This window comes from Panthera pardus, unplaced genomic scaffold (assembly GCF_024362965.1).
Source record: "Panthera pardus isolate Hobbes unplaced genomic scaffold, ASM2436296v1 HiC_scaffold_10, whole genome shotgun sequence".
Taxonomy (NCBI): Eukaryota; Metazoa; Chordata; class Mammalia; order Carnivora; family Felidae; genus Panthera; species Panthera pardus.
In genome coordinates, this window is record NW_026526655.1 from 20,910,972 (window position 1) to 21,487,687 (window position 576,716).

A 576,716-nucleotide genomic window follows, 5' to 3' on the forward strand; every position below is an offset into this window, starting at 1 on the left:
AGAGAGATAGAGAGAATCCCAAGCAGGCTCTGTGCTATCTTATGAATCATGAGATCATGACCTGAGCCAGAATCAAGAGTCAGATGTTTAAATGACTGAGCCACCCAGGTGCCCCTATTCTGTTTTTTTTTCTTAAATTCCACATATGAACTCACACATATTCTTTAGGACCTAGCCTTCTTGGGAAGCCTAATAGTTAAAATTATGGATTTGAGAGTTATTATCCCTCTCCACTTCTAGTCCCTGGAACATTTATACCCTATTGTCTAAGCAAGTATAAAGTGGGCTAATAATGCTATATTTGAAAATGCTACATACTATTTCTTGAACACTTATAAGGTGCCAGACACTCTGCCAAACAATTTATATGCTTTACCTAATTTAATTTGCCAAACAAACTTTTGGGTTAGGTGCTATTATTTTTCCTGTTTTATAGCTGAGAGAACTGAGGCTCTGACAGTTAAGCAACAGGAGAAAACAGCTGGTAAATATGGTCATTAATACCAGTGGTCACCAATATTTCTGATTATCTTCCCTTTCCTGGATACATGGGAAACTATATTTCCCATCCTTCTTTGCAAGTGGGGAAGATCTTGTGAATAGTGTTCTGAATGGGTTGTGACTTCAAGTGACAAGGTACTTCTGGGATGATGTATTTCAGAGCTGGCATGTGATACTTGATCCTGATTCCTCTGCCTCTGCAGTCGTGATAGCATGTGTTGAGATGGGATAACATTAAAGTAGCCTGGACTGCTAAGCATTACATGAAGGCAGCTGTCCTGCAGAGTCACTCAGACCTTCCTGCACTGACTTGGTGGAAAGGCAAAATAAACTTTTATTGTGTGTTAAGACACTAGAAGTGTGGTGCTATTTGTTACTGCAGCATAATCTAACCTATGCTGACTGAAAGAGTGGAGGAGCTGGTATCAAATATAAGTCTTTTTGAACCAAAACTCAGTGTCCTAAACTACTGGGCAATACTGCTTCTCTCTGTATCTTTACCCAAGAAGACATCTTGGAAGTTATCACCTTGGAAAGATAAGAAAAAGCGGACATAAGAAAGAAATGTGATACTCAGAAGCCCTCTTACTAGAGGATTAAAAGAGTTAGGAAAGAGATTAGTAGAAAATCATGCCTGTCCTTCCTTTGGTCATTATATCAATAAAAAATAATAAAGAAAAAAAGGATTCCTTAGAAAAATTTTTATAAGTAGGGCCTCTGGGATTTTTGCATATGGTCAGGGAATTAATTGTGGCTGCTCCTCATTGAAAATGATTTTGTGGCTCATCTCTAGGGAAGCATAAATGGGAATGCTCTCTGCTTTGGAAGAGAAGCTGAAAGCTATAGCCCTCTGCCTGAAAACAGGATAGAACCTCTATCCTGTCACTGCCTCCCTGTGTGGCTTTTCTTTTTCTTGGTTCAATAAAAATAATTTGTTGTTTTAAGACTGTTTACAACACTCATCCACCTTCTCCTTTCAGCCTTCTTTTACCTGCCATTCTTAAATCCCAAGATTGACAGGCCATGTCTTTGTATCTAAGTTTGGAAAGAACCCAGGTAATGAGGCCAGTGTCCCCATATCTAAAGGCACTTTGTGTAATAAATCACAGTCCCCCAAGGTTACTAGGAAACCTGAGTTTAAAGGGATTACATTGGAAACCAAGAGGCTAAAATGACCTCGTTTTTTCCACTGAAGAAGATAATTCTATTGTGGGGAAACAAGGATTGGCAAAGAAGGTGGCACCAATTGCCCACATATTCATATACCTATGGATAAGAACATGGACTTCCCCATATTCCCAAGCATGTGTGCATGGATCCCCAAACTGGGAGCAGCTATGAGAAGATGTGCTAATTAGCATCATATTTACACATTTATTGTCAACTATAATTACTTGTTTATTAGAACAGAGGCTTCCTTGTTTATTACAGCCATTATGGTTTGTCAGTAAGAGATAATGTGCTTGAATTTCACAAGTAGGTGTGAATTGCACAAATCTTGCCAGTCTTAGCTAGGACAGCTCTCAATGAAAAAGCTCAGAGAAGGTAATTCTTAAGGAGGCACACAATTTTTTTTTTCCAGCTAATAAATAGTTATCCTGTCCAACAAAACTGCAAACTGTCTCCTAAGCAAGGGATTTGCAGCAAGCTCCCTCCTCCTTAGCAGTAATCTCTGCTTCTCGTCAGTGGTGTTAGTGCTGAGCACTGTGCTCGGCACTTACTTGGTATGTGTATTCTTATCCATTCTCATCACACCCTCTGAGGTAAGGATCAATGGTCCCATTTTCTAGATAAGGAGACTAAGGCTCAGAGAGGTCAAGTGACTTGGACTGAGAGACATGCCTAGGATCAGCATCGAGGCCTTTCTTACCAAAAAGCCCATGCTTTGTTCATTCTTTACACACACACTGCTCACACACATGTTCGCTACGTAAGTGAATTGGAAGAGAATGTTGGCTGGGCTGTTTTTTCTGGAGCGTATAACTGTAGGGGTGTATATAAAGGGAAATTGCTGGGAGACAGGACCAGGAGGTAGATTCTCAAGGTTAGAAAAGCAGAGCAAAGGTGTGACAGTATGTTAATGTTGGGGAGCTGGTGATGGGAAAAGATTGTGTTGCTCACTGATGTCTTCAGAAAACATGATGCCCAGCGGGAAATTTGAAAGACCAAAATTTATTCATTTGGCTCTTATGGATGGGATTGGACAACCAGCACATTTAAAAATCATCAGTTAGGTTTCTGATTAAATTTAATCCTTTTGCTTTTGCAGATGCTTTTGGTAGGGCGGAGGCAGAAGTTGTGAATGTAAACTGTGCTATGCATTGATTGGCCTCTGGCTGTGTCAGCACAAGGAATTAGGGGTCACTACAATCATAATAGAAATAGCCAACTGTTACTGAGAGTTCACTGTGCCAGATAACATGTGAAGTGTTTTACATTAATTTTCTCATTTAATCTTTATATCATGTTGGTTCTATTTAGTGTGCAGATGAAGAATCAGGCACGGAAGGGTTAAGTAAGGTGGCCAAGGTCACACAACCATGAACTATCAGATTCAGATTCGTGGCCCACCTTATCTGCACTAACCGAATTTTAAGACACGCCCATACCCTAAGTACCCTTTATTATCCTGACTCTAGTTTATGCAGATGCATCCTGGATTTCAAGAGGCAAATGTGTGTTGTCTTACGTTTTTATATTGGGGTATTTACTTATACACAGTAAAGGGCACAAATCTTAAGTGGCTAGCTTAATGGGTTTTTACACAATTAAATACTCATGTAACAGCTCTCTATATTCATAGCTATATCTAATCTGGAAAGGTAGAGATGATAAATATTGTAGGAAGTGAAGGTACAATTTTAAAGTTTCTGGGTAATATTGTTTAGAATATAGTGATATAGCATGCACATGGATGGCATTACATACATCTTCTCCGTATAATTTATAGAGCTCAAGTCTTCCCTGTTTTGGAGGTTATATGAATCCAGACATTTGGGATGTATGAGGTCCAAGGTGGCATAAATCAGGATGCTAAGGGGCTTTCTTTGGTTTATATTAACTCTGTTTCACATCTCATGCACAGATAAACTTTTGTGCTCTCCACATAGGGGAGACGACATATCCTGTGAATTCCCCAGGAGAAGGAGGGTATATAAATTCAAGGTCTTATTATTGCTATGTATGTATCTAAAAATCAATGTTTCTATCTGTCTGGCTATCGATCTACATGTGCAACTCAGGCAGCCATTTAAAACAGACTCTTTTTAAAGCCACGTTGTATTCAGTGAGTTCTCTGTTAAAATGGGTTATATGCACATGGTTAAAGTTTGCAGGGTGTGGGTATCATTCTACATGTGTGAACTAGGGGTAGTTTGTGGTATAAATATAGATTATATTTCTGTTTAGGATTACATATGTTTGTGTACATCTCAGGTACCTGTAATTCCATGCATAGTCACATGTCACAGGAATAAGGTAATATGTTCCCCAAAAGGGTTGGTTGGTGAAGTGCTTTGTCCCCATGAAGGACAAAAGGCCTTCACGTTCTGGACCAGGTGTGCAGTGGACATGTCAAAGGCATATCCAGAGGAGCCTGGGGAATCTTCAGCTGAGACCACCTCTTTCTTTGCCCTAGGATGGCTCTGGGCAGGCAACTGCTCTCTCAGCATAACTGAGGAGTAGATTCCATCTTTTGTGTCCACTGTCTCATTACTGGCTTTCTTGAGTATTTAATAATACAATTTGCCTTTCCAGAAACAGAGCCTGGAGAAGCCTGAGCAGTCATTGGTACAAGTGGTGAGTAGTAGGGCAGTGATGACATGGAACAAGCTGGCCAGGCATTCCTCTCTCTGAGCATCCTCAAACTGAAAACCCCAACAGATGGCTCTGAGCTAAGGATGTGGCAGGGAAAGGAGGCCAGGCTGGTGGGTTCAGGCACCAGTCAGGAGGCTTAGAGAGGAAGAGGAAGTGCTGAGCTGGTATCATGTGACCATGGTATGTGGTGAGAGGGAAACCAGAGACTTATTTTCCAGTAATGCATAAGAGCTTGGCTCAAATCCAGGCTACTGCAGTGTATTTCACTGAATGGTGAAGGTAGAATGAACCACATCAGTCTTCTGATCCCAAGCAAGCGTTTTACAGACTGGAAAACTGAGACCCAGAGTACAACCAATCCCTGAAGTCACCCAGATGATGATTGGCCAAGCAGTTTCTATAACCCAAGAGTCCGTGGAATGGTTAGGTTATGCTGCAGTAACAAACAATACCAGGTTTCCAGTTTCTTAACATAACAAAAGTTTATTTTGCCTCTCCACCAAGTCAGTGCAGGCAGGTCTGAGTGACTCGGCAGGGCAACTTGCCTTCATGTAGTGCTCATTAGTCCAGGCTTTTTTAATGCTATGGCATCCCATCTCAACACATGCTCCTGTGACTCCTGGAGGCAGAGGAATTAAGACTGAAGATCATATGCCAGCTCTGAAATGTGTCAGCCCAGGAATACCTTGTCACTTGAAGTCACAACCCATTGAGAACACTAGTCACAAAACCCTCCCCAATTGCAAGGAGAGGTGGGAAATATAGTTTTCCATGTATCCAGGAAGGGGAAGAAGATCAGAACTATTGGTGACCATGGGTATTAACGATCCTGGTCACTTATCAGCTGTTTGATCTTTGGCAAGTTGTTTAATTCTCTGAGTCTGTTCCATCTTCTATAAAATGGGGAAAACAGTAGTATCTAATCCATAAGGTTTTGGGTGCAGAATTAAATGAGATAAAGCACAAAAAGTGCTTGGTATAGTGTCTGGCATACTGTAAGTGTTCAAGAAATGGTAGACCTCTAGTTCTTTTCCTACTCAGCAACCAGAGTGACCTTTTAAAAATAAAAATCTATTACCTAAAATCCTTTAGTGGCTTCCCAGCTCATTTAGAATTAAATGCATTTTCTCTATTATTACAGTATCTACTTGATATAATTTTGTCCTTCTCTCCAGTTTCATCTTCCATCACCTCTTCTCACTCCTTTGTCTTCCGTTACTTTGGCCTTCTCATTGTCACCCTGAAAAGCTACATCATTCCTCCCTCAAACTCTGTGATTGCTCCCTTCTCTAACAGGAACACTGCCTCAGATCTTCACATCATTAGTTCCTCTTCACGTCTTAGGTCTAAATTCAGGAAGCCTTCCCTGTCCTTGCTATCTATTTCCCACCAGTCAGTACACAGGCTAGTGGGTCATTCTCCATCACACTACCCTGTTTAGTTTCTTTCTAGCACTTACCCCCATATGAAATTAATTTATTTCCCTAGCTCTGTTTTCCACACTAGGATGGGAACTTTGTGAGAGTAAGGCCTTCATCTATCTTTCTTCCTACTGTATCCCCATCACTAAGAATGGTCCAGGACTTGAGGGGTGAATGCACAAATCTGTGCTCAGCACCTTTTCCGTATCTTTATGTTGCCTCTTTTGGATATTGATTTGGAACTTGCTCTTTCCTCACTCATATCTGGAGGAGAATATCAACTTAGAGCAGGGGAGTGGCCACTCTGCTCATGTGGTGGCTGGTAACTAGGGAGTAGGGCTTGACTTTGAGCTTTCTCAAGTCAGTGTTCTCCACAGTGGAGCTCAAGTACAACCTGTTTCAGAGTTTCCAAATGATCTAGTAGAAAACACATATCCCAAATCTATACTTGACAAAGAAGTCAGAATCTCTGGAGGTGAGAGTCTACTGGGCAACATGCACTTTTAACGAGTACCACAGGTCATCTTAGAGGCACAGTTAGGCTTCAGAGGAGCTCTCCTAGGTGTTAAGTTCAGTCCATCAATTAAGCATACAAAATACTTTTGTTTTTTTCCTGGTGACTTCTCACATTGATACTTGGATTATCTTGTGAATTATCAGACTCTGTTTGACATCAGAGTAGTGTGTGTTGGGGCACAGAAAGCATGGGCACAATGACTAATGTTCTCAGTGCCCTTATGTATGAGTTATCAATTGCTGTGTAAGAAATGACCCCAAAACTTGTGTTTTTCTCACATTTGGGACACTTTTTTGCTCATTAGAAACTCCTTGAGAAGGATGGGGTAGGGAGATATGTGTCAGGGCAGAAATAGAAGAGAAAATTAAAATCCATTTCAAATGCCCCTTATCAGTGGCTCAGTGAAAGTCTTAGATAAGGAAGAACCTAGGCTATTGGTTAAGATGAGGCTGTAATATTGCTCTGGATTCTTGTGATCCACAATTGAAAGAGGTCTGTGGCTTGGAGTAATGACTTTGCTGATAGTGATGATGGTTATAGTCCATTTAACAAGTGAGTGTTGAGTGCCTACTACATGCCATCATGACCTAGGCACATGGGATTCAAATTGACCAAGAAAAAAAAGATCCCTGCCCCCCCCAGACCTTAACTTCTAGAAGAGGAAATGATGCTAGTGTCTCTCTTCTTATGTGAAGCATTTCTTTCTTATGGGTTCTTGGTCATGAGGGTCTTAGTCTCCATAAAGTTCCCAGGTTCAATGAGGGATTCCCAAAACTTTATCTCTTCCAGCGTTTGCAGATGGATATCTACTCAAATACTCATGTATATCCTTATATGCAGGGAAATGGACTCAGGTGGAGAGGTGGATGTCTCTGTGTATGTGTTGGGGTGGGGGATTTGACAGTGTACAGAGGGCTTAAAACAACTAGGTCAGGAATTCAGGCACATCTTAGCTGGGTCCTCTGGCTCAGCTTCTTTCATGAGACTGCAGTCAAAATGTTGGCCAGGGCTACAGTCATCTCAAGGCTCAACTGGGGAAGGATTCATTTCCAAGCTCACTCATATCATTGTTGGCAAGATTTGGTTCTTCATGGGCTGTTGGACTAAGGGCCTTGGTTCCTCACTGGAGGTTGGATGGCTACATAGTTGAGGCTATCTTCAGTTACCTGCCACATAGGCCTCTCCATAGTGCAGCTCACAACATGGCACCTGGTATCTATCAGAATGGGCAAGTGAGGAGAGCCAAGAGAGAGTGAGAGCAATATGGAAATCAGTCTTTTGTAACCTGATCTCTGAAGTGATATGCCATCACTTTTGCTGCATTCTATTTTACAGAAGCAAGTCACTAGGTTCAACCCACACTCAAAAGGAGGAGATTACATAAGAGCTTGACTACCAGGAAATGGGGATCATTGGGAACCCTTTTAGAAGCTTCCTCAGCCTGAGTTTTGAGTTATCATTTGAAATGGGACACAGTATGGCAGACAGATAATAGCTGTGTGGGGACTCTACTGGCACCAGGAAATTTAATTTAAAAGTCACTGCTGCATCGTAAGAAGAGCATAGACTTTAGGGTGAGAGAGGCCTGTCAGCTTTGGTGTTCACCAACTTTATAATCTTAGACTTAGTTTCTCTGAACCTCAGTTTTCTGACCCCAAAAATGTGGAAAATACCTACTACCTAAGGAGTTTTGAAAATAAAAAGTCACTTGGGTAAGGCACTTGTTAAGATTCACATTCCCAGGTTCTCTCCAAGAAGTTCTTACTCAGTAGACTTGGGTGGCACTTAAGGATTTATATTTTTAATAAATGCACAGGCATTTCTAAGTACATACAAAAAAAGGTGTGTGGCTCAGTAAATGGTAGCTATTAACAGTTTGTATAACAGTAATTCCGCAATTATTCTTGAGAAACTCTAAGTTTGAAGAGAACCAACTGTGATATAGTAGAAAGCAAACTGTAATGACAATTAGAAGATGTGGAAGTTTGAGTCCTTGTCTGACACTTACTTTGCTGCAGGATCTTGGGAACAGAGCCACCTAATCCTTCCAGACTTCTTTTTTCCCCCCAGCCCCTGTAAAAATGCCTTCTAGCCTGAGTACTCTCTGTCTAGATAAAGAAGAAACAACAGCAGTTAGCATGGGATCACTTTAGGGCTCCCCTGGTTGGAGAAGTAAGTGCAATAGCCTCTGTAATAGTCTTTTCTGAAATCTTCACCTCCTAACATTTGTTCCAGAAGACTATTCCTCGGAGCCTCTCACTCTGTTACTCTTTTAATTCATATGACCCCGGTATCTCTGTATGTAATGAAATATATCTGAAAAACAACCTCACTTAAAAGAATAAATCTATTAGGGAACTGAGAACTTTCTGGCATGAAATGAAAAATATTGATTGCTTCTCACCTGTTAGCAATGAAATCCCATCCAGTTAATTAACCTGCTCAGAGATAAAGTTTATTTCTGCCCTTCACCTTCAGCTCCAAATCTTTAAAACCATTAAAACAAGTAACTGGTCAATGAATAAATCTCTCAGATTGGCGTTCAGGGCCTTCTGTGATCTGGCTCCAGCCTACCTTTCAAACTTTCCTTCTGGCTACTTAATTTCAAGCACCAACTACTCCAGACAAATGGAAGAACTAAAGTATTCAACATCCCCACTGCCAGAAATATGCTTCCTTCCTCTGAACTCTACATATTTTAACTCAGTTCAAGTGTCACTTTTTGAAAAAGACTTTCTTGGAGCTCTGATGTCTCCACCTCTCCCTACCTATCCTAATTGTTGCCAAGCCATAGTTACCTCCTTATTTTAAACATGCCCCAAACGTTTTATACCTTTATAGAATTTATTATTTTATATCTTATATTATGATTATGTACATATTTACAGTACTAGACCCTTGAGGAAGCAATCCCAACCAATCCATTTTTGTGTTTTCATCTTCCAGTACAATGTCTTGGCTATGATTGGTGTTCGATAAATATTTTGAATACTTTAATGGAGACCCATTGATTTGACATTTTCTTTACTGTGGCTTTTACTCTTGGGGTTCACAACCATTGTTTCATTATCAGCATAAGGAGAATGTAACTCAGTGAGGTGCTTTTCAGGATTTACATTATATTCAAAACAGAACTCTCAAGCCTTCCAGTCTTTCTGCAGACAGCCTTGTTCTTGCTCCACATCCTTAGCAGTTTTCTGTTTCTGGAAATCCTTTTCCTTTCAGTGGAAGGGTTGGGAAAGACAGTCTTATGGATAACACCCCTTTCTGTAACTCTGAATATAGGCTTCAGATGGCTCCTTTATTTCCTGCCCTGACTCACTTGCACGACGTACTTGTAACCAGTATTTTGTGAGTATTTGTATTTTACAAGACCCTGAAATCCAACTTTAGGTAAAGCAGATATTCAGCCATGTATGAGAGCACTCACATGAATGTGTTTAAGTTGAAGGGGAGAAATAGGGTAAGCTTCACTAAAACATAAAGGTCTTTCTTTCATTTCATGTTTGTTTTCTCTATCACACATTGGGCTTTAGGCACTATGTTATGTGCTGATGATACAAATATAAAACCGGTCCCTGCCTTCAAGGAGTTCTGTGTCTTGTAAAAGGAGATGAATATATGATGAGATCATTATTATAGAGTGTGATTTGCACAATGTCAGAATCAGGCACAGGGCGATGTGGCACACAGAGAATTTTCTTTGAGAGCAGATGGATTTTTGTAACAAAGAAATTCTCTTTTGCAGCAGAGTGGGTGTGCTGATATCCATAACATACATATTATTTTGTAGTTGATTTTGTAGTCATTTTTGTAGTATCCTCTTCTAACCATTCACCTTGGGCCAGGTGTCAGCCTCCATGGTGGGTGCTGAGACATGATTCATACAAGCAGCCACCCTGGCTTAATCAAGACCCAGACTTAGGTCCTTGCTCCTTAGCACTTGTAAGAATAAAACATTCAAGGAGATGGCAGCAAAGGGGTATTTTCTTATGATTCATAGGGCTCAACTTCATGCCAGTGATATTTTGGTGCAGAGATTTTGCATGCTCTCTGTCTATGGCTCCAATATTTCTAAAGGCATTACCACAGCTGTGTAGATGACTCATTGGGATAGCTTGTCCAAGTCCATGACCCTGGAGGTGTGTGTGAGTGTTCAGAAGGAGAGGGAGGGAGGTTATGAAGAAAGGCAAGAAAGCAAGCCTAAGTTTTAAATGACTGAAATCTACAGTTGTAAGTACTGAACATTTGTACAGACCACCTTAAGTTTTCTCTTTCTTTCTACTCATTAGGAACTCCTTGAGAAGGATGCAGTAGGGCGACATGAGTCAGAAACAAATGAAAGAGGAAATTAAAATCCATTTCAAATTACCTCTTGTCAGCAACTCAATGAAAAGCTTGGATCAGGGCATGTTGGAGATATTGGTTAACATGCAGCCATAATACTGTTCTGGATTCTTATGATCCACAATTGAAAGAGGTCTATGGCTTGGAGTAATGATGACTTTGGTGGTAGCGATGGTGGTCACAGTCCATTCAACAAATATGTATTGGGCACTCACTGCACGCCACCACTGACCTATGCACATATGATCAAAATGGACCAAAACAACAGCAACAGACAAACAAACCCTGCCCTTTGTAGCTTAAATTCTAGAAGCAACTGGCAGAAATGGTGCTGGTATCTCCTCCTTCTTCGAAGCATTTTCTTCTCATGAGTTCCTAGTCATGAGGGACTTAGTCTCCACCAAGTCTCAATGTTAGTGCGAGAATCACAAAACTTTATCTTTCCCAAAGCTGGCAGACTGATATCTGCTTAAAATGTTTATATAAGCAGGGAAATGGACTCTGGTTGCGACACAGAAGGCTCTGTGTATGCGCGTTGAGAGGGCTGGTGATAGTGTCCATTGGGAAGAAATTCTACAACCGAACTCTCCACACTGATACTTTCGAGCTGGGGGAAAATGTACCTGAATTGCTCCCTTCCACTCCACTTGCCTTTCTCCCTCTTCCTCCACTTTGCTCCCTCCTCCCTTCCTTCCTAAATCCCTCCCTCGCCTCCTTCCTTCCCTTTCCCTTGGTCCCTCCCCACCCCCTTCCTTCGAACAGTTCTCTCCTTCTCTCTCTCTCTCCCTCTCTCTCTTTCTCCCTCCCTCCCCTCTCTCCCTAGCCTCTTTTCCTCTTGGCCCCTTTCCCTCCTCCATCCCTCCGCGGCGTCTGCGTCAGGCCCCTACTTGCGTGACGCGCGGGGTCTGGGTGGGAGCTGTCCACTTGCCTGGGGTGCTGAATGCAGCAGCAGCGGCGGCGGCGGCGGCGGCGGCAGCGGAGACAGCTGAGAGCCTTCTCCGCTCCAGGAATCTTGTTTCCATTCCTCGGACGGTCAGCTCACCGCCCCGCCACCTCCCTTCCAGCACCACCCCTTTGGGAATTGAGCCAGGGGGGCAGCAGTCGCGGCGGCGGGTGCTGAGCAACGGCGGAAGACGAGACAACACCTGGCAGCAGCCTGGAATCTGATTTGCTTCCTCTCGCCTTTTATAAGAGATATATTTATATACGGTTTTGAGGAGTCGCGAGGACCAAGCCGGAGCCAAGTGCTGGCTGTCTCCCACCTCGGCCACACGGCTTCGTTTCCCCCTCCCCACCTGCAACTGGCACCGCAAACAAGCCTTACCTCGTTGCATCTGCGAGGAGGTAGCAACAGCAAGCCCAACCAGCCGGAGGCAGCGGAGAGGAGGGAGGGGCGTGGGGGGGGGGGGACAGAGAGCCGGCCGAGGCCGCCCTTGGGGGGGGGGTAGTGGGGGCAGAGCTGCCGTGAAGACCCGGCAGCCGCCCTCCTCCACCCCCACCCCTCCAGAAGCACTCTTGCCTGATTGAGAACCGAACTGTTATTCTTCCACTAGTTTTATTTCATTTTTTATTGCCCCCCCTCCTCACTCCCCAGCCGCCCCCACCCCAACGCCTGCCTCGCCTCCGGTTGCATGGCAGCGCTGCCCGGGCGCGGGGGCTCAGAGCCGGCCCCCAGGGAAGGAGGAGGAGGAGGAGGAGGATCATGAAGCCGGGAGTCGCGGCCGCGCCGGACGGCGAGCAGCAGCCAGAAGACGAGCCAGAGCAGCCCCCGCCCCGGAGACACGGGGACGCCGACCAGCGTTCACTGCCGCCGCCACAGCAGCATCAGCGGCCGCGGGCAGACTCGGAGCAAGAGGAGGAGGGCGACAACGGCCCAGAAGAGGAAGAGGAAGAGGAAGAGAAGGCGAGGCCACTCACCCTCCCGGATCTGCCCTTCTCCCGGCCCTTGCCCCTCGCCCGAAGGGACCTTTGATGGAGCCAAGGGGAAGGGGCCGCGGATTTACAGACTACCGCAGGGGTGGGCTGGGGGCTGAGATCATGTAACTACTCCTTCCTTCTGTCTCTTCCCACACGCCCCTTTTCTCTACCCCTTCTCTCTGCTCCACTGCCTCCCGTCCCCTACACACACACCCTTCCTCTAGCCAGGATCTTCATGCTCAGGAAGGAAGCGGATCTGCAAGGGTTAAACGATCTTTCCTCTCCCCCCCCCCCCCCATTTCTTTCCCCCTCCCCAGCCCATTATGTTCCCACTTCTATTCTCCTAATTGGCTTTTCCCTCTTTTGCGCAACCCTTTGGCTGCGGAGGCAAAGCACAAGCCCCTTGCCCAATTTCACCTGCAATCCCTCCTCCCCGCCCCCTCACCCCCCCATCCAACTGCTCTCTTAAAAGCAACTCTGGTGCTTCTGGGGATTAATTGCCCCAGTTTTCTGCCCAGGAGAATTAAAACTTCTCCCAACCTCCTCTCCCTCCCCACCTTACACTCCCCCCACCCCCCACAACCGATCACCTGCTACCTGAGGAAAACTATTTCTCTTTGCACATGCAGTACTCAATTTTTCACTGGGCTGGTTTGCCCTAAGCCCAGCTCAGTCCACTCTAAATTTGATTTATAATCTTCCCCACCCTTTTATACAAAAGAAAAGAGATTTCCCATTGCCTAGGAATTTGAGAAGAACCTAACAATCTTCTCCTGGGAAACTTTCTAACAACCAGACCTTGATCTCAAGGCCCAAACAGCCCTTCCTCAACATTTTTTAAAAACCCCCTTCCCCTCCCAGTGCCCCAGTCACAGGCAAAAAGGAGACACCCTGAGCAAAGCTAAGGCTGGTGGGAGGGAGGAAAGAAAACCTTTTTTGTTGTTGTCGGGCTTTCCAGGGAGAGTTCAAAATCAGTGACTCACAGTTCTAAGTCCTGGGGGCAATTGATTTGTTACTTGGAGGGGGTGTAAGAGGAGCCAGTGAGAAAGCAGATCCCCCCCCCCATAACACAGCTTTGCTGTGGACCCCCCACCCCCACCCAAAACCATTCTACTATCTTCCTCTGAAAAGACTCCAGCTGCCCCTCCCGGGCTCTCTGCTTCCACTGGGCACATGCTGATGCCCCTGAGTGGACTCTTCTGGTGGTGGTGGTGCTGCTGCTGTGCCCGCTCCTGCTGTGGATTGTGCGCCCTGGCTCCCCAGATGTTGCGCCACCAGGGTCTCCTCAAGTGCCGCTGCCGCATGCTCTTCAATGACCTGAAGGTTTTCCTACTGCGGCGCCCCCCTCCAGCGCCCCTGCCCATGCACGGAGACCCCCAGCCCCCCAGCTTGGCGGCCAACAACAACACCCTTCCGGCTCTAGGTGCCGGGGGGTGGGCAGGCTGGAGGGGCCCTCGAGAAGGGGTGGGCAGGGAGACCACTCCTCTGCCACCTCCACCACCTTTGCCACCTTCTTCTGTGGAAGATGACCGGGGTGGCCCAGCCACAGAGCCACCCGCCTCGCTGCTCAGCAGTGCCTCCTCAGATGACTTCTGTAAGGGGAAGGCTGAGGATTGCTACTCACTGGGCAGCAGCCTGGACAGTGGCATGAGGACCCCGCTCTGCCGCATCTGCTTCCAGGGCCCGGAACAGGTGAGACCCCTTTTCCCTTTTCCTGCTGCCTTATGGTGTCCTCAGGTCTTGCAGATAAGTACTCACCTGCTTGCTCTCGGGAACGATGGTGCCGTCTCTAAGGGCTCCTCAGTGATGTTTCTTTTGGTTAAGTTTGTCCAAAAGGTGCCTGGTTCCCAGCAGAGCCTGTTTGGTGGCTGAGTTGTACCCCAGTTTTTGCATTTTCCTTCCAATGCTAGTGTCTCCAATTCCATCCCAAAACTCCATAACCATCCTCAGAATAGACGATTCAGAAGTCAAAAGTGATGAAATGAAGGAACGTGGTGGTACCTTCAGGCTTGTAGCCGAGATACCTTTTTATCTGATTTGTTGTTTGCTGACATTCCCCCCAGCCCATTTTCAGTCCCAGATTTAAACTTCTTCCCTCTTTGGAGGGACATGTGCAGACATCTTGTCCTCTTTCCCCTATTCTCACAGACTGAAACACAACAAGCCTGACCCTATTCTTTCACTTTGAACTCCCCCCTCCCATATTACATTGACACCCTCAGCAGTATGTTTTGGCCACTGAGGAGGAAATGGAGAGAGATTCTAGGTCCAAGAAGACTCTACAATTTGCTAAGACACTTCTTGGCAGACTCAAGGTTTTCCTAGTTTGAAAGCAAATAGGTAAGCAGGTTGAGAGTGAGTTGCAGGGATATGGAGAAGGAAGAAAGGGAACCTTGTCATATCTACTCCTTTTCTCAGGGCTGAAGCACATCAACTTAGAATGTCCCTTAAACTCTCCCCATCCAGGATAGGGGATGCCAACTATAATCATGAGCCAATTTTGCTAAGTCTGAAGGTCCTCCCTACCCCATTCATTCAAATTTTCAGACAGACTCATGCCAGCCCTTCCAGCTCCACTTCCAATCTAGTGTTTTCTAGAGGCTGGAGATAGCAGGTGGACATTCTCCCAGAGTTATGAATTGTGGCAACACTTACCACAGAATCCCAGATGGAAAAGACTCACCTGAAAATTTGACCTAGTTAGTGATGCTGGAGAAGGAACATTCAGTCGCACCTTGGTCAGGGTTGTGTGGTCACTCAGCCACCTTTTCAGTAGTTTCCCAGAAGTGGAGGGAAGACTTCTGGGTGTTTCCTGAACAAGAGGCAGAGCATCAGGATGCCATGCCAGTGATCCTGAGTGGCCCTGGCTCTTTCTGAAGGCTTGCTCTGTGAGAGACCGGCTTAGCTGACAATTTCATTCATTTCACCTTTGCTCTGAATGGGCAACACACTTCTGGGATGGATGATGACTGGGGTCCCTACTTGGGCATTATGAAAGGAGGTGATGTGGATCTCAGTGAATAAATGTTTCTAAGGGGCTGAGGGTTGGGTTCCTTCTTCTTGTGACGAGGCTTGCCTGGAGTCCCCAATGAAGTCCTGCCCAGAGCTGAGGACTCTGTTAGGTGAGAAGGTCCAGGGTGCCTGCTCAGTGCCTTTCTTCCAGCCCTTCTCTTCACTTCCATTGGTGGGCCTCCAGCAGAGGCACAGAGTGGAGGGGCTTGGCTGGCAGCAAGAATGGGCCTTACTGTGGGATGCTCCTGTTCAGCATTCTGCCCCAATCAGGAGCCTCATCTTTTCCAAAAGGAAGAATTATTTAGCTTCCTAACTCCTTAAGCTGTTTCTTTCTTCTCCCATATGGGTTGGCTTGGGTCTACATGTCACCGAGGCTGCTGGAAGTGTGGCTTCTGGCAAAAACACCCTTGTCTCTAGAAACCGGCAGGACTTGGAGCATTTTCTGGATGATATTTCACCTGCTGTGTGAACTTCCTCAAATTGCTTTATGCCTCGGGGCCCCTTTTCCAACTTCTGTGATTTAGAGGCACCTTTCTCTGTCCTCCTTTTTTCCTTATAAGTCTGTTAGGAGGATTCAGAAGATAATGAGCCTGAAAACATCTTGAGAAGGATTAAAATATAATGGCAGGTATTTTGATCATGGGAAAGCAGTATTTTGTTGAAGAAAGAAGAAGAAAAGGATCATTAGGGCTATTGTGAAATACCCTCACGTGATACAGGGTCTAGGCAGAGGTTAGGAGTTTCCTTTCTTCTTCATTATTTTTATGGTGTGTCATAAATAAAGCATTGAATTAAAACACTAACACAATAAAGGAATGAGCTCCATTATTATGTGCAAGGAATAAGGGGGTCATGTTAGCACATTAAGACTGGATTCGGTCAAGCACTTCCTGCAGACGATGATGATATTTTGGGGGTTTGCATTATTTGTGCAAGGGCCAAGAGATTTTAATGAGATTGTGCTCTCATAGTAATAAGAGGAGCATGTGTTATATATGAACACATTTTCCCACTTTTACTTGTTTTTCTTCACAGGATATCAGTGAGGAAGAGCGACAAAGGGGAGATGGGGAAAACTCTTTAGAGTAGGAAGAGAAAAAGACAAAAAGTAAAGAGCTGAGATGTCAGTATTTCATTTTCTGTTCAGGAAGCAAGCCATCCAGCAACTGTCCACATGTGGCTCTAAGGGGAGGGCAGTCTGCAATCTCAGTGGCTGAATGTCTTGGTCTTTTCTTTGCCCAAACAAAGGAACCAAAGAGCTCCCTGGTCATTTGCCACTACTCCAAGGGCTAAAAGACTGCCCTAAATGAAGATTTGGTCTCTTCCTGATAAGGGTTTGTAATGTATGGGGTAAGGGGCGACTGGAGGAGCCAGCCAGTTCTACTTTTGCACATACCTATAATGGACTTTACACTCATTTGTTCACGCATTATTTTACCTAAAAAATGTTTGTTGGGAACCTACAGTGTGCCAGATGCTGTTCCAGGCACTGAGTATCCAGGCATGAACAAAATAGGTGAGGTCTCTTCTCTTCTAAAGGTGACATTCTAGTGGAGATGCAGGAATAGACCAGTAACCTAGTAGATAAATAAAGCTATTTCAGATGGTGTTGAATACTATGGTGAAAGTCAAATAGGAGAATGACTTAGACAAAAATGAAAGGGAGGGTTTGAGAAAGAAGCATCAACATTAGAAAGAGTGATCAGAGACAGCCTTCCCAAGAATGTGCCATCCGAGCTGGCCCTACATGATGAGAAGGAGCCACTGATGCATAGGCCTGGCGGAAAAGCACTCAAGGTGGAGGAAATAGCAAGTTCAAAGACCTGAGTGCGAACAAGCTTAGCATGTTTGAGAACCAGAAGAGAGGACAGGAGGAGGCAGATGGAGGGGGTGTGTGAACAAATGCTTTGAAAGCCAACTTGGCTCCATGCTCACAAGCTGACTGAGTAGCCACCCTCCTCTTCCCAGCCATTCATTTAGGTTGGACAGGGGTCAAGGATACATGGAAGTGTGGGACAAGAGCCCAGCTGGCAGCTCTTTACTCTCTGTTTCTGACTGAAACTGCACTGGTTCACTTCGATGGACCATGGTGGATCAGCTGAGATCTCTGAAGCCAGATGGCCCCAGTTCAAGGCATGAACAAGTAGGACAGCCTCTCTCCGCTTCAGGTTCTTCCTCTGTAAAACAGGGATAATAATGATAGTCCTCAATTGATGGTCATTCTGAGCATCAGATCAGTCAACACAGAGCCATGCTGTCACAGTGTTTTGTTGTTATTATGTCAGAGGCAAGACAGTGCTCCTTCTGTCTCATTTAAAAGGAAAAGTGTGCCCCGTTTCCCAGTCTAGTCCCTAGCAGGACTGCTGTGATTGTGGTCTGGTGTGATAGTAGATTGCTTCCTGTGCACTCACAATCCTCTAGGTTCAGAGTGCTGCTTCTCTATTTCCATCATCAAAAGTCTCTATTAGGTAAGTGCCTACCTATGCCTGCTGCTCTGCCAAGCAGTGTCTGGAGACACAGGGCAGATGTGGCCCTGCCCTCCGGGAGTTTCACAATCTAACCCAGACATCACAGAAGCTGATAGGGATCAAGAACACAGACAGTGGGTCACAGGGGAATTATAGTAATATTGGATACAAGAAAGAGATGTGTGCTTAAAAGTGGCTAGTGTGTGGGGTGCCTTTTCAGAGAGACAAGTGGAGGAATGTGCTACCTTTCCCCCAATTAGTCAGAGAAGGCTTCTCTGTTTCTGCTGAAGACCAAGTGAGAAGAAATAGATGTAGGATGAGTTTATACAGCTGGAAGCAGAAAAGCTGTGAGACACATGGATACCTCGACAAAGAGGTGAAACCATCTCCTAGGCGGAGTCAGCTGTGGAACACCTAAAGGTTGCTACAAGGATGAAATCCATCATGGCAGTGGTGGGGGGGGGGGCACCTGCTTTGGACCTAATGGAAAAGTGGAAATGAGTCTGGAAGAGATTAACCTGCTTGGCCTGCCTCCCTTATTCTTCCTGGGGTTGGCTTCCCTAGAGCTCCACATTGAGAAGGGGCAAGAGTAGTGTGAAATATTTCAGTCAGTGTTTTAGGTCCTGGGGTAGTAAGAGAAGATGTTTGCAGTGCTCAGGGGAAACTGGAGACCCAAAGATGCATTAAGAACCTTGGGAATGGAGATCAAGGAGAGAATTTTCGGAGAAACCCATAGAGTATATTATTTTTCTTAGTGTTCTGGTTCGATTTTACATTGTGTGTGTGTGTGTGTGTGTGTGTGTGTGTGATTATTTAATTAGTATCAGTCTCCATAGATAATAGGCCCATCCCTAACATTTACTGACTGTAGAGCAATAGTATAGGTGGGGGCTACATACCAAAAGCCAAAGTATTTAAAAGTCATAAGTCCAGCTAACAAACTGGTAAATAAAATGAATTTTATCTTCCTATCTTGGCAAATAAAATGTCAAAACAACCTGGAAGACAGCTTTGAATTTAGAATTATTGGATTCCTTAGAATTCTGTGCTAGCCAAATGGGGGTACCTGGCCCTTGGTCTACAGGCCACTTGGATTCTCTTTCCTCTGCTGGCTACATCTTGCACCAGGATCAGCTTTTGTCACACACACGTGGACTTTCCAGCTGGCTTACCCAAGCTCTGTCCGTCCTAACCCTAAACAGTTTTCCCTTGCCCCTCTCCTTTTGAACCTGAGGAAGAGAAACCTGAATGCTCTGGAAGCAGGCTCATGTCTGAATACACAGAGATTCCAGGGTCCCAGGTAATTGGAGCATGTTCTAGAAGACGGGTATAGCTCCTTGACCTCACAGACTTCCTATGCAAAGGTTGCAGCTGAAAAAGGGCCAGAGTGGGGCCTTCTATAGCAAGGGACCCTCTTGCCTGGGTCTAGGAGAAGCACTGCAAAGGGATTGTAAGACCCCGGGAAGCAGCGACTTGTGTGTGTTTTCTCATTTGGTCATCAGCTCCCAAACTACTGCCTGGCACCTGTTTCACACTCAGTAAACTTTTGTTGAATGAATGAGTTTCTAGAGCTCATCCAGTGGGCAGCTCCACAGGGAGGGGGACTGGGGAGAAGAGACTATCAAGGAGAAAAATATTTGCTGGCATCAGGTGCTGAATGTGTGCTATGCAGAAAGGGCAGAACTGTTCTGTGGAATCACAAACGGCAGTGCCTTGGCCAGTGATGAAATCTTCAGGGAAGCCAACTTGGGCTTAATATTAGAAAGAACTTTCTATCAAAGCTGTCCCAAGATAGTATAGGCTGCCTTAGAAAGGGGCTCAAGTGGGGGACTGGAACTAGTGACCCTCAAGATCCTTCCTGGGCTTGAAAGTTGGGGTTCATTACAATGAGATTGCTTGAGGGCCCAGAAACATTTTTAAAATTTTTTTAAATGTTTATTTATTGTTTAGAGAGAGAGACAAAGCGTGAGTGAGGAAGGGGCAGAGAGAGAGGGAGACACAGAATCCGAAGCAGGTCCAGGCCCTGAGTTATCAACTCAGAGCCCCAAACAGGGCTCTAACTCAAGAATCTCGTGATCATGACCTAAGCCAAAGTCGAGGTTTAACCGACTGAGCCACCCAGGCACCCCTCCCAGAAACATTTTAATCTAAGCGGAGAGAGATGAACTTGCATCCTTTTTCAATTCAAGGGGTCATCTTGTCCCCATATCTAATGCTAGTGTACACAGCATGTACAGATGTGCCTTCAGCAAAGATCACAAAGAATAGTCTCTGTCCTGTGTTCATGGAAATCCCAAGTCGTTGGCAATCATGAATTTATACCTGGCACATATCACAGTAGGAAAGCAGCATGTCATGAATGATAGGCAGCAGATGCCAACATGGAGCTAAGAATGCAGCACCATCCCAGAAAAGGGGAAGCCCAGTTAACCCCTTCCCAGAGTCATGAGAGGGCTGTTTTCATTTTTCCATCTTGGATCTTCCATGGTAGTTTTTCCATTCCTACTTCGGCTAGTCTTGGTCCTGTTTAAACTGAAAGCTCCAAGGACCCACCCAGGGTTCTCACCAGTGCACTCTCATTCTTTACTAGGAGATGATGTAAGGATGCTCAACCTCCACCATCACATCCCTGGCTGCTTTCCAAATTTAGCTATCTATTGTTTTTACATGCACATACATGCACACACATGCATGGGAATAAAGCACTGAGTGCACCTGTCTCACCTTCACAGGAAGAATTAGGGATTGGAGGAAAGGAGGCACCTGGTGTCTTGGCAGGTGTGGAGTGATTCTCACCTCAATTGTCTGTAGATCCTTTAGCTGGTGTTCACTTTAGAGTCATGCTTCCTCACTTGCCAGCCTGCCTCTGCTTGTGATGGGTTGGTTAATTTATTGGGTGGGGCTTCTAGCTGAGCCCCTCCCCACCAGAAATATACTTAATAAAGCTGGTAGGGCAGAGGTAAAATAAGGATTTCTAAAGAGCCTGGGAGGAGAAAGGCCAGATACTGGAACTCTCTTTCTCTCTCTCCTCCCCACCCCCCAACCACCGCCATCCTCTTTTCCAGCTGGTATGTTGGAGAAGCCCAGCTGTGGCCTGTGAGTTGGGGGAGGGGGAGCTGGTTCGAAGGGGGAGGGGCTACTCGAAAGAGTGTGGGAATGAGCGAGCTTCTTCTTGTTTGCTGGGAAGGAAGCCAAGTTGGAAGTGAGCCCGGATGTAAAGGAGCTGGCAAGTGAATACTGTGTGGCCTGAGTTGCACACCACCCCCCTACCGAGTGTATCAATGTGAGATGCAGTCTAAGTGTGCATATTGCCTATAGTACACATTTGATACCTCCCTCTGCATATGTTAAAAGTAAAAATGGGGTGCACATGGGACTGGCTACCTCATAACAAAATAGGCAAAATTGAATTAGTTACAATTTGAGTTCCAGGTAGATGCAAACTGTCAGAGAAAAAGAGGATTCACAAATATAGGCTCTAACTCCATGATTCAAGCCCTCGAGGGGGGATACACAGGTCCCAGTTTTGGACCTAGCTCATTGCTCTCATGAGGATTTCCCCAGGTTCCTGCTCAGAGATGTTGAGGTGGACAGATCAAATTAGTTTCCTTCTTTATGGAATGGCCACTTTGGATGTGGTGGAAGTGAATCAACATCAGTTTCTGCAAAAGAAGCCTCTCATAGCCACCCATAGTGGCCTGTATGACTCTGCATGCAGTAGGAGCTCAATATTTGTTGATCCCTTGGTCTCTTTCCTGGCACATGTTCTTTCCAGATTCATAGTGCTATGTTTGGTCCCTAGTGTATGCATGGTAGAAGGTATATTTGTCTTTGTGTGTGTGTGTGTGTGTGTGTACATGTGCACATATGTGTATGTGACTGTATGCAAGTTAAAATGCCAGGCAAAAGGGATATGGATGCTGTCTTGAGACCCCCTCCACCCCATCCAATCTCCTTTTCAGATTCTATAATGACAAATAGTGATGATTCTTTTTCTAGTAATCATAGTGATCACTGTCCTGGCTTGAGTCCGCTTGGCCAAGAGCAGACCTTTTCTTATTCTATTGCTGAATGATGAGAGGAACACAGGCTTTGAAGTCAGAAAGACATGAATTTAAATACCAATTTCGACCCTACCCAGCTGAGTGATCTTGGGCAACTTACTTAACCTCCCTGGACTTTGCTTTCATCGTTTATAAAGCAGGAATACAACACTCAACTTGAATACTCATCATAAATAGTGGCCATGCTGTATTAAAGTTTTAGGAACATAGCAGCTGTTCATTAAACGGGAGCCATCTATACCTCCATTCTGTCAATGTGGCTCAGAGACCTGGAGTGGGGCCCCAAGATCACACTGCTGCCTTTCCTACTACTCTCTCTTACTTCAGCCTTAAAAAATCAGATGCTGTAAGTAAAGCTGTACTTTGACCACACAGTAAACCCCCAGCTGTTTTTGTGCCTGACATCAGGGATCCAGTTCAGATCAGTGTTCAGATCCAGTGTGTCTGTTTAGCTGACTTTTTGCCTCTGTATTGCCTCCCTCAGTTCAACCCCTCTGCTCTCTGCTCAGGTCTCTCATCCCCAACATAGTTGTCTTTATCTATCTCCATCACCACTATGTTCCTGACAGATCTTTATTAAGCAGTACTCTCTTCTTGGCAGGAACTGTGCAGAAAGACACTTTCCTGGACTCTGAGTCCCTAGAGGCCAGGAGCAGACTCTGCACGCACAGGAGCATGTAGAGGAAGTGGCAGAAGAAATGCTTGCCCAACGTGTGACAGAATGGTGTTTGCCTTCAGGGTCATCCTTAGACTAGTGTTTCTGAAAGCCTGGGATGAGATGGTACCCCCCGACAGACACAATGTTAAATAATGTTGGTCGTCAAGTGAGAACGTTGTTCTCTTTTCAGTTTGTTTTCATGCCTTATGATTATGTCTAGGAGAAAATCTCACTGGAGTGATAATATGTCTTTAACACCTTTTTAACACTTATCAGTCTTCTTTGCAAACAAAGAGAAGTCATCAGCCTTAGAGTCCTTGGACATACAGTAATATCTAGCTAGAATTTGTTAATCTTGTTTTGTTTGCAGTTGTGTGCATCTGTTCTGTTTTTTATTAATCGACTATTTTGAAAAGCAGTTTTAGGTTTGAAGCAAAACTGGGCTGCAAGTACAGAGTTCTCATGTACTCCCTCCTTGTGAACCCCCCAACCCAACCCCATCTTGTATTAGAGTGGTGATTTGTTATAATGGATGAACTAACACTGACACATCATTATCACTCAAGGTTCATAGTTTACATCGGGCTTCATTCTTGGTGTCGTAGGTTTGAAGGATTTTGACAAATGGATAGTGGCATGTATCTACCCTATCATTATAGTTTTACTGACTTAAAAATCCCCTGTGCTTCACCCATTCACCTTTTTGCTCCCACCCTCGGATTCCTGACAATATAGCCTGGCCTCTTCCAGAATGTCATATAGTTGGAATTACACAACGTGTAGCCTTTTATGACTGGCTCCTTTCACTTAGTAATATGCATTTACAGTTCCTCCATGTCTTTTTGTACCCCGATAGTGCATTTTTTTTTAGCACTGAATAATATTCTATCGTAGAGACACAGCTTGTCTATTCCTTCTTGGGTAAATGACATCAGTTTTTTATTTATGGTAGTGACAAAGTCTTTTTTGGAAATAAATTTATTGAAGTAAAAATGTAAGACAGAGAAAAATGTTAAGTATGAAATAAATAATAGGATAGATGGTACATGCATATGTTAAAAAGTGTATGCAACTGAAGTTTATGTGATACGGTTCTGGGATGTACACTTTATAATAGTTCCGAAACATTTGTGGATACCAAGAAGTGCTTCAAGAAGGGGGAAAATGCAGAGTTGGGTCATGCACATTCCATGGCATCCTGGAATCTGCATTTTCAACAGCTGTTTTTGACAATTCTAAAGTAGGTGATTCAGGAATACTGTGTGTTAGGCAGCAGTTTGGAGGGGCAATAAAATGGGAAGGAGAGATGACCTCCAGCAGACCTGAGGTTCTAAGACATACAAGGAGCAGGGAGCTGGGCACTGGAGGGGCAGGGAGGGCACAGGGCCACGTGACCAAGAAGGAAATGACATGTGTCACTCAGGGCAGAGGCAGGAAGGGATATATCTTGCATCTCTCTCTTTCCCTGCTTCCTTCATCTGAGAGCTATATGTTTCAGACGGTATAGACACAAGACGGAAACACTAACCCACACGGGATTGTAACACGAGGGAGATGGAAACTTTGATTGTGTTAAGATGCTGAGACTCAGAGCTTTGTCTGCTGCCCAGCTAATGTTAAATTCCCTGGCTAACACAACCATTAATTCCTACTTCTGTATTACGTTCAGAGAGTATTCCTGAGTCAAGTCAAATCAGGGGACTCCTTAGGGAAGTCCGAGGGTCTCAAAGCGAGGCAATAGAAAGTGCACAGCTTGCCGCCCCATAGCTCGCTGAGTCCCCACAACGACATGTGTCAGTTCACGAATAACACATCACTTTTGCCTATAGCTCATTGGCTGGGTCTAGAAACATGGCTCTACCTAATAGCAGTAGGGATGGGGACTGTCATCCTCCTGGGTGCCTGTAAAGAGAGGAAACTCAGATGTAGTGAGCTCTAGAAGTCCCCCTCAACAGTACTAGTACCTCCCTCTTAGGGTTGTGAGAAAGATAAATGAAAGAAAATGAAAGGTAAATGAAAGAAAGGTAAATGAAAGAAAGTCTTCTGTCTGTTCCATGGAGCAAATAAAAGAAATACTTCATAACACTGCTGCAAGAATTTGAGTAGACAACACTTACCGCAGTGCATGAAGGGGCTCCCCATAAACACGTGAAAGAATAGGAAAGGTAAACGAAAGCATGCAGAACACGGCTTGGCCCACAGTAAGCACTCAGGAAATGCTAGTAGTCTTGTTATCATCTTCTCAGTTCTACAAGGAGGAAATTGTGCCCAGAAATATCCAAGCCCCTACTAGTTCTGCTGTTCTCTTCATGCCATATCAGGTGGGGGAGCTGTACCTGGGGCTGGCATACCAATTTCCCCACCACCAATAGCTGTCTGCCTAGAAGAATGAACTTAGAACTGGAACTTAAAGACCCAATCAGGGAAAGAATTTGGAAAGTAGGAGAATGAAGACTGTTCCAGGCATAGGAACAATGGAAGCAAGGAATCAGAGATGCTTTTGCAGAAAATTGGCAGGGTGGATAAGAACATGGGGTCTACATAGCCAAGCAGAACATCTTTCAAATCTCACTGTTGCTGTGCAGTCACTGTGTGACCTTGAGCAAATCACTTGCAGGCCCAGAATCTTCATTTCCTCTGCTATAGAATGGGAATGATAATAACAGTATCTGTTTAGAGATTGCTGTGAGGCTCAAATGATATAACACATGTGAAACTCTTGGCACAGTGTGGAATGAAAACATACGATAAATTTAAAAATGTCCAATAAACATTAGCTCTTGATGTTGTTATCTGATCTCACTGACTCTCTCTTGTCTTCTTCAAACTTTCTTTGAGAATTTCTGCCTTGGCGCGCGTGTGTGTGTGTGTGTGTGTGTGTGTGTGTGTGTGTCTGCCTGTGGCTGCTGATCTCAGGAGATGCTTCCAAGACATCATAGGGGTAGATGAAGCTAAATATACCAAAGCACTGCTGGTAGACTAAGTAAAAATTATCTCACAGATATACATACTTTCCCCCCAAATGTGTGGAAGCCATTGTGATGAACAAAATCAAAAGCATCCTTCACGTTAGTGTAGCATCTTGTCAATAAGTATATTCTCCATCAGTAGATACTCAAACTACAATTCTGGTCACTTGAGGGCTTGTGAAACTTTAAGCATTAAAATGGATCTAAATTGAGGGATATTCTACACAACAACCAGCCAGTAATTTCCAAAAGTGTCAAGGTTATGAGGAATGAAGAACAATGAGGGAAATGTCCCAGATTAGAGGAGTCTAAGAAGATAATGATATTTAAATACAATGTGTGATTCGAATTAGATTCTGTACCAGTTAAAGGACATTAGTGGGACAGTTGGTGACACTTGAATAAAGTGTGTAAACCAGTAAGCAGTATTGTCTCAACATTAAGTTCCTCGTTTTGGTCATTGTACTATGATACATGTTAACCTTTGGGGAAGCTGGTTGAAGGGTCAATGGGAACTCTTTGTGCTGTTTTGACAAGTTCTTAGATTAATCTGAAATTATTGCAAAATAAAAAGTTAAAAAATAAAAATAATTTAAATGGAGATGGTTACTCATACGTGGAAAAATTGGGAATTACTAGTACCGAAAAAAGACCATGGGTTACAAAAACCTCGTTTAGAATTTGGGCTCTAGAACTTCCTAGCTGTGGATTTCAGGCAAATCATTAAGATCCTTTGAACTTCAGTGTCTTCTGTCTGTACCATGGAGCAAATAAAAGAAATACTTCATAGCACTGCTGCAAGAATTTGAGTAGGCAACACTTACCGCAGTGCATGAAGGGGCTCCCCATAAACACGTGCTCTCTGTCTGGTCTCTGCTTCCACCTCTATCCAGGGAGGACGATAAACATGCCTTGCACATTTCCCTGGTTATAAGTACTGTGTGCTAAGTGCTTTGAGATTGACAAGGTGATGCCTGAGCTGTGAAAGTGTTGAGTAGGCAATGAAGTTTTCCCAATATGGGATCTTAAGCATATAAACAGAGTTAATAACCATCAGCAAAAACAGCGTTGGCCATTATGCAGTGTTCTTTAGCAGTTTTTAACCTAACACCCCAAAAGGAGCACTTTGGCACATTGAGTGAGTGTGGGTTGTATATTTTGATACATCCTGTGGCGATCCCTCCAGGAGCTGAAGAATTAAGCCTCCATGTAGCAATGTGCTACTTTATAAAGGAAAGCTTTCTAGTACTGGGGTGCTGAGTTATCCAATGTGTTTAGAAAACAGCTGCCCAAACCAGGCAGCTGCAGGTGAATGAGAGCAGGTGTGCGTGGGAGTGCAAAGGTGTCCACTCCTGTTGGGTGCGTGTTTGTGGGAGTGAGCGAGAACAAGGAGGAGGGGAGGGAGTGTGGGTGTGTGTGCACGTGGAATACAACTAATTCAGAAGAAAAAGACATTTGAAGGTGTTGATCCTTTGGCTCTTCCAGCCTTGTGCACACCTTTGCTCCAGAGAGAGCCCAGAGTGTCTAGTCTTTGCAAAGTCAGTGGTGACGTTTTACATAATACACACTGCCTTGTCTCTTGCTTTGAACACCCATTAAGTGCTTCCTAGAAAAAAAAATTAGTTTGGGACTTTGGACAAGTATATAATACAACTTCAAAGGTTCTTCCTCTACCCCCCCCCCCCAAAAAAAAAACACAGAGAGAGGTTCTTCATGATTTAAATTAATTTTCGTCTTTCCTATGAATGTAAAGGAAGTAAAAAAGTGTTTATCTGACATGATAACTGGAATTTGTTTCCAAAAAATCCAGTGACTATAGATGATACAAGACTGATCATATGTTTGGAAGTGCTGAAATTGGGTGATGGGTTCATTCTACTATTTTCTCTACTTAAAGCTTTTTCATTACATTATATTTTGTTTATATTTATATGTATTATAATTATGTATATTTTATATATTTTCTCTACTTTTATGTGTGATTGAAACTTTCTATAATAAAAAATTGACATTACTTGCTATAAAAAGACAATTTTTTAATTTTTTACGTAAAAAATTTTAATGTTTATTTTTGAGAGAGAGAGCGAGCACAAGCAAAGGAGAGGCAGAGAGAGAGGGAGACACAGAATTCGAAATAAGCTGCAGGCTCTGAGGTGTCAGCACAGAGCTCAACGCAGGGTTTGAACCCATGAACCACGAGATCATGACCTGAGGTAAAGCCAGATGCTTAACCAGTTGAGCTACCCAGGCACCCCCAAAAGACAATTATTTTTATTTTTATTTATTTTAAAGAGAGTGGCAGAGAGAGAGGGAGAGAGAGAATTCCAAGCAGGCTCTGTGCTATTAGCACAGAGCCTGACACAGGGCTTAATCCCATGCCCTTGGGATCATGACCTGAGCCAAAATCAAGAGTCGGATGCTCAATTAACTGAACCACCCAGGTGCCCTTAAAAAGACAATTTTTAAAAGGTTTTACAAAAGAGGAGATGGAGTTACCTGAGGGACCTGAGGGTGGACAAGATAGCTTTGGGCACAATAATGCTGGGGACCCAAGTCAAAGATAGACAGAACTTGAGTGTGTCCTACTGGGCACTTCATCAGTATTTCACATTGGGGAATAAATTTGATGACCTCTTAAGGGATCTTCCATCCCCAAAGGTCATGATTTGAAGACGAAAATGTCCTGATGTCCATTTCCTTTCTGGTCCACCTGGTCTGGTGGCAGCAGAAGGATCAGTGTGACCATTGACTCAGCAGACAGTTACTGAACACAGCTGGGTGCCAGGTGCTGGAATGTGGAGATAAGATGGGGAGCTCAGAGTCTAGGAGATGTCACAAGATGACATGATGATTTCCTCGACCCAGGGTTGCATCCATTGTGCTTGCCGAATGACTGCATAGGACAGGTGACTAGTGATGCCTGAGAAAACTGGACAAGCACTGCCAGACATGCTAATCTTCAAGTGGCCAAATAGGGATGAGAAGGAAGAATTCTCCCAGTGGAAGTGTATGACAAAGTATAGCAATACAAGACCTACCTCATTCTCCTCATTAGAAACAGATTCCTTTCCACTTGGCCTCATCCTCTCTCCCTCTCATTGCTTTTCAAATTGCCCTGCTACGTTTTAAGACCCAGTATAGCTTTCCTCAGAGAGCTGGGCAGATTAAAGTGTGGGCAGGGTGCAGAGAGGGGAGGGGTGAGTTTACTCCTCTCTAGCAATTACTCTCAATGCTGACTTCTCTGGGCTTGGTTCTAATGACCTTTCTGTAATAAGAGCCTTGTGGTCTGGCGGTGCTTGGGAGCCACCTGCCTGGGAATAGTAATGCCACAGAAATTTGCATGGTTAATTGAACTCAGTTTTTATCTGGGAAGCTTCAGGAGAGTCTGGAAGGACTCTTGGGGTCCAGGAGCTTCCTTATCCTATAACACATGCAGAGGCACTAGCTCCTATTCCTGTGGTAACGAGGGACAAGCAGACAATATTTTCCTAATTTTTAGAATTGAGAAACTAGGATCCAGAGAGGTGAGGTGTTGTGTTCAAGATGGAAGGCAAATCCTTAGGCTGGAGTCTCCTCTTTTCAGACTGGGAAATACCAGTAAATATCTTAGAGCCTCTTTCAGCCATAAAAGTATTTATTCATTCACTTCCTAACACGCTCCTCTATTGCATTAAAGTGTTAATTTACCAGAACATTTGGAGTATGGAAAAGATTAGGGAGGGAGCATGGGCAAGAATAGGGCATTCCAAGCAGAAGTAGGAGGTTTTCCAAAAACTTGGAGGGTGGAAAGGAGTGCCACCCCCAGGAGGAATGGAAAAGCCCAGTTCTCTTCAAGACATAAACATTCACTCATTTTCCTTTCTTTGCGCCCTCTGGGTGGTGAGGTTGGGTCTGCCTTCCACGGACATTGACTGCAGAAACTGTGAATCTTGCTTAGCTTGACTTATCTGTACCCATCCTGGCCTAGTCCAGCCTGGCTCCCACCAGGAAGCTGCCTCACTTAGCCCACTTGAGGAGGATGACACAGGGGTCCCCCCATTGTGGGTGGCCACCATGGCAACCACCACTTCAGGTTGCTGGAGAGTGCAGCAGGTTGACAAAAGGGGTGTAGAGCCCAAGAACTACAAACATGTGGAGGTCTGTGTTTCACTGTGGTTGGTAGACAGTGTCTCTTTCAAGGTCCAGGCACATTTACCTCTTAGCCTTCTAACCTACAGGCCATTTTTGGCCAGAGAGTCAAAAAAATGTCATTGATATAGCCCACCCCCTTAGTTTTCCAGAACTTCAGTGTCTCTGGCTCTCCCATTTCTCTGTGCTTGCTCATACCTGTGGAGATCAGGGAGACACAGAGCCAGAGTACTATGTTTGCCTATCTTTTTTCCTTTTTAAGTAATTATTTTTTTGAGAGAGAGAGAAAGAGTGCACGTGTTCACATGACTGGGGGAGAGGCAGAAGGAGAGAGAAGGAGAGAGAATCTTAAGCTGGCTCCACACCCAGTGTGGGGCCTGACTCCAGACATGATCTCATGAACCAAGAGATCATGACCTGAGCTGAAACCAAGAGTTGGACACTTAACTTACTGAGTCACCCAGGTGCCCCTCTTTTTTCCTTTTTAAATTGTCATTCCCCAGTTGTCATCAGCATTGTTGCTACCTATGTACATGCTACAAAATGTTAATAGGTTTTGTTGCTTGTAGAAGAGTATGTTGGGAGAAAGGGATGTCCTGTCAATTTTGAGATCAAAGGAATCAATGTCCAAAGAGGTTACAAAGATGTTTCTTTGCTACTGTTCTGTACACACACTGAGCTAGGCGTAGGTAGTATAGCCACGAACAAAACAGACAAGGCCTCAACTCTCATAGAACTTGCAGTCTAGAGGTGAAGTCTGGTGGAATTATAGGCCCCTGGTCATGCTAGTGGTCCTGGTAGGCCCTGGTCATCCTGGGCAAATGCTCTAGCTTCTTTTGGCACAGTTCTGTTTATAGCTCTTGCCTTCCCTCTGCTGACAGGTCTTCATCCTCTCCTGGATAATGCAAATGTGTTGATCAACTTTCTAGTCTCTTCCCCACTGCATTTCTGCTTCAAATATGCACGTTTTTTGGTTTTTGGTTTTTGGTTTTTTTGCATTTGGCAATGTCTGGCATGAAGCAGAACTACCAGGGGTAGCAGCAATCTCTGTTTTATGCCTATTGTTGCTCTGTAAACTCTCCAAACTCTGAGCAAATAATTAAAGGTGAGGTAAGTGTGATGACGGAACTTCAGTTGTTATATTCCAGGAACATACTATGTTGTTCCAGGAACAACAAAACTACAAAATAGAGATTACCATCCTTTGCTCCCCTTATGGATGTGGAGGCAGACTCAGAAAGGTCTTGTATCTATGTTGGTTTGTAGGGCTGGAGTTTAGATTCTCCTGGCTCCTAGTCCAGTGCTCATTCCACCATTTAATTAAAAAGAATTAAATCCAGCAGTTATTTGTTAAGCAGCTATGATGTGCCAGGCACATCCTGCCAACCTTAGGAATGTAGAGAAAGAAACATGGCTCCTTCTGTTAGTGGCCTTTCAGAGGGATAAGTATGTGAGGGAATTGTCGCAATAACAATGATGGAGAGATACTCTAGTTACAACGTAGGAAGAAAAGAGGGAAGGGTCAATTCTGCCTGAGTGAATCAGGTGGGTGGCCTCACAGACAAGAGCCTCCAGCTGGTGCTAGGGGAATGGGCAAGAGTTCACCAGAGACCTGCAGGGGAAGGGGCAACCTGGCACCTGAAAAGTGAGGTGGTGTGGCATGGTGTGGTGGTCGTGGTTCACACGAGGAGCATCAGGAGACAGTAGGGCAAGGACCAGAGGCCCTTGAGCATGTCCAGGGTGTTAGCTCCACTAAAGCAACTCCTTGCAGTAAGGTGGTGAGGAAACATCCAGACCAGACCCTGACTCCACAGAATGAGTTCTGAGCAGTTCACTCTCCTGCTTCATACTGACATGGAAAAAAGCTAAATGCCTTCAGTTTGGTGACAACAATTGTTGGGATTTGGACCTAATCTTTCCTTCCAGCCTCCAGCCTCCAGCCTCAGCACCCCTACATCCCATCAGCCTCTCTAGCCCATCCTTACTGCCTTCCATTTTCCATTCCCTGAACACATCCCTTGGCTCTCTGCCTTTTGATTCCCATTCAAAGGCTTTGTTTCACTAGGGACATCTTTCCCTTTTTCCTTCACCAGCCCAAACCCTAACCACCTCCAAGCCCTACCTCACTTGTCACCTTCTCTAGGAGATCTCCCTCCTGTATTTTATCTCACCCTGGCTGTGCTCCCATAGCACTTACCACAGGCTGCCTGCCCTGTTAGCACCAGTCACCTCCATTTCCTTTCCCAGTGGAAGGTGAGCTCAAGAGAGCTTGTTCCACATGCATAGTTCACCTTTGTATCACTCGCTGTGCCTAGCAGTCATAGGGGCTCAAAAAGGCAATTTAATGTACAGAATCTAAGCCAAGTAGGTATTTGAATACTTTTGTGGATCCACTCAAGAAAAGTATTTTTTTTTCCTAACCAACATTTTCCCCTTTCTGCTAATATGGGTGCTGTGGACTGAATTATTGCTCTCTCAAATTCACATGTTGAAGTCCCAAGGCTCTATGTGATGATATGTGGAGATGGGGCTTTAGGGGGGTAAAAGGATTAGGTGAGGTCATGAGGGTGGGGCCATCATGAAGGGATTAGTGCCCTTATAAGAAGAGATACCAGAGAATTTCTGGCTCTGTCTCTACCACAGTGAGGACACGGCAAGAAGGTGGCTGTCTGCCAGCCAGGGCTCTCTCTCTCCAGAATCCAGCTGTGCAGGAACCCCAATCTTGGACTTCTATCTTCCAGAACTGTAAGAAATAAATGCCTGTTGTTTAAGTCACCAATCTGTGATATTTCGTTATGGCCGCTGAGCAGATAAATACCGTGGGGGAGGGGAGATCTATGAAGAATGTTTTTAACCATCTCAGTGGCTGGCACATCACCCTCCCTATTGTTCCTTCAACACACTCAGTACTGCTTCTGAGACTGGGAGTCAGTCAGCGAGCAATCAGACATGCCCTTGCCCATAAGGAGCTTGTCTTCTCACTGCCAGAGGCAGAAACCCCAGAACACTACACAGGTGGAATTGAGCAACAATCAGCAAACAACTAGTCTTCAGGGATTTTAAGATCCTGAAACACAGAAAAGGCTGAGGGCCTGTCCCAGATGGCAGGAGACCAGAGATAAACACGAAATGCTGTGTGGGAGCCTGGAACCCAAACCAGACATGCTCTTGGGAAAAGAAGTGAAGTTTGAGTGGGCTCTTTCATTTGTGATGGTATTTACCGTAATTTCTGGTTCTCATAGTTGTAGGGTGAATATGTACGATGTCAGCATTGGGAGAGCCTCAAAGAGGGATATACAGAAACTACTATTTTTGCAACTTTTCTGTAAGTCTAAAAGTCATTGTAAATAAAAACTTAAACGGAACAAAAAGCAACCTGAGCATAAGCTTCAGTTCCCCTCTTTTACTCTACCCTTTCTCCATCATGGGTGTTTTTCAATGAACATATTCTTCCATTGCTTTTACTTCCAAAAGACCTCTCCAACCCATCCGCTTCTCTGGACCTAGACAGCCACTTCTCAGTCAGAGCTGCACCCATTTCTCTCTCAGGTTCCTAAGCCTCTGCTTTCACTCCTTTACTCCATGTCTGCTCTCTACAGAATTGCAGTGACCCTTCACCCATATAGGGTTCTTAAAATTAGCTTAAAACGAGTCTATGGATCCCTTTCTCTCTGGACCATATCCCAGCTCCTTGTCCTGCTTTACAAGGGCAGCCAGTCTTTGCCTACCTGTCCAGATTCTTTGGTTGCCTCCCCTCCCCTCCCACATTCCTTATCCTTCTTTCCATTTCAGAGGAGCTCCCATGCAAACCCCATTCTCTCTGATAAGGAAGCTCTCTGCCCCCTCACATATGCATTTCTCCCCTCACCTGATTAGCATCTCTCATCTTTCAGAAGTCCCTAGTCCCTGTATGGGTTGGGCACTCCTCCTATAAGCTCCGCAGATCCCTGCACTCACTCTGCCAATCACAGTACCCACCCCACTGCACTGCTTTTGTATTCCTTCTTAGACTGTAAGCCCCTTGAGGGCAGGTGTTGTATCTACTTCGGTCTTATTGCTTTCCAGCATCTTGCACAAAGGTCGATACACTGAACACACTCAATGAATTATTGCTGAAGGAATGAGCAATAGCTCATTTCTAAGCATTAGCTTTATGCATCTAAACAATACCTCCAAGTTATGTGTGTTCATGAGGGGGTGGTGGGTACCAAAGAAACAGATCTTACCTTTGACACATATGTGTGAGGATGTGCATGCGTGTGTGTGTGTGTGTGTGTGTGTGTGTAGACTCACAATATTCTCCTGAGCTTTCCTGGTATCATCTGACACTGGCCTTGTACACAGACGGCAAGGAGAGACTAAAGAAAGAGGCAGGTCCCTCCATGTTCGTAGATGGCAATTTTAACAATAGCAAAGGAAACTTACATAGGAGGCTTGTCTTGGGCAGCAGCAAGTTCAAATCTTAAAAGCTTGTGAAGAGGCCCTAACTGGGCTCAGCCTTGTAAACCTTGCAAGTGTTTTCAACACCACATCACCATCTCAAGGCTCTGTCCTCAGAGCAGCCTCTGAGAGTGAGGAAAGCAAGTGAAACGACATTCCAAGGACAGGGAAAGTGAAGGAGGGCCTCTGAGTGCCCGGGTCCAGCTCACAGGTCAACCGATGCTTACCTTTTTTTGATCACATTCCCCAACTCTGTGTGTGTGTGTGTGTGTGTGTGTAGAGTGGGGAAAAATCAGTTCCAAATGTTACATGACATTATCAGGGTGAATTATCAGGGTGGCCAACCATCAACCATTCCAGCTTCCTGGAGAACTAATGAATTTCCCACAATGCAGAATTTCACTGCTAAACCTGGAATAGTCCCAGATGGCCCTGGACCATTGGTCACCCTACAACAACGCTCCAGCTAACTGCGCTGTAGACTGCTCCTTCCAGGGACAACACCTCGGATACTCCATGTCTGCTTGCTGTATGTCCAGAAGCACTTGTTGCTTGGCTGATAGATACCTGTTTTCACACTCTAGGAGAAAGCAGCCATCATCTGTCTGCCAGGCTGCTTAGAGTCAAGGAGGTGTGATCTCTGAGACCCTCCTATTAGATCTTACACAGTGCAGGGGGGAGACCATAAGTGAGATCTCTAGCACAGAGCTTCTCAGACTTTAAAATACATATGAACTGTAGGGAGTCCCAAATGAATTGCAGCATCTGATTCTGCGTGCCTGGGGTAGAGCCCCAGTTTCTGCATTTCTGTAGATTCCCAGGTCAATGCTGAGACTTCTGGTCCACAGAGCACACTTTGAGTGCAAGGGGCTCCGTGGTTCTCACTCTTAGCTGGCATATTAGAATTATCTGGGGGGACTCGATAGCTGCCCAGTCACAAACCCAGACTAATTAAGTCAGTCCGTAGGGTGGGAACAGGCATCAGTATTTTTAACTCTTCCCGGGTGATTCCAATGTGCAGACAGCGTTGCAAATCCCGAAGAGGGGAAAGAGAGAAAAATACTGCGGATCATAAGGGCTGATTGATTGGTCCAGATGGGCTATAGGCTGTGCTGTCAAGTGATTTATTGGAAGTAGAGTCAGGAATCTAAAAGAGGGAGCTTATTTTGGAAAGCCTAGAGGCAAGATTCTTTAAAAAAAAAAAAAAAAAAAACAACCAGGGCATGATGGTTTGTATTCTTTGGCCGTTTAGCTGGGAATCAACAACATTCTTTGAACTCCCAGGGTGATGGAGCCCAGTGCACAACCCTGGGGAGAAGGTGCCCTGCTCTGAAAGCAGCCGATAGGAGAGGGCAGAGGTCTTCTGAAACCGATACCAGCAAGTTCCACAGACAATTCCTCTACGATGCTCTTCCAACTCTTCAGAATTTCTCTTGTTTCCTTGCTTGTTAATGCTTCCTAGCAGCTGTTCCAAACACTGCTCATGCTCATCAAATTGCCCGTCTCCTTCTCGACAGACGAACTTGCCTCCTACTTCACTGAGAAGTTTGAGGTCAGCCATTCACATCCCATCACCTCCCCACTTCTGCTTGCCTCTTCACTTCTGCAAATGTGCCATTACCTAGTGTCTCCCTCTCGCTGCTATCTGCCTCCTTCCCCAAATGACGATACCAGCGCCCTTTGTGCTGCCTCGCCCCAGCATCTTCTGTCTCCACCGGGACTTCGAATCATCCATTGCCGCCTTCACCAGCACACGTGCTCTCGGACATTCCAATCATGTCGTCCATGCTGGCCCCACTCACTGGCAAGCAGGTGTGCTTAGGTCTTTAATGTCCCTTGAAGGTGTAACACTCATCCCCTCATGTGCATTTGTGTTGTGCAGTCTGGTTTCTACCTCCACCACTGTCTGAAAATGTTCCCTGGAAGGTCCCTGATGACCTAATTCTAAAACCCAATGGCTTCTTAGAAGTGGTCCCTCGGTGGTTCCTCTGCCAATTAGACCCCCTCAAGTCTTCCCTCCGTGCCTCTAGGCTCCCCTCTCCGGGGTCTGTCTTTGTTAATGTTTGTGTGCCATGCACATGAGGACTGACTGCTCCTCGTCCCTCCCACCCGGCTTCTGGTGAAGACTGATCCCAACTGCAGGCTGTCCCGGCGCATGAGTCATGAAGTCAACTGTACGACTGTGTTGTAGTCCGCATTCTCTTTCCCTACCCTCTGCCCTCCCATGAGATAGACCGGAATAGGATAGGATGAAATTCAAGTACATTACACGTAGGAAGGGTAAGTATTGTTAAATGTATATTTTCGCTGCAGATTAGTTAAAAAAAAAAAGTTGAGAAGCTTCTGTTCTACTTTGTCTTTCTGTACTGCCAAACTGGGAAATGAAAACGACATTCCCACACCTCTGCAACATTTCTGAAATCACAGGAAGACTCTCTTCTGAGAACTGAGCCCTCCTGCCAAATTCCCTGTACGCTGCTGACGTTCTCTCCAGGGTTCCCATGCCCGCATCCTGCATCCTACGACTTCTCCCTCTTCTTCTCCCTCCCTGCACACCTCCGTGGCACCGAATCAGTCACCAGGGCCCACTCCAAAGACTTCAGCATCCACCCCCTCCCCTGCATTTCCCCGTGCTTCCGCTGCAGTCTGAGATCTTTCTATTCATACCTAGGATATTTCAATAGACTTCTAGCTACTCTCCCCATCTCCAGTTTTGTGAAGCACCCCCTCCCCAGTGCAGTTACAATCCCAAACTGTCATTTGTGAGCTGTATGACCTCAGAGATGTTGTTTGATATTTCTGAGTTTCAATATCACTACCTGCAAATACTTTTCCCACAGGACTGTTCTCAGGATTCATTGAAAGCTATATAAAGAATATATATAAAGCTGGATGGAGGACTATAAAGAGTCTGGCACAAGTTAGGAACTCAGCTGTTAGCTGCCAGTCTCCTAATTCACCAGGCACCCCGCTATCAAACCTTCTATGGCTCCCTTTCACCTACTGAATAAAATACCTCAATTCTGGTCCTAGTCCCCTAAGAGAGTTCTTCAACTTGGTCATAGCCTTCCATTTAAACCTTTGTTTTCTACTAGTCCCTGTTTTTTTGGACAGTGGGACTGGCCACCATTCCTGTCACAGACCTGCAGGTTCCTGTCTTCATGCTCTTTTCCTGGCTGTTCCTTGTGTTCAACTGGTCCCTCCCCTAAGTTCCACCTGTCCCCTGTCATTGGCATTCCAGTACAGTCTTGCAGAAGGGGAACACAAGAGCCTTCCCACCCACTGGTGGTCCCACTGGAGACCGTGGAAGCTGATTGGGTTCGAGCCCAGATGCTGCATGTGTCTTAGAGGCCAGGTGCACTGCTGCACATGGGAACCAGCTCCCACGGCCCAGTGCAGAGAAGAAGGTGGCCTGTGGATCTTTCCACAGGGATGTGGAAGATAAAACATCCGTCTACTCCTCAACCCTCTGTGCGGGCTTCCCGCCTACCTCCCAGCCCCCACCATGACCTAAATTCACTCATTCCTCTGACTGGAATAAACTCCAGAGTTTCTGTAACTTCTACTCCCCATTCTCACTTCTACAGAGAGATTTGTGCCCCCCCTTTCCTGCTGCTCCTATAGTATAGCATCCTAGGCCAGTCACGGCCACCTCAGCTCCCTTGCTGGTCCTTCTGCACATCTGCCCTCAGTAGCCTATCTCATCCACAAGACAGGTGCCGACTGGAGCACCAGAACATTTGTGCACCAGAGGGGGTCCTTTCTCCTCCTAGAGACGGGCAGCCCTGGGTTCAACTAGCTGCCCTCTCTTGTACCGGACAGATACCCTTGTGACTCCTGTCCCCCATAGATAACTGATCCTTGGTTCTTCTCATCTGTTAGCTGGACGGTGGTTGTGAAGATTAACTGTAGTTATAGCCTGTAAAGCCCAGCCCAGTTCCTGGTAGCCCAAGGCCACAGGGCTCAAACTTGGGGCTCTCTGGAGGTGTGTGGGTAAAGGTATATTTTCTTTGACTGGGGTTAGGTATATAATTTATTTATTATAAAAATCATACACATACACCCTAGAAGTGACTCCCCTTGAAATTGTTAGATTGGGTCTTTTCTTCCCAATTATGGACCATCACTAAGTAGTGGTTACCTCTAACTACAGACAGTTAGCTATAGTCCTTCCACACCTCTCTGATCTGACCCTCTCTCTCTCTCTCTCTCTCTCTCTCTCTATATATATATATATATATATATATATATATACATACACACACATATATATACATATATATATATATATATATAGTTTATTTATTTTGAAAGGGGGAGACAGAGAGAGCAAGAGCGAGACAGAGAGAGAGAGAGAGAGAGAGAGAGCGCACACAAGCGAGTGAACAGGGGAGGGGCACAGAGAGAGGGAGAGAGAATCCCAAGCAGGCTCCACACTCTCATCCCAGAGCCCAACGAGAGGCTCAATCTCATGAAACTGAGATCAAGAGTCAGATCCTTCACGGGCTGAGTCACCCAGGTGCCCCAGTGGCTGATATTAATATTGCTGAAATACTGCAATTTTTGAGCACCAGCTAGGGAGCAACTGCTGTCTGAAGCGCCACCGTCTCGATTGGGATTTGCGCTTCTTGAGCTCCACCAGGATCCAGCGACTAAAGGGTTAATGCCCAGCATAGTAGAGGGCCTCTGGGACCCTCGCAGGGCTACAGAGAGCTGATTGGTTGGTGGCTGTGCAGGTCCAGTCCTTAAACATTTTGAACAACATCACCGCCCAGATGTACTAGAACCTGTGTCCCACGTTCACCTCCGAGTCCCCAGCCTTGACAAGAGGACCCAACACACAGTAGGTGTTGCTTGTTGACTGGCTGACGGATTGACTCTGCCTCATCGTCTCAAAAATGTTATTTCCCTTTGTTAAAGAACAAAAGTTCAACCGAGTAAATTTGAAGATCTAACTGGCCTTACTAAGCAGCTCATGAATCAGGCAGCATCCCATCCAGCAGGTAGAGGGGAGCTCCAGGGAGCTGTACAAAATGGAAGGTGTTTATAGGAAGGGGGGCGGGGCAAGGAAGTTATTAGCAAAAGAAAAGTAAAGGTCACCTTCCCTTTGGGGAAGGGCAGGGGTTCTTGTCAGGTGGGTTATCGTGTTTGGGGAGGCTGTGGTTGAGACGGGGCATGTGACACATAACCTCACTGGTGCTGATCAGGAAACTCCTGACTGACTGGTTAAGACTTACATTCTGGGGGAGGTTGAAATTGCAGTTAGATTAGGTATGAAGCCCCAGTTTGGTCACTTGGCCTAAGTGATGCCATTTTGGGCCTATGCTTTTCTTTTTAGCCCACTCTTTTCCTTACCCTCCCCTATTTTCAAAGCTAACAGGAAACTGGGTCATCCTGGATCTTGCCCTTTTACTACCCAGAATTCCCTCCCAACACCCAATTTCTGGGGGGGTGGGCTGGGTTGGGTCTGATGGTGTCCTTGGGCCCACTACCTCTGAGCAGCAGGCAGGCCTCTTCCAGAAGCCAGTGGCAGAGGAATACAGACGGAGCCTTCTGCCTTGTGGGCAGCCAAAACGTAGTCATGCACGAGAGACCGTGGGTGTAATCAAAACCACTTTATTTCTCAGACAATAGAAACAAACAGAACAGCAATCTCAGTCAGGACATAGAAGGACCAGCAGGGAGCACGCAGATTGGAGGAACTGCAAAATGGTATGAATTAATGAAAATGATTCTTCTGGCGCTTCTCGCTGCCTGCTTGCCTTCTTGGAATGGTTCTAGCAACTGCTTTCCGGGGGGCCCGAGCACTTGGGGGCCAGGCACTCTGAGAGGCCAAAAACTTGAGGATTTGGTAGCAGAAGGGAGTGTCATTAGAATGTGGGGGGCGAGAGGGGGGACTGACAGCCATGGAGCCTTTCACAGCCTGGACAGAAACGGGCACATGTGCAACCTGAGAACCCATGAGGCTTCCGTGTGAGTCCTGGGCTGCTCCTGGCCAGCTGGGTGACCTTGGGCAAGTTGCCTCACCTCTCTGGGCCTTGGTTTTCATGTCACCATATAGAGTTGCTAGTGGAGTTTGCAAGTCCCAGTCAGCCTCCATATTCTATGGCCCCCGGAATACTTCTTCATGCACTTCCCCACCCCCATTTCCTCTGTTGAAATTATTTGGCTGATGTATCTGTCTTCCGCAGCTGGGAGCTGTCCTCAAAGCCAAGAATCATCTCCTTTCTCTTTTTGATCATGAGGTTCTAAGGGCATGGAAGGTGTGGGGTCGGCTGGAGTGATGGAATGAAGGACACAGGGGCAGCCTTGCGGGTGGCTAAGGCTGTTGAAGGCAGTAGCCCCGCGGGCTACTTACAAAGGAAGGGTGGGGTCAGATTAGGACACCGCTGGCTTTGACCGGCCGGGGGTGGTGATGGGGGATTCATTACATTCCCACCGAGGCTCAGACCGGGAAGCCCCGTCTGCCTCTTCCTCTTCCTCCCCCACAGATGCTGTCCGGGTGAAAGCTGCCAGGGTGAAAGCTGCCAGGGGAAGGGGGTGGAGGGCATCACGTGTGAGTGAGCTCCTGGCTGAAACTGCACTGCCGGCCCTTCAAAATCATTCTGGGTTTTATATTCCCGTGCTACCCTATATTCAAACAACAACAACAACAACACGCAGATGGGAAAGGTTCCCCCCCCCCCCCGGACCACCCAGAGGTCCCTCATTTTGGTCATGAAATCTCAGCCTGGCATCCAGAACCCAGGCTGTAAAACCGATCCGGCAGCCGCCTTTGCGGAGATGCTCCGGGAGGGACGGGCTGAGCAGCCGGCCCCACTCGCTCCACTTCCTGTTTCCTTTGTCTGGGGCGCGGGGTCCGGAGCCGGGCGCTGGAGAGCGGTGCGCGGGAGGGCGGCTGCAAATTGGGCGTCTCCACCCGGGACTCCGAGGGGGCGGGCGCTGCGGGCGGAGCCACGGCCGCCGCTGGATGTACCGACTTGTTTCCAAATCACCCCAGCGGGAGGCCCAGGGTGCTGGTGGAAATTAAGTGCACCCCCCCCTCCCCGCCCACGCAGGCTCCCTGGTACCCTGTGGCCCGGCGGAGTCCTGGACGATAATGGGGCCTCCAGGAGGGTCTCCATGGGCTCCCTCGTGATGCCAGCTTTATTCTTGAGAGACCCCAATAAAAGCCAAAGCCCCAATAAAAGCCAAAGCCAGACTCTGTCTGCCCCAGAGTGGGCAAATGAATGGACGACTGAGCAGAGGGATGAATGACCAGGAAGGCGGATGAGGATTTGAAAAGGATTGTAAAACTGCCAGCCAGACTCACGGTGTTAATGCCACTTTCGCTCTTGCTGAAGGAAAACACTTCTCTGCGGAGCAGCTAAGAGAGTAAAGCATGTCTTAAAGCAGGAAGGGCGGGGAGAGGGGGTGAAAGAATGAATGGATTTTGTATTTTGACATATTTACTAGGAAATGTGGAAGCTGCTTAGCACCTGCTAATTCGAGTCAGAGCAACCTGCATTCCCTGTGATGTGCAAATGCCAAGGGAGGGGAGCCGGAAGGATGGGTGGATTTTTCAAGGATGGATCATGGGCTTTTCCCAATTGAGGATCCAGGACTGGAGAAGGTGGGGGAGGGTGGGGTGAGGAACTGAGGAGGTGCCCAGAAGGGCAAGGTCATTTAACATCTTGGCATCTCCTGTGACCCGCCAAGCACTCTCTTCTCACAGATGCCAGTATGATGGCTCTGCGGCTGGGGAGCACCAAGGAGGGTCTTGGTGACCAGGTCTATCCTTTCAACTATTGCTCAGGAGCTGCAGTTCTAAAGGTCAAGGGACTGGTCCAAGGTCACTCTTGTGTTCTTTGTGCTTCGCTCTCACCGGACTTGAGACCCTTTCCCACCGCCCTGCTCCCTGCTGTCCAATCTGAGGACTGCGCAGTGGTTGGAGACACAGGCCCTGGACTCAGACTGCCTGGGTCCTCAAACTCCTCCTTACCCCGCTTGCTGGCTGTGTCTTTGGGGAAAGTTACTTTGTTTTCTGGGCCTCCGCTTCTTGTATTATAAGTGGGAGATAACAATAGCACTCACTTCAGAGGGTTCTTGTAAACAGGTGATCCATTTAAGGACCCTGACACATAGTGAAGTGGACTGCCATCTTTGAAGGCTTTGGAGTCCAAGGGCCATGAGTGTCTTAGCTCAGGCAATGAGTAGCTGTGTGACTGGCTAGATCAGTGTCTGTTTAGGAAACAAGAGCCCAGGTCAGTTCAGGAGGGGACTAGTTATGGTGCTGTTGGTGGAGCTGTAAGTCAGCAGGAGACCTTGAGACAGAGCAGAGAAGCAATGTAGTAAGGTGGTACCGTCCCTAAGCTGGAGGGACAGAGGGAGGAGGCAGGTCACTGGAGGCTTCCTGGTGGGATCCAGGACCACTGAGGAGCGGTTGTATGGGGTACCCAAAAACTTGGAGGGAACGAAGAACCACCCTGACTCCTCCCTAACCCCAACCCTCCAACCTCCCACTTGGCTGAACCAGTTGGCAATGGAGACTCAGAAGTGTAGTTTACAGGGGTTAGTGCACTGTGACATAGAGCAGAACGGGGCAAGGCAAGGAGTGACCCACATGGGGATGTGGGACACATGACTTACCCTCTTGTAGCTTAGTGTCTTAAACTGCTTAAGAAAAAGTGGGGGAAGGGAGAGGCTGCCTGATGACTGATGTGGTGTAGCTGTTGTGCGGCTCCCATGGGCTGGGGCTGAAAAAGCCCACGGTGGTCCTACCAAGTATTCAATGATGGCACACTCAATCTACTCCTCCTTTCTGGTACCAACTCCTATGGTCTTCTGGAAGTCACTGCCGATCTCTATGACCTTACACCACCTTGCTCATACTTTCAGTAGAGCCTCTATCACACTGCAGTGCCTTGTGGGATCAGGTATCTGTCTCTGCCACTAGAGGATGAGCTGCGAGGAGTGACTTCCTCTGCTTGGCAGCCGTTGCTCCGGAAGGGCCTGTCATTCAGTAGTCATTGGATGGAAGCTTTGCAGGTCCACACACAACACGTAACTGTTCAGAACATTCTCTAAGCAATGCTGGAGTTCATGGGATATGGATTTCTAGGAGTAGTGCGTCACTAATGGAATTTTAGTGGGGGGAAAGAAAAGACAAGAAGAGAAGCATGAAGTTCAAGGAAGATGGGAGGTATGAAATTTTGGAGAAAGACACAGGGGCTTATTCAAGGTCACACACGTAGTGAGGGCTGCCAGATTTTCTGGCTTTTAAGCTAGTAGGTGATTAAAAAAAATCTAACTTTTGGGGAGCCTGGGTGGCTCCTTTGGTTAAACATCCAACTCTTTTATTTTTATTTTTCAATTTACATCCATGTTAGTTGGCATATAGTGCAATGATGATTTCAGGAGTAGATTCCAGTGATTCACCCCCTATGTATAACACCCAGTGCTCATCCCAACAAGTGTCCTCCTTAATGCCCCTTGCCCGTTTAGCCCATGCCCTCTCCCACAACCCCTCCAGCAACCCTCAGTTTGTTCTCTGTATTTAAGAGTCTCTTATGTTTTGTCCCCCGCCTTGTTTTTATATTTTTTTTGCTTCCCTTCCCTTATGTTCATCTGTTTTGTATCTTAAATTCCTCATATGAGTGAAGTCATATGCTATTTGTCTTTCTCTGACTAATTTTGCTTAGCATGATACCCTCTAGTTCCCTCCCCGTTGTTGCAAATGGCAAAATTTCATTCTTTGTGATTGCTGAGTAATACTCCATTTTATATATATATATATATATATATATATATATATATATATATATATATACACACATCTTCTTTATCGATTCATCCATTGATGGACAGTTGGACTCTTTCCATACTTTGGCTATTGTCAATAGTGCTGCTATAAACATTGGGGTGCATGTGCCCCTTTAAAACAGCACACCGTATCCCTTGGATAAATACCTAGTAGTGCAATTGCTGGGTTGTAGGGTAGCTCTAGTTTTAATTAAAAAAACACTTTTTTTAATGTTTATTTATTTTTGAGACAGAGAGAGAGCATGATGGGGGAGGGTCAGAGAGAGAGACACACACACACAGAATCTGAAGCAGGCTCCAGGCTCTGAGCTGTCAGCACAGAGCCTGACTTGGGGCTAGAACTCACGGACTGTGAGATCATGACCTGAGCTGAAGTCGGATGCCCAACCGACTGAGCCACCCAGGCGCCCCTCTATTTTTAATTTTTTAAGGAACGTCCATACTGTTTTCCAGAGTGGCTGCACCAGCTTGCATTCCCACCAACAATGCAAAAGAGATCCTCTCTTTCCGCATCCTCGCCAACATCTGTTGTTGCCTGAGTTGTTCATATTAGCCATTGTGACAAGTGTGAGGTGGTACCTCATTGTAGTTTTGATTTGTATTTCCCTGATAACGAGTGACGTTGAGCATTTTTTCATGTGTCTGTTAGCCATCTGGATGTCTTCTTTGGAGAAGTGTCTATTCATGTCTTTTGCCCATTTCTTCACTGGATTGTTCAGCTCAGGTCATGATCTCAGGGTTGTGAGACTGAGCCCCACGTCAGGCTCCACGATCAACGTGGAGCCTGCTTGAGATGCTCCCTCTCCCTTTGCCTACTCCCCTGCTTGGGTGCGCGTGCTTTCTCTCTCTCCTCAAAAAAAAAAATATTTTTTTTAACTTTTTTCTCTTTATAAAAAAATAACACATGTTAACTGTGGAAAATTTAGAAAAGTCAGGTAAGCAAAACAAAGAAAATAAAAATTATGCATAATGCTAAGCCCCCCAAATAATCACAGTAAATATTTTGGAGTTTATCCACTCAGTCATATACATATGGCATTTTTTTTCTACTAAGAGTAGTATCAATCTGTTTTGCAACCTACTTTTTAAAACTTAACAATAATGCTTGAGCAACTTTCCAAGATATTACATACTCTTTTACAGCACAAATTATAAAGCATCATGACAGTCTGCTGTACACATTCATTTGATTCATTTAACCCACCCTCTCTTATTGAAGTTTCTGCTTGTCTTTAATATTTTACTGTACTAGAAAATCCTATGAGGAAGTCCTTACAGCCTAATCCTTTTGCACATTGTCATTATTTCTTCAGGATAATGGTCAAAGCACATTCACATTTTTATAGCTTTTAACGGGCATCGCCGAATTGCTTTCTAGAAAGTTGTTTTCCTTTTTAAAATTATTCGCGTTCCTATGTGTTGTAGAGGAAATGGTTCTAGGTAAACTTACCAACACTGAATTGATCTAATGTTATTTTGTCAAAATCAATTAATCAAATGACCCATTTACAAAATGACCAGTTAAGATGATAGATAGATAGGTAGGTAGAAAGATAGGTAGGTAGATAGATAGATAGGTAGGGCAAGTCAAAGCCAACTGATTAAATGATCTATTAACAGAATAAATAATGTAATAAGTGCACTTATCAACATTGTTGCAAAGCAATTTCTATTGCACAAGAAGGTTTTCCTGTGCCATGGAGATTGTCATCATGTGTGAGTGGACTGGTCTCATTTTGTCCCTACTGCAGCAGGTCTGGGGGCACCTGGGTGGCTCAGAGGGTTGAGCATCCGACTCTTGATTTCAGCTCAGGCCATGATCTCACAGTTTGTGGGATCAAGTCCCCTGTCAGGCTCCATGCCCTGCTTAGGATTCTGTCTTTCCCCTCTCTCTGACCCTCTCCCTGCTTGCGCACTCCCTCTCTATCTCAAAATAAACAAACACCAAAAAAAAAATTGCTCAGTTTGTTGAAATGATGTGCTTTTTTGAGAGTATTTTTAAATTTTTATTTATTTATTTATTCTTAAGATTTTATTTTTGAGTAATTTCTATACCCAACATGGGGCTTGAACTCGTGACCTGGAGATCAAGCATCACATGTTCCACCAACTGAGCCAGCCAGGTGCCCCAGGTGTATCTTTAATAATCAAAAAAGTATATTTCCCCATTAGAAACGATGTTGCTGGCACTGTAAGTAGGAATCTTCCTGTTTTTACTGATTTCTTTTGAATTCCTTTTTACATCACTCTCTGTTGCTACACTTTTGACGTTTTTATGAGACATCAGCTCATTTCTCAATGGTTCTTTGATTTCTAGCAATTAGTAAACAAAATTTAATATATGATGTGGGTACAAGTCACTTCTTAGTTCCCCTGCTGGCTTAAAATTGTCCAGCATTTTTAGGATTGGCAACTAATTTATTCTCTCTCCTCAGTCATTGTATATTGATGGCTAATGTCTGTCATATTTGAGGCACTGGTCACACTGTCCATTCTCTTCTGGATTCTTGTTCTCCTTTTTTCTGCTGCTTGCCCTCTCATGTCTAGCCTTCCACAAACTTCTACCAAGCCATCGAATTCCAATGACTCCTTGTTAGAAACCCACGTCTCAAGACTTCCTGTTGGATGGGACTGTGCCCTCTGATTTCTTTAGCAATCTGGGGAATATCTTTTAAAGTTTTTCAATTGTATGCATTTTTAGCATTCATTAGCTAATTCCCCAAATTGTGCATCAGCCTTAATACATTCCTAGCAGTTAAATTTTCACATTTTGGCATTGCCCCTGTGATAAGATTGTTTTGGACACCTGTGCCTACCATTCTCTGGTTTTCCAATTTTTAGTCCTTTGGGGGCATTCTTTCATCATCTCCTCAAATGACATCAGCTTTAATTTTGAATTTCTGAAATTAATGGATGCAATTGTTTCTGTCTTTTTCTCTCTTAGCCCATCTTCTGGTGTTTATAAGATTTGGGGCCAATGAACGTTTGGCTCTGTTGTTAGCAATTTCATATTTATGGTGCACGGATAGCAGATTTAGTGATTCCGCTCTGTCATTGGTATCTTCTTTTTCGTGTTTTGACCAATTTTGTCTTGAATTGTGAACTATATAGATTTTCTGCAAACTGCTACCAAGCGGATATTCCCGTTTATTTTTTTCCAACATGTAAGTCATACATCATTACTAGAAATAGCACATAGCCATTTGATAGTGGGAGCAGCTCTGAAGGTTCTGTCCCCACAGTACTGCAGAAGCCACAGCTTACCTTAGGGAGGATCCAGTCAGTTTGCCGATTTATTGGGCTAACTGGCTATTTGCAAAGTGTGTGTTTTAGTGAATTCTTTTCTGATAAAACAGCCTGTTTCCTTGCAAAAGTCCCATCTCCTTGCATCCTTGCCAACTATATTAGTTTTCTGTTGCTGCTGTAACAAATTGCTACAACCGTTGTAGCTATAAATAGCACACACTTATTCTCTTACAGCCCTGTGGTTTCCAAGTCCAGTATGGGTGTCACCAGACTAAAATGAAGATGTTGGCAGGTTGCGTTTGTTTCTGGAGGCCTTCGGAGACAATTTGTTTCTGTTCTTTTGGGTTGTTGGCAGAAGTCAATTCCTTGTGATGACAGGACTGAATGCCCTGCTCTCTTGCTGGCTGAGACTGAGGACCCTCTCTTGCTTGCTTACACTGAGGACCCTCCCAGCAATTACAGGCCAGCACATTCCTCAGCTCGTGGGACCCTTTCTTCATCTTCAAGCCAGCAACAGCGGTTAGTACTCCCCATGACCCTGTACGACCTATGCTTGGCCTTCCTTTTCCACTTGGAAGGCTGGTACGATTAGAACGGGTCCACCTGGCTGATCTAGGCTAATCTCTCTAATTTTAGGTCAGCTGACTAGAAACCCTAACTCTCTTTTGTGATGTAATATAACATATTCACAGGCTCCCCAGTTTAAGATATGGATGTCTTTGGGGGGCCATAGCTGCCTACCACGCCAACATTAGCTATTGTGGTTGAAAAAGAGAATCACCTCAGCTAGGCTTATTTCAGGCCTAGATGTAGAGCGTGGGCTAGGGGACCAACGGTTGCTTTGGCACTGTGTTACAAAAACACGACACACCCAAATCCTGGGTGGAAGTGACTTCAGGTGTAGTCTGTACCTGAGGGTGCCCAGGGCCCTGTTGGCAATAAGCAGGAACGATGGCCCAGGGACACGTGTCTCCCAGAGGCCAGGCAAGCGAAATATAGCAGAATGGAGGGGAAACAGGCGAAAAGAAAGCTGGAGGATTTTAGAGAAAATGGGGTCAAAGAAATCATTTTAGAGCAGAGAGGAATGTGTAAAGCGGGAGTAACCGAGGGGCTGAATTTGATTCCCGTACCTGGCATTTGCTGCGACAAGGGGTATGCACGTTCCCTTTGAGTAGAGACTGCCAAACAGTGTCCATATTTATTGTAGCAATTAGTACTCCCCTCCCCACCCCCACCCCCGCCCCAGGCCCCGCCCCCGCCCCCGCCCCCACCCCGTCAAAGAGAATGCTCCACACTCCTCTTTCACGTGTCTTAATTTTAGCCAAACCAGTGGGGTTGCGTAGTATATCATTGTGGCTTTAAACGTATTTTTTTTCATGATTACTGTAGCTGAGCACTTTTTTTTTCCTTAATAAACTTACTGGCCCGTTGGCCAACTTCTTGTGAAGGACCTGTTCTAGCCTTTTGCCTCCTGCTCTCCTGAGTTATCTGCCTCTTTCTTTTGATTTGTCAGACTTCTTTATAGGTTCTGGATTTAAGGCATTTGTCATACCTGTGTTTTGCAAATAATCTTCTCCTATTCTGGGAGTTGCCTCTTTCCTTCCTAAATTAAGTCTTTGGATAAACTAAAGTTCTTAAGTTGACCAAATGCTCCCCACACCATGGGTGATGCTCTTTGTGTGCAATGTAAGAAAACTTCACCCATCCCAAAGATCATGAAAATTTTCTTCTTTGTTTTCTTCTAGAAGCTTTATAGATTTTACTTTCACATTTAGCACTGCAATCCATCTAGACCTAAGGTTTGTGTAGGAGATGATGTGGGTTCCAGACTCCCTTTTTTTCCCCATATGGATATGCTACTGGCATGGCACCATTTATTGAGGACCCCCTTGGTCCTGCAATTTCACATTTGCCATAAGTCAAGTAATCATGGATTTGTCCTGTTTGTGACACCTTTCCACTAGTCTCTTTGAATTAGTTCAATACCATGCTGAATTAATTACTGTGGCCCTGTCATTAGTCTTAAAGCCTGGTAATTGCAAACAACTCTGTTCTTCAAGATTGTATTGGTTATTTTCGGCCCTTTGCATTTCCACATACATTTTAGAATCCACGTGTCAATTTCCACAGAAAAGAAGGGATTTTGACTGGTATTGCATTGAATCCACAGATGTGCTTAGGGAGATAAACATCTTTATATTTTACTAAGTTTTTCTCAGCAAACTTTTGTAGTTATCAGTATAAGGTTCTTGCGTATCTTTCACAAGATTTATTTTCAAGTATTCAATATTCTTGATGCTATTTTAAATAATATTCTAAACGTTTTCCTTTCTGTTTACCACTGATATATGCATTGATTTCCAATTTTTCTATTGGCCCTAAAAATCAAGAACTTTTCCCAGATCATTTTTAATTATAATAACATATAGATTATTTTTTCCTATGTGCATGATCATATTGACTACAAATGATGGCAACTTTACTTCTTTCTTTCCAATTTTTATATAAGTGTATGTCTTTTCTTCATTTACTGAGGTGGTTAAGACTTCCAGGAGAGTTTGAATAGAAATAAAGGTAGTGAGCATTTTTGTCTCATTTCTGATTTCAGAGGAAAATCTTTTAATAGTTCTCCATTGAGTAATATTTTTGCATTAGAATTCTTGTAGATATTCTATAACAGATTTGGAAATTCTCTTTTAGTCCTAAATCACTAGGAACTTTAATCACTAATGGGTGTTAAGTTCTATTAATTTTTTTTCTTCATCTAGTGAGATGGCTATATGACTTTTTTCCTTTATAAATAAATAAACATGTTTATTATGTGTATGAAATGAACTACATTGACTGGCTTTCACTTGTTAAACAGTCCCTGCATTTCTGAATAAGTCCACTTGGTCCTTGTGTGTTGTTCTTTTTATGTGTCACTGGGTTCAATTTGCTGATATGCATTTTGTTGGGGATTTTTGTGTCATGTTCATGAAACAGATTGGCCAGAAATTTAATTTTTCCTTTCCTTTCCTTTCCTTTCCTTTCCTTTCCTTTCCTTTCTTCTCTCTCTCTCTTTCTAAAGTTCATTTGTTTATTTTGAGAGAGAGAGAGAGAGAGAGAGAGAGAGAGAGAGATAGTGCCCACAGGGAAGGAGCAGAGAGAGGGAGAGACAGAGAATCTCAAGCAGGTTCTGCACTGTCAGCACAGTGGGGCTTGAACTCACCGGCCAAACTCAAAGGACTCGAACTCATTTTGCGAGGCTGGAACTCATGAGCCATGAGATCATGACCCAAGCTGACATCATGAGCCAGATGCTTAACTGACTGAACCACCCAGGAACCCCTTTTCTTTTCTTTTAATGTCAGATTTTAGTATCAAACTTATACTGGCTTTGGATGTAATATTCTCTTTTCTTTATCCTTTCTTTTTCCCTCCCTTCCTTCCTCCTTCTCTCCTTTCCTTCCTTCCTTTTTTTTTTTATTAAAAAATTTTTTTAATGTTTATTTATTTTTGAGAGAGAGAGAGAGAGAGAGAGAGAGAGAACAAGTTGGGGAGGGACAGAGAGAGAGGGAGACACAGGATCTGAGGCAGGCTTCAGGCTTTAGGCTGTTAGCAAAGAGACTGAAGCCAGGCTCAAACCCACAAGCTATGAGATCATGACCTGAGCTGAAGTCAGACCTTTAACCAACTGAGCCACGCAGGCACCCTTCCTTCCTTCCTTCCTTCCTTCCTTCCTTCCTTCCTTCCTTTTAGTTTATGTAATATTGATACTGTTTAATTATTAAATATTTAGGCTAATTCACCAGTGGAGACATTTGGGCCTAGAGCTTTCTCTGTGGGAAGATGTTTAGTTAAACATTTATTTAGTAGATACAGAAATATTAGATTTCCTATTGCTTTTATATTAGTTTTGTAAGCTGTACTTTTCTAGGAAGTTATTTATTTCACTTAAATTTTCTAAAACTTTTGGCATAGAAATTTATAATGTTCTATTTTTAACTTTTTAATGTCTTAAAGGTCTGTGGTGAACTTAATTCCTGATACATATGATTTGGGTTTTTTTTTTTTTTTTGGTCTTGATGCGTCTTGCCAGAGATCCATCCATTTTGTTATTCTTCTCAAAGACCCAATTTTTGGCTTTGTTGGACTTCTCTAATGTGCATTTATTTTCTGCTTCATTAACCTCTGATCTTATTTTTATAATTCCCTTTCTTCTACTTACTTTGGGTTTAATTTTCTGTTCTATTTCTAAATTGTTCAGTTGAATGCTTAGATTACTGATTTTTTTTAGTCTTTCTGTTTTCCAATATAAATGTATAAGGCTCCAAGTAAAGTTTTGGTTGTATCACATCTTTTTGATATGTTACATTTCTATTATTAATAATAGAAATTTCCATGTGATTTCTTCTTGGACCCATGAATTAGGTAAAAGTTTATTACTTAATCTCTAAACATTTGGTGATATTCTAGTCATTTTTTGTTCTTGATTTCTTGTTTATTGGAGATGCTCAGAGAAAACTGAGTAATTTCAGTTCTTAGAGTTTTCTTAGAATTTGCCTTTTAGCACAATATATGTTCAAATTTGGAAAATGTTTCATGTGCACTTGATAAGAATGCACATATTGTCATCAGTATGAGCAGTGTTTTACCTGTATCTGTAGTTCAGATTTGTTTGTCAATTTTGTTTTTCAGATCTTTCATATCCTTGCTGATTTTTTTGGTCTGATTATTCTATCTGTTATTAAGGGAGATGTGTTAAGGGTTTCCTTTGTGGTTGTGGCTTTATTTCTCCTTATTAAAGTTCTGCCCATTTTTGCTTTTTATATATTGAGTTACATGTAAGTTATATATAAATTGAGAATTGTTATATATTCCTGATAGACTGACCACATTATCATTATAAAATGTCTCCAGTAGTGCTTCATGCTGTAAAATCTACTTTGTCTACAGTTTCCTTTTGGTCAGTGTTTACATTCTATCACTTTTCATCCTTTACTTTCAATCTTTTATGTCGTTATATTTTTTTTTTAATTTTTTTTAACGTTTATTCATTTTTGAGACAGAGAGAGACAGAGCATGAACGGGGGAGGGGCAGAGAGAGAGGGAGACACAGAATCGGAAGCAGGCTCCAGGCTCTGAGCCATCAGCCCAGAGCCCGACACGGGGCTCGAACTCACAGACCGCAAGATCGTGACCTGAGCTGAAGTCAGACGCTTAACCGACTGAGCCACCCAGGCGCCCCTTATGTCGTTATATTTAAAGAACATATAATTGGGTTTTTATTTTTTAATCCAGCCTGATAATTTATATATATATATATATATATATATATATATATATATATATATATATTTTAAAGATTTTCTTTTCTTTTTTATTTTAGAGAGAGAGAGCAAGAGAGCAAGTGTGAGTGTGGGAGAAGGGCAAAGAGAGAGAGAGAGAGAGAGAGAGAGAGAGAGAATCTTAAGCAGGCTCCATCCCACAACCTTGGAATCATTACCTGAGCCAAAGTCAAGAGCCAATATTCAACTGACTAAGCCACCCAGCCACCCCTAAATATTTCCTTTTAAAACAACTTTTTTAATGTTTATTTATTTTTGAGAGAGAGAGACAGACGTGAGCGGGGGAGGGTCAGAGAGGGAGGGAGACACAGAATCCGAAGCAAGCTCCAGGCTCTGAGCTGTTAGTACAGAGACTGATGTGGGGCTCAAACTCACAAACTGTGAGATCATGACTGAGCCGAAGTCGGATGCTTAACCAACTGAGCCACCCAGGTGCCCCTAAATATTTTCTTTCTATGTAATCTCTACACCCCACGTGGGGCTCGAACTCACAGCCCCAAGATCAAGAGTCTCATACTCTACAACTCAGCCAACCTGGTACCCCTGATAAAATTTATATTTTAACTAAAATATTTGGTCGATTTATATTTAATATAATGACTTATATAGTTGGGTTTATACCTACTATCTGTCCATTGCTTTGTTTGTCCTACATGAGTTATGATTTTCCCCTCTCTTTTCTTGTCTTCATTGGTATTTATCCAGTAACTCCCCTCTCTTTTAGCTTTTTAATTATATATTCTTTTCTTTTTCAAGTGGTCAACTTTACTTACTATAGTCTGATATAAATTGGTACTTTACCCATTTTTCAGACATTGCTAAGGATTATCAAACCTTAGAACATTTAAACCTCTTAACGGCTGCTGGAACAAAGTATTGTCGCCTGGATGGCTTATTCCTCACATTTCTGGAGGCTGAGAGTCTGAGATTGGGCACCAGCCTGGTGGGCTTCTGGTGAGAACTGTCTTGCAGGTTACGGACTGCTGTGATCTTGTACCTTACACAGCAGACAGAGGGCCAGAGAGTTCTCTGGGGTCCCTCTCTTAAGACACTAATTCCAGTCATAAGGGCTGCACCCTCATCATCTGATTACCATCTTCTAAAACCATCATACGGGGGGTTAGAATTTCAACATATGAGTTTGGGAGGGGCACAAACATTCAGCCCATTGCAACTGTTTCTGGCCATTTTTATTTTTATCATGAATTTAAATCCTACAAATATTTAAAACCCCATAAAATAACATTGTTATTGTCTCGTGCAGTCAGTATTCCATTTTATTTATGCACATATTTACGCTTTGAGTTGCTCCTCATTTCTTCCTGCATTTGCCGCAAACAACTGATAAGCTGTGGGTGGTAGTCTGTCCACTGAGATGTGGACGAGGACTCTAACTGCCCCTGAATCAAAGCTGGGACATAGCAGGAGAAACCGTGAAACAGAACCATAAGACCTGGGCTCTGCTGGCTACGTAGACTAAACAACTCATTTATCATTTCTGAGCCTCAGTTTCTTCATCTCTTAAAAACCAGATTGTATACCTGTTGGCCTTACCTGTCTTACAGGTATATTTAAGGTTAAATGAGACAGCAAATGTGAAAACACTGTATAAATTCTAAAACAGAGATTGTAAACTGACCCACGCCCTGCACACAGGTAGCAGATATATAGATATAGATATAAATATAGATAAAGATATAGATATAGATATAGATATAGATATATTAGATAGATATAGATATAGATATATCTAGATAGATATAGATATAGATATATCTAGAGATAGATATAGATATAGATATAGATATAGATATAGATATAGATATATCTAGATAGATTAGATAGATAGATATAGATATAGATATAGATGATATAGATATAGATATAGATATAGATGTAGATATATCTAGATAGATTAGATGGATATAGATATAGGTATATCTAGATAGATTAGATAGATAGATAGATAGATAGATAGATAGATAGATCAATGTTTGGCCTACAGAGTGCTCTGTTTTTTTCAACCAAGGCAACACTAAAAACTTATATTTCACATAAAAATAAGGATTTCTGCCTTTCCTTGTGGAAAAAAATCTGAACATGTAGCACCCACATGTAGACCTGGCTTCCCACATGTGACCAGAGGGCTGGAGCTGAGCAGTGTTCACTCTCTGTACCCTACCCCCTGCCCCCCAATTCTCAAAACATTCCCATGTGCACTCATGTTGCTGACTTTACACATTTCTGCCTGTTTTTTGCCCATTGGGCCTTGCTAAGGCATTCTCAATATTAGTTGTTACTACTCATTTTCAGAGACGCACAGGGATGGAGTTTTCTAGTGTTAAGTGTTGCCCTGTGCTGAAACAGGTGACTGAGGGCGGTTGTAGAAATACTTTCCCTTGAGATCTAAAAATAAAGCAGATTTATGCACAGCCTCTCCTGAATGCAGGGGAAGGACGAAATGACTGCACCAAGTTCCTTCCAGGTTTTAAATTGGTCTGGGGGTGGGGAGGAGCTATTTTAGAAACTGTATGTTGGAGGGAGAGAAGGTGGAGATTTTTTATAGATAAATTATATATTGTGATATAACTCAACATTTGGGAAGCAAAAAGTTTCACTAAATAGACAACAGAAAAAGCATGCCACCTTTGATTGTCAAAAAGACGCATGGGTTTGTCAAAACTTATTAAACTTTCCACTAAGAATCTGAGATTCCCACTTTATATAAATTATATTCAATTTTAAAAAGCACACAGTGAAAACAGAATTTTAAAAAGGAGGCATGGGGTAAATTAAATTATTTTATCCTCACAATACCTTCCAAGGTAGGTACTGCAATTATCCCCAATTTGCCAGGTATTGAAATTGAAGTTCAGGGTGATGAAATAACCTACCAATTTCTCCAGCTGGTAAGTGGAAGAGACAAGTCTTGAACTCCACATTGAAGGACTCCAGTGCCTACCTAGATCCTCATCTGTTCTATTCTGTGTTCTAATCATTTGGATGATTACAAAGAAGGAGAAAATTAATTGCTATAAGTTTGAGGAGGAAGATGATGTGAATGTAACTTACTGAAGTACCAGTGTAAGCATTTGTTAATGAACACACTTTGTTTACTCAATTTTTGGAATACTCATTCAGAAAACCCAAGCCACTTGGAATTACCATTGGGTTCTTATGGGCAGGGCAGTCAAATTCCACACAACAGGGAAAGGGCACTTTGAAGCATTGGTAGCTCTGTTTTCAAGGATAGTTATGACTTCATTGTCAGGACATCTCATGATAAGATGTTTGTTGTTGTTTTTTTTAATTTTTAACGTAAGTTTTAAGAGACAGAGAGAGACAGAGCATGAGTGGAGGAGGGATGGAGAGAAAGGGAGACACAGAATCTGAAGCAGGCTCCAAGCTCCTCTGAGCTATCAGCACAGAGCCCGACGCAGGGCGCAAACTCACAAACCAAGAGATCATGACCTGAGAGCCAAAGTTGGCTGCTTAACCGACTGAGCCACCCAGGTACCCCAGAGACTAAGATGTTTCTATCTTTACAGAGAATGCTCTGACCTACTCAGGGAGGTCATCTGTATATCCTGAGACCAGTGGTTGTTCATGTGAGCATCTGATGCTAAGAACCATACACACAGAAAAAAAAATGTTCATGTACACTTATGTGCAAAATAATACTACAATTTCAGGAAGCTCAGAGATCCCCTGAAGCTCATTCATGGACCCAAAGCTTAAAACCTTTGCTCTCAATCAAAATGGGGCCAAGTTCCAGGGACCAAACCAACCTTCAAGTTCTCTGATTATTACAGGCACCTTATCACCTGTCACCAGTCATCTGGTGTTGGTTTTCTTCTCTCCTAATGGCTTCCTGTTCACCTCTTGCTTTTTCCTTGTCTACAGTAAATACATTTCTCCTTATTACTGGTTCTGGTACATACATTCCAGGCCAAGCTGTTTTTGCGTGTTCTCATTCTTGTTACTCCCCTTGGACTTCTCTAGTTATCTTTGATGACCTGTGTTTATTCACCAGGACACACACACACACACACACACACACACACACAAGTGTGCATCATTGTACACAACCCTTTATCATCTAGTCCTTGTCTTTTTTTAAAGTTTGCTTATTTATTTACAGAGAGAGGGAGGGAGAGAGGGAGAGCATGAACAGGGGGCAGTGGAGAGAGAGTGAGAGAGAATCCCAAGCAGGCTCTGCACTGTCAGCGCAGAGCCTGACATGGGTCTTGAACTCATGAACCTCGAGATCGTGACCTGAGCCAAGACCAAGAGTTGGACACTTAACCAACTGAGGCACCTAGGCACCCCTAGTCCTTGTTTCATACCTGTCTCAGCTACAGAGACTTGTGTAACAGAGATCTGCCCACAGGTCCACCATCTACAGATGTGACAGTTGTTCACTGGGCAAGAGTGTCTGGTTTGGGTTGAGGGAACTGGTCATGGGAGTAGAAATCTAGACCATGCTTTACTCCTCAAGCCAGATGTCTTGGCCTGAGTTGGGTCTTCCTTGGAGGAATGGGTGTCTTTTTCTAGCTCAGACAAATGCAGTGTGTGAGACAATGGCTGTCCTGCCTGGTTAGCAGTGTTACCAAGGAGTCCAGAAGACTGATATACCAGAGGATAAAATACCAACATCCCCATTCTGGTTTTGTATCACCAAGTCACCTGATCTTTTCTTTCTCCTTAATGAATAAAACTTTCAGTGTTCCCAGGGCTACATTCGCTTGGAAAAATGAGACCTGATGGATCCATTTCCTATAGAATACCATCTCCATTTCACAGGATTCAGATTTCTGCCATGGCAAACTGAGAAGAAGAGAGCCTGAGAATGGCTGGATAATTCTATTAGCATTTTTCCTTCTTTTTTACCTCCTTAACTCCTAGCCATCAGTCACATCTTGCTCGAGCATCACTTTTTCAAGGACAGACCAACCCCCTCATATATGTTTTTCTAGCACCGCATAGCTCTCTTGCATTGGACTTACCACCATTACAATTTTATATTATTTGGGATATTATTGTATATAGACATATGCTCCATGAGAGTGGAAATCATTCTGTTTGTGTTTACCATTGTATCTTTGTTGCCTGGCACATGGTAGGTGTTAAAGGCTTGTTTGAATGGATGAATGAATGGGAAGTACTTAGTCCAGGTTGTGGGAAGCCTTGGAGTTTTGACTGGGGTGTTAAGGTCCTCATACAAACACTAGGAAGTCTATTTCCTAGACTAAATGACCCTCTTGTCACACCCCATCCTTCTATTTTGAACTTCTATTTGTGTATTACAGCTCTGGCATTTTAACATCATCATTCTTCTTTGGTCTTACCCAACTTCAGCCAAATTTTTCAATACCTGACTTAAAGGAAAGGAGGCTACACTATACACCCTTATATGCCCTAAGAGGCTATCCAGTGTGGTGGTTAAAATCATGGGCTTTGGAAATCTGGTAGAGCTAGGTTTTAAACCTGGGTTGTATACTTGCTGGCTGTGTGATTTTGAGCAAATGGTTTAATGTGTCTTAGTCTCAGTTACTTTGATCTGCAAAATGAGGTAATACTGTCTTCCTTGTAGGATTACAAGGATAAATGAGTTAAGTTATTACAAGGATAAATGAGTTAAGTGATATGCTTTTCGGAGAACCTGACCCATAGTAGGCAATCAATCAGTGGACATTTTTGTTATTAACTAAATTGGATGCTCATAAGAGAGGTAGAGAATTAAGCACCTATAGGAACTGGGCCACAAAAGGCTAAAATGTGACATGTACCTTTATTATTTATTTTCCAGAAAACATCACAGGAAGAATACCTTAATAGCTGGCATAATTCATGGATTTGTTTAACATTGAGTCCTCTGTGTTCTCTGAATCTACCTTTATGTCTCACAATGGTCCTAGGGTATAGGCAGATTTTTCACTTTCCCTTTGACACAGCCCAGCACACTAGGGAGATGAAGAAGAACTTAACCAAAGTACTGGGAACTTTCACAATCATAGGGGCTTCCAGGTTGGATGAGGATGGTGGGGGCACCAGGCAGCAAACTTGTCGTGTTTCTCAGAAGGCCAGTAGAAGGTCTGTAGCCTCTTTGCTCAAAATCATAGTGTACTTTTCTAGCTATCGAGCTTTCTACAGGCATGGCTATTTGAGACCCTGAGGATGAAGTACAGAAGCTCAGATTATATTGACCTATTTGGGAAAGGCCTGAGGCGTTTCTTATTCTCCTGCTCCAGACAGAACATGTAACCCATCTCAAGCGGGTCACTGAGTCCATGAGCATCTATGAGAGACATGCATTTGCGTGCAACTCCAAGACTAGGGATGCACCATTCTGCCCCTGAGGTGGCTGATTCATCTCTAGGAAAAGACATGATATATTCTGCAAGCATTGCAGCAATCACAAATTTAAAAAAAAAATTCCATAATCCCACCGCCCTAACATGATTACTTTCTTTTTCTAATGCCTTTGTTTTTAACAATCTCTAAGGAAGTAGTTTTGATGATTTTTCTTAGTCACATCACTAAAGTTTTGGGGAGAAAATCTCTTAAGTTGTAAGCACTTCCCAGTAGCTAATTCAAATTTCCACCCATGACCAACAAGGCCCTGACCACCTCTTTGATGTCATTTTGTGCTGTTCTTCTATTCATGGAGGCCTTCATGGGGTTCTTTGCTCACCCCAGACTGCTCCTCCCTCAGCACGTGGGAACTTGCACTCCTCTGTCTGGAGCACAGTTCCCCTCGATATTCACATAGTTCATTCCCTCACTTGTTTCTGTCGCTGCTTAAATTTCATCTCCTTCCAGAGGCCTTCCTTGATTACTTGCTAGTAGTTTCTATCACTCTCCATCCCTTTATCCTGATGTAATGATCTTCACAGCATTTATGACACCTGACATATGTATTTTAAAGTACTAATTTGTGGTCGCCCTTCCCATTGAACTGAATCACCAGACAACAAGGGTACTGCCTGGTTTCTTCACTGATGTCTCCCTGACACCTAGAGCTGTGGCTGGCCTGACAGATACACACCTGACTTCTGAATGATACTTCTGCTTTGGCTCCCTACTCCTTACATTTTGCTCAATGCAGGTGGGGAGGAACTACCCGCCTTCCTCAGTGTCACATTCTTTTAGGGATGAACTGCTCAAATGTAAGCACTAACTTGCAGAGTCTGGAGATGAAAAACACAGAGACTACTCTGCTCCCTACAGCTACTTGTAGTGAGCTTCCTGCTGCAAGAAGGGGAGATGATCCAATGAGCCACACCCTGTCATTTCTGCAGCTCACATCCCAAGTCAGTTGACAAGGGCTGGTCGTATTTGCTTGGCAAAACCTTCTTCTCCCTGGTAACCTTTTTTCTTTATTATTGTAGTAAGAGCACTAGACATGATATCTACCCTCTTAAAATTTTAAGTGCACAATACAGTATCTTAACTATATGTTCTATGTTGTACAGCAGATCTTCTAGAACTTACAGTCTTGCATTACTGAAACTATATCCATTTAAACAGCAGCTCCCCATTTCCCTCTTTTCCCAGTGCCAGTATTTGTCTGACTTATTTCACTTAGAATTATGTCCTTGTGGTTCATCCAGTTGTAATATGCCAAGATTTCCTTCTTTTTTAAGGTTGAATAATATTTCACCATATGTATATACCACACTTTCTCAGTAGGATCATCCACTGGTGGCCATTTAGATTGTTTCCATATCTCAGCTATTGTGAATAATGCTGCAATGAACATGTGAATATAGATCTCTTTTTGAATTCCTGGTTTCAGTTCTTTTGGATATAAGCCCAAAAGTAGGATTGCTGAATCTATGGTAGGAAACTCCATACTGTTCTCCATAGGAGCAGCACCATTTTACATTCCCACCAACAATGTACAAAGTTTCCAATTTTTCTTATTTGTCTTTTTCATAATAGCCATTATAACAGGTGTGAGGTGGTATCTCACTGTGGCTTTGTAATTTTTTTAATGTTTATTTATTTTTGAGAGAGAGAGCACGCAGGGGGTGAGGCACAGAGAGAGAGAGATAGAGTATTTGAGGTGGGCTCCATTCTGAGAGCAGAGAGCCTGATGTGAGACTCAAACTCACAAACGAAGGGATCACAAACGAAGTCAGATGCTGAACCGACTGAGCCACCCAGGTGCCCCTTGTGGTTTTGATTTGCACTTCCCTGATGATTAATGATGTGTGGCATCTTTTTACATACCAGTTGGCCATTTGTATGTATTGTTTGGAAAAATGTCTGTTCATGTGCTTTGCCCAGTTTTCAATCAGGTTATTAGTTGTTGTTGTTGTTGTTGTTGTTGTTGTTGTTTTTCTTCCCAGTTGAGCCATGGGAGTTTCTCATATATTTCGGATATTAACCCCTTCTAAGACATATGGTTCGCAAATATTTTCTCCCATTCTATAGGTTGCCTTTTCACTCTGTCGATTATTTCTTTGCTGTGCAGAAGCTTTTTAGTTTGATGTAGTCCCACTTGTCTAATTTTGTTTCTCTTTCCTGGGCTCTTGGTGTCACATCCAAGAAATCACTGCCAGCCCAATCTCATGATTTACTCCTATGTTTTCTTCTAGATGTTTTGTAGTTTCTGGTCTTATATTTAAATCTTTAAACCATTTTAAGTTGATTTTCTTGTGTATGGTTTAAGATGAGGGTTCAATTTCATTCTTTTGCATTGTGGATATCCAGTTTTCCCAGCACTACTTTTTTTTTTTTTAAGTTTATTTATTTTGAGGGAGAGAGAGATCATGAGCAGGGGAGGAGCAAAGAGAGAATCTCAAGCAGGCTCCATGCTGTCAGTGCAGAGCCTGACATGGACCTCGAACTCACGAACTGTGAGATCATGACCTGAGCCAAAATCAAGAGTCAGACACTTAACCAACTGAGACACCCAGGCATCCCCCCGCCCTGCCCAGCACTACTTGTTAAAGACACTATCCTTTCCTCATTGTGTATTCTTATCATCCTTGTTGAAGATGACCATATATGCATGAGTTGATTTCTGGGCTCTCTACTGTGCTCTGTTGATCTGTATATATGTGTTTATGCCAGTGCCATATTGTTTTAATTACTGTGGCTTTGCAAAATGTCTTGAGATCAGGAAGTTGGTGCCTCCATCAGAAGGAGTTGTTCTTCTTTCTCAAGATTTCTTCGGATTTTCAGGATCTTTTGTGGTTCCATATGAAATTTAAGATAACCTTTCCTATTTCTGTAAAAATATGCCATTGGGATTTGGATAGAGATTGCCCTGAATCTGTAGATTGCTTTGAGTAGTACGGACATTGTAACACTATTCAGTCTTCTCATCTATTAATAGTACAGCTTTCCACTTGTTTGTGCCTTCTTTAATTTCTTTCATTGGTAAGTTTTAGTTCTTTTTGGCAATTTTAACACATGCTTCCTTTACCTACTCAGTGTCAGACAGCCGGAGCAATGGCTGAGATTTTCCCCACATCTTCCATCGCCACTGATTACCTTGCAGTTGCAGAATTCTCTGGAGAGTCAATGTGTCCATTGTTCCCTCTTCCATTTGTATCTTCCACACCATCACCACATGAGCTGGTCGTATCTTTTCTCTCCTTTCTCTGCCCATGGAGGAGTGTAAAAAGAGTTTGCTTTAAAAGGAACAGGAAGCTGATGTACATCAGAGCCCAAACTGGCTCCTCATGGTGGGGGGTGTTGAGTGACCACGAGAATTGGATTTGATGCTTTTGAGCCTAGCGTCCCAGCTGCATTTCCTTGGCAAGACATGATAAAAGCTAAATACACACAAAACACTCCCATTATCCTGGAAACCCCTATGAGATGAGAAAATAACACTGCCAACCAATGGGACAAACAGACATATTAAAACCCATAGATGATCCCTGAAACTTCATTTTGGTTGATGTTATTACCTTTCTAGTTGTCTCAACCCCCCTTTCATCTTTCAGCAGAGTCACAAGCCAAGGGCTGCGTGGTCCCCTCTGCCCTGTCCACACTCTGGGGGCAACCACAGTAGGGAGGAAGCAGCCAGAAGGTGGAAATGAAATGGAAATGAAAGGAAAATATCCCCCATACATCATATCTGCACCCCACCCCCAGGCCATCCTATTAACATGGATAATTTAGAGCCAATAACACAGGGAATAAAAATGTCATCCACTCCCTAAAATAGCAGTTTAATATTGGTGAATCTTTCCCTTTACACGACTAGGGTAGTAGTTCTCAGCCTAAGTATAAGGACCATCTGGGTAGCCAGTCAAAATGCAGATTCCTGGTTCCACCCCCAAGATACTGTTTCAAGAGGTCTGGCCAGGTCTAGGTGATTTCAGTGGAGGTGGTTTTCTACAGGCCACATTTTGCCAAAAACTAAACTAAATGCTCTCAAACATATCTCCTAATTCAGACATTATCCCAAGATTCTTTAAGGATAATTAGACAATATTTATAAATTTTTTAATGTTTATTTATGAGAGACAGAGCACGAGCGGGGGAGGGGCAGAGAGAGAGGGAGGCACAGAATCTGAAACAGGCTCCAGGCTCTGAGCTGTCAGGACAGAGCTGAGGAGCAGCTCGAACTCTCGAACCGTGAGATCATGACCTGAACCGAAATCTGACGCTTAACCGACGAGCCACCCAGGCGCCCCATAATTAGGCAATATTAAAAGAGCTAAGACTGCATTTTTGAAACGACCATCAGGTAACCTAAGAGCATTTTCTTCAACCCTTCAGGAGCCAGCCAGAGATTGGAGACATGTGGCATGCAGTGTTTCTCCAATGTTAATGTGTATGTAAACAAATTATGGATCTGGTTAAAATGCAGATTCTGATTCAGCAGGTCTGAGGTGGAAGCTGATACCTGATGCTCAGTATTCTTGTGAATCCTGTTTTACCTCCTATAAAATGTGCATAATATGTCTTACCTCACAGAGGTATTATGAAGATTAATTAATATATAATGTATGGGAGAGAACTTTGCAAGATATTTACAACAATTATTGTAATAGTGATTGAAATTTAAAATATGGTTGAAGCCATATTTAAGCGCAGGGGTCTGAGTCTGCATCTGGATGTACATCCAGAGTTTCCACATTCATCTGCCTAATTAGTACTTATTGAAGAAGAAGGAATATAGCCTGACAGCCCCCTCTAGTCCTCTGCCTGACCCTCCTTGGGGTTCTCTGAGCAGTGGAGGCCAGCTTTAGTGGAGAGCTTTAAATATCCTGATGCCTTAGACCAATTCCATCCAAATCTCTGGCGGTGGGACTCAGACATTGCCTTTCCCAAAGCTCCTCAGCTGATTGCCCCAGGCAGCCTGAACCAAGAACCACTATCTGGGACCTTGCTAGAAATCAGAATCGCTGACCCCACCCCAGACCTACTGAGTCAGAATCTGCATTCAAATGGGATCCTCTGGCCAATTGTACGTACATTGGAAACTCTGCTATAGGGCAAGTGTCCAGACAGTGCTTTACCAGAGTACAGGTCCTGTAGAAGGACACCAGTTAGAGACTATGGGTTGGCGGGGGAACACTCGTATCAGGTATGTATTTAACAGGGTCAGAAGCCACTCCTGGGTTAGTTGGGGCTCCAGTTGCTAGAGAGGTATGCAGCGATCATTCTTATCCTTCCTTTCAGGCAGGCTTCCTCTCACCCCATCCCATCCTTCACTCACTACCCACCTTGGATATCTCTGATGTGCTGAGCAACTAGTCTCTCAAACATGTCCATCCTTAGCCTCTGTGCTGGGATTCCTAAAGTGGGGTGCACAGACGGGCTGCTTTTCTAAAACGCAGATTTCTGAGGGGCACCCCTGACTTGCAGGGCTGGGGCCAGGAGCACACAGCTGTAACAGGGCTTCTGCCTCAGCCTTTGGAGTCTGTGCTTTGTAGTGTCATGGACTTTTCTTCCTTCCTTGCTCTAAAGACATGGCTTTTGGTTGTGTCTGTTCTTTTCTCTGTTCCTCTGGCCCCTTTGCCCCCCACCTCCCTACACACTCTCCAGGACTGCATATTTCTTTTTTCAAGAATGAGGTTTCCTTCTTCAACCATGCAACACTCTTTCCTAGAAATTCACCTTTCATCCAGATATTGAATCAGAATGCTGCTCTGTTTTGCAAGGTTTTGCACTCTTTGGCGTCTTTTTTTTCTTCTTCATGTTCAGAAAGGACTGGGGAGGATAGGGCCTCCTTTATTATAAGGGAGTTAGCAGGCAGGGACCCCACAACGGGGAGTACAATTAAGAACATTCCCAGCAGGAAGGCTGCTCTCCGGGAAGCACAGAGAGCTGTCAGGACAAGTGACCTTTCTAATCACGCCTGACATTTCACAGCCTCGAAGGCGGAAGGGCTGCCCTTATTCCGGAGGCGTTGTGTCGCGCTGTGTCACCCCAGACACCTGCGTCTGAGGCTCTGGTGACTTAGCTTCCAACCGGGCAATGAATCACAGCACGCAAAGGGCTTTGTTTCCCAGGAAAAGAGAAAACATTGAGCAGGGGGCTTATGTGGATGGGATGACTGTGTCTAAACCAGGGATAGAAAGGGATTGGAGGAGGATATTGCCTTCTCGGAGGATTAGTCCCGTTCCCGAGGCTCCGGTAATGCTGATCAAACAGACCTGCTCCTAAGAAGTGAAATGGGATCGTCTTCCAGCCCTTTCTGGTCCAAGGGACTGTGATGATTCACTTCTTATCCACCCCAATATAAAAACAGGTTTATTTTTTTTTTCTTGTGACAAATAGTAATGCACGGTTGTTCTAAAATTACCATACAATATACAAAGGTATAACAAAGAAAGTAAAAACTAGCTGGAATCCCATCAGTCAGAGATAACCATTGTTAATATTTTAAGGACACTTCGATGCACATATATTGTTTAACACAAACCTTGCATCTTTCACTTAACATCTTGAACACAGTTCCATGTCCAAAATATAAATTTTGAAATTATTATAAAATCATTCTTTTTTTTAATTTTTAAAATTTATTTTAAAAAATTTTTAATGTTTATTCATTTTTTGATAGACACAGAGTGCGAGTGGGGGAGGGGCAGAGAGAGGGGGAGACACAGAATCCGAAGCAGGCTCCAGGCTCTGAACTGACAGCCCAGAGCCCAACGCGGGGCTCGAACCTATGGACCGTGAGATCATGACCTGAGCTGATGTCGGACACTCAACCGACTGAGCCACCCAGGCGCCCCCATTATAAAATCATTCTTAATGATTTCACTGTATCCATTGTATGAATGAATCTCTGGAGGTTGCCTCTGACGTTTAAGTATGGTAGAATATACTTCTATCATGTATATATGATAGCAGAACATACTTCTAGCATGTTTCAATGAACAGCTTCATTGATAAATCTTCCCAAGGAACTGAGGATATTTCCTTACGATAAATTCCTAGAGCTAGAATTGCATGTGCGTGTCTTTCAGACTTCTGCTCCCTGTCCTCTAGAAGGGTTGGAGTGATTTACATCCCCCCAGCAGGGGATATGAGAACTGCTTCTTTTTACTCCCCTTAATTCTGGGGATTACAGCTCTCAGTCTTTGCCCATTTCATGAGTGAAAAAATGATACCTGACTATTGTTTTTGTGTGTATTTTTCTATTTAGTAGAGGAGTTTAACAGTTTTTCCTCTGTGTATTGGCCATTTGTGTTTCTTGTTTTGTGATCTCCCTTGACCTTTGGCCCCTCCTTGGGAGCATTAACCTTTCTCATATTTGGATTTAAGGATTTTCTAAACAGTAAAGATAGTAACCGTCATATAAGTTACAGCCATTTTGCCTCATTTACCATTGGTCTTTATGTGCTTTCTGCCATGAAGAAGTTAAGCATTCTGATGTTGTTAAACTTCTGTGTTTCCAGCTTTTTTGGAACCACGTGTAGAAAGGGTGTCTATATTCCATGGTTATAAAAATATTTATCTGTATTTTCCTCTTGTGTGTTTTAGCTCTCTCAACTCTTAACGGTCTTTTGGCAGCAATCCTCTGCCTAGAGTGATCTTTCTCCACTCTGCAACTGGGTGGCGCCTTCCCATTCCTCAAGACTCAGAGTAAATATCATCTCAGAGAAGCTTTTCTTTATTTTGTTATGGAATCTAAAAAAGATTTTCCGGTCTCCTGTTTTTCTTTCTCTTAGCACTCTATTGTTTTCTTTCATGAGCTGTGTCAAGAATCACAGTTACATATTTTACTTGTCTACTTAATATTTGCAACTAGACTGTAGACTCTATGGAGGGCAGAAATGTCTGTTTTGTATTCCCAGCACCTAACCTGGTGTCTAACCTAGATACACGAAAGACATTTGTTAAAAGTTGTTGAGTGTTAAATTCATCTAGAATTTATTTTGGTATAATGTTTAAACTAGAGATCTAATTTAAGTGTCCCTAAATAGTATCTTGTGATTACAACGCACAACTATAATGCAGATTGGTTCTTATAATCCCCATTTCACTTGGAAATCAGAAGTAAAACCTAGGAAGCAGGAGGGGGAGAGAATCAATGGCTCTCATTATCATGGCTCTCTAGTCCCGTCGTCTCCTCTTTCTACAATGACTTCCATTTCTCCATTATTGCCTAGTCCTTAAGTGCTTCTCATAGTGTTTATTTCAGGGCTCAGCCCAGAGTGGATCCTTAAATAATGGTATTTAATGGCTGATTCAAATAATGTAAATGGCAGGACATCAGATATCTTTGATGTGTTTCACACAACATCCACATCAGTCTTTGGGAGCCCAGAAAAATCTCTTTCCCTCCATAACCCTCAGAAACTAGACTTCTCTACATTCTTTCCAAATCTAGGGATCACATCGAACATTTTGAATGAAGATGAGAGAGACGGGGAGGTAGTCAAAGCCAGCCAGTGGGAGGAAGGTGACAGTGCCCCTTCACATGTGCTTTTAAAATTTTGAAGTGTTATCTCATGCCACATGTCATTTGCTCCTTTACGACTGACCTGTGCAGTTTTCAAGGGGCAAATGGCATGCAATTAAAATAAAGAAAGAAGGAAGGAAGGAAGGAAGGAAGGAAGAAAGAGGAAAAGGAAAAAAAAAAAAAACAGAAAAAAGGAAAGGAAAGGAAAGGAAAAGAAGAAAACTGACCAGTGGAGTAACTATGATCTGGCCTAAGGAGGCCATAACTTTTAGTATTTAAAATTTGTTATCAGTAAAGTTTATCTAATTTATGAAAGTAATACACCAGGCATAAAATAATGGAAGAAGCCAAAAGAACTGGTTTTACTTTATTTAAAAACTGTAGTAATGAACCTAAGAATGTTCAACTTTACTAATAATCGAAGAAATGAAACTTAAGGGAGCAGATACTATTTACCTCTGAAAAAATGGAAGTCACAAAAAAGGAACCAATTTTACTCCATTTAAAAATTGTTTTATTAAACTTAAGACATTTTCAACTTTACAAATAATCAGAAAATACAACTTGGAACCACAGCTAGATACCATTTGCTCCTAATAAATTCATTTCAATACAGGAAATTATACATAATGCTGAGCAGAATGTGGTAAGACAAATGCTTCATAAACTGTGAGTGGAGAATAAATGGATACAGTGTTTCTGGAATGGAATTTTCTAGAAAGAAGCAAGAGCCTTACAACCGTCCATACTCTACTGGCTTCTAATCTTACTTATACAATGGTATCTTCTACTAAAATGCTCATATCATGTGATTACTTATTGAAGTGAAAGTGTGAGAAAACCAAAATATTTGACAGTGAGGACATGGTTCAGCTACAGTATGGGCTATTCTGGAATCATTAACAATAATGTTAATTAATTACATTGGATATATTCCTCAATCTAATAATTATCCAGAGTTTAATTCCAGATTTTATTTTTAATTTATATATTTTAGGAAAACAATTAGAAGAGAAATAATAAAGTAGTGACAGTGTTTAACTCTAGGTGGTAGAATTAAAGGAAATCTTTTGTTTCCTTCTTACTATTTCCCAAATTCTTTATAATCCATTATATTACTTTTTTTTAAATGGATTTTATTTTTATTTATTTTTTTGAGGAGAGCATGCGAGTGAGTGGGGGAGGGGTAGATGAGAGAGAGAGAGAGAGAGAGAGAGAGAGAGAGAGAATCTTAAGCAGGCCCCATGCCCAACATGGAGCCAGATGTGGAGCTTGATCTCATGACTGTGAGATCACGCATGACCTGGGCTGAAATCAAGAGTCCAACGCTTATCTGACCAAATCACCCAGGCATCCCACTTTTTAATTTAAAAGGAGTCTTCCCTCTTCCTCTCCCTTCCCCTTCCTTGCTGATGACAATGTGGTCTTGGGCTACATTCACTGACGTATCCAATCTAGAAAAGAGAAGTAAGAGCTCTCGTATATGCCTCTCTTGTCAGCCTTTAAGAGCATATACCTATAGAACTGGGTTAATAAAAGGGCGGAATGATGAAGGGTCTTAAAACCAAGTGACATGAAAAATGGCTAGGTATAGGGGCAGGGGCAGGAGGCCAGTCTGGCTGTCTAAATGTACCTGAAGGTTATCATGGATCAAAGAGAGTAAATGCCTCTGTGTCACCTCAGAAAGCAAGATCCATGGCTGGAAATAGCAAACAACTAGACTTGGGTTCACTATAAGAACTGTGTAATGATTGGAACTGTCCCAAAATAAAAAGGGAGCCTTGTGAGGAGGGAGCCTCACTGCTAGGGGCAAGGCTGGGTGACCACGTGGTGACAACATTGAGAGAATTCTGGCATCACTTGAGTGATTGTACTGGTTAGCTACCCTTCAGGGTCTCATCCAGGCTGAGGATTCTGTGCTTTGCCCATTGTAAAATGGGGAAGAGAGTCCTGGAGACATCATTCCCCTTTCTCTCTGCTAGTTCCTCTGTTCCAAGTATGAAGGCATCAAAGCCATTTGAGATGAGCGGTGTATGCTTGAGGATGGGATGGAATGGGGTTTGAAGATGGGAAATGGAGCTATATCAGCACTCTTGGTTGTAAGTGACAGAGAACCAACTGAAACTGTATTAAGCAAAATAGTGTATTATCAGGAAACAAAACAAAACAAACAAACCAAGGAAGCCAAAGTGAATGGAGCTGAGTGAACCATGCCTGGAGCCAAGGGTTTTTATCCCTAGCAATTTCACTTTCAATTAGTTTTAAAATTTTAATACCAGTAATTTTTTTTCTAATTTCCATGGTATTTATAGGCCGATTCAAATCATTTAAATGACAGGGGAATCCAATTTGAATTTCCATTCTTCAGTTCATGTAGTGAAATCTGTTTGCATCACCACCATACAGGTCTCTTCATGTGGAGGTAAGATGTACTTAGAGCTCAGGATCTCAGACCAAGACAGTGTCTTTCTCCAAAACTTAAGTAGATTCTTTAGGAAGACCTCCTTAGATGGTTTGGGTCATGTGAATCATTCCTGAACCAATCGCCGTGTCCCAGGGTAGTTGTCTACTGATTGGTTAGTCTGGGCGACATACACACACCAGGAACCTGGGTGTGGTGGGGGCAAATCAGCCTTACATGGACCGTGTGGGTTGAGCCGGAAATGGAAAGGCAAGTGTCCTATGTCCACTATGAGGAGTTCTCTCTTATTTTAAAACTATTTTGGAAAAGGAGACGTACCAGATGCCACAGAAATCTATTTCCTGTCCTTACCATCTGGTAATTCTACCTCTCTTCTAGCTTGAATTCCTTCTGCTATAATTTCCACCCATCTTATTCTGTCCCATCTTCAGGGTAGATTTAGATCAAAACCTCTTTCCTCACAGACACACCGTGAGGATTAATTAGGTTTTCCAGAAACCATCTGTAAAGTGCCATAGGATCTTCAGAACCAGATGCTTTGTAAAGATATGTTGCCATTGGAATCAACTCTTTATTTTTTATGCTTATCAGGGATGGAGGTGAGGCTGCATCAAAAGGCAAGGAAATTGAAGTTTGCAAATAGCACTGAGACTTCATCGTGACCATGATAACCATTCTTTTTCCTCTTCAAATACTATGCCTCTGCCATTCATGAGAAGTAAACACAAAGAACGATCATGATAGATTTGAGTGTTACCCTTCTCTGAAAGGAATAGAGGGTGAGAACAGGGGCCCAGGAGTGGCTAAACAGGTTGTATAATCCAAACCCAACCAGGATGAGCACCCCCAAGGATTAGCAGCTGGCTGTGTTGAGTGGCTTTCCTTTTTTAGCTCAGGTTAATGAGCTATGAATGATGTATAACTGTCTGGGCAGTGTGCGGACGTCACAGTCTGGGCTCCACTGTCAACCTGCAACACTTCTTTCTGAGGACTGTCAGGGACAAATGCTGGGAAGCACACTGCTTAGTGGGAGGGTCATAACACAGGCTTCAGGGAGCAAAGTGCAGGCTGGGCTCACAAGTCACACTTTAGGGAAGCCTGGGCACACTGTAGGGCTCTCCCATACAATCTGCTTACCTGGTTGCATGGGCCCATCATCAGCCAGCAGGGTGGCTGACACAGGAAACTAGTGTCCATTGCTGTTGAAGGGAGTAGGTCTGGAGTCCAGGATAGGAGCTCCATGTGTCTGGCTTTACCTCTTCAAAACCAAACGTCTTCTCCAACTTTTAATTTTAAAAAGATTCAAATACATAGAAAAAGTTGAAAGAATAGTCCAATGAACACTCATATAGCCTTTATCCAGATTCATTTTGACACATTGTACACTCTCTCTAGGTGGATAGATAGGTAGATATAGATATCTAGATAAGTAGATAGATATTTAGGTATTGAGATGATAGATAGATAGATGATAATCTATAAAGAGATATAGATAGATATGGTATATATATGTAGGAGATCTAGATATCTATATATCTATATAGGCTATGTGTATGTATATTGCATGCACATGTATACATATGTGAATATGTATGTATATCTATCAAAAACTTTTCCCTAAACCATATGAGATTAAGTTGCACACTTCATAATACTTTACCCCTACATACATCTTCATAAATCTCCTAAGAGCATATTCTCCTATGAAAACACAATATAGTCATTACACCCAAGAATTTGGAATTGATACAATGCTAAGAGATAATATAAAATTTATCTTCAAATATCCCTGATCGTCCTTATAATGTCCTTTAAGCTGACTTTTTTCTACCTAGCTCCCAACTTTGTCTATGGTCAGAACATTGACATTTTTGGAGAGTGAAGGGTCCAGACCCATTGGTTTGTAGACTGTTTCTCATTTTGGATTTATTTGATCATTTCCACCTGATTAGATTCAAGTTAAATCCATGAATTCTTAGCAGTGTGACCTTTAGCAAGTTGCTCAATGACACAGAGCCTCGATTCACTGATAACATTACATACTTCATAGGGTCGTTATGAGAACCAAGAGAGATAATATCTAGGGTTCTTAGCACAGGAACTGACAAAAATAAGCACCTAAAAACTCTTTGCTCTATGATTAGCATCATCATTCACATCACCATTCAGAGAGTGTTAGACTTGTTCCCAAACAGGTGTTCATCTGTCTTGGAAAATTCTAGGGTCCCTAGCCCCATTCTCCTCATCTAAAAATGAGGAAGAGGCCCTGGTGAATAGCTAACTGGGCTACTGTGAGAATCCAATAAGAAATATGATTGCACAGTGCAAACTGGAATATGATATGAAAGTGTAAGGAAGCATTGCTATTATTTTCTTCATTTACATACTTTTAAATCATTCTCTTTTGTAACAGAAAAGCTCAAAGTGGGGGCTAAAACGAAATTAGCATCTTTAAAAAATCAAGCTTCTGTGATTAATTAATGCAATAGTTCTCAGATTTTTTTCAATCAGCAAAACTTACTTTTATTTTATTTTTATTTTTTAATTTTTTTAATGTTTATTCATTTTTGAGAGACAGAGTGCGAGTTGGGGGAGGGGCAGAGAGAGAGGGAGACACAGAATCCTAAGCAGGCTTCAGGCTCCGAGCTGTCAGCGCAGAACCCGATGTGGGGCTCGAACTCACGAACTGCAAGATCATCACCTGAGCTGAAGTCAGACACTCAACACCCAGGTGCCCCGGCAAAACTTAATTTTTAAATTAAATTCATGGAAACACAATACATAAAGTAGATTAAAGTATATCTACTCCAGGTGAAGGTTAGGGAGGAGATGGAGTACTCAGGGGCTTTGGGTCACCCCTGCAGAGACCCCAGGCTCTGAAGAGCGAGGCTGGCACAGTGAAGATGGGCTCCAGGCACCGCGATGGTAGGACCTTCTCATGCGGCCCCAGCCTTCCTGTTGACAGTTGCTCAGAGTCATTTCATCCTTTGTTGCCTCCTTGTTAATCCTGGCCCATTTCTGCCCAGGAATGGTATTAGCTCTCCACCCCAATGGCAATTTATTCAGTTCATTATTAGTCCTTATTAATTGCTTACAAACATCTTTCTATGGAAATAGCATTAAAGGCCTTCCACTCAGGAGACAGACATTGACAGGTCACATAACAAGGCACCCGTGATGTCTCTGGGCAGAGCAGCTTCCAAACTGTCATTGGCACCTGCATGTTTCACATCTACGCTCGAGGCTGAACCTTTCTGTAAGTCCTGCCTTGTCTGCAAGCCAGCAAACCTCTCTGTGAGCAGGTAGAACTCCATCAGCGTGCCCAGGCACTGCCCAGGCTGGAGCAGCGCCACGTGGTGGGGCAGAAAACTGACCTGAACTCAGTTCCAACTGGTGCCAGGCAGGCCACCTACTTCTCTTTTAATTTTTATCATCAGCCCCCCAGGCAGACAACAAAACTCTCACTTAAGGAACTTGTTCAAGGGCACCCAGCCATGGCAGAGTGGGATTGAAACCAAGGTCCTTTAGACTCTGAAGACTATGCACTCCCATCCGGAGGGTCATGGGCCAACCTGTTTCCTTAGGACTTATAGAAACACTGTGCCACATGGCATGGGTGATGGCTCCCTGCAACTGTTACCTCCTTTTATCCCGTCAACATCGTGTGGGACAAAGTATCAATGATACTAGCGAATGCTTATTTATAAATGGCTGTGTGCCAAGTGCTGTTAGTGCCTTCTGTGTATCAACTCATGCAATCCTCACCACAACCCCATGAGATAGGTACTATTCATTTTGCAGGTAAGGACACTGTGGAACTGAGAATTTCAGTGACTTGTACAGAGGAATGTCACATTGCTAGTGCTATCAACTGAATGTCTGTGTCCCCCTGCCGCAAATTCATATGTTTAAGTCCTAACCTCAGTGTGATGTTATTAGGAGGTGGAGCCTTTAGGGTCATTAGGTCATGAGAATGGAGCCCTCATGACTGGGATTGGTGCTCTTAAAAGAGAGCCCAAGGAGTTTCCTCATCCCTTCTGTTATGTGAGGACACAGTGAGAACATACCCTTCTATAAACCAGGAACTAGGATCTTACCAGACACTGAATCTGCTGATGCCTTAATCTTGAGCTACTTAGCTTCCTGGAACCATAAGAAATAAATGTTTGTTGTTTATAAGCCACCCAATGTAGGACATTCTGTTATAGCAGCTTGAACAGACTAAGGCAGCTAGTAAGTGCTGGAGCTCAGATTTGAACCCTGGGGAGCCTACCTCTAAGACCTAGGTTTTTAACAATTATGCTAAAGCTGAACAAGGGCTAATTGCTATCTCCAGCCCACAGACAAGGGAACTAAGAGGTTTACAGGGGTCGGATGACCTGCCCAGGATCACATGGCATTCATTATAGGACCATATGCTGGGGTCTCAGGATGATGTGGAGAAGAGGCCAAAACTTTGTCTGTGAAATAAAAGTAGACTCTTTCCCACTAGTTGGAGTCAGGGCTAGACAAGCGAAATAGCTACCAAATAGCTCTGGAAGTCCAGAGACAAATTTAAAGCCAAGACTGGGAATAGTTGACAAGAAGACAAGCACAGTAACTAGGGCCGCACATATTGATTCCAGGTTAATTCCGAGGGCAGAGAGCAAGGCTGAAATCCTTGTGGGAACTCTTTGGAGAGCCTCTGATCCCATCTTTTGGCTGGTCAAATATTTTCAAGACTTGCAAGGTGCAGAATTGCAGTTAACCATTAACAGTTGGGGCCATATTTGGAAGTGAGTCTTCTGACTCTGATCAAGCCTGAAGCCACATGGGAAGGGCTATATGTGACACACTGTATGTGGAGGGTGCTCCTGGCAGAGGAGAGTCAACTGGGCTGAGAGTATGGCTGCTGGACTGTCTGGAACTTTCATTAGGCCAGTGAGGGAGACCTTGCCTCCTTTGGTGCCCCTTCCTCATGAGGCTGTCCTTCTTACGGAGAGGTGTACAAGAATGTTCACAGTAATTCCAAACTAGAAACAATCCCAAACTGTATCATCATTATGATGTATTCACACAGTGCAACATTCTACTGCAATGAAGTGTTCAAATTACTGCTGTATGTAACAGCTTGAACCCATTGGTAACTGTGTTCTGCTAAGTCCCCATCCAGTGCTGGGGTGCGGGCCAATCTCAGGGGCTTGGTCAGGAGTGCACCAGGTTGAAGCTGAGCCACAGTGTGTCAGGAAGAACTAATGTAATTGCTGGGCCCAAAAGGGAAGGCTGTCCAGGAAGAACCTGGTGAGGGCCAGAGAGTCCTTGTGAAAGTCCAGTAGGCAAATTGGGACAGATAAGGAAGGGCTTGGCACCTGAGGGACACAGCAGAGTAGGCTGGGCAGGATGCCTTTGCCATTGGTTTGAAAGGGTGGTTCAGAAAAGACAAGCCCTTTGCCCACAGCACCTGGGGTGAGCTTGGGGGAAGGCATGCCTGCTTTTAAAAGCTAATGTAACCTTTGATAATGTATGTAGGTATGGCTTCTGTCTTAGTCCAGACTTAGTTCAGGATTCTATAAGGGAATACCATTGACTGGGTGAACTATAAACAATAAACATTTATTGCTCATGGTTCTAGAGCCTGGGAAGTCCATGATCAAGGGGCCAGCAGATCCAGTGTCTGGTGAAGCCTTGCCTCCTGGTGCATAGATGTGTCCTCACATGGTGGAAGGGGTGAGGGACCTCTCTGGGATCTTTTCCATAAGAGCACTAATCCCATTCTTGAGGGCTCCACTCCCATGACCTAATCACCTCCCAATGGTGCCACCTCCTAAATACCACCACCTTGGGTATTAGGCTGCAACACATGAATTTGGGGGTGGGACACAAACATTCAGCGTATAGCAGCTTCCAAATGGCAATGACACAAACTCTAAGTTTTAAGCCAACTACTCTTTAAGTTGCAGCTGCCTGTATATCATCTCTGTGGGATAGAAAAGCTCTGAGAGTCAATCAGCAAAGCCTTTCAACAGTCTCAAGTGGTTCCTGGGGCAGTTTGGCTCCTGGAGTCAGCGTGGCCATGTAGGTTGTGGAATGGTGCCTTCCAGAATTGTGCTGTGTACAACCTACACAAATATGTGCCTCAACCCTGCCTGTGAGGTCTGGCCCCTCCCCTTTCCCCCTTTCTACACTGTTCTTCACTCTACACACTAGCTCCACTGGTTCTCTTTCAACCCCATATATTTGCTGTGGTGGAATAAAGATGGCCACAAACTCTTTTACAGTCTCTCATTGAGAGATGGGTCCATGTTCCCGCTTCTTGAAGTGGCTTTGAAACTACTTTGGATAATAGAATACAGTAAAAGTAACATGGGGCTTGGTGTCTGGTCTAGACCTTAAGCAACCAGGGGCTTTCACTTCCTGCCTCTTGCAATACTCTTTCTGAGAGCCCGAGATTTCCATGTACGTAGTCCAACTACTCTGAAACTGCCATGTTGGAGTGACCACATGTAGGCTAACGGTCTCAACTGAGTCTAGCTTCCAGTCATCCTCACCAAAGTCCCAGACGTGTGAGGGAAGCCATCTTGGGCCCTCCAGACCAGCCCATTTGCCAACTGAATATCGCTGAGTGGCCTCAGTCAATGTCACATGAAGCAGAAGTGCCCAGCCAAGCATTGTCCACATTTCTGACCCACAAAGTTGTGAGATTGGGAAAAATTGTGGTTGCTCTAAGCTGCTGAGTTTTGGGATGGATTCCTAGGTAGGAATTCATAACAGGAACCCTTGCCATGCTCTCTCCTGCCACAGGACCTCAGAATTTGCTGTCCTCTCTCTCTGGAAGGCCCCTTCCTCCCCTCTTCATGTAGTTAGTGCCTGTCTTCACCCTCAGCCTGCATATGGCTCCCTCAGGGCAGCCTCCTGCTGGGTGACGCCATGTCCTTTTACACAGCACTTATCAAAGCAGCAGTTTTACATTCGTTTGTGTGGTTATTTCACAAATGTTTGTCTCCTGTGCTAGACCATTAGCAGGGGCCAGGTGTGTTTTATTTGCCGCAATATGCCCTAGCACCTAGCATGGCACTTGGCGCATAATACGCATCAACAAGAATTTCGTGAGTGGACGAGTGAGTGAACCCGTGGAAAGGTGATCCTCTTCTTATACCACGTTCCTTGAGACCTGCTTTCATTTAGAGCCACAAGAGCCATGTGTTCTCAGGGGCAAGACCAAGTGGGTGGGGATCTGGAATCTCCTACTGTCTTGTCAATTAAAACAACGCTCCTTTTATGTATTTTAAACATTGGCATTCCTCATAGGATACATTGGAAGAAAAGTTTCCGGCTACTTAAAAAAAAAAAAAAGTATGTTTGAGAAAAGAATTATGTTTGAAGACCACTATCCTAGACCTTGCCCTTCCAGTCAGCTATCCCTTGCTGCTTCCCATCTTTTCTTCCCTTCTCTTTTCCTCACAGAAACCTCCATAGAACTAATGCCTGGCAAGGGTTTAAAAATAGAAGCCCCTCTCCCTCCCTCCCTCCCTCCCTCCCTCCCTCCATTTCCTTTCCTTCCCATCCCCCTGTAATTTGTTGTAAAAAAGGAAACTGTCTGGATGTGCTCCACTGAAAAGACATGCTCTTCCTGACTAAATAAAACAACAGGCTGATGTACCCCCCAGCCTGGTGGTCAAGACTCTGTGTGTCACTGTCAGTGGCAGGGCTGTGGGGCCCAGGCTTCTGTGCAGCAGCCTGCTCCCCTGCCCTGGGTGGGGCCCATTTACTGACACATACACTCACACACTCACACACACCACCACCACCACCACCACCAGTACCACCTGGCCACCTCATTCAGGTTTCCAGCTGGACCTTGAACTTGGTGGCATACATGGATGTGATCATGTGAGGACCCACCTAAGGTGCTGTCACCAGGAGCTCCTCCCAGGTCTTTCTCTTCTGGAGAGGGAGGAGAAAATGAGTCACGTTGCTCCTGGGGGTGAGGCCTAGAGTACAACGGCAGTCTGGTGTGCTTTGTTAGAAGCACAAGGGGTGCGTGTAAGCGTGTGTGTGTGACAGATAGAGAACAGGAAATAGCAAGAGCAAGGCAGAAGATACCATGAGAATATGTGCAGCCAGTGAACACAGTACAATTATAAATGAAGACAGAGCTAGTGTGATACAGTAAAAACAATGAAAACTTTTAAGACTCAAAAGCTTAGTTTTCAATTCCCAGCTTCATCATATAACTGCTGTATAACATTGGGCAGATGACCTCACTTCTTTTGACTTCACTGATCTATAAAATGGGGATAATAATACTTGCCTCTCACCACTGTTGTAGGCTTAAATGAGGTCATATTTATTTGACGCCCACATGTACTTGGCAGTTAACAAAGCACCCTTGCTCTTCCGTGGGAGGGCATCTTGATGGTGTTTAGAAACACTCACTACAAGAAAACCGTCAGTGGCCAAAACTGCCCTCAGTGAAATTTATAATTTATTAAAATCTGGCACAAGATCACAGCTTCTTGAGAAAATTCAGACTGGCAAACTTTGATCCAGAAAAAATTAAATTTGGAAGGATTTTAAAGGCCACAAAATAAAACTTTCAATGATGGAAGCTATAATGAGTGAATTTTAACATGGACCCAAACCAGATCAACTGATCAAGTGGTTAACACACATTTTTTTCATATAAAATGAATTACCCCAATGAAAAGTTTCAATAACATTAAATGAGAAATAGAAATCGTTTAGCTGCTCTATATTAAAAAAGGTTGATCAAAAATTAAGTTGACTTGATGGGATTCTTTTTGCAAAATACATTCTCAAGGAGAGTGTATTGATGCATATATAATTCCTATTAAAACTTTGCACTTGTAAACACAGAATCAAATGTCCTTGGAGTACAAATGGTGAAACTGAAGCAATCTCAATCCTAATGATGATGATGATGACAACCATCATGAAAAATGTTTAGATGAAAGTGGATGTGGGGTGGTTAGGTAGATGTGTTGGGATGTCTTGACCAAAAAGGAGTGTTTAGATAGAAGGCATGCTAGGATAGGGCGTGTGTGGTCTCTTCCCTCTTTATTCTTTAGGTTTATGCTGTGTTATTACTCTGAAGGGCTCGGGTAACAGCACAACAATGGATATAGGGAGATGGCTGGTGAAGACCAGCCCTTGATTCCTTCCACATGACCAAACCACCCAGAACAGACCCTGGCACAGGTTATTCAGTTCCCTCATGGGCCTACGATAACTCTGGGATGAGAGGCAGGAAGCCAAAAATTCACGGAACTGGAGCTCTTTGCCATAGCGTCTGAGTATTTACATGTGGATGTCTGCCAGCTTCGCTGGGGCCATGAGCGCCCTGCCCATCCATTCCACTACTTTTCTTATTGAGTCTTTTGGCAACTCCTAAGTACCCCACATTGGCTCTTTTGACTCATGTTCCCCTCCCCTTCTCTGCCTCTCTTGCGTTCTTCTTGCCTCTGGCATTTTTGTCTGAGGATTAGAGCCCAGACAAAAAAGGTGATGCTCTGGGTGAGTAGAGATGAGTATTTATTCCAGATGAGGGAAGTAGGACACAGGATGGGGGAAATTGTTGCAGAAGTGATGGGAAAGGGCACTCAGGCCATGTACCAGGACCACCTGAACGTTCACACACATAGTACACAACCTTGAACTTATACCTGCCTATCTCCTTTTCTTCTCCACACACTAATCCAGACGCACATGCCATATATCATGTCCATCATATATCATTGTCCAATCTTTTGCAATGCCTCTTCACCATGGCTTGCACAAAGCCCTGTCTTCCTGCAGCTTGCAATTGAGTATTTATCATTTCTCCAGCAAGCATTCACTGGTTGGAACTATTTAAAAATACAATGGGTAGCCTTTAAGGTAGTGAGCTCCCTGTCACTGAGAAGCTGGTGAATCATTAAGAATAACACAGGGATGCTTGCATGCTGAGTTGATTGGTTTCCATGGGGTCTGTGAATGTTTTTCACACTGTCCTAGGGTTTAAGACAGACTTGACTTATGGGAATTTAAAGAGCAAAGACCAGACAACAGAATAAACACATAAATAGATGGTATGACTTCACATCATGTACCTGTCAGGAGTAATTCATCTCCTTTGCTGGATGGGGGTGCAGGGAGCAGGAGGAATGGATGGGAATGAACAACTTAAAGAGGAGTTTTGTCCCCAACTTCCCCGCAAGGTTGTGCTGAGGGAAGTCTGGAACCTTGATTTAATGACCTTTTATTCTGGTCAGGGTAAAAGATTTGGTCAGTATCTGGTCATATTTTGAAAAGACCTATTTGGGCCAAGAAAACATGTGAGAAACCAAGATAGAGACCAGAAAACTGATTTATGTTTATAGTGGAAGACACTGCTTTTCAATACCTAGAATGATTATGTGCCTATGTCCAAGGAGCTCGTTCTAGGATCTCATATAGCTGAGCAGCCAAACAAAAGATAAAAAGCTTGTTAGGTGACATGGGGGCATGAGGAAGTGAGTCATATGCTCTTTAAAAATAATTTGGGGTGAGGCACCTGGGTGGCTCAGTTAAGCACCCGATTCTTGGTTTTGGCTCTGGTCATGATCTCACAGTTCAGGAGTTTGAGCCCCAAGTAGGACTCTGCACTGATGGTGTAGAGTCTGCTTGGGATTCTCTCTCTCCCTCTCTCTCTGCCCCTCCCCTGCTCATGTTCTCTTTCTCTCAAAATAAATAATAAAAATAATTTGGGGCAAGCAATAGGGAACAGCTGTCTCTAGGACCCCGAGGACTCCCACGGCTACATGCTTCTCCCTCTGCTGTACCATGGATGCACAACCCTAAGTCACTCTCTCTGGATCCCCTGCTTCAGGGCTCTGGGATGGGCAGGGAGGGGGCTTCCAGTGGTTGATGGTGCCACTCCAAATGACCTTCTCCTCTGCCCATGCAGTGTGCTCACCTCAGTCACAAAGAGCTCCTGCTGCTATGCCTTCAGCCTAGTTCACCTTCAAGCAACTCCTGGAATCTCATGTTTTGCATCTATAGAGCCTTTGTATAAATTATAGAATCTTAAAAAGTCAGAAACTATCAGACACTGGGAGGGACTGTTTAACCCCACATCCCCATTTCAATAAAGAAAAGAGAGAGGCCTAGAAAAAAAAAAAAAGAAACAGACACACCCAAGGGGCAAGAGGAGTGTCCAGGACTCAAAGCCAAGCTTTCATCTAATCTACTCCCAGAGCTCAGTCATCCCTTACACCATCAGCGATGCATCCCCTGTGGGCAGCTGTACTCTCTGAGGCGAACTTTGACACCTGCAGCCTCACCCCTAATCACGTGGCCCAGCCATGTTGTTCAGTCCCTTGAACAGTGGAAAAACAACAAGGTCTACCTCCACTGACGCTGTTAATCTATTACAGATGCAGGAAATGTGAGAAAGATCATCCTCAGAAGGGGTGATCTGATTTGTGCAACCAATTACTTCTTTAAATGGCTGTCCTCCCCCAACATTGATGGTACAATTGGAGTAAGTTAGGCACAGGAGCTTGTATAGCCAGGTGTGATCTAGGGACCAGGTTTGCAGGGGAAAGAGCTGTTTCCAGTATGAGAGGGCTATTCTGTCTTCAAGGGCATGAATTGACGTGACCTTCCTTGGGTTCTTTGTCCCAAAGGTCAAGAACTTCCATCTGCTTTTTTTGGGAGATGAAGTCCTCACCATTTCAAAGAAGATGCTATCAGTCATTTCTTTTATCCTGGCTATTTTCATTTCTATATTCTGAGCTTAAACCAGAAAGGTGTCTTGTTCCCCATTAAGGAGACAAAAGGCATGAATGGGAGGAGTGCAGTGAGAGTGGAAACGGAAATGAGGTTTTGGTTTAGGCTTTGGTTTTAGAAGCTTGTCTTCCTATCTCTACAAATTATAAAATTCCATTTAAAAAATGTTTATTTATTTATTTTGAGAGAGGGAGAGCATGAGCAAAGGAGGGGCCGAGAGAGAGGGAAAGAGAAAATCTCAAGCAGATTCCACACTATCAGTGCAGAGCCCAACACGGATCTCATGAACTATGAAATTATGACCTGAGCTGAAGTCAAGAATTGGATGCCTAACCTACTGAGCCACCCAGGTGCCCCATAAAATTCCATTTTTAATGGTGTCCTTCAAAGCATATCTTCTATCTTAACTGAATTTTTGATAAATCTTTAATAAAAACTTGATAATAAAAATCTAAATACACAATAAAAATAAAACTGTTCAGTAGTTATAAATGATGTTTTATCGCCTTAAGTTTTAAAGACTAATGAAGTAGTTTCCTTGAAAATTCTGAATTTTTATTAAGCTCTCATCTTACAAAACAGCTTTCTGAAAGCGCTGATTTTGCTTGTATATTTTTTGGTTTTCTGCTTTACTTTTTTGCCTGCAGTTTCATTATACCACTAGGTCAACAGAGCACGGTGAGCTCCCCGACTCTCCCCTTCACTAGACGTAATCCTGAAAACACATTCATTGAGTCTCTGCATTGTTTTAAGCTCTTTACATCTTATTCTTTCCAACAGTTTTATTAGATAAGTAGTACTATTGCCCTCATTTTATTGATAATGAAGCTAAGCCACGAGGAGGTTAAATAACTTGCCCAGGAGTCTCTGAAAACCACAACAACATGCATCACTGTATGCTTACATGAACACGTTTATTTCCACTCGTTTTCATAGGTACATCCACTGACCTACACATGATCCCATGTTCTACGTGTGCCAGGAAATGCGTTGGCAGAAAATACACATGTTGCCACAAGGACACATCTTTCCCAAACCTTATCATATTGATTTACTTGAGTGAAAAAAATTTAACATTGCTGTGAAACAACAGTACACGAATGCTGTGCCACCAATTCCAACTATACGAATGGACAAATGGATATACCTGCGTGCGCGTGCGCGCGCACACACACACACACACACACACTGGGGGATGGAGCTTATATTTGGAGAATTCTCTGAGGCAGAGGATGCTGACTTTCTTGGCCATGCAAGTGACAGTATGTAGTGCTTCTGTCATGAAAGTCCAGGGTGGGGTGCTGACAGAGATGAGCAGGTTTACAGGTTTAGTGCTCCTGTGCTGACCACACACACCAAGCATAATGTGTGAGTCCTTGACCCTGGCTGGAGTCCAGCCCTGGAACTGGACCAGTGGTGTGGCCGCTGGGATGAGCCCTGAATGTGGCTGGTCTTTGCTGCCATGCACCTCTTCAGGGCCTTTCCCCTAGAGCTTCTTTCACCTGCTTTGGGGGAGTGGATCAACTCTTTCATGCACCTCCTGCCATGATGCTTTCACAGCCAATTAAAATTCTATTCCATTCCCAGCAAGGGAGCTGGCAGCCTTGGGTCTCCCCAGCAGGTTGGACTGGCTGCAATTAATGTCTCTTCTGGAGCCTGATTAGCTAAGGAGAGGCCAGGATACTTATCCTACCCCCAAGGCCACCTATAAATTAGGAAATGGAGGTTCCCCATCTTGTTGCCTCTATTCTGAGTCATCAGTTAATGCAAATGTGTTAACCCTTTCTTTTTCATTCTTGATATTGGAGCTGGATCAGAAAGCCAAGATGTCATCTCTCAACTGGGCAGTCGAGGAACACAGGGAGGAGAAACCCCCAGATTCCCTTACTATCCAAATTCCAGCTCATTGGAATGAATTGAGGGCCTACCCACTGTGTTAGCCACAGGCTAGGAGTTGGGGATTCAACAGAAGCCATAGGCATAATGTTTAGTGTTATTATGTGGAAGCTTTAAATGAAGAGGGTAATGCATAGAAATAATGCATTTAAGGGAAAAAAGAGAAAAGTCCAAATGACAGAAAAGGAGAAGAGAAGGAAATTAACACATATGGAGTGTTTACTGCGTTTACAGACATTGTACATATATTATAGCAAGGAATCCTACGAAGCTCTGCCTTTTTACAGATGATGGAAGCAAGACTCAGAGAAGTTAAGGAAATTGTCCAAGGTCATAGAGCTAATGTGATAGATTGATTGTACTAATGGCCTTAGATCTTTATGCTTCCCTCTAGTCCCTTCCTTTTGGTAATGCCTCTTCACATTGAGTCTGGAGTAGGCCACATGACTTGGCCAATGGGACATTAGCAAACTTGATATAAGCAAAGGCTTGAAAAGAGCTTGCACATCTGGGCCTACCCTCTCTTACTGGCAGGAACTCTTCCGGCATTATGTGAACAAGCCCAGGCAGTCCTATTGGATGATAAGAGACATGTGAGCAGAGGGGGGCTCATCCCTGATCACCAGCCTCTAGCCAACTCACATATGCAAGAACGAGCCCGGCCAAGCCCAGCCAAGCCCAGCCAAACCAGAGCAGTACGACTCAGCCAACTTGTAGACTTGTGAAAAATAATAAGTGGTAGTAATTTTATGCCATTAATTTTGGGGTAGATATGCAGGAGCATAGTTAGCAGCTAAAACTAACTGACACGGCTAGCAAACAGCAGGGCTAGAAGTTGTTTGATCTTAAAGCATTGTCCATTCATCATGAAAAGATAGGAAAAGACTGAAATTGTAGCAGGGACAATAAGGCGAGATGATACCTTTAACAGCAAAGTCGCCCAGTCACATATGAGTATTGTTGCATGCAGTGACTGTACGTACTCATACCTAGCTGTCTTAGAGGGCAGTTATCCAGGTGAGGGGTCTTAAATGTGGAACCCGTTAGCCCCAGGTGTCTTAGCTTTATAGGTCACCATCCCAGAGACTGAGCTGTCCTGGCTCTTGACAAAAACACTGAGTCATTCCTGTCATCATATATCAGGTCCTTGGAGAAAAAAAATCCCCCCCTTGCCCCCAGCACCCAGGGTAAGATTCTGCAGCTTCCAGTGGGCTACGTACTCCCTGTTTCTCCTTTATGGCTGAGACTCTCCCCCAAGATTGCCTCAGTTATCTTGCTGAAAATTCTGGACTTAATTCTGCGGTCCTGTGGTCACCTCCTGCTCGTCCCCCACAGTGGAAACAAAGGTAGAAAGGAATAGACCGCCTGTGTTTTCTCAGCCTTTTTTCTCAGGGTCACAGCTGTGGTATTACTGACAGATGCCCATGAGAATGTGGAGAAAGGACAAGATCTTGAATATGAGGCAATAACAGGAGGTAATGACACACGGTAATGACAGGGATGGAAAACGGGTCATCTTGCAGAAGATGACAATTTGGTAATGTGCACCAACAGCCTTACAAATGCTAATGCCCTTTGAATTAGGAATTCCACTCCAGGACTGTCTTTTAAGGAAATAATCATGGATATGAACTGTGAAATCATGGGTCACCATGAGAAATTTTTCCTTTTTTTTTTAAGTAGGCTCCACCCTGAGCGTGGAGCCCAACACAGGGCTCGAACTCACAACCCTGAGATCAAGACCCGAGCTGAGATCAACAGTTGGATGCTTAACTGATTGAACCATCCAGGCGCCCTCACCATGAGAAGCTTTTCATGACATAGTGTGAATGGAAAGATACAAGTTAAAAATAGACTGAATATTATGTTTCTGATTTGGGGGAAATTATGTGTCTGTGGGGGGGGCATAGTTATAAGGAAAATTTTGATATATAATAAATCTCTCCATGTTTTTATGTGATTTTGTCTGTCTCGGCCTTTGGACATGAGGATCCTTGGCTGTCTGAGATGTAGTAGGAAAACTTACCTTAAAAATCCAAGCAATTGGTGAAGAACCAGAAGAAAGTGGCTGAAATGATGCATGACATGAGAACGGGATCTAAAGCTAAAACTTTTTGCTGATGGATGGCTGCTAGGGGGGAGACAAACGTGGTTTCACACAATCACGACATCTAAGGGGAGGAGCAGTGTGGATGAGGCTCACCAAATCCCAGAAAATGACTAAAGTCCCAGAAAAGTCTTGATTGTCTGCCTGACCACCTCGCCATCTGAAAAAGGTTAAAGGCAAATAAAAGGAAGTGATATTATGCTTACCAGCCACTGATTAAACGAAGCACAGGCCTAAAAACCATGGCAAAAGCTGAGAATCCAGATGGGTTTGAGAAAACATGTCCCAGTGTGTGTGTGTCCTGGGCAGGCACCATCTTGTGGTCTCTGCACGAGGGCCCAGAGCCAATGCTCAACCAAGGCCCCTGAATGGCTCCTTAAAGGAGGAGACTGTGGGCTATAGTCTCAGTCTTTTGGAGGGAAACACTGTCCACCCATAAATACCCACACCCTCTTCCTTGAGTACCGAAGCCTGGGCTGTTCTATGAACTTTGGACTTGTTCTATGGTGTTTCTCGTATATGCATCCAAAAGGGAAAACTGGAGGGCACTGGTGAACATGGGAACCTCTGGGACCCCCTTTCCCGGCATAATCTCTATACAGGACCACTCCATACTTCAGGGTTGGGGGCAGGCCCTCTGACCAGAGGCTTGGGGGATAAAGAGAAGGGCCTTTGAAGACCACCTCCTTCCCAGCCCCAGAAGTAAGGAATATAGAATTCTCTCAAACAAAAAGTAAAATTGCCAACATGACAGAAGCTGCTCGGAGCAGCTTAACAGAAGCTTGGAGTCAACAGACCGGAGTCTATTCACACGCCATAGTAATTCCAATTCTACTTAGCGAGCTTATTCCTGACAGGGAAGCACAGCCAAGACTTCAGGAATAGTATGCTTCCTTGAGAGGTGCGAAAAGAACTGGGCTGAGCTTGCGGCAGAGTCTGGAACGGGAATGGCCCTGTGAGAGGCGTCAGTCCGGCAGGGGAGGAAGCCCTGAGCCCACGGTGGGAGAGCACCCCTCCATACCACCCAGGGGAAGTCCCCCGCCCTCTCTGGGCTTCAGGCTTTGCCCTCTGAACAGAGGATAATCTGAACGAAGCTTGTCACGAAGAAGAAATGGAAGTCCCATGCAGAGAAAGAACTGAAAAGCACGTCGGTGTTTACTCTCTGTAAAGCAGGCAGGGCATATTATAGGGCAAAAATCTCTTTTCCCTCTCGTACTTCTCTTCTCTCGCTAAACTCCTTGTGACACAGATTAGCCTCTCTGCTCTGCTTTCACTGCCCCTCATAAGGGCATCACCAAGTCGTCGGTTGGCCCTGGGGACACATTTTCACAGCCTTGCCTGAAAGGGCAAGGGGAGAGTGGAGTGACGGCTGCAAACACTCACAGCTTAATGCCTTGTCATTTACCCCGTCATGGGAGGAAGGAGCACAAGCATGTGAGGGAGAAAGCGCAGGGAGGGCTCCCAGGAGAGGCTGAGGCCAGCAGGTGAACGGGAGCTGGAGTATCTGGTTTGTTCTTCCCTCCCCCGAAATACCAGGGTAGTTAGCAGCACCTGGAGGCCCCTGGCCTTCAACACACTGTTGTTACCTGACACTCATTATCCAGGCTCCCAGGCAGCTTAAGTGGTCACTGGTTTCAGACCGAGGAGCTTCGTCTACAAGGTGGTCAAGTGAAGTCCTTGGTGAGGTAGCCAACTGCAGAGACCCCTCGGCCGCAGTGCGAGAGAGCATACCCCCTGCCTGCCTCCTTTCGTTAGGATGTGGAGAGACCCCGTAAAACCTGATGGGTACATGAGAGACAATGAGGAATGATCTACAACGAGCACCCACTATGTGCCAGCTGGGTTCTAAGTACTTGTCGTTGTGTATTATTTCGTTGAATCTCCGGGAGACCCTGGGGAGGCAGGGGAAGCATCTTTGGTCCCACTTTACCTCTGAGCAGACTTACCACAGTCACACAGGTAATAAATGACAGAGCAAGGATTCAAACCAGCCAGTCTGCATCCACCGGCCCTAGTCGCCATGCTATACCGGCTCATGCGTGGCAAGTGCTTAGAACAACAGCCGCCCCCAGCGCATGCTCAGTGAGCGTGAGCTAGTAAGAGAGTCAGCCATAGCAGTGGCAGCGTTTCTAAAACCGTACAGATGGGCATGATGGGTCTGCGGCTCAGTGTGGGTAAGTAATCTGCTCGGTGCCCTTCACCACTGAGTGGAAGAACCAGGATTTGAACTCAGCAGTCAAAGCTGGCACACAGGGCTCAGTACATAGTAAGCATTCAATATGTGTTAGCTATTGGTATTTGTTTTTATCTTTGTATGCATAAGAGTCTTAGAGTGATGTAGGAGACAGAAGGTTTGCTGAAATGTATCTGGTCCAGGGCTTTGCAAAATGAGTCTCAGCCAACCTTGCTTCAAAGAGAGGAAGAGTGGGTCCACATGGAATCAGAATCTCTGGAGCAAAGCCTGGGTAGCCTCGTAACAAGCTTCCAAGTGGTTCTTACGTATGCTGAATTCTGAGAACCAGGGACTCAAGGCCTAGATGGCGTAAAGCCAAGCTCACCAGCCAGAGGTTGGCAGCGCTGGTGTGGGCACCCAGGAGAGACCCAGCTGTTCTGTTTTGCAGGAGTCAGCCACAGAGAAGGTTCTGTGTTTTTTGAAACGTTCATCAAGGGTGGCACATCATCATCGTTTACTCTTGTAACATCTGCTGTATCCCCTCTACACACCGAGTGATGTGTTCATTACAGTGGCTGAAAATTAATTTTTGCAGAATTGCACCGCCACCCCTTCAAAGAATACAAAGGTTTTGCACAACTGGAACCGGGCATCCCTCTGCCAATGTACAGGGAGTGTGGAGGGCCGACCCCAGGGGGCAGTTCAGTATTCCCCCCTTACTAACATGCCATTGACTTGTGCCCCTGTTTTGGCCACCTTTGAGGGAAAGAAAGAGGACTTTGTGACCTGGAATTTCTGCACTTTCACCCTGGCGGCCTGGAGCCCTGGAAACAAGCCCAGCTCTGTGCCGTATGCACATTGCCCGATTCTGGCCAGCGGAGGTTTGTCGAAATTACATTTTTCTATTGAGTCAGGCAAAGGAGTGAGGGCAGAACAGCCTTTAATTTGAGCTCTTTGGTAATGATGGCAAGGACCATGATGAGTTACACAGAAAGACAAACGGACAGGATATTGCCCATTTAGGTCATTAGAAATACAGATATGATTATGAATATACGCATAAGACATGACCTTCTTTCTTTCCTCCAGCCCCTCATATAGCTTCGTTTATTTATTATGCAGGCTGTGTTTGACTGTATGGAATTAGATGTTATTTAAATTCAATTATTGTGAGGTTAAGTTCTTCTTTCTAGTACCAGTTGAGTAAATTTAGAGGCAGTTAGAGGAAATAGGTACATTTGTCTTCTACCGGTTAAATTATAAGGGGAAAAGCATTGCAGGAATAAAATAATTATCATGAAAATGAAAGCCCATGGTTTGGAGGGTTGGGTTTGGGTCTCTGTGTTGGTGTTCCTTGTGTCTTTCTGTATTCTTTTTTTCTGAACTGATGAGCAGCGAGGCTGGAGATTTTTCCATGAAGAGGGAGGGAGATTCTACGCGTGTGTTTTGTGTGTGTGTTTGTGAAATTAAGCTGCTTGGTATGAGAGCAGAACTAGAAATAATTATGTGGCTAATTGGATTTAGTGTGGATAACTATAGCTCATTAAGGCCCTAAATCTTTTTTTTTTTTTCCTACTTGGTAATAGAGTTCTTTCTTTTTAAAATCAAATTACCTTGCAACAACTCCTTATTTCTTTGTGCAAGGGTTGACACACTGTTAGTCTCCAGGAGCCAAGGTCTGGCCTTGGCAACACTGAGACGGGAAACGAGAAGCTGGCCGGTCTGGCTGGGAAGGGTCTCTGTTTGGTGCCTATGTAATAGGCATCTCAACATTGACACGTCCAAAACTGAGCTCCCAATCTGCCCTCCAAAACCTGTCCTTCCCTGAGTCTTTCCCATCTCAAATGAAAGCAACTCCCCATCCGTCTCATGGCTCAGGTCAGAATCAGCGTCATCCTCGATTTCTCTCCTTTCATCCACCCATCCAGGCCATCGGCAAATCTTATTATCAGTGTCTTCAAAACAGATCTAGAAGCTGACTGCTTCTCAGAACTCCCACTGCTTCCATACGGGTCCAAAACAGCATCATCACCCGCCTGGATTACTGCAACAGCCTTGTCTTTCTACTTGGCCCTTACTTCTGTCTGGTCTGTTTTCAGTACAGCAGCCAGAGTGATCCTGTCAAACATGGTCAGATCACTTTCCTTTCCTCAAAACTCTCTTTTCTCATTCATAGTGAGTGCCAAGTTTTTAAAGTGGCTGTCTCCTGATTTGTCTCTCATTCTTCCTCCCCTTTTTATCTCTGACCTCATCTCCAACTCCCCTTCCCCTCATTCACTCTACCCCGGACACACCAGTCTCTTTGGTGTCCCCAAAACATGCCAGGCATGCTTCTGCCTCAGGGCCTTTGCACATGATGTTCCCTCTGCCTGAAATGTTCAGCTCTCAGGTATCTGCATGGTGTGCCTCTTGACCTTCCCCAAGTCTTCACTCAAATGTCCCTGTTTGGTGAAGCCTGTCAGCCACCCTATTTAGAATACCAACCTTCCCACTCCCTACTCTTCTATTTTCCTTTTCCCTGCTCATTTTTCTCCATAGCACATGACAGCATCTTAGGTACTTATAGTTTATTTATTTATATTTTTTATTGTCTTTCTCTGTCTAGTAGAGAATTTGGTTAGTTCTACTTGCCATTGTATCCTTGTCACCTAGAACAGAACCCGGAACATACTAGATGAATGCTTGATGAATACAGGAATGACTGAATGAGGCCCAGAGAGGTTAAGCAACTTTCCCAGGGTCACACAGATTGTAAGAGCCTGGATATACCTGAGACTTCCTAGGATTAGACTCCAAGCTCTTAACCACCACATTAGGGTCGGTAATGGATGATGTACCTAAACTGCACCCCAAGGCTAGGGCTTCTGTTGTCTCCTTTTTCCTGATCTTCTGGAGGTGCACATTGCAGCAGGGCTGGGGCTGTCTTTGCGTCACTAGACTGTATTTGTGTCTTTCTGTGGCAGGGATGCCTGGTGCCTGTGTGGGTGGAATGGGAAGTCTTGGCTTACCTGCCACTGTCATGGCAACCAGGTAACCTAAGGACTCCAGAAGCAAGTCCTTTCAGATGGAGAGGAGAAAGAATGGAAGAAAGCTGAAAATAAACAGAAAGAAATCTGTGAATGGAGAAACGACTGGAGTCTCACACCTGCAGCTTGCCTTGTCATTGGCAGTGAGGAGAATCCACCCAGTTCTCCTCCCCGCCCACCAGCTCAGCCACAGCCAAAGGCTGCAGATCAACCCGTCCTGCCTCTTGCCTCTAGCATGACCCCACTTAACCCATCCAGGAGGGTTGTGCTCTTCTGTGCAACATCCCCAGGGAAGGAGAGCCCCCCAAATGCTCTCAGCATTCCCGTGGTAACACAGAGGACAGTCCTGGACCGGAATTCGGCAGGATCTATATTCTGATCCCTCATCCATCTCACAAGGGCAGACTGTCTTAGATAGTTCTTAATCTCACCCTCCCACAGGGGCTCGACGGACCCTTTACCTAAGGCATGGCTTCTTCCTTATTTGCTAGTAGGAGAACAGAATAGAGCTATAGTAGAAAAAAACTATGAAATTAAAGTCCTCATGGAAACATGAGTTAGAATTGCAATACTTGCACAAGAGGACTTACTTGTGCCAGGCACTGTATCTAGCACTTTGTGGGCATGACATCATGCCACCCTTGGAGGAGGTAAGAGTTGCTTGCAACAGAAAGATAAAGAAGCCTCAGAGAGGTTGAGCAGCCTGCCCAAGTTTGCACAGCCGGTAAGCGTGAAGAGGCATTCAAAACCTAAGGAGCCAATCTCTGAAAAACATGCTCTTCATGCCTCCCCGACACCATGTCCCTTGGGGGCCAGGGTTTTTGAGAAGACCTGATTTGTCTTGCCTTAGTCATTCCCTGGGCCCCAAAGCTTCAAGTAGAACATCAAGGAGTGTTTAGGGCCCTTTGCATTTAATGAGCCCCTTTGATCCGTGGAGTTTGCTGAGCTCTGCAGACAAGATCATAATAATCCCCCCAGCCCGAGGGCTGGTGTCTCAGGAGCTGGACCAGAGGGGCTCATCCTCTTCTACACCTGGTGCCCATCCAGTCAGCCAGTGCCCGTTACTGTGCACCAGTAATGTGCTGAGTTCTATGGGGCACACAGGAACAGCTCCAATCTTGGAAGACACAGAGAAGAACCACTCAACTGTGGGTGGCAGCATGGGGAGAGGAGACAGGTCTGTAGCTAGCAGTCTGGAAAGACTTGGCAGAGGGGTACCAGCTGGGCAAGGAGGCTGGAGGAGAGACAGAGAAGAGACCATGGGCACAGGTGTGGGAGGGACAGTGGGGACAGAGTCCACAGGAGGGATGAACGGGGTGCTGAGAAGCTTGGAGGCAGGTGTCACAAAGACCTGGCATTAGATTCTGGCCATGCCACCGGCTGGCTGAGTGACTCTGAGCTGGTCATTTAACCTTCTCTTCAATAAGGGTTGTTCTTACACTCAGAGGCATTTACCACTTCCTGCTCCAACACTTCAGCTTTTAGCAGAGTTTACTGCACAGATCATCTTAAGGCTAACCTGAGTTCGTCTGGCTACCGGCTCATTTCCATCTCTTCTGCTCTTGAAGAAGCATAGGCCTGACCAGTCAAAGGTGGTAAAGCGGCCTCTTAGAAGCCTTAAACATGACAAAGATTATGGCCCTTCTCCCAAATGTACATAAAAATATACTAAATCATCACATACAAAACTTATGTAAATGCTAAGGTTAAAATAACATCTTTCCAGATTTATTATTATTATTGTTATTATTATCATCATCATATGATAATATATGTGCCTAGCCAGCAACTCTTCCTGCCCTGTCTCCTGGTTGCTGCTGCTTGGAAGCAAGGAGTGTAGACTTCTCTGCCACTTGGCAACGTTGCCAGGGACCGGAAGTCATGTCTCTTACTCCACTGGCAATTTGACGTGGCTGCTTAACAACCCGATTAATCAAACCCAGCTCATCCTGTTAGAATTAATGAGCCTGGGAAATGCTGCCATGAATGATGAGGGCTTTTGCCCCTCCCCCAACACCTCTCCCCACTCTCTCCCTCCTGCTTCTTTCTGAGAGCCACACAGCAACGACTCACTACCAAGGGCCCTTGGACCTGGAAGGGTGTGGTGAGCGTCCAGCAGTGTGGCCGTCTCCTGCCTCTTCTACTCTCCCAGGCACCACAGCTGCCCACCTGGAGCCAGAGCTGGCCATGTTCGAGGGGAGCAAAACTTGTTTATCAAACAGATATGAATGCATTTTGCCACCAATATTGGATGGAGAGTCTGTTTCAGGCACTATATTAGGTGTTAAGGATGCAAAGATGGAAACGATATTGTCCCTGTAAGGGATCACGGTGTAGTAACCTAGAGACAAATGGGGGAAGTGCTGCAACAGAGGGTATGGGAAGGGCGGGAGCCACAGTGAAGGGGGCCCGTCAATACTGGAGGAGCAGCGTGGGGAACCAGGAAGGGTTGTATGGGGACCAGGCACTTTGAGAATTTCTACCACCAAGTTCATTCATGGCGCATACATACAATGAGTGCTGGGCACTGGGCAAGGTGCTGGGGTCCAGAGGTGCACAAGTGGACACGGTCCCTATTCTCCTGGACTGGGCAGTCTCATCCCTGTTCCTCGGGACAGTGCAGGGAACCTGAACAGACACTTGATTAGCTTTTTCATTTACTCAAACACAAATGTTGTTGAGGGCCTTTGGGGAGGAGGGCTAGGCATTGGGGGAAAGGAGTGAACAACCCCTCATCCCTGCCTTCCAGGGCTTCTCTGACAAGTAGACAGGCATACTCACAGATCCTTATAAGGAGGTACTCAGTGCTCTAACAGGGATCTGCCCAAGGTGCTCGCACAAGGCACTCAGAGATCAAAGAACTGAGCTCAACCTGGAAAAGTCAGGGGTGACTCCCTGTAGGAGGTGGTATTGGAACTATCATGAAGATAGAGAAGCAGTGTGACAGGTAGACCAGGTACAAAAGAACACTGTAGACCTCATCCAGGCCAAGGTGTGGTCTTTGAGTGATAGGGGTTGAATTGGAAGGGAAAGATGATTCTGTGCATCTTTGGAGGGAACAGCTGGTTCTACAGTCAACAGCAAAGACCATGGGTTAAATGTGTGTCTTATAGGTCAGGTGCTCCTGTGCTTGCTTGTTCAAAATGGGGAACAAGATGTGGTTTCCTGAATGGTGGAATCTCCAAGTTAGCAGGGACGTGGCTTACGTGGCCAAATCGCAAACACACCAGTGTGGGGCACAGGGACATCTTCTGGGTCCTTTGATAGGAGTGAGGTGGAAGGGCTGGGTCCACAATAAACGAGTTGGAATGGGAAGGGAAGGCATAGGGAGTAAGGAGAAAGAGAACCTGGGGTAGGTCAGAAGAAGGCACAGGCTGGGGAAGGGGGGTGGCCCAACTGTCAAGTCCTTAAGAAAGCAAATGAGGGACTTGGGGGTGGTGGGATTTAGCAAGTAGAAACCACGGACTCTGAGCTGGGAGGGAGAAAGACAAGCCAGAAGGGGAAGGAGGGAACGGGGAGGGGAGAGAGAGAGAAAAAGAGTCAGGGAGGCTCACAGAGGCACTTTGGGGCCGCCACGTCGGGCCTGGCAGGAAGCAGATACACGCCAGCTTCAGTCACGGTCATTGACATGTCGTCACAGGGTGTTCTGGAGGCTAAGCCCATCTCTGCAGTCTACTCACAAGGGTCTTCAGATCCTGCCACCATCTCGCTGGGCCAGGTCCTCTGCCTCCCTGCTTCCAAGCCTACCCTAGACTAGGCTTCGTGGCCACTCCCAGCCAGGCCCAAAGGACATGCCTGCAGGGATGGATACACACCTCTTAGGTCCTTGGGATTCAGGCCTGCCCCCACCTGCCAAGGTTTAGTCACTCAGGGACCCGGGGAGGGAGGCTTCACAGAGGGACCTGAGTCTCCACGTGCTGGTCTGCGGGGGAGTGCAAAGGCTTCAGACCAGAGCTCCAAACTCGGGCAAAATGACACTCACGATATGTTTAGAAGACTTGCCTTTGTTGTGGACATCTCACTATTGGGAGACTTTACATAAAAATCGCTCCCTAGATTCCCACGTGCAGAATGGGCTGGCGCTGACAGTGGCTTTCCCTTTCTTTAACTTGCGGTCTGGACCTTAGATTGGCCCGTGTCCCTACCAGCTGGCTGCCTGTGTCACTCGCATGGTCTGCCTGGCTCTGAGGGCATTAGAGCTTGAGACCCCCTTCACAGAGAAGTCCGCCAGGCTGGCACCCTCTTTGGACAGCAAGGGGCTTCCATAGACACCGACCCGCTCATTTTTACAGGCACCCTAGGCCTTGGGCGGCACCCAGTGGGTGCTGAGGCTCTGAACTGTTGGTTGAATTCACTGAGGCTGCCTGGCTCCCCTGTCCCCCATGGACTTCTGGTGCTTCCCGACAAAGCCCGCGACCTGGCTTCAGTGGTGTGGTCTGCCATCCCTGGGTGGCCCCAACCGTCGCTCCACACGCTGGGCGGGGACCTCACCGCCCTCTGCCTCTCTCCCTGCAGGGGGAGCTGCTGAGCCCATGCCGCTGTGATGGCTCGGTCAAGTGCACGCACCAGCCCTGCCTCATCAAGTGGATCAGCGAGCGGGGCTGCTGGAGCTGTGAGCTGTGTTACTACAAGTATCACGTCATCGCCATAAGCACAAAGAATCCTCTGCAGGTATGACCGGGAGCGAGGATGGTCTCCCCTTCGAGTCCGGGCCAGTCTGGAGAAAAGGAACGATTCGGGCCGCGTGGGCAAGACGGCAGTGGCCTGGGGGCAGAGGGGATGAGAGAAGTCGTGTTTTCTCCTCGGCCTCAGTAAGAAGGGAAAGGGATGGGGCAAAGGGAAAGGAAAGATTTAGAAAGAAAGCAGTGTGAGCGTGAAGTGGTAGACAGGATCAGTGAGCCAAGGGAGGGAGGGAAGGAGGGAGAGATGGCTGGCTGGCTGGCTGGCTGGATGGATGGAAGGGGAAAGGAAAGAAAGAAACGACGGAGGGGAGGCAGGGAGGAAGAGAAAGGAAAGAGGGACAGACCAGAGGTCAGATGATAGCAGAATGGAAAAAGGACAGAGGGTGAGGGGTATGAGGAGGAAGACTGAGGGAAAGCTAAGGGCGGGGAAAGAAGAAATGAGGAGGGAGGAGACTCAGGGCCACTGCCCAGACTTTGATGTGCACTCAGTTCACCCGGAGTCTTGTTTAAAAAGCAGACTGTTGGCAATAAATTTCATATATTAAAAAAAATTAAAAAAAAAAAAAAGCAGACTGTGACTCAGGAGTCTGGGGCGGAGCCCGAGATTCTGCATGTCTAACAACCCAGGGGTGATGCTGATGCCGCTGGTCCACGGACCGCCACACTCCTAGTGACAAGGGACAGGGGGAAATGGAGAAGAGACAGGAGAGGGAGGTGGCGAGAAACAGAATGGAAGGCAGAAGGAAAAGGGAGGACTGGGAAGGGGCGACCCTGAGGGGCAGAGAGGGCCAGGCCGGGTGGGGCCCGCCGCAGGGATTCGGACAGGGCCGCACCCGCACCCTGTTGTCTCCCATCCTCCTGCCCCGTCCGGAGCTGCTGGCGGGCCCTGCCCTGCCTCGAAAATCCTCCAAACCCAACAGCGGTCCCTGTGAGGCGCACCCACATGTACAGAGAGCACTTTGCTTCCGGAAATACCTCTACGTGTGCCTGGTCAGCCAATGAAGCTGCCACACAGTCAATCAGCCAGCATGCCAGTGAGGAAGGGAGCTTCAGGGGCCCGACATAGCTGTTTCCCTTCTCCTTTCTCAGGGGGAGGGGGCAGAGTCGATTCTGCGAGCCCAGGAGGGCGGTGGTTCGGGGCGACTGTGGGGGTGGGGTCTTTGCAGGGAGGGTGAGCCAGAAACCTGGAGCTGCAGTGTCTGGCGCGTTTGATTTTAAACACAATGTAGTCGTACACGAGGCACTGTCAGGAATGTGTGCGTGCGTGTGCGTGCGTGCGTGCGTGCGTGTGCGTGCGTGCGTGCGTGTGCGTGCATGTGTGAGCTACTGCATGCATGTGGGCCAGCAGGGGGCATCGTTTCTGGAAGGAGGCCCTAAGACTCCCAGGCACCTCAGCAGCCACCCTGATGGTATATGGAGGGGTCAGAATAAGAGATGCCTCTCGCTGTGCTGGTTCCATCTTTAATCATTCATTTCAAATCCTGAAGTGTCTTAAAATAGCAGTGTCATGAGACTGCTGATTCCATGCCCTCTGGGGTGTATTAACTCTCTTCTTCCTTCTCTGCTCACTCAAGCCTTAGAAAAGGGTCAGAGTCCAGATCCACGGGACTACCCCAAAGTGCCCCCTTGGCTCATAAACAGGCATTGGAGCTTGACTCATAGAATGAAAAACCATTCAGGGATAATTTTTTCCTGGGAGGAAAAAAGAAAGAAAGAAAAGGTTATTCTAATCTTTTTAAGTATGGTGAGCAAATGGCAGCGTTGACGATACTGATGTATTAATTTAAGTTACTAATATGTCTTTAACTGTGAGTTTCTGAACACTGGGGACTGACTCCCTTGGATTCTGTTGCTCCTGGAAATACATGGTGTGTGCTCAGTAAATGCCACTGCACTTTTCCAGATTGCACCAGAAAGAGGAAGTAGTTTGGCCTAGCGGCGGTGTTGTGTGGCTGTGGCCCAGATTGTCCCACTTGTGTCCCTGGGCTTCTCGGACCCAGCCAGGAGTGAGACAGCCACAGTGGGGCTGACTTCTGCTCCCACAGCCCAGCTGAGCCACCTGCAGGACAGGACGGAGCAGGCAGGATACCTCTGCGGTCAGAGTGGGGAGATTTCTCCCAGGCCTCGGGGTACGCACCTCACGGTCCATGCCCCATCCAAAGTTGTGAGAGACAGTGGTTGTGACGGCACATTATCCCAGAGATACTCTGCAAGATTCTGTTTGTGGCAGAAGCACTGAGAAAGGATTTTTAGGGTGGTCCCGGGGCCCTCTCTGCTACAACTGAACTGCAGTTATATATTTTTAAAATTTTAAACATTTTTTTTAAAGTTTATTTATTTATTTAGAGAGAGAGAGACAGAGCATAAGCAGGGAAGGGGCAGAGAGAGAGGGAGAGAGAGAGAGAATCCCAAGCAGGCTCCACACTCTCAGCACAGAGCCTGACACGAGGCTTGATCTCATGAACCATGAGACCATGACCTGAGCCAAGATCAAGGGTCGGTGCTTAACTGAGGGAGCCACCTGAACTGCAGTTACATTAATAAATGTTTAGTTAGTGCTTGCGGGGCGGGAGGGGGGGGCAGTCACGCTAAGTATTCACACATATTATGTCATTTAAAACTGAAACCAACCCAGTGCAGTGGGCATTGTTATTCCCAATTTACAGATGAAACAGTGGAGGCACAATTTACCCAGGGTTGCCCTGATGGGGCAGGCTTGCATACAGGGGTCTGACTCCTCTCACCTCCAGTGTGCAGGTGAAGACTTGGCTGGGTGCGTTTGGGAGTCTCCCACCTTGACGTGCGTCACTGTGTTTTTGCTGAAACATAATGGAAGACTGGAGATGATGGCAGCTCGTCCCGTTCAAAGCTCTGATTGAAGAGCTATTTCACTCAGCCCTCACAATACTCTAGGACATGGGCAGGACCAATTATTTCCATTTTTCATGAAAGGGAAAACTGACAGTCCTCGTGACTTACTGACTTCTGTGAGGCCACACTGCACAGGCTGGGGCAGAGCTCTGCCAGAACCGGGTCCCGACTCCTTGCTCAGGGACCCTTCCTGTTGCGAAAGGAAACATCCAGTCCTCAGGCTCTTCCGTTCACTGGTGCTGTGGCACAGGAGGCCAGGACGTGGAGGGTCTCCTGATACCATGATCAGAACCTCGTTTGGAACCCTTCTCCCCTCACCAACTTTCCCTTTGAGAGTTCAGAGCTCTCTTGTTCTCTGCTCACTCTTTGCTGCTCTGTTCCCCACACCTCTCGTGGGGGCTCACATGGGACAGACAGAAGAGCCCAGCCACAGCACCCCGCCCTGTTCCTTGTGCATCATGCTTCAAACAGTAGTCAGGGGCCCTGCTTATGTTCTACAGCCAGCTTGGGGGATCAGGGGTTAGGGTGGCTCTTGGGATTAAGGGGACCTTTCTACACCACTACATTTGGGGGTTTTAAAGTCTGGAGCAGGAGAAAGTGAAGGTTGATGATGACCCAGTGGTCAAAACAAAAAGCTCAGTTAAGGACCCTCTTCACAGAGAGGCAGGCACTGGAAAAAACATTTGTGGTAGAGTGTTTGAGAGGAGTCTGTAGGATCAGGCCATCTTCTGGAAAATTCCCTTGTTTTGTGTAACCCTAGGCTAGGGGAAGCAGTGGAAAATTTAAAGGCCCAATTACCTGTAATGGAATGCTATCTGTACAATTAAATGTAAAGGCTGATGTCCTACATCTAGACTAGCAAGTGAAATGTATTCCAATGGTTACAATTCCTTCGGGGCCACTGGTCAGTCCTCCTGAGCCAGAATCAGTGCTTCCATCCAGGCCATTTAATGCATAGCAAGGACTCACTACTGGCTGATGGAAGGTTGTCTGCTTTTCCTGGGGCGTTCAGGCTGAAAAGCCTGCTGGGGGTGTCCTCTGCAGGGCTTTACACAAATCCTTACAATCAGAAGACTGTCCCGCCCTCTACCTTCCCACATCTGATCCTGTCACTTCCCTGGTTAAAAGTGTTCAATAGCAGCATGTTTACTCTTAGGACAAAGCCAAAATTCTGTGCATATTCTTCAAGATTCCACATGATCTTCTCTTATTTTCCCAGCTGTCTCACCCCACACTCCCTTTTGCTTTCTCTGTTCCACCCACTCTGGCCTTCTTCCAGGTTTTCATGTTCACTATGCTTTTTCTGCCACAGGACCTTTGCACATGCCTTCTCCTGTGCCTAGAGCACTCTTCCCTCCTCCCTTTGTCTAAACTCCCACCCAACTCAAGCATTGCTTCTTCTGACAAGTCAAATCCCCCATCAAAGGCTCTCACAGTTCCGTGTACCTTCTTCTCTTATGCCTGATAAATTGCAGCTGTAAATAAATTTATTTGATCATCTGTGTTCTCTAGACTTTAAATTCCACGAGGATGGAAATCTTACGTGTTTTTGCTTACTGCTTTATCTCCAGCACCTAGCAGAGTGCATATTTGTTGAGTGAGAGCATGAATAAATCCCAAACTAAAATCCAACTCCAGGTCCACTTACGCCTGTGCTACCTAGGCCAGCCATAGAATCACAGAATTTCAGAGTTGAAGCCCACCCACACCCCAGTTTTCAATCCATCCATCAATACTGCTATTAGCATGGTGCTTTTTCTGTTAAAAAATGAAATCTCAGTGTTTATATATAGTCAGTAAATTATACTGTTTTTCTTATCTCTCCCCCACATCCCATGTCTTCGGCTTGTCTGTTAAATTGGTAATCCCTAGCACTTATATTAAATGACACGCCAGGTGTTGTTGTAGAAAATAAGCAAAAGAAAGGCCTGTGTCCTATTAGTGTGAAAAGCACCTATTAGTGTGAAAATAAACAATGTTGCTCCGGAAAGAATATTCTGGGCCCTAGAATACCACCCACACTGGCTTTGCATTTTTACTTTCTGCTTCCCATTTCTCTGTCTGTATCATAATCAGTTATACAGGCCTTCCTTCTCTGTGATGGCTGCCCAGAACTCACTCCCTACAATAATTTCTGATCATTTGGTGTGCTATAGGTTTCCTCCATATTAAAAGTGCAGTATAAAACTCAGAAACTTGTAAAAATAGCCATTGTACTACAAATTAAAAAGCCCTGTATTAAATCCTGAACCAGAGGTGAGAGGTCGAGGCAGCAGAAGCAAGAAGCATGGGAATGGAATGGAAATGGAGTAAGGGTGTCCCAGCAACAGCTAACCTGCCCTTCTCTTCTTTGCAGTGGCAGGCCATCTCTCTGACAGTCATTGAGAAGGTGCAGATTGCAGCCGCCATCTTGGGTTCCCTCTTCCTCATTGCCAGTATCTCTTGGCTCATCTGGTCGACCTTCAGTCCCTCGGCAAAATGGCAGCGCCAAGACCTCCTCTTCCAGATCTGCTATGGGATGTACGGATTCATGGACGTGGTGTGCATAGGTGGGTCTGGGGCTTGTCTCTATGGGAAGTGGAGAGCCACGTGGCGGTGAGTTAGACCAATCTCTCAGGATCCCTCCCTCTTAAAGGCCAAAGCACCAGGCTTGAGACCTGCAAGCTCAGGAGGAGCCAACATCTTAGACGTGAGGGGTAGATGGGATGGGGGAGGAAGTAGGCCAGAGAAAGAAGGTCTAAATCTTTCCCGAGCAAATCTGTTCTTGCCTAGTTGAAGATAAGGATAAGGAGGCTCGCCTCTAAGAAGACTTGAGAGAGGTCAGTTGGTCAGACTATCTGCCTCAGACAGGATGTGCAAGCCCTCTTCTCTGTTGCGTACTCCATGGCTGCCAAGCCATAACAAGGGACGATTATACATTTAATTCCATCCTCTTCACAGCAAAATGCCCAGAAACAGCCATGATGATACCTGCCCCTTGCCCCCCTTCTCAGCTTTCCATGAGCCTATCACAATACCCAAGATTTCTCTAGTCTAGTGTTTTTCAAACTGTATGTAGTCCTGGTGTTCCACTCACAGCTTCAAGGAAACCACTTTTGGGAGTGGGCAGTGGAATGCAACACAGAGAGGCTCTGAATCTTCACCCTTGCTTCATCCTTAGTTTTTATACTTTTATCCATTTACATATGTTTCTCTTCTAGGTAAGACTTTGTTTTAAAGTTTTCGATGTTTCAGAAAAAAGTTGGAAACCCACCACTCTAATTCCTGCCTGTTCCTTCACACCATCCCCAAATCCATGTTCCTTCCTCTTCTAGTATGTTAGGTTGGTTGGTGGAGGGCTGAGTCTTTCTGTTTTCCCCCCAAAATGCTTACGGTTTTCAACTATGGAGTCTTCATTCAAATGACTGAGGTCCTGGTTTTCTCTGAATGACATGAAGCAAGGTTAAGCCCTAGTCATACATCCTACTTGGAACTCTCAGGTTGTCCCCTAGGCCATGATACTGACAGCACTTAAGTTCCACAGTGGTCTTCTCTGTGCTTTACTTTGTATATTATATCAATTATGCTACACTGCTCTGTTTGGCAAGAAAACATCTATTAGCTAGGATTTGGCTAGGAGGATGCTATGTGGATTTCTTTGGAGTTCTTTAAATTAGGAATCAGAGAGGCCTGGAGACTTGCATGCTGATTACAGCAGCCAGAGACTAGTGATGCTGGTGCTTGGATACTTGTCTAAGCTTTTTGCTGCCTCTCCCTGCTCACTAAACCAATACATCAACCCTAAGTTCCAGAGCCTTTTTTAAGGCGGCCTTTTATGGCACCTAGACAGTGAAAGAAACAGACTGCCCAGTTCTGGAGGACCGTGGAAGAGAGAGGACTGTGAATAAGGAGGAATTTGACTTTGAGCATTTTAATTTAGTTCCCCCTCCACCGAAATCCCCTCCCACCCTGCTGAGGCGTGGGTTGTTGCTGCCAGAAGCCAGGGGTGTCTCCATATGGAGGTGTATGGCTCTGGCATGAGGGGGGCAGCAGTGGAGAGCCTGTAGGAGCTTCTCCGGCTGCCCTTCATTCTCCTTCAGGCAGGTTTTTGACTGGTCCCTGATGTGAGCTTCTGCGAGACATGCTTTCCCAACACGTGGTGTATTAGTCAGCTTTGGCTATGGTAACAAGCAACTCCAGAATTGCAGTGCCTCACAACAACAAGCATTGATTCCCCATTCATGGGTCTGCATGGTGCCTGTGGCTCAGCTGGGCTTGGCTCGGCTTAGCTTCTGACTGTGCATTGGGTTCCAGCCTGCTCTGAGTGTCTCTTCATGCCGGGGCCCAGGCTGGAGAGGTAGGGACTGCTGAGTGTGCTCTTCTAGGCAGGTGCAGAAGCACAAGAGGACTGGCACACTGTGTCTTCTGCCCACAACCCATGGTCCAATGCAAGTCATCAACGAACCCAAGATCAGAGGTGGGGGGTTGGGGGTGGGCCAGGGAAGCATACTGCTCCTCCCCTGGAGGGAGCATGGGAGTCAAAGAGGAGCATAGATACCACCTACCATTCAGGGGACCACAGACTTGAAGACCAAGAGACGTGAACATAGAAGAGAACATGTGATCAACCTGTACAACTCCTGCTTTGAAGTTGAGAGAAGTGGGGCCCAGAGAAGGGAAGTGATATGCTCAAGATTGCTCAGCTGTGATTTGAAGCAAGATCTCTTGATTAGTGGTCCAGTGCTCTTTCCATTATCCTCTTGCATCAGACAGCAGGAGTCTTCAGTGTCTCTTATGGGACATCTGCAGATGCCACCTCTGACTTTGAGTGCACCTGGACCCAGGTGTAGGAAGAGCCATCACAAACAGTCCTGCTGCTTGTGGCTCTGAGCCACCCAGCACCCAGCACCCCTTCCTGCTTGGGCCTTCCTGGCACTCTGGTTTCTCCTGTCATAGTGTCTCCCACTGAGTAGGCCTCCACAGAACTGTCATGTCCTCTGTCTCTTTCTTGGCTCCTCTCCATCTGCCTCCCCCTAGCCCACTTCTGTCTCTGAAATTCTCTCTCTTATGTACATACATACATCAGTCACCCGATTTCTGGAAGCAGCACAACAAGCTAAATATTGAGAGTTTTAATATTGCTTTCATTCCTTCTAAGCTTTTAGGAATATAATTTCCCAGAGTGCAAAGCCACACCATGATCTATCCATTCTGCTCTGACAAGCCAATGACTGCTTGGAGACAGCCATCGGACAAGAGGGGAATGCATAGGAACTGTAATTGCTTTTGGTGCTGTCCAAAAGTGGTCAGATATATTTATATTTAGACTAGCTCACCTTTAAAGAGTTTAGACTGTTCTATCATTTTGTTGATTATAACGGGAGCTAATTCCATTTGAGTGCATTTTCCCAGGGCCAATAACTTTCTTTCCATTTTTCAGATGGTGAAACTTATACTGAAGGATTTGTCTTAGGCTGACTCAGGCAGCAGAGGAGGACTCTCAGTTCAGCATTTTTTTCTAGGATAGGTGGTCCATAGAAGAAAATGCTAGGAGACAAAATCAGAAAGAGAGTAATATGTGACCTAAACAAGAGAGTGGAAGGTAATGGATAGTAGTTGAAATGCACAAATTCTTGTGGTGGTTGAAATGATGGTGATTTTGATGATGGTGATGATAATCAGTGGTGATGATGGTGGTTTTAAGGGTGAAGTTCAGGTACTGGTCACTTCTCTTCTGTAGTGTTCTGGCCAGTTGAGGGAAAGCACCCAGTACTGCATAAGTGGTTGTAAAGTATTAGCCTTTTAGGGACTTTCTGAAAGAGGCAATCAGGTGGAGCCTGCAATGTCTCTAGGGGTATATTTATTTTTAGCCTCAACTAGGCATTTAGACTCACAGAACAACCAGACAGCACAGCTAGCACTGGACTCAGAGGAATTTAGGACAGGAACCACAGCCTCCACAAGGCAGGTCCAGCTTACCCTCTCTGCAGGTGGGTCCTTGCTGCATTCCATAACCTAGTGTAGGGCTAGTCTCTCAGCCCCAACATAATAGCTTAGAAAGAAGGAGAGGAGACCCACAACGAGGGGTGCAGGGTCCACCTTGACATAGTTTCCCCACAAGAGTCATGCACAGTTACAAGTGTCACTGTACTCTGGGAAGCCTAAAGCTACAGACTCCCACCAGATATTCACAGTGAAGCATCCACCAGTCAGGGGTTACTTCCAACCCAAGGAATGTTGTAACACAGCTGACACTAACCTTATCAGATTTCCAGGGCAAACAAGACAGAATGCCAACCCAGGGTCTAGCTTGTTTTGAGAGAAGGAGGAAGTATGCCATCACCTCTGTCCTACCACCTCCTATCTCTATCCATGAATCTGGACTCCTGGCCACACAAACCTGTTTCACTGGACCAATGAGAGGAAGAGGAGCTGGAAAAGGGAACAGAGACCTGGCTAGGTGAGCCAGAATGAGACATATGTGATCTTCTTACTGCACAAAAATGGACAACATGGATAAGAGAGCTACAGGGTGGCACCTATATTACTATTAAGGTGGTCATCTGTTTCAAAACTTGGTCACTTACTTATTTCCATGGGAAAGGGGAAGTTTCCCTTCCAAAAGTCCTAAGAAAGTGGAAGAAGATGATCTGAAAGAGTGGGCAGAGGAAGAGATGATTCCTTACTGGAAAGTAGGTAGAAGTGATAATGGGAAATGTGAGTGTTCTCAAGAAATGTTGGCTGAAAAAAGATGTCACATAAAAGTATCCATATCCATAGACCCAAGCTCCTTGGATGGATGGGGCAACCCAGTCCCTGATAAAAATCTATCATCAGAAGGAAAATGAGTCTATCCGTGTGTTAGCTCAAAAGGCTGAGTAAGAAAGGAATAAGGCCATCTGTTAAGATGAGTCTTTGGACTTTCGCTAGTTTTCAGACACCAAGAAAAATTTTCTATTCTGTAAGACTGTTAAATGGCCTCAGATAGTAAAGAATCTGAGTAAACATAAAATATATAGCTTTAATTAATACTTAAAAATAGATTTACTTTTGTTATCAGAGCAGCACTCTGAGGGAAAACTCCTAAGGGTGGGAAGGACACAAAGAGACACCCCATTGGTCACCAACACCAGCTCAGCAGATATTCTCTGCCATGAAGCTAAGAAGATGCAGAGTCTGGGACATGGTCATCTTGTTGCCACGAAGCCACATCAGCCCCATCCATGCCTATGTCCACCTGGTTGGCCTCCAGGGAAAAGTCTTTGGTTTTCACCAAAGGATTTTGCCTGAAATGGGTGCCAGGAAGGTCTGCATTCTCTGTTGGATACAGCATGGACCCAGGGTTGTGGACAATAGCTCTAGACTTAGTTATATGAAAAGGTTGTACATTCTTGAATACAAACCACCCCTACAGATTAAACATCTCTTAGCTTAGAGTCCTAACTTCCTAGACCAATCCATGCCACTGTGAAAAACCAAAACTAAGTTGCTGTGGACAGAGCAAAGCACCAAATCCCTAAAAGGCAGAGAAGAACGGAGAAAGGGCACAATAACCCTAAAAGATAAGCAGGGTAAGTATTATGATCCATATTTAACAAGTGAGAAAAGCTTTAAAGTAATCGTGCTCCAGGACACATAGCTAAACAAATAGCAGAGCTGAGAATTGGACCAAGAACCTCGGGCTCCAATTCCAGGGTGCTTCTACTGCCTATTTTTTATCTCTGATTGCTCTGTGGAATTGCAAATGCAGAGCTCAGATGGGGAGGCAGCTTGAGGGGAAATTGGTCCAGTAATACCTTCACCCATAGGGTAATAGCTGAGCAATAAGAAATTTAGTGAGCCCTAGCTGCTCCTGTCCTGTATTCAGGGTCTTGGGAGTTAGCCATTGTTACACTTCCCTTTTGATCAGGCTATTCTGATACCAACTGAGAGAGTGGCTTAAGAAGTTGAGATGAAATCTGGGTGGTTTATCTCTCCTCTGGTGAAGGGAATTTGGGCAGGGGAAGCTAAATCCCCTGGTCAACATGAACTTAGGGAATCCATTCATTGATGAAAAAATATTTATTGAAAGGGCACTCCCAAAAAGAGAGTCACTTGCTCTCAAGGATCTTACATTTCACTGGGGTAGTAGACAAGTTAATCATTTATGTCAATAATAAGAGCTGGGACACAGAGATAAGTGAACACAGAAGATGACTGAGTTAGAAGGGGCTCAGAAGGGTCATATCTGTTCATTCAGTAGCATCTCCTGGCTGTCTGGTTTTGTTCCTGAAACTAGGGAAATTCAATAAAATAATGAATGAGACAAGAATCTTTGCCCTCAAGGAGCTCATACTCTACAAATAAATCATAGCACAGTGGGAGCCGGGATAAGATGTAGAGAAAGGGGGAACAAAACAGAGAGCAATTAACTCTCTCTTGGAGGAGTCCAGGAAAGCTTTATGAAGGAAGGAACCCTATCCTTCAGCTAGTTTTGAAAGATAGGTCGAAGTGTGTCCAGAAGAGTGGGAAAGAACATTCTAGGCAGAGGGACTAGCATGTGTAGAAGCACAGAGACTTGAGAGAACCAGGTACACTTGGGAAACTTGGAGCATGCTTGTATGGATGGCTCAGTGTCAAGAGCCAGAGTAGGAAGGTGGGTGATGGGCCATAAGGATATGGAGGTTGGTGGAGCCAAATCCCACAGTGCCAGGAATCATGTGCTAAGGAGTTCAGACTTTACCCTGTTGGTGATAGAGCGACATTGATAAGAAATCTTTCTTTTCAATCTTTTATATAGGAAAGAAGTATGGTCAGATGTATGTGTGTTTTAAAGAGATAACTTTGGCAACTATGGGGAGGATGGCCAAGAGCTGGACAGACTAGAGAGGCAGGGAGGGGCCGGTTGGAAAATGCTTGTCATAGTCTGAACAAAAAGAAAAGAAATGTGAAAAAGTGCAGTGGGAAGAAGTGTATGGGATGACTTTGGGAAGCACTAAGGATGTGGATGAGATAGGGCTGTATGAACTTTGAAGCAAGCAGAAACCCCAGGGCTCTGGCTTGAGTGGAGACTGGATGCCATAGCTGAGCATGAGAGTGGGGCTGGCAATTGGGTGAAGCCAAGGTGAACCAAAGGTGTATCTTTGGCAAAAGCACCAAACAAAAGGACCACTGTGAGCCTAAAACCTAGGCGGTGAGGTAAGAGGTAGTTCCTAAGTGAAGAGTTTGCAGTAGAAGACAAGCAAGACACATGGAGTGCATTTTGGGCTGCAAAGAGAAGGCTATGCCAGGGAAGAGTCTCCTTGCAGGGGTAGAAAGAAGGAAAGGGCCTTTTATGGCCTCTTGTTCATAGAGGAAGGATTTGAGGGCACTGGACCAGTTCTGATGAGGATTGGTGACTAAAGAGAAGGGCGGAGGTAAAGAAAGATTTCTGTAGGTAGTTGGATTATAAAACTTGAGCATGGGTTTGGGGGTCAACAAGAAGGTGGGTAAAGCTGTGGGTTTTGACAAGATAACTTAGGAGGAGCTTTCAAAGAGTGGGTGGCTAAGGATGGAGACCTGGGGAGTATTAAACACTTAAAAGATGGATGAAGACAAAGAATGAGGAAAACAGGAGGGAATGAGTCGTAAAACCCAGAGTGGTGAGTTTCTGGAAGGAGCGGTGGGAGCATGCTGCATAATGGTCGGGCAACATATTGCTCAGTTTCTTACTAACGTTGGGACCTCAAGCGATTTGCATAACCACTCTCTGCTTTCCTTTTCTCGTCTGAGAAATGGGATAGTAATACCACCCTCCAAGGGTTGTTGAGAGTGTTGAAAAGATGGCATACATAAAGGAGCAGGAGTTCATAAAAATCAGTGACCTGGCTGGGTAGCACTTGGTCAGGTAGATTCCCCTAGGATAAAGGTTTATTCCTCACTCTGTAAAGGTTTGCTGGTACTGTTAAAACCAGAAGCCCATCACAGCCTAGAGAGCCAGACCTCATGTCCTCATATAATTGAGAGTCTGCTGTTATTTGGAGCAGTGCCTCTTCTGGAAGGTTTTTGGTTTCCTCACCCGTGTCCTCTCAATGAGAAGATCTGATTACATTGAATGTCTTCATGACACCTGCCTCCTCTTCCGTCATCTCTAATGACGCTGTCTGCCCCAGCAGAGAAGCTTGACAGAATCTCGCAGCAAACAAATGGGCCAGTCTCTGCTCCAGTGGGTCAAGTTATTAGGATTTAACAAGAGCAAATTAATTAAGGTCTTTGGCACCAAAAACATTTTTTTTTCACTCTACAGACTCAAGAGATTGACCACCCAAAAGCCAAATCTGCAAAAATGCGGACCTCACGCTTATCATGTTGGTTTATTTGTTTTTTACTTGTGAGTAGGATGTGGTCAAGGAAAGGAAGGAAAACAACATTTCTGAGATTGTTCCAAACCTTTAAAACAGTGGACTATGGTAATTAACAAAATTATAGGATATCTTTTGTTAAAGCTTCCTCTGTGTGCTGTTCCTTGAGGTCCTTTCCTATAATTTAGAGATAACTGGTGCCTGCCCTCTGAGATAAAGGAACTCAAATTCTGATTTATAGGAAGTGGGCAAAGGTGGGGAGCAGGAGGAGAAGAAAAACATTATTTTTCAAACTTAATTTTAATTCACATTAACTAAAAACACATACATGGCACAAAGATTCCTTCCTGTCTTCCTTCCCTCAGGCTAGAAATGACCCCATCTGTCAAACCTTTTAATTCCCTGATTAGGAAACTGAAAATATGGAGAAGGCAGCCTGGTGCCCTAGAGAGACTGGGAAATAGGAAATTTAGGTCTGAAGACTAGATTAGCCACTAACAACCTTGATGACCTTGGGTAAGTTACTTCATGTTTTTTTTTTTTATAGCTCGGTTAACTCATTTATAAAATGAGAGGGTTGAGCCGGATAACTTGCAAGTCCTTCTAGATCTGACATTCTAGGATTCTGAAGTCCCTTCCATTGTGAGAAGATGTCATAATTCTCAGAGGTTGACAACTGTGGCTTTGGGGGGGTGGATTCCCAATAATGTTTGGCCAGACCAAACAACTGATAAGTGCCAGCCACATAAATGGGCAAGATGATGTTTCAATGCATGTTCCCTTAAATGCATGTGGCTTCTCCAACTTGCCAGATTAACTGTTAGCTCCTAGTCTACCCACTCTCTGCCTCCCCCCACCCAGGGCATCCTATGCAAGGCTACCTCTCTCCACTGCTGAGCTGTTAGATGCTCCGAAAATGAAGATGACGGATTTAGAAGCAGACACGCTAAGTGAGCACTGTCCCCCTCAAAGGAGACCCCTGGGGAGGCAATTCATTTATTGCAGTGTGCTGACAGGGCTCAAAATATTTTAGGAACACCTCTTGGGAACTGTCTTAAATGCCTGCAGCCATGTCTGCAGGCAATGGCGTGTCTGTCCATTGACAGTGGGTCTATGGCTAGAAAAAGCCCCAATCTGGTAAATCAGGTAGCTGCTTGAGCCAATTATAGATTTTAGGGGTGACATGAAATATGCCACTGAGCCAAAATCTGCTTTTCTCTTATGGCCTGCTCCCTGGCGCTGAAGGTATCTTAGTTAGTGTAACCCCAGCAAATTACACATATAATAAGTGTATATAATTTCAGTGATTTAATGCAGTAGGAAGCTCCTGATCAGTGGGAGATTCTCCTTCACACAGATTCAGGGACATAGGCTTCTTCCATTTTGTGGCCAGAGTCCCCTAGGTTCTTGAGTCTTTTATCTCCAGCTAATAGAAAATAAAAGTGAGCACGGATAAGGCACACACACACACACACACACACACACTTTCCCCCTCATACCCATTCTTTAACCTTGGCCTGATTCATGTTCACATGAAATGCTGGTCACCTGGCTCCCCGTGGATGCAAAGTGCTAAAAATGTAATTCCTTCTCAGTGGCGGCTCTGTACTGAGAAAGAGAAGAGTGGGTTTTTGGTCGACAGTTAGTCATGTCTGTCACAGGCTATGTCATTGAGAAATTTCCAGAAATGCTCTGAACTAGGATAGCCTAAGAGAGAGTGTCCCAGTTTGCCAGGGTAATCTTTTAAAATGCCAGGATTTTAGGGGCACCTGGCTGGCTCAGTCGGTAGAGCATGTGACTCTTGATCTCAGGGTCATGAGTTCAAGCCCCACATTTGGTGTGACTCTACTAAAAAAAGTTGTAAAACAAAAATTAAAATCCCAGGATTCTATTTTATTTTATTTTATTTTATTTTATTTTATTTTATTTTTTAAACATTTTTTAATGTTTAATTAGTATTTTTGAGAGAGAGAGAGAGAGAGAGAGAGAGAGAGAGAGAGAATACAGAGCAGGCTTCACGCTGTGAGCAGCAAGCCCAATGGTGAGGTTTGAACTCATGAACCGTGAGATCATGACCTGAGCCAAAGTCAGACGCTCAACCGACTGAGCCACCCAAGCGTCCCTAAAATCCCAGGATTTTAAAAGACAACACTTTTTAGAATTTGGGCATATTTGCTTAAATAAACTACTTTTGTAACTTTAACATAACTCCTTTGAGATGAAGCCATGTGAAACTTACTTCGTAATAATGCTAATAAAATAAGAACCAAAATTTATTATTCATTATGTACCAAACACTAAAAAGTACTTTACATGCATTAGCTTATTTATTCCCTATAACCTTATGATGTAGTTACTATTAAAATGCCCACTTTCCTGATAAGAAAAATTGAGACTAAGAGGTAAATCACCCAAGGCCATACAAGTAGAACCTGGTTTCATCTGATTTCAAAGCCCATATCCTTAACTACTCTATTATAACAATATAACACATATACATCAAAACACAAAGTACAAAAGACAGCTTATTAGAAATTCAAGTAGAAATTGTATACTCATACCTACAGATTATTATAAAAAAAGATCTCCATAACTGCTGTCTCTGGGGGAGCACATGACCTGCAGCATGGAGGCAGCAGCAGCCCAGGCACACAGCACTGTTCTGTTTCAGATGAACCTGAGTGTACGTTCCCCCAACATGGACAAGCTGTGTGTCTGTGCGCAGGATGCTAAGCCTCTCCAAGCTCAGTTTCCTCTTCTGTCAAGTGCAGATAATACCACCTACATTATGGGCTTTCTGTGAGAGGTACACTAGATTTGCAAAGCCTATTTATTTATGTATTTATTTGTATTTTTTGCAAAGCCCTGCTGGAGTGACAGAACATAGCAAGCATTCAATAAGTACTTGCTATTGTCACCATTGCCATCATCAGCATCGCCACTGTGACCTTCATCACCATCACCTAGAGTGACTGAGCAATGCAGTTCTGGCAGTTTCAGTCCAGATAGTGAGAGCCCTGAGCTTTGTAGAGAAGTCTCATAGGCAAAAGCTACAGTATCTTCGGAATCAGCTTCACACACACAGTTGCAGGCATGGACCCCTCACATATACCAATGCAGGAAATTTGGGGCTCCGAGGACATCTCTCTTCCCTGCCCAGTCCTACCGAGTCAAGCGCATTCATTTCAAGGGGCGTCAGTGCTCTTCATGATTTTCTAGCTGAGGTCTTCTCACAGGTCTCTCCAATGCCCTGGGTGGGCAGAGGGACCAGCAAGGTTCTGGCCCTGATGGGTTTAGAGACATTCTGTATGGCGTGACCAAGGTCAACCAGTCCAGCAAGGACCCCGCTAGGAAGGGAATTGTAATAGAAGTCACTGCCAAGGGGACAGCCTCTCCCTGGACACTGACAAGGCATCAACAGGATGGAAACGGAAGGGGAAGGTGATTTTGCTTCACCCTCATCGAAGGCTTTCAGTATTTTCTGTCCTTTGGGTCTTTATTGCTGAAAGAGTAGGCCAAACCAGGACCCAAAGCATTTGAGTCAAGGGGAGCCTGCCCAAATGAGGCCCCTGGATCCACATCTCATCATCCATAGGGAGACTCCCAGAAGAACATTCTGGTTACACTTCTGAGAAGCACAAAGCTGTCACCATGAATACTGGGGAGGTGGAGGCGCTGCCAATGTCACCTCACAACGCCACTTCCTAACCACCCCACTCCCCTGCAAAAAAAAAACAAAACAAACAAAAAAAAAAAAAACCAAAACCCTAGCTGGTTAGACTGATCTTTCCCCACACTTGCCCGACAGGTTCTTTACTGCAGATTCTGACAGGGCTGGGCTCTTGAGGGGTAATGTCCGGAAGAGGAGTTTGGCAGTGGTAGCCTTCCGTGTAAGTCCTGCCCCGCAGCTGTGTGACAGTGGACAGCCCTGCATGGGGGGAGCATTCCCCCACTGGCACTGCTGAAGGCTCCTGGCAGGGGGAGAGGAGGCAGGAGTGGAGGCTTGTCACCACATCTGCAGGATCAGCTGGCCTCCAGAGCTCCTTTTGGCTCCAGCATCTTGTTCATCTGTAAACAATGACTCAGACTGAGGATTGGGAAGGACAATTAGGAGACGAAGAACAGGTGCTTGTGCGTGAGAACAGGGTTGGCGAAGGAGGAAAAGATATGAGTGAGCTTTTTCTCTTTTGTCATCTCCATCCCCACCCCACCCCCCAATACTCAATATCATGTGGCCAGGCACAGTACCAGGCATCAGCACACACGACTCATTACCTCATCTAATCTCATAACAACCCTATAAGAAAGGTGGTATCAGTCCCAATTTACTGACAGAAATACTGAGGCTCAGAAGAGGAAGTGACTTACCTAAATCCACAAGGCTAGAAAGTGGTAGATACTCTGCATGTCCGATGCACGTTCACCGGCAAGTTGCCTCTAAAACATGGGACCCAAAGTTCTTTGGGTCCAGAAGAAGAAGCATCCGTTTCTTTAGCTACCTCACATCTTCATGTCTACTGCATCGGGAACTAGAGATTTTTTAAAAATTACCCACAGCTCTTTATTTGATCAAAATCTCGAGCCTTCCATGAGGCAGTAGGCCACGACAAGGGTCATGTTCTAGGCAGTGTTACTCAAGTGTGCTCCACACACAGGCAGGATCAGTGTTACTCAAGAGCATCTTAGAAATGCAAATTCGTAGGCCTCAACCAAGACCTACTGATTCAGACTCTTGGGCCAGAGCCCAGAAATCTGGGTTCTAACAAGGTCCCTGGCTGATTTTGATGCATGCTAAAGTTTGAGAAGCACTGTTGTAGAATTGTCTGCAACTTTTTTGCCACTTAGATGAGGATAGTAGCAGGAAATAGGGGGTGGGAAGAAGGGATTTTGGCATTGCTGAGGGGCCAGAGGCTTCTCTGCAGGCTTCTCAGTTAACCTTGGCCTGTTACCTCCGTATATAATAAGAACAAGTTTTTTTGTCCTATCACAGGTGTTCAAAGAAGCACATAGTAGGTACTCAGGAAATATTACCTAAATAGAATTAAATTGTATCTCACTGCTTGGGACACAGCAAGAGCCAATGGCCAAAATTCAGCAGGCCACGATTGGGAGGCCAATCCCAACCGAGGATTGAGGACTCCCTGACAAAGCTGTGTCATCAGTGACTGAGGGGCAGAGGGAGCCAAGCAGACAGGACCACCCACTCACAATGGCCACCTTCCTTCGCTCCTCATGGGGTAACCAAAGGGCCGCTTCAGCTGGAGGCTCAGGGGAGAGATATGATGACAAGCAAGGGTTCTGACACTTAAGGATCCTCCAGCTCTATGAGGAAGAGTTGCCCCCAAAGGTGGAGAGACATTAGGGAGATGAAGGTGGCAATTCTTCTGGGACTGGATGTCCCAACAATACAGCCCAGGGTGGGGCACCTTGTGGGTGGTTACAAGGTAACTATTAAATTAAATAGAAAACAACCCCAGAGGGGCGCCTAGGTGGCTCAATTGGTTAAGCATCTGACTCTTGATTTCGGCTCAGGTCATGATCTCACAGTTTGTGAGATCAAGCCCCACGTCAGGCCCTGCACTGACAACACGGAGCCTGCTTGGGATTCTCACTCTCCCTTTCTCTCTGCCCCACCTAAGCTCTCTCTCTAAATAAATAAATAAACTTAAAAAAAAAAAAAGAAAAAGAAAACAACTTGAGAGAAGCACCCAGTGAATCAAAACTTACTGAGTTTCTGGTATTGCCATGCATTATAACGTTCCATCCTCTTCTACTATTTCTCTGCCTCCCTTCACCAATAACTTCTTTCCCTCCTATTCTTATTTCATCCTCTCTCTCCATCCACTGCCATTTCCAACTCATCTTCCTTCTCTCCCAACTCTTCAACTTGCCTATTTTCAACTGTCCCAATTAGATGAGCCCCACCCATCTTCCTCCATTTTTTTTTTTTTTTTTTATTCCACAAGCCAAGGAATCAATAAGTAATTTGTAGAGCGGGAAGCAGAGGAAGAACTAAGGGGAGTGGATGCAAATAAGGTAGTTTGTGCTTTTCCCACTTTTGCCAAACAAGCATTATCTACAAAAACAGGTGCACTTTCCCCCCTTCAGCCTCCTATCCATTAAAGTGGTTTAATTACTTCCTGATCACTAGACAGTTAGATAATTAGAAGGCAGCATTCAGACCAAAAATTTAAGCCACCCTCTTCAATCAGGGTAAAATTGTGTGATCAAGAAGCTAATTAAGAATCAAGTGTATGGCTCTTATTGGAAAGAGTTAGTTTGGGGCTTCAAAAGATTCTGCTTCTCTCTCCCTGAGGCCCCTATCTCCTCCATCATCACCAAGGCTTCATTAAACTCCTGTTACTGTGTTGACTGCCCAGGCCTCAACCATTCCTGGACTCAGTCCTCGAGGGGCTTACAGCACAGGGAAAAGAGCTTGTGGAACTAATCAACATATGAATGAAGCAGTGCCACAGGACTCATATTCACAAGGTTGAAGGAAGTGATGAGGGTCTGTACACTGGGAGAGAGTGATGAGACAAGGGGCAGAGAGGAGGTCTCCTTGTCTAGAATCAGGCCACAAATAGGGATCCATAGATGGTCTTCAGAAGATATATGAACCCTAAATTCATATGTCTGGTTTGTGTTCCAGGGAGATGGTCCTTAGACTTCATGAGATCCTCAAAGGGGCATGTGACCCAAAAGATTAGGAACAACTGGGTCACAGGGAGATGGTCTCTCCAACAAACTTTTGAAAACATGTGGCCAGAGTGCAATCTCAGGAACTATTGTCATACTAGAAGAAAGAGCGGTGGTGGGTGGCTATCTTGTCTCCTAGAATCACAGTATGTTCAAGGTTGGAGAAGCACTGAGAGGTTTCCATCTGGTCTCTTTGCTTGACATTGAGGATGCTGGAGTGACTCATCACTGTTTGCTCCTGTGAGTCAGCTCTTCCCTCCAGAGGCCAGGCCAGCAGCCATCCCTACACTGACAGTTGCTGCAGGGTGAATCCCGAGTCATCTCACTCCCCATCACAGGGCCCGGCTTCCTGCACCACTCTCACAATATGGACAATCATCACTTTCCTATTCTGCTCATCCCTTAGCTGGCTTCATCTTCCCAGCCCTTCCTCTGGACGTCATCGCCTGTCACCAGCAACTTCTCTGAGTGTTCCTTTCATGGAAACAGCTTCTTCTGAGGACACTGTTTCTTGCTTTCTCAAGTGGTAGCTGCTTTTTCTCCCATATGCTGTATTATACGGGGACTGGAGGTGAGGTCCGCATCCTTCTTATTCTCCATCACCCCTTCCAAACCACCTCTCTTCCTTTATCCTTCAGAAGCCCCAGCCCCTTTGAAGTGCATATCATCATATTTGATTGTCCCTTTCCCCTTGTTGATGCTGTTGGCTGTTGGCCACCTACTCACTCCTCCCATTCCTGGGTGCAGCTGGTTCATGCACTCCCTCCCACTATTCTTGTCTTCAGCATCTCTATGATCAGTGCCTCTCAGTGGAGGTGGTACCATCTCCTAGGGGGGGCATTTCAGAAATGTTTGAGGTTTTTGTTTGTTTTCTAATGTAGTTGTGCCCTAGAATTTATGCTGAAATTTATATTGTCTGGTCTAAATAACGTCTCCTTTGTTCTTTTTTACATTATTTGTCAGTGCATTATATTAATTTATTTTTTAAAAAGAAACCATAGTAGCTTATATTACGTTATGAATTTCACTTCAGGATAGGAAAGGGAATATTAAACTATACCTATTATAAAAAGGGGACATTTGGCCTAATAGCACTGAGGATGGCTGATACAGACAACTTGTCCAACTCTTTGGTTATCTCTTTACTCCACAAGCCTTTTCCTCTAGCCCACCTCAGCCTCTGCTCAAGTGGACATTCCCTAGACCTCATCATCACCAAGAAAAACACCACTTCCAAAATCTGGATTTAAACATCCCACTCTGCCCATCACTCCACACCCCTATCCTTGTAGCTCACTGACTCTAGCAATTCTATAACTTCAAAGAGAACTCTTGGCATTGACCCTATTACTTTCCAGTTTTCCTTTTTTCATTATTCTTTATCACTTTTGTGTATCCCTTTCCTCCTCTCCAGCTCAGACTCCATGGGCCAGTTTAATAATCCCTCCCTTGCCAACATCCGTAAATCTTATGTCTTCTCTTACTTGTCTTTCTTTCACAGAAAAAGTCTACACTAATGAAACCCAACTTTCTTACTCCATAGGTGCACCTAGCCAGCAGTTGAAGTTATGGAGAAAAACTATACAACTCACCTCAAATTTGTGGCCACAAACCTCAAATGGTTGCTGAGCACTGTCAGACAATTCTACCATATCTCCTTTGTAAATTCAGTCTTCCACTTTTCTAAGATAATCATTTCCCCCTTTTTCTTCTCCCCAATAATCTTCAACACTTCCTCCTGTATCCCTTCCATCTTAGCTGATGAATCATAGAAGAAAAAGACACTTGGATGAGAACTACTTGATTTTCTATCAACCTCCTTCCACCTGTGCCCACCAAGGCAGTGGTCACCCCTCATTCCACATGAGCTGTTTTCTCAACAGAATTTAAGAGTTAGCACACTCTTTTTATTGAAATGTGTCCTTCTCTAGACTTCTGGGTCTTTACACTTGCTGGTCTTGCTTCTATGCCATTTATTGCTCATTCAGGACCTCCTTTGCTGGCTCTACCTCCGCCAAAATTCTATCTATCAAAAGGCCCAGGAATCTGTCATTGTCCCTCTTTTCTAATCTGTCTGCCTTCCTGGGCCATTCCTGAGACTTCAGATTCTACCTCTACACTGATGACTTCTACCTCCAGGCCAGACCTCTCTCTAACCTTCAGACTCATATGTTCAACTGTATACCTGGCCCTTCCAGTGACATTTCTAACAGACATCTTAAATTTACCATAATCAAAATATAACTATTAATCACTGTGGTAGGCTGAATAATGACCCCCCAAAGATCCAGGTCCTAATCCCTGGAGCCTGTTAATGTGACCTTTTATGGCAAAAGAGACTTGCAGACATGACTAATTTAAGACTCTTGAAATGGGGAGGGTATTCTGGGTCACCTGGGTGGACTTGTAATCACAAGGTTCTTATAAGAGAGATGCAGAAAGAGACAATGACAGAAGGGTAGGAGATGTGACATTGGAACAAAGAGGTGGAGTGATGTAGGAAAGAGACAGGGAATGCAGGTGTCTTCTAGAAGCTTAAAGGCAAGAAGATGGATTCTCCTCTCAAAGCCACCAGAAAGAAGCAGCCCTCTGATACCTTCTCTATAGACTTCTGTCTCCAGAACTATAAGAGAACACTTGTGTGTTTTAAGCCACTGAGTGTGTGGTCATTTATTACAACAACAGTAGGAAACTAATATAGTCATGGCCACCACCACATAAATCCTCCCCCCTCCGCCCTCATGCTATCCACATCTCAGTAAATGGCACACCACTAGTGTATTGTTGGCCAAAAGCTCCTGGGCTGTCCAGATTTTTCACTTGACTCACAACTTATCTGTCAGCAAGCCTGTGAGCTCTGCCTCTACATACGTCCTGACCACACAATTTTTCATGCAACCCACTGCTATAACCCTGGTAGAGACCACCATCCGTTCCTGCCTGAATCACTACATCACTTCCTGCTTGGTCGCCTGTTCCTGCTGTTCTCCCTCATCAGTTTATTGTTTCACAGGAGCCAGAATGAGCTTTCTGCAGGGTAAACTAGATCACATCACCCCTCACCCCTCCCTTAAAACCCTTCAATGGCTTCCCATTATACTCAGGACAAAACAGAAATCCCTTGCCATGGCTTATAAGGCCTCATCATATTGTGCCCCTCTGTGCCCCCTTATCTCCTTGTAGTTCCTGCTCATCACCGCACCCTGGCCACGTTGACCTTCTTTCTGATGCACGTGCATTCCATTCCCACCTCCTGGCCTTCGCACTAGCAGTTCCTACCACCAACATGCTCTCTCTCCAGATCTTGGCATGGTCCCCCCCCTTCTCATCATTTATGTCTCAATGTAAATACCACCTCCTTATTCACCATCCTTTCGATAAAGCAGGACCCTCAGTATCTGCAGCCAGTGGCTATTTAACCCTATTTCATCTTCCTTATAGCATTTGTCATCACCTGAAATAGTCTTATCAGTTTGGTTATGTGCCTGCTATTGTCTCTCTGCTAGAATATAAGCTCTTGGAGGGCAGGACTCTGCCTGTCCTGCTCACTGCACTACACCTAGTGCTTGGCATGTAGTAGGCACATAATATTTATCTTCCGGTTGTCTGGTATGGCCTCTTTCTGACTCTGCACTGCTTCTGGCCAGTAGAACTGTGTCAAAGTTCTCTTTCCCAGGGGTGTGTTTCAAGAGAATTCGACTATTTGTTAAATAGCGAAGAGTTAACCAATGTAATTCCAGACACCATCTAGCAGGTATGGAATGACCCTTGGTATCTTTCATGGTGCCTTTGAAAGCACACGGTTCATTCAACATCTGCTCAATGCCTGGTGCCATGGCTACATGGTAGAGGGAGGAAAATATATTTATATTATGCCTCAACAGATGATGATTTGGGGTTTTGTCAAGCCAAGAAGTGGGAGGGGTGGAGGAGAGGTGGGCAAACGTGTTGCATGTAGGCACTGGACCATTTCCTAAACTCGTGTGGTAGCCTTCCACCTTCTATTTCTGAAGACTCGTGAAGCCTAGGCATACAGGGGCTCAGATCTGAAAGGGAGGTTTGAAAAGAACAAATCAAATAGATACAAATCCAGCTTGCCCCAATGTGTACATCTGTGTGTAAGCATAGGGAGACCATTTTTCCAGCAGTGACGTCCTGTCTCTTTCTTGTCCTTTTCTCTCTCCCTCCCTGCCCCTCCAGGTCTCATCGTGCACGAGGGACCCTCTGTGTACCGCATCTTTAAACGGTGGCAGGCTGTCAACCAGCAGTGGAAAGTGCTGAACTATGACAGGACGAAAGACCTGGAAGATCAAAAGTCAGGAGGCAGGACAAACCCCCGGACCTCCTCATCCACCCAGGCCGATGTCCCCTCCTCCGAAGAGGAGGCTGTGGGCGCCCCCGGCCCTGAGGAAGGCCCTACCAGGGCGGCCAGCCACCCCTCAGGCCCTCTGTCCGATCACCACTGTGCTTACACCATCCTGCACATCTTGAGTCACTTACGACCTCATGAACAGCGGGGCCCCCAGGGCGGGAGCCGGGAGCTTGTCATGAGGGTCACGACAGTGTGAGGCGAGAGACCTGGAAAGGAGGCCGTGACCATGCACAGAGATGGGGAGGCTGGGCCAGGAAGGGGCCAAGGCCTGGCAGGCCACAGTCTGGGGAGCAGGTGTGGGGAGGCAAAGTGGCATCCCAGGGGCCGGAGCAGAGGGCAGGCAGAAGGCGGTGGGCCTCGTGGGGGCCCTGGAGGCAGGGTCAGAGCTGGAGCGAGTGAGTCAGGTGTCCAGGGCGCTTTTCGTGATTCTAATCGGTCAACCCCCATCCTCCAACAAGAGCAAGAAGAACCAGTACAAACTCAACAAGGAAGCGCAATACAGCTTGAACGTAACAAAACACAAGGACAAAAATCCCAGATGTGCCCATCCACCTGGGATTACTGCCCTCGGGTGAGGGCACCTGGGAGAAAAGGAGGCTTGGGAAGGGCGACGGTGAGGTGGCGGCGGTGGCGTCCCTGTGTGCGCAAGTGGTGGGAGAAAAAATGCAAAGGGGCAAAGAGTGTGCAAAGGAAAAGCACTGTAGCCTGCCTTGTTTTCCCCTTGAGTTTGTTTGTTTCTCCCTGGGCTGTTTTTGGGGCAGTGGTGGGGAGGGAGAGGGATGGGTGTGGGCTGGCAAGGATGACAGATGGCATTTGTGGCTCCTGGGCTCGTCTGGGTGGGCAGGATTCCTGACTCAGATGGCTTTAGGGGCTCTGGGGCAAGGTGCAGGGAGGGAGATGTTGGTGTGAGCCCCCAGAGGGAGGGAGATTTCGGCTTCCTTCCAAACCGGGAACTCCCAGTTTCAGATGGGCTCAAAGAGGGTTTAGGTTTGGAGATGGGTGTCTTTTTGTGCCCTTGTTACTTTATTTTCTGGTGGTTTGGCTCAAAGATGTTTACAAGAAACACACACACACACACACAACTAGAGAAAAGTACAGATTTCCTGTGGGTATCTCAAGCACAGTCCTGCTGCTGTGGCTTCAGCCTTCAAAGCTGTCAATCCAGGAGCGACTTTCCCAACTACCCAACCCTGCCCATGGCCAGGACATGCTCAATGTCATGCCTTCTCCTGCTTTGGCGCATGCAGAGACCCAGGGCCCCCTAGGGCAGAGCACCTCCCACCCAGGGGCCCCCCAGGATAGCTGTTGTAGCAGATGGGAAGAAATTGGCTGGATGCGTCCCAAGGAGTGGAGTGGAGACCAATCCAAGTATTCCTTGCAACTTGGGACCCTCACCCGAGGGTGTAATCCCTCAGTGCTACATACTCCCCAGTCCCTCCCATGCAGCGAGGCAGGGCCCAGGGACCCTGTCAGGGAGCACTGTCCCTCCAGCCCAGACTGCTGGTTCCTGGGGCCTTGCCAGCAAGGCCACTGGGGTGGTCACCTGCACAGTTTCTCATTGTCAATGCACAATGGCCGCGCCATCCATGGGTATTAAAGGGACACTGTCAAGTACTTTTTTAAACTAGTTTTTAGGGTTTTTTAAAACTCTCTGTTGTTTGTATTATTCTCTTAAAAGCTTGAAAATAAAATTTCTTTCCCTATCATTAGTGTCCTTTTCTATATGTGAGTTTTCCCTTCTTCTGCCCAGCTCTCCCTCTGTGGCATAATCTTGCCTTCCCTTCTCTCTCTCTCTCTCTCTCTCTCTCTCTCTCTCTTTTTTGTCTGTTCCACCCCTAGTGTCTTCTTTCTGGCTTCCTACAAGATGGATTTCTTGAAGATTAAAAAGAAGAACAACTCACAAACTCTCTTTAAATTTCTGCACAGGACTCCTAGAAGCAGAGATCATTAGTGCTGGAAGAAATGTGGAGAAATTTTACCCCATCGGGTCATTTCAGAGAAGCTGAGAGAAACACAGGCCAAGGAATGTGTTAGGACCTCATTCCCATGAAAGTTTTCTGTCGAACATCAGAAAAAAATCTCCCGGGGCAGGGCTCTGAGAGAGGGCTTGCATATATCACCAGGCAGCAGATAAGACCCTTCCTCCCTTCAATTTTCCCAGGCCCTTCTGACTCAGGCCAGCAACAGGCCAGGCAATGTCCTTCCTCAGTGGGAAGTGCACAGGCTTAGGAAGGTTCCTCCCCTGGTGGAGCTTACAGTCCAGCAGCTCAGAAAGGAAATAATAATTGGTGAGAGGCCAAAGCCCACATATAAGGAAAACATACAAAACAAGTGAAACCGGGGTGCCTGGGTGGCTCAGTCAGTTAAGTGTCTGACTTTGGCTCAGGTCATGATCTCACAGTTCGTGAGTTCGAGCCCCATGTTGGGCTGTGGGCTGACAGCTCGGAGCCTGGAGCCTGCTTCCGATTCCGTGTCTTCTTCTCTCTCTGCCCCTCCCCCACTCACACTCTGTCTCACTCTCTCTCAAAAATTAAAAAAAAAAAATTACAAAATTTAAAAGAAAACAAGTGAAAACTGACAAAATGGTACAAGTAAAGGTGTCTATTTTTCTACGGGTTCTAGGAATGGGCCATTCAGTTTAATTCAGTATTTATGGAAAATGTAGATGTGTTAGATTATTTCCCAAAAATACTAGAATGCAACAAAATAGGCATATCATCAACACTATAGTGGCTGGCATATCATCCTTTTTGGGTGATTCACAGGACGCTTCAGAATCTTATGGTCATTCGGGGTCATTCAGAATCTGCTGAATACTGAATAAGAGGTACTGAATAAGAGGTGATTACTGAAGTTCTAATAGCATTCTGGAGTTTGTTGGGTCTTGACGATGCAAGCCTCAAAAGAGCAAAGACCTTGTCTGTCTTGTTTACTGCCTCACATCCAGGACCTACAGTAGTACCTGGCACACAGTAGGTGTCTAATAAATATTCCGAATGAGTAAAACACTCTTGAAAGAGTATGGGAGTGTCTTCGGCATGCAGGAGACCAGCCTCCTACTCCGTCAGCTTACATGGTAGCTCTCAAGGTCGGTCACAGAGCAGAAAAGAAATCTCAACTTCTGACTTCTCTACCCAATGGGGTGGTAAATTCCCTGTGCCTTGGAATTCCCTGTGCCTGTACTTATGGGTACAAAAATGAACGAATTGGGTTTTTATTTTTCATATGCATCCTTGGGGAGTGAGGAGAAGTGCACCCTGATAACCAGTGACCATTGTCCCCTTTCCAATGTGCAAACCATCCTTCATACCACCAGACAAATGTCTAGATTTCAGAGAATTCACTTGCATATCATCGGCAAGTATGGCCCCATGCATGGGACAAGATACTAGCTAATGCCTAATGTTCTCAGTATGTGACAGGCACCAAATTAACTGCTGTGTGTGTATCAACGTACTTAGCACTCCAGCAACTGACAAAGTAGATGCCATTATTATCTTCATTTTACAGATGTGGACACTGAGGCAATGAGGTTAAGTAACTAGGCCATGATTAGACAGAATCCAGTCCCAGGCAATCCACTTTATGCTACTCCTGCAGGACAGCTGCCACCAATTTAAGGGAAATCTGGTTCAGCCCAGTGCAGGGAGGTCATCATGATGGAGGTACATAAAAAAAATTTGGAGGTTGGGGAAACTGGGCATAAATAAATATAAACTATTTCTGTTCCCTACCAAAAGCCAACCAACCAAACAAAACCTGATAAACCTGAGTGTAAGTAACAATCGATATTTCATGTTGTCCAGATAATATCCTGGCTGCATGGAAGCCTGTGTAATAGAAAGTTGGCCATATCTGGATGCTGGGGAATTCTGAAAGGACAATGGACATAATTCAACCACAATTTTATGGACAAAGAGCCAAAAAAAGATCACAGAGTACTCTCTTTCTAGGAAAGAAAAAAAAAAAAGTAAAAAATTATCCTATCTGGGGACTAGGCTTTTGGTTCTGGTTCCAAGTGAGTGGTGCAAAGTGACAGATTGGGGGCTCTAATCATACCCACAAAATTTAGAAGGACCCCACAGTTATGAGGCCTTGTCCCTGCCTGTCAAAAATCAAATCTGTCACTTTCTTAGAGCACAGAAAATCACAGAATTTTTTAGCCTCTAGGAGAGATAATTTGCTGCTATTTTGATGTTTTGCCCACTGGATCCAAGGACTCCTAGCAGAGGGTAGGGGCATGGCTTGCCTACAACAATAACCAATTCCTAAGAGTAATGATGTGCTTTATAAGCAGAATTCATTATATTGTGGATGTGAGAAGCCTAGGAGGGAGGGGAGAAACACATTTTGCATTATTCCTTGTCACCTTTTCTCAATTACCCTATTGCCTAGTAAGAAGCAATCAAGGGTGATTTTTACCTCTAAGGGTCTGATGCTATTATAGCAGTGATGCAATGGTCCTAAAACCTCCCCTCACCCCATCTCCATCTACCCTTATTGGCATAATGGCACGTGGGAACTGGGAAGTGCTTGGGGAGCCGTGGAAATTGGATGACACTCCAAGATGACTCTAAGTAATGTGGGTCCAGAGTGTGGGCTGCACTGGATTGGTGGCCAGCTGGTTAGCTAAGCACTGGTGGCACCACAGTGAACCACAGGTCCTTCTTCATGTGGCCTCTTCTTCCTCAGTATCTCCTATCTACTCCTCACCCAGCCCACCATGGGAATAAGAGTCCCCGGGGTGAAGGCTTTCTTCTTGTCCAAGCCCCAACCCAATGAGAACTGCAGCCCTCAGTACTCTCCCTGCCCCTGGCCACTGGTCACTGGGACAGGCCCTTCTCTTGAAATAGGTGACCTGTAATTAAGTACCAAAACACCTCCCCGTCACACTCAATTTTGTCCCAAAGTATCAGTAGATAATCAGGGAAGAGGAGGAGCCATGGTCAGGGAGTTTCTGGAAGGAAAGAAAAGCACGTCTACCCTGTGCTCATGACGTCTTCATTTGAGAGGGGAAAGTCCTGAAAATACAGCACCATCAATGTGCTGGTCCAAGTCTGGTGCTGTGTCCACATGAGGCCCTGCTGGCAAGGAAAGGCATGGGACCTGGGACAGTTAGCAGCATGGCACCCCCAGGGTGTTCATGCTCCTTGGGGGGGGGGTCCTCTCTGATGCAGAGGGAATCATCTGCTTCTGGATCTGTTAAATAAGGGAGCAGATACTTGGGTTCTGCTTATGATAATACTGTCCTTTTCCCCCAATCACTTTGGGGAATTAGGAAAAGGAGCTAAACATGTAGTACTTTCCATATGTCAAGACTCATCTTCAACTTTTTATGTATATTAACTAATTTAATTCCTCAAAACCACCCTACACATTGAGAACTGCTATTACACCCATTTTTCAGGTGAGAAAACTGAGGCACAGAGAAGTTCAGTGCATTGCCCAAGGTCATGTAGCCATACACAGCCACACTAGAAGTTATACCTCAGCAGTCTGGTGCCATGCTTTGGGCTGCTAATCACCACATTATACTGCCTCACAGGGATGCATTTAAAAGGTTTATCTGGGGGCGCCTGGGTGGCTCAGTCGGTTAAGCATCTGACTTCAGCTCACGTCATGATCTAGCGGTTCATGAGTTCGAGCCCCGCATCAGGCTCTGTGCTGACAGCTCAGACCTTGGAGCCTGCTTTAGATTCGGTGTCTACCCCTCCCCTGCTCACACTCTGTCTCTGTCTTTCTCTCTCTTTCAAAAATAAATAAACTTTAAAAAATTTAAAAGGTCGGGGTGCCTGGGTGGCTCAGTCGGGTGAGCGTCTGACTTTGGCTCAGGTCATGATCTCAAGGTTCGTGAGTTCGAGCCCTGCATTGGGCCCTGTGCTGACAGATCAGAGCCTGGAGCCTGCTTTGGAGTCTATGTCTCCCTCTCTCTCTGCTTCTCCCCTGCTCACTCTCTGTCTCTCAAAAATAAATAAACATTAAAAAAATTAAAAGGTTTATCCTGATTTGAGTGGCATTGAAGGAAAATGAATGAGCTCTATGCCAGCTGGGTGTAGCCCAGATGCCGTCCGTGTCACGTGCCCCCCAAAGTCAGCTAATGCCAGCTCAAAGGACTCCATGCCCCAACCTATTGGAAGGTTGATGCCCTCATCAGGATTTTTAGTAACTTGGATCATAAAATTTGTTCCCGTGGCCTCCTATTCCAATTTCCAGAATCTCCTGAATTCGGAGTTTCTATTCCATCCTAGACTTCTTCACTGAAACCCTAGGTTAAGCCCAGCCCAAATATCGGACATGATTACCCCTCCTTGGTTCTTCCTCCCACCCAAGATATTACCACTTTTAGTTGTGTATATTATTCCCAGCTTTACTGGGAATTTGAAGGTAACTTGAAGATTAGTCATAGAAAAAACCTGTAGCGAGAACTTGCTATATGGAAGGTTCGTACTAGGTGGACATCTCAAATATCAATCAGATCCAACTATATTTAAGGATCTCACTATCTAGTTACTAGACTCTAACTTGGCATTTCTCATCAAAAGCTTTCCTCATGAAAGAGCCTGACAAGCTTACTCTTACTAACTGTAAATAAGTAAATTAACAACATTCCATTTCCTAGGGAATTAGCATTTTTAAGAGGAGGTAATTTTTTAAAGTTTACTTATTTATTCCTGAAAGAGACAGAGAGAGAGAGAGAGAGAGCGCGCACAGGAGGGGCAGAGAAAGAGGGAGAGAGAATCCTAAGCAGGCTCCGCACTGTCAGTATTGAGCCTGACTTCATGAACTGTGAGATCATGACCTGAGCCAAGATCAAGAGTCGAATTCTTAACCGACTGAGCCACCCAGGCGCCCTTGAGAGGAGACTGTTTTTAAGCAAGAGGAATAATTCTGTAAGTGGTGGAATTTCAGTTCTCACTGAGCAGGTAAAGGGTTGTGTTGCGTTCTTTTAGCTAAGTGGATCATAGCCATGTCTGTGCATTTGACACAAAGACACATATGCAGAAAGACAGAAATACAGAGTGTATGACAAACGCATTCTCTAAAAAGTAACACAGAGTCAAGGCCTGTTGACTGAGCCACCCTTTGGATTTCCTCAGGAGGACTGACACCCAGGTAACAGGTGGAGATGAACAGAAGAGGAAGGTCTCTATCAGGCCCTCTGAGCTCTGGTACGTCACTTGGTTTGAGCAACCTTTTTGTGTAGAGGCTGGATTTGGTATATCACCTCCCTGTTCCAGCCAGTGTGGCCATTCCAAGGGGTGATTTGTTGAAAATGGGACCCTCTGCACCCTCCAACACAGGCTACTGTATCTTTCCGAAAAAGGGATGTAGAAATTCTGGAGTTGCCACTTTGCTGGGCATGCTGAGAGCCTACACCAGCCTAGTGAATCATGGTGGCATTATTGGAAGGCCTAGTCCCTCCCTCAAAAGTCTCAAGGCTGAGGCATTAACCCATGTCGTCGATCACTCCTCAAATCATTTTGGTGGACACCTGTTTCTTTTGTCCATCCTGTACCCAGAAACCTCCTTTCCACATTACCATGTTGTTTTAGTAGGGCTGAACCCCTAATACCTCTCCAGCCATAGCAGTGAGACTGTGACTCAGGCTTGCATGACCAAAGTATCTTATTTCTCTAGCCATGGGGATTGGTTCAGAAATGGGCATGTGCTCAAAGCCAATCCAAGTCTTTGGGATTTTTCTATCAGAGCTAGTGGGAGATATCATTTCCCTCCACCATGGTTGTTAGGAACCTGGGAGCCTGGAAAAATGAAAAGACCCCACTTTCTGTCACAGGGAAAGCACTTAATCTTCAGAGAAAGGTCAAGCAGAGACACACAATACAAAGAGAAGGACAGAAAACATCCTGACCCCTGGATCCATGACTGCGCCTGCTCTTTGACTAGATTTCCTAGGACATTTGCTGATAAACTTGATTTTTGTTTATATTAGTCTAAGCTACATTTATGTCACTTGCAAGCAAAAAAAAATCCACCACGAATACAAAGATTTCCATATATCCCATGACAAAGTTTGGGTTAAATCCATGGCACATTGATTGAGGGGCCAAAGGAACAAGAATGGGTTGCCTCCCTTTCCTTTTGATTAGCGATCCAAGTTTGCATTATGACAGCATTTGCTCCTATTATTTTCCCCTAATTATCTTTATGAGTCTGTTCAAGGTTATGCGATGATTAAATAAGAAGATAATATGCACAGACATGCTTGCAGAAAGTGTTCTCTTAAACAGTATCTTTTAAAAATTTTGTTAAGATTGTTTTGGGGGAGACAGTGAAAGGACCTAAAGAGAAAAGCAAGCAGTCCTTAATCAGAACTCTGACATAAGGGCTTAGGAATGGAAAGGGCCCAGTATGAAGCTGCAGGACAGAGCCAGGGTACCAGGATTTATTGCGGAAGGTAGGAGGCAAAGCTGGCAACAAGATCTTGACCCACTGGCCAAAGCCAAGGGGTATCCCATTATCCTTGGCATTGACCATGTAGATGCCATGGCCCTCCCGTATGTGCCTCCTTACTGCTACTGCTCTTACCGGATTAAGAACACCCTGTTTCTGGACTTTATGAATGGGGACCCACAGAAGCAACCAGAACCAGGTCAGAATCCCTTGCCTCATGGGCAAGTAACTTAGCTTTTCTGGTCTCTTGTTTCTTCATTTTAAAAATAGAGATAATTTGTTTCTCAGGGTCTTTGTAATATCAGGGATAATGCATATAAAATTGGCAGTGAATAAATTATTGCTATCATCATTTTATTGTTCAACAGAGTAATAGGAAAGTCGTACCATTACTATAATGTATAAGAAGCAAGGTTAAATCAAAGCAAAAATGAGTACTGTCACCAACACTGCGTCTCATTTCAGTTTTCGTTCAACTATAAATAACAGATACCCAATAGCAGGAGCTTAGAACAATTAGAGGTTTATTTCTCTCCTGTAATGAGATGTCCAGAGTAGGTGGCTGCTGGCATCAGCCCAGCTGCTCAGTGATGCCACAAGTGACCCAGGCTCTTTCTGCTCTGGCATCATTAGCATGTTTATTTGTCACCCATGGCTGTAACCTCACAGTCTCAAGTGGGTGACTATAGCTCAAAGCAATAAAGAAAGGAGAAGGGGTGGCCCTGGTCACATCCTTTCTTCACATCAGGAAAGCAAAAGCTTTCACAGAACCATGTTTCTACGTGTGTGTGTGTGTGTGTGTGTGTGTGTGTGTGTGTGTGTACTGGACAGAAATGTATCATATAGTTACTCTTAGCTGCAGGAGAAGCTGGGAAAGTGATCTGTCCCACCCTGTGGATAAGCAGATAAATTAGTGTGCTGCCTTGGGGGGCCATTTGGTAGCATTCTATTGAATTTTAAATGCACATACCCTTCAACCCAGGGATTCTATTTCTTTGGAATTCTCCTAGAGAGTAGCAGATGTTGCCTTCTCAAGGAGCTTGGGAAATGAGGATCAGAGTTATATCATTGTAATAATGAAACAAATCAGAAAAAAAACTAAGTGTCTATCAATATGGGAGTGATGGAGTGTGAGATACTCCAGCTGCATCAGAGAGAATGTCATAGACCTTGAAGGACTGACAGGGACAGAGTCCAAAGCCATGTTGTTAACCAGAAAATATAATCTGCAAGGCGACAGATACAACAATCACATATGTGTAGATGAACCAAAAAAAGAACATCACCCTTATTTCAATTTAAAAATGCCATATTCCAAAAGAGTATGGAAGGGATGCCACCAAACTGATTAGAGTCATTTGTTTGTGGGAGAGGATGAGGTTGGGGAACGTGAAGAGCAAACTTTCCCTCCATTTGTGTTGTTCCCGTCTTTATAATAGGGATGAGTTCATGTAATACTTGTGTAATTTTTTAACTTATGGTACACATTGTGAAATTTCAAGTAACCACTGAAAACAAAGATTGGAAGCTTCTAGAAAACAGGTGCCTTGTCATTGGAGGAAATTCTTGCTTGTCTTTCCTGAGAACTTTGTTTTGGAGGAGGGGCTGCCCCTGCAGGGGTGTGGGGTAGAGGAGTCCCTGGGGCTTCCAAGTTTCTGTGTTTCTATGGTTCTATGATAAGGAAAGTCTGAGAGCAAGGAAATTTGCAATTGAGAGTTTATTTATTGATCCAATGGAGGCCAAGGGAAGGAAGGAGGATCTCAAGCTGAGTTCAGGAGTGGCCTCCCCCAACCTCACTTTGGCCATGGGCCTCCAGACCAGAGGTTTTCTGGAGAGGCAGGCCTCTGCAGCTCCCAGAGGTCTTGAGCCCTTACTGCCAGCACACACGAGTGAGAAGAGCCTGCCTGGCTGAGAGGCACTGAGTGCATCTAGCCAGGCGACTTGGAGAGTGGCCTCCTGCCGGCCTAGCCAAACGAAGCTGCAGACAAAGCTGGCCAGCAGAACCAGAATCATCCAGGCTGTTGGTGGTTGGTTCTTTCCCTTTCTCTCTCCTACTTCTCTATTCCCACCTTCCAAATCCTCCCCAGCCAAGAGTTTTCAAGAAGCAGCCAAACTATGCCCTCTAATAGCACATGATGGTGGACAGAATGTATGATGCCAGAGCCCCTTCCCCATGCCCACTCCAGGTTCCAGCCCTTGGGAGCCACTGGGCTCTGTTAACAGGAGCCAGCCAGTCCTCTGCCCTGGAGACATGTCAGCTGGGGATCGTCACAGAAGGCTCCCACCTGTCCAGCCAAATGCCTAAAGCCTCCCGGGTGCCAGTCCTGGCCTCAGAGCCTGCCAGATGTGACTTGGGAAAGTCAGTCAAGGAGACTGGCAATGTGGAGAAACTGGAAACAAACCAGGTAAGGGCTGCTTCCTGGGGTCTGAGGCAGATGGAGACCCTAGGGAATCAGGCAGAAAAAACCAACAAACATCAAATAAACAAAGAGTTCTCCAGCAGCAACACCACCAAGAAGGGGAGACACAACAAATGAGGCATGTTCATTTTGTATGTAGTTGAACATTTTCATAATAAAATTATAAAATTTTCATAATTAACAAAATAGCCCTCATCATAGCACCCTTCTGTGCCCTTGATTTATACAGTCTCTCTGGCCTGGAAGGCCCTTCCTCTCATACTCTTTGGGCATGATTCCTACAGATCGCACATGGCCCAGGCCGAATGCTGCTTTCTGTAGGAAGCCTCTCCTGCTGCCTCCTCTTTCCTTTCCCACCCATGAGAATCGACCATGGCATCCTCTGGGTTCTTATTTCATTTTGTGTGTACCATTCTGATAGCAGCTACTCCATTCTTGCTTAGAAAACAGTGATCTGAATGCTAATCCTATCAGCCACCCTGAGAGTGCCTTAAAGGCAGGGATTCTGATGCATTAATCTCTCTACCCTCAGCACCTTCTGCATGCTGTAGGACAATGGGAACTGATCATTGAATAGATAGATCAATCATTTATTCATTTCATAGACCTTTATGGTGCCTCTGAACATAACAGGCATTGTACTAGGCAGTGATGTTAATAAGACAAATAAGACAGTGAACCCATTGGCCTCCTGGAGTCCCGGTCTGGGAGAAGACAGCCACGTAAGAGATAATTATAGGGAAGAGTTATCGGTGCAACCACGAAAAGTGTGTACAAAATGGAGAGGAGGGTGTGAGGGAGAGAAGGCTCAATACTACCTGAGTGAGGTTAGGAAAGTCTTCAAGAAGAGAGGTGATACTAACTTGGTATGTTAGTTCAGGTCCATGCAAAAAGAGGGTTAGAGAGTCACAGGATTCATTGGTGCAGGGAGCAGAGGAAGGTCTGAGGAAGAGCCCTCAGACCACGGTGCAGGCTTAGCACCCGTGGAAAAAGGAGGAAAGGGTAGGAAGAGTCTCCTTCTGCGTAGTTCCAAGAAAGGTTTGGCCAGACCACTGGAGGAATCTCATATCTCGTTGGATGGGGCTGCTTTGGTGACCCACCGTGCCCAGCCATTGGCTGGGAGCAGCCCATAGGAATCATGGCCTTGGCATGAATGTGGTAGCAGACCCAGGAGGGCGGCTGCAGGGGGCATTTCAGTCATGCTCCCTGCCACAGGACACATGACTGACACATTTTCTTTATATTTAAGTGTCAGCAGGCATAGAGTGAGGAAATGTGGGAGAAGACAAAAGGGAAAATGCTCCAGGATGATGGATCTGCACAAGCAAAGACACCAAAGGATGAAACAGTGCGGCTCATCAGTGGTCTGTGCCAGTTGGGCATGAATGCGGCGTCAGCTGGGGTGTGGGGAGGGAGGGCTAGCAGGAGGTGAGGTCGGCTGGGTGGCAGCAGTTCCCTCATGGGGGTGCCTCATGTGAGCAATGGGGAGTCACGGAAGATCAGGGGGTATCAGAGCAGACCGGGGCTTGCGAAGAGGCTCTGGCCGCCACTTGCAGGACAGCGCAGCAGAGGCAGGCCAGAGAGGAGGCCCTGGCGGTCGGGCGTGACGTACTAAGTGATGATGTACCAAGGACGGGTGGAAAAGGAGAGGAAAAGAGGGATGAATGAATGGAAGGGTGGATGAATGTAGGAACCAATGAGTGAACATAAGCAGTCAGGTGCAAGCCAGCTGTCCCTTTCTCACGGACAGCTCCACTGTCTTCAAATCCCTGAATTCTGCTCTGTGTGGAGATGGAAATGGAGCGGCTACTCCAATTCCTTCCCGCTGAACGGTCTCTATTAGGTGAAAATATGCCCTGATATATTATCATGCAGAAAAAGTCTCTCCCCAGCGTCCTGCTCTGTGGAAACGCGTGAACACTTGCCCCCCACCCCAGGCTAGTCTAGGCAGGTGGTCATGCGACTCCCCTCTCGGCTGAAGCACGAAGCCCCCAGGAGGCGAGTCCATCCTTCTTCGCTCCATTCATTTTCAGGGCCAGATGGCGTGCGCCTCATTGACTTTCACTGCTGATGTAGTCTTGTTTGCTGGCTTCTCACAGGTTGCTTCAGTGCATTTATTTCCATCCATTCTTCCACTTGCCCCACTTTTGCTGTCTGTGTCACGTTCATCATGATGGCAGGGAGACAACTGGAGCTCTCAGCAGGTAGACGTTTTCAGGGAGCAGGCCAAATCCAGCTTCCACAGCTGATCACCCCGCCCCCCACCTCCTGGCTCCGGGAAAACATGGTGATGGGAGTCCTGAGAACAGTAGATTCAGTTTGTTTGTTTGTTTGTTTTTTAATTTTTTTTTAACGTTTATTTATTTTTGAGACAGAGAGAGACAGAGCATGAATGGGGGGAGGGTCAGAGAGAGAGAGAGAGAGAGAGACACACACACACACACAGAATCTGAAACAGGCTCCAGGCTCTGTGCTGTCAGCACAGAGTCCGACACGGGGCTCGAACTCATGGACCGTGAGATCACGACCTGAGCCGAAGTTGGACGCTCAACTGACTGAGCCACCCAGGCGCCCCATGTTTGTTTGTTTTTAAAAACGTCGCTGAGTAAGCAAGATGACAAGGCCCCCAATAACAGCCATGAGCAAAAGGATGATTTCTACTCCAATCTACCTCCATCTTTCCAACCTCTGTTACCATTTTGCATAAAACTAAGTCTAAAAAGCAACTTCAAAGACATTCCCCATCCAGGTGCTCTGTTTGGTCCTGGCAAGGACAATCAGCTGGGACGTGGGGTCTCTAGGTCTCAAGTGCCTCCCCCCAAATGAAAAGGCTCCATTTTCTTTCTAGTCAAACAATAGTCAAAAAAACATCCTCTCCCACCTTGAAAACCCAGGTATACTTCCTGCTAGAAGCCACGTTTCCAGCTGTCCCTGTTACTTTCTGCCTTCTGTCCAGTTGTGATTAGTTGTTGACTTGCTTTGGTCTGAGTTCCCTTGCATATGAGGTGTTTCTGTTCTATCATTTTCACCAACTCTCACATCCTCAAGAGTGAGAAAGAAGCGCCTACCCTCCTTTCGCATCTCCAAGAGTCTGGAGAAGAGCAGGCATAGAGACCTGTGGTTCAGTTGGTGTCTGTGACTTCACAAGGCCTGGTTTCTAGTTCTCCTCTAGCTGTGCTCTGAGTTCTCAGGCCAGCATTGACCCTGTCTACTCAATGGAAAGACCAGCTTCTGGTCACCCACATGCCCTTCCAGGGCTTGAGTACATGCATGTGACTGGTGAAGAGCTCTGAGATCTTAAGAAGAAATAGGACAGAGAGACTCATGGTCATTTCAGAAACTGAGTTACACTGAAAAAAAAAAAAATCCTGCCTTACATTTTTCATTAATTTCCATCATTCTTGTATACCCTGGTCCTAATTTGGCTCTGCCACTTGCCTTTCTCGGCCTTTCTCTCTGCAAGTATTTATGACATCATAGAACCACTTCACACTTGAATTTAATTGACTCTCAGTGTATTGTTAAAAATCTTTTACTGACTAGCACATGGCTCCCTGGGACCTGACTCTGCACTTTGGTGGTGATGGTGGTGGTGGTGGCAGTGGTGGTGCATTATGTGTGGCGTGTATGTGTGTGTGTGTATTACAAAGAAACAATCCAGCAAATGCCAACTGGCAGCCTCTCTGGATCAATAATATTAACGATTTCAGAGACTTCCAAGGAGCTATTGCCAACTCTTTTTTGGCTTTTTTCAATTCCATTATCACTATTACAAGGACACCCTAAGGCCTTTTTACTTAAAGACATGACAAAATGCCCCAAGTGAGAGTACTGTTGATTTCTGTCTTCAAGGCCTGTAAGCTCAATGCTTCTTAGAGGGGTGAATGGCTGGGGTAGGCCTGACCTTAATTTGTGGTCACGGATTCAGAGGAAGGGATGGCATGGTCTTCTGAGAGCTCATTTTTTTGATAGTATCCATGTAACCACTTATTCTGCCTCATCCTGAGAATTTCCACTTGCCTTTATGAAGACATGCTTAAAAAGACCCAGGGGTTCACTGGCCAAAAAGGTAGTGTTTAAATGCCCATTCTGGTTCCACACTGCTCTGCCATTTACTGGGTGTGTGTTCTTCTCAAGGCCTTGTTGCCTATTGCATGGGGTGTGGGAGTGGGAGGGCCTAATGATGAATGACAGCTGAGAAATCTGCAGAAATCTTTTGTTCATTCATCCATTTGACACACATTTCTTGAGGGCCTACTCTGAGTCAGACATTTTTCTAGGCTCCAGACTGATGCTATGCAGCAGAAATTTAATGTGAGCCATATATGTAATTTTATTCTATTTTTTAAAATCTATTTATTTAAATTCAGGTTAGTTAACATACCGTGTAGCATTGGTTTCAGGAGTAGAATCCAGTGATTCATCACTTCCATATAACACCTAGTGCTCATCCCAGCAAGTGCCCTCTTTAATGCCCATCGCCCATTTAGTCCATTCTCCCACCCACTCCCTCTCAGCAACCCTCAGTTTGTTCTCTGTATTTAAGAGTCTCTTGTGGTCTGCTTCCCTTTCTGTTTTCATCTTATTTTTTCCTTTCCTTCCCATTATGTTCATCTGTTTTGTTTCTTAAATTCTACAGATGAGTGAGATCATATATTTGTCTTTCTCTAACTTATTTCACCTAGCATAATACACTCTAGTTCCATCTACATTGATGCAAACGGCAAGATTTCATTCTCTTTGATTGCCGAGTAATACTCCTTTGTATATACATACCACATCTTCTTTATCTATTCATCAGTTGATGGACATTTGAGTTCTTTGCATAATTTGGCTATTGTTGATAGTGCTGCTATTAACATTGGGGTGCATGTGCCCCTTCAAATCAGCATTTTTGTATCCTTTGGATAAATATCTAGTGCAATTGTTGGGTCGTGGGGTAGTTCTACTTTTAATTTTTTGAGGAATCTCCACACTGTTTTCTAGAGTGGCTGCACCAGTTTGCATTCCCACCAACAGTGCACAAGTGTTCCCCTTCCTCCACACCCTCACCAACATCTGTTTTTTCCTGAGTTGTTAATTTTAGCCATTCTGACATGTGTGACGTGCTATCTCATTGCAGTTTTGATGTGTATTTCCCTGATGATGAGTGAGGTTGAGCATCTTTTCATGGGTCTGTTAGCCATCTGGATGTCTTCTTTGGAAAAGTCTCTATTCATGTCTTCTGCCCATTTCTTCACTGGATAATTTGTTTTTTGGGCATTGAGTTTGATAAATTCTTCATAGATTTTTGATACTAACCCTTTATCTGATATGGCATTTGCAAATATCTTTTCCCATTCCGTCAGTTGCCTTTTAGTTCTGTTGATTGTTTCCTTTGCTGTGCAAAGCTTTTCATCTTGATGAGATCCCGATCTTTCATTTTTTTGCTTTTGTTTCCCTTGGCACATAAGTAATTTTAAGCTTTCTAGTAGCCATATGAAAAGAGTTAGAGGAAACAGGTAAAATTAATTTTAATGATATGTTTTAGTTAACTCACTAGAGCCAAGGTATTATCCTTTCAACATGTAATCAATATACAAAGTACTAATGAGACATTTTATGTTCTCATTTTCATCCTGACACTTGAAATCCAGTAGGCGTCTTACTCTCGTGGCACACCTCAGATGATGGCCACATAGGCTTTGACACTGAAGACCTGCACTTGGAAAGAGTTGTGGCTAACATTCATTGGGTTCTTGTTAGGAGACAGACATGGGACTAAGTACCTCCCACGCACTAAATAATTCCATCCTACAACACAGCTCATAGGTACTGCGTCACAGAGACGATGAAATGGAGGCCCAGAAACTATACGTTGCTCCAAACCATATGGCTCCTGAGTGCTGAGCCAAGGAACCTGGTCCCTCTGACTCCATGTACTTGGGCATGTATTTACTATTTCATTTACTGTGTCCCTTGGGGACAGTTAGCCCATCTGAATCTGTTAACAGCATGTGGTTGCCTTTAGCTCTCAGGGCCATTGTGAGGGATAAAAGAAAACTATTGAAGGTGGTATGAATCGCTTGCTCTCTCTCACTCAGGATACCAAGAACAGTCAATGCCCTTTGATTCCTCCAATTTAGATTAAAGCCACCATAAGCTAATAGGCTGCAATTCAGTGTCAGCCTTTTGGGGTCCTCTTGGTCCCTGTGACTTGCAGAGTTCTAAAAGAACATGTTCCTGGCTCCACAGCCACCCCCGTGTGCCATGCAGGGCCTGGTGGAGCGCTGGGCCTCCCCCAGTGGTTGGTTCACACTGAAGCTGACCCAAGCGAACACCACAGGACACCATCCTCCACTGTGGATTTTTCAAGCCACAGCTCAGGGGCAGCATGTGAACTTAAAAATTTCAAACTTTTGAGGCCACATTTAAAAAATCACATTAAAAACTTTTCACACAAAACACAAAAAGATTTCTAGTTTGTCTCAGAAAAAAATATGACAGTCCATATTCCCACATGACTATCGCTGAGTAGCAGCTGTCCCTTTCAGAAGGGGCATGTGCCATCATTGGCCACCGTCCTCACCACTCCCTCCCACCACCAATCCCTGGCCCTGAAGAAGATTAGAGTTTTCATTTATCATCACACGTTTGCCATCGCTCTGACTGTGGAGACCTCTCCTTCTGTACCCATGTCCCTGCAAGCCAGACCACACACGGGCAGGTTGTGTGTTTCCTAAGACTCACAGCTTTACCCTTTTACCCCCCACCCCCACCCCACCCCCAGCACCTTGCAACACCTGCCTGGTCCCAGGGTCTAGCCCTTCAGCCACACACACAGCCACTCTCCTCTCCAAAGGCGATGTGCCACGGTCGATTCAAGCATCCATCCCTGCAGAACCTGCGAAACCCAAGCTTCTTGCCAGTCTTCGAAATACTGAGCATTTGCTCTGTTCTCCAGCGATGCAATTTGAGTATGTGAACACACTGCTGAGGAGGCTGACCTTAAAAACCACAGTGGCCCGTTTCTCCTTTGCTGGGAGCTGGGGAAACAGCCGCACTGCCTCATTGAGTTGTCTTCCTAAGAAGACCATGCAGTGAAGGGGCTGAGAGCACATGGTTGGGAGCCAGGCTACCCGAACCAAACCTGGCTTCCACCCCTCACTACCTGTGTGAACGTGGTGTCCCTGCGCCTCATCCTCCCATGTGGGAATACTGAAGCGTACAGGTGCTTCCATCAGTACCTGGTGCAGCTGGGGTTGGTGGGTGCCAGCACTGACAATGCAGACCAGCTTCCCAGCAGGTCACACCGCTGTACCACTTCATCTGACTGCCACACAGGAGGCATAGCAAAATCCTTATTGTCTTCTCCGTTAGCACCACCGCCACAGATGCCAACTCCGGGAAAGGCTTCTTTTATTTTTATTTATTTATTTCTCTATCTAGCTATTTATTTTTGAGTTTATTGATTTATTTTGAGAGAGAGAGAGAGAGAGAGAGAGAGAGAGAGAGAGAGAGAGAGAGCATGCAAGCAGGGGAGGGGCAGAGACAGGGAGAATCCCAAACAGGCTCGGTCAGCACGAGAGCCCGATGTGGGACTTGATCCTGCCAAACTGTGAGATCATGACCTGAGCCAAAACCATGAGTCAGATGCTTAGCCAACTTAGCCACCCAGGTGCCCCAAAGACTTATTTTAGAGAGTTTGATTTCATAGCAGGGACTAAGGCACTTCATTGCCTTTCCACACCACTAAATATTCATGATAATCAGCAAGGAAACAGACCCAACAAAACAGTCCCTGTTTCCTCCCCGTAGTGCTTAACAAAGAGTGAGATGTGTACCCCAGAGTACAGAGACACCCAGACCCTTTGCACAAATGACAAGGCCCGAGCCTGTTCCCACGTGCAGACATGTGCAAGGCAGTGGCCTGGCTCCCTGCTTAACTGCACCCTCACAGTTCAGGGACATCAGGGAAAGAGGGGCTGGGCAAGGGTGTTCTCCCACACACAAACTCTGGAAGGAGAAAAGAGGGATTCTGCTCTGCAGACAAAACACAAATGCCAACACAAAGGGCAGGATAAGTGTAGTAAGTGACCAAGGTCAACTGGGCCCCAGTGAGCAGGTTGCAGAGAGTGTTCAGGAAGCCTGGGGACCTGGGTCCAGGCACACCAGTGCCACCAACTACCTGAGTGGCCTCAGTCAGGCAAACCCTCTACCCTTCTCAGGCTCCTCAGCCAGGGAGGGGACAGACCAGGTGTCCTCTACTGTTCCTTCTGGCTGTGACACTCTGTGCCCATTCCTTGGCCTCGTGGCCACACTTGTGTGTTCTGTCCACCTCAGTCCTGTCAGAGGTACACTGTTATCTCCCAAACTCGCCATGGGCTGGATCTATAAGATCCAGGCTCTGAATGAGGCACTTCTTCAAATCCCAGACCTGAACTGGGCTCAAGAGAAGCTTTTCTTCCATAGTGGTAGCTTCCATGCTGGGCTCTCCATACTTGTGTATTCATTAATCCATCCTTCCGTTAATTCAATACCATTAAACACTTGCCCCACATAACACAGCATGGGCACGAGGGAGAATGAGTAAGACAACCCAGAACGTAAAATCCAGCAAGTCGTCTACAGGACATGACCCTGGATCTCTGAGAACTGCTATGTCCAAGCATCTTGTCATGCCCCTGCTTAAACAGACATGCCATGGCTATCCCACGGCAAGCTAACTTCATGAGTCAGGTGGGTGGAGGGGGTACCTGAGGACCAGGCTCACCTCTCGGGCCACCTAAAGCACCATGCTCCCCAGGCCTTTTGCTCCAGCCAGAGACACAATCCCCGTCCATGCTACCCTTTTCCTTCCTTCTTAAGGGCCAGCGGATGGTCTGTAACCAAAGCATTTCCAGACATTTCCCCCCAACTGTGTCGTGGGCTCCGACGTCAAGGGCTTCTCTTCTTTTCCCAGAAGCCTGGATGGCCTCCTGCTGATGGAGCCCGATAATAAATGAGTTCATTACCCTGGCTGCTGGGGCCCATGACAGCCCATCTGGTGGCATGATTAATGAAAACTTTGACTGGGGAGGGAGGTGTCATCTCAGGGCCGGAGAGCAATGAGCTGGAGTGTCTTCCAGCCCTTCATTTCCGACCGATGCCTGAAAGAGAGCAGGGTTTTCGTGGGTCAGTCCTATCACCTTCCTCTGTTTTATGTTCCCTGCGGAGCCTCCGTCCCCAGAAGCCCACTCTAATTAAGCAGAGGCATCTGATCCTCAAATTCCCCAGGTGGGGCAGGGGGACCGTTTCCTGAGAAGTGGATTTTTCTTCTCCTCCCAGGAGCAGAGCGTGTTAGGAGTTTGAAAGAGGGTTTCACCTTCTCCTTTCTTGACCCCTGTGCTCAGGGACAGTGAACTCCCCATTTTCCATCTGCATCCAGGGATGATCTTATCACTCTCGGTTCTGCCAGCTACTGTGAAGTAAGGCCTCAAGACCAAGCACAGCTCTTCAGCCCATGGCACCAGAAGCCCTGCATTTGTGTGTGTGTGTTGGGGGGGGGGGTGTTGGTGCTTTCCTGGTCATAAGTGACACTGCTACTCTGGTCCCCGACTACCTGTGATAATGGTTTGCTTATCTCTATGTCAGAATCCAGACAAGGTAAGTCTCAGACTCCAAGAAGGAACCCCACTGTTTCTGGGGCAGAGACACGAAACTTCTGTCTTTTTTGTGTCCTAGAATATCAGAATGAGATCCAATTTGGGCTTCTCACTTGAATGAAGCCATAGTAGGTACCAATTTGCATCCTCACAACATAGAGCAACCTGTTGCCTTTGGTCTGCAAAAATTCTGTGTCTGTTTCTGTATCAGTTCTTCCCCCACATCTGAGCTCCCAGTGTTCTACAATCCCTGAAACAAAATATACTTTGGATCTTTCATTCACACCAAGGTATAAATAGCTGATAACAGTTTAAACTATTACCTTTATTAGGAGCATCTCCATTTTAACAAGGACCAAAGCCTTGAGCTAGAAGGAGATAGGTGTACTTTCAGAAAAGGAGCCAATGAATGGAGGGAGGAACGCTTGGAGTCTTTTAAACCTCCCAGGAGTGAACATTCATTCTAGAAAACACATTAGGCCCCTCTGTTTCTCTGTGCCCTCACCACTACCCTAATGGGAGTTAGCATCATTTCGCCATAATATTGTAAGGAAGAAGGGGGGCTGCAGGGTTCCTCCTCTGGATGGCCTGTCGTGTGAGACTTCTCAGGAATAAAGATGGAGATGTCCTAGAAATGCCCTTGAACTCTCTACTCAGTTGCTTCCTGTAGGTGTTTGTGCTTTTTGGTACCATGGCATGAAAAGGACATGGCTGAGAGACAAGGAGTGAGTATAGCTAAGAGGAGGGCAGGAAGATGGGGTTATCCTTGTCAGACACTTTGACTTACACCAGGAGATGGCTTCAGAGTTTCAGCTTTGCCTGCCTTACAGATTCACTGTGAGATTATAAGGAAAAGTCCCTAGCTCTCTGCATCTGTATCTTTTACATGGCCCTGTGACTTCTTATTGTATGGAAATGGGGTGACAATCAGGAAAATTTCATGTGGCAAAAGTGTTGAATTTTAACAGGGGAGAATTCTGTTACTTTGTTTCAAAGCCCCAGTGGCTCTCTGAGAATGGTGGGTGTGCTCCATCTTTGATATTTGTCAGTTTTATTTCCCAATGTGCCTAGAACAGTGCCTGGCACTTGGTAAGGAATTCTCCCTAAGTATTTGTGGAAGAAAGGAATGAAATCAACCAGGAAGTATCCTTCAAGCCTTCAGGTAGTCCAGTGTTTATGAACTTTTTAAAGTCATGGAGCTCTATGATCAGACAATATCTTACATGTATCCGCAGTAAAGAAAACAGAGAGGGAGCTCCTCTGGTTCGTGTGTGTGTGTGTGTGTGTGTGTGTGTGTGTGTGTATGGAGGGCGAGTTCCCTCACCCACCTTCCATTCTGAGTTTACAGATAAGAAACGTGGGGCCAACAGGGACTGTGTGACTTGTGGAGCTACCCCCAGGCCCAGGTGCCCCTCTCCTCATCCAATGATCTCCCCACTACATGGAGGCTACCAGACTGCCCAGTGGATGGGCCTGGGGTACCCTGCCTGACCACCCATCCCCCCCCCCAACTCTTCTCATCCAGAACAGCCCCACCGCTACCTGTCACATGTGTGAAGCTTCTGCCTAGGCTTTCATTTGAGGGAAGGGTTATAATGCTTAAGAAAGAAAACCATTGCTGGGGGACTGGAAGAGGAAGAGAATATTGAAGTAGAGGTTGGCTTGGTGGGGGGAACCTCAACCTCCCTTTATTATATGACTCTGAATAAGTCAGAACAGACATACCCAAGGCAGGGACTTGACGTGTACTCTCCCCTCTGCTTTCTTTAGGGGCTTGTTTCATTCTCTGCGGTGGGGAGAATGCTCTTGCCTCACTGACCAGGATTTAATTCGGTGGGAGAAAGGGAAGAGAAAGGGACACGTGAGGAGGGGAAGAGCCAAAGAGTCCCTATCTCATGCCCTCCAGCTCTGAGATGCACAAGGCCAAAGACCTCCAAGCTACATAGGAAGGAGTAGTGAGACAACCTTCCCGCCAGTGTCCTTCAGGCAGATGTTTAGAGGCAAACACCGCCAAGAGTAGGAGGGAAACACCAGGAGATGGTGCCCAAACTTGGCCACATGTGCAATCAGCTGGAGATCTTTATACACTATGATGCCTGGTTCCTGAATTTGGATTCACCCCACGGGAGTTCTTAAAGCTTGTTGGGTGTTTCTAATGTAGAGCAAAGTTTGGAAACCACTGCAGGGAGGGCAGGGATGCGTAGCCCTACCTGAAGCCTCCCCACTGAGCAGCTGTGTGGTTCCTACCCTACTTCTCACCAAGTGTGGGCCCCAGGGGACAGGACCCCAGACAGGACAGAGTGCACAAAGGCGGGGCCAGCCCTGTGCTTATTCTGCTCCACAGACCACAGGTAAAGGTGGCTAAAGGTGACACAGACCAGAGCTTTGCAGGAGGCCGCAGAAAACAGGAGGTGGCAGGTTGTGAGCACTTTCCTGAAAGGCGGGGAAAGGTCAGAGAGGGTTGTGGCTGAGGCAGGAGGGAGAGGGACGGGTGTGTCAAGGTGGAACAGTGAGCAGCCAGGTGGCTTGCTGAGAGGAGGAGAGGGAACAGGCTGGGGGGCAAGCTAACTCAGCCTGGCAAGTGCACAGAAGGGGGCGGTTGGGTACGTGCCCTTGACACCAGGCCTCGGTTTCCCAGGAATCTCAGGAACCTAGAGGGAGGGGAGAGACGGACTTCCACCACCTAATGGCTGCTGGTGGGGTCACCTCTCGGCCACTGTCCTCCCTGCTTCCTTGGGGGCTGGCTGGTTCGGACCCTCACTCTCTCCCCAGTCTTTCAGTGACTTTCCAACAGCTCTCCCTGCACCCTCTCCATCCCTGCTGCACGTGCCTGCCAGCATAACCTTGCTGAAGGGCCCATCTGGCTGCATTTCTCTTTTCAAAAACAGGGTTTGCCCACAGCTGCCCATCATTTTCCATCATGTGTCTCACGCTCCAGCCAGACCAAACCTCCCTGAACTTGGCCTGAATGCTGCCCCGCTCCTCCCTGTTTACTAGATTCTGTTCTATTCATGGTCTGTCTGAAATGCCACCAACTCCAGAAACTGTCCTTGCTTACCAAGACTGAAATTCATGTTGACTTCAGTCCCTTCAAGCTCTTCTTGGGTCCCTTTTGGAGTCTTTCCCACCTTGCGGATTTGGGCTCTTTGTGAACTTGGAGGACTAGCAGTATGCTCTCCCACTCTGACCTTCTGGAGTGCCCAGTGGTGTTTTGGATACAGCAGGTGCCCAATGCATGTTCACTAAATGGAATTTTATGGACTAGGAACCTGGGACACAGGTCGCGAATAAGTGTGCATGTGCACCTACCTGTAGGGTAGCTGGAATATCGAGACAAGAGACCCTTCTTGCCAGACATGGTCCTGGATAAAAGATCCCATTGTCCCACATAATGCCCATTAGAGCAAACATAAAAGGACAGGGCTGGGACTAGATGCTGAGCATGTGGTCTCTCTTGTGTAAGAATTCATGGATACAAGGACACAAAGACACAGATGTAGCAATAACAGCCAACATTTGTAGAATATTTTGCACTTTGTTTCGCGTTCACATTCTCAATAAATACTTCATGATCGCAGACACTTCACAATTCCGCAGTCTGACCCTTTCCACTCACCCGAGATATATACTTGTTACCTCTCCATTGAGCGAGAACATCTAAAACGTGTGTGTGTGTGTGTGTGTGTGTGTGTGTGTGTGTGTGTACATGTGCATGCATGCACACCTTTAAAGAACTTTGTTAAGTTTATCTATTTAGAGTGCACGAGTGAGGGGAGGGTGCAGAGAGAAAGGGGGAGAGAGAGAGATAATCCTAAGCAGGTCTGCACTGTCTGCGCAGAGCCCGATGCGGGGCTCAAACGTACAAACTGCAAGATCACGACCTGAGCCAGAACCAAGAGTCAGACATTCAACTGACTGAGCCACCCAGGTGTCCCCCCCCCCCCATTTTGTAATATACAGAAAGGAGAGACTGAAACGATTCAGCCCCTTCCATATTTCAGGTGTCGTTCTAGGTATCTGATAAACACACAAACATACTCCCCAAAGGCCTGCTCACAGGTATGTGTCCAACTCAATCCACCTCCTCCCTGTACCACACCGCTCTTTCTTGTGACTGTACCTGTTTGCTCCCTGCAAACATGATACTCAATCTTAGTGGCTGTTATGGGTTGGTTTGGGTCTCCCACAAAAGCGAGGTTAAAGTCCAACTCCTAGTACCTCAGAAAGTGACCTTATTTGGAAATAGAGTTGCTGCTGGTGTGGTTAAGATGAGGTTCCACTGAAGTATGGTGGTCTCCTAATCCAGTGACTGGCTCCTTATAAAAAGATGTTCTCAGGAACGAATATAGTGGCCCAGCAAGGGAATGTGTGCAAGTATGTGGATACACTAGGTACAGGAATGTACCTGCATGTGCAGTGAGTGTATGTGTGTGAGTATGTATGTGTGAGTCTGTGTGCACACATATATTGTGCCTGTGAAGTCAAGGAGCTATTTTTGCCCCTCTCCCTTCACGCATGTGTGCTTGCACACGCACGCATGCACACACACACACACACACACACACACACACACACACACAATACCTTTCAGCCCTGAAACTCTGAGTATCTTCTTGGCCTAGACTATTAATAAATGTCAGGCACTCCCCTGCCTGCCTTTGCCAGTGGGCGCATGGCAGTTTAAGAGTGTGATTAAATCCTTATTAGGACACTAATCAAAGTAGCCCATAAAAGGCATCTAACCCTGAAGCTGTTGGGAGTATGCAGGGCCCATAGAGCTAGAAGTTGGGGAGGGGAATCTTTAAGCAAAGGAGACAAGTGACACATTGCAATGTGACCAACCTGCTGAGGATCTAAGACTTGAAATGCACACACACACACACATGCACACACACGCGCACACATGCGCACACACGTCTCTGCCCATCTAGAACTCAAGCTGCCTTTTCTATTAGAGAGCTTCCTATTCCTCGTTTCCTGCTTCAACACTCAAAAGGCAGCTCTCCGTTTTGTAGGAGAAAACAGTTGCTGTGCTGGGTGATACACCCTGGATCACAGAGCAAGGTAAGGACAGAGATGGAATTGTTCCTCCGAATGTTGAGCTAATCCATGTAAGACTGGGATGTCCACTCGTAGAGGAAGAGCAGGGCATTTTAAAGCCAGACAGATGCTGGTATAGAGGAGGAATGGAAACTGGAGAAGCTGATAATGGGGAATATTTACTGTGCACTTATTATGTGCAAAGCATTTTTGTGGTTCATCCTCCTCCGTACTAGCAATGTGTGCTAGTAACACAAACCCTGTCTGACAGTTGCAGAAACCAGAGCTAGGAAGGGGCGAGTAACCTGGCCAAGGTAAGACCAGGAAATGGTAGTGGCAAATTTTGAAATGTAGGCTGTCTGATTCCGGGCTCAGGTCTGAATTATTCATGACATTCAGTGGAAATTCAATTCTAGGAAAGAGGGGTAGAAAAGGTGTGAACTCACCAAATGCCCAGACTCTGCAGGTGCATGAAGCCCTGGCTACAAAATTCAAATTCCGTGCCCAGACTCCTTCCTGGGTACCCCTCCAGCTCCCACGTGCCCTCCTGGGAACAGTGGTCGGGGCGGGCAGGACAGCTGCGCACGCTCACAGCGCTCACCCAAGTTCTGGCATAATGAGGGCCAAGGGCTGCGAGAGGCGTGACATGCCTCGTAAGCAGGCCCTGAGGATGGAGGTCCACGAGAGGCCCGGGCGTCATGGCAGACAGCAGAACCCGCTGCAGCTCTATCCAGAGGCTTCTGCAAGAATCTCTGGCGATCACATAGGATGTAGGGGGATGGGTGGGAGGCTGAAAGGGACCAGCCGGCACTGGCTTCCTCAGTAGACAGTGTTACTTCAACGAATGGATTTTAAATCTCAAAGCCACTGATTACCATACATCCCGCAGAATGGAAGTCTAGGTTTGAAGACTTAGTCTGCATTTACAGAGTTAGTAAGTGAAGGAACTGCGTGGAAGAGACTTCCGGGTGGCAAACCGGATATGCGTTCTCTGCCCCGCCTACCTGAATGGTCTCCTCCGGGTTGGCTGGAATAACATGCCCTTTGGTTCCGCCAGCCTTCCCTGCCCTGAGGGTTAGACACATGACAGATTTCAAAATTTCTGCCCAAAGACCGTGGTCTACATCACTCCCGTTTTTCCTGATAAAGAGGCACAGCTGGTGCTGCCCTTGCCGCCTTTCAGTCTTTGTATGGGAACAGGAGGAAAAGGCGTCAAGAACTGCAGCCTCCCCCTGACGTTACTGAGCCACCAAATCCCAGACAGCTGTCGGAGCCAGACTTCTCGGTACACCGAGAAAACAAAGCCTGATTTTGTTGAAGCCAGTGTTAGCTGGTATTCCCATCATTTACAGTCCGAAGCTCTCTGGACTGTCCTGACTGAGGTTCACATCTGTACTGCGACATCAGCGAGGGCAGCGAGGGCCAGGTACTTGAGTTCATCACTTCCGGGGAAAAGACTCTGTGATATTTTAATATTGTAAAAATCGGGATACAGACTAAAAAGGCTACCGTGTTTGTTTGTTTCCCCCTTTCTTAACGTAATTACTGGTATTTTGGATTGGAAGAAATACTGTATTTGAAAAGATCCCAGGAAACGGACTGCGAGAAAGACCCATCAGGTTTCTGGGCTCTCCAAAGATCTCCTTGTTCCCATTGCCTCTTGTTTGTCCAAAGTGGAGAGTCTGGCAACCCTCCTGCTGCTTTGACAACAAGGTACATTTGAAATGAAAACTCAAGCCGCTTATGCTAAAATATTTATGCTGCTAGTGACAAAACTTTTTCTCAAATTGTCTTTGAGCCTCTGATACATCCTTTTGGATACCTGCAGTGGCCTCCAACTTTTAAGAATATATTTGATGTCTGAAAACAGTGGGAGGTCACCTCTGGCCAAACCTTGTGAATAATGATCAAAACAATGCAGATGGTTTGCTCCAAGGAGATGACTAAACCAAACGTGTCGGCTCCCAAAACTACTTTGAAGAACACCAGAACTCTAGCCCTTTTTGTCTTGTTTCTAAGTCCCATGCCCACCACCAGTGGGTTTGGACAACCTGCAAGCAGCGTTCCAAATGGCCTGAGGCCTCCTTTCACCCACCACACATGCCCCACAGCCCTGTCTACTTGTGAGATCTTGGTTTGGAATTATTTTTCCTCTTGCAGTAAAAAAAAAAAAAAAAAAAAGAAAAGAAAAAAAAAAGGAAAAAAAAAAGCCAGAAGTATAGAAAAAGTAAGTATAGCAAAGAAAAAGAAAAAAAAGCCAGAATTTCTGTATTATTGCTCATGCCTCAGCCTTTTGCTCCAAATAGACTCTCCTCTCCTGAGAGGTGAGTACATTCTGTTCTCCTCATCTCATCTGGCAAACATTGGGACACAGGGTTGACAAAGATGTTCTTGGGTGTTGCCAAATCTGCAGAAATGACAGGTCCCTCTCAGGGCAACTTCTGCTGGTTTTTTCCAACCCCTATCAGACATTCCCAGGCAAGGCTGGGGCTTTATACCACCTGGCATCAGAAATGCCCTACGACTCCCTTTTACCCCCGCCCTCTGCCAAATGCTGTGGATGCAAACTGGTAAGAGATGGGACATACTTTCCAGCCTTTTATTCTTGCTAGGACTAAGATAGAGCAAAGTCATGTATATAATCCCTAAGATTGTCTAGATTTTCCAGGAATTTACCGTGCCCTTCCCTCTGCCTCTGAGCAAGACTGTTTCTAATCCAAGCAGGCAGACCAGCAGAGAGGGGAAAGGAATCTCTTTCCTGTTTTCAAAATCCCTGGAGATCTTTCCATAGAGTGTAAAAAGTCTTAACACCAGAACAGACACAGCATCCTGTGAGATGAACAAAAGCCATGCGACCACAGGGAATGTGTGTATGCATCTTTGATGAGGTGTATGATCTTGCCCCTATTTCCCCCCATTTAAATCAAGTCAAACCCAACAGCTTGGAATGCGACTTTAGAATTGTGAGCAATGACAGATGTGCCACACATGCTACCCTTTCGTGTTTTCCTTGCCAAGCTGTTATCTACAGTTATTTTGAAGAACAGAGTTCATCTTTGTTCTTGCTTCTGAAAGGGGAGCTACAGATGTTTGATTTGGGCCATAAAATCAAGGCACGGGGGCCATGTTGTTACCTAAGCAGCAGCTGAGTTCACGGTCACCTACATTTGACTGATTTCAGGTTTACACTTTAAGGAATCAATGTAATCCAGAGATGACTACACTCCCCATGGTCATCCTGTTTCACCCTTACCACCCCTGAAGCACACAGTTCACAGCACATGTGAAACCTCTAAAATAACCAACTCCAAACACATCAGTGAGAAGTATTTCACTGAGTGTTTGGAGGGGAGACCCACACAGGATGGAACTAAGAATAAAATGCTCTATACACACCTGTGTTTTCCTAATCCCTGAAGTTCCCCTTCCCTGCTAGATGGGCAATCTTTCTCTTCACCCACCTCTGCCTCTAAAACTCTCCCCTCACTTATAACATAACGTTCATCAAAAGAAAGGGTGGCAATTAGCAAGAACAGTACCACTATCACATCTCTTGTTCCTCAAGCTTCCTCAGTGGTGTCATCTTCCTCCTACAGGCCTCTCCCCATCCTCCCGTCCCACTATCTGCTCCTGGGTGCTCACCCTGGCCCTGCGAGGGCTACTATAATTCCCAGCATGAAATGGTTAAGAAGGCGTAGAGAAAACCAGAGACTCACCCAAGCTAAGACATGATACAAGACACATCCTCCAGGGCCTGTCAGAGCCCTTACCCATCTATGATGCTGCAGAGGTGGATGGGCCTGGGAAATGTACCATGTAAGGCTGGGAATGGGGCTTGCACCTGGGTTGCCTCGTCTCTACCCCAGGCAGCATGTGTTCCTAATATTCAAGCCATCCCTGCAAAGCCATAGATATAAATCCCCCCTATGAATGAGAGGATCTCAGTCAGGTCCTGATCTGGCTTCTCCCGGGCCACCCTTCCCACAGATGAAATACAAGTGACTTCGCTATTCTGTTGTTTACAGAGGTTAAGGGACTTGCTAAGGCCACAGAGCTGTCAAGTGTTACTGACATGAGGATTAATAAGCACTTGAGTATCGAACATCCAGGGACACTCTGAAGCACAATGCCATTAGGTCTTTCTAAAGAATAGAAGGAAATCTAGTCCAGAGGTAGGTTCATATGGAGAAAAGGGGTGTTTCCTTCCTCTCCAAGGTGACCACAGAAAGCCAACAATACCTAGGTAGGGATTGTAACTGCTGATTAGGTGGACTGACCTATATGGAGGTCAAAGTATAGACTGGAAGAAGCCCCCCCTCCCTATCCCCCTCCTGATTCTCTCCTGCCTGCTAGAGGGAGGGAGGGAGGGAGGACTCACAAACATGACTGGTGACTGAGCCGTGTCTACTCAGGGTCATTTAAACCCTTAATAGCTTATACATATACTAACCTCCACAGGTATTTCTACTTCTGCTCTATGATGCCAGACAGACAAGAAAACCAAAGCCTATTCTGAGTAGTCCCCACAAGATGCTCTTACTCTGTCCTAGGCTTGACAGCCAGCTGGTGACAAGGTCTAGATGTAGGAAGCAGGCTATAAACTGAAGCCCCAAGCTGCTCTCCTTATGATGGTTTCCATTTTGCTGTTTGCTCTTTGTGTGTTTAGCTCCAGCAGGGCATTAACAGGAAAGAGGTGTTTGGCAAGGCAGGATATGGTCATTCCTTGGAATGACTTGGGTTTGATACTAACTTAGTATGGTCAAAATCTAGGGGGACAATATAATCTATAATTCCTATCAGGAAGCCATTATGCCAGGACAATAACTCCCAAGTAAACTGGGATGCGTGGTCACCTTATCAAAACCATCAACAATTCCCTGGGTCCTAACCCCCTACCTTGATCACATAGAGACCTTAATTTTCATGTAATAACTAGAAAGAAAGCCTAAGTCCAATAGCAGTAGGTAATTATGAAAGTTAGCACTGGTATACTCAGGGTTCTAAAAGAAAAAGACAAAGACAGGAAAGCAGACCTATTCAAAGGTCCTGCCCATGGCCTCTATTTTGGGTTTTCCTAATACCACGGTGCTTTATTTCTTTAAAGCATTTTGTAGTTTACAGAGTACATTCACAGGCACGTTGTCCTTAATAAGCCTGGAAGGCAGGTAATAGGTTCGCACACTGACAAAGGCCACACGGCAAGCAGCAGAGGCAGAACCTGATTTCAGGATCTGTAATGGTCCAGCGTCCTTCCCCTACCCACGCTGAGACCATGGACCAAAAAGATTATCTGTTGCTTGAATCAAATCAGCTACAAAGACAGTATTACCACTGTACATATTCAAAACAGAAATACGTATGTGTGCATTTATTTTTAAAACCACCAGGAACTAGATTAAAAAACTGCCTATTCCCAACATGGTTTTCTAAATAATTTCCGAAGAGTCTAACTTTATATGTAAATTAATTGGCAAAGAATCCAACTCTAACATTTAAAGGTGGTTCTTAACAGGGGGGCAGTATGTACTCTTGAGGGGGCATTTGGGTTGTGACTGAGGGGTGAAGGGGAGCCCCCCCTCCTTTACCTCTACTTCCTCTGCAAGTCAACTGGCTGTCTCCCTCCACCTGTGGAGATCCTTCCGCCACTCTGCAGCTTGATTTCCTGGGTGTTCCAAGGGATCTGACCTTGATACAGCTGTGTTTGAGGGACAAGGGAAATCCTGGTCCCCCTACTTTCCGGCCACCTTAACTCCTCCCTCTAGAAGTCAACAAATGTTAGTGACACTGAAGATCAAAGGTGACAAGAATGATAGTCCCTGACCGCCGATTCGCATACAAGCCTATCATTCGCGGGACCGTTAGGCATCTGAGGCTTATAGCCCCGGCTGGCAGACCATGATGCCAGACCATGATGCGCTGCTTGCTGCTCTTCCAGGCCACAGCTGGTGGAAAACCTGGGGGTTCTACAGACCTGCAAAACTCATTTCAGGGAAATGGGATCTTGGTGTGTTCATCCAAAACATCATGCGTGCCCTCACTCAAAAGAGTATGTTCTGACCAAGGCTACACAGCATGTATTCTGTGCCTACAGGAGGTGGATTTAGTAACCGCATGACTAATTTAGTCCTTTCCCTCCCTAGCCTGTTACATTAATTTCTTTCTTTCTTCACATATTCAGACAATTTAGGTAAAAGTGAGGTTAAGCACAAATAATCCCACCATGTACAACACAGATCAGAAAGTACCAGCAGATCTAAAGGACTAACTTGATCCGAACTTCTCCTGGTTTGACAGAAGGACTATCTCCAAGAGGAACTCCCCAAACTGCCAAAGATGAGGGATTCTTATCAGGCCCGACACCTGAACTGATTCATACCGCCAGGAGGGTCTGATGAGAATAAGGTAGAATTGAGAGTACAAAGCTTCCCCTCTGGATATGACACGTCTCAGTTATGTGCAAGTCACAGACGTGCCCCGGGCTGCAACCATCCAACTAGACAGGAAGGTACGGACGGCATCCTTCACTGGGCTTGCTTCAAATGGGTTCCTGGATGTCAAGATTAACTAAGGTGTGCAGAGTACTGAGGGGATGGCCCAGAGGCCTAGAGGAAACCACTACTCTCTCACCTCAGCTGGCTGGGAGATCCGTCTTCAAGCAATGCACAGAGGGTCTCTAATTCCCCGCTTGGCACTGAAAAATTCTTTTGCAGATAATTCACAGTGAGTGGCAAGCCACGGGAGGGGCGAGTCATTTATGCCTTCAATACCACCTTTGCAGAATGAAATGAAACACTGACCGTTTACGGAGTGCTGAGGGTATGGGGAGACTGGGCGTCACAAGGTTTGTGACACCAAGGGAGGAGGAGTTAGAACTCAGGAAAGGAATGAGGTCTGGAAAAGTAAGCGTTTTGCTATTTTCTCGTTTAGGGAAAGGAAACGTCACCCAGAGAGAGAGGAAAGGAGACTCTGGAAAAGAATGGGAAATTAAGGAAGTGTTTGAACACTTTGTCTCTGTGAGACCTGTAGGTGGGCAGTAATAAAACGATAAAATCCTAATTACAGGGGGTGAATTTCCCCGTTGTTTTGTTTCAGGGTTGGCGGATCTGTCAGAGGCTGGACCAGAAGAGCATTTCTTCATGAGATCACCACCGTAGCTTCGTGAGCAGGGAAGCTGTGCCCCCCTCCCACCCTACTCAAGGAAAACCACCTACACATACAGCTGACGTAATGTGGGGATGAAAGGCTTAAATAAAAACACAAAGAGTCAGCTCTTAGCCACGAGTTCCCAAACCCACCTTTTTGGCGGTAAGGAACTACCACCACTCTATGACCAGCATAAGCTGTTGGGGGGTCGGACAGTGGGCTGTACCTCCAGGACAGGACTCAGAAGGTCACCAATGACACGAGGTGAAGCTCCACGAGGCCTGTGATTCTTACCAGTATACCAGGTCAGGAAGAAATCGGTTTTCCAAAAACTTCAAAGCACATGCATAAATATACCGAGATCATAAAGACCACAAAAGAAATAATACACTGATCAGAAAGCAACGATTCTTTATAAACATGTATAGGCTCTAAATGACCCCTTATAGTTGTATCTACTCATTCCAGAGAATTAGGAGATTCTCTTCCGCAGAACCTACAGAGACCATCCCCAGAGCTTCCAGTTCCCTTGAATGGCCTCCTCTGGACAGAACTCCCAGCGTGAGAGCGGTGACAATTCTCGCAGATTCCCCACACGGCCACGACCTATATCAAGTCCAGCTGTGAATGAGAAGAACACTTTTAGAAAGGAGCCAGGCCAACCACGGACCGCTGCTTCCCTGGTGAGAAGGAGTTTAACGACAATGGCTCTCTTCACTGGTGGCATACATGTACTAACTCAGTGCTGTTTCAGGAGTTAAAAACCCAGTAAGTGGTCACAACACTGAAGACTTCTCCACAAACAGACTGAAAGTTTGTACTGGAATTAGCTGTCGTGTGAGGCTAAAAGGTGGGAAGTTTCCCCACATGAAGGATGGATACAAAGGCAAGACTTACACAGCCTCCCAGGCAACCAGACAAGGTGTGAGGAGGTCCAGAAATCCCCCAAATGCCTCTCAGCTGATTTTGTTTACATTAAGTTAATTGACAATATTCAAGAATTAGGCTTTTAAAAGGCTGTTTTTATTTGTCAACCCACACAAATTGCATGCTGTATTGCTTATTTTGGTTGAGAGCAATTTCAGTAAATTATGACATTTTGCTACTAAAGGAATGGCCTCACCAGCTCTTTTTCAGTCCTTCACGAGAAAGGATTAAACTGAATGAACAATATAAGTGAAACCAGAGAGCACAGGAATTTCCTTATGAAATTACCTATCTGATTAAATTTATAACGGCAATAAATAATAGTGTAGGGAGCTTCTGGTGTGTCAGCAATTAAAACTCAAATTAAGAAACAGGCCTATGATAGGTAGCACTGTGGCTGTATTTACATTCAGACCAGTCCGATCTGGAGAACACCTGGAAGAGATGAAAAGCACTTACTAAATCATCCACGTCACCACCTTCTGCAAATATGGCTGCTGCGTCTTCATTTGGATTTTCTCTAGGGGCCAGAAACTGTGAATACAAAGCCAGGCATGACACCAAAATGACATTTTTGCCTCTTTGGATGGAGGGGACAGTCTGCTGGCGGTGTCACAGGCAGACCTAAGAAGGCTTGCTTAGCAAAGTCTCACTGCAGTGGCCTCAAAGCAGCATCATCTTGATGCATACTCCTTCATTTGGCCCTGGACAAGAGCACCAATTTTTAAGTTGAATAGTTCACGTTAATTAGTCACCAAGAGAAAGTTCTTGTGAAGAGGGAGAAAACGACATGGTTTGCCAAGGCAGTGACCCCACCGGAGGGCCCCGTGTCAGGCATTGCGGACATTTCCATTTCTGCTTCCCCAGGGGACTTTTGTGCTCATTAGAGGTAAGAAAAGAACCAAACCTGGGGCTCCTCGGGCCAGTCGGTTAAGTGTCCAACTCTTGATTTCAGCTCAGGTCATGATCCCAGGGTCATGGGATCAAGCTATGAGCTGAGCTTGGAGCCTGCTTAAGATTCTCTCTGTCCCTCTCTCTCTCTCTCTCTCTCTCTCTCTCACTCTCTCTCTCTGCCCCTCTCCCCTGTTCGTGCTGTCCCTCTGTCTCTCTCTAAAATAAGGAAAAGAACTAAACTCCTGGAACGATTACGTTTTGGTCTCTTTTGAAAGGAGCATAAGAATCCAGTGTGTGAACTCAACAGTTAGAATCTCATTCCTCAACTCTATGGAGGACAAAAGGTAGGACTTCCTGTAAATGATGTGAAACACAAAAATGGGTGAGCTTGAGAGGCTGTGCAATTCCTTTCCTGGAAATCCTTCAATTGGTTAGAAAACGTCTGAAAAACAAAGGTGGAGGAGAAAACTTCTAATGCATGCTTCTGTTCAGCATTAGTATTCTAGACCTGGAGCTTCTGAAAGGCAGATGCACAGAAAAGCAAGTGCCCTGAATCGAAGTCTGCAAGGATCTAGGGATGAAATTCAGATTTTAAAAAAGTGCTGGGTGCCCTTGAAAATCATCTGAACACTCCTGCTCTCTCCCCATCCCTCTAGGAGAGAGCAGTGGGGTCTCCTCTCTTCCAGGCAGGCAGTAACTGGGTCTGAGAGCTGGGGTTTGTCATCCACTTATCTAACCCCAGAGGGTGCTCCATCTCCTGGTACCCTAAGTCCCTGAAATGGCCGCAGAGCCAAACCCAGAGGAGCGTTTTTAAAGGTGGGGCCTCCCTCTCCCGCCTGCACTCCTCAGGGCCAGTGTGCATGGAGCACAAGGCCAAAGTCACCCTGAATTATTAGGCTATGTGCGGCAAGTGTCAGGAAGCCAGTGCTGCACGTCCTGCCATCCCTCGAGTGCAGAAACTCACACACACGGGTCATAACACAGCATCGGTGGACACTGTATCTGCAGAACTGGCGCCATGGCCATGACAGTTTGCTTTTGACTCAGCCTCTGTCCTGGACTTTTTTTCCTCAGTCAAAACCACTCACCACTCATTAACTTCAGTTTTGACTGAGAGACTCAGGAATTTATTCCTTCTCAGGATACTCGTGGATCCTTCCATGGCCCTTTGTTGACCTGAAACTGGACCATGTTCAGTGCTGGGCATCAATGGTATAAGAGATGGGAAATGCTAGCAAAGGGGGATACAGTCTGAAGTAGAACTATAATGCAGCTTCTGTACCATTAATTCTTTTTTATTTATTCTAGTTGATTATTAAGATACCTGAGGGCCAAGTACAGATAAATGACCACCACACGTGTATCTGCATATGGTGTATGTCTGAAGATTAAACTCTGCTCTATCCTAGATTCTAAGAGGTCTAGGATATCCTAGATACCTTAGATTATGATTCTAATTACCATCATTAAAAATGGTTTTTACTTTGTTCCTTGCCTCTCCTATGCATTACCACTTAGCTGCATGATAGTTCTTACATTAGGAATGCATGGCTAAAAGACTTGCCCAGTTTGGGTGAAGAGGGTTAAGAGCAGAGCTGTGTTTTTCCAGAAACCTCTGGGGGGGCCACACATCAGCAGCACCTGCCAGACACAGACACGCTCCCAGGGCCCAGCAGTTCCACAGTCCACCATACCCTTCATCACCCTGAGGGACCGGATATGTGGTAGGTATTTGCCAGTCTAGAAAACCCCTAACATTTTCTGGCACATAGCCTCTAAGAGCTCCAAACTCCATCCCTCCTCACCTGCACACCCCCTTTTCACGGTGCAATTACCAGACAGATGAAGGCAGGGCTGTCTGCACAGTACGACTGCAGTACATACAATTAAACACAAACGGCCCATCGCTGAGACCAAGCCGACCTCCTAGGAAGAGAGGAGCACCAGCAAGCAAACTCTCATTTCCATCACGTGCTAAGCACCTGCAAGTGATTCTCCTGACAGATCTGCTTCATACTTCTGCGCAAGCGAATGATGGCTAAAAGCCGGGCTGCCATCCATTATCTCCCCAGAGCCCCAGGCAAGGCTGATCCCTTACACATATCACTCCTCTTCATCAGAGTTTTTAACTGCAAGTAATTTGCAGGCTGTGCAGTGTGACGGGAAGCTGGAGATATAGCAGAGAACTCGATGACTGGCCTGCTTTCTCAATAAAAGCAACAGATTCTCTGAACGCAGCAGGAAGGGGCAGGAGCCAACTCTCATCTTCTCGCGTGTTCTTTCCCTCTGCAATGCTGCCAGGTTGAGAATAAATAGAAAGGATACTTGTGTGACACACTCCTCCTTCCTCAAACCACCAGGATTCACTTGGGGTTACCAAGAAAGAGTGTCCTTACTTGAAGAGCTTTGTGAAATGGACAAACTGTTGCTTTGCAAGCACACCGAAATACAATCCTGGCCACAGCAGGGAAATGGAGTCAGTAACGTCTGTATGGAAACAACCAGTCTAACCCCTCCATAAGACTAACAACTAATCATCAGCTTGTGCTCAGACCCTGACCAGTCCTGAATTAAACTCACAGGGCTTCCAGCGGGCTGACTCCAATACTATCCAGTCCACCCATAATCCAGATGTATAAAAGCATCAGGAAGAACAAGTCTGTTTGCATGTATTTTGCCTAAAAGGACATACATGTGAGTGTATACCCTGTGTATCTTACATCGTGCTACAAAGGCCATATTGCACAGCAGAGAAATCTGGCAACCCGCTGTGGGAGAACATAACCGTAACCCTAGCTAACCTCAGCCTCATGGGCAAGCCGCTTGACCTTTCTATAATTCATTTCCCCCCAAAACCAAAAGGGAATACTAGTGCTCGCTCTATCTCATGGGTTGTGGTGGGCCTCAGATGGAAAAAAGTATGCAAACCTACCTCGTCATATGTCGCTTTTATGTTCAACTCCTAGGAGTGTACCTGATATATGTCCACCAAATGACGTGTATGTACAAGAGCCATAGCATTTTCATAAGTGCCAAAGTCTGGAAACAATCAAATGCCCACCATGAGGGGAATGGATAAATAAATGATGGTATAACCGTAAAAGGGAGCATAGCTATAACAAAGGATGAATCACTCTAACATCATGGATGAATCATAAAGGTTAAGGACAGGCAAAGCTATGCTCAAGGGACAGGTGTCAGAATAGTGGTTACCCCGGGGACCAGGGGTTTCTGAATGCGAAGGGTACAAAGAGGCTTCGGGGGTAATGTAAATGTTCTATATTTTGATCTGAGTGGTGGGTACCCATATATGTGAATATGTAAGAATTCATCAGGTTGCATATTTAAGCTTTGTGCACTTACTATATGTATGTTCCACTTCAATAAAAATTTTAAAACTTTATACTAAAAGTATCAAGCTCTAAACAAATATAAGATAAAACTGTAGTATTTTCCTTACTGCTTTTCTTTGAATTAGCATACGAAACAACTACACCAGAGACTTAAGGCAGAAAAGAAAAGTGGAAAAGAGCAAAGGAAAAATTGTCATGGGGCCAACAGGGGACAGCAGTTAAAGAAAACTGTTCTCAAGAAATGATTCACATATTTTATCTTATAATCCTTCACAAGTTTGGAGATCTCTCACAAACTCACACACAGAAAACTGGGTGTACTCTTGCAAGGGGGGACACGAGCATCTTTCCTGTACGTAGATGTGGCTGGAGGCATGGAGCGGTGGCGCCATGGTGTGGTGGGAAGATGACCATAATGGTTTCCGGGGCTCTAGATTCTACTCAGTTCTGCTAGCCATGAACTTGCTAGGAGACACTAAGCAAGTCAATGTCACCTCTCTAGATGGAGTTTGTAAAATGACCAGATTGCTAAACTCCTATCATCTATGATGCTAAAGTGGAAAATCAGTAAATGTCAACAACAAAAGAGAAGGCTAGATTAGGCGGCTACAAGGAAAACAAGTACTAAAAAGATGATTATCCCCCCACAGAGTTCCCATCAAATGATTATTTAGACATAGCTCTCAGCCCCCTGGTATCCGTGAAAAATAATACAGCAAAGCCATGGGGAGAAATCCTCTTTCCCATCCGTGCTCCTAGTATGGAGTAAAAAGAATGAAGGACTGGGGGCCAGTCCTAGAACTGGACTCTTGGCCAGGGACCTACGAAGAGATCTCAGCCATGTTATTTTACTTCTTGGGGCCCTATGTTTCTTCATCTATGAAATAAGGAGGTTAGACTGGATCAGTATTTTTCAGGTTCTGTTCCTTGAGGTCCTGCGTGTTCTTCTGAGTCCCCCGTGCACGGGTAATCCCAAACTGCCACACTCATTGTCCACCAACTGAGAGGCACCACCCTTCTCTGTTTTATGTATCAGGTTTCCCTGTAAGCGTTACGTTTCAAAAATAAAAACTCCATTAGAAGATCATTAGAATTCTTTCCAGCTGAATGAAATTATACACAACGTAAGCCAACTTCCTCTGCCTTAGTTAAGGATCTGGCTTGTTTTAATTCTTCTAACCCAGGGCTTCCCGACATCATTATTCAACATTTTGGGCCAGAGAATTCTTTTTTTTTTTAAATTTTTTATTTGAGAGAGAGAGAGAGAGAGAGAGAGAGCGAGCACAGGGGAGAAGGGCAGAGGGAGAGAAGGAGAATCCTAAGCGGCCTCCACACTCAGTATGGAGCCTGATGCAGGCAGGGCTTAATCCCATGACCTTGGGATCATGACTTGAACTGAAATCAAGACTCGGCTGCTCAACCGACTGAGCCACCCAGGAGCCCTCAGATAATTATTTTATGTTAGAGGGCTGTCCTGTGAACCACAGGATGTTTCCCAGCATCCCTGGCCTCTGCTCACTAGGAGTCAGTAGCACCCATACCCACCATTGTAACCACCAAAATGACTCTAGACAATACCAAATGTCTCCTGGGGAGCAAAATCATTCCTGGTTGAGAACCACTGTTCTAACTCTAACATAGGTTAGCAAGAAGAAACTTATTTAAAAAAAAAAAAAAAAAAAAAAGGAAGTCTTTGATAAAGAAGACAAACTTCAAATGAAGAGTCAGCCTATCCTAACCTTCCACAAGTCCAAGTGTGTTACTACTGGTGGTCCCAGGGCAAACAACCTCCCAATGCTCCTGGAACGTGCCGGGCGTAAGCTGCACGCCACTCCCCACAGAGCCACGCCTTGAGGGGTGGACATGAGAGCTATCTGAAGGCTCTACCAAACATCAAATGAGACTGTATGTCTGACAATAACAAAAGGAAACAGAAAAAGTTAAGTGAAAGAACTGGCAAATTATAGTGACAATAAAAGCAAATGTTGGGGGGAAAGAGGCATCATGTTTATAGTCTAGGCTTCAAAATGAAATGAGAGCTATGAGTGAATTTAAAAGAGAGTGACTATCTAAACTTACATGGAAGAACTTTCTATTTCTGGAGCAGGACTGACTTACCTAGATTGCTCAAAGAGTCTTAAAATCTACACTTTTCGAGAATATACCAGAGGGAAATGGCTCTCCTTAAGACATGCGAGTGTAAAGTTAGGATTTCATTTTCATTTCAAACAGACATCCCATGCAAATCATCAACATTTAATAATAATTTGACAGCTTTCTAACTTCAAGTGACTTATGGAAGTAACTTGGCAGACTTGAAATGGACTGTGAGGACTGCCCTTCAACCTCTTATAGTCCAGTTTCCTTAACTGATTATTTGGGAAGTGTCCCAACTTAATACTCCCTCTGTAGGCAACATAAATCCTGCAGTGCATAGTCAGAAGAGGCTCCCCCTCCCTGCCCTGCTGCAGTAGGTCTTGGAAACCACAAAAAGCCAGTTTCCCCAAGCCAGGCCCTTCCTCAGTGATTCTCCCCAGTGTCCTCTGTATGTGCATTCTCCCTCCCACATGTCTCTCCCACAGTCAACAAGTGCCATTTAACAACATCTTTAACACAGGAGCACCTGGGGGGCTCGGTCAGTTAGACGGCTGGCTCTTGGTTTCTGCTCAGGTCATGATCTCACCGGTTCGTGAGTTCGAGCCCTACATCCGGCTCCGCACTGGCTGTGCAGAGCCTGCTTGGGACTCTCTCTCTCTTCTCAAAAAATAAATAAAAAAACGTAAAAAAAATTTTTTTTTAATACAAGGATTAAGTTTTCCCCCTGATAAACAAAATGAATGTTTTGGGAACAAAAAGATGGGAAGTTTTCAGAGTTGTCTTAACTCACAACCAACTGTAATCAGCTCTGCTGACACTGGAACCATGTTAAGGATAGACAGAGCCCCACACCTAGTCATTAACTGAAATTCCTCTCTGCACCTTAATGATCAGACATTGAGATTCCCCAAGGTTAGGCTCTGTGCCTTTAAGTTCCAAAGAAGATACTGCATTTGCAGCACAGAACAAGCCTCAGACAACTTGCAAGAAGCACACCATCCCTTCTTAGACTTCTTTCTTCCCTACTATTCTGGACTCACTTAGCCATGACACCTTTGCTTAAGATGCACTGCGGGGAGGGAAACACTCCCTTTTCAGATCTGTGCTTCTCTGCTTTCTTCACTAACAGTAATACGTACTCAACTCTCACCTGGATGACAGATTTTTTTTTTTTTTAATGCAATGATTTGTCTTGATTTAATTTACTTGTTTAGCAAAAGCTGATTGATAAGCCTTCATGCTAAGTGATGGCTAACTTTTTGTGTCAACTGGCTAGGCCACGGTGCCCAGCTACGGTGTGCAAAACACTAGTCTAGATGTTGCTGTGAAGGTGATTAACATTTACAATCAGCTGCCTTGAAATAAAGATTACCCTTGGTAATACTGGGAGGCCTCATCCAATCAATTGAAGGAATTCTGCCTCAAGAGTGTAACACAGAAATCCTGCCTGAATTTCTAGCCTGCTGGCCTGCCTGACAAATTTCAGATTGGCCAGTCCCCACAATTTCATGAGCCAATTCTTCAAAATAAATCTTTCCCCAATCCCCCCCACTCCCCCCCCCACACCCATATATCCCATATATATATTCTATTGGTTTGGTCTCTCTGGAGAGCACTGAATGATACACTCTAGTTCAAGGGGGAAATATCATGCCAGTGTATAAAGTAACAAACAGAAATAAAACCAAGCAGTTAGATGACATACTCTTGAGTACGGACATAGTCACAGTATTGACTGTGGTGGAAGAGGGTACAGACCCTGTGGAGCCCCTTTAGAGACAAAAATCAGCATCTTAGGGTATGCTTCTAAAATTTCAGGATCTTACTTCCTGAAAGCAGGGACCGGATATGTTCTTTAACAAAATGTTTTTGCCAGGCAAAGTGCTTAATACAGTTTCTAACAGATTCTAACTTCTTTCCCCCCCAAAAATACTATGGTTTCTGCCAAATGCCTTTATTGAGTTGAAAATTTAAGGCATTTTTAAAATTTGGCCTGAATTTAGCCATAAGATGAAAACTTCCAGCCTTGTTCCTGCCTTTCTCTTAACAGATTCCTGTCTGCTAGCCCAGATCAAGCTCTCCCTTAGCGTGTGTTTTTAGTTTTTTGAATCTCTACTATCTTCCTCTGCAACCCTGTAACTGATGGTTTAAGGGCAGGGTGCTGTCTTATCTAGCACAGTGCCCAGCAGATGGCAGGGGCCAGGCACAGTAACTGACAGCTGCTGGGTGTTGTGCCAGCAGGGCTGGATCAGTCAGGTACTGCAACTGAAGTTAATGTTATGAAACACATACTTGTGAGAAACCCTATTTAATTTTATTAAAATATATTAAAATTTCATGGGGCACCTGGGTGGCTCAGTCAGTTAAGTATCTGACTTTTGATTTTGGCTCAGGTCATGATCCCAGGGCCGTGGGATCCACGCTCAGCATGGAGCCTGGTTAAAATTCATTCTCTCTCTCTCTCTCTCTCTCTCTCTCTCCCTCTCTCTCTCTCTCTCCCCCTTCCTCCCTCCTTCCCTCCCTCTGTCCCTCTCCCCGACTCGTGCTCTCTCCCACACTCAAATAAAAAAATTAAAAAAGAAAAAAAACCTTAAAAAAAAATTTCACCACAGATCTGAGGTATAATGAAAGATTACCAAACTCAACAGTCAATATATCTGATTCATGGCTGAATCAGATACAAACAGGGAGACCCTGGTCTATTTGTGTCAATACATGGGGTCTTTTATTAAAAAACACCTTTGGAATACTTTGTCTTACTCTGGAATACTAGGGTTTCTCTACTGTCTATGTACTACAATCACCTGAGGGGCTTTAAGACCTCAAACCCTGCCCAGGACCTCAATTTCAGACTAACAGAATCTTTGGGGGTGGGGCGTGGTCATTAGTTTTTGGGTTTTTTTTAAATATTTTTAAGTTTTTAATTTTTTTTGAGAGAGAGTGTGTGAGCAGTAGAGGGGGAGAGAAAGAATCTTTTTTTTTTAGTATTTATATTTGAAAGAAAGAGACAGAGACAGAGACAGAGAGAGAGAGAGAGAACACATGTGGGGGAGGGGCAGAGAGAGGACAGAGGATCCGAAGCAGGCTCTGTGCTGACAGCAGCAAGCCCAATATGGGGCTCAAACTCACGAACCATGAGATCATGACCTGAGCCAAAGTCAGATGCTCAACTGACTGAGCGACCCGGGTGCCCCAAGAGAGAGAATCTTAAGCAGCCTCCAAGCTTAGCACAGAGCCCCACACGGGGCTCAATTTCATGACCCTGAGGTTATGACCTGAGCCAAAATCAAGAGTCAGACATTCAACCAACTATGCCACCCAGGTGCCCCCTTCAAATTTCTTAAGTAACAGTCCCCTCGGTGACTAATGTGTGGCCATGGTGGGAATCACTGGATGGCCTGGATTTCAGAGCCTTTACCAACGCCCAGAATAAGCTTGGTATGCACTAGGGACTTTAGGAGCTCTAGAGTCAATAAAGCTGCGGTTCCAAGTGAATTCTAGAAGCATCACTGCAGTCTATGGAAAACTGAACGAGTTTACAGTATCAGCCACAAAGATGGGGCAGTTGGAGGAATCTGCCGATTGGTTGTATAAAGAATGGGGACCCTAATTTAGTTACCCTTAAAATTTAAAATCTTCAAGGAAGAATGCACATCCAGAAAATATCCACTACAATAATTCATCTACAGACAGGGTATTATTCCTCAATACCTTTTTGGCTTCTTCAGCTGTGATGGAACTTCCGGGGGCTTCATCTTTGGTGATCAGAGTAATTCCATCTAAAAAGTAATTCACAGAGTGAAATCCAAGTGCAAAGAATCAATCCCAATCATACCTTCCTTTCTACCGTGCCGCTCCCATCTTTGCATGGGAGATTTTTAAAACTATACAGGGTGCACTTCTCTGTAGGAAATGCAAAACTGTTGTTCCTTGCATCCTATCCTTTCTCCTACTTTGCTTGTGGATGCCGCCTGCCTTATGATGCCTTCCTTGATTAAATCTCTCCTTGAGAATTTTCACATCGCTTTGTTTACACCTTTGAAATGGCTCCCATCACATCTTACCTTGTGTAACTATTTGTACATATTTCCTCTCTCCTAACGGACCACACTTTTCTCCAGGACAGGGACAGGGTTTTATTCACCTTTATATTCCCCTCAATGTTGTGCATGGTGTAAGTTCAGTAAATAAATAACCTAATAACTATACTTTGGCCCAAATCCATTAGGTATCCAATATGAGAATCTGCAGACATTTTGACTTCTAGTAATGTTACTGGCTACTGACGGAACGGCAAGAGGCCCAAGGTCGGGAGGAAACATGTTCTCACAATGGTCATGTCTGCAACTTAGCACGTACGTCAATTTTAGCTCAGTGAGAGCAAATCAAGAATAGAAAATCTACCCTTCGGTTCTCTCTTCTTCGTAAGATTTTACCCTGCCTCAAAGAGTTGATGCTTGATACACCTTCAGAAAAGCACATACATGGGGCGCCTGGGTGGCTCAGTCAGTTAAGTGTCTGACTTCAGCTCAGGTCCTGATCTCATGGCTCGTGAGTTCAAGCCCCACATTGGGCTCTGTGCTGACAGCTCAGAGCCTGGAGCCTGCAGCCAGACTTGGATTCTGTGTCTCCCTCTCTCTGTCCCTCCCCACTCGTGCTCTGACTCAATCTCTCTCGCTCTCAAAAATAAATAAACATTAAAAAATTGTTTTTAAATAAAAAAGAAAGAAAAGCCCATTTAACATCCATTTGTACCTAGGAATGGCACAGGTCATGTGTATTCTCTCAACAGGAGATAAGCTCTCAGTAAATATGTACCCTGTGTATGTCCTATAAGTTTCTGTTCAGTAAACAATATGCTGGAGGCAATCAATAAATACCAAAAACAATCTCTTTCATCTAGCAGGTCAGCAGCAGAGACACCAAAGTGATCTGAGTAAGCCCCATTCACCACCTATTCTAATGGCTTCTGCTCCCCAGTCTAGAAGCTAAAGGGCTGAAAAATGAACTGTCAGGAAGATAGTTCCTGACTGATGAGAAGCTGCCATTTGAAGCTGGATAGATAGATCTGCAACTCCTTTTCACAGAATCTGCACAGGAACACAGCTTGAAACTCATCCAAGGGCCCTACTTCAAGTGGAAAGTTTCATAATTTTCAACACGATTGTTTTCATAACAGATATTTTTAACAGGTAATATCTTATACTACCTGAAAAGAAAATCAAGTTCTGAAAGAAAATCAAGTCAGGTTAAAAAAAAAAAAAAGGGCAAAGTGCACGAAGGAAATCAGACATCAGGCCTAACACTGGAAGAGTGTGTGCTGTCTTCTTTCTGAGATTAGTCTGCACCAGTCCAATGTGAGGGAGCGGCTGTGGTGCATGAAGATGCTGGTCTGCTGGAGCAGAAAGCCCAAGAACATGTTAATGGAAGGCCACAGGAGAGCAAACTGTGGGTGAGGTCAATGAGAGTGCTGTGGATCCGGCAGGATGGACAGGACGAAAGGGTCTAAGCATCTGAGAAAGGGGGCAGTGTTTGCCCACATGGTTTCTTCCAACAAACAGCAAGGTACCATCTGAGAAATGGGCCATGCTGCACACAGCTGAAGACAGGACTTGCGTGTTGACTTATTATTTATGACTTTTTATTTATGCTTATTAACTGAGCATTTCCCAAATCCACATGGAAAGGCATCAGGTTGCCACATAACACATCAGACAATGTAATTTACACTTATATTTAGAAAAAACAGCACAAATGTTTGGAGCAAATGACAAAAGACACCTTACCCTGAACGACAATGTCCCAGAAATGCTTTAATTGTTTAATTTCCACTTTCTCTCGAAGGGCTTTCAGGAAATTGTTAAAGCACTGCTCTTCCGAAACCTGGAGGCATGGGCGGGTAGAGGGGCATCAGGTTGGAGCCAACACGGAGACAAGTCCTTCCCAGGACAAAGTGCTATATATACTGAGACCACCATTATTTATAAGAAAAATATGTCATGTTCTTCTTTGGTGAAATGGGAAATGGGGTATGGCATTTCAAATTTCAGCTTTGTTCACTGGGAACCAGGAATCTTTCCATCTGTGGATGGTAGAGAACTCCGTAGGGCCACAACAGGTTTTTTGGTGGCCTGGTACTTTGCTTTTTGACCTTTCATATAGACAAATTCAAACAAAAATAGGATGATGTCATCAATGCTCATATACCCATCACCCAGCCTCAACACCTGTCGACTTAGCCAATCTTGTCCCATCTGTACTCCTACCTTCTCCTTCAACCCAGGGGTTGTTTGGAAGCAAACGTCAAGCATATTACATCATCTATAAATATTTCTGTATGCAGTATCTAAAATATAGAGAGGGACTCTTTTTTAAAAAAATACCGAAAAATTAGGAGTAAATAACCAGTCAGTAGTCACATCTTCCCATTTATAAAAACCTTTTTTCTTTAAAAAATTTTTTTTTTATTAACGTTTGTTCATTTTTGAGACAGAGAGAGACAAAGCATGAATGGGGGAAGGTCAGAGAGAGAGAGGGAGGCACAGAATCTGAAACAGGCTCCAGGCTCTGAGCTGTCAGCACAGAGCCCGACGCGGGGCTCGAACTCACGGACCGCGAGATCATGACCTGAGCCGAAGTCGGACGCTTAACCGACTGAGCCACCCAGGCGCCCTAAAACCTTTTTTCTTTTAGTGTGTCTGTGTGTTTTGCAGTTTTGCAGCTAAAAAAGGTCTTTACATTAAGAGTGGCTGAGAGGTCTCTGAGTCTCTTTGGATGCTCCTTCATCTCTCCCTCACTTTAAAAAAACAATCTTTTATTTCTTAAGAAAGAAAGCCAGTGGCCTGGTACTTTCAAGGGTGCATAGTGACAACGGTGCTCAGAAGTGTTACTGGGTGCTCCGCATGCCTGGGGGCAGTGCCAGGAAAGCAATGTTTTCATCACCTTTTCCCACGTTACTAGACCCTCCTCCACCTGGGGCATCCTTAGTCTCATATGGACTCCACTTTGCCCTAATTTTGTCTTTTATCTGTAGGGCACTGGATCACCTACTCCTGAATCTTCTAATTTTAACAATTTTCTCATTTTCTTATCATTCTTTGTTAAGTACCTAAACAATTCAGGAATTAATCTGTTCACTCACTCAGCAAATATTTAATAAGCATCCATATAAGCACTAATATACACTGCAACTACATCTATTTTAAAAATACACTTTCTAATTTGAACTTGCTCACTCTTGCCTAGAGTTTCTGTATAAAAGCCTAGAAACAATTTGGAAAACTTTTACAATGGTTTTTCAAAATTCCTAATAAAACAAACAAAAAAAAACCCACACAAAAAGTGGGGTGTGCTGCTAAGTGAATTAACTTTCAGTGTTTTTCATTTTTCCTGGCATTCCAGATCCCTACTCCTGTCTTCATAAAATCCTTCTCAATAATCCTACCAATATATATTTTCCATCAGTTTCTTTAAAACAGTTAACTGGTCCTTTAATGAGTGGGCCACGAGAGGTTACAGTGGAAATTTCCCTGGTTCCCTAAATAGGAATCATGCAGCATGGACTTCACCGTAATAAAAAGCTAATTCTCAGGGACTAAGCATCGCATTCACCACACCCATCTTTGTGCCCCCTCAGAAATGACGGCCAGAGTAAAATGACTCAGTCATTTCTGCATCTCTTGGCAAACACTGCTATTCTTAGTGAGGACAGTTATTTCCAAAAGCCCGTGCTTGCTTGTGGGGCGCTGTGTCCCTTGTGATGGTGGCCAACTGTTTAGGAAGAGGAAGACAGGTGAGGACAGCATTACCTGAATGGCTTCTTCCCGGAACACTGTGATGCAGTCCATGCTCTTCATAAAATACGGTGTTTCATTAGTATCCAAAAACTGCTCGATCTGATTTATTAGCTGGCGACTTGCTAAAACATAAGACAATAAATTCATTTTCCTCATTTTGAGCAATGCTTGTTAGAGAGAGTGCCTGTAAGTACGTATTATGGCTCCAGGGCCTCATGGCCAGTATGCACAAAAGCTATTCTTCGAGAGAGGGTGGATGGGATGAGGGAGAGGGGATGCAGAATGCTGATTCTGAAAGTCTGTATTTCAAAGTCTGGGTAATACTTAATGATATCTGTCAAGAAATAAAATTTAATTACTAAAATGTTTAGAATTACAGCTAAATGTTCTTATGGTACAAACACTAAATTTTTTTTAATTGTTGTTGCTTTTTATCACCCCCCACCCCCGAATTTAGGGGCCATTTGGGCAGTTCCAAGCGGTCTTTCCTGGTATGTTCACAGAACCTAGACCCTCCAGTCCCTCCCCCAATTCCACCCACGATAAATGTCAAACAGTGCCAGACAGTGAAGAGTAATGAGCCAGGGACGCCTCGTCTTCTACCAACTGCAGGTCAAATTAGAAAAGATCAGCCCTCGTCTTAATTTAATAATATCCCTTTAGAATGAGAAATCCCTGCTATGTTATCTTCTGCCCTTAGCCGAACTTGAATATTCTCTCTGTTGCTCAGCACCCTACAAGCCATGAATACTTAATAAACAGTAACTGCAAGCAAACAAGTCATAAATTTTACAGAAAGAGGAAATACGTTAACAATGTTACCATTTGTCAGATAGGCTGCAACTTGAGGCTTTCTCACAAACATTTTTTAATATGAAAAAAAACCAGAGGAAAACAGAAACAAAGTCATCAGGGGATATAAGTCGCTGAGCAGACTCAAATGGCCTCTTATGACTGGTGGCTGGTGTAGAACAAACCAAGAGGTACACAGTGATGGCACAAAGGCTCACTCTCACTCGTGCCCTGAAACCACTCACCGGCGGGCTGGGCTGGCAATTTATGCTGAACGGTCAAGGTGCTCTGAGACTGCACGCTGCCACAATCACAGCCTCACAACTGTGAGGACTTTAATAAGAGTTGTGAACGGCTATGTACACAAACACTAATGAGAGCGTGCTTTCAAGGCTTGCCTATGAAGGCTTGCCTATGAAGGCTTGAGGTCACTAACTGAATTACAGTGACCAGAGCACTGCTCAATGTCCTATGAAAGACATGAAACTCAGTGCCATCAACGTATTTCCTAAGGGACCTACAGCATATGGAAAGGATTAAAAAAATGGACAAAGTGTTTCCTAATACAATAATTATGCAACAAGTGACAAATATTCCCAGTAACCATTTCACCTCTTCCACCAACTAGGAGATTATGATCTCTATTATAATAAAGTACTTAACAAACTTGAGGGATTAGAGAAACACTTCTCTGCAATTTCTGAAATCTTTACCAATGTATCCCACAGCAGTGGATTAATACCCAACAATTCAAAGGAGCAAAAGGATGTTTGGATGGGTCTTTTTGAACAAGGTAAATAATACAGCCCTGATTAATAGAGCAGAAAACCAACAAGCAGCTCAAAACAACACAAGTTATCTCCTTTTTCAGCCTGGAAAGGCAAAGTAACAGAAGTGTTTGATAGTCCCTATACCATTTACAGCAGTCTGCTTGCTCTGATAAAAATGACATAAAGTTCACTCAGAGTTACGTATCTAGGCACAAGTAAGAGCCTTCATAGGCCAGAGGTAGTAATCCTCAGAGACTCAATGTCTCTCATTTCTTCTGAAATGAGGAACAGGGGCCTTAGCGAGCTATGATGTAAATGTTTCTCTGCCTGATGTAGGAATTATTTTAATTTAACCTAATGTATATTTACTGTATAAGTGTTATAGGTAAGACTCTAGAGTGTGTTCTGTGGAAGACACAATCAAATTGAAGATAAAGTCCTTGCCTTTGAGGACTCTACAGTCTAATGGGGACACAACACATATATAAAAATAATAATAGGAGGTAAATGTGAAGAGGACTATGACTGGTATGGAAATATATCAGCTGATGTGAATTTTTTAAAATCTTTGGTGACTGATTAAAAGAAACTTTCCTGAAGTGAGATGGCTTTTTTGCTGGGCAATGAAAAGCAGAATTTGGCCATGATACAGCAGAAAACAGAATGAACCCAAGTATGAAGAGAGGTGGGAAAGCATAGGGTATGTCTGAAGAGAAGGAAATGGTCCAACACATGGAGTCCAGACAGGAAGAGGGGAAGAAAAAGGAGGAAGAATCAGCTAGGGGAAGGTTGGAGGGTAGGTGGTCCAAGACAAAAGTACATGTGAGGGTCCTGAGGCAGGACAGTGCTTGGCTCTGTAACAAGTGTAGGGGAGAAGAGTTCAAGACCAAGCCTTTAAGGGGCTGCAACATTTAGAGCTCGGAGAGAGGAAAGGGAGCTGACAGAGGAGGCTAAGGAGTGGTGAGGGAGACAGTGAAAACCAGGAGGGTACAGTGTCACAGATGCTAAGAGATTAAAGAGGAGAGCTGTCTGCCATGTCCAAACTTATTCTATAAAGACTGCAAGAAAAAGAGTATAAAAAGCACAAGGGATTAGGTACTGAAGCTTAGGGAGTCCTTAAACCCGGGAGTCCATGTATCAACTAAATATGGACTGAACTGCTTTGCAAAAAACACAGCTTCTTGACCCATTTTATCTTGACATAAGATGGAACACGCATACACAGAGTTGCCATCTTATAGAAAAAAGTATTCAAGAGACTGAAATAAAGCAAAAGCAAAAGCCAACAATCCATTTGCAGTAACGATACAGGAAAGAAGGGATATAAAGAAAAGGAAGTAGGAGTCTCAATACCTAGTTTCTATTTAAGAATGAAGTTCTTAATGTATTTGTGGGCCTATTTGGACTGAGTTTTCTTATTTACATGTTAGACTGTTCTGCCTTTTCCTCCAGGAACTTCAGGAACACAGGGAGATAAACATATCCAAACTTGCAATAAATCCAGTGAATACAAAGAATCAGATTTTGCCCTTCTAGGCATCATCAGTTCCATGGCCTGTGCATCTGGCCCATGATTACGAGTTCTTTCCTTCTATGCAGACCATTTTGTGGTTCACTGACTATAATGAACCATTTAACACCAGCAAATAGCTGTGCTGGATGATGCTTTAACATACTGAGTATGAGAACAGGATGGGGACATCATTGGACAAGAGATTCACTCCCCTTCCAAAGTTTGGTGGCACTTCACATTTTCCTACCATTTTTAATAGAATGCAGAAATGGCTGACAAAAATAATTCTATTTTGGCTAGATGATGCTTTTGAAGTTCCTGTGCTCCCCACACCACATAAGGAAAATGTGGATCATCAGGGTGCTCCTCTCTGCTTTTACATCAATTACAGGGTATGGAATGGCCTGTCAGTCTTCATACTCAGGAAATCAGAGCCCCAATTTAATTCACCAAAATGCTTTCCAGAATTAGTCAGAGGCTCAATAATACTCATTAGTAGCCAATATAAAGGATGGCCATTGAAAGGGCCATCCATCTTAGGCAAAGGTCGTCATTTATTTCAAGGAGTACTCAAAATCAAAATGTTCTAGATTCTGAGGTTTAAACATGGGCGTTATATATTAAGCCAGCATCTTACATAAGTACAGACTGATGATCCACAAAATTAGTCTCAATAATACTTCACTGTTATATTAAAAATGCAATCCAGATACAAAAGTGTTACATATGGGGGAAAAAAACCAGTTTTGTTTTTGTTTGTTTTTTTTAATCTGAAACGTATGTTCTCCTTCTCCAGAGAAAATATTCAACATGACCCCAAATCCCCGAAATTGAATCACCTCCCTTCTTAATGTACAGTCACATGGGCCCAAATACTCAGGGCCATGTGCTTGTCAGCCCCTGACTTGACATCTGCTTACTACCTCTGTTCTCTATAAAGATGTTTCCCACAGAGTGAAAGAAAGTCATTTATTGTGGGTTTTTTCCCCTTCACCGGACAGAGCTAAAAAAGCAGTAGAATCACTCATCTATCACACATTATATATAAAGGACTGTAAAACCATCTCAAATGATTTTGCTCAACCTAGGCATCATTCAGGATGTTTCTCAATTCAATCCTTACTATCTCAATGCCTCATGTGAATTTTACTTATTGAAGGGTTGCACATTTTACAGAAGTCGGCAGTTAATTTATTTTTAAATGCTGAGAACAGATTTACACAGTCAATGACAGTGGCATCTTTATAAAACAAATTTAAAAAGTAATACAAATTAAGCACTTAAATAAGTATATGATCAGGTCAGTAATTAAGAGAATAAAAGAATGATATCTATCAGCAAATAAAACTCCAAGCAAGTAGTCCAGTCTGTTGCCAATTAAACCCACACATAAATACGATCACCATTTTAAGCCAGAAACTTGCAAGAAACATTTGCCTGATAAGAAAGAGTCTGTGTTTTAATATAGGCAACTGAAACTGAAACAGACTACCAACAGGCTTCCTTTTGTCTCTTTACTATAGGATACAAATTGGTCATTGTGGGTAGAGTCTATGTGTCTGTCAGGATCCAACCAGAAGAAGAGACATCACTGGATACTTCACAAAGGAAATTTAAGGCCGGCAACTGTTACACAGGTGACCAGAAGCTGTAAAGCCAGCTGCGAATGGTGCTGTAACCCAGAAATCAGTAACAGCAAGGAGCCCTTAGCACCCGTGGTAGTGCTGGGTGGCAGGAAGAAAAGAGAAGACAGGGGTATAACAAGTAACTCTCAGGAGCCTGTCCTATGGGAGGTGAAGCCAAGGACTGGCCATGCTGCCCAACACAGGGCAGGTTTCTCCCTCCCGCCTTGCTTCCCACCAATTTCCCACCAGGGTCTCCTATTGGCTGAACCCTGTAGGAAGTCAGTAGACATGGAAGCTGGGAAAGGCAACCTGTGAGGGGCTGGCTCTGTCCCCCCAACTCCCAGATCTTGTGCGCACAGGGGAAGGATGAGGAGCGGGTCTAGGGGCCATCCGACACAGGGTTACTATGAACCCATAGAGGAGGATGCCCCAATTATGCACTGGATGTTTCCTGGAGACACAAAATTAATACAGTATTCTTTAAATAATAAAGGAAGGTAAAACGTACAGGCTTTTTTTCTTTCCTTCTTTCTAGTGAGAGAGGATACAATGAAATTCAATTGAAAGTTATTGAAAAAGTTCCTAAGTATATTTAAAGCTTTTCCCAATCCATCCATATATATATATATATATATATATATACACACACACATATATATATATATATGTGTGTGTGTATATATATATGTATATGTGTATATATACATATAAAGCATATTTCTACAAAAAATTATACACACACACACAAAAACAGATTTTCACTTCTACTTGAAACATCTTTAGAGCTACATACATTTCCTTGTACTTCAGGTTTAACACGGTGAAACACAGCAAAAAGCTCCACAGAGCTGTGTGGCCCGTGACGACAAACCAGAGGAACTGATAGTGACAAACCCTCTCTTGTCTCTGTCCTTTCACAGAAGTCAAAGGCACTTCTGAAAAGTACAAAAAAAGGAATCCTAAACATTTTTCCTCTAAATGACAAAAGATACGCTGATTTATTTCTTAAATGTCCTTTCTGCCTTTATTTCTAAAAGAGATTGGATCTAAGACCCCAGGCAGAATTTGCTCTGAATGTTTATGCTCCTTGGCTTGTTAGGTCTGGCATTCCTGTTTTTAGTTTTGTGGTCTTTCTTTTTTTCTGAGAGAGAAAGAGAGAGAGAGGTATAGAGACAAAGAGGGAGAGAATCTCAAACAGGTTCCCTGCTCAGCATAGAGCCCAACACGGGGCTCGATCCCACGACACTGGGATCATGACCATCGTTGATCTCACAATCCCAGGATCGTGACTGGAGTTGAAATCAAGAGTTGGACACTCAACTGACTGAGCCACGCCGGTGTTCTAATGAAGTATTTTTGGTGGGGAGAATGAAATCACTGAGTGGCAACAAAAGAAACTGAAAACTAGGAAAAAAGTATAAGCTTTATGAACCTGAAAATGACTTTCAAATGTCTTATTTTTTTTTTAATGTTCATTTATTTTTGAGGGGGGGAGGGGCAGAGAGAGAGAGAGAGAGAGAGAGAGAGAGAGAGAGAGAGAGAGAGAATCTCAAGCAGGCTCTGTGCTGAACAGCACCAGTTGGACTCAGGGCTCAGTCCCATGAACCGTGAGATCATAACCTGAGCCGAAATGAAGAGTCAGATGCTTAACTGACTGAGCCACCCAGGCGCCTCTCAAAGGTCTTATTTTTAAGCAGCTAGGCTGTGGAGTAGACACAGCTCTGTACTGCTCTTTGCCTCCTCCCTGTCCTTCCCCATGTTAGAAACTGTTCTACCAGACTGTTGGCCCCAGCATTCCTCACGGAGCAGGCAGAAGAAGTTGCCTGCCTCCCTTTTAAGAGCAGAAACAGTCGGTGGACCCGACACAGAGACCACGACAGCCACAGTATTACGCATGACCAGTGGCACAAGAAATTGAATGAAGGTATATAAAATGCTGACCACCTCCACTGTATAGATACAGCCTTGGCGGATTTTTTTATTATTACTATTTTCTTACCAATAACTAAAAAACTCAATTAAAACCTCACCATTTAAGCTCTGCAAGTTCAGTCACAGCCCATTTTTTCATGCTTAACGATTTTCTCATTAAATGCAGTAATTTCTTACAAATTGCACTAATAAAAGTAATTCCTGCTGGGTTCCCTCCCCCTTTTAAATGCTGGCTTTTCATTGATGTGTTAAATTAAAACCCCAGGCACAAGGAGCAGAGTAAATGCAAAGTCTGTATTGTCAAGAATCCATTCCTGTAGACTAGGAGATCTCTCTCATTTTATTTTTGTTTTTATTTGAGCTAACTCTGAGTCCTACTTTATAGCCACAGGAAGACTAACACTGAAGGCCTCTTGGTCTTACTTAGTTCCCTCTAGAAAAAAGGTGCTGGTGTGAGCTAATGAGAAACTAGAAAGTGGTTCCAGCAAACCCACTGGTGGTAAGCTCCCTTTATGTAAGAGAACATTATGACACATCTTTTTCATTCTGGATGAATAATATTTCTCATCTTAAATAACTTGGGTGTAAGAGCAGGTCTATGTCCAAGTCAGCTGCAAAATTTTTAAGTTTCCTGGTCAAAAGGGAGGGGTTCCATAGCATTCTATGGTCTTTTTATTTTTTATTAACAACATTCAACTTAACCATTAAAGACTCACTGAACATATCCCACGAAACCTGAAGATTGTCAATTAATATTCACAAGTTTACAGGGCATAGAGAAGTTTGATGAAGACCAAAGAATGCCCACTTTTTAGCGTAACTCATTTCACCAACTCCAGAATGGAGCGCACTTAGAGTCCAAAACTGGGACATGATGCTAACATAGGAAAAAAGCTCATGGAAGACCTTTGCATCGACCTTTGCAGGAAGTGATGTCTTTGGCTCCCTTATGAAACATATAGGCCATATGCTTGGAAGTGCGTGTTAGGGTGGGGCTAGGAAGTGGAGAAGGCAGAGAAAGAGGGTCTCCACAACTTTCCAAAGTTCTAGAACTCTAAAACTTGGTGATGCTGACTAAAATAAAAGGGATACAGAAGAACTGATAACCTTACCATGTAGACTTGATCCCACTCCAGATGGGCAGTAGGAGGGAGGCAGAATGCAAGATGATGGTGTTTGGTACCATAGCAATTTCACAGTATCTGTCTAGCTTCATACCAGAGTGGATGTCATGACCCTAATGCAGGAAATAAGTGGAAGGAACCAAGTAGCCATAGTAACAGTGCAGCCGAGAGGAAACACTCTGGAACAGGAGACCAATCTGGCAATGGGATCCAATTAAAAGTTGGTAATTGAATGGAACTGAAATTCATGTATCAGTTGAAGAGATACAGTGAGTGGTGAGTCAGACTCCTCAGAAAGGAGAGAAGCAGGCAGTCTGCTTGAATGTGCTTTTGTGGACAATGGAGGGGGATGGCCCACAACGTTTTACGATGCCTCAAGAATTTGAGTCACTCTTAAAAGGACACACCGAGGACCAGAAATTTTAAAACAATGGTATTTCATGTGATATATCCTCCTAAAAACTGATAAATGATGATGCCCTGTGTTTATATGCTATCTTTTCTTAAGGGCCACTTAGATCCTTTTTTTTTTTTTTCATTTTTCCCCCCTCTCTTTCTGATTTTGTGAAGAAAGCTGTATAATGTTCCACAGCTGAAAATACACAGATACTATTTTTCTCTACTTCTTTGATGGGGCTAAGATTTATGAATTGGTCCAAAGAACTTTGAGAATTACTTATGCTGTAATTCAAAAACTCCAAATTGTTATTATTCCCAAGCACTGCTTCATTAAAGTCAACAACGGAAACAAAAATATTACTTAGTCGGCAGCACTTAGAGAACATAAAAACAGAGGGAGGTTATCTGTTCCACTGACAGTAGACCAACAGCGGCACCTTTGATGTGTCATACTGTAATGAAACTATTCCTGGGTGCAGGTATCCCGGGATATATTGGCTCTTAAATCAGGAGCATCTCTTAAGAGTGGGATTTGGGGGTGACAAAAAAGAATGGACATTCTTTGTGGAAGGGGTATCATGAGCAAATATACAGAGGCAGGAAAACCAGTATCACAAGCATATTAACAGGAATACTGTTTGGTTTGAGAACAGAGTTTGCAGAGGGGACCTACAGAAGACTGGTCTGGGATGGCAGAGTGGAACCAGGTTGTGGGCAGCCTTGAGATGGGGGACTACTTTTAACGACATGAGGAATGATTAAAAAGGGCTGACACTTAATCAAATCTTGTGCTTTCATAAGAAGCTAAATCTGGGGCTGCCTGGCTGGCTCAGTCAGTGGAGCGCGTGACTCTTGATCTCAGGGTTTAAGTTTGAACTCCACGTTGGATGTAGAGATTACTTAAAAATAAATTAATATAGGATGCTATAACTGTCCAATGGTGAAGTAATGAAAGCCTGAATTATGACAGTGGTAGTTAGGATGGAAAGGAGAGACAGATCCAGAAAATAATTAGAAATTAGAAGAGAATTAGAAATGGGTACAAAGTGGTCAGAAATGCTCATCAACAGTAAACTCAAGAGGCAAAATAACAGCATCAGAAAACCCTCATTTCTGGGGAAGTCCTATTAGCACCCACAGCACCAGGATGCACTTAGGTCGCTGCATCACCTGAGATGCCTTGCTTTGGGCTCTCTCCTGTCCGGCCTTTTCTGGCTCAGGTTATGCCAAACTAGTCTATGAATTCTTCCTCAAATCGGTCACCCACCTGCATCTGTACCCACACCGTGCCTTGTGTCCTATTGCCTTGGATGAACTATTTGTGCATCAAAGTGACCCCTTCCACCTGTGCCACACCCCTCCCCCACTCAGGGAACTCATCCAGTCTCATGACTTCAGAGAACATCTCTAGTGACTTCTGCAGATTCAGGTTTACAACCCAGGCCTCTTTTCCGAAGTCCACACTCCACACCTGCATAAGCAACTTAGCATGTATTTCCCCTCTCAATAAACTGCAATTTCTTCCAGGTGCTCGGGCCAAAAGCCTGGGAGTCATCCTCGACTTGCTTCCTTCTCTCACATCCTATACTTAAACGGTCAGTAAAACCCACCAATTCTACTTTTAGAGCCTATCAGGAATTGAACTTCTTACTCCTTCTCAGTCTCAGCACTACGGCAACCTTCCACCTCCTCTGCCTACCTCCACCTTGCCGGTCTCAGCATGGCCCGGGCACTTTTAAAACAAGTCAATCAGATCCACCTCTACCTAGAACTCCTCAGTGGTTTCCTACCTCACTCAGAGTAAAAACAAAAGGTCTAGGAGGCCCTATGTGACATGTACCCCAGCGACCCCCTGATCTCATCTCCTATTTCTTCCAGCCACGCTGGCCTCCCTGGTGCTCCTAGATGAAGCCAAACAGGCTCCTACTCCCGGGGAAAGTACTGCTGCCTTGGTCTACAAAGTTCTCCTGAGAAATACCCAGCAGGCTCTGTCCTCACCTTTCTCAATTCTCTGTTCAAATGACACCCCAAAAGTGACCCGTTCTTGTTTTCTACATAAAGTCACAAGCCCATCTCACCGCAGCACTCACTATCCCACGATTCCATTTTGATTTTTTTCTATAGTGCTGTCATGAGTTGAATACCATTCTCTGAAAATCCATGTCCTTTCTGAAAGCTCAGAATATGACCTTATTTGGAAACAGGGTCCTTGTAGATGTAATCAAATTAGGATGAGGTCATAAGGATGGGTCCTAATCCAGTATGACTGATGCCCTTATAAGAAGAGGGAAATGTGGACACACATAGTGAGAGAGCTCCGTGTGAAGAGGAGGAGGCAGAGACCGGAGTGGCCCATCTACAAGCCCAGGACCACGAAGAACTGCCAGCTGTCCCATGAGGTAGGAGAGGGGCATGGAACAGATTCCCCTCAGAGCCCTCAGATGGAACCAACCTTCCCTTCCCGGCACCTCCACTTTGGATATCCAGCCTCCAGAATTATGAGAAAATAAACTTCTGTAGTTTTAAGCCAGCCAGTATGCGGTGCTTTGTCACAGAGCCCTTGGAAAGTAACACAAGTGCTTATCACCACTTGACGTGTATTTGTTTCCAGTCTGTGTTACGCCACAATGATTAGTGCACAGTGGGCCACCGGCCATTTGCTACATGGATGAACAAATGGCCTCAGCCTCACTGGTTTACTCCTCTAAATCCTCTAAAGAATAAAGATGTCTTCTTGTGTTCCTTTTTTTATTATTTTTTTTAATGTTTATTTACTTATTTTTGAGAGACAGATCGGGAGGGGCAGACAGAGAGGGAGACAGAGAATCCCAAGCAGGCTCCACACTGTCAGCGCAGAGCCCGATGCAGAGCTCCACAAACCGTGAGATTGTGACCTGAGTGGAAATCAAGAGTCGAGTGCTTAACCGACTGAGCCACCCAGGTGCCCCTTCTTGCATTCCTTCAATTTAAACCCACACACCGCATTTTTAGAACCAGTTATCACTAAGAGGAATGGACAGGCTAGAACTTTTTTTATCACCACCCTTCACTTTAATTTTAGAGACAAAAATGACTAAAATAAAGCTCTATGGAGAGGAGAAATACACAAAGAGCAACAGGCTAAGAGATGCGTGCAGGTGCGGGTGGAGAAGAGACCATTTCCCACACTGCCCTGACCATATGCATGCAGGCATCTCTGTTGTCGTCACTTACTATGACTTAACACCATCCCATTTTGCTGTGAGCTCTTTTTTTCTCCTCTTAGATCATGCTGCTTGATCTCACTAGGAATGGGCGGGGGGGGTGGTGGTGTTCTCCAAAATGTACTATCTATGACTATAACCCCAATTTACCATACCCTAAAATATTAACCATCTTGACTACAACATTAACAGGGATTAGCACGGTTACTCCTTTGAGGAGAGAGTGACAAAGTAAGACAGACGTGGGTTTGGAGAGAGATTGGAAGAGAGGGGGGAAGATGGAGGAGACTTTCTTAACTTTATGTACTACTACATTACGATTTAATTTTTTCCAATTGAGCATGTACTTATTTTTTAATGAGGAGACAACTAGGGAGCAATAAACAATTGGTCCTGTTTCTAGTGGGTCCTAAATGCATAGACATTTTTCATAGATTGGCATTTGCTGATAGTGAAACTCAGAATACTATTTCACAATCTCTTTCTTTTTTATTTTTTACAGCATCTTCTTTCTGTTTATATTCATGTACTTAGAAGGTTGTATAATAAAGGGCCTTCAAATTATTTAATTTTACCTACTGTACTCAGGAAAGACTAACCAGATTTGCTGGAGGCAATTCTTCTTTTTATTTTATTTTATTTTATTTTATTTTATTTTATTTTATTTTATTTGAGAGAGAGAGAGAGAGAGAGCACGTGCACACACGAGCAGGGAAGAGGGGCAGAGGGAGAAAGAGAGGGAATCTCAAGCAGGCTCTATGCTCAGTGTGGCACCCAACGTGGGGCTCAATCCCATGACCCTGGGATCATAATCTGAGCCAAAATCAAGAGTCAGACACTCAGCTCAGCTGACTGAGCCACCTAAGCCCCCATGCTGCAGGCAAATCTTACCTTTGGTGTGTATATTCAACCCTCCCTATCATCCCATACATTTAAAATTTCAATGTATAAGTCTTGTTGACTTCATTATAGTCCATCTACGAGTTATTAGAAATGGAGATAATGAGGAGATAATCCAACCTCAGTTATTCCATATATTTTATTCTCAATGTATGAAATGAATAAAGAATCAAACAAAATAAACCCATGTTTGAGAAAATGGCACCAAAAAGAAACAAATGACAGGAGGAAATAATGAACCTATAAACCTTCCAAATCTATAAATGCTGACCTAATACTTACATACTATATATACTTATATACTATAGTACCTCTTGTCACTAAAATGTAAATTGGCTTTCATTACTTAGAACTAATCGTTCCTGTGTTCTAACAAGTTCTTCAATCTACAAAATTCTTCCTGTACTAAGTCGGTCATTACTAAAGTAAATGAATTCCTTTCATGAAGCAGAGGGTTATGAAACACAAACATAATCTTGTGATACCTGTATCTAAGCTTATTTTTTAAAAAAACTCCAATACCTGAAGACCTTTATTTAAAATAGTATTACTTGAATTGACAAGTTTTCTTCACTGGTACTCTGCAGAGATTCGCTTGGGCCTCCAGATTTTTGTTTAGCTAGGTGAGGCAAAAATTATGAAGGTCTCACTAGTCCACAAAATCTCAAGGGAAATAACTTCCAATACTCAGAACATCATGGAGAACAACTAGACAGAAAATCAACAAGGATATAGATTTGAACAAACTATCATCCAAACTAACCTACCTGACATTTACAGAACCCTTGACCTAACAACAACAGAATGTACATTAAAGGGCATACGGAACACGTGTCAGAACAGACTATAGTGTAAGCCACGAAACAAGTCTCAATAAATTTAAAGGGGTTGAAACCATTCAAAATATGTTCTACAATGGAATTAAGATAAAGATCAACAACAGAAGAAATTTGGGAGTCTCCAATGTCTGCAAATTAGACACTCTTCTAAATAATCCAAGGGTCTAAGAGGTAATCACAAAAGAAATTAGAAAGCATGTGAACTGAATGAAAATAAAAACAATACATTACAATTTAAGGTGTGCAGCTAAACAACCTGCTGAAGGAAATGCACAGCTTTCAATACCTATGTTAGAGAAGGAATGAGCTTTCAAATCAAAATTCTAAGCTTTTAAGAAACCAGAAAAAGGAGACCAAATTAAATCCAAAGTGAGCAAAAGGAAGGTAATAATAAAGACCATGAAAGAGCAAAAAAAAAAAAAAAAAAAAGAAAAAAAATCAATGAAATAAAAAAATAATGGAAAAAATCAATAAAAGCACAAGTTACGGTCTTCTATAAAAGATAAGTGAAACTCATAAATCTTTACTTAGACTGACCAAGAAAAAGAGAAGATACAAGATACCAAAATCAAGAATTAAGGAGCAGACATTACTATCAACCCACAGAACTTAAGAGAAAAATAATATGAATAATGTTAGACCAATAAATTAAACAATTTAGATGAAATTGACAAATTCTTATAAGGACACAAATTACTACATCAAACTCAAGCAGAAATGGAAAATCTGATTGAGCCTATAATATGTAAAATAATGCAGTGTTAGAAAGCTTGCCACAAAGAACCCTGGCCTAGGAGGTTTCACTGGCAAATTCTATCAAATGCTTAAAAAAGAAATAAGTACTAATCTTGACAGGGAAGAAAGAATACTTCTCAACTCATTCTATCAGGCCTGTACTTCCCTGATATCAAAGCCAAAGACATCACAAGAAAGGAAAACTATAGAAAAGTATCCCTTATGGGCATATAAATAAAAATCCTAACAAAGTATCAGCGAAATGACTTCAGAAACACACAGAAGAATTATATACCATGACTGATTGGAATTTATCCCTGCAGGCGAGCCTGGTTTAACAACAGAAAATCAATGGGGCACCTGGGTGGCTCAGTTAGTTACACGTCTGACTTTGGCTCAGGTCATGATCTTACAGTTCGTGGGTTCGAGCCCCACATCAGGCTCTGTGCAGACAGCTCGGAAGCTGAGCCTGAAGCCTGTTTTGGATTCTGTGTCTCCCTCTCTCTTTCTGTCCCTCCCTCATTTGCACTCTGTCTCTCTCTCTCTCCCTGTCTCTTAAAAATAAATAAACATTAAAAAAATTATTAAAAAAACACTGAAAATCAACTAATACTAATATAGCATATTAAGTAAAGAATCAAACCCATAGAATCATTTCTACATAGAAAATGCATGTGTCAAAAGTCAACATCCATTCATCATAAAAACTCTCAACCAACTAGGAATGAGAAAAGACTTCTTCAAGTTGATAAAAGGAATCAGAAAAATCAGAACATCATACTAAGAAGACTTAAAGCTTTCCTCTTGACTTTAAGAACAAGGCTATTCACTTGCATCATTCTATTTTAACATTGTACTGCATGTTCTAGCTAGTAAAATCAAGAAAAAGAAACTTAAGGCCTACAAATCAGAAAAGAAGAAATAAAACTGCCTGTATTTGCAGACAACATCATCCTGCATGCAGAAAATCCAGAGTATATAAAAACAACTATTAGAAATTTAATAAGGTTGCAGGATATAAGATCAATATACAAAATCATTATCTCTTTATACTGGCAACAAACAAGCCAAAAAATAACTAAAAAAAAAAAAAAATCCATTCACAATTAGCGTTGACAAGAATTAAATACTTGCAAAAATTTAACAAAAGAAGTACAGGACTTGAACACTAAAAACTATAAAACACTATGGAGAGAAAGTAAGACCTAAATAAATGGAAAAATATCCTATGTTCATGGATTTAAAAAAAATCAATATTGTTAAGATGGAAATCCTCCCTTAATTATTCTATATACTCAATGCAATCCCTGTCAACATCCCAGCAGGCTTTTTCCAGAAAATTGAAAAGCTGATTCTAAAATTTATATGGAAATGCAAAGGACCTAGATTAGTCAAAACTATTTTACAAAAAAACAAAATTAAAAGACATAGTATTTCAAAACTTACTATAAGAGTAACAATGTATCGATGAAGGACAGACAAGAATTGAGGAGTATAGAAATAAACTCTCACATGTATGGTCAGTTGCTTTTCAACAAGGTGCCAAGGCACCTGGATGGGGAAAGAATAGTCTTCCAAATAAATGGTGCTGGGATAATTGGTTACCCTATGAAAAACAATCAATCTAGATACTCACCTCATAACCATTTACAAAAATCAACTCAAAACAGATTATAGACCTAAAGCTTTCAGAAGAAAAATTTTGTGATTTGGCTAGGCAAAGATTTCTTATGTAAGACTGCGAAAGGATAGTTCCTAAAAGAAAAAAAAATGATATATTAGAAAATCGAAATTAAAAATTTTACACTTCGAACAACACCATTAAAAAGATAAACCAGACTGTAGAAAATATTTGCAAATCACTATCTGATAAACATATACAGAATTCTTTACATCTTGATAAGCTAACTGAATTAAAAAATGGGAAGAGATTTGATAGACATTTCACCAAAGAAAATGAGGTATATGAATGGCCAATGCCCATTGGAAAAAAGGACAGCATCATTAGTGTAGGAACTGCAAACTGAAACCACAGAGATGTCAACACATTGCCACTAGAATAGCGATAACTGAAAAGACAACACAAGTGTCACCAAAGATGTGGAGAACGTGGAACCCTCCTTCACTGCTGGTGAAGGGTTCAATGGTAAGCTGCTCTGAAAGGAGTTTGGCTATTTCTAAAAAGTTAAACACAAACTTCCCAGCAATTCTACTCTTGCTCAAGAAAAATGAAAAACACAAAGACTTGTTTTTCTTTTAAAGTTTACTTATTTATTTTGAGAGAGAAAGTGCGCATGTGCACGTGGGGGTAGGGCAGAGAGAGATGAGACTCCCAAGCAGGCTCCACACCAGAGCCCGACATGGGGTTCAACCTCACCAACCGTGAGATCATGACCTGAGCCAAGATCAACAGTGGGACGCTTAACCGACTGAGCCACCCAGGCACCCTGAAAAGATACAAAGACTTGTATACAAATGTCCATCGCGTTATTTATAATAGCTAAAAACTGGAAACTATCCGAATATATCCATCCATTGATGAATGGATAAACATGTGGCATATCCATAAAATGGAATATTATTCAGCAATAAGAAATCAATTGCTGATATATGCTACTACATGAAAAACTTCAAAAACGTTATGCTGGGGTGCCTGGGTGGCTCAGCTGGTTAAGTGTCCGACTTGGGCTCAGGTCATGATCTCATGGTTTGTGGGTTTGAGCCCCACCTCCGGCTCTGCTGACAGCTCAGAGCCGAGAGCCTGCTTTGGATTCCGTGTCTCCCTCTCTCTCTGCCCCTCTCCCACTTGTACGTGCTCACTCTCACTCTCTCTCAAAAATAAACATTAAAAAAAAAAAAAGACAAAAAAAACACCCTGTTATGCTAACTAAAAGCAGCCACATGCAGAAGACTGCATATTGAGTGATTCTATTTATGTGAAATTTCCAGAAAAGGTAAATCTTTAGAAACAGAGAGTGGTTACTTGGGGTGGTGGTAGGAGAAAAGAATTGACTACAAATAGTCAAGGGGACCTTTCTGGGAGGAGGGAAAACTTTCTAACTGGTTTGTGGTGATGATCATACAACTCGAAATTTACAAAAAGATCACTGAGTTGCACTCAGAATTAGTACATCTTATGGTAGAAAATTACACTTCAATACACTATTAAAACAGCGACCAAAAGTAAGTACAATTTAGCTAGGAGATCTGTGGAGATCTACCACAGACAGAGGGGATGCTGACACTAAGTTTCCACAATAGAGTAACTGCTAAAGCTCAGAGAGATTTTATCCTCAGTGCCCCCTAGGAAACACTGCTAGATTCCAAACGCAAGGGAGCTATCGAAAAAATGGTTCTCTTGTGAGAAACGGCTCCTGACTCTAATGGCCCACAGGGGCTATCCTGTTTCAGTGCTTCTCATTACCACCGAAAGACACAAAGAGATGAAGTACCAGATTTCAGCAGTTTTATCTGACAAAGGAAATGAAAATGGGCCTGTATTAGTCAGTGCAGGCTGCCATAACAAAATACCAAGGGCTAGGCGGCTTTAACATCAGAAATTTATTTTCTCACGGTTCTTGGGGCTGATGCTAACATGGTCAGGTTCTAGTGAGGGCTCTCTTCCTGGCTTGCAGACATTCACCTTCTCACTGTATTCTCAGATGGCAGAGAGAAAAGACAGGAAGAGAAGAGAGAAGAAAAAGCACAAACTGGTGTCTCTTCTTCTAAGGGCACCAATCCCATGATGAGGGCTCCACCCTCATGACTTCATCTGAAACTAGTGGCCTCCCAAAGGCCCTGTACCCAAATCCCAGCATGTAATAGTTAGGGCTTTAGCATATAAATTTGGGGAGGCACAGTTCAGGCTACAAACGGGCCTTTAATCAGAACTATTAACTAAAGATTTTTCTCTGTCATGTCATAAGAAACTGCAAAAAAAAAAAAAAAAAAAAAGGAAGTTCACTTTTCTCCTTTGTCCAAAGGCATCTATGCTGATGATATTCTTAAGCCCCACTGAAACTGTGCTCCACATCTGAACCAAATTCCCCCCCTTCTCTAGCCTAAAAAACAACAAGCACGCCATTTTTAAAAGTTTTATGTAGACGCGCATAACAGACAGGACTAACTGTATCAAATTATACTTGCCACTTCTTTCTGCGTCAGCATATTTTTTGCCTCGGGCTTGCAATTTGAAAGGGGAGGGCCAAAACACTTTTATTGCGTTTAAGTGGGACTCCAAGCTGTTTCTAGGCTCCTCTTAACACATTTCAGCTGATTAGTGACTATTTTAACAAAAGCCTAACATCCTTCCCTAAACATCGTAATTGGTTAAGAGCTTCTGTTGTTTGCCACGAGCAGTCACTTTAAGTCATTGATTAAAGCAGTTTGCACATCAGCACAATCTGAAATCAGTTTTCTTCTTCAACCAGCTGGGCTTAGGAAGCAATCTTGAGGACGGCCCAATTCAAGGAGAAGCAAGTGCAATGCCCCGCGTGACGATCATCCACCATGCAAACGAGAAGCACGGGATTTATAGGAGGTTGAGAGAAAGAACTGAGGTGCCTTGAGTAAGTACTTCAACTGCTCTCTGCCTCACAAATCATTCCCATTAGCATTCACTGCAAGGGTGGACTCCGAAGGCAAGCTTTCTCCGAAGCACCGTCACTAATTCCTCACTAATTCTGCGTCCTTCCAGCAGAGCCTGGCTACCGTGAGGACAGCCCCCGGGGTCAAATGCAGCTTCCTGCGTTAAATGCAGGCCTCAGACCAGACTCTGCTCGTCTGCTTGTTCTGACGAGGGCAAAGCGTCTATGTGGGTTCCACATTTCCAGCCAGAGGGAAAAATACCCTTTCCTTGTTTGACATAAAAAGGAGAAAAAATGCTCAGCAGGCTTAAGGCATGCACCTTCTGCCTCACAGGACAGAACAAAATGCTGAGAGTAGGGACGCTGTCGTATAGCACACGGAGACCCCCTTTAACGCCCTCAGGAAGAAGTCCCAGTGCTCACCGAGAACACACCCTCAGCAAACAGCCTGTTGTTTTTATGCTACCCACTGGCTCTCTTTCTTAATGGAGAGCCAGGCTATATTTTACAAGAACCATACCCTGTCATTAGACATCTTCTGATCCACAGATGGACAAGAACTTGGAAGAATTTAGAAAGCTGAGGAAGAATGGATAGAAGCCTTTTAGGGAGAGTCCATGAAAAGCCAAAACACTTTCCAAGTGGTTATGTGTCCACGACAGTCTTTGCTTTGTGTGCCATGTATTTTTTTCTTTTTTCTTTCAGTCTTCAAGATTTTCGTTTTAATTATTTCGCTGATGAATTTTATATTAAATGTAAACTCCGGGGCAGAGCTTTGCCGTCTAATGAAATGTATGCAGCCAATGAAGAAGTTTAAGCCACAAGATCCAGTGTCTTCCACACACATTTGCAATCATCTGTGGAAAGTCAACTACTCTGGGCCTCAGTTGGCCCACAGGAAGATACAGGAGACACTCCCAGGTCACTGATATTATATAATTACCGTGTCAAATACCAACATACCCTTATGGCGAATCCCCTTTCCACTTCCAAATAAATGGATATTTGTTTTCAAGTAAGACTTCTTGTTATCGATAAATGGGACATAAAATAACCCCAGACAGTCTGGTTCTGGGGTTTAACAGTTTAAAACTAAACAAGTCACAAGGGAACCCAGTGAAGAACAAGTGTCCTATTGAATAAAAAATACACAGTATGGACCCCTGTAGAACCCACAATCACGTGTTTTCTCTCCTGAGTAGATGCGTCACTGTTGTTCTGGGAAAGGACTAAGAAAGTATGTCGCATTGTTAAAAAAAAAAAAAGAAAGAAAACTTTTATAGGGTTGAAGATGTTTACAATTTTAGTTACTGTTTGTATTTAGTATCCTTCTTTCAAGACATTCAGAGTATCCAACAGAAGTTATTTCCCTTAAATTTACCAGCTCTGTGTAAAACAACAAAAAAAGGCTATATTTTTATCTTCCTATGTTTATCTGGAAAGAGCTGTAAGTTACATAATCCATACCCAAGATTACATAAATCAGACCCATTACAACACACACACACACACACACACACACTCACACACACACCCAGGAAACTTCTAGATCTCAAGTCTTGGGAATCCAGAATTCAGGGCTTGCTTCATGATAGCTAACACACGTAAGTAACCTGCTGTGCACACAGGTGGTGCTATCCCATACAAAACTGGAATTGAAAACAACTGTCTCTTTGGCTTTTATGAATGCCATAATTTTGCCACCAATTGTTACCACATTCTAACCAGTGTTGATAAATTTTAAGAAACAGCCTTTCAAACTGAAAGGATACTATTTGCTAAAGGAGAATGAAGTAAGAACAAAGGCAAGAAAGCTTGAGGATGAAAAGTGGTTCAAACAAAGTGAGAGGAAACAGGAGAAAAACGAAAGGCCTCCACCGCCAGAGAATACAGTGATTCTAATCAATCACCTAATCAAATGGGTATGTGCACATCTACTGTCCATAGATGCAATGGTAAATGTCCACCATTTCTGCTCAGAATGGCTCCTCTTGACAGGTTCGTTTTTCACAACAACCATGGCCTGTGAACTCCACCGGGTGGATCAGAGCTACACCACCCTGTCACTCCTCAGAAGCCTAATACAAAACCTATAATCGAAGGGGCAAAAACAGGGTCCGTGGAACACAGTGACATTCCATCCTTTTATCTGTCTCCACAGATCCATCTTTTCTGACTCATAAGGTCCTCAGAGAACCTGTTTTTGATACACCAGGTACATTCAAGCTACTTGACATAGTAGCTCATATTCAGTAGGAACCTCTATATTTAGACATATCTCAAGCACGAAGAAATTATTTGGAGGCCTAAGTAATGTGGTTTTTCCTCCTCTAACCTGCGGTCTATCTTTTGGCCACTTTAGCACTCTTCCTAAGTAAAAGCAGGGAAGGGACAGGGAGTTCGAAATCCATGGTGTTCCTCCAAGAGTTGGTGGAGGTGGGTGTTCACCTAAGTGGATAACCCGGATTCGAGGAGTCTCTGAGGACTCTGTGCCCTCAGGTTCTTCCACTAACCCACAATTAACAGATAAAAGACACCACGGATGACAGCACTGATGCACCTAGGAACTGTGTGAGGGAAACTACTTTCACCTTTGAGAAACGATTATCATGTATACAATGGTGGTCAAGAAATTTTCTATTGTAAAACTGTAGTGACAGAATGGTGGGGTGGGGTGGGGTGGGGTGGGGTGGAGAAGGAAAGGAACCAGAAAAAGAAGGGCACCTGAGAATCAGAGACAGCTTACAGAAGTATCAGCAGCCGGAAAGAACACATTCCCGGGGTTCAGTGTCATCTCTATGCCAATAAGCTTAGAACAAGAAATATCCCTCACACGGAAAGCCAGAAGATATGAAAATGTGTAGATGCCTACTGCAGACTGTTGGTGTCAAAGCGACAGGGTCACAATACTCACGCTGACCACACTATTAGGTCAGATGGAAAGAAATACCCACATTTTAGTTTAATAGATGAACAGGTCAAGTTCTAAGGGTGAAACAACCTTACCATTTATTACTGATCAGGCTTTTGGCAACTGAATTTAAAAAGCAAATCTACTGGAGGAAAGAGAAGAGCTTCTCTCTCCCTGACCCTTGGCACAGATCCTTGGGAGGGACGGAGGAGGTCAACACCAGAAAGGTAGCTTCAAGTCTGGAGGATGACTTTCGGCTTCAAGGGAAGTGAGTCTTCACTCACAAAGGGGCTTAGTAGAAATGTGGAACAAAGGTAGACCATGTAGAACAAAGGTAGGAAAAGTAATGAACAAACAAAATGTCTGGAGAGTGAAGCAAGGACAGAAGGACAAAAGGGAAGCCAGGTTAGGACCACAAAACAGAACCGGTGCTGACAAGTGTGCAGTCCCATTTTCCCAGAGCCCTGCAGAAAGTCTGCCTTTGTGAGGTCACTGCAGAGCTCTCACTGACCAAGTCCTAGCCGGAGGAACAGAGGGATCCCACCATCACACCAGCAGCTCACCAGGACTCAGTCACATTCAACATAAAAGGAGCAAAGGTTTAAAATACATGACCTTATTATGTCTGAACAACAACAAAAAATGCATAGGAAAGGAGGGCATTAGCAATCAGGACAAAGTCAGCTAAGTAGACAAATCCAGTATTTGAAAACGATAGGGATTCGAATCCCTGACTGCTCTGGAGGGAAGTTCATCTCTTCTAGTTTTATAGTTTTCAATCTGTAAAGTGGGGAGAATGATACCTATTGTAACTTGTATGTCATCTAGAGGTCACTTGCCCTTGTTATTTTCACAAGACTCCTTCAAATCCCCAATCCCATGGCCTGGGAAACATGGTTTTCCCGATATGCGAGCAAATTCTTAGGGATTTACTCTCTCCTGACCTCTTCAGGCTCTGGTCTCTAATGCCCTGAGGTCCTTTCTCTGCTCTACCTGAAGTAATTCCAGACCAAACTCCTGCCTCTTCACCAGCTTCCCCAAATAGAACAGTCAAACCACGGATTCCTGAGTTTTACTGACACTGAATATGTGCAGTCGTGAGCTGGGAACACAACGTAGAATGCTGTGTCCTTATATAAATACACATTCCACTTCCTCTCTTACACTTTCGGATCATCCCCTCCTGTCCTGAACTAGCTCCAGTGTTTCTACTTCTATGATGTTAGTAGCTTCCCTCTCCTCTGAAGCCTGACTGGCCAACCACCAAAGCCTGGGGACAGAGACTCAGCCTCTCCCCTAAGCAGTTATCAAGATATTTTTCCCAATTAAAAAAATTATTTTTCTTAGAAAATTCTGGCATCAGCCGTTAAAGCTCTACCATCTTCTCCGTTTGCTCACATGACTGCAAGATTGCTATGGGGGTAAATGAGACAAATAATAGCTCAGCATATGCTATTATATATAGAATATGCTAGCACAATGACTTGAACACAGCAGACACTAGTGGCTGCCTTTACGATTGTGATGATGCCAGATTTAGTCCCTGAAGAGACCATGCCTATACCAGCCAGCAAGACCAGTCACTTCTAAAGGGAGGTCCTTTGACTTTGGCCAAGGTAACTGACAACCTATAATCAAAAGCTAAGAAGGCCTCCATCTTTCTGCAAAAACATAATCATGATAGACGATGGCTGACTTGTCACTGCATTCTTCCAAACACAGTCACAACATGCAGCCAAGCAGAACACAGCACTGGTAAGACGTTGTGAATGCTTCCTTTGATCGTCCCCTGTATGAAGGAGAGAAATCCCAAAAGTAGAAGTTTCCACCAAGCCTTCCACAAAGCTGCCACTTTAACTTTAATTTCCTTCTTCTATTTAGATGTAGTTCTGCTTTGTATTAAACTCAAAAGTGAATTTTCTCCTATATGGCGGTTCTTAACAGGGCAAAAAGCTCTTTCCCCATCTCAAAACACAAGACATACATAGATTATCATGATCACGAAGCTCCTCTTCCTCCGGAAATTCTCTTGAGCTGGCCTTCTGACGTTCCTGCCAACAAGACGTGGTCTAGTAGGCTGTACGCGCTGGGGCTCAGCTGGTTACGAATGCTTTTGGGCAGGAGCACAGCACATCCAGGCAGCTTGCTAGGATCCTCAGACCCTTAAGAAGTAACCTACACCTATGCTAGGCACTGCAGATGATTAAACTAGACTGTATAAAGTTTTCTAACATTTAGGAGTCATTTTGCCCCTAAAAGGCCAAGAAGTAGGAAAAGAGGTTCTGTGCACACATTAGCGTAAACACCCAGAAACGCAGCTCACAGACAGGTCTGCCTCTGAAAGGCAACAATGAATACAATGCTGTTGTAGACACAAACCAGCAGGGTTACAACTGCCAGCTGCTATTCCTTAAAGAGTTAATAAACAAGAACTTGAACACCACCAAGTGAATGAATGTTGGTCCCGGACCCTCTGTCCATCCCAGGAAACTTTTAATATTAGTCCCAGCCTAAATGGAATTCTAGGTTATAATTCATCAAAAGAAGACTGTGAGGATGTAGGCGATTTCAGAAAGATCAAATCTAGGGTAGTAGCAAGGTGACCTGGGACTTCTATAAAGAAGCTCAAACCCTTAGGCTTCGAACAAGAACTATGGGTCACTGGAAATAGGAAGATATGACAAAACTGTTTTATTCCAAGCTCACTCACAAGACCCCAAAGAACTTCAATGAAGTGGAACCATAAGCTCTAAGGCTCTGGCCAACAGTTTTCTTAACAGAAATACCTACAAGTTAGTTCTTTTCCTGCTGGGGCAGATGTTGCTTCAGTGTTCAGAATGTTGCTTCGGTGAGCTCCCCAGTAACGGAGAGTCACAAAGGTCCACCAGGAAAGAAAGTTGCTACATAGAAAGGATACCAACAAAGGACTACACTTCCCAATCCAGAGTATAAAGCCATTACCCTGATTATCTGTCTTAAATGCATAACCAGTGGCATATCACTCACCTTCCTCAAAGCTGGCTTTCTTCTGCCTCACTAGAACACGGAAGTTCTCAGCAGGATTCACACTTCCGACCTAGAATACAGGCACAGACAATAAACCTGAAGATCGCTTCTGTTTCTGGCAGCACCCCAGGCAACACAAGATGGCTTAATGTGGTAAGTGTGCTTTTATAAAATAAACCCAAAGACAAAGACAAGGCCCTTTCTATTCATTTCTAGTTCCAGGCTTCTGTGAAAAGCAAGCAGATTCCTGTGGCCAAAGAGCTGCTGTCTGTACTTGTACTCACCTCTCTTGAAGCAAGAGGACTTCTTTCCAGAGAGGTCGGCAGTATTACAACCCAAATCACCAGCCAACTCAGCTAGAACCTTTATGTGACACAGTGCTGGTACGTCCAGACACCCAGCCAATTAGGAAGGGGAGGATTCTGCAGTGTGGGGTCAGTTCAGAATAGATTTGCCCCGCTGCAGATGACATGAGAAACAGCAGCCGGTTGATCGGTTTGCTGACTCCTTGGCACTGAAGTTTTGGTAGAACATACAAACATGCCCAAGCTGAACGTGTCCCCCCCAAAGTAAAAGCAGATGTTGTGCAAAGATTTACTACAGTGCTATGTGGGGACATCTCAAAGATGAAACGCTCTGCCACACTCACTTCCTGATCACATGTGGGTCTTTAACCTTCCACTGCCAACCTTAATAGGCCCGATGTTTCACTCAGTTCACAGGGGAGAACACAACAGGGTTCTATTATGGTTGGTAAACTTTGGTACAAAATGTACTGAAGTTTCCAGTTTGCTCTGGGCTAGCAGTCAGAAAAGCTCTCAGAACAAATAAGGTCATGATTTTTTCCCTTTACTATAAAACACTGAAATAAAATCCAAGTAATTTTCAGATGTTTAGTTTTCCTGAGAGCATTTCTTTTTGAGGTTGGAAAAAGGCATGCCCTAATGCTATCTATCCTGCCTAGTATATTTGACTAGTGAGGGACAACTTTTAAGAATCACTGATTATAGGAGTGCCTGGGTGGCTCAGTCAGTTAAGCATCCGACTTCGGCTCAGGTCATGATCTTGTGGTTCGTGGGTTCCAGCCCCGCATCGGGCCCTGTGCTGACAACTCAGAGCCTGGAGACTGCTTCGGGTTCTGTGTCTCCCTCTCTCTCTGCCCCTCCCCCACTCATGCTCTGTCTCTCTCCCCTCTCTCTCAAAAATAAACATTAAAAAAATTAAAAAAAAAAAAGAATCACTGATGAAAAATAATGCCACTTAACATAATGTATCCAAGTTCCAAAATCTTCCGTTAAAAAAAGGTCTCAGTGTCAAAGGATACTTGGTTCGGGAAGTCTTAAGCTTATAAGACCTGTTCTGAAGTTGTACATTAGAAAAGAAATAGAGGAGTTACGCTCTTAAATTTTACGTATTTGGAGCCTAAGACCCATACCATCAACCTCCACTTATCCTGTCATTTTAACTAAACAGAAAACTGCAAAATAAAGCCAACCAAAATAGCTCCACAAAAAGGGCTACCACTTAAGCTGTTCCATATGCTACATATTATACGGTGCTCTAAGTACTACATGTCATATAGAGAATTCTACAGGAAACTCCCTGACAATAAAGGAAGCAGTGTGGGAAGGGCGTGTATGGTTCACATACTGAAAGGACCAGAGAAAGTGATTTATTAAAGGACTAACAACAACTGATGCGATCTGCCCCAAGTCCCAACCTTCCCAAAAGGCCCTGGAAAAGTTGTGCTTACTCTGGTGACACTGCCTTCAGCCAGGCTGGAGACGCTAAAGCATGCTTCCCCTTCCTGAGTCTTCAGTTTTTTAGAGGCGGGTCCCTCTTCATGGCTGGAAAAGAAATAAATGGGTTTTGTCCCCCCCGCCCCCAAAACAGAATAAACAACAGGAAACCCAGACTTGGCTGACGTGTAAAGTATACATTTATTTTTCACGTGTCAAAAATGAACAGCCGCACTTACTCCCTCTTTAAAGAAGAGCCTGCCTCCTTCTCGCGGCCCCAGGACTCCTGCCGGCCTGGCGGAAGCAGAGCAGCCCTGGCTGTGCCTCACAGCGCCAGAGAAGTCATAATCCGCAGCCGCGTCACTCGGCCCCCGCCAAGGATGAACCGCAAGCACAGGGAGAGGCAATGCAGCATTTCACGAAGAGACCCGTTTGCCCTTCAGAAAGTATTTGCTAGTTTCTGTCCCGGAATCGATAGCTATTAGCTTTCCACGGACACAGACGACCTTTGGGTCTACTATCCCATCTTCTCCATCATGGATGTGAGAGCTTTGTAAGCTTCTACTCACAGCTGTCAAAACTTACTAGACAATCCCTAATTAAATATGTAAGACCTTATTCTTACAGAAGTCTTAAACTATAAAAAACCACTTTCAAAAAAAGCCTTTTAATTTGTTCTTTTATAAACCTAATTCTGTTTTGGGCAATATGCTAACAGTCTACCAGCATCTGTGTGGTAAGGGAAAGAGGATTCCAAGGATTTATATCAAACATCTTGTCTCAAGTAACTGGCTGGCTTCAACAGCCTGCCTTAAAGTCAAGAGGAGGACAAATTAATTGCAAAGGAGAAGAAATCAAATTCAAAGACTCTGCCCATAATCTCCCATAAGCTGATGAACATATAGAGATATGAAGACTTTTCTCCCAGACAAATAATCAATCTGGGCCAAAAGTAGCTGTCAAGAAATGGCTGAAGGAGGAGGGACGTTAGTAACTAAGATCTAGTGTTTCTAAGCGTGAGGTGTTTTCATTCAAAAGCCCTAACTTCAGAGAATGAGTCTTGAAGAAGAGGTTATTCTAAAAACAAAGAAAAATGAGGTATGAGCTGGCTTATTCAATGATATTTCAAAAATGAGTCGTCTCTTCCAGTGGGATAAAAGGACCGAAGCAATCGTTACAGCCTCACAAACATGAACTGAAACTTTTTATTACTTGACATCTTTCCCATTGGCCACTTGCCTTTTTCCCTTTGAGAAGTAAAGAAAAGAAGACAAAAGGATGGGGACGAGGAAACATTAAAAGGGGTGAGTCATCCAGAGTTCTTTCCACCACGTAGAATAAGAAATAAACACAAAACCTTGATGCAAAAATGGAGGAAAAATGCACAAGCCCAAGGGAGCATGAAATTCCATCAGAATTTGAGTCTGTTAAAGAAAAAGTCACAGCCATTCAGTTCACCTTTGCCAGTTCTTCCCAAGGGACAGAAAACATGGTGCTCCTGGATCCCAGTCTTACTTTTCCCACTGACTAACCCTGGACTCTTACACCTTCTTGAAGGAGTTGATTTTGAAGGTATATTAATTTTTTTATACATAGAGTTTAAAGTCTAGTAAGTGACTCCTGTCTCTGGTCTTCTGTTTGCTCCTTAGAAAAACACTATGATGAAAAGTACCATGAGCATATCAACTACTCATCTACTGTCTCTCAAAAACACAAATTAACTTAGACCATGGTGAAAAGAAGTATGAGATATCCAAAGTGCTATGCTAAGTTCTGTGAGAATGCAAGGTTGAATTGCATGAAGAATTTCTTAAACCCTCCAAAATAAGGTTCTAGGGAAGGAAGGACAAAGAGATATATATCAATCCTCCAGGACTGGGCAGGTAAAGGCAATAAGCGGAAAGTAGTAAAAATTTGAATACGGTTAATATTCTCAAGATTGAACCATTTAATAGCATTATTAGGAATTTTACAAATATTAAACTAATCATGTCTCTCAGTGGTGGGAAAGGGCAAAGACTCTCATCCCAAAATTACCTATGAAGAAGCTGAGCTCTGGAGGACAGAAATTATCTACACAAGACTCCAGCAGACATACAAATGTCAACAGCTACTGCATGTGGATATCGGAACCATGGATAATTTATTGTACTTTCTCATTTTCTTACTGTCTTTTGTAAATCTGTATACATTTTTTAACTCATTTTTTTGGTCAAACATTTACCTAATACCATGTGCTGGCCGCTAAGCTCTATCGTAAATGTACAAAAATTAATATGTAATCAACACTTTAGGAAATTCAGCCAAATAAAAAAGATAAATATGTAAACAGGCAATTAACAAACTACTGTGGCGAGCAGCATATCCTCTGAGAGAATAGCCAGTTGCTGTCCTGGGCTGAGGCAGGAGGGGCAGGCTGGGAAGTAGTGAGATAGGAGGCCGGGAAATACAGTAGTCCCCCCTTATCCATGGTTTTGCTTTACAGTTTCAGTTACCCGCCATCAACTGTGGTCTGAAAGCAGATGACTTATGGTGTGAAGGTCAACAGTAGCCTAATACTATGTCGCTATAGCTACATCCTTCACCTCACTTCATCTCATCACATAGGCATTTTATCACCTCACATCATCACTAGAAAGGTGAGCGCGGTGTAACAAGACATTTTGAGAAAGAGGAGAGAGACCACATTCACAGAACTTTTATTACAGTATACTGCTATAATTGTTCTAGCCGATTATTAGTTATTGTTGTTAATCTCTTACAGATATATGTGTGCACAGGAAAAGAAACATAGTATGTATAGCGTTCAGTACGACCCATGGTTTCAGGCACCTGCTGGGGGTCTTGAAACGTCCCCCCGTGGGTAAAGTGGGACCACTGTACCTAAATCATAGACACAGACACTGTGAGGAAAGAAAGGGGTTCTCTAGGGAGCTGGATTATGAATAGTTGCTTCTTTTCTGTCTGCTTACCTAGCTTTTCTCACTTGTGTAACAGAGTTTGATCTTAAGCTGATGCTAATGGAAAGCCACTAAAGCAAGTTTTTACCCAGGGGTCCAAGGATAGTGACAAGAATTTGTGAACTACCTGAAATTACATGCAAAATTTAGTTTGTTAGGGCATTTTCCTGAAGAGAGGGTTCATAGTTTTTACCAGATTACCACGTGGGTCCATCACACACACATACACACACACACACACACACACACACACACAAAGATTAAGGAACATTGCATTAAAGAATTTTAAGCAAGGAAGGAATGTGATCAGATTTGTTTTTTTGAAAATCACTCAGCAAATGCAGAATGGACTGGAAACAGGTAAGACTTGAATGAGGGAGATCAGTCAAGGGGTCATCTCAGAAAGCAGGCTAAACTGAGGCCTACAGAAGAGCAGTGGCAATTTGAGATGCTAATAAGAGCTAACTTTTTTTTGTTTTAACTTTTGCCACTTGCCAGTCACTATGCTAAGCATATTTAAAATACCTCAGGGGCGCCTGGGTGGCACAGTCGGTTAATTGTCTGACTCTTGATCTCAGTTCAGGTCACGATCTCACAGTTTACGATTTTGAGCCCCATATTAGGCTCTGTGCTGATGGCGTGGAGCCTGCTTGGAATTTGGTCTCTCCTTCTCTCTGCCCCTCCCCAACTTGTGCGTGTGCACGCATGCTCTCTCCCTCTCTCTCTCAAAATAAACTTAAAAAAATTTTTTTTTAATTAAAAAAAAAAGCCTCAGTTAAATGTCACAATGACACTATGAATTAGCTATTATTATTGACCTTTTACGAATGAACAAACCAAGGTTCAAAAGGGCCTAACCTTGTCTAGAAGCACACATTAGTTAAGGGGGTCCACAATTAATTCTGTACTCCCAGCCCTTCTCCTGTACAGCCTCCTGAAAGGTGGGTATTTGTTACTGCCACTCAACACTGAGCAGCTTGCCAATTTTAACCACCACTGAAAGGAAACACTTCGATTTTGATCCATCTCTACCTGACTGCAAAATCAATGCTATCAGCCACTATACTAACTTGAGGCGAAAGGAGGAGATTTGAGGTAAATCTAACATAACTTGGTAAACCAATCAGACATGGAAAGTAAAGGAAAGGTTTGACTCCCTGGAAATTAGTTGTCAGTCACCGAAACAGAGAAGAACAGCATGAACAGGGCTTTGAAGGCAGCACGGGAGGAGATGGAAGATGATGAAGTCATTTCTGGACACACTGAACTTGAGGGATCTATAGACACCTCAGAGGTCCAGAAAACAGGATGGAAACATATTAGAGTGGGCAGATATTTCGTAGTTCTTGAAGACATGTACATAAAATAATAAAAGGTCTTAGGACACGCACTGCTAAGGCGATAAGGCATAATGATTGAGAAGGCAAGCTCTGGAGTCAGGCTGTGCGCATGGAAATCCTTTCTCCAACACCTAACCCGCTGTGGTCTTGGGCAAGTGTCTTATCTTCTCTAAGCCTCGGTGTCCTCGGCTTTAAGAGGAGGTTAACAGAAGAATCTACTCCACAGGACGGCCAAGACAGCCCACACGGGTAACACATGTGGAGCACTCAGCACGTACCCGTGTCCAATACATGTCAGCTCTTTCTGAGGAGTACTTCAGAACAGAACATTTAAGGTTGGTGGGGGGAAGAAAGCAGACCCCAGAGGAATCTGAGATGAAGCTGCAAAGGCTTAGAAAGGAAAATCTGGAGACGTGGAAGTTAAACCTTCCTGAAGGTTTCAGGGAAGTGGCGGTAGCTGGGAAAAGCAGCAGTGTGGACTATGGTTCCAATAAGCCTAGCTCACGGAAGGAAAGAAGATGGAAACAGGTAGCAGTCTGAGGGAGAAAGTTGAGGGGATGCCTGTATTTCGTTTTAGAGAAAAGAAATACGACGTTAACACGTGAGGACAAAGGAGCTGGTATGGAGGGAGAAGATAAAAATACAGAAAGAGGGAAGAAATTATTAGTGGATGAAGGTACCAGATGAGACAGAAGATGGCATCTCAGGACACAGGCAAAAGTCTGACTTTGGACAGGATGATGTACCCCATTCCACTGAGACAGGAAAGAGGAAGTGAAGGCAGATGCAAAACAGGTATATGGGAGACGGGCCAGAAAACTGAGGCATCCCCACCTACCGGGCCTCGATCTTCCCCACGACACCATTATCACCATCTTCATCACTGCCGTAGTTGCCACAGATGTGCCCAGGACGTGATGAGCAGTTTGTAAATCGGTTCCGCACAAACACTGTACGCTTACTATGTGTTAGGCACTGTGTTGGGTTCTAGACACACAACTGCCAACGGCACGTCTTACTCAATGAACCCGCGTGACAACTCCATGAGAGCTATTCCTAGTATCCCTGGTCACCCACCGGGAAACTGGAGCTGAGGGCGGATAAGCAAGTTGGGCCTAAGGTCACACTGCAGAGTGAGGGGACCAACTCACATGTCTGACTCTAGAGTCTAAACCAGTAACCAGGTGCGGCTGGTCGCGGAGGTAAGTGGGGAGGAGTCTTAGCAGACTTGAATAGAAAAGTTTAGACTATTGAGCATAGAGACAAAAAGGCATCAGGGGCACATACGAGTTTAGTTGCACAAACAGGATTAGACCTCCAATGTCCTAATTCTCACGTTTAAGTTCCCTGTCCAAGAGATGACATTTTCATTTCAGGGGTATGCAGCAACATTAAGGGAAACAATGCTGTAGACGATAAGGGCACGAATACATTTTTGGACTGCAATGTCACAAGGTGCTCTTATCTTCTTCAAATGAAGAAATCACTCCTGATATTCGGGATTCAACAGGTCCAGCGTGAATACTAGATCTTCTCAAACAGTCCATATTTTAATGGATAATGATACTGTTATTGCTTTGGGTTCTGACTACTGCCTTCAAACTGCTTCAATATCCGTGATTTCACTGTTATAATATCTCTTGAGATGAGGCTGTTTTTAGATGGAGAAATTCTCCTAAAGGTGAGATTATTTAACCAAAATCAGATCAAGAGTGACATAGCTGGAATAAAAACTGATGATTTCCAGTTCAAGACTCTTGTTTTGGCCTCTGACACTTCCTGAACAGATATTTGCCCCTCACCTCTATGACGGAAATATGTACCTGGGACATGGAGATGCTGAAAATACACAAAAACATAGCCAGTTGTTAGCAATTTTTCCCCCTTTTGGAGACCGCCTCTAAAGCTGATTGAAGCCTTGTCATTAAAATTGAGGGGTTTTAAGATCCCTGCAGAAGGGAGTCATTCCTCTTGAATACAAGAGTTCCCACCTACGGGCCTCAATAAATATTTGTTCAATGCGTCATTTCTGCAGCTCTTAAAAACCCGTAAGACTTCCGAGAAGAAAGGGTAGAGAATAGGAGTGTGAGTAGGTGTGTGTGACCGAGATAATTCCCGGGCTGGTTACTTGGCTATGTCGCAAACCACTGTGGGAGCAAAGAACAAGAAGCCCGTACACTGGGGCTTCCTGAAAGAGTGAGCATGAGGAGCAGGGATGAAGGTGTAATCACCGCAGGGATCAAAATCACAGAACAACAGTCTTTTGGGCCTATGTGGTGTGTTTTTTAACCAGCTAATTTACATTTTAATCAACGGGAGGAGGGGAAAACGGCCCATTTCTTTCCCACAACACCAGAAGGTAATCAAGATCATGAACTGGAGCTTTAATACAGAGAGAGAACAGCCACATGACTGCAGCGAGGCTACGGCAAGGCTGTCAAGGGAAGAAAAGGACTCAGAATTGTATTGAGCTGTTCTGAAATCCTAACCCAGAGGGATACAGGTGGATGAGGACAGCAGAGGGAAAGTGGATTTTTAGTGAGTCTTTCTTTGCAGAAGAAGGCATGACAGACTACAAAAACCATAAAACTCTCCAGCATGTGTTAGGAATGCATATGGTACACTATACCAATCCCATGATTCTTTTTTTTTTTTTTTTTCCAATTCTGGCAAAGCTCGGGGTATTAACCTCTAAAAGGTCACAGTACACGCAAAGCTTTCCATTCAACTTGGAAGATAATTCACTAAATTAACAATTTATAGAACCCTGTGAAGGTTTCTGAAAATTATTCCATACTTCTCCAATGGGGTATTTACAAACAATACGCTTTACTTTGTCAATATACGGCTGTGGGAAGGAAATTAAAGGAAAAAAGAATTAAGGTCTAAAACTGAATCTTAGAAGGAAGGCACTGTAAAGAAATGAATAGATCATTTTGATTTGGGGAGAAAAGTCACCAATAACCAAAGCCACACCTGGTAAAATCAATGTTATCCACCCAAATGATTCCGGATAATCAAGAACAACTTCTTACAGTTTTTGTTTTGCTTTGAATGGAAACTGATACAGATTCTGAACAGAATCTGATGAGGGAGAAAACGTACTAGCTACCTGAAAGCTTGATCATAGGAAAAGCATTCTGCAGTCCTTAAACTATAAATCCCTTCCTACTGGTGTAACCAAGTACATCCCTGATAGAGAAGCTAAAGAAGAGCCAGGTTTTCATCCTCCCTCCCACTTTTCCTCCAAAAATCTCACTGCTATTCTCTGATACCAACCTCTGACTGAAAAACTTATGACCTTCACCCTGCCCTCTCATCCCCAGCACTCTACGTGAAAAACAGTAGAAGTACCACTCTGGAAAATAGTGTGGAGGTCCCTCAAGAATTTTAAAACAGATCTACCCTATGACCCAGCAATAGCACTGCTAGGAATCTACCCAAGGAATACAGGAGTGCTGATGCAGAGGGGCACTTGTACCCCAATGTTTATAGCAGCACTTTCAACAATAGCCAAATGATGGAAAGAGCCTAAATGTCCATCAACTGATGAATGGATAGAGAAGTTGTGGTTTACATACACAATGGAATACTACTTGGCAATGAGAAAGAATGAAATCTGGCCTTTTGTAGCAATGCGGATGGAACTGGAGAGTGTTATGCTAAGTGAAATAAGTCATACAGAGAAAGACAGATACCATATGTTTTCACTCTTATGTGGATTCTGAGAAACTTAACAGAAGACCATGGGGGAGGGGAAGGGGGAAAAAAAAAAGAGAGGGAGGGAGCCAAACCATAAGAGACTCTTAAAAACTGAGAATAAACTGAGGGTTGATGGGGGGTGGGAGGGCGGGGAGGGTGGGTGATGGGCATTGAGGAGGGCACCTCTTGGGATGAGCACTGGGTGTTATATGGAAACCAATTTGACAATAAATTTCATTAAAAAAAATAATGTTAGATCCCTAAAAAAAAAAAAAAAAAGAAAGAAAGAAACAAAGAAAAACAGTAAAAGTTAGTCTTGGATGTTCAAAAACTGTTTAGCCTTCCCACTAAACATAAACTACCAAGAATGTGAGGCCAATCAAAACATCAACAACCCAGGAGGTAGCTCTAAATTCCAGGTGAACAGTAGGGATAAAATCTATCTACAATGGAGACAAAGGAGAAACCAGTATTTTCAATGCAAGGGTCAAACATCAAAAGGTTTCTTCCTTCCACCTGTGTGGTTCCACAAACCCATATGCAAGCCTCAATTCCAGAGCTCCTCTAAGACTACCACCAGTCTTAAGTACTCCAAAGTCCAGTGCAACTGCATCGAGTACTTACTTGTCTGGGAAAATGTTCTGAGCAGGCACTTGATCCTTTTTCTTGGTGGCTTCAGTCAGAGGGAAAACGGTCTTTATTTTAGAGAGAGGAATCTGACATTTAGCTGTCACCTCAGCAGGGGGATCCAGCATATTCCAAATATGCTGCTGAATTGGGGGCAGAGGCTCTTGGGGATGTAAAGCTCTGTGCGCCAGACACTGTGGAAAAGGTAGAAGGGTTTTAAAACACAGATGCAGACACCATATACAATTTCTTTATACTTTTCTGGTCAGAGATCCTCGATCTTTGGTTTGGGAGGGCTACAGGATTCCTACCACATGTAAAAGAGAACAAAGAGGGTGGCCTCGGAACCACCTTGGTTTGCAGGACACCAGCAGTGTCTACAACCGGATCTCAGCCGAGCGGCACCATCAGCGGGAGGCCTCCTAGAACAGAGGCTCATCTTATAAACAGAGGCTGCTGCTTCCACCACCTGGACAATATGTGGGGTTCTCTAAAACACATTAATTCCAAGGGCCTCGAATCCTTTTACCTCCCTTCAGAAGACTGCTTTCCCCCTTGCATAATCTTAGAAAACGACGTGTGGTAGATGAAACGGGGCTAAAACAGAGCCACTATGCTCGGTGAGTCCCAGGAAGAAATCTGCGAGAGAGATGAGAATGCTGGTCTGTCCCAAACCTCCCCAGAGTGCTCAGTTTGGGCTCCTCTCCACCGGTCTACCCACTTCTGTCCATCTCCTCTCCCAGCACTCTTGTCTGGGGACCATCCCCCCCTTGCGTGGGCCACCAGTCACCTTCTAACTGGTCTCCCCAAATCTACTTTCAGTATTCTGTACAGCCAATGCCCTTACTGTGACCCTAAGAAGTCACGCACACCACGGCTCCTGCACGCCTCCCTCATCTGCCACCTTCCTCCTTGCTCGTCACAACCCAGCTACACTGGGCCCTGCCTGTTTCCCTCAGGTGCCAGGCTCATGCTAGCCTTTGGGTCCTGAGTTTATCGCTCTCTCTGCCTCACCGGCCTTCCCCTAGATCTCAACAGAGTTGAGCCTTTTTTTAATCCTTCTGTTCTTTGCCCAACTATGATCTCCTCAGAGAGGCCGACCTGGACACTGTGAAGGAACCCCTCCACGCCCAGCCTGCCACCCAGCGATTTTCTATCATTACCCCTGTTTTACAGTTTTCATAGCATTTGTCAGTATCTAACATGATCAGTTTTGTAGTTTACTTACTATTTAACCTTCCCTCTTAAAAGAAGAGATCTTGTTTGTCTTGTTTAGTGCTGAATTCCAGGTACTAAAAGCCGTGCCTGGCACACAATAAGCACCTAATAGGTATTGGCCGAAGGACTAAAGTACTCCTTCCCGGGACTCCACCTGTTAACACAAGTGTCGGGAAGCAGCACCAAGAGCGGGGCCAGGGTCCAGGCCAGGTTCTGCGCGGCGCACATGAGTGGAAATCCGGACAGCAAGCCTCCTCCGTTCGGTCACCCGTACCGCTTTCAGTCTGCTCAGCCCGCCTGTAGCGGTGCTGGTGTCTGCCCAGAAAAGTGAATACTCCGAAAAGGAGTACAGGAAGGTGAGCAAAATGCAACTATCACGGACCTCTCCTTTCCTTTTGCTAGAGAATCATCCCAAAGTTAGGCTGGAGAACACGAGTCCTACTATTCCCACCTTTAAACGATTTGCACACTGGTAATTTTAAAGAAAAAAATCCAGGGAGCTGAAAAGTTCTTACAGTTCAAAACACTGTTTCATATCACAAGGTATAGGATTTATAGCACCTCATGAACTGCTTTCCTACCCTGTAGGAAACGTTAGGCTGGAAGTCTCCATTCTAAAAAGACCAAACAAACAAAAACAAAAAGCTGAAACTTAGATAGTAAATATTACCTGAGTTGACGGCTTCTAGAACTCTGATGTGCTGCTCTGTCATCTCATCTCAACACAGTGACCACACTCGTCCTTCTCCACAGTATATTAATCCGTCTCAGAGTCTGTTTTCCTCTTTCCTAATCACTCCACTTTCCCCTGAGCACCAGCAACATTAGCTCATTTAATGTGAAGCAAAAGGGGAAACTGAAGTGACTCCAAACCCTGTGAATCTACCCCCAACCTTCTTGTGCACAGTTCTTAATTCACAGTGCTCTCCCTCAGGTCATTACATTATCTGCAAAGCTTAGAAAGCCCTCAGGACGTAAGCTGTAACCCAACACAGCAGACGACCTTTTACATACTCTGGAAGACTCGCTGATACTCACTCAACATCTCTGAGACAACAACTACAACAAATGGACAAATATCCTACACAACCTCCCCGCAGAAAAACACTCCAGTAGGAACTCTAGACAGTTCTTTCAAACAGTGTCATCACTCGCAAGTCGGTAATAATCTACAGGAGATGTGCTAAAGCATCAACCACTCCTACTTTTTCAAAGGTCGTACTTTAGATAAAACTAAGTGGGATACTTATCAAATTCATTCACTCAAAAAAAATCTCAATTCATTAAAAAAACTGAGGTAATGAGAAAGTAATGCAATACTTTTTAATAGCAGAGAAGCTGACATTACACTCTTAAACCTATTAATTTGTCTTTTAAGCAACTGTTATTCCTTGATGTGATTTTTGTAATTTGAAAAAGACTAGAAAAAAACCCCTGCAGGCCACATGATTAGCTCATAAGTTACGAGCATGTTGATGTTACGAGCATGTTGATTTTAACAACCCTGCATCAATGGTTTAAAAGCCAGTTGTAACTCTACACAAAAAGTGTATCTCTCAGCATTTCTTTTTTTAAAAAATGCTTATTTATTTATTTTGAGAGAAAGAGACAGAGAGAGCATGTACAAGCAGGAGAGGGGCAGAAAGAGAGGGAGAGAGACTGAAAATGCCAAGCAGGCTCCATGCTGTCAGCGCAGAAGTAGAACCTGACGCGGGGCTCGAGCTCACAAACTGTGAGATCATGACCGGAGCTAAAATCAAGGTCAGATGCTCAACTGACTGAGCTACCTAGGCACCCCTTCAGCATTTCTTTGTAAAATTAGAATTAAATTAACCTCATCAACAAACTGATGGGTAACCTCTCCTTCCTTCTGCCCCCTACTCCCAGCTGAGTCACTCTCAGCTATGAATGTTTCATTTATAAAGGAGGTTAAGGAAGTCTTCCTAGGTCCCCCATCCTACTTAGCTTCCTGTATCCTCTCTCCTTCCCTCCATCAGTAGAGCTTTCTCCTGCTCCCACCCCACTATTCCACCGCCGCTGGGCCCTCAATGTAAGCAGAGACTTCATGCAGACACTAACGGCCCTTCGTCCTGCTCGCTCACCATCACTCACCAGTGAGCAGCATCAAACTTGCTTTTTCTTTCCGGACATGGATCACTCCCTGTGCCTTCCAAGGCACCAGCTTCTCCTAGTTCTTTCTACCTTTTTTTTTTTTTTTTTTGGAGAAGGGGAGAATAAGAACGGTTCATTTGTCTTTTAACAACCCTTCTTCTTCTGGCTGTTCCTAATTATTCACTCACACGCTGGTGTGCAGGACTTTGTTTTCTTTTCTTCTCACGCAACGCTTTCCCTAGGTGATCTTGTTCACTTCTATTACCCAAGTGGGGAGGACTCCCAAATCCATGTACTTAGTCCTGACTTCTCTCCTGGGGCTCCGCATCCCTATTTCCAACTTCCTACTGGGTGTGTGTACCGGGATAGCCAACCGACGGCTCAAATTTAACACCTGCAAAAACACATGAACTACCTTTTCAGTGTGTTCATTCTATATTCCCCATCACAATTAACAGTGATGCCGTCCCTCAGGCACCCAAGCTAGGATCCTGTTATCTTTAATTCCTATTCCTCAACTACACCCAGCCCCTCCAGTCCTGTCTCCTCTGCCTTTACATTTTCCCTCTCCGCTTTCCCTGTCACTGCCTGAACTCAGGCCTTCATGGGGGCCACTGCAGGTTTCCCAACTGGTCTCTGCTGCACCTCCATGTCACCACCAGAGAGCTATTTTCTAAAAATCTGTCACCCACCTGCGGACAAAATCCTGTGATTTCCCACTGCCTACAGGGCAACGTGCAAGCGACTGGCTCTTCACGACCGGCCTGCTATTGAGCTGCCCTGCCCTCTTTTCCATCGTGTCCCCATACAGCCTCTTCTCCAGCCAAATGGAATGATCTGGAGACTCCCAAATCCAGCACCCTTCTTCCTGTTTCCGTGCTTCTGCACATGCTACTTCTTTTGCCTGGTGTGTCCTCGTCACATTTCCTCAGTGAAGCCTTCCTCAAGTCACCCACGTGCAAGAATCTCTCTTTTCCCCATATGGTTTTGTGCCCACCACTGTTGTACCTATTGGTTTTACGTCTCTACTCCTCTGGGCGGGCGCGGGCGGGGGGGGGGGGCAGCTTTAAGCAGTGAGCTTATTGTATCTTTAGCTCACGGCACAATGTTAGTACTTAATAAATACGTGTTAAAAAAAAAGTAAATTCAATTTATAAACGCCATAGCAATAGTATTTCTTTATACAGACAAACCATATTAGAAACTCTCCCCCACAAAAGCAAGCAAGGCTGGTAAACTGTGAAAATCAAAGCTGCCAGTGTTTGCAGCTATTGTTACTTTGAAAGGTAACCATACCTGTGCTTATGGCTTGTTATCTGTTCATCAACCCAATAAACATTTACTGAAGGCAGATGGAATACACCCTAGATAAATCTGCCAAGTATTAGAAGTTTCTATTTTCCACCATGGTGATCAAATGTTTTTGCAAGCTTTCCACACCAACTGGTCTCCTCCTCCCTTCCCTGCAAATGACAGAGGGCTTCAGGTCTTGAAGTCCACTTGTCAAAAACACGAAAGAAGTTTACACAAGTAGCATGTACTTGACTGCACTTAGAATACTAGAGCATTCACTGAGTCAGCGCTTTACATGTTAAGCTTTATACTCTTTTTTTTTTTTTTTTTTAAACCAGGGGAAAGTGCTAACACAGTCCCCCACTACCACAAGTTACGCAGTTGAGTTTCCCACATTTGGGGAAATCACAGGGGTCAGCACATCCAAAGTGCAATAGATAAACCTCACCCTGGGAAAACCACCTTCGCGATCAGGTATCTCTCCTGCCAGGTAAGTTTTTAAGCTTTATATTCTAATTTTGAGGAAAAGATTTGTTTTCACTACTTAAGGAATTACAAGCATCAAAAAAACAGGCAGTTCCTTTTGAGTAGAAGATCCCTCAAAATTACATAAGGCCCCGATATGCACTTGAGTCAGTCACTTTGAGAAAGGAGTCAAAAGGGACAAGGAGTTGTCTCTCCCTCACCTCCCCACATGTCTACCTGCCCCTGCCCCTGCAAGAGCAGGTCCTCCACTCCTCAGTGAGGAAGACCTCGCCTGAAAAAGCTGCTTGTGATGTTTGTCAGCTCTGTGGGGTTCAGAGAGGGCTCTGTCCTACTGCCAGCAACTTCATCCGGGACTGGAACATTCCTTCAGTCCATCCACTCCCTATCTCAGCACAAGTCAGCCCCACCTATCAGCCTTCCCAGCTGCCCTTAATCCAGTCGCCACCTTCCAATTCCTTTGGTCCAAGATGCAGAAATACCTATTTTACGTTTTTTTTGTGTTTTAGTCACTCTTTAATAATTTAACACTAACCCTCTTTATCCGACCTCTATGCTACCTTTAATTATGAAATTTTTGATAAATGTGGTACTGGAACACTTCTCTAATGTTATTATAAGGTCACAAAAAACTCTCCTATTTGCATATAAAAAACAAAGAAAAGTCTCATTCACATAAAATAGAGGAGAAAAGCCTAGAAAAGGCATGAAGAAGAATCTGCTCTTTATGAAAAAACTAGCCTTAAAAAAACCCAACAAACTGGCCTTCCTAAAAAAAAAAAGAATTTTTCAAGTATCTTAACTTTACTTCTTTCTCTCCAACAGCTCAAAGTATTTTTATGTTTTTCAGTAGAAGAGGAAGGTATTACTCTTTTATTAAATAAAGCAACTGAAGCCCTCAGAGGACAAAAATGCTTGTGGCCAATTACACTCTTTTCACCCACTCATTTAAAAAATTTTTCACTCATTAAAAAAAAAAAAAAAAAAAAAAGACTGGTTCATCTTCCCTCTCTTACCTGATACAACCTCTGATGTTGAGGGTTTGGGATTTTGGTGGTTGGAAACAAGTCTTCAATGGTGTCTTCCTTTTCATCTTTCTTTACCAAGCTCATGGAGTCAATCAAAGCATCAACAGCACTCAACTGAGCCTCTAAAACAAGGATAAACAGAGCAGTGCCAAGGAAAAATGATTACGTCCACTGTTCTACACTAAAACAAATGCTTTCCATTCACAGATACAGAAATACTGGCAAGTTACACAGTCCAGGCCTGGCCAAAATAGTCTCTAGTCCTGCAAGTCATTTAACTAAACTGAGTCTTGGTTTTCTCTTTTGTAAAAAGAGCTATTTAGAGTAGCTGGTCTCTTAGGTCCTATCTAGCTATACCATTTGGTCAACTTTCACAGTATAATACCATATTGAAAGCAAAAGTTTGTTCCAAAGGAAGCACCACAGCCATACAAAACCCATCTTCCATACGGTGACTCAAAATATTCAGTATTCAATGAGTTAGTATGTTCAAAAAATTAGTAATTATCTGGAGAAAAACATGGAAAAGAAAATACCTTTGGTGAGAAGGCATAAGCTTTACCAGGATTTCCTAAAACTTGTATCAGACTGACTTGATAGGAAGACAGAAAAACCCAAAGGGAAGACACTGGTAGACCAGAGGGAGTAGACTCCTTCTCAATCTCCAAAAGTCAGAATGAGCTCTCTCCTCTCCCAAACCATATGGCCTGTATGCACACCTGTGCACACGTCTTACCTCACTCTATCCAAACTGTAAGACCCTTGAGAGCAGAAACATGACAACTTCTTCATTACCTCCCTCCCAATACCTAACAGAAAGCAACTGCTCTTAAATAAAAATCTACCGACTCAACAAAAATGGCAGTCCAAAGCAACGTGGATGAAAGGCAACTCTCCAAAACGCTTCTACCTAAACTACCGTGTGTAACTTCCATTCTGCTGATTCACACAGCAGCTCAGCTGTTAAAAGCTGAAGTGCTATTTTTGGACCATTCACAGCCAGTCGGCAAAAGGTGGAAGAGAATAAGCAGCTCCTAAAAAGCCTACTAGGCTTCTATTCTTCACCTTCTCAAGTATCCCTTTTACTACAAAAAGAAAGAGCTTATAGATATTTATCACGATACGTTTCTATCCCAGTTTCAGACTTTCCAGGGGGAGCTTTCAGACCTTACCACCTGGCACCACCTCAAGCTGACACAGCCATCACCACCTTAAGCTGACTACTGCAGGGTCCACTGGCAATAGGGAGGAGGTTGCACCTGTGTGTGGGAACGTTCAGTGGCTGTTACTTGCTACTCCAAGCTACTATCAAGACCTCTACATAATTGGAATTGCATACCTCTACATAAACATCTACTTGGGACACGTGCCAAACAGGGTTAATGATTCATTTTGCAATGGAGAAAATGCAAATAATAATACACAAACACAAAGGAAATAAAGCAAGGCAGAAAGATACTGAATATTTTAGATCCTGAGTAAATGGTTTATATGTCTATATGATAATTTTTCAATAAAGCTCTCTTTTTTAAATGTCTATGCATTTAACATTTGAAATTATCAAAATGTAGAGAAATGATACTGTAAACACAGTGCAGGCTTCTATACATTCAAGTCCATGCCTGGCTCCGCCATGATGCACAGGGACTCATTTCTAGAAGGTAAAGACACAGTGCTAGGCCCCCTTTGGTTCGTGGCTTTTCTACTGCACACAGATCCTAACAGATCTAACCAAAAAAACCCAGAAAGAACCCACTTCTGAGACTCATCTCACAACCCCCTAATCCTACAATGTCACACAGATTTAAACTTTCAAACTAAAACATCTACTCATTTTTTTGTGTGTTCTTTTTGGTATATTCATCACATTTGGCCCACTATGATATCTTACGCAACTGCCTTAAACTGTGAGCTCTCTCAAAGACAGTATCTGTGAGCATCATTCTGTGTGGCACCCTGACATTTGTAGCCAGGTGCTTAATAAAGTCCTTTTCTGATCAAGCCCATCGTTAACTCCTAGAAACAAGGAACAAGGAGACTGGAACTGTTACTGTAAACTACAAAGAAAAGGCAAAGAGAAAAGTTAATCTCCAGCACTGTTACTTTTCAGTTCAAAGACAGTTACATCGTATTTTATGTGGGACACTGAAGTCACAGCTTTGACACTATACATCAGTTCACTTCAGCAGAGGGCAAACTGGTTCACAACCAGAGAATGTACATCCATTTCCCACAAGTTGCTCCCTAGATACAAACTCTAAGTCAGAAATGGGAAACCAGATAGTGTTTGGAGAGTCCAGGGCAAACCTATACCTACTTTCATCATGCCCCACTTTCATCATCACTGTGTACAAGCGTGACTGGAATCCAAGCAATTCCACTCTGGGAAATCCCCTGGTCCCAACCATGACTGCACACAGGGGATTTCCCAAGAACAGTGTGTGTTTAGAGGCAATTAATGAGCAAATGGAAATAAACTCACCTGTGGGAGTGCATTTCTTACTATTTTTCAAGGATGAAAACATATATTGTCGCAAGTCTTCCATAAAAGGCAGCTGCACGTACATTAAACACTAATGAGAAAGAAAGGAAGTAAAAGCAGAAACAACCAAATTAATGGAAAAAATATAAAACTGGTCTCAAACACCATGAAGGTGGCACAACTGAAGTATTACAAAAGTCAGACAACTCAAGTCTGGTACATGGTAAGTAAAGTGTTTTGATTTGTTATCAGTTGTACACAACTGTAAATTAACAGTACAAAGAATATCGAACATAAGAGAAATACTTAAAAGAAAGACTATCAAAGAATATCTGCAAAATGCATGACTAATACAACAAATCAGAAGGGTGTAGTGTCTAGAAGGTTGAGCATGAACTCAGGACTTTTGCCTTCTCTTTTCCAGTTTCTCTTTTCTACCACAGAAAAGTTCTCTGAGAAACAGTATGTGGTAAAGAATCTGGGCCTATATTTTGAACAGGAGAACCCTAAATAAACGGAATTTTTCTCTTCCAATTTTTATTTAAATTCTAGTTGGTTAACATACAGGGCAATACTGGTTTTGGGAGAATTCAGCAATCCATCACTTACCATACAACAACCACATCACAACAAGTGCCCTCCTTAGTACAGACCCTCCCTTCCCCACCTCCCTCTGTCAAGCCTGTTTGTTCTCTAAGAGTCTGAACTGAGTTTTTCAAGGATCACAACAAAATCATAGCCTCGACCTTTATTCAGAGTCTTCATTTGTAAAAATGAGGGTACTCTCTCTCCCCATTTGGTTCTGAAAAATCAAGAAGGGTAAGAACCGAGAGGTCACTGGACTGAGCAAACAGAAGGTTTATTGTTAACTTTCATCGATTTGATTTAATCATAAGTTCCTTACCTACTTTTACAATTTATGTTTTTTCACTGCAACTGAAGGTGTGGTTCACACACCAACAGCATCAGCATTACTTGGGAATTTGTGAGAAACGCACAGTCTCAAGCACCTCCCCAGACCTACACTATCAGATCACCAAGTAATTCCCATGCACAGTAATAGCTGAGAAGCACTGTTTGGGATAAAGGAACTGAGGGAAAATAATTAACTTGAAAGACCTGTGGGTTGTACCTCATAGGCATCCTTGATATAAGGAAAACCCATGCCAACTTGAGGATTAGTTCTTCCGGCATAAGCATATCGAACCACGGCCACCATGTCTAATTCATCCAAAGCATGAATCAGGGAGGAAAGTGCCACTGCTGCTGCCTAGGGAGAAAGACGCTGCGTTAACCAAGCCAACGTGTGTGTACTTTCCCAGTGGAACTCAATCCAGCTGACCCTTGAACATGTGAGCAGGAATGCACGAGTCCACTTATACGCTGACCTTTTTTTTAATGTTTATTTTTGAGACAGAGAGAGAGAGAGAGACATAGCACAAGCAGGGGAGGGGCAGAAAGAGAGGGAGACACAGAATCAGAAGCAGGCTCCAGGCTCTGAGCTGTTAGCACAAAGCTCTACGTGGGGTTTGAACCCACGAACTGTGAGATCATGACCTGAGATGAAGTCGAACATTCAACCGACTGAGCCACCCAGGCGTCCCTGCACAGATTTTTATAGCATAGTACTATAAATGCATTTTCTTTTCCTTATGATTTTCCTAATAACATTTTCTTTTCCATAGCTCACTTCACTATAATACATCATATAATACACATAGCATATAAAATACATATTAACTGCTGTTATTGGTAAGACTTTCGGTAGACAGTAGGCTATTAGTAGTTCAGGGAGTCAAAAGTTACACTGGATTTTTGACTGCATGGGGTACCAGCACCCTAACTCTCCACTCCTCTCCAGTGTCCAAAGTTCAACTGTACTTGGAAGATTGCTATCCACTTAAGAAAAAGAAATTCCTGGGGCGTCTGGGTGACTCAGTAGGTTGAGCGTCCAACTTTGGCTCAGGTCATGATCTTGCGGTTTGTAACTTTGAGCCCCGCGTCGGGCTCTGTACTAACAGCTCAGAGCCTGGAGCCTGCTTTGGATTCTGTGTCTCCTTCTCTCTCTCTCTCTGCCCCGCCCCCATTCATGTTCCATCTCTCTCTGTCTCAAAAAAATAAATAAACATAAAAAAAAAAAAAAAAGAAGGGTGCCTGGGTGGCTCAGTCAGTTAAGCATCTGACTTCAGCTCAGGTCATGATCTCACGGTCTGTGAGTTTGAGCCCCGCGTCGGGCTCTGTGCTGACAGCTCAGAGCCTGGAGCCTGCTTCGGATTCTGTCTCTCCCTCTCTCTCTGCCCCTCCCCCGCTCATGCTCTGTCTGTCCCTCTCTGTCAAAGATAAATACACATTAAAAAAAAATTAAAAAAAAAAAAAGAAAGAAAGTCCTTTTGTCTTTAAATTATACATTGTTTCCACCATGCTTACAACCTATATTATTAGCTGGCAGATAGCACACCTTTATTAGCAATGTTACTAAAAATGAAATTATTTGTTGGCAGTTACAGATTATCCGACTCAGCAAACTTCTGAGCTCTAACGCTGTAACGTTTTTATTTAGTATTTGAGTTTTGATTAAGTTTTGTGCTTATAAAAATTTACTCTGGGACCCTATAGCTGATAACTAGATCAAACATATAGACTGAACAGAAAACATACGGAGTATTTTTAGTGTTTCTAAAGCCTGAGTAGGAATTACTATTATTATAATTTGGAACTGATAATATGATAGAAAACATTAACCTCTTTTTTCTGCATCCTTCTTCATGCCAGAAATTAAAAAGGTTCTGTTAACTCTTCTCAGTTGTTACCAGAATGAACATATTTAAAACAGTGGTCCTAGAACACCATTTGTGCCTGGCTCACATTGCTTTTGAGTCTCTTCAATATATATTGATCATGTATTGATTTATCCTTAATTTTTTTTCATAGTTTGGTCAGATAAATTCAGATGTATACAATGGAATACCTTTTCTTGACTGAACTACGCTATGATGTCCACAGGAATATGCAGTAAAGAAAAATAAACAACTATACTAGGTCTAAAAAAAAAAAGACTGTTATCTACTTTATTCCTATTTCAGATTTTTTAATTTAATTTTATTTTTTTCAAGAGAGCAAGAGAGCGGGGAAAGGGGGAAAGGAAGAGGGAGGGGGAGGAGAGGGAGGGGGGGAGGGGGAGGGAGAAAGAGAGAGAGCGCGAGCCAGTTTCAAGCAGGCTCAAGCAGGCTCCATGCCCAGCGCAACCCTGGGATCATGACCTGAGACGAAATCAAGAGTCCGACGCTTAACTTGACTGAGCCACCCAGGTGCCCCCAGATTTTTTTAAGCGCCCCTGTACCCACTTCAAGGCCACACTGTACACATCTGATTTGGTCAGACATATTGTAACCTCTTCTGAAACTTCACTTCATTATGTGGATCCTCTCTTATTGTATCTTATCTTCATCTTCCTTCTTCTCTGAATTCATACCCTTATCCTCCAAATAAACTCCCCTCTCAGCCTTCCTAAACAAAATATTTCTTTTTCTCCCCCTCTCTCCATAAATTACTATCTAGATCGTTCCCTTCACCTCTAAATGTCATGAAATAATAGTCTTGGTGTTTTCGCTGCTTACAACACAATTATTCTTCCATCTAATCCAGCTACTGACCTCACCTTCCTTACTGAAATTATTCTCCAAAGTCACTCATGACCTTCTAATTGCCAATCCTTTGTTCCCATTCTATTTGACCTTTCAGGAGCACTTAACCATCCCCTTTTCTCTGTACTTTCTCCTTCTTCGGCTTCAGAAACAATACTCTTCTCTGTGGGTCATCCCCCCCCAACTCTTCAGTTCTTCCACTAATCGTGAAATTCTGTTCTTGGCTTTTCTCTCCTTCTCTCACTCTGAAACTCTACTTGGGGATTATTTTACCCAGTCCCATGAGTTGATGAATCAGAATCTGTATATTCAGCTTTAAAACTGAATCCAGACTTTAAAATCCAGGCTTCTATTGCCTACTAGCCGATAGACAGCTCATACGGTTAGACCACAGGTATTGCAAACTGTTCATGACCAACAATGAACTACTATCTTTCCCCCATTCTCCTCCAGTGCTCCCTACTTCACGAGCTCCATCTCCCAATCAACCAAACGAGAAGCCTCAAAGTTTTTAGTCATACCACCTGACTCATCTCTCACCTTCACATGTTCAGCAAACTCAGCCAATTCTACTTCTGCACTGTCTCTCAAATCTATCTTCTTTTCCATCGCTGCCTCTCCAGTTCAGAGCTGATCATGTCAGGCCCTTCCCTAAGAATCTCCAAAGGTCCCACTCCTCTAGCCTCAGGTGTCTGTCCGTCACTCCTGGACTAGCCTTGCACTTTCCGTCCTCTGTGGCTTTCTGTTCTTATAGTTTCCTCCTAGCTAGAATGCCCTCTCCACATCTGTCTTCTGAGCTCCTAACCGATTTTCACGGCCCAGTAATGTGACACCCTCTCCATTTTAGATTTGCTTCACTCTCCCTCTCCATAACTCCCAAACACATTGTCTGTACTTTTCTCAATGTTAAAGTTAACCTTTATCAAAGTTAGCTATGTAGATTTTCATTTCCTCCACTAAAAACCTGTAACCTCAATACCTTTTCATCAAAATCCTCTATAGGTTTCGTGACAGATTCATTACCTTTTTAGTTCAATTCAAGGAATATTTACTTAGTGCCTACTCTTTGCTACACAATGTCTTAGGTCCTATAAAAAGACAAGGATGAGTCCCTGATCTCACTGAGCTAATACATTCTTTACTAACAGGAAGTGACATACGTACCAAATACAGAACTTGTATAGTCTAACAAGTCCCAATAGACCGGTAAACACAATGGGAGTCTGAGGAAGAGATTACCTCTAATTTGTCTGCAAATTTCTATCTGGGTGTCTTTGACAGAACCAACTGGGATATTGAAGGAAGGATGGGGTCAGGGATGACTGTGACATTGTAAACACAACGCTACACCTGTGGGAAACTCAACTAAAGCTCCATTTCTTTCTCTTCCTCTTCCCTTTCTCCTCCACACACAGTACAAATCACGTACAAGTGTAGATTCTCCATACACAAAAATAATTATATGTTCATGACCAGAGAAAACATATTTTTAAAAGGAATTATTCACGGAATCATAGAATATTTGAGTTGGAAAACAACAGCATTCATCTAGTTTAACAACCCACATGCTGACAAAACTCCCTCCCCAAAATCTGGCTGGTGGAAATAAAGACTCTGCTGGGAAACATTCAGGAATGGAGATCCAACCATCTCACAAGAAACCAATCCACTTGGAGGTAGTAATCCTTGTTGACAAAGTAATTCTTCATTTTGAACAAAACCACCACTTGTTGGCAGGAAACCTAGTTTATTTTCCGTTCCACATAACAACCCTCTAATGCATGGAAGAAGGCTCTCATGTCTGTCATCCCTCCTACTTCCCTACCCACCTATGGAAGTTCTTTCCATACAACCTTTTATTGGAAGTCATCATGACATAATTGTATGTCCCTTCCTCCTCTGCTTATCTCAGAAGCTCCAATTAGTTAATACTCTTCTTTGACTAGGACATCAAGAACTTACACCACACAGTGGCCCTTTGCCATTAGAAGAGGATTTTTTTTTCCTTTGAGTGACTCAAAGTAACCCAAGGATACGGGGTCTGTGTGAGGTCGGACTGGAATTATACATGACACAAGGCTGCCCTCAGCTAGCAAGTCAAGATAATCACGTAGGCCGTACCACAAAGCTGTTGTCAACAGTCTTCACTGCATACTGGCAATCACATGAAGTGATCAGAATTTTGTCTGTGTGAAGGGATGCTAAGTTGGAGTTAAAATTCAGAAGTTAAAAATGCTGTTAAGCTATGACAACAATATATTCTAGACACACATAATTCCCAAGAGGATTTGATTCAGGAAAAACCCATCAACTTGGATTCTCAAGTAAACCAGAATTGACATATGCCTACTGTGCTCTAACGACAAACCCATTCAGTGCTGATGGGAAAGCAATCAATTCTCCTAACTGAACTGTTCTGAGAATGGCATGCCTACTCACCAGGTCAACAGCCAGGTAACCCTCAGAAGTGAGGAGGACGCAGAAAAGGGCCCAAGAGGCTAGATCAAGTACTTATACCACTGCCCTCCCCATACCCCAAATAAGCCTTCTACATCCAGATTACTAACATCAAATGCAAATACTTCTGGAACTCCAATACCTGTTTAAGTAGCCTTAAATGGACACTAGACTGCAATATTCCAGTCAAGATCACACCTCCAAATGACACGTTCCAACCTGGAGGCTGAGTGGAAACCATTTACAGAGAGGGGAGAGGTGACAGTAGGATGCAAGAGTCATGAGTTGTTAGCCAGGCACAGACCAGCTTGAAAACAGAATCTCTTGGAGAGGTAGGAAAAGAGCACAAAGAAAGAGCAAAGGGTGCACAGATGAATTTCTCAGAGAGGGAGGTGGTCCAGTGAATCACGAAAGCTCAGCTCCAGAATGCTAAAGCCAGCGCTAAATGTCCAGTGTATATGACAATGAAAATGGCAACCTGACCCCAAGCCTCCTGAACATCTGACCATGAGACTCCCATACCTAAATGCATTTGTTCAAATGTTTTTGTTCTTAATACTCACCTGGTCTCCAACTGAAGGACTATGTTCTCAGGCCTTGTGCTCATGCTATGACAAATTCATTTATCATGTCTCCATTTTCAGAGTTAAAGGTCAGTGAACTTTCCCACGGCTGTTGCAAGAATTAACGTCATTTTAAACCACAAATAGCCCCACACAACTCACTTAAAATGACAATTCAATTCTGTGGCACTACCTCAAAGGCTTACTGTCAACTTACCTCATCATCTTTTGCTGCAAAGACCTTTAGGACTTGATTTCCCACAAAATATCTTCTGTGGACCTACAAGAGTTAAGTAAGGAAAACAACTGGTTTTGATCCAAAGTAAGTAACACGTATAGCCATAATGCCACAGTTATTAAGAAATTCTATTCTAAGTGCTCTTAGTAAAAAACATTCACAGGGGCTAGAACAAACTTATTGCTTGAGGTCCAATTCAACACAATAAATATGTGAATTCCAAGCATATGTCAAACACTGTTCTGAGCACTGTGAACACAGTACTGATCAGGATGTAGTCTTGTCTGAAGGAGCTCAGACAAATGTGAAATTAACTGCAACGCAGTGCTATGCTCCAGCACTACACAAGCACAAGAATACAGTATTGTAACTCAGGGCCACAAAGGCACATGAACGGAGCATCTAACTCGGCCATGAAGGGTCAGAGCAGGCTTCTGCAAATGGTGACACTGAGGTCAGGACTTAAAGGATGCGCAGGAACTCAGAGAAAAATCTAGCACAAGCATCTTGGGCAGGGATACTAGTGTGAATAAGTCTGGAATGACATAAAAATGTAACACATTTGAGGAACTGCCTCTGTAGGGCAGTGCCCCGGTGCAAGGAGAGAGGTGAAAGATTACATTAGCAAGATTAGGAAAGATCAAAGAAGTCTCTTATTTGCAGAGTTAAGTGGTTTAGACTTCATCCCAAGAACAATGATGAGGCACCTGATAAACTGCAAAGAGACCAGAGTGAAGAACTAATTAGAGAGGCAGGAGCCGCACTGGGAAGGGAAACTAGTGAAACCAAAAAGAAGTATTGCATGTCCTTTTGTCCCCCTTTAAGTTCAATTACTTCTCTGGCAGAGTATCAGATAGGTCAAAGCAGCTGTACCAATACCTGATTAGGGAACAAATACTGAAGAGTGCCTACTATCATAACCAACCACTTGTATCTACTGACCAAGATCAGTTTCTCTCTCCTCTATGTAATCTCGAGCCTGGAGCTTATCTGTAAGAACGTGCCCTGTGCCATACAAGGCAGTGCTTCTCAAATGTTCTTCTGCCCTCCTGCCTCTGAAGCCAAGAACCTGAACGCTTTTACAATAACAGCAGCTCGAGAAGATGGAGTCTCAAAGGTATGAGGGTTTTGCCCACAGAATTCAAACACCCTCCATCTCCGCTTCTAGTCTCCATTTGAAAACCATTATTTAAAGAAATAAAGGAATAATCCTATCTTAAAACTAAAAAGTTTGCTACGTTCATATAGATTTCCCCTCCTATTAGAATCTGTAATAGGAGCACCTGGGTGGCTTAGTTGGTTAAGCATCCGACTCTGGATTTTGGCTAAGTTCATGATCTCATGGTTCATGAGTTCAAGCCCTATGTAGGGCTCTGTGCTGACAGCATGGAGCCTGCTTAGGAATCTCTCCTTCTGTCCCTCTCTTCCCCTTCCCTGCTCGCTCACTCTCTTTCTCTCAAAGTAAACAAATAAACTTAAAAAAAAATCTGTAATGCTTCTTGATTAAAGAACAGTTAATGATATCTTTTCCTAAGGCACTTAAATGACTTCTCAAAGGACAACCAGACATGTGGGGGAAGTTCTCATTAAATTCTTACCCATTAAAGGGGCACCTGGGTGGCTCAGTCGGTTGAGCGAACGACGTCGGCTCAGATCACGATCTCGCGGTCCGTGAGTTCGGGCCCCGCGTCGGGCTCTGTGCTGACAGCTCAGAGCCTGGAACCTGTTTCAGATTCTGTGTCTCCCTCTCTCTGACCCTCCCCCGTTCATGCTCTGTCTCTCTCTGTCTCAAAAATAAATAAACGTTAAAAAAAAAAAATTTTTTTTTTAAATAAAAAATGTGGGGGAACACTGACAATGTGGGGGAAGATAAATTGAAAATTTAAGAGAACAGTAATTTGCAGGGCACCTGGGTGGCTCAGTCAGTTAAGTACCCAACTCTTGATTTTGGCTCAGGTCATGATCTCCAGGTTGTGAGATCGAGCCCTGCATCAGGCTCTGCACTGATAGCAAGGAGCCTGCTTGGGATTCTCTCTCTCTCCCTCACTCTCTGCCTCTCCCCTACTCTCTCAAAACAAATAAATAAACTTTAAAAAAAAAGAGAGAAGAGTTAATTTGCAACTTCACAATTGCAAAGAAAAAAAAAAGAACACCAAAAAATTCCAAGGCTAAAAACCTATTTTATATAATTAAAATGTTCACCTCAATTCAATCCAGAAATATTAGTTTCTCTTATGTTAAGGGAATATGGAAAAATACGTGATCTTATTAAAAATAATTATTAGTCTGTTAAAAGGTACATACTTAGTTGCTATGGAAAACACCTTGTTCTTTTTTTTTTTAATGTTTTAATGTTTATTATTTATTTTTGAGAGACAGACACAGAGCATGAACAAGGGAGGGGCAGAGAGAGAGGGAGACACAGAATCTGAAGCAGGCTCCGAGCTGTCAGCACAGAGCCCGATGTGGGGCTCGAACTCACGAACTGTGAGATCATGACCTTAGCTGAAGTCAGATGCTTAACCAACTGAGCTACTCAGGTGCCCCAAAACATCTTGCTCTTAAGAGGGTGTGTATGCATTTGTTAAGATAATAGATGAAAGCAGGGATGAAAAATATTCAAAAAATCAGCTTGTTCATCTGGTGGTGGTCAGATTATGACTGATTAATGACATAGGCTCTGAAGTCATAGAGACCTCACTCAAAACCAGTTTCTACCACCTTCCAGTGTGACCTTGGGCCAATTACATACTCAATTTTCAAATGTATAAAATATATTATCCTGACACCTATCTAGGAGGGTTGTACTAAGAATTAAATGGGAATTTACATAAAATACATAGTATATTGAATGGAATATTATAACCACTCAAATAAATGGTGGCTATTATGATTATCTTCAATGTACCATTTGAGATTGTACTTAAGATAGAAATAATTTAGGGCTTAAAAACAACACAAGTTTGATTTAGAGGACATGCCATGACTTAAAAGTTAATTTTAAGGTAGTAAGTAAGTCTTTTAAAATGGAAAAATGTACTTTTTGTTTAGCCCACTCTTTTTCGCTTTGTCATTTAACTAAATAGGCCTCCCAGTCTCACCCTGGCCCAGGTGACTTCAATTTCTTGGGTCGTGAATATTGGGTTGGTGTTCTGGATAGGTCTTTTCTAGCTACCTAGAATCAAGCAGACCCACTTCCCAACAGGCCAGTTTTTACACACAGATCTGAAGGAAGGTTCCACTTCATGGAAAGACTTCGAGGCACTGCCATTAACAACCATAAATTTTAAGCTTGTAGAGCCCCCAAAGTGAATGCTTTTATTTTTAAGAAATGCATATTTAGTGTAATTTGTTAGAGAATTGTTCGTTAGAAACTCTCAACTTCCAAAAGGTATTTATTTTCACCATGAAAATCTTATCAACTTTCAGTAAGTACTCCCAATTTTCAACTTACGAAGTTTAAAAACGTATCCAACAGTTCGGGTATATCATGGAAAACATCTCCCCACCCTCGCTGAATTATTCGAACACTCAGGGACTCAGAGTACTCAGAGACTCTATCCCAGAGCAACATGAAAAAGCTCAAATCCAGTACACTGGGTAATATTTATTTCCATTACAATTCTCACTTGAGTTTTTTGGGTTTTTTGTTGTCGTTTTTTTTTTTTTTAATTTTTAATGTTTATTTTTGAGAGACAGAGACATGGCACGAGTGGGGGAGGGGCAGAGAGAGAGAGAGGGAGATACAGAATCTGAAGCAGGTTCCAGGCTCTGAGCTGTCTGCACAGAGCCCGACGCGGGGCTCGAGTCGGGCTCGAACTCACGAGCTGTGAGACATGACCTGAGCCGAAGTCGGACGCTCAGCCGACTGAGCCACCCAGGCACCCCTCAGTTGAGTTTTTCTAGAACCAACAAGCATCATTTTATCCCTACAGAGCCTAAAAGGCACACTGTAAGACACACTTCTTCATTTTCTCTGGTTGCCGACCTTAAGAACATTTAAGCTAAGAAATCCAGGAACCTTTATAAACCCTTTCTAGGACAGTATATGCTATCCCATGGCCCTCAGTGGATTACTGCATTTCCCCCTGTGTGTTCTGAGTATCTCTGCACCGTGGTCTAAAGAACATATGACTGAAGGATGGATTTCAGATCCTACACCTCTTTGCTGGATGTTGACAAGGGCGACTGGCATAAAGCAATGATACGTTAAGAGGCCCGGGGTCATCCAAAACCCGAGTAGACCTTCACTGCTCTAAAATACTCTATTATAAGTCAGTTTAGAGAAAGCAACACAATAGCAAAGAACTATGATGATTCTTTAAAGCTACTGTGAGCTATGATCCACAGCAAAGCTAAGAAGTGACTTTTAATGGAACCTACTCTGATTCATCCCAAGATTTCTCAACTTTTCTACATCTTGGTTCCTCTACTCAAAAACTGAAGATAGTTAACACTAATCCCCAGACTACATTGCAAAAACCTAAAAGTGAAATGAATACACATTGTAAATAAAAGGACCAACCAAAAGCAAACCATCTCAAACAATAGTAAGAAAAACGTTCATCTACTTTGTTTACAGTGAGTAGGATAAGTACTATACCTGGGAAGATCTACAAAATCCCAAAACAGAGAAGCACTTCCCCTCTGATTTATATTTCATTTGTTCTTCATCCACTTTAGAGAAAGGAACTATATCACTTCCATAGCGGAACCCTGGAGAACAAGAGAAGAGCATCTGTTAAGCATATGGGGCCTCATTTTCTACAAGCTGAAATTAGCCTGACGCACACATTAGCAATACAAGCATGCTCCAGATCAAGCCTCCCTATACTGTTCCCAGGAATCAAATCACTGCCCCTTGTGACCAGTGGGGGAAAGCAGCAGCAGATACACAAACACCATATATGATACAGAGACGATTAAAATCTAATTACATTCTTTAAGCAGCATCTTCTGCAATCTAGTTACCTTAATGATTATCCAGCCCAGAACAATGTAGCAAATGTAATGTACTAGTTATCCTCCAAAGATAAACCATGGTTGACTAAAGTACAAGTATGATTTGTAAACATAATAACAAGAACACATTTATTCGGAAACCTAGAGACCTGAAGAGAAAAATGCCCAAAGGAAATTTTCAGAATAAAATGTTCTCAAAAATGCATGCTGGAGACACAAATACCTAATAGAAGAAGCCAAAATTCTTCTATTTAGGAACATTGAATTGATAAGTTGGCTATTTCTCTGTATTTAAATTTACTTCATTTCTGGGATTATATTATCTATTTTTTTTCTTTTTAATTACTTTAGTTATTCATACAAATATAGGCTCTCGGTTTCTTAAAAATAACTCCCATGCTGTTCCAGGGCCTCTGTTCTAGGGAAGGTCATGCCCTTTCAATACACAGTCTCCTATGTTTGGGAGACAGAAGGATCATCAAAATGAAAGGATTCTGGCCTTGGGTAAATGGAAAGAAAAGCACATGTATCTTTACTCCAAGAAACAAATTTGTGTGTTTGGGGTAGATTCTATGATCCTGTGTTTATCTGTTCCTGTCAATCTGCTGATGCCATGCATTTAATGAAAAAGAAACACACTTTGTTTTCATATATGTCTTTAAAAAAAGCTGGTGATGAAAACAAAAATCCCAACAAAAAATTATCAAGGGAATGTATGGCACACATGATTAAGAGTGGTGTCTAAGCCAAATGTTTTTCATAACCCTTTTCTGTCATCAGACATCTTACTTGAATTTTTTAACTTGAAAAGTCTAATTAAAACTGCCTTGTATTTTCTGGTTCATTTACTGAAAGAGCAAATCAGTATAAAATTTTGTACATGGCAAGACATATAGAATAGACTGCATCATGTAACCATGTTCCTTTGCACACATATGTATGCTAGTACCTCTGTCTACACATTAGGGGTAGAAAGGGGAGGGCAAGAAAAGGAAGTACGTGGTAACCACACAAAGGTACGAGACAAAAGCTTCACCGCGCTCTCTGCACTCAAACAATGCTTAACCCTTCCCTCTCCATTGCTCTGCCAATACATTTCCTTTTTGCCCAAACAGAGCTGGTGTTTTGCTGCATCCAAAAGAACCGGTGCTTGTCTCTGTCATATTAATCTTCCTAACACACAGCCTCAGTGACACTCTGTGCCTCAAAACTATAAACGGCCCCAGGTTGATTTCAAAATGAAGCATCAACTAGTCCGCCTGTCATTCAAAAAGCCCTTCCTAATTCAGAAGAGTACATAGAAACAGATTCTGAAGTAGGACAGTCCTGGGTTCAGATTCTGCTAGTGGCTAGCTGCATGACTTTGAATACGTTAATGAATGTCTTTCAGCCTCAATTCTTTCATCTGTAAAATGGCATTAACAAGAGTGGGACGCCCGCTTCATTAGGCTGTTGTGGTGATTAAAAGAGAAAATTCAGGCTATTAGCTACCACTGCCAAGTACTAAACTGTGTATGCCCAACACATCAACCCTATTACTTGATATCACTGAGAAGTCCTCCACTTAACCATGCTTTCTTTTCAGTCATTATATGAGGATCATAAGATTAGCAAGTGAGGGGGCCATGATTCTAACTCGGGTCTGACTCCAAAACTCGACTTCTTAACCACACTACAAAACTGAATTAGTAGGGACTGCAGGATCCTAATTACATTTTCTACCCATAAGTAACCAGAAGAAAGGAATCACAATCTCCATCACCTTAACCACTCTCCCCCACCACACATATAAATATACACAAGCATATTAGTGCTTTGCAAATTAAAACTATACTGGGCATCACAAAGCCTGGCAATTAATTTATCTAAAGATTCTAGTTTCTACCTTAACCCATCATTTGGTATCTTGCCATTTTAGCTCTTGAAAACTCAGACACTCTCAGCTAGTTCCTAAGCCCTCTGGATAGAGCTGCTGTCTAGACACGCCATACAGATCAAATGGATATAATGTATGAAGTACAACTTTAAACATCCAGCAAACATAAAGCCATATAATGAACACAAATGTTCCAGATCCCCTAAATTACCTTAAAGGAGAAAGCTGGCAAGATCCAGAATGCCTGAAACTGGCACTCAGACGACTAATCACCATAGAAATAAAAAGTAAAATAAACAAAACAACTTGCTTCAGTCACATCAATAAAAGTATTCTCCTAGCTAGTATGTTTCCAACTTTAAAATAAAACCAAGCAGGGGTGTCTGGGTGGCTCAGTCAGTTAAGCGTCCGACTTCGGTGTAGGTCATGATCTCACGGTTTGTGAGTTCAAGCCCCATGTCAGACTCTCTGCTGTCCGTGCAGAGCCCACTTCAGATCATCTGTCCCACCAGCTCAGCTCGCGCGTGCACTCACTCTCTCTCTCTCAAAAATAAATAAACCTTTAAAAAAACTAAAAAATAAATAAATAAATAAATAAATAAAACCAAGTATTAACTCCTGTCCCTTGAGGGCGTTTCAAACTCAGATGGAGTGCCCGGGTGCCCTCCTGGGAACGGTCCTGCCTAGGTCCTGACAGATGAGCTACATTTAGTTAGGACCTAGCATCTCACCGACCCCGCCAATAGTTGTGTCTCTAGTACTCAGAAAAATATCTCCAAAAAATAACAGTAGAGATCCTCATCGGCCTCACATTGGCCTTCGAAAACCTCTTTTAGACACAAGTGAAAACTCTTGCTGGCGTACCTTGAATAGTGTCCTCTTTTGGAACCTCCGTTTCATCGTCATCCTGTAAGCAATAAACTGTTTCTTTTTGTATATCTTCTTTTTTTAGGGTTCTTGCATCCACAACTGTCCAAGACTTTTTAACTTTCTCCTGCATAATCTTATTTCCAAAAAGAAAAATAAAGGGAAAACAAAGAAAGCCAGGATTTTAATCAATAAAAAATGAAAATCAAACCTACTCTCTACAGGAAAAAAATTCTGAACAGTTACTCTAGCTAAACTGCTTTGCTCTTGCCTATTGTGGAAATTTTAAGTTTATTTCATAACTCTCTCTACATTTCATTTTCCCCCCAAGGTAACTGCCAGATACCTATTAGTATTTGTATGTACATAAATACTTTTTATACAAAACCTGCAGGCTAATAAAATGGGACCATACAATTTGTTACTACAGTTTTCCAATAAAGAAGAAAGGGAGAGCCATCTATCAGGAGCCAGAAATCAGTAAGGAAATCTGAAAAGGAAACTCGAAAAAAGAACAGGACGAGACTGCATTCTATTCTAGGCCTTGATGGCAGCTGAAACAAAGAAGCGCATCCAAGGTTTTCACAGGTGTAGCATGTGTTTTGGGATTAAGTCTTAGAATATACAAAAACATCTGAATATATAAACATATGTTTTTGTATATTTTCTATACTTAAATCTTTTTATGTATTTAGTTTGTACATTTAAGAAAAAAAGGCAAGCAGAGTCACAGGAAAACATGGAGCACAGACTCATACTGAAACTGGAATCCCATCAAATAACTACCAAATGCACCTTATTTCTAAAAGCGTGCTCTTATGTACAAACATGCATATATAACAAAAGGCAATTTCTGAGTAACAAGTCACTATGTTTTTTAAGATTTTAAGTAATGTCCACCTAACATGGGGCTTGAACTCACAACCCCAAGATCAAGAGTTGCATGCTCCACTGACTGAGCCAGCCTGGTGCCCCGACAAATCAGTATTTTTTGATACGTCATGGATGCTGTTACTACCAGATCATTAATAACCGGATTGGGTGAGACTGAGTGTCCAAAACTCTGGACTCCTTTAGTGTATATCTATAGTTCTGCTATGATACTACGGTGACATGACTTGATGTGTTCCATTTTGTTCCCTTCAAAAAAAAAAAAAAAAAGAAAGAAACGAAAAAGAGAGACAGGAGGGAATTAACCTGGATTATAGACAATTCTTAAAACTTCCTCTCCTAATATGCCTTTTTACATAAAAGCTAAATAGAGATGGGAGGAACAAGGAGAGCAGTTAGAGAAGCAGTAATTATGGTACTGAATAACCCACACATGAATTGTCAGTTCCTTAAATAAGCATATTTGCCTGCCTGGCACATTGCTTGAAAAAACATGTATGGGGGCACCTGGATAGCTCAGTCGGTTGAGTGTCCAACTTTGGCTCAGGTCATGATCTCACCGTTCATTCAAACCCCGCGTTGGGCTCTGTGCCGACAGCTCGGAGCCTGGAGCCTGCTTTGGATTCTGTGTCTCCTCTTCTCTCTGCCCCTCCCCGCTCACACTACCTCTCTCAAAAATAAACAAACGTTAAAAAAATAAAATTTAAAAAATGTGAATGTATCACTCACCGCTTTGTAAGCCACAATTTTTATAGCCAAATTGGAGCCAATGGTCAGTGTGCAGAGCCAAGGGGCAGAATACCTCTCAGTTTTCTTAAAGACACACAGTTGTCTCAGACTCTCACTTCACCAAAAAAAAAAAAAAAAAAAATTATATACACACACACACACACACACACACCAAAAGCAACAATTTTAAAACATTAACTTGCACTGGATGATGCACTCAAGTCTTCTAGAATGAGAACTGAGTTGTCATTGATGATAAGGAGGAACAGCAGGGGACAGCAGGAAAATGACAACCCCAAGTGAGGAGACAGCCAGAATACAACTGATTTGGCTTAGGAAGAAGCTGAATTACATTACTGACAGGTAAAAAAAGAGCATCTCTTTCTTCCCCTACTCAATCTTCTCTTTCAACTTGGCCAGTGGTTAACATTTTTTTCAGGACCAAGAATATTTTGAGGATATGATAAAAGCACTCCCATAAGAGTTTGCCCACAATTTAAAGGGTTCACCAACTCCCTGAAAACCATGACCCTGGGGATAAGAACCCTTGCTCCAGAATATCAAAGGATAGGCACCATCCTTTAACATCACTGTTCATAACTCTATAATTTATTAGTTAATTCCAATCACCCTTAAATAAAAAGCACATATATATGCACATAGTAGAGAGTATTAAATATTCTCCAGGGGATAAAGGAATTTAGTCCATATTTAGTCTTAAGGTAAAGCGGATAACTCTAGGCTTTTTATAGATGGGGATGGAGAATTGGGAAGTAGCAAACACAACGTAGAGTGCTACTTCATTTGAACAGAAGTCAAGATCAATTCTATTTTTATCTGGTCCCTAATCGAACACAGCAGAGAAGATTAGAGGAGATAGGTGGAATTTGTGGTATTCACTGAGAAAGGAATCAATGACCAAACACTCAAAGCACATAATCCAGACTATGATCAATCCTCCTAGTACAGATGAAAAACAGATCTACAAAAAGGTAAAGAGAATTATCTGACATCATTCAGAGTTATGGACAAAAAGGTTTCAAGAGGCTCCAACTTTCAGAAATAGTCTAAAATGAACAGTAGATATTCTACTTGCTGCCCTGTTTGCAAAGTTTATGATACTCCTTGGCTTTGGATTTGTTGGGGGATGAATGGGTCTGAACCAGGTCTAACCTGTCCATAGGACCTCACTAGTTTGAGTGACATTAAAATCACCATGAGGTCTGAATTCTGTCCCAGGGCAAGTTCTAAATACTAGCATCTAATACATAACATCTGAGAACAAACGGAACATTTTTGCAGTAGATTTAAATCTCCCCAAGTAGAAGTCTAGATAAGAACAAGTCTAGCCCAGTGCTCTCCCGTACAACTTTCTGCAATGATAGAAATGTTCTATTTCTAACCGTGCCAATCCAATAGGCTATTAAGCAAGCTCTTGGAAGGTGGCTAGTGTGACTGACTGAATTTTTAATTTTATTTAATTTTAATGAATTTAAATTTAAATAGCCACATGTGGATAACGGCTACTGTATCAGATGGCAAAGTTCTGGTCCACATCTTCACAGAAGAGCCAACACCAAAGTAGCTTCAAACTGTGAGTGTCATCACATACACAGACAGTAATTTCCCTCCCTGCCATGATACAGGAAAATAAACTTTTTTAACATTAATTTGTATTGGCTTACAATTTTTATTTATGATACCATGGTGAACATGTTAACTTAAGACATATTCTCGCATTAGAGCAAGCCATGTCCAAATTTGAAATAAACAATTTAGGAATATATATTTGCACATGCTACAGTAAGAATACACGTTATGACAGGAAACGTCACTTTACAGGATTCCTCACTGATTCCTTTGCCAACCCCTTGGGAAACTATCATTCAATTTCTAAAATTCTATTACCTACAATATTTCAAGGGTGTCTATATTTAGAAAATCAATATGTACTGTTTGTCAATTATATTTCACAAGAAATATTTTAAAATTGTGATTGAGGAAAACAAATTAGAGCATATATACCCTTAACTACTCAAAAAACTTAAAGGGGATCAGGGATTGGTACACCATTTCGTCCATAAAAATCAGAATATTTCTTACAGAATAACTGCTAATTCAAGAGTGGCTAATTAGGGAGCCCTCTGATCAAAAGAGAAATTTATATGGCTATGACTGAAAGTTAGAATCAATGTTTTCACTTCTTACCTGAAGGAATAAATTTCATCCAGCCCATCTTCACCTTCTAAAGACATCATCACCTTTTTCACCATCCGAATACCTTCTTTCTGCTGCTCAGTAATTCCTTTTAGAGGAAAGGAGGGTCCATGGTGGTCCAAGCAGGAGTTACCATCTCCTCTGTCCCCGGTTCCATCCTCCTTGCCAACAGGGAATGGCAAACTATCAGGAAAAGATCGGCAGTTGTTCATACGACAAGCTCTGAAGCCAAATAATAAACTGGGTTCCCCTCCTGTGACTATCACTCACTGGCTTATGAGAAAATGGGCATGCCACTCACCTGAGCTTTCAATCCCTCCTCTCTCAAATGGCACTTATCACCCTTAGCCAATATCCTATCAGTTTCGAGTGACCGAAGCCTTTTTGGTTTGGTTAAAAGAGTGGAATTTCTTGGTTTACATAGCCAAATAATTCAAAGTGCAGGGTGGCACGTGACCTTCGGATGACTGGACGCAGTCTCACATGCCTCAAGGACCGCCCCAACCCTCTCACTGTCCATTTCATCTCCATGTGCCCCTGTGCTGCCTCCACTCTCTCACTGGCTCCCTCCGCGTCACCCATGAGCTCTTTCAAGCACACACTGCCGGTTCTGCTACCAAAGAGGAATGGACTACGTGTTTAATGCTCTACTCTCAATTCAAACAAGCCAGGGATCAGTGATAACCTGGGGACCAGACCTAGAAGATGCTCGCTCTCATTCGAGCCAGGAGGTTAAAGTGCAGGAAGGACTGCTTCCTAGAAAAAGGCAGGTGATATTCTAGGCAGCCAAAAAGAAGAGTAATAAAAAATAAAATAAATAAAATAAACACCTTTAATAATTCCTCAATGTTATTTTAAGGATTAAATGGCAGAATGTGTATAATATACTTAAATAATGTTATCTTTATTACTGTACATTTAGAATTCCCAGACAGACATCAGTGAATTGCTAGAAATAGGTAAAACCAATTCTTTCCCGTGTTTCATTCTGTTTGAAATGAGACTAAAACTACTAGATGCGGTTATCAGTCATGGAGATATTCAATAATCAATATACAAATTGAAAAATCAACCAACCAAGCACATTTTATGATAATTCTCTACATGGTACTTCATAAATGTTTTCATGTAAACAACCTCATTTAATCCTACACATTAGGTGGATACAAATTTCTCCCTCCATTTCCTAAAAAGAAGCCGAAGCTGCACGGGAAAATCCGGCCAAGCCACAGCCAGTGAGCAATGCAGCGAGGACTCGGTCACCTGAGAGGGCAAGGCTCCTGCACCCGCAGTGTGTCACAGCACTGCCCCCAGAAACCCAAAGAGCAACCTTTTCAGTTCCCTCAACATCACCTACTGGTCAACTCTGTGTGGCTGGTTATTTTAAGGTGATTTCTTTACCATTTTATCTGCTCTAATTAAAATAAAGCTTCCTGTTTAATTTTGTCTACATATATCCAGCATGACAGATACGCACATCCTGCATGATCTATCAGATAAAGAGCTTCTACAGAGCAGGGCATGGGACACAGGGTTCACATCAGGCTGTGGCTGTTTCCATTAACAACCTAGAAGAGAGATGCAGCTCTTTCTGCCCACAGGTCCTGTCCCGGTGCTATAATAAAAACACCCTTTTGCTCCAAAAAAACAAAACAAAAAAACAGACCTGGAAGATGGGAAAAGTGACATGAACATGAAGAGTCAGGAAGTAATCCTGGAAAAAGAAGTTACAGTAACAGTTCTTTCTACCCTGCTTTCGGCCAGATATAAACTTTCTCAGTAGCCAACAGAACAAACTAAAAATGAGGTCCAAGGAATGAGCCTACTCAGAACACGGTGGTTCTTAGACCTGCTGGTATTCTGTTTACTCCAATTACAACAATCATCCACGGGATACACCAAACAATAAAACCAGAAACTCTACTTTGTATGCCAGAGATCTGTAGCACAAGCACAAATACAAGAAAAAAACAGCCAAATAAGCAGGTAGTGGTAAGGCTACATTCCCTCTTCAACACGCTTTGCAGTATTACTCAGACAAAAAAGTAGCCTTTTCCAATGACATTGACAGAAGTGCAGGATGCTTCAACCCTGTAAAGGCATCCTGAAATTATGAACAGGGAACAGAAGCCAGGCAGAGCTTTTGAAGTACTTAGAAAGCTTCAATTCAATAAGACGAAAAGTGTCACTTAAAAAGCACTTAATTTCTCTGAAGTACTATCTTAACAAGTATCAGTCTGATGGGTTATTCTGAACTATTTCTCTACAGTTCTACAGAAAGGAGCTGCCCCTCAGCAGTCTTAAGAGGTACATACATGCAAGAGAGGTTCTTAATTTCCAACGGCAGGCATTTCAAAGAAGCCGAAGGCTTACCATTCTGAGCTGGAGGCTTCCTGGTATAGCTCTCAGTCTGAAAAATGAGTGTACTCAGAAGACTGGTAAGTCAACATCCTATATTATCACTCTGCTTTCACCAAAAATAAAACAAGAAAAAACAGGTTTGAAATGCAACAAGAAGGATTAGTGTGGTGAAAAAGAACTTTCTTGTTAGGGATTGAAGATAAAGAAAGTAAATGCCTGGGGAAGGAGGGACTCTGCCTTGCAACAAATTATGAGATATTTTGTGAACATTTTTGCTCAGAATCTGCATACCCCATGCCTAAATACACACAAGCAAATTACATCTTATGTACGTGTGTGTATCCTTTAGATTTAAAAGTTAAAAAATAAGCATTCTACAGGTTTAAAAAAATTCTCAGGTTGACATTCCTCTCTACCTTAAAAACATCTACTGCTCGCAAAACAGTACTCTGGAACTGCTGAAGAAAAGAAACCATCAATCTGGTAATTGTTTGGATAAAGTCTTCTATGTAAGCAAGAAATAAACTGAATATCCTCCAAAGATTCCTGAATTCTTTGAGTCCAAGAAGCACGAACAAACCATCTACTACTGAGCTAAATTCTGTGTCACTGTGACTTTCATCCCTTTACCATTAAAACTCAGAGTTCCTGGAATTAAGGGTACTCAGTGAATGTTTGCTGAGGTCAGTCATCTAACATATTTCAACTCTGAGCACAAACAGAAGACTCGGGGGAACCAAGAGCTTTAGAAAGGGGCCCTACTCCCTGTGTTATGAGAGCACAGGATTGGTCTTCAGACGTTATTCTCGTGATCTTACAAGAACTGCAGGGAGATGCCAGATTTCTCCAAGTTATGGATTATAATATCCAGCTGATCTTGGCTGAATGGGCTGCTGAGGTCAGTGAACACTTCAATATGCCTCTTTTCAAACTTCTTTCCTCTAAAAGAGAAAGTTATCACAATAAGAAATCATTCTTCTGAATTATCACTTACAAACTCAAATGCACTTGGTCACTGGACTTAGAGAGAGGCTAAGAAATGAATCTCAATACAGTTAAGAAATGTGATTACATTCTAGAACCCTACTTATCACTGATGCTCAGTTAAGTTCTACTAAACATATAGTCAGCCTGGTTACAATTCATACTTTTTAGTATCGGGCAAAATTTTTGAGCATTGTGGATATTAAATCCCTGATCTCCCAACTTTAACTTCAGTTAAATATATGGTCACTGGGATTAGAAAGGATCCCTTGGGTGCCTGCGTGGCACAGTTGGTTGGACAGCTGACTTCAGCTCAGGTCATGATCTTGAGGTTCATGGGTTCGAGCCCCGCATCGGGCCCTGTGCTGAGAGCTCAGAGCCTGGAGCCTGCTTTGGATTCTGTGTCTCCCTCTCTCTCTGCTCCTCCCCTGCTTGTGCTCTGTGTCTGTCTCTCAAAAATAAATAAATGTTAAAAAAAAATTTTTTTTTTTTTTAAAAGAAAAGGATCCCTTTCCAGCCTCCACTTAGGCAGAGTATAAACAAGGAACTCTCCCAGTAACTACAACTTCGGTCTCCTGAGGGTTCACTTTCCAAACATGCTGGCCCAGTTCCACTCACAGGGCTACTGGCAGGACTTTACACAAAATGTACAGAGATTGAGAAATGAAAATACAAATTGAGGCCTGAGATTTTAGTACTAATGTTTTTCCTAATGTTTAGTACTAATGTTTTTAGTACTAATGTTTAGTACTAATGTTTTTCCAGTCAAGGAATGGGTGGGTGTAAATAGATTCAAAGACCCATATTTTAAAGGAAAAATAATTAAATAATGAATCAGGTGGCTGGTCAGAGCTAGGCATTTTCTTTTTCTTTTTTTTTTTAATACTACAATTTTATTTTTTTTAGTTATTTTAATTCCAGTTAGTTAACATATGGTGCTATATTAGTTTCATGCATTTAATTTCAGTCAGATTATGAACAATACCATATAGAAGTTTTTAAAGTTCCTGGTAATTAAGTCAAATAGGAAGGAAGTTGAAATAAGCCAAACATGTATTTCTCCCAGAGAAATTCCCACAAACTATAGCTCTTGCTCTTTTTAAACTTAAAAAAGAGAGGCTGAACTGAACCATTGAATTCTATCAAATGGTTCTTTAGCCACACAAACATGCTGCTTGATTAGCAATGAATCACACATGTACAGAATACAGCAACACATACAATTTCTGCAGAATGGCTCATTTCCACCTCTCTTCAATTGAAGACACTTACACAGTTTCTTGTTGAATCACATCCATGCACACAATGAGTGCATCGAGGACTCAGCTAGTTAAGGGCAGAAAATATCACTAAACAGTCCCTTTATCCCAAGATCATGCAACTTTTTTCCAGTGAAGTCCACAGTGCTTGAAACCGTGAACTCTGGGCTGACTCTGTGAGGATTTAAAAGCACTTGCCAAAGAGTGCTTTTTCCAACATTTATTTCACTAACATATAATCACATATGCTGTAATCACATATCACAGTATATATCCTGAAACATATAATCAGGAAAAATAAAATAAGCCCAAGGTAATCTAACATATTCCCATGCATTGAAACAAAAATTATGATGTCATTTTACAATATCTAGAATCCATTTTTCGTGATTAGAGTCCACTCTTAAATATGACCTGAGCCATAATGTGGCATTTGTAAGTCACTCTTAGCACAGCAGCACCTCCCAGTGATCAGGGAGAACATTACGGTTTAGAAAAGTAAGAGTAACCACTTAAAATCATAGTACACGTGGAAGAAATTGGAAATCTCAGTTTAGATATCGGTCTGATTTTGGACACAAAAATACCCTCCATCCAGGAAAGCATAGGGAATGCTAATACTACATTCTTCTACAAATATGTTCTTTACATGCAAACATTTCCAGCCATCACCACCACTAAACTTTCTGCAAATAACAATACAGAAATATACCCACTGGTATCTTTCCCTTATAGTGCCTCCGAACCACTCAGTATCACTAGTGCAGAGAAGGGGCAAGTGGCTAGAGGGTCAGGAGTGCAGATACCCAACCCAACCTGAATAAATCCCAACACACACCATCATCTCCATGTCTTCAGAGCCAAAAAATGCCCATATACTCAGAGGTGGGCTTCTAGTGAGCCTCACCAAACTGGATTATGATTCCTCAGATTAAAGGAAATTTCTTAAGAGTCTTCTCTGGCTGAAAAAGGATACAGTCAGCTTGTTGAGAACCTGGTTGGATTTTGCTTTCGATGTCCTCCAGCAGGTCAAAATCTGGTAGCATCAGGTGTCTGTGGACTGTGATGTTCTGATACTGATCCTTACCAGCAAGGGCATTCTCAGTACCATCTGTACCAAAAAGAACTAATGCAATTTCATCCTTGCTCTCAGCAAACACCTAGAGAAGAACGTTCAAAGGTTAAGAATCATAAACTACCACCTGAAAGGCAGTAGATACCTAACCTTCAAGGAGCAATACAACCATACGTCCCTATGGCATGTCCCTGGGTCCACTGTCAACAACAGAATACTGGGCTAGATGGCTCATGGGACAATGACAATTCACAGGTTCTAAGGAGACTTTTCCGTTGACTATAGGTCCCATCTCTCATTTCAACAGAATTACGGGTGGGAGAATGGGAGAGTGGTTAACTCTTGATGACTTCCAGCCCAATCAGACTCTAATTCTCAATGAAAACTAATTATGGATAATTTGAAAAGCTTTTACTCTTTTTGGAAGTATTTTCCAGAGGACTAAAAAAAAATTACTGGTTCATATCCTCTAACCCAGCAATTTCATTCATAGGTATATACCATAGAGAAATTCTTGCTCATGTACTCAAGAAGACAAGGACAAGAGAGTTCACTTCAGCACTGTTTATAACAGAGAAAAAGTAGAAACTGACCATCCATCCACAGGATGCAAAAACACATTGCAGAATATTTATACAATATTATACCCCAGTAAAAAAAACAAATGAATAATTTGTGCATGTTTTTCAGTATGAATAAATCTTATAATTATGGTTGAGAAAAAATAAGTTACAGAATTATAGGTACCATATAATAACATTACATGTTTTGAAAGCTTCATACAATAGTAAATATTTATGAATATACTTATGTCCTAAAGTATTAAATATACATGGTAATGACTATGAAAATCCTGAAGTAAAGAGAGAAAGAAAAAGGAAAAAAGAGGATCGGGAAGGGATACACAGGGACTCTCAAGTTTATCAGTAATTATTATTATTATTTTTTTTTAAGAAAAAAAGAAAAAGACGGGCATCTGGGTGGTTCAGTTGGATGAGCATCTGACTCTTGGTTTCAGCTCTGGTCATTATCTCATGGTTGTGGGATTGAACTCCACTTGGGGTTTGTGCTGAGCATGGTTGAGATTCTCTCCCTCTCCCTCTGCCCCTCCCCCGCATGTGCGCTCACTCTAGCTCTCAAAATAAACATTTAAAAGAAGAAAAAGAAATCAAATATGGTAAAACTTGAGTACTGTATAGTGCTAGACAATGGGAAAATAGCTTTGCATCACAGTATTCTCTGTATTTGCCTCCTTCCTGAAACATTTCATAATAAAATGCAAAAACAAAAAACAGGATCTAACAAAAACACAGTCTTGTTCCCACCTACTTAACCGTAGCCTTCTCCACCAGTGGGAAGAGTGCTGTGTAGACAGAGGATGGAATTGTGTCTTTCCTCATTCTGGTTTGGTCTGTTAAGTTCCCCAGTGTGTTAAGAATTGCAAATACATACCCGGTTGCACCTGGAGAAAAAAATTCCAGCTGCTGGGCTTCAAACATGTCCAGCACACCATGGGGCAGGCCAGCTAGAACTCTATTTGCATCCTGGGCAAGCATTCATATTAAAGCCAGGTAATCCTGCTCAACAACAAAACTTCAGCCAGGAGAGGGAAGGCAATTCTGAGTGCAGCATGAGACTGGCATCAGGTATCGTCTCCTAGCCTTCCAGATCCACACTGCCACAGAATAGGCAGAGCCAAAAATAAAAACTGAAAGCACAGTTTCTTTAAAAAAAAAAAAAAAAGTCTATGCACTGGGGTACATGGCAGCATTACTGAAATACAACTAATACAAATTACTATAACCAGGAATGGAGTTAGAACATTCTCTTCTTGACACATTAAGGAATCCAGGTCATCAGAATTTGTTAAAATCTAGGATGACAGGAAGGGTGTCAGTGTCACAGTGAAAAGGGCAACACCCAGAGGAAACAGGTGTCCAGGAGGAATAGCAGTTGCCAGTGAATGAAGAATTTCGTGGACTTAGCAAAAGTAGAACTCGTACCAGGTAGAAGGGACAGAAATCAAGAGAGGAATGTCATTTACCACCCACCTCCCATCCCCGCCCTGCTGAATGTGAGTGGGTCTTAGTGACTTGCTAGACTAACAACAGCAGAAATGACTTTCTGGGATTTCTAAAGATAGGTCATAAAAAGCCACATAGACAGGTCACTCTTAGGAACCCTCTTGCAATGTTGGTGGGAATGAAAACTGGTGTGGCCACCCTGGAGAGCTGTACAGAGTTTCTCAAAAAACTAAAAAACTGAACTACCCTATGATCCAGCAATTGTACTATAAGGTCTTTACCCAAAGGATACAAAAATACAGATTTGAAAGGGTACATGCACCCCAACATTTATAGCAGCATTATCAACAACAGCCAAACTACGAAGAGAGCCCAAATGTCTATTGACTGATGAGTGGAAAAAGAAGATGTGATATATATCTACAATGAAATATTTACTCAGCCATCAAAAAGAATCAAACCTTGCCATTTGCAATGACATGGATAGAGCCAGAATGTATTATACTACGGGAAATAAGTCAATCAGACACAGACAAATACCACATCATTTCACTCAAACGTGGAACTTAAGAAACAAAACAGATGAACATACGGGAAGGGGAAAAAATGAGGAGGAAAAACAAATCACAAGAGACTGTCAACGACAGAAAACAAACTGAGGGCTGACAGTGATGGATGGGGGATGGGCTACATGGGTGACGGGTACTAAGGAGGGCACAGGGGATGAGCACTGGGTGTTGTATGGAAGTGATGAATCACTGAAGTCTATTCCTGTGACTAATATTGCACTGTATGTTAACTAAAATTTAAATTGAAGAAAAAAAATGTTTCCTTCTTAGGACTTTCCCTCTTAGGCCCAGCTGCCACACTGTGAGAATCCCAAGCTCCATGGAACAACCACATGTAAGAGTTCTGATGGATAGCCCCAGCTGAGTTCAAAACCACCAGAAGACGTAACTACTAGCCATGGGAGTGAGCCATGTGAGACGTCTGGCTCAGTTTAGCCCTCAAATGATTCAGCCCAGCCACCATCTGAGTGGACCTACACAAGAGGCCACAGAGGCCCAGCTGAGCCACCCAGTCATCCCCAAACCATGAGAACTGATTTAAAAAAAAAAAAAAAAAAAAAAAAAAAATCATTTAAGACATGAAGTTTTGGGATAGTATGTTACCAGCAAAAGATAACCGGAATAGGATTTGTTCAAGATTACCAGGTTAGTAAATGACACGGCAGAGCAAAGATTCAAACCCCGGCCACCTGGCTCCAGAGATTATTACATTGTCTTGTTTCTCACGAAAACTGTCATTTCTACTGTAGAGGCCAGAAGAAAGGAAGAAAAAAAATGTCAGGCTCTAGTGGTAGTTGGACTTACACATAAGTATATGTAAAAAACCTCCTCAGATTCCCACAAACAGCAGGCTGGTATCTTGTGTTACTAAGTGGAGACAACAACCGGTTAAAACGTGAGTTACGAGCTCAAGGCCAGGCTGAAACCTACCTGTCGCTGCACAAACATGGTCATCAACTTCTTTGCTAGTTCAAATGGAGATTCTTCGCCGGGAAGGGAGTTACTCATGGCAGACCCCACATCCATACAGAGCACAATAGCTGCCTAGAAACAAAGTTCCAAAGAGTGAGAAAATGTTAATGGTCATAAAAAAAGAAAACAGATATGTCCTTTTCTTATTTCACCCACAGAACCTGTACTTTAGGGAACTTAGGGGACGCATGGCAAAGGAGGGGGGGTGTTCTGCCTAGTGTATGTAAGACATGTAAATGTTTACTACAGAGAAACTTTACTTTTGTTTTTTTTTAATGTTTATTTTTGAGAGAGAGAGACAGAGCATGAGCAGAGGAGGGGGAGAGAGAGAGACGGAGATACAGAATCTGAAGTAGGATCCAGGCTCTGAGCTATTAGCACAGAGCAAGGCTTGAACTCACACACCATGAGATCATGACCTGAGCTGAAATCAGATGCTCAACTGATGAGCTACCCAGGCTCCCCACTACAGAGAAACTTTAAAATTGCCCTAATATTTTCTAAAAGATAGAAAGCAAGTGGGGCACCTGGCTAGTTCAGTCAGTAGATCACACGACTTCTAATCTAGGGGTCATGAGTTCAAGCCCCACATTGGGCATGGAGCCTATTTAGAAAGCCAGGGGGCACATGGCTGGCTCAGTTGGTTAAACGTCCAACTTTTCATCTCAGCTCAAGTCTTGACCTCAGGGTTGTGAGTTCAAGCACCGTATTGGGCTCCACACTGGGTATGGAGCCTACTTAAAAAAAAAAAAAAAAAAAAAAAAAAAAAAAAAGACAGAAAGCCAGGATAGGAGCATGCTCCAGGAAGCTGCTGCTCCTTTGGCCTGAGCCCAAGAATAAACTCATGGGAAGCAAATCTGAAAACCCATAGGCCAGAGCTAAATCCAGCCCATCTGAGCCCAAAATACATCAGACATACTGCAGCTGATTTGTAGAACCACAAGCATGAGAACAGAGAACAGATGCTTATCCTGTAAGTTACTGATTTGGGGATAGCTTGTTATGAAGCATTTTTGTGGCAACAGGAGACTGCTACAATCTTTATGTATTAAAATGATACACCCCAGGATTTTAAATCAGTTTGGGAACTGGGGATCTAGAATGAAGACTAAGACACCAAATCTATTCTGGTAGGGGACATAGACACATAAACAAATAATACCAGCACAATATTCCATGACAGATGTGGGCAGTGGGCACTAAAAGAATACACAGGAGGATCATCTATCCAAGACTGGTAGAAGGGATAGAGGAGGAGTAAGGAGGCAGAAGAGGTTTATGGATGTGGTTTTTGGGTGAGTCTTAAAGAATGTTTAGGAGTTAATCATGTGAATAAGGAGAGTTACAGGTAGAGGAACCACATAAATAAAGACACCTAGTCATTAGATAGCAATCACATACATAGAGGACTAAGGAAATTGGGGAAATAAACTAAAATAAAATGGTTACATGTGAAGTTCTATGTCTGACATCCAGAATTCAACTGAATATGAGCTGAAAGAGATCTGAACAAATAGCAACTCACAATTTCAGTGTGGATTATACAAATGAGTCACCAATATGACATGGCTACAACACTACATCTCCCACACCTATCTCATTCCATCCTCCAAAATATTTTAGGTTGTATCAACAGTGTACTGAATTCAAAGAAGGAAAACAAAGTTCTTCTGGTGAAAAAAGACTAGATTAGCAAACCGGAGACCATCAGGTCCCACCTTCATTACAAATTAGCTCTGAGTCCTTGGGAATGTCACATAAAACCTCACTGTTAATTCAGAGGCAGGAAGCAGTTGTTGAACTAGATGAGATCCAAGGCCTTTTCCAAAGTTAACAATCTTTGGCAATGACAGCCTCACCTGTGCTTTGTACTGATCAGACCACATCTGACAAACTGTGAGCTGTCCTGAGCACCCTATCTTAGGAGAAATACTAATTACAACAGAACATGAAATAAGCAGATTAGAGAAGGATCTAGAGAAAGTGTGATGTGAGGAACAGTTTGAAAAAACTAGATATCTGAGCCAGATGAGAAGATTTAGGAGAACATGATAGTTCCGCCCAAATATTTGGCACCTGTGTTATAAAAGAATTGGCCAGAGAGAATGAGCAAGAATAGGATCAACATATGGAAGTTACAGGAAGACTAGTTTGACTCTATGAAAAGAGGAAAAATAACATTAAGAAGTGATCAATAAAAGAACCACTGTTTTCTGAAGCAATGATCTCCTGATCCTAGGAGTGTCAGAAAAATCTAGATGAGTTCCTATCAGAGAAGTTACAGATGATTTCTAAGTTTGGTTATATCTCAGGCAACACGTGGAAACTTAAGTTTTTCCCTAGTTTAAAAAGCACTGAACATAAATGCACTAATATGAAGAGATTTCTAGAGTAAAGACAGTACATTTGAAGAAAGGTTGGTAATAAACTACAAACTTCCCTTGAGAACAACAAAATTTACACCCCATAGTTTCAATGCCCTGATTATAAGAATCTTTAAAAAATTTAAGAGTCCCAAAATATGTTGCTGCATTTATCTAATACACAATCATAAAAGCTATTTTTAAACCAGAAAACTCTTAGAGGACTAAAAGTCTTTTAGTAGAAATCAAGTATTCAAAAAAATGCATCAAGGGGCTTCAAAATATGCAACTTCTTTCCGGAACCAAAAGAATGGTCTGTGTAACACTTCCAACTTCCTTTCTGGCAAGGAATAAGAAAACCAGGGAAGGGAAACTGAGCAACATAGTAACTCTTCATTAACACACGGAAACAATACAGACTGTGAGAATTTTGCTGCAAGTCCACCTGCCATAAACAGTTGCTCCACTAGAGCTGCAGTATTTTCAGCAGCTGAAAGGGGAGGAACAAAAAGGTAAGTGGCATCGAATGTTCATAATTGCTTTAATCCACATTTCCCAATGGGGCGTTGAGGGGACTAGGGATCGTTGTTGAAATTCCTATCTTGTTTATCTGTATACGCGATGCCTAGTAAAGGGCCTAGCCTTTGGATGGTTGGATGGAAGAACAAACAATTCCCTGGAACACATCTCCCTCTAGTGATCATTCAGAGACAACCACCACTCTCTGCCTATATTGAAAAAAGTCATTTAAAAATTCCATCATAATGTCTATTATTAATGTGGGACACTGAGGGTCACAGGCTCCTAGCAACACAGATAGGGCTCTGAAACCTGACAGCCTGGGGTCACGTATGAATTCCACCTCTTACGGACTGGATAACCGTGGGCTAATCATTTCACTTTCTTTACGCCTCAGTTTTCTCAACTGTAAACTGGGAATAACAGCTCTCACCTCATGGGTTTGTTGTGGAGATTACATGGGATAAGAATAAAGCATTTACATCAGTGCCTTACAGGGTAAATTTTCGATAAATGTGAAAGATTGTTACAGAGGTAATAACATGGCGCTTTACGTTTTAAGTTACGTATTTTACTCACAGACCCTCTCTGAACTCCAAGTCTGTGGGTAGGTGCTTATCAAACCTTTCATTCTCGTATAGATTTTATAAAAACTAAGGCTCAGAAATGGAGGAGCTGAAAGAAGTGATGGAGAAGAGGTTGGACTAAGAAAGAAAGAGGGTGGGGAAGAGGTGGGACAGGGAGGTGATGAGGAGGAAGTCAGAGGATGGGAGGGCCGAGGAGGCGGAGTGAGGGGGGAGTAGACGAGGCTCAAATTCAGGTCTTCTGACTCCAAACCCCCAGTTTTTCTCAGCGCAGCCTTCGGGCCGGCCCTCGGGATCCGGCCACGGGCCGCCGCGATCACTTCTTTCCCCCATCCTTGGCACCGCGGTGATCCCACGATTCCTGCTTCCGAACCACCCTCTCCGGATGCCCTGCACCAGGAAAACCCAAGGCCACGCTCTGTCTACCTTACTCCTGGACCGCGCCATGTTGTCCGCGCGCGGGTGCCTCAGCCGCCTCTTCCGGGCAGGAACCCCGCGCACCGCTGCAAAGGTCCGGCGGAGTCGGAGGCAGGGCGTCGTAAAAAGAGCCGCAACTCAAGGAGCCTGGAAGAGGCGGGGAAACTGGGCGCTGACGCTCAGAGCATGCGCAGATACTTTGCGTCCTTCCTTGGTGAGGCGTTTGGGGACCTGGAGCTGCTCAGGTCTTTAGAATTAGGTAAAGATGAATCGCTGCCCTCAAAGATTCGCTTCCCTTTCCCGTTATTGAGAGTAATCCCTGCAGCAGTTAGTGTCAGAGTTCTGGAGTTCGAGTTCTTTGGGTAGGAGTATGAATCCAGAAAATCACCTAGCTTCTCTAAAAGCCTGTTGTGGGCGTTTTTGGTTTTGTTTTTGTTTTGTTTTGTTTTTCAAAAAGGGGCTAATGAAAGAGTAAACAGATGCGATGACTTTGGAACCAACTACTGAAGGAAGATTTCCAGGCAATCAGGAGTGGGATTGATTCCTTCCTTTGCAGAGGAAATGGGACGTGCACAGGCCAGGAAGCAGGACATAGCACCCGCTAAGGATTTCCCAATAGTCTGAAGTGTTGCTGGCTTGGAAGGGAGGAGGTGAGGTTTAATTCCAAAAACAAATCTAGGGAGGTGTTCTAGATCTGGGGGCTATCAGTCACAGTGCCTGACATGCTCACTGCCCCTTTCAAAAGAAAGTGCCCAGCTTGCTTTAGCCTTGCACAGAAACAGCGATCTTCTATACCGAATGACCAACTAGCTGAGAGGTGATTGCACGAAGGGTCTGGCAATCTGCACAGTAGCTGCAAACTTATGTCCAAACCGGGGAATCAAATCCAACCAGATTCTCTCCCTCTTGCAGATGGGCCTGGGATAAGCAGAAACTGAAGCTGAAAAGATAAGGATACCATGAGGAAGGAGGGGCCTGGAGGGAGACAGTGTTGTGCACTGGTGCCAGTAGAGTCAGACATTTTCAGAGCGTGCTCATAGAACTAGGGAGGCTCTTCATGATGAGGAGAACAAAGGCAAAAAAGATGTAAGTAAAATTAAATTTCCTTACAACTTGCAGGCCATTAACAAATGCTTGAAACAGGCAGAGGATGACATTCCTCAAGGAACTCACAACTGCCTTAATGTCAATGCTGTGATAGAGGCAAAAAGCAACTGTAGCTTGACAATAGCCAGACCTCTAAGATCCTGTAAGTCATCTTTAATATATGAAAGTCCATTTTAGAATCTTCCTTTGTCTTCACCCATCTACCCCCCAACTTAAAAGTATATAACCAATTGCTCCTCACCATCCCAAGCAAGCTTTTTCTGCCCACACGTCTGGTCCTTGTGTTTTAATAAAAACGTTTTTAATGAAAAAAAAAACAAAACATTTTTTAATTAAGAAAATGTTGATCATGTGCTCACAGCCCATGTCACATCACTTCAAGATTTTGATTCAAACCCAAGGGGTTCTTTTAAAACTCAAATATTATTAAAAAATTTTTTTTCTATGTAACAAGTAGATAGAATTACTGGAAATTCACTATGGTGAAGGAAATTTGTAACCTTCATGTTGATGAGAGAAAAACTCTCGAAAGGCCTGATAGACAAAGAAAGCCATTCTAGATTTCTTACTAAGTCAGCATGACTGTACGTAACCTGATTTATGGGCTGCCACATGTACATCATACATCTGCTTTGTGGATGACGGAACCCATCTCGTCCTTGAGTTACCGATCAATACTCATACTCCCTGCATCCCTTTGCGTTTAAGCTGGTGATTCCTGCCTTAAAGTACATAACCCGGTAAAAACTTCATTCTCCAAAGAGCATCTTTCCTGGGCAGCTGTCATCACTTGGGCTTGAATAAGTCTTACTTTTAGAGATTCTAAAAGGTTTGTTCATTTTGTGTCAACAATGTCTGTGCTTTTGTCTTGTATGTCGTTTCTAGTTCTTCTCTTTTCTCTTCCTCTTCCTCCCTCTTCCCCACTCTCTCACACCCACACCTTCTCCAGTACAGGTTCCTTTCCTGGGAGGAATAAGAGATTCTAGTACTTCTGCTTGTTTGCATCTTAAAAGGTCGGGGGGGGGGGGGGGATGATGTTATCCACGAAGCTTTTGCAACGGATGGCCATCAAGGGCACAAGGAAACTTTTAGGTCATCTAAACTTTTTAAAAGTTAGCATCTTGTTATATTGAAAATCCTGGAGGAGTGCCTGGGTGGCTCAGTCAGTGAAGCATGCAACTCTTGGTTTCGGCTCAGGTCATGATCTCATGGTTTGTTGAGTCTGAGCCCTGCCTCAGGCTCTGTGCTAACAGCGCAGAGCCTATGTGGGACTCTTTCTCTCCCTCACTTTCTGCCCCTCCACTACTCATTCTCTCTCTCTCTCAAAATGAATAAATAAATTTAAAAAAATGAAAATCCTGCAGAATAAGGGTCTTATGCCCCCTTGGACTTGAACTGACATGAAAGTGTTGCTTAATGTCAATAGAAAAGATGGTTTAGAGATAGCAATATCATCATGCTGGATCAATTATAGTTGACCCAGCTCAGTGTATTATGGCTGCAAAGCAGTTGGAAAGCATAGTCTTCCTTCCTGATATTCACCATGAAGACTGAATAACTATGAGCTAACAGAATGTTCCTGTATGGTGTTTATTCTCTAGGTATTTGCTGACAGCAAAGATGAGATCGCTTTAGATCTGCTTAAGTTTTCCTGCCTCTGGTCTAGGCTTTTACAAACCTTGTTAGAGCCCTTTTTGAATGATTTCAGTTTATAAGCCCATTTCCTTCACTAGGTTGTGAGCCTAACTAGGATGAAGGCTATGTCCTCTTCATCTAAGAATCCCTTGAACCTCACCTTCACCCCATCCTCCTCCATGCCACCATGGCCACTATACCCTAGTCCTAATCCTGATTATGTTTGGCCTTGGCCATTGGTTTCCCTAATCCCAGAAAAATGTGACAAATGTGGTTGCAACTTCCTAATGGAGGCCTAGGTAAATCCCCTTAAATTAGTGGAAAGATTCAAGATATAAGGATCCATATGAAGAAGGTTATACATACATAGGACAGCTACCATGCTCATCCGTTTTCTGCAGGCTGAAGCACTCAAAGCCATTTTAGAGACATTCACAGGCTATGTGAACAAATGTTAATTAGATTTTATTTTTATTTTCTTTGTCTCCATTTCAATGTTTTACATTTCTGCAAAAGCACCAGAGAGCACCAAGTTTATTTTCAAAAATGCTGGACAAAGTTTTGTTTCGTTTCGTGTGAAGCTAAGTTTTTGTTGTTGTTTTCAAAAGGGGTTCTTCTGAAGGTGGCATTCGCCATACGTTAGGCAAATGTCCCGGGCCTTCGTGAGAGGGTACTACTGACTCATCTGGTTTGATTCACGGCAGGTCTTTCCACAGTTTCTTCCTGAGACATGAATAAGAAATGGTCACCAGCTGTTCTTGTGAGGATCCAAACCTCCAAAAATCTGCTTGACCTCTTGGGATTCAATTCTTTGAAATTAGAAAGACACCCTCAAGAATAAATTTAAAAAGAAAAAAAAAGTTTGGGGCACCTGGGTGGCTCAGTTGGTTGAGCGTCCAACTCTTGATTTTGACTCAGGTCATTATCTCAAGGTTCGTGGGTCCAAGCCCCCAGTGCTTGGGCTCTGTGCTGACAATGCAGAGCCTGCTTGGGATTCTCTCTCTCTCCCTCTGGCTCTGCCCCTCCCATGCACTCCCTCTCTCTCTCCCTCTCTCTCTCTCTCTCCAAATAAATAAATAAACTTAAAAAAAGGAAAAAAGGTTCGGATTCTATCAAACTGTATTCACCTGGCTTACATCCCCTAGTGGCCAGGAAAACACAAGCTTCACAGTGGAAAGCCACTGTCCCTTAAACTCCAGAAAGGTCTGAGTGAGTGAGGCTGTAAGTGAGGTCTTGCCAAAAGACAGAAAGCTAACTCTGTCTTCTACATGCTTAGGGCTACTGATCCCTGTTGGGGGAAGTTTTCAATCCCTCCCTACACAATCGTTAATATGTAGATTAGATTAAATATCACTGCCCAGTCCTGCCTTCACTACCAGGAAAAAAGTTATGCTACCAATTGCATTCAACTGTTCACTCTTCCTTCCTAAAAACCCTGAAACCACATGACATTACAGACTAATTGCAAAGTACATGAGCTGCTAATATCTATTTATAGCATATACATAGTATATATAGCTAGTATCTATGTATAAATTCTCTGTGTAACATTCAGGCCTAAATAAATAATTAAATAAATAAATAAATAAATAAAACTATATTAGCACGTTGGGATCTGGATATATTTAAGTAATTACTGTGAGGCAGAGATTCTTTCATGCCTGCCGAAATAGCCATGTTTCTTTTTTTGCTTAAATTAGCAGAACCCAAAAATTTAGCCTAGAATATAGTTGCCCAACCAAAAGACATTTCCTAGTCTCTTGTGCTTGTGAGGTCATGTGACTAAGGTCTGGCCAATAAGATCCAAGAACTGTTGAGTGACACTTCTGGGAAGTCTCCTTGAACAGGGAAGATAGGCACTTTGCCCTTTCCTCTGCCCTGCCAGAAAGGTGGGTGTGATGGCCGGAGCTGGAGTCAGCACAGAGGTGTTGAAGACAAGGACAAAGAGGGCTACCTCCTACTAATGGTAGGGGAATAAAGCCTGGGATTTGGATGACTTCATCAGGTCCCCTGATGGTCTGCCTCCAGACTTCTGCACAAGAAATAAAGAACCTTCCATCTTATTTGAACTACGGATATTATAGGGTTTTAATCATATGCCACTAAATCAAAATCTAAGTGATACACACAGATCTTTACTACACTATCCCTGCTACACTGTGGTAGCCCTGCTTCCTGTTTCTCTCCATCCTACTTCTTTTTGGTGAACTTGGTCTCCCTGGAGCCTCCTTTTTCACCCTGTCACCTTTAGTCACATACTCCCCTGGGTTCCAGGCACCAGTTTCTTCAGGCTCCTGAACTTAACACACAGCTAAGCTTCCTGTCCCAGATAAATGGTCATTTTAGAGCAAGGAATGAGAAGAATTCACCCATGGCTGGATTGCTTTAGCATAAATTGCTTTTCTGTTCCCTGCTCTCCTGGAACCATCAAGATGGTAGGACAGAAGAGTGTGGGCTAGAATTTTCCAGAACTGAGAGGGGTAGGGGGCTAATGTAAAGAACAAATCTTCTGGAATTGGAAGATGATATATAGGCTATTGGGACCACAGAAGGGAATAAGTTCTTGGAAGTTTAGACAGTGGAAGTTTCTACTTCCTGGGCGGAGTCCTTGTTGGAGAGAGTGCCTGAGATATTGTCAGATTCAAGCAACTCTACGATGCTGTAGGGAGAACAGTCCTCCAGGCCCAGCTTGCTGCAGAGCCAGCCACAGAAGCCTTTCTCCATGTCCCGGGCAGCTTGCCACCATGCTCCCCAGGACCATGAGAGCTGGACCACAGCAGCATAGAGGCCCAGGGAAGAGGCCATGGCCATGATGAGCACTGGATAGAAGAGAATGAGACAGGGGCAACATGAGATCTTGTGCCAGAAGGTCCTCTCCTCATTGTACACGAGGAAGATGTTGTACCAGGTGATCGTGCCATAGTAGAACGAGACAACAAAAGAGAGGATAAAGACTACAGGCAGGCAGACCAGCGTCCAAAGGACCACGTGGGGCCCACGGTCAACTCCCATTTGGCAGGCCTTTCTGTCTTCAGGTGTTACTTCTCCTGATGACCCTTTTGGCTTCGTCAATTCTTGCAGCTCCTTCTCCGTCAGTGTGACGTGGATGTCCACCATCTGGCCCTTTTTCTTCCCTCGAGTAATGGTCCCGGTTAGTGTGACATAGCGGCTGTCCAAAGGCATGTTCCACATACCTGCAGGGCATTAAGGAGGTGAAGCCAAGGTCAGAAGAGTGGGCATTTCATCACAGTGTCATCCCCTGAGATGGGGGCTGGGTACAAGAGTTCCTGTTTTCATAGCACCTGGCCCAGTCCTAGAGTCAGTGATTCAGTGATGGACTGAGTGGACCTCCCTCAGGAAGGTGACTGCTGGTCTTATTACTCCCCCAGTGAACTCTCCCTCCACACGGGTGGGCCCTGAGAAAACGGCGAAGCAGGAGAGTGTTGTCTCCCCACTTCTCTGGGCCTCAATCTTGGCACAGTCTCTGTGATGTGAAGAGGTGTGAGGGACTTCGCCACAGACACTGCTTTAGAATGATCTTATTTCTAGTGTATAAGTGCTGTGAAAATACTGCTTGGGAGCGTCTACTAGCGTGTGTGAAGATGGCACCATGTGTGTATAGACTGATGGGCACCCTGCTCCCCTTCCCTTCTCAGCCTTGTCTCTGTGCTTCCATGAGAAAAGGCTTCCTCACATGCCTGGGGGCATCTCAGCCCTCATACCCAAGCTCTGTACACACACACACACACACACACACACACACACACCACACATACACCACCCGTGTCACAAATGCCCCCCCTTCACATGCACACACCCACATACCACCACCACCATTAAACGGCCATCCTTCGGCCATCCATCCTGGAGTGAGGCTGGAGATACTGAAACAGGGAAGTCCGTGGTCCTTCATATGTGAAAGTAGTCTCTGAGTGGAGGTGGGGGAGAGTATGGGCAGGACTTCTCACGCCCTGACTGCAAGAGGGACCAAATGGACCCGCCTAAAGAGCAGGTCCTGGGAGAGTGGCCGGGACTCTGACTATTCAGATAGAAGAGTTGTACTGCTTCCCCAGAACCTAAGGATTTCACAATCTCCGGCATCTCAGTAAATGACACCACCACCTACTTCTCTGTGGAGTCATTGCTGACTCTTCCCTGTCTCTCGCTACCTGCCTCTGATCCGTTAACAAGTTCCACATTGCCTCTCTTCCCTGGCTGTCTCTCCCGCTATCACCTGTCCTGGCCTCTATGTTAGTGCCGTTGTGGCTGCAGTGATACGACAGTCTCTCATCAGCTTCCACTCCTACCCTTTATAATCCACTCTTTATAGAGAAGCCAGAGTGGTTGTTTAGAAATATAAATGGGATGATGTCTCTCCTCTGCTTAAAAGCCCTCCACTGACTTCCCCTTACACTTTTAACCAATCCCCAACTCTTTACTATGATTGCAAGGCCCAGCATAATCCTCTTAAACACCTCTGCCCGTCCTCCCACAGTTCCCTATACTCCCTACACAGAAATAGCTCCATTCTCTGAATAGGCCAGTGGTGCTCCCATCGTAGGGTCTTTGCCCCTGCCGCTCCCCCTCCTCTACAACCTCTGCCCAAGACCATTTCATAGCTAGCTCCTTAATATCAGCTCAAATGTCACTCTCAGAGGCCCTTGCACAGCCATGCAATCTCTCCCCCCATGCCCTCCACCATTGCCATGGTTGATTGTCTTTGCAACTCATATCACTCTCTGAAATCACCTTTTATTTACTGACTTGTTCACTGTCTGTCTTCTCTTGACTAGGAGGTAAACTGCATGAGAGCAGGGACATTGCTTGTCTTGTCCACTGTGGGCCTATGTCTTAGAGATTAGAGCATCTACACAAATAGATATACCTCATCTGTCTATTGCTGCGTGGTGATGCTTAATCCGGACAGTCCACGGCTTCGTTAGCAGCAACAGACATTCTTATACATGCATCCTTATGCCTATGGGCATAAGTTTCATGGGGTAGATACTAAGAATTTCTAGACGATAAGATATGCATATTTGGAATTTAATAAATACTGATAAACTTCCCTACAAAGTGGGTAAAGCAGATTCCATTTCTCCTTGAGGTATATGAGAGTATATCCATTTTCTCAGATTGATGTTATCATATTTTACCCAACTTTTGGCCAACTTATGTGTAAAGGGATATCATAACTTCTTGCTGTTATAATTTGCATTTTCCCGATTCTTGTAAAAGTCAACTATCAGCTTCTTTATCTTACGTGTATTAAATAATTAGCATAATCTCCTTGTGTTACTAATTTCTGTGTATAAGTCAGTCTCTTCTATTACACTAGGAGTTCAGAAAGGACAGAGGTCTCCATATCACTGAGAAGAGAACATAGTAAATGCTTAATAAATACTGTCCCTTTGTTGAATGAAGACTGCAACATTGTGAGAAGAACTGTATCAACAAGAAGAAATAGGTCATTGAGGGAATCCCTGTCTATCTTCTGGAGAATCCTCATTCCTTCCTGTGGCTTTAAGTAAGTGGCCCCAGAGACTTACCATCATCTGCAGGATAGTCTAGGAAATCATCCCCCTCCTCTTCTTTAGGTCGGTCTCCACCTTCTGATTCCCCAGGCTCCTCATCCAGTTTCTCATTTTCTGACCGGTAGATGATGATAGATTCTGGGCGGGACTCTTTCCTCTTCTTTTTCCGGCGACCCATTGTGGATTCCCCATCCAGGGCGAAGGCAGCGGCCATGGCCTTCCTCAGAGAGCCCTGGTGGGGACTTGGGAGCTGTCCCTGGACTTCTACTGGTGCCAGCTCTTCCATCCCAGTCCTCACGTCTCGCTATTCCTTGTGAAGAGTCTGACTTGCTTGAGCAAACTCACGACCCACACATCACAGAGCTTCTTCCTGGATGGGGCTATGCAAAGATGTTCCACCAATAAGTTCCACATAAAATAGGAAAGCAAAGCCATCAACAGGAAGCAAGTAGGGTGAGATGGAAAGGGGTCTGGGAAATGATTCTCAACTTGGCAGAAGCCTTCTCCTCCCTTTGCGTCTCATAACACTGTATTTTGGGAGTGCTGCGGAAATACTCTCACGAAATTGGATTCCTGTGAATAAAATTGTATGTGTGTTGCAATAATATGTTGTCATTTACACAACCTTGTAATGTCATCCAAAACTCCTCAGTTTAGCCAGATGCTGAGTAAAAGGAAGTTGGGTGAGGAAGCCCTATAGATAAATGGGAGTTAAAAACTATTGTCACTCCCACCAAACAGGCTTCTGGATGCCGAGACCTGCATTACAACTACACTCAAATGGATGAAAGCAACTTTCAGTAAGCTCCCCAAAGACAGCACATCACCAACCATGTCTACCATGGTGTTATTCTATGAAGGGCACCCATCTCCTGGCTTCTTGTTGGCCAAGATCCCAGAAAATTCCTGATATCTGTCCTATCACATTCTGCGAGACCAGTAGAGAGGATGTACACTTTTCCACTTTTAAGATTCTCTCTCCTCTTTCTGTCCTCCAGGTAAAGAGAGGTAGGGACAGAGGAAAGTCTATATAACACCTTTTAAAGAAGACACTGATTGGCCTGTGTTTTGGGTACACTGAACCATTAAGAGGAGAGAAATGTTTTCAGTGCTGCTACTAAAGAGGGGGAAATTAGCAAATTCCCAGTTAGTCATATTGAGGCAGCTAGGTGCTCATATGCTTTTTGAAACAACAACAACAAACAAAAACAGGAACTCAAAAATATGTCATTATGAACAGTTTCAAACATATGTAAATGGAGAAACTTTTTATTCTAGAAAGAGGCAAACCTGTACAAAAGTGAGAACAATTTTAATGAAATTTCATTGTCCCTTTCACCCAGTTTCAACAGTAATCAAAATATTCATAGCCAATTTATTTAAAAGCAAATCTCAGACACCATTTTATCTAACTATTTCAGTATGTACCTCTTACATACAAGGACTCTTTTTTAAAAAAAAAGATGACCACAGGGGTACCTGGGTGGCTCAGTCGGTTGAGTGTCTGACTCTTGATTTCAGCTCAGGTCATGATCCCAGGCTCATGGGATCAAGCCCCGAGTCAGGTTCTGCACTGAGCCTGGAGCCTGCTTAATGTTCTCTCTCTGCTTCTCCTGCGTTTGCACGCATGCATGCTTTCTCTCTCTCTTAAAAAAAAAAAAAAAAAAAAAAGCCACAATATCATCATCACACCTCATTTCTTAAAAAGAGCTTCTTTGTAGAGTTTATTTATTTTGAGAGAGAAAGCACACACAGTGGAAAGGGCAGAGAGACAGGAGAGAAAGAATCCCAAGCAGGCTCTGCACTGACAGCCCAGAGCTTCATCCCAGATTCATGAACCTGTGGGATCATGACCTGAGCCAAAATCAAGAGTTAGACGCTTAACCAGCTGAGCCACCGAGGCACCCCATCACACCTCATTTTTTAAAAACGATTCTTGAGGCAGCTGGGTAGCTCAGTCGATTGAGCATCCAACTCTTGATTCCTGCTCAGGTCATGATCTCACAGTTAGTGGGACTGAGCCCTGCGTTAGACTCTGTGCTGACAGCGTGGAGCCTGCTTAGGATTCTTTCTCCCTCTCTCACTGTCCCTCCCCCCACTCTAAATAAATAAATAAATAAATAAATAAATAAATAAGTATTTAAATATTTAAAAAATAAAAACAATTCTTTAATGTCACCAAATATCCAGTCACTTAAAATTTCTCTGTTTAACAATTTAAAGTCTATTTTCTAGAATTGGGATCCAAATAAGGTCTATAATTGTTTGTCTATAGCAATGCTGCCCATTAGAATTTCTGCATTGCAGGGGCGCCTGGGTGGCGCAGTCGGTTAAGCGTCCGACTTCAGCCAGGTCACGATCTCACGGTCTGTGAGTTCGAGCCCCGCATCAGGCTCTGGGCTGACGGCTCAGAGCCTGGAGCCTGTTTCTGATTCTGTGTCTCCCTCTCTCTCTGCCCCTCCCCCGTTCATGCTCTGTCTCTCTCTGTCCCAAAAATAAATAAAAAACGTTGAAAAAAAAATTAAAAAAAAAAAATTTCTGCATTGCACTAGAAATGATACTCATAGACTGGGGAATTGCTTTTTTTTTTTTTTTAATTGAATTCTCACCAATTTAAAAATAGCCACATGTGGCTACTGACTACTCTGTTGGACAGTGCAGGTCTGTATGCTCACTCTCCAATTTTTTCCTTTTCCATTTCCTTGTTAAAGAAGGCGGGTCATTTATCCTGCAGATTGCCATGACCTAGATTTTGCTAATCTCATTCCTGTAGGGTGTTCCTCTGAACCATGTATTTCCTCTAAATTGGTAGCTAGATACGCTTGATCAGATTCATGTTAGAATGTTTCTGGCTGGTTGTTTTGGCCAGACAGTGTTATAGAGGGCATTTTGTACTACTACCATGTGAAGGCACCTAATGGCAATTTGGCCATTTCTTGTGAAATTGGTACCCATTGATGATTACTGGCTAGACCTATCAATTAATTCATCAGGAGTTACAAAATAGTGGTATTCCATTTATCTTATTTCTTCTTCCTTTACTAACCAGAATACTCATATGCACTTTCATTTTTTTAACGTTTATTTTTGAGAGAGAAAGAGGGAGACAGAGTGCAAACAGGGAGGGGCAGAGAGAGAGAGGAAGACATAGAATCCAAAGCAGGCTCCAGGCTCTGAGCTGTCAGCCCAGAGCCTGATGCGGGGCTCGAATTCACGGACCACAAGATTATGACCTGAGCCAAAGCCAGAAGCTTAACCGGCTGAGCAATCCAGGTGCCCCCCAAAATTTTTAAGTTTATTTATTTATTTTTGAGAGAGAGAGAGAGAGAGAGAGAGAGAGAGCGAGCAGGGGAGGAGCAGAGAGAGGAGAGAGAATCCCAAGGAAGCTCTGAACCAACAGCACAGAGCCTGATGTGGGGCTTGAATTCACCAACTGTGAGATCATGACCTGAGCCCAAATCAAGAGTCAGATGTTTAACCAACTGAGCCACCCAGGTGCCCCCCTCACATGCACTTTTAACAAACCCAGTTTTAAACTGGGTAGAGGAGGCAAACAGCCTTGTTGTTATCCAATATGATTGGTAATTATACTGGGAAAATATCTGACTACAACAACAACTTCTATTAATATGAAAAATTTCTAAACTATTTACCAAATAAATACCTGTTTATACTTGGTAAAAACTATTTAGCAAATTCCCCGGTTTACAAACAACTCATCGAGAATTGTTAGATTCTACTCATAACCCTGCCACCCCAGGATCCTGGACACTGGCCACTCTCTAGGACTCCAGGTTGCCAGTTTTCTGTTATTTTTGTTCTCAGTTTCCAAGTCTTCATTTTCTTTCAGTGGTCTCTGAGTTTTTCCTCTCTTTCAATCCCACATGCACACTCCTTGGTTTCTCTTTATGCTCAGTAATAAGGCTTCTCCTCCATTTGTATTAAATGGTCCTAACGTTTAGTGGGCTGGCTCTGCCAGGAGGGCAAAAATAACAGAACAAAAAATCTACCTAGGCTCTAAGCGCTACTCAAATTGAAGCAAAGCTCCTGTATTAAAATTATGCATCTTTGATATTATCATGTTACAAGGCCGACTCTATATCATATTTCTTCAAATGCCAAAACACACATTTTTTTCCTCATCTTAATGTTTCTAAAATTTGGATGCATCTTAAGACCAATGGAACGACTTTTCCCCCTGAAAGGCTGAACTACCTTCCCAGCAAGTAGCTCTGGCTTATTGCCCTCTCGCCCAGGTTCTCCTTTGTCCTCCAGTTGTTAATTTTCTTCTCAGTCTCTCCACTGGATTGCAGGTACTTAGTCCTAATCACCTTGCAGGTATCTGGAACACATTGCCCAGGGACTGGGACAAAGAAGGTGCTAAGTGACAGAACTGAAGATGCCCACAGGTGTAAGTGGAACATTATGGGAAGTCCTCACAGCCTGACTTTGCCTGGGGAAGGGGAGGCTGTTTAAACAGAAAGAGCTTCATTATCTTCACAATCTTACACATGCAAGTGGTCGGACTGAAAGACATCTTAGATTACACACCAAAAAACAGAGAGATCCAGGATACAAAGGCTTCCTGAAATATATCTAGAAGACAAAGAACACAATCACTAGAATATTGACATTACCTTAAGGAGTATTTATGTTTGCCTTAATGGTATCAAGAAGCTCAAACAGTGCTCTCCTACCAAAGTAGCCCCAGTGCAGAAGAGAGTAGACATCCAGCCAGAAAGGTCTGGAAGGTTAGGCTGTAGCTTTCCCTAAGGCTAGAGGTTTGTTATTAAAAATGTTTGTGGGGGCGCCTGGGTGGCTCAGTTGGTTAAGTGTCCCACTTCAGCCCAGGTCATGATCTCACGGTTCGTGAGTTCGAGCCCCGCGTCGGGCTCTGTGCTGACAGTTCAGAGTCTGGAGCCCTGCTTCGGATTCTGTGTCTCCCTCTCTCTCTGCCCCTCCCTAGCTCGCTCTCTCTCTCTCTGTCAGAAATAAACTTTGAAAAAAAATAAATAAAAAATAAAAATGTTTGTGAATTTTGAATTCTACTTTCTAAGAGTCTGTATTTAATATAAGAATGTTTTCCCTGGTGCAACTCCTCTAGTAAAACTGATGCTCGGTAAGTCATGCTGATGTGTGAAACAAAGGCAGAAGGAAATGGTAGATAAAATTAAATTTCCTTATAACCTGCAGCCCATAGACAAAGACTCAGTGCAAGCAGAATATAACATTTCTTTCAAGAACTCCTAACTGTCTTAATGTTAACGCTTTGCTAGAGGGAAACACAACCTTAGCCTGACAACAGCCAGGCCTCCAGAATCCTGTGAGTCTTCTTTTGGCATATGCCCTTGCCTTTGGAAGGCCCACAGGTGTAACTTCCCTTGCCTTTATGTCCCCCAACTCCGAAGCGTATAGTCAGTCACTCCTCACAATCCTGGGGCAGCTCTTTCTGCCCACGGGTCCCATCCTGGTGCTTTAATAAAACTACCTTTTTGCACCAAAGACGTCTCAAGAATTTTTTCTTGGTCATCAGCTTGGAACCCCAACACTTCAAACCCCATCAATACCAAGGTAATTCTAGGATGTGGGTGACCTCTGAGCACAACACTTTATATTTACCCTAACGTACAAATCTCAGAGCTTGAGAGTATAAAAATAAATAAAAGAAACTTCATTTAAAATGGAGTCCAGAAGCCCTGACGGGAGAACTGTCACGCAGGTATCACTCAACCTGTGCAACCTGTGCAAACAGCAGAGAGAGAAAATTAAGAATTATCTGGACAACTATCTTTTTTTTTTTTAATGTTCATTTATTTTGGAGAGACAGAGAGACACAGAATCCGAAGCAGGTTCCAGGCCTGAACTGTCAGCATGGAGCCCAATGTGGGGCTCGAACCCACAAACTGGGAGATCATGACCTGAGCTGAGGTCAGACACTTAACCAACTGAACCACCCAGGCGCCCTAGCTGGACAATTATCTTAAGGCCATTTTTCACTTGGAATTTTATTTCCTGCTTTTATGAAAAGGAAGGCGGATCTTTTTCTGCCCCAGCAACAATTCACTAACCACTGCTTGCAGCCAATGAGAAACTGCCACAGCCTTGAACTCTTGTTCTTCAATGAACTTGTTCAAAACAGCCCTCCCCAATTTCCTCCTAAAACCTAGTAAAAGCGGACCTTCCCTTTGTCTCTTGGGACTTGTCTATGGTTCATCATAGCTTGCTTGTCCTGAGTTGCAATTCCTTTGCCATTCCTGCATAAACTCATTCTGCTGGTAAAATAACTAGATATTCTGTTTTTAAGGTTGACAGGAGACTAGTATAATCCAGTGTTTTCCAACTTAGAGCTTCTATTTTCCTCTGTAGTTTCCCAGGCAGCCTTCGAAGGGCCTTCCCTGACCCTTCTACACAGTGGGAGTTTTTAAAGTAGGGGTGGAGCCCTCAAGCACATCTCAGGCTGAGGAAAGGTATCTTCTAAGGACCAAAGCTTCCCCAGAGCGGGAAGAAGGTGCTTCGCCATTTTGGTTCACTTCTATACCCCTTTCCTCTTCTTTTAAGATGTACGAGCATGTTTAGAGGGAGATAGGAATTCCAAAGACTAGAGGAGAGAAGGCCAACTTGCAAACCCCATTTTTCTTGTTCAACTTGTTCTCTCTCATTGTTGAGAGGGTGGCACCTAGGGGGATGTGGTAGGGCAAAATAAATGCATGCTTGGAGCTTGAGAGTACTAAATGGTTCCACCAACTTAGGAAAAGATGACTTTGTAGCTGTGGTAAAAAGTAGCCACCAGAACGAGTTGTAAAGCTGTTCAATTGATCAACAACAACTTCCCTCAGTAGTGATGCTTTTGGAAACCAGCCCGTTAGAGTCAGTATCTTGTTTCTAAAAGTCAATGAGGTTAGTGAATCTGCCCCTGACTGGCCGACTGGGGCTTTCACTGATGGGTGGACCATGCTTTTTGGGAATATCCAAAAGCATATTCACATAGGCAGTTGTTGATCAAACAGGTTTAAAACTATTTCTGGTGATTACTTGTTATCAAGGTTTTTCCTAAATTTGTGGGAACCTTTTAATTCTATTTGCTTGCTGATCTCATTTGATCGGATGTGTCTCAGAGCAAAGTATACTAGTTATCGATCGTCACGTAACAAATTACCCCAAATTTAGAGATTTAAAAAAACAACCGTGTTATACCCTACACAGTTCTGTGTGTCGGGAATCTGGGAGTGTCTCAGCTGAGTGGTGGGTAGGCTTCTTAGTCTGCTTTCTACCTAAAGAATTTGGGGATCCAAAGGCCTTTTTTTCTTTTGGACAGTCTCTGAACCCTTTAGTATTCTGCCAATTTAATTCTCTTAATAACTTTGTGGCTCTCCCGTGAATAGCTTTTGTGGGTCAGAAATGTGAGAGTGCCTTAGGTGGATGGTTCTGTCTCAAGGTCTCTGAAGATGGCCTGGCAGCAGTCATCTGAAGGCTTGGATGGGATTAGAGGATCTGCTTCCAAGATGGCACACTCACATGGTGCTGACTCAGTTCCTCCTGGGCCTCTCCATGGGCTGTATGAGTCTCCTCACAACAGTGTCTCGTTTCCCCCAGAGTGAGTGATCTGGGAGCAGATTTTCTTCTTGACTACTTTAACTGTACTTTTTTTTTAAGTTTATTTATTTTTTCAGCAATCTCTGTACCCAATATGGGGCTCAAACTCACGACCCCAAGACCAAGAGTCACATGCTTTTCTGACTGAGCCAATCAGGCGCCCCTCAACTGTACTCTTGATCCTACCTCTTCCACATCCTTGATTTTCTCCCTCTCTAATACTTCCAACTTCTCCCCTTCACTGGTTCCGTTTTAACTACAAACAATCCCAGAATTCCCTGCCTAGAAAAACTGGTTTCACTTTGCCACTTATTCTATATGATGTCCTGTTTCTCCCTTTCACAACTAAGCTTCTTCGTCAAATAATCTATAGTCACTCATTACCAGTTTTCCTCCCAATGTCCTGTTCCCTTTACCATCTTTTTATCCCTACTCCCAAACTCCTTTCCAACACACACACACACACACACACACACACACACACACACACACACACACAAACAGGTAAGTCATTTGGAGAGATAAGGAACAGGCCAGGAAATGAGCACTTACCAAGCCTTATGTGCCAGGCTGTAAGGTAAGTTTTTTACACGTTACTTCATTTCCACATCTCAACAAGCTCACCATTATATAAAGAAGTGTGATAACTTGAATATAAGCCTTTGCATAACTTCAAAGCCCAGAATTTCCCAACCAAGATTTAGAAGTCAAGTGTTAGTGGTGGTTGCAGTAGACAGCTGATGAGTTTGTATTTCTGCTTTCTTGGTTTGATTTGTGTTTTTCACTTTTTGCTATCTCAACCTCATTCCTCTTGCCTTTGGTGATAGAGCCACTCTCTTCTAGGTGGAATACAGCCTTGAAAGTCACCAGTGTGACCGCAGTGATCATTTTACCATCTGATTCTTCTTATTTACAAGTCATTCTTGAACCTTCCCTTACCTCCTTTGACTCTCTTTCTTTCCTTTTTTTAATGTTTATTTATTTTTGAGAGAGAGAGAGAGCACAAGTGGGAGACAGGCAGAGAGAGAGAGCTAGAGGATCTGAAGCAGGCTCTGAGCTCACAGTTCAATACGGGGCTTTAACTCATGAATCATGACCTGAGCCGAAATCAAGAGTCAGCTGCTTAGCCAACTGAGGCGCCCCCTTCCTTTGACTTTCTCCCGTCATTCTCTTGCTACTTTTCATGCCCTCAGTCTGCCTCTACTCCCTTATTTGTCTCCTTCAACTGTAATAGCCAGTGCTTTTGAGACTCAATTCTCAACTGACTGCCCTCTATTCTCAACAGCACATTTTCTTCTTCCTGTTGAAATATGCAGCCTTCCTGACTATCGATACCTCTATGCCAAGAATGCCCAAATATAGAATTAATTATATAGAATTAATATATCATCTAGATATTCTCCACTTAAATATCTTGCCATGTCTGGCTGGGCATGTTCAAACCAAACTCATCATTTTTATTTCTAGCAGACTTAACCTCTTAGATTACCAAGAGGATAGGAAAACAGAGAAGGGAAAGGAGAAAGGGATGAAGAAGGAAATGCTACAACATTTACGCTGTTCCTATCCATAAAAGATAACATTTACTGACTGTATAATTTGTTAGGTTCTGTGTTAATTGCTTATATATGCATTTTCCTATTTAATTATATTTTAATAATTTTTGGACAATACTCTGTGCCAGATATTATACAATTGTCTCAGGCACAACAATCTTATAAAAACAAATACTGTTTTACAAGTGAGGACATTTGGACTTAAAATCAGTAAAAACCAGAACTCCTTGGTGTAATCATATTGTTTAATTGTTACAGCAAACCAATAAGTACGTACTATTTTTTTTAATAGGTATGATTATTATCCCCATTTAGAGGAGTAATTTGCTCAAGGTGACATGGTGATGAGGCTGGGACTTGAACCCACCAGGTTTGCTAGTTTCAAAGCCCATGTTCTATTCATTGGGCCATGCTGCCTGCCAACATTTACCCAAGATTCTATACTTAAACCCCTAGAGTTGTCTTTGATGAGTCCATTTTGCATATTAGGGATATATTCCCACGTCTCTAATAGTAATCTGTCTCTAAGTCCTGCCAATCATTCCCAGGAAATCTCTTTGTTCATCTCTCCCTTTGAATCTCTACTCCCCCACCCCACCCCACGCTGGAGCACAGCTCTCCTACTACTTCCTCCAAGCTGGTTTTTCAGCCTCTCATTCCAGAATTCTTCATCAACCATTTTAAGTGGTAATTAACAGAACAAAACATCATTTTTATGTTGTCCAGTAATCATCACTATCTTGCCATTCTGGACTAAAATATATCTAAAGGGTCTGCTTGGTGTTTGAGGTTCTCCAATTCATGCCCCACCTTTGGATTCAGTAGCAATTTTGTCCCTTCCCCACAGCATGACTAGTTGACATATCTACTTATGTTGCTTTTAACACCATCTTCACTTTCCTCCACCCCTTTCAAGCCTGGGGCAAGACAGACTCAATCACTGGTGTCCCCTTCTGTGACTACCCCAGCATACCCATCTCTCCCCACCCCAGTCCTGTTGTTGCAGAACAGTGGGGACAATGGACTAAGTGTTCAAGGGTCAAATGCCTAGGATGGATTGATACTTCACTAATGTTAGTTTCTAATCCCTTTCTTTTGCCTTCTCCTACTCTGTATTTCAGTAGCCTCTGCTATTGGTACTATGCTCTCTCAGTGCTTAATTATGTAGCATTTCATATCATCTTGTATTGAGTATGAATGACCTCATTAGTTTTCATTGATCTTCCCAGGGAGATTATAAAATTTTAGAAATCAGGAACTGTCTTATACTTCTTCACCTCCCATGGTAAGACCCTGTGACTGGACACGTAGTAAACACTATGTCCTTTTGATCTGATAGGACAGAGCAGAAAGGAAAATGCCTATTCAGAATTAGGATATAACTGTTAAGAAAGGAAGGTTTAGTTATCTTCCCCATTTTTGTCCACTTTATTATGTGGTTAATATCATTTTTATTCCATTAATATTTGATCTGAGAAGCAGGTTCTGAACATTTCTCCTTCCTTCTAGATTCCATAAAATAGAGAATGAAACACATTTCCCCTGTTTCCAAGGCTTCATAATCAATAGAATTCAGAGGAGAGACAGGGTTTTGCTCTTTTCTCTGGAAGGCAGGCCTTGCATATTCTCCACTTATGGCACAGTCCAATGATTAACAAATATAGTACAGCAGGATATTAACCTCAATCAACCGCTAACTCTGGATTCTCAGTCATCCCAAGGGAAAACTAGGTTTTAAAGAGCATGCTTAGACTCGTATGCATAAAATAACTGGTTTTAAGTCACTCTTGATGGAAATTCTCCAGAGCATTCTTAAATTCATCCATCACTTTTCCCCATCTCTATTGCTACCATTCTTGTCTAAGGGGCCATCCTTTCTCATCTGTGGTTCTAAAAAATGCTTCTTATCTTCTGGCTCCTACTCCTGCTGTTTTCCAATCAATGTCCACTCAGCAGTAAGAAATATCTTTTGAAAACAAATAAAATCATGCTGTTCTTTGCTTAAAACCTCCAGTGATTTCTCATGGGTATAAAATAAGATCCAAACTTTTTCTGGTGGCCTAAGGACTTGTGTGATGTGGCCCCTCCCCACCCTGCCATCCTATGCAATATACCACCTCCTTCATACATACCTCCTATACTACAATCACTTCGGCTGCCTATGTATTCCTCAGGAGCACCTGAGGCCTTAAATACTGTGTGCCTCGCCTGGTATCTGCTCCAATCTCGTCATGTCACATGGCCACCATCATTCTATCTCCCAAGTCTCAGTTCACTTGTCACCTCCTCCAAAGCTTTCCCAACACCAAACCTTCAACTAGGCTCCCATCCTGCTATTCATTATTCTTTCTCACACAGCCTATTTCATGTACAAGACTTATCAACATCTGTAACTTTTACTTGTTATTTTACTTGTTTATTGTTTATCTCCTCTACTGGACTATAGGCTCTAGGAAATGGTATTGTATAAGTAGGCCATCGAAAGGTGTTCAATAAAAAAATTTTAAGTGACTGGATTAAGGATTTGGGTTGGGAGGGGCAGTCTGAAGTGGTAGCAATTAAAGATTAGCCTGATTTTGTCAAAAACTGAGGCTGAAGAAAAGTTTAATAAAGAGACATTAAACAGTTCCTCTGTGCTTAATAAGCCCCGTTATGGTTCAGTTGATAAGTGGTTCTCCTGTATCCACTTTCTCCTCCAATAATGGAGGTTTCAGCTGGTCGCATTACTTCCCTCCTAAAGATAACATGTCCCAGCATCCCTTGAGGCTAGGTGTGGTCGTAGGACTAGTCTCTGGCCGAAAGATGTGATTAGATGTGATGTGTGCAACTTCCCTGCGTGGCCCTCTCCTTCCTCTTTTCACCTTCTTGAGAGCTGGAATGTGAACTTGATGAGCCATGCATTTTCAGCCATGCAGACAAAAGCAACCCCTTAAGGATGACAGTGGACTGAGATGGAAAGAATCAAAGTCGCTGGGACAGCCATAAACTCTCTTCCTCTGGGTTGTAATATGAGAGAAAAGTATTTTCCGTGTTTTAATCCAGGATTATTTTGGTCTCTTAAGGCAGCTATACAAAACTCCTACCTAATATACTAGGATTGTCCAAGAAGTTATTTTATGTCTTAATCTCTTTGCTGTGTTCTAATTTGTCAGCCCTGATGCATAGGCAGATCTTGATATACATTTCAAAGTTAGAGCATAAAATGACATCATACCTGGTAATGGCTGGTTTAAGCAGTTTTTATTTTCCCGGGTGGGCCAGAAATTCTAAAGCTTAGCTCAGTCCATTAGGTGTCCAACTCTTGATTTTGGTTCAGGTCATGATCTCATTCAGTTGTGAAATTGAACCCCACATCAGGCTCTGTGCTGGGCATGGAACCTGCTTATGATTCTCTCTCTCTCTCTCTCTCTCTCTCTCTCTCTCTCTCTCCCTCCCTCTCTCCCTCTCTCCCTCTCTCCCTCTCTCTCCCTCTGTCCCTACACCCCCCTCAAAAAAAAAAAAAAAAAAAAACCAACTCAGCCGTCGAGTACAAAGGACGTCACATTGATGTTGGCTCAGCTCCACCAAAAACCCACTAGAAGTCCATATACTACTATATACTATTATGGACTGAATGTTTGTGGCCCTCCAAAACTCATGTGTTGAAATCTTAACCCCCAAAGTGACAGTATGAGGAGGTGGGGGTCTTTGGGGGGTGATTAGGTTATGAGTGTAGAGCCTTCACAAATGAGATCGGTGTCCTTATACAAGAGAACTCAGAGAACTCTCTTGCTCTTTCTACTCTGTGAAGACACAGCAACAAAATGGCCATCTAGGAATCAGGCTCTTACCAGACACTGGATCTGCCAGTACCTTGATCTTGGATTTTCCAGCATCCAGAATTATGAGAAAAATATATTTGTTATTTAAACCACCCAGTATATGGTATTTTTATTATAGCAGCTTGGACAGACTAAGACAGATAGTGTTCTCTGCTTTAGTAAGCTAGCCAACAGTGTCCCCAAAGCAGTTTTATTAAAAGAAAACCAACAGCTCTTAGGCATTCAGTAAAAGCCCAAAGACTCACAACACCACAAAATGAGCATCCCTATCGAGCTATAAGGCCTTTGTAGGGCTGAGTCATCACAAAGGACTCTAGTTCTTGCTTCCTGCTGGCCAGTCCCCCTCCAATCACTCAGTCACTAATTGCCCCCAGCCCTGCTCAAAACACACACCTCCAGAGTGGTGTTCCACTGCTGGTTCAAGGACCTCTCACTATTAGGCATAATTTCCTGGAGTCTGCTCACAGTTCTCTGCTCCCAGATGGTCACGGGAGCAAACGTGATCCAGTGCCTTCTCCAAACCCATCCAGATACCCTGCAGAACTTGGGGGGGAGAAACCAGGAAGCTTTGAAGCCTCTGCCCTTATGTGCAATTAATTGCAGGAAGGAAAGTAACTCACATGGATGAATTATGGCTGGAAAAAAGCTAATAAATGGCAATGACAACAAGGTTAAACATCTGGCTACAATAAGGAGTGGTGGGGGCTATGGTAAGCATAAGAGTTCAGGTCTTGTCTGAAACAGGAAGTTATCGTATCCCTCTCTTCAACCCACCAAGCCCACTATTCAACCAAGTGCTTTCACAGAGAGATGCAGGCCCATTTGGTATGGGTTGTCTGGAATTTCGTGTGAAAGTTCCTGATTTTATTGTCATGATTAGTCCAAATTTAAATAAATTACCACACAAATAACCAAAACAGAACATAAATGGTCTGCTATTCTCCCACCTTTGGTTTATACAGTTTCCAAATCAGGGTGCCCTGTGCCATTGATTTAAGAACAATCAGGAGTTTTATTTGTTTGTTTTGTTTGTTTGGTTGGTTTTCTTTTATTCCCCACCCCCCAGGAGTTGTTTTATTGTACCTTTCCCATATGGACACATCTCCCTCTTCCAAGGAACCTGAACTGGGGCTGGAAGGGTAGAGCATGATCATTTTCAAGTTAATTTCTACTATTACTGCAGTGAACTGTGCCTTGCTACAGCCTTACTGCTCTTTCAATTCTTCTCTGATTCCTGTATCTGTCACCCAAAGGGCCACTTATCACCTGTCTGGAGTCTCCATACTCTGCCAGTAGCATTGTGGTTTTACCACCGTGAGATGCAATAGGCCGGCTAGGAAAAAAAAATGTTAACTATTTTACCACTGAAAATTACCACTGGCCCCTGCCAAGACAGCCGCACCAATGTAAAGGTGGAAGGGAATTTAGCTCAGACTGATGACAAGTGATGGGAACAATGAGGCGACAGGACCTGCCAACCTCCCAACTTCTTGCCAGTTGCTGCAAACTGGCTGTGAGTTAGATTATACCCTGTTCCTTCATGGTCCTGGGAGCAGTATTTCTCTTGTCATTGCTCAAGCTACCTGTCCTGAAAAGCCTTCACACTGTGGCTGGTTCATCATCCAGAGGCATCTGACTGTCTACAGAGGAAAGAGTTCCTGTTAGTGACAGTAGTGGGTTACAAGGAGCTTGCACATCTTACTGGGAAGAGCTGTAAAACTGGATTTTCACTGTCTAATCTTTTATTTGTTTATTGTCCTACCTCCCATGACACATATACCCCTTCTACCCTTCCATTCCCACTGCCGTCACACATATTTACTAGAATAAAAACTCTACAAAGGCAAGGGGCGCCTGGGTGGCTTAGTCTGTTGAGCATCCAACTCTCGGTTTTGGCTCAGGTCACAATCTCACAACTTGTGAGTTCAAGCCTCGCATCGAGCTCTGTGTTGACAGCTCAGAGCCTGCTTGGGATTCTCTGTCTCCCTCTCTCTCTGCTCCTCCCCCACTCACACTCTCTCTTGGTCTCTCTCTCTCTCTCAAATGAATAAATAAATAAACAGTAAAAAAAAAAAAAAAGCTCTCCAAAGGCCAGGACACCTAACTGTACTGTCCCCCATACCGTATGATTCACACCTAAACAGTACCCAGCATGTGGCAGATACTCAATAAATATTGGCAAAATACTGGTTAAGAAAAAGCTGGTTAAGAATCTTATTTAGGTGAGTTGGTTCAGGCCTGCTCTTTCTTCTAGGTGGTAAGTGACGAGATGCCTCATTGACATTCTTTTAGCACCGAGATTCTCTGAATGCTGAGAGTCTCACAGGCCTCAGTCAGTAGGAGCCAGCAGCTGCTTTGAGGCAGGAGAAAAGGAAGTTATCAGGCAGACGGGAGGGGGGGGGGGCAGGGGTGGAAAGATGCGTGAGCATCTCAGAAGATGAAGGGAGTCAATAGTCAATGCTAATAGGGTATGACAGAGGGGGAGTGTGGAAGGATCATGGCCCTGGAGATGCCTTTTTCCCTAGGACAAAGGGGGCAGTGATGCAGAGCACAGGGCAGCATTCTATTTGGCCAAAGGAATGTCAGTGGAGCCTGGCATAGATGCCCACAGAGGAGATGGCTCACACAGGAGCCAGAATTAAAATCTGGAAGCAAAGAGCCTCCAAGAGGCAGCTGTTTCTGTACTTCCAGGCCTTTTGGGGTTAATCAGACTTTCAAACCCTCAGTGAAGTGAGAGGCAGCGGCAAAGAGCACAGGCCCTTTCATTTTAACAGAGGATCTCTCAAAAGAGACCCCACATCTCTCGTAATCACTGATTCTCTTTGGACTGTGAAAATAGAGCTTTCTGACTGTTCAGACTGCAACTTCCTTGCACCCAAGGAATGGCTCCTTGTCATCCTCAAGAGGCAAAACTGGCTTAAAGCTGGTGCAGTCACCTTCTCACTGGAGGACTGCAGAATCCCTCAATTCCCCGCCCCCAGCCCAACTGCCGAGCAAAGGTGCAGCACAGTCAGGCACACACTGACCCACCTGGGCAGCCAGAGCTCTGTGAATCCACAGGTCCAAACCATGTCTCAAACCACATTAAATTATATCTTTGATAAAATTATCTTTAAAAGAAATTTAAGGTGCTCTTTGCTCCCAAGAAAGAAAGCATGGAATTTTCTGGAATAGGAATGCCCTCAGAATTGATTCACTGTTTCTCTTCCTGTTTAAGAAAAAATACTTTGTCACTGGAATCAAATCACTATCTAGCAAATGGGAGGATAAAGAGATTTCTTCCCTTCTTTAATGAGTGTAGATTGGAAGCTGTCATCTGCAAAGACAGATGGGCAAGTATTTCTTAAAGGAGGTCAGAGAAGGGCAGGGGGATGGAGGGCCAGAGAGGAAGTGATATCTGATTCCACTTTCAACAAACCCCATTTCTAATTAGCTTTGTGAATAACCAGCTGATGGGTGGGCCCAACAAAAGAATGATGGCATTTGTTTGCTTTTACAACATCTCAATACCTTGCAGGGGAAAATACAGTACTCTGACTGCAGACTTAGAAATAGCATGTTGCCTAGATTGTGAAGACCACAGCACCACACACATCCCCTAGATCTGCCAAATTCTTAGGCCACGTCTCACTAGGCCAGTCCAGGTATAAGCTCACTCTGGTGGGTTGACAGCATGAAGCTAGACGATACGGAGGAGGATCTGAATAATAATAACTCACCGTTACTGGGTATCAAACCGCCGGTAAGAAATTTCCCCCATCCTCAGGATGCTCGCTTCCCTAAGGAATGAACTGGAGGATAGGATCTCACACACACATCTTGCAGGCAGCACGCAGACTCATCAATTTATGCTGCCCGGCTGAAATGGATTAGATCTCAAACCTGGTAAATGTTGCCTCTTCTGTTCATTGCTGGGCGGGGAAAGGGAGATGAGTTGGAGGTGGGTTCTAGTTTATTTTTTAAAATCATTTAGTATCTTGGTTCTGTGGATTACTGCAACGGCACCCTTCACTCCCTCCCCCCACCCCCTCCTCGGGGTCTCTTCCAAAGGGTGAAAGGATCTGGAGGCCAGATTTCTTCCCCCGCGGCTAATCCTGCCTCTTTCCTTCCCAGCAGAGGTCCACAGCCACTGGAGCCAGAGCATCCATGGACGTCGGAGGCAGGCGGGCGCAGCAGGGCTCCCGAGCTGCAGCCTCTCTTTCCCCAGATGCCCTGGAGATTTCATCTTAATTAACCACGAGAGCTATAGCACTGAGGATTGAATTTTTCGTGAGAGAGCACACGCCCGCTTTTTGTCTGCTTCCCTTCCTCCGGTCCCCACAATGGCATCGAAATAAAAAAAAAGAAAGAAAGAAAAAGCAACGAACAAGCAGTCTCACCTACACGTGCCGGGGACAAAGTCTGGCGGAGGACCCAGACGGAGTCAGGAAGCCGCCTCCCGGGAGCAGCCATCCGCTGGGAGGCTGGGGACCTGCCTCGGCGTGCGGGCGGGGCCACGGGGCGGGGCCACGGGGGCGGGGCCACGGAGGCGGGGGCGGGGCCAGGGCTGACAAGTAACCAAAGGCCCCGCTTACCTCCCAGGCTGAGGGACCTTAGTGCTCCTGGGACTCGGACGCGCCGTGGAGATGGGCGTTTCCACAAGGGGCAAGAGCTGCTTGGCGGCCGGCTTGCTGAAGGACCAATTGGCCATCGTCACCGGCGGGGCCACGGGTATCGGAAAGGCCATCACCACCGAGCTCCTGAACCTGGGTACGTGAGCAAGCCCCTGGGCCAGACAACGCAGAGATACCCTGGCATAACCTGGGGTCGGGGTGCCTGGAGCTCCTAGGCACCGCTCGGAGACCTGGGCTTGCTAAGCAAAGAAGCTGGAGACGTGGGTGAACTTGAAACCAGAGCGGGGGCGGGGGAGGGGAAGAAGAGAGTCCTTCCTAAGAAACTGTGGGGAAACGTTGAGTAATGAAACCGTCGTTTGTAAGCTAAAGGGAACAGTTAGAATCAAAGATACATTGCCCGAAGTGGGGAATAAGGACACCTTTGGGAACATGCTATGGAAGTATTTGTAGATGTGTGCTTAAAATTAATCCATCTTATGTATTACCTAATGAAGAAACACGGGAAAACTTCATTTCACTTCACTTAATTGTTAAAGGTCTTAACACCCAAGAGACTCCCATCATATATAATCTGCACACAGTTGTTATAATATTTACCCGAACTTGGGGAAAGGGAGGATTTTGTAAGCACATAAACAAGTAAAGAAACCACAAAGGGGAAAATGGACAAGTTTACTTATATGAAGATGTAAATCCTCATTGAATGAAAAAACCATGTAAATAAAGTTTAAAGGCATATGAAAAGAATATGCCAAATTTTTATTTCAAATTTTTATTTTCCCTTCTGGGAATAGAGCCTACCTGGTAACAAGCTAAAAGGAAACAAGAGTTCTCCTAACAGTATAATTGATGCTGTGCTGAAAGTTACACATCCATTTTGATAAATTTAATTCTGTTTAAAAGTCTTGTTTTACCAGGAACCCATGGTGAATCTTTTCAGTGTTTGCTTTGTAAAGCTTTCAGAATGCCCATCAGAATTTCCAAAAGTTGTCTCTATTGGAGATTACTAAATTACAACGTGAACTTGAAAAATAGTTTTCTTTAAGTGCCTTCTTTAGATATGCAGAAGCTCGCTCGTCCCATATAAGTAAAATAATTGTGGTCACGTGGAGACCCTTCTTACTGTTTACCTTTATAAACTCCATTTATTCCACATGTGTATATTGAATGTGGACTTTGTGCTAGTGTAACGATTATGGTAGCAACAGGTCCCTATCCTCTGGGGGTGACAGCCAGCGTGTGGGGGAGACTCTTAAGAACAGGTCATTCCAATGTAACATGGGCTTAAATACTGTGTTAGGGTGAGGACAGGGGTATAGTAGCATGTAGAAGGGACTACCAGCCTCGGCTTGGTGAGGGAGAGAGAGGAGAGTTATCAATATAGTTGTAATTATCAGTATAGTTTAATTAAAATCTACTGTGTACCTCTGAGAAGTCCAGAGTTGGCAAGGCTTCTTGCTCTATGTGCTCTGAGGCTGCCTTGGCCAGTATTTCTGATACATTTATATATTTGTCTATGAAAAAAGGGAAGCAGTCTCTTCAGGAGGAGCTAAGACATCAGGCGACAGTGAACACTAAGGTTCATTTTCACTCAGTAAGGTGAATAGACATTCCAGTATGTCATAGCTTAGAATTTGTACTTCAGGAAAACACTGATGGCAGTGTCAGTATGCCCCTGGACGACTATTCCTCTTATAACTCCCTTTCCATTCAATTCTAATTTCACTTCCAGTGTTACCAATTTTTACTTCTTTGTTGTATTTTCATCTTTTTGGACGAGTCCTCTTTGAATCATAGGCTTATCACTGGGAGACCCGGACACAACACGACTGTATTTCTTTGCTGTCTGTGTGTGAATTGAAGAAAGCATGCATGATGCCCAATCATGGCCAGACATTGAAAGAAGTGACATGATTAGTCACTGATCATGATGTGCATCTGTTATTCAATGGTGATTTGTGGACGGAACAGCTTGTATTTTATACAATTACTCACCATTAATATGTCATGGTAACTGAAGTTTGAACCATGTTGCTGAGGGATTTATGTTGTTCAACTACGCTTACACAATTGAAATTCGTGCGTGTTAGAGCTGAGCAAAGGAAGGACTGCCTGTGCTGCTATTTCACCTTTTTTGGCCATCACACTGTTGTTCCCACACATTTATTTTTACATAGGTTATAAATCCTACAGTGCATTGTTACCATTTTTACTTTAAACAATCTCCACCTTTTAAAGAGATTTGAATAGGGGTGCCTGGGTGGCTGAGTCAGTTAAGCGTCTGGCTCTTGATTTCAGCTCAGGTCATGAGCTCACGATTCATGGGATCCAAGCCCTTCATCGGGCCCTGCACTTACAGTGCAAAGCCTGCTTGGGATACTCTCTCTCTCTGCCCCATCAAAATAAATAAATAAACATTAAAAAAATAAAAAAAAAGTAAAGAGACTTGAATAGAAAGAAGAAAAGTCTTTGTATTTACTCACATAATTGGCATTTCTGGTAATTTAGATTTCCATCTGTATCATTGTCCTTCCATCTGAAAGACTTCCTTTACTCTTTTAAGTAATACAGGTCTGCTTTAATGCAGCTGTAACATGCTTCCAGCTGTTATATGTGTGAACAGCTCTTCATGTTGTCATCATTTCTGAAAACTGTTTTCACTGGGTCAAGATTTCTGGGTTCCCAAATGCCCACCCTCTGCCCCTCCCCAGTACTTTCGAGCCATTTCCACTGTCTTCTGGCTTGCAATATTTCTGAAAGAGAAGTCTTCTGTCTTCCTTGTCTTTTTGTTCTGTTCTTTTTCTCTGACTGCTTTTAATATTTTTCTCTTTATCACGAATTTGTTTATTTTGTTGTCAGTGCCATTTCTGGTTCTGTTTTTATTAATTGACTTTTCTCCTCGTTATGGGTTCTATTTATCTGCTTCTTTGCATGACTGGTAAAATTTTTGCTGGATGACAGACATTTGAATTTTACCTTGTTCAGTGCTGGCTATTTGTATATTCTTGAGTTTTGTTTTAAGATGCACCTAAGTTACTTGGAAACAGTTTGATATCTTAGGAGAGGCTTGTTGTATGTTAAGTGTTGACCTGAATGGCCTTTAACCTAGGGCTAATTTTGCTTCACTACTGAGGCCATACCCTTCTGCGTATTTTTCCCATTGGCCCTTGAAAGGTTTTGCCTGGTGGGAACACTATTCTCAGTGCTGTGTGAATGTCAGGGTCTGTTGTTTCTGCTCCTTTGGGATGGTTCTTTCCCCAGCCTCAGATAGTTTTTTTCACTCAATGCACTGTTCAGTGCTCAGCTGAATATTTGAGGGAACTCTGCAGATCTCTGGAGTTATTGCTCTGTGACTTATCTTCTCTCTCTGCCCTATGTAACCTAGTTTTGGCCTCTGGGACTCCCATCTTCATCTCTTCCTGGGCTCTGAATGGTTTCCTCCTCCTCTCTGTGCTGCACCTTGGACACTGTCTCCAGGCGGTAAGCTGGAATGATCATAGGACTCACAGTGTTTGTTTCCACTCTCCGAGATTGCCGCGTCATGGTACCCATGTCCTGTGCCTGAAAACCATTGCTATATATACTTTGTCTAGTTCTTCAGTTGTTTCGGTCTGGAGGGTAAACTTGGTTATTGATGCTCCATCATAACCAGAAGCAGAAGTCCCGACTCATCTTTTTTTTTTTTTAAATCTTTTTTTATGGGAACACGTGAAATATTTCCTAAACATTAGTATTTTTTTTTTTTAATTTAGACAATCAATGGGGCACTTGAGTGGGTCAGTCGGTTAAGTGTCTGACTTCACCTCAGGTCATGATCTCATGGTTCGTGGGTTTGAGCCCCGCGTCGGGCTCTGTGCTGACAGCTCAGAGCCTGGAGCCTGCTTCTGATTCTGGGTCTCCCTCTCTCTCTGCTCCTCCCCCACTCGTGCTCTGTCTCTCTCTCTCAAAAATAAATAAACATTGAAAAAAAGTTAAAAAAAATTTAGACAACCAGTGAAAGCATATTTACTTGTTCTCTGTTTTCTTTTCAGGGTGTAATGTGGTCATTGCATCTCGTAACTTTGATAGATTAAAATCGACTGCAGAAGAACTGAAAGTCAGCCTGCCCCACACCAACCGGGCTCAGGTCACTCCCATAAAATGCAACATTCGCAAAGAAGAGGAGGTAATACAAATATGTCTATATCATTTATTCATTTATTTTAATTTATAGTAGTGGCTTCTAAACCTGTGCTACAGATGTTCCTATGGTAACTGTCTTAGATGAGGTTAACTAAAAGCAGAGTCTATGAAAGAGATTCTTTTGCCAATGATTTACTGAGTGAATTACGTCCAGAGAAGGAGATGGAGAGAAACAAGATCAGGAAGCAAAGAAAGGATGTGGTCTCAGTGAGATTACCTTTTGTGCCCTTTGCCCTTTAAGTCATTTCTTTAAAAAAAAAATTTTTTTTTAATTTTTTAAAGTTTTGTTTATAAGTAATCGTTAATTTCTACACCCAACATCGGGCTCGACCTCACAACCCTGAGATCAAGAGTCACATGCGCTACCAACTGAGCCATCCAGGCACCCCTTTTAAGTCATTTCTTAATGTTGCCATTAACCTATTTTAGTACTATTCATTATTCTGGGTTTACAGCTTACAAATTCAGAAGTGCTTGTATTCAGGAGGCTTGTATTCAGAAGTGATCCAGGCTCTTGGCTAAATCTTGTCAAAAGAATTACCAATTTAGTTTTCTGATCTGTGGGTATTATGGTACTCAGAGTTACCATTTCCTGTTACAGACTACAAGTTCTTTCCCTCTCTAGAGCAAGCTATCGGTCCAAGTAGCAAGTGAGGTTATTAACCAGCTTACTTTTAACATTTTTCTTCAGGTGAACAGTTTGATCAAATCCACCTTAGATACTTATGGTAAGATCAATTTTTTGGTCAACAATGGAGGAGGCCAGTTCATGTCTCCTGCAGAACACATCAGTGCAAAGGGATGGCATGCTGTGGTCGAAACCAACTTGACGGGCACTTTCTACATGTGCAAAGCAGGCAAGTATGATCAATAACCCAAAAAAGTCAAAGTGTCCTTATTTAAAGATTATAGAAAATCTTGAAAGAGAATTGTTAGAGGCTCAGAAACTCCATATCATCAACATTTACTGCCCTGGTTCATTCCCATACAACACAGGGATGTAAGTTGTTCCCTTTCTGGATAGTAATTTGGCAGTATTTATAATATATGGATATGCTTTGATCTTGTAATTTTATTTCTAGGAATTTGTCATGAGAAAATTATTATGGATCTGTACAAAGATATAGCTACAAAGTTGTCCCTGAAATTTAAAACAAAAACCTAAAAACCTCTCACGCTTTGTTTTAAAGAAATGAATCTGTTATAAGGGCCTGTTCATTAACTTCATTAACTTTGGACTGAAAGTCATGTGTTGGGGTGGTGATGCTCAACTCCTGAAGTTGAGTAACTCAAGGGTTTTCTTGCAAGCTTTCCAAGACATTTTTATGATAAAACCCACAGAACAAGTATAATTCCAACCAAAAGGGTCTTTACCCCAACATGGGTTAGGCTTTATCTTCTTAATATCTCTAAGTCAAAGGCTTGCAGACATTCCCAGCCTTTTTATCTAACCAGCAATATAAAGCTTTATATCAGTTGTGACTAGCTGTTCCAGTGTAGAGACCATGGAAAAAAACAGGAGCTTAAATAAGATAGTTTGTTTCACCCTCATGTAAAAAGTTCAGGTAGGTAGTTAGGGATAACATGGTAGTTCCAGAATCACTGGGGACTGTGATGTTGTGATTTGTAATGAGTGTATGTTTTGGTCTGTCTCCAGTTCCTGGTTCATAGCTCCCATTGGCCCTTGTAATTTCCTGAGCATTAAGTCTTTTGTTATAACACTTGGTCTTCTTGTCTTCAGTACCTGAAATGGCTTTAGGACTGTAAGGGTGAAATGAGTGTCTGTTATTCATAACAAGCCCTGTTCAACCACAACTGAGTATGTTAATGAGGTGACTTTGGGAAATTCCCTAAAGATGGGGTACGAGCTGGTTGGTAGGGAACCAACACTGATTTCTGGGCAGCAGAGAGGGGTAAGGGTCAAATCAGTGACCAGTGACCAAAGATTTAATCAGTCACAACTCTGTAATGAAAAACCAAAGGATAGGGTTGCTAAATCAGAACATGTGACACCATGCCAGTCTCAAACTCCACAGAACAGAAGCTTCTTTGTTCAGGACCTTGCCCTGTGTATTTCTTCATCTGCCTGTTGGTTCATATCCCTTAATATGCTTTGTAACAAATGAGTAATTTAGTGAGTGAACTAGTTTCCTGAGTTCAAGAGCAGATTAGTCAAATCCAAGGAAGAGCTCATAGGAACTTCTGATTTATAGCCAGTTGGTCTGAAGCACAGGTAAATAAGCTGTACTTGTGATTGGCGTCTGATTCTCTCAAATAGCGTGAAGAAATATTCCTGTAATACCCAGGAAAAGTGTCAGGGGAAAAACAATGATGTCAGAGTGCTAACAGAAGAAGAAAGTCTGTGTTAGGGTGATTTAAATAAACTTATTCCCCTTTCTTTTTTTTTTCTTAATAAGTTTTTTAGATATTCAGTATGGCACGCAGTGCTTTATTTATTTTCATTTTCAAACTTTTTCTTGGCTATTCATGACCTTTTATTCTTTCAGATGAATTTTATATTCAGGTTTTTTCCTCAAAAATCCTGGTGGGGAATTTGGTTGGAATTGTGTTAAATTTGTCAATAATTTGAAAATAGTTACCATGTTTAAATATTGTCTTTCCATAATGGCATGTCTTCCTTTTTTTTTTTTTTTCTCACATTTTACAACTTTATTGAGGTAAAAATATTAAATTAACATTTAAAGTGTAATGTAATCAGCTTTGACAAATGTGTCTACCTGGGAAATTATTACCCTAAAGTAATGAATATATCATAATGGCATGTCTTTCTATTAATAGATACTTATTTTATATTTTTTGGCAAAGATTTGTGGTTTTTGTCATATAGAACTCATATATTTTTTTTAATTAAGGTTATGCTTAGGTATTTTTGATGACTCTTGCTATTTTGAATGGGCTGTTTACCAATTATTTTTCAACTGGATTATTGTTGGTTTATAGAAGAATTATTTTTTCAAGTTGAGCTTGTAACTTTATCTAGCAATTTGTAGCTTTAACAGTTTTTTTTAAATTAGTCTTTTGGGTGTTTTAGACGTACAATCATGTTGTCTAAAAATAAATACTGTATTTCATTGAATCAAAGATATAGTCAATTCAGAAATGCACCATTTTGTATATCACTAAGAAAGTACAAACAGTGCCATGTGTATCTTAAGAAGCCACCAACTGTAAGACATATCCCAGTTTGAAAAATGTGAAAATAGGGGCACCTAGCTGGCTCAGTCGGTAGAGCACATGACTCTTAATCTCAGGATTAGGAGTTCGAGCCCCATCTTGGGTGATGAGAGTACTTAAAAATAAAATCTAAAAAAATTAATAATGTGAAAATAATATGAAAGAGTTGTCTTAGAATTTTAAAAGACTGTATTTTATATCTTCTTTTCTAGTGGCTTTGCCTGCTTTTTCTGTCATACTCTATGAATTGGTCAGAACTCACTAGAAAGCATTAAGTAATAATTGGAAGGCACTCTTATTTTTGCCTGAACTTTTAATAGGAGGGTCTTGAATTGTTCTCTGGCCTTTACATTCTAAAAATTAGATTTCTGGGGCACTTGGGTGGCTCAGTCGGTTAAGTGTCCAACTTCAGTTCAGATCATGATCTTGGGGTTCCTAAATTCAAGCCCCGTGTCAGGGTCTGTGCTGACAGCTCAGAGCTTGGAGCCTGCTTCAGATTCTGTGTCACCCTCTCTCTCTCTCTCTCTGCCCTCCCCGCTTGTACTCTGCCTCTCTCTCTCTCCCCCTCAAAAATAAATAAACATTTAAAAAAATAAATAAATATCATTAAAAATTAGGTTTCTGTTAAAGCTAGTCTTGAGGGAACATCTCTGGCGTTGTCTTGATTTATATGAATGGACTTGATGGCTAAATATCAAATGGGGCTTCAAAAAGGTAAAATACTTAAAGAATGAAGTTAAAGGATAGAATAGAAAAGGATACGACTCGTATCTAGAAACTACAAAACGTTGCTGCCAGAAATGAAAGAAGATGAAAATAAATGGGAAAACATTTGATGTTTGTGAATTAGAAAATACAATATTGTTAAGATGGTAGTTTTTCCCAAGTTGATCTGTAGGTTCAGTGCAGTCTCTATTATTTTTGCAGAAATTGACAAACAGATCCTAAAATACACGTGGAAGTGCAAAGGACTCAGAACAGCCAGAAATAACGAAATTTCTAGAAATTTTCAAAATTTTTCAGAAATAACGGTTTTGCAACAGAAGAAAGTTAGAGGACTTCTACTTCTTGGTTTCAAGACAGTGTGGTACTAGCATAAGGCTAGATGCATAGATCATTGGGACAGATTTGACAGTCCAGAAATAAATCCTTATATTTGTGGTCAAACCGTTATATTTATGATTTTTGCCAAAGGGACCGAGGCATTTGTTTGGGGAAATGACAGTCTTTTCAACAGATGGTGCTTGGACAGTCGGATATGCACATACAAGAAAAAGACCCTTACTTCACACCATAAGTGAAAGCAAACCCCAAGTGCAAAATGGACCGTGGGCCTAAAAGCAAAAAGTAAAATTTTGTAACTTTTAGAAGCAAACAAAGGACAAAATCTTTATGACCTTGGTTTAGGCAATGGGTCCTGAGATACGCCACCCAAAATACCATGCATAAGGTGAAAAAAACTGATGAGCTGGACTTAATCAGAATTACACGTGTGTGCTTCAAAAGATAACATTAAGAAAATGAAAAGATAAGCCATAAACTGGGAGAAGAGATTTCCAAATCACATATCTGATAAAGAACTTGTATCCAGAATGTAAAAAGAATTCTTAGAATTCAATGTTAAGAAAACAAACCAATTAAAAAATGTGCAAAAGATTTAAATAGATATTTCACCAAAGAATATATATAAATGATGAACAAGTATATCAGAAGATTCTCAACACCATTAGTCCTTAGGGAAATGCCAGTCAAAAGCTCAGTGAAGGGCACCTGGGCGGCTCCGTTGGTTAAGTGTGTTACTTCGTCTCAGGTCATGATCTCGTGGTTTATGGGTTCCAGCCCCGCATCGTGCTCGGTGCTGACAGCTCAGAGCCTGGTGCCTTCTTCAGATTCTGGGTCTCCCTCTCTCTCTCTCTCTCTGCTCCTCCTCCACTTTTGCTCTGTCTCTGTCTCTGTCTCTCTCTCTCTCTCAGAAATAAATAAAAGCATTAAAAAAAAATCTCAGTGAAATATCCCTTCATACCCATTAGAATGGCTGTAATCAGAAAGTTAGACAATAACAGTGTGCAGAAACTGGAACCCTCATGTATTTCTGGTAGGAATGTAAAATGGTGGAGACACTGGAAAATAGTCTGGCAGTTTCTTAAAAAGTTAAACCTACAGCTACCATATGATATGACCCAGCACTTCCACCCAAGAGAAATAAAAACATATGTCCACATAAAGGTTTGTATTCATAATCACCTCAAAGTGGAAACAATCCAAACGTTCATCAGCTGGTGAATGGATAAATGAAATATGGCATATCCATTCAATGGAATACTATTCCGCAAGAAAAGTTAACTCTTGACACATGTTACAGCCTGGATGAAGCTCACAAACATTATTCTAAGTGAGAGAAGCCAGACACAAAAGACCACATATTGTGTGTTTTGCTTTATACGTAATATTCAGAAAAGGCAAATTTATATAAACAGAAAGTAGATGACCGTTTGCTTGACCTGCAGAAAGCTACCAAGGAACTTTTGGGGGGTAATGGAAATATTCTAAAATTGGATTGTGATGGTGGTTCCATGACTCTGTATATTTATTAAAAGTCTTGAAGTTGTACACGTGAAGTGGATGAATTTTGTGATCCCTACATTATGCCCAATCAGGCTTTTTATAAAAAGGAAACAGAAATTAAAAATTTTAAAATAAGGGGCGCCTGGGTGGCGCAGTCGGTTAAGCGTCCGACTTCAGCCAGGTCACGATATCGCGGTCCGTGAGTTCGAGCCCCGCGACGATCTCGCGGTCCGTGAGTTCGAGCCCCGCGTCAGGCTCTGGGCTGATGGCTCGGAGCCTGGAGCCTGTTTCCGATTCTGTGTCTCCCTCTCTCTCTGACCCTCCCCCGTTCATGCTCTGTCTCTCTCTGTCCCAAAAATAAATAAAAAACGTTGAAAAAAAAAATTTAAAAAAAAAATTTTTTTTAAAATAAAAAGCAACATGCTGGGACAGGGGATGAGAGTCACACGTTTGTCACTGGTCTTTTTCCTGCAGTTTACAGCTCGTGGATGAAAGAACATGGAGGGTCTATTGTCAATATCATTATCCTTACTAAGAATGGACTCCCGGGATTTGTGTAAGCACACACATACATATATGTATATTTTTCTATATCTTTGGGTTTTGTCTTCTGAATAGGGGGGAGTAGGGTGGAGAAAACTTCATAAGTCACGATCCTTAATCCTTTAATAAGTTTCAATCTCAATACTTAGCTATTCCCTTTATTTGAATGTTGAAAATGTACTTCCAAAAAATTTCCATCCATATGAGACTTGCCAGATTTACCAAGAAAAGAAAAACAGATGCTCCATTACATTTTTTATTATAAGTCTGTTCCAAATATTGCATGGGGCATCTTTATGCTAAAGTTTTGTTGTTGTTGTTGTTGTTGTTGTTGTTGTTGTTGTTATTTATCTGAAATTCAAATTTAATGGAATGTTCTATATTTTATCCAGTAACCCTTATCCAGATGTCGCTAAACTGGTCATCATTTTCTGGAGATATCTTTTTTTGTTAACGTGTGGAAATAAAACTAATCTAGGCTAATTTAGATTAGAATACTGTGAATATGCCTATTCATTTTTAGACAGAACTGCTGAATTGTTACTCCATAGTGGAATTTGACATATTTCACTCTTATTCTGATTTTGGTAAAATATTATGTTGGAAACTGATTTTTTTTTTTTTAAAGTCCATCAATGAACTAATTTCCTGTACTGGCTCAGTAGATTCTTTCATAATAATCTAAAAGGACATCCACATAGAACAAAGAGAAAAACAATGTGCTAGGAAGCTACTTGAAGACCACACATTTAGCAGGTAAAAAGTCTGGTTTAGAAAAAAAATCGTTTTGCTGATTTCCTTCATATCTTTTATAAGTTCTGAATCCTTCCGTTTTTTTATGAAAAAAATTTTATTTTCCAACATAGAATGTTTTATGAAATAGGTCTATCTTAGTGTTATAAAAACATGCATGCTCGTTTTTATATATATACAAAACTGCATAAGGTACAAAGTTGAATGCTCTATCCTTTCTCATCCCGGAAAAAAACCTTTTAACTAAGTAAGACAGTGATCTGAATTCCTTTATTATTAGTCCATCATCTGTAATCTATAGGGTGATATTTTGGTATTGCGGGAATATTCTGTTTTCCATCGTGATTTTTGCAACCACTGGTGATTCTTACCTGAATCACTTATTACGTTAATGGTGGGGCAATGTTAATTTTTCTGATTTCATAATTGCTTCTATATTTATTAGCTGGTAATTCATAAAAGGACTTCTTTGCAATAGCCATTCCTTCCTTATCTGTATATTTATTACAATTATCATTATTATCATTAAATTTTTTGGTATACCACTATGGACTTATGGACTTATTTTCAAATTCCTCTTTCCAAATGCACATATTATCTCAAAGTTAATAGAAATTTATATTATTTCTCCGTTTTGCTATTATAAATAATTCTGCAGTGAATAACACTGTACATATTTGTTTCATATTTGTGGAGTTATATGTTTACCATACATTCTGGAAGATGGATTGCTGGGTGAAGGTGAAAGGTAAATGCTTTTAGGTATTTCCAGGGGCTCCTGGGTGGCTCAGTCGGTTAAGCGTCTGACTTCAGCTTAGGTCATGATCTTGCTGTTCCTGGGTTCAAGCCCTGAGTTGGGCTCTGTGCTGACAGCTCAGAGCCTGGAGCCTGCTTTCGATTCTGTGTCTCCGTCTCTCTGTCCCTCCCTCATTCTCTCTCCCTGTCTCAAAAATAAAACATTTAAAAAACTTAAAAAGAAAAACAAAACTCCTAGGTATTTCCAAATTTCTTTCCAGTTTGCACTCCCACCAGCAGAATATGAGTGTGCATGTTCCCTAGAGCCTCACCCAAAACGTGTGTTAACAACTTCCGGACAACTCTGATAGGCAAGAAATGATCTTCTCAATGGAGCACCTTTTGATTTATTGAAAGGCTATCTGGATATCTTGTGTGTGTGTTTGAACTGCGTTGCTCCTTGGCACATTTTTCTTAATGTTGCCTAAGACGTTACATTTTTTCTGTTACATCTATGTGGGGGAGTTTAGCCTGACCTGCTGATCTTCTGGGTGATTGTTCATGATTACAAGGGCAAAAGATTAGCCAAAAAACTAACTCCCATTTCGCATGGGTAGACAGTTTGTAGCCCAAATGCCCATCTGCGGGTGAATGAATCCGCCGATTGTAGTCTATCTATGTAACAGACTACTACTTGGAAATAAGAGCAAATGAGCTATTAGCTCAGGCAACAACATGGAGGAATCTCAAAATAATTATTCTGAGTGAAAGAAGCCAAGTGAAAAAGAGCATATACTGTATGGTTTTATGTGTGTAAGTTGCAGAAGCATTTGAAACATTTGTTAGTGCTCTATTCACTGACAGTTGTACATCCTCCTGCCTCCTCTTTATAAATGACAGGAAGAAAATGAAGCAATGTGACAGCCTTCAAGGCAGTTTATTACTTGTAATCTGTTCCCACACAGACTGCAAGAGGTTTCAGATATTACCTGATACAGAAATTGGTCATTGAAAGAGGATGTGAGCTTGTCACGGAAATGGTAAAATATAATTTCACTCAACTCCTAGTTCAGATAAATGCCAGTCCCTCTCGGTGTTTCCTTTAGCAGAAGAGTGACTGGAACAGCACTTCATGTGACATAGTCATCACTCCAAAGCTGAATTGTCCAGCATCTCTTCTGTCCTGATGGGGATTCACTAATATCTGTCTCTGATTTTCCACCTCTGTCTCTCATTCTAGCGGCTTTCTCTCTTGGGCACCTACCAGTTTCTTTCTTTCTTTTTAAAAAAATGTTTTAAATGTTTACTTATTTTTGAGAGAGAGAGAGAGAGACAGAGCATGAGCGGGGGAGGGGCAGAGAGAGAGGGAGACACAGAATCCAAAGCAGGCTCCCGGCTGTGCTGACAGCCTCAGAGCCCGACATGGGGCTTGAACTCATGACCTGTGAGATCATGACCTGAGCTGAAGTCAGATGCTTAACTGACTGAGCCACCCAGGTGCTCCGGGCACCTACCAGTTTCTGAACATCTGCCACTTGTTTCTTCAGGGGCTCACTGTAACTGCTGAGCCTTTTTCTATGAGGAGGTCACCTCACGTGGTGACACTGGTGATCAGGGGGCTGAGTGCAAGGGGACAAACACCTCTAGTCCTCCTCAAAGGAAAGAGTCAGGACTCGGTTGTGCTTCTATAGAAGCATGTCTGTTCCTGCCCCTGTCTCTTGCTCCTGGTGTTTTCAATTTCAATTATCTGTCCCAGCTGAGTGTTGCAATTGGGCTCCTCCTCGCACTGGTGGCAGTAGACGGGACACGGGAACGTGTTCTGTAGATGCACCCTGGACTGCTGGATTCAGTAGCAACAGAAGTTATGGCCCCATTGGGTAGTTGTGGGATCACTTGGGTAATTCCGACCGAGTAAGTTGGCTTCTGCATGGAGTCCCGCCAGGGTTGCTGCGGACAACACTGGAACAGAGATAGGTTTTCTTCAAGAAGGTTGGGCTCTGTAGGTCTTTAGTGAGAAGTGGATATACCCCCGGGTCTCACACACTTGGTTCTGAGGACCTGGTAAGTAGAAATTCTAAGCAACATTATATCTGTACTTTATGCATGAGATCCCATATGGATGCAGGCCTAAATATTTTGCACTTCCTTTCTGGAAATATATTAAAATTTATTTAAATTTTGGGGTGTCTAGAAAGCCTATTGATACTATTTCTAGCCCGATGTATGAATTTATTATCCCTTATAATCTAAAATTGATTTAAAGAATAACCCCATTTGTGGGGTGCCTGTGTGGCTCAGTTGGTTGAGTGTCCAACTCTTGAATTTGGCTCAGGTCATGATCCCAGGGTCATGGGATCAAACCCTGCATCAGGCTCTGCACTGAGCCTGGAGCCTGCTTGAGATTCTTTCTCTGTCTCCCTCTGTCCTTTTCCCCTGCTTGCGTCCACTCTCTCTCTCTCTTTCAAAAAAAAACAAAAACAAAAAACCCAAAAAAACAAAAAACAAAACCCACACATTTGTAACCCTTAAAATTACCAATTTGTTAGTTTTTCTATGTAATAAAAAGATCTTCAAAATATTTCTTTTACAGCCATGGTGTTTTGGAGGATGTTATGTGTGCCTATAATGTAAGATTTGTTTGACCATCAGATAACTGTGTTTTGGCTTTAACATTGAAGGACCCTCCTCCTTCCCCATGTTCAGAAAAAGGATCAAAAAGACAGACTCAACAAGAATATATCTGTGGGGCTCTGACAGGTCATTGGCACATCCGTCAGTTAACGAGAGAAACAGCAGAAGCTGGTTATAATTTTTATGTTTTGTCTTCTAAAGGCACAGTGGAGCTGCCAGAGAAGGTGTTTATAACCTCACCAAAACCTTAGCTGTGGAATGGGCCAGCAGTGGAATAAGGATCAACTGTGTTGCCCCTGTAGGTAAACGTTCCATATGAAAGCTATTGACAACTTGTTCTCTTCTGATTCCATTTGTGTTGTTGATAGACATATCTGTTAATACTCATGTATACTAGAAAAGATTGGTTTTTTAAAAATACATAAAATCAGGGGCACCTGGGTGGCTCAGCCAGTTAAGCATCTGACTTCGGCTCGGATCAGGATCTCATGGCTGTGAGTTTGAGCCTCGCATCGGGCTCTGTCCTGACAGCTCAGAGCCTGGAGCCTGCTTCGGATTCTGGGTCTCCTGTCTCTCTCTTCCCCTTCCCAGCTCATGCTCTGTCTCTCTCTCCTTCAAAAATAAATAAACATTAAAAAAAATTTTTTTAAAATAGATAAAATCAGAAAGAAGCATTCTTTGATCTACAACCAGATTGTCAAGAAGGTTAAATTAAGCCAATGATTCTCATTCTTGACAATATATTAGAATTATCTATGAAATGTTGAAAAACTAGCAATATGTACACTTGACTCCAAACTATGGAATCCAGGCATTGGTATTTTTAAAAGCCACCTAGGAAATTCAAATGCACAGTGAAGATTGAGAACCACTGCTTTAAAGAACAAATTTTGCCAGATTATTTTGTTATTTCTTGGTATATCATTAATTCGTCACAAGGAGAGAGAGAAAAATCTGAAGTCTAATTCAAGTTAAAGATTGTTTAGAAGTCGAGAGAAAATTTCTCAGCAACATGCTGTAAATTATAGGGGGGAAAATCACTATATGCTCAAATCACAATATGTTCAATTTCATTTTTTTGTGTGTGTAAAATAAGATATAGCTTAAGCTTCCCTGGGTATTACATACCGGCTATGTACTTTAAGAGAGATATCATGTGAAATATCTCACTCATCTGGCAAAACTTAGCCTAAATCCACTTCTCTGTGATGTCTCTTGTTGTTTTTCTAAGATAGTAATCATCCCTATATACGAAACTATAACATCTGTGGTTATAATATCTACAGACCTGTCCATATATCTATAGATATTGTTATCCATGCTACTGGGTGGGAACTAAGCAAGAACTGACTTGAAGTGAGTAGAGAAATCTCATCTTTAACAAATTGCAGGCTCCTAGCCATAAATTTCATATCTCTTCAGTCCTTCACAGCTGACATCACCTTACCCATATTACACTCAAGTATTTGCAGGACAAAATTCATTACAGTTTCATTCTTCCTGTTGATATCTTCGAATACTGGCCCCCAGAAGTGCATTTCTTGAAAACATTTAACAGTATGTTAGTGTTACAAAGTCACATATATCTCCAGAAGATGTTTTTAGGTTAAATGTCTAAACCTTAATACTTCTAGAAGGTTTTATCCTCTTTAAATAAAAGTTCCAAATTGTTTCATTGGAAACCAGTACAGTGCCCCATTATCATTTGGAGTACTGAATACCGCCAAAACCCTTTGGTTTCCTCCCTCACTCCTGTAACCTCTGCTGTAGTGATGGATTCATAACCAATAGCTTTATTGTGTGTTATACAGTTTTTGAGTAATTTTCTTGGCTTTATAAACCCTTGAAAGCTAGTAAAGCTAAATAAAAGAATTCCAAAAAAATTAAAATTTTGGTTTATTTATACTGGATTCAAATATTTTATTTGTGATTTCACTGTAGAGAAAACCCATGAAAATACTGTATTTTCTAAGTCTCACATAACCATAGCCTAGGCTTCTGTTATAAAACAGAAGTTTAGCAGAAGATAGACTCCCCTGTCCCGCTGTTCCTAGTTAAGTGCCTGTCTGATCTATTCACACAGTTATGTTTTTAGAAAGCAGGTCTACTCAGAAAAAATCTAGGGCTTGTCTGGTAATTAAGGGAGAGGAGGTCACAAAGTGAGTATTCAGATAATCCATTTGTAACATGGTAGCTGCACTTCTTTGACAATATTGAGAAAAATTAATATTAGAGATGTTGACTTTTCTGTAAAAATTAACCCACTTACTTTTTGGCATTGGGCAATAGACTGCCTTGATGTCTTTGAGATTAAAATTTAGTTTTATGTGCTTTATTTTGTCTCATTTTATTCTTTTTTTTTTTTTAACGTTTTTATTTATTTTTGAGACAGAGAGAGACAGAGCATGAATGGGGGAGGGTCAGAGAGAGGGAGACACAGAATCTGAAACAGGCTCCAGGCTCTGAGCTGTCAGCACAGAGCCCGACGCGGGGCTCGAACTCACGGACTGCGAGATCATGACCTGAGCCGAAGTCGGCCGCCCAACCGACTGAGCCACCCAGGCGCCCCTTGTCTCATTTTATTCTTAAACATAGGGCGTCATTTATTCCCCGACTGCTGTTGACAACTATGGTCCTTTGGCAGAAGACATTTTTGCTGCGTGCTTTGAGAGAATCCCAGCTAAGCGAATTGGAATTCCTGAGGAGGTAATGTATATTTCTAATAATATTGATTCTAATTACTTTTTTTTTTTAACGTTTTTATTTATTTTTGAGACAGAGAGAGACAGAGCATGAATGGGGGAGGGGCAGAGAGAGAGGGAGACACAGAATCGGAAGCAGGCTCCAGGCTCTGAGCCGTCAGCCCAGAGCCCGATGCGGGGCTCGAACTCACGGACCGTGAGATCGTGACCTGAGCTGAAGTCGGACGCTTAACCGACTGAGCCACCGAGGCGCCCCTAATTACTTTTTTTTTAAGTGATCTCTTTACCCAACAGAGGGCTCGAACTTACAACCCTAAGATCAAGAGTTGCATGATCCACTGACTGAGCCAGCCAGCCAACCCCCAATTACTTTCTTTTATACTTTGGAAATTTGTAACATTTGGTGTCCTTTTTACACCGTCTGGTTGGCTGATAGACATGAGTGCTCCCGTTGCTACCAGACCATTTCCCCTGTTATTTTCTGGCTCCCTGCTTTGCACGCCCACAGAATAAAGATCCTGATCTTTATTCAGGATTGAACGCAGTGTGAATTAAGAACAGCATGGTCTTAATGTTTCATTGCACTTTTCAGCTGTATTATTTTATCACATGTTCTTTGTTGGTACCCAGGACCCTAAGCAAAGCCAGATGATTATGGCTATGTGAAGTTCCATATGTGCTTTCTCTAAGGGCCATATTTAAGTATGTAGAAATCAGTAGCTTATTAAAGGCCAGCAATATCTCAAAGTATAGTCTTAAAAACACAGTCTTAAAATATAGTGAAAAAAAGGATGCCTTTCCTGCAATAATAGGAAAAACAGAAATACCTGGTGTAAACTTAGCTCTAAACAAAAAGAAATGTATTACTAAAAAACAGAAAAAAATGAATAAACAGAGACATGTCCTATTCGTCAATGGAGAGAATCAATTTTATTAAAATCAGGTTTCCCTTTGTATGTTGACCGATGGTAGCTACACTTGCGGTGAACATAGCATAGCAGACCGAATTGTCAAATACAAGGTCATACGCCTGAAGCTAATGTAACATTGTGTGTCAACTCTACTTCACTTTTTTTTAAGTTTATTTATTTTGAGAGAGGGAGAGAGAGAGCACGCGAGTGGAGGAGGGGCAGAGAGAGGGAGAAAGAGAATCTCAAGCAGGCTCTGCACCGTCAGCACGGAGCCTGATGCGAGACTCAAACTTAAGAACCGTGAGATCATGACCTGAGCCAAAACCGAGAGTCAGTTGCTTAACTGACTGAGCCACCCGGGCGCTCCTGTACTTCAATTTAAAAAAATAATGGTAAAAAAATAAAAGTAAATAAAATCAAGCTTCCCTAAATTAATGTATAAGTTTAATGTAGTTTCAGAATTACACACACCGATTCTAAAGTTTGTCTAGAAAAATATGTATGCAAAAACAGCCAAAAAATGTTTTGAAAAAAATAATGGAGGGGATTTGACCTTCCCAATGTCAAAACATACTATAATGCTATACTTATATACAATATCTGGTATTGGCACGGGAACAGATTAAAGTTAGTGGAACAGAATGCACTCTTATGGGGCGCCTGGGTGGCTCAGTCGGTTAAGCGTCCGACTTCAGCTCAGGTCATGATCTCGCGGTCCGTGAGTTCAAGCCCCGCGTCGGGCTCTGGGCTGATGGCTCAGAGCCTGGAGCCTGCTTCCGATTCTGTGTCTCCCTCTCTCTCTGCCCCTCCCCCGTTCATGCTCTGTCTCTCTCTGTCTCAAAAATAAATACACATTAAAAAAAATAATAAATAAATAAAGTTAGTGGAACAGAATGCACTCTTATATCAGTACCATGTATACACGAGGAGTTTATAAGGAGAAAGTAACATTGCACATCTGTGAGGAAAGGATTGACCGTTTAGCAGAAGTTTTACAGCAATTGGCTGTTTAACTAGAAATAAATTAGGCTGGGGTGCCTGAGTGGCTCTGTCCATTAAGGGTCTGACTCTTGATTTTGGCTCAGGTCATGATCCCATGGTCGGGGGATCAAGCCCCACGTAGGGCTCTGTGCTGAGGCTGCAGCCGACTTGTGATTCTCTCTTTCTGCCCCTGCTGCGCTTGCACGTGTGCATGTGTGTGTGCGCTCTCTCTCTCTCTCAAAATAAATAAACATTAAAAAAAGAAATATAGTAGGCCTCCTATCATGTATCACATACAAAATCATTTTCAGATATATTAAAACGCTAAATATAAAAGTAAAACCATAAAACTCTTAAAAGAAAGTGTTTTCTAATTCCTAAACTAGCTTTCATTGTCGTTTTGATGTATATTTTTTCAGAAGTTTACTATGCATACACAAAAATACCTGTATTTATTGACTTTTTTTTACAAAATGGGATTCTACTGTGTGTGTTTTTCTGCAGCTTGCTAAGGATAGATCATGATATATTTAATTAGGCTCCATTGTTGCACATTTAGATTCCATTTATATTTTCAGCATTGTGGTAATTCTTCAGTGAACATCCTTAAACACACACATGCACTCTTATGTGAGAAGTAACTTTTCTAGAATTCCTGAAGTAATATAGTTTTGCATATTCAGTTTTTGGGAGGTACTGTTAAATCAGACATTTCATGAGCCGTTGTAAACAAGGTGTTCATATTTCTATTCTGAAAACTAAGAGGGGTTTAAGGATTTTAATCAAGGAGAAGATATGATTAAATTTTCATTGGACAGAACATTTCCCTTCACTTATATGAACTATATTATCTATATTTACTGCACAGAAATCAAAATTGAGAAGTTTAAGAAATACTGATCAGTTCATTTAAAATAATAAAGGCATTACGTGTTAACATGAATGATATTTTTAATAAAAAATTGCTGTATTTTAAAAAGCAAAGGAAAACCATTTTTTGTATTTGCTTTACACTTTTACAAATTTCTTTAACGTATGGCTTCATAGAATACAACTGGACTCTTATCTGCACGTGCATTTGATATGTTGGCAATATGTTGTTTTGTTTAAAGCATATGAAGAAAATGCAACTTCATGTACATGTACAGTTGGAAAAGGAAGGAGCATTTTAATGGACCTTTCAGATAATTGTGGATATTCTTCTTTGATGTTTGACAAGTGTCTGTTTCTTAAAGATAGGTTGCAATGTGCCATCAATCTCAAACCATGTGAGTGAATCTTTTATACTCTGTTACATTAAAATCCATTAGTCTTTCTTGCACTTTGGGACTTTCAGCCACACACGATTTTTATAACATCAGTTATTGGCATCAGTTTTGGTAAAAAACTGGTTCACTGAGTTATGGAGATCTTCTGGATGTCGACACGCAATCCATTATATCAAAAAAATCCCTTACACAAAAGATCACGTTTGTTAATATCACCACTGATCTCTTCAGAAAAATCTTGAAGTGTTAGGAAATTGTCAAGCTCATGTTGACACGTGCAAGTTTTCCAAAATCCTCATTTTCACTCGAAAGCTCAGATCTTATTATTGACAACAAACATGAAAAAACAACGTTGTCTTCCTTTGAAGAGACATTCTCACTTTGTTCATTTTTGGGAGAAAAAAAAAAAAAAGGCTGCCAAATACCCCAGCGGGAATTACCGTAGCGTGTTAGTCATTTATCCCAGTGAAAAATTGTATTTCATGAAGAGAGTGACTAGTTCAGATCACAACTCTTCTACTTCCACTGCAGTAGAGAAGCTTAATGAGTAATTCCCATGTTATAACGCAGGATATTAAGAAGGCGTGTACCCACTGGTTGAGATTCATATGATGAATAAATTCTGCTGCTTCATCAAAGATATTCTAAAGTGAAACAGGCCTTTCCCCCCATGTGTACTTGCCGGTGAAGAATATAATGACCACTACTAGCCTAGGACATGGTTCCTGCCATGATTTGCTGATTTCTGAGCTGAGGCTCCAGGAGTTTTTCCCACCACTGCTTTGGCACCATTAATGCAAATGTCAACACAGTGAAAAAGACAAATGAAGAGTTAGTGTTATAACAAAAACAGTTTTGTCCTTGCAAAGCACCTGAAAAGGTCTTAGGTATGCCCAGGGTTTTGCTGACCATACTTTGACTAATGTAGGTGAAACCTTCAAATAGTTTAGATGTGAAGGGGAAGGAGAGAGGGTGGGAGCTTCCGGGAGATGCAGAACAAGGGGGTGCCTCTGCCTGATTGTCCTGGCATCCCTCGGTCAGGTCGTGTTTCCCAGATACTCTGATCACCCCAGCGAATCCTTCCTGGGGCAGAACGTTCACAGTAGGCCATTGACTGAACTGCTTTCAATGAGTTGCTGGCTTTTAAGTGACAGTCAGGAGGGTCAGAACCTAGCTGTACTTTTAAAAGGAATGGCCTAGACTTCCTAGGGTGTCCTTCGACATTCTGGGGGAAGGAATGCAGCACTTGGCAGAGCCTTCTCATTTTATGAAATTAAGAAACTAAGGGCCAGTGAGGTGCGGTAACTTGTCTATGGTCATACATGGCTCATGGTCCTGGGATTCAACCCCCAGCTTGCATATTTAAAATCCCCGGGGTCTTTAATAAACGGAGCAGAAAGTAAAGAGGTAACTGTGCTAAAAGAGGCGTTACCCACATAGATAAAGTGGAGACAAGCTGCCAGTCTTTAATGTTTACTTTTGAGAGAGAGAGAGACAGAGACAGAGACAGAGACAGAGACAGAGTGCAATGGGGAAGGGTAGAGAGAGGGAGACACAGAATCCAAAGCAGGCTCCAGGCTCTGATCTGTCAGCACAGAGCCTGATGCAGGGCTCGAACTCACAGACTCACAGACCGCGAGATCATGACCTGAACCAAAATCGGACGCTTAACCGACTGAGCCACCCAGGTGCCCTCGGCTGCTGGTTTTTAATAGTGTTTACTAATTGATAAAACTCTTGTGAATGGCTTGGTTCCTCAAACCCATCCATCAAATGGATTTTGTTAAAATCAAAGTTTAGAAGAGTCTATTGGAAGATATTACAATAGTGCCTAGTTAATTTGGTGATTATAAAAATTGTATTGGTTCAGTTTAGCTCCATGTTGAGCTCCTAAAGTAAACCATGAGCTATGAATATTTATCTATCTTTTACCTAACAGATAGCTTCAATTCAATTCAGTATCATTTAGTGGTGCCTAGTCTCTGGGCAAAACACTGTAGCAGGAGCTGGGTGATGTAACTTCCCTTCATTTTAGGCAAGGGATGCATATAGAGCTTTCATTCTGTAAACATTTATTAAGTGCTTATTTTATCCGAAACACACGAGGCCATCAGTAAATATTTCAAACAAAATTCAGCACGAAGCCACATTTATTACTAGTCGGGCACAGTCTCTCTGAACAGAGCAGATTATGGCTCTTTCTGTTTTCCTGGGGCAAGTGTGGTTTAGGGATTTGCAGACTTCTGGAGGACATGATTACCGGGGAGAGAGGGTTTTTGTTTGGCTGGCATTCAGGAAGGAGCATACTGGAGTGGAGTCTTCCTGACTCACCGGGTGAGATGTTGTTGATTGATAACACAGGCTAATGCAAGCTCTGGTGGTTTCTTTTGATCATAGGTCAGAACTCTCTCCCCTTTCTCAGGGACCTGGAAACTTTTCAATGATTAATTCTCTATACCAGTGTTGTCCAATAGAAATACCGTAATAGTGACACGTGTAATTTTAAGCTAACCACTAGCCACATTAAGAAAAGTAAAGGGGCACCTGGGTGGCTCAATCGGATGAGTATCCGACTCTTGATTTTGGCTCAGGTCATGACCTTCAGTTTGTGAGAATTGAGCCCTGTGTTGGGCTCCTCGCTAAGTGTGGAGCCTGCTTAGGATTCTCTCCCTCTGCCTCTCTGCCCCTCTGCCACTCTCATGCATGCATGCTCTCTCTCTCAAAACAAATAAACTTAAAAAAAAAGAGTAAAAAAATATAAAATGAATATTGTTATAACCAATATATAATAGATAAGAATTTAATTAAATATTATTAATAAAATTTCATTCAACCCAATGTATCTAAAACATCGTTTTACATTCTTCTATAGATTTTGCCTCTTCTCTCCAGACCAAGTCTTCAAAATCTAGAGTGTATTTTACATGTAGAGCACATCTCAGTTCAGACTAGCCATATGGAAAGTGGGCTGTGTCATGTGGCCAGTGCTTCTGGGGACACAAGGATGGAGAGAAGGCTATGCCTGACTTCCAGGGTCTCACAGTCTCAAAGAGGCATAGCTATGTAAGAGAACACTCTAGGTACACAGCCCTGACTGGGGTGAGGCAAGCAAGGCATGGACATAAAACTTAGGGATGTGCCTCACTCTCAGGGTCACACAAGGGCAGGGTCTGCCCTGAGAGTGAGTGCCTCCTTAAATACTGCACCCTAAGCACCATTAGCCTCCCCCTTGTCTCACTTCTGCTAGGGAGCTTCATAAAGTAGCAGATTCTGAGTCTCCAACCCCAGAGCTTACAATTTAGAAGGTCTCAGGTAGGGACCCAAGGATTCTAATGCAGGTGTTTGGGATCTCCCTTTGAGAAACTCCTCCTGCACCAATAGCCTCATAGAGAGTTCCTTTATGTCCAGTGAAATAAGTCCTCTTTCTTTTTGGTTTTGGGAGTAGATGTTTCTGTATTCATCATCTACCTCTGAATTCTGTACTCAATCATCTACCTCTGAATCTACCTCTGATGCAGTGGGGTCTTGAAGTCCCCCTTGTAGGAAGCTCCTGTAGTCTGAGTTCCTGGCCTTGCAGCCTGCAAGACCATTGACTGAGCAAGCTACAATGCCAATTTATTGTTATATAGACGCATTGGCTATTTCAGGGACAAAAATATAAAAGGCATATGATGGCATTGAAAAGTGGAGTTATGGGGCATCTGGGTGGCTCAGTCGGTTGCGCATCCGACTTCGGCTCAGGTCATGATCTCGCGCTCCGTGAGTTCGAGCCCCGCGTCAGGCTCAGCGCTGACAGCTCGGAGCCTGGAGCCTGCTTCGGATTCTGTGTCTCCCTGTCTGTCTCTGCCCCTCCCCAGCTCATGCTCTGTCTCTCTCTCTCTCTCTCCTAAAAATAAATAAACATTAAAAGAAAAGAAGAAGAGGAAGAAAAGTGGGGTTATGGCGGGCAATGAAAGGTGTGGAAGAAACTGAGTTGTTTGGGAAAGATTAAGCACAGTGATCACTTTCAGCTTATTCACATCGTGTAGCTTGTTTGACACTGTCTAGATTCTTTCCTATCTTGCTGCACTAGTCACTTTGTTTTCAATGGTGCTCAAATAGAAAAAGGTGGTTGTCTGTTCTGTCAGAGTATGGTGCACACGGACTGTAGAATTCATGTTACAGTCATGGGTTTTGAGATATGTTTCCTTGGGTATGGAAACAGCCCCAGATGGGTTGTATCCACTTTTCTGTATGTGTGTACTTCTGTTTCCAGGTCTCCCCGATAGTCTGCTTCCTGCTGTCTCCAGCAGCTTCCTTTATCACTGGACAGTTGGTGGAGGTGGACGGGGGCCAGTCTCTATATACGCAAGTATTTGATGTACCAGGTGAGCACTCAAGAAATGAGCAGTCACTGACTTTATGCCTTTTCATGTTCAAGTTTTCAAAATTTCTTAAGCACTTACAAAAGGGATTAGGGAGGGGCGCCTGGGTGGCTCAGGTCACGATCTCACAGTTTGTGTGTTCGAGCCCCGCACTGGGCTCTGTGCTGACAGCTCAGAGCCTGGAGCTTGCCTTGGATTCTGTGTCTCCCTCTGTCTGCTCCTCCCCTGCTCATGCTCTGTCTCTCTCTCTCTCTCTCTCTCAAAAATAAGTAAACATTAAAAAAAATTAAAAAAAAAACAAAAGGGATTAGGGTTTTCTCTTATGGAACATCAAAAATGTACAAAATATTTATATTCCTGATGTGATCTTTAAAGGAAATGATCCCAGTCGAAGAAAATATCTAAATATTTTTATTATAGCACACAACTTTATCTATTTAAAAAGTTGCCTGTGTGTGCATAGGTTGGTGGAATTTTAGTCATGAAAACTATTCTCTATACGAGTATACATTTATAAGGAGGAGAGGGAAAAGGGGCAAGAGGTTGCCATATTTTTAAGATTTAATTTCTCTGTTCCTCTAATAAGCGGCTTGTGTACCTGAACAGAAGAATCAGACCTGGTAGGCTGGGGTTGGGGGGGGGGGGGGTGGTGGTATGGTATTATTTTACATTATCTTTGGGATATAGACTGAGCAAAACCATATGAATTTGCTGTATTCAACCATTCTTAATATACAAAAGCAGTAGTTTTATACGGCTCAACCAAATATAGATGTTGCACACAAATATAAAATGCAGACATATTTGCACTGTTGCTGAAGAGTGTTGAGGAAGTGGCTACGAGCAACTACAATGTGATCAATGTAAGGACACCTGAGTGGCTCAGTCGGTTAAGTGTCCGACTTCGGCTTAGGTCGTGATCTCACGGTTCATGGGTTCCAGTCCCACATTGGGCTTCATGCTGACAGTGTGGAGCCTGCTTGGGATTCTCTCTTTCTCTCCTTCTCTCTCTGCCCCTCCCCCACTGGTTCTCTCTCTCTCCCTCTCTCTCTCTCTCTCTCAAAATAAATAAACTTAAAAAAACGTGATCGATGTAATGCATGTGTATTTCAATTTCATATCTGGGACCTGGGTTCATTCACCCTACTCTTCTGTATACTGACAGTCTAATCAAGACATAAGACCTTCTTTGCATTAATAAATGATTAATATGGGACTTCAGTCTTACTTATTATTTTCCCCTCCCCTATCTGCATTTCCTTACTAATAACATCAATGTGGTGATGTGCATAAGATACCACGGTTTTAAGGATGGATCTTGGTTGGAAAGACAGAAATGCCTACATTTTGCTGTTCTGTGTTCTGAAAATATTTAAAGTGGCCAGGGTGGGAGGGAAGCTCTCCACTTTCCTCACCAGTGGAGTTGAGGGTATTTTTCATTTTTCCTTCATAAAGGGAAAGAAATTTTGGGAGAAATCAGCCACATCTATTTTTCGAGAATATACTTGCCCCAAATAATGAATGGGAATGTTGAGCATTTGTGTCCAGTCTTTTCTTTAAGATTGTCAGCCTAGGCGCATCCGGGTGGCTTAGTCGGTTAAGTGTCAGACATCGGTCAGGTCATGATCTCATGGTTCATGAGTTTGAGCCCTGCATCAGGATCTATAGTGACAGTGTAGAACCTGCTTCAGATCCTGTGTTCTCCTCTCACTCTCTCTGCCCCTCCCCAGCTTGTGTGCTTTCTCTCTTTCAAAAATAAATAAAAATTAAAAAAACAGAAAAACAAAAAACCTACCAAGATTGCCAGCCCTGGAGTGACAAGGGCTGGGATGGAGACTTGGCTAGGCCCTTATTAGCTGTGTGACCTTGGGGAAAATTAATTTCTGTAGGCCTCCACTTTCTTTCCTGTAAAGTGGAGTCACTTATAGCATTTATTGAATAAACGATTGGGAGCATTATATTAGATAATGCACATTGAAAGCCCTGGTTCAGGATGCTTTTAGCTGCAGCTCAAACCTAACTAGTAGAGGAATTTATTGGCCTGAATAACTGAAAAGCAAGCCGGACTTGAATCATATGCTCATAGATCTCATCAAGGACAATAAATTTCTTCTTTTCCCTTTGTTTTTGCTAATGCAGTATTGGCTTTATATTAAGATTGACTCTCCTGGTTACAGGAAGGCTGCCTGTGACCCCTAACAGGCCATGATTCTTTGTTCACAGCCATCTGGACAGAGAGAGAGAGAGGAGGGGAATGACTTGGTTACAGCATTTCTAGCAGAGTTCTGAGACCCCCTCTGTTTTGGACCAGCTTATGGGAATGGCCGTCCTCAACCAATAACCACAGCCAGGGGAATGGAGTGCACTGTTTGACTTAGCTCAGTCAGTAACCTAAGTGGGGTCACTTCCCCAGAACCTCATGGATTCCCAAGTGGAAGTGGAGGTTACTGGAAACAGGGTGAAGGACTGGATGCTGGAAAGGCAGCTATATGTGCCCAGTGCAAAGTAAGGACATGGTTTTAAAGTCATCCTGGTTATTAAGGAAGTAGGATTTTTTGAATGTCTGCAGTATGCCAAGTGTTGTACACAGGCTGTCACATTTAATTTTCACTTTATTTATTTGTTTTTAAGTTTATTTGTTTATTTTGGGAGGGGAGGGGTGGAGAGAGAGAGAGGAGAGAGAGAGAGAGAGAGAGAGAGAGAGAGAGAGAGAGAGAGAAAATGAATCCCAAACAAGTTCCATGCTGTCAGCCGGAGCCCGACGTGGGGCTCTATCCCACGAACTGTGAGATCATGACCTGAGCCAAGATCAAGAGTTGGATGCTCCACTGACTGAGCCACCTAGGCGCCCCTAATTTTCATGACTTTAAAAAACAGATGTTGTTACACCCTCCGATAATTGATGAGGAAATAGGTTCAGGAAGAGTAACTTCTCCACATTTGGAAGAGCTAGAGAGCTAGTCCAGGGAAGACCTGGGATTCCAAAGCAGGTTTTTCTCAGGACTTTTGCCATTTGTCCTAATGATTTCTTTTTCCCGCTGAGAAGAGGGGTGAACCAGGGAAAATAGGAGGGTTTATTGGAAACCAAGAGGATTAATGAGGTTCATAGATTTGTGCTGGACGTGAGGTTTTCTACTTACTTAACAGATCATGACAACTGGCCTGAGGGAGCAGGGGACATTTCTGTTGTCAAAAGGATGAAGGAATCTTTCAAGAATAAATCCAAGCTCTAAGCCAAGGAAACTAGAGGTGTCTTTTGTCCCCAGATGCCTTAACATCTCAAGAATACACTTTGGTACTTTTTAAGAGCTAATAATTTGCATGGAACAATTGCTTTCTGCCTTTTTAATGTTATCAATCATGCCTGTACAAAAACTATTCCTGAAATTAAAGCATTTTTAAGTCCCAACCAATACGGTTGAGCCTGTGATTAAAGATTTTTTGAGGAATGGACTTAACACACTTTATGATTTACTTTTTATTTCTAAGAAAAAATATTTGAAAAATGCAATAATTTCAAATTAAAAATGGAGGTATCATCATCTCCCAAAAGATTTTGCTATTTAATTGGAAAGGTGGGCAATAAATTTAAATTGTGACAGTGTTGTGATTCTTAAAACGAGAGATACACAGTGACTCATTTCTTATAGCAAATATTTTTAGATCAGTAAAGACTTATTGGTGATTATGAACATGTGATTTGTTTTGTTCATGAAGTCAAATTTGTATAAGCCTTCTTAATTCAAAAGAAAAATAAAGTTATACGTAGTATTTCTTTGCAGTACTTGATTTGTGTCTTGATTTCCTATCCAAAGTATTCCCTTTTCTTCATGTTTCTCCTTTTGTATACAACACAAACATTTTATTTTATTTTTATTTTTTTCCAATATATGAAATTTATTGTCAAATTGGTTTCCATACAACACCCAGTGCTCATCCCAAAAGGTGCCCTCCTCAATACCCATCACCCACCCTCCGCTCCCTCCCACCCCCCATCAACCCTCAGTTTGTTCTCAGTTTTTACGAGTCTCTTATGCTTTGGCTCTCTCCCACTCTAACCTCTTTTTTTTTTTCCTTCCCCTCCCCCATGGGTTTCTATTAAGTTTCTCAGGATCCACATAAGAGTGAAAACATATGGTATCTGTCTTTCTCAGTATGGCTTATTTCACTTAGCATAACACTCTCCAGTTCCATCCACGTTGCTACAAAGGGCCATATTCATTCTTTCTCATTGCCACGTAGTGCTCCATTGACAACACAAACATTTTAATTAAATGTGATACAAATGTGTTAGGGTTCAGCATTTTGCCTTCACTTGATTTTTTCTGGCAAACTGATTTCGGAAATGCCACTTATAAATTATGCACATTCATTTTTTGTCTTAATTAAACCTCTTCCAATTGACTTATTCCCTCTTGAAGTCAAGTAGATATTTCCCTCTATCAGTAATTCTCAGTTCAAAGTACAGATCCTCCTTGACTTACAAAGGGGTTACATCCTGATAAACCCACTGTTAGTTGATAATATCATTAAGTCACAAATGCATTTAATACACCTAGCTTAACTGAACATCATAGCTTAGGCTAGTCTCCTTTAAACATGCCCAGAGCACTTACATTAGCCAACATTTGGCAAAATCATCTAACACGAGGCCTGTCTTAAAGTGTTGACTATCTTATGCAGTTTATTGAGTACTGTGCTGAAAGTGAAAACCAGAAAGGGTGTGTGGGTACAGAACGGTTGTATTGGTTGGTTTCCCTCTCAATTGGCTGACTGGGAGCTATGGCTGTCTGCCACTGCCTAACATCAGAAGAGAATAGGTATTGCATATCACCAGCCCGGGATAAATTCAAAGTTCGAAGTACAGATTCTGCTGAAAGCATATCACTTTCACACTGTCATAAAGTTGAAAAATCGTAAGGCAAACCATCGTTAAGTTGGCGACAGTTGTATGTAATTTACCAAGCTCTGGGAAGGGGCCCCTGAATCTGCCATTTTCTTAGGCTCCCATGCAGGGTCAGGACCAGGGGGAGACCAATGAGATGCCTAGAGTGCAGCATTTAAGGAGGTGCTCACTCTTGCATTTGCTCGAGTGCAGAGCCGCCACTGAGTGCGAGCACAGCCATACATTTTGTGTCCATGTTATTAATGTGGAAAGATCAGAAATCTTTTCCTGCTAGATAATACTTTAAAATGGCCTTCTGGACATGATAATATCATAGTTGCTAAGAATTACAAGCCAGGCTAGAGGGCAGGCTAGCCCTAACACAGGTTGGTGTGGAAGATGGAAGAGGCAGGGCTTGCTTTTCAAATTACCTCATGCTGATGCCTGCAAACAATCCCATAAAGCCCCACAGTATTGACACTTGTTTATTTCTGCTTAAGGAACGGAGGTCACCCCGCATAGCATGAGACTTAGCTACAACTCCTTATTAGATCTTCTTGTTAGGCCTATTATTGGGCAGCTGACCATTATCAGTATTCTAGAATCATAAGTCTATTCCCCAGGACTTTGTACACTTTGTGATAGTGTCCTGTCAATAATGCTCTTTTGCTACTACACTTAGTAAATTTTGCTGTAGACTAAATATTCCTTAGTAAGTTTCATCACTCAGTAATAATTTGCTCAATAATTTCGAGCCCCTACTATGTGCTAAGCATTACAGTAGGAATTGGGTGTGCAGTACTGGAAAAAAAAAAAAAAACACATGGACTTTGTCTCAAGGGAGCTTACAAGGGCAAGAGAGAGAAAGAGAGAAACATTAATCAAGCCACATACAAATTTAACCCCTCCTCCCCCCCGCCCCCGCCAAGTGTTCTAAGTGCCATAAAGGGTCAGGTCATGGTGCTAAAGGCATGTAACGGGAAGAAAAAGACACCTAGTGGGGAAAAAAGCAACTCAAATTATTAATCATGTTAAAAGACTTTGTTGATTAAGATGACCCTTGTTGACATTATCTCTTCCACCCCCGCGCCCCCCCCCCCCCCCCCCGCTCTTTTGTTTCATGGCTTGTGTTAGTTCGGGTCTCCTGGGAAGCAGATGCCAACACAGAATGAGATGTGCATGAGACTTGGGGAACATGCCCAGGGAGGATAAAGAGCAGGAAGACAGCAACAGCCTTCAGGCTGTAGAGCAAGTCTGACACCTTGCTTCCCCACCTTGTAAGGAGGGGACAAAGACAGTGGGCAGGAAGCATCTCAGCTTGCATCAAAGAAACTTTTTTAGGCCAGGCTTGCTGCATGTGAGCCAGGAGGTTCCAGGAGACACTGATGAGCAAGGGGGTTCCAGGAGAATTACCTGGGTTCCACATGTGAACACCCTGTCCTTACTATATATCAGTAGCTCTGCTCCTCCTGCTGGTGAGGGTGGCTTCTTTTTCACCAGCTAGTGCCTGAGCACAGGCACGCTAATGTGCCCTGGAATCAGCCTGAGTTTGTAGTTCGGGGGGACCTTACTGTGTCCCCTGGCAAGAGTCGCCTCCTTTGGGACCATGACTTCCAGTGCTGCAGAGCCCAGAAATGGATGGGAAGCACAAAGTCCCACAGTGGATCTTTGGAAGTGATAGTAAGTAGGCCCACTCCCTCTTCCACTCATTGGTCCCCAGAAACGTTCCCAACGCCTTTGGGGGCATGCGTCCTGAAAGATGGTTCTCCCTCCTTTCAGAAGGTTGCTGGCACTTCAGCCGTGCATTGGTTGTTCTAGCCCTCTGTGAGGCTGGTTGCTTCTGGAAGCATGGTGTGTGATACAATCAATGGTTGCATGATCAGGGACCCACTCTCGTACATTTTACTGGGATGTGGGTCACCTGGTTGGATGCTGTTGTGTGGGATTCGATGGTTATGGATCAGGATTTGTATAAGCGTCTAGAGTGGTGGTATCTCAGTCCCTGCTCACTCACAGAAAAGGCAAACTCTTAACTTGGGAGTAGGCATTTGTCACTATGAGGACCATATGGTCACTTGAGCATGGAAAATTTAATATAAAACATTATTAGCTATCACAGGGAAGGGGGGTAGTGAGAGATTGGCTAGTAGGAAGTAAGGAGAACTGTAAAGAACATGGGAATGGGGCATCTGGCTGGATCAGTTGGTAGAGTGTGCAACTCTCAATCTCAGGGTTGTGAGTTGGAGCCCCACATTGGGCGTAGAGATTACTTAAAAAAAAAAAAAAAAAAAAAAGAATACGGCAATAGCAGATACAATGAGTAGCTAATAATCTCCTACTAGGGCTGCGATGGCAATTAACTATTTTCCCCAAGGCCTAATGGTGTATTTCATAGCTGCCACATGCCTATATCGGGGGGCTGTAAAACAGTTAGTTACCATTTGCCCCTTTAATTTTCAACACTATTCCAGGGCTTGGCTCAAAAAAGTGTCCCCTTGTGGTTAATTGTGGAACACCAGCCTGTCTGGACGGACAGTGCCTTCCCTTCTGAGGAAGCCAAGACCTGGCTGCAAAGCTTCCGCTTGCACTTTAGTTTCTTTCTTCATAAGCCTTCCGCACTCCTCGTTTACAAGGGGTTCACTTCACGGAAGCAGCTGCCTGTTGAAATTTGATCAACCGGCAGGAAGGGTTGAAACTGCATCCCACAAAGGTGTTAGATTAAAAGCTAGGCATTATCTAGCCCTTGTTTTATGACAGTTATCCAAAAGGATAGTTAAATCTCCAGTTATCCAAAGGGATATTTTGAATCTTGCAGACAATGCTATTTATGATTTGCGTGGTAAGCAGAGCCCTCTGTTGGCCAGTGTCTACTTTCACCCAGCCGTACCACCCTTTCCTTTTCTGCTCTCCCATGGAGCCAGTGGCAAATCTACACTACGTCCCAGTGGGAGTCAGATGCTGGGGACCTGCAAGTCCTAAAGCTGTTAGTCAGTTTCAGTGCTGCGCCCCCAGGGTTTCCTTGCTCTTCCTATCTAGCGAGGTTCTCTCACTTGTTTCCATCTGTAGCCTCCAAACCTGCTGTCCTAGGGCTTGTCAGTTCCCTGAAAGGAAACCTTGAAAACCCCTTCTGACTGAGACCACTTCGCTGAGGTTACTAACAACCTTTCTGCTTACTACACTCGTGCATCCTATCCCCCTGCTTATTTTGCCCTTTTCTGTCTGTCCCTGCAGAGCTCTTGCTGGACTCTCGCCTTCCATGAGTTATGCTGTTAGAGTCCACTGGAGTCCAACGGCCTAGGTTCGATTCCCAGCTTCCACCGCTTACTCATTCCTGTCACAGCTCTGAGACAATGGAGAGATTTGAATATGGATTGGGGATGAGCAGATACTATTAAAGAATTACTGGTCATTCAATGTGATAATAGCAGGGCAGTTACTTTTTTAAAAGACGTCCTTACCTAAAACGGGGAGGAAATTATATTTGGCATTTGCTTTTAAATACTCCAGTTTAAAGACGAATTGGGGAAGGGAGGGGAGCTGGTGAAACGAGATTGGAAGCATGGTAATAATTATTTAGGCCAGCGATAGATACATTATACATTAGATGGTTAATTCTACTCTTCTCTCTACCTTTGGGTAAGTTTGGAACTTCCTAAAATAAAAAAAAAAAATTGCAAAATGAAAATGGTCTCATTCATAACTTGGATATAGGGTAACATGGGGAAGAATTAGTTGGCTGTAAATGAAGGTTATTTGGGAGAAACAGGAGAGAGTTTGCACTTGACATACAGTGGTTCATGGGGATACATGGATGTGGCAAAGGTAGTGAAAGACCAGGTTCCAAACAGAATATGTTTTGGTGGTACAAAGCTATTGCCTCTTAACCTGATTTCTGCCCTGTGGGCAGTAGGCATAACCTATGTGCTCCTGGCCAGCCTCCCACACTGGTTAGTTAACATTATCAGTTAGTCAGCTCCAGCACAAGCTGATTGAGTAAACATGTAGGTTTGAAAGATATGGACAATAGTCCATTTATTTCAGTGACATTGATATTCCTGAGTTCATATGCTCGAATAGGGAAATGGTATCCAGTTGGTAAATTTGGAAGAACTCAAACAAATAAGCAAAGTAAAAACAATATTCCTTGATTCTCTTGACTATTTGGACCATTAAGCTTCTGTTTTCATATGTATAGACTGAGTCACAAATTCAGTTAGAGTTTGTAGTTTTAAGTATGACTCCACAGAATTACCTTTTATTTCAAATGTAATACTTATCACAAACTTAAATAGTTTAAACTTAAATAGTTATCACAAACTCCTTTTCAAAAAAGGAGTCATTGCTATGGGTGATTCACAGTAATTGCCAATCAGAATTTCTTACCTTGTAATTTTAATCTTCTGAAGTCAAGGCTGTGGGTACCAAAGCTTATTTTGTTAGGTTTCTTTGGCTTCTTGTTTTCAGATGAACCAAAAAGAGAGGACAAGTCTATTTCTTCCTGGGGAAAGATTCACATGTGAGGCATTGAGTCTGGACTGGGGGTTGGTGAGATTGACTGTGGCAGGGAGGGACAGGGGACTAAGCAACCCTTCTCTTCTATATTGTTGGGGTGGAGAGTAGGGGAATTGGGGAGGATGGGTAACTTTATTGGATTCTAATTCATTCTTACATTTTACCTAGAGGAATGAACCTGAGGAGCGTTCAGGGAGATACAGAAGAAAACATTTTGATGAGCAAGCAAAGTGTGTATGCGTGTGTGTGTGTGTTTGTAGAAATGGTCCTTGTGGTTGTCTTGAGAGTTCAAACTGGAGAGTAGAAACATATTGCCCACAGGGCTGTAGAATCACTATATGGTAGAGAACAATAGTTATCATTTATTGAGTGATTACTATATGCCACATTCTGCCAAACGCCTTCCATGAATGATGCCATCCTAACCTTACAAAAACCACGTGGGGTAGATTTCTCCACTACCAGTATTTTTATAGCGGGGAAAATTGGCACAAACAGGCCAAGATCTCACTTAGCAAATGGCAGAAGTGGGATTTGAATGCAAGCGGTCTACCTGTAGAGCTGGTGACTAGCACGACATACTGAGAGAGACAGACTAGCACCAAGACATCAAGAGATTAAAAAAAAAAACATTTAGGGGCGCCTGGGTAGCTCAATCGGTTGAGTGTCCGACTTCGGCTCAGGTCATGATCTCGAGGTTTGTGAGTTTGAGCTGACAGCTCAGAGCCTGGAGCCTGCTTCAGATTCTGTGTCTCCCCCTGTCTCTGCCCCTCCCATGCTCATGCTCTGTCTCTCTCTGTCTCTCAATAATAAATAAACGTTAAAAAAAATTTTTTTAATGGAACTATTTAAACACATGCTAAAGAGTATAATAAAACCCAATACCCAGCTTTAATAATGATCTGTATTTTCTCAAATTTATTTATCTCTCTCTCCTACTTGATTTCTAAGTACCTTAGAGTAAATTCCAAATTTCCTGTCATTTCACATCAAGAATTAATTTTGATTTGAAATATTAATGTGAGCAGAAAAACATGCAACTCTCCAAAGTGGGAGAGTGATCACCACGGCAATGTAAGAAAAGCCCATGTGGCCACCACCAACAGCTCCCACCTATCATTGGTCATAAGACACACAAGCCCCACCCACGGGCTACAAACGTGTGCTTTGCTTGGCATGTAGGGTACCTGTTTTGGAGAAAGATGCATCAGACTCTCAGAACCGAATTCATGAAACCAACTCCTTTCCCTCTGAATCCACGTCCAAAAAGAAGTCTAAAAATTGGATTTTTCTGTGCAGCTTTGCCTGAGGGGAGTTAATGGGCTGCTCTGGTCCATTGAGATGTTTGGCCACTGCGAGAGTTTTATGTAAGTCTACACCACGTACTTCAATTCCTAGTGAGTTTATGAGCGTGACTCAGCATCCTTGAATTCAAGGACTCTCAAGAGAGGAATAGTAAGTTTGAGATTTTAGACATGCCAGCCCGAATGCCAGCCTCCAGGCCGTGGGAAGTGCTGATTCTACTTCCTGCGTGGTCTTCCCCGTTTGCCTTTGCTGCCCTAACTCAGCAGCTCAATCCTCAAATCCCCATGAAGCTACCTTCATCCTTTTATTTTATTTTATTTATTTATTTATTTATTTATTTTTTAGGTATAAAAATATATATTTAAAATGTGAAAGAAATTATAATATGTTACAAATTAAAAAAATTTATATATGTTAAAACATCAATGAACTTGAAAACTAACACAATGTTTTCACTAATTAACTCAGTAACATACATCTATAATGAATACCTTTTCTCCTTGTTTTTTTTTATTTCAGCTAGATATTTTAGTCATCTTTACAATCATATTTTTTTTTTATTTTTTAATATATGAAATTTACTGTCAAATTGGTTTCCATACAACACCCAGTGCTCATCCCAAAAGGTGCCCTCAATACCCATCACCCACCCTGCCCTCCCTCCCACCCCCCATCAACCCTCAGTTTGTTCTCAGTTTTTAACAGTCTCTTATGCTTTGGCTCTCTCCCACTCTAACCTCTTTTTTTTTTTTTTTTTCCTTCCCCTCCCCCATGGGTTTCTGTTATGTTTCTCAGGATCCACATAAGAGTGAAACCATATGGTATCTGTCTTTCTCTGTATGGCTTATTTCACTTAGCATCACACTCTCCAGTTCCATCCATGTTGCTACAAAAGGCCATATTTCATTTTTTCTCATTGCCACGTAGTATTCCATTGTGTATATAAACCACAATTTCTTTATCCATTCATCAGTTGATGGACATTTAGGCTCTTTCCATAATTTGGCTATTGTTGAGAGTGCCGCTATAAACATTGGGGTACAGGTGCCCCTATACATCAGTACTCCTGTATCCCTTGGATAAATTCCTAGCAGTGCTATTGCTGGGTCATAGGGTAGGTCTATTTTTAATTTTCTGAGGAACCTCCACACTGCTTTCCAGAGCGGCTGCACCAATTTGCATTCCCACCAACAGTGCAAGAGGGTTCCTGTTTCTCCACATCCTCTCCAGCATCTATAGTCTCCTGATTTCTTCATTTTGGCCACTCTGACTGGCGTGAGGTGGTATCTGAGTGTGGTTTTGATTTGTATTTCCCTGATAAGGAGCGACGTTGAACATCTTTTCATGTGCCTGTTGGCCATCCGGATGTCTTCTTTAGAGAAGTGTCTATTCATGTTTTCTGCCCATTTCTTCACCGGGTTATTTGTTTTTCGGGTGTGGAGTTTGATGAGCTCTTTATAGATTTTGGATACTAGCCCTTTGTCCGATGTGTCATTTGCAAATATCTTTTCCCATTCCGTTGGTTGCCTTTTAGTTTTGTTGGTTGTTTCCTTTGCTGTGCAGAAGCTTTTTATCTTCATAAGGTCCCAGTAATTCACTTTTGCTTTTAATTCCCTTGCCTTTGGGGATGTGCCGAGTAAGAGATTGCTACGGCTGAGGTCAGAGAGGTCTTTTCCTGCTTTCTCCTCTAAGGTTTTGATGGTTTCCTGTCTCACATTCAGGTCCTTTATCCATTTTGAGTTTATTTTTGTGAATGGTGTGAGAAAGTGGTCTAGTTTCAACCTTCTGCATGTTGCTGTCCAGTTCTCCCAGCACCATTTGTTAAAGAGACTGTCTTTTTTCCATTGGATGTTCTTTCCTGCTTTGTCAAAGATGAGTTGGCCATACGTTTGTGGGTCTAGTTCTGGGGTTTCTATTCTATTCCATTGGTCTATGTGTCTGTTTTTATGCCAATACCATGCTGTCTTGATGATGACAGCTTTGTAGTAGAGGCTAAAGTCTGGGATTGTGATGCCTCCTGCTTTGGTCTTCTTCTTCAAAATTACTTTGGCTATTCGGGGCCTTTTGTGGTTCCATATGAATTTTAGGATTGCTTGTTCCAGTTTCGAGAAGAATGCTGGTGCAATTTTGATTGGGATTGCATTGAATGTGTAGATAGCTTTGGGTAGTATTGACATTTTGACAATATTTATTCTTCCAATCCATGAGCAGGGAATGTCTTTCCATTTCTTTATATCTTCTTCAATTACCTGCATAAGCTTTCTATAGTTTTCAGCATACAGATCTTTTACATCTTTGGTTAGATTTATTCCTAGGTATTTTATGCTTCTTGGTGCAATTGTGAATGGGATCAGTTTCTTCATTTGTCTTTCTGTTGCTTCATTGTTAGTGTATAAGAATGCAACTGATTTCTGCACATTGATTTTGTATCCTGCAACTTTGCTGAATTCATGTATCAGTTCTAGCAGACTTTTGGTGGAGTCTATCGGATTTTCCATGTATAATATCATGTCATCTGCAAAAAGCGAAAGCTTGACTTCATCTTTGCCAATTTTGATGCCTTTGATTTCCTTTTGTTGTCTGATTGCTGATGCTAGAACTTCCAGCACTATATTAAACAACAGCGGTGACAGTGGGCATCCCTGTCGTGTTCCTGATCTCAGGGAAAAAGCTCTCAGTTTTTCCCTGTTGAGGATGATGTTAGCTGTGGGCTTTTCATAAATGGCCTTTATGATCTTTAAGTATGTTCCTTCTATCCCGACTTTCTCAAGGGTTTTTATTAAGAAAGGGTGCTGGATTTTGTCAAAGGCCTTTTCTGCATCGATTGACAGGATCATATGGTTCTTCTCTTTTTTTTTGTTAATGTGATGTATCACGTTGATCGATTTGCGAATGTTGAACCAGCCCTGCATCCCGGGAATGAATCCCACTTGATCATGGTGAATAATTCTTTTTATATGCTGTTGAATTCGATTTGCTAGTATCTTATTAAGAATTTTTGCATCCATATTCATCAGGGATATTGGCCTGTAGTTCTCTTTTTTTACTGGGTCTCTGTCTGGTTTAGGAATCAAAGGAATACTGGCTTCATAGAATGAGTCTGGAAGTTTTCCTTCCCTTTCTATTTCTTGGAATAGCTTGAGAAGGATCGGTATTATCTCTGCTTTAAATGTCTGGTAGAACTCCCCTGGGAAGCCATCTGGTCCTGGACTCTTATTTGTTGGGAGATTTTTGATAACCGATTCAATTTCTTCGCTGGTTATGGGTCTGTTCAAGCTTTCTATTTCCTCCTGATTGAGTTTTGGAAGAGTGTGGGTGTTTAGAAATTTGTCCATTTCTTCCAGGTTGTCCAATTTGCTGGCATATAATTTTTCATAGTATTCCCTGATAATTGTTTGTATCTCTGAGGGATTGGTTGTAATCATTCCATTTTCATTCATGATTTTATCTATTTGGGTCATCTCCCTTTTCTTTTTGAGAAGCCTGGCTAGAGGTTTGTCAATTTTGTTTATTTTTTCAAAAAACCAACTCTTGGTTTCGTTGATCTGCTCTACAGTTTTTTTAGATTCTATATTGTTTATTTCTGCTCTGATCTTTATGATTTCTCTTCTTCTGCTGGGTTTAGGCTGCCTTTGCTGTTCTGCTTCTATTTCCTTTAGGTGTGTTGTTAGATTTTGTATTTGGGATTTTTCTTGTTTCTTGAGATAGGCCTGGATTGCAATGTATTTTCCTCTCAGGACTGCCTTTGCTGCATCCCAAAGTGTTTGGATTGTTGTATTTTCATTTTCGTTTGTTTCCATATATATTTTAATTTCTTCTCTAATTGCCTGGTTGACCCACTCATTCGTTAGTAGGGTGTTCTTTAACCTCCATGCTTTTGGAGGTTTTCCAGACTTTTTCCTGTGGTTGATTTCAAGCTTCATAGCATTGTGGTCTGAAAGTATGCATGGTATAATTTCAATTCTTGTAAACTTATGAAGGGCTGTTTTGTGACCCAGTATATGATCTATCTTGGAGAATGTTCCATGTGCACTCGAGAAGAAAGTATATTCTGTTGCTTTGGGATGCAGAGTTCTAAATATATCTGTCAAGTCCATCTGATCCAATGTATCATTCAGGGCCCTTGTTTCTTTATTGACTGTGTGTCTAGATGATCTATCCATTTCTGTAAGTGGGGTGTTAAAGTCCCCTGCAATGACCACATTCTTATCAATAAGGTTGCTTATGTTTATGAGTAATTGTTTTATATATCTGGGGGCTCGGGTATTTGGCGCATAGACATTTATAATAGTTAGCTCTTCCTGGTGGATAGACCCTGTGATTATTATATAATGCCCTTCTTCATCTCTTGTTACAGCCTTTAATTTAAAGTCTAGTTTGTCTGATATAAGTATGGCTACTCCAGCTTTCTTTTGGCTTCCAGGAGCATGATAAATAGTTCTCCATCCCCTCACTCTCAATCTAAAGGTGTCCTCAGATCTAAAATGAGTCTCTTGTAGACAGCAAATAGACGGGTCTTGTTTTTTTATCCATTCTGATACCCTATGTCTTTTAGTTGGCGCATTTAATCCATTTACATTCAGTGTTATTATAGAAAGATATGGGTTTAGAGTCATTGTGATGTCTGTATGTTTTATGCTTGTAGTGATGTCTCTGGTACTTTGTCTCACAGGATCCCCCTTAGGATCTCTTGTAGGGCTGGTTTCGTGGTGACAAATTCCTTCAGTTTTTGTTTGTTTGGGAAGACCTTTATCTCTCCTTCTATTCTAAATGACAGACTTGCTGGATAAAGGATTCTCGGCTGCATATTTTTTCTGTTTAGCACACTGTAGATATCGTGCCAAGCCTTTCTGGCCTGCCAAGTTTCAAAGGAGAGATCAGTCACGAGTCTTATAGGTCTCCCTTTATATGTGAGGGCACGTTTATCCCTTGCTGCTTTCAGAATTTTCTCTTTATCCTTGTATTTTGCCAGTTTCACTATGGTATGTCGTGCAGAAGATCGATTCAAGTTACGTCTGAAGGGAGTTCTCTGTGCCTCTTGGATTTCAATGACTTTTTCCTTCCCCAGTTCAGGGAAGTTCTCAGCTATAATTTGTTCAAGTACCCCTTCAGCACCTTTCCCTCTCTCTTCCTCCTCTGGGATACCAATTATGCGTATATTATTTTTTTTTAGTGTATCACTTAGTTCTCTAATTTTCCCCTCATACTCCTGGATTTTTTTATCTCTCTTTCTTTCAGCTTCCTCTTTCTCCATAACTTTATCTTCTAGTTCACCTATTCTCTCCTCTGCCTCTTCAAGCCGAGCCATCGTGGATTCCATTTTGTTTTGCATTTCGTTTAAAGCGTTTTTCAACTCCTCGTGACTGTTCCTTAGTCCCTCGATCTTTGTGGCAAGAGATTCTCTGCTGTCCTGTATACTGTTTTCAAGCCCAGCGATTAATTTTATGACTATTATTCTAAATTCACTTTCTGTTATATTATTTAAATCCTTTTTGATCAGTTCATTAGCTGTTGTTATTTCCTGGAGATTCTTCTGAGGGGAATTCTTCCGTTTGGTCATTTTGGAGAGTCCCTGGCGTGGTGAGGACCTGCAGTGCACTTCCCCTGTGCTGTGGTGTATAACTGGAGTTAGTGGGCGGGGCCGCAGTCCGACCCGATGTCTGCCCCCAGCCCACTGCTGGGGCCACAGTCAGACTGGTGTGTGGCTTCTCTTCCCCTCTCCTAGGGGCGGGATTCACTGTGGGGTGGCGTGGCCCGTCTGGGCTACTTGCACACTGCCAGGCTTGTGTTGCTGGGGATCTGGCGTATTAGCTGGGGTGGGTAGGCAAGGTGCACGGGGGCTGGAGGGGCAGGCTTAGCTCGCTTCTCCTTAGGTGATCCACTTCAGGAGGAGCCCTGTGGCAGCGGGAGGGAGTCAGATCCGCTGCCGGAGGTTTGGCTCCGCAGAAGCACAGAGTTGGGTGTTTGCGCGGAGCCAGCAAGTTCTCTGGCAGGAACTGGTTCCCTTTGGGATTTTGGCTGGGGGATGGGCGGGGGAGATGGTGCTGGCGCCTTTGTTCCCCGCCAAGCTGAGCTCTGCCGTCCGGGGGCTCAGCAGCTCTCCCTCCCTTTGTCCTCCAGCCTTCCCGCTTTCCGAGCAGAGCTGTTAACTTATGACCTCCCAGACGCTAAGTCGCGCTTGCTGTCGGAACACAGTCCGTCCGGCCCCTCCGCTTTTGCCAGCAAGACTCGGGGGCTCTGCTTGGCCGGCGAGCCGCCCCTCCGCCCCGGCTCCCTCCCGCCAGTCCGTGGAGCGCGCACCGCCTCGCTGCCCTTCCTACCCTCTTCCATGGGCCTCTAGTCTGCGCTTGACTCCGGAGACTCCCTTCTGCTAATCCTCCGGCGGTTTTCTGGGTTCTTTAGGCAGGTGTAGGTGGAATCTAAGTGATCGGCAGGACGCACTGTGAGCCCCGTGTCCTCCTACGCCGCCATCTTCCTACAATCATATTTTTTTTGACCCATCCTTTTATTTTAAAGGTAACTTATTTATTAAGAACGTAACATGTCTTTTTGATTGTACTAGTATTTTTTTAAATGTTTATTTTTGAGAGACACAGAGACAGAGCACGAGTGGGGAGGGGCAGAGAGAGAGAGAGAGAGGGAGACACAGAATCCTATGCAGGCTCCAGGCTCTGAGCTGGCAGCATAGAGCCGGACATGGGGCTCGAACCCACGAACTGCGAGATCATGACCTGAGCTGAAGTCAGACGCTTAACCGATTGAGCCACCCAGGCACCCCTGTACTAGTATTTTTATTGGAATTGCTATTTGTAAATGTTCTGATCACAGCGTTATATATTTTGAGTGGTCTACACTTAGTTCTATGTTTCTATGGGGAAAATAATCAGAAACACCTGCCTCTCTCCCTCTCTCTCTCTCTCTCTCTCTCTCATAGATGGGTTCTTACTTTTTTGCTTCTTTCTTTAATGTGGCAAAATATATATAATATAAAATTTCCATCGTAACTATTTTTAGGTGTATGGTCCTTATTTATTTATGATCCCTCATTCATTCATTAAGTCTACCCCAAGGCAGAATACCACTTGCTAAAACAACTGAGGATAAATTCAAACAGGCATTATGTTCATGCTATCCAAAAATTAAATTTCCAAAATCCAAGTATGCTTGAAAAACATCCACAGCATATCAAGATACAATAGAACTAAATTAATGCACAATGAATGCCTGATATTACACATTTAGACACTGTCTAGAAAGATCGAGTGGAAACTCTTCTGTTGATTTGTATATATTTTTGGATGATCTAGGGATTTTTTTGGAGACAATTTATAAAATAGATCTTTGTTTTACACACACCACACACTTCAAATGTGGTTTATTTCCATTTAAAGTGCTGTTTTAGATCGCATTTACACGAAGCTTCAGGTATTTATTTTTTGGCTCAGAAATCCAAATTCCTGTATGAAATTCGAAATTCTGGGCCTCAAATTTAAAAGTTTTTCAGTCTGAAGTAACTACTGAAGAGGGAAAAAAAGAAAATTGCATTCTTTTTTTAAATAAAGAGATTAACATTTTTTAAGGTTATTTATTTTTGAGACAGACAGAGAGAATGACTGGGGGAGGGGTAGAGAGAGAAGCAGAGAAAATCCCAAGCAGGCTCTGCACTGTCAGCACGGAGCCGGATATGGGACTTGAACTCCCAAATTGTGAGGTCATGATCTGAGCCAAAACCAAGAGTCAGAGGCTTAACCAACCGAGCCACCCAGGCACCCTGAGAAAATTGCATTCTTGAAGAAAAAGGTAAACATTAAAAATTTAAATTTCATTATATAATAACTTTTAAATGTGTTTTGAAATTTAGAAGGCATTTTATACATTATTCTCAAATTTGGAATGCTTTAGAAAAAAAATGACATTTATAAATGGCTCTTTTATCAGAGGTGGGGGAGGGGGATAGAGGTTTAACTCCTAGTTGTCTAGAAGAGGAAGTTTTGCTCTTAGATATTTTATCTTATCTCATCTTATCTTATCTTATGATTTTTTTTTTTTTTAAGTAGGCTTCATGCCCAGTGCAGAGCCCAGCACACATGCTGAGATCAAGACCCTGAGATCAAGACCACTGCTTAATCCCCCGGGCCACCTAGGCACGTTGCTATTAGGCATATTTTATTTTATTTTAATTTTTGTTTTTATTATTATTTTTAAAATCAAAACTGGAATTTTTTTTCAAATTTAAATAGAACTTGATTTAAACCTAAGGACAGAATGTCTTGATAAACATCAAAAAAAAGAGTTTTTATATTTTATCTTTATATATAAGTTCTATATGTATCTATATATATAAGTTCTAGACAACTTATTTATTTTTGACAGAGAAAGACAGAGCATGAGTCGGGGAGGGGCAGAGAGAGAGGGGGACACAGAATCCAAAGCAGGCTCCAGGCTCTGAGCTGTCAGCACAGAGCCCGACGAAGGGCTCGAACTCACGGACCGCGAGATCATGACCTGAGCTGAAGTTGGACACTCAGCCGACTGAGCCACCCAGGCACCCTTATATTTTATCTTTAAAAACAAGAATGTAAAAGGTCTGTACACTTGAGAATTATGGTATGACATGGGAGTCTTTTGGACACACAGAATACAAAGGCATATTTTATTTTATTTTATTTTATTTTATTTTATTTTATTTATTTTTTAATCTTTGTTTATTTTTGAGAGAGAGAGAGAGAGAGAGAGAGAGACAGAGTGCGAGCGGGGGAGGAACAGAGAGAGAGGGAGACACAGAACCCGAAGCAGGCCCCAGGCTCCAAGCTGTCAGCACAGAGCCCGATGCGGGGTTCAAACTCACGAACCATGAGATCATGACCTGAGCTGAAGTCGGACACTTAACCGACTGAGCCACCCAAGTGCCCCACAAAGGCATATTTTAAACTGACTCTTTTTCTTTCCTTCTTTGAAGGTTCTGGTATCTTAACTATTTCATGGTTTTTGGACTATTCTCTTTGCTTCCAAGTTCTATTTCTCTTTGAGAACTCCAGACTATGCTGGCTAATTGTGGTGGAGAGGCGGTGGGGCCGAGAGGATCTTATTTGTTTAAATATCCTTTAATTCACAGAAATTTTAGCTTCAAACAAATATATTTGCACTATTATTCTTTCTGTCACCAAATACCAAACACATTAAAGCAAAATATTCAGATGCAATTCTTCACATTTTAGCAATAAAAGAGGAATGGTTTTTATTAGGTGTTTTTAAATAAGAGTTTGTTTGGAGTGTCCCTTTCCAAATAGGTAATCATTTTGGAGACCCTGAAATCTCTGAGCATTATTTTTATTTCAACATACTTTTAATGGTGTGTGAATCACACAACTCTAAACTCCTTTTGAAGAAAAATACTCTTGCAAACAGAAATTATCTTCTATGTTTAAAGGAGTTGCTTATTGTTGTACACAATTTTGTACCTATTCAGCGTCTACTACTTGAACAGGAACATAGATTTTTAAATATAAATAGTTTGACTCACCTTGTAGAAAATGAATTTAGCCTGAGGACAGAGTAACAACGTTTTAATAATATCCAGGTACTCAAAAGTGAAGCCTTCTACAGTAGAGGGTTAATTTTAATATAACGGACGCATCCAGGGAAGAGGTCTTTTTTTTTTTTTTAAGTTTTCTTTCTTTTATGTTTATTTATTCTGAGAGAGAGAATGAGACAGCACAAGCGGGGGAGAGGGGCAGAAGGAGAGGGAGAGAAAATCCCAAGCAGGCTCCACACTCAGCTCAGAGCCTGATGCGGGGCTCAATCTCACAACCACTGCAAGATCATGACCTGACTGAAATTGAGAGTCAGAGGCTTAACCTCCTGAGCCACCCCGGTGCCCCAGGAAAGAGGTCCTTTGAACCCATTTTAAAGAATTCAGGTGAGGGTCACCTGGGTGGCTCAATTAAGTGTCCGACTTCAGCTCAGGTCAGGATCTCACAGTTCCTGAGTTTGAGCCCCACATTGGGCTCTGTGCTGACAGCTCAGAGCCTGCAGCCTGCTTTGGATTCTGTGTCTCCCTCTCTCTCTGCCCCTTCCCCCCAAAAAAATAAACACTAAAAAAATTTTTTTAAATAAAATTAAAAAATCCAGGTGAAATCGACTTACCATTAACAATTTTAAATAAACAATTCAGTGGCATTTAGTATATTCACAACCTCCACCTCTGTCCAGTTCCAAAACATTCCCCAAAGGAAACTCCATATCCATTAAGCAGTTGTTCCTCATTTCCCCTCCTCTCAGCCCTGGCGACAACCAGATGAGCTTTGGCCTCTTTGGATTTACCTATTTTGGATATGTCATGTAAATTAATCACACAATACGTGACCTTTTGTGTCTGCCTGTTTTTCACCTACCATAATGTTTTTGTAGTTCATCCACATCGTAGCTTGGAGTTTTAATATGTTTAATATGGATGGGATTGCCTCCACTGATGAATACAGTTCCTTGAACCATATTTCTAGAATGTTCCCTTCTAAGCGTAGAAGGCTTTAGTGATGATGCCTGGGAGTCTTTATTATTTTACCACAATTAAAAAATAAATCTACATATTTTATCAAGTAATCTGATAAAAGAATTCCTGGCATGTCCAGAAGGAGGAGATTCTGAGCTTACAAAACAACCCACAGGGATGGATTTAGGTATAGGGGTTGCAAGGCAGCAGATGTTATGGTCCTCCCTCCAGAAGAAAGGTGTTATCAGACAGCTTCTGGAAATGCTGGCAGCAGACAGCCCTCAGCTGTCAGCCCCCTTCCTGGACAACCTCAGCCAAAGACAGTGGCCTCAGCCAAGGTCATGTTCTCTTCCTCGGTGGCCCTCATCCAGAGGATGATCATCATGAGGGTGTAAACCACCCTCTCATACTTCCCCGTGAAGTCTCTATAGGGCTGAGGTTTGGTCCTGCTCTCTTTCTTCCCCTTCTCTTCCACAGGTGCTGATTCCATGGGTGCTCCCTGCTAAACCTTGGTGACATCTACTCATTTTACTCCCTGATGTGACTTCTCCAGAGATGGGAGGCATGTTAGCTGTCCATCCTGGGTCACTTAGGGTGACTGATAATGCTCAGGTTGGCTCGAGATACTGGCTTGTTTCAGAACTTGTCTGTTTTCTAAAAGGAAGACAGTGCCCTTCAGTTCTCTATTGCATTTGGGTAGCTCGTGAATAGGCTCTTCAGAAATTAAACATAACTTTGTGCAAACTCTGGGTTCACTAAACAGCTCTTTTTCTGTTTTCATGTACTTAGTCAACATATTTGTTAAGTGCCTACTATGTGTCTGCACTGTTCTAGATGTTGTGATACAGAATATCCTTCTATATTGAGTCCCTACCATGGATCTGCACTGTTGTAGATAGAGCAAAGAACAAAACAAAGTTCTTGTCTTCATGGATAAAACCCACATTCTAGTTCACCATTGTATGCCCAGTACCTGGCTCAATAAACACTTGTTGAACGACTATATGAACGACATCAGCTTGACCTACGTTGTTACAAGCAGATCTCTCCTGTGGGATGCACTCATGATGTGCTGTTGTAGCTTAAGTATTTTGGTTTTCTCATTTTTCCTGCCCTGCATGTGCCTTTGCCTCCAACTCTCAAGAACTGTCAATAAATTTTTAAAGTATGCTAGTTGTTTGCAAAGAAGATTCTAGAGTTTTTCCTGCCACGGAGAAATCTGACAACATGGGCCAGCAGTTCGGCCTTGAACACAAGCAGCTGATGGGTCTGTGAGTCACCATTTGCCCCAGGGGAATGCCTAGTCACCGACATCAGGTGCCCAAGAGCTCTTGGTAAATGTCAGATGCTACTGTTTGTGGTGGGTGGTGTTGGTGTCAACTTGGCGGTAGGAACAATCACTCTAAAAAAAGGAACGGTTGCTACTCTCCTGCGAATGAGGTCTGAAACAGGAAACGGGTCTGAAAGCCGAGGGTCTGGTGACACCATTATTCCTAACCAAGGCCCAATTTACCAAAAACAGGGAAATCATACAGGTATTTAACTTCTGGGAAGAGAAGCACTACAAAAACACAGATATAACAATCCTTTAAAAATTGATAAATAGAAGAGTCACATCACTTAAAACGAATGGGGTACTATTATATGCATTAATTGGATAGACATCTAAGACCTATTATTAGGAGGAAAAAGCTGGCAGATTAATGTGTGCCTTTTCTATTAAAACAAAACACTACCAAAAATAATGACACACACAGTGATGTTATTAGACAACACAGGGGCACGTAAGTGCGTGTCTGTCCAGAAACAGGTTGGTACCATACTGATAATAAGGTTACCCTGGACAGGATGGAAAGTGAACAGGACTGTGGGTCATGGTCAGAAGGAACTTACCCTGTAATATTTCAACTTTTTTAGAGGAACGTTTCATTTATAAGTTTTAAAACTTAAAATTAATTTTAAAAGAAAAATGTTAATAATTGTTAGAGCAGACCAACAGTATACATGATTCTTCGTAAGGCACAGAGCATTAACCTCCTGATCACGTTCGTTAAGTAGATGTGGTTCCTTGGCTTTCTAGAATATCATGTCTGAAACAGACCACGTAAAAGATGCCCACACAAGGCAGAGTTACAAACATGAAAAGAAGTATTGTCATAGGTAAGCCCACTAACATTGGAATCCACATTTGCCCAACAGGCCTATACTGGATTTAATCAATAGTGTTGTGGGTGGCTCAGTCAGGTAAGCGTCAGACTTCAGCTTAGGTCATGGTCTTGCAGTTGGTGAGTTCAAGCCCCACGTTGGGCTCTCTGCTGTCAGCAATGAGCCTGCTTTGACGAACCCCTCCCTTGCTTGTACTCTCTCTCTCTCTTTCAAAAATAAATAAGCATTAAAAAACAATAGCTGTTGGGATGATTACTGAGGATGATGAGATTATGCACAATGCTTGGCTAGCTAAAATGTAACACGGAGATCTCTGGTGGGCTGCAGTTAAGCTTGGAGGGGGTGCGGGCACCTTGGAATGCCCAGGCCTGCATAGCCCCCCTGCCTGCAGAATGCCTAGGCGGCCCTGACAAGTGTTTCTGCAGTCCTTGGGGAACTCTGTTATCTCTACATTGTATTCTCAGTTTAGCAGAACAGTAGGACACATAGGCCCTTGCTGCCCACCTCTGATTTTATTAGTCTCTTGTGCTTGTTCACCTTTAAGTCATGTGCCCTTTGTTCCTGCACGCCCGGAATGTCATACACCCTCTGTACACAAGCCCACTAAGATTTATGATTAACCTGACACCACAATAAACGAGAATACGAGTGAGGCGAACGGGGTCTTCGTCTGCAAACTTTGACCCCCAGGCCTTCTCCTGTCTCTCCTAGCAAAGTGTGGAGTAATCTTTCCTCCGTGAGCACAGGGTTTGCCGTCCATTCCTGGCAAGTGGTGCCCCGTGTGAGCGCTTGAGACCGACCCGAATGGACGCTCGAAAATGAAAGTCTGCGCAGTAAGTCGCCGGCTTCTCTTCCGAGAACAGCCGAGTTCTGGAACTTTTCAGGCCTGGGTTTTGTTTTCCTTTTCTCTTTACTCTCGTGCGTTATTAAGACTTTCTACGTGGGGCAGCCTCATGCTCTGAACAAAGGCGATATATCAAGGTCCTAAAGCAGTGACTTGAAGCCAATGGGGCAGATAGAAATGAGAAACAATTACGGCATATGCTTCGGGTTGCCTTAGATATTAACCCATGGCTTCCCCAAAACGGCACTCTGGATGTCGACGTCCGGCAACGTGTGGGTGCCAATCTGAAATGGAAGCACGAACTGGGTTATAAGTTCCCTCTTTCTGCCCTAACAACACAGGGGTCAGTGCGAGCAGCTTTGGCTCCTTCACACGTGGATGTTCTTCCCGATGCATCCCTTCCTCCAGGTAAGGGCCTCGTGGAGGCTGTTACTTTACCTCTCTGTGCTGAGAAAGAGGTGAAAAGGATTCCTCAAGCCATTGGGAATGTACGTAGCTTCCCGCTGCCTCCACCCGAATGGGGGGACCCCCCTTCTGTTCCCATGCCCCCACCAAGATCTCCGTGTTACATTTTAGCTAGCCAAGCATTGTGTATAATCTCGCCATCCTCCGTAATAACCCCAACAAATAGTGTTGAACTTTGATATTTCTAAGGTGCTTGATGGTTTTTAAACCATTTCATTTGAATCTCACAGTTGTATCTCGTTCAGTAGGGCCAGATTCATCGTCTCCATTTCACAGATTGGAAAACTGCGGTTCAGAAAAATGACTTGTCTAAGATCACAGCCAGTAAAAGGGCAGGGCACCTACATCTTCCAAGAGCTGAAAGCCTTCTGTAATTCATCCACTCGATAAATTCAACTCCAGTAGTTAATAGTAGCTGCCAGACCCGAGAGTTCATCTTTTTGCTGGCTGGGTTCACATTTTGGCAGCCCTCTCTACCGACTTTCTGCTTGAACCTAAGTGGGTTGATGCACATTCAAAAACCAGTTTTAGAACCTAGTGCATTCACCCAAGGGGATTTCCAGCTAGTGGGAAGTTTGCTGTCCAGGGCAACACTCAGCCTCCGTCCTGCCACAGATGCAAGTGATAAATGGCCTGGTGCTGGGCTGGATACCACAGCCCCGTGCTGCCTGCCAGTAGCTGCTACTTTTATCAGGTTAGTTTTTCATGATGGGTCCACATCCAGTCTCCCCAGCTAAGTCAGAGTCACAGGAACCTCCTTTTCTGCTTCCTATCCTTCGGTAGTCAGCCTGTCAACGAACACACACTTGATAAACTCCCTCGGCCTTCTAATGTAGCCACAACAGGACACGCTTATGTGTAGCAACATATTTAAAAAATTAATCCACTGCCCATGAGAATCGACACTTCTGAAAATAAACTCTTGCTCTTCCTCCTCACCCCTGCAAACCTGCTCCCCCTACACTCTTCTCTATCTCAATCAATGGCAATTCAACCTTTGTAGCTGGTCAGCCCTCACCTGGAGTCACTTCTTTCTTTTTTCGCACCCTATTTCCAATACTTTAGCAACTCTTGTTGGCTCTACCTTCAAATTCCGTCCATGGGGTGACTGGGTGGCTCAGTCAGTTAAGCCTCTGGCTTCGGCTCAGGTCATGATCTCACTGTTCGTGAGTTCGAGTCCCACGTCGGGCTCTGTGCAGACAGCTCGGAGCCTGGAGCCTGCTTCGGATTCTGTGTCTCCCTCTTTCTCTGTCCTCCCTGCTCGCGCTCTGTCTCTCAAAAATAAGTAAAAATTAAAACAACAATAACAGCAAACAACAAATTCTATCCAGAGTCCATACGACCTCTACTGCTATCTCCATGGTACATCACCTGGGTCATTAGAATGGCCTCCATTTGTATCTCCCTAAACAGCCCTTTGCAGCCAGTTTCTTCTCAAGATAGCAGCCAAAGGATCCTGTTAACCACCCAGGCAGACCATATCACTCCCTCTACTCAAAACCCTCCAACTCGGAGCTTGGCTCGGCAAAATCCAGCATCCTTGCATAGTCCTACATGGTCCCTGATTCCATCATTTCCTTTTACTCTTCCTACTGGCCCACAGCTCTCCAGGGCCCCTAGAATTCTCTTTCTCATGCACCCTATAGTTTATTCTCTCTCCTCTGGGATTTTGCACACAGTCTCACTCTCCCTGAAATGCTCTTTCCCTGTGATATCATAGCTAGCTTTCTCATCTTCAAGTCTTGGCTTAAATGTCACCATATTAGGAGGCTTTCTGTGACCACCCTATATAAAACTACAGACAACATCCCTCTCCCCACTACACACACACACACACACACACACACACACACACACACCCCTTCCTGGCACTTCTTGTGCCTTATTTTCCTCCATAGCCCACATTACCTACTAACACACTAAAGAACACACTTGTTTTGTTTGTCTAACTCACTGCCTAGAACGTTTGCTCCAAGAGAATAGGGATTTTTGTTTCTTTTGTTTGCTGCTGTATCCCTAGCGCCTGGTACAAGTCTGGCACATAACGGATGCTTATAAAGTATTTGCTGAGTAAATCAGATTGGCAAAGATGAAAAATTAGATGGGAGCTTGACTGGTGGGGGCATACGGAAATAGGTACTTTCACATGTTGCTGTCAGAGTACAAATTGGAATTGCCTCCTTGGAGAGCAATCACAAGATCCATCAAAATTTAAAAAGGCATCTTGCCTATGACCCAACATTTAGCTGCCAAGCATTTACTCAATAGATATATGTGTTGTTGTTGTTTTTAAGCTTATTTATTTGGAGCAGAGAGAGAGAGAGAGAGAGAGAGAGCTTGGATCACAGGAACCATCCCTGAGATGGTAACCTAAGCCTAAATCAAGAGTCTTAGCTTAACAGACTGAGACCCCAGTGCCCTGCAGCATTATTTTAGTGACAAAAAGTTGGAATGAACTTAAACGTCCCTGAATAGGGGGTCCGATTGAATCACATATGGGCATCTGTATGACTCCACAATATATAACTGTTAAAGTGATAAAGGAAAAACACACGGCTTGATGTGGAACAGTCTACATGATGTACTGAGTGGAACAAGCCAGGGCAGAAATATGTGGAGTATGTCACGCTTTGGGTGAAAAAAGGAGGGGGGGGGGGGGTGTAAGTACATATACTTGCAAGTTCCTACAAGCATAAATAAGAGTATAAATAGCCTGGAAAATTGCAGGGAACTAATGATAGAGGTTGCCCACACACTCCCCCCCCCCCCCACTTTTTAAGGGAGTTACTTAAGGACCAGTGACCCTGAAAACGACTTAAAAAATCATCGCGATATAGTACTTTTAAAAAACCTACTTCTGGAAGCGCCTGGCTGGCTCAGGTGGGGGACCGTGGGGCTCTTGCTCTCGGGGGTTTGAGCCCCACGTTGGGTGTGGAGATGACTTAAAAACAAAAGATCTTAAAAAAGCCCCCAGAAACCCACTTCTGTAATGTGTCAATGCGTGCTCTTCTGGTAGCTTTTACTCTGTGTGGGGCTGACGCGGTAAAAATCCGCCCTAAGCACTGCTCTGAAGGCACGGGAGTAGGAAGGAGGACCTTTTATTTCCTCCGGGAGTGAAGCCAGTAAAAAGTATGAATAGATTCAGGCCAACCTCGTGCTCGGCGACTCGGGGCCTGCCCCGCCTTCCCCCCCAGCCGGGGCTGCCCGTCGGTGCTGCCCTCCGCCTGGAGTCCCTGCTTCCTCCTTAGAGGGCAGCAGCAGAGCGTGTTGGGGACGCATGCGTCCCCATTTGCGCCTGGGGAATTAAAAGAAAAGAGGGGGGGAAAAAGCCCCAGCGCAACACGCGCCCCAAACAAAACCTAAGTGCAGGAAAGCGCGCGGCCGCGCAGACCTGGGCCGTGCAGGCGTCTCGGCCTCGCCCGCGTCCCCGGCCGCGGCGTGATGCGCACGGACTGGCCCGCGACGCCCGGCCCCGCGACTGTCCCCGCACCTGGACGCCGGCCGGGTGGCCGCGCCCCAGCCGCGCTCGCTCGCCGCCGCCGCCGCCGCCGCGGCCGTCTCCCAGTGTGCCGGCGCCGTGGGGCACCTCGCTCCCCATGGGGCCGCGGGACTGGCTGAGGACCGTGTGCTGCTGCTGCCCGTGCAGCTGCCTGGAGGGGCCCGCCGTGCCCGAGAAGGAGCCCCTGGTCAGGTGGGTGCGCGGCCGGCCGCGCGGAGCCTGGTGCCTGCGCGCTGGTCCGAGCTGGGGAGGCGGGCTGGGCTTCGCGGTGCCCCCTGAGGCGCCCCTTGGTCCCTTCCTGGAGACCCTGCCCCCTGGGTGAGACTTCTGCCCGCCGCCACAGATCCCCGGAGACGCCGGAGACCCGGGTGGATGCGTGTGGAAATCCGCGCCAAGGGAGGGACCGGAGAGAAGTTTGCAAAGGGGCTCGATTTGGGTCCTTTGCTGTGACCGACTGCGTACGGATAGGCGTATTTCAGTGAAACGGACGCCTGTGAGTTTCTGTTTCACCCAGGGGGAAAAAAAAAACAAGTTGGATACTTTGCATTCAAGTTTATTACCGAAGACAGACAATTTAAGTGACTGAGCACAGGGGATATTTTTCACATTAAAAAAAATGCCTATTTTCTGAAGGGGCATCCTGTTCACTGGGATGTGGTCTCATTACAGGTGAAGTTAGGAAGCGTGAGGAAATTGGATGCACATTTGGCGTGGCTTTGTTGAAGGGCCGTACGACACAGTTTTGTTCGGGGCTGTCATTTTAAGCAATTATTTTGTACCTCCGCTTTGATGAAACGAAGGTTCCACAAGGGCATGCCTTGGAGGTAGACGGGATAGAAACGAAAGATTTAACATGAAATTAGGGAACAGGACGTGAAGTGAAAGTCAAGGGTTTGGTAAGCAAATATTGAAGCCAGTGTTTTTTTTATGCAATGTACAGTTAACAAGATAAAGCTTTCGTTACTTTTCCAAAGCATGATTTACCTTTTCTTACTCTGTCAGGTCCAAACACTTCCCTTGACTTTTGAGGTCTTATGTATCCCCTTACTGTCTGCCCACTCTTATTTTCCAGCATATTAAATACTGCGGACTCCTTGATTTAACCAGACAGGCATCCTGGCCGCTCTAGGAACCATCCAGCCTTCTTATTCCCCTCACGATTGCCTCAAGGAGTGACCTTTATCTTTCCCACCCCTCCTAAATGCTGGTTCTCAACACCCTCCCCCACCCCCGCCCCCAAGCAGTCTTCTTGGATTGCTTTCTGCTTATTCATCTCTCACTCCTATGATTTAGGGTTTGGGATTTACCATCTGCCCCTCACTGCTTAGTGAGCGCACATGTATGTAAACATACAGGTCAAGTTCTTTTATATATAAACAATTGTACACACAATACACCATGTTTTTGTGTGCCCTTGCTGATCGTTTCCCACTTAGATTGTTAGGTCAACATGGGCAGGGAGACATCTGGTGAAGTTCCCTTGGTCCCAAATGAAGTGGGTAACAACCTAGAATTTCATGCTTGGCTTGTACATCCAACTTGTCAATATTCACTGTCACTAGAAATACAGCACTCCTTCTCAGTGCCTTGGGTCTTTCCAGTCTTCCATCCAGGATTGCTATTGGAGTTAAAAATCTTGACCTGCCCTGGTTTACTGTAAGTCAGTACATTTTGCAAGTGATTTTTAGGAGGATGGAGCCAATGGGGGACAGAACAGTATGTATAGTCCTCACGAGTCAGATTGTTTGGGGTGAAAATTCCAACTGGGTGACTGGGCACAAATTATGGAACTTATTTGTGCCTTAATTTACTCATCTATAAAATGGGGATGAGAACAGTGTGTACCTCAAAGGGTTTCCATGAGAAATGAAATGAGCTAATCCCTGTGTTTAGTAGAATGTCTGACACATAGTAAACACTCAATAAATTCTAGTTGTTGTTAATTATCATTGTTATTCTTCTGAGCATGTGAATATGAATGGACTGGTCTTTTGTGGTTTAGTGTCAATTCTGGCATCGTTTCAGGGTAGCAAGGTTTGGGAAGAGTCACTTAGTGATTGATGTGTGGGGCAGTGATAGGTGTGTGTGTGGGTACCTGTATGTTTTTTCCTACTCACGTCATCAGGAGGTCTGGTTTGAAATCCTTTTTGTTTGTTTATTTATTCTTAAAGTGAGAAGTTCAGTGTTTTTTTTTTTTTTCTTTGTATATTCACAAAGTTGTGCAATCATCGCCACTCTCTAATAGAGAACATTTTCATCACTACTGAAAGAAACACCACACCCATTAAGCAGTCACTCGCCACTCTCCCTTCCTTGCCCGGCCCCTTCTCCTGCAGCGACTAATCTGCTTTCTGTCTTCATAGATTTGCTATTCTGGAAATTTGGTATAAATGGAATCATACATATGTGGCCTTGGCGTCTGGCTTCTTTGACTCAGCATCGTGTTTTTGGGGTTCATCCATGATGTAAGATTTACATACCTCTTATCCATTCATCAACCAATGGGCATTTGGGTTGTTTCTGCTTTGGGGCTGTGAACGTTTGTGTACAAGTTTTTGAGCAGATGTGTGTTTTCAGTGATCATGGGTATATGCTCAGGAGTGGAATGGCTGGGTCGTATGGTAATTCTACATTTAACTTTTTGACAGACTGCCAGATTGTTTTCCAGAGTGACTGGTTTGAAATCTTGGTGTGGTGAAATCATGTGGCCAGATGGCCTTAATTTTAATTTTATGGAGAACTTCATTCTTTACATCATCTTTTTTCTTTTTTTTCCTTTCATTTATAAAGAAAGGTTTTGTATAGATGCCCTCCTCTCAGCTAAGTCCTTGATGGTAAAGTAATGGTTTTCAAGTTTTGCTTCATGCCCTTAGGTAACGGTACCTGGAGGAGGTATGGTTGGGGAAATTACACTTGTCTTTTGTCTGCATGGTCACCTGCAATCCTGTTCCAGAATGCACTAAGGATTCTTGTTCTTTAACGAAAACCGGCTCTTAGTCTCTCCTCCTTTGCCAGTCTGATCATGCCTTTTATGTTTCGACCTCATTCTTTTTGCCTTTTCTGGAACCGTGTACCTGAAGGGAAAAGCATGTCCCTTGTCTGGTTTGCGATCTGTATTTCTCTCTGTTCCACTGGTTCTTCCTTTCCCCTTGTTCTAGAAATATGCTGAGGCCTCCCCTGACTGAAAATTCATCCTGATATGGCCAAGCCCTTTAATTGCCATCCTTTGCTTTCCTCTGTGGCTGGCACAAATGTCTTGAAAGAGTTGTTCACTGTGCCCCCCTCCCTGTCTTCTTTAGCACCCATCCACCGTGAAGTCTGGTTTCTGCCCCCTGGCTGACTACATGAACACTGCTCTCTTGAAGGTTACAAGAGAAAGAAGTGTGATGTTGTATTCTCAGCGTGCAGGACACAGTTCTGTGCTGACCCTCCGTGCCTTCTTTCGTGCTTCCTCTTTCCCCAGATTCTCTGATTTTGCTTTCTCTAGTTTCTGCTTGTGACAGGTGCAGTCACACTGCTTTCCCTCCTGGTGTCTTTGCCCATGTCACATTTGGTTGCTAAACATCTTTTTGTTTTTTTCTTTTTATAAACTTTTTTTAACGTTTATTTATTTTGGAGAGACAGAGACTAAGCATGGTCGGGGGACAAGCAGAGAGAGAGAGGGAGACACGGAATCTGAAGCAGGCTCCAAGCTCTGAACTGTCAGCACAGAGCCCAAAGCGGGGCTTGAAATCATGAACTGTGAGATCACGACCTGAGCCAAAGTCGGACGCTTAACCGACCGAGCCACCCAGGGGCCTCACTTTTTGTTTTTCTGTCCTACTTCTCAAGAGTCTACTCTTCTTAAGGCCCATGTCAGTTGCCAGCTTTGTGATGAAGCCTTGGAAAGTTTCCCCAGGTTGTGATGGTTTCTCTTTACTTCCTTTTCATCCCTCGGTCACTCACCTGTGCTTATTACAGTTCGAAGGTGGGTGCTGCCACCCCAGCCAGATTGCCCAACTCCTTAGCCGCCCGGGGCTGCTTCACCAGTGAATAGGTGAGCAGTCCTCTCTAATGCCAGGAAGCTTGAGAGTAGGTCTGGAGAAAGGACACGTGGCCTGACCTTGACACCAGGCTCCAGGCCCAAAGAAAAGCAGAGGTTTTGTTCAGTTTCACAGTTTTCTGCCCTTGACTCCGATTTTAGGACGGAATCCTAGAAGACTCCTGTTTTCAGTCACCGTGGAAGGTCGGAGGTTCTGCGTGCCATTCTTCCCTGCACTAATTCCTTTCCCTAATGTAAATAGTGATCAAAACCACAACGAACCAACGTGCATGGAGGACAAATGGATTCTTTTGGAATGGCGAGCTCATTGATCATTTGTCTGTAAAACAGTGAATGACTTTTTGGCTCGAGGTTTCATGTTACTAATTAAAAGGAACTTATGGGGTGCGTATCGTTAGTTTCCTAGGACTGGCGCAACAAACTACCATGAATTTGGTAGCCTAAACCAATAGAAATGTATTCGTTCACAGTTCTGGAAGCCAGAAAGACTCTAGGGAGAATTGCTTCTTGCAGGATTCAGCTTTGGGTGGCTCCTGGTGTCATTGGCTTCTGGCAGCTCAGTTGCAGACTTTGCCTCTGTCTTCTTCCCTGTGCTCTCTCCTCTGTCTCAAATGCCTATCTCTTTGCTCTTGCCAGGGCACCAGTCATTGGATGTAGGGTCCATTGTAAATCCAGGTTAATCACGTCTCAGGATCCTTAACTTAATCACACCTGCAAAGCCCCTATTTCCAAATAAGGTCGCGTTCACAGGAACCGGGGGTTGGGACTTGGACGTATCTTTTTAGGGGATGCTATTCAACCCACTACGGGGTACTTTTGGGAAAATGTTTGAGCTCAGTGAGCTTAATGCATTGGTTTTTATTTCACTTTTATAGCATGGCTTTCTTCCATCGGCGATGAAAGCATACTCTTGCCATATAAAAATCCCCCATGAGCGTGAGTTGTGACCCTTGAAATGATACGATTCTAGAGGCGCAGCTGCAGTCAGCACAGCCTTTAAGCAGAGCGATGTCCAAGCCCTCTGGCACCAGAGTTTACTGCCACATGACATCCAATACAGACGGGCATGGGGGGCCTGGAAGAGCCTGCCACGGAATGACACTAAAGCATATCTCACGAGGGTCACTGAAGTTTTTCAGAGAAGTGCAATTCTTACTCTCTAAATGTTACTTACTCTAAGCTCTAATTTCTGTTGGGCTGTCGATAACCGATAAGCACCACGACTGTCCACTTGTTGAAAAGCTAAGGAAGAAAGGGGGAGAATTACAACCACGGCTAGTTTTCGTTTGTGGCTCTCCCTTCAGCCACCTACGTGAACCACGTAATGAGCTTCCACATGTCTTTGGCTCTCTGCTCTCCTCCATGCCCGTCCACAGCCTCCACGCCAGATAGCAGAATTTACGGACGTATCTCTCAGAATTTACAGCCGTCGGGGTTTCCTTTTTCTGCAGTGCCTGGAGTCCCCAGTAGAGAAAAATAAAATAAAACCTCAGTTTGCTCTTTGAAGGTTGTTCCATGCGGTTCTGAGAAGGCCTGGAACAGGGCGTGTGAGTGTGGGCAACAGAATGGAACTTCCCGGACCATCGAGGAACGTTCCGTCTGCGGCTCCTGCTTGGGTATGCAGACGGGGGTGAGGACTGAGGTGGGGACGGGAGCCTTCCCCGCTCAGCTCTCCTGACCTTTCATAGGTCGTGCTTAGCGTTCCCCGTGTACTGGGCGCTGCCTGTACGCCTGTTACTTAAATCTTTGCCGTAACCCTGTGAGGTACACCCGATTCTCGTTATTCTTTGTGGCTATGTGCTGTGGCCCCCGCAGATGGTGACTGAAAGTACTCATTGCTCCAAGGGGAAAATCCAGGGCTGTTGTCCTGCGAGTCGACTTGTCAGCTGGTCCACACGTATCTTGTTTTCTGTGTGCTTCTGCGTAAAGACACCTTAGTTTTAGTATATTGTTGATTCATTGACATTGCACTCAGGGCCAGCGGCACTGTGACTGATGCCTGAGTGAGGCTCGTCGAACACACATATTTTAGTTCTGCCACACCATGCTGGGGGGCCATTCTAAACAGCAGAATCACCAATAAATAGCACAAAAATGCAAATGACGCGGCATTAAATACACCACGAAAAGTCCACTCGTGTACAGGATGACAGCTGACACAAAGAGGCAGAGCATTGCCTTGTTGGACCTCAGCTGGGGACGTGCCCCTCCCTCGGGGGCTGCCAAAGCACCACCAGCATCGGTGATTTGATTTCGGAGGACAGATAAATTTCAGTACGTGGGAAAAGGTACAGATATGGTAATGAGGAGCCTCAACTGTCATTGGGTCTATAATCCCCACCTGACAGTTGAAGAAACTGAGGCACAAGAGCTTCTGCAGCTAGCTCAGAGGCATAGCTGGCTGAGCTGGGAATCAACTCCTATTCTATTCTAGTGCCGTAGAAATAGCAGGGGCCACCTAGTATGCAGGGAGGGGTGTAGCTAGCGGCTTATGGGCTGTGTGCTAGAAACTGTGTTTGACGGATGAGACTTGCCCTGAATCGTTACAACCTGGGATCGAGAGCCACTGGACCCGATTTTCTGATTCAGGCTGGTGAAAGCAGGTGCCTGTGGGAAAGGAAAGTGGTGGGTTTAAGTTATTTGGAAGGCAGTCACCACCAGCTCAAGAAGGACAATAATCCTTTCTTCACATGTGTGCAGTTTTTCATTTCGCGGCGTGGGCTCCCGTGACCTCTGAGTTGAATAAATTGTCTTCTCCCCTCGGAAGGGCTTTAAAAAATGTTGGCTGAAGTGTTCGTGTCAGTGAGATCTCTCAGCCCGGGGCCCAGATGGCCTGACTCTTTTCCCATTATGTGTGGCAGGCTCGTCTGAGCTAACACAGCTCACCCATGACTTCCTGCAGAACTGGCAGGTACAAAGCCTGGAGCCCTGGGCCAGACGGTGATTCACAGGAAGCGCCTAGAGAGGCACAAAAGATTCCTGCTGCAGGAAGGGGCTGGAAGGATCTGTTGCAAAGCCTGTACATTTACCTTCTTAAAAGAGAAGAAGGGTGGAGGTCAAGGGCACAGTTCCCAGAACAGGGCCTCACGTCCAATGAGTAGGAGGTAAATGCTTTACCAAGAAGTCAGCCCCTCAAGGTTGGTCTAAGGATGACTTTTAAAGGTTTTCTTCCCAGGCCACCTCCAGTGTCCCTCTTCCCCATTCGTGAGTTGCATAAGTCAATCTCAGTGACATTGGAAGTTCCTGAGAAGATGAAATTTCTTTCCCTTAGGCATCGCATGATCTAGGTTTCCTGGAACTTTTCATTCTCTAGATCTCTTGAAGTGATCTTATCACTCCAGCTTTGTTTAAAAAGTAAATTCTGCTTAAATGTTGGGTAAAATAGGTGTTTGGTTTTTTTTTTTGTAGTTAGTAATGGAAATCCTTTTTAGTCTGGTTAATAAATAGTTTTGTACCAACTGTATGCTATGCACTCTGTTCTTCTGTGCTTTTTTTAGGGAATAATTTTGGTGAGACAGTGTGTATCTATCAGTCCCTTGTACTGCCTGAAAGGTGGTAAGAGTTTACTGTATTGCCTCTTATTATTTTTTTCCTAGCTTTTAAAAACTCAGGTTTATATGTATAATATTAGAAATTAAAAACATATAAAAATATGTGCAGTATAAACAACACCTATGAAGTGAATATTCTTGTAACCACCTTCCAGGGCAAGAGATAGCTGCCTTTCATCCTGTATCCCCCACTCCTGATTGTATCTAGACCTTTGTGATAGTCATTTCCTGGCTTTTCTTTATAGCTTTCCCACATATGTGTGCACCTTAAAAGTGTATTTTCATTTTTGCCTGCTTTTAAACTTTACCTAAGTGAGACCAAACTGTGTGAGAGCCATCCAAGTTGCTATGTATAGCTTGGTTTGTGATTCTCATTGGTTTATAGGGCATCCGTTTTGTTCATCTGTTCTGTTGGCAAACTTTTGGGTGGTTTCCATGTTAGGGCTATTATACAAGGTTTCGATTTTAGAGTCAGCACATAAGGTAAAACTGTTCATCCTTCAGCCATAGTGGTCTCAGATACACCAAGCACGCTGCTGCCTCAGGGCCTTTGCACTTCCTGCCTTGCCCACTTAGAATGTTCTTCCTCCACTTACCTGTATGCGTAACTCCCTCACTTTATTCAAGTCAGTGCTCGAAATCATTTTGTCATAAAGTGCTTCCCTCACAACCCTTTTTAAAACAGTGTCCCCATGCCCTTTCTCTGTCCCTCATCCACCATGTGAATAAAGTGCTTCAGAGCACTGTCACCTGACATAACTGTCTGCTTCTTCCCACAAGACTGTGAGCCTACTTTTATAAGCTTAAATAGCTAAAAAATGTTAATTGGCCTGTGAGTCTGGACACAAGGATTCTAGACTCATTTCTGCCATTCAGAGCCCTGTGAACTCGGGAAACAACAATTCATCATCCAGCAAATATTTATTGAGCATCTTCCACGAGCCAGGTGGTGTTCTAAGTGTTTGCAGTATATCACTGAGCAAAGTAGGTAGTGATCCTGTCCCCATGGGGCTTTTATTCTAGTGGGAGAGGAAGCAGCAAACATAATAGGTAAATTGGAAGGTAAGTAAGTGTACAGGACAAAGAAAAGGCAGAGCATGGGCAGGGGAGCATGCTTGCCATTTTAAGTAGATTATTCAGGGCAGGCTTCATTGAGGAGCTGGTGTTTATTTTATTTATTTACTTATTAAAAATTTACTCTTAATGTTTATTTGTTTTTTTTTAAATTTTTTTTTTCAACGTTTTTTATTTATTTTTGGGACAGAGAGAGACAGAGCATGAACGGGGGAGGGGCAGAGAGAGAGGGAGACACAGAATCGGAAACAGGCTCCAGGCTCCGAGCCATCAGCCCAGAGCCTGACGCGGGGCTCGAACTCACGGACCGCGAGATCGTGACCTGGCTGAAGTCGGACGCTTAACCGACTGCGCCACCCAGGCGCCCCAATGTTTATTTGTTTTTGAGAGAGAGAGACAGAGTGCAAGCAGGGGAGGAGCAGAGAGAGAGAGAGGGAGACACAGAATCCGAAGCAGGTTCCAGGCTCCGAGCTGTCAACACAGAGCCCGATACAGGGCTCGAACTCACGAACCGTGAGATCATGACCTGACGTTGGACGCTTAACCATCCGAGCCACCCAGGCGCCCCGAGGAGCTGATGTGTAAATAAAAATTTGGAGGGGAGAGAGTGAGGTGTGTGGATACCTGGGGGAAAGCATTCTAGGTAGAAGGATCAGCCAGTGTGACTGAGGAGTTCAGGGAACAGCGAAGAGGCCAGAGTGCCTGGGGTGTCATATGGGGCCTCACAGAACACTGGATGACTTCGCCTTATATTCTAGACTGAATGGGTTTTGAGGGAGGGGTGACGCGGTCTGATTTACATAGTAAAGGGATCGCTTTGGCTGTTGTATTAGGGATGGAATTGGTGGGAGGCAGTGGTAGCAAGAGGTAGATCAGCGGAAAAAATAATTGGAGGGATTCTTACATAAGATGTACCGTCCCACCCTGGCTCACCAGATCCCAGACTCTGTGGTGTGGTGTGTTAGTGCCTATTCCTTTTATCCTTGGCTCGGGGTCGCAGGGGCAGAGGTGGACATTTTTTTTCACGTAGAGCCAATGGAACTTTCTGATGGACTGGAGGTAGGGGACAAGAGAGCCGAGGATGACGTCAAAGATTTTGGCCTGAACGGTTGGAAGGATGCAGGTTCCATTATCCAAGCAGAGCCTGCTGGTGGGGAGGCCCGTGGGAGGACCAGGCTCTTGGCTTTGACCACGGTGTGCTCGAGCCCTCTATCACACATCCACAGAAATGGGGAAGAGGCAGGAGGCGTAGGAGCCTGCGGACACAGGTATAGACTTAGGAACCTTCCTCACGTAGGTGGTATTTGAACCCCTGAGACTGGGTGAGGTGACCAGGATGAGTGCGAGCAGAGGAGGGACCAAGGACTGGGTCTCGTTCTCCCGAGCCCTGGCGTCTCCTCAGCCTCCCTGCCTGCCTCACAGGGCTTCTGTCCGGGCCATCTGCAGGCCTGACGGCACCGTACAAAGGCATGAGACACAATGGCCATGGAAGGCAGGGAGCCCAGGAGCACGGGACAGGCAGCAGGGCCACAGCACAGGCCCTGCGTTGCTGCTTTTCATCCTTCACGCTGAGGCGGGTTGTGACTCTGGCATTGAAGGAAGTCATGGACTTCGGTGGTGACGTGCTGAGAAAAACTCCCAGATCTGTGGAGCCATGTTTACACTGCGGTTAAATAATGGATCTTGTAAGCTTTGAGAAAGAGCCAGAGTATCCGGCAGGAGGGAAGGAAGGAAAAAGGGAGGGAAAGTAAGGAGGGAAGAAGGGAGGCAGGGAGGGAGGAAAGACAGGAAGAAAGAAGGGAATGAGGGAGGGGGAAGGGGAGGGAGGGAGAGAGAGAGAGAGAGAGAGAGGGAGAGAGAGAGAGATGGAGGGGGAAGGGGAAAAGAAGGAGAGGGAGAGGATCTTGGATCCACCTGCCCTGTCACCGGGAGGTTTCCTTAGAGAGGAAGGGAAAGTTCTGGAAACCAGGGGCTCCATAGGCAATTCAGTTCTTGGTGGGAAATCGGTTGAGGAGTCCTTAAGTAGTCAAGGGGGTGCCACCAGACAGCCTTTGGGGTTTGCCTTTTGAGACCTTTGGTTGCTGTTTACTGGAGATTTTGTGTCTTCACTGTTTTGGGGATTTCAATCTTTTTTCTTTTTCTTTTCTTTTTTTTTTTTTAGTTTATTTTGAGAGAGAGAGAGAGAGGGAGAGAGAGAGAATCCCAAGCAGGCTCTGCATGATCAATGCAGAGCCCAACATGGGGCTCAAACTCACAAACCGTGATCTCATGACTTGAGCTGGGATCAAGAGTTGGACACTTAGTGACTGTGCCACCCAGGCCTTCAGTCTTAAACCGGAGACCACGGACACACAGCCTGTCTGTGGGGAGAACAGTAAAGTCACTGCAGCTGTGGGCATCAGCAGCCAGCCTGGTATGCTGTGGGGACTTCCAAAATCTTTTACACATGGTTGGTAGTGAGGACTCATGGAAAGTTCTGGAAACTCTTGGTAAGCAGCCTTAATGCCCACCGGCACTTTGCACCCGCAGTCCCCAGGGGGGGAGTCCAGTGTTGCTAGGTCTTGAGTCTCCTGTGAGCTGTAGACGGGTGGAAAGGAGAGACTCTGGAGTGATTCAGTCTTGTGCTCCCCGGTGGGGTTAGGGGTAGAATCATCCTACATTTTGGGAGTGAAAGCCGCTTCTGCTTCTAATGTAACTTCAGAGCCACCTCTCAAATACCCGAGGTTAATAAAATATTTATCATCAGCAGATGGTGGCCAGGGGCAAAACAGCTGCTCTCACTTTCTTTAGAACCTTTTAGAAACATTATATGGGGGAGGGAGAGAAAATGAAGTTCCTGACTCAACCTGCCCTCCCTCCCTGCCTTCTGTCCTCCCTGGGCTACTTGGGCTCAGACCTCAGGGCCTTTGCACTGAATTCTCTTTACACAGTAAAATTCCCTTCACAGTCTCTGGCACACAGAGGTTCCCAAGCTCTCTAGTTGTTTGCTTTATACATTTCTTTCTTCTGGTATCTCCACTCCAAGGGTTTAAAATTTTAAAATAAAGTGGATTAATGCCGTGGGTGAGTAGTGGTACAGGATAAAAGGAGCAGGGACTAGCATGCCAGAGCACAGAATCCGGGATCCAGTGAGCCAGTTGGGGTGGGGTCTGATAGAACCTTCTGCATGAACACACACCCTCCTTCACCTTCACCTTGACCAGTGTTTGGTTGACCAGATGCACAGGTCAGATTCCACACTCAGGAGGACAGAGGGAGCCACAAGAAAACACCACGGGTCAGAGTTATTGCTCACCCAGAGGCAGAAGCTCTCAATTCTCTTTCCTGTTGTATGTCCCCCCCAGGTGTCAGTGACCAGGCAGTCTGACACTCATAGGATGCCGGGGCAATGCTGCTCACAATTAGGGAAGGGCGAGGCGTGGAGAGAACTCTGGAGGCAGCCCCTGTCTGGAGACACGAGCCCTTCCAAACGGGCCTGGTGTTGGCTGTCCTGTAGAGCGTCCTTTAGGTGTGCAGATTAAGCAGGAGAGGCTGTGTTTTACCTTGGCCGGAGCCACGCATGTTCATGTGTGAGTGTGTGTGTGTTGGGTGAAAGAGAAGAGAGAGAGACAAAGAGGGAGGGAGAGAGAGATTGGTTGTTAGAGGCACGGGGACTTGCCAGGGAGGCACCTGTCATAATCTCAAAACATGCAAAGAAATTGTGGCTTGCTAGAAAAGTGGCTAGGGTATTCATGGTCAAATGCTGTCGGTTACCGATTATGCAGGTGGATACTGGCTAATTTCTAAACCTGCTTTTGGGAAGCTTTAAAAAGGTGACCACAATGAATTATGTCTGAGATTTCCTTTAGTAGGTCACTTTGCTGCTTTCGACAAGTACTTTTATTTGTTTCTTTTTTATTTACTTATTTTTTTGACAAGTACTTTTGAAGCACCTTCTTTGTGCCCGACCCTGCCAGGTCATGTGGAATGTCAGAAGGTGCAGGGTACAATCTCTGCCCTAGAGGAACTCGCCAGCTCATTGAAGAGTCAAGACTTACACAAATGAAGCAGATTCGGGGACAAGTAAAAGAGTGGCTTCAGGGAAGTACTAGGGTTTCGTGGCCCGAGAGGGACGTGTACCATGGCATCAGCAGCCATGGCTGCAGCTTCTGTGTGCCCCTGGGGTCTGGATGCCAGGAGGGGACGCCCCGGGGGAACTTGCCGGTTTGTGCAGGGAGCGCTTCACACGGGTAGCTGTTATCTGAGCCGCTCCATTCGTGAGCGTATCCCCGTCACGGCATTTGGATGTCACATCTGTGACACGTACTGCTTGGAGCCACCCCACGGGGGACCTCATGCTGGGAGGACGCTGTCAGCTGGCCGCCTAAGCACCGAAAGTCAAGCAACTCCGAAGGCTGGTCCCCGTCTGCAAAGCAGGATAGTGTTACTTACTCTTCTGACCTCAGATGGTTGTGTAACAGGAAGGATGGGACGTGGAAGCCCTGTGCAAAGCACTGTGTGGTGCAGAGATGGTGTGTCAGTGGCTGTCAGGCGGAAAGCAAGTGATGACGGTACCCTTTGCGTCACAGGCACCTCTCCGGTGTCTGCCTGCCCTTTGGTATTCCTCTTGGCCCAGCTTTCTGTCTTCCTCGGCTCTCACCTGGTCTTTCCAATCACCCCACTATCCCTGCTTTTTAAGTCTAGTTATCCCCGTGAGACCTTTCCTTACTCCCCAGGCTGTCGAGGCGATAGAAACACAGGTGCATTTCTCCCTAGTCTACATGTCCGGCCCTGTCCTTATTCCCAAACCCAGATCCTGACCCCTCTCTGACTGCCCTGTGAACTCAAGGTCAGCCTTGGCCTCCCTCCTCTGCGCCGTCCCAGTTAAAGGCATCCCTGGCCCACATCCGCTTTGACTCTCTCCTCGCACCTCCGGGCTGCGTGCCACAGGGCATTAGCACTGCCATTGCCTGCCTCACTGCACTGCGGCGCGGCCTCTCATGACCGTCCCCGCCCTGTTTCCCCAGCCACACCGTCATACGTGCTCACCCCAACCAGTATTTCACATGATGGGGACACATGTTTTTATTAGCAGAACTCCACCTCCCCAAAGAAACCTTCCTTGTAACCCCAGCAAATGAGATTTAAATTGAGAGGCCGTTCTTGTTGTGGCTGGTTTGTGGGCTTCTGTCTTTCTCTGCCAGGGGAGCCCTGCCCATCCCCTGCTGCACTCCACCCCCACAGCCGCTCCCGGGCCCCTGACGTAGGACCTCAAAGTTCAGGCCGTGAACACCACACCTACTGTCTCTTAAGCCTCCTAAGCTTTGTCCTTGTTCCTTCTTCTCCAGAGTTATTTCTGAAACCCGGACCCAACAAGGCTCAAAATCCCCTTCACTTTTTCACAGATCAGAGACTAAAGCCCGAGCCCCAGCACTGTCATCAGTCTGACCCCAAATGACCTTTTCTTCTTCCCACCCCTCCGTTTCCCTGTGTGCGTGCACCGCGTGGTGGAACCACTCAGGGACGCTGGAAATTCCCCAGCCCCGTGGGCCCCTCAAGCCTCTGTGTGCTGCTCCTGCTGTTCCCTCTGCAAGAATTCCTTTCCCTGGGCTTCTCTTCCTGACGACAGGCTGTGCCTTCGTCAGGTCTGGGTTAGATGTCACCTTCATGAAACCTTTCTTGAACTCCTATCTACACACAGGTTGTCACTCCTTCTCTGCTCCTACGACATTCTGTTTATACTTAACTTTTTAAAATTTCACTTTCTCATTACATTATAGTTACGCTAAGGGCAGGGGCAATGTCCTCTTTGGTTTCAAGTCCCCCCAAAACACCCAGCCTAGTGCCCAGTATACAGCAGGCATCCATTCCATGTTCATCGAATAAACAACTGAAGGAAGGAAGGAAGGAAGGAAGGAAGGAAGGAAGGAAGGAAGGAATCTGACATGCTCGTTAAAGCCTGGGTGGCCAGGGCACCGAGGCCTCATTTGTGTCCTCTTTCATTGGCTCACCACTCTTAAGAAGAAGGGCTTTCTGCGTTTCAGCCTTTGCATGTCGGGCAGCGTATGTGAAGGCAGGGAGACTGATAACAGTGTGGCTGTGCTGTGTCTGCTTCCCCACAGGTGGCCCCTTTCTGGAATGCTCTGACCTCTTCGTCCAGTCCCAGCCCCTACACTCCACCATGCAGCTTGAGGGATTTGAGGGTCCGGTGTCTCAACCCTCTGTCTGATGTAGATAGCTGGCCTCCTGATGGCCTTGGTGCGAAAACCCCATCCCCACCTTTCCTCCAGTTTTTACAAGTGGGTCCTGGCCAGCTCTCCTAAGTCTGAGTCTCTGATTGGTAGCCTGACCCCCACACCCCTGCTGCTGCTGAACCCCATTTTGCTGACTAGTACTTCGCTTCCTATTACAAGATTTCCCCAGTGCTAGCTTCTGTTTAAATCTCAATATTGACCTCCAGCCCGTCTGTCAGCTACTCCTATCCCTCCTTCCCAGGGGTCGTCTGCTTATCTGGGAGTCTTCTTCTGGTCCTCCTTTGTCATTGTCTCACGTCACATCTGCAGGTGTGTTGGCCACCCCACGATCACGGGACATTCTAGAGCTCTGCTCCAGAAAATGACAGCCCTCACCATCCAGATGAACAAGCCGGAGAGCTCCTACCTTGTCCACGTTCCCGAATAGTGTGCTTTTCTCTACACCACTGTTCTAATCCTCATATCTGTCGTGTCTCACCTGAGTTACCTCTCTTGCATGTTAATGAATTTCCCAGATCCACTCTCAGCCTTCTAAAGCGTTCTCCACACTTTAACCAGAAAGGGCTTTGAACATGTAATTCTATGCATGTCATATTACATCCTGTTTGAAGCCCTTTTACATCTTACCTTGCTTTTAGGAATAAAGACCACATTTCTAGTCAATGTTAGAAAACACTGTGGCCAAATCACTTTGTCACCAATGTTCTCTTTCTTCCAATTCCTACACCCTGCTCCCTCCCACCCCAGGGCCTTTGAATGTGTTGTTTCATTTGCCTAGAACATAGTTCTTTCAACTTAAAGCTCAAGCACCCCTTCTTTATGATGTCTACCTGATGCTTTCTCCCACTGCCTCTCAAGGCTCCCTGAACTCCCCCTTTATAGCACCTACCCCGTTTTTCATTATATAGTCACCTGATCATTAATGTGTTCCCCTCCCTGGGCTGTAAGTGAGGTCCAAGGACCGGGATCATGTCTGTTTCACTCAGTTTTACTGAGCCCTGTGATTAACATGAAGTCAGTGCTTCATACATATAATTAGATGAAGGAAGTAGCCTCAGCATGACCCGCCCTGTGCGTCCCACACAAGGTAACCAGGGCCACGTTCAAGCATGTCCTGAGTATGACACTTTGCGGCTCACCTCCTCCATAAGCCCAAGCACGGATACCACCTTGTGAATGGTAAATCATTAAGCAAACATACAAGAAGGGGGCTACTGAAATTCTTACTCAACATCCACATTGTTTACTGGAAGTATTTGCATACGCGTATTTTTATCACTTCATTTTCTGGTAAGGAGTTTGGTGGCTATTCCGTGCCATTGTGCTCTAAATTTATGGTGCTTCCTTGAATTCAGAGCCGGTGAAAGGTTCACCTCTTCTTGTGAATTGTTTTCTTCTTTTAATCTCACGAGAATTTTATTCTCCCATTGGATTTTCCTTCATGTTTTTGTTGCTGGGATATGTAGTGCTAAATTTCATGTTTAACATAGTAAAATTACCTCTGCCCAGGTGTCTGGTCTGTTCTCTGCCTTTTTCAAAGTTACTTATTTATTTTTATTTGTTTATTTATTGCATGTGTGGGGGAGGGGCAGAGAGAGAGAGAGAGAGAGAGAGAGAGAGAGAGAGAGAAAGAATCCCAAGCAGTCTCCGTGCTGTCAGTGAGGAGCCCAACTTGGGGCTCAAACTCATGAACCGTGATATCATGACCTGAGCTGAAGTCAAAGAGTCTGACGCTTAACCGGCTGAGCCACCCAGGCTTTGTTCTCTGCCAGTTTCAAAGTGATTTTTAAAATTGTTCTATTGTGCTCTGCTTAATTATTGGAGACAATAATTCATACCTTGTCATTAGAAATATATGTATTTATATATTATGTTTTATATTATAGGGTATATAGTGTACCTTTTATTGTTATCATATGTTACATACATGGGATGCATATGTTATATATATTACATACATTATGAAATGCTTATACCCTTTTTTTTTTTAAACACCACAGTGATAGCAATCCATATTCTTCATTTGGAGCAACGCTGGTGAGAGATGATGAAAAGAATTTGTGGAGCATGCCTCACGATGCGTCCCACACAGAGGCAGACGACGACCGAATCCTGTACAATTTGATAGTCGTTCGAAATCAGCAGGCCAAGGATTCAGAGGTAAGCAAGCCCCTTTTGAGATCTTGCTGTGTGCCGATGACAATGGCCAGTAACACATAGCGGTGAGTGAGAAGGCCAGCTGGGAATAAAGAAAAGAAGGAAAGGGGAGATGTTTGGAATGAGGGCAGGTATTTTAGCAGCCTGTGGTTGCTAATTATAGCTGGTCCTGGTAGACCGGCTCGATAAACAGATAAGACTGACTTCCAGTTATTACCTCAATTATGCAAGGGTTACAGAAACAGCAAAGCAGTGTTGCTGAAGGTGGTGAAGACAGTTTATCATCTTGCATGGCTTAACCGGTGCTTCTGTAATTTTTCCGGTTGTGTAGCAAGCCACAGTTAGAAGATTCAGACTGACGCTGAAGGATATTTTGTGTTATCACTAATTGTGAATCAGTGGAGCCTGAATTCGTTTTATTTCTTTTTCCTGTTTATCGCTTGTTAAATTGTGCCTCTTGATTAAATGGCAGCGTATCATAACTTTTGTGATGAGGCATGAAATCCATCTTTTTTTTTTTTGTTAGTAGCAATTTTTAAAATTATTACTTTTTCAGAGCAGTTTTAAGGTTTTAGAGAAGTAGAGCAGAAAAGTGCAGCCACTCCTTCCAGGGGCCACAGTTTCCCTCATTATTAACGTCTTGCACTACGGCAGTGACTTACATTTGTTACAGCCAGAATTGATACATTATTACTAGCTAAAGTCCACAGTATGTCAGGGTTCACTCTTTGTAGCATATGTTCTAAGGGTTTTGATAAATGGATAATGGCAGGTGCTGGAAACACTCCTAATGAACTCTTACCCCCAAGTTACTGGTACAGGAACACTAGAATATTGAAAAGGAGAGAACTCTAGTAAGTTAAGAGGGGGGTCATGTTTTATTTTCTTATTATAGTACTATATATAAATACAATATAATATAGTATTGTGGGTGTAATTTTCCACATAATACTACCTAGGTTTTCTCTAAATTCTGCGTTCATCAGTTAGTTCTGAGTAGATATCTGTATTAACTATAGACCTGCATGTTTTACTTTGTATCTTATAGTAACTAAGAGTAGGGACATTGCAAACCCCAGGCGCTGGCTCTGAAATCAAGTACCAGAGAGGGTGTATGTGTGTTGTTGGGGGCAGGTGGCGGGAGATGGGGGGGGCGTAGTCATCTGTTCCTTATCTAGGTTTCTTTATTTTTGCTAATTAATTGCTAACTATTCCCCCCCCCCCCCCAAACATGCATTAGCAGGAAGTGATAACTTTTAGAAGTTCCATATGTGCTTTATTCTGGTGCGGCTTGGATACTTTTGGGGGTTAGAAATGAGTGTGGAGGGGGGCATCGCAGGGTGGGGGCAGGGCTGAAAGTTGCGTCTGGTTTTTGACGCCCAGGGGGAGGGCGGGCTTGGAAAGTCCGCAGGGGCTGTTGATGAGAGTCCTTTCTTGGGTATGGAGTGCTGAGAGGACAGCCTCTGCTGGACATTTGTCACAGGGTTTAACTCAGGGGCCTAGCATCCTGCGAGTGGCTGTGTTCCTGGCTGTCCCCGGCATCCCCTGTCCCTGGCACAATTCGCTTCTCTCCTAGTAACACCGAAAGCACATCCTAAAGCCGCTGGGGCCGAGCACTGCTGCCTGGCCGCCCTCCTCGAGCATACGGACAGGAATGCGTCACCTTGCTTTCCCTTGGTGAGAAGAGCCAACCCCTTACTCCGCTGAACTGGGCTGACCAGCTAGGGTTTCTTTCTGCTGGTGAGAATAGACTCCATGCCCCCACCATGCCCAACGCGGGTAACAGCAACAGGGCCATTAATACACGGCACACCCCTCTCTCCAAGGCCCCAAGTAAGTGTGGAAGGGGCCGGAAGGGGTGTTTGGAGCTGAGCCCGGCAGCTCTCCCTGGAGGAGCTCCTGCCTCTCTGCTCCCGTTTGTCCTTCCTGTTGGAAAGCCAGTGCGGAAGACAATGCAAGCTGTGAAATACTGTGGAAAAGCACAGCTTCCCAAGTGGCCTGTTGAGTCATCTCTGTTCTGCTCTTGGGCCTGGGTGGAGGGCCACGCGGGAGGCCTTTTCTTCCCCTCGCCTGAGAACTGGAGTCAGGCTCAGCTTTGCAGGTACTCTGAAACTGAGACGGCAGTCAAGTAAATAATACACAGATTGATGATAACCACACGTGAAGTGATTTGAAATATCTCTGCTCACGGTGCTTCCTTTTTTTACCTGTAAAATATATATATGTACAGAAGGTATATATATATTATATATATATAATGTATATATATGAAGTATATGCATATCTGTGTTATGGTACTTCCTTTTTTAAGTGTGAAATATATATACATACACACACATAGTATATATATTATTTATAAAGTATACGCGTATCTGTGCTCATGGTACTTTCTTAAGTGTAAAATATGTATATATACACACACAAGGCGTATATATTATATATATATAATAAATATATAAAAAATAATAAACACATATCTCTGCTCATGGTCTTTCCTTTTACTAAGTATAAAATATATATGTATATATACAAAAGGTATATATTATATATATACATTATATTATATATATTGTATATATTTTGTATGTAATCTTATTATATGAGTAGGTATTATTATATATTATATATGTCTATGTAATATGTACACATGGTTAAAAAAGGTTTCTCATATTTTCTTCCAAAAATTTGAAATGTATAGAAAAGCATATATTAATATACATATTCTTTTCCCCCACATTACCTACTGTTCCTCACCTTGCTTTTTTCTACTCAGTAATATGTTTTAGACATAGATCCACTTCAGGATGCTCTAGATTTATGTCATTGCTTTGGGGGAGGGGTCCCTAGTATTCTCTTACCTGGATTTGCCATCGTTTATTCAAGCAGGCCCTACGAATGTTCATGTGGATTCGGGTGTATTGAGGCAGTGCTGCTGTGAATATCCGTATAGACTCACATGACCTTTGGTAGATTTTTTTCGGGAGTAGAACTGCTGGGTCAAAGAGGATGCTGGAATGGCCACGGCGCCCCCACTTGGAGGAACGTAGGAGAAGGCAGTGGGGGCCGCAAAATTGAAGAGTATTGGAGGCTCACACGATGTGTAAGGGGCACAGCTGCTGGGCTCCAGAGAGCTGGTGGCCTGGCTGAAAATGTGGATCTGGAAGTCCTAGAGCTTTTGATTCTTAAGGGAAGCTGAAAATCCAGATTTACGTATAAAATGTCCAGATTTTTAGATTAAAAAACGTGTCAGCTAACAAAATGTGTGTATGGGCTGCAAATGCTTAGGGAACATTTACAACAAGGGTGACTACTACGTATTATTATTGTTATGTTGTCTAGTATGAGTGAACAATGAATCCACCATTGATTAAGTAGGTAGAAGTGGGAAGCCCGTGGGCTTGTGTTTTAAGTTTTGAATAAGTTCCTTGTTTGTTACTGTTGCTCATTTTCTTTTTCACAAAGGATAAAACTAGCACAATGTTAATAAAACAGGATTTTAGTTCTGAAAGAAAAACAACAATTTTTTAAGTTTATTTATTTATTTTGAGAGAGAGAGAATGAGAGAGAGAATGTGCAAGCAGGGGAGGGGCAGAGAGGGAGGGAGGGAGAGAGAGAGAGAGAGAGAGAGAGAGAGAATCCCAAGCAGGCTCTGTGCTGTTAGTGCAGAGCCCAATGTGGGACTCAAACTCCTGAACTGTGAGATCATGACCTGAGCCTAAATCAAGAGTCAGATGCTTCTCCCACTGAGTCACCCAGGTGCCCCTAAAGGAAAACAAATTCTTTTTTTTTTATTATTATTATTATTTTTTTAACGTTTATTTATTTTTGAGACAGAGAGAGACAGAGCATGAATGGGGGAGGGTCAGAGAGAGGGAGACACAGAGTCTGAAACAGGCTCCAGGCTCTGAGCTGTCAGCACAGAGCCTGACGCGGGGCTCGAACTCACAGACCGTGAGATCATGACCTGAGCCAAAGCCGGCCGCTCAACCGACTGAGCCACCCAGGCGCCCCGAAAACAAATTCTACCTACTAAGGTATAAGAAACCCTAGAGATGCCTGCATGGTACCATTCAGAAGCTCAAACAAGGTATTCAGGGAAACTGAACGTTATGTTTTCCCTTGAGTAGCAGTAGCATGCCGAGAATGTCCGTATTCGCAAGTCTCTGAAAAATGAAAAATAATTTCAAAACTGTGTGTGTACTATCTCCATTCCCCTAGTTGAGGAAATGCTGCAGATAGTGAAGGCTAAATTTGCAGCCTTTTCCCAAAATGAAAAAAAAAATCAGAAAAGAAGTATATGCAGAGTAAATCATGAAGCAAAAGCATGAACTTAGAGTGACTTGCACTGACAGAAGATGTAAAAGTAACATTTGTTGCAACCGAATAGAATGCACTTTCATTTGCAAAAGCTTCAAAAGCTCATTGGTAACAGACTTCCGGTAGAAGAAATGATCCATCTACAGACCTCCAAGCAGTGGAAAACTTACTGCTCTTGACTTTGAATGATGCTGTGAAATACTTTCTGTTTGCGAGTAAGTACTGCCACTAACTCAGTGTCGTTAGCTTATTCTCGTTAAACTAATCGTATTTCATATAGTGCGCCCAGCTCTAGGGAGCTTAATGATGGCTTATGAAATTTCAGTGCCTCTTTTTTATTTATTTGTATAAATAATTTTAATCATTGTGGTCTTGTCCTCCAAGATATTAATAATAATGAAAACAGTGCCAGGCACTGTTCAGCCACTTTACATATACTAACCGTGTCCTCTGCACAACAACTCAGTGAGGCAGGTACCGTTGCTGTTTCTTTTGGAAGCCGCCTGCCCGGGGCCACACAGCCGAAAGTGTGAAGCTGAGATTTGAGTCTTGGCTTTGTGAATCCAGAGAGGTCCTTTGTAAAGAGCACCACGATTGAAATCGCGAGAGAGGAATAGACACTGTCTGCAATTCGAGGCAGATGTCAATATGGGTGAGCCACGTCTGGCCCAAGTCTCTCTCTGTGACTTGTTTTGATGCCAGAGGAGTGAACAGCATTCTCAGATCAGTGGGACAAGAGCTATGTTGAGTCTGAGGATCCTGACTTACTTGGTTGTGACATAGCAGAGCTTTCAGGGGAGCGGGGGAGGTGCTAATCCATGCTGATGGCAGTAGTTAAGGCTCCTATCCCGGGCTTCTGTTTTAATGGCTCCAAGACGGTTTCTCTTGTTCCCTTCCATCCCTTCTCCACTTTGTTTGGTGTTCTCTGACTTAGGTTATTTGGTGTCTCTTCTGAGGGTTCAGTAGCAGTCAACATTTTTATTCTGCTAAAAAAGACTTTTTTATACCTGTTTCTCTATGAAAATAAATGCTAAAAACCAGATCGTTCTTCCGAACACTTTTAAGCACTATTTGGTGCAACATTGGTAATGTGTATTTGGTGTAATCAGTGATAGAAATTCTATGCCTATTTAAAAAATTTTTTTTTAACATTATTCATTTTTGAGAGAGAGACAGAGAGAGAGAGAGTGCGGGGGAGGGGCAGGGAGCAGTGGAGACACCGAATCTGAAGCAGGCTCCAGGCTCCAAGCTATCAGCACACAGCCAGATGCTGGGCTCGAACTCACAAGCCACGACATCATGATCTGAGCCAAACTCAGACGCTTAACTGACTGAGCCACCCAGGTGCCACTCTATGCCTATCTTCAAGCTCTTAAGTCATCACGTGCTCAGAAACGTATGTTCTTCTCATGACCAATGCCTGCCTCCCTGTCACTGAGCAAGGCAGTATTTATACACCAGCAGCAGGATCCCTGTGAACATTAGATGCTTGTGTAGCTGGAGTGATCCCATAAAGGCCCCACTTTGCTGGACCCTGGGGAGCAGCTACACACGTGGTATTATGTTTTCTAAGACCACAGAAGCAAAAACATAAAATGTTCCTGGTGTACAGTTTGTTTGCTCTTCCTGTGTGTCGGGATTCTGCTTTGAAGAGTGTTGGCAGGCTTTGTAAACAGGTCCTATAAAACGTTTAAATTAGCAACAGACCTTCCCAGGGGCTGTTGGCAGTGTCTGGATGATACGCTTAGCCTGTCATATCCCTGGTACTGAAGGGAAAGAAAGACAGAGCAAGAGTTGAGTGGAGTATCTGGTCGGAGGATGTGAGGCAATGAGAGGGAGGGTGGTGGAGAGGATCATGTACCAGCCACAGAACTTCAGAGCCCTCGAGGACCGGGATAGTCCAGCTGGGCTCTGCGTGACTGTCTGCACAGGTCCACACATGTGGGACAGGACCTGTGCTGAAGTGGGTGAACGTTGGCTACTGTTGGAGAAGGGACTGCAAGCTTTATGCCGAGCATGGAGAGCAGAATAGGGGAACATTGAGGCAATTCTCCAGATAACTCTGGGTTCTCCCAAAGGCCTTTTTCTTTGGGAACCCAGATCATCTGGATTGTTGAATGCAGCCATTCTTTCCCTTACTTTGCTAGTGCTGCTGAATATTTGGGTTAGCGGGGGAGAGAATAAAAATGCTTATAAGGATCTGAGAATCAAGTGGTCTTACCCTCTGGTTTCTAGGTGGCAGTATTATTATGCTGTGTGCTAAGCAGCATGCAGCATACTCTACAGGCGAATACTGAATTCTCACAGTAACCCCACGAAGGAGGCATTTTGACACATAAGATTAGAGACTTTGAGTCATCTGTGCACGGTGCTGGAGGAAATGAGTGGTGAAATTGGGATCCCAGCTCAATCTGGATGACCCAGAAGCCAGTAGGGAAACACTGCTCCCATCTCTCTAGTGAGCTTAGAAAATAGCCTCAGTGGAATCTTTTTGGTCAAAGAGGAACTTACCAAACGGATGCTGACTTCCTGCCTCAAGTAGATGCTCTGGTCTTTGTGTTTGTTGATATCACACACGCTGTATCAGTGGAGTCACAGAGTGATTCCGTAGTGTTTCATGTCAATCTGTATTGGCCACTGCGTGTAACATCCTCCAGATGCTGTTGCTTTGGGACTTTTTAATACCCCAGGAACCATTCCATGTTCAGAAGTCCACTGGACCACACCAGAAGGCATTCTGTTGGTCTGTGATGTTCCTTTCTATTCTTGTCCACCCACTTTAAAAAAAATATATATATAAGCAAGGGCACCTGGGTGGCTCAGTCGGTTGAGTGTTCAACTCTTGATTTCGGCTCAGGTCATGATCTTGAGGTTCGTGGGATCGAGCCTGCGTCAGACTCTGCACTCACAGTGCAGAGCCTGCTTGGGATTCTCTCTCTCCTCTGTCTCTACCCCTCTCCCCTTGCACTCTCTCTCTCTCTCTCTCAAAGTAAGCAAATAGACACAAAACATTATATGTGTGTGTATATACACACACACACACACACACACACACACACACACACACACACACACACACATATATGCCCGTTTCTGGAGATTAGCAGTAAGGTGATGTTTTTTATGAAGTAGGTAGCACATCAAAGGTCTATGTAAGCCAGCAGAGTTGAAATAATAAATATTAGAAAGCTTGATGTAGACAGGGAAAATCATTAGATATTGATTAGGGTGTGAGCTGGTAGAAAGCACGGGCTTTGGAGGTAGATAGATTTGGGGGTGGGAGTTATACCCATCCCATGTTTCAGCTAGAGACCCTGAATAGTGTCTACGGCCATACCACCCTGAACCCGCCCGATCTCGTCTGATCTCGGAAGCTAAGCAGGGTCGGGCCTGGTAAGTACTTGGATGGGAGACACTGAATGGTGATTTAACATTAGAGTTGTCGTGCTGGTTGCAGTCCCGTTTGGGACGGTCACAAGTCTCAAGTAAAGAGAAGGAGGTGCTAATATGAAGTATGCCAGGCCAAAGATACAAACTGGGGCTGCCCTAGACAAGCTGGGTCATAGGATCACCTTTCTTTTTTTCATTGTAAAATGTACATAACATAAAATAGAAAATGTACCATTTTCACCATTTTTAAGTGTCAGTTCAGTGGCCTGAGTACCTTCCCCTTGATGCATCTTCAGGACATTTTTATCTTCCCAAACGAAACTCTATACCCGTTAAACAAGAAGTCTCCATTACTCCTCCCCACTAGCTCCTGGTAACTACCATTCTCCTTTGTGTCTTTAGTAATCCGACTAGGTAGCTCATACCAGTGGAATTGTACAAGACTGGACGTTTGGTGACTGGCTCACTTCACTTAGCATAATGTCCTCAAGGTTCATTCACGTCGTAGCAGGTGTCAGCATTTCCTTCCTTTTTAAAGCTGAATAATATTCCACTATGTGTACAAACCACAGTTTGTTTACCCATTTATTCGTTGACGGGCACTTGACCTGCTTCCTGAGGAATACTGCCGCGAACACAGGTGTACAAATATTTATGTAAGTTCTTGCTTTTAATTCTTTTGGGTATTTGCCCCGAAGTACAATTGCTTTATCATATGGAATGTCTGTATTTAATATTTTAGGGGAACCACCATACTGTTTTCCACAGAGGCTGCACCATTTTGGATCCTCATTTAAATCATTGCCGAAGGGTTCCAATTTCTCCATATCCTTGCTAACAGTTGTTATTTCGGTCACCTTTCTTAACCTCCAGATTGATCAACAGAACAGCTGATGGCTCCAGATTGATCAGTTTCCCCATCCACATAGAGTGGGTTCAGTTGTGGCCGGTCATTGCTGCTAAGTGTCCGCATTAGGGCCGTAAACTCAGAAGAGGTTGATGTCTGGTGGACCCTCCCTCTGAGCTGCTTGGTTGTGGAAAGGAAGTAGAGAGGACAGAAGACTGGGGCGGGGTGGGGGAGCTTTCTTGTCGTGCCTAAATTCTGCTCTATTTTTCTGGGCATCCCTATACTACACTGGAATAGCCAGGCCTCTTTCTTTCGCCGTCCCTTAGACTCCGTCCTCCTGGGCCTCTTTCCTCTAGGCCCCGGAGAGATACATGCAAGCCAGTAGATAATGCACCTTGAGAGCACTGACGAGTCAATGAAACAGAGGAGGGACGTGGACTTGGGGATCTCCAGGAAAATGCAGTAGGGGGATGGGCAGGAAGCAGTCCAGCTTCCTCCACATCCAGAACTTCACTGTTCCGGTAACCGGTGGCTGCATGTCCGTGTTTCCGGAGTTAGTGTGCTCGTGAAGTCGAAATTTCCAGAAGGAAGGCCACATATTTATTGGCAAGCAGGTGCAGGATGCTTCATTGATAGCAATTGTATTTTTCCATTAGTTTTCTTTTTTTTTACAACTTACACAAACCAATTGAGTCTGAGAAGAAGCTGAAAACATGAAAGTGCCTCAACGTTGTAATGTTTACAAATTACAGTTGACCGCTTATAAATTTGAAACACCAGGGATTAATACCAAGTTAAGCCTCCAGTAACTTTGTTTTTTGCTAGGACAAATGAGATCATCAGAGGTGCCTGCTGGTCATACAGTCGCGGTGCCCTCTCATGCATTACCTGCCTTCTCACCACAGTCTGTTGATGTGGACAGGGTATTTATTAAAACGAGGTTCAGTGACTTTTCTTGATGGTGTCCAAACAGAAATGAGTTTCTGACTCAGCATTCACTACCCTTGACTGTGGAGTGGAGAATGATTTTCTTTGCCATTTATTTATTTATTTATTTATGTATTTATGTATGTATGTATGTATGTATGTATGTATGTATTTATTTATTTATTTAATGTTTTATTTATTTTGAGAGAGACAGAGAACAAGCATGAGCAGAGGAGGGGCAGAGAGAGGGGAGAGATTTAGGAGCTGAAATAAAGGGTTGGACACACTCAACTGACTGAACCACCCAGGTGCCCCATTCTTTATCTTTTATTTTAAATGTGATTAGGTGTGCCTGGGTGGCTCAGTCGGTTAAGTGTCCGGCTTTGGCTCAGGTCATGATCTCATAGTTGTGAGTTCGAGCCCTGCATCGGGCTCTGTGCTGACAGCTCAGAGCCCGGAGCCTGTTCAGGATTCTGTGTCTCCCTCTCTCTGCCCCTCCCCTGCTCATGCTCTGTCTCTTTCTCTCAAAAAACAAATAATAAACATTTTAAAAAATTAAAAAATAAATGTGACCAGTAATAAACAGGTGTTCAAATAAATGGGTAGGTATAGAACTTTGGAGAAAAAGTATAAGACACTGTCCAACTTATTTCCCTCTTAAGGAAACTCCAATGTGTGATTATTTTTTCAAAGTTGATATACATGATTTGTTTCAACAGAGGCTCAAATTCTGCCTGTTGTGTTTATTTATTGGTTAATTTTGTTAAAAATGATGTGTTTAGAGGTGCCTGGGTAGCTCAGTTGGTTAAGCATCCCACTCTTGATTTCAGTCAGCTCATGATCTCATCGTTCATGGGTTTGAGCCCCACGTCCAGTTCTGTGCTGACAGCATGGAGCCTGCTTGGGATTTTCTCTCTACCTCTTCCTCTGCCCGTCCTTCCCTCTCTCATTCTGTCTGTCGGTCTCTCTAAAAATGAACATTTAAAAAATTACATGTCTAACGATGAATCAAGTAGGTTTGATTTAGAGTTAAAGTCTTGTCTGTTTTTTCACATACCTGAAAGGCTAATTGTTTTTTAGTCTTGATGTTAATTTAGTGTCAACAATGTAGGAAAGTTCTTTTCTGTCCTTCCTATATCCCCACCTCTCAACTCAGTATGAGAACTAACTGGTTGATCGATACTTCTATTAAGTTCTACTTTCTACTTTCCTCATAAAAAGACCCACTTCCAGGTTCATGGCTATTCTTAGGTCAGTGTGATGGGTGTGTATGTGAGGGAAGCTGGTCGGTTGTTCATGCGAAGCTCACAGGCTTTCAGTACTGCATGTGGTGTCATTTCTGCCCAACATCTGGTGATCAGCTTTGCAAATTTTGAACTTGAATTTTTCAGGGCACATAGAGCTATACGAACACAGAGAGGGTGTTAGAGTTCTTCGGAGAAAAAAAACAACAGGATCTGTCTATCTATCTATCTATCTATCTATCTATCTATCTATCGTCTATCTATCTACCTATCTACCATATATCTATCGTCTATCATCTATCTATCTATCTATCTATCTATCTATCTATCTATCTACTATCTGTCTATCTATCTACCTATCTACCATATATCTATCATCTATCTATCTATCTATCTATCTATCTATCTATCTATCTATCATCTGTCTACCTACCTATCTACCATGTATCTATTATCTATCTATAGATATTGAAAGATATTTATTTTAAGGAAATGGCTCACAGTTGTGAAGGCTTGGTGAATCCAAAATCTGATGAGGGAGGCTGGCAGGCTGGAGAATCAGGGAAGAATTGCAGTTCAAGTCCAAAGGCAGTTTGCCTTCTTGCATGAAGATTACCCTTCGTTCTATTAAAGCCTTCAAGTGTTTGGTTAGGGTCCATCCATATTATGAAGGGTAATCGGCTTTACTCAGAGGATACCAATTAAAATATTAATCTCATCCCCAAAATACCTTCCCAGAAACATCCACAATAATGTTTGGCCAAATACCTGGGTACTGTGGCCCAGACAGGTTGACATCTAATTAACCATCCCAGGGGGTTTTACTCACGGTAACCAAATTCACAAGAGACTGTTGTATAAACCCAAATATATATAACTGTTTAGTGGGCCATAAACTTGATTGGTCAGTGCAGTCTCTCCTCTATAATGAAATCTGTAAGGGAAATCAGTGACCAGACCAGAAGGTAGCTTGGTGAAAAGGAATCATGGCAAGTGACATTTATGGAGCACTTACTGTGTACCAGGTGCTGCTCTAAGTATGTTGCATATACTAGGCTCACTACCATTGTCCTCCAGATGTGATAATGATAACCTGATGCTTTCATCTCCAGTATAAAGTTATTCATGTAATTTGGTTAGACACCTTGCCCCTTGATGGTAGTAGATAGATATTTCTGAACATCACCCCTAGGTGAACAGTAGCCTCAGGCACTGGACACAGGCATGGATTTAGGAGGGCAGGCAGCAGAATGTGGAATCAAGAGAAATCTGGACTAATGTAATAGTGGATGAATCTGGGGCTGAGAGCAAGAGAAGTATTTCAAATAAAGGCTCAACTTGGTGAAGAGGCTAGGCAAATACCCACACAGAGTCAGCAGATTAAGAATAGAAAGGAGGGATCTCTAGACATTGTAGTCCAAGTGAAGCACACAGATGATTACAAATAGAACTTAAGGCACCACCGAGGCTCCACGAGTCCTACTGTAGCTCGTTTTCTCCCAGGAGACCTCTTGACTGTTTTCTCAACCAAGTACTGATACCGTCCCTGCTGCCCATAGTTAGTCACACTCTGCAATGGAAGTCTTAACTCATTTTCTTGGTTTATTATTTAATACATAAAGCCGGCCTGAGGGCACAGAAAGCAATGGGACTGTTGAGCTTTGAGGAATCTTTGCCCAAGCAGCCTGCGGCAGCATTCAGTAAAGACCTACATTTTTCTCTTGGCTGAGAAACGAGAGAGCCCATGGGAAGCTGTTGCCCCAGAATGGTATCCCTTGTGATCAAAATAGCGCCTCTGCTTCCTCATTTGTCATTTTGGCTACATTTCACCAGTTTGAAAGTCTTTTTAAGGTGGAGTAGCCTAAATATTGAATCTAAATGAAATCAGTGCGCTCGGCAGCTTTTCTGTTGGCAATCCATCCTATGGATATTCTCATGCGGTTAAACAGATACATGTTCTTTGCAGGATTGTTGTGGGAAAAAAAAGTAAAAAGCTGGAAATAAAATATCCAATGAAGTGCTAGTTAAAAAAAATCATGAGATAGGATTTATAGGCACTGACTTGGAAAGGTAGTTAGGATCTATTGCTAAGTGGATATGCATAATGTCATCCTGTTTGTATAAAAGCTAAATGCTAATACATAGTAGTGAAATTTCTGGAATATTACCTGTAAGCTTGTTAGTCATGGTGACCCCTGAGGAGGAGGAGTGGGTTCAGGGAGGGGGACTTCTACTTTCCTTTAACTTCAGGGAAACATGTACTTCCTGAAAACAGTTTTAGATCATATGCATGTATTACTTCATATATATATATATATATATATATATATATATATATATATACACACACCTCATGTACAGTAATTATTTCATAGCACCCTTTATGGTGGCTGTTTCGCTGGGTCTTTCCAAACTGTTTTGTGTGTTGTACTGAGGGTGTGCTGGAAAAAGGGGAAGGGGAGGGTGGTGGTGGTGGGGAGACAGAATGAGAGTTAATTTACGAGGAGCTGGAGCAAACTTTGAGGAACTCTGCTGAAATGGACTGAGGCAGACAGTGCGTGAAGCAATCAGTATTTATCTTTTCAACATTGTCAGATTCTTCTGCTAAATTGGGCTGTTTCTCTGAAGCTCCTTCCCCTCCAACTGCCTGGTGCAGTTGGTAATTAACAGGGCTTTATTTTTGGCTTCTTCACCTCCCGCTTCCCCCTCACCCCCCCCCCCCCCGCCCCTTCCTTTGGTTGGTTTCATTCATGGTAGAATAACCGAAAATGGCTCTTAATTGCACAGCGCCTGTGCGAGTCCTGGATCCTGGCATGCGGGGCTTCATGATGTGAATGTGCTCGGCTGGGGAATTTCGGGAGGCTCCCGAAGAGTTCTCTGTAAGAACAGCTTGGCTTGCTTTCTGGTTTTGATTGAACTCGATGGCGTCCTGGTGGGGGCCCAGATCTGCTGCTTCTCAGACTTAAAATCCCTGAAGTGTTCTGGAAGGAAACATCTTTTTCTTGTTATAAAACCGCTCTTCCATTTGGGTGCCCTAGCCCTGGCTACCTGGTTCCACAGGATCGTGCTGCTTACAGTGCAGGAGTGAGCTGTGTGCATGGTTTTGCAATAAGAGGCAGGCCGCATGGCTCATGAAGAGAAACTGGGTATACACCCTCTTGAAATACTTGTCATGTTTAATTACAAATTAGGTGAGGTAAAGCCATGCCCAAGCTCTTACATCACATTGTAGTTGTCTTTGTTATTATTCCAAAACTTAACTTGGAGCAAATTTCAATAGACCTGAGTCAAAATTAACCTCGTTCCTTCTTCCGCAAATAATATTTTGCAGTAGGAGGGAGGCCGCCAGCAGGTGGGAAATGTATTTTGGGGCCACAGTGTTGCCATTCTTGGCTGTGGAATCAAGTTTTTCAAACCAAGAACCAGAAGATCAGGTGCTCTTGCTGATTAACCAGGCCCAGATACTGAGCAAGTGATGAGGGAGTCGTTTGAAGCACAACCAGAATATTTTTGTTCAGTTTTACAGCTGAACGCACTCCAGTCTGTCTGAGCTGATTTTTCTCTTCTTCTCTTTTTTGTCAGCTTTGGTGAATTTACCAGAAAGTTTTGAAACCAAGTATAAAGTGGTGGTGATAAAAGTCCATTGTAGTTGAGGTGTTACTAAACATAGACCATGCTTCATGACTATGACCTCTTACCCATTAGCCCTGGCCCCTTTCCCAACTATTACTTATAGTCTGCGGGTGCTCTCAGGGAGGTAGAAGCAGGAATGGCAACAGCTTGTAAGGAGAGAGAGACCTTCGAACCAAGGGATGCTCGAGCGGGGTTGCCCATGGGTCCTTTCAACCCAACCATGGCAGTCTCCAAAAATTAATTCTAAAATGCCCTCTTCTTATATCATGGATGCTGTGACCTGTCTAAAGGCAGTAAGGTTTCAGGTTCTTTTCTAATGGGAAATGACTAAAGTACATACCTTTAAGCTGTTAAACCCTTTGCTTCTCCAGGCTGAAGTCTGGAGGGGATGGGTAATGTGTCAGGATGAAGTGGACCATAGGAAGTGGGACGAAAATGTCCAGGGGTGAATTTGTTTTTATTTATTTATTTGATATAGCTCAGCATCAAGTTTTATTTGTTTATTAAAAAAATTTTTTTTTAATTTTTAAATTTACATCCAAGTTGGTTAGCATCTAGTGCAACAATGATTTCAGGAGTAGGTTCCTTAATGTCCCTTACCCATGTAGCCCATCTCCCCTCCCACAACCCCTCCAGTAACCCTCAGTTTGTTCTCCATATTTATGAGTCTCTTCTATTCTGTCCCCCTCCCTGTTTTTATATTATTTTTGCTTCCCTTCCCTTAGGTTCATCTGTTTTGTATCTTAAATTCCTCATATGAGTGAAGTCGTATGATATTTGTCCTTCTCTTACTAATTTTGCTTAGCATAATACCCTCTAGTCCCATCCATGTAGTTACAAATGGCAAGATTTCATTGTTTTTGATTGCCAAGTAATACTCTATTGCATACATATACCACCTCTTCTTTATCCATTCATCCGTTGATGGACATTTGGGCTCTTTCCAAACTTTGGCTATTGTTGATAGTGCTGCTAGAAACATTGGGGTGCATGAGTCCCTTCGAAACAGCATACTTGTATCCCTTAGATAAATACCTAGTAGTGCAATTGCTGGGTCGTAGGGTAGATCTGTTTTTAATTTTTTGAGGAACCTCCATACTCTTTTCCAGAGTGGCTGCACCAGATTGCATTCCCACCAGCAATGCAAAAGAGATCCTCTTTCTCCACATCCTCGCAAACATCTGTTGTTGCCTCAGTTGTTAATTTTAGCCATTCTGACAAGTGTGAGGTGGTATCTCATTGTGGTTTTGATTTGTATTTCCCTGATGATGAGTGATGTTGAGCATTTTTTCATGTGTCTGTTTGGCATCTGGATGTCTTCTTTGGAAAAGTGTCTATTCATGTTTTTTGCCCATTTCTTCACTGGATTATTTGCTTTTTGGGTGTTGATTTTGATAAGTTCTTTATAGACTTTGGATACTAACCCTTTATCTAACCCGGAACTGGGGTTGGAACAGCCTCGCCACGTTGGCAGTGCTGCTCCGCGCCTTGAGATGCAGGATCTCTGGGGTAGGGACAGGTCCTGCATGAGGACCCCAGGGATGGAGGCCAAGGCACCAGAGGAGCCAGATGGCTTCATGTCCCAAGGATTCTGTGGGGCCCAGGGGCCGACTTGTTAGAGGGGTGACCCTGGCGTGAGCTGGCAGGCAGCATGGAACACATCTGTGAGTTGCACAAGAATGTTGGGTAACTACCTGGGGGTGCCGGGGTGTCCTTGCTGTCCCATTGGTGTTGGGTAAGGCAGGGACATCTGAGAAACAATCTCCCGTCTAGCTGGCAGATCCTTGGCTGGTGTTGAAACACTAACTGCCCTTCATACCACTCGCTCCACCTGTTCCTCCGCCCTAGTTTTGGAAGGTGTTTTCTTCTCTTGTTTCTCCTGCTTCCCATCCCCTCCGACTCTGTTTCCGGCCACCCGAAGCCGAGAGCAGGCAGGTCTATGCAAAACCACTGGGAAGGGAAACAAGCAGACCGCTGTGGGTCTCATCCATCCCTCTGTTCCTTTTGCTTGCCGGCTGTGGCTTGTTGTTATGTAAATACGTCAGCTGATCCAGGTGAGGTTCTGGTCCTTGAGAGGAACTGGCTCAGCCCCTGGTGGATCCAGGCTTTTGATGGCTGCGCATCCAGAAACATGTAGCATTTCGTGGAGGCCTCCATTCTCACCTTAACGTTTCATTTTATTTTTTATCTTTAAATTTTTTAAAAGTTTACTTATTTATTTCGGGTAGAGGGGTAGAGAGAAGGGGAGATAGAGAATCCTAAACAGGCTCTGAGCTGTCAGTGCAGAGTCCCACGCAGGCTGGAACTCATGAACCGTGAGATCATGACCTGAGGCGAAATCAAGAGTCGGACGCTTAACCGACTCAGCCACCTAGGTGCCCGTTCACCTTAACATTTTAATCCATGACATAGTATTTATCTTTTTCCCTGTTTTAAAGTGACATTCAGGGAACAGAAAGCACCTTTGGGTATGTAGAAACTAGAAAGAGCACACACCGACGTGTTTTCAGAGCGATGATTTTGTACTGAATTCCTCCCTCCAAGGGTGGATAGCAGTTGACGTTTTTTAACCAATCACGGCAAATGTCCCCTTCTTAGGAGGACACCAGTTGTACTGGATTAGGGCCCACCCTAATGACCTCATTTTAACTTGATTACCTCTCTAAAGACACGATCTCCAAATAGGGTCACAGTCTGAGGTACTGGGGGTGAGGACTCCAATATAGGAATTTGCAATTCAACCCATAACGGTAGGTATGCCATTGATAGGATTACGAATAGTTGTTTCTTTTGCTGGTCAGATGTAGCATCTGTGGGCATAGTAGTGAACAAAGGGTCTGCCCTCAGGGGGAGCTCATGTTGTACTGAGGGGAGACTGACAACAGATACATAAAAAGTAGGTTGTGATGAGCACTTTGAAGAAAGATAAGACAATCTGAGGAGACAGAAAGTGACTCTGGGTGGGGCAGGGGAGGCCTGAGTGTGGTGAGAGAGTGAGCCTCATGGAGAATATTCCAGGCAGAGGGAATGGCAGACTCTAAGGCTCGGAGGCAGGAAGGAGCGTGGTGTGTGCCAGGAACAGCAAGACCCGTGTGGCTGCAGCAGAGGGACACAGGGAAGGGGCTCTGTGGTGTGGCACTGGGAAGCCAGCAAGGGCCAGACCAGGATTGCCCGCTGGGGTATGGCGAGGATTTTGAATTTTATTCTAAGAGGAATGGGGAGCATTTTCTAAGCTAAACAAGTAAAAAAATGCTCATTTGCCCTGTGCAAGATTTGTTCTTTTCCTATGGACCTGTTATTCCCAATCTGGGAAGCTCACATTCCTTGGGAGTCTAAGCAGGCCTGGCCTTGAACGTTGGGAGAGAATTCTCCGAGGGTCTCTTGATTTCTGCATGCGTTGTGACAGGAGGCACTGCCTGCCTTTCGTTCCGGACTGTCTTTTCAAGGGTGTTTACATAGTGAACAGCGTGGGAGATGTAGGTAGCCGTCTCTCTGGAGCAAAGGGCAGGCAGGCTTACTGTTCATTATGAAAGATTCAGGGGGCGCTCAGGTCGTGATCTTGCAGTTCGTGAGAGTGAACCCCACGTAGGGCTCTGTGCTGACAGCTCGGAGCCTGGAGCCTGCTTCTGATTCTGTGTCTCCCTCTCTCTCTGCCCCTCCCCCACTCATGCTCTGTCTCTCTCTCTCTCAAAGATAAAAAAAAACATTTAAAAAAAAATAAAACAAAGTAATTCAGGTTCCCTCAGTTTAGGGTTCCTTTCCTATAAAACAGCCTACTGTGTGTGCATGGATTATTTGACCCCCTTCCCATTCCTGCTTTGGAATTGGAGCTCAGAGAAACGACCATAAAAAGTGCCGACCCGCTCTTGCTGGGTCCTTTGTTCCTTACCAGGAATCTCTTGGGGTTTTTTCTTGCCGTATCTCATGAAACTGTGGCAGGAGAACTTGTTACCTTGTAAGGGAGTCAAATCTCAGATGCCTCGCAGTTCTTGACGCCCTTAGAATAGCTTCTGTGTTGGCATCAAGGCTGAGAACTTGACCGTGGTCCAATGCTTTGGTGTCTTGTCTGTGGTTTCTAAACTTCTTAAAATAGAGTTGGAACTCTTCGCCACCCACCAATGAAATCTACCAGAAAACTGATGAAGTTAAGACCTTTCTGGGTGAAGATTTCCTTACCTCAGGCAGCCTCCCCGGCTCCTGCCCAGGCATCTTTGGAAGAGTCACCCCACATAATATCAAAAACACTGTGTTGTGCTATTGCAAAAGCCCTTTAAAACTCAAATCTGGGGGTGCCTGAGCGGCTCAGTCGGTTGAGTGTCCAACCTTGGCTCAGGTCATGATCTCATGGTTCGTGGGTTCGAGCCCTGCATCAGGCTCTGCTCTGACAGCGTGGAGCCTGCTTTGGGATTCTTGTTCTCTCCTCTCTCTCTGACCCTCCCCCACTCGTGCTTTCTCTCTCTCTCAAAATAAATAAATAAACTTTAAAAAACCCCTCAAATCTGATCTCTGGAAGCAATAATACATTAATTCTTGTCAGAGACTGATTGCTTTATGTCTCAGCAAAAATTAATTTACGTGTCATTAGTATCATTAAAGGGTCAGCCCAAATTACTTTTTCAAAGGAATGGAACCCAGGACTAACAATTGCGGGATACGGAGGGGGAGGTTGAGAGAGAGGGGCACTACCGTGGTTGGCCCTGGGCATCCGGGCAGGACTGAAAAGTAGCAGAGAGAGTGCTGGAAACTGGAAGTATGGAGAGGGCAGCAGGCGATAAATAAAATCACATTTGAACTGCCCTTCCCGACACTCGCCCTTTTGCCATCCCTCCGTCCTAGTGTGGAAAGGATTTTCCTTCTTTGCTTGGTCTTTACTTGGTTTCCTTGATCCTCACAATGCCTTCAGGGTGCCCCACGAGCTCTGACCAGGCAGAGCATGTGTTTTATACTGGGGTTCTATGTGAGCTATCATTTGGAAAAAGACTCTCCTGCCGGCACAAATTTGAGAGCTCATCCACTTTACCCTGTCACCCCGGGGCTTTGGCAACGGTTGTGAAAAAGGAAAGCAGATGTTTATTTCATAGGGCAGGAAGAGGAGGGTGGTGCCACAGAAAGGATTCCTGGGATTCAGGCCCAACTCTGTCTCCTGACTGAACTGCTCATTTGCTGTGCGACCTTTGGCAGACCACACAACCTCTCTGGGCCTGTTTGTTTGTTTGTTTGTTTGTTTGTTTTTCCGTCTATTAGAGGGAGGTATGAAGGACAGGACCTCAAAGTCCCCATATTTAAAGACCTGTGAACTATGGATCAGTGACTTGGCTTTTAGCCCAAGAAACATTAAGTGTTGCATTCCCTTAGTCCTGTGTCTTACGGAGCTAGACTTCATTTATGTCCTTTGAGCAAGATACATGCACTGTGCTTGCAATGGGCTTTGGACTTTTCTTTTTTCTTTTCTTTTCTTTCCTTTCCTTTCCTTTCCTTTTCTTTCTTTTTTTTTAGTTTATTTATTTTTAGGAGTGGGAGGCACAGATTAAGAGAAAGAGGGAGAGAAAAAATCCCAAGCAGGCTCCATGCTGCCAGCACAGAGCCCAACGCGGGGCTTGAACCCACGAACCGTGAGATCATGACCTGAGGGGGTTGGACATTTCGGAGAGTAAAACTGGGCGATTTGATTCTCCGTGCCACATTTTTCTCTACATTTCAGGCAAACTGTGGCTCACAGGCCAAATCCAGGTTTTTTTGTTTTGTTTTGCCAAATCCAGGCTTATCAGAACACAAACATGTCCATTTGTTTGCATATTGTCTTTGGCTGCTTTAGTGCTACGTTGACCAAGTTGAGTTAGTTGTGGCAGAGGCCTCATGTCTTGTAAACACTAAAACATTTACCCCCTGTCCTGAGATCATGCAAGCTTTGCCGTTGGTTTGAGCACTCAGTAGACTTTGCTCAAATGATTGTGTGAATTTACTTTTTCTTTTTTTAAAAGTTTATTTATTTTTGAGAGAGATTGAGAGAACAGGGGAGAGGGAGAGAGAGGGAGAGAGAGAGAATCCCAACACGGGGCTGGGACTCATGAACCATGAGATCATGACCTGAGCCAAAGTCAGATGCTTCACTGACTGAGCCACTCAGGCACCCCTGTGTGGATTTAATTTTTCATACATGAAGGGCACACAACCAACTGCTTTGAGGAAGACTTCCTGTGACATCCCCGACCCTGCCCTGCTTTGTGATACTTTGCAAGAGATCCTCTTTAGAAACGGAAGGACTCTTCTAGCCTTTTCATTTATGGGTGCAAGACATTTTTCATTTACCGATGATTTTCTTTTCCTTTTGAAAATGACTATACAATGACCTGTCTGTAAGATTAGTCACAATTTAAAAAAATACACTGTAATTTCCAAACACATTGAATGTGTAGTAGATTAATGGCACACCGCCGTTTTCCCTTCCCATGCTGGGATTTCCACTGCACAGGAGTTGTGTCAGGGGCTTTGCATGAGTTAACTAACGCCTGCCATGTTGATGACGAACCAAGCAGATATTGAGAAGGCAAGGTCTTGACAACTGGAAATGGCTGCCGAGTTGAGGATTCACGAGGCAGCTTCCTAATTGGCTTGGCACAGGGTCATCCCTGTGTCTGTAATAGCCAGGAAAGACTGGGATAATTATAAACAAAAGTGTTAGCCAGTTTGTTTCCAGGCAATTACAGGACTGCTTCTGCCTGAGCGATTATTTTGCCTTCAGGCTGTAGCATCACATCATGCATGAGGCTTTGTCAGAGTAGCCCCCAAACGCTTGAGTTGGGGAGCCAGCCCTGGAGACAAAGCTGAAGGTTAGAGAGGTATAAGAAGAGGGCAGTGAATGGTGAATGGGAGGCTGGAATTGTAAGGAAAAAAGTTGTGTAGGGCTTGGACTGGCATAACAATTCCTAGGTGTTGCTGGGGCTGTGTTGTCACTGACAGGTGACAAAGGGAGTAAGCATCTTTTTCCTCTTGTGAAAGGGTCGGTAGGACTCGGGTTGTGTTCATGGGGCTGCAATATACTGGAGACCTGCTTGGTGTGATTAGGGCAGTAGTTTAGTTTGCAGTTCCAGGTCTTAAAAAGGATATCAATAACTTAGAGGTCTAGAGTATACAAGGAACATATGGAGAAATTAGAACTTCCGAGTCAAGTGATGGGGGAGGGGTGGGGTGAGCAAATCATAGATTGTCAAATCAGAGTCACGTGGATCATAGATCTTACCCAGCCAGTATCGAGGTTTGCTAATACTTTCAAAGACATAGGCAATCCAGAGGTTCAGATGAAGCAGAGAGCATTCTGGTTCATCGAGAAGGTCACCCTAGGATGCCCTTCCCCCACAGGACATGCACCTCTGACTCAGTCCTAGATGTGTGTAAATGAGGTTCACTGGGTTACCTCACATAGTGGAAAGCATTTAAGTTGCAAAAGGGCTCCATTTTATACCCCTTCATTATTTTGTAGCTTATGGCTCCAGGGAGCAATACCCCAAAGATGTTGGGTGTCTTGAGTGTAAGAAATGCTTTGGCCAGAGATATACTGCTAAGGGCATTCTATAGATACAGTTTCTTCCTCCTAGCAGATATCATACCTCTAGTTACCAGGAAATTCGGTTGATAAGGAAATTAGGGACACCTGCCAGGGTCACTAGTCTTCTTTTCTTTTTTTGGGGGGCGTACCTCTCCTCCAAAACACACACACACACACACACACACACACACACACACACACACACACACCCAAATGAGTGAACGGATCACTGGCCAGCTGCTTTAAACCCTTCCTTCTGCGGGGGGCGGTGGGGGGGGGGCTGGAGATGGAAAGGACTGATAAGTTTCAGTGCCAAGGAGAACTAAAACCCTTCCTTCTGGGGGTGGCGAAGATGGAAAGGACTGGTAAGTTTCAGTGCCAGGGAGAAATAAACAAGCTGACAGCTTTCAAATAAATAAAGAACAATTATTAGTAGGGTCCCTTGTGATAAGGTATGCAGGAAGAATAATTATAAAAAGTTACCCCTACAATAAGAAACGTTTGGGTTAAAAAAATAATGAGAAACATTTGGATTTGCTTTTGCTTTTTAAAAAAGAATTATAACTTCCTGATTTCTCTCTTCCCTTCCTTTCTCTTCCTTGTGTTTCTACCTGGCTCCTCTGACTGCCTGCCACCCCCAGGTAATCTCAACTCTGCTGGGGCTTCTTTGTCAACACACCTGCCCTTGTCCTCACTCTGTTCCCCTGCTTTCTGTCTCCCTCCTCCTCTTGAAAGCTGGCAGAGATCCTGCAACCCAGAGTCAATGCCCCACAGGAGCAAGTGTTTTCACCTAAGTATCACAACACGCACATACACACAGGAACTTGCAAATTTATCCACAGGATTTTCAATTTGACAGCATTCATTTGAAGTCATATGAGTTGTGTAGGGTCTGTCAGTTGTCATCCGGAACATAGTAAATACTTCTCTAAATAAATTCAAATGAGAATAGTACCCATAACTAGACTTTTTCATTTTGGGAGGTAAGTAGAATGAGATGGGGTGAACAAAGGAAACTGTAAAAATAGTCTTCCTTAGGTATTTTAAAGTCTCTGTTCTGATTATAAAAGAAGTATGTAACCATTGTGGAAAATTTGGAAAACATAGGAGAAAAAAATCACCTATACATAATTCTACCCCGAGATAAATATTAGTATACTATTTTATTGCATTTTTCTTCTTTTTTTTTGAGACAACAATGTATGTGTGTGTGTGTGTGTGTGTGTGTGTGTGTGTGTATACACACACATATACACACACACACTATATGTATATGTATACATATATTTATACAACACACATATATGTGCATGTATATACAAATGTACAACATACATTATGTATATAATTGTCTTGAAAATGTATATTATAATAAATAAATTTTCTGCCTTAACACTGATGACTCATGTATCTTAGGTCTTTTGTCTTCTCCTTTTTGCATTTCCAGTTAGTGCTTTCATGGACATTATTTGCACTGATATTTTTTGTATTTGAGATTATTTCCTCAGGACAGACTCTTGTAACTGCAATTCTTAGATTAAATATTTTACCCATTTTTATGTATATTGAAACATATTGCCAAATAGTTGTCACTGTTTGTGAAAAAAATAAAATGACACCAATTTTAGAACTTTCAATTAAAAAAACCTTTTTTTTAATGTTTATTTATTTTTGAGAGAGAGAGACAGAGAGCGAGCAGGGGAGGGGCAGAGAGAGCGAGGGAGACACAGAATCCGAAGCAAGTTTCAGGCTGTGAACTGTCAGCGCAGAGCCCGATGCAGGGCTGGAACTCATGAACCGCGAGATCATGACCTGAGCCGAGGTTGGAAGCTCAACCTGAGCCCCCCAGGTGCCCCTGTAACTCTCAATTTAATGAAAGAGCCCCTTTCTTCACACCCTTCCCAGCCTTGGACATTCTTGTTTTATATTTAATGGATAATTTAGCTAGACAACAGCAGCAACACCAAACTCATTACTGTACTGAGAATTCTTAAAGTGCAGGTGTTATTCCCCAATTGATCCTCTGTGAATTCTCTCTTGATGACTCTTTGTTCACTAGTGTGATTTTTCTTCTTATGTTAACCCCTAGCTATTATTTGTATCAAACACTTCCCCAGCATGTTGCTTACCTCTGTGTTATTATTTTCTTTCCTTGCTGTGTAAAAGTTTTGGGGTCTTATTTAGTCAAATGATATACTTTTCTGTTGTTTTGGAGGTACTTAAGAAGTAATAGGACATTTGTGTAGGTGTCGGTATCAGTTAACTGAGATTGTAGGTGGAAAGCACTTTGTTAAACTGAAAGACACTCTAGCAATAAAAGGAACAGACTAGCCACTCGATTCGGACCAGCCGCTCTCAGAGTGCTTACTAGCCATGCGGGGCAGCTGGCTGCCGAATTGGACAGCACAGGGCTGGATGCTGAAGGTAGCTGGATCGCGCGTATCTTCTAGACTCTGGATTCAGACAACCCATCCTTAAATCTAACCTTGCCTCCGTACTTGGAAGACGCAGCCTTCCTCAAGGGTACACTGCTTAACGTCATTGAATGATTTAGTTATTTCTGCCTTGCCAGAAATTTAAGTCCTCCTTTCCTCTCCATGAACAGGAATTTAGACTTATTATTCTTTGCTTTTGGTGACGGCAACTAATGGTCCCCCCCTGCAGTGATGAGAGCAGCAGAACGCTGAGCTGGTTCCAGCTAGTTGATTAGGAATAACAATGTCACATGCAAACTCCATGCTCTGATTCTTCCCACCGGCAGCATCAGCCAAATCACATCCGGAGTTTGGCCCTTCTCCTAACTCTGAAGCCGGAAGTGGGCTGGAACCCCCCAAATTAGACAAAACTGACTTGCATTCTCATTGCTCAGAAGTCCAGTTCGTTTCATGGCTTTGCTGGCAGACTTTGGCAGCAGGAGCTGTGAGCTAGCCTTTGGCTTAATCTGGTTAAAACCAGATAAAGAATTAGGTCAGGGGCTTCTGGCTGCAAAGCAGTCTGATTCCAGAACTCCAGTGGAGCTGTGGCATAAAAATAAACAGGGAGAGTTGGAAAGGCATTGCTTGGCATTTACGTGTGACTTGTTCTAGGCCAAAATTCTAGTTTTAGTTCTGGGTCAAAACACATGAGCATTGCAGTTGGACAGCATTAGCAACCAGGGTAAGGATGTCCCTTTCCAAGGTGCTCCAAGCAGTAACTCCAGGATGGGTGTTAGGGGTTTGAGACTCTGAGTGGTATATAGAGTCAGGCTGCCCAAACTGCCAGACCTTAGAAAAGGTTTGCTTTACTATCTTTTAAGTATCAGAGCATCTGGGGTGTGGCCTCAGGGCCTAGTGGTCAGCCCAGCAGGCTGGTCCTAGACTGGGGTATTGTGAACCCCACTGTGGCCCAGCTTTCCCTGGGATTCAGAAGAAGGGCAAGTAGATAGCTCTGGAAGGTCAGTAGGGAGGAGAGCTAGATGCAGATCTGTAACAAACCAAGAGTTTTGTTCTTATGTCACTAAAGAGGTGGGTCTGATCAAACGTGGAGAGAGATAATAGCACGGGACCCTGACCTCCCAGCTGAAAAGGCTCATTTCTGTAGACTCTAGGTACAAATAGACCTTTCCTGGAGTGAGTGCTCCAGACTGTTGAGATGTCCAGGCTGAAGTGATAAAGCCAGCCACTGTTGGGAGCCATTGGAGGCCCCTCCAGGCCCTGGAGCCCCCAAGGCCCTAAGTGCCAGGTCCCTGCGCCCTCCTTGGCCACCACTCCTTACTACCCCATCCTCCAAGGTTCATCTCATCTGTTGTTTATCCTCTATTATGCTGAGTTTCTCTGCTCTGTCATTTGATCCTGTGCCATTTGGGCCGAGGTGGAGGCAGAGGGCTAATGAGCGGCCTGGATGTCTAGGAACAGTGAAATACAATCCTATCTTTCTCACTTACACACCATATCTGGTGGGTGGAGAAAATAGGCTTTTATAGTCCTGAAAGAGGATGCCCCTCCTGGGTGGGTGGCCTTGACACTGTCCAGAACCAGCTGTGTTTAAAGGAAGCTCCTCTGTATAATCGACCATGGCCTCCCTTCCTGCCCAGGTCTCCTGAGCCTGACCCTTGCCCTGGGATCTGGTCGCATGATCTTTCCTCTGGCTGCAGGGCATCGAGGAGTGTGTCGACAAGGGGTAGACTGAGACAGAGGAGGTGGCCTCTGGTGTATCCTGGACTTGGGCGGCCGTGCCGAAAGCCATGTTTGGAATGGAAGTCTCTGCATGTTATGTTCCATTTCTTTCTTTGGGTCCCAGTTGCCATACTGGTGACCGGAAAGGACAACGTAGCTGGCTAAACTTGGGCCTAATTGAGTGGCAGCATAGGATACCAGGAGGAGCATGGGTTATAGAGTCAGACAGACTTGAGTTTAAATGTTAGGTTCTCCTCCTAAGAGCTGCGGGATCTCAACTGAGTTACTTAAACTCCCAGAGCCTCTCTTAACATGTGGCTAGAAAGGGCCCCATAAAACTGTCACTGGACTTGATGATGACAGAACAACACCTGGAGAGTCCCTGGGAGGGAGCCTGACATCAGGGCAGCCTTAACGGCTGTTATCATGTAAAGAGACATATGTGAAAACAACTTTTCAAATATCAAATGCTTGATCAGGCACAGAATGGAAGAGGTGACTGGATTATTTTGTTTAATTCCACCTTTCTCGAATTTATCATTTCCCAAAAATAGGGAAATCAACATATCTTGGTTATATAATCCAGCCTTGTCCACAAAAGGCATGGATGAGAACCCAAGTGACTTTTTCTGATAAGATTTAGTGTCGGTTTCTAGATTAAAATAGGCACTGAGTCACTGGCAGAATTTAGTTTTGATGTGATTTGTCATCTTTCTTTGAATTCAGAAGCCCCATGGGGCACTGCTGTGTACAGAAAATTGTGTAAGATAGGGATGAATCCAGGTTCCTGTACCCAAGGACCCTACAATCTAGTAGCAAAGGGGACATTGCAAATACCTTTATACCAATGTCTATACCATAAATATCTCTACAACAGTTTTCATAAAGGGGCTGAGGAATTTCAAAAGATGAAACAATTACTTTCGATTGGTAAGAAAGGCAAAGGCTTCCGAAGGTGGTGATATTGGAGCCAAACCTTGAAGAGTAAATAGGATTTAGATGGCTTGGTGAGCAGGTGAGTGAACGTGGTCAAAGGCACACAGGTCCAAGGTGTGCTCAAGAATAGACGGGTGGTCCCGTGTGGCAGGGGCTCACACGTGTGGCAGGATGTGGCCAAAGGAGACTGGATAGTCAGAGCATGGCGAGCCTGATCTGGATTGCAGCTTTATTCAGTAAGAGGTGGGGCACCACCAAAGCTTTTGAGCAGAGCGCTTGAAGACGGCTGGTTGGGAGACATTAGCTTCTGGAAGCAGAGGGCCCAGTGAGTTTGCAGCTATGCAGGCCAGTTAAGGCTGACGCGGTGGGAATCGTGTGGCAGAGGGCAAATCAGCAGGAGCAGATGACTGGTTTGGATTGGGAGGGCTGGCCTGAAGGGGAGCGGGCAGCAGAGAACCAGGCTTGGCGCCTGGGAGGGAGGGCGCTGTCTCGGGGAGGCTGGCAGGGAGTCTCGTGGGTTCTGTAGACAGACAGCCCGAGGAGGGGCCAGGAGAGACTTGAAGCTGAGGCTTGGGGTCAGGAAAAAGTAGGAGACTGGGAGTAACCTACAGGGCTGAGGTGCTGGGGGAAATCATCCGGGCAGATGGAGATGAGAAGAAGGCCCAAGACAGAGCCTTGGTGCAGAATGGCAAGGGAGGAAGAGGCAAAGGGAGAAGAGGAGGCTGCCAAGGAAAGGGAGGGGGGCGGGGGGAGGGAGATCAGCTGGGGGGTGCACTCTAGAGGCAGCAGGCCCCAAATCTCGGACCTGCTGCTACAGACTCCAGGGAGATACCGGACCTTTGATAATATCAGGATGGAGGCTGGTGGATGAGTCCATTCCTCCTGCTCTGAGTGGGCACTTCTCAGAGGTGCGTTCCTTCTTCCCTTTCTCCGGAGAGGCATGTTACAAGGGGATGGCCATCAGGAATCCATGCTTTAGGTAGGGCGAAGGCCACGGGAGGGGACAAGAGCCACCCCTGACTGGTCACTAGTGAGATGAGAAGGTGGGGAAAACACCTTAGCGCTTTCTGTGGGTAATGGATCTGACGGGGGCCGACTGCCCGGGGCTGGTGAGTGGGTGGGGGATGAGGAAGTGACCACAGCAAGTGGAAGCTCCCTGGGCCGAGCCATCTGGCAGTGAGGGAGGGGCCTGGGGAATGGGATGGAGTTTGAGGAAGCCAGCGGGGCACAGGGGCTGCTTGCGTCAGTGACCCAGCTGTCCTTTTAAGAAGAGTGAGCCAGTTCCTTCTAAAATCCTTTTTCCTGGATGTGGCACATGAGGCCAAGCTTTTGGGTGTCTGTTTAAAGCTGCCTGCTGGTTAACTCTGGGAGGAGGAAGCCCGTCACATGAGTGCGTTGAACCAGCCGTCTGTCATGTGAGCTCTGGGGAGGACGTGGCTGGGATTCTGAATTAGGCACCCTTGTAACCCTGTAATCCTGCAAGTGTGGCAGAAGAGGGCTGCATGCTCTCCAGGGACTTTTCCAAGGAAGGGGGGATAATGTGGCTGGCTTCCTTTCAGACTGAGAGGTGGGGCAGCAAGGGAGAGGAGCAGGGGAAGTACCTCTGGTCAGTCTGAGACACTTAGGGTTTTCCTCAGTCTTGGAGCCTGAAGCATAGTTTCAGAAAAGTATGGGGAGTTTCACGGCTCTCTGTTGCAGACAGACACCGTTCAGGCCAAAATATTGACCTTTTCTCCTTGGTCCTCAGAATCTCAAACCTTTGCAGCTTGGGCTACCCCTCACCACTCGCCTCCACGCGCCTTGGAGGGGACGATTTTGTCTTTGTCTCCCTCCTCAGAGAGGACATGGGAACGAGGGGGACAGGAGGGAGTGTGGGGAAGAAAGGGTGGGGGAAAGTGGGAGGGGGTTGAGCTCCTTTCCGCTTGTTCTCCGGACAGGAGACAGAACTGAAGTCCCCAAAGGAAAGACCAGAGCATTAAGTCCCAGGAAGCCAACCCTTGGAAAAGATGTTCTTGGGTTTGGTAGCCTTCTTGGCTAGAACCTGGGAAAACTTTGTCGAAAAGTTCTCTCCCAAGACTTCGATCATGTTTTCTTGGTTCCTCCTCAGGCACAGCTGCTGTGGCTTCAGGTTGGTTTCTTCTCTAATCAGCTGTTCTTTTGTCCTCTTCCTCTACTTCCTTCTCTCCCTTCCCACCTGGCCACCCAGCCCTCCCTTCCTGGTTTGGAGGGTAATGTGGACAGTGGCTAAGTGCATTGGCCCCCCAGCCACAAGCCGGGATGTGAAGTCCCAGGTTTCACTTACTAGTATGCACTCGGGCAAGTTACCTCAGTTTCCTCATTCTTGAGATGTATAATAATATGCATTGCCCAGAGTAACACATGTTATGAGAATTACCTGAATAAACCACGTAAAGAGCTTAGAGTAATGCCTGGGAAGAAGTAAGTGCTCTATAAACATTCTATCTATCTACTTATCTATCTATCTATCTATCTATCTCTGTTTTTTTATAAATGCCTTCAAATCCTTTTGGATTTTGTCAGTTGATATAGGAAAAAATATTACATCAAACGAGCCTATAGAAATTCTATTTCTAGAAATTTAAAATTATATACAGTTGGCCCAAGGACAACATGAGTTTGAATTGCACAGGTCCACTTATCTAAGGGATTTTTTCAATAAATGCAGTGCAGTACTGTAAATGTATTTTCTTCTATTTTAATAATGTTTTCTTTTCTCTGGCTTACTTTATTATAAGAATACACTACATAATACATATAACATGCCAAGTTTGTGGTAATCGATGGTTTATCTTATCAGTAAGGCTTCTAGTCAGTAGGAAGCTATTAGTAGGTCAGTTTTGGGGGAATCAAAGTGATCCATGGATTTTTGACTGCTGAGGAGGTTGGCACTCCTAATCCCTGAGCTGTTCAAGTGTCACCGGTGGTCTATTTCTTATAGAAATTATCCCTTAGAGGTCCCATGATGAAGGGCTCATTATCTTACAAAGACTTCATTCTGAATAGAAAGTTTCTTCTTACTTTGATCTTCCTTCTTGGGGCTTCTACCTGTTAGTCTTAGTCCTGCATTTTGAGTGTATATAGAGAAAAGAAAAGGAATCTTTCTACCTTACGGCAACTGCTTAAGCTTGAAGGATGCTATCACATACTCCCAAAGCCCCCTAGTTTGCAGATCCGTCAGCCAGGCCACCACGACTTGGTTTCCAAGCACCTCACCTCATCTCATCTTGGTTACTCTCCTGGCTGTGCCACCGTTTGACAAAATGCCTCTTTGGGCATTTCCCCAGTAGTTCTGTACAGAGGACAGAGATTATCACTTCTTTTTGATCAGTATTTGGATTAATGCAATACAACATTACAAAATATTGTAAATCTTTAGGGGCCCATTTTCTGTAAAACAAATATATATATACCTATTATAATTTTGTGTTTGTCTATACCAGATGGTCAAAAAGTCAAGTTAGAGAATGATCTGGAAGGAAAGAGAGAGAGAGAGAGAGAGACGGAGAAACTAAATTACTCATTGTCTATAGCAGACAGTACAAAGAAAGTTTAAAGTTTATACATGAGAAATTGAAAATGTAAGCCTAATATTTGGAGTTATGGAAGTAGCTACCAGTGTAGGAAATGAAGAGGAGGAGTAGGAAGAGGAAGGAGAACAAGAAGGGGGAGGGGAAGGAGGAGGAAGAAGTGGTTACTGAGGAATAGACAAGAAACAGGATGGGAAAGAAAACTTTTAGTTTTCATTTTAGACTGTTATGTCCTCTTTGAGTTTTTGTTTCTTTCTTTTTTTTTTTTTAATGTTTATTTATTTTTGAGAGAGAGATAGAACATGGGTAGGGGAGGGGCAGAAAGAGAGGGAGACACAGAATCAGAAGCAGGCTCCGGGCTCTCAGCTGGCAGCACAGAGCCTGATGCAGGGCTTGAACTCACGAACCGCGAGATCATGACCTGAGCCAAAGTCAGACGCTTAACTGACTGAGCCACCAAGGTGCCCCTCTTTGAGTTTTTACTTCTATGTGATTCTATTCTTTTTATAACTAAATATAAGCTGGAGTGCTTGAATGGCTCAGTCAGTTGAGTGTCTGACTTGATCTCAGCTCAGGTCATGATCTCATGGTTCATGGGATCCAGCCCTTACATTGGGCTCTGTGCTGACAGCGTGGAGCCTGCTTGGGATTCTCCCTCTCCCCCTCTCTCTGCCTCTCTCCCATTCACACATGCTCTTGCTTCTCTCTCTCTTTCTCAAAATAAATAAATAAACATTAAAAAAATAAGTTGATACTTTTGAAATTGTGCCTGAGTTTAAGATGACTTAAAATATATGTAGCCTCTTATTAGAGTACATTTCTCTACATGTATAAATCACCTTTTTTTAGAAAGAAATGTGAAATACTTTTAAACTGTCCCATTCGTCCACAACCTCACAGTAATATGGTACGGATGAGAATGAACGGTTTTTGTTTTGTGCATGAGGAAATGACCCTGAGAGCTTCTGTCAGAACTCAAGGTCAGGCCGAGCTCATGGGAGTGAAATCTGGAGGTGTGCTGGCTGTTGATGGCTGCAGGAGACTGACCTTTGTTCTGCCTCAGCCTTCTTATCTGGCTTGAATCTGATGGGCCAACAACCAGAGAGGAGAGACTCACCAAGAATCTGCTTTGAGCACCTTCAGTTACTCGCTTCAATCACATGTCTTTCACTTGGACTTGGCTCCCAAGTGTCTTATGAAATCCATTCTGTGCTATTTCTCTTATTACGCCTTTGCTAATTTACTTATTGTTAAAGTTTCTGACCACCGACGAGCACAACATATTACATCCGATTTTATGAGAAGACAAACAAAAGACTATTTTAGAAAATAAGACTTCAACTTTTGATGTCTAGTGGATTTGAATTTCAGCTCACTTGTGAAGAAGATTTAATTGATCTTTGTTAATTTTGAGTTATTTATCTGAAAACACATTGTGACGAGTTAAAATTGTAGACGGACACCATGAGACTTGCTTATCTCTAGTACCAGGGAGTTGGTGAGTTTTTTTAGTTGTGAGTAAGATTTTGTGTATCACCATTTGTAGCATTTAGATTTAGATTCGTTTTTTTGGAGTCATATTTTTTTTTTCAAGTTTGTTTATTTTGAGAGAGAGAGAGAGATTGTGAGTGGGGCAGGGACAGAGTGAGAGGGAGAGAGAGAATCCCAAGCAGGCAGCCTCTGAGCTGCCATCAGGGAGCCCCAAGCGGGGCTCATTCTCATCAATTTTGAGATAATGAATTGAGCTGAAATCAAGAGTCAGATGCTTAACAGACTGAGCCACCCAGGCGCCCCTGGGTTCATATGTTAAAGACAAATTCAAATTCCTCTCTTATCATTTATTTTATCAAAAGCCAATTCTTAGATAAAACCCTACCCATGCTTCTACTGGTTTTAGAACTTTAAATTTTGCACAGAACTTCCAGATACTTTCGTATGTGATTATCCATGACTCTTCTGTCAAAAGAAGGCAGTAATAATACATATATATGAAATGTAGGGTTTCATTCCATTAATCTTCACAAGCACCTACCATGTGTAAGTTAGTTGATGCATCGTGCATGGATCCGTCCTTAGCAGATATTTCAATGTCACAGTGTTGCTTCTCCGTCAAACACTTATCAGAGTAACAGACGCTGAAACAGAATGAATTCGGGTGACATTAAGTATTGGCATTTAGGAATAGCAAAATAGTTGACAGATGAACAGCAAGAAGAGAAAAGTTAAAAAAAAAAAGTCTGGGGGCGCCTGGGTGGCTCAGTTGGTTAAGCGTCCGACTTCAGCTCAGGTCATGACCTCAGTCTGTGAGTTCGAGCCCCGCGTCGGGCTCTGTGCTGACAGCTCAGAACCTGGAGCCTGCTTCGGATTCTGTGTCTCCCTCTCTCTCTGCCCCTCCCCTGCTCATGCTCTGTCTCTGTCTCAAAAATAAATAAAAATATTAAAAAAAAAAAAAAGTCTGAAGCTTGGATGACCCCGTGATGCTGGGTCTCTGAAAACAAAGATCTGGCCACATTGAGTTGAGGAAATAAGTTCTAAGGCATCAGCCTAGGATGAGAAAATGCCTCTGAGACCTTGAATCACAAGTTAATGAAGCCACCTAGTGGTTTGATTCATAATTTGAGGTCTGAGGATCCATCATGTAGGGTCTCGCCAATCAAGTGTGACTGAGAATCTCATCACTTTCCATTGAAGGAGGGTCCGTTTTCTTGAGAATCAGTGCGACGCTGCTCTGTGTAATAGTTTATTTATTTACGGTCTTCTTTCCATCAAAAAGGACCTAAGCAACTCACATGAAAAGACAGTGAGAGAGCGCAGACCAGAAAATGAGGGATAAAAACCAAAACATGAATAAAGACATAAAGAGTAGCTCGAAATTTCGGTCATTGAAAAATGCATATGAAATCCTATCAATTTTCCATGAAAGGACTCTGTATTTTCACCCATTGGAGACTGATGAGTTATAAAATTCACGATGTCCAGAATGATGCAACAGTTTTCAGGAAAAGTAAAGCTGTACCTGCTGCTAAGAGCAGAGAAATTTTACTTCTGGAGGTCCTCGCAAATGAGATACCGTACAATAGAATGTGTGTATCCTCGATCCGCACAAAAGAAGTCATCCTGCGTCCTGGAGGATTGTTTCTTAATTGTGATTTGGAGGAGAATGGGCACCAAACTCCACCTTTAGGGCTTGCATTTAACACATTGGATCCTCAGAATAAGCCTATGAGGTAGGTAGCATTATTATCCCTCTATGCATACAAGGCCATTAGACGTGGTTTTGAATTTGCCCAAAGTCGGCCTGTTAATAAATAATGGAGCTGGGACCCAAACCTGGGCAGTATGGCTCCAGCACCCATGTTCTTTTCCAAGATGCTATATACTGAATGGCCACTTTGGTACATTGAGGCCCATCTAATGAAAATGACAATACTTGAGTTCCCCCCCCCCCCACAATTTATACACTCTACTCTGTAGGGATTATGTATATCATGGGATTTAACATGATGCTAAAGGTGAGGTGAGGGTTTCATATTTCTGAGATGACCCAGTTAACCTTGCTTTCTTCCAGGGTCACAGACTTTATCCCTGACCCCAGTTGCCACAGAGTCTTGCCCACATATGTACATACACTCCTTCAGTCAAAAAAAAAAAAAAATAGAAGGGGGCCAGGAAAAAGTACTCAAATTCACCCCTTACTGTTTCCAGTAGGGGATAGCTGAAATCCTATGCCCTTTTGTTGGCATATCCCTAGCTACAAGATCTAAGATGCAGTCATCACAAAACACTCTTTATTTTGCTGGCTTTTCGTTTTCAAAGTGGGATCTATAAATATTTGGGAATGGCAGCTAAATCAATTTATCTTAACCAGTCAAGAAAGTTGATTAGCAATGAGCAAGGCCAGCCTTGAAGGGAACGTGATAGGGAAATAGTGGCATCATTGAAATGTGCAGTTAGACGAGTCAGAATATCACATACTTGAGTCTTAAATTGAACATTAAGAATGATGTTCTTTTAAGCTGTGGTTAGAATAGCTGTGTGGTGAATGTTTTTGCTAAAAGGAAAAGGTATACGCTATAAGATGACTGTTCTGTATCGATAAGGCTCCTTAAAAATAAATTTCCATGATATTTAAAAGAAACACTTAGCTTAATAAAGATTCTAATACTCTTGAAAGATTCAAGTTCTCTTTTGGGACCAACATGCTGGCCCACTGCCCATAAGATGGAAGTTTTCAGAATGAGAGCTTTTTAATCATTCTGCTGAATGCTGGAAAGATCCACCCTGTCATGGAATGTAAGGGAAAGAGAGCAATGCTGAGATACGGTGAAATCAAGATGCCTGGGATTCCCGGGTCTACTTTATTCTGATAATAAAGGAAGAAATAAATTCTTTGTATGTGTCATTTTTCTCATGAACTGTGGAGTCAGACCTGGATTCAAGTACCAACTCGTGGGCCTTAGTTTGTTCATGTACAAAATGGCTCTAGTCATACAGAGATTTTATTGGGTGCTCACTGTGTGCAGACATTGTGCTTTTACATACCTTTAATCTTATAAGTGTTGAATGAAATCATCACTATTGTTATCCCCACTTTACAGGCAAGATCACTGCAAATGAGAGACCAGGCAATGTGAGGAATTTAATTAGGATCATTTATGTATACAGTGTCATATCACCCACTACAGCACATTCCCCAGAATTGGTAGCTGACAGATTCCTCTTGACTCTCTTCTCACCCATGTCCTTTTCTCCTTTTAGAACGGTTTTGAAGGAGCACCTTTCTCCTTTTAGAAAGGGTGGCTCAGTCCGTTAAGCGTCCGATTCTTGGTTTTGGTTCAGGTCATGATCTCTCGGTTTGTGAATTCGAGCCCCGTGTGGGGCTCCATGCTGTCAGCCTGCTTGGGATTCTCTCTCTCTGCCCCTCCCCTTATTGCTTTCTCTGTCTCTCTCTCTCAAAATAAGTAAATACACTTAAAAAATTAAAGAATAATAAGAAAGGTTTTGATGCTTAGTGAAGAGGAGAGCCACACATGTCTCTAGCATATGTTTGAGACTTAGATAGCAGCGTAGGCCAAAGGGTAAAAATAAAACTGAATTTTTATTTTCCTACAGGAGTGGCAAAAACTCAACTATGATATCTACACCCTGCGACAAATTCGAAGGGAAGTGAGGAATAGGTGGAAACGCATTTTAGAAGATTTAGGTGAGTCCGGAAGTGATTATGACATGGTAGAAATACCTAGTGGTGATCATTCCTCTTCCCTTTCTTCTGCATGGTTTTTATAAAAGTCATATTGATAACTGGCTGGTTAAAGCTACTGTGTACTAATTATTTTCCCAATCCTATCCGCCTTGTATCCTCAAGCATAAACATCTGATGTTTCGGTTACACCAACCGATGTCCTGAGGACATAGTTTGCCATGCGTTATGCCATCTGTCCTCAGAATGGAGTATCATAGGACAGGGGAGTCGTGTGGGCACTACCACTGAATGTTTTTGGCATTAGATTAGGATCATGATTAGATTAGATTGTGTCATTGAATTAGAAGTCATTGTATGCTTTTGGCATTAGATTATGATTATGATTAGATTAGATTATGTCATTGAATTAGATGAGCGTGGTTGGGCGATTAGCAGTAGCTTTGTAAGACAAGGCAGGTGGGAAGAAATATTGTTTGCAGGAGAGACAGCAAAACTCAGTGTAGACTTACAGAAGGACTAAAAGGTGGAAAATCTTCAGAGTTCAGATAAATACCTGTGGCATCAGAGCAGATGTTGAATATTGATTTTGTTAATTCTGCCAGGGTCATGATCCTGTAAACATGTATCTCTCTCTGCCTCCCCTCCCCCCAAAATAAATAAACTGTAAAAAATAAAAAGTGAATTTATCAGTTTTGAAGTCCCTAATCCTTCTGCCTTGAAAGAGACCATGACACTCACTTTGGCGTCATAACTTTTGAAGCATGGTGTACCCAGTTGCTTACCCTGTTGCTTTATTGAGATATAGTGGGATGGGCTGGACCTCTAGCCTCTTAATTGACCCAATATTATTAGGAGTTAATTGTCTCCTTTTTAGTTACTCCATGAGGGTATAAATTGCTGAGTCTTTCATATTTTGGGTAAGTAATTTTAACCAGGCAACCCTATTTCCCCGGGGAAGGGAATCAGGACTTGGGAAAGAGGAGGCCTGGAGGTGGGGGCCACTTTGTAGCTCTCAAACTGTGAAGGCAGGTAGGTGCAGAGCAGGGACTGGGAGGGAGGATTTCAATCACAAAATAATAATTAAAAAAAAGGCAGCCAGCAAACTGAGGCTTACCTCTGAGGCAAAAGCTAAGGAAGAAAATTAAACAAGAAGAAACCTCAAATGAGCTTTAATTAAAGACCCTGCTGATTGGGGTGCCTGGGTGGCTTGGTCAGTTAAGCGTCCGACTTCAGCTCAGGTCATGATCTCATGGTCCGTGAGTTCGAGCCCCGCATCGGGCTCTGTGCTGACAGCTCAGAGCCTGGAGCCTGTTTCCGATTCTGTGTCTCCCTCTCTCTCTGCCCCTCCCCTGTTCATGCTCTGTCTCTCTCTGTCTCAAAAATAAATAAACGTTAAAAAAAAAATTAAAAAAAAAAAAAAGACCCCGCTGATCATACTGACCTGGAAAGTAGCACATGGAGAGGTGCCTTGGCTTCCGCTGTGTGTTTGGAACCCACATTTGGGTGCCTTCTTAATCTCCTGCAGGACCACCGTGTCCTGTGACTGCTTTTACACGAGGGATAAGTTTTTTTTCCCCACAGGTTTTCAAAAGGAAGCAGACTCTTTGTTGTCAGTGACGAAACTCAGCACCATCAGTGATTCCAAAAACACAAGGAAAGCTCGGGAGATATTGTTAAGATTGGCCGAGGAAACCAATATTTTTCCAGCAAGTTGGGAGCTCTCGGAGAGATATCTCTTTGTTGTGGTAAGTGGAGATATATATATATATATATATATATATATATATATATATATATTAAAGTTTATTTATTTTGAGAGAGAGAATGTGAGCAGGGAAGGGGCAGAGAGAGAGGCAGAGAGAAAGAATCTTAAGAAGGGATTCAACTGTCAGCACGGAGCCTGACTTGGGGCTCCATCCTAGGAACTGAACCTTGAGATCATGACCTGAGCCAAAATGAAGAGTCGGACACTCAACCAAGTGAGCCACCCAGGCATCCCAAGTGGATGTGATTTAAAAAAAAAAAAAAATAATGTTTATTTTTGAGAGAGATAGAGTGTGAGTGGGGAAGGGGCAGAGAGAGAGAGGGAGACACAGAATCCGAAACAGGCTCCAGGCTCTGAGCTGTCAGCACAGAACCCGACGCGGGGCTCGAACTTGGGAAGGGTGAGATCATGTCTTTGGCTGAAGTCAGACTCTTAACCAACTTAGCTGCCCAGGCGCCCCAAGTGGGTATGATTTTTTTATGTGTATTTTTTAATTTTATTTTTATGCATTTTATCTTGTTTTATTTTATTTTTTATTTTTGTTTTGTTATTTTATGTGTTTTTTAAAATTTTTTATTCCAGCACTGCCGGCAATACCCAGTTTGAGCTGGCAAATGAGGCTGGCATGTCGTGAATGGGTTTCCAGGGTCTAGCTACATCAGAACCACAGGAAGGGCTTTACACGTGCAGATTTCTGGATTGCACTCAGACGTATTAAGGCTCGGTTGTGGCTCAAAGAATCTGTACTTTATAGGGGCACCTGGGTGGCTCAGTCAGTTGAGCGTCTGACTTTGGCTCAGGTCGTGATCTCACGGTTTGTGGGTTTGGTCCCCAGGTCGGGCTCTGTGCTGACCGCTCAGAGCCTGGAGCCTGCTTCCAATTCTGTGTGTGTGTGTCTCTCTCTCTGCCTCTACCCTGCTCAGGTTCTGTCTCTCTCTAAAATGAGTAAACGTTAAAAAATTAAAAAAAAAAAAAAAGAATCTGTACTTTCCAGGTAATTCTGCTATGTAGTCAGCTTTTTGAATCACTTGTAGGTCAAAGAGATTCAAGAAACATTGTTTACATAACCTAAGATTAACAAAGGGTTTGAAAGGGCGCTAAGAATGTAGAGTGTTTCTTGAATAATGTAAGCAAAGGGTGAAGGGATATCTCTAAATTTGTTGAGAAAAATTTAAGATGTGTTTTGCTTGCCCATGATTATTTCTAGGCTGGGTGTATGGTCGTGTTTAGGTTGTTTTCCCATTGACGTGGCTTCGTTCCCATCTTGACAACATTTGTATTTTTAAATCTTTGGCAGGACCGTCTTATTGCTCTTGATGCAGCAGAAGAGTTCTTTAAAATTGCCAGTCGAACTTATCCCAAGAAACCTGGGGTCCCAAACCTGGCAGATGGCCAGAAAGAACTGCACTACCTTCCATTTCCAAGTCCCTAAAGGAGAGGCTGGGAGGCAGAGCTGGGATTCCCCCACGGGGACACAACAGCCAGCCCAAGTGGGACAAATGCATACAGGAGACCGTAAGCACGTGGAGGGCCAGTTAAGTGAAAAATGATTCTAAATCCTATAAAAAACTAGGGGTTTGGATATCTGGTCTTCATGAGGATGCCACTGTAGGAAAAATTCAGGTTGCACTGAAACAGCCTGGTGATCTTGCATCAGGGAGTTAGGGTGATATTTCCTCATGGGGGATTGGATTTCAAGAGCCCATTGTCCCCATTTGGGTTTTGGTTGTACAATAAACTCTTGTCACCAAGCCTATTGGGGGAATGGGGTGCTCTAGTTAGGAAAACAATAAGATTGATAGAGCTATTGTTGAGCCCAAATATGGATTACTGAATTTTAAATAATTATTATATAATATAGGCTAATGCCAAAAGAACGCCGGGCATTATGTGACCTTTCTTGGATTTGGAAGATCCTCCAGGACCTTGGAGGTGTCAGAGGCATCATTTTGAATATGAGTTATGTATTCAGAGGTTTAGATACGGTAGATGATGGGAATATCTAAGAGTGCTGCTCAGAAGGGAGTTCCAAATAGATCGATCCCAGGCAGAGCTTCCTTCAGCTCTGTCTTCAGTTGTGGGACACGCGTCTTAAATTCTAAATATTAGCAATACCTGGTTACCTCATTTTTGCATACTATCCATTTCTAGACCCCAAGCCCTTGATATTTTATCTGGAATAGCATCTGTACACTGGAATGTTTGACCTCCACTTCCTTCTCTTCTCTTTAATCTGTTTCTGGCGTCTTGGCTGAGAGTTGTACCTGCCCAGTGACCTTTAGCACAGACTTGTGTCTCTGCGTCTGCAGGCAATATTGCACGAAAGAAGGTCATTGCTGCACTTTCTTCCATTCAGAAGAGGATTTCCAAGATGGAGCAGTGCTGAATTACAGCTTGCTTCTAGCCACAGACTGAGAAGTCCAGCCTCAAAAGTTACTTGCCACTTAAGCAAGGAGGTTGCCAGGAAATCATGGTTCATGTTATTGAAAAGACTTTCAGAACCTGTAGGATTTACCCATAGATTGCTGAGAACAATGGCGATATTTTTACTTTTACAGACTTTGCTCTTCTAACTTCAGGTGAAAAGGAACTTGAATTAGTCTGTCCAGGGGATCATGACTTGAAAACTTTCTGATTAGCTCTTTCGGTAGTGCACACAATGTTTGAAGTATCTGTTAGAGGAGACACACGTTCTCCATTTATTAATGCATTGTAGACCAGATTAACTGACATGTTTCAGGAAATTCTTTCTAGTTTAGCAACTAAGCTAAAAGTTTTATTTTTTATATCTAATGCTTAATCTCTCTCTTGTGTTGTTTAAAATTAGCCTGCAGATAATTTCCCTCACTTCTGTAGGCTCTCGCGAGATAAACATATAAACAGTGAAATAAACAAATAAAAACAAAAATGAACAAAAATCTTTGAAAATTGTATTGTTTTCATTTCTGTCCTCATAATTTGTGTTTTGCCCTTCTGCCTTTTTTGATGAGATGTTTGCATCTATGAAGAATAAATTGTCATCATTGTCTTTGTTTTTGGTAATGAACGAGTAAGGAAGGATGAGAATGTACCTATGATTATAAAAAACATGGAGTTATCCAGGACATTTTCCTTGGAAGGAATTAAAAAGTTTTTCCATTTACTTTTCAGTTGGATGTGTGTTATAGTTCCAAGAAATAAGGAACAGATAATTCTTTCCATAATCCCTTTAAATTAAAGGGTAAAGAAACTGATAGGCAAATGGATTTAAGGACCTTCCCTCATCCTAAAGTCATTCAAGGGGGCAAATCTGTGCTCAAGTCTAGGGGACATCGAAGTACATGACAGGCTCAAGGGTGACTGGGGTAGCGTTCCGGAACTGACACGGTGTTCAGCAGGACCCAGATCCACAGATGTGCAGGTGGCTGGAGGGTTTTCCTACTGTTGAAATGTCTCCCTGGTGGCCAGCATAGTACTTCTCAAATGTTCATCTGTGTATGTACAGTGATTTAAGGTGGTAGATGAATGGGAATTTCCACATTAAAAGTTATTTATTTTAATGTGCACCAGAGGGAAATCTCTGTAATTTGCACATCAGGAATTGATGGATATCCTGGTTAACGGATATTCTTGCAGTAAACAATAAAGTATTTATGCTTCCTTAAACGTGGAAGGCCACCCAGGAAACCACAGTGGACATACTGACCGTGGTGAGGGGGCACCAGCATCACTGAGAAGCCCAGTGGTAGGCCTGTAGTCCAGATGCTGTTCCAGAAGTGGGCTCACTGATAGCAACGGGGATGGATGAAGAGGGGCCCGGTGGCACAGAAGCGAAGTGCGCACAGTTACCATAATGAGGGGCCAGGTCGGAGAGGTACCTGTGGAGAGGGTTGGAGATGGTTAATAGAACATAATGTCCCTATGGGCAGAATAGATGGGTAGCCAATAAGAATATTGCTCAACCTATGCCATCAAAAGAGCTCAAGGATGGATGACCCGGAGATAGGTAGGGCACAGCCAACCCCAACAAAAAGTTATGATCTCTTGCCACGTTTCCAGACCTTGGCTATCTTCCAGACCAAAAACTACTGACTGAAGGAAAGTCTGGATCCCCAAGGATCCAGATCCCCAAGGGGGACTTTGCAACACCACTCCAAGTATATATGGCAATGTTTCCCCTAGTCCTTCCTCAAAGGGACCTGTGGTTATTTACCTAGATTTACTGTACACCGGGGAAGGAAGTGTACAAAAACACTCTGAGGATGTGGGACACCACGTGCAAGATGACACTGATGCTCAGGGACTAGAGTATCATAATAGTGTGCTTTTTAGAATGGGGGAATATGGTTATTTATAGAGTCCTATCTTAGGTCTAGCCCACAGTAGGTCCATTGATTCCATGGATCTATCTCTCCACTTCCAGAATAAGTTATTGGGTTGAATGTATTTGGGACTTGGCAAGACCACCATTAATTTCTTGGTCTGTGGGTTAAAAACTAACGTCTTAGTAGGAAAGCTTAGTAGAGGCCTCTGAAACTACTCCATCCCCTGGCCAAAATAGTAAGCCCAAATCAATATTGCATCCCTGGGAAATGGCAGAGATTAGTACTACCCGTAAAGACCTAAAGGTTTCTAGAGTGTTGGTCTTGACCACAACTCCATTTAATTTACCATACTAGCCCTTATGAAAACTAGATGGATTCCAGAGAATGAAAGTGGAGTATTGAAGACTCAATCACGTGGTTGCCCTAATTGTAGCTGCTGAGCTGGATGTGGAATCTTTGTAAGAACAAATTAACAGACTCAGCTACCTGGAATGTGGCCATTGATCTGGCAAATATGTTCTTTCCACACCCATCAGAAAGGCAGATCAGAAAGAGTTTGCATTCATTTGAGATGGACAACAGTATACATTTATGGACTTGCTCTAGAGCTAGAGTGTCCCACCCTCTGTTATAATATAATCCAAAGGGACAGGTACCATGTGGACATTCCGCAGAATATCACATTGGTTATCTATCTCAATGACATCAGACCTGAGGAGTATGAACTGGCAAATGCATGGAGGCTTTGGCAAAAGACACGCACTTCAGAGGATGGGAGGTAAATCTTACGAAGTCTCAGGGACCTATCACTTCAGTGAAGGTTTTAGGGGTCCAGTGGTCAGGGGCATTGTTGGAATATCTTCCCCAAAGGAAAGGTCAGTTTATTTCATCTTTCACCTCCCCCTGCTAAGAAGGCAGCAGAATGCCTAGTAGGCCTTTTTATGTTCTCACCTGGAAACACTGTTCTACCCCGTATAGCTGGGTGATGTGAAAAACTTAGACCTCTGAGGGAGGTTTAGGGCAGGAAGAGGCTCCAAAACAGGTCCACGCTACAACCCTGTAGACATCTTTGGTGTTAACAGTCTTGGGGATAAGAAAAGATGCCCTGTGGAATTTATGGAAAACTCAATAGGAGAATGACAACACAGACCTCTAAGTTTCTGGGGCATGCCATACCATTTGCAGGTGAGAATTACACATCATTTGAAAAACTCATCATGAGCTGGGTTTTTATCAGACCCACCAAGGTATAAGGTCAAGGTCTAGCAGTAGTCCAATTCTTTCCTTATTATTATTATTATTGAGAGAGAGAGAGAATGAGAGGGGGAGGGGTAGAGAGAATCCCAATGAGGGGGCTCGATCTCACGAAACATGAGATAATGACCTGAGCTGAAATCGAGAGTCAGAAGCTTAACTGACTGAGCCACCCAGGCACCCCTTCCTTGTCATTTTAAAAAATAAACTTAGTTTTAGGATACTGTTAGATTTACAGAAAAGTCGCAAAGATTGTACAATGGTGCTATGTGCCTCACACCAAGGTTCCCCTACTGTTAACATATTACCTTAATGTAGTACATTTGTCACATCTAATGAGCCAATGTTAATACATTCTTATGATTAATTACATAGTTTATTCAGATATAGTTTTTGCCCAGTGTCTTTTCCTGTCAGGATCCCATGCAGGACGCCATATTGCATTGAGTCATTATGTCCCTGAGGTTCCTTTTGCCTAAGATAGTTTCTCAGACTTCCCTTCCTTTTGATGGCCTTGGCAGTTTTGAGTTCAGGAAATCTAGAAGAGAGAGATGATGAGAAGTAGCAGTGTGGCCTTGAGACCAGCTTCAGCAGTGGGGCTGTGAGTTGTCCAGTTAGCCTTCTTCATTTGATTTTCCCCAGCAAGAGAAATGCAGCAGGCTCATGGAGGAGCCTTTCCCAGAACCTGCCATAGAGAACACGTGGATCTGAGCATCACAGGGGTGGACTGTGGCAGAGGATGTGAGCCACTGCTCAGGCCTTGCCCTTTGGGGGCTGAAATACTCCCTCAGCGGCTGACAGTACTGGTGCTTAAGCTCTCAGATGAGTCTGTCTCTGGGAATTGCCATAAACTGGTGAGAGCTACCTCTCCCACGGTTCCCCACCCCCTTCTGGGAGCACCCTTTGTCTATTGACTGATTAGTTGGTACAGGTGTATGAAGGGTAATCCCAGCTCCGGAGATCCCAATTAGATTGGCTGAAGCCTTTGTTGTGACTCCATTTCAATAATATTTTACCCAATATTTTCTCCATAGGGATTTGCTAATAACTTCTTGCCTGGCAATCTCCATTTCAAAATCTTTTTTCCAGGGAACTCGATTGTGACACTATCTGAGTCAACAATACAATACCCAAGTCTGCACTTGTATATGACACATACATAGTGATTTATTGTTACTAAACCAAGCCAGAGCATTTATCTACTGAAATACATATTATTTAGTTGCAAATTATTTAAAAAATGTATTTATCTTTGAAATTAGGACATTATTTTAAAAAATTTTTATCTTGGGTGGATATCACGATCTGTCAATTCATTTGACATAAGTGGTTAAATGTTTTTTTTAAAAAAAACTTTTAATGTTTATTTTTGAGAGAGAGACAGAGCATGAGCAGGGGAGGGGCAGAGAGCAAGGGAGGCAGAGAATCCAAAGCAGGCTCGAGGCTCTGAGCTGCCAGCACAGAGCCTGACCTGGGGTCTTGAACTCAAACCGTGAGATCATAACCTGAGCCCAAGTCAGATGCTTTACCCACTTAGCCACTCAGACACCCTTGGTTAAGTGGTTTTTAAAGACTGTCATAAAAGTGATTTTTCTTTAGCTAAGACATTACATTTAAGTTTCATTAGGGGTTATCAGTTTAAAATCAGTAGCTCCTGGAAGAGGTCGGCATTGACAGCTGCAGAAACTAGTTTATCTCATTACTCTTCAGTGATCACAGAGGCATCATGGCATCATGGCACAGCTTCTTTTCCATTGGATTAATGCATTTATTCATTTTTTTCAGACAACTTTCTATCACTAATAACACAAGAAATATGTTTAAATTTGATTAAGTTGCACTGAAAGGAGTATTCTCAATTTCCGAGTCACTACCATGCACAGAGTTAAAATGGCCAGCCACTTTGAACTTTCAGTTTAAAGTTTCAAGAAGTGTTACTATTTGCTTCCAGAGTACTATGCCATGTTCTGTTTTGACACCCTACAAAAGGATACTTGGCATCTCAATTTTCAAATTCCTTAATGCATGGGTTTAAGAGAGTGGAATGTTGGGGCGCCTGGGTGGCTCAGTCGGTTAAGCGTCCGACTTCGGCTCAGGTCATGATTTCACGGTCCGTGAGTTTGAGCCCCGCATTGGGCTCTGGGCTGACAGCTCAGAGCCTGGAGCCTGTTTCGGATTCTGTGTCTCCCTCTCTCTCTGACCCTCCCCTGTTCATGCTCTGTCTCTCTCTGTCTCAAAATAAATAAACGTTAAAAAAAAAAATTTAAGAGAGTGGAATGTGGAAAACTGAGGGAGCCAAGTCTTAGCTTGAGTCTCATCGTTTAATCATTTAGTATCTAAATGGAGTTAATTTGATTTTATACTGATTTATATTCTAGTTATTTGGTGAGATTAAATTTAAGTAAACTCTGCACCCAACATGGGGCTTGAACTCATGCCCCCAAGATCAAGAGTTGCATGCTCTACTGACTGAGCCAGCCAGGGGTCCCAAGTGAGATTAAATTTAGAAAGAACAGTATTGTAAATACAAAATTAAATTATGACATTTATAATAGATAAAGCACAGACCTGTAGACCCATTCCTTTTTCAAAAGCTAAGAGTTGTAGTTTTTAGGTAGCAATTTACTTTACAAATTGTTCAGCATTAGCAGTGTGAAATATGTTAAGTGAGTTTCATCATAAATCTAGAGACGTGTGGTTAGCATGTGAAGTATTCTAATTAGGAATCCACTTCCCAAAGATGGTTGTTCAATCATTTCAATGATCTTTATCAAAAATACACCAAAAGGTTCATTAAGTTGCATAAAGCATGTTCAGAATGATTTTCCACTTATGAAATGAGTAGTGGTCTAGACAAGTGGTTAGCTAGAAAGGCTGTCTGGCTCCATCACCTTAGCAGGAAGACGGTGTTAAGAACCTGTTAAACCCAGCACTGCTCAAGGCCGAGAGCTCTAAATGTCCTTTGTCTGCCTGCTGACAACACTGTGTTGTCTGATGTGGTTATTGGGTATTGTTGTGTCGACCTAAGAATGAAACTTTTACTCAAGTTTCTTTCAAACTTTCATTTCAATATTGAGGGTCTTGAGAAAAGAAAGGGGGAATTCTCTGGCATTATAGGAAACCAATGTGTAGTTCCTGGCTCGTAAGTGCCGTATGTTTGGAAGAATTTAGACTAAGATTCACTTTCATACCATCTGGTTGCAAGCTCTTGTGGGAGGAGACCTATGTTCTTCACCTTCCTCTTGTAATTGCTGGAGAACACTGATATTTACTAAAAGACTGGACATTTGATGAAAAGTTACACTGATGGGTCAATTTCTAACCCATTAAAAATTTTTTTTCATAGTTTATTTATTTCTGAGAGAGAGACAGAGAGTGAGCAGGGGTGGGGCAGAGAGAGGGAGACACAGAATCCGAAGCAGGCTGCAGGCTCCAACCTGTCAGCACAGAGCCCAACGTGGGCTTGAACTCATGAACTGTGAGATCATGACCTGAGTCAAAGTTGGATGCTTAACCAACTAAGCCATCCAGGTGCTCCTCAAGCCCATTTTTAAAATTTGAAAGTGAGGCAGAAAATTTTAAAATAGAAAGAAAACAAAACAAACGTAATACTATATTCAAATACAGTCATTCATAACATTTTGGAAGATTTCATCGTTTTTAATGTGCATATTTGAAATTTATATGTACAACTTTATATCCTGATTATTAAATTTCAGTGGGTCATGAACTTCAATGCTCCAAGGGTCACTGAGTGGGCACTGTGGATCAAAGGGGTTCATATGTTTCTTTTCTAAAGGAAACAGTTAGGGGCACCTGGGTGGCTCAGTCGGTTGAGCGCCCAACTTCGCTCAGGTCATGATATCACAGTTTGTGAGTTCGAGCTCCACGTCGGGCTCTGTGCTGACAGCTCAGAGCCTGGAGCCTGATTCGGGTTCTGTGTCTCCCCCTCTCTGCCCCTCACCGGCTCACATTCTGTCTCTCTCTGCCTCTGTCTTTCAAAAATAAATAAACATTAAAAAAAAAAGTAAAGGAAACATCACTCCTCAGCTCCAAATGATTGTTGTTATGCAAATAGACTCAGTTCTGTCAGTTATTCTGATGTTTTTTAGAAGAACTGAATTTTATGTAAGTTTATGTAAGTTTTATCAATTTAAAAATGTTGGTTACCAAATTAAAAATTTTAAAACATTGTGTAAGCCAAAGATATATACATGAGCTGACATTTTACCACATTTCACAGGTCATAAACATCAACATTTTTCATCACTAAGTAGCCTCTGAGAGCATGATTTTTACAAAGCTGTGCAACAGTAAATTGAGTAGATGTAACACATTTTACAACCTTTAATGTATTTTTGGACATTTAGAGGTGTTTTTACTTTTTCTCCGCAATGAACATCTTTATGCGCGTTACTTTGTTCTGTGGTATTGGTGGGATTACAGAATCAAAGGGCATGGTTATTTAAATCATTCTTTACGGACCTCATCAAATATTTTCCAAAAGATTTGTAACAATTTCTGCTCTATCGAGCAGTGATGTATGAAAATATAATTTCACCCTATCTTTGTTTTCATTGGAACATACACCAGGAAAAAAAAAACTGGCAAAGAAAAAAAAAGGTACCTTCTTGTTAACTTAATTGGCACGTCTGTTTATTAGTTAGGGTGAACAGTACTCCATGTGTTTGTTTACCACACTTTTCTTTCTTTTGTGACTTGTCTGTTTCCTTTGTCCTTTGTGGGGAGGACTCCTACTTTGAAGTCTCAACAGTGTGAATCTAGGCAGCAGCCAGGTATCAATAAATATCAACACCTGCTTCTTCATGTTTAAAACATCTGTTTCATGGGGATTTTTTGTTCTCTATTAGTTGTCAGCTTTCATCCTTCGGTCTCTCACTGTCCCACACGGCAGCATCCGAAACAGAGGCCAAATAGAATACTGGCTGTGTCTCCTTGGTTCATTTGGTGGGTTATAATTCTCAAGGATTAAGACTGCTTAAGGTTTATACCTCTATTTTAGGATTAGGTACTGAATTGTTAGTTATGAATTATTTTGAGTTTACAAATACAGGTCTTAATATTGGGATATTAGGTACAAGACTAATTCCCGGCTTTAAGGTCTCAGATTCAAAATTCCAGAGGGCAGAGGGACCTTATACAAGTGATTTATGCCAAACTGTTCATTTTCCTGATGCAGAGATCGAGTTCGGGGTTACTTCTCCAAAAGGACACAGCTAGCAAGTAACCGCGACATGGCTTACTACCTGGGTCTCTGGTCTCTAGGTTAATTTTCTTCCTTTTTTTGCCTTGCTGCCTTCCTCTGGTGCTGCATGCGTTGCTACATTTTGCAATATAATTTGGTTCTGATATATCTGAATGCAGCTAATGAATTGCTGCGTTTCTAGATATCCCTGTCAGAAATCCATTACAAAAAATAATGATTTTTTTCTTTCAAGCCTGGTGAAAAATTTTCATAGAGGCTTGGAAAACATTCATAAATATTGGTTTTGTTTCTCTCTTATTCCAAGATACAGTGGCAACAGTGGGAGCCAGGAAGTAAGAAAAATCAAATCATCAAATGTTTGCTTTATCAATAACAGAGGTACAAAAATGCAGCCCAGATACTTTATTAGAAATAAAAATTAGCATTATTACTGCAGAGGTTCAAACTCAGTTTGGGGACAAAGAATGGGACTGGTGACTTCTATCCATTATGGTGTCAATAAAATACACACAATAAAGGAACTGCCTGCTTTGTTCTAGAAGCTGAACAGTAACTATAGATATCCTGGACATCCCTCTCAGTTAAAAGGTCTGCATTTTTCTCTGTGGCAGCTGAGCAGATGACCTGAAGGGTCTTGCCTTTCAAGTGCAGCAGGGATCCCAGATTAGGCTCAAACTAGTAGTTTTCAAACTTGAGGGTCTTGTAGATATGCAGGTGCCCAGGTTCCACTCAAAGATAGTATGATTCTGTAACAGTAGCATGGAGACTAGGACATTTTGTTATTTTACTATTTGATTTTATTTTGAGAGAGATAGAGATAGGATGAGTGGGGGAGGGGAAGACAGAGAGGGAGATAGAGAATCCCAAGCACTGCCAGCACAGAGCCTGATGCAGGGCTCAAGCCCATGAAACTGTGAGATCATGACCTGAGTCGAAACCAAGAGTCGGACGCTCAACCGACTGGGCCACCCAGGCGCCCCTGGGAATATCATTTTAATAGAATTTTAATGTTAGCATAGTTTTAGATTTGCAGTAAAATTGTAAAGATAGTATAGCAGGTCTCTATACACCCCACTTAAAGTTTACCGTGTGATTAACATCTTCCATGTGTATGGTGCACTTCTCACATCTAGTGAACTAATATGGATACATTATTATTGACTAAAGTTTATACTTTTTCACATTTCCTTAGTTTTTGCCTAATGCCCTCCTTCTATTCCAGGATTCCATCCAGGATGCCACATTACATTTAATGGTTGTGTCTTAGGCTCCTCTCGGGCATGGCAGTTTCTCAGTCTTCCTTGTTTTTGAGGATAATGGTCAAGTGTTTTGCAGAACGTACTTCAGTTGGGGTTTGTCTGATATTTTTTCTTGTGATTAGATGGGGAGGAAGACCACAGAGGTGAAGTGCCATTTTCACCCTGTCATACGGAAGGTACACATATCCACGTGACTTAGCACGCCAACGCCACCCTTGCTTACTTGGCAGAGAGGCTGCGGTTTGAACTCCTCCCCCTTCAGGGACCTCCATGCAGGTGACATCTGGAGCACGTTTGGAGAACGATCGGAGGCTGTGTTCGCTCTGGAAGGCAGGCAAGTGTGAGGATGTTTGAGGGATCAGCAGGTGAGGCAATGATCGGGCTCAGCTGTGAATAGTAGCGAACCCTCCGCAATAGGGCCTTCTTTGTCTAATGCAACAAGAATTCTGGGATTGGACAGTCCCTGCATCGACTGTGTAGTTTGTGGCTTGCTTCCTGCTCCTCAACGTGTGACTTTAATTCTCATGGCCATAAGAGGGTGGCTACCTCCAGTCTTAGCTTCTATATTCAGGGAAGGAGAAGGCCGAGGGCCTGTGAGCTGTGCCTGCCTAAAAGAGTTCCACCTATGGGGCGGGCGCCCGGGTGGTTCAGCCGGTTGAGCGTCCGACCTTAGCTCAGGTCATGGTCTTGCAGTTCGTGAGTTCGAGCCCCGTGTCGTGCTCTGTGCTAACAAACAGCTCAGAGCCTGGAGCCTGCTTCGGATTCTGTATCTCTCTCTCTCCCCCTCCCCTGCTCATGCTCTGTCTCTGTCTCTCAAAAATAAATAAATTAATTAAAAAGAGTTCCACTTATAAAATAGAAGCTAAAACTGAGTCACTGGGCTAGCCATGACTAAAGGGAGTCAGAAGGTGCACCATTTTAACTGAGCCCATAACCACCTTGCACTCAACCAGAATCCTGGGAGTATGCTGATTGGGCATGCAGTCAGCAGTATCTGCTTCGGGGGGGGCTACTGCCTGTGGTGCATTTATATTCTGCAAATAGTCCATGCCTTCTCTGTATCCTTCCATTCATTCTTTCATAGTGAAGTGATCTTCTAAAAATGCAAATGGGTTCATGTCCCCTCCCGCCAAAAGCAATGTTCTTAAGAAAAAACCCCAAATTCCTACACACGCCCATAAGGTTCTGCAGTTTTGGAAGCTATGACAGGTCCCTGTCGTGGCGGAGACACGCTCTGCTCCTTCTTCCCACTTCACAGCCTGTGCACCTGCTGTTCTCTCTGGAACATTCTCTCTGGTCCCCTCTACTCCATCTCCTTCCCTTAGCTGATTACTGCTCTTACCTCCTATTTGTTCTTCAGATCTTTATATTTCGGCTCAACATATGTTCATCAACAAAGCCTTCCCCAATCCTACAGACTAGCTTGGGTCCCACTGTGCATCATGCACTTTTCCTCGATGGTCCTTAACACAGCTGTCATCTTGACTCTATTCGTGTAGTGATTAGATTAATGGTTGTCTACTCCATAAACCGCAAGCTCCATGAAGCAGGCAAGTACCACATCTATCTTTGCCCATGATTCTATCCCCGGTGCCTCCTGGAGTGGCTGGCATACGGAAGAGATCAACGAAATATTGACTGAGAGGGTGAATGAGGAAAGATCAGATCCCGAGAGAAGAGAGAGTCAAGAGGCAGAGTTGAATTCAAGAACAAAGGATCAGTGATAGAGGGGAGGCTTGGTTTGTCACTGACGTCTTCCTTCTCCTTTGACACTATGTGCTTACAGCTGACTTGTAGAGTGAGGAGACACAAAAAGAAGAAAACAAAACAAGCTATTTCTTATGTCTCCACCACCCTCCCCCAAATTGGAACACTGGGAAATGCTTGTGGTTTGGCACCAGTGGTACCGAGAGTAGCCTAAGAGTGAGCCGTTGGCGTGACACGAGTGCCTTCTACAGCAAAGGCCGCAGTCTTAGCATGTTGTTTGCTGCTTCAGGTGTGGGCAGCCACAATTTCACCACAAAGGCCGGTGACACCATAGCTGGCCAAGGGGACAGTTTATCTTAGTAGTTAAAAGCACAGATTTTTACACTTAGATTTCAGCTTTGTCACCAACAAGGTGGATGGTCTTACTAACCTTCAGTTTTCTCTGGAGCAGAATGGGAAAGACGTTTGTTATGACGTTCAAGTGAGCTACTGCAGGGAACTTGATCAACACAGAGAGTACCCGCTAAGATCCCGCTTTGTGGTGGCTCAAGCTGTGGTCCCACAAGGAATCAGGAGCCCAACGATTTTGGAAGGAATTTCAAGGTGGGGGATGGAGCTCCACCATGAGTGGAGCTAGGGAAATTTTGTCTTGTGACGGCTCTTGAAACTTTACGGCAACCTCTAAGCTCACATGGCCTGAGAAATGGTTTCCCATAGAAGGGCAAACCTCAAAGGGATCTAACTCAACTTTTGTCTTTCTTTGCGCAGCATGGCCCTCTGGGAGAGGTGGCAGGTTCTCACAAGACTGTGGCCGTGCCAGGCAAATTACTGGCTCTTCTGAGAGTTTTGTTGGTCCTGGGCAAATAAGCGGGCTAGGAATTGAGAGGAGGGTATAGCAGAGTGGTTGAGAGCAGGTGCTCTGGAGTTGGATTACTGGGCTCTAAACTGAGTTCGGTTGTGTAGAATTGGGGCATTTATCTCAACTCTGGTCTCTTTACCTATAAAATAGGAGAAATAAAGCTATCTAATTTATAGGGATTTTTGTAAGAATTAAATTATTAACTCACAGAAGGCAGTGGTTCTCTCTGGGGAAGGAGGTAATTCTGTTCCCCAGGAATTGTTTGGCTATGTCTGGAGACGTTTTTTGGTTGTCCTGACGGGGGGGGGGATGTGCTATTGCATCTAGTGGATAGACGCCAGGGATGCTACTAAATATCCTAACAGTGTGCAGGACAGACCCCACCCCTTCCCTCGAAGAACGATCCCAAATGTCAATAGTCCTGAGGTTGAGAAATCCTAAAATGTACTGAGAAGAAATCCTGTCTGTCTGTAGGAATCACTCAGGGTCAACTCTCATGAATAAACTTTCTGTAAGGATGACAAGAAATTTGTCACATGGAGCTTACCAAAGGCTCATGCCTCTCTCTCGACTGAGTAAAAGGGACCAAAGGGATTTTTTTCTTATTTTATTTTCTGATAAAACCGCACAAATGACATTTTAGCTATAAGGTATGGCTGTTGGTTCCTGGATTCGAGGACGATATTAATTTCCTAATTAAGAGAAATAAGTAGCTTTCGGCCATAAAAATGCTGATCTTGTTGTTGGGATAGTTTGGAAGGCACTCCATGATGCTTTCTTAGGGAATAAAGACATGAATGAATGGATAACTATAGGGAAAGCTCCAAGGTACAAAATTTTAGGAATATGTCACATGGACTGTGAGGGAGACTTTGCCCCTAGAAAACTGACCTTGAGACACTGACCGTTGACTCTCCTTCCAGTAATCTTCAGAATTTTGCTTGCATGGACACTTGTTCATTATACCTATGGGAAGACAGGTGGACAGTCCTGGGGAGAGGAGCAGGAGCGTATAGAATCTCCCGGAAGAACGGCAAACAGCTTCTCAATGATCTGATAGCATTCTCGTCCAAAAATGTGATGTCATTAGCAAGGGGGTGAGGATGAGGGTGGGGCGTCTTCCTGGATACAGAAAGAAAGGAAAGCTTGTCTTTCCAACTAGGGAAATGCTGTCCAGCCTCCTGCTTGCTGTAGCTTTGTGTGTTAAGTTACACCTTTTACCTATACTATATTACCTTGTATCCTTTGCATAGGTGTGCAGGTGCTTTTGTGTTGACGGTCACCTTAAGAAAATAGATCTGTGTTTAATGGGTTTATGGGGTGCATGGGTGGCTCGGTCAGTTAAGCTTCCAACTCTTGATTTCAGCTCAGGTCATGATCTCACAATTTGTGAGATCAAGCCCTGTGTTGGGCTCTGTGCTGACAGTGCAGAGCCTGCTTGGGATTCTCTCTCTCCCTCTCTTTCTGCCACTCACCTGTGCACGTGCGTGCTCTCTCTCTCAAAATAAATAAATAAACATTAAAAAAAATAAAGGGCTTGTGTTGGGAGGAAGTAGGGCTCTGCAGAAAAGCCTCAGAACCTGGGATCAGGTGGGGCTGAGGTAATGGGATACAAGGGGGAGTGGCTGAAGGGGAGTGGGTGGGGATAGGAGAGAGAAAGGGTGGGGTTCTCGAAGACTGAGTGACTGAGGATCCTATTCTTCCACCCACCCCTGCTTAAAATAGAGCAGCTATATCTCACCTATTTTGTCTGAATTTATCTGTTTTGTAACATTGCCATTCCAAATATTTCACTTTTTCTACTAAAGGGTTCCACTTCTAGTGAAAAAAATAAATGTTGAAAACCTCTGGCATCTATAGAGAAAATATAGCCCCTCTTTTATACAAGGTAATAGGTCAAATGGTTTCCCCCAGAATTTCTTATTCATTGAGGAGTTCAGCATCTCAGGAAAAAGTTAATGCAAAACCAAGATTCTTTCCCAAAGTTGACAAGATCTGTTCGATTTACTCCAAGAGAAGGCTCTTAAGCAATCACCCAGGGTTCTTGTCCTCCAGGAACTCTCAAGGCTTATTATCCTGTCTTTGAACTTGGGATGGAGGAGAGGCTGAGGCAGAGGGGATGGAACCAACTCCTTAACTCGAGGTATGCTCCAAGCCCGAGAGATGTTGGGTGTCTCTGGAATTAGGACAACCTATGAATTCCTGTAGGAATAGCACCATAAATGCTCAGGTGCATGCACCTCAGTGATCTCAGAGAGTTGATTAAATGTCACAGATTTATACCACATTAACACAGGAAGCCTTGTCTCTGTCCAGAAGCTTTGCAGAAAGGTTCTGGTTGAACACTAGATGCCACTGTTGACTCACTCTGTTGTCTATTAGACACTAGAATTTCCCCTGGTCTCAGCAAGGATGATGCAATTAAAAAAAAAAAAAAAAAAAAGCTTAAGTAAATACACAAAGTTTTGTTAATTTTCCTCTCATTCAATGATTGATTTAGAGGGTTTTTAAAAAGTAAAGTTCAGAGGTTGTCATTTTCGAGAGAACACTTGACAATTGGCAGGTAATAGAACGATAAAGAGGCATGAATATTTCTTAAAGGAGAAAGATCAACCAGCTCACACTAGAGGTTTGTAGATAAGATCATTTTTGTACCTATCAGTTTCCACCCCAAAAAGACTCAAGTTACCCACAAGCCTACTTGTTTCTCTAGTTCTGTGGCATATCAGACTGTTTTCAACCTTTGGCATTTACTTGAATATTGTAATGGAATTTATGCCTAAGAGTTGTCTTTACTTCTCAATAGGCCAGGTTGTTGGCATCATTACAGAATTTTTTTCTTTTTATAGCCTTTATTTTTTAGAGCAGTTTTAGGTTCATGGCAAAACTGAACAGAAAGTACAGAGATTTTCCATACAGCCCCCGGCACCAATGCTTGCACAGCCTCCCCCATTGTCGACAGCTCCCACCAGAGTGGTACGTTTGCGACAATCAATGAACCTATATTGACATGTCATTATCACCCCAAGTCCATAGTTTACGTTAGGGTTCACGCTCGGTGTTGTACATTCTACGGGTTTGGACAAATGTATAACGACATGTATCCATCATTATGGTATCATACAGGGTACTTTCCCAGCCCTAAAAATCCTCTGCACTCTACCTATTTGTCCTTCCCTCCTCCCTAACCCCTGGCAACCACTGATCTTTCTATTGTCTCCAGAGCTTTTTTTTCTCCATTACTAGTTGTTAATTTTTTTTTAAACTTTCCACTTTAAACAGTTTTAAACAATAGTAGAAAAGCTAATATAGCAAACCCCATGAACCTATCCCTTTAAAAACCACCAAATTTTACATAATCATCTATTTAACGTTCCTTTCAGGCAGGTTTTATATCATCTCCATTTTATAATAGTGAAATTGAGGCTCAGAAGGTCTAAGCAGCTGCCCAGATTGTTACAGCTAATTGATGGTACAGTCTGATTCAAGCCCAGTTTTTTTTTCCCCAAAAAGTGTTTCTTTTTTTTTTTTTTTCAATGTTTTTTATTTATTTTTGGGACAGAGAGAGACAGAGCATGAACGGGGGAGGGGCAGAGAGAGAGGGAGACACAGAATCGGAAGCAGGCTCCAGGCTCCGAGCCATCAGCCCAGAGCCTGACGCGGGCCTCGAACTCACAGACCGCGAGATCGTGACCTGGCTGAAGTCGGACGCTTAACCGACTGCGCCACCCAGGCGCCCCCCCAAAAAGTGTTTCTATCACACTATTCTTCAGCTTGATTTCTACCAGATATGTGTGCATATCTGAATATGCTGTGTTCTCCCTTGAAGACCAGTCCTACACATTCATTTTCAAAAGCTTTTAAAATACTTTTGCAGGAATCTTCTAAGGAGAGAAAAATTTATCGTTACATTTAGTGATAGCTAGATTTACGATAGCTGTGTATATTGTGAATGCGTGTATTTTTAGGTGTTTTATTCTCCAAAGGAATTGAGAACTATCAGAATATATTTGCCATCCCTTGAAAGCTGTAAAATTGGCAGACCATTGGGTGTTGCCAGGGTTGAAGACAGCACAAGGTCCTCTCCAGCTCGCATTTCCAACACGGAAACACCCCTGTGAGAATTCCCCTAGACATCGGGCCATTCACAGAACCCAAATATTTTTAAATGCAAGCTGTGTTAACTCTTACTCTTTATAGTCGGTCATCTTCCATCTTCAGAACTAACTTTAAATCCCTTTAAATCTTTGACCCCTCCTGTAGCCACTCCAGGCAAACCCCTAATCCAACAATGGTACCTTGGTTTCCCTTCACTCAGGGTGTGGGCTGGGATGCCCTTTTACAAACATTATCAGGTCCTTTTAGCTTCCTTTCATCACCACCACCATTATTATTATTATTATTATTATTATTATTATTATGTTATTTTAGCAAACTGAGCACTAAAGATACACAGGCCTGTTAAGACCACATCACACTATGATATGTTGATGGGTGGTAAAGACAATACCTCTCTCACAAAGCAGATCACTAAAAGTTATTTGGAAACACAAAATTGCAAAGAACAATAGAGAGCCCTCGCTCCATATGAGCCCTCAAAATTCCCTCATCTTTCCAGAACCAATACGACGGACTCAGAGACAGCTCTCTCTGTACTTCCCTCATAATGCGCACAGAACATTAGTCATAGTGCACTGAAATACACATTTCTGACTGTCACCCCCAGACAAGGCCTCCTCTTGGGGAGCACCAAATCCTGGTAATCTTAGTACCAATGTGACCTGATCTTTTCACAGTGCCTGGACTGTGTTTTTCGACATTGACTTCATGTTCGAATACCTTTGGGGTTGCAAATGTACTGATCTTTAGCCCTCCCTTCAGGCCTCCTGAGTCACAAGCGGGACTCAGGTTCAGCATGGTGGAGGGATGAAAAACAGGGACAAAGTTCTCCAGGATATCTGCCCAATTACCTCATTTCCTCATCATCCATTCCCTGCCCCTTATTTGATTGAAACTTTCTTATTGATATCCCCAAACAACTATTCTAAAATATGCTGTGCTATTCTTCTGTAACAATAAGAATTTTGGAACAACATGCATAAATTGTTACCCCTTGAGAAAAGTAACTCAAAGTCTCAAATGTTCAATTTTAGAAAACCATCCAACTTTTGGATTGAGAACCCCACCCAGAAGAAAAAAGCCTCTTTAATTCATATTATCCATACATAAATCAGAGCAAATTTATAAGCATCTCTTCAGAATTATTTATGAGGGAAATCCCAAAATGTTGAATTCAAACTAGGATAATAAGTGAGGAAATTAATTATTCTCCAACCCATATTACAAATTTCTGTTCAATAAAATGTTGCAGATATTCCCCTTGTCTTGCATTCTATTGGTATTGTTTGAGTTCTGTAAATATAAAATCATTGTAATATCTTTTGTAGTCTCACTAGGATCTTATAATCCTGTTTTTCCCATGATTGTGAATTTAACTTTGCAGGGACATAGCTCCTTTTTTGACTCCTTCACTGGACCCCCCTTCTAACCAATCTCAAAATGTAGGAATTTCTGTGGGCTTCCATTTATTCTTTCATTAAAAAAGATGTCTATATTAATTATAAGTATAATATAAAGAAAACATTAAACCTAGGTTCTAATGGGCAAGGCAAGGTAATATTCTGTTGTATGGATATACCACAATTTATTTATCCATTGGTTGGCTGATGGGCTTTGGGTTGTTTCCATTTTTTTCGCCGCTATAAATAATGCTGCTGTGAACATTTGTGTATAAGTTCTTGTGTGTATATCCAAGAAATTTTAAAATATTTTTTACTGTATGTAAGAGACTCTATTCCACTGTAAACCAACCAACCTGATTCCTTAGATTGCCACCTCAGGACTCTTTCTACTCTGTCCTCAGGCTGCTAAGTCTTTCAGGGGGAAGTAATTTGTAGCTAGTCGGTAGGTGGGCCTTCCATGCTGGAGTTGACTCACACTGTTCTCATCGGTGACTTCCTGGGGGAAGGAGTACAGCCTAACATACAGCCCAAGAGGCAAGATGTGTGGGGAGAAAGAGCTGCATCAGTGAGGCGGTCCTGAGTTCGAAGCCCAGCAAATTGCTTAAACTCTGATCCTCATCTGTAAAATGGCAATATTCAGTAATATTGATCTCACTGAACTCTTGTTAAGAGTAAGTTAAGTAATGCTGAGCACCATCGTGGTGCAAAGTAATTTTTTTCAACAACTGGTTTTTATAATATCATTATGCAGCCTCTCTGTGGGCTACTGGTAACATAACACAAATTTCCTCTGGTCAGTCTGGCCATTCTCATGTGTGCTTAATAGCAATTTCTGCATCAATAATACATAGATAGGGGCATCTGGTTGGCTCAGTCTGTTAAGCGTCTGACTTCGGCTCAGGTCATGATTTCATGGTTTGTGAGTTCCAGCCCCATATCGAGCTCCACACTGAGTGTGCAGAGCCTGCTTGGGATTCTCTCTCTCTCCCTCTCTCTGCCCCTCCCCTACTCGTGTGCATGTGCACACACACTCTCTCTCTCTCAAAATAAATAAACAAGCTTTAAAAATAATAATACATGGATAATAATACATACCTCACAGGTTACTATAAAGATTAAATGAGATAAGAAATGTAAAGGACTTGACATAAGATATATTGTCAGTAATCGACAGCTTTGAGTGTTTCTTTGGTAAGCATGTATCTCTTGAGCACCTACTATGAGCCACTATTTTAGCGGGAATACAGTAGTGAATGGAATCGAGTCCCTGCCCCTGGGGATCTGCACAGCTACCACCATCGTTATTATTGCAAATCTGGCCTGGGTTTCCATACACAGAGAAGAAAGAAGTAGGCATGCCTTAGATGAAACCTAAGAAGGGTTATTGACTGTATTTCTACTTTACCTGGAAAAGCAGGCCCCTTTTTTCCTTCCTGAGGGCGAACAAAAACCTCTAAAGAACTCAAGCTGTTATTACCAGAGCCTTTTGACTCTCTCCCTTAGCCCTTCCCCGCAGTCTTTGTACGGGTCCCGGAAGAGTCCCTTGCCCAGTCAAGGCTATCTGCTCACGGACCACGGTGTTGAATTCTGCTCCGTGTGTACGGTTTTAAGTGAAATTGCCTGCAAACTTGGAAATTATTATTGATGTTCTCAACTGTTTACTAATGTGGCAGCGGCTGTGATTTGTGCTTTAATATTTTTTTCAAAGCCCATTGACTTTGTAAGTGCAGTTCTAACGTGAGCAGGGGGAATCCCAATTGGCAGATGCTAGCGGCCGTGTGTGCAGGATGGTTCACCAGCAGATGGCAGCAGAGACACATGACGTTAGTTTCCAACAAAGGGACCTGGACCTTTCAGGCAGGGTTTCTCATACTTGTCCAATTTGTTGTTCCTCTTATGGTTTTCTCCTGCAAGCATCACAGATTATCTCACAAGTAGGACATTTTAAGGAATGCATTTGGAAACTTGAGCAAGATCTCTGTGAACAGGGTGTTACATCCCTTCACGATTGCTCACAAATAGCTGCTGATGGACCCGTGGCAGTACGTTGAAGGTGATTGGCAAGCAAAAAGTGATGGTAGGCAACTTGCTGCGTTTTTCATAGGGCATTGTAAGCATATTACAGGTTTGTTAACAATGGAGAACATCATATGAAGAAAGACTTGCAAAAAGAGGATAGAGGTGAGAGCTGATTTCATTTGATTTCAGGTACTAAGATGCTTGCCCTGTGTTATTTTTGTCATTCCTGCAAGTCCTATCTCAGGACTCTGCAGGAAGGATACTGTCCATGGTCAGTGCCTTCCAGCTCCTTTCCAGGGTCTGTTTATGTCACGTGTAACATAATGCAGCCTGCCCTTTGATGCCTTCTGTGGGTGTCCTGGACAGTCTGATGGGGAAGGAGGGAGGAGTCTGCAGACCCTTTGAAATCTGTGATACGGATATGTTTTCTGCCTTCAGCTCTGCCATACCCCAGGAAAGGGGGTTCAAAACAGAACAAGAACATCCACTGCTATGATGAAGGGCAATGCTGGGGCAAAGGGTGCATTGGAGGAGTCACGGTCCTGCCCCAGCAAAGGGCCAAGTCTTCGATGTGCATGCATTTGCACCCAGTAGTAGCTGCGTAGTTTATGGGCCCAGGGCAAAATGAAAATGTGGGATCTCTTGTTCAAAATTGTTAATTTCCAGACAGTGACAGAAGAGGATATCTCAAATCCAGGGACTCTGAGTGTGTTGCCTTAGGCAACATCATGGGTTTCATACTCATGAAGCCAGCTGTGTGTGTGTGTGTGTGTGTGTGTGAGAGAGAGAGAGAGAGAGAGAGAGAGAGAGAGAGAGAGAGGAGCTTTAAAAAGTTTTCTCTGCTTGGTCTCTTTAAGGCAGGGTTTCTCAACCTCAGCACTATTGACATGTAGACCAGATCATTCTTTGTAGTGGGGTCTGAGCTGTGCAGGTAGGGAGTTTACCTGCATTTGTTGTCTATCCATTAGACGCCAGTAACGTCTCCCACCCCCAGTGGTGACAATCAAAAATATCTGGAGATGTTGCCAAATATTTCCCTTTGGGGCAAGATCACCTGGGTTGAGAATAAATGCTTTAAGGTAAGGTTTTTACAACACTCCCAAAGAGCTTAATGGCTTACCTTTCTTCTTCTTTTTCTCCCCACCCCCCCCTTTTTTTTCCTATCCAAGCATGAAGGAAAATATGAAATGCACTTTTGGGCCTGTGCCCAGGGGTGCAGAATACCAAACATCCAGGCCAGGCTCATCTGGCTTCGGAGACTCCTGCAGGGTTTAGAGCACACCGTGGTTCTGCACATGCGTAATTTGCCCTGGTCGCCTTGGGTGGATATACATTTCACAGAGTGTCTGTTCTCTGAGCCCTGGAAATGTATCCTTTAATCTCTGACTCAGAAAACCCCTTGACTCTGGGAGGAGACACCAAAGGCCTTCTCCTGACAGGCAGGGAGAGGGCTGTTTGGATTGCTAATTTGTTTTCACTCTTTAGTCTGTTTTTCCTTCATGCTGATGTTCCTCTTTAGACCTTGAGTATGAATAATTCCACGTAGCCTGAGGGAAGAAGCAGGAGGCCTGCTTGTAGAGTTGTTTGTACTGTAATGAAATAGAAAGTTTAAAAGCCCAGTGAAGCCTGAACAGTTGGAAAAGGAGGGAGGTCTAGAATGTACTTTAAAAATCACTCATAAAACATGGCAAACTCTGGAAGCCTCTTGGAGGTCAGGGGAATAAATTGCCCATTCACTTTAGAAAGACACCCAGAGGTAGAACAGGACCCCCTGCCCCCAAATGTTGAGTCTCAGTGCAGTGGCCCAATCACTTGAATGCTCTTCAAGATATTTTTGTTAATCCTGTATATTGGGATGGTCATTTGGAAAGCCAAACTAAGCATTGACATTTTCTGGATTGTGAGTAGTAATTTGATAGCTAGCCATCTGAAAGATCTGATCTCTACTGTTTTGTGTTCCAGTAGGTCCTAGTAATGGAGGTGGTTGGGTTTATTCAAATTTAATGGCAAAGAAGTCAAAGACCCTAGGCCTGAGTGTTTTAGTTGTATATAATTAGCCATATACTGGACATATTCTGAATTGTGTTAATTAGCCAAAAACTGGACATCTTTACGATGGTCATTCTGAAAATGTATAGATTTATTAAGGGTTATGTGGCTACATATTATTATAACTATGTACTTATGTGGAGATGATTCCTCAAAACTGTGAGCTCTTTGAGTTCTATGAATCTCCAGCAAATAGAACAATACGTATTATGCAGCAAATGCTCAGTTGATGTTGAGAACTGGTTGAGAGCCATGATAGAAACTGGATGAATGTGTAGAGTGGAACAGTTGAAGCCCTCTTCATTCACGGAAAGACAAATTATCATCATGCCTTTTGTGAGGAATAAGCCCACTGACCCAATCAAAGGAGAGACGGAGAGACTGGGAGCACAGTGAAGTGAGGCTTTAATCAACATTCTTGCGAGAGCAGGTGTCTGATGGACAGGCACACTGGGGGCAGTTACAGCAGGAAATTTATCTCCTAGCGCGAAGTTCCTTCCCTGATTCCTCATTGAATACTGTAGAGGTTACAGCCTTAACCAGAAGTCACTTATGCCCATGTAAGGCAAAAGTAGTCTGATTGGAACAAATGTACATTCCTTGAGATGACACAGAGACTTCAGGTCTTTGGCAAATGCTCATTGCAAAGCCCACGAAAAATAAGCCTGCCAAATGGAGAGGGGGAAGGAGAACCAGGAAGTGAAATGTCTAAGGGTCTGGTATTTCTGAAAATGAATCATCTCACTTACTTCTCATACCTTTTTAGTAGGAAAAGAAAGGTAGTATAGGGTGGCAGGATGGAATTTTAAGGCCTTCCCTCCTACCCTCTTTGTTGGAGATCTTTGACAATTGGAATTAGTACAGCACACTAGAAGTTTGGTCTGATGGGTCATCAAAACTAGCAATAAAAAGGTTTGTATTTTCTGTTGCTGCTATCTATCTACTGAGGGAAAGGAGGAATCTGAATATTCTTCTCTCCTCTCTTCTGATGGGACTGACTGGCTGAAAGCCTGCCATGGGGGTAAATGACTAAAAAGACAGAGAAGACTTTAAGGGTGGGGATGGGAAGAGAACAAAGATGGAGACCAGAGAGGAGGAGCTTTCAATGCCCACCTGGAGGGAACTCCACAGATTCCTCAGTGAGAAAAGAACAGTTTTGTACTGTCTACTGGATTCCTTGTGTCAAAGGGTGATTTTTCAGTAAAATATAACCATGGATCTCAGGTATAAAGTTAACATGTTAGTGATGTTATTTAAATCATTAATTAACGAGGGAACCAGTAAGATGTTGCAAGTGGTTCAAAGGAGAATTCAAAGCAATAATGCTTCAATATACCTACAAATAGATGCAGGACTGGGCTCATTCCACAGCAGGGGAGGGGAAATCAATGGTATTTTCAGGGAAGAAAATTCATTTGCATGTCTATTGACAAGAATCATTTTCATTACCATCAGTTAGGTACAGTTTACAGAGTTGTAAAATAGTTCAAAGTCAATGAAAGGCACAGAGGCCTTGTAGAGTCAAATAGCTCAAAAGATTATACTTCGGCAATACCTAGTTTTCCACCGAGGACAGCTAGTTCTCTTTTTGGTCCATCTCAGTCTTCTGTAATTTTTCCCTACACGTCTATATGTTTAATTGTCTAATAGTAAACATTTTCTTTTGGGAGACGTACTGTATTTTCAGGAAAAGAATCTGATCTGTAACTTCCTCTTCAAACAGCTTCAACAAGCTGGGATGAAACGTGTGTGGGCAGCATTTAGGATGAGTGAAGGGTGAGAAGGACAGAGTGTAGGTCAGGACACCTCCTCAGAGAGAGCAGTTACAGCCAAGCTTTAGACTAAGGGTTATCATCCTATGTTTCATCTTATTTTGTTTCTTTTTGAGGGAGAGAGAGAGAGAGAGAGCGCGAAGGGGAGGGGCAGAGGGAAAGAGAGACAGCAGGCTGGAATCTCAAAGCAGGTCCGTGTTTAGCACAGAACCTGACCTGGGGCTCGATCCCACAACTCTGAGATCATGACCTGAACCGAAACCAGGAGTCAGATGCTTGACTGATTAAGCCACCAAGTTTCATCTTATTTAGCCTCTGCCCTCCCCCGAGCTGTATACTGTGGGCACATGAAGGTCTTGAAGTTATAACCTTCAACTTACAACTTGAAGAGCATAGCGTCACCCTTCCACAATTCTTTGGGTGCTCACATGGGTCTGGTTCTCTGTGGGTCGAAGGGGAAGGAGTGTCATTAGAACAGTCCTTAATGTGACTTGAAGGGTAGGAAGGACTTGGGTATTTGGAGGGGAAAGGAGGATCTTCTAAGTGGAAAGATCTCTATCAGACGAGGATGCTAACCGAAGTAACGATTTGCTTTCATCAGAGCATTCTCATGAAAATGGGGGGTGGGGGAGAATGCAACTTCTGAAAAGCCAGTTCTCACTGGTTTGTGTTGACCTCATAGCTCAGACAGAAAGAAACCATTTGAAGTTGAGTGGTAAAAGTAGGAAAGAGATCTGTGCTTTAAAAAGAAGGAGACATAAATATTGGTGGGGAAAAGCAATGTGCCTGACGTGGTCTGGTATCTGAATCATGGAATCATGGATCCCACTAGAGGCCATGTACAAAATCAACCTCCAAACTTGGGGTTGAAAGGTGACCCTCACAAATTTACCTTGGTTTTTTTTTTGTTTTTGTTTTTTTTTTTTAAATTTTTGAGAGAAAGAGAGCACGCGTACGTGCATGAATGGGGGAGGGGCAGAGAGAAGGACAGAGAATCAGAAGCAGGCTCTGCACTGACAGCAGTGAGCCTGGTAGAAGGCTCGAATATACAAACTGCGAGATCATGACCTGAGCCTAAGTTGGATGCTCAACTGACTGAGCCACCCAAGCACCCTGCAAATTTACCTTTTTATGAGGAATTTGGCACAAGCCATTGCTTTGAATCATGAAACTCTATCTGCTTACTCATTTCCCCCCTTCTTCCTCCAACAGACAAACACTGGTGGGGAGCTTTTTAGTCCCTCCTTGCACTTGAATTTTGAATTTTAAAAAATCCATTATGAATAATAGTAGTTTACATAACTCCACACCTTAGTGCCATAGAACTTGAACAAGTTAGTCTAAAGAAGAGGAAAGAAGACACAGAACTTCTTTTAAAACCATTAAAAACTCTTTTAACACAAAGTGTGGCTAAACTGCATCTGTGCATTAGAGATAGTTTAAAAGCCAGACACCATTCCTGGGTCTAGCTCGTTTTTATAATTTTAGCTTTAATTCAGAATAGCTGGGGTTTTCGGATTGGTTTAGAGTCATCCTCTTACTGTTAATGCAAAATATGAAAATGAAACTGTAGACTTGATCTTTCTGAGTAAACACACAGACACAAATATGTCTGTGAAGTTTGAAAACATTTGAGGATTTTGTTTTTCTTATGTGAGCAGTTAGAACAATGCCAAAGTCAAGCCAGAATGGAGAATTGACTTCTCGCTGCATTGTATTTATATCAAGTCCAACATCTCAAAAAGAAGTTGGCTCTGAACCATTCATTTAAAATAGGTCACTGGTGAATTAACAGAACGTAACACCCCAAATCCAATCAGAGCCCAGGGTAGGTACACGTCTGCTTTATTTCTCCCAAGTTCCTAGGAGACTGACGACTGGATCAAGGGAAAAGGGCAGAGTATGACACATAGAATGATTTATAAGTCCCTACTCTGTGGAAAAATCAGTCTAAAATCAATTCAGGTTTTCCCTGCATTATACTCTCTTTCAAACTGCATGAGGCTTTAGGAACAGCCAGTATATTAGGTGTGTAAAGATATATGTGCACATCGTGTGCCTGGGAGAACTTCTGTCCCCTAGGTGAGTCTTGATGGTACATGAGCAAGGCTGCAGAGTGTAAACGAGAGGCAGTCTCCTTTTCCTGATCAAAGACGGAAGCTGACGCTGAGAAAGTAGACGGCCTTACTGAAGGCATCTTAGCATTCTGAGGGTGGTTGGCTCCCAGAGAAAGTGTGAGTTATGGTTTCTGAGAAGTATGCATTCGGACTTACCACACCTACAGGAAAGCTGGAAAGAAAGACAAGTGAGAACAGCAGAGACACAGACATGGGCCTCAGTTCTTTGGTGGTCACTCCTTCGCAGGCAACCTGGGAGCGGCCAGGTCCTCAGCTGTCGTTGGTTGTCAGGCCCTCTGCTGCTAGTAAAAGAGATTAAGGGCTAAAGTGTTCCCCGGTGGGGTGGAAACATCAACTTTTGCTTGAATTGATAGAATTTTAAGGCCGGAATGTCCCTGGATGGCTGTTCTGGAAGAGCCAAAGTATCAATCCGCTGCTGTTATTCTTATTAAAAGTTTATTTCCACTTGACAACAGGGGCTGCTGTAATGTTGCCTCTCCGGTAACAGTGGTTACAAGGACCAGAACTGCCTGGAGTCCCAGCCTGTCTGTGAATGTCTTCTAGGTGCTTGGGGGATCCCGGTCTCCAGAATTTCCTATTCTCTCCTGGGGTGTGAGGTTGATGGTTGAGAAGATGCCAGATTAGGGGGCTCCTGAGGGAAGATCGCAAAGTTATTTTGAGCCAGAAATGGAGGGTCTGGACTTGTCGTGGTGCCACAAACTCCCATTTGGGTGTTGAGGATAGAGAGCTTGAGGAATAGTTGATTTAGTGTTACGGACCTTCAGATGCTTCCTTCTACCCTGTACAGGAGAGACTGGATGGTGGCTGGTGAACGGAGCTGCTTACTCTGTCCAAACATATGTTCCAGAATCTGTGGGACAGAAAAATACTTTACAGAATAGTGAGATTGTCCCTTGAAACATCTCCTGGGGATTAGCCCGTGACCATTGTGTGATGTGAGCTAATGGGACTGACTTTTGGGCATGGATTAAGTGTGCCTTCTTTATAGAAACACTTCATTTAAAGTTCTGAAAACCAGTGGGAGGCAACAGAAGACCCTTCCATCGCCAATCAGTGGCTGAAACATTTCAATTCAGAGTTGGCCCACCCAGGCCTCTCAAATCTTCTAGCAACCCTTCATACTTCGATGGAAAAGAAATGTCTAAATTACAGCAATTCTTTACATGTATCTGGGCAAAAAGATGTTCAAGGTAAACCAAGCTGTTACAAAATTCTTTTTGTTTAAAAATTAAATAAAACATTTTTTAAATACTTGCACAAGGCAAAATTCCTAGTTAGCATGTAAAAATGTAGAGGGAAAGTAAGTTTCCTTCCTACCCCAGAGCCTCAGTTCCTCACTCCTCTCCCCAAAGACAGCAGCTAAAAGAATTTCCTGGTATAAGACTTCCAGAGACAGTCTTTTTGAATCCAAATGTCTATGTGTGTGTTTATGGGTCTATAGTCTTTTCAGACGCATGTGTGTGCGTGTGTGTGTGTGTGTGTGTGTGTGTGTATTAGCACAAAAATATTAGCACATTGTACATATTGTTCTGCATTTTGCTTTTTCATGTATCTTCTTTTGTAGATGATTTCATATAATACTGTGCCACCTCATTTTTAAAATGCTGCAAGGAATATTGCGACATACATTTCTCTGTGCAGAGATATGAGTAAATCTGTGGGATTAGTTCTATAAGAGTGGAATTGCTGGGTCAAACAGTAAATGCATTTTTTATTTTTATGTATTTTGACAAATCTTCCTCCAAAAAGGTGTGACCAATTTACACTCATACCAGCAATGTATCAGAATGTTTTTTTCCCTTACACTGCTACTAACACAGCCCAAGTTTTTGACAGAGCTAACAATTTCTTTTTTCTATCTCTCTTACATCTATGGAAACTGGGGCTTCTGTGTAATATTAGTTAACTTTCAAAACAGAAATTGTTGTTTCCTAGATAATATGGCTCTTCATACTTCTGTTCTCTGAAGTTATGGGATTCTACTATTTAGAGAATGGGTGTAGTTGATTCCATTTGGTGGAATGGTTTAGATTCTGTTTCTTACTGGATTCTAATCTGATTTCATGTATGTCCTAAGGCCACTACTAAAAACAAGAGGACATAGTTCTTACTTCCAGGTGGCTTGAAATGTTTAACAATTAAAAGGAATACAAAAGCCCTGGAAAAATATTTAGTAAGTTGCTTTGAAAAATTTAGGGAGAAAAATGTGTATCTGGATATATATTTCCTCTTGGCATACAGATCAGCATATGCTTGTTTGCTTGAGGCCTGGATGGAATCAGAACCTTGTAAAAATAAAGGATTAGACCAGCTGTGAATTGAAGCTGTCCTTTGGTGGGCAACCTCAAGAAGGTGAGCGGCAGGTACGAGCTAAGCAATGGGAAGAGTGTGGTTGAGTTTTTGGGAACTTGGCTGTGACAGGAAAGGAGGAAGAGGGAGTCAGTGGAAAGGAGAAAACACAGGATGCAGGGAAGATAGGTCTGAAAGGAGCCCAGAAAGGCTGGATTATTCCCAAGCATGGATGGAAAGGAAAGCAGACACTTCTTGCAAAGAGGGGTCTTGGGGGCTAGTGATGCCAACTGAGATAGCTCAGAGCAGGGGCAAGAGAAGTTTGAAGGAGTTCATTTAATATGGAGAGTACGGGACTTGGAGAAGACCCCACTGTATACTCTGGATCAATCTCTACAAGGTTTGTGACCCTCTGCCTGTCTGGGTTTCCTGTTTATGGAATGGGGGCATTTTGCTTTTTTAAAAAAATCCTGGGGATCAAATGGGGTAGTGTATGTGAAAGTGTCTAACATGGTACCTGGAACAATCCTCTAGTAAATGTGGTGGATCTGAACCTAAAGGTTAAAGGATTGAGGCACAGAAGGATGTCTGGGCCTGTGGGCTGGGAACAGAGCATGGTAGTGAAAAGTCAGTGATGGGGAAACTGAGTGGCATTGGGACATGTGGAGAGGGACAGGTGATATTTGAAAATAAATTTTTTAATGTTTATCTTATTTTTGAGAGAGACAGAGACAGAGACAGAGTGTGAGCAGGGGAGGGGCGGAGAGAGGGAGACACAGAATCTGAAGCAGGCTCTAGGCTCTGAGCTGTCAGCACAGAGACCAACGTGGGGCTCGCACCCATGGACCACGAGATCATGACCTGAGCTGAAGTCAGATGCTTAACCAGCTAAGCCACCCAGGTGCCCCATGGGACAGGTAATATTTTTAAGCCAATTTAAAAAGTATACTTTAAAAAATATTTATTTTTTTAAAATAAAACAGGGCAGAGGGAGAGGGAGAGAGAGAACCCCAGCAGGCTCTGTGCCACCAGCACAGAACCCCACGTGATGCTTGAACTCCGAAACTATGAGATCATGACCTGGGTTGAAATCAAGAGTCGGGCGCTTAACCGACTGAGGGCCCCTAAAAATTATACTATTTAATATGTCTCTGCAATAATGGAATGATTGAAGGGAAAATCCCAAGCGGTTAAATGAACATCGTTATTTACAGTCAACCAGGACCATTTTTAAGAAGTGATCTGTTTTTGTTGGATAGGCAAAGGACATGGCTTAGGAAAACCGTGGACATGACCCCACTATAAAGCATGGAGGTGTGTCACAGACGGTATCCTGTGTGCAAATCCATTCGTATTTTGAATCATTTCTTTTTTCCGCTCAGGTCTTCAAAATATAGTCCGCGTTGATTCAGGAAGACAGTTGCTTTCTTTCCATGATAGGAGGCTTTGGTTTGGCTGATAGAGAAACAGAGACAAACCATGAGGGACTTAGGAGATGTTTCCTCTGTATTTATCTTGCCTTTTTTTCACATTGATCAGTTACCAGGTGAAGTTCTCGCTTATCCTGACACGTGTTTTTCCGGGGGGGAAATGGGCACAGGACTCAAATCCTTTGATATTGAAGGGTTGTTGGGACCAGGTAGGAGACCTCAAAAGGCATCTGTATATCAGTGTTTCACTAATTCATTACAGAGGACTGCTCCTGCAAGGGTATCAAAATGCCCCGTGTGCACTACATTATTTATTCTTATTAATGAGGAGGAGCAAAAAGGAACAGATTAGATTCTTGCCCACACTTACAGGCTCAGTTTAGAAAAGGCATTACTCCCAGGGTAAGGACTCAAGGAATTTTTAAGTAGAAGGAGCTCCCCAAAAAGGCAAAACCAAAGTTCCTGCGCTAAGGTTTATATTCATATCTGTCTTTCCAGATGGCTACAGCTCCAAGCTGACTGAAAATTTGAGAATGCAACTTTTGGCCCTGCCTGCCACCTTAAAAAAAAAAATGTCGTGGCTGTTGATTGAGGGTAAGCAAACCCAGCTGCAGTGTTTTTCTTACCACCAGCTCTTTCGGGGGTGGAAATGGGGCTATAAACCCAGACCCCTCTTGAGGCATAGAGGGAAGAGAATGTCTGGGTCCTCGCTTGGCACCTGGGCCTCACCATGGTGCAAAGCAAGACTCATCAACTCAGGTGGCCGAGAAAAGCAGATGTTTAGCACGGCTAAGTGTAAAGTGTGGGGGAAATGGCTTTATGGGCCTTTGGCCGAGCTGCTGCCATTTGAATGTTCTACACAGGAAGTCGTCAGGGAGTGAAGCAATGCAGACAGACCTTACTTCACCAAGTGGTCTATTTTGGATCGGCAGCAACACCAAAACCTCTAACACAAAGGAACGTGAGGATCTCCCTTTTACGCGAAAGATTTTTCCACCAGGAAGTGCTGCTTGTCATGAAAAAGGAGGGGCACCGTTTCCTTTATTTTAAACATTAATTCATCATCAGAGGGGATAGTGTTGACCTGCAGAAATAACATTCCCCAAAGCACTTTCAGTGGTATCAGTGGTATGATTTTCTCCCGCCTGTGAGAGAAGTAGGGATTATTGCCTCTAGTCAAGCTGGGGTGGGGGTGGGGTGGTAAATGGAAGCTTATGCTGGAAGGCCACGCAGCCAGCGGGAGTGGGAAAGGAATCGAAATGCGGGCTTCTTCCCTAAGTCCGGAGGCCTTGCCATCCAGCTGGTGTTTCTCAGGGTGTGGCTTGTACCACTGGTGATGCACGAGATGATTTGACGTGGTACATCAACTAAAATGGAAACAATTTAATAGCTGGGCTGTTATTTCATTCTGTATTAAAAATGCAGAATAGCATCGTGGTTAACTCAGGTGAAACTCAAGATCTGGAGCGTTCCTGCCTGGATTTCAGTCCCAATTCTACTACTTACTGTGTGATTCCTTCCTCATTCAATCCAAGCCTCAATTTCCTAATCCATAAAATGGGAATCAAGCAGCCCCCACCTCACAGGATTGTGGTGAGGACTGCCTGAGCTAATAGCAGGGCTGGACATGCCACGAGAGCTCTGTATTTATTGAGGGAATATTAACAACAGCACGTTAAACTTATGATTGCATGGATACTTTGAGTTTGGGGAGGGTAAGTAGAATTGATGTTAAAAAAGAGATGGGAATAATTTTGAGATGAAATAGGTACCTAATAGCACAGGTGGCAGTGATATACTAAGCAAATGACTGGCACTTGGGAAGCACTAGTCCATCCCACAAAGAAGTCTGAGCCCAGTGGGTGGCACAGTGGCTGTGACTGGCTGACTTTCTTTTGAAAGGAAAGATGGCTGTGGAGTCTCAGCCTGTATCGAGACACTTGCTAGTTTTCTGTATCCACTTGTCCTCTCACCTTTTCTAATTAAGTCATTTTCTGGGCACTGTCGCTTGGACCCAGAGAGCAGGCAGGAAAGCACACTTAGGAAGAAGGACAGTTACGGTCACTCTAACCAGACCCAGGACAGGAAAGCGGCCTTGGTTCTCGCTCTGCTGGTTTCAGTCGGAGTGCCGGAAACAGGAAGGTGGAAGCCACATCTGCGGGGTGTTGGACGTAGGGGACTGGGGGAAGCTGGGACAAGGGGAGGAATTATCAATTCAAAAAACCAGACACCATGGCCATAAAGAGGAGACGGGAGAACTGCCTTCGGATGAGTCATCCTGCCTCTGCCCCAGACAGTTACCTCAGTGACACGGAGGGGCACAGATCGGCTGATACCATCACTCCTAGTCACTGAACGGCGGGAGAAAGAAATGAATATGCCATTTGTGGTGAACCTCCTTTAGGGACAGATTTACTGTCTCCTGCCCCTGCCCCCCCGACCTGGACTGAGGTCTGTGCTCTGGCCAAGGGTCACAGAGGGGAAGCGTCCTGGCCGTGTTTACCTGGGTTTTCACTCCCCATTCCCTAATGAGCTGCTTTAACAACTTACTCTCTCTGAGACAACTCTCTGCTTAGACCCATGTGCTCTGACCACGTTCTTCCCTCAAGTCACGAGCCAGTGCAGCAACCTCAAATCACAGCGTGAGGTAAGCAGAGTAACATGGCTGCTTCTTTTTGCATCCTTGACAAAGTCACTTTGGGCTCTGGGCTAGAAGCCACATCAGCTTCAGCCTCTGTATCACTCTTGGATCAGCAGGATGTTGAAAGTTTCAGGCTCTCCTTTGGCACCTAGAAATCTGGTACTCACGGGAGGTCCTGGGAGTGGGGTCAGGAAGAAAACTTGGTGCTGACAGGCTCCTTCTCTTCTGAATACTCTGGGGTACTTGGAATCGATATGTAGGATGGTGTTCTGCTCCCGTTAAGCAGAAGTTTGATTTACTGGAAGGACTACTGGTAGCTCAGGGAAGAAAAAACTGGATAATTCAATTTTGGAAAAGAGGGAAAACACAAGCACCTCCAAAATCTACAGTAACTGTAGCTAGCATTTATTGAATGCTAACTATGTTCGTTCCAGCCCTTGTTCTAAACCCTTGACACGCACTAATTAATCTGACCCTCAAAACAATGCTTTGAGGTGGGTGCCATTATTAGCCTGTGGGTGAAAGGGTTAGAAAGACCCAAGTCCCCTGCAGCATGACAATCTGACCTTTAACCCACTGCCTAACTGTTCTCCGGAAAACCAGATATGATGGTATGTGTGAACTTTGACGCTAGGCAACATTGCGTTTGGCAAAAGTGTCCCCTGATTGGTAAAATGCTCCTAGACTGGGAAGAGTATAAACACCTGTTAGGAAGCTATCATTTTGGGCGTCTCTGACTCTTGCAACTGGCATATCCCTATGTGGGAACATACAAGCTATGTCTATGGGATGGTCATAAGAACTACTAGCTCTTAGAGGGGGTGAAGAAGGGGAGCTCATGACGTTTTAAGCCAGAGCAGTCCCCACTTGATGTGGATCTTGGCATCTTGTACTTGAATCCTACTGTGTGAATTATTATAAGGACTTCTGTGCTGAACAACACCTGATATGCTTCTGAGTATACTGATGCCAAAAGCAGAGCCCTTTGCTGTCTTGTGAGTCTGAATCTTTATTTGAACCTACGAAGACCTCCGACGGGCATTGCGTATCGCTTTTATACAGAAAAGGAAGCTGAGGCAGCAAGGAGCTAGGTAATCCAAAGACACAGGGGAAATAAGTGGTACATCCCTGTTTAGTGCTGGGCAAGCTGGTTCTAGTACCCACATGGTATCATTCTGCCATTAAACAGTCAACCAGTCTCTGTAAGGCATGGCCTTCTGGAGGAATCTGCTCTGATTATTTCCATTCTCAGGTCACTCAACTCAAGATACAAATCCTTGGTGGAGAGAGGCCTGGATGGCCTAACTAGACCATTGGCTTGTCTCTTGCTCACTGTGCCTTGATTGACAATCCCCAAGGAAGATCAGAAGAAAGGGAATGGATGCTGATTGGAGAAAAGAATGTATGTACACAGTTACTGGGGTCAGATAGGGCTCCAAGGACAGATGCATGTTGGGCCTTAACCTCATAATATATTTGGTGTTGATATTGTTGAACAACTTCTGTCACTCAAGGGACACTCTATTTAGTAGTTTTCTTAACATCCCTCACCAGATCACATAAAACATTCCTTCCTTCTTTCCTTCCTTCCTTCCTTCCTTCGTTCCTTCCTTCGTTCCTTCCTTCCTTCCTTCCTTCCTTCCTTCCTTCCTTCTTTACTTCCTTCTTTCTTTCTTCCTTCCTTCCTTCCTTCCTTCCTTCCTTCCTTCCTTCCTTCCTTCCTTCAACAACGTTTAGAGAGCCCTGAGGATGAAAGGGTTCAGCAGTGTGGCTTTGTGATGTCCAGCAGGGAAGGGGCACATGGCTAAAACTATTAACTAGAGTCATCAGAGGCAGGGGACACCAGATGTAGCTTATGATTAGCAGTTAGAGACAGAGGAGAGAAGAAGACGGCTGGAGCTCCCGGGTCATGGGCACAGACTGGGCTGGGTCAGGAGGTGAAAAGGGTAGTGGGTGGGCAGACTTGGAGAGGGTGGCACTGGGAACAGGAGACAGAACAAGGATCACAGGATGGGTGGGGTAGTTGGAACCAGGTGATGAGGCCACAAGGGGTTGGGCAGTTAGAGAGGAAGAAAGAAGAATTAGTGAGTTAACTGGGTCAGGAGCAGATGCTGAGGACGTCTGGATCCACAGTGTCGACTAACGATGGCAGCTCAAGTCTTCTTGGACTGTTAAGTCTGGTGGTGCCAGCCGTTTACTCCGGGGCTGGGGGCTCGGCAGTAGGTCTCTAACACGTGGTCTGTCTTGGGGGTCTGCCCTTTCCTGCTGCTCCAGGCTTCCCCACTTTGCTGTGTGTCTTCTCTGGGCCTCCTAGTCGCCTCATACTTTGTTTTTCTTCTTCACTCCTAATCCCAAATCTCAAGGTATCACTAGTTGTCTGGCTAGCTAATTTGCAAAATGAATTCAAGTGACCAAAAGGGTTACATGTTTTAGAGACTGTGTTTATATTTAACCAGTCCTTGGGAAGTCCATGTGGGAACTTCAGACATTGAGACATTTCTGCTGGTTGATGGAGAGAAGTATTTTTAAGCAGAAGGACCTTCAACCAGACCTCAAATCCTGTCAAAAATCTGGCTAAGGAAGAACTTTCACAAATGAAAGCTGGCCCCAAATCATGCATATTGATTTGTGAAGTAATGAGCCCCTTGTCACTGAATGTATAGAGGCAGAATGATTACCAGTTAGAATTTTCTCAGACATTCCATTTTGAATGGACTGGACCAATGGCATCCTTTTAAAAATGAGTTTTTCTGTGGCAACTCAACACAACAAGGAATAAGAAAAAAACCACTGTACCAGAATTCACAGTCTTTCTCCATGTTCCTTACTTTGTGAGGAAGAAGGATTCTTGTTCGCTACACCAGTGTCTGGGTTTTCCTGCATGGGGTAAGGGGGGAAAAGCCCAAAACCCAACCAATGAAGCCAGAGGCTAAGCTGAGCTACACAGTGGAGAAGTGAGCCAGAGAAGGGTGAGGAGGGATTAGCCATACAGCCATACTGGATGTCATGGAAAGTTTTTCATCTGGCTTTGAAAGTAGGGAGGAGAGTAAGATTTCAGGAAGCAGCTGCCATCTGTTTAGAGGATATTGAGAGTGGCAGATTGGGAGTAATGGATTTTAAAGATCTCTTAGTGTGCATTAAGAATGTACTCCACCCCTTTAGCTCTTTTTTTGTTTTAGTGGCTGAGAATAGATTAGAACTTGCTTCAGATTAAATCTTTTTTTTTTTTTTTTTTTTTTTAAGGACAGCTGTTTCTTTGAACACGAGTTCATGCTGAGGTTGGACCACAAGGCTGTCTGGTATCCACAGGGAAGAAGCCAGATACAAAATAGATAAATGGTAAACCATTCTTGATGAATCTGGAATGGGCAACTCAGAGCCCCCTTTGGCCTCACCCTTGTCCCATGAGACGCCTGCTCTGACCCCTGGGGCTCTGTGAAACCCAGTTTGAAATCACCCTCTGAATACACCCTATAGTCCCTTCCAACTCTGAAAGTCATTGTGCAATGTCAGTCTTACCTCAAGCTCAGTCGCAGATACCAACCACAGGGAAATGTAGACGCTTTCTGGTTACACGTCTGTGTTGCCACATTCTGGAAAAGGTGCCCTCAGCACGCCCCAGAGCCTCTCCAGGCCCTGGGCTGTGGGGTGTGGTTTTGTGAATGGGGCTTACTGTGGTTCTAAGGAGCCCAGATAGAATGAGCCAGCTCCTGCCTTGCCTCACAGCGGATGTCTAGTTACATACCACAGCCAGCCTCTGGACAAAGCTATTCTCATTACCCAGTATTTTCCTCTTGCCTTCAGACATGACTTCTCATAAAACCCTTTGCTGTTTCCCATTGGAACAGGGCTCAAGGGTTTAGACCAGTTTGTTGAGCAGGACTCTGGGTGTCCTGCAAATGGGGAATCATTTGGCACAGACTGGGATAACCTGGTCTTGGGCAGGACGCTGCAGACTGCCTTCAGGGGCAGAGCCTTTCGAGGCGTGGACACGTACATGTGGTCCATGGAGGCTAAAAGCACATCAGAGGATCCTGGGAGTGGAGTGCCACTTGAGAGACAAAACTAGCCCCTGGGATGACATGGCATTGGTGTCCGCTGGTGGATGAGACGCATGTTTTTCCACACTTCCCACTGGAGCTAGCTGGAATTGCATTTCACTGAGAATTTCCATACAGTCATGGCACGCCTGTCTGAGAAGCCTACTTTTATCCTCTGGTATAGAACTCTTTTTCAAAAAGACTCGTGATTGATTTTTTAAATTACAAGAGCAATGCGTGCTTGTTTTGACCAATTTATAAAATTCAGAAGTGAATAGATTTAAATGCCTCCCCTTCTCTTCTACTGTGATCTGTTCTCCCAGAGGTAACTTTTGTTAACTTTCAGTGCATGCCCTTCCAATTTTTTCCACGTGAGGCCTGTCTTCCATTTTGGAAGACAGGAGGATACGAAGGGCTGATGCTACTGTTTTAGGTTTTAGAAGACAAATAGAATTTGTGTGATTGGGGCTGATTCAGGGCTGGTGAGATGCAGGGTTCAAACCCAGTCCCTTGTTCTGAGCCAATGATTTTCCCAGCAACCCTGCTCCTGTCTCCTGGGCTCCGTTGGCTCATATATATTGTTTTTAATGCACTTTTAATAGCCTAGGCCTACGTTTGATTTATCTACTCATACGGTAGGTGGTGACAGACTCATGAGTGCATCTGGGCCTGCTGGACCGTCTGAGGTGAGCAGTTGGCCAGCTCTCCAGGGGCTTCCTGATGAAGAGCTACTTTTAGTTTCTAAAAACCGCTAAGATTTTCCTGATGATCTGGGGATGAAGTGGTGGGGGGATGCACATGAGGTATAAGTCCAGGACCGGGCCAGTATTTCCTTTTCCCTGCCGGAATTTCCAGGAGTCTTGGGGAAAAGGTATGCTAGAGTTTTCCTTCGCGTTGCCCCCTTCCAGGCCAGGCCTTAGCACTGAGGGTTAGGTTGGGACTTGTCAGTTAAAGGTCCTAGTTCTAGAAGCTCTGTGGGGAATGGGGAGCATCGTATTAATTAGCATGAGTGCCTGTGCAGTGCCCAGCCCAGAGTAGGCCCCCCCTAGCTTTTTGTCTCTCTACTTCAGTTAACAACTGTGCTTTTTCAATATACTTCTTAGCCATCAATAGCATACAAAAATTATTATCATCAACAAAAATCCTAGCATTAATCACATCAATTTATTGTTAATTTAGTTAATTAATGCAATCTATCTTATTAATAGTGTTATTATTAACAGCAATTATTTATGGAGTGCCTATGATATGTTAGGCACACTCTTAAGCACTAGTATATTGATGAACAAAGAAAAATTGTCGCCCTCATGAAGCTTATAATAACTGGGAGAAGGCAGACGTGAATAATAGGCAGAATCAGCAAGTAGATTTTAGGATATCTTGAATGTTGACAAATGTTGTGGCAAAAAGAATAGGGAAATTGGGAGTCTGGACACTGGGTGGGGAGCAGATGTGGCTTTCAATAGGGTTGCTCAGGGCAGACGCCATGAGAAGATGAGATTTGAACAAAGCCTTGAAAGAGGTGAGGGAATTAGGGAAATTTCAGGAGGAAAGAGACTTTGGTCTCTTTGAGTCCTCAACAAGGACTTAAATTCTCAGCTCTTCCCTTAGCTGCGTCAGGCCCAATCCATTATGATATCCTTAATAATTTTACGAAACCAAAGTGGTTCATCAGGAAATGACTAGGGGGTAAAGATTGGGGCCTTCAGGGAAGATGGTGAGTTTTGGCCCTCCCTGAAGAAAGAAGTGACTAGGTGTCCACCATGACAGAGGACATGGCTGCCTAGCATGGGGGTGACTAAGTGCCAAGCATGGCCAGGGAGTGAGACTTGAACAGCGTGGCTCTTTGGTCTGGGGTCGCTCACCGATGTCATTGGGGGACCCCAAACATCTCTCCCCTACCTCCTGGAAATTTCCTCCTGGAATTCTGTCCTTTGGAATGCATTCTTTTGGCTTCCTCTTTAAAATTACACACTACACTATTAGGAGTAAAATATCAAACAATACCAAAATCATGCTAGTGCTTGGATCAGTTTTCTCCCTTTGCTAGGAGAGACTGACGATAAAGGACTCCTGGGGAGGGGAGAGAGAGGGTGGGAAAGGATATGGAAAGGGGAGACCCGGGCACTGAAGCAAACCAAGCTGGCATCTCTGAGTCCGCCCAGCTCAGTTATATTCACTTGCTGACGGAGAGCAAGAGGGAAATCACATCACCAACACTGATTGATTCTTGGTAAACAGAAGTACACAGCAGTCAGTTTTTGAAAAGTCAAGAAAAGCCTAGCAATTGAGAACTGATGAAGAGAAAGTGGTTGCCTTGTTTTAAATCCCTACATGAAGGAGGGATATATACTCTCTTTCAGTCGCTTGCTGATTTAAAACCTGGATCCCTACAAGTCTCTCCAGAATAGAGATCTAGACCTGGGGTTCTCCACAGAATTCTCAGGGTCCTGACGGTGAGTGATGTTAGGAGACTGATTAGCCTGTATTGACTATCCTTCCCATGGGATGCATAGAACATAACATTCAGTTTGTCCCTCTCCCAGCTCAAGATTTCTCTATAATCCCCCTTTCAAAGACCTTGTTGGAGGGAGGACTCCTCCTTGTCTGTCATGTTCTTGTAAGCATTACATTTGATCTATCTGAGTGGCAATGGCACAGTGCCTTCCAGCACAGGGTCTGCCTGCAGTGGACGCTCAGTATCAGTTGCATGACTGAATGGCATTGGAGCAATGGATAATTGTAACAATTTATGCTTAGCTGGTGTTCAGCAGATATCAAAGAACTTCTACATACAGTACTTCACTTAATCCTCACGACATCCTGGTAGAGATTTTCATTGTTCTCAATCCAAACGGAAGGACGTGCTCAGAAATGTTAGGTGAACTGTAGAATGTCACACAGCTGATAAGTGGAACTTCAACCCAGTTCTAGATTCTTTCTGGTATACTCACTAATCTGAGTGAGATTTAGTCTTTCTATAATAAGCACCATGAATGCACCCCTGTCCTAGATGTTTGAATATACTCTATACCATAGGTCATCAATAAAAATGAGTCAGGGGCACCTGGGTGGCTTAGTCAGTTAAGCATCCGACTTTGGCCCAGCTCAGGTCGTGATCTCACGGTTCGTGAGTTCAAGGCCCACGTCGTGCTCTGTGCTGACAGCTCAGAGCCTGGAGCCTGCTTTGGATTCTGTGTCTCTCTCTCTGCCTTTCCCCTGCTCACACTCTATCTCGCCCTCTCAAAAATAAATAAATATCAAAAAAAATTTTTTTAAATGGGTCAGTATCTGCCCTCATAACTTTTTTTTTAACATGAACACTTAATCTGAATGACTCAAAGATTAGAAAAATAAGAAGGCTAGCTAGAAGATAGGGAGTTGGAAAGAATCTGTGACCCTTAAATAACCTGCAATCCTTACCCACACCTTCCCACTGAATTTTGTAGATGTGGCACATGTGATTTCACGTGTACTTTACATAAAAGAAAAGTAATGAACATTTGCTTCTGCCGTTGGGCATTTTGTGATCTGTGGTAACATTCACTCTTCAGGCTTGGCCTAATACAGAGGTTTTAGAATTTTACAGGGCATGAAAACAGCCCAAAGGACTTGTTAAAAACACAGATTCCCTGGTCACACTTGCCATTTTGTTTAGAAGGTCTGTATTTAGCAACATCTCAAGGTGGTTCTGATGTAGGTGGCCCAACAGACACATCTACAGGGACCTTGGCTTAAATCCACCCAGAAAACCATGCTTCTTACGTGACTTGAGACTTTAAGGACACTGACGAGGAGCTCCGAAAGTCAACACCATGTTCATTCTCTTCTGAAGTCTGGCTTCAGGATACTTTCTGGGTTTGCTTACATTACTTATTTTGGCTGATGGCCGAAGTTTCTCACCACCAACTTGCCATGGTATGTGGGTTTTTTATTTGGATGGAACTGTGGGGCCAGGGACAGGAGTGGGTCTCTTCTTAAAATGCTTCCTACTTTTTATAGTGATCAAAAGCACTATCTGTGTCTGAAGGTTACTGACCTAAATGTCTCACTGATGACTCAAAATGGTGCAAGGAGTCGTTACCTATTGCCCAAATTCTGCACCTGCTTCTCTTCTGTCCTTGTTAAATATTTGCTGTCTGTCTGAATTGGAAAAGGATATTTCACACCAAAAGCAAATGGGGATGGTTTTGGCTGATGCCTCTTTGTGCTTTTTTGAGGTTTCATTTTCTTGAGAAATGCACTGTGGGTAGAAGTGCTGTCTATGCTTCCTTCTAACGGGCTATTCATAAAAGTGCCCCTTGTGTCAGTCGGCTTGTTTTGTCTGTTTCATGGCTTTATGGAGGCTCTGTTTGCTCACCTGTAGCAGAGGTACTTGGATTCCAGATGTTTTGAAGAATCTTTCTATGTGGGCCTACATAACGTTATACAGCAGCAATAACTCCTTTAGAGGGTTGTCACTTTGTAAGAAGTTTTGATTGCTTATTGTTTGGAAAGTGTTTGTGTTTCCTAATTAAGCATTTCATTAGTTGCCAAGGTCTTTCAGTCTATACATTGACTCTATTAAGTTGATTTTTTTCTAACTAATTCAATATGATTTTATGTCTATACTTTGGTGCTTTATGAATTTTGTTAAATTGAGGCCCACACATGAGATTCTTAGTAAGTTTTCGTAGGTGATGAGATTAAAACACATCCATAGAAACTTATCTCATCAAAAGTATGGTTTTATATAGATATATATGTTTATTTTTAAACCGAGGTATAATTGACATAATATTATAGTAGTTTCAGGTGTAAAATGTAATGATTTGATATTTGTATGTGTGGCAAAATGGTCACCATAATAAGCCTAGTTAACATCTATCACCATACAGAGTTACAAATTCTTTTTTGTAATGAGAACATTTAAGATACACTTTCCTAGCGACTTTCAAGTATGCAATACAGTATTATAAACTGTAGTAATCATAAAAAAAAAAACTTGGAGAAAAGCAAAATCTAACAGGCATAAGAGCATAGGTATTGATCGTTAAAAACATTTAAAAAATTTCTATCAAATACCAAAGTATAATAACCTTCCATGTATCCATCACTAAGCTTCATCAGTCATCAGTTTATGATCATTTTTACTTTTCTATAGCTTCTCTCATGACTCCTACCCCTGATTATTTTGAAACAAATCCTAGGCATATTGGTTTTTTACATATTTCATATGTAAATATTTCAAGAGTGTTTCTAAAAGACAAAGACTGTGCTAATAATCATAATCACAATACACACAATAATACACAATCATCACACAAAATCAACACAAAATCCTTAGAGACATTAGATATTCAGTTTTCATTCATGTTTCTGTAATTGTTGTAGGAATTCTCTTTTGCTCATATGCTCTCTCTCTCTTCCTTCTTTCCTTTTTTTGGTATGAATCCAAAAAAGTTCATACAATGTGTTTGGTTTAATATATTTTACACCTCTTTTATTCAATAGATAACCTCCTCCATTTCTTTTTATTTTTCTTGTATTTTTTTTGTTGTTGTTTTTTGATTTTGTTTTTGTTGAAGAAACTGTGTAGTTTGCCTCACTTCCCACTGTTTGGATTTTGCTGATTCCATCCCTATGATTATGTTAGATAAAGTCAAATTCATCATGCATTCATACTGATACTTTCAACTGAAATGCAATACTGAGCATTTTTACTTAATCTCCTCTTATATTCTGGCCTTCTCCCACTTTCCAAAATCCCAGTTCTTAACAATAGCAACGTTGTGATCCATTTGTTTATCCTGTACTGCTTACACAATGATCTTAGAATAACAACACCAACACTACTCCCAACAACATGATTATTGAAGCTAGTTTGCGGTAATTTTGTTTGTAATTATTCTGGTCTCTAGGTATGTACAGATAAATTGAGTAGTGTGCTGGTAAATGTTTAACAATCAGTATTCTGAGAACAAAGAAGCAACAAAATCAAAATAAGCAGAAGACTGAGATGTAACATTCGCTGATTTCCATGGTGTAAGTACCCTTGAGTGGCTGCTTCCAAACTACGGACTCTGCATCACTGAACGCAGCATTGGGAAGGCACAGAGCTTTCGAGAGCCCTTGCTGGTTGGCTTCAGGTCTCACTCAGGGAATTCTGCTTTAACGTCACTGGAAAAGATTCTTTACTGTATGGAGTGCCAACAATTGGACACACAGGTTCATTTGTTCCATTCCACTTTAAAGTTTTAGGGATTACTTTTTAAACTTAAATTTTGTTTCATAATTATGCAAAATACTTTCATGGTCTCAAAGTCAAATCTAAAAATATTTTTAAAAGTTTAGCTTCCATCCCTATGATATTCATCCAGGTCCTCCTTCCTCCATAGAAAACCACTTATTTAGAGGCACATGGATGGCTCAGTGGGTTAAGCCTCTGACTTCGGCTCAGGTCGTGCTCTCACAGGTTGTGAGTTTGCCCCCCACATCAGGTTTTGTGCTGATAGCGAGGAGTCTGATTTGGATTCTCTGCCTCTCTTTCTCTGCCCCTCCCCTGCTCTTGCTCTCAAAAATACATAAAATAAAATAACACATTTAAAAATATTATGGTATCGTCCATAGTCCATAGTTTTTTTAATTTTAGTATATTTTATTAATTTTATTATACTTTAATTATATATATATTTTTAGACAATATATTTTATTATATTTTATCATATTTTAGTGTGCACTTTAAGCACATTTTTCTACACTCTACTTTTTTCACTCAACAGTATATCCTGGAGATCATTTAATAGTACTCTATAGAGTTATGCTTCCTTCCTTTTTCACCTAAATAGGACTCCATTTTCTGGATAGGAAGCTGGTTTGTTTAATCAATCTCCTATTGATAAACAGTTGAGTTGCTTCCAATAATTTCAAATAATTTTATTTGATATTGCCTAGATATTATATTCAACAGTTTAAAAGTCAGATGGTACAAAGGAATATACAGTGCAAATACCCTTCTCACTTCTTTTCCCGAGATAGCTAGTTCCCATCTCCAGAGGAAACCTGGTGTTTTGTGTATGTTTAGCATAGACACTACTATTTATACTTCTAAGGTAAGGACTATTATCATCAATTTCATTTAGTAAGGGGGAGAAATAAGGACAGTGCTCAAGTATTTCAATTAATTTTAGTCAATGACATGTCATTGGATATGGGATATGGGACCAAGGCTTTCCTATTACATGTCTATGGATTCCACTTTCCAGCTTCCATATCAGAATAACAGCTACAAAGATATTGTTAGTTAAATTACCTTTATCTGGAATGAAATCGGGGAGTAGCGGTCTGAGAGGAGTAATCACTCACATCATCATCATCAAATGATGAATTTTATCTAGTAATGTTTAAATATTAATAAAGTTGGTGGCATGCCAAGAGTTAGATAAGGCAAATTAAACAAGAAACCCCTGGGGGTGCCTGGGTGGCTGAGTCCATTAAGCACCTGACTCTTCGTTTCCGCGCAGGTCATGATCTCATGGCTTCGTGGTTTTGAGCCTCACATTGTGCTCTGCACTGGCAGTGCAGAGCCTGCTTGGGATTTTCTCTCTCTCCCTCTCTCTCTGCCCCTCCCCACCTCATGCTGTCTCTGTTTCTCTCAAAATAAATAAATAAACTTAAAAAAAATAAACAAGAAATCACCTACTAAAGCATATGAAATTGATTCAGGCACATCCTTGAATATATACAAAGGACACTCATTTTGCTCTACTTGAAGCGGTGTAACAAAAGCCTAGAACTAAAAAGAAAATAATCCTAGACAAACCACAATTGGCACCTGCCAATGTTACACCCCACACATAGTGGTGGGAGTTTAAGGGCCTCTTGTAGAGAGAAAGTGAGTGTGAGAAATTTTTGTCTATGGAAGTCAGCCTCCCACATGCTGCATGGTCCAAGCCTCCCACTATTCTGGCCCCAGCGAGGTCTCCTCTCACACCAAATCAGGACTGACTCCACGTGACCAACAGAATATGGTGGCAGCAACAATGTGTGTGACTTCCAAGGCTGAGTCATCAAAGGCATTGCAAGTTGTGCTTTGGTCTCTTAGATTCCTTGTCCTGGGGCAAGTCAGCCACCAGCATCTGAGGACACTCAATTAGCGGTACAGAAAGATCTACAAGAGGAGGAGCGCCCAACAGATAGCCAGCATCAACTTACCAGCCATGTGAATGAGACATCCTCGAAGTGGATCCTTCAGCCCTAGTCGGATGACTGTAGATGACTAGAGGCTAGCTGTATCTGACCACAACTTCATGAGTGACCTGAGCCAGAACTGCTCAAATGTACCACTCCTGACTCTAGAGCTGCAATATTGTTGTTTTTTTATATTACCAAGTCGTGGGGGGTATATTTTTACTCAGCACTAGATAACGAATACATGATCTGAATCACAAGCTTGTAGATAATTTTCACAAAAACTTTGCGAGGTAGGCATTTTCTAACATAATACTTATTGTTCTTTTCTGATCATGACAGTAGAACAATTGGAAAGTACAATAAAGTTGTAAGAAAAAGACGGAAAGCACTTCAACCTACTAGGAGGTAGGTCACGTTATTTCTACTGTTGGAGTTTAAAATCCTAAGATGCAGAGAGGGAAGAAACTTCCCCGTGTTACACTGCTACTAAATGGTTTATGCGGTATTTGAACACAAGTGGGTTTAACTCCGCTGTATGTCTCTGTACTCTGCTAACCTTAAAAAAAATGGAATTCGATATTCATGCTATTTAAATGAAATGAAAACTTTCCACGTGGTAAAAATATTGCTAAGCCTTGGCTTTGCACATCTATTCATCCATGCATTCAGCAAATAGCGCTTGAGCACTTGCTATGTATTAGGCTCTGTGCTAGGTGCTGGGGAAACAGGTGAACCAGGGACACACCTGGTTCCGGCCTCTCGCTGAGATTACAGGACAGTGGAAGACACTGACATGAAAAAGACAAACACATGACAAATACGGTAGATTCAAATTGCTGTTAAGTGCCAAGAAAAAGTCCATGCATTGAGAAAAAAATGCCATCACTTAGCATAAAATTTAGACTGAGGGGTCAGGGAAAGCTGGATATTTTCATGGGGATCCATTAGAGGTAGGACTTAGCCAGGGGAAGAGCAAAGATTAGAGCACTCCAGGCAAAGGGAACAGCATGTGCTGAGACCTTAAAAGTGAGAAATTCATGGGCACATTTACGGAAGCAAAGGCATTGTCTCTGGAGAGTCATGCACGTGGGGACGAAAGGTGTGAAGTCAAGCTGGAGAAAGGACCCCGGCCAGACCTCAAGTAGGACATATTGTAGGACACGCTACAGGGCATTAGGAGCAAGGGGAGACTTCCGAGAGACTCGTAATTTCTCATTTGCATTCGAAGACCATTCGAGCTGCTGGGTGGGGATAGGAAGAGAAGGTGAGAGTAGAAGTGGTGGGACGAGCAGGGAGGCTCTCGTAGCTCTCCAACTGCTATGGTGATCTGGCGTCACGAACTAGGGTGATCCACGTGGTTTGAGATTACTAGATGGACTGGAGACTTGGTGATGGATTAAACATGAAGGTCAAGGGATGCTTACAGAAAGGTGCACCAGGAGGAATCAAAGTGACATTCGGGAAACTGGGAAACAGTAGAGGAAGAACATAGTTGGCTGGAGTATTAAGAATTCCGTTTTCTATACTGTGATCATCAATTCCATCGTGTTTGAGCAAGGCACAAGAATATGGCCAGTCCTCGGGAAAGGACGTGCTGTAGTTTTGACAGCCACCAGCTGCTCACAGATACCATCTATCAGCTGTCATCTAGGCATCTTCTCCTGCTTTCCTTCCACTAATGATCTTATGTGTGTGGAAGCAAACTGCACATAAGAAAGTGTTACTGGTTAGCACAAGCCTGGCTGGACAGCCTTCAAGGATTAAATGAGTTGCTGCTAACTACATTAGAGCAATTCTCCTTTGAAGGAAACACTCCCACACGTTTCCTTCTTGATCACTGCCAAGGGAGTAAATTGTGTTCTTCAAAGATCATGTGTTTGTGATAAAACTTTACCGTTTACTCCTCTTTGGCATGCTGGCTCTGGGTGTTTTCTGAATAAAACACCGTCAGTTAACTAGCAGAACACAGACCCGTTTCATTACAGTGCATACACATTTTAGGTAGATAAATGACTTATTCATTTATTTAGCTATTTTAATGTTGCTTGCTTGTCCCAAAGAGATATGGGTATATAGATTCCCCTTTTCAGAATTTAGGAGGTTAATTCACCTTTTATCTCTCTATCAGAAGTTCTCAAAGGCAGTAAGATATATTTCTCCAAATAGCATCTTTGGGTAAAAATAGGCCCTGTGTATTGAAATATAGAAAATATCATATCATCTCATATCATATCATCTCATATCATATTTAAATAACAAATTTTAACCCTCAAAATAAAAATAGATCTCTCGTGTAATTCTTTGATTATTTAACTGTTCTGAAAATAGTTCTCAGGGTGGCATTATTTTCTGTACAACAGAAAGAACTATTTTTTTTTCCTTGAGAATTTCTCTTTCCACTTGGTCTCCTTGCCAGTGGGATTTCTCTCAAATTACATGCATTTTCACTGGGTGAGGTTAGCAGCTTCAAAAACATAAGCTCATTAGTTGCAGGCTTTGCAGCCCAGTGGAAAGAGCACTGCTTGGGCATGTGCTCAGGGCATGTGTTGTTGCCCTGGTAGGTCCGTGAGCCCTCGCTGCTTCCTACCTCTGAGTCAACCACCCAGAGCCCATTTCTTTATGGAAAAGCAAAACACTATGGGTGAGACTTGCCTTGGTAAGTGTGTGTGAGGATTAATGAGCTGGAGAAGCCAGGAAAGCAAGATATTGTTATGAATCTTCCTCCTCAGGCAAGATTTCCTTCAGTCGCTCCTCTTCTCATCCCCACTGTCTCTGCCTTGGCAAAGGCCACCTTCCTCTCTGCCCTGGGCTATTGTACAGACTCCCTGACTCCAGTCTTGTTCTCTAGTCCCTCCTCTCCCATGCTTCCGTTGCTGTCTTGCCCAAATGCAAATCTCACGAGGCTGTGGCACTACTTAAACTTAGCAGTTTCTGTGTCTTACAGAAAGCCCAGGATCTAGGGAATGGCTTTCCGGGCTCTCCTAAAGCCCCCTCCTCCATTCTGTTGTCACTGCCCCAGCTATACCGACTCACCTTCCATCCCCTTGTGCCCCGTCTGGTTGTGTTCCTCTCAGCCTCTGCATAAGCTGCTTTCTCTTCCTTCTCCCTGTACCCTAGCCATCCTGATAAGTCACTCCAACGTACCTTTCCCACCCTAGTCAAGCTTTACCAGCGCTTCCCTGGCTCCCCAACCCCTTGTGTTTCTGACCTCAGCTATCTCTCTGTTTTGTAGTGTTTGGAGCTCTGCAGCTCCTTTTACACTCTTCTGTCATTACTTGTGAACTGGAGTGTCCAGGGTATGGCAGTCTGAGGAAAAAAGCAACCACCTTCAGTGCAGCGCCCCATCCAAAGACTTTTCTTCCTCTTCTATTCACACAGGGGCCTCCTCGCAAAGCTTCTCTGCTTAAAGAATTTACAGGAATTCCAGGGGAGGTCATAGGTAGGTCCGTAAGCCCTTGCTGCCTTTTGCTATTGTAGCCAGTGAGGCAGCCGGTGACGGACTGATCGCCTCTCCCTCTGAGGCTTCAGTTCAAAACATCCTAGAGGTTCAGCCATCATGCTCATTGGAGAGGCATGTGGGAAGCCTGAGGTGGGCAGTGCTGACCCCACTGCCCCCATCCAGCTGAGATACGAACCCCTGCCTGGTCTCCCTTAGTGACTGAGTGAGAAGAATGTTCCCTCCTTTTGTGGAATGTTTCCTGGTGCCTGGAAGCCTCTGAGAGTTAGAGGCAATGATGATTATGCTGTCAGGTCATGCCACACTCTGCTTGTCTCTCCAGACTCACAGTGTCATGAGTCTGGGTCAGGGCACGGTCTAGGGAAAAGCTATATTGACGGTTCCCACAGAGGGGTGACATGAAATGGTTAATAAGAATATAGGAGTCGTGGCTTGTCTGAAATATATATTACTGGGAGCAGGGGGGAGGTGTGGAGCCTGTTGAGTGTCACATTTACATTTATGCTTGTTTTTAAATCCCAGGGACTGTGAGAACGAGCATCCCAGAATTTCCAGAAATCACAGTCTAGACTAGAGATAAGATGCTCTAGTCTCTCTGGTCAGTCTTCTTCCCTTCTACCCTCAACAGGGGAAGAACTTGTTTTACTGCTTTGAGGTCTCTGGGGACATTATTCTGCCTGATGGAAAAGAAAAATTCCTTAGATGAAAGAAAAAAAAATGATGAGTATTTCAGATGAAGAAATAGGGATGTGTCTAAAAATTTCTGGCATAGATGGGGAAGAAATCCCAATATGTTTTTCTTAACAAATCTTTGATAGCCAAAAATTATGTTAACTGCATGAATGATGTGATTTGCTTGGGAAAAAGGCAACCTGAGAGTATTTTAGATTCCTTGGATATGTAATTATATATCCAGAAGGTGCCATATCCAGCAGAGTGATAGATTAAAAATTATAATCAGTGTTCTTAAGCATATAATTAGCATATTGAACATTGACAGTTCAGACCCTAATTAAGTACATGGCGTGCTAACAGAGGGAGTTCTGATTTTTCTGGTTACATGGGAGCCTTATTCCCCAATGAAGGAAAATTTTAACTAATCATGTAATGTTTCTCTTCCATATCTCTTGGCTCAAGAAATCAAAACTACCCTTTGTTGCTCTTAGATCTGGATAGCGGAGTGAGTGTAGGGAGTGAATGAGGGAATTCTGTTTCTCTGTCAAAAAGGTATATCTAGTATATTCATCGTCACAATTTCCTTCTGTATCTGAAACAATTTCACATGTGACTCTTTGGAGCATTTATGCATTACCTTTAAAATATGTATGCTCTTAAAGCACTGAAACCAGAGTTGTTGTTGTTTTTTTTAATGTCATGATCTATTTAGAAGTAATTTTGCCTCATAGCCAAGGGCAATCTCATCACTGAGAAATGCTTCTATTTATATATGTCTGTCTCTCAGAGCCTGTCTGTATCTTGCAGAAATCCCCAATGCAAGAGGCAGGATATAAAATTGAATACCACCATGTAATATCCCCAAAGGGACTTGTTTAGTGTTTTCTTATCCAGTTACCCATGGCTACAGGGAAAGATTTTTCAAAATTCAATACAAATTGTGTTAGCTTGTTTTTCTTCTTGACACCCTTAGGTCTTCTTTGATCACAGATTTTAGAAGAAAGGAAAAAAAATTCCTTTAGATCTCTCAATGTCAAGGGGCACCCAGATAGTTACTCCATTGCCCCTGCACAGAGCTGTTAACTGTGTGGATGGAGACGTTATCTCAGAGTCAGCATTCTGGGACCTCAATAAAAGCTGTTTTCTCTGCTCAGTGTCAGAAGGATCTTGGGCACTGGCGAAAGGGAATTAGTTATTGAAGGACTTTATTAGGAGGTGGTTTTTTCTAAAAGGCAATTCCTTTTGTCGTATCATCAATCAAATGTCAATTAAGCAACGGGTGTTTAATTATTGAGAACTACTGAATAATATGTACTTTCGGAAACAGCGTTGGCCTCCATTGGGTTCATAAACTGTAGTCACCCTGTAAGGAGCCAGAGACTCCCGAATTCAAAGGAAAGGGTAGAAATTGGCACCTTCATGGTTCACAGGGGTTTTGGAATTCCCCAGATCTCACTGCAGACATTAGAATGCAGTTAATATAAGAGAATATGTGCTCTAATTCATTTTAATTTCCATGAAGTAATTTTATAATGAAAGGGGTCAGTATCCATTCAATTTAGAAAGAAGGCCAAAAAAGTGAGGTGTGTTCATGTTTGTCCCACTTAGAGAAGAGCCTCGTTGTGTCCAGGATACCTAGAGAGGTTAGCCTCTGGGTGAGGCAGACATCATCAGCTCCACTGTCACAATGTGAGGGAAAATTGTCATGGAGCCATCCAATTCCCTTGGATGTGATTCTGTGTTCACCACACAACCTTGTGAATACATCATTTATTTCTTCAGGGGCGGGAGGGCCACGGTGTATCAGGGTCTGCCAACATTAGGGACCCCTCTCCTGCCTGTTCTAGAGCATACTTTGATTCTTTAAATTACCATAAGGTGAAAATTTCAGGGCATAAGGAGAAGAAATCAATTGAAGGGATATATAAGCTTTAAAATCCCTTTCAAATGCAATGCCCAAGCTATTAATATCCAGTGTGTTCAATCCTTTGTCCAAAGGTTGTCCCGGTGTCTTCAGTGGCTGAAGCCGAGTTAGCATGGCTCCATTTGTGTTTTCAGGTAAACAACAAAGGGGATGCCCAGAACCAAGAGCTAAGCCTTTGCAGGGAAATTCTGAGCTGGGGCTCTAGAAAATGGAGGAGAAGTCCTGACTCCTTTAGACCTTTCTCTGCAAAGCGATTGTAGCTTGTCCATTCCCTATACCCTCTAAGCTCCACCTATTGCCAGGCTACAATCAGCCTCACCCAGACAGAATCCATCAGAATTGGAACCAAACATAAATATTTTAGGGATCAAAATTTTTAAACAAACACAATTTTAGCAGAAATCTGTATGTTATGTATCTTCTTTTGAAAGGGCGGGCCTACGCCGGCCGACTCCATCTTGTTCTGTGTCCTTCACCTTGACCACACCTCCTCCCCTTGAGTAACCCCCCCCCCTCACCTGCCTAGCAGGACTTGGACCCTTCCCCAGGACCCTTCCGCAGCCAACCGGCTTAGGCCATACCCATTACCTCACCAACTGCCCCTAGGCCCCAATAAAACCTTTGTCCTTTTGAAACTCGCTCTCTCTCCCTGGTATCTCACCACTGTGTTGGTGCAGGTAGGGGATTGAGCTTGAGCTAGCTCGAATAAAGGCTCTTTTGCTTTTACATCGGACTCGGCTCCCTGGCGGTATTTGGGGATCACGAATTCTGGGCATAACACTTTCTGGCCAAACAGGTTGCTATCTTATAGGAAAGGACAGTTTAACTGTAGACCTACTTGGCTTAAGAATGGTACTTCTAATATTAATGTTCCTGGGTCTCAGAAGAAAGAACAATCTTTATCAGCTGGTGTGAAGGAAGAATCTTTATAAGTCCTCATGGGGAGGATCCTCCAAATATATATAGAAAAGACATAAGAATCTTAGCCTGTAGGAGAGTGTATTTCTCTTTGATATCAACTATATTGTCAATAGGGTTTGTAAAATAATCTCTTGTGGTTTAGTTAGTGTGATTTGACCCTCTAGGATCTGCTCTACCATGGGTGAACTGGTGACCTGATCAAAACTCAGATCTTCAAACAGCAAAGATAGGGACCAAGCAAACCAAAGATCTATTGGAAACTTCACCAAGGTATAGACGTTCCATGAAGTCCAGCCTGGGCAGCCAGCTGGTAGCATACACACCCATCCTCCATTTTTTCCCTGTCATAATCTCAATCTCTCTCTCTCTCTCTCTCTCTCTCTCTCAGTCTCTCTCTCCTCTTCCCATGTTGTTATTAACTACAACAAAATTTGGTGGGGGAGGGGTATATAAAATGAAAACACATAAAATAAAAACAAAACAAAACCAGATATAACTGCTGATTGCCTTCTCTACAACTTGAAACTTCTTGTCACCTATACTGCTAGTTCCAGCTAAGTTTCTCTCATAGCAGAGAACATGGCAGTACAGCTTAAATAAGTCAAAAATTTCATGTGAAGCTGTATTTTTTATGTTAAAAAAGTCAGACAAATTTTGAATTTTACTGTAAAATGTCTGTTTTAATCTGAAAAGCATGACCTCCTAATGTCTATATGTGAAATTGTGTTCCAGAGAAATAAGTCCCATTCTTTTGTGTTTTTCCATAAGCTCTAGCCAATCAATAGGTAGACATACATTAGCTTGGGAATTAGGAGCTTCCACCATGAGATCTAAGTTCTGTAACCTGGCATACAAAGCCCAGAGTCATCTCCTGCCTACTGTTCTAATCATTTTTGTTTGTTTTTTGTTACTCTATCCTCCAGAATCACCAGGGTTTTTGGCATAGTTCCTAATGTACTTTGGGTCTTTACACATGTTACTGCCTTTCAGCTATACCTGGGTTTATGCTAATGAGGTGATTTGGTGGGCCCTATATGGTCTCAGGATGTAGCTGGTTGCCAGAGGAACAAACCATGTGATTAAAAGGTTGGAACTTTCAGTCCATCCTCTGACATGGCTGGGGGGTAGAGAGGTGGTGGTGGGGGGAGAGGCTGGAGATTGAGTTAATCACCAATGGCCAGTGACTTAATCAATCATGCTCATATTGGCCTCATAAAGGAACCCATATAAAAATCCAAAATAAGAGGTGCCTAGAATATATTTTTATCCCACCTGCCCTACCTCTGTCCACCTAAGAAGCTCCTATTTATCCTTCAATACCCAGCTCCTTTGTCTTTCTCCTCTCAAAAGCCTTCCTTTACTTTCCAAAGTAAAGTGTATCATATTTTCTTTTTTGGAAATGGTATTTCAAATCACTCCTGTTTTCTGAGGATAACTTTTTCCTTTGATAACCAAATTCATTGGATTGATCCCCAATCAATCATATAACACAAATTCAATGTCCCTCAACATTTCCAAGAATTCTTAAAGAGGCTTACAACTTCCTGCTTTTTGAATTCTCAATTATCCAGCTTGCTTCCCTGCTGCTCCCTAGGCATGGACTAGATCCTTATATATTCCCTCAAGCACCACCACCAAAACAAAAATGTTGTGTGGAAAAGGTGTTTACTGAAGTTTTCAGAATAACAGAGGACCTCAGCTTTCACAACCAGAGACTATTCTAAATAAAAGAATAATTTTCTAAAAGCAATCCCTACCACTTCACAGGAATAGGCTGAAACTGTGGTCAGCTCTGTGGCTGGAGGTGCCTCAGATCGTGCTGCAGGAATGGAACCCTTGTCTCCTTGGCTGCTGCCAGGGGCAATCATTTCTGGGATTGCCTCAGTAGAAGTGTCACGTTCTCTTCCCGGAGTAGCCTCCACTCAAAAACCGGGGCTAAAGTGGCCCTGGCTCAACTCCGACAATTCTGAAGGCCATGCTAGCTTCAGAGTTTGCCACTGGTTGGCTGAGGTTTTTGCTGAGGTTGCACCCAGCTCAATCTCACCTGCCCCACCCTGCCTCCTTTACCTTCTCCTTCGGGGCTGGACCTCACTCTACTCACTAAAGACCCCTTGCATGCTAGTCTCCATCTCAGAACCTTCCCGGGGGACTTTGTTTCATGAATTATCTATTCTATCTAAACTTGATTTGTTTGTTTGCAAAATGGGAATCCTGTTAGTATCCACTGTACAGAACCAAGATGTGTATTAAAATAGATGAAGTATAGAAAGTGCTAAGAAAAATGCCAGGCACATTAATATATAGTAAGTGCTCGCTCGGTCTTATCCATCATTATCACTGTGGTGGTGTTGTTATTACTTCTATACCTAGTGCCCAAACATGCCATAGTACTGATCACATTGTATTAAAATAACTTAATTATATTCTGTGATGTTCAGTGAAGAAGAACTTAAACTCCTCCTCCTCTTCTTCCTCCTTCTTCCTCCTTCCTTCCTTCTTCTTCAAAACAAGTTATTGATAAGTGGGGTCAAAGTTTTCTGAGGCAGGGATAGATACATTTGTTGAGCCTGGAGTCTTTCTGAGGGAGGAAAAAGGATCAAGACTCCAGATCTTTCTCCCAAGATTCAAAGTTAGTCATAACCCTCAGTTTTTGACTTATGTCATGTCACCCTGACACAGACAGTGCCTCAGATAAAGATCACCATAGGCCAGTCATTATCACAAAGAAACAAAAAATTCCCTCCCACATTTCCAAACTCACCCTGGCTGGTGGTAATGTCCCAGATGAGAACTTCTGCAGCAATATGGACTTCAACCTTACTCTTCATCCTTTAAGACAACTAGTTACACCTTTCATTTATAGAGCCTAAGATAATTAGTTTATAAACCTGATTCCATAATGTCTGCCAATCCAATTCAGTTGCATATATGAGGTTGTCGTGTGTTTTCACCTGATAATGTTCCTGACACCAAATTTGTGTTGTTGTTGTTGTTGTTGTTGTTGTTTCCCCAACACCAACCTATTATTCTCCAACTCTCCAGACACCAACTGGATATCCTACAATTTCATTAAATTCTGACACTAACTCCCATAGGTGAAGGGCTCAATCACACAAGACCACCTCTACTTTGGAAGCTAATCACAAGTCCCCAGCTGCCACACTTCTGATATACCAACTATAAGTCAAGGATCTCCATGGCCCCCTCTTCTATTTTGATAATTTGCTAGAATGACTCATAGAACTCAGGAAAGCAGTTTATTTGCTATTACCGGTTTATTATAAAGGATACAACTCAGGAATAACCAAATGTAATGTATGCATAGGGCAGGGTACGGGAGTGGGGTGTATGGAGCTTCCATGACCTCTCTGGGTGAGTGTTTTACCATCACCTTGATGAGTTCACCAACCTGGAAGCTCTTTGAACCTCATTGTTCAGGGGTGTTTGGAGGTTACATTATGTAGGCATGATTAATTAAATCACTGGCCATTAGAGATCAAATCAACCTCTACTAGCCCCTCTCGCCTCCCAAAAGTCAGAGGGTGGGCTGAAAGTTTCAAGCTTCTAATCACATGGTTGTTCCCTCTGCAACTAGCTCCATCCTGAAACTACCTGGGGGCCCAGAAAGTCACTTTATTAACACAAACTCGAGTATGTTTGAAAGGGGCTTATTATAAATAATAAAAGATGCTCTTCTCACCCCTATCACTCAGGAAATTCCAAGGGTTTTAGAATATCTTGTTCCAGAAACCAGGGGTGAGACCAAATATATATTTCTTTTTATATCACATTAGCACAGTGGTATAGTAAAAAGATATAGCAAAGAAGTGCAAAAAGTGAAGAATTGGGTTTTAAAATCTCTCCTGAGTGCCAATTTTCTTGATGTTGAACCCAAGTATGGCTAACATTTGATAAAATTTGAAATAGTTTTCTGAGTTTTTTACCTTGCAACTGTCCTAACTTTGCAGGACCCAGTTGCATCTCCTATAAAAACCTGCTTTCAGAGATGTCTGAAACCAAACAATTGTCTTATATACTTAGATAAAGGTATAAATTGATAACATCATGTTACCTCCTTGACATACTTTCATTTTAAATGGAGACAAGGTCCTGGTAATTTAAGTCCAAATATGTTGTAATTATAAATTTCCCAACATTAAAACGAGATGACAGAGGTAATGAATAGGTAAGACTGGGTAGAAGGCCTTCCCTAAAATGACTTAGTTATTCCCAATACTCTTCCAATCTATAAATACTCTCGTCTATGCTCTGAATCAGAATTCCCACCCTCCGATTCTTCTGGTCATTATTAGTTCTACTGAGTCTATTGTAGCTGAAACTGAAATGTAAAACAGTGTGTTAGGGAAAACTTTGGTAAGTCATTTCACAAGTATCTGTAACTTATGTCTATCAAAAATTGTGGGTATTAAAGACGGTTCCAAAATGTGAAATAAGTAATTGTATTAGTTACTTATTATTGTATAACAATTTACTCCAAAACTTAATGGCTTACAACAACATAACTTCACAATTTATTTGGAATTCAGGAATCTGAGCATAGCTTAGCTGGATCCTTTGCTTCATGGTCTATCACAAGGCTATAATCAAGAGGTTTTCTTTCTTTCTTTCTTTTTTTAATGTTTTTATTTATTTTTGTGACAGAGAGAGACAGAGCATGAGCAGGGGAGGGGCAGAGAGAGAGGGAGACACAGAATCTGAAGCAGGCTCCAGGCTCTGAGCCATCAGCACAGAGCCCGATGCAGGGCTCGAACCCACAGACTGTGAGATCATGACCTGAGCCAAAGTCGGACGCTTAACCGACTGAGCCACCCAGGTGCCCCCAATCAAGAGGTTTTCTAATGCAAAGTCTCACCAGAAGGTTCAACTAGGGAAGGATTTACTTCCAAGGTCACTTGTATGATCCTTATGCGATCCTGTGGGGGTCCGGTCCCTTGAGGGCTGTTGCCCTTGAATACCTCGGTTCCTAGCTCACTGTTGCTAGAACGGCAACGTGGGCAAAAATACTCTACTCCCTACAACATGTCAAGTTGCTTCATCAAAACCAGCAAAAGAGACTGTCTATAGGTATGAGTCAGGTCACAGCCTTCTGTAACCTAATCACAGAAGTGACATATCCTCAGCATTGCCATATTCTATTGGTTAAGAGCAAATCAGTCAAAGGGAAAAGGTTACTTGGGAGATACCAAGAAGCAAGGATGTATCGCTGGGGTCATCTCAGAGGCCGCTTGCCTCAATGCTCCCCTAGTAAGAGACAACGTATATTCGAAGATATTATGAAGAAAACAAAGTATTCCATTTAATAACACAGCTACTTTCGGAACTGCAATTGCGTAGGCGCATTTAAGGGAGAAGTCTCTTCTAAATCAAATCAAACTTCCTTAATTAATGCACTTCTTTACTCTTCAAACATTCTGAAAACTTCCTAATTTAATCTTCAGAATCTTTGAAGTCATTATCAGGTGCTTTAAAATTTTTGCCAAATATTTTCCTCTCTTTTAAACCCCCATATGACATTTCTCTTCTAGATCATTAAAGAGAAAACTCTACAGAAAGACCACTGTGAGTGTGTATACTTTTTCTTTGAATTGTGGGCAAGGGATGGTGTTTATGAAGGTAAATAAAGGAGAGTCTGAAATCTTATGAACAAGATCCAGCCTTCAGTTAAGCTAAACAGATTGTATTGCATCTGTAATTCTCAGCAGGGTGTATCTGTTGACGACTAAAGGAAAGTTTTTTATTCTGAAAACATACGGAGACAGAAAAACTCTCATATGGAAAAAAAAGGAGAAAGGAAAGATGGCATGAGTAGAGTTGGTGCAGTTTATTTGTGGAAATTTATAAAAATGTGTCACAAACTCACTTTAAACTTCCTAATTGCCAGCTGTGGGCCTGATCAGTATGGGATGGGTCCTGATTTTCATGTCATGAGATCTTCTTTATAGTTGTCTTGATTACCTGGTTGTAATATGAATGCATTTTTTTTAAAATTGAGTAACTTTTTTGTTTTGCTTTTCAATTCTTAATAAATTCAGAGCACTATTCTTTCTATCAATAGAAGAGGCAAATGGAAGGTAAGAGGAATGGGAAAGTTTACAAATAGATTAAGTGGTGAGATTTGAAATATCACAGATATCTGATACAATATCTGACACTCCTTGGATGATAAGAAAGATGCCCTTGGAGAATTTTAGTGTCATTTTTTAAAAAATATATTTAAAATTTTTTTAAACATATATTTATTGTTGAGAGACAGAGAGAGACACAGCATGGGCATGGGAGGGACAGAGAGAAGGGGAGACACAGGATCCAAAGCAGGCTGCAGGCTCTGAGCTGTCAGCACAGAGCCTGACGCAGGGCTCAAACTCACAAACTGTGAAATCATGACCTGAGCCAAAGTCTGACGCTCAACTGATGGAGCCACCCAGGCTCCCTAGTGTCATTTTTTTTTTTTTCTGATTGAAATCACCACTAGAAAATAACAAAAGGGAAAAAAAAAAAAAACAACTTGTGGTAGCTCAAGTTTTGGATTTGTTTGCAGGCTTTGGATTATACCTGAGTTAGCTTAATGATTCAGAGAGTAGTTAAGAACCAGAAAGAAGACATTCTTTTGGAAGAATGGTTCATTGCTGGAAGAGAGAGACCCAAAAGGGAAGTGAGTGTGCCCAGGATGAACCTGAGGCATGTCCCAAGTTTGTCTATGTTTGATCCCAGTAGAGGACAGTTAATTTTTCAAACTGATTATACTCATGGAGATATGCATTGTCCGCCAAACCCAAATGACTAAAGGATTATCAAAGGGCATTCATTAATTTTCTTCTAAATAGAGAAGTAAATTATGTAAAGTATAGGAAATTTGAATGAACATGACGCTGGGTGTTTGATGAAGATAAGAAGTACAATTCTCTTTTATTGAGATAATTGCCCTTTGGAGAGGCTTCCATTTTTGATTGCTGATGACGGTGGGGTTACTAATTCACAGTTGGAGCAGCTTTGATTTGGCTTCATCATCAGAATGAATGCAAGGCAAATACTTACCTAGAGTTCTTGACAATAACTTGAAGTCACTATAGATTTTACTGCAGAAGCTGCAATTGAAGATATGAAGTGTTCATTTTGAGATGGACAGCTATGTGTTTGAAAAGTTAAAGAAAAAAAGTTTTTTCTTAAATATGGATTTAGAGGAACTATTAATAATCCTTCACTGCTGCTATTGAACAGATTTTGAGAAGCATACCATTATTGATTGTTGTGATTTTGTCTACTGAAAGAAATGAATGATCTCACCATCAGTCATCCTGAAGCATGAAATGAGTCTACCTCAGACTAGGGTAGGGCAGGACCTCCACCTGTGGTTGAGGCTGAAGGTTTTTTGGGGTTCAGGATGGGAGGGACTTAGAGATTTTGGGTTGTGAGGTATACATTGTCTTTGTCTCGTGGAAGAAAACTCATATTAAGATGGGGAATTTAGGAGTAGGGTCAAGCTGTGAGTGATTACGTTTTGTAGCAGAGGAAGTCACTCTCCAAACTCTACTTTGGTTATTCCTCAGTTGCTCATAAAGTTATATTTAACACCATGTTGTGGTCTCAGCTCCTCCTTAGATTGGACCAGGAAGGAACTGAATCTATGCCTGAAGTGAAAATGTGAAGGGTAGAGAAACCAACCCAGAGGAGCCATTAATGTGAGGAACCAAAATCATTTGAGAGACTGGGCTCTGAAGTGCCTTTTCTCTCATTCTTGACAACACTGAATATTTTCGTACTTTCTAATTTTTGTTCATTGGACTGGGACAAAATACACAAAATACATTTATTATCTTGATATCCATTTCTTTCTTTCTTTCTTTCTTTCTTTCTTTCTTTCTTTCTTTCTTCTTCTCTTTCTCCTTTTCTTTTTTTTCTTTTCTTTTCTTCCTTTTTTTTTTAGAGAGAGAGTGAGAAGGAGAGAGGCACAGGGAGAGAGAAAGAGAGAATCCCAAGGAGGTTCCATGTTCAGTGGAAAGCTGGACGCGTTCCAAAGACCCCAAGATCATGAGCCAAAATTAAGAGTCAGATGCTCAACTGACTGAGTCACCCAGGTGCCCCTTGATGTACTTTTCTTTATTAATGAGGCTGAATATCTGAACATGTTTTCAATAATTTATTTGAAAATTAATTATTTAATAATTCATTTAATAATTATTATTTAATCATTTATTTGAATTTTTCTATTGCCTTGCTTATTTTTTCCTTTTAAAAATGTGTATGAGGTTTTTTTTCATGGTATGAGGGTTTTTTTTAGTGTTTATATATTTATTTTGAGAGACAGACAGAGAGAGAGAGAGAGAGAGAGAGAGAGAGGGAGAGAAGGGGAGGGGAGAGAGAAAGGGAGAGACAGAATCCCAAGCAGGCTCCATGCTGTCGTGCAGAGCCCAACTCGGGGCTCAAACAATGAAATCATGACCTCAGCCTAAATTGAGTTGGACACTTAACCAACTGAGCCACCCAGGCGCCCCATGTATGAGTTCTTTTTAAACAAAAGGAAGTAGCCTTTGTGTCTCAAATGTGGTGCACATATGCTTTCCGATATTTGTTGTTGGTCTTTCAACTTTGTTTATCATATATTTTTTCTATCACAAACCTTAACATTTTAATGTCATTTTTATCATTATTTTCTTCTTTGGCTTTTAGATTTTCTGTCCTGTACTTTGAGGCATTAAAAAAAAAAAATTTTTTTTTAACGTTTATTTATTTTTGAGACAGAGAGAGACAGAGCATGAATGGGGGAGGGTCAGAGAGAGGGAGACACAGAATCTGAAACAGGCTCCAGGCTCTGAGCTGTCAGCACAGAGCCCGACATGGGGCTCGAACTCACGGATCGCGAAATCATGACCTGAGCTGAAGTCGGCCGCTTAACCAACTGAGCCACCCAGGCGCCCTGAGGCATTTTTTAAACATGTTTCAACACCATTATACACCAAAAAAAAAAAAAAAAAAAAAAAAAAATCCCTTGTTTCTTTACTGAATTGAGATGCGACCTTTATTAAAATCCCTATATGTATTTAGGTTGAGTTCTCAACTCTTTTGTTCACTGTTTCAGTCTTTCTCCAGTACCAAACAGTTATATGTTTTAATATGTTATGAGGCAGATGCTCCTCTTCTTTCGGGAAATTTCAGGGCTATTCTCACATTTTCATTTTTACAGATAAACCTTACTAATACATTTGTTGACAACCCTCCCTGAGGGAAATTGTGTTGGTATTTTCACAACAACAAACCTTTTTATGCAAGAGCACCATGTCTTTCTGTAGAAGTTGTATGTGTCAACCTGGCCACATTTTCCAGAATCTTCCTCCCTGTGTAGTCCCAGGTTGGAATTCACCAAAAGGCAAATTGGTGTGAGATTGGCAAAGCAGATGTGAGGCAGCAGCCATGGTCTTTAAAGGTCATCATGGATAGAGGTTATTAGAGGCAGATACAGAAGAGCAAATGCAGAAAAGCAAGTGGGTTCCAGCAGGTTCTTAATCTTCCCCACTCTGTTCTGCTTTTCTTCCTGGCTCTGGCCCTAGTGACCAAGAGCACACCAGTGCCACCAACAAATCTTGGCTGTGAATTCACGGAGGTGGTTGTTACGCAGAGGCCAGAGTCCTCTAGACTGATGCGCTAGCTCTCTTTGCTCATCACTCTTGGCAGCTGCAAGTGTCTTGCTTCCTGATTCCCCTGAAAGCCCTGACTTCTCCATCTGGACCAGGGTTCAGGAGAGCTGGTGACTCTTCTCTGATCCTAATAAGTTCTCCCTCTTGGATCTTTACTTCTCTAGCTCCTTCCACAATTCAGTATGGTCTAGGTCTGTAATCAATTCCTTATTTCATAGTACCCAAAGAGGCTCTGGTTCCCTTGTGGAACCCTGCTGAATACACTATCCCTTTAGCTCTTCTTTCATTTCTTACTGTGGTAGTAATGTTTTCTTCATATAGATCATACATACTTTTTATTTATTATTTTATTTATTTATTTTTAATTTTGTAACGTTTATTCTTGAGAGACAGACACAGACGTGAGCGGGGGAGGGGCAGAGAGAGAGGGAGACACAGAATCCTAAGCAGGTTCCAGGCTCTCAGCTGTCGGCACAGAGCCGGACGCAGGGCCCGAACCCACAAACTGCGAAATCATGACCTGAGCCGAAGTCAGATGCTGAACTGACTGAGCCACCCAGGCGCCCCTATTATTTTATTTTTTTAATTTAAATTTTAGTTAGCTAACACAGTGCAATATTGGTTTCAGGAGTAGAATTCAGTGATTCCTCACTTACATACAACACCCAGTGCTCATCGCAACAAGTGCCCTCCTTACAACCTGATCCTATATACTTTTTAAAGTGTTTATTCTTAGGTTATCTTTCTGCTTGCTGATTGTGAATGGAATTTTCCTTCCATTAGATTTTTTTTAATTGGATCCTCCTGCTAATTGTATCTAATTGGAATCTACCAAAGACTCAAAGAGCCTTTGCATTTGCTGTTCCTTTTGCTTGGTATCCTCATTACCAGACACACCCATAGCTCGCTCCATTATTCCCTCGAGATCGTGATGTTTTGCATCTGCTGAATGAGGCCTTCCCTGGCCACTTATAAAATTGTAATCCCTCATATACCATATACCTCCTTCCTTGCTTCATGTTTATCCTTAACACTACTCACTATTTATCACACCACACATTTTACTTATTTATTTTATACATTGTCTTATATATATTTATTTTATAGATTCCTCACTAGAATAGAGGTTGCATGAGGGCAATGATTTTTTTTTTAAATCTGGCTTGTCTACTGCTGTATCTCCAATGCCTAGAATGCAGTATGGCAACAAATAGATACTTGGTAAATATTTTCTGAATGAACAAATATATAGAAAAGTAACTCATCACCTTACTTATTGTACCATTGTTCTTAGGTCAATTCTCTTGTATGTTCTAGTCTATAAACTCATAGTGTCTACAAATAATGATAATTTTGAGTCTTTTTCCTATTGTTTATACTTAATTTATTTCTGCTGTCTAATTGCATTGATTAGTTCATCCACAATGATGTTAAAGAATGTTGGCAATAGTGAACCTCATTTTACACTTTACATTTTAGACTTTAATGTTTTACCATTAAAATCTTTTGGATCAAGGTCCCTAATCCTAGACTTTTTCTATTTGGACATACTTTATTTAAAAGGTAATTATTTTAATGCCTAGAGTTAGTTATAAGAGGGTCACCAATTTAATTATTATTAATTATTGGATTATATTCCAAAAATGTTACCTTGAAATCAACTTTTTGGTTTCTAGAATTTATTTTTCCATGTAAGCAAAGGGTATAAATAATGACCAGACTTCCCCATGAGTTTATAGCCTATAATGTTTCTAGTGTGGTATTGTTCTTCAAAGTGAGGCATTAGGGACGAGTTCCTCCATGAAATTTCTCAAAGACAGAGATGAATGTTCCATCCACTTAATCGTCATTGTCCTTAATGTCTTAATCACTTTTTGGCACCAATATACCATATGATATAATAGTGATTTGTATTCAAGATGATCTCTTTCCTGCCATAGATTTAGCCCAAGTTCACAAACTCAAATGAACATAAAGGGACAAGCATATCATATAAGTGCTAAGAAAAGTTGGGGGTCACATAACAGGCAATGGTAGGAACTGATGGGTAATTTGAGAGCTCATGGTCTGTCAAAAAAGGCACAGAGAGCAGCTGCTTGGGAATATGAACCCAATGTTGCCTGATTTTTTATTTATTTTTTTAATTAAAAAAAGAGAGAGAGAGAAAGAGTACAAATGGGGAGGGGGGGGAGAGAGAGAGAAAGAGAGAGAGAGAGAGAGAGAGAGAGAGAGAGAGATGGAGAGAAAGAGAGAGAGAATCTTAAGCAGGCTCTATGCTCAGCCTGATATGGGGCTCAATCCTATGACCCATGATTATGACCTGGGATGAAGTCAAAAGTCTGGTGCTCAACCAAATGAACCACCCAGGCACCCCAGTATCTTTTTTTCTTTTTTTAGCTTTATTTAAATTCCAGTTAACATAATGCTATATTAGTTTTGGGTGTACTATATAGTGATTCAATACTTCCATACATCACCCAGTGCTCATCACAAGTGCACTCTTTTTTTTTTTAATTTTTATTTTTTAAATTTATATCCAAGTTAGCATATAGTGCAACAATGATTTCAGGAGTAGATTCCTTAGTGCCCCTCACCCATTTATCCCACCCCCCCCCCACAAACCCTCTAGTAATCCTCTGTTTGTTCTCCATATTTAAGAGTCTCTTATGTTTTGCCCCCCTTCCTGTTTTTATATTATTTTTATTTCCCTTCCCTTATGTTTATCTGTTTTGTATCTTAAAGTCCTCATATGAGTGAAGTCATATGATATTTATCTTTCTCTGACTAATTTCACTTAGCATAATACCCTCTAGTTCCATACATATAGTTGCAAATGGTAAGATTTCATTCTTTTTGATTGCCTAGTAATACTCCATTGTATATATATACCACCTCTTCTTTATCCATTCATCCATCGTGGGACATTTGGGCTCTTTCCATACTTTGGCTATTGATAGTGCTGCTATAAACATGGGGGTGCATGTGTCCCTTCGAAACAGCACACCTGTATCCCTTGGATAAATGCCTAGTAGTGCAACTGCTGGGTCATAGGGTAGTTCTATTTTTAGTTTTCTGAGGAACCTCCATACTGTTTTCCAGAGTGGCTGCACCAGCTTGCATTTCCACCAACAATGCAAAAGAGATCCTCTTTCTCTGCATCCTCGCCAACATCTGTTGCCTGAGTTGTTAATGTTAGCCATTCTGATAGGTGTGAGGTGGTATCTCATTGTGGTTTTGATTTGTATTTCCCTGATGATGAGTGATGTTGAGCATTTTTTCATGTGTCGGTTGGCCATCTGGATGTGTTCTTTGGAGAAGTGTCTATTCATGTCTTTTGCCCATTTCTTCACTGGATTATTTGTTTTTTGGGTGTTGAGTTTGATAAGTTCTTTATAGACTTTGGATACTAACTCTTTATCTGATATGTCATTTGCAAATATCTTCTCCCATTCCGTTGGTTGCCTTTTAGTTTTGCTGATTGCTTCCTTCGGTGTGCAGAAGCTTTTTATTTTGATGAGGTCCCAACAGTTCATTTTTGCTTTTGTTTCCCTTGCCTCTGGAGACGTGTTGAGTAAGAAGTTGCTGTGGCCGAAGTCAAATAGGTCTTTACCTGCTTTCTCCTCTAGGATTTTGATGGCTTCCTGTCTTACATTTAGGTCTTTCATCCATTTTGAGCTTATTTTTGTGTATGGTGTAACAAAGTGGTCCAAGTTCATTTTTCTGCATGTCGTTGCCCAGTTTTCCCAGCACCACTTGTTGAAGAGACTGTCTTTATTCCATTGGATATTCTTTCCTGCTTTGTCAAAGATTAGTTGGCCATACATTTGTAGGTCCATTTCTGGGTTCTCTATTTTATTCCATTGATCTCTGTGTCTGTTTTTGTGCCAGTACCATACTGTCTTGATGATTACAGCTTTGTAATACAGCTTGAAGTCTGGACCCCAGGATCTTCTGATTTTTAAGATGAGTGTGGAAATTCTGATCTCTATGGGAAATCTCCTAGTTTTTAAAGGTGGGTATATTGTTCAGTCCTGGCAAGAAATGCATGATATGTTTAAAATGGGTAATTGACAAATACAGAAATTGTTTAAAAGTTGTGGGTGGGGTTTCTCTCACTTATCAAGGAATGGTGAAGCACCCTGGGGCTGGCAACAGCAGAGATTACTGCTTGTTGGTCTAAAGGGCTCAGCTGTGGCTATGGAGAGGACTGAGAGGTCTGCGTGCCAGAAGCATTGTCTTGGGTGGAGAGAAGTAGCCAATCCAAGGTAGGGAAGGAGGCAAGGTTATAAATACCTCCATCTCCTTCTTCCATTCTCTGATCTCCTGTATATTCTACCATTGGCTGAAACCAAGAGAAAGTCAGAGGGCAGTGGATCCCAAAGGCCAGCACCCTGGGAAGTGGATCTCAAAGGTTGAATTGAAAATATCCAGCATTGATAGTTTTTAATGCAGATTAAGTAAAATGCAAACAAATACTGAGGAGGAAACAAAATATGCTGCAGGGTGTCCATGTGGGACTTTTGCTTTAAGCACGTTCAAGATATTGGTGCATTTTTATATTTCTATCATTTTATCCTAGTAGTGTGTATACAAAAGATGCTTGATAACTGGGTGAAGAAAAGTGATTTGAAAACTGAATTTAACAAGGCCGAAAAAAGCACCTTACATCCTCCCAATGAGATAATACAGTTTCTCCTCAGGATGTTTCTTTCTCTAAAAGAATAAAAATATTATCAAGAATTTTATGGACTGAAGTTTTCAAATGTTGTATTCTAACTTGTATTACTTATCTATTGCTATATTTGAAAAATTACCCTAAAATTTAATGGCTTAAGACAACAAATATTTACTTCTCACAGGTTGTGAAGTTCAAGAATCCAAGAGTGGCTTCACTGGGTCGTTCTGGCTCAGGGTCTAGGTTGGATGATCTGAAATCTTGACTGGTGCTGGGGGATCTGCATCAAAAAGGTTCACCCACACAAGCGTTGGCTGGAAGTCTCAGATCCTCGCTGCATGGCTTGTCCATGGGGCTGACTGAATGTCAAGGCATGGCATCTCGCTTCTTCCAGAGTGAGTGTTCCAAGGATGACAGAGAATGAGAGGGCATCCAAGATGGAAAATGTGATGCCGTATGGAATCTAATCTTGGAAGTGGAATACCACCACTTATGTCTTATTCCACTGGTCACACAGACCAACTTGGTCTAGTGTGGAAGGACACTAAACAAGGACCTGAATGTAAGGAGATGGGAGTCACAGGGGACCATCTTCAAGGCTGGTTACCACACTTATTCTGACGTATTTTCACAGAATTTCCTATAGTCATATGTTATTTTGTCCCCGAGTATCATTTTCTTTCCCAACACTCAAGAGCGGACGAGCAGTTGTTAATGTTCATAGGTAATGTCAATGAGTTTCAACAAGGAAGTGTTGGGCCACCACTTTATGATGACTCTTGAATCGATGTGTCAGCTTCACCTTGTATGCAGAGCCTTGGCACACAGATAACTAAGAAAAGAGAGAAAGTGCTACTGGGAAAGATCCAAAAGAGGGAAGTCAGAACTTCCCATTATTGGGAAGTCTGCCAACTCCAAGAGAAATTCCTTTACCTACGCTTCTACCCTGTGATGTGGGCAGGTGCACATAATCACAAACTCTCTGGGGTTCTGTATTTCCTTTCCCATTCAATACACATAGACACACATATCCTGAGGGTGTGAGTGAGGAAATGGGGCTCCTCAGGACAATAATCATAACTGGGATTCTTTCCCTCATCTGTAAAATGTTAGGGCTGCATTTGGTTCCAAGACACCAGGGATTCCCAGTGATAAACAGATGATAAAACTACAGTTTTAGATCTTCTTGTACCTTCCCAGTTTCCCACTCCTGACTTGATCTGCTCTAGCCATGTGCTCTATCATGGATGGACACACTATTCTTTACGGACCCAGATCTGAATTTCATATTTTTTCCTTCAGCATCACATCAGTTCCATCTGAAATGAAGGCGGCTTTTTATTAAATTCCTCTTCTGGTTAGAAAACTGGAATGATTCAACTCTATCACATGTTTTCTCCCGCTCTTTTGTCCATGTTTTGAGAATACTGCATAAGCCCCAAGGAATTTAAGGATTTCCAGAACCAAGTGATAGGTGTTCCAAATGAGATATGAGCATTTACAAAGAATGTTGCTAAGCAGCTATTTACAAATAAAGGCATTTTTCCAACTGAAAAGAATTAAAAAGCAAATGTCATCATTACATAGTGAATAGGAGACTACCTTTACTGCACAAAAATTTATTACTTGATCTCATTTTATATAGTGCAGATAATGGTTGCTTGAAGAAGGAGGAAAACGTGTCCAGGGACTTTTACGAGGAAAAAAAAAAAAAAGTAAGATTGTATGTTGGCTTGAAATGATGACCGAATGATGATTTCATTTCACTACAGTCCAGCAATAAATCTGTAACTCTTCTCTCACTAGTGACATTGGGAACCGTAGGGAATCCAGGCCAGCCAGCTCCAGGCACTAATCTTTCACACTGGGAAATGCATCTGGTAGTGTCTTGGGCCCTGAAAATCTGGCAAGGCCAGTTTTTGTATGAATTGGCTATTAATCTTGACCACTCTTGCTTACGGTTCATCTACATTAGGGCTATGGTCCAGCAGTGCTGGGTGCTGGGACACTTCTGTGAATAGTTATCTTAGCACATCACAGAGCACTAGGAAGCCCCTATTTGGATGCTCACATTCTTTTTAGGCAAAAATGAAAAAGACAAAACAACAAACAAACCACAGGAAATAAAGAGATGCAGCTGGGGGTCAAAACTTGAACTCATCAAGTGGCTTCACCACCTATTAACTGGCGCTTTATCTCACTGAACCCTAGAGCCTCCATCCATATGGAGTTGATTATGAAGCGACTGAGTTAAAACAATGGCTAGTGGCTTTTCCATCACTGAAAACCTATCTTATTGTTTTTCCTCTATAGCTCTCATGTTCTGAGAGATTCCTATCTAGACTATGACATTTATATTGTAGCAATTAATTTGTTCCACTTTTTATTGTGTTTTCATTTCAAAGTTACCTGTATTTTAAGCAACAATGTATTTATGCAATGGTTTATAAAAACACTATGAAATCTATAATCAAAGCTATGGCTGAGATTCTAGTAAAAGCATCTCATGGTACTATCTACTGTTGTTGATTGCTTCATTTTGTGGGCCAAGCGTCACTTTCACTTTCTATACAGAGCCTTGGCACATGGGTAACTAAAACATATGGAGGAAATGGTACAGGATGGGTAGGACCTATTGAAAAGAGAATTACAAGCCCAAAATGGAGTCATGTAAGCCATATCACCAGAACTGGGACTAATACCTGACCTCATTGCAGTTTCAACATCCCCCAGAAATGTAGCATCAAATGGTGAGTCAGGAATTTTCTGAAGGGTACCAGCAAGGTTATCTGTCCCATGGGCCTCAAAGGAAGATGATGTAATCTGCACAATAAGACCCTCTGCCCTTCCCCTTAAGAGAAGGTGACCTTGTCTGGAACAATCCTTTCTTTTCTTCTGCTAGTAACTTCTTGCTCTTCCCTCCTTCCTATGAAAACCTCTTACTTTGCACAATACTTGCTCCCCTCTACTTGCTGGATGGGGTATTGCCCAATTCATGAATCACTTAATAAAGCCAATTAGATGTTCAAATTCACTCAGTTGAATTTTTGTTCTTTAACAGATCCAAAAAGGGGATGTCCGATTCAAGGTCCAAGGTCATGTGTCCAAGGAGCATGCTTATGGGCCATACTTTATATGTGGATTTAGCAACAAACTCTCATTAACCCAGTATTCCTCTGAGTACAGGGAAGCCAGTCAGGACAACTGATAAGTGAAAATGGCTGATAATGCCATATTGTGTTGATTTATCTCTAGTCAAAAGCCAAGACATATGTATATGTGGCTTTACCAGCAGTATTTGTGTGCTTCTTGAGGCTATGAATTATAGATGGAAATATCACAAAACCTCTAAGTATATAGAAAAGTTTCATCATTCTAGAATTCTTGTGCAACAGTGAATTCTTATTCACTTTGTTGTGTTGTGGATAAACAGAATTTGGGGTTGGCTGGCTCAGTTGGCTGGAGTGCAGTGCTAGGTATATCAGATTTTATTCTTCTGATAGCCATTAGTTTCCCTGTTAATCTCTGCCATCCTTCTGACCAATGCCTACTACTTGCCACAGAGAGTCAGAGTTCCTTGGCCTATCTTGACTGCCAACTCTGGCATAAATTTACAAGAGGCATTTCCTCTTATTGTCTTGGAAAGCATTAGCTCTGTGCCTCTACTGCTTTAAAGAAATACCTTCTCTTTGTTTCCTCTCTGTAGTCATCTGCTTCACTAGACAGGAATTCAGTAGATTGAGCATATACTCACTCATCAGAGAGTGATTAGATTTGCAATCAAGGTAGTAGTTAGAAGAGGCATATTAGCTTTGCAGACAGGTGTTGTGATTAGCACAATAATGGGACCCCCAGAGACGTCCATTTCCTAATTCTCTGAACCCGCGGGTATGTATTGCTATATGGCAAGGGGAAGTTAAGGTTCCAGATGGAATTAAGGTTGCTAGTCAGCTGACCTTAAAATAAGATTATCCTGGATTATCTGGATGGGCCTAATGTAATCATAAGCATCCTTAAAAGTGGAAGGCAGGCGTTGGAGAAGATAGGACAGTAGAAGAAGGGGTGACAGTGGTGCAATTGCTAGTTTAGAAGATGGAAGGAGGCTAAGAGCCAGAAAAGTGTCTAGAAAAGACTAGAACGGATTCTCCCTAGATACTCTAGACGGGAATTTACCTTTCTGACACCTTGGTTTTAGCTCCAGAAGGCCCATTTCAGAATTCTGACCTTCAGAACTATAACATGATAAATGTGTGTTGTTTTAAACCATGAAGTTTGTGGAAATTTATTACAGTACCAGTAAGAAATAATAAAATTACATTGGATTTCCAAAATAACTTTAGTAGAAGTAAATAAATTATTTTTCAATAAATCTTTCCCCTAAGATAAGGCTGATTATGTGGTTTAGTTCAAACTTTTTTCAAAGAAATAACTTTTTATTCATAAAATTCCCATATCTTAAGTGTTCGCTTTGAGAAGTTTTGATAATTATATACGAGTAAGTAACCACCACCCTAAAGGAGATACAGAACATTTTCATCATTCCAAAAATCTGTGCCCCCTTCCAGTCAATTCTCCCTTCCCTCCAATCCTCATAGATTAGTTTTGTCTGTTCTTATATTTCATATAAATGGAATTATGTGGTATGTACTCTTTTGTGCTTGCCTTTTTTTGCTTAATGCAGGGACTGGCAACCTTTTTCCTATAAAGATTAGATAGGAAATGTTTTTGGTTTTGCATTCCATTTGGTTTCCATCTCAACTACTCAACTCTGCTGTCCTAGCACCAAAGCTGTTGTAGACAGTATGGAAATGAATGGGTGTGGCTGTATCCCAATAGGACTTCAGTTAGAAAAACAGATGGTGGACTAGATACGGCCTGTGGACCATAATCTGCCACCTTTGTATTAACATAGTATTTTTGATATTTATCAATGCAGTTGCATGTATTAGTACTTCATTTTTTTATTACTGAGGATTATATTACAGCACGAACATACCATAATTTGTTCATCTATTCTGCTGATGGACATTTGGGATTTTTCCAGTTTTTTGCTATTATGCAATAGGCTGCTATCATATGTCTTTTATTATACAAGTCATTTGGAGAAAATATATTTTCATTTCTCTTGGGTAAATACCTAGGAAAGGAATTGCCGGGTCATAGGGTAGATGAATGTTTAACCTTAAAGAAACTGCCAAATACCTCTTCAAAGTGGTTGTGCCCTGTGACACCTCCATCAACAGTGAAGGAGAATCACATTTGCCCCCTATACTGGCTAACATTTCGTGTAGCTGGTCTTACGGTTTTAACCACTGTGATAGGTGTAACTCAATCATTCTTTGAAATCATGCTCACTATTCTCCATGATCATCTTCCCATCTATCATTTTTTACATCATTTTCAACTCCACCTCTTTCACTCATGCTAGTTTTTCCCTGTACCTACAGACGCCATATGTATCTCTCAACTCAGTACCTACCAGTCTGTTACTTACTAACCATCCCTCTCATTTGTTGCCATGCATACCACATTGCCTTGGCTCCCTGCCCAAGTGAGTTTCTTCCAAGTCTATCTTTACCTCAACACGGAGTTGAAATAATCCTCCCAATCTACCAGCCTGCCATACCACCCTCATTTACGGATTTCTTTTTTCACTGAAAGTTATTCCTAAATGTAGTGGATGTGTATCCAACTCAAGCCATAACTTTCTTTCTCCAGCTCCAGAAAGAACTTCTCCCAGGAGCTCACAACTGCTAGAAATTCCTTTAACACAACATTGCCCACCCACCTATAATTAGACTTCAGATGCCATTTATCTGGAACAAGGTGCTCATTTAAATGTTAAATTAATGTTCATTTAAACTCATTAATATGCAAATAACCAAGAGCTGCTTTACTGGGAGAGGGTTTTGGTAAGCAACAGAAAAAAGAGAGGATAGTTCCAGGGAGAGAAGTAGTGTTTGTAGGCAGAGGTGCAGTGAAGGTGGCAATGGTGCGGGGTTCAGGGGAGGTTGAGGGGGTTGGAAAATGGAGTGTAGCACATTGAGGGCCAAGTTCACCTTCCTCACCATTTGTATGCAAACCGACTGTACCCACAGACCTGGATTCTAGCAAGCTGGGCTAACCCTTCCTTAACTCTTCTTCACTTTGTTTTTCCTGCTCAGGATTAAACAGTGGCTCTTCTGACTTAGCTGTGAAGTGGTTTCAGCCTTCCAAGTCTCCTTTCTTTCCTTCTGTCCACTCTCTTAATTCTTAACGTTCACATGCCCAGTGACTCATATTGCCTTCTGGCTGTTGTTCCCCAGTTGGGTATCCCTCTCTGCCTCTCTGTCTCTCTTAAAGAATGTCCAGGCAATGACTGTCCTTGGCTATCATCATTGTATTTAAGACTTAGTTATTCTGTGTCTAACCTTTCAGGAAACCATTCATAGACAAATTTATACACTGCAGAGCTAATGACTGTTAACTCTCCTCTCAAGATTATTATTTGCAATTCAATTAGGGCAATATACTAAACCAAAACAATGCATCTGTTGGAGGGGGGCTGAGTGAAACCTTTTCTAGAATGAGAAAGGGGGAAAGAAAGAAAGAAAGAAAGAAAGAAGAAAGAAAGAAAGAAAACAAACTCAGAAAGATGCATAAGATTGAATTTTCAAAAACTTGGCAAGCTGGCACAATGTTTCTAAATTTTATATCTTCTATTTAATAGAAGAGGGCATCCCCAGACACCTTCAAATAACAACAAATTATCAATTCCACAATCACTCAAATCAGTGTCTTAAGACAGACCATCAGGAAGACAGACTAACATAGTATCATTTTTGTTGTTTGCCATGTTTAAACATGAACAGATAGGACATTGTGTACCTGGAGTCCTAAGACCTGGCTTGAAAGCTAGCTTCGCTACTTAATAGCTATATGGTCATGTGATCTCAAGAAAGTCACTCAATGTCTTTGTTTCAGTTATCTTTTGCTGTGTATCAAACCAGCAGAAAGCTAAGTGGCTTTGTGGGTCAGCAATTTGGGCTGAAATCAGCTGGGTGGCTCTTCATGTGGGCTGGCTTAGGTACATTTAGTTGACAGCAGTAAGGTGGCCATTTGCAGGAATTTGGGTAGTCCCAGATGGCCCACTTACATGTCTGGTGGTTGTTGCTGGCTGTGGGCTGGGCCTCTCTCCATGTGGACTCTTAGCATCCAGGAGGCTGGCTTAAGTCTCCTCCTGTAATAGTCTCAGGACACAAGAGAAGAGGAGAAACTGTAAGGCCTTGGAGGCCAAGGCTTGGAACTCCTATGCTATCACTTCAACCGTATTTTATGGGTCAAAGTCAGTCACCAGGACCACCCAAAACCAAGGCTGTGGAGAGATGGGAGAAATACTAACCCCATGCTGGAAAAACGTAAGCATAGAAAAGGGGGAGAAATTTATGGCTATATGTTGCAATCTACCACACTCTCCAAACCTATATTTCTAGATCTGTAAAGTGGGGCTAAAACCTGTCAAACAGATTAGGATTCTCAGCTTCTTCTGCTAGCTCATTTTCTCTTTTTTGTCATTCTTTACTATACCAGGTTGTGTCTTAGGTCTTCTGCCCCCTTTGTCTATGATTTCTTCTTAAAGCTATGTCATCGATACAGGGATTGGCAAATGTTTTCTGTAAGCAGTCAGATAGTAAATATTGCTGTCTTTGTGGGACATCTGGTCTTTGTCACAACTACTCAACTCTGTACTGTAGCATAAAAGCAGTCATAGACAATCTATAAATGAATGAGCATGTTCCAATAAAACTTTGTTTATAAAAACAGGCAGGGAACTATGCCAATGATGTTGATTATGATCTATCTGTTGATGACTTTCATGTCTTTAAGTCCACTGTTAGCTGTTCCCTCCACTGCAACAGGAGTAACTTCCAGAACTGAATTTGGTCATGTCTCTCATTTGCTTAAAACCCTCTAGGGCTTCATGTTGGTCTCAGGGTAAAGATGAAATCCTGTACATGGTCTGCAAAGCCCTGCATGATCTCACTGTACCCACTCCTCAAGCTTCATGCTTCTTGACCTTCCTTCTCACTCTCTGAGCAATGTTGTCAGGGCCCCCTCTCCATTTCCTTGAAATTGCCACTCTGTATGCTCCTTCCCTGCCTGGATAATTCCTCACACCTCCTCTTTTCCTAGTTATTTTTTTACCTGTTCTTCAACCCTCAGCTCATCTCATATTCCTTTGTCTTTGGAGAAGTCTTCCTGACCCCCAGATGGGACCCAGCTCTGCTCTAAGATTCTGGCCAAGTTCATTTAACCTTCCATCATTGTGCCCCAGAGTTTTTAATTATTCAAGTATTTGTGATTAATTTTTGTGATGATTTGGATTATTGTTCATCAAATGTTGGTTCTCCTTGCCAATCCACTTGTAGGCAGGGTACACTTCCCACCATATTTGTTTTGGGGTTGGCCATGTAACTCAACTTGGCCACTAAGATGATAGTGGATATGACATAAGTAAAGGTCTGAAGTATGCTTGTGTGGTGGGATTTGTTCTCTTGTATCTCTGTCATTTCCTTTAGAAGAACACGCACTTGGTCGTTTGCTGGTCCTAGAAGAATGAGAGACATATGGAGCTGAGCTGCCCCAGCTGACCTGCATATGGAGCATGACATTAAATTCTTATTGTTGCATGCTACAGAACATCAGGAAAGTTTGTTCTGTAGCAACTGATGACTGATAGGATTATCTCCTACCGGTCTCCCCCACCAGACTGAAAGATCCACCAGAAAAGTAAATATGCTTGTTTTGCTCACTCCTGTATTCCTCTTGCTTAGTACAGAAGGTACTTGATAAATATATGTTGAATGAATACATGATTAAGTGGGACGGTAGATGTGGAAGCATTTAGCATATTATAGAGATATAATTGGCATTCAGCAGATGGTGTTTTAAAGTGGGTTAGGTAATGCTCAATAGGATCTGTATCTAGTTCTCTTCTGGACTTGAAAATACTCTGAGCTTTATAACTCAGGTTTATGTGCAAGAAAAATGCCCCTAGATCTATGATCAGCTGTGTATTGACTCTGAAATCACATTCTTTTACCCGCAGGAAATTTAAGATTATTAAGGAAAATAAAAAGTAAATGCAAGTTCAGGAAGTTCTTTGCTTGGGTTACTTTGTTTTCTAATTTTAAATCTTATTAGTTTAAAGTGATAATAAAAAAAGCCATTTGGAGACAGGACAATATTATCACATCTGGAGAAACTTAATAAGATTAGGACAAAGGCTCTATTCTCTTCTTGATGCACATGTGCAGTTCTCATTAACTTTCATATTATCTCGAGGAAAATATGAGAAAATGTCATGCACCATAAACATTCCACACAAAGGGGGTTAATTAATAGGTACATGTAGTATTAATGCAGATGTTAACCATTAACTATGATAAGTGTCCTCTAATAGCTGGTGTCCATGGATAATTAATGCTTACCAATTCCCACAGTACTTTGAAGAAAACATAAATATAAAATACCAGTACAAATGATTAAGGGGTTTTGAATAATTCCAATTAATTTTGAAAATGTTCTTGAGATTTATATATCCAATATTTTGTTGATTATGTAAATCTTTAGAAAATAAATATGTAATTTCTGCGAAACTATTTAAGATAAACCAGACTCCAAAAAAAATCACTTACCAAACATAATATTTGTGAGATAATAGATGTTGGGCATTGGCATGTCTTTCCAATACCAATGTGTCATTTTAATGCTTTATATAGAATCAAATATTCCTTTGAAAATAAAAGAGATTCATATATAAGAAATTATTATGGGGCGCCTGGGTGGCGCAGTCGGTTAAGCGTCCGACTTCAGCCAGGTCACGATCTCGCGGCCCGTGAGTTCGAGCCCCGCGTCAGGCTCTGGGCTGATGGCTCGGAGCCTGGAGCCTGTTTCCAATTCTGTGTCTCCCTCTCTCTCTGCCCCTCCCCCGTTCATGCTCTGTCTCTCTCTGTCCCAAAAATAAATAAAAAACGTTGTAAAAAAAAAATTTTAAAAAAAAATAAAATAAAAAAAAAAAAAAAAAGAAATTATTTTCTTTTCCACTCATTTTGGGTCACTCCATGCCTATCCATTGGATTTCTAGCACTGTGTATCTTCAAACGTTTATGTGAAGAAACTATGATTACAAATATTAACAAGTTAGATGTATGTATATGTAAGTTTGTGTATGATGTTAGAAAACCAAATAATGATATCACAGTGTACACATTTAGACATTCTGATGCAACGTTTAACTCTATTAAAACGTTTAACTCTCTTAAAATTTCCTTTTGCTTTTCAAAATATTGTATTTGGTCACTTGTTATTTGTTAAAAGTAAGATAGAATACACCTATGGCAGACATAGAAATGCACCACTCACATCCCCCTTCAAGAAAGGAGTAACTGACCAGCTATGAGGGTGTTATTAGCAGACATCTCCAGTCCTCGGTTCCTCAAGCATCTAGCAAGCTTTTGCACGGAGGTCCTGCTGTTCATGGGGAAGCTTAAAGCCAATGTTGGAACAAGATGGTGATCCAAGGGCTTAGCCATCTCCACCCAGAGTGGAACTCACCTAACAGGTGATCTTTGTTCCCTGTTGAGCAGAGAGATAATTTATCAGGTGTCCATCACTGTCTGATGGCATCCCTTACCTATTTCTGCCTCCTGCGCGTTCATTTCATGGACGCCATTCCCCAATAAACCCTTCTTTTCCTAACTTCCCTTCAGTGTCTGCCTCCCAGAGAATCCAAACGGCACACTATTTTTCCCAGGACCCAAGGGATAAAACCAAGTAAACTTGGTATCAAATTCAAAATGACAAAAAATAGAAAAACTCATTATATAAGCAGTGATAACCATGCTCTGAGCTATATAAATTTGAAACAAAAACAAAGGAAAAAGGGGAATTGATTTTTTTTAATATGAAGAAATAATGGTGACAAAGAAATCAACAGAATTAAAGGAAAACAAACAACAATTTCCTATCAAGAGAATGTGTAGATGAGTGCTATTTCAGACACTTTAAAATAATGCCAAACCATCATTTTTGAAATATATATGATGCAAAAATTCTGTATTAAAAAGACAAACATTTGTTGTTAAATATAGAAACTTCTAAATGGATATGCCCTGTAAATGAATCTATTTAACGTGTATTTAACACTGAAATATATAGTATCCACATGAGCAAACCTTGTGAGTCTGTGCTAACAAAGGGGCTAGGGAAATAGCTGATTGTAACTGATTGTAAATCAGTTTTTGGAGGCATTCATTAAAATGGCATTCTACCTGCAAAAATGTGAAGCTTACCAAAGACCATTCCACGGACTACATTTTGGGAAGCACTGCTATACTCAATGCACCCTGCTGAATACAATTCTGTTTGTTTTGAGGTGAGCAAATGATCAACATGTAATAAAGATTCATCTCTAAAGCTTAACTGAAGGGGAAAAACAATGGAGAAAGAAAAGACAGACATGGTCTTCGGTAACAATGGGGAAAAAATGTAACAAAACAACTATGCATATGTTTGCAGTTACTTTAAATAGTTTCAAATATTTTCATACAAACCCCCTTTATTGTGATGCATTTGCAATAGCTGGCACAGTGTGGAGTAAGTCGAAACATGTGTGTAATACCATCAGTTCATGTGGTAGAGGCAGGAAAAATAGTTGACTGATTAAGTGTGCTGTTTGAGAGCAGCCTTCCTCGAATGGTAATATTAACCTTTTGGCTGCCAGTGCTGAATTCTTACTGTCAGCTTTTCATGGCTGTGCAACAGGAAAAGTGTGTGTGGAATGTCCACTTAAAATGCATTCATAGGTGATAGAAATGCTTCCCCTAACAGTTGAGCACTGGCCCAACATCTTTATGTGTTCCTGCTCCTATTTAAAAACAAAACAGTACCTCCTGTTTTATCATAAAACAAAGAGCAAAGTTTTCCAAGTTTTAAACAGAGAAGAGTTTCAGAAAGAAACTCTCCAGGTGATGTGGGAGAGGAAAAATTTTTCTATGCTCTTGAAGATTCTTCTGGCTGGCCTAAGAACTAACTTGTGAGACAGATTAACAGGAGAAAATCAAATTTAATTACACATGTATGGGGAATGCACATAAACGTAAGAGATTCTAAAGACGGTCAGGCAAAATGAAGTATATAAGTCATTCTGGACTAACAAGAAAGGGTGGGCCTCAGGGACTTCACAGGGAAGGAAGGTAATTCACAAGAAGAATGGAAAGAATAAATGCTTAGTAAACAAATGTTTGCTGGGCCTTCCAGACACAATGGGATACAGAGAAGACTTTAATCAAACAGGCCTTGCTAGGTTCCCCCCTGTCTGCCACACCAAGTTCACATTATACTGTACTTACCTATAGTGACATCTCTGGCAGCTCCCTTCCGGGAATAGGTCCTCTATCTAAATTCTTTTAGGCAGTTAGTTGGGGAGGCAAAAAGAAATACTTCTTGAGTCATCTGTTTCTTAAAAATAATCAGATTAAAATAACCCACATTCCAAAAGACACATTTTGGGGTGGGAAATTTTGCTTCACTGCATTGGGAAGGTGTGACTATTGGCAAAGACAATCTCCTTCATCAACTTTAGTAAGGTTCTTGTCCTTGGGCCTTGTGCTCAAGAACAAGATCCCCCCCTCCCCCACCTCCACCCCTTATCTGATCACCCTTGACATTTGATCAGATTCCTCATCCTCCACCATCCACAAGGTGATGTCTGACCACCCTGGGCTGGCTTCAGCAATAATCTTGTGAAGTTGGTTTAAGCCAAATTTCCCCTTACCCCTGATGTTTCTTCTTAGTAGTTTTCCTCCACTGATCCCTGACCCTGCTTTTTGGCTATAAATCTTCACTTTTCTTTCTTGTATTCAGTGTTGAACCCAGTCTGTACCCCTCCTGCAAAACCCCAATGCAGTGATCCCTTTTTGAATAAAACATTTCTTATGGTCTTTAAGAAATGTTGAAATTATTTTTTCTTTAACTCTCTATACACAAGCTTCCTTTTTCTTTCCCATTGGGTTTTTTCTAAGTGAGTTGCCACTATTTTTACCCACCCTTCTCTTATTGCTCCTGATCCTTCTTATGTGGCCATAACTGCCAATGTTTATTTCCAGTTGCCATTATTTACAAGTGATATACGTTCACTGATTTTGGCTCACTGTGCTTTAATATTGATTGTGTTTGCTGGTGATCTATTTATCAAATTCTATTCTGCTGGTGATCTTTACTACCATGTCTCCTGAATCAGTGGCCAAGAAAGGGGTGGTGGCAGAGCTAGCTAGCAGATAATTGCACAAACTCATGGCCGCTAGCCTCAATAATCTAGGCAGTGGGAAGTAGACAATTGTCACTGATGAGGAGGTGACAAATGTATGGATATTTTCCATCAAGCACATCATGGTGGAAAATAATGCTGAGAACTTCTCAGAAGTTCTCAGAAAGGAAGCTGACAAACGTCTCAGAGATGAGTGTGCTATTCTTTACACTCGACTCTTCAGCTCTCGCCACGCATGACTACCAAAGTAATGACTTGGAAGGGAGCTGTTCCACCCGCAGGAGGGCATGCTTGTCAGGTTGGTGCTAAAGCATTCAACTCAAAGAAGACTGATGGAGGATGTGGTGCAAAGGGACTGAAACGAGAGACAACACAGAAGTGTGGGAGTGTGGGAAAGGGAAAAAAAAAGATGAAAATCTTCTTAGTGGGGGACATCATGCTTATGGTTGAGCAGGCTTATGAATGAGTGACGTTTTAGGAGTGATCTCATTCTGGTAGTGGCCCAGCCCAGGAAAGCATGCAGCCTCCAGCTGTTTCTCAGGGGGGCCTCCGCTCACTGCACACTGAACTTTCTCTATGCAGCAGCTGTTGAAGAAATGCACTCACCGGTTGAGACTGCTGAGTCTTTTGTTAGGCTCACCTTTTATAATTTATTTGCAGATGTGGCGTTTGTATCGTTTCCTTTGTAAATTAAATCTCTCTCTACAAGTTATGGCTATTTGGAAAATCAGTAGAGTTGGGTGTGGGGCAAGGGAAAAGAGGAATATATATAGTTTCCAGCCAATATAAAGGATAGTTCTAGGAATATTATTAAGGGATATATATTCCTAAAAACAGGAGCCTGGGCCTTTTGAAGCTTTAGAAGGTAATATCAGAACTGCAAATGGGGATCATCTAATTCCTTTGAGGAACAGTCTGAGTTTTCCTTATTGTCTAAAAAGTATCACTGGGTTGGCCAGATATTTTAAGCACAAATTACAGGCTTATTGTTACAACACTATACTAGTAGATTAGTGAGTCAAATAAAAGGCCATAATTTATTCTGAAAATGACAAGAGGGACAGGAAAAATCTATGGACACTTTTACCCTTCCTCTGCCCTTGGGATCCTTTATATGCCAATTTCCTATTTAAAGTTGTCAGACAACTCATTTGGAGTTATTAAATGCAAGCTGGAGCTGGTTCTTTGCATAAATGTGTGGTGCTATATGATATGGGCCTACAAGAATAAATTAGATTGTTGCTTCTAGCGCAGACACCTGAATTGGTAGCTTTTCTTTTAAAAACAAAAAGTAATTACAAACTGTTACATGTTCCCATTAGTTGTTCAGTAATAGCTATAGGGTGAGAGGGATTTAGGGGGGAAGTATGCTCCTCTGTATTAATATTCATGAGCTTTGTAAGGACCTTCACATTCTGCCCTTAGAAATACGAAAATTTAATGAACACATTTGCCAGGCTGAGATGGTCCATGTCCGTGACTGGGTAATCTTAGAACAATTAGATCATAAATAACAAATGCAATTGATCCACATGCTGGCTAGTCGATCTAATGGCTAAAATTAACTTTGAATATTGTTTTTCCACCAAAGCGGATTCTGAACTCTTAGTCAATTAGTATTTCTTCAGTTTTGTGGGGGCTACAGGAGAAGATGGAGGTGGCAAAAGCCTGTTCAGACTCAGACATGCAAGGCTCTTAAAAATACATGGTAATTGACTAATAGATCAGAATCGGTTTGGGCCTCAGATCTGATTCACACTTTAATCCCTCATTTTAAAGGTCTTCTAAGTAGAGGGAAATACAAAGAAAGCATGTACTTTCTTTTATCTTTCAATATCGGATTGATACCTAGATTTTTAAAAACTTTTGTACAGTTATCCTTCTATCTGGTCTTTCATGAAGTCCCGCTGATTTTCTCTCTCAAAATATTCTCACCTTTCTCTTTCCTCTTGTAATAGACACTTATTAGTTTGACCAACCTGCCCTTTTCCTCCAAGAAATGCCCAGTTTTCTCATAGAAGTGGACTCCTGGATGCTATAGTTTCTTACATGACTTTCCCTACTGGTCCTAAATGATGGGTCCCAAACTGGATAATTGAAGATTGATGGATAATTCAGGCTGATCCATATCAGCATCCAAACTTAAAAGAGACATAGAAAGTGGAATGGTTAATAGTAGGGTCACATCAGTAGCAAGCCCAGCAAGAGAAGGCCCTGCAAGAGAAGGGTTCATTGGCATTGGGGTCCCTGACTCTTCATTCCACATCTCTGGGGATTGGTTTCCCCATTCTTCCTTAAATTACATAAGACATCCCAATATGTTGCAATGGTTTCATTTTGTTTAAATTATTTCAAGTTGGTTTCTAAGGTAACGCAATAGCCACATTAATTCAATAACACGAAGAACCTTGCACAAGGGACATTTCTACTGATTAAAAATGCTTTTATCCTGCAGGCATGCAAAGTATTATTTTTTTTCTTTTCCTAGTTTGACCAAAAAATGAAAAAAGAACAAAGAGACCACCAGGGCACCTGGGTGGCTCAGTTGGTTAAGCGGCTGACTTCAGCTGAGGTCATGATCTTGTGGCCCACGAGTTTGAGCTCCGCGTTGGGCTCTGTGCTGACAGCTCAGAGCCTGGAGCCTGCTCTGGATTCTGTGTCTCCCTCTTTCTCTCTGCCCCTCCCCTGCTCAAGCTCTGTCTCTCTCTGTCTCAAAAATAAATAAACATTAAAAAAAATTAAAAAAAAAAAAAGAGACCACCAACTCAGGTAGGGGGAAAAAAAAGACAGGATCTAATACTTCTTGAGAATGAGAAAGCATAGAACCGTGCAAGTTATATATACAGTCTTGGAGATAAGGAGAAATGGGCTAAAAGTTTGACCTTTCATTTACTATGTGACCTTGAACAAATTCTTCTCAGGACCTTAGTTCCTTATTTGTGAAGGGGATAATATACCAAGCTCATGGGACTGTTTAGGAGATTGCTAGAAGTCACATACTGGGAGAAGATCCAAAACAACTTCTGAACGGTTCCAAAGAGTCAGTGTCACCCTGGGTTCCCAATTGAGGGATTTGAAATGAAACTCGTGCCTATCATTGAATGCCTCTATGCCAGGCACCACACTTGAATTTTTACAAGCATGGTTATCCATGGTCATTGGGAAATCAATTCTCTAGATAGAGGTGTTCTTTAAGGAAAAAGCACTGACAGATGATACTGTTACGCATCCTGAAAATTTAGTGAAATAAGATGCAATTGTTTAAACGGATTCTTTGAAGGAATAATAGTTCTCGGACTTAGTATTAAGCTCAGAGATGACCACAGGACTCAAGAAAGACATAGGAGACCTGGGCTCCAGCTATGTATGTGCCACCATGTGGCTGTATGACATCATTTAAGAATTCTAAGAGTCATTTTTCTTTTATTTATTTATTTTTAATTTTTTAAATGTTTATTTATTTTTGACACAGAGCATGAGAGGGGGAGGGGCAGAGAGAGAGGGAGACACAGAATCCGAAGCAGGCTCCAGGCTCTGAGCTGTCAGCACAGAGCCTGACATGGGGCTCAAACTCAGGGCTTGTGAGATCATGACCTGAGCTGAAGTCAGACGCTCAACCGACTGAGCCACCCAGGCTCCCCGAGTCATTTTTCTTTTAAATAAAAGGATTAGAATAAAATTGTAAGCTTCTGTCTACTGTAGAAATAAAGACTTCCATTACTCTTAAGCAGAGATGAGTTTGTCTGTGAACTGAGCAGAGATCAGCACAGTGTCCTCAGAGGGAGCTGGGAGCACTGACCCTGGATGGCATTTTGGAACTTGGTATGCATCAGGGGAGGGATTAGGTGACACCGATTGGCAGAGAACAATGATGCTACATGCCCTGTTTCATCCTGTGACACGAAGAATCGTCCCCTGTCCTGCACGACTTTGAATTTCCTAACAAACTTCAAAGGAAGTGGGAAACCTGCTTATAATGATCTGAGTATAGAACTGAACCCTATTTTACATATAAAGGCTAAGTGTTCTCTCTATACCTATATAATATGCACTGAATTTTCCATGAATGCATTTGCTGTGTGAGCAGTGATTGCACTTTGCTCTATTTGGACCTGGATGCGGGGAAGTACCCCATTTCAGATGCATTCCAGTTGTTCACAGGATCTGAGGCATCAGCAACACTCAGAGTGATCCTGTAGATGGAGGCAGTGTCGACACTTCACATGTCATCTAGGGCAGCTGAGCTCATATATTCCAAAGGACATGCCCTGTATTTCTCCTTGCCACTTCAGTTTAGGCATACTATTTATATACTTAAAATGTTTTGTCGGTAGGTATGGCGTACTACCTACAAATTTTACTTCAAGACAGTAAAAGGGACATATTATTTTCTAAAAGGGGAACACTGGGTTTGATGGGGTTGAGATTTCTTGGGCCAGCACCAATTGAAGGGAGCTGGCAACCTCAAATGGCCTCAAAATTGCAATGAGGAGAGGAGCACTTGGGTGGTTCAGTTGGTTAAGTGTCAGACTTCAGCTCAGGTCATGATCTTGTGGTTCATGAGTCCAAGCCCTGCGACGGGCTCTGTGCTGACAGCTTGGAGCCTGGATCCCGCTTCGGATTCTGCATCTCCTTCTCTCTCTGTTCCTCCCCCACTTGCACTCTATCTTGCTGTCTCTCTGTCAAAAATAAATAAAGAATAAAAAAAAAATTTAAAAATTGCAAATGGGGAAGGATATTGAAAGCGTCTGTTCAGGATCTGGGAAGAAAGGATAAGGGTTTTATTTTTTTCTTAATTTAGCAGTAATAAACTAGTTCCATCTGGTGAAAAAGGCCTCGTTTCTTTTCCTTTAAATCTTGCCTAATCACACCTCTGTATTCATAGCGTTTCTATGGAATTATTCGAAACTATAAATACCCTCAGTGCTAGGTCTAGGAAAAGTCAGGCAGTCAGCCGTATGCCGTCCTAGCCCAAGGCATCTCACTTGCCAGGAAGAGTCACTTAATGTTAGGCAGCCATCCTTCCAAGAGGACGTCCCTGGCTGTCACAGTATGGCCTCTTACCAGACCTTTGTCAACCCTCTGCCTTCCAATTTATCCCATACTCAGCAGGAACTGAGAACATCATTTAGTCTGCATTCAGAGCTGTAGCCATTATAACAATTGCCATGAGAACAAGAGAGAAAATTCGATGGAAAGCTGAGCTGTGGATTCAGACCTTTCTCTTGGCACTAATGCCGGAAATGAGCAGTTGACAATTTCGTGACACCCACAACTGAGTAATCACTTTGGGGCCTTCCTTCAGGGTAGATTCTGACATCCTGATCTATTGTCTTTATGTCTTCTTTTTAGAAGGCAGTTTTCAAAATATTTTTAGGGTTTTTGATTCTTTCTTCTTTTCCTTGTTTCTTTCGTTTAGCAAAGCTAAAAGCGAAACATTACAATCTTAACCAAACAAGGGTGGATTTGGCAACAGATACTAACCTTAAAGAGTAACACAGTGGACGCTTCCAATTCCAATATTTCCTTTTTGGTTGTTAGGATGTGTGGGGCAATTTTAAGGTAATAAAATTGTAATGAACTTTCTAAATAGAGCCGCCTTTGCTGGCTGCTCCGTGGGAAAAAAAATGGAAGTAATTTGAGAGAACTGAGGCTGGCTGTTCTCCCTCTCTCTCCCTCTCTCTCTGTCTCATATACACTCACTTGCTCCTGCTCTTGTAGTTGGTCTGCCAATATCCCTTTGTCCTTGAAAACCTCTTATCAACTTCAAATCTCAGGCACAGGAAATGATACTTTTGTTATGCTCTATAAAACCTGTTCCCTGCATTGTGAGAAGACAGATTGTATTTTACTTTCACCTTGCAAAAACAAATGAAAGATAACTGGATTTCTTCAAGGAAAGAGTGAGAGGTGGAAAAGCTAAACTGCTAAAAAAAACAAAAAGGTCAAGGGAGAGGTGTGAAATGGGACTTCTTCCCCGGAAACTCTAGAGGAGGATTACAGTGATCAGACACAATTCCAGATGAGGGACGGAACCCTGGACTCAGGGCTAAAAGGTCCCATAGAGCCCTGGATGGAAGCTTTAGGACGTGGCAATGAATTCTGTGCTTTCTAATTTCCTGAAATGAATCACTCTGAAGTTGTGACTTCTGAAAATGCCAGCTAGATCCAGGAAACGTGACTATCAGAAAGTCAAAGGCCTTTCTTCCCTCTGGGAGCATCACTTTTGCAGTTTTGGGAGCTGTCATTTCCATGCAAAGGGTAGGGCTCTAGATTCTGGCTATGGGAAGGGAGCGATTGTTGGTATAATGCTCTGAAAGGACATCATTTTTCTAGAAGATAACTTTTTTCTGATCAACAATGTAATGCTTCTGGGGTAATGATATCTCAAATTATCCCCATTTTCTGACACCGCTGCTGGAGCTGACAGAATTTGAGGCGGACGATCTGCCTGTCTTCACTACTTCCCATAACCCACACTGAACTTGCCATGCTCTGTACTTTCCTGCTCTGTGACACCCTTTTAGTACTTACACACCTCCTGGAATCTCTGTCTGTACTAGGCACAAGTCCTTCAAAAAGAGATAGAAACCCAATGCACTTACCTTAAGAAAAGAGAATTTATGGACTCTGAACTGAAAAGTCCAGGTGTCAGTGGCCGTCAGGCACACCTAGATGTCTGACCCAACTGCTGGGTGCAGGCTCTGTCTCTCCCAATCTCTCAGCTCTACTCTTCTCTGGTTTTACTCAATCCAGGCAGGCTCTTGCCATGTGTTAGCAAGACGGCCCCAGCACAGAGATTCTCTTTCCAAAGAGTTCCCAAAATAGAATTGATTAGCACTTATTGAATTTTTAATATGTACCAGGCATGATTGCAAGCACTTCACACTTATCTTATTTAAGCTGGCTCACCGTCCCATGGGTAGACATTATTTCACTAGGGTAAGTCAGTAAAGCTCTTTAAAGAGGTAACATTTGAGTGGAGACTAAAGATGAGTAGGATGTTACCAATTCCAAAAGTTGGAAGGAGAGGACAAGAAAACAGTTCTTTAAAAAAATTTTTTTTTAAATATTTATTTATGTTTTGAAAGAGAAGAGACAGAGTGCAGCAGGAGAGAGGCAGAGAGAGAGGGACACACAGAATCTGAAGCAGGCGCCAGGCTCTGAGCTGTCAGCACAGAGCCCAATGTGGGGCTCAAACTCACACACCGTGAGATCATGACCTGAGCTGAAATCGGATGCTTAACCCACTGAGCCACCCAAGCACCCCAGTAAACAGTTCTTTATTCAAAAAAGTTAATTAAGGGGTGCCTGGGTGGCTCAGTTGGTTAAGTGTCCAACTCTTGATTTCAGCTCGGGTCATGATCTGATGGTTCGTGGGTTTGAGCATTGGGCTGTTCTCTCTCTCTCCCCCTCTCAAAAATAAATAAACTTAAAAAATAGTTAATTAATTGAAAATACATATGGAGCACACTATATGCTAGACACTGTTCTAGGTGCAGGAGACATAGCAGTGAAGAAAATAGACAAAGTCCCTGAATCCCTGGTATTTATATTCAAGTGGAAGAGATGGAGGGGCGCCTGGATGGCTCAGTCGGTTGAGCGTCCGACCTCAGCTGAGGTCACCATCTCACAGCTTGTGAGTTCGCAGGGAGCCTGCTGCCTGCTTCAGATTCTGTGCCTCCCTCTCTCTCTGCCCCAACCCACTCACATTCTGTCTCTGTCTCTCTCAAAAATAAATAAACATCAAAAAAATTGTAAATAAAAAAAAGAAGAGTTGGACAAGAAGCAGATAGCCAAATGTGCACGTGCTAGATAGTAGTTAAGTACGATGTTGACAAACAAGGCAGAATTAAATGATGAGGGCAGGAAGTGCTTGGGGAGGTTGGTGTTATTTGGTACAAGGTGATTGGAGAAGGTGTCTCAGAAGGAGGTGTTTGAGCAGAGTCCTAAAGGAGGTGAGAGAATGAACCATGAAGCTATCATGGGGGAGAGTGCTGTAAGCTGAGAACAGCCAGTGCAAAGATCATGAGGTGGCACATGGCGGTGTATTTGAGAAACACATCTGTGGGAATAGAATGAGCGAGACGGAGAGTGGTAGAAGATGCAGTGGGAGACACACTGGGGGCCTGAGGATGCATGATCCTAGAGGCCACTGTAACATCTTCAGCTTTAATTTTGAATGAGATGAAAAGCCAATGGAAGATTTGAGCAGATGGGCTACAGGCCTGACTTGACTTATAATAAAATCTATTATTGCTTTACCTGCTGTATGGAGAATTTCCTATGGAAGGGCAGGGGATGGAACTAGGGAAATAATTTGGAGGCAAGAGCAGTAATCCAGGCGAGAGGATGGCAGCTTAGGTCAGGGTGGTGGCAGTGAAGTTGGTGAGAAATGACTGGCTCTTGAATGTGTTTTGAAGGCAGAGCCAGCTGGACGTGCTGATTTGGGATGCTAGAGAAGGACAGAGAAGTCAAGGATGGCTCTAAGGATTTGACCTGAGGAAATGGAAGGAAGATGATTGTCATTTACTGAAGTGGAGAAGGCTGTGGGAAGAACAGGTTTGAGAGGGAAGATCAAATCAACTTCAAACCTCCAGTTTCAAGATGCCTATTAAACATCCAGTTATGGGCCTGCCTGACTGCCCTCTAGTTGCTGGATTTCCAGTGGCCGGAACCAGTCAGGGCTTTTCTAGTGTCTCTGACTCCAGCACAAGGGAGAATCTGGCATACAGCAGGAACTTCAATTTTGCCCGGCAGTTGAACGGTGGGAGATAAGACTAGAAAGGAAAGTTGGTCCCAGAACATGAAGGGCCCTTATGGATGGGAAATGAGGAGTCACTGAAGGTTTTCCAGCAGGGAGGTAACACGGTTAATGCTTCATTGTAGGCAGATTGACCTTATAGGTGTTCTATCCTACCTCCAGCCCATTTAGGAGGACCCACTGAAAAGCTGCTTCCCAGACCCTCCTCTTATTCTTGAATTTTCCATAGTCTCCACAGACAGGAGCCTGACCACAAATCTGTGGCTCATAATCTTCTGGACATGGCATTTAGACTGGGATTTACCTGAATTTGAATGCTGACTTCCTTTCTTGCATACATTTATTCCCCCAGTGCTGTGGAGTGCAGCCCCTGCTCCCTAAGCCCCTGCTAGCCCTGCAGGACGATCTGGACAGCAGCATGTGCAGACAGACAGGGCAGAAGGAGGATGGAGGAAGGAGAAGGGTGACCGCAGAGGTCACGAGGTCATGGACCACATGGGGGGGGGGCAGACAAAAACGAAATACAGACTCCCTTACAAAAGGAAGGAAAGCAGGTATGGTTACGTTGATTTTTCTCCATTTAAGCATTACACATGGTCATAAACTTTTATTACCTTGTGATAAATTTTGCACTGAACATTATTTTAGCTGATTCTTCATAAACTCTAAACCCTTTACGATTTTTCTTCACACCAGCTTTTTTTTCCCAGTAGGATTCTCACAGATTATTTTTCACAGTCAGCTCTTTTTCATTTGTTCTGTATGATGTTATCTGGAATAATAACTAGCCACACGGACTCAAAAAAAAATACATTTCGAAGATAGTATTTCACCGGCGTTTTTAGCTTTGTAAAAAAACCCCAAATCTACAATTTTGTTCAGTATTAAAGTAATTGAAAGGCAGTAATTAAAATGACCTAGTAGGTAGATAACTTCACACGTTTCTCAATACAATATTCATTCCTTTGTCATCTATTTCAATTTTTGTCTTTGTAGTTATTTTTACCCTTATCCTCCCCAGTTTCTCCTCACATCTTGGCTGCTAGAACAATCAGCACAAAAGTCTGGTGAAGGTGGGATCAGGGGGCAGCACTCACGGCATTGATGTTGCTTTAGAAATAGGTTAGATAAGAGTTTTCACACTCTGCGGAGCAGAAGAATTCCATGAAACACTTAATAAAGCGATGGATGCTGGGCTGCACCCTCAGAGGGCCTGGCTCAGCCTGGGAACCTTTACTTAACATCCTCTCCTTGTAATTATTCTGCATACCTATGTTTGAGAACCACACAACTAAACTTTTCTTTGGAATCAGACCTTGCTTGGATTTCAAGTATAGGCTTCTTCTTGTGATCCATAAGTAGGACATTCCTATGAAAGCTTCCTAAGCAAAATGTCCTAAAATGAAGAAGCAGTTAGCATTCGTTTATATATGGAAAAATCCTGAAGCATTCCCAACCCCCAAAAATAACCCCTCAGGCTTTCCTGATACCTTAGGACACATGTTGGTAACAAACACACAAAGTCAATTGAGATAAAGCACAGATATTCACACACACGGTTCAAAGCTCTGGCGTCTGGATGCTGAAATGGTGAGTGTGGTTCTAGGGAAGGAGCCCGGCAGGGCCCCTCTTGCTGCTTGGGGTGCTCAGGGCCTCTATAACAGCTCGTTATTTTCGCCTTTTATCATAAAAACAAAAATCCTCCTTGGATATCTTCCGGTTAGTGAAAAACAGGTACTTCTATAGGTCTTTCATAAAAGCAAAGTGGTGTAATGCCAAAAAATGGGGGATGCCCCTCCAGCAGTTCCCCAACCCCCTCGTCTGCTATTTTGCTATGGGGGTTTCAGTTCCCGGGGTCTGGAAGCAGATGATGCTCCTTCTGACAAATCAGCAGAAGGTCAATAGTAGGCTAACTCTACATTATGATGCCCGCGTCATTCACCTCATTTCACCTCCTTGTGCCTGAGGTTTATCATCTCACATCATCATCATAAGAAGGGTGGTTACAGAACAGGAAGATATTTTGAGAGAGAGAACATATTCATATAATTCTGCTTGCAGTATAATGCTATAATTATGCTATTTTATTATTAGTTGTTAATCTCTTACTGTGCCTTATTTATAAATTAAACTTTATTATTGGTATATATAGGAAAAACATAGTATGAGCAGGGTTTGGTATTATCCATGGTTTCAGGCATCCACTAGGGCATCTTAGAATGTGTCCCTGCTGATAATGGGGGATTACTGTATTTCAATTCTTCTGTCTCCACTGCTGATACTGTTGTTATTATCTGGCCCATCACTTTTAACTGTAGGTTTAGCTGTGTGTGCGTATGTGTGTGTGTTTATGTTTCTAGGACCATCCTGGCCTAAATAGAAGAGACTGAAGTAGGGGTGATAGTAAATATATTTAACAACTGGTGGATGGTGGTAGACTGAAGTGAAGGCTGTAGGTCCGACACATGGCCTCACATGTGTGAGGGAGAGGCTGATGGGCAGCCACAATTTGGGGGAGGGGGATACAGACTGACTTCCACTGGGAGGCCAACGCTATCAACAGGGGCTCCATGTGGAGTCAGGTGGGTGACTGGGGAAGGGCTAACTGACTGTTGGACCAGGGGCTGTGGGGGAGGGGTCTAGGTGTTTGCAGGTGGTTGGAAAGGGGAAATATAAATGCATTAGTTGAGGGTAGTTGAGGGTGGGGGAGAATGGAGGGGCTGCAAAAAGTAGCTAATTACCAACCAGGATGGTATTATTTCAATATATTGATCATAGTATTCCAACGGATTATCAGTCTAGGATTAAAAGAACTTCATCTGGGCTCCCTGGAGTTTACTAATAAATCTCCCTTCCCTCAGAAAAATTTAAGTTAAATTTTTTTCAAAAAAGAATGCGGTCTTGGCAGTAGTCCAAAGAAGTTGTGTTATGCTGTCTTTAGCCAGCATCTCAAAGTAAAAATAAAGATACCAATAGTAGATTGTCCAAATGATCCACCTGGTTTCTTCGTTTCTCTTCTTACTGTCACCAAAGGTGGAATCCCCTGGATTCAATTGGGAAAATTAATCTAACGGAGATATAATTACACATCATGGTTATAGTTCATTTTAACACTGTAGGGGGAAAAAAAACCCAAACAAGCTTGTTCCCAAACAATAATGTGAATGAAGCATCAATGCAGATACACACACACAGAGGTTGGGATGCAAGTGGTAGAATCCAAGCTGGCCTCGCACAGCGATAAAAATAAGGAGGCTGGCAGAGATTATTAAGGTCAATGTCAAGATGGGGCCCTTCTCTCTCTTTACCTGGAAAACAATGGACAACCTACTTGCCTATTTTTCTATTTGGTAGTTGCTTTCTTTTACTTACCGATGTATTTTATATTATTTATATTTCCATAAATTGCATATATATTATTTATCGTCCTTATTTTATATTAGGGAAGTTAACTCTTTGTGATTTGAATGGCAAATACTTTTTCTAGGGTTTGTCCCTCTAATTTTGCCTGTGCTGCTCTCTTCCAACACCAATTTTGATTTTAATATTGTCTCTCTCTATATTTATCAGTATATTTTTATACCATTTGTTTTGTCACACACAAATAATGGCTCTAAATTTAGTCTTAAATTCTCTTATCTCCTTAGTATGTTTATTGTTTTATGTTTTGCACTTATATCTTTGAACCATCTGAAACTTATACTGGTATAAGGCATGAAGGATAGATCCAACTTATTAATTTTGGGCAGATGTCTACTCAATTTTTACCATCCTTCTTTTTAATAAGCCATCTTTTTTATCCATGGAATTGAAAAAAATTAACACTCATATAGCGATTGTTATCTGCAATACTATTTTAGAGCTTTTTATATGTATTAACTCATTTAGTGCTCATAACTCATTTTGGGGCACATACTATTATTATTCTCATTTTACAGATGAGAAATCAAGGCAGAGAGAAGATATAGAACTTTCTCAAAGTTACACAGATGTGGATCCAGAATCCATGCTATTAATCAATACAACATTCAGCTACGTATAACGTATTGAGTGATCCTCTTTTTTTTGTCAAGCATAGTTTGCTTGCTTGTTTGTTTGTTTATCTATTTATTTAATTTTTAAATTTACATCCAAGTTAGTTAGCATATAGTGCAATAATGATTTCAGGAGTAGATTCCAGTGATTCACCCCCTATATATAACACCCAGTGCTCATCCCAACAATTGTCTTCTTAATGATTCTTATCCATTTAGCCTCTTTAAAGCCCATGTCATTTTATTGCTAAAATCTCCAGTAGCTTTCCATTATTCTTAGTATAAAGAAAAGTATCCTTATTCTGGTTTACAAAAGTTGCCAAGATCTGGCCCCTGCCTACATCCTCAACTTTAATTTGAACCACTTGACTCCTCATATATTTTGTTATCATCATACAGATTTTACTTTGGTTCTTGCTTGCCCCAGGGCTTTTGCACATGCTCTTCCTAATCACATAATACTTTTTCCTCTTCTTCTTGTAAGCTGGCTTCTCCTCAGGAAAACAGTCCTTGAACAATCTAACTAAAGGAGTTTGCTCCTTACTGTTCTGTATTTCAGGTCCCTGTGTGTATTTTTTAAAGCCCTTATCATAATTTATAATTGTTTTGTTTTGCTTATTGGTATTCTGTCTAAACTCCTAAAAATGTATGAGTGCAGAAACCACACCTTCTTGTATTCCTAACATTAACCACAGTGAGTAACATATTTACATACACAATAAATATTTGTGGAATGGATGAATGAAAATTGCTGCACATGTTTGTCTTACATAGTAATGGGGAAATGTGAAAATAAACACAGAAGAGACATACATAATATATTAAAAGTAAATTATCAATTTATATCAACAAATATTTACAGACAATCTGCTATAAAACTAGCCTCTTCCACTTCTGTGCTGTTCTCTATACATCTTCCTTCCTCAGAGATTCTTTGACATGTTATTTTACTTCGTTATTTTTGTGTATTTTTTTCCTTAATCAAAAATGGAAGCTTGTGAAGTCAAAGACTAAACCAAGATGACTTTGTGCCCCCTTTACCCAGCACACCAACTAGCATGTAATTGTAAACTTATTTTTTTAATGAAAATATTGTATAAGGGAAAAACACAAAAATTGTAACTCATGGTGCCTGAATAAAAGTAGTTTGTTCGGGGCACCAGGTGGCTCAGTTGGTTAAGCTTCTGACTCTTGATTTTGGTTCAGGTCAGGATATCATGATTCATGGTACCAAGCCCTGTGTCAAGCCCTGTGTTGGGCTCCAGGCTGACAACATGGGGCCTGTCTGGGATCCTCTGTCTCTGCCCCTCCTCTGCTCATTCTCTCTCTCTCTCTCTCTCAAAAAAATAAACTTTAATTAAAAAAAAAAGTAGTTTGTTTATAAGCTAGGCTAGGGGACAGAGTTAAAATACATTAAAAGCAAAGTAACATTCAAGATATAAAAAGAACTCAAGACAACAGTATAGTCATGATCCTAGAAATTGTGACTAATTATAAATATTGAGTTGCTTAGAAGTTTAGAAGAGAACTCGGATTGGGAAGTCAGGAAGAATTTCCATGGTAAACCTAGGGTTTAATTTTATTCTTGAAGAATGATAGGATTTGGATAATATCAACAGAATCTACTTTTGACTGTTTGTCACTAATGAGGTCTATTTCTGTAGTATATTGACTTTTTTCCAAAACAGAAACCGCTTGAAAGTCTATGGATTTCAAAACCAAGTAGGTGGCATTTTAATTAGTAGCATTATCAAATTAAGAAGTAAAATGAATAAAAAGCAAGCAATTTAATAAATAAATGTTTGAAATAACTGTGATTTATTACCCTCTGCATATAAAAGGATTGATCCATGGACTTTTGCAAGATGAAAATATATGATTACCATCTTTCAAGCTCAAGGGGATGAAGAAAGGAATTGCTTTGGGTTTTGATTATTCCATATCTTCAAACTTACTTTTGAAAAGTTCAGTTTTTAAGTCCATTTGGGGTTTGAGAAGAATGTTATCTCTAAGAATGGAATCCCCCACAAACAAACAGAGCTTTCACCTTGGGATGCCAAGAAAAAGTGAATATCTGTGCTTATGTGGCTGAGAACATGCACCTGGGAAAATCCTGCCCCTACAAATGGAGAAGACTGAGTGAAACATTCTTTGTTAGCTCTCTGCCAGATTTTCAAGAACTAAATCAAGTAACTAACATTGGTCAACAAATTGAAAAGAAAAAAGGCATTATAATCTCAACTCTTCCATTTAGGAATTATATCTGAAATTGGCTAACTACCTTCAAAGAAAAAAATGGATAGGCCCAAGGCAAGGATCTACTTTTCTAGATTAATGCATATTTTCAGGATGCATGTTGAGGAAATGGAAATGCTTTGGAGGAAAACAGTTCCCTGGAGCTGTGTTTGGGGAGTGATGTGATGTCGTTCTAGGTTTGGATTTAGGGGTAAGCAGAGAACTTCAGTGGGCTATGTCGACAGTGATGCCCTTGTTTTGAAGTTATCTGGGGGCTTTTGTGACTGCTCTGGCCTTCTCTGTGCATAGCCCATGTTTTTCAGCTAACACAGCTCCCTAGGCATTATTTAATGGTCAAACAGTGTTCCAGGAAGGACTCATTTATCAGTTGCTAAGCCACAGCAAATTGCAAGGGGAAAGCAAAACAAAGCTCAGTAGCAAGAGTTAGGGAACAGGTAAGAGGCTTTATTTGATAAGCCTAGATGAACAACTTGCTGAATTAAAAACATATTCATGAAGAATATGTCAGAAATGTGCCACATCAAGACCTCAGTTTGTATCATGCCATGTTTTGATTTAGGGAACAGCCAATTTGACATGTCTGTGAAAAGCAAGAGTGTTGATTCTTTCACTCATGAAACCTACAGGAACTTCCAGAGCTCTCAAATCCCCAGGTAAACAAAAGAGTGTCTTATGTTATTTTCTCAGTTGGAGTCTGTTTAGGATAAAATTGAGCTATTTCCTCAATGGCTAAAAAACGGTCAGTGAACATTATCCAAACAAGGAAGAACACGTAGTCTCCTCAACTTAAATCTATTAACATCTATATTTTCTTAAGGAGTTAGCCTATGTTTAGGCCTATTCGTCATTAAAACAAAACAAAACAAAACAAAACAAAACAAACAAACCTTAGGTAAATGAGACCAGTGAAGATTACCTGCCCCTTAACTATAACTTGACAGGGTTTTCAAATGATTCATATAAATGAGTAAACTTCATGAATTAAAATTAAATGACATAAATATATTTGATTTTAAATAAGCATTTCTTATTGTTCTGGGCAAGTGTCCTAAATCCTGTTTCCTTTGGTTTTCTAAAGCTTTTTTTTTTTCTCAATGTTGAAAATTTATTTTTAAAAATGTGGTGTATTGTTTTATCTCAGCATGTATATGCCTATTTAGATGGGTTCCCATCAAAGGATATTGACAGCTGTTGTCTCAAGTGATATCAAATTAAGTTTAAAAACATCAGCTTACTGGTCGCTTGTTCTCTTGTAGGCAAGAATTCCATTAAATGTTCTAGTTTCTTTCTCTTTAATTTTTTTTTAGATACTTGTAGAGACAGTGTCTGGAAAAAAATAAGTAACCAGTCAGGTTGGAAATTACAGTCTTGTGCTTTGTCTCTGATTTTAAAGGATGTTGAGTCTTCCCAATTAAATATCTTGACTATGGAATTTATATTGCATGTATGAAAACCAAGGGCTGATAGTTACCAATGATGACAACTTCCATTTATTAAGTGTTCAGATGTTTTATATGTATATTTTTTATTACTCTTCACAAGTGGTTCTATGGAGAAAGATGCCATCACCTTTGCTTATGAGGGCCCTGCAGCTTTGAAACATTTAAGCATCTTTCCCAGAGTGGTTTAGCCAGTGGTATAACACAGGTAAAAACCCTGTTCTCTCTGCCTCTAAGTTACAAGCTCTTGTCAGTACTCAGTGGTTCTTGAACGTTTGGATTCAGTAAACCTTCAAAAAGCAAAAGCAAAGAAACAAAATCCTTGGGACTAAAATAACATTGACAAATTTTTATATGTACAAATAAATAGAAAAGAAAAAGAAAAAGAAAAAGAAAAAGAAAAAGAAACCGTCATTACCTGGTCTTAACACAATGTTGTAAAAGAAAGGGTATTTAATTATGTTTGTTATATTTTAAAAAGTTAGCATAATGCTTTGTGTTTTTGGAAGGCCAGAAGTTGTGAACATGTCTGATTCCTTATCTGGAGAGGAAGCTTACTTTGAGCCTATGTACAGCTAATATATCCCAGGACATTTCAACCACAAAGAGGCAAGAAGGTCACATCTTAGAACAAAGAACAGTTCTTCCTGGGAAAGGACAGTTGGTAACTTTACACCAACATGCTTATATAAACACTAGTCAACCTTATCTTTCTCATTTTGTCAAAGACTGGTGAAAATTGCCATGGCCCAGTGCATGTCTGAGGACAAGCAGTGGGGAACCATGTAGAACAAAACACTGCTTTCCTCACCTGTGTTTTTGAGATAGGGAGACTGAAGGGTGGCCAGGTATTGATTACAGTATCACCTTCTAGATGTATGGTGTAAAAAACGGCTCCCTCCCATGCATACTGGGACAGCAGCAGTAAGGTAGTAGGTGGTATCTTCCACAAGTTTCCCTGTGTTATCAGAAAACACAGCCTTTCCCCCATTCCCTAAGGCAACAGACTGAATTGGGTTTTCTTTTCCGCTTTATTGTTTTCAGATGTTTACTAACTCTCAGCTCACCATTTTCTTTCACTGATAAATTTGAAGGAAATTACAGTCCAGGCACACAGAAGGCCAGAAGTGTCCCCTCAAGCCTCTAGATAACAAAAGGGACCATTTCTTTCAACTCTGGGATCAACAAACAATTGAAGAAAGGAGTAGCTCCATCAGTAGGAGCTGGAATGATAGTTTCTTGCTGGGAACGGCCAACAGTAAGTATAATAAATCAGTTTCCAGAGCTTATATGAACCCAAGGTACAGTTTTCCTCGGTGCCATTAAACTCATTTAATGACAATGTTACTTACATATGTGCAAATATAAAACCAAGTATAAATTCTTGATGCTTATAGCTCTTCTAATTATAAAATTGAAACAAATTTATAAACTAAATAAGAATAGAACTCTAAAACCAATAAAACTCAAATTAACAACATTAATTTGAGGTGACAGACAGATGAAGTTTTGTTGAAATTAAATTGCTACTCACATAATACGTCCCTGATACCACAATGCAAGTTTTGGAATTTGGCACGTTTACATGCAGGAGATGGTCCCAATTCTTTCCCCATTTCTCCATCTGAACTACAGAGAAACTTTGTGCCTTAACCTCATTTGCTTTCATTTGGCATAAATGCATCTTTTATTTATAAGTCTACCTCTTTCTTTGTCTCATTAGTCTATGTCATTTAAAACACAAGTTGAGGGGCGCCTGGGTGGCGCAGTCGGTTAAGCGTCCGACTTCAGCCAGGTCACGATCTTGCGGTCCGTGAGTCCGTGAGTTCGAGCCCCGCGTCAGGCTCTGGGCTGATGGCTCGGAGCCTGGAGCCTGTTTCCGATTCTGTGTCTCCCTCTCTCTCTGCCCATCCCCCGCTCATGCTGTGTCTCTCTCTGTCCCAAAAATAAAAAAAAATAAAATAAAATAAAATAAAACACAAGTTGACAGCAAAGTAATCTTGAACACAAACACAAAAAAATAAAGTTGCAGTTTCCAAGAACCTCAGTACAAGGGACATTTCCTTTTTTTCAGTTGTTCCTGCTGCCTGGCCTTGGGAGAACAGGAAAGGACTTTCTTCTTTATCATTATGTTTCTCCTACTCAAAGCAGTACTCTAGCACATAGCAAACCCTCAATGACATATGTTGAATAAAAACAAATGAATATCAGCTCCAATAGAAGGAAGTAATGGTCTAATGACAACTGGGATGAGACAGTTGTAAATTCCGTTCCAAATTCTTGGCTGAGACCTTGTAATAAGAGACAGATTAACAAGAGAAAAACAGATAAAAGCTTATTAACATATATACCTCATATTTATGGGAGATGCTACAGAAAAATGAGTAACTCCCTGAGGTGGCTTAGAGCTCCAGCTTCAACATTAATTGCAGCTATAGACAAAAGGAGATGTGTCTAAGTGACCCTACTTTGTGTTAACAAGTTTCTGTAGCAGTACATGTTTCACTATAATTTTGTTACTGTATCAATGTGTGATTGTGGTGTAAGACAGAGAATCACAGAATATTTAAGCTGGAACAAAGAGCTTGCCTTCATTTCATGGATGTCTCTCGAGAGAATATACTCAACAGAGTTCTTTTTGTGCACAAAGAAACATGACTCAATGGCACACCAGCAAAAATAATAAATGCTATTTACAAATAGTAGAAAATCCATATGTTTCAGATAGATATAGAAGGATTTTTGCCTCCCTCCCTTCTGTTGGAGAAGACCTGTTCACACTGGGCATTCCCTCTCAGCTCTAGCACATGCCAGAACTGAGACTGTCCTGTGCCATGCTGGGTTGTCCCTCTCTTGCGTGGGGTAGCTTCCACTTTCTGGCTAGTGCTCCAGAGACTTTATTAGCATCTAAATGAGTCTTTATATCATTTACTAATCCTATGGGATACTTTGGTTTTGCTGTTAATCCTTCTGAATATTTGAAGAAAGCAACTTGATTACCCATTAATCTAGCTTCTTTGTCCACTAATAGCAGGAAATTCATATTCCTTTTGTTAGTATTTGTATACACCAGTTTCTTTGTCCCTTTCAATTTGCCTGGTGTGCTGCTGTCTGTAGTTATTCTTTTGAGTCTTTGCTCTCCTGTGGATGGTAAGCTCTGAACTTGTTCGTTTACAGTTCCAGTCCCTCAGAAAGTACAGCTGATTTAAAAAAAAAAAAAGAAAAATCACTCAAAGATCTAATGAAATCTTCAGCCCTAATTTACTTCCCCAAAAAAGGGGCGCCTAGGTTTTGGCTAGGTGCATTAGGTGACCTCACATGCCTGATAAGCAGGAAATAATTGCTGCCCATTGCACATGTGACTCTTCGTATACAGCATTTTCTTTGTCCCCCTTTAACTTGGCTCTTCGGATGGTCAGTGCAGGTGTGGGCCAAGCAGCGATCTGAAGTCGGGGAAATCAAATTGCTACAGCCCAACTGGGCCCCTGCTGCCACAGTTAGGCAACTAAGCAACTGCATCATCAGGGGAAGTCTGAAAGCTTGTTTCAAATCCCTGAAATGGTGTCAGGCTTCTCTCTGTTTCCAAAGCCAATTATTTGAAGTGATCACGAACTCCCACTTGCAGAGAGGTTGGGTTCCAACAGTTTATTTCAAAGTCAGTTGTTTTGAACTTGAAAATAATTTTTTCTAGCAAAAAACAATAAAAGAAAGGACCAAAAGGCCAGCCCGTAGAAATCTGTTTAAATTCAGACCTCAGTGAAATAATGTACATTTGCAGTGATAGGCAGTAGAAGAATCAAATATTATAGTTTAGAAATGAAGACTGTGTTTGCAAATCCATTAATTATAACAGAAAACAACCAAATTAATAAAAAAAAAGTTTCTTATTTATATGACATGGCTTTGATAGTGGCACTTTTAATTAGATGAGGATGAGAGGAAATTTGAAGACTTGTGGAAATTATTGAGGGGAAATTCTCGGGATATTTAGAAGCTTTAGAAGTTAAAGAATAATGTTACTATGGAACTTTACTTTGACATTTGTGTTTTACTAGCACCAATGAGCCACCATATGGTTCATTTTTAATCTCAAAGGAGGATCACAGAAAGAAAAGAGGGAGGGTCTCTTAGGGTGAGATTCCTGGAAGTCAGGGTCCGAGATAGAAATTTGTGTAGGAGAGGTTTATTGCAGAACACGCTCTCAGTGGACCCCTGGGAGAGTGAAGGAAGCAGAACTGGGGAAACTGGGGAAGGGGCAGTTGGGTTGAGATGCAGCCACAACCAAGGACTCCACTGATGCTTGGAGAGCCACAGAACAGGCACAGCCCTTCAGAATTGGACCATCTTGAGGCAAGGGGCTAAGACTTACATCTAGCTGCTGATGGGTCATTGCATATGGGTCACTCCCAGGGAGGAGGCATGATCTGGAGTGAGGCGGCTCTCCATCTGAGAGTAGTCGTTGGAAATGAGTAACCACGGGAGCCATGGGCCACTAGCTCTCCCAGCCATGGCGGGGAGGACGGGCGTTGGTCCTCTGTCCTGAAATCACAGTATCCACTGCAGAGCCACGTGTCTTTTTCTGAGGTAACTGAGCAAGAATAAAAGCAAAAAGGAAGAAGTGTGTTTATGTAGATGTGTGTGTACAGGGGAGAGAAAGTTCATCTGTGGGGGAATTAATCCAACGGTGAGCGGTGGACGAAGGAAGGCAGCCAGGGAGCAGCTCTTGCAAGATCCTTCTGAAAGCAGGGAAGGTGGTGTGAGGGAAGGCACTGTCAGGCTGTGGGCAGTTCTCGCCAGAAGAGCTTAGCTGCCAGGGAGGCTGGGCTGGGCGGGGGACAGCAGCCTATGCCTGATGTCCAATGTAGGAGAACTGGGATGAAGTTATATCCTCTATCTTGATGGCTCCTGCACAGATAAGCAGGGAGGGGTCGCTGTAGCAGTTCCCAACATTTTTTGGAATGAGAAAAACCAGTTTTTTAATTTTTTGTTTTCATGTTTTGCAAACCAGTTTTACCAACCAATGTTTTAATTTTTGTGACACTTTTTGCATCTTTCTACAAAACAGTGCTGTGTGGCATGCAATTAATTTTGATACCAATATGGGACTAACTGCATTTATTAATTTTTAAATTAGCTGTGTTTTAAAGACTTTATGATACTTGTGAGCCGACTGGACATGTTGTGTATTGTTGCAAAAGCAGTTGGGAACTTTTGGATTCTCTTGTACAGAGCATTCATTGACCAAAGGAGACACAAAAGAAGTAAATAGAGAGGCCCCTTGCTTTCAAGATTATGATTCAATTTTGAAAGGACAGAATGCAAAGTATGCTGCTACTTGTAATGTCAGGGAGTATTTTATTCTTTTAGAAAAACCTCTTTTAAACATGTAGCACACTTGAGGGAGATAGAAGGGGAGGGCAGGCAACAGATAACATGTTTTCTTTTATATCTAGAAGGATAAACATCCTGAGCCTTGCTGAGTGAGTTAGCATGCAATTTTATACAAAGTCCGGGAACTCTCAGGTTTTTGAGTATTAAGTATTTTAGGTAGTAAGTATTTCTTGTTTATTTAGTCCTTGTGGTCCTCTGGAATGTGCATATCTCAGCTATTTGAAAAGCATCCCATAACCTATATTCCAGGCTTTGTCTGTGACTCATCTCTTGGGCTATTCGCTCTGCAACTGACTGGTGCGCTTTTCTGGAGTCCAGATTTATCTTTGTTTAGGAAATAAGTTTGGCTTGCTAAGCTCTTACTACCTGACAAATAACATATTTGCTACCTCAGAAATAACCTCATCTGAAAATCAGTTTGGTGGGAACCTCAAGGAGAAAACGTGACTGTGGCTTTATCTCTTGTCCCGTTCTCCATAGGCTCCTGAGAACCATTAGAAGGGACCCACTCCAGCCACTTTCCAATTCGCTGCACGGATTATGCTTTAAGCAGATGTTTGTGTTTTCATTCCTGGTGATATGGTCTGGGGTGTTCTTGATAAATACAAGATGTGGGAAGAGTTGTTCCTTCTTGCAAAAACCTTCCTCGTCTTCTTCTTTTTTTTTTTTAATTTTTTTTTAACGTTTATTTATTTTTGAGACAGAGAGAAACAGAGCATGAACGGGGAAGGGTCAGAGAGACAGGGAGACACAGGATCTGAAACAGGCTCTAGGCTCTGAGCGGTCAGCACAGAGCCCGACGCGGGGCTCAAACTCACGGACCGTGAGATCATGACCCGAGCCGAAGTTGGCCGCTTAACCGACTGAGCCACCCAGGCGCCCCAACCTTCCTTGTCTTCTTGTCAGAACCTTCAAACTCCAGGCTTGGCGTGTCTTACTGCTACAACTGTTCCTCTGCCCTTCTAAGTAGACCAGCCCTGTGGGGCATGATCCAGCCTTCTTACCTGGCTGTCCTACACGTCTGCTGTATAAACTTGCTCTGTTTGGGTTTCATTACCTCAGGGCCTGAAAACTGGCCAGTTCTCATAAATCAGTGCATGCCAAGCTGTTAATAGCTGATAAAAATCAAGCCAAATATGCATCTTCTTGTAAAGAACCCATTCCCATTTTATCTGACTGGGGTCTTGAAGGCCTTACTTCTGTCCAGTCCTCCCAAATTGGCCTTTCTTAGGAATAATTCACAGGATGTGTACTACACATTTTCTTGGGCTTCAAATTTATTTGAAGATTTTCTTGGGGAAAAAAAACCCACCTTATTTTCATATGAAAGCAAATAGAGACACATATTACAGCAGAAATCGAAATGCCCCATATCTTAAAAGTAAGGCATGAGAAAAGACATTTTTACTTTTGGCAAACTACTCTGGGCTGGGTCTCTAGATACTCTGGGATTTGTTTTCACTTCTTCTCCCATGGTTGGGGGCAATCTTGAATGAAAACCTGAGGAGGAGAGGCTTAAGCCAAAGCAGTTTCCAGTAGTCAGAGTTCTAAGCGTTTTAGAAGGTCGGATAGGGAGATTTCTTTTCTCTTCCACACTTCTCTGATCACTTGCCCATGTATGGGATTTGGTGGGTGAGCCAGAATACCTTTTCCAGGGAGGAACACTTCTTGAATCCCTCTACAAAGGTGTGCTTGGTTCTATCTGTGATTTTGCGTAGGTGTCTTGTGGGTGAGGTAGACGTTCAAGTGATGATATTTAGCAAAAAGATGGCACAGAGCTGCTTTTTAGTTTGTATTTTGGTGTAAGAGAAGATCCTTTAGGTGCTTGTTTACAGGAGGTATTTTTAAGTTGTTGAATTATTTACTTACGGTAGACAAGTCAATGTCAAACAGGAAAATGAATCTTCAGGGAACTTTGAAGATGTGTTTAAACTTTTAAACATGCACATTGTATAACAAACTGTATTCTTTAATAATGAGGAACTGCAATGAAGAGGTACACAATTTATGGGATTATTTATTTATTTATTTACTTTTACTTACTTTTAGCCAAAGAGTTTCCTAGAAGAGAATTACAGATTTGGACAATAGTTCAAATCATTCATACTTTGTTACTTTAATGTCTACTGTATCCAGCTGAGACCACATAGCTCATGTGCTTTCTTTATATAAAAGGAATCAAATTAATAACAAAGTCAAAACATTGCAGTCATTTCCTTTGTAAAAAATTTTCCATTTTCATATTGTTTTCAATAAAAAACTTACTGTAGCTACTGATTGAAATATGCTTACCATATTTTGCCAGAGGTGTTGGGGGAAAAAAGTATATTTTATGTTCCTGCAAAATTAGAGTCAGTATTTCCCTTGAGACTATAGGGGGTTTTGGGGAAAAACCTTACCCCAAAGTGTTTTTTCCTATTTTCATGCTTCTTCGTGACATCTAGTAGGAGAGATTTATGATTCCAATTTAAGCAACATTCTGGAAATAACAATCCCCCAAATCATTTATCAGTCATTTGAACCTCAGTGCTAATTTGTATATCAGCAGCTTTGCCATTTTTAGCTAAGAGCTATTGTTAAGAATACCTATTGTCACATCCAAGAACGTTATTTTAATCGTAACATTAAAGGAAACAAACAAAAAAAAACTTATATAACTTTTAATTGTACTGCTCTAACAGAACAAGTTCAACTTTGTGTTTTCCTTCCTGTCTTTGTCCATTTTCACAAGCGTGTCTAATGTTGATGTAATCATGTCACAGGCTCACTGTGCGCCTAGCTGGGGAGTGGGCTGATGCTGATGCCTGAGCCTGGGGAGTGGGCATGTGGATCTCAGAGGAAGCCAGAGCAACAAAACTGTGACACCACAGTTTTCTGCCACAGAGACTCCCCATTGTTCTCTGTGGCTCTGCTCTCTAGTTTCCTTCACGAAGTCCTCCTTCCCACTTACCTTCTGATTTTAGGTAAAAGTGAATTCAAGTTATTATTTTTGAATTATGATATGTTAACAATTATTGGTGTTTCAAAATTGGAATTGCAAATCTGGAGCACCTGGGTGGCTCAGTCGGTTAAGCATCCAACTTCAGCTCAGGTCATGATTTCTCGGTTCACGAGTTCAAGCCTCTCTTCAGGCTCTGTGCTGGCATTTCAGAGCCTGGAGCCTGCTTGGGAATCTGTGACTCCCTCTCTCTCTGCCCCTCCCCCGCTCTGTCTCTGTCTCTCAAAAAAACAAATAACTGTTGAAAATTAAAACACACTGTCTTCAGGCTCTGTGCTGACAGTTCAGAGCCTGGAGCCTGCTTGGGAATCTGTGACTCCCTCTCTCTCTGCCCCTCCCCCACTCTGTCTCTGTCTCTCAAAAAATAAATAACTATTGAAAATTAAAACACACACACACACACACACACACACACACCAAAAAACAAACAAAAAAACCAAAATTGGAATTGCAAATCAAACCACCAGATCTAACTGTTGGCTTTTGTTTCCTTCTCCTTTCTCCCCTGACCATCCTGCCCAACCCAACATATGTAAGTGAACGTACTAAGCAAGTTGCAGGACTGGGGGATACAGAGATGAGTAACTCTTGGTTTCTACCTTCAAGTGACAGAATGCCTAGTAAAGAGATAATTACAGTGCTCCGTAATGAGCACTATATTTGAGGAACGCACAAAAGGAGGAACTGCTAAATTTGCAATGATAGTTAAGTATGATAAATGTTATGATAGCATATTAGTATGGGTGGCCAGGGGAGTACAGCGTCGGAGCCTTAACCTAATTCTGTGGGAGAGGTCCAGAGGAGGTAACAATTAAACTGGCTTTGGAAGTTTGGGAAAGCCGGATGGAAAAGGGGAAAGAACATTTGAGGCATGCACAAAGATCCTGAAATATGAAAGAATGGGATGCTTGGCTCTTAGTTCAGACCTCAGGTCCAGGGGAGAGTGTGGGGAGGCTGAGTTGCATGTTGTCAGGGGTCTGATGTTCTATGTTGGGTAGTTGAGGTATTTTTCTATGGGCAACTGGGTATCAAATGGAGATTTAGGGGCACAGGAATGACCATATTTTGCTTGTTTCGTTTTAAGGAGTAGTAGTTCTGCTGAGTAAGGAGTTGGCAGGATGAGGGGTGCTAATGTAGTTCTATTCTTTGCAATGAATTTTTCACTACCTACCATGATATGTGGCACATGGAAGTTACCTAGTAAGTCCTTGGTGAAGGAATTAATGGATTGGCATTTCTTCAGAGCTTAAGGATGACTATGTGTCTGCTTTAAACCTTGATCTTGAGTATAGCCCTTTGCAACTGACCACTCTCATAACTTAGGTCAAGACATCATACATCAAGGACACTAGATCAATCCACTCAGTTCACCCCTCTTCCTTGTATGAGGGGACCAGTGGTCAATAAAGACAAATTGGACATTTAAATTCAATTTGGGGCAATCACCAGGGATCTTTTTTCAATTGTGGGCTAACCCTGCTTGGGTTCAGCTTCCGTTTTGAGTCTTGATTCTGTTCTATAGACCTAAAAGACTAAAGTTGATCTTCCTGGCCTGATTTCAGGTTCTGTCTAAAGACTCTGGCTGACATTGGCCCTTGAGCTTCTTTCGTGAGTCAGCTCTCAGATACACTGGCTGCTCACCCTTGCTCTAGCCTTCAGACCTGGTCCTGGCTCCAGGCTGCTGAAGAGTTCAGACAGACCTGTCCCAGCCTCCGCACCAGGAAATACGTTGATCATACCTGTCCTGAGTCTGTTTCTCCTTGTGAAGATTCATTTCACATTGTTAAGAATCAAACACGGTTCCCCAATTCCCTTTCAACCAACCCCTCTCTTTCAACATACCTCCCTGAGCCACCCTCTCACTAACCCATTTTCTCATCTAATAATCAGCCTAGGCCATTTTGAACCAGTTTTCTGTTGAGAAATTGAATGTATATTTAAAACATTTGAAATAATTCTGAACTACAGAAGGGAAAAAAAAAGTTTGTCTACTAACTGGAGTTTGGCGTGCAGTCTTGGGCAATATAAATGTCTGCATATTGTTCTTGAAAAAAAAATTATGGAAGTTAAAAAATATATGCAAATTAAAAAGAAAGCAATAAAAAAAACCCAGACTCTGAACTATAGTGAACAAATGGATGGTTGCCAGAGAGAAGGTGGGTGGGGGATAGGAGAAATAAATAAAGGAGATTAGGGCTATAATTATAGTGTTGGGCACTGAGTAATGTATAGAATTGCTGAATCATTGTATTGTACATCTGAAACTAGCATAACACTGTATACTTCAATTAAAAAAAGAGAAAAGAGAAAATATGCATTATACATACATTATACATATCAGGTTGTTTAACTATACTGAAAACAGTGAAATGAAAAGTTGTTAAATTAAAAGAAAATAAAGCTAATTTAATTTCATTTCTTAAGAGGGAGTAAGAAGTTAATGTAAGTAAATATGACTGGAAACATTAGTAGTTGAATTATCATATCCAACCAACATAGGCACTTCAGAATTTTCTTCTTCTATAACACAAGCACGTTAGACTAAATGATCCTCAAATTTCCTTTTGTTCTCTGGTGCTTCTATGATAATGTAATTCATCCCTTTCCTCTTGCTTTCAAGGAAACTGAGTCCCAGAGAATACAGATCGACCAAGACTACATGTCATAGCCTTAGTAGCAGAACCAAATTGGAAGGCAATTTGCACATTTTGAGGTTTCTCAGAGCCAGCCATCACACACACACACACACACACACACACACACACACACACACACACACGAGAAAACCTTGTAGGGATTGTGTATTCATTATCCAGCTGCAATGGTTATCAACAGTGGCCTAGTTTGTTTTATCTATACCCACCTATTGCTATTTCCTTGGCCCCAATTGTTTTCAACTAAATCCCAAATCTCTGATGATTTTGTCTGTAAATATCTAAAGTTAAGGACTCCTTTCTCAAATCTAATCACAACCTCAGTATCATACCAAAGATGTCCATAATTTCTCAACTTAATCAAATATCTTATCTATTTTCAAATTTCTCCAATTGTCTCAGATTTTTTAATATGATTTTTAAAAGTTAAAGTCTAAATAAGGTCATACATTATAGTTGGTTGATACACCTCTAGTCTCTTTTGATCTACATATTAGCCTTTCGTCTCCATTTTATTTTCTTATTGCAATGTATTTGTTGAAGAGATCAGATAATTCATCCCATCAGATTCTCCACAGTCTGGATTTTGCTGATTGTATTCCTGGAGGATTGTTTCACATGTTCCCCTATTCCTGTATGTTTTGTAAATTAGTTGTTGGCTATTAAGGCTTAATCAGATTCAGGATTTTTATTTATTTATTTATTTGTTTGTTTATTTATTTCTGACAAGGATATAGTTTTAGTGGTGGTGTGCACTTCTATCAGGAGATATACAATGTCAGTTTGTCTATTTTTAAAAAAAATTGGTGGCCATTGATAACTATTACCAAGTTTATTAAGGGTTGCAAGATGATGATAGTTAAATTGTATCATCCCTCTTGCATTTAGTAGACGTATCAGCTACTTGGCTATTCCAGTGCGGTTTGAAGAGCCAAGGCCTGATAAATGTTTAATTCTTTCCCTTAATCTGTTTTCAGAAACATTAGTTGGTTGGTTAACATCCTTCAAAGGTGACCCACTAATTTAAGGAATTATTTTTATGAAATAAGCACACTGCACGTGTTTTAATTGATTGCAGTCATTATGCTTATTGATGCTCAAAATTGTCCGTCCTCGGCCAGTGAGAACCTTTTTAAATTGTCTTCTGAGTCTTTTAGCAATCTCAGTGATCTTTGAGAGCTTCTTTGCTTTATAGTATGACAAGATGGTCAAGGCTCATCCTCTACATTTCCTTCCTTAGACTTGTAATCAGCGGTTTTCCCATAGGAACATGATTCTTTAGAGTTAGGAATGATTTATAGAAACAGCAATATGGGGTCTTAGGATTGTTCATTCCTCTTGGGTTGATCATTTCTTCTAGTTTTTTTTAGAGGACAGAGCTAGGAAATACATATTTAAAAAAACACATAAGTTCACACTGATACTTCAGATTCAAATTTAGGGCAACACGTTGTTAACTTACGGCTCTTGCATTTGTATTTCCTTTCTCTCATGTCAAAAACCCTGGTTTTTGATAACACACTAACACAATTACTTATTTGTTTAATCAAACAGTACATGTGTAACAGATTCAGAATAACAATACCTCCCACTCAGCTCAAGGATTTGATAATTGAAAGCAGTATAAGATTTGTTTGCAGTTCTGTTTGTCTTCAGGGTGTTATGTTCTAATAAGAATGTAGAGTCAGTTTCCAGTGTTTCGATGTCATTTGGAATGGTTCCTCTGTGTGGTTGCTTGCCTCTTACTTGATACACAGTTTCATTCACTGGATTAATTTTGCTCTCAATTTTTAAGGATTACATTTTGTTATGTTGGATTTGTTTTCTAGTTATGTAAAATATTTATATTGCTCCAGTATACATATCAAAGTATTGAAAGAAGTCTTGCTTTGTCCCAGTTCTATTTCTTCTCTCCTCATAGGTAACCATTAAAAAAAATATTTTAATCCTTTTATTTTTTTAATGAGCAAATACTTATCCTATCCTTCTCCTCCTTCCTAGTAAGCTACACCTTTTACAATTGCCTTTTTTACTTAATGATTTATCTGAAGATCATTTCATAATGCTATAGGTATAGTCTTTATTTCTTTTCACAACTGCCTTGTACTCCATTGTGTGGCTATATCTTGGTTTATTCAATCAGTCCATTATTGCGGTCGTCTGGGTTGCTTTCAAGTCCTTTATTACAGATTGTATTGCAATAAATAGTCTTGTTATATCTTTTTTTTTGTCATATCTTTTTTGTATTTTTGCTTGTGTATCGTTGGGTTAGATTACTAGAAATGGGATTCCTGGGGCAATATCTAGCAAGGTCCCTTCAGAAAAGATTGGCAAATTTCCCTCCAAGGGAGATGTATAATTTAGCATTCCCACCAGCAGAACAAAAGTGCCTATTTTCCCACAGTCTTGCCAAAAGTGTATGTTGTGAAACTTTCTTTTTTTTCCCCTTAATCTGGTACATGAGAACTGGTATGTCAGTGAAATTTAAAATTATGTTTCTTTTATCATCAATGTTGAGCTTTTTGTAAGTCATTTCCATTTGCCTGTGAATTGCTTCTTAATCTGTTTTGACAATATAGCATCATCGGTTTTTTCTTCTCAAAATATTAAAAGCTGTTCATATACTAAGGATATTTACCCTTTGTGATATAAGTTGCACATAAATTCCTACTTTGTCATTTGTCTCCTTTTGACATTCTTTTCCCCACATAAAGATTTTTTTCTTTAAATTTTTTACATCAATTTTATCAGTCCTTTTTTTATTTCTGGATTTTGAGTCATGGCTATGAAAAATTTTCCCACTTATATAATTTAGTAATTCATTAATTTTTTCATCTAATAGTTGCAGGGTTTCATTTGATTAAATTTCTTATATAGCTGGAGTCTATCCTATTTTATGATGGGAGAAATGGATGCATTTTTTTCTTTTTAAACTAGAGTTACCCGGTTATGTCAATACCACCTACTTAAAAGTCCATCTTTTCTTTGCCAATTTGAACTTTCACGTGCAATTGTATTCATTGCAAGGTTTTGCACTCTGTTGGAGATACAGGTAAGGGTTTTGACTGAAGTTTGAATTTTAGTTAAATGAGTCAGCAGGTCACAGGAAGAGAGTTATAAAGTAGTATTAGCCATTGATAAAAGACATGAAACATTGTGGCTGCTGAATAGGTATTTAGTTAAATGAGTTTAATTTATTACAAAAAATAAAATAGTAAATGATTAAAGAAATGCATTTGAAATACCTATTTTGTATAGGACAAGATTTTTATGAAATATCAATTAGTGATAATACAATGGTAGACCACAAAATGGGAAGAAAACTCATAGCAAGATTTATAATCTATCTGCTTAGAAAACAAATACATCTATTGTACACTTTAAAATGTGAAACTCTGAGGGCTGCCTGGGTGGATCAGTTGGTTAAGTGTCTGACTCTTGATTTTGGATCAGGTCACAATCTCGCAGTTCATGAGATAGAGCCCCACATTGCACTCTGTGCCGACAAAGCAGAGCCTGCTTGGGATTCTGTCTCTCTCTGTCTCTATCTGTCCCTCCCCTACTCTCTCAAAATAAATAAACATTTAAAAAAATAAAATGTGAAATTCTGAGAATTTGTGTATAAATCTTAAAAAAATTTTTTTTTATACTTTGGAGAGAGAGTGAGAGCCAATGGGGGAAAGGGACAGAGGAAGAGAGAGAGAGACAATCATAAGCAGGCTCCAGCCTGGGCATGGGGCTCAATCCCATGACCCTGAGCCTAAATCAAGAGTCAGACGCTCAACCGACTGAGCTGAGATGCCTCAACTTGTGTGTAAATCTTAAAACATAATCGGAATTTCAACATAATTTTAATTATCTTGAAAAACATTACTACTGTATTTAAAAGAAACCAACGACGGATCCATTTATGAAGAGATTCATTCTTTCGGATTGTGAATAACTATGCTTTAAATGAGATGTTTTCTTGGTTCAGATTTTGATGTGTAAGGTTTTCTATAGTGAGGCATATTGACATATCTTCAAAACAGATTTGAACAAAACCATGACCATTCTTCAAAGAATAAAAGTAATGAAAAAGAATTAATTTAGATTTTCATTATACTGGAAGACCTTTCCATAGACACCATCGTCCAGAGGTCTTTGACATATGCCTAATAAGTGTTTCCACTCTAGCCTAGAAGTAAGAGTTGGAGCTCTAAATGTGTCATCCTGACTTTTCAGAGGTATTCACATGTAGTTCAACATCAGCTCTCCCCACACACCCTTGCCTTTCTTCTGTAGTTCAGCAGATAGCACTGCAGAGGAAGTTAGTTAATACTTTTGTAAATAAATTTCTTTAGGAGGTGCACAGGGAAATTAAAGAACAGGAAAGGAAGAAAAAGCACTTAGTGAGACACAAAAATGGCAAAGTTGAGAAAAGACTTCTCCATCTGGCTAAAGATTCAGGGCTCAGAATTCTTTTTCCGGCCATGCCTGTGCATGAGGAAGGAAATGATAAAGCCAGGTCTGAGCACCCAGGGAGGAGAGTGGCTCTTCATATTGCGGAGCCTTGCATTAGGTCATGGGTCTTTCTTGCTCTGGGATGTCTAATCAAGATGTATTGGAAGTGTGGTTTCTCTTTTTATAATCTTGCAACCTTGGGAACCAGCAGTGAGAAATGCAGAGAGCAAAGAACAGACTCATTTGTTTTCTCCTAAGGCTTAAAAGTGTTTTTGTTTTAGTGATAGGTCAGGGTTATTTAGCATTGGACCAATTAATATTCTCATGGTTTTGCCACCGTTATTCGGGTGGCTTTACCACCCTTAAGCATGTCTAACTTCTTTGTTGGACATTTTCCATCTCTTTCCTTTCTTTCCCGTGAACCAGCTTTTGGATTCAGAACATTGGCTGCACACCCTGGGGGGCGTGAGAGTGATGTGAATTAAGTTTAACTTTAGAACACACAGTAAATCTCTTAGATTTGGCCACATTTGCCTCTGGGGCACTGTTAATATGACTACATGAATGCCAAAAATATTCTGAAGAGTGTATTTTCGCTACTCTCTTCATCCTCTTCTATCAAAGAGATAAGTGAATTTGTGCCGAGTGTCATCTCCCAAATTTGTCCTTTTTCTGCCTGCAGTTTGAGTAGGAATTCCAGCTCTTGAAAATGAAAAACTTCTTCCAACTTTTTTGCAAGTTCTTTCTCATAGTTTTGAAAAAAAAAAAAAACATCGTGACAAAATATGGGGGAATTAGATGGCTTACAGATCCAATAAAGCTTTATGTGCTGAATCTAAGCTGAGCTACATGGCAAAGAGGTCAAATGAAGGCCAAAAAAGCAAGTAGGGAACATAGAAAATCTTTCTAGTACTCTTCTGCACAAGTTAAATTTGCTACAAAAGCTTTGTAAGACTCCATTGCTTTCTTTTCCAGTAGAAAGGTGTTAAGACATTCTGGTTGGGCTTTCTCTGCTTCTGGGAATTTACCTTGAGTTTCAGGTTTCAGCTAAAAACGGCCTTTACTCAACTTGGCGTCCTGAACTGTTCAGGTGTTGTAACTGTTTGAGTGCAAGAGAATAGGATATTTCCATTCACTGACTCCCAGAGGAACAAACATTGCTGTTTTGAAGGGGTGTATGTTACAGGACCATCCCACCATGTGCTTGCCTCTCCAGTACATTTTAATTTATTGTAAAATCAGCATAGAAACTACACATTAGGGATAGTTTTAAGGGGTGATGATTTTGAAGGACGAAAGCCTTGAGGCTAGGAATAGGTGTGGTGATCATTTAAAAAATTATTTCATTCATTCACTTATTAATTTCTTATGCACATAGTTATTAACTACCTATTTCATGGCAGGCACTGTGTTAGGTCCTGGGAATAAAAAAGTGGCCAATATGGTCATAGTTCCTGACTTTTATAAGGTTTGGTGCCTAACAACTAAGTCACACAATTAAACAAATAAGTACATGCAGTACATAACTTCTGCGATAGAAAAGGATGATTATCTAATATATCACCCAACTAGGATTCTTTTTACATTAAATTAAAATTTTGTATAATTAAAAAAATGTTTATTTTAGAGAGATAGAGAGCAAGAGAGAGAGAGAGAGAGAGAGAGAGAGAGAGAGAATGTAAGTCGGGGAGAGGAGCAGAGGGAGAGAGAGAATCTTAAGCAGAATCCATGCTCAGCGTGGAGCCTGATGCAGGGCTCGATCCCACAGCCTTGGCATCATGACCTGAGCAGAAATTAAGAGTCAGATGCTCAACTGACTGAGCCACCCAGGCACCCCCCCCCCCCCCCGCACCCAACTAGGACTCCTTTGAAGGTGAAAGAGGAATTGTTAATAATTAATATTGGACCAACATGTTTTAACTGGTATTGCCCTGGGCAAACTGGAATGTGTCTAACCTTTGGGTTAGGGGATGGAGAGGTTGCTGTGGGATTGTGTAGCAGGAACAATTAATCTGGTCTGTGTGTAATGATGATGGAGAAGAGATTTCCAGGCGGAACTTACATTTAAAAACTGTTACTTCTGTGTCTGTCTCATCCAGTGGGTTTTCCCCTGTGGTTCCCTAATGACTGCCTGAACTTCTTGGGGGGGGGGGGGGGTTGGGGGCAGGGGGTGGATAAATGCATCCTTGTTTTATTGCCAGGTGTAAGGAGGGAGTCAGCTACCAAACAGCTCAGCCAGGGTCTAAGAATACAGTCTAATTGGCCTTGACTGGCCTGATTAGCCCATGTGCCTGTCTCTGAACCAATCACTATGGACAAAGGGATGGAATATGATAATTGGCCCATCCGCATGGTGGGAGAATTCTAAGGTATATTAGGAAGGGGAAATGGGTTAATAATAAAGCAATACTTCTTTAGCACTTATTATGTCTTAGGCACTGTTCTAATAGCTGTACATGTATTATATTTTTAAGTCCTCTAAAAACTCTTTGAGCTGCACATGATTGTTATCCTCTTTTTACAGTGACGGAGACCGAGGCAGAGAGATTAAGGAACTTTCCCCAAATCCCACATCTGGTAAGTGAGTAAGCCAGGACTCCAACACAGGCAACTGGCTCTTAGCCATTACACTATACTGCCTGCACATCCTGTGCAGCAGAAATCATGTCTGAGCACAGTGGAGAGTGTGAAGGTGAATGGTGAGAAATGCTGCTCTGTGTTCATGGCTGGTTTGCTTTCCTGGGTCAGAAAAAAACAACTGTAACCACTTAAAAGAAAACCCAGTTTTGTTGTGCGATAATTCATGTCACATAGAATTCATTCATCTAAAATGTATAGCTCAATGTTTTTCAGTATTCTCAGAGTGGTACAACCAACACCTCAATCAATTTTATAACATTTTTATCCCCCAGAAGAAACCCCCTGGCCATGAGCAATCACTCCCTGTTTTCCTCTTTTCAGCTCTAGGCAACTGCTAATCTACTTCCTGTCTCTAAAGAGTTACCTATTCCGGACATTTCATCCAAGTGGAATTGTGCCATATGTGGTCTTTTGCGACAACTTTCTTTCCCTTAGCATAATGTTTTCAAGGTTTACCCATGCCGTAGTATGTATCAGTACATCATTCCTTTTTATGACCTGAAGATCTACCATTACATCGATATACCATACTTTATTTATCCACACATCAGTTGATGGATCTTTGGATTATTTCCATTTTATGGGTATTATGAATAATGCTGCTATGAACACTTGTGTTTCTGTCATTCGGCTGAACATTTCTCTCAAGTATCCTAGCAATGGAATTGCTGAGTCATATGGTAAGTAAGAGGAACTGCCAGATTGTTTTCCACGGTGGTTATGCCATTTTGCATTCTCAACAGTAACGTATGAGGGTTCCAATTTTTCCACATCCCTACCAGTATTTGTTTTCTGTTTTGTTTTTTTTTTTAATTTCATATTATAATCATCTTCCTAGGTATGAAGGGATATATCATTGTGGCTTTTATTTGTATTTTCCTGATGGCTAAGGATATTGAGAATCATTTTATGTGCTTATTGGCCATTCGTAGATCTACTTTGGAGAATTGTCTATTGAGATACGTTGCTAATTTTTAATGGGGTTATTTGTCTTATTGTTATTGAGTACAAATAGTTACCTGTCTTTTCTAGATACAAGTACTTCTTCAGATATATTATTTATAAATATTTTCTCTCATTTTTGGGTTGTGTTTCTCACTTTCTAAATGGTGTCCCTGTAAATATAGAAGTTGTTAACTTTGATGATTTTTAACTTTTCTCTTCTTTTGTGCTTTTGTTGTCAAACTAAGTGACCATTGCTAATTTTTTTTCAATTTTTAAAAAATGTTTTATTTATTTTTGAGAGAGAGAGAGAGATAGAGTGTGAGCAGGGGAAGGGCAGAGAGAGAGGGAGACAGAATATGAAGCAAGCTCTAGGCTTGAGCTGTCAGCACAGAGTCCGATACGGGGCTTGAACCCACGAACTGTGAGATCATGACCTGAGCCAAAACCAGAGGCTTAACCGACTGAGCCACTCAGGCGCCCCCAGAGGGATTATATTTTAGTTCCAGTTCTGCCACTTGCTAGTTTAGTGACAGAAGTTTCTGTGGGCTCTAGTGGTAGGCAGGATAATGTCCTTCTCCTTGTTCCCACCCAAATGTCAATGTCCTAATCCCTGGAACAGATGATATGTTAAATTATGTAGGAAAGGAAATTTGCAGATGGAATTAAGGTTACAAACCTTAAAACAGGGAGATTATCCTGGATTATAGGGTTTTTAAAGGTGGAAGAGGAGGGCAGATGGTAGGTTAGCGATATCTGACTTTGTAAGAAGCAAGCAGGAGGCAAGCAACCATTGCTAATTTAAGGTGACAAAAATTTACAGCAATGTCTCCTTCAAGAGTTTCATAGTTTAAGTTCTTGTATTTAGGTTTTGGATCCATTTTAAGCTAAGTTTTGTATATGATGTGAGGTAGTAGTCCAACCTCATTCTTTTGCATGTGGGGATATCCAGTTTGTTGAAAAATTATTCTTGCCCCATTGAAATGTTTTGGAAGGGTGAAGAAGTGTGAGTTCTCCTGCTTTGTTCTTTTTCAAAAAATTTTTTGGCTATTCTGGGTCCCTTGAATTTCCATTGGAATTTTTGGATCAGTTTGTCGATTTCTGCAAAGAATTTACTTATCATTTTGATATGAACTGTGGTGAATTTGTAGATCAATTTGGGGAGTATTGCCATCTTAACAATATTAAGTCCTCTAGTCCATGAACATGGGGTGTCTTTCGTTTTTTGTTTTTTGTTTTTAAGTTTATTTATTTATTTCGAGTGAGAGAGGGAGAGAGAGAGAGACAGGGAGCAAACAGGGGAGGGGCAGAGAAAGAGAGAGAAGAGAATCCCAAGCAGGCTCCATGCTGTCAGTGCAGAGTCTGACGTGGGGCTCGGTGTCACAAATTGTGAGATTATGACCTAAGCCAAAATCAAGAGCCAGATGCTCAACTGACTGAGGCACTCAGGTGCCCTGGGATGTCTGTTTATTTACTTATTTTATTTACTTCTTTATTTTACTTCTTTCAACAATGGTTTGTAGTTTGCAGCATTTGGTTTCTTTTGTTAATAATTGTATTTTCTTTTGTTAAAGGGTTCCACTTCTTTTATTAAATGTAAGTATTATTTTTGATGGTATTACAAATGGGGTTATTTTTAATTTTATTTTCAGATTGTTCATTATAAATGTATAGAAATATAATTGACTTGCATAATAATTTTATATTCTGCAAACTTGCTGAACTCATTTATTAGTTTTCCTTTTTTTAAGTAGATTCCTTAGGATATTCTATATACAAGATCTTGTTATCTGCCAATAGATAGCTTTACTTTCCCTTTAAAATCCAGATGTCTTTGGGGGCACCTGGGTGGTCTCACAGCTCATGAGTTTGAGCCCTGTGTCTGGCTCTGTGCTGGTAGCTCAGAGCCTGGAGCCTGCTTCAGATTCTGTGTCTCCCTCTCTCTGCCCCTCCCCCACTCGTGCTCTCTTGCTCTCTTGCTCTCTCACTCTCTCTTTCTCCCCTCTCAAAAATAAATTTAAAAGATAAAAAAAATTTAAAAATACATCGAATCTAGATGTGTTTTATTTCATTCTCTTACCTAATTCCAGTGCAGTGTTGAACAGGAGTAGCAACAAGAGACATTCTTATCTTGTTCCTGATTTTAGGGGAAAAACATTCAATCTTTCACCATTAAGTATGAAGTTCACTATGGATTTTATATAAACACTGTTTACTAGATTGAGGACATTTCCTTCATTTTCAGTTTGTTTAGTGTTTTTTATCATCAAGGGATATTATATTTTGTCAAATACTTTTTCTGTATTTATTGAGATAATCACATAGCGTTAGTCCTGTTGACTAGTGCCAATATCTGTTGACTAACACATCAATAGGATCCTGTGTATTACATTAATTGATTTTCAAAATGTAAGCCAACTTTGCATTCCTAGGATAAATTTCAGTTGGGCGTGGTGTACAACCCTTTTGCATGTTGCTGGATTTGACTGGGTAGTACTTTGATGAGAATTTTGTATCCATATTCACAAGAAATAATGGTCTGTAGTTTTCTTTCCTGCTGATGTCTTTTTGGGTTTGGTATCAGAATAATTCTGTTCTTATAGAATGAATTAGGATGTGTTCTGCTCTTCCACTTTTTGGAAAAGTTTTTTTCAAAAACACTATTAATCCTTATTTAAATTTTGGTAGAATTTCCAGCGATGTCTTTTGGACCTAGTAATTCCATCTCTTTACTTCTTATAGATCTATCTGTTCAGATTATATTTCTTCTTGGGTTAGTTTTGGTAGCCTTTATAGGAATTTGCTCATTTCATTTAAACTATAATTTGTTGGCATGTAGTTATTCATAATATTCCCTGTAATCTTGATTACTTTTGTAAGATCAATAGAAAGGTCCTATTTCATTCTTAATTTTGGAAATTTGAGTTTTCTCTCTTTTTTGTTTGGTTAATCAAGCTGAATAGTTTTTTTTAAATTTTTCTTCTCAAAGAATCTACTTTTGGTTTTATTGATTTTCTCCACTATTTTTCTATTCTCTATTTCATTAGTTTCTGCTGTAATTCTTTCTATTTTCTTCTTCCTGCTTACTTTTAGTTTAGTTTTCTCCTCTTTTTCCAGGGTCTTAAGGAGGAATTGTTTTCTTCATTATTGAAAGTAGAGAAGTCAACTCTCCAAATAGTATTGTAGAACTGTCAATTTCTCCCTTCAATTCTGTCCATTGTTTTTTTTTTTTTTTCATGTATTTTTAGAGTTTCTGTTGTTAGGTGTATATATGTTTATAATTGTCCTATCTTCTTGAGAGATTGGACAATTTTATCTGATATTAGTATGCCACCCCAGCTTTCTTATGGTTGCTATTTGGATGGTATAAATTTTTCTGCCATTTATGTTCAGTCTATTTGTATCATTTAATCTAAAATATGTCTTCTATAGACAGCATATAGTTGGATTTTTTTTAAATATCCAATTTGACAGCCTCTGCCTTTTGATTTGTCCATTTAACCATTCATATTGAGGAGGAGGAGGAGGACGAGGAGGAGGAAGAGGAGGAGGAGGAGGAGAACGACAATGATTATTGGATTTATGTCTACTACATTGCTTTTGACTTTCTGAGTTCTCTGTTAAGCTGTCTTCCTCTTCCTCATGTGATATCACACTAAGTTGTTAGGCTTCACCAACTGCCAGCCGATTTCTCTCTCTCTCTTTTTTTTTACTTTAAATTTTTATTTAATTCCAGTTAGTTAACATACAGTATTATATTAGTTTCAGGTGTACAATACAGTAATTTAACAACTTCTCTATTGTTTTGACAATGCCTGTTATATAACTTGTTCCATAGTCTTATCCAACTAAATTCAGGTAGAAGTAGTTTTTGAGGCCAGTCTTGGAAGTTTGTTCTGACCTCTGGATTGCTTATTCTGGCTATCTATTTCCCTGTTGTTTTTTTGTTTATTTGTTTGTTTTGTTTTTTTCTGATTAACTATCTTGCCTATGGTTTAGATTTTTCTTTCTTTCTTTTTTTTGTTTTTTGTTTTTTTTTTTAAAATAGGATTTCCTTTTAATTATTTGCCACAAAAATTCCCATTGTTTTTGAGAAAGCCTTTAGGCTTGAGCTTCCCCACACTTGTTTACAATAAAGTCAGTTCTTTTGGGGAAAGCTTTGGAGCCTATAGTTCTTACAGATTGCCTCTCCCCTGAGCAAACTCTCAGAGCTACTGCTGTGGGTGCTGTCAGGGGGTGGAAACCTCTGATCTTGGCTTGCTTCTCCTGACGTGAAACTTTGGAGTGCACTTGAGGGGATAATTGTGTCCCTCATATTTTTGGCCTGCCACTTCTGGAGTAGAGCTTGTGCCCTGTCATTGGGGGCTAAGTGGGCAATGGGAAACACCCACTTCTCAGTCACATTCACCAGGAATTTAGCCTTTCCAACTTGAAGTTGGAGGGGATGAAAAATGGTGCCCTGTCCCCTCCAGTGAGATACTATAGTCCTTAAGTAGGAGGTAGGGAGAGAAGGGGCCTTGCCTTTTGGGCAGACCCATTTTTTTTTTTTTTTAAATGTCCATTCATTTTTGAGAGACAGAGAGTGAGTCGGGGAGGGGCAATCAGAGAGGGAGACACAGAATCCTAAGCAGGCTCCAGGCTCCGAGCTGTCAGCACAGAGCTCAACACAGGGCTCAAACTCATGGACGATGAGATCACGACAGGAGCTAAAGTCGGACGCTTAACCGACCAAGCCACCCAAGCGCCCCTGGACCCGTTCTGAGTGGAGCTTCCTCAAGCTGAGCTAGAAGGGAGAGGAAGCTAGCAGATGATGGTTCAAGTGCCACAGACTTGCTGTTCTTAACAAGATTTAGTAGCTTTTCTTGAATAAGTGTTTCTTCATTTTCTATATTCCCTTAGGACAATTTCTAGAGACTTTAAATAAAAACAAACAAAACTTTCATCAGTTATAATTGTTTTGCTGGGGAACAGGTCCTCAGGGCTCCTTGTGTGGCTCTTCTGAAAGTGGAACCTAGAACCACTTGTTTTTAATGTAGTCTAAAAGGACCCTTAAATGTGAAGTAAATATTTTAGATTGTAGCTATGCTTTGGAAATTGAGATACGTATAAAACACTGACAGTGAATGAAGAGGTATGTGTGCAGTGGTAAAGGTCCCAGTAGCAAAGAGATGGTCCACACAAAAGATTATCTAAAGAGGATACTTTAAAAAATGTGTGGGTTAGGTTAAGTCAACCACAAAGGGATGGTGACAAGGACTGGTGCCAGCAGGAAGTAGTGACATTCCTTTCATGATCTGAAGGAGGTTAAGGTGAGGTTCCCAGAAAGTGATCTGGAGTTCTCTGGAGAGATGTCCTACCAGACAGGATCAGTGGCCGTATGTCAAAGATTGCAGTCACTGAGCATCTGTGCCTGGGAGGAGGGAGGAAGGAGGCTGGAGTGAGAAGAATTCACTTCCAGAAGTGCTCCCTCCTCTTACCCTCTGATCTTCTGCCAGTGCCTCTCATTGGCCAGACCTAATGAAAACCAGAGGGCAAATGAGCTGGAATGCTGTGATTCACAGAGTGCAACCTCTCAGGGAACAGAATAGGACAGGCTGGGGAGTGAGTCCAAAGACACTAACAAGGAACACCCAGCCCAGTGGGCTTCCCTGCTCGGGAATGGCCATGCTGTGATCTTCAGTGTTCTGATGACTAAACCTGTCATAGAACAATGGAAAGAAGGCACTGACTGAATGACAATGATCTGCTTATATTCTCACATCTCCCAACATGTGTCCTCACCAGAGTCCACAATGCTCACCCTTAATTTCTTCAGAAATCACACGTCCAGTGCATTAAGAAAGTCAAAGGCAACAACTTCCAGTGGCATTTTAAGCCAAGGAAGTAGATACCAAGATGGCAGCAGGGTTTGTGGAGCTATGGGGAGCTGTCATGGAGGAAACGTTCTGTTCATGTGTAGAATGAATAGAGGAAAGCTGCCTTTGTTTTGTGGATCATATCCACGGCCAAATGTGTGGTCTAACAACTGTGTGCACTTAAAAGGCAGAGAAAAGTGGAATCGCATTCTGCAATAAATCACACAATACCCTACCACTGGTGATCCTCAGATGCCTGAGAAACAGACCATAAAATAAGCTGGAATAAATAACTCAGGCTGATTTGTATAAACTGGTGAATAGGCCAATCATTACCTTTCGGTTCTTTCTTCCATGAACTTGGAGAGCATCCCCTTGGCTTCAGAAAGGGATGAGGAATAACAACATCATCAGATTAGTGTGGGTTTGTGCAGGCATTTGCTAGAGTTCTGCCACAAATTACCCGGAGGCTCAAACCTCCGACTTCCCCTTCTTACTCTTCCAGCTTTTTTTTTTTTTTCCTTAACTTATTTTTTCTCTTTAATCTCCCTCAGGCTTTCTTCTACTCTCTGCTTTTAACACTTCCAGGAGAATGCTGTTAGCCCTTTTCTTGTTCCAATGACCCATAAAACCTTATCCTGATGTCTGGTGGCACTTCCCTGGCACCTGCACATTCACCAACAGTGCCTTCCACCTGGTGCAGGAGGGCGCCGTCTTGGCAAATGAACCCCCACTTGCCCTTTTATGGTCCAGAGTGGAGCTGCTGTGTCTCTCCCCATGTGTCGAGCTTCACTCCTCTGGAATGTTTTTTATGCTTAAAGCAGTTTTAAGTAAGGCACATCTTTTCTTTTTCCAGAGAGTAGAGGGGAGGAGGTTCAGATAAATAAACTTAGAGTCTTGCTAAGACTGGACTTAGTAGCCTAAAGATAAGTCCTGAGGACGAGACCTAGCTGAAAAGAGGGCTCAGAGGTGTCTGTCTGAAGGAGAGGGTGTTTGTCACTATCATCTAGTGTTCACTTGCTAAGCTTATGGTGGGTTTGCAGCCCTGTCCTTGTGTCAGTGACTGCACGGACCCAATACACAAGTGCGAACAGTCTTCATTAAAATAAAGTGAATATTGGGGAAGAAAACACCATCTTCTATTGATAAGACAAGCCAATTTGTAACAACTTCTAGTGTCAACCAGGTCTATCCACTACTTATCCTCCTTGCTTTGCTGGAAGTAAGTGCAGAATTGCATTATAAGATGTGGGATTCTGATGTGCATATGGTGTGATGTCAAAACAACATTGGAAATAAGGTTCTAAGGGATGTGGTAGAATCTTCACAGCTGCATCCTAGGGAACGCAGAAAGCAAGCTGAAGGTTTTCTTGTAAACACAAACTCTATGGTATGATGTGACTTAGGCTTCTTACATGTGCTTTGGAGTTGAGCCAAACTGCCGTTGACATGAAGTGGGAGAGCATCCATTCTGAACTCATTTGCCGCTCAGTCAACACCCAAGTCACAACCTCCTCCAAGTCAGAGATGTCTTGTCTTTCAGCAAAAAGAGATGAGAATATACGCGCATGTTTGTAAACTGGTCCTTGTCAGTCACCTTTCTGAAGTCAAAATGCACACGAGGAGTGATTTCGATGGCAAGCCTTGTATCGATAAAACAATTTTCATTTGAGCATCTGGCTTTTTAGGCAAAATGGATATATTTAAAAAAAAAAGAAAAGAAGAAAAGGAGAGAAATTACACATTCATTTCAACAAACCTGGCTTAATGTTGTAGCAAAAAGAAACACCAACTCTATTACAATTACATTGGTGTGATGAAAATATTCATTCTAAAGCATTAGAAAAATTAATTCTAACTCTACTTAGAGCTTTTGGAGAAGTACTCTATGTGTTTATTGATTAGAGTCATCAAAATTAGAAGGAATCATACATATCATTTAGTTCACCTCCCTCATTTTTAAATGAACAAACTCACAGTCAAGAAAGTGATTCTAAAAGAGTTTTGAGAAGTACCAGGCATTTGGGTGTTTTTCTTCTCATGCTCTGTAAATTCTTCTTTTTTTTTTTTTTTTAATTTTTTAATGTTTATTTTTCAGAGAGAAAGAGACAGAGCGTGACTGGGGGAGGGGCAGAGAGAGAGGGAGACACAGAATCTGAAGCAGGCTCCAGGCTCTGAGCTGTCAGCACAGAGCCTGATGTGGGGCTTGAACTCACAGACTGTGAGATCATGACCTGACCCGAAGTTGGACGCCATCCAGGCGTCCCCATGCTCTGTAAATTCTGATGCTAATATTGATAGTCAATGAAGCTTTGTATTTTATTGCTACTAACAGAGCTGAGAAGAGTTTTCTGTCGAGGAAAAAATGCCTATTTTGACACAAAAAGACCAACAATAGTACAGCAAAGGATGGATCCAGGACATTTCACCAAGAACCATTTCACATCACATTTCATTTTTGGTTATAATATTTAAATCTCTTGATTTTAATTAAACATTTGAATTTAATTATAAAAATAGCTCTTCGCTGCGTAAGAAAAGGAGGTACTAAACCATCTTATTTCACCTCAGATTAGGTCTCAGGGCACATTAACAAGTAAATCATTTTTCTTTGGAGGTGAACACCCATAGGATGTGGTGAAAAGCACAGGGGTTAGTGATTGTGGGGGCGTGACATTCTGGTCATCATTTTTTATTTTAAGGAATGGTTTATGATACTCTTTTAAAAAATTTTTTTAATGTTTATTCATTTTTGAGAGAAAGAGACAGAGCGAGAGCGGAGGAAGGCAGATAGAGAGGGAGACATAGACTCCTAAGCAGGCTGCAGGCAGCTGTCAGCACAAAGCCCAACGCGGGGCTCAAACTCACGAACCATGAGTCAGAGTTGGACGCCCAGCTGACTGAGTCACCCAGGTGCCCCATGGTTTATGATATTCTTTTGGGACTTCTATACACCAGGAGTGAGCGTAAAACCCCGACTCACAAGGGGAGTCTATTTAGTATTGATCCCCATCAACAGGCTGGGGGAGAGATTTATCTAAGAATTGCTTTAGACTCACAGTCTAAAAGAACACAGTTGTGGTCTCACCCCTAATTCTTCTCTGAATGTAAACTTAACCCGAAACAGGGGACCAGCAGATGTGAAAAGCACCAAAGAAAACAGGAAGTCTTGAGAGATGCCGGGAGCTGATAGCACATATTTGTCTTTCAGGAGAGTTTGGGGTAAATAAAAAGCCCTTGGCTTCTCTGGTCTGCCTAGCGCTGCTGCTTGGGGAGAGGGTAAATGGGCACAGTGCTGAGTGTTGCTCAGAAATGACCCCAAAGTCAACCAGACCCTGGACTGCTCTGGGGTTATCACTCTTTTCTCTGAGAACTTCTTACTGGGTTTGTGATGCACTTCATCTCACAGTGAGCCAGAAAGCAAAATCCCATTCCTAAGGGGTTCAGTGACTCCCTGCCGGGGGGTGGAAACAAGGGATGGGCAGAATAAGAATGACTCCATGTGGCTTCTTGCTGGCTCCAAGAAGGGGGGTAAATTGCTCATGCCCTTTCAGCATCAGCTTCCTCATTTGTAATAAAAGTTGTATTACCTTATAGGATTGTGGTGAAGATTTACTCAGCTCCTGCGTGTAAAGTGGTCAGTGAAGCAGTGCCTGGGGCTTTGCTTGACCGGTGTCTTTCCTGAGTTCTCAACATTGGAATTGCCAGACTGCCTGACTTGCATTCACTTATTCATTCAACACACTTGTGGATCATGTCTTCCCCCGTTCAAAGCTCTCTGCTAGTATATAAAACTTCGAATTGCCTAGAAGGAAATCAAGAGAAAACAAATCATTCATGGCTTCTGTTGGCATGTGGGCTGCTTTTAAATGTAGAAATATTTCCATGAAAAGTTAAATGACTCCCTTTCTGACACTGAAGACACACAATTATGGTGCAAATGTTTCAAATCTGTAGCGAGAACTTTATTTGGAAGACGACTAAATGTCTCACTGTGCTTTTGCATCCCTCCAAATCAGAAAAACAACCAACAAAAGACTAAAAACAAAACAACACAACCAGGCTGAACCATCTTGACGAGGAGCTCTGCTCCCAGCACCACACCCTACAAAGAAGAAGTTTTAAATCCATCTGCTGTAGGACGTTAGGCAAAGGCATAGCTGTGCAAATTCAAAACAGCAGGTTTTAACTGAGGAACTTTCTTCCTGGAAATGTGTATATTTAAGTTGCTTGGTAGAGCTGCTCCTAGCCCCAGGGCAGCCCAGGAAAGCTCTCTGAAGTCAGGGAGATGCACTTTACTTTCCCCCAGGGGTATATGAGACTCAGCTTGTACTTTTCAAACATCAGGCTGGGCCCGAGTCATTCTAGAGCAGGAGGTAACTGCTCAGTTCTCTTCTGACTGAATGGGAGGAGGGGGAGGGGTGGTGGCTCTTGCAGATCCTGTGAAATGGACAGATATGAGTTCAAATCCTGACAGTGCTTTCTAACAGTGACCTGGGGCAATTTCTTCGTCTGTAAAGGATGGTGACACCCACCTTATGAGATGTCTGTGTGAATGAGACGAGGCACCATATACAAATCATCATATGTAAAATAGGTGTTCAACATGTATTTTGGGGGGAGGTGGGTTGAGAAGCACACAAAAGCCCAGATGTTGCATAGCATAAAGGAAGCCACGCAGTGTAAATATAGCCCACATATCATTTGTCTTTGTGTGGGCATCGAGTGTCCAGGCATGATGCAGTCCAGACTCCCTGGTTACCTTTCAATGGAGTTCAACTTTCCAGTGAGCATAGACTTCAGAACTGTATTTTTGGTATAGCGTTCAGTCTTGGGAACAAAGAGAATTAAGGACAACAAGGAGGACTCTCTTCACCATTGCACTTTTGCATTCTAAGAACTGCTTGAAGCTTGAGAACTTCCAAGGGTCTTAGATTAAGGTTCTAATACTCTTTTGCTGCAAAACAAAATATAACCCAGGGATCCCTAAAGAAGGGCCGGGCTCAACCACTATTCAAACTGCTATTGGCCTGAATATCAATCCCTGATGGCTTCTGGATTCAGGTTCTGTGACCTCTGGTAAACTGTCTAAAGAACTTTGGATTCCTGAAAGATTAAGATTAAGGGCTATCCATTTCTTACTCCCAGATACCACCTCTGTACCTTGCCAGAAACCTGAGCTGAAAAACTAGGACCAGGTTGGAGTAGTGGGGAGTGGCTGTTGAGTGTGGCCCTACATTACCAGATGGATTAATTTCCTTAACAGGCTTCTGGAATCTCAAAAAGATTCCATTCTTTACCTCACCCCAGATGCGACTGCCTTAAAGACAGACTCACATTTCTACTAACTGCAACTCTGGGCTAATCTCTTTTTAAACAAGAGAGAGGTGTGGTTCCAGGGGTTGGCTTTCTATGAAATCACATCTCTCTGAACTAAATTTCCTTCATGGGCCAACCGACTGAGGTGTTTGGGGTTCTCAACTCTATTGTCCTTCAATATCACCTAGAGGTGCTTTTTAAATACTTAGGTTTGGATTCCTGAGATCCACTCCAGACTTATTTAATCTAACTCTCTGAGGGTAGAACTCACCTTACCCAAGGGGCGATGATGTACATTCAAGTAGAGAACCACAGGGTTGTGTGAACTCCAAGTCCAGGATTTCTTAGAGATCCCGACACTGGATTAGGAGAAAGAGAAAGCTACTTTATAGCACACACAAAAAATCTCATTTTAGTGTTGGAGTGTGGGTTTGAGGAAATTTACCTCAGAAATTTACCTTCAGAAACCTTCAGATAGCTGAGAAGAAAGCAATGTTGTCAGGGATAAGAGTAGAGAGCCTCAACATAAAGTACTGTCAGCAAGACCCTCTAAGAGCTGTTGGGGGGGGGGGGGAGCTGTTTCTGAGTGAGCAAATTCCAACCTTGCCTTTATCTCATTTATTACTCTCATTCTCTTTCATCCCTGCCCTAAAGAAGGAGATAGACACACAAACATGTGCGTGTGTTCAAAAGTACTCTAGCACATTGGAAGGGACGCACCAGTAGCTTCCAGCCACTGGCCTGTGGGTATCAGTCATGCTGGGGGATCACCACCCTCTCTGTGGCCAGTTGCTGGGCAGTCTCTACCTTTGTTCTACTCCTACATTTAATCAAGCTTCCAGGTGCCTTCCAGCCCAAGAAAGCTTTTAGATCTTGGCTCAGGATCAACGACTGGGACTGATAGTCAAGATCTTGGCTTCATTCATTTATTCAACACACATTTATTAAATGAGTGACTTTGCCATTGGCAGAGCAGTTACCATTGGGAGATCCTACTAGAGCCATGACTGATAAAATCTGAGAGAGTGCATAGGCAACACAAGTATATAAAAAGAAAAAAAAAGTCACCTAGAATTAATACTTTAAAAATAGCAAATTAATTTTAATCCTTAATGGGCACCAAAAGGATTCTGATGGATGCATAATTTATGCAAATCTATGCAAATTCAAGTGCCAATTACACAGAAGAGGATTGGGTGGCATTTGTAAAGACCAGTCATGCTCTAAGCTGTCACCTGCCAGCTTGCTTCTCTTTGGAGTCAGATTCAGACCAGATGGCAGGAATTAGAAATGAAGAAATCTCCTTCCTTGAACTTTCACCTTAAAATCTAATATAAGCATCTGTGAGCTTTGAAGTGGTGGGACTGTTTTGGTTAGCATTCAAGAGCTCTTTTAGGGATTGCAGCAGGACGTTGATTCTGGAAACAATAATACCTCCCCATGCAAACCTGAAGTAATGTCTGCAAGATACTAGAATAGGACAGGTTTATGTATTGCTAGAAAAGCAGCAAAGCAGAATGCCTCACAAAATAATAGATTCCATTTCTCCCGAGGGGATAAATTACAAATGTGTAATGGTAGATGCACACACACCATCACCTGAAAATGAAGCTGGTACAGTTTCTTCAGTGAACCCCAGTTCTGCCCCATTCAGGGCCAGCAGTTTGATCACATGCAAAGTTGACTGTAGCTCCTTCCTCGGTAAGAGTGTTCCCTCTAGACTACTGAGTCAGCATCATTATCCAAATAAACATCTGCTATATTCTGTTGTTAGTAATGATAATGACTAGCTGGGGTCACTAAGGATGGGCTTACCACATACCATCCAAATGGAAAATTTGAGAAAATTGGAAGCTTTAGAAAAACTGCAATTGTGTTTCTCTATTTACTTTCAAAAACAAGACTCTGCCTTATATTGAGGTCATTCTGTTTTGTTAGAATGCTCATGACTCCAACCCTAGGATTTATAGAGCCCAGGATATTACAAAGCCTTGTTGGGTAGAGGAGGGGGTTTAGGAGCCTGAGCTGAGGACTTTGAAAGTCTTTCAAGGGCCCACAATGAGTTCATGGAATGCCAAGGTCCCTGCTGATAGCCAGCCTTTGGGCTGGTAAGCTATATTAAGATGGAGCAGCTTCTACTGGAGATCTGGGAAGGAGAGGATCCCCTCTGGATCAGTGCTGGAGGTCTCCCAGATGCAGGATGCCTATCGTGCTGCATGCTGGGAGGGAAGACTGCCGGGATGGTCCACGGGCTCAGGGCTATGCCTTACCGTGGATCTGGCACAACCTGAAAACTGGCCCTCACTAAATCAATGTGGGAAATTTCCCCCCCAGCAGGATCCTGTGCTGTGATGTGTGAGCACACGCTGACATGTCCTTAGGGATAATGAATCGCAGTATCTGACGGGAAGCAGAAGCTTCTCTGAGAAAAATTTCTACATTTTCTATCGCTGTGACTACCGAGCTCAAAGCATTCGGTATATCCCCGAGGCAAATGGCATATATTGGAGCTTCATTAAACTCCAGAGCAACTTCTAAAGTGGGTCCTCTCAGGCTCAGAATCCAGTGCTGGGAGATGGACCTGGGGGTAACTTTTCTCTGAAAGATGGGCTAATTTACTTTCCTGAACTTCACTCCCACATAAAAGGAGCATGTGTTGCAAGAAGCAATGTGCTTAGCCCCACAAGTCAAATAGATGCTGTAGCAAACTCTGATTGACGAGCTCAGGAAGCAGTTCTTAGAGTAGACTAGGTATCTATGGGGTTCTCTAGTCCTGTTTCCTTATCTGGACAGCAGGACAGAGACGGGTCCCACTGTAGGGAGACATAGGTACCCATTGTCTTTGAGCTTTTCCTCAAGTTTTTATCTGGGGGACTTTTGACCATTGACTTTCCTTCATTCTTTCAGAATCCCTCATGCCTCTTCCAGGCTTTGTTTTCTATGGGTATAATCTCTGGAAGAAACAAATGTCTTCATTTCCTACACCGTTGGGGGTTGACCCTCAATGGGAATAAGACTGTAAATCACCCATTCCAGTTGTCTGGCTGAGGACCATAAAGTGCTTTGCAATCATTAAGTGTTCCACCATTTTTCTGAGGATAATGCATTTTTCATGTCAGTTTTATATACAAAATTTATGTCAACTAGTTACAAATATGCTTTACTCTGAAATTCTCTGAGGCTTAGCTGGAGCTAATGAAAACTCAGAAATAATAATGAGAGACCCAAACATCTCCGCATAGCTTTCTTAATTCTATATTCATGTTACTCCAAATCCAGATCTATTAATACCATTCTGAGTGTATCTTTGGGAGAGGTAGCACATTGGTTAGAAATGCTTTGCCTCCAAGTAACATAAAAATCTAAAAATGGCTTAAACAAATAGGAGTGGGGCACCTGGGTGGCTCAGTTGGTTAAGCGTCTGACTCTTGGTTTCAGCTCAGGTCATGATCTTACTGTTTGTGGGACTGAGCCCCACGTAGAGCCCCATGCTGACAGTGTGGGGCCTGCTTGTGATCCTCTCTCTCCCTCTCTCTCTGCCTGCCTCCACTTGCTCGCTCTCTCTCTCTCTCTCTCAAAATAAATAAGTAAACTTTAGAAAGTAGTTTGTTTATCAGCTAGGCTATATATATCTTGTTAGCTCAAGATATCCAGAGCTTTCCCTTCTCCTGGCTTTTCCCTCCTGGTTGCAAGATGGCTGGTGCAGCTCCAGACATCAGGTCCTCTATTCAAAAGAGAAAGTTGATGAGGGTAATGGTTTTAAAATATAGTTCAAATTCCTTGACACATGTCCTATTGAGAAGGGGGTCTATGTTCCTTCTCCTTGACTCTGAGTGGCATTGTGACTGATTCAAACAACAGAGCCTTGTAGAAGTGACATTTTTTTACTTTTGAGGCTAGATTATAAAATGCCATTCAGCTTCTGTCTAGTTCTCTTAGAACACTTACTCTCTGGATGCCCCTCTTGGGACTCTTCCTCTTGGGATTCTCTTTCAAAACCCTGATGCCATGCTGTGAGAAGCCAAAGCTATATGGAAAGCTCAATGTAGGACTTTGGTCAATAGTCCCAACAGAGCCCAGTCTTTGAGCCATCATAGCTCAGGATACAGAGATGGACGTGCAGAAGCCTTCAAATGATTCTAGCCCCCAGGCCCTTTAAAACATCCCCAGATAAGGACCCAGACTTCATGAAAGAAAGATAAGCTATCCACACTATGCTCTGTACAAATTTTTGACTCACAGAATTCACTTATGAGCACAATAAAGTGGCTGTTGTTTTCTACCACTAAGTTTGGGGTGGTTTATTAGGCAGCCATGGTTGTCCAAAACAAGGAGAAAGGGCAGTGCCGAATACATCTGTCCCTGACTAAGTAAATAAAAACTTTCCCAGAAGGCCCTCAGCAGACTCCATGCATATCTTAATAACCATGACATGGACCCCATCTGCAACGTATCTGCAACCCCAAGTTGCAAAAGTAAGAAACACTTGATTAGAGGTGATCTGTTTTGGGAGAAGTTATGCCAAACAAAACAGAAGTGCTATTAGCAAGGAGGAGAAGGGAGAATGGATATTGGATAAATAAATAACAGTATGCCATAGTAACACAGGAAAAAATATGTATTTTTAAAAAATGTTCATTTATTTATTTTGAGAGAGAGAGGGAGGGAGAGTGCAAGTGGAGGAGGGGCAGAGAGAGAGAGAAAGATGGAGAGAGAGAATCCAAAGCAGCCTCCGTGCTGTCAGCACCGTGGAGTCCAACTTAGGACTTGATCCCATGAACCGTGAGATCATGACCTGAGTGGAAATCGAGAGTCGGATGCTTAACCAACTGAATCACCCAGGCATCCTGGAAAAATTATGTATTTTGAAATGTGTCATGTATATAAGGGAGTATAGATATTGTATATGTACAGTTTAAGGAGGACTAATAAAATACTTGTGTACACACAACCTGTTATAAAGAAAGAGAAACCAACAACAAATCTGAAACCCCTTATAAGCCACTTTCTGATTGCAAGTTCTTCCTTATCCCTACCCCTTGTTAGTCTTCTGACTTTTGTGTTTAAGATTCTTTTGCTTTCCCCTAGCATTTTACCTCATGAACACATATTATTTTGTTTGCATGCTTTTTGAGCTTTAGATATATATTATTCCTCTGGAACTTGCTTTTTCTGCTGAACATCATTTCCAGAGATTTATCCACATTGATGTATGTACCTGTAGTTTATTCATTTTTTTACTACTATATTGTGTTAATACAATAATTGTGTTGCATATTTCATGAATATCTCACAATTAGTTTGTTCACTTTTTTTTGTCAGTGGACATTTAGCTTATGTCCAGTATTTTTCTATCCTGATTTATTATGCTGCTATGAATATTTTTATACATATCTCATGTGCAGGATTAGTTCAGGAAATACACCTAGGAAAGTAATTGCCTGATTAAAGGGTATATACATCCTCAACTTTTCTAGATGATGCCAAAATATTTTCCCAAATGGGTTTATCAGTTTACACTGTCTCTAACAATGTGTACTAATTCTTGTGAGAGTGTAAAGATTTGATAACTTTTGCTGATCTGGTGGGTACAAGAGGTACCTTGTTGTGGTTTAAATTTGCATTCTCTGATTACAAATGAAGTTAATGTCTTTTACATACTCACGGTCATTTGTGCGTCCTACTTAGTGAAATATGTGTTTAGAGCTCTTGTCCATTTTCTGTTGGAATGTTTGATTTTTTAAAAATGTATTTGCAGGGACTCACTATATTTTATGGATCTTATTCCTTTGTCGGTTCTGTACAGTAAATATCTCCCAGTTTGTAGCTTGTCTTTTTAGTTTTATTTTTAGTGGCTTCCAATAAATAAAAGGGGGTCTTGTTTGGCTGTTTGTTTGTTTGTTTGTTTGTTTTTTGATTTGCACAGTAACTGTTCATTTAAAAATTCCTGGCTAATTTGTGATTTCAGTTGCATGGGGGACAACCTGGAATTTGGGAATCTCTACAGTGCTTGACTAGGTGTCTTTGGCAAACTCTTCTCTGGAACTTCGTACATGTAGCTTCATCATTCAACGTGATGAACCTATGTTGCTCTGTGTACTTCCATGTTGAAGCCAAGCTGGTGATAAGTCAATTCACAGGATAATTAATCTCACCGTTGGGTCTAAGACAGGCCCCAGGAAAGTGATCTTCTGTGCCTGAGCAGGGATTAGGCTATCCTTATAGAACAAGAGAGAACCAACAGGTACCCTGAGCCTGGTTCTCTCAGCCATCACATTATAATCAAGTTTGGAAGCCAAAGTGAGCAGAGAAAATTATACTTTTCCCTGTAGTCCTGACTATGATGATGTTGTACACTTCACTCTGCCAGAGATTTGATGACATGGAAAAAGAAAGATTTTTCCTTTCTTATATTCCTCTTCTGACTCCATGTGACCTGAGGCCCTATGATCACAATCAGTCCCGTTAATCTGTCTTCCTTGTTTATATACCCAAGACTGGCTAAAATCCAAATTGTGACACAGATGAAGTTGGTCATGGGCTCATGGTAACACCTTCACTCTCAGGTGGTCACTTATGGCTATTGGACATATTTAACTCTGTGGCTGAGTCAATGTGATGTGGCTAGATGGGAAGACTACATGACCCAGCTTAACTTGTAGTTTTGTTGGGGACATATGACTGTGTTTGGCCAGTGGAACTTGGACAGAAAAGATATAGTCCACTTTAAAACTTGGTTCTTAAGACTATCTCCTGTGATCCTCCAGCTGTCTCCCTTTCACAATACTGAAAGCATCATATTTTAGATGGTGTGGAAAAAAAAAAAAAAAGAATCATCCTGGGTACCTGAGTCATGCTTAGAGAAAACTTGCATAGGAGACTTACTCGACCTGCATCAAACTGTGACTTAACTTGGAGATAAACTTTGTTGTGTTGAGCTCCTGAGATTAGAGGATCTATTTGTTACAACAGCATAGTCTAATTTATGCTGACTGATAAACTTCTTAACAGTTTCTGCAAAAGAAATGTAATATGGAAGAAATAAAAAGAGAGAGATGATGGTAGGGAAAGCACTACCTCTTCAAGTCATAAAAGGTTTGGGTTTTGGTATCAGGCTCAATATCCTCACTGACTCAGGTACCCTTCGCCTATGACCCTGATCATTGTCCCCCTCTAACTTGCCCCATTCCCTTCCCTTCACACCCAATACATTTATTTTGTTTTATTTTAAAGCCATCAAGCTGAAGATGAAGGCTTCCAGTTCACACCAAAGAATCATATAAATCATCGGCTCCGCATCACTGCCATCTGTTCAGTTGTATTTCAGGAATGTTAACTATTACAATAGAGTAGTACTTAAACAAAATATACCTTCCCCCACCATCCTGAAAATTTTAAGAAAGGGAAATCTTCAGGCAAACATTGTCATGAACTTGAACAAATGTATTTTGGGCAGTTCCAGGTTGACTGTATTGTGAGGCAGTTTTTGCATCACTAATGCCTTTGTCTCTATGCTGTAAATACTGGCCCATATGTCCACTACATTTCTGAGTCACTGGGAAACATTTGTATGAAGTCATACATATTATGTGTAAAATACCTACTGGAGTTTTAGAACATCAATACTGGAATGGGTTTTAGCACTACAGACTAGGAGGTTTAAATAAAAATGACCATAGAGACCAAGGAGGTCACACAAAGGAGAAAAATGTGGCAGGTGGAGACAACAGAGGGTGGTAGGAACCATGGCCAACTTACAAATGCATGTCCTCTGCTGATTAGTGCCATGTGGGAATGTCTAAGTTTAAAAATTTTTAAATCTAAGTCAGAAATCTAGATTTTAGATTAAATTCCCCATTTTTAAATACTTGGATGGCTTCCAAATGTGTCCCAAGGGATCCTAATCTAATCTAATTTTCTCAGGGAGATTTTGTGACCTACCCTAAATGACATAGATGTTCAGGAACTGAAGGAGGACAAAAATTGATTTAGCCCCTTGTTATAGGCACATAGTAGGTCTTATGTTAGTAAATTTTCACTGCAGGTCTTGGTTAATCTAGAAGGAGTTACTCAATTTGAGTGACTCAAAGAGTCACTCATTTAAGAGTGAAGGTAGCCACCGTATTTCTTTTCTCCGTGAGGAGTTTCCGGGGGCCTCTTTCATAAACAGGTGCATCAAAATACACACCCTGCCAGCATGACACCTTAGATACCCTTTTGAAATACCTCAAATGTTCAGTCTTTCGGGCCATTCACTGTTGTTCCTTCTACCAACTCAGAGTCCTATTATGAGAATTTTGGTACAAACAATCCTCTGATAATCAAGGTCCTCCAGCTGACGTTATTTCCTTTTAAATCAGTTGTGAAGCTAAGCTCTGAGGTGACAATTTTGCTTGAAACTTGGAAGGTCAGTTTGGATGAATGGGAGTATACGTACAGTGGATGCATGGAGCAACCAAAGCTCATTAAGAAAAACAAAAAAAGTGCAATGTGCTACGAGCGATAGTCCTTCAGGTCTCTGTCCACTATGGAGGGTCTCCTGGAATATCATTTAACATTCTGTCAGGAAGTGCAAATCGGGTGCCCACAAGCAGGACAGACCACCTCTGAGAAGAGGCTACAACATTCGTGTAGTTTAGGAACAGGGGTCAACAGCTATGGACAATAGCTTTATATTAAAAGCGCAGCAGTGCTCTGCTGACCGCGTAGTACACAGCAGGACATTCTTGAGCTCTGTGTTTATTCTCTAACTGTACATGTTCTATTAATCAGTGTGCAAGGTTCAGCTGTGCTCCTGGGGCAGACGTTTGTCATCCAGGGAACAGCTGGACTTTCTCAGAGAGGATGTAGACAAGTCAGGCACCCTTTTTCCTTGCTCTCAGCAATAAAGGAATGAGCTGGCTGACTTGGTTTTTCTTACTACTAAGGGACTATTTTCTAACCTTCTGCTTTCTAGAATGTCTTTTCTTGGATGTAGTGTGTGTGTGTGTTGGCAGTGCCCTTCTTTTCAAATCACCTTTCAAAGATATTTCTTTCTCCCTTGAGCATAGCTCTGGTCCTCTGTCTGGCAGCTACTATCTATTATTTAACTTCTTGTATTTTGCTCTCCTTTTCTCCTTTAACTTTGTGAAAAAATATAAAGGGAAAGCTTGCTATTGTGTTTTCAGCATGTGATGTTTTTGCTTGCCCTTAGTATCGTAGTACTTAGCACAGTGACTTGCATGTGGTAGGCACTCAAAAAATTCACTCCATATGGATGTATAGATAGATATGGATGGATAAATGGATGGATGGATGGATGGATGGAAGGATGGATGGGTGGGTGGATGATTAAATGTTCATGTGGAAGGCATGGACTCCAACCAAAGAGCAGCACAGCAATGAAAGGAACGACTTTATGCAGCAGGTCAAAAGTTTAAGTTGGATTTTGCTGCTCTTTTTGTTGTGATATTTTGTGAATTTACACTTGCATTTATTTGTTCCAAAACATTTACTGAGCGTCTGCTTCGCTCCAGTCTCCATTCAGTCTAACAGGAAGACAGGCCTGCATAATGAAATGTAATGTGTACTATGATAGAAGGCAGCCAGGTGGGTTATGAGAGTACAGAGATGTACTTTGGGTACAGACTTAGGGTGATGGGGTTTTGCTCTCATCTTGCTTACATCAATTTAATGTCAGGGTATCAGGATAGCCAATGATTATTTTTTTTAGCTTTATTTATTTATTTTGAGAGAGACAGAGACAGGGTGAGTGGGGGAGGGACAGAGAGAGAGGGAGACAGAGAATCCCAAGCAGGCTCAGTACTGCCAGCATAGAGCCCCAAGTGAGGCTTGAACCCATGAAACTGCGAGATCATGATGTGAGCCGAAACCAAGAGTTGGGCGCTTAACTGACTGAACCACCCAGGTGGTTATGTTTTTAACATGAATCCTTGTTTCTTTCTCTTCTTTCCTGCTAACATCTTCCATCCCTTCTTTGGGAATGAAAGCTTTGCCCTTCCTATTCGGAGAGAGGAAATTGGGTGCTGTGTTTCTAAACACCAAGCCCTCCCTATATTCTAGGTTGGAGATCTGCAGAAATGCTAATGGTTTTGGTCTAGGATGGTGGGATCCTAAACTCTTCCCAATGAAGCATCCCATCAAGAGTTTAGTCTTCAGGAATAAAGAGCACATAGAAGGAGACCCCAGACCAGCAGGGAAGGCCTAGGATCAGAGGAGTCTGTTGTCTGAATAAAGCCTGAGCCCTGATTCTAGAAAGTTGTGCAAAAGTGAGTCTGCTGCCAGGTTAGTGTCTCCGGACTGGGGGAAAGCCTAGTGTGAGGGACCCTGTTTGATTACCTGAGAGATATGCTAAATCCAAGATGCCTCCATCTTGGAGACCTTCCAGTCTTCATATGTGAGAGAACCAGAGCTCTTTCATGCTGACCATCCAGCTAATAGCTAGCTGGTTACAATACTAGACCTGCCTCAAACCGTATCATGTGGGGCCCTCAGAGGATACCTCCTGCAATGCTTAAAATGCTTGCAAACCTAAAAAGACCCCTGGCCACTGCTGGGGAGGAGATTTCATGCATATAGTTTGGGGTCAAATGGAACAATCCAGGTGACCTCTGTCAGGGACAGTGGGAAGGGAGCAACCTCATTATAATTAAAGTGTACTCTGAGGTTCCAAAGCTTGTATTTGAATTCCGCCTTTGCCACTTAGTAGCTGTATAAACTGAGTCTTGGGTAAGTTACTTAGCCTCTCTGAATCTTAATTCTCTCTTCTGTAAAATGAGGACCTAGAATATTACAGTTAGTGTTTGGGAGGATTCAGTAAACATTAAATGCAAAGCAACTGCACATGGCTTATGCTCAATGTACGTGTTGTTATGGTTGTATTTTTGTTGTTTTTTTTATTATTTTGATGAGGAAGGATTCAAAGAATGTTTTAGGGATATCTAGGCCTCTCCTGAGTCTAGAAAAAAAATTTGGGCTCCAAGTTTCCACTCCTCTATGCCTTCCTAGTCTTTATTTGGAGGCCTTACTTTCTCGTCTCTGGGTCCCACTTTAGTATTGGTCTGGGATCAAGGAGTGATAGAAAAGGTAGAATTTATGCTTATTTTATTTTTTACTTTTTTAATGAGGACTTGGCATCTTTATTCAACTGGACTGTGGATTCTAGAGTATGTTTTAAATGAAAGCAAAAGGACTTTGTCTTCTCCTAATTTTTTCCATGCCTTTTCCTAATTTTTACCCATGTATTGCCTCCAACTCCCATTGTAGGCCAGAAGAGATTGTAGACAGGTCTGAGGGCAAAGGGTTCAGGCATCATCAGTATAGGATTAGGACCCTGTTTCTGCTTGAAGACTTTTAAAGCCAGAATAACAGGAAGGGAGTGTCCTTTATGCTCAGTTAGGTTCTTACTCAGAAATGATTATTTCTTAATTTGCAACTCAATTTCTCATATTGTTCTTTTTGACCTTCTTGTCTTTATACTAGATTCAGTAAACGCTATTGATGGTTTACTCTGGGCCAAATGCTGTACTTTCATGTACAATTACCCCCTCTCACCACATCCCCAGGCTGTAGTTCTCATATTTTTATTACTTGAGAAAATGCCCCAGATCTCCAGTTATTCAATTAACAGTGCAAAGGAAGAAGACATTAGACAAAAATGTTGCTGACTGACTAAAGTAGGAAATTACTAAGAAGTGATTTTATATTTTTTATGTTGCCCTAGAAAATTTTTTTGTTCAGATTCCAAAAGTCACTTATTTTAACCTAACTTGCCTCAAGCTTCAATTTTTGTAAACAATAGATACTGCTCTAAAATGATAAACAATGACTGAAAAGTCCAAATGAATTTCAATATTACTGAATTTGTCGGCAGTATGCATTCAATAAAGTGACAGTGGGCGTCTTATTTCCATAGCAGTGACAATGAACCGGGTGCCTTTGGCATGCCAGGAACATTTCCACTTAATTTTTCATCTCTAGTTTATCATGCTCAAGGAGTTGGATATCTGAAAAGCTGTAATAACTTTAACATGGAATCATTCTGGTAGATTACCAAAATGCATTGTTCTTCCAAAAATAGTTGGATAGTTTTCTTTCTAAGGGAACTATAAACCCAGTACCAAGGCCAGAAAAGTAAAGACTTGGACAGAGTAAATTTTATATTGAGCACAAAACAGCTTCAGAGCCCCCAGCTGCTTCATTTGGATAAAATGAAAACCTTAGAAGCAAAGAGAGATGAAAATTTGACATGTTTGACTAGCATGAAGCTTGATGCAAATGCACTTTGATTTGTAACTTAGAAACTCTCTGAAGTTGCATTTTTAGTCTGTAAAAACAGCTGGGTAAACAACAACATTTTTCTAATTGAAGAGGGAAAATAATTATATATCTTCATGAAGAAACTCTGATGTAGAGATTTGCTTGTCTACAAAGAGGGAGGTACGTTCACTAATAGTGAGTGAAAGCCAAACGACAAAGAATTTGGGATCCCAAGATCCTGAATTTTAATGGAATAAGACTTCCAGTACTTGAAACATGGAAAAGGTGAAGAAAAAAGGCTTAAGGATGAGGGCCAACCAGGGCTGGAATTGGGAGGTGTCTTAGTCCATTCAGGCTGCTGTAACAATACCATAGACTTGGTGGCTTATAAACAACAGAAATTTGTTTCTCACGGTTCTGAAGACTGGGATCAAGGCGCCGGCAGGTTCATTGTCTGGTGAAGACATGCTTCCTGGTACATAGATACACATCTTCTCACTGTGTCCTCACATGGTGAAAGGGGTGAGGGCTCTCTCTGGGGTCTCTTTTATAAACAAACCTCATCACATTGCAAAGGTTCCACCTCCAAATATTGTCACGTTGGGTGTTAGAATTTAACATATGGATTTTGCAGGGGAAGAGGAGGACACAAGATGACAGTCTATAGCAGACGACACTGATTAGTAATGTAGATGTCCTTGAAGATTTGCCAGCTTATATACTGCTGAGCAAATTCCTTATAAATTCTGATCCTTCCAACCTGTTTTCCAGAGTCTACTTTTTCCTGCCATGCTATTAAAGGAGGTGTTTCTTCTCCCTTTCTGCTTTGATGGTATCTTTTTTTTCTACCTGGGGTTCCATAGCTTCCCCTCATCCCCTGCCTAGTCCTCAATTGCTTTCTTCTTTCTCTCCCACAGCCATTTAGCACTGTCCCAGTTTCACACTCCAAGAGGGCATGTCCAAATCTTTTACTGTGTACAGAAGACAAAGGGCCCTCCAGTCATTGGAAAACACTCCCCAAATCCTTTCCTTTCCTATAGTCTGATGTAGCATGGATTCTGGGCCACTTCTCTGAGTCACCAGAATGGTCTTCTGCATGGATCAGAGGTCTGCCCGTGTTTTAATTATCTCTTTTCCTGTTCCAACTCTTTCTTTGCAGTGTAGACTCTCTAAAGTTAGATTTTGACACTTGCTGCCCTATGATTCCCTGGTTTAGCTGAAGACTGCTGGGATTGGCAAATGCTGCCCTTGGTAATACAACTTCTGTACTACAGAAGCAGCTCTTTAGCACCTAGACATACCCCACCAGACCTTGTTCAAAGAGAATGATTCTCAGATTCTATTTAGCACCTCCACCTGAAGCGTGTGGCATAGGGAACACCAATAGTTGCCTGGGTCCTATTGTCCAGACCCAGTGCGCCTGCGGTGGTGGTGGTGGTAGATCAAAGTAGTCTGGATTCCTAGAGGGATATTTCTTAGAGAAGTGAGACTTGACTGGGCATGATAGGAAGCTGCAGCACCAATGAGAAAAGCATTTAGCAGAGGAGCAGCCTGAAAATTTGGGGAATAAATGTTGCTCATTTGAGGGCAGGTAGAAGAAAGTCCAGCTGGAGCAGAAGGTGCACGCTAGAAACAGGGACTATATTTATTATTATTGCTTTGCCTTCCATCTTAACTATTTATCTCACACAATTCAAAGAAAAAAATCATGCATGCACAGGATAATTTAAATAATATACAATGATAAATGGTGAAAAGTCTCCCTCCCTTTTTATTTTTCATTTTCCTTCCCCCAAGGGAATCATTGATCTAGTTTTTTGAGCATCCTTCCAGAGCTATTCTGTCTAGACATGCATATTTGTGTGTCTGTGTATATTTTCTACATGTCTACCACCTGCCTGTCTATCAGTCTATCCATCAATCTCTTATTTTCTATTCCCCCTCTTTTTACACAAATGGCAGCCTACATTACACACTGGTCTGTGCCATGCTTTTTTGTTGTTTGTGTTTTGTTTTTTCTTTCTAATTTAACAATATATTCTTGATATTGTTTCTTATTGTGATCACAGTTTGTTGCATCCAATTTGGGAGGTAGGGTGTAGCAAAGGATTCTTTATGATTTGTAGATTCATTTTTACAAAAAGACTTACAATGTACAAGGGTTGTATTGCATTTAAACATTTAACTGAATGTATTTATGGTCTTTATTAATATAATGTTTACTTGATTGGCCCAGCAGGTGACTGTGTGTAGGAGAGTGAGAGGCAGGCAAGCCTGGAGGCAGAGAGCCACTTTAAACAGCTACTATAGTAATCCAAGTGTGGTGGTGCGGGAGGGGCGGGGGTGGGGGTGGGGGGTGAAATATGATAACCACACTGAGTAAAAGCTGGTTTTAGCTCTGTCCCCCACCATCAGATTTTTGAAAGACTGCCATTCCTTCAGATGATATTTACTGGAGCTGGTTGACATTTGAAAGAATTACAAACTTCTCATTACTATTTTTTTAAAATATTTTATCCTTTTAGAGAAGTTTGAGTTTCAAAGCACAATTGGAAGAAGGTACAGAGATATCCTGTATCCCCCCACCCCATGCATACACAGATTCCCCCATTATCAACATCCCCCATCAGAGTGGTACATTTATTACAAGTGATGAACCTACATTGACACATCGTGATCACCCAAAGTTCATAGTTTACATTAGGGTTCACTCTTGGTGTTGCACATTCTATGGGTTTGGACAAATGTTAATGCTATGTGTTCCCTGTTATAGTATCACACAGGGTATTTTTACCATCCTAAAAATCCTCTGTGCTCTTCCTCTTCAACACTCCCCTGTTGGTTTTAAGTTATGCCCACAACTTCTTCAGCTGACTTTAGCAGATATTGTTGGAACCTCACCCATATTGCACTGGTCTTCTCAGTGTGTGTGGATGGCAATGTCCCTCTGTAAGCACCGCAACCCTGCGCGAGGGCTTTCTCTAGGCCAGGGAGTTAATGAACCTGGAGTAGCTCTCACTGGTAATGAGAGAGAGTTGGAGGATAAATACCTCACCCTTCGGCAGGACAACTCTGAGATGCCATCCACTGTGTCTTAGATGTACCAGACAGATTAAGCCACAGGTACACACAGCATCTTGTACTGATTTTTTCCCCTTGCTCACTTTTCCATTTTCTTTCTGGTGCTTTCAGGGCTCTTCTTTCACTTAATTGCTTGTATTCAAATCATTGTCTTGGGATCTGCTTTTGGGTGAAACCAGTCTTAGATACTGAGATCCTTCCAGCTCCACCCTTACCCCATTCCAAATGAAAGCTCATGTCATGATTTAGTGTTAGTGATGAATTCCATTCTGACAGATGAACCCCCATCTTCTTGACTATGTCAGAATCAGTTGGCAATCTTTCATCCCACCCCGTATCCCCATCCTGGCCACAGTCCCATTCTTATTTCCAGGGAGAGAACAGCGTGAAGTGCTGTTCACTGTGGCCTGTGCACTATCTGTTTTCCATTTGAGCAGATTCCTGTGGGGGTTGACTCATGCAGTTGACATAATGCAGCACCTTGCTGGGCTCATGTGAGGAAACAGCAAGAGCGATATGTCCAGCTTGATAATTCTGGCAATACTCATTCCATGCATATCCTGTGGATTCCCAGCCAAGGTCTCTGACCTTTTGTAGTCACTTTATGGCTTTCTTGATCTCAGACATTTTGCCTTGTATTTGAAGGGCTGGTGAAGGCATAAATTGGTAAAGAAGTTTGGAAATGCTGGCATGATTTTGAATATAGAAATTAACTCCACATTCGGGCCTTCAAAGAGTTCGGTTTGTAGTCAACCAAAAAGCATGGTCTTGTGGTTCTATGAGGAGAAAAAAGGTGAACTTAGCAAAACAAATCAATATGACTTGACTAGAGCTTTTCACTGCTTGTTTGACCATTCTGTGGAAAATATATATCCCTTTAGTGAAATCATTACACATTCATGGACAGATGTTTTTACTAATAAACCAAAGGGATGGAGACATTATAGTTGAGATTTAGGCATTTACTATATGTTGGGTCTCAGTTCACTCACATATCCACGTGAAAGCAAAATGCTGTGACTTCCCTGTAAAGGCTTGTGTATCTAGTAAATGTCCAAAGCACTCCACAAAGCTCTCTTTGTGTTAGAAGATTAGCTGTTCATCCCAACCTAATTATCACCACTCTATGTGGCCTGGTTTAGCGGCCTACAACCTGGAATAAAGACAGGATTTGTGTCACAGAACTGTGAGGGTTTTCACATATGCATATCAGTCTGCTCGAGAAGAGAGGTGAGAAGGGCCAGAAAACTGCTTATTCCACATACATTTAATTCTAACCGAAGATCTGTCATTTGGTGCTGATGATGAGAATTATAGAATTTACTGTCTCTAATGAACTTCTGTTTTGAAGATAAGAGACTGGAGCTTAAAAAGTGGAAGGAGCTTGGTCAAGGGCATTTGGCTTAGAACGAGAACTGCAGACACTCCCTCCTTGACTTTTAAACAAGTGGTTCTCAGCTGAATCTGAGAATAAAGACACTCCTTTGCAAGAAAAGAAAAGTTTGGGACCTCTGAAGGATAGAAGTCACAGTTTTGAATAGTTGCTGGTGGGGTACACACATCTACACATCTGTGCACATCTGTGTGGCACATCTGTGCCCCACTGTGCATTGTGGAACTCTGTCAAATGCTAGATTGGTGAGCTCTTTCCTTCTCTGTTCAGCTGTCCCATTGTTCACACCTTCGCTGAGGGTGAAGAGAGTCAAGAAAGGAATAGGAAAACCATCTTGGATTCATCACAAATACTACTAGTCACCTTCCCATTTGACTCCATGCCTGTCCAGTTTCATGCCTGTCTTTATGTCCAGTCACTGAAACAACCTCCAAATGTCATCCCAGATTGTTTCCTTCCTCTTTTAATCTGTCCTGAGCACTATTGCTGAGCTTATCTTCCTAAAATACCAGTTTCACATCAATCTTCTTCTGAGAAATCTCTGGTACTTGCAAACCTCTACTGTCTCCATTTTGGCTTTTAAAGTCCTACCAGTTGATTCCCACGACTTCTGTAATCAGGCAAACTTCAGTTCAAATCCCGGCTTGGCTACTTACTGGCTATGAGACCTTGGGCTATTTACTGGCTATGAGACCTCTCCCCAGATCTCAGTCTCCTTAGCTGAAAACCGATCGCAGCAAGCCTGTCTTCCAGTTGTTAGGAGAATTAGGAAAACTATCTAACACCAGACTTGTACTTTCAGCCTTTATATTTTTATGCTGCCATTCCCCAACATGAGTCCTTCTTTTTAGTAAAAATGTTCTCTTTACTGACTTCTAAATGTGCCATGCTCATTCTTGGCTCTAAGCATTGGTGGATCATGTCCTCTCTTATCAGAAATCTCTATCTTCTTTTCTTTCCTTTCCTTTCTTTTCCTTTCCTTCTTTTTTCTGTGCCTTCCAAATTCTTTTCTTCTTTCTGAATTCAGTTCAGGATTCAGTTTGAATTCGGTCTCCTCTGGAAGTCCTTCTCCAACATTCCATGTGGTCTCTGTCCTCTAAATGTCCCATATCAGTTGAACAGACAATAATTCATGAATCACCTAACCCAAAGTTTCCCCGAGTGTGATTGGTGGAAGATGAGGCATGTATAAACAATCTCATGACCAAGTAGCACAGGAAGTACCGCATCTTGTATCCCTGTCTTAGAGCTTCATAATTCATATTTGCCCAGTCAATTTTCTGAGAGATTCTCAAAAAAGGGAAATTATTTAACTTTGTTTAGCTTCGTAATTCTCAAATCTATTTTGCTGGGAGCTCATGTTTCATGTAAAAATTGTTAAATCGAGGAGCATGTGTTCCTGGGAGCACACTGTGGGAAACATACCTGAGGGTTTCGTGATTTTTCTCTCTATAGGGTGTCAGCTTCCTAGAAGCTGATGATTGCCTTTTATACTTTTATGTTTCCATCAGCATTTAGCCTGTGCCGTACATCTTCTAGGTGTTCAACAAATGCTTATTATGTGAAATGAAGTTTGGAGCAAGGGAAGTAGGGGTTGCGGCTCTTACTGGTAGGAGTTCTAGTCAAAGTGTGGAAAAATAGATATGTAAACTGGGGCCTGAAATGGAGTTTGCAAGCCTGTCAGTTTCAATGAAATATAATCCTTTTCTTCTACTTATTTAGAGGTGAGAGATTTGGTTAGATTGATATACCTATATATTACCATTTGTCTTCCTTTTTTAATGAGCTTGGAAAGAGTAGTTTGAATAGCTTCGAAAGTCTATGAGAATGGAACCACTGCTATGGGCGCAAGTGTGTGTGTGTATATTTTCAGATATGCATGTGTAGTGTTCATATAGCTCACACCCATCTTTTAAGTTGAATTTCTTTTAAAGGAAACTTGAACATTATTTTGACTTAAAAAACCATATTTTGGGGCAAAAGTCTAGACTAAATAATATAATGCTATAAAGTTACAATCTTACAGTAGTATTTTCCTTGGAAGTGCTAAATAAAGTTTGATTTTATTGGAATGACTTTTAACCATACTCTTAATTTACTGCAGATATTTGGACCTTGGTTTTCTTGATTCTGCTACTTGAAATACAGCCTAAATACCATGTGTGTATGCTACATACACACATGTTATTTAATAGAGGAGGTTTTTCTTGATTCTTGATTTTCTTAATTCTTGATTTTCTTGATTTCTTGATTCTTCTAGTTGAAATACAGCCCAAATACCATGTGTGTATGCCTACGTGCATACATGTTATTTAATAGAGGAGATTTTTTTAATTTAAAATTCTGAGGGGTATAGCAGAGAAGATGATCTTTGAAGGAAAAAAAAAAGGAGAAATGTAACATTGCCAAATGCCAGATTTTCTAATGGGAGTCAAATCTACTGAAAGGAATCTCTGTATTCCTCCCTTAGATGGGTTGGCTGGAGCAATGAAGGTCTCTGGTTTTGTGTTCCTTGGTCATGCTTTTTAAAGAGCAAATGGGGCTACTGGTAAAGCAAAGACTAGACATTGGTAAGGTTGAGGTTCATGACTTGTTCAGCCTGTGGACCCCTGGATGACCTTACATTAGTCATGTCTCTCTGGGCTGATCCTCCTCCCATACCCCATGGGAGGGTGGTGCCCCCTCTGAGGTTCATGTTTGGATGAGTTATCAACCGCAATGAAGCACCCTCTTGAATCAGCCCTTTGGATGGTGGAGCAAAATAAGAAAAGTGCCCTTCATTCACATGTTTTTCCATCAATCTCACTTGCCTGGGTGTGGTGCTTTCATTTCCTCAGATGCAGAATAAGGGATCTGTCATTCTTGTTCAGTATTTAAAAATAGATGGCACTGGGGGTAACCCTCAGGCATAGAAACTCTTAAAAGAGCATTTCCATACAGGTAGTGTTTCATGTATAATTAGCAGGACACTGATTTTTTTTTTTTTTTAGGACGTCTTTCATTTTTATAATCATTGTGCACGATGGAGTTTGTGACCTACTTTGTTGAACTGGGGGTGCATTGTTTCATGTATTGGGCTGAACCATATAAAATTGTTGATGTTTGACCACTTTTGACCTACAAAAATAGCAATCTCCTATAGTTCCATCTAGTGTAAGTGAGGAGCAAAACTGGCCTCAGTCTTCTTTCCTCTTAATACGTTTTTGTTTTCCTGCTGCTACAGATTTCCTGAACTTCCATAAATCAACAGGGAGGAGAACTCAGTCTTGGAATTGTTGACTGGATCATCATAGCTTGCCTGGGTTTTTGGAGTGAGGATGTTCAGTGTTGGGTACAATGAATTCATCCATAGAAGGAAAAAGACCTTGAGCAAAATATCTCAATGAAGTAATGGATTTAGATGGTGTCAGGAACGTCTAAACAGAAAGCAATTGCTTCTACATCAAATGTAATGTTTGGTGTTTATGGAACCAAAAAGAAACTCAGGTCAGGTTTTGACATTGTGTTAAACCATTTGACATGTGGCTTGTGATTGCTGATAAGGCTGGCTGTACTTAACTCATTAAACATTAAGAGAATGAAAATATAAGAGAAACAGATCCTTATGGCAAAAGATACAAGAAGAATTGTATTACTGAGTGGGAGTCAGGATGGAGGTTGGAGAGTGGGGATAAGAAAGAAAGTAAGAAGATTAAGAGAGGAGCAGGGATAATTGTCAAGGAACTTAGCACCATAAAAAGTCAGTGTGTTTTTGGTCAATGCTAGTGGTAAGACAGGACATAGGAATCATGAGATGAGCTGGTATCTTGGCCACAACACCCCTTCAAGTTCAGAGAAGACCCTAATCAGACACTTGCCTTGTCAGAAGTAAGAAGTTGGGCAGAAATATTTTATGGGTGTATGACAGTTTACCCACCTCTCAATGCAATTCATAGCCAATAACTTTACACCAAAATTAACCTAATAAAGTGTCTATCTACATACATCAACATTTCCTTTAATAAGGACTCAGTTTTTCTTAATCTTCAGTTTGACTGTAAACTAAATTGTTTACTAAATGGCATGAGTGGTTTCTAAGTAAAAAACAGATACGGCCTTATTTCTAGCTCTAGTCTGTACTTTTCTGCAGCTTATTTTATAAACCTAGAATTTTCTGTTTTGAATGCTTTATTTATGCCCAGTGCTCTTCATGGAGAGATATTCTTTCTAGAAAGCACCTGACACATACTGTTTGTGGAAAGGAGTGAGACTGTGAACAAATAATTACATTATTTTTTAAAATGTTTGTTTGTTTGTTTGTTTTGAGAGAGACAGAGAGAGAGAGAGAAAGAACTCCAATCAGGCTCCATGCTCAGCACAGAGCCCAATGCAGGGCTTGAACACACGAACCATGAGATCATGACCTAAGCTGAAATCGAGTTGGATGCTTAACGGACTGAGCCATTCAGGTGCCCCATCATATAGTTAACTTGTAATTGTGAGCTGGCTCTGCTGTTTTACATCTAGAAGTCAAGATAAGATATGCTCAGCAAGCTTCTGAATGTTGAATGCTGGGGAGCCCTGGATTCCTGCAGAGTCATTGTGAGGTTTGCCTTCATTGGCCTCTGGGCAGGAACAACTGTGTGAAACCCCTCCCCCCTCCCCGGCTCCTACGTTCACCCTCATGTCGCCTTCTCCTTAGGCTGCTTCCTGCCTGCCCCACTGGGGACCACTGGCTAGATTTTTTAGGACAGAACGTCCAGAGTCTTTATCTACCTCTTCTCCCACGCTGCCTTGTGGATATTTCTTATTTGTGCAACATGTCTCCCTGGGCCTGATGTACAAGTTCTGATAGACAAGGTTGCATAATGAAGCATCTGAGATTGACCTCAGAATACTGGTCTTTTGAAATTGTAGACACAAAACTTCAATTCAGGGGGGTGGGGGGAATCTAACGGTGGAAAGACTGTTTTTGGTCATGAGGTTAAATCTCACCGTATGAGCAAGTTTCTGTTTTTGCTGAGGGCTGTAGAATCAGTCTTGCTCTGGCCAGTGTGGAAAACACAACAGTGTTGAAGTGTCAGACTCACCCACTCTGCAACTTTCAATTTTTCTGCTTTCCTGGGAAGTTTGGAAAGATTCCACAGAGTCCTTGGGGTTCCTTGGGGTAAAAAACAATGGTATTTGTGGACAAAGATTCTCAAATATAGTACTTCTGACAGAGCTTAAGATTGAAGATCTATAAAATAAATGTAGATTCGCAGAAAGAGAACATAAAAAGATTAAAAAAGATGAAAAGCCTGGGGTAAGGGCCTGGGTCAATATACCCCTAGGTAGACGAAGAAGCTTTCTGATCCTGTAAATATTTTGAAGGTATTGTACAAATGGTTTTTGAACGTAGGCTTGTTGAGAGGTAGGTAAAAGAGATAAGAAACAATAACAAGCATGGTCATTTTATCTCTGGAGGAAAGGGTGTTTGCTCACCCACTGAAGAAAGAGCTGATAAACTGCAATCTTTAGTCCAAACCCTTTTGGAGATGGCTGGTCAGCTTTATACCAGATGCAGAGTTCTTTCTCCCCCCAAAACTCAAAAATGATTTGAGAGACAGGACCTGTACAGATGAAACAGCTGACTATCCACAGAAGGCAGGCCAGGGTAAACATTTATGGGAGCAGCAGGGCGAGTGTTGAGATAATCAAGATTTTCTGATTACAAGTTCCTATGAGAATAAAGGAGGCTGTTAGAGTCCTTGTGCTAATGATGATCTCTTTGTGAAGAACAGACTGAAGTGGTTAGGGGATATCCACAGAAACAAGTAATCTTCGCCTTATGGCCTCTTATGTGCCGAAGAAATGGAATAATGAGCCTTCGTGAGAAGGCTGGAAACCATGGAACAACAGCCTGGTCTTTGGTGATCAGGGAGCTCAAAGGACTACCATCCTACTTCTATGCCAGGAGCAAGGGTTCCTGGATTACTCTATGGTTTTTAATTGACATGACTTAGCCTTGTGGTGTTTACCCTTTCAGTTCCTCTGCTGAATGACCATTTCTATTTTCAGTTCACAGTCAGAGGCTACGAGTCATTTTAGACATAGGCTAATGTCGTGATCAAGTAGGGAGGTTCACAGAGTACAGGGAGACATGGAAATTTGTTCATCAGCAACTGTTAAGGTCACTTCCTGTCTTCAGGGGGCTGTAGCAGGAACCCCTTCGGCAGGCCCTAAAGTAATGGTACTGGCCGCCCAGGTCAGGCAGTACCTATAAACCTCCTTTGGCAAGTGTACTTAGGGGATTCTTGCCTTTGCTTTGAACACTCAGACATCACTTAATTTAATTTCTGATGTGAGATGTGTTGTACCCAAAGTATCCATGTTACACACATTTGGATCAAGGAGCATCTACCAATTAATTCTGTTTCATATTTTATATTTGTCTTTTATGGGTTTTGTTTCTGGAAATGCATAGGACAATACAATGCCAATACACATACATATACAGATATTTATGTACATATATACATATATATGATCTATATCAATGCCACCTTTTGCAATATTGTCATAATTTATTACAAAAAGAAGATTGGTTTTATTGAAATGCTAATACGTTAACTTTGTCTATCTCGCATTCTTGAAACATCTAGAACTGGCCCAGAAGAGAAAGGCCTGAGGTCTTTTCTCACAATGGATCATTATTGAATTCATAAGGAATAGTCTCTGAAGGTGCTTGAAAGGCCTCAGGGAGAAATAAGTTTATAACACTACTAGGAGAGCTGTATCTCTTTTTTTCTTTTCTTTTCTTTTTTTAAGTTTATTATTTATTTTGAGAGAGATAGAGAAAGGGGGGAGGGGCAGAGAGTGGAAATCCCAAGCAGACTCAGGATTGGGTCTGGGAATCCCAGCCCCATGCAGGACTCAGTCCCACAAACTGTGAGATCATGATCCAAAGTTGAGGCTTAACCAGTTGAGCCACCCAGGCACCTCAGAGAGCTATAGCTCTTAAAAAATCACCGCAGTCTCTCCAAGCCATTGTGTCCTACCTGGAGAAAGTCTATGAAAGTCATCAACTTTCACTGAGGGGCTGGATCAGAAGGCAGAGATTGTTTTGAGCTCCTTGTGTCAAAATTTGGGAGACGGATCTGAGCTTTTTGAGGAGAGAGAGAGAGAGAGAGAGAGAGAGAGAGAGAGATAAGAGATTTTTACTGAAGAGAATTTCCTGGGGGGAGATGTCCAAGTTATTTCTAATGTATGATAGTAACCAGAAGGGTAGGAGGAGGTGGGGGATGGGATTCCATGCTTTTTGATCCTTCAGCATCAGCACTCTGTGAATCTCCATCCCTTGAAGGCTTTGATGTCTTGTCAACATCTAGCACAGTAACTGCAGTTACCGTGAAGATTTCATGAAAGAATAAATAAGGAAGTAATTTTTAAGGTATGAAGCATGGTGTGACAGTATAGTAGTCAGCATGGAAGCTTTATTTACTCCATTAGACAATTTTCCAGATGAGAAATGTTAGGAACAGAGAGGTAGATGTAAATTCAGCTACAAGTGTCCACTGTATGTCGGATCCTGTCCTCAGCACCTGGTAGCATGATCTACTGAAGGTTTCTTGGTTCATTAGGGGCAGATCTAGAATTTGGGTGCATTGCCTTCATATGACTAAGATGTTCCCTGCCCCAGAGTGGAGGACTAAGCTGAAGGCTGGTTATAGCCAAAGTTGCTTCTGAATTCACAAATGCAATTCATTTCATTTTCCCTCCTGGAGTTTTGTCCAAGCCTGGTTGCCATTTGTTGGTGGGCATTGCTCTGGTCCTGAATTATCATATGCTTTTCCAAAGTGGTAGATGATACCCAGATTTCTTTAGCTCTTTCAGATATGTCTTGCATAGAGTGGTGGACCTGGATCTTTTTATTGATTGATTGATTTGAATTTTAAACAAATGGAAATGGAAGCAAGATGTTTGGTTTGAAAGCATTTACGGTTTGGCCATGCTGGTTCTGTAGGTGCCCAGGGGCCATATATGTTTTCTTGGGAACACGGCCACACTGAAAGCAAGGCTCAGACCAGTGGTTGAGTTTTTTAATCTACTGGCGTGTGCTCTATGGGAAGGCAGACAGTCTCCTGCCCTCTCTCCCAGATAGTGAGACAGGATGTCCAGGGCACTAGTCAGGAACAAGGGGTCATGGATTATCTTCCCTGTCCTGCCACTGGCTCTCATTGTGATCTCAGTTGGGGAAGGTCATTACACTGCATCAGACTGGGTATTTGAAAGAACATAGTTCCTAAGTAAGGATATATTTAAGATAATGAGGAACAGACTTGTTCCAGAGAAATGTAGCTTTTTGTAGCTGGGCTCCTGCCAAACAAACTCAAGGCTGAGCTAATCACAACCAATTTTTTTTTAAAGTGATAACAATTTGAGTTAACAATTTGAGAGCATAGAAAGATTTCAGCAAAAACAAAACAAAATGTTTAGAATAGAGAGGAATAATTTCATGGGCTAACGCATAGCTGTTAACCAATAACATGAATGCAAAGTGTTATTATTAAAGAGTTTTATTGCCAAGTTGTAGAAAATTCATGATTTCCCTAGAGGGAAAATTAGCACTTATTTTATGTATATTAAAAATAATCATATTTAAGTTTCCTTTGCAGGTGATATGTGTGTTTATTTGTATGTGTATGTGTAATAGGGTTTAATTTATTCATCCATCTCAAATTATAGAGAAATCTATAGCTTAAATGAGATATGGTTTTAATCAGTCCTGATCTGTTTTCCAGATGTGTTATTTTTTTGAATGGATAAGAAAGAAAAGATGGCAATAAAAATAATAAAAATAAAAATAGTAATTATAACAGCAATAATAATATTTGTACAGTGCTTTACAAAGTTTACTCACAAAATTTATCTCTTTTAACCTTTAAAACTCTCAAGAGAGGGTTTTCAGACCTGTGAGTCAGGTAGGCCAGGCATTCTTATTGTTACTTCTTATGATAAATGAGCTATGTACTACCATAAGATAGTTAAAGGAAATTAAATGCTTTTCTTATCGTAGTAATATAAAAAAACTTAAAGTCAAATATTTTTAAATTAATAAAGCAAGCAGGATTTTATTTTCGGAACATAATAGGTTTTTGGAAAAATACTTTCCTCATTGGCAACACGTATTATGCAAGAAAGGCATGTAACATTTAAGCTAGGTAAAAAGCCTAGCACATGGCTGTTATTCAGAATAGCTCCATTCTCTTCCTTGTCGAGGCATGGCTGTGTCTTTAGGGCCCAGCGCTGTGCTAAGTCGTTTGGAGGATCCAAGTGTGTTTAGGACATGCTATGTGTCCTTGTCTTGTCTGTGATCTAACTAGGAAGACAGAGCATGGCCATCTCTGGACCAGTAATGATGGCCAGGACTGTCTGGGTCATCCACCCTGGAGTCATGGTTGGGAGGTAAGCCCTCCTTCACCACATACACCGAGATGGGGAAGAGTAGTTCCCCATAGTGAAATCTAACTATCAGTTTCAGGTAAGAAATGAAGGGATTGAGGGCAACAATGTCCACCTTAGGTGCCTTCTCTGATGTCCGTAGACGGAAGAACTCCCAGGTATTCCCGCTGTCTGAAGCCCTCCCTCCTACCTCCACTTTCCCCTCCCCCAGTGCCATCCTGGCATCTCTAGCTGCAAAATGCATTTCTTCCTATAAACGGGGTTATAAATGCTGGTTAAGCATAGTTAATATGGTGCCATTTGTAGTATATGTTTCAAATACATTAACTTTTAAGAGCCTTATGTGGGCAGTTTTGAGGATTTAACCATAATTTATAATATAGTGTCTATGGGAAAATGTGTGCTGAGAAACCAAACACTCAAACCAACAGACAAACTCTTGGAACATAAACTAGAGCTGTATGAGTACGATTCAGTGCTAAATTGTGCAGTAGAACTTGAAGGGGCTGATTCCATTCAGAGAATGGAGAGTTCCATAGGGGCATCTGAGTCTGGGAAAGGGCTAGGGGTCATGATGCTACTCATCTACTAGTTTCCTGATGGCATCAAAATCTGACTTGTGACGTGGGTCTCATGTCTCAGCGTGACAGTGCTGGGGCTGACTAGATAGTGCCTTTTTCTTTTCTCATTACACCAATTATGTCCCTCTAAAAACTATATCTCCACTTGAAAACAAGAGGAGGAATTAAGTGCCTTTTCTATTTCTTTGAAACATTTTGTAAACAGAAAAATACAACAGAATATGAAACTTGTTTTATACGTGTATAAAAATGGAAGCCACCGCACTCATATCCTTTTCCTTCAACACAAGTATTCACTACTTGGTATATTCAACCGTTCACTTTATGAAAGAAATTGTTCTTTTCTTTTCTCTTTCCTTTTCTTTCATTTTCTTTTCTTTTCTTTCCTTTCCTTTTCTTCTTTTCTTTTTTTAGAGAGAGAGATGGAGACAGAGCATGAGCGGGGGAGGGGCAGAGAGAGAGGGAGACACAGAATCCGAAGCAAGCTCCAGGCTCCCAGCTGTGAGCTGTCAGCACAGAGCTCCACGTGGGGCTTGAACTCACGAGCTGTGAGATCATGACCTGAGCCAAAGTCGGATGCTTAACCAACTGAGCCACCCAGGTGCCCCTAAAATAAATTGCTTAATATGAAAGTGAATTACATTTCCCAGTTTCATTAAAATTATACAATTTTAGTGGGGAAAGTATATATAATGAAGCTAGCCCTTTTCTGTTCCAGACCAGTGGTTTATTATAGTTTAGAGGGAGGGAGGTATGGATATTGTGTGAAGGGAGGTAGAATTTAAAGATGAGTTGGATAAGTATAGTTTGAAAAGTTCTACATATCGTCTAATATAATGATCTCTCCCTGCTTTGAAAATCATTGCTTCCTATTTCAAAACATATAGTAACTAACCTCTCTATGGTTTACAGCATGCATGCATCTTTAACTTACAGCCTATTTTTTAAATAATATTGCATCACTTTATGTAAGAACTTCACAATTGCATACTTTCCTTCTTTGTGTTTTGCTATTGTTTCCATACATTTTTCTTCTCTGTATATTACAAATCCCACAATACATTTTTTACTTTGGCCGTTCATCTTTTGATTAAACTAAAAAGTTAGTAACTATTTTATATTTACCCACACATTTACCATTTTCATTCTTTTTTTATTGACCTGAGTTTCCATTTCAAATTGAGAGAGGTGTTTGAATGTAGCCTTAGTAAGTCTCATGCAGAGATATTTGCAGAAATGCAAACTGAATTTCAGATGCCCAGGTGGGAGTTGGTACAGAAGTGCTGAGAGATGTGGTGAATTGGAAGTAGCCTGGCGTCTAGACTGGAAAGCCATGGAATGCAGGGACATTAAGATGGGACATTAAGATGGAACATTATGGCAGTGAGCTGGACTTTAGCACCAGGGGCCTGTCTGTTGTAGGATAGAGAATTTATCTGGACTTTGTCCTTGGTTTCTGGGATAGAACCTCTAAACTCTTGGAATTTCCCAAGTGATAGGAATATCCTTGTTATTCATGGTGAATGCTGATAGTTTATGCTAATGAGGTGATACATTGTGGGTCCCTAGATAGATATGCTAATGAGATGACTCAGAATGAGAACAAGCACACCAGAAAGACCAGCTACATGATGTGTGATGCAATGCAAAGTTAGGGCTCTGAGCCACATGATATCAGCCTAACCTCCCCATCTCTGGGGAGGGAAAAGGGGCAACTGGATCTCAAGTTCAAATCATGTGGCCACTGATTTAATTAGTCATACCTACATAATAAAACCCAAAAATTCTAGACACTGAAGCTTGATGGCACTTTTTGGTTGGTGATCATACTGACTTGCCAGGCAGATGACACACCCTGGTTCTAGGGAGAGACGGTACAGATGCTCTGCATTTGGGACTCTTTCAGATCAAGCCTTATGTGTCTTTGTGTTTGGCTGGTCCTGATTTGTAGTCTTTAAAATAAAACTGTAATTATAAATATAGCACTTCCCTGAGTTCTGCAAACCATTCTAGCAAATTATCAAAGCTGAGTGAAGGTTGTGGGAACCCCCAAGCTCTGTAGCCAACTGGTCAGACAGGCGGTGGTCTGGGATCCTTGAACTTATAACTGGCATCTGAAGTGAGGACAGTCCTGTTGGGGATTGTGTCCTTAAACCTGTGGAATCTGACATTAACCCTAGTGGTAGCATCAGAAATGAACTGTCGTCCTCTAGCTGGAAGGACACGTAAGATTAGCCATGATGCAGGATGCGGAGCAATTCACTGTAGCCAGGACCACATCAGCCCAGTAACCTTGTATGAAATCACTACCATGCCCAGATGATTTAGAGGAAAACCTTGTGACCAGACACCCCCTCACCACCATGATGCCCAGACCCCTACTGAGAAGACAGAGGAGGGGAAGGAAGACTGAAGAGAGAAACAGCCTCAATAGATGTTCAAACTTTGCATGGATTGCAAACGGTTTTGCTTTGGATTGAGAGAGACTGAGGTCTTTAAAAATTCTTTCAAACTTTTTTATTAACAAATTGTTCTATTGAATCAGCAGGACCAGGAGCTTGGGAGCAGTGGCAGATCACTACAGATGTGAAAGGAAGCTGTCTTTTCTCCAGCTGCCCCAACTCCCTCCTCCCCCATTTCAAACATTTGTATTATTGTGAGCAGAATTTGACTCTACTATATATAGCTTATTTGATCTCCCCTTGCACTTATCCTGGAGTTTCCTTTTTGATTCAGAAGGATTCTGCCATATTTACAGACTCACATTTTCCTTCCTAGTTGTCAAAATATATATCAGGTGGGCTGGAACAGAATCAGTTTCCACAAAGCAGATGGATTATATCCCAGTGATTCATCAGTTTCCATGGGTGTTGGTCTGGGTTATGTTGTGGTCCTTTGGTCCAGTGCTTGCTATTGTGGGATTGTCTGTGGCTTACAAGATTCATTTACTCACTTATTCATTAAGTGATTAATTTAATCACTGATGATATTAAATGCTGGGAAGAAAATATTGGATAAACTCTTGATTGAGGGTTTTTTTTTTTTTTTAATAGTTATTTTTTCTGAGTTGTCTGGCTGGCTCTTGATCTTGGGGTTATAGGTTTGAGCCTTATGTTGAGTATAAAGATTACTTAAAAAAATAAAACCTTAAAAAATAGCTATTTTTCTGGGTTGAGTTTTGAATCTAGTAGGAAAACAGGCAAATAAAATTTTTGACAGAATTTTAAAATTGCTATAATGTGGTGCTAATAATAAGGAAGTCATAGAGTGAATCATCTGCATTCTGGGACCTCCTTCTGTCTTTGAATAGGTTTCTTGCAAATGCCTGAGGCTGGTGACAGGTGGACTTGAGGTCACAGACTGAAATGTCTACAGGGCAGGCAATGACAATAAATGAAGTGGGCTGTTGTTAACTGGGGAAAACTCGGCAAATGATCCCAGTGTTGCCAAATCTTCAACGTTTTTATGAGAAGCTAGAAATCTGTTATTTAAAAAATGTGAACGGTGCCAATATTAATTAATTAATTAATTTTTTAAAGATTTTTTTTTAACGTTTACTTAGAGAGAGAGAATGAGAGAGAGAGAGACAGAGCATGAGCAGAAGAGGGGCAGAGAGAGAGGGAGGACACAGAATCCAAAGCAGGCTCCAGGTTCTGAGCTCTCAGCACAGTGCCGGATGCGGGGCTCGAACCCATAAAGCATGAGATCGTGACCTGAGCCAAAGTCGGTCGCTTAACCCATTGAGCCACCGAGGTACCCCAAATGGTGCCAATATTTAAATGTTAGGAAAAAAACCCCAAAAGTAAAAACAAAATTCCAACTAAACCAAACCAAAACAAAAACAAACCAAGAACCCCATAAACTTACAAATACAAAATCACTATGCAAGACAAATAATACCTCCAGTTGGCCATATCTGGCTGACATTTGCGACTGTTGATCTAAATGGGGGTGGTTCAAAGTGTATCCACTGGCAGGCACAGTGAGGAAACCTCACATTTACTTTTGAAGTTTATTTCTGAGGCTTACTGAATAAGGCTTTTCTCTTTATCTTATGGCTGGCGACACTGTAACTTGGTGATGATTCCCGATTAATATTCTCTCAACAAGAACCTTACTTGCCCCTCTCCCCTGTTTTTCTTATACTCCGTTTTTCAGTCCTCTCGGTGGACTCTACCTCCTTCCTTCTGACCAATTAAACTATCTTCATTCTCTCACTGAGCTCAATGCCACCTGGTCCAGGAGAACCAAGCTCTGTCTCATCTGTTCCTGTTTTGTGTCTATTTCTCATAGTCCACTTCGTGTTAAAGCTCATTATTTCTCTCCTTTGTTTTTGCATCTCTCAAAACAACTTATCCTCTGTAAACATATCTTTTTTTTAAGTTTGTTTGTTTGTTTGTTTGAGAGAGTATGAGCAGGGGAGGGCAGAGAGAAAGGGAGAGAGAGAGAACCTCAAGCCCCCACGAGGGGTTCCATCTCATGGCCCGTGAGATCATGACCTGAGCCAAAATCAAGAGTCAGACGCTTACCTGACTGAGCCACCCAGGTACCTCTGTAAACATGTCTGTAATGGAGCAGGATTCCAAATTTTGTCCTGGGTTCACATCTCCCCATTATCTTTTCTTTACTCATTCCCTGTATTAAACCAGAGGGACTGTATTCTAAAGGAACTTGTGGTACTCTGTCCTAATTTCTTCTCTTGGCATTTTCTTTCCATAGCCATGTGTATCTACTTAAGGAAAAAGAATCCAGCCACGTGTATCCTGCCAGTAATCACTAGCAAGTTCATTTTTTTTTTAAGTTTAATTAGCTTTTTGGCCTTTTAAATCGTAGGTCTACTTGTCAGTGACAGATTGGATTATTAGTTTTATTATCAGTAAATGGTTTGGTTAAAAGAATCCTTTTATTATATGCACAATGAGATAATGTATCTAGAGCTCTCACGAATGATTTTGCTTCTCATAAATGTTGAACATTCCTTTTCCTACATCTATATTAGTGCTTTGATTTACCAATTTTCTTTCCATCTGAAGATGAGGGTGCATAATAAATGTTAGTCTTGAACCTAGTTCACATTTACTATGATTTTTTTTTCTGACTTTTTCAGTAGCTTCTGAAAGTTTCCCATGGATTTTACAAGGCAGCTCTGAAAATGAGGGTAAAATGATGAAACCTAAAAGCACAGGAGGTGGTCCAGAGACGTGAAAGCCCCATAGACCTGTCTGAGCCAACTGATCTCCCCGCGCTTGCCAAGGACAGACTCACTCTTCTCCCTCTGTTTTCTCTGGGCTTATCTGAATAGGGCCTCCAGGGATCCCTTGTGTGATTAAATAGCTAAAACAAGGAGGATTTGGCCAGCAGACTACACGGGTGGGCCAACTCACTGTCCGAAAGGTAGTGTTCATTACGAAAAACTCTAAAATGTTACCTTCTACTTAGATGCAGCTGAGCCAAATAATTTTAGACGAAACCGGCTGTGGCCATCGAATGTTACATCAAACTCAGGGTAAAATGCAATATGCATATCAGAGTATAGTCCAGAATAAGGATTAGGTCACACCTAATATTTAACACATCCTATTTTGTTCCTATTTTTGCTGCCTGTCAACCTCTCTGTGAGAGATATTAGTTTCTCAGCATAGGCAATGCCTTTTTATTTGTGGGAAAATACTTCAGATGACAGAACTGGGTGTTGGTAATATTAATGCCTACCATTTATTTTTTCTGCTTCTCCTTCCAAAAAAGGATTGCAATATGTTTTACAAAAGAGGCTTGGCAAATCATAAGTAAATATGGTATTAGGAATATCTCAGCACCCACCACATACACACACACACACACACACACACACACACACACATACCAGACATTCACTGGTTAACTCTAGTTATTTCTTAGATTAAATCCAAAATACCACTTTCTCCAACGAGGATGCCTTGGTTCAAGTTTCTCTGCTCCATTTTCCTATTGTGCCCCTAATTTCTTCTATTATAACATTAATAGTGCTTTATTTTAATTATTTCTTTTACTGCCTATATCCTCTACTAAACTGAAATTTCTAAGAGCAGGCATTAAATGTGTCTTATTTACTGTGGTATTTTTTTTTTTTTTTTTAGTGTTTAATGATCTTTTTTTTTTAAATATGTGAAATTTATTGTCAGATTGGTTTCCATACAACACCCAGTGCTCATCCCAAAAGATGCCCTCTTCAATGCCCATCACCTACCCTCCCCTCCCTCCCACCCCCCATCAACCCTCAGTTTGTTCTCAGTTTTTAAGAGTCTCTTATACTTTGGCTCTCTCCCACTCTAACCTCTTTTTTTTTTTTCCTTCCCCTCCCCCATGGGTTCCTGTTAAGTTTCTCAGAATCCACATAAGAGTGAACACATATGGTATCTGTCTTTCTCTGTATGGCTTATTTCTACTGTGGTATTCTTAGCGCTCGGCACAACTGATGTGTGCTTTCAACAAATATGTTCTTAAAAATACTCATCAAAGGAAAAACTAAATATACTTAGTTTACAAATATATCTAAGATTCTTGAAATTAAATTGTTAACCTATTTGTGCTACTAATACAATTGGCATTATAGTTACCTTATATATATATATATATATATATATATATATATATATATATAGCACTGTAACTCATCAAGTTAAGATAACATCAATTATACTACATGCTATTATGTACCTTTTCAAAAGAAAAAATCCTGCTAATTACAGTGTGACCCAATACTTTATTTTTTTAATATTAAGTAATAATATAAAGGTGTTTTTATATCAAGTACAGTAATACTTTAGTTTACAATTTATTGAAATCAGTGCTTTTCAGTTAAATTAGGAAATGCTCCAAATGGAAAAGATTAAAACCAAATATGGGGGGGACTGGTAAGTAATGAGATAATTTTAAAAATGGAAGCCCAAATAAATTCAAACTTTGTTGTATGTCCATTACCAATTAAAGACTATATGAAAATGATTTTGTATTGCCAAAGAGATTTAGAAAAGTTATAATGCATGTTTTTAACCTTTTCCGTGAATATATGCAAGAACAATGTGGTTGCCCTTTCAAATATATCCATTTTCTTATTTCATGATGAAAACATTGACCTCTGGTCTTTTAAGATCCAAAACAATTTTGTACACTAACTGTATCTTGCAAATGTTCGCTTCTGCTTTCTTCTCTTCCCCAAAAGAAAGGTAAAGTGACACTAAATATTTTCCTCTAATTATTTTCACAAAACTCTGAAAGCAGGAAACTTGATTTGGGAAGAGGGAAAAAAAAAAAAAAAGCTCTGATAGATATATTTTGTGTTTAATTAGGTCACATCACCAGAGGTCACAACTACTTAATTGATTAGTAGTGAGAATATCTGGAATGGCCACCGGCAAGCCTAAGGAATTGACAGGAGACACAAAAAACTGAAATGGAGAGGAAAAGGGAGAAAAGGGGAGAGAGGAAAGAGACGAGGAGAAAGAAAGGAGTAAGAAATAAAGACCATTAAGTGTTGGCTTTCAAAATTTTTCCAGCAGTGGTTTTTCCATCTGCAGCTACCATGTAACATAATGAGAGTCCACAAGTTGTCTAGAATTTAAGATTACTATCCAAGAATTCATGGATATAAATTCCATGTTTTGGTATTGCAGCTGAATTCTCACTTTTATCACTTTTTGTAAACCCTTTGATCCATCACATCATTTGCTGCAGTTGCTATTGCTGTTGAAGTCTTTTCTTCATTTAGATTCTAGGTTTGGTTCCTACTTTGTGGGTAATTTAATATCTCCATTTGGATGTCTTTTAGGCATCTCATACATATCATGGCAGATCCCTGATTTCTATTCTCTCCTTTGTCAACCCGCTCTTCCTGTCAGCTCACCCATCTCAGTGAGTAGCACCTCCATGCTTGGTTGAAAAACCTGACAGCCAACTTTGACTCCTCTTGTTTATCCCTCATGCAATCTGAGAACAGATTGATTGATTGATTGAGTGATTGAGTGATTGATTGAATTTGAGTGAGGGAGAGGGGTAGAGGGGTAGAAAGAGAGAGAGAGAGAGAGAGAGAGAGAATCCCAAGCAGGCTCAATGCCAGCCAAGTGTGAGCTATCATCCTCTTTCATTTGGGTCACCATAGTGGTTCCAAAAGGTTGCCCTGTTTCCACAATTGTTCCATACAACCTGTTTCCAGAACTCAAGTCAGGCTATGTCACTCCTCTGTTCAGAATCTCCAAGGCTCCCATCTCACTGATGCTGACCTACAAGACCCCCATGGTATGGCCCCAGTACCTCTCAGATGTCTCTTGCTACTTTTCCCTTCACTCACTTTGCTCAAGTCTTCCTGGCTCCCTTGCTGCTCCTTGGAGAAGCCAAGCCCACTCTGACCTCAGGCCCTTTGTTCTTGCTGATCTCTCTGCTTAGGATGGTCTTTACTTGGATATTCATGGGCTCTTTGCTGTTTCTCCCCAGGACTTCTCTGATGACCCTCTTTAATTTTTTCCTATACTACCAGGTATTCTGTATCTCCCTTTCCTGCTTGAGTATATAATGGACTTATTTTAGTTATGCCTGTCTTCCCCGACTGAAATGTAAATTCATGAGGGCAAGGATTTTGTCTGTTTTGTTTCCATAGAGCAATTCTGGGCACATAGTAGGCATGTGATAAATGTCTGTGCTGTTACTGGTGTCTCCCTGGCTAAGTTTTGAGGTGGCGACAGGAGTTGAGAGGCAGGATGAGGATGAGAGTGCCATATGAGTAGATGTGAAATGTTTACAGAGAGATTGACATTTGAGACATGTAGGAATTTGTTAGGAGGGAAGACACTGCACTCCTATCAGAGGAAGCCATGTCTCTCTAGGCACGGAAGTATAAGAACAACTCCAGTCTAGAATGACTGCTTACACAGTCATTCATTGCACCTGTTATGTTTCTGTTACTAGTGTAGGCATGGGGAAGAGGAATGAAGAAGAACAGCAAAGTTCCTGCTCTCAGGAGAAATTTGAGCCACAGTTAAACAAGTAAACAAATAGTGTCATTTGTGATAATTCTATGAAATGAATAAGCAATATGACATAGAAGCCACAAGCAGATGAGGTATGAGAGCTCCTTTAAATAGTGTGGTCAAAAAAGATGTCTTTGTGGTTGGGATCTCTGATATAAGATCTGAAGGAACCAGCTGTGCAAAGAGCCAGGGAAAGTGGTCCGGGCAGAGGACAACACATGCAAAGTCCCAGCAGCCAGTGTGACTAGAGCACAGCAGGTGGGGGGTGGGTAAGATGAAGCTAAAGAGGCAAGACAGGGCAAGACTCTGGAGGTCTTTATTGGTCGTGTATAGTTAGACTGGGCTGTGCCATCCAGATCCAACTCCTAGCTCATCACTTTGGGGACTAGCCCTCTTGTCCCCCAGCTACTGAGGGTGTGAGCAATGCCAGCTCAAAGCTGAATTCCTTCTGGGGATTGCCTTTGGCTGAAGAGAGCCTGGTCATCCAGTCACCTTGTCTTCTGAGGAAGGTCCATGTGGAATGATGGTTGAGATATGAACTCTCGGCCTCAGTAGAGGGAGGATTCTGCACAGTCATCTGGCTCTGGGTTCAGCTGAAGCTTCTGTTGTGACTGCATTGCAGCCCAATTTCTTCTGTCTGATCCTTCTTCCTTTATGTCCTCCATGGGAGTTGATCCTGAGAGCACTTCCCTAGTAAACTTCTGTACACTAACCTCCATTTCAGGATCTGCTTTTTGGAGAAACTGTCCTGCCACAGCATGGTTTGTGTTTGAAGTACAAAACAAAATCTACAGAAAGCTTTTATGCAGAAAGGTGACAATATCTGATATATGGGTTAGAAGGAGCACTCTGGCTCCTGAGTGCAGGATGTAAGTGGGCAAGAGTGGAGGCCCCGTACAATCTCAGAAATTGTGGTGTCATCATCGGGAGATGTGTCTATCTGTGGTTGAGGTGTTTCACAGGAGGCTGGGGGCTAAGATAGATATGCAGCTTGAAGGACATTCAGTCTCAGCCCTCATGCTGAAGGAAACACGGCTCAAAGGAGAGGACCTTCGTCTTTCACTAATCAGTTGAGACAGGACTACTGGTGTCTGACATGGACTGCCCTGGAAGGCCAGATAGCCAACTGGGTGTTGGAAATGTGCAAATGTTGGACCATTGTGTTTTAGGTTATTGCTCTGTTGGGACTAAAGAAGAAACCATAAAAGTGGTTGAAAAGAGTGGATATCCTACTAATCATACATGAAAGCAGGCAGTTCCTGGGGAAGGAAATTGAATACTTCACAGCAGGTCTGGGACAGAACAAGACGAGCTTCCTTTGTCTGCGTCCCAAGGCAGTTAGCAATGGAGAAGGTCCCAGCCAGCCTGAGGCCAGCCTGTCCCCACCTTTCACCATCCTCTGATCTCCCACTAAAGCTGGTGCATGAGGTCCATAGAGGTCAGCATCCCAGGCAGAGCAAACGGTAGAGAAAAGTGAAGAGTGGATCTAGAGAGGCAAATGGGAGGTATCTGGCACACAGATGAAAGTTCCTCTGTGTTGAAATTCATATGTGCCAGACTTTAATATGCATATAGATTGCCTGAGGAGCTTGTCAAAATGCCTATGATGTTTTAGGAGGACTGAGGTGAGGCCTGAGATTCTGAATTGCTGTTAAACTTCCAGGTGATGCTGTAGCTGTGGGTACATGGACCACATTTGCAGTAGCGGGGCTACAACTCCCTTCCCTAAATGAAGTCTTGTCAAAAGTCATAGCCTGGTCTCATCTGTGTGAAGGATATACCTCTTGACAAGCAGGAAATAGAGAGGGAGTGTGTTCCTGTCTTCCCTTGCTTCTCCAACCTACTGCCTATGGCCACATAGAAGTAGCAGCATTCGCAAGAGGCAGGGTCAGCAGTTCTAGGGGAGTAAATAGTAACTGGCAGCTGGCCTGTGGCCTGAAGACAGAGAGGAGATTGATAGCTGGAGCCTGTGGAAGGAGAGACGAACTGACTCAGGAAAGCACATAAAATACTGGCACCTTCGAGGATTCCCCAGAAAGGGAGCCTTGAAGTCGTTGTAAATAATAGGAAAATGACCTTATTTATATTAACAGGCTAGGGAAACCTGGACGTATAGGGAATGAGTAAAGTTTGATAGTTCAGGTTCAAAATCCATTGCAGAACACCCTTGTGCTTTGCATTGTATTTGCTCCATTGTTAATGGCCGCCTTTCACTGTTGTTTGTATTCAGTCCATGATTGTTGAGAATAGGTAATCCAAATGCGCTGGGGCCTCTCCCATAGGGGTCTACAGTCCTATGCAGTAATAAAGTACAAAAACATCGTTTTGCTCGCACACAGCCTGCCTCAACTCCTCACTCCATTGCATTCCTGGAAATGCCATTGGAAGTGGGAAAATGGCAAGGGGTGAATCATTTTTTCTCCTCCTCCTCTGGTGTAGCCAGCCCTTCCTTCATTTTCCAGCCGGTGTTCCTGAAGCAGTATAGCAAACTGTTGACAAGCTAACGTTGAGACCAATGAATCAGCAGGAAAACTGTTGAATGAGTGAATCAATGATGTTCAAAGTGAAATACAGGGTTTTGTGAGCTCCTTCAGGCCAGCAGTATGGATGAAACATAAGAGGGAGCGAGAGTGAGGACCTTCTGCACATTTTTCTTTTTCTTGGTATTAATAGTGGAGAACAGTTGAATCTTAAGTTCCTTCTTCAACTTTTTAAACTTGATCCTTTTTAACTTCCTCAACTGTGGAAACAAGTTATTGTAATCAAAGCATTCAGAATAAATTTCTGCAGGCCATAAGCCCCCAGATGTTGATGAGAACAAGGGTGTGAGAGAAGGTGGGGGTTGGCTGGTTTACTGACAGGGAATTCTCCACCGAGGATACAAACAGTAGTGCAAATACTACTATGAATCACAAATGCCTACATGACACTTGCTATGCACCAGCCGCAGACACCGCTTGTTAAGGACTGAATGTTTTGTCCCCCCAAAAGTCAGCTGCTGAAATCCTAATACCCAATGTGATGGTGTTAGGAGGTGGGGTCTTTGGGAGGGAATTAGGTCATGAGGGTGGAGCCCTCATGAATGGGATTAGTGCCTTGTTAAGAAGATCCTTAAGATGGGGCACCTGGGTGGCTCAGTCAGTTAAGCATCTGACTTCAGCTCAGGTCATGATCTTGTGGTTTGTGGGCTCAAGCCCTGCATCAGGCTCTATGCTGGCAGTGCGGAGCCTGCTTTGGATCCTGTGTCTTCCTCTTTCTTTGCTCCGCCCCTGCTCTCTCTTTGTCTCTCTCTTTGTCTCTCTCTCTCTAAAATAAACATTAAAAAGGAGACACACACACAAGAGGGCTTGCTTCCCTTCTCTGTTCTCTGAAAGAAGACAGCCATCTGCAAACTGGGAAGAGAGACCTCACCAGAACCCAATCATGCTATAACCCTTGGACTTCCCAGCTTCCAGAACTGTGAGAAATAAACATTTGTTGTTTAAGCTGCCCAGTGTATGGTATTTTTATTGCAGCAGCCCACAGTAACTAAGACACCTTCTCACACAGGGGCTTGGAAGGTGCAAGTTCTAATAATTTAGTAGCTTTCCTACCCTTCCTTCAGTGGGAAAATCCAATAGGCAGAGGTTGAAGAGATGGAGAGTCCTGTTTACTTTTATTTTCTTCCCTTCTTCTAGCCACTCATGATTTTATCAAATACTGATTTAAAAAAAATACTAAACGTATGAAGCCTATACTCAGCAAAGGTGAATTTAAAAGGGAAGAAGGGAGTTTTTATTTCTTTTGCAAAGTTTGCTGATGGATTCTTTTGACCCTTATACTGAGCTCCCTGAAACCATCTGGTATGAATCCTCTCTCTTCTACAATTGCCTCCCTCCCCTCTGCCCACCACTAACCAGTTTTTTAAGCACAGCTAAAATCTGGAGATGAACATATCAATAAACCTAATCCTGGGGTCCTCAGAAACACTCATTAAGAACTACCTTCCCCTTTGCCAACTGCTGTATAGACCAGTCTCACCAGATTATGTATGCTGGAACCAGATAACTTCAAAAGACGCTTGTGGATCTACCTCAGAATGTATGACCATTCTCTTCTTCCTTCCATAGATGGGCCAGCTCACCCATGACCTCCTTTCTGAGCTAGGTCTTCTGACCAAGGTCTTAGTCCATTGGGAGCATGCACCGCCATAGGAATTGTAGTTTTACCCTTCATGGTGGGGAACCCCAGTCATGTTCTGTCATGGGGTAACTGAGGAGAGAGATGGGAGAGGGTACTCAAGAGAGGATAGAAGTGGGACAATTAATCGATCATAGCTTTTGACCAAACATCTCTAGGTGTGCTTGGTTCCTTTGAGCTGAGCAGACCTGGGAAAGGTGAATACTTGCTTACCATTTTGCTTATTTTAGAAAATACTGAGCAATAGGACAAATGTGTCTTGGTGACCTTTGGGAGATCTTCTTATCTGGGAGGGCATAGGTGAAGCAGTGTCTGGGACTGATATGTGTAACTTGGGGATTCTACTTCCGTATGATCTACATATTTAGTAACATATCTGAGTCAGAAAGTTAGGAAAGTTTTCAGATACTTTATTTTTTATCTTTATTTGTGAGTTGCTAGGAGGAAACAAACAAATGCAGTTTTCCATCTTCTCCTCCCCCACGGGCTGCTACGGGCAGGACGAGTGCTGCAGGCTGACCACAGTGCCCCTTCTTCTGACTGACTTCATCCTTCCCTACTGCTCTGTCTTTTCTGTAGCTCAGGGACTGTGCAGAGGCCCCAGACTGTAACACTGTGGAGAGGAAGGTTGAGAGATCTCAGCGCGAGCCAGGATCCCTGTTTTCATATGCTCTACCACTGCCCATAGCCTCAGCCCTACATTCCAGACTCTGGGAGTAGATCTGTCCCTCATTGGGAAATTAAGGAGTCCAGCACTGATGAATGCCCCTGCTCTGACCTTATGCCCCAATTCTAGTAACTTGGCTTCTGATATGATCTGTGATGTGACCCATTGTCATGTCATTTGGGACCTGTGTCCCTGCCCTGAGTTTCAGTTTGCATAAGACTGAATTTTAGCTCCTTGGCTAAAACTCTGTTCGTAGCTACCAGACCTCCCCTATTTTGACCATTAGTCCATTAGTCAAAATAGGCTACCTGCTTACCAATATGTGTTTTGCTTTCTCATCGGTGCTTATCCATCATGGCTCTTGCCTCTTGAGGCTGATCTCCCCAGACTCTGACCTGTGCCATTTACCTGGATCTTGGGGGAGCATACCCCTATTTCATCTGGGCGATTTTCCAGAGTTATCACTATATGGTGACACGACAGATGGGGCGGTGGGGGGGGGGCGGGAGGAGGATCAGGCCTCCTTGCTCTAAGTCTTGTACTCTACTATCTGCCTTGTCTTTGGGGATTTCTCTCAATGACTACTGCTGCCATGTACTGAGTCATTTGGTTAGTGGGAAAGAAATAGACTTTGTCTAGTTTAACTAAAAGGAAAATTTGCTGGGAAGGTCTGAGTTTAAAACAAAGAGCCAGGAAAGTGAAAAGTAGGGAAGTTCCAAGGGCTGCAGAAGTTTCTGTATCTCCAGTTTAGGACACTCTGTGACTCAACTCCATGACCCTGTTCTCTCTGGCTGCTTCTGTTAGTACAAATCTTCATTTTCCCAGAAGAGATCATCTGATTAGTGTAGCTTCATTTAGGCATTCACCTCTGAATAAATCAGCCCTGGTTCAAATAAAGAGGTGGTGTCTGTGGCTCACCTCTGTGAATTAAAGCCAGTCCCCGGGAAAGGGTGAAAGATGTAAACTGGGAATTCACCCCAAGCTTCACACCAGGCACGATCATGCTGGCCTTTTGTGACACTCTGCTTCTCCTAACACACAAGCTCAGCATGCATCTCCTCTCTCGCCAGCAAAGCTGGAATATCCTTAAAGGCTGTCACTGAAGGCTAAATCTTAAACAACATATGAAGTAAAAGAGGAACGTACCACTGGAAATCTATTTTGTAAAATAAGACTTGTTCATCTTCAGCTTGTGAGCTCTTGCAGGGATGTCTGCTTACCTTAATCAGGGTGGAGTCCATGTCCTTGTGTATCCCTAAACAAGGAATGCCCCCAAGACTACAGAGCCAACTCAAAGTTCAGAGGGAGATTCAGAGAAAGCTAGGAATTCTGTTTCCCATTTGGCTGAGGACTGCCTTCAGAATGCCATTTACCTACCTCTTCCCAGATGAGTGGTACTGGGACTAGCCTCTCTTTTCAGGACGCTTCTACAGGAGGGTGGTTTGTCCTGAAGGCCTCATAACACAGTTTGTGAGAGTGCGATGTAGGAGCCTACCGCAGGGCAGGCAAGTCAGGAGATTCATTCTGTTATCCAAAGATGTGAGGACATCTGTGATTTTGGTCCTGGCCTGTCCCATTGTGGCTTGCTGCCATGCCTGCTGTGTAATGATCCGATTCAACACACACTAATTACATGTTGGTGGTCTGCCAGGCTCCATGGGCAGGCATTTGCACTTGCATTATCTAATTAATATTTAACACAAATCCCATGAAATTCTCTTGGAAAATGAGTGCTGTGGTCGAATGCATTTGGTTAGCACTGCCTGATGCATCTTCCTTTTCCTGACCCAGAATGCTCAGTACCTCATTACAGATTGTGGACCAGGCAGAAAGGTCTCAGGCAGCTGCTCTATCTGCAGCATGACCCAAGTTTACCCAGGTAACATGTGGCTCTGCAGAGCTCTGAACCGTGCTCCTCTGAGTTCAAGTCTAGCCCTCTTTCAGCCACACCTGGGTCTTACCAAATACTCTTGCAGGATGGTCTATCAGCCAGATCCATATGCCAGAGACCCAGGAGAGCCAACAGTGTAGCTCCTGTCTGAAGGCTTGCATGCTCACGACCCAGGAAGAGGCAATTTTTTCAGGTCAAGTCTAAAGACAGAAAAAAGCCAATGTCCCAATGTCTCAATAAGGCAATCCATTATTTGGTGGGGGAAGGGTGAGGCTTTCTGTTCCCTTTAAGCCACACCTGCCTGGGTGAGATCCCCCCACAATAGGGAGGATAATCTGCTTTACTCAGTCAACCAGTTTCAATGTTAATCTTACCCCAAAACACCATCACAGAAACACCAAGAATAAATGTTTGACCACATATCTGGGCCCATACCAGTTGAGACATAAAATTAACCATTGCAGCTTGCAAGGCTTCTGTCACTTCTGTCTTATTCTTACTCTCTCCTCTCTCTGGATCTTCTTGTTTGTTCTGGTGAAGAGAGATGCCATATTGTGAGTTGTCCCATAGAGAAACCCACAAGGCAAGGAAGAGCCAACAATCAGTAGGGAAAAGAGGTCCTTACTTAGCCCAACAGCTGGTGAGGAATGTCATTCTGCTAATAACCACGTGAGTGAGTTTGGAGGTAGATCCTGCTCTGTCAAGTGTTGACATGACTGCAATGCTGGCTGGCACCTTGACCTTGGCCTATGAGAGATCTTGAAGCAGAGAACACAGCTAAGCTATACCTGGATTCCTGATGCACAGAAACGATGAGATAAATGTTATTTTCAGGCTTTTCATCTGAGGGTCATTTTTTTTCCTCTGCTGTAGAAAACTAACACATGTCTCAGCCATTGGATATTCTCCTACAAATGAACCTGAGGAGAACTGACTATCGGACTTTTCTGGTCCTTCCAACTACTGTGTCTCTTTAAGACACAACCCAGGCAGTCTTCCAAAAGGCTCCTATCTCCACCCTTTTACTAGAAGGAATGCCCATATCACTAAATAAATTCTACCTGTGGCATTTAAACATACAGTTTAGAAAAAGATACAAAGCACATTTCACAACATTTCCTTTCTGTCCACTATTGTCCCCACCAACCAATGCCCCCAGGTCCCTGATCCCCTTAACATGTACCTCGTCCTCCTCCATCCCACACTGCATAAATCAGTCAACATCACACCAACCTATCCAGAGATCCACTCTGTTATTCTTTGTTGGGAGTGAGGTGATAAGTGATTTGTTTCTGTCTTTATATACTAGGTGAAAATAGATATAGCCTTGTGCCCCCCACTTCCCCCTGGAGATCTTGACTATACAATTGTTATGGTGCTTTTCTGTGATCTCAAAAAGAAGCAGAGCATGAGCTTGGAGTCATAAACACTCAATTTTGAATTTTGGGTTGTTCAATCACTAGTTATCCAAGGACCTCAGTGTCCTGGAGCCTCAGTGTTTTCATCTATAAAAGGATGTGATGATTCTCAGAGTTCGGGTGAATATGAAATAAGATATTGAAAAGACTAAATGAGATAGCACGTAAACAGATGTATAGCAAAGTGCTTGGTACATAGTAGCAGGTAAAAAATGTTCTTTCATTTTTCAGGTGTAAAATTGTTCTTTTTTTGTAGCACTGTAGTAGGTGGTGAGTCCACTTTAATATTTAAGTAACCTTGAGAAGTAAAACTTTCAGAGTTTCAAAATTTACTTTTAAAAACTGTTTGACGGTCAAAATCAATGATTTGCCCTAAGTGATTCGGGTTACTGCATTGTTTATAAAAGTGAACTTAAAAATGAAGAGCCAGATAGAGAACAGTGGGTCAGACAGTCAGGGGGCTGGGCTAAACCTCTGGACACAGACCCGTAAGACTTAAGTGGGTCTCTAAGATTGGATTATAGTATTTTGTCTTCTGTCTAGGAACTTTCTTGTGCAGTGAGTCAAAACATTGTTTTGCAGGCCTATTTCATGTGCCAGCTGGTGCAGGCCCCAATCTATGTAATGCAAAGGCCCTGAAGCCTGGAGTGCTAACTGTGAAGGAGCATTTATTTGTGCCCATTTGTCCATTGGTATCCCTTCAGCACATTGATACAGCTGGGCTGGTTTTAAATCTGAGATAGTGGGATGTCCATTTAGGAAGAGAACGCACACACCATCCAACTGCGTGGAGCATCGACCATGTGCAAGGCACTGGAGGATGTACAAAGAGTCCTGAGACTTTTCTGGGTTGCAGTGCAAGGTATTCCGGGATCCTCATCGTTCCTGTATGTGGTCAGACCCAGCATCTGAGTGCCTCTGCTGTAAAAAGTGGACTTACCATTTTCTGCACTCTCAACTTCCAAGCAATTGCTAGAGAGTCAAGAGTCTCTTTCACTTGCTCAGAAGTTCTAAGAAGTGGACAAGGCCTAAGATGATACCATAGACATTAGCCCTACAGACACTGAAGGTAGGAGGTGTTTCCTGGGGAGGGCCAAAGGTTGGAAATGAAAAGCCCTCCCAAGGTGATTTAGCCTGATTCTTGCAAGTATAGAAACAAAATGTTAAGATACCCAGAAATAACCAGATTTACAGATAGATGTTCATAATTAATTTAGCATGCAAGTAATGGAAAATTAGAACACTGATTTAGTAACTTTCAGGGGAAGATCCATTCCAAGAGACCAGAATATTTGCATCTTCAATCTCCGGGATGCCCCTCCTCTCCTGCCACCACCCCCACTACCATTATCTTCTCCACATCAAGATACCCCGGAAGCTCAGTAAGTTTCCTGGGTAATGGAACTATCTTGAGTAAGATTTCATCCAGACTATGGGGAGACCTCATGAAACACTTCTGTTTCTCAGCTGAGTATACTTTCCTACTGGCAAGCATACTTCAGTGCCCCTGGTGCACTCTCTCTTTCGCTTCTCAGCAACTGTGTTTTCTACTTTGGCATTGCCCTTTGGGTGCCACATTCTTCTAAAGAAGTATTAGCTATAGTGGTATCTCCTCATAATGTATAATGATTTAATTAGTTTAATTTCAAGAGGGTCCAGTGAAAGGAATCAAACAGAATCATTCCAGATTTCAGAGAAGTGGTAAGAACAGGAAGGAAAAGAGAATTTTGGTGAAGTACTAATTGTTGGAAACAGGAAGATGAGAAAGACTTTGCTGTTAATCTTAAGAGGCACAAACTGGGATTCATTTCTAAGGCAGTATCCCAGAATTTACAAGATCTCGGTGGGGAGAATGATGGTTCTTTATTGGACCAGAAGATGCCAGAAGGGCAGTGGTGAAGAGCATGTCTGCTACTCTATTGCTGAAGGCAACAGGGCCTGACCAAGAGGAAGGAACAGCCCTCCCGGCGGCCTTGTGAATGAACACCAGGCATGACAGTGATTACGTGTGGGAAGTGGAGATGAAAAGGGGCCCTTTCTCGGTTTTCTACGACTACATAATTCTTGAGGCTTATGACGTATAGTTGAGGGAGTATGGGCAGAAAGAGATAAGGAAGGGTTGTATGAAAAAGCAAAGTTAGATTCCTTACCAACCCTGGCACATGTGAGTGAGCCATTTGCAAACTGACTTAGAAAATGAGGAAATGTGATATTTCTTGCAGGCTTGTGTCAAAGTGAAAACTCTTCTGAGTATTCTTACTGTTCATGCTCAAGACATATTTGGATTGAACCAAGGGGTTCTGGACAGGTGTGCCTATATACTACAGCCCCTTCAGTTATTTAAGCCACATCCTCTTCCTCCCTACTCATCTCCCATATGAACTGCCACTCGGTCCCTATGCACCCCTGTAGCTTTAGGGGGAAAAGAACAGCCCACTTGATAAGGCTCATGGAATACCCATTAGTTTTTCTCTAAGGCAGTAGTTCCCAACTCTGGCTGCACATTAGACACATCTGGGAAGATCTGGAAAACAATGATCATGCCTGGGTCCACATCCCAACCAGTGAATCAGAATCTCTAGGTTGGAGCTCCAATGTGAGAAATTTTGAAAAGTTGTCTACATAATTTTCATACACAGTCAGTGAGAGCCACTGTTCTGGGGCTCTAAGATACACTCTACTGTAGTAATGTAATTTGCAACTGGAGACTGCTAAAATTAGTCAAAGTGTCACTAAGTCAAAACAAGACTCTTTTTTTAAAATCCTTGAAATTAACATTCTAAGAACAAGGAGATGAGTGGACCCAGGTGCTTGACTCTTCAGAAGAAAGGCCAGCCGATGAGTGAGAGGAGTGACAAGAGAAATGCTTGACAAGACAAATGCTGGAAGTGTGGATCCTTTCGGAATATGCTTACTGCTTGAGATAATGTCTGAAGGTTGAGACTGATATGAATTATTTAGACCTTTAGGGAGACTCCGCAATGGAATCAATTTTCCTTATCCTTTCTCTTCATAGTCAGACTGAAATGGTCAAGCCTCTGGAGTAAAACTGACTTTACAAACAGCAGCAAGGAGAAAGTTCTAATGCTTGCTACTGTGTTCCTGATAAAACTAAAATTGATTGAGATGCCCCTTGGGAGGTCTCAGGAAAACCTAAATCTTGTTGTTATGAAGCGTTATAATAATTTCCTTTGTATGTCATATTCATGAGAGTGTGATATGCATTTAATGAGAACTCCGATAAGGGGGTAGACGTTTTTCAAAGAGCTGCAGAATAAAGATTCAGAGGCTACGTTGCAAGTTCACATTTTCTTTTTTTCCTGGGAGATTTTGGCCTTCTTGCCACAAAAAAGCATGAGACTCAAGCTTTTGGTGTGAAGGGGGTGACAATACTGGTTTGCCTGGCTTGCTGTGCTGGTTTGTCCTAACTGGTTCCAGTTTATACCTATTGTCTTAACCTAATTATCTCTAGCTCGCCTTTTCACTTTCAAAAGTGCCCTCCTGGAGGTGATAAGTCACATGGTCACTATAGTCATGATAAAGTGTGCCTCTCTCTGGTCTGGGAAGAGGAAACCTCCATTCTGGTACTATTGTTTCCACAAACTAGCTCTGTGCTCACAACATATTATTCCTATTAGGGACTCAGTTTCCTTCTCAGTCAAGTAAAGAGGGGTCTAAATCAGGGACCCAGGGACTATCCTCTGGGCAAATACACAATGTTATATGCAAGTTTTTCTATGAATTTTGTTACATTTTTCTGGGGACAGTTTCAGTAGCAGTCATCAGATTTTTGAGGGAAGTTTCATGACCCCCAAATGGTAAAAACTACACTGGATGAACTCTGTAGTCCCATTAACTGCAGGATTCTTTACTTCTGTGGTTATGATGCTTTTAAAATAGAAGTTGGGAGTCAGTTAAATATTGTCTGAGAATATTTCCACAGTGAGAATTGTATCATAATTGATTTTCCTTCTACCAAAAAACAAATAAATGGGATTTTATTTTTAGAGACAGGCAGCCCACACATTGCAATGATAAAAGGACTCTATGACAAGACAGACAGGAACCCTGCAGTTGGGAATACAGGGCCTTGTCCTTTGGGAAGAGCACAGGAAGGGAAAGAGAAATTCCCCATGGGAAGGCAGGGGTCCTTGAGAAATAAGGATGGTTTGCAAGACATGAGAAATGTCTTTACCTCCTTGTCTAAGATTGACGGAAAAGAGAGTGGAAGATAGGTCATTAAGGAAGTAATTCTATTACAGACTAAAAGAAAGAACAGCAAGCTAGGAGTCTGGGCTCTATTTTTGGATATGCCAAGGAAATGCTGTGTGACCTTGGGCACACCAGTTTCCTCGGCTACAAAACCCGAAAGGAACTACAAGGTCTGGAACTGCTGAGACACGCTTCCCTGCATGTACTCATTTCAGCCCCTTTCCCCCATCAATGACCCTGAGGAAATCTCTCTGTGTCTATTTCCCTTTTTAAAAAAATTTTTTTTAATGTTTTTATTTATTTTTGAAACAGAGAAACAGAGCATGAGCAGGGGAGGGGTAGAGAGAGAGAGACACACAGAATCTGAAGCAGGCTGCAGGCTCTGAGCTGTCAGCACAGAGCCGGACGTGGGCCTCAAACTCGCGGACTGTGAGATCATGACCTAAGTTGAAGTTGGATGCTTAACTGACTGAGCCACCCAGGCACTCCTTTCCGTGTCTGTTTTCTAAGAATCAGTGCATTTTCCAAAGGTGTTTCTATACTGCATTTTTTTTTTTCATAAAGTTTGCCTCATTGAGAACATTTACTATTTGACACTTATTTGCTATAGAGGCGAAATTTGCTCTGAAATTACGGCCAGAGGTTTCCTAGTGCTTTCTCTTGAAGAACTTCTTACTTGAGCAAGGTGGCCTAGAGGCTGCTTTTCTGGTTCAGAGTGGCCACTGAACCAATTATGGAATTGGCTATAAACAGACCAAAAAGTAACTTGGGAAGAATTGTTCAGAGGGTTGGACTGGAGCCTCAGAAACCCCCAAGCCCTTGCCTTGTTGGTAATGGGAAACATTGGGTGCTAACCTATTTCCTTAGACCTTTCATGAAGTCACTCATGGTGATGGTAAAAATGAGCCATTTACCTTGAATGTATTGCTGTGTGGTCCTCAGTCAGAACTTCAGATATAATATTTATATTTGGGGGCAACCCAAATCACAAAAGTAATAACTTGTCAGGCAGCTTTATACAGTAGACTAGAGCAGTGGTCTCCGGAGTGAGGTTTAAGCATCTCAGGGAGCATGTAGTATGATCCACTGGGTCACTAGAAAAACATTAAACTTTGACTTAAACTTTTGTTAGGGGTGCTGAAAGGTATTTTACTGAGGGGGTGTGCTATCAAAAATATTTAGGGGACCCCTGACTGGGTCATTGTCTTTTCTATGCCAACTATTTGTCTTGAGAGGTACATGTATAGAATGTGCTATGCTGTATAGTGAGTAGTAAGATTTCAACTCCATAAGAGCTGCGGGCTCTGAACAATAGGCACTAGACCGTTTCTAAGGTGACAGAATTTACGGGGCTGTGTTTGACACTGTGCCGTAACAGACTGACGATACCAAGAAAAGCACTTACACGAAAGAGATGGCTAATAGACTCGATACAAGGTCTTTTGAAAGCCACTTTTGGGGTGAGCGTCATACAATCCACACATGCTGAGATTCTGGCAGGTTCGTCATAATCAGTGCCCCTCTCCCTCACCACAAGAATGTAAGCTCTTCCTTTTCTGTTACTTCTTGTATCAAGTAGCACTCAAAGCAAACTCTGAAGTTCATTGTAACTCTAGCATCACTTATGTGACTGTCATTCAAAAGAAAAGAGTAAGGAAGAAAAATGGACAAATCTCTATGCAGAAAACAACTGAATTCAAGTAAATTAACACAAAAGTATATTATATATAATAATTATATACATGAATTACATATTTATATACAATTATACAAGTTAGCATTAACTCCTAATTCTTGGTCTAGGCCAGTGGCTCTCTGTCTTTCGTTTTCATTAGAATCATGTGGGAGATTTAAAAAACTACTAAAGCTTGGGACCTATACCCCCAGATTCTGTTTTGTCTGGGTTGGAACCTGGCATCAGCGTTTCTCAAAAGCCCCTTCAACGATTCTGATATATGTGTAGGATTGAGGACCACGGGTCTAGGATTTTAAAAACTCAACCTCCCATGTCCTGCTGACTTGAAGGTCAGCAAGGAATGCTCTGGGGTCTGTTGATTTCTGTGGGAAACATTAAATATTCCAGCTCTCTTTCTCTCCGATTCTCAGGAGAAACTGTATTTTTCCAACCAGTTGAGTATCCCATGCCCTAGAGAACTGACAAAAGTAGGAGCTGGCACTTCTATAACTTAACAGCTGCATGTGAGAAAGCAAGAAACTTGGCATTTGAAAGAATAAATGTCGGTCATCCTATCAGAAATTATTTTCTTTCATCCTGACCTGCTGAAGAGATATCTTCTGATTTAAAATCTCTCCTCTCTCTCCCTCCTACTTGAGTGTGGGCATTAACTTCTTCCTTGCTGCTCTGATAGTGCAACTCAACAAAGGAAAATGCTGATGAATCGTATAATGCTGGAGGAAATCAAGGAAGGAAAAGAGAATTGGCTACCTCAATTCATCTGTCATTTTTCAGAGAAAATGCATGTCTGGATTTTTCTTTTAAATTATTGGTTGCTTTGGGGAGGATGAGGATGAGAAATCTGGGGTGGCTCAGCCATTCTCCTCAAATTGGAGTCTGCAGATAGAACTCATCCATCATTTGGTGCTTTCCCTTTGTGGAATAAACATATTCCTGTTGAGTACCCTTTGATGATTTATGGAGCCACAGGAAATTTGGAGAACCGAAATGATTTCTACACAAAACAGTAACCTAAACTTTTGGGAGGATTTCTCTTTTTGGTTTATTTCTAGGCACTTTGAAATGTAAAAAAGGAGGGGACTTAAAATGTAATAATTGGTATTAAAACAAACGGACAAATAAAGAAATCTGATTAGTCTTCAGCTCTGTCCACCCTTGTGTATGACCTATGTATCCATGAGGGACACACAAGAAAAGAGAGCTTGTGTCATGTGGTTTAGTAAAGGAAATTTAATACGGAGAACTAGTTAAAAAAAAGGGGGGGGTGGGAATTGCATGAAATGAAAAAGCCAAAGAAGGAATGGAAAGGTGAAACAGGGTTAGCGACAGCAGTGAGCCACTACCAGGAGGGATCTAAAATGAGAAATGATAGGTTTACTCAGAAGTCCCCTCAATGATTCTGATGTGTATGTGGGGTTGAGGGCCACTGGTCTAGACCTTTAAAAACTCAACCTCCTGAGGGTCTGAAGATAGGCAAAGATAGGCTCTGTGGTCTGTTAATTTCTGTGGTAAATATTAAACATTAAATATTCCAGCTCTCTTCCTCTTTGAGAGGCTGGGGAAGTAGTGTTAGCAGAGGCAAGAAATCAGAGCTGCTGGATGCAGATGGTAACCCTGATGGAAGTGACCCACAGAGGCTGGGGGTCATGGGCAGAGGATTTGTTTGTTTGTTTGTTTGCTAGACTAGACCTTTTTTTTTTTTTTTTTTTTTTTTGCTAGAAAAGGGAAAGAACAAATACTCTTCCTCCCTCCTGCCTCCCAATACGATTCTACTGCCTTCCATTGGCTAAACCTAACAGGAAAACACTCATTTCTAACTGCAATGCAATTTAAGCACAACACAAATTATCACCTTAAATTAATCTTGTTAATTTGAACTGTATTGGTTTGGTAGTTTTATCTCTAATTTGTAAATTTGTTTTGGTGTTATCGTTGTTTAGTGTAATGAGTTTATATCTAGTTTTACATTTGTATATGTATTTAAATAACATTATAATAAAAGTCATTTGTCAACAGTGGGGGATTGTGAGACTATTTTTTCTCCAAAGAGAGGGCATACATTATTCACATTTGACAATAATGGTATAAAATTCTCATAGAAGGAATCACCCAGGATTTAACTGGAGGAACTGGGAAAGGGGATCTGAGGGTTGCCTAAGAGTTGAGTCACAAGGAGTAGGGAGTTCTCAGTTTTGCTTTGGGACAACTTTTTTGCAGACTTTAAAAAGGGAAGACTGTTTACCAAAACTCCAACTCATAGCAAGATTTTGCTTTTATATCAGAAGTATTTAATAAGATATTTTTAACAGGGGTCAGTATAAATGTGGTCCACCCTGGGAGTTGATTCTGTATGTGGGTGATTTTTCCAATATGTTCTTTTTTTCAAATGATGGGCTTTGCAGCCTTTTATGCTCATCAGAAGGAATTATTTTTGACAGATCTGAAGGTGACCTCAAAGTCCAGGCTGGGAGCAGCAGGCCTTGGGTCCCTACTGACAATGAGACATAGAGATGGGGGACCATGAGGTGCCCAGTTTGGGTGATGCCTTGTGTTCTCAGATGGAAGCATTTTGTCTAGGTTCTTTCTAGTCCATACAGAAAACAAAACTGAAACCAAACAAATAAATCCCCACCAGTTCTTTTATTGATTGAGGTATAAATGGCATTTGTGTGAAACAGAATAAGTGGTTGTATTTTTAAATTAAGAATAAGTATGAAACATTTCCAGTATGCAGAAAATAATTTAATGAACATTCACGGATGTAGCATTCAATTTTAAAAACTGCCAATTTTTTGTTATATTTGTTTCAGATCTCTCCCTCTCTTTCTAAATATACATATAACAAGTACAACTAAAGCTCTAATGTTCATTAATATCCACTTATTTACATTTTAATTTTCCGTTAGAGTTCTTTGATCCATTAATTATTTTGGAAATTTCAAATTTTCCAATGCCTGGGATTTTTTGAGCTATCTTTTGGTTGCATTGTGATCGGGGAATATAGTCCATGAGATATCAATTCTTTGATATTTCTTGAGACTTGCTTAAATTTGCCAAATCAGTTTTTACATTTGTTTACTTATTCTTGGGAGAATATTTATAATCTAATTGCTGGGGTAGGGTTCTATATATTTTTATTGGCTCAATCTATGCATTGTGTTGTCAAATTGTCTACATACTCATTAATTTTTGATCCTTTGACCTATCCATTTCTGAGAAAAAAAGCATTAAAATATTTTATTGTGATTGTGTATGCATCACTTTCTCTTTACATTTTAATTTTTTTCCTGTAGGTTTTGGAGCTAAAATGTTGGGTAAAACACGAAAAGGATTATGTTGTTTTCCTGGAGAATTATTCTTTTTATTATTAGGTAATGAACTTCTTTATTCCCCCAATACTTAATGTGTGTTTTGTCTACTATGTATATCAATCCGCTAGCTTTCTCTTGTTTACAATTTGCCTGGTATACATTATTCCAATCCTTTATTTTCTGCCTTTCACTGTTATTATATTCTAGTATGTCTCCTGGGAGAAGCAATCCCTTGGATTATTATCTTGTGTGTTTATTTTTCACCCAATCATAGAAACTTAGAAAAGCATTTGGAATACATTATACATTTGATTTAAAAATATGAAGGGCGTAGGTGAAGGGGATGAAGAGTGAAAACTTTCAGTTATAAATAAGCCACAGAGATGCAAAGCAGAGCACAGGGAATATAGTCAGTAATACTGTATTAACCATGTATGGTGACAGATGGTAACTAGACTTATCAGGGTGATCATTTCATAATGTACACAGTCAAACCACTGTGTTGTGCACCTGAAACTAATATTATATATATATATATATATATATATATATATATATATATGGACTGTAAATAATCATATTTTTCTCATATCTGGTATTTTAGGTCTATCTTACCGTTAAACTTTCCAGGTGAAATCTTACAATTTTCTATATTCAAAGTTTATTTACCAACTTCATTGCTTAACAGCCTTTCTTGTTCCTCGTTTCTTGGGAATTAATTTCCTTTTATTCTGTGAGGGCCTTTTCATTCTTTGTTAGTCTGGACACTTTTATTTTATTTTCATTATTGAATGACAGTTTAACTTGGTAAAATATTCTAGGTTGAAAGATATTTGGCCTTAGCACTTTGAAGAGATTTCATTTTCTTCTGTCCTCTGTTGTTGCTATTGAGAAGTCTGCTATCAGTCCAATTGTTCCTTTTTGGTAAAATGATTTTTTTAATTTCAATTGATTTTAAGATTTTCCTCATTTGTGTTCTACAGTTTTACTCCAATGCACCTAAATGTAGATTTATTTATATTTTTTCCTTCTGGCTTTGCACAATCTCTTCAATGTGAGGATCTGTATCATTTTTCAATTCCAGACATTACCTCTTTGGATCTTCCTCATTTTCTCTAGGAGCATTTCTAGAAATTCTATTAAATGGATGCATTTTAGGCCTTACAGTCTGCCTTCCATTTTTCTTATTTCTCATCTTTTATATTTTTACATTAAAAAGTCTCACCATGCTACATTCAAAGTAATGTATCCTCAGATTTTTCTTCTAGTTAGCTAATTTTCTCTTCATCACTGTCCAATCTTTTGTTTAGCTAATCCATTAAATATTTAGATTTTTTTAATCTTTTATTTCCAGATTTCTACGTTGCTATTTTTAAGATTTTTCATGTTCTTTTGTCATAGTATCTTATTCTTTCATCATAGATTTTATTTCTTCTTTTATCTCTTTAGACATTTAAACTCTTTATTTTATACTGTCTTCTAGGTAGTATAAAGTTAATTGGAAGTGATATTTGCTTTTCTGTAAGGCTTTTCTTGACAGACTTTTCGACCATCATTTATGTTAGATCTTTACTTCATATATTATATAAATTTTTTAGCTGAAAACTACAAGTTTTAATTGGTGTTATCTATTTCCAACACATAAATTACTAAAATCATACATAAGTTTTTATTGTAATATTATTTTTAGCATATTTTTTCCTCCTCTATGGAAATCCCTTCTGGAATTCCCAGTGGAATTCCTAAAGAAGTTTTGCATTCTTCAAGGACCCTGGGCTAACCAACCCAGGAGCAGTGTCTATGTCCATCTCAAACTGGGGAGTCCCATATCTGAAGGAATGTGTAATGTCAGTCTCCAGGTGTAGGAATGCATGGGCTTGGGACTTCAGTTTCTTTTTCTTTCTTTCTTTCTTTCTTTCTTTCTTTCTTTCTTTCTTTTGCATGCGTTCATCTTTTTTATTTTTATTTTTTAAATTTACATCCAAGTTAGTTAGCATATAGTGCAAAAATGATTTCAGGGGTAGATTCCTTAATGCCCCTTACCCATTTAGCCCATCCCCCATCCCTCCAGTAATTGGGACTTAAGTTTCTCATGAGAAAGTGTTCTTTTCTCACCCCAGAGCCTAAGGCAGAGACAAACCTCACTGCTTGTTGAGAGGTGGACTTTGTCCCATGTTTTACACTGAGGTTTAGCCCTTTATCAGAGTTTCAGCTTAATGCAAAGGTCTTAGCTGCAACTGTCCTTCTTGCACAGCCCAACACATCCTACCTTGTCCTTACGTAGATGCGTCCGGGCTCATTTCTCAATCTGATGTGGGCCCCCTGCACCTCCCATTCCTGGACTACTGAAACATAGTTTCTTGGCTTTTCTGGCTTTTCTTTATTTCTGTTCCCCTGGATTTCCTCTATTTCTTATGAACTCAGCTGGGCATTTAAAAAAGAATTGCCATTTAAATTTTTTTTTTATCTAGCATTTCTAGATATTTGTCATTAAAGTCATTCTACTTTACCTCCATTGCCCATATTGACAGAACTAATTTATTTTCTATAGAAAAATATAATATATTGTGTGTACCTTAGGCTCTTAGTGAAAAAATTAGAGCGTTGAGATATATTCACATGGTGCTGGTAACTACTAGTAACTTCTATGAAAAAAATATCTGTTCAGTGGATGTTTGGCACCAAATACCAAGTCTTTTTTATCAACCCTTTCCTTTTTTAAGCTTTTAAAAACTTATTTAAAAAATATTCTTCATTCGGTGGACATACTTAAATTGTGTGGCCAGTAAAAGTGACTGTCATCTTAACACAAGAAAAAAAACAAGTTGAAATAAATTTTTGATTTATTTGTGTTTTGTGGTCATACACCATTCATATTATGTTGGGGGGGTGGGTGGGTAAGTAAGTTGCTTAATGTGTAAAATGCACGACATAGAAACATCAGCTAACCAACAACTATGTATCTAAAAGATTCCTCTATAAAGCAGATTCTAAAAGTTGCTTCTGATCTGTTCATAACAAAGACGGTCAAGGAAGGGTGAAGAAGGACAAAGACAAAACTCTCAGCTCAATGCAAGTTCTACATTAAATTGATACAGTGAGTCAGAACTAATCACAGGGTTTGGAATGGACAGTCCTTGTCTTCTGACCACCTAGCCTCCATTCCAACCTCTTTAATAAAAGTGCCCATTTCCTTTGATGAAACCATTCTCCATGAATCTGTATAGCTTCCATAGGACTGTAATTTAAGATGCCTGTCTTCCTGTAGGCAATGTCCCAAATTGGTTCAATTAGACTTTCTATCCTGGGATTTTGAAGCTTGAGTTTAGTGAAAAAGATTTGGAGAATAATTAGCAGTGGCACTTTCTATCAATTCCTGCTATCCAGGTTCCAGGAACTGCCCTCTTTTTCTTTGAAGGGAGCACTTTTTTTGAGCTCTGTTTCTATTAGCTGTCCTTTTAGTTAGTGACCTTTGCAATATTCTTATGAGTATTTCCTTTTCAACTTAAACTAGCAGAATCAGTATCTGTGGTTGGCCACCAAACAACCCCTGGAGGGCTTTGTTCTATACATGAAATGCTTTCCTGTATTAAAATAGCTTTTGGCAAATTAAACTTCATTTTAAAACCCACATTTTAAGTGAAACCAATGGTGAAAGTAATGTAACACAATTGCTTCTTAATATGTTAATTTTGGAGATCAATTATGTTTGCATTTTGAGTTTTCTTCAAGTGTGATTCACCTAGAATTGTGCTTTTAACAAATGTCGCTGATTGTGTCTTGGCAGGCATAAGTTGACTTGGTGTTTATCTAAGTCTATAAAATAAGTTTACAGTGTAAACATGAGGCTCCACTATACTTATTGTTAAGCTTATTCAAACAAGGCTGGATGGGTGCTGTGTGCAGAGTGGTCAAGAACTTCTGTGGTCACATATTTGCTGAGTAGAAAGAGTGGATTTTGTTCAAGTTCCTTTTTGTTGAATTTTCATAATTAAGAAAGGGTTTTCAGTGTTTTATCATTTTGAAATTGCTGTGTGTAATAGGAACTAATGAATCACTTTGTCATTATGAAAAACCAAAGTAAAATTAGAATGTTGGTTTGCAAAAGCACATTGGCAGTTGTTCTGTTCAGAGTTGTGTAAGTTGTTCTGTGTGTGGCTGTTCCATGAATCGTTAAATAATATACAAACCCTGATTTCAGGCCTCTGTGGCTTGGATGAGGGTGTTATTCCTGTCTGGAGTGCCCCATTCACTGTCCCTTTGCCTACTGAAGTCCTACTCATCTCTCAAGGCCAACCCAAACATTACCTTCCTCTGGAACCTCCTTAAGTTCCACCCAACAGAATTAGTCACTGTCATTTGGGCTCCCTAATTCTTTCTTCATCCCATTGGAGAGCCTATGCCCTCAACTAGTAGACTGAGAAAGATGAGAAGTGGGGAGGCACTGGCCCAAAGCTACATATAAGATTAATGTCTCAACATCTGTAATCAAATTTTATCTTCTTAGAAACTAAACACTCTGCTTCCTCATTTATATACGAACTACCTTTAATAAATTTCTCAGAATATCTAGTATATACAGTATTGCCAAGAAACCACAATTATCTACGGATGGATATTGATAAAGCACATTGTGGAAACCAGCATATCCCTTTCCCCTCATTCTTTATTTGTTTCAGTTTAATGTTACCAAATGATTCCCACTTTGAGTACTCTAATTTTGGGGAGATCCAACAATCCTTTTCAGGGATGAATCCATTTTGGGGGGTAAAATACTTTTAATTTATCAGTCATATAGGGAGCTTGAGGAAAGATGTGTTTTAGTTTTGTTTATTTTTCTTCCTAACTTAAAAACAAATCTGTTCCAATTTAGAATTAGCTATGTCCATTGCTCATCTTTTGGTGAATGGAAGTTTGAATAATGGCCTTCACAGATACCTGTGGCTCACATGGCATAGTCTAGAGGCCCCATGTGGCTTGAATATCCTTTGGCACCACCCTAGACTCAGCTTGAATTGGACTTCATGTTTCACACACAATCTTTCCCTGACCGTGGAGCTATTTTTATTTTTGCTTCCTGTGCTCAGATTATCCTACCTCTATTTCTTTGCTTGGCTGAGACCTACTCATCCTTTAAAACTCTACTGCTACTCCACTGCTGATTTTCAAAAAATATTTTGAGTGCCTATTATTTTTCATGGATTCATGACAGATAAGAATGTAAAATTCACCTGGGTTGTTCAGTTAGTTAAGCATCTGACTCTTGATTTCGGCTCAGATCATCATCTCATGGTTTGTGGGATTGAGCCCTGTGTTGGGCTCTGTGCTGACAGTATGGAGTTTGCTTGGGTTTCTCTCGCTCCTTCTCCCTCTGCTCCTCCCCTGCTTGTTGTCTCTCTCTCTCTCTCTCTCTGTCTCACTCTCAAAATAAATAAATATTTTTTTAAAAAAGAATGTAAAATTCTAGTAAAGAACACATACAAGCAAGTAAAAATAAATAAGTTATTCTTCAATTATGAGGACTACTCAGAAAGAAAGAAAGTGCAGTGTGATAGAGAGTGTCTGGGAGCAGGGTTTCTTTAGACAAGTTGTACAGGAAGGACTTTTGGAAGAAGTGACATTTGAGTTCAGCCCCAAAAGGGCCTTCAGTGACCTCCTCCTAAACTAGATCCATCTATTTAAGCATATGGAATATCTTATCTAAAGATGTGTGTACCTTTGGTATGTGCCACAATGTGAGCATGTTTATGTATTGCAGTGGTGCACTGGTAAATGTTTAACAAAAAGCCCAGATTTGTATTATTTGCCAGTTTCCGTAACATAAATACTTTCACCATGGCGGATTTCAAGCTGCTAACTTAATTACTGAAGCAAGATTGGGGAGCAACACACAGAATTGGCTCCATGAAAGCTATTAGAAGCCAATTTGTGCTGGTTTCAGCATACCACTGTATCTGTCTTTCTCTCCAGGTTGTTTGCTATTTGAGGCAAGTAATAAATGTTTGTTGAATCAATGAATTCTCTCTTATGCATGAACCTACTCAATCTAACCCATTATTGTTTTTTTTTTAAGTTTATTTAGTTATTTTTGAGAGAGAGAGAGGGCAAGTGAGAAGGGAGAGAAAGAAGGAAGAGAGAATCCCAAGCAGATTCTGCACTGTCAGCTTAGGGCCTGATGTGGGGCTTGATCTCACGGACTGTGAGATCATGATCTGAGCTGAGATCCAGAGTTGGATGCTTAGCCAACTGAGTCACACAGATACTCCTAACCTATTGTTTTTAGTGTTATTATTATCAAGTGTGGTCGCTACAGGTGATGTAAATAGGAATAAGAATTATGTAACTATTGTATGGGTGTCTTGAAATTCAATGATGAAAATGTTTATCTAGCACCAGCATTTTATACAATATTGCTTCTTATCCCAAACCAAAGGTTTGAATGAATTAGGAAAGAAAAGAAGAAAGACATATATCAAAATTTGCAAACATTATCACTATACCTGGTACCATGTTGGAAAAGAAAAATAAATCTAGATAAGTTATGCATTCTATAAAGACAAAGAAGACCTAGAAGACTATATTTCAGACATGGTGATGAGAAAATAAATTGGTTTTAACCTAGTCATCATTGTTTCCTAATAAGAGGTGGGGACCATGATTTTATTCTTTGGGTATACCTTAAATAAATTTGCTTTGTGAACAGAGGAAAACATGAACTAGTGAATTTTGATGGTTCTTCATTTTGATGTTTATTTCCATAGACTTTTTTCTATTGAAATATAGTTGACATACAGTATTATATTAGTTTTAGGTGTATGGTATAGTGATTCAATACTTGTGTACATTACAAAATGATCACCAAGATTTCTAGATACCATCTGTCACGACACAAAATTATTGAGATGTTATTGACTATATTCCCTATATTGTACTTTACATTATTTTCATCGACTTTGAAACGTAAAAATGGTGGAAGAAAAGCAAACAGAACCCCAAAATGTCTAGAAAATACTTATATGTTTAAAACCAGAGGGATTTCAAAGTGATTTCCCAGACTAATCTAAACACATCAAAATTTCCTTGGATTATTTGATAAGGTCTAGAACTACCACCTCCCCATATCTCCAATTTATATGGCTTTCATTGTGTGTTTCTTATTAGCTGAAATTTTATACTTAGAGCGCTTAGGAGATTGAAGATGATTTCTATCTCTTTACTACTCCTTCTGTTGAGAGTAACATTCCAGGACTTCTGAGGCTAGATGAGAAGACCCTTGCATTTACCTTGAGTCTTCTGCACCACCTTCTGTGTGAGATCTGAGCTGCCATGTAAAAAGTCCACCAGGGCAACAAAACCTAAAATAAACAAATGGGATTACATCATACTAAAAATCTTTTGCATAATGAAGGAAACCATCAACAAGACCAAAAGGCAACCTACTGAGTAGGAGAAGATATTTGTAAGTCATACATCTGATAAGGGGTTAATACCCAAAATGTATAAAGAACTTACACAACTTAATAAAAAATGATTTAAAAATGGGCAGAGGACTTGAATAGACTTTTTTTCAGAGAAGGCATACAGATGGCCAACAGGTGCATAAAAAAATGTTCAACATCACTACTACATCAGGGAAATGCAAATCAAAACCACAGTGAACTGTCACCTCATACCCGTAAGATTAGTTATTATCAAAAAAACAAGAAATAACAAATGTTGGTGAGGATGTAGAGGAAAAGGAATCCTCATACATTGTCGGTGAGAGTATGAAATGGTGTAGCCACTATGAAAAACAGCACAGAGGTTCCTCCAAAAAATTAAACATAGAACTACCATACAACCTAGCAATTCCACTTCTGTGTTTTTATTTGAAGAAAACAAGCAAACAACAAAACCAATTTGAAGAGATATATGCACTCTAATATTTAATGTAGCATTATTGACAATAGCCAAGATATGGAAGCAACCTAAATGTCCATCAGTAGATGAATGGGTTAAGAAGATGTGGCGTATATACACAGCGGGATATTAATCAGTCATAAAAAAGAATGAACTATTGCTATTTGAAACAACATGAATGGACCTACAGGGTGTTATCCTAAGTGAAATAAGTCAGACCAAGAAAGACAAAACAAACGAAACAAACGGGAACAGATTTATAGATACAGAAAACAAACTGTTCATTACCAGAGAGGCGTAAGGGTGGGGGGTATAGGCAACATAAATGAAGGGAATTAAGAGGTATAGACTTCCAGTTATAAAATAAATAAGTCATAGGGATGTAATATACAGCATAGGAAATATTGTAATCACTGTATGGTGACAGAGTTGGTAACAAGTTTTGTTGTGGGAATCATTTTGTGATGTATAAAAATATCAAATCACTATGATGTACATTTGAAACTAATGAGATATAGTATGTCGATTTTACTTCAATAAAAAAAAAGTTTACAAATGAAAACAAAACAAAACAAAAGCCCATGATTACCCTGAGACTACAATGCTGGAAGAGCCATGACTAAGGACTTTGGTTAACAGCTCCTGTTGAGCCAGCCTTCCTATCATCCCCACCAAAGAAGCAGTCAAGTGAGTAAATCTGTCTATATCTTCTAGACCATCTCATCTGCCAGTTGATTATTACCAAGTGACCTTCATCAATACCACTTGAAACAAGGGAATCATCCAGATAGTTGCTGCTCAGTTTCCTGATCCACAAAATTATGATGTATGAAATCAATGTCCATTACACATGAAGAGAAACTGAAACATATATTTTCCTTCCCTTCTTCCTTCCTTCCTTCCTTCCTTCCTTCCTTCCTTCCTTCCTTCCTTCTTTCCTTCCTTCCTTCCTTCCTTCCTTCCTTCTTTCCCTCATCCCTCCCTCCCTTCCTTCCTATGGTAGGCTGAATAAATGGCCCCAAAGGTGTTCAAGTTCAAATGCCTGGAACCTTTGATTATGTTACCTAATACAATAAAAGAGATTTTACAGACATAATTAAAGGAAAGATTTTGAGGTGGAGAATTATCCTGGATTATAAAGTGGACCTAATGAAGCCACAGAATTAAGAGGCCACAGGAGGGTCAGAAGATGGAGAGAGGTAAAGTCATAAGTGGAGATCAGAGAGGAGAAGATGGCTTTGAAGATGCGGGAAGGGATCATGAGCCAAGGACTAGCCAAGTGGCTAGAGTGTCCAAAAGGAATGCAGCCCTGGAGACTCATATTAGACTTCTGACTACCACTTCTATAAAATAAAAAAAACTGTGTTTCAGCCACTAAGTTTGTGGTAGTTTTTTATAGCAGCAAGAAGAAACTAATATACTTCCTTGGTTTTCAAAAATTTTTGCAAAAAGTAGTATATTTAGTATACTTATTTCTAAATATTATTTTTGGTCTTATTTTTTTATATAAAAATTTTTTTAATGTTTATTTTTCAGAAAGAGAGAGACAAAGACAGAATGCAAGTTGGGGGGTGGGCAGAGAGAGAGGGAGACACAGAAACCGAAACAGGCTCCAAGCTCTGAGCTGTCAGCACAGAGACCATTGAGGGGCTTGAACTCAGACTGCGAGATCATGACCTGAATCGACGTCTGAAGCTTAACCGACTGAGCCACCAAGGCACCCCTATGGTCTTATTTTTAAGACCATAAACTCTGGAACCAAAATGTCTGAGTTTGAATTCTAGTTTTACATGGTGTCTTATCTTGGACTGTTCTATTTAAATTCTCTGTGCTTCTGTAAGTTAGGAATAAATGAAAATCTTCAAGGGTTGTGAGCTAACACATGTTAAGCATTAAAAGTAGTGCCTGCACTATACACATGTTAATTATTATCATTATTTTTATCTTCATAGATGTTACATTTAATAATTAAAAGATAATTTATAATTAGAGACTAACATTTTCTTTTTTTATTAATTAGTAACATCTTAATGAAGATTACAATATAGACCATAGTTTAGTTTCTTTTGAAATTATTTACTCAATTTTTTTCTATTTATTACAATAACATGCACTGGGGAGCCTGGGTGGCTCAGTAGGTTGAGAGTCTGACTCTTGATATTGGCTCGGGTCATGATCCCAGGGTTATGGGATTGACCCTGCCTTGGGCTCCATGCTGAGTGTAGAGCCTGCTTGGGATTCTTTCTGTCTTTCTCTCTCTCCCTTTGCCCCTCCTTCCTGCTCACACTCTGTCTCTAAAAAAAACCTTTAAAAATAACATGCACTGATTTTAGCAAATTTTGAAAAGCTTTTCAACTTATAAAGAGAAAAGAGAAGGTATTAATGGTCCTATCAGTCTTCTGGACTCCATTACTGGTAATATTTTGACATATTTCTTTCTAGATTATTCTATATTTGAAGAAAAGGCTGAGGTAAGATTGTATATATAGTTTCACATCCTGGTTTTTTTTCACCTGTTTATATCATAAGCATTTTTCAAGCAGCACCAGAATGTAGCAATAACTCTAATGTTGGACATTCAACAGTTTAAAATTCTCCTTATCGTAAGTAATGATAGAATAAATATTTTGTACATAAATCATTTGTGGTAAAATATACATCATATAAATTGACCACAGAAACCCTGTTAAGGTGCATTTCAGTGGCATTAAGTATATTTACACTATTGTACAACCATTGCTGCCATATAGTTCCAGAACTGTGCATAAATCTTAGCCTGGATTTCAGATTGTCTGTGCATAATAGGTTCACAGAGAGTAAACTATTGCATTAAAGGAAAAAGATATTTTTAAGCACATCCAGAAAGGCTGTACTCATTAGCTTTCCAGGGTACAAGAATGTTGATCTTATATCCTCATTTACACTGAGTCTCATTCAAAACATCTTTGCTAATTTGACAAGTAAAAAATAAGATGTTGTTTTATTTGCATTTGATTATTATGAGGCTGAACATTTTCTCATATATTAATTAACTGTTTCATTGTATCTTTTGAAACGCCTGTGTGTTTCATCCATTTAGCTATTAGGGTGTTTGTATTTTTATTGTGTAATGAAATGAGTCAGATTCAGTTCAATTCAACTCCATTCAACACATTTGTATTCGGTTTTTATGATCCTTTGGTAGGTAACACGGAGGATACAGAAGATTTCTCAACTTTAAAACAAATAAGTCACAGGGAACTTTTGGTTATGGGGGAAAGGAGAGGTTGGAGAAGAAAGAGGTGAAGGGAAAGATAGAGAAGACAAATTTTCACACTCTGTTCTGCAGAACGCTGGTCACTCCACGGGGCTCCCAGGGGCTGCCATGGGCCAGGAGGAAGTGAACTGCAACTCTGGCCGGCTTTCCTGCTTCAACAAGGGGGCCTATTATCTGTTTTATAGCTTAGTTTCTATGTAGGATTTATTGGAGGAAAGGATCTCTGGGCTAATAAATGTTTAAAAACAACAAACCTGGACTAATGGTTTTCAAGTAATTGTGTATAAAGTAACATGGGAAGCTTGTTAAAAATGCAAATTCCGGGCACCTGGGTGGCTCAATTGGTTGAGCACCAGACTTCAGCTCAGGTAATGGCCTTGGTTAGTGAGTTCTAGCCCCACATTGGGCTCGCTACTGTGAGCCTGTCAGTGCAGAGCCTGCTTCTATCCCCCTCTCTCTGCCCCTTCTGCTTGTACTCTCTCAAAAATAAATAAACATTTTTTGAAAAATCGCAAATTCCTCCTATCCCAGAAGACTTTGTGGGTGAAGCCAGGGTATTTGCATTTTAATCTTCTGGTAGGTCAGCTCCTAGAAACACACTTGGGGAAATATTGCTACATTCTGTTTCCCAAATTGTAGGATTTACCAGATGACTCTAAGTAGTACTCAAGATTTTCTTGAGTGGGATCAAATAAAACTGACATGGCATTACATACTATGGAATGTACTTTCTTTGCCATTCTCTTTCAGACCTTCCGAATGTATCAAGAGGAAGTCTCAGTTTGATGCTGATCCGTCTTTAACATCTAAAACATATTAACCTCTATTTTAAGAAAGACAGAATAAACTCAGAGGTCTTGGGCTCAGAGCTTTAGTAGGTGATAGTATCTAGTTAACTTTTAATGACATTGTTTTTATTTTTAAGGCTTATTTGTCTGGTTATCTTGTAATTATGAAAAAATTACATTGGAATTTTAATTATGGCATGATAGGAAGATAGTGAGAGATGACACTGGAAGTGTTATGGGCAAAAATAGTGAACGTTGAAGCCAAATTAACCAAATCTATGTGTCACTGCTTTGGCTATGAAACTTCGAGCCAGAAAGAACATATATAAATCCAGAACAGGGATTGATGTTGGTTGAGAACAGAAGTGCTGGTGGCTAACAAGTTTGGGGAACATCATTGGTTACTGTGCCCTTGGTGGAGGGATAAAGGGGGAAGTTTGTCCTTCGCAGCTTGTTCTGTGGTTCCCACTGCCCACTGCCTTAACACAGGTGGCACGCTTTGCTGTTTAACCCTGCAGATGCTTCAGGTTAAAAGAGGACAACTTATGTCTGTCTTCAGTGGCACGAACGTGATACTTTGCAGGACTAAAGAGTACTAGGACCTGCCAGCTGGCAACCCAGTATTTGGCAGGACATTGAAGATGCTGCCTTGAGCAGTTACAGACAATTTCCCTCCGTCTCTTTTCTCATGCTTTGGAATTAAAAAAAAAAAAAAAAAAATCACTGAGTCATCGTGCCCTGTGAGGCATCAGGACTCTAAGAGGGTTTTGCAATGCTTTCCCTTTTAAAGCATGATAGAGACTGGATTATTATTGGCTAAGAAAGTTTCAGTTAAGAAACAAACTCATTCAAATGTTATGGATTTGAAAAGGCTGATCCTAAACCAACAGCCTTGGCATTTTCTGATTGTTTAGTATTCCCACAGGAGGTGTTATTTACAATGCTAGCAGTTCCCTGCACAGCAATCATTTAATTCACTAGCTCTGGTCTACCCTATTATCTAATTTACTGAGCAGATCTTCGTTTTTAAAATGTCGTATCATTTTATTTAGTAAAAACATTGTAAATGGAGGATATCTGCCGCCATGTCTATAATGAAATTATTTTCCTATTCTTATTTTATGTATGTATAGGTAAGAACTCTAAGGTAAAATAAAATAACTCTTACAATCCTATAACAATTTCATCCCTTATAACCAGGGCTGAAAATAAAGCAACAGAGATATATATTCGTCGCAAACTTGTTCTCAGTGTCTCTTCCTTTTTTAAAAGTTTATTTATTCGTGTTGAGAAAGAAGGGTCAAGCACGAGCAGGGGAGGGGCAGAGAAAGAGGGAGAGAGAGAATCCCATGCAGGCTTCAGTCTGTCAGCGCAGAGACCAACGACAGGGTTTGATCTCATGACTGTGAGATCATGACCTGAGCCGAAATCAGGAGTTGGATGCTTAACCGACTAAGCCACCCAGGCGCCCCAGTGTCTCTTCCTTTGTAGATCATTCTCTTGGAAATTGGACACCTCCTGGAGTTCTATATGATTTATTCTGGGATTCTGGGACTATTAGAGACCTTGGGTTAGGCATTATTTTCAAAGAAAATTATTCACTATATGAGTTTTCCTAGGCTCCATTCTCTCTTTCAGTCCTTGGGAATAATGTACCCTGAGCAGGAAGAAGGCACCTTCCTTGCCCCTCCTCCATTTTCCCCTCCAATGTGGGTTGGGTGTTGCACCAACTGATAGGTTGCCAGTGATGATTATCCATCCTTCTTTATTAGCATTTAGTGCCCAAGGGCATGTGAAGGCACACAACGTCAGTCTTCAGACACCTTATCTACAGGATTTGGGGTGGTGGAAGAAAGAGAAAAGACCTTTTGCCTACTCATTGAAAGCAATTATCATGTAACTTTGAGTCTGGCATTGTGGTGGGATGTGCACCCACAGTACTGAATGGTCATTCTACTGGCTGAGTGTTCACACTGTGTGAACTCTCATATGGAAAACCCATATTTATGGCATGGCAGAAATGTCAATGTTTACCCTTTCACCAAATTTGTGGGTGGGATAAAAGGTAGCCCTAAACTTTATTGGCTTCTTTGGTCTTTCATATAAGAGGATTGAATGCTTTCAGGAATAGGGATCCTGTGACATTTCACCATGGTAAGTGGAAGTAAGACAGCATTTGTGGTAGCATCTATGGGTGTGGTACCAGAACTGTTACAAAATCCTTCCAGCTGCCGTTTCAGAGAAATCACTCCTGAGCCTCCCTATGTGGCTCTCCTATTTCACTCTCTCTCCTAACTCTGACTCTGGGTAGATGAACTGAAGCAGACAGATTCATTAAAAGTCCTCCACTGAACTTGTCCGGTGTGATTTCTCTTGCCTCAAGGATGTGGACACGGCTTTGGTCCTCTTCCTATCTCATTCCTCTGCCGCCCCCACCCCTTCCATTAGGACATAGAAGATTATTCATCAGGTGAAGGCACTGCACAGTGATTTTTTTTAACAGGAGAAACCTCCTGTCAGAGATAAATCCTGCTTCAAGTGTAGGTGGTTGTGAGTCCGAAGTGAAATGTCGGTATGGCATTTCAGCACTTTCAGTAGGAGCCCCCAAGGGCCAAATAAATCATACAGCAAGGTTATAAGACACTGAATTTGGCTTGAAATAGAATCTGAGCAAGTGATTCTGTTTTACCACACCAGAGGCCAAGTTCGTTCTAAAGCAGCCACAGTCAAGACGAGGGTAGGCTTCTGGGGGGTCAAGGTTTGAGAGAACTACATTGGAAGTTATTAAGAAAAAGAGCCTATTCCTCGGCTCTTTTTGGGTTCTGATGGCTGTTGCTAGATAGAAGTAAGCTGAGCTCTCTTCTCCTGATAGCCCAGAGCACCCCAAAACAACTAGTCTATGAGGAATTCAGGTTATATAAATGGTGGAATGGTGGTCATGTGCCAATCTGGCACACACCAGAACATGTGATATCTTCATGGTCCAGGAATCCCAACCATATGTGGGACTGTGATATGCATAAGGTGATTTCAGTCTTTCTTAGGTAATGCCAGATAGTGTGTAATCTTCACTGTCCCTGGAGAACAGGGCACATCGTGTAAGGGGACGATCTGCTAAGATTGCTATCTTAAGGAAAAGAACCTGTTGCAGAGCACGTGTTGTAGTCCAAAACAATTGACCACGATTAACTGATTGGACTTGGGGTCAGATCCCAGAACCTGGGCACCCTACCACTCTTTCCCTTGCCCTCCAGCTTTGATCAGCCTTTTCCTGTGATTGTGCAGCCAGGAAAAAACAAGTGTGATGATTTACCTCTTGCTTGGCATTTGGGAAATGGCTGCCCTTTAGAACTTGACTCTGTTCTTCTCTTTGGTATTTCACTGACCTCTCCTCTTGAGCCACTCTTTACTCTATTCTTCTGAGGTCCTGATGTCTTAGATTCTCCATGGAGTTAGGAACGCTAGCAATCCAGCAACGTATGCTACGTATACTCTGACAACTGATAATGTTAGGTTCAAGGAAAATCTTAAGCAACCCTTTAAGGTCCTCATATGAAACTGCATTCTGATCAGTATACCAAATACTATTTTGAAAAGTCATATAAGCACCAGTTTCAAAGCAAAGGGGGTAAAAATGCTTTGCATCATGCTTTTAGAGCATGCCAGAAATTTCATATGAAAAGCACTTTTTACTTGTTTGCCAGACAAGAACTCCAGCTGATTTCAGCTGTTATTTTGTGTATACAAACCAAACAAAACCAAAAGAGAAGGGGGCAGGGGTGGGAGAAAGAAAAAAAAAATATTTTTCCGAAGAATTTTGTTATCAGTAATGCTATGCAGCCTGGCATAACACACTCGACAATATCAAAAGAGATGATATATAAATGTAATAGGGAGCAGTGTAATTCTGTTTCATGATTTGGCCAGAAAAAACAAATTACATTCAGTGACCTGAGGCAACCTGACTTCATTAGACCCCTGGTCCTTATACACATTACAATTTTGCCCCAGTAAAGATATTATAAAAGAAAGGTTACGGGGGCTTTCAGAGAGGACACCCTATCCTTTACAATTACATCTGATTTATGAACTGCTTAAACTATTTCCCAAAGTCTGTCTTCACAGCCTCTAGCCTGTCTGATAAACATTGCACAAAAAGTCCTGCCGGTTTGCAAGATCTGAGTATTTTGTGTCTGAAGTCCCCTTTTGGACCCTGGGAGGAAGGAACACTGAAGTCTCCAAAGAGCTGCGGGTGACAAATGTCTACTGCATTTCCTGATGGCAGGAAACAAAAGGGGGACTTGAAAGACAAAACACACACGCTGTGGAAGCCTTGCTCCTTCAGCTCCTTTGGAGCCAAATGCTGACCTATCTGATTTTTAGACCCCCAGCCCCTTAGATCAGCCATTCTCCTGCTCACATTGTGGACTGCTCTCCAGAAATATACCCTTTTTGGTTTAAAACTAGATGAAATTAGGGGTGCCTGGGTGGCTCAGTCTGTTGAGCTTCTGACTCTTGATTTGGGCTCAGGTCATGATCTCACCGTTTGTGGATTGGAGCCCCGCATGGGCTGTCAGCACAGAGCCTGCTTAGGATGCTCTCTCTCTATCTCCCCCTGCCCTTACCCCACTCACACCCTTTCTCAAAATAAATAGATACACTTACAAAAATGTAAAAGTAGATGAAATTATATAATTCCCAGGCCCACCATTTTCTCACAGCCGGTGAGGGAGTAGCTGGGAGGATCTGGATTAGCCTTCACCTCCCAACCCCCACAGCCTTCTTCTCAAAAGTAAATCTAGAAATATATAGAGAGCATAACTACACAGTCATCTGGCAATGGGTGAGCATGATTACCTTTCAAAATAATAATGACGCCAAACTTCATAGAAAGAAAAAACAGTTCTCTTTGTTCCAAAGACCCCAGGATGTAGATAAATATCTCTCAAGGCATAAATACAAAGACTTTTTTTTAGAACTGGTCCATCTGCTTGTCTAGACTTATAGGAAGTCATCATAAAACTGTTATTTTCAATGGGCCCAATTCTCTTCCAATACAACCCTATCTGCCCCAGAACTGAAATGAATCCCAGTTTCAAAATAGGTCTGGCAACCTTAGGCATGTTCTTTTCCCATTAGTCTGCTATAGATCTTGATAAACATCATATTAACAAGGGATTTAAAGGTTTTTTGTTTGTGTGTTTTGTTTTTAACGAGGGAAGGGGCTTCTGAGTCAGCCAAGAAGACGATTTCTCAGGTTCTGATGAGAAAGGACTTTGGGTGTGAGACAGTTTGACAGTCTGCTTGGAAAAGCATGCTTACTCCCCTTGGACCTAACACCTTGGCCTCAGAGGGCATTTTGTGGGGCCCTTCTGCCCCCTATGCAAGGCATCAGGCAATGTCATTTGTGGTTTTGGGCTATTGGTTCAAAAGAGACATAGCTTATTATTCCACAGAGAGTATGAGAGCATGTGGGAATTTGAGGGTATTTATGAGTAACTTGCCGGGTAGACACATGAGATCAGCCTCTTCCCGGTTCTCTCCACCACTGAGGAGCTGGGGGTGGGTGGGCAGAGGTGAGGTGGTGCGGTATGGCAGCTGGGACACAAAGTGGGAACAGTTAGCTTGGCCGTATTTAAACTCTTCTTGCCATCTACTTGTGAGATGATTCCAGTGTTTGGTATCCAAGGGAGCTGAGTCTGGGCCAAACTGGCCTTCCTGTTTATAAGAGGAACATACTTTGGAGCCTTATTTGAGAAAGGCTCAAAAGTTTCCTTGGGCATCAAGTAAATGTTAAACAAACAACATATTGATGAACTTTAAAATGATATAAATCAGAACGATATGGATTTAATTTTGCTAGAGTGATCCATGAACTTTAAATATCAAGGGGCAAAATCTTGGACATTTTGGCATTTGTTTTGCTATATCTTCTTATTCAGAAGAGGACAGGTTTTTGTAGGTTTCCCTGAATTAGCAATGAGAATGTTGAGTTTTAATATTTTCTGAGAAAACTAGGAGATAAATTACTTCTTTCGACTGTCCAAGGTAGTGCACCTCATGCAAAATGAAGCAGGCCTAAAGGTGGGGACTTTGCATTTGGCTCTGGTCTGTTAGTGATTTAGAGTGGTGATATTGAACTTCTTTGTCTGGGCCTCAGGCTTTCTTTCTGGAAGGAGGAACTGATGGGGCTTGACACTTTAGTGTCCTCACCGAGGTCTTATCAAAGTGATGACACTGTTGGCACGATGGAGGCTTTAACAAGAGGGGTGTGATTTTCCTACCCTTTGGATGTCATGTACAAAGTGCGAACAGGCAGGGCAGTGGAGTATATGTATGTGTGTGTGCATATGCACGCATATGTGTGTGCACACATGTGCTGAAGGTGGTGGACAGGAGACTTATTGCGAGCTTTGTTTCTTTCTCTTCAGTAGAATCCTCCTGATGCCAGACCTTGGAGTAAAAGCCAGGCCCAGGCATTTATCCAGCCACAGGTGGATGTTCTTTTCAGCTACCGCAGGAGACGTTCGACCAGCAGAGCCATTCTCTCGGATGCATGGGATCTTTAGCCTGTGATGATGAGTCCCCATTAGGAGGTGAGAGTAACGATAATGCTAAAGGGATCTGGTGAGAGATGGCTCGGGACAGGGGATGACAAACTACATGACAGCCTAACACGACAGCCGATCAACCCGCACTGGCTGCTGGAGAGCACAGAGAAGCTCTACAGAGAAGTGTCATAATCAGTTTTTGACACCTGTCACAAGTGTGAGAGGGCACACGGTGGCCTTGTGGCGTGCCGTTGTCATTGCCGACACACCAACGGAACATAACAGAGACGACAGAATCAGATGGATCTGGTATCAAATCAGACCCACATGGGAAAGTTATGTGACTTTGAGCAAGTGAGTTAAGTATCTGAGTCCAGTATCTTTCTCTAGAAATGATGACACCTTCCTTGTGGAGTTTCATTGAGGCACAAGTGAGGTAATGCATGTTTTCTCTTATTCTTTTTTTTTTTAATTTATTTAGAGAGAGTTAGTGCAAGCCAGGGAGAGGGGCAGAGAGGGAGAGAGAGACAGAGAGAGAGAGAATCTTAAGCAGGCTCCGTGTGCCGAGCAGAGGCCAAAGCGGGACTCAATCCCACGACCCTCGGATCATGAGCTGAGCTGAAATCAAGAGTTGGACGCTCAACTGACTGAGCCACTCAGGTGCCCCGTATTTTCTTTTATGCTTATAATCGTGGCTGGTGAAAGGTAACTAGTGTCCAGTGAGAAAGCTGTACATTAGAGACGTGTGGTTTGCACTTGCATCCTTCATTTGTCATCAGTCTGAAGAGACTCTATTAGGAGACTCCAGGTGTGGAAGAGTTTGACTCAGGCTCAGCATAGCCAGATGAAGAGTATCATTCCCTAGATCAGGGTCAAGGTCCTGTCAATAAGAGGCATAGAGGTTTCTGAGATGGCACTAATGGCATGGGCTTCAGTAGGAAGTGATGTGTCATCGTGGTGAGCTGTGGATGCTCTTAGGAATGTGGGAGAAATCCAGCCCCATCCTAGGGTGTTGCCCATTATCTCCTCTCCCATCCGCAGAACCAGAGCTCACTCTTCTTTTGAGACTGCATCCCGTTCCTCTCTGTGATGGGGCAGACATGAAAGTCACTGCCTTTCAGCCTGAGCCCCCGGGATTTGCAATATATGGGAAAAGAACCAGCCATTGAACCTCTGGGGAAACAGAATCAGGAATAGTAAATGCAGTAGGGCTCTAAAGGTGAAGCGGACGTGGCGTGAGGGAGGGTAGA

General features: G+C 42.6%; 5 protein-coding genes, 3 long non-coding RNA genes and 1 other non-coding gene across 20 annotated transcripts; 5 read left to right on the forward strand and 4 right to left on the reverse strand.

The window, feature by feature from the left end:
- The first annotated feature begins 13,687 nt into the window (after window positions 1–13,687).
- On the forward strand, window positions 13,688–121,516 carry MARCHF4 (membrane associated ring-CH-type finger 4). Of its 2 annotated transcripts, XM_019446055.2 has the most exons (4): window positions 13,688–14,211; window positions 95,404–95,559; window positions 100,798–100,990; window positions 119,639–121,516. In XM_019446055.2, the coding sequence occupies exons 1-4, from the start codon at window positions 13,693–13,695 to the stop codon at window positions 120,004–120,006; spliced, it is 1,236 nt and encodes a 411-aa protein (XP_019301600.2). In that variant the 5' UTR covers window positions 13,688–13,692; the 3' UTR covers window positions 120,007–121,516. The 2 variants fall into 2 exon arrangements, with proteins under 2 accessions (XP_019301600.2, XP_019301601.2); XM_019446056.2 differs by lacking the exon at window positions 95,404–95,559.
- Window positions 96,762–100,799, reverse strand: LOC109265102 (uncharacterized). Its single transcript, XR_002079030.2, has 2 exons — window positions 98,315–100,799; window positions 96,762–97,262 (listed from the first exon to the last, which is right to left on the reverse strand). It is a non-coding gene; the product is annotated as an uncharacterized LOC109265102 (long non-coding RNA).
- XRCC5 (X-ray repair cross complementing 5) lies at window positions 112,512–242,544 on the reverse strand. 4 transcript variants are annotated; one of them, XR_002079022.2, is made up of 21 exons: window positions 242,415–242,544; window positions 238,481–238,594; window positions 234,859–235,042; window positions 233,896–233,944; window positions 232,458–232,580; window positions 229,270–229,461; window positions 227,062–227,176; window positions 225,439–225,577; window positions 222,340–222,452; window positions 217,716–217,778; window positions 211,967–212,104; window positions 210,835–210,925; window positions 208,341–208,474; window positions 202,216–202,412; window positions 193,604–193,697; window positions 191,851–191,920; window positions 167,528–167,637; window positions 165,506–165,602; window positions 163,431–163,498; window positions 113,108–113,256; window positions 112,512–112,807 (listed from the first exon to the last, which is right to left on the reverse strand). XR_002079022.2 is itself a non-coding variant. In XM_019446053.2 (21 exons), the coding sequence occupies exons 1-21, from the start codon at window positions 242,433–242,435 to the stop codon at window positions 153,055–153,057; spliced, it is 2,202 nt and encodes a 733-aa protein (XP_019301598.2). In that variant the 5' UTR covers window positions 242,436–242,544; the 3' UTR covers window positions 152,843–153,054. The 4 variants fall into 4 exon arrangements, 3 of the variants coding, with proteins under 3 accessions (XP_019301598.2, XP_053761031.1, XP_019301599.2); XM_019446053.2 differs by lacking the exons at window positions 112,512–112,807; window positions 113,108–113,256 and adding exons at window positions 152,843–153,069; window positions 153,835–153,909; XM_053905056.1 differs by lacking the exons at window positions 112,512–112,807; window positions 113,108–113,256; window positions 217,716–217,778 and adding exons at window positions 152,843–153,069; window positions 153,835–153,909.
- On the forward strand, window positions 189,298–194,893 carry LOC128777743 (uncharacterized). Its single transcript, XR_008423095.1, has 2 exons — window positions 189,298–192,003; window positions 194,739–194,893. It is a non-coding gene; the product is annotated as an uncharacterized LOC128777743 (long non-coding RNA).
- On the reverse strand, window positions 207,177–207,339 carry LOC128772790 (U1 spliceosomal RNA). Its single transcript, XR_008416942.1, has one exon. It is a non-coding gene; the product is annotated as a U1 spliceosomal RNA (small nuclear RNA).
- A 126-nt stretch (window positions 242,545–242,670) lies between the features above and the next one.
- On the forward strand, window positions 242,671–268,043 carry LOC109265101 (uncharacterized). Of its 2 annotated transcripts, none has more exons than XR_002079026.2 (3): window positions 242,671–243,055; window positions 243,318–243,491; window positions 267,765–268,043. It is a non-coding gene; the product is annotated as an uncharacterized LOC109265101 (long non-coding RNA). The 2 variants fall into 2 exon arrangements; XR_008423093.1 differs by having other exon boundaries at window positions 267,768–268,043.
- On the reverse strand, window positions 245,594–268,139 carry TMEM169 (transmembrane protein 169). 5 transcript variants are annotated; one of them, XM_019446057.2, is made up of 4 exons: window positions 268,031–268,139; window positions 265,235–265,291; window positions 250,697–251,061; window positions 245,594–248,341 (listed from the first exon to the last, which is right to left on the reverse strand). In XM_019446057.2, exons 3-4 carry the CDS (start codon window positions 250,965–250,967, stop codon window positions 247,719–247,721), a joined length of 894 nt encoding a protein of 297 aa, XP_019301602.1. In that variant the 5' UTR covers window positions 250,968–251,061; window positions 265,235–265,291; window positions 268,031–268,139; the 3' UTR covers window positions 245,594–247,718. The 5 variants fall into 5 exon arrangements, with proteins under 5 accessions (XP_019301602.1, XP_053761044.1, XP_019301603.1 ...); XM_053905069.1 differs by lacking the exon at window positions 268,031–268,139 and adding an exon at window positions 267,371–267,666; XM_019446058.2 differs by lacking the exon at window positions 265,235–265,291.
- Window positions 268,140–268,208: 69 nt separating this feature from the next.
- On the forward strand, window positions 268,209–296,878 carry PECR (peroxisomal trans-2-enoyl-CoA reductase). Of its 2 annotated transcripts, XM_019446062.2 has the most exons (8): window positions 268,210–268,400; window positions 272,296–272,429; window positions 273,138–273,303; window positions 278,681–278,762; window positions 283,070–283,166; window positions 285,464–285,574; window positions 292,986–293,097; window positions 296,242–296,878. In XM_019446062.2, exons 1-8 carry the CDS (start codon window positions 268,277–268,279, stop codon window positions 296,325–296,327), a joined length of 912 nt encoding a protein of 303 aa, XP_019301607.2. In that variant the 5' UTR covers window positions 268,210–268,276; the 3' UTR covers window positions 296,328–296,878. The 2 variants fall into 2 exon arrangements, with proteins under 2 accessions (XP_053761067.1, XP_019301607.2); XM_053905092.1 differs by lacking the exon at window positions 292,986–293,097 and having other exon boundaries at window positions 268,209–268,400.
- A 20,234-nt stretch (window positions 296,879–317,112) lies between these two features.
- Window positions 317,113–378,747, forward strand: MREG (melanoregulin). 2 transcript variants are annotated; one of them, XM_053905103.1, is made up of 5 exons: window positions 317,113–317,287; window positions 338,163–338,322; window positions 373,974–374,064; window positions 375,646–375,809; window positions 377,127–378,747. In XM_053905103.1, exons 2-5 carry the CDS (start codon window positions 338,230–338,232, stop codon window positions 377,259–377,261), a joined length of 483 nt encoding a protein of 160 aa, XP_053761078.1. In that variant the 5' UTR covers window positions 317,113–317,287; window positions 338,163–338,229; the 3' UTR covers window positions 377,262–378,747. The 2 variants fall into 2 exon arrangements, with proteins under 2 accessions (XP_053761078.1, XP_019301609.1); XM_019446064.2 differs by lacking the exon at window positions 317,113–317,287 and adding an exon at window positions 321,346–321,454.
- Window positions 378,748–576,716: the final 197,969 nt, after the last annotated feature.

Excerpts from the sequence above, each read along its gene's own strand:
- MARCHF4 (XM_019446055.2), top strand. The coding sequence starts at position 13,693 with ATGCTGATGCCCCTGAGTGGACTCTTCTGGTGGTGGTGGTGCTGCTGC. Across the intron at positions 14,212-95,403 it reads GCTTCCAGGGCCCGGAACAG|GGGGAGCTGCTGAGCCCATG; the intron begins GTGAGACCCCTT and ends CTCTCCCTGCAG. Across the intron at positions 100,991-119,638 it reads CATGGACGTGGTGTGCATAG|GTCTCATCGTGCACGAGGGA; the intron begins GTGGGTCTGGGG and ends CTGCCCCTCCAG.
- PECR (XM_019446062.2), top strand. The coding sequence starts at position 268,277 with ATGGGCGTTTCCACAAGGGGCAAGAGCTGCTTGGCGGCCGGCTTGCTG. Across the intron at positions 278,763-283,069 it reads AATGGACTCCCGGGATTTGT|GCACAGTGGAGCTGCCAGAG; the intron begins GTAAGCACACAC and ends TGTCTTCTAAAG. Across the intron at positions 285,575-292,985 it reads GAATTGGAATTCCTGAGGAG|GTCTCCCCGATAGTCTGCTT; the intron begins GTAATGTATATT and ends TTCTGTTTCCAG.
- XRCC5 (XM_019446053.2), bottom strand. The coding sequence starts at position 242,435 with ATGGCGCGGTCCAGGAGTAAG. Across the intron at positions 235,043-238,480 it reads CCATGTTTGTGCAGCGACAG|GTGTTTGCTGAGAGCAAGGA; the intron begins GTAGGTTTCAGC and ends GTTCTTCTCTAG. Across the intron at positions 210,926-211,966 it reads ATATCAAGGATGCCTATGAG|TGTTTAATGTACGTGCAGCT; the intron begins GTACAACCCACA and ends CTTTCTCATTAG.
- MREG (XM_019446064.2), top strand. The coding sequence starts at position 321,360 with ATGGGGCCGCGGGACTGGCTGAGGACCGTGTGCTGCTGCTGCCCGTGC. Across the intron at positions 321,455-338,162 it reads GAGAAGGAGCCCCTGGTCAG|TGATAGCAATCCATATTCTT; the intron begins GTGGGTGCGCGG and ends TAAACACCACAG. Across the intron at positions 338,323-373,973 it reads AGCAGGCCAAGGATTCAGAG|GAGTGGCAAAAACTCAACTA; the intron begins GTAAGCAAGCCC and ends ATTTTCCTACAG.
- TMEM169 (XM_019446058.2), bottom strand. The coding sequence starts at position 250,967 with ATGGAAGAGCTGGCACCAGTAGAAGTCCAGGGACAGCTCCCAAGTCCC. Across the intron at positions 248,342-250,696 it reads AGACTATCCTGCAGATGATG|GTATGTGGAACATGCCTTTG; the intron begins GTAAGTCTCTGG and ends AATGCCCTGCAG.